Source organism: Vidua macroura, chromosome 1, assembly GCF_024509145.1.
Source record: "Vidua macroura isolate BioBank_ID:100142 chromosome 1, ASM2450914v1, whole genome shotgun sequence".
Classification (NCBI taxonomy): domain Eukaryota; kingdom Metazoa; phylum Chordata; class Aves; order Passeriformes; family Viduidae; genus Vidua; species Vidua macroura.
This window is the reverse complement of record NC_071571.1, coordinates 126092813-126669528: the sequence shown is the minus strand read 5'-3', so window position 1 is coordinate 126669528 and position 576716 is coordinate 126092813.

Below are 576716 nucleotides of genomic sequence, written 5' to 3'. Positions count from 1 at the left end.
TAACAGCAGAAATTTCATTGATTACTGATGATTGCCAAGTGCCTGTCCTGTATTTCTGCCAAGCAGAGAAACATAGAAAAGCATCCACAGTTCTGTTCTGTTATATTAACTCTTAGATAATGGCAGGGGTGTGTGGGGAGCCTCCTTGTCACCCATCTAATGAATGCAGCAAGCATTGGAGGAAGTTAAATACTGTAACTCTTCTTTCTGTTTTACCTAAAATTCACATCTCTTAGCATCTATTGGACTTGCTTCTAATTTTCCAGGTATCTGCTTGTGGTCAGTGCAGCTCTGTAGCTCCACAGTGTGTGCCTACCTGCAGATGAGGACAAAAATCCCAGGGCCTGTGGCAAAGCAACACTAAGAGAAATATTTGAGCATGGCCTATATGTAGAAGATAATAGTTCCAGATTAATTGACTGGAGCTAAACTGGCTAGAACACATACAAGAACAGACATAAGGGAATTATAAAGAATGAAGTTTAACATCAGCTTGAAAAATGTTTAAAACTCTAAGATCAAAGTGGAAGAGACTCGAGAAAAAGCAGTCTGAGTGTGGGATGTCAGTGTGGTTCAGGAAAGGATCAAGATCATGCATGACTAGTTTGTTGAAATCCTTTGAAATTATTGCCACCGCAGTAGACAAGGTGACACAGTAGGAGCTCTCATTCAGGGCTTCTCAGTAAAAGCTCTGCAACCCCTTCAGGGAAGTCTTGCTAAACAAGGTATTTGTTTTAAAATTGAAGACAGAGGAGAAGTTGAACACTAGGAAAAAAAAAAATGCTTGTAGCTATTGTGTTAGTAACTCACTCTATGTTTTGTCCTGAGATTTACCAGACACCTTTTGCTGCAGCAATTAAGCCCATGGTCTGAACTGGCTGCACCCCAAGTGGACGATGAGCTGCCTGGCACCACAGGCTCACTCTTTCTCACTCTTCCTGTTCTTCCCTGTCCTGCTTGTGGTGAAGCAGCAGTGGTAACAGCCCCACTGACTGCCAGACAGGGCAATACACCTGTCACTCAGCCTCAGATAAGTAAAACTTTGGTTATCTAGTCATCTAGGTTGCTTCCATAAGAGCAGCTACTCATTGAGAGAGATCCATCTCATTTGAGACAATGATCAGGGAAATGCCTACACATTTTAAAAAGGTTCTATTCTATAGTTCTTTCCTTTCCAAGACAGTGGCTTGATACAACATTATTTGTGAAAGCATAGGTTTAATAATCTGCTGCCCAATAATGAGAACTATCCTCTTGTACCACGGAGACCAGTCCCTCAAAATTTTATATATTTATTTTAATATATAATAAATCAAGCTTCGCCCTGAAATGTGTCCAAGCTTGTGGCAGTCTGGAGTAAGCAGAAAAACAAACCTAGAAGTGCATGTTAAAATTAAATTAAATGCATTGGTAAAATCTTCTTACCAAAGTATGCATGGATTTGTAGATTATCCTCTTCAATGGGTATGAATCCCATTTTAGATACCTGCATACTTTATACATGAGGACACAGAACTCCACCTCACAGCAAGAGTGCATGTCCTTGCTTATGGAAATTGAGGCATTAGGGGTTATTTTAAGAAATGGAACTCTGAAATTCTGTGCTTCATTGCCAGTATCTTCAAGTAAGCCACTGTCTAAATTTGCATTATATTTGACATAATCGATGGAGTCTCTAGAGAAAATCTTCTGAACAATGGACACACATCTAGTGAGGGTGAAGTGAATGGTTTTCCATACTCTTTGTTGTATTGACCAGATACATTGATTATAAAGGGAGATTAAGCTTTATTCAGGTGTCCAAACATAGGCAGCGCACACATTTAATCTATCCTGAGATGTTCACTTCTCCATAGAGGCGGTAAACACAGTATTTTTGGGACTCACACCCATGCCTATGCTCTTAAAGAGTAACAGTAACAAGTGACAGGAAGCTATTATACTATACCAAATTACAGTAGATGCATACATTTGGGGGTCTTAACTGAACTTTTGACTGACACAGAAAGAAAGGATTTTATCTTACTGGATCCTATGTTACACACTATGGCTAAATCAAATGGATGTGGGGGGAAAGGCTGCATAATCGTGCAATCCATAGAGACATGACATGCCAGCTGAGTTATTTGGGAGGTGAATTTCCGATTGAGTCTGTCCTGCTAAATCTGCATTAGGTCATAATAATATATTCAAAAATATGGAGCCATTTGCTTTCAAAAATTTGGCCGTTATCTTTTAGATGATTTAAGAATTTCTTTATTGTTCAGCTGTTTTTAATTTAACTGTAATTTTAACTTTGAATTTCTGCAATGAAAAGTAAGAAGCAGGTATATAGCATATTAAACAAAGGCTGAAAATGTTTGTACTGCATTTTGAGGGAGAGCTGAAAGGGAGATAACAACTGAATATTCCATCAATATTTGAAAAGCTATTGTGCTGTGCATACAGTTTCCAAGATAGTAACCAGATAAATATGCAAGAAAAGCTGTTTGCACTTGTGATATGAAGCAATGTTACTATAGATCCCAACCTGAGAACATCTGAAGAGCAGCCCCAGGGGAATGCTGCAGGCAGCTAGCTCATGCGAGACTGTCAAAATTCAAGGACTTTCAGGACATTTTCTTAAATGAAAAAGAGACTCAAAATTGCAAATTTACTTCTTTGAAGCACTTCCGTTTCATCTGTGGTGATTACTAGGATGTTTTGCTTTGCCTAAAGATTTCTCTGAACTTAAAATAGCACAGACTAAATTCTTCATCTCCTGTTTAGACTTGAAGTTCTTAGATGTCCTTACAGTAAACAGACAACTATTTTAAGGATATGAAGAAAATAAATCCTTTTTCATATATTAGTTTTAAAGGCTATACTGGTTTAAAATTTAAAATAATTACTACTTTTTCTGGTGGTAACTTGTCTAGAAAGAGTGGAAGAAATTGTTATTGGAATATTTTCCACTATATTTTTGATTCACTGTAAGTAGGTCTTTTAAAACAGCTTAAATTGCTCACTGTGCAACAAGGAAAACAAAATTCATAGCAGAGACAAGTGTGAATCTGGGTCATGTTTGTTCAACTATGCCTCTCATGTCTGAAGTCAAAACCCTATTTCCATACTGAATATAAAGAAGGTAGTTGTTATCTTGAGACTGTTTTTCACTTAGTCTTTAACACAGACTGAATGGCCAGATTAATTCTCACTACTAAAATCCCATCACATGATTTACACTAGCAGGCACTTGCTGCAAAGTTATATCAGAGATCTGGCCAGGATGCAAAGACACAACCCCAAAGATTAAACTACACAGCTCAAGAAATATGGAATCCCTGTTTGCATAGTATTTTGTGTCCTTAGAATAACTTTCTTTTGGATGGGTTGTGTAGAATATCTGGTAAGTCTCTCTACCTCCCTCTGCTTGTTAGAATCTTTTTCCCTCTTGATCTCTCCTAGTCAACTGTCAGAACATGAGCTCTTAGCTGATTCTTTTCCCTTCTCTTACCAGCTAATAGGCATTTTTTTTGACTTACCTCAATAGCAGTCATCTTTACCAAAGAAACAATGGGAAAAGAGTATTTCCTTGTTTCATACAGTTATAAGTTCAGTAGCAGACCGATCAGTGGAAACAAGATAGAGGACCTCATCTCATCTCAGTAAATATTATTTCTTTTGAAAATATTTGTTATATTAGTTCAGGAACTTTTTCTATTTCTTTTGACCATTTTACTTTCTTAAAGATTTCTGATTCTTTTTCGTATATCTTGATTGAACTTTGAATAAGTTTACTAAATTCATTCAAAATGTTCAGAATTCAGGCAGGAAACATCCTGTAATTATGTGGGCAATCTTGTATTAATCCATATTTTACCACTTTTAAGCATATGCACTTACCCAGACATAAAATATTCAATATTCTGATAAGCTGGTACTTGTTGTAAAAAATATAATAAGTTTAACATATTGTCCTAGATTTTAAGAAATGGGCTTTTTGTGTATTCAACTTTGCATATACAAATAATTGAGCTAAATTTCTTCATGCATAATTCATAACAGGTGCAAATACTCTTTGGGTGATTAGATAAGAGCTAATATTTGTGCTCACAATCACTTTAGGTACATGAATTCAGGTCAGTGATTTGTGAGCACAAGATTACTCAAACTGCAAAGGCAGGTAGACAAATGTAAATCAGACCTTGATTTTGCTGACTGTTAGAGGGTAGATTTGTTACTGGAAGGTGCTGGAAACTTGTAAGAAATTTTGAGAATTCATTATTTGTCTTTTAATCATAAGAAGAGCAGAGCGATCAGCACCTTGCAGAACTATAACGTCTCCAAAACACCCTTTATGAGTGAAGAGACTCACTTTCAGGCTGCAATTCAGAAAGTATGTGTTTAATTTAAAGGGCGAGTGAAGTGACAATGGATGTGTTTATGTGCTTTAAATTAACTATATATTTAACTAATCTGGTAAATAATGAAAATTTTTAAGAGGTTTGTAAAGGGGCAACAAGTAATTAATATCAAAAAGGCATAGGACTTTCAAGAGAAGTAAAAGAAATTTACCATCACTTGCTAGAGAGCATTAAAGCTTTGCATGGATGTCTAATTCAAATGTAAAGTGGTATTGGGTAACTGTATTTTAATCCCCCTTTAGCTAGTGAAGAAATGCCATTTTACTTCTGCTTGATGGAAGTCACAGAAGGTTTTAATATGCTTTAATTTTGTTTTATCTTTTCTGAGTAAAAGCAATAGGATATATTTAGGATGACATGCCTATTTGTAAGTAAATGGTAGTTCATTGACTGCAAAATATTTCTTATGAAACCTCTCAGGCTCTGTCTGACAGAAGGCTCAGCTGAACACACCAACCCTATCACAGAGGTGCTGAACTGAGGGCTGAACGTTCTAGGATTTACAGTACAAACTGAAGATCAGCTCCCAATCTCTGCAAAAATGAGAAGTGAGAACCCTGGTTGAAGTCAGCATTTGTCAGAGTTTTATAAACCCTGCTGCAGAGCTCCAACTGGGCTGCACTCCAAGAGTATTTGCTCTTGGACAACCAAAAAAAAAAAAAAAAAAACCAAAAAAAAAACCAAAAAAAAAACAAACAACAACAACAACAACAAAAACCTAAAAAAACATCTCCCTGCAACCTGTTCTTTTCCTCACTATTCTTGCAGAATTATTTTAAAAGACCTTCTAGAGAAGGGCTATTTCCTCAGAAAAGCAAAAGCTGAAGACTGGTAGCAATAAAATAATTTTTGAGTTTGTTCATCTGTTTCTTTTCTGGACTGAGTTCTATATATCTCAGTTATATCTACAACAGCCAATTATATATGCATAAAAATATATAAACTCCATTGTATAGACACATTAGTTGTATCTATATTAGAGGGAAATTAATACAAGGACTGATAACATAGGAGAAATTTTAAGTGTGATCAGCATAACATTAATTTCTATTCACCAACTTGCCACAGAATATGAAAAGAAAATTCCTTAATGAATAATAACCTTTACTATGCACAGTATGCCATAAAACCAAACTGGGATAAAAGATGTGGATCAAGATCTTAATTAAAATTAATTTAAAATATTGTATATTATTATTTTGGAAGGATATTTAATTAGAAGACAGTGGTAATGTCCCTCATAGTAATGCTGTGTTCTCACCCATGAACCCAGTGTTTTCTAGAGAATGTAAATGAATGTTCCACCAAGTGGGAGAGGACTGACATCTGTGCTCTGACCCTACACAGATGTCAGGAACTCAGTGTGCTCCTTTGGACCAGAGCACAGACTTTGCAGAGCTGTAAGACTGTATTCCTTCTTAACAGGAACCTGGTCAGACATGCCCAATGTTAGTATGTGACTGGGCAATATAATTGAGTTTACATTCATGCTACTAGGCTGGATTCTTCATAATTAGTAAGCATATAACAGTTTGTCTGGTGCTGCTAACTTTTTCTTTTTTTTTTCTTTTTTTTTTTTTCTTTTTTTCTTTTTTGTGGCATTATTCTCATGCATATGTCTAAGAAAATAAGGAATCTACTACTGATGCAAATAAAAAAGTAAAATTTATTTTACCAAATTGCACAGAGATCCATCCTGAACTTCAGTGATTATGAAAGAATGTAGAGTCCTCCTGGGAGGCAGAGAAACAAGAAAAGCTCTGAAGCACGTACCATGAGGTTGTACTGACTCCTGCCTCTCCCTGATAAACCTCAGAAAATCTGGGCTTCTGTCCAAAGATGAAGGCACCACAGAACCCCTTTAAAATATATAATAAAAGGAAACTAAACCCTTCATTTTTAATATAGTCCAGCTAGAATGTCTCAGTGTTACAATATTGCGTTCAAAATACTAAACTACATTTTTTCTTAAATGGAGACCTGTGGAGATCCTTGGGTCTAATTAACCTCTTTTCATCTACTTATATATCATGACCAGCTGCAAGAAACCCTTTCGCAATGAAACTGGAGCCATTTTCTTTCTAAAACAGCTATTTGTGAAGCGGCTTTGAATTGTGTCTAAAAACTGTATATTTGAAGATGTTCTGTATTGGGAACACTGATGATTACAGATGAGATATCCTATCTCAAAGAAATAATTGGACTGCTTTACTAAATTTAAATTATGCTTTGCAAACTGCATAAAATAGAAAGAATCAGTGTGATTTTTGTCTAGCTTTATAAGGCAAAGGGTTCCTATGAGTTCTGTATGAGTGGCTTGACTTCATCAAGATGAAGATTAAAATGTAATCTCACCTCACAATATCCTTTTAGGGCATTCTTACACAGCTTGAGTTGAACAAAGCAAATTTTAATTCCTTAATTCAGCTGCTGAGGAGCTCAACACGACAGAGGGAAATTCTCAGCTGATGCATATAGGGAAGACTTGCCACGCACAAGCCACACAAAAATTTAAAGACAGAGGAAGGTCAAAAGAAAGAAAACTGAAGTCAACATTTTGTGGTAATCCTGGTATAGTAAGTATTCACTGCTTTCAAAAATTAATTAGGGAAGTAATGGAACTTTTGGGTTCAATTCCTCTGCAATGCAGTGGAGAGATCATGTACATGAAGGAGGAAAACATCCCTCAAACTACAAAATCATAGAATGTGATTAATGAAATATATGTTGGTTACAAAAATTAATTTGATGGGTCTTAATAATTAAATAGACAATGATGAATCCATGATTACTGCTGAAGTTTTTTTAATGGTCTTTTGTCATTCTGAATTTTATTTTGGTTCATTGTAGTCGTTTAACCTACATATTATTACTACCCCTAGCAGGGAAATGTAACATAGTGATTCATCTATAAAGACTACAGTAAAGCAGGTAAAAAAAACCCCATTCCTAATGGACACTGACACATAATACAAACTACAGAGGAAAAGGTGCTTGATCCTAAGCATCATCATCAAAGAATATACTTTTTATTATATTATAGTATATATTTTAGTATTTATTGTGTGTCTATGCTAATCTTCCTGAAAGAAAACTCAATGAAATGAGTTTTCATTTTCCCTTGAAAATATGTTTTCCCTTCAAAGTTTTACTTCTGTTGTATCTGGACTTTCTAATGACAAAAAATGATTGATTGATTGATTGATTGATTGATGGATTGATTAATTGATAGATACCAAAACATGAATTTCATCTTAGTGTAATTTCTAATATGCCTTAGGTATATCTAGAATTCTTGGTTGTGTGTATAATGGGAACACAGTTCAGAGGAGTTGGAAAGATCATCTTTTAGTCTCTGTTCGAGAATGCTTGAACCACCATATACTTTAAGTTCTCAAACAACTGTGTTTTTTTTGTTGTTTTTTTTTTTTTGCCTTCAGAATGGCAAAAGCTTGGCTTTTGAAGCTGCTGACCTGACACTTTACAAGTATGAGTTCCTCTATTTGCTTTTTTTTTCTGTGAGCTGCCTAAATAATTTGGAACCAGTCACTTCAGGTTTTTATGCCTTGGTCTCCCTACTTTTTTTTTTTAATGGATTTGATATTGACCTATTTTTATATAAAGTCCTATTTCTTTTTGCTGTATTCAGCAATTGAGTTTTCTATTATCACCAAAGCAGTAAGAAAAACTATGGATGAAGTTAGACACCTATTTTTTTCCTTACTTGTGTTGCCTTCTGGTGAATTCAGCGGAAAAGCACCAATTGACAAATAAGTGCAGAACATTTTAGCCAGCATGTGGTGTGTCAGATGCCGAAATGTGATGCTATGTGGCAGTATTTTATCACTAAACAGCATTGTCACACAGCATACACAGTTGCCAGAATTAAAGTGGGCCCAGAGAGCCTAAGCTAACAAGAGCAATACATTTCACTTGATTTTTACAGCTCATCAGAAAGGCAAATAATTTTAATAATGAATATTTCTGTTGTTTCTTTTAGATGAAACATTGCATTTTCATTTGTTCATTCAGCTTTGATTTTATTGAAGACAATGGAAATTTTATCACAACCTTGATGGATTTTTAATTAATCTTAAAATCACTTTCATGTTAGAAATTAAATCTTGTTTCAACAGCTCTTAATTTTATGACTAACTCATGCCTGTAAAAGGAAGCCTGTTAATGCCAATGTTGTTATTCCATGTGTACAATTTCCTGATAACACCATTAAAGTGTCTAAAACAAGTAAAAATTAATACCCACTGTTTTCTGTCAAGGTGAGATATAGAACATCAATAGAACGTCCTTTAGGGTTTAATCACCTTGTCTTGTCATCACTGTCCCTGTCTGCAGCAGTAAGACTTACAACAGTAGAACCTGGTATCACAGCCATGTTATTTATTTTCTGAGTCTCATATAAGTATGTGATCCTTTTGTTTACATAGCTGTTTTCAGAAATAAAGATGTTATTTTATTTGTTCATATGGAGTAGCCTTGGAATTCAATCTGATGACCCTTCACAAAAGCCTGGAGAAGGCTCCTGCCTGCACTCTCCTCTGTAAGGATGTCAGAGCGTCAATTAAAGGTTCAAATTTTTTAAATAGCTGTAAAAGGCTGAATGGAAGTAGACTTTGTACTGGTTTTATGACTAATGTGGGAAACTAGCCAAAGAGAGTTCTGAAAGGTTAGAATGACTTTGATAGTGTTGGTGCTTAATCATTGTACAGAATATTAATGTGACAGATAGGTGCTTTGTAAAGTCCTATTTAAAATGAGGCACTGACTTACCAGAAGGAAAAGATATTTCAGAATCCGAGTCTAAATAATTTCACTGTTTATAATTCCTTGCCATTGGTTTCCAAAGAAAAGTATTTCTTTCCATTGTAATATTTTGCATGCAGTAACTTTATTGCTGTTTTACAGTATATGTTACCAATGTGCATAAGCATTAGACTGTCATTGAACTAATTTTGATTTAATTTGACATGTCAGGAGTCTTGACTCCACATGTGTTGCTCCATAATCATTTAACCAGTGTCAGTAGAATCGAAAAGCCAATTTTATACCTGCACTAAAACCTTGACTATGAAACAACTCAGACACTGACAAAATTATTTCGTTCTGGTTTTAGTGACAAGTTAAAACTGACAAAGAGGAAAGAAAATTAACAAACTTTGAAAGGGAAGCATGTACAGTCTAATGGATTAATCTCTAAATTCACCTGCCATCTTTCTGTTTCTCTAATAATCCTCAAAAAAAGAACTAATGAAGTACAATGAACACGGAAAATTTCTGCAGGTCTCAAGCACAATGGCATATTTAAAAATCTACCACTTTTCCCAATATTAGCTCATTTGAAAGGTATAGTTTCAAATATTTACTTCATGTGATATACAGTGTACAAAGACTCATAGTGGTCACAGGTTTTCCAGAGTTAATTATTTGAAGAATTATGGATCTTATTAAATAAAGTCATGGATCTCTATCACAAGCTATAGGTTTCATTTGCTAATGTGAGAAAAAATAATTTGTTTAGCTATCATTGATGCTGGTTTTAGATTTGGCATAGTGTGGGTGTAAATACAATGACTTTTAATATTAACATTTACATTCTTATCAATAAAATTGTGTGGCTTACCCCCACTTTTTTGGGGCAGTTTCCAGCTCCAGATCAAATTCTTGTCTCAGTAGTCAGAGACTCACATTTCGCTCTAACATGTTTGTCTTGCTTGCTCCTTTAATTTGTAGAAAGTGTTCCATAATCTAGTAAAACACTTGGTTTTGCCTACCTATTCATTTTGGTATTCTGCTCCTCTGTCTTTTATCTCAGTAGTTTACTTTAATCATACTCTAGTAGCTCCTGCTTTAGAGACAATTGCGTTTACTTCAGAATCCTTTACATACAGATTTAGCTTTTTTTTTTTTTCCCTTTAGAAAATGAGCAGTGATTAGCAAAGTGAATTCCAGGGTTCCTCATTTTCTAATTTGCATCTGGAAGGGGAGTGTATCATTCCATCAAAATTCCAGTTCTCTAGACTCAAAAGCAGCATCATGAAGTAGTGCTTGGCTGTACAGTGCTCATGAACTCTATGTTTTTTTCCTGATATTCTCTTAATATTGCTTGTAAAAAATTGTTTAATTACCTTCTGCAAAATATGGCACACTTCTAGATAGACAAACTAATGTAGATTACAGTTGTATGATTGGTTTTTTGAAAAGGTTCAGGAAAAACAACTTCAGGAGCAATTAAGGTGTAACAGTGGATAAACTCTAAAACAGAAAGGGAAACCTAGGGTAAAGTAAGATGCTGTGACTTGTCCAACAATTTTCAACTGTCTGATAGGTGTTGAAGGCTGCCAAAGTTTCACAAAATGAACAGTGCAGATTTGCACATAGCTCAGTCAAATGATAATTTTGCACATAGACATAAGTGTGTTTGTCAGGATGTAACTTTACAGTTACACTTGAATATCACAGCATTACTGTATAGTGACACTTCAGCAAGTTTATTTACTTGCCATCAGTGTATCATATTTTAACTTAATTTTATTGGTATTCCTGAGGTAAGATAACTTGAAATTTTCCCTACTTTTTGGTTGGCTAATTTTCTTTTTAATTTTAAGTAGTTTATTCATTTATTAAAATACCAACCATCATACCATTTTATAATTCTAAAGGCAGTTACTAGCTTGGTTTTGTTTCGTAATCTTTTTTCATTTGCTTTTTTGTTTGTTCATTTCGTTAGTTGGTCTGGTTTGTTTGTTTTGGGTTTTGCTTGACTTTTTTTGGTTGGTTTTGGGGATTGTTTGTTTTTGTTTATTTTAGTTTGGTTTTGTTTATTTTAATCCTTGATTAACCCAAGATTTTTATACCAATTTCATTGTCTGGTAATGGTAACAACTGATAGTTTTTCATGTAGAATGACAGTACTCTGCTTTACAGCAAGCTGCACGTTTTAATTACATATCAGTCTGGCAATGCAAGCCATAAAAACAAAAATAAATCACACAGCGGCTTAGGCAAGACATTGTCATTTTGATAACAAATATACATTTGTTATCATGGTACTGGAAATAAAAAAGGAATAATTACATCAAGAGTAATGAGCAGTCAAGGTTATCTGAGCTTGTTAGTACCCAAGGGATGTGTGGCTGAATCAGAAGGAACAGAAGCACAGTGGGTTCAAAGTTGCTGGTACTCTACATTGAGCATGGTCCTGTGAGAAGGTTTGATGGTATCCCAGACTTGATGTTCCCTTTCTAGGTTCAGGTAGCATATTAGCAATAAGCTTAACACACACGGACAGTTCCAGATTTCTTTCAGAAAGCTGCTCCTGGAGGATAAAAATAAATTGTCTATGAGCTTCACTATTGAAATTCTTTGTCCAGAAAATAAGACTGCTATGTTCTGCTTGGCCTAGAAATTTTAAAACTTTTGCATCTCATCTAGATTCTCCTCCTCAGATTAGGAGCCTTGTCTAAGTTTGAAAGACAGGTGTCTGCTAAGAAAGGCAGGAGCCTCTCTTGAAATGGAAAATGTAAACCCCTGCCCTCTGAATTATTATTATTTTGAAATTAAGAGGCTCTCAGGCAAAGATATGGGAGTAGGAATAACAGTTCTTTTATTAGGAAAAATAAAAATAAAATAAATATGCAGTAATGCAAAACAACACTGATAGAGTCAGAATATGACCTGCCACCCTGTTGGTCAGGGTGTTGGTAGCAGTTTTATTAAATGGTGGCTGCAGTCCTCCTGCAGTGACAGATGTGGTTCTGTTGAAGCAGTGGTCCTTTAGAAAGGCCGTAGTGGGGGTGGTCTTCCAGATGGGCCTGGTCTTCCTCTGGGAATCCAGTGGGAAAAGAAAGCTGCTCCTCTGGGAATCTAGCGGAAAAGGTTTTCTGTGGTGTTCCAAATGCCAGATTATATCCAGCTAGGAATGCTTGGCTCTTCCCCCTGGGTGGAGCATCTCACAATGGGATGATATACTTTTATCAGTCATGCAGTGACACTCAATGGCCCACTAAGAGAAGATATCTCCCAGAAGAAGGATTGGTTGTGGAAGAGATAAAGAAAACTGCCCAATTAACAGAAGATAACTGCCCCGTCTCTAACAGATGGTGATGGAATAAACACCTCCATCCACATCTTGCATTTGCAACCTGACACAATCCTAAAACAGAGGAGTCCAATTTTAGGACTTGTGTAGGAATTTAGGTTGTTTCCAGACATGTTGTAGATGTATTTTACATGATTATTTAGACTTTTTTACCTGCTTTAACAGCAAAAGTGCCTATCTTTCTTCATTTTATGAGGAAAAAAATTTGTTCCTGATAAAAATTTACGCCAAAACCAAGCCTTGCAATATTAAGGAAGGCCTTAACTGTATCTTCTTTGACTCATTGTTCCTAATGTTCTTTTCAGGCATGCAAAGCTTGAATGACTGAACCAGGCAGTTAAGGCTATAAAAATCATGGTTCATTTTATAAGAAAAATAAGTCTCATTTTCTTGTACTTTCTAACATATTACCAATGTCCCTTCTGTCTTTCAATGCCCTTCTCAGATTATAGATACAAATGTTGCATATGTTTTTCAAATTAACTGGATCTCCTTTGGAAAATTGTTGCATTTAATTTTCTATTATATTGTTTATATATATTTTAATGACCATTATGACAAAAGTTATTCCTGCATATCTTATCCAGCATAAGGTGATCTCTACCACCTTATTCTGAAAACTGACCTGAAAGCCAGCTTCATGAGTAAGGCTGTCCAAAATCTGTTATACCCCAGGGAATAGTGTGTCCCCCATAGAAACCCTATTTAATTCCATCTTTTCTTTCAGTTTTCTTATTCAACTGCTCCTTTTTTTTTTTTTTCCCCTGAGTATACCATCATCCCCATTAACTTGATATTGACATCAGGGTCAACTCTTGCCCTGTACTTCTCCTGGGCAATTAGAAAATGGAAAGCAAGTAAGGAGATGAATGATAGACATTGGAGGAAGTTAGACGACCTGTGCTCTACAACCAGGTTTTGTAACTTGGTCACATGACAAATGAAGAAACAGTAAAAAATAACATAAAAAATTAACCCAAATGTAGCAGAAGCTCAGTCCATATAAGCATTACAACAGTTTCCTAGTGAGGATGATTAAGGAAAGGGTTTTGGGACGAATACAGAAGAATCAACATCTTCTGTTGTCTTCTCTCACCTTCCAGGGTCAGAGGTATAACATGCACATGCCAGCAGCCTGTATTCAAGAAAAAAAGAAGTGATTTATTGTTTTCTATTGAAAGGAATCTAAATATTTAATTATTTTCAGGTCTTTGGAAAAGAGAAGACCATTATAACAATGTAATTTGATGTCTTGAATAATATAGATGATAAAATGTCACTAAATTACTCCTATCATGCCTTTTAAAAGTTTTGATCTTGATTTCAACTACAAATCCAATAAATGTTCCATTGATCCTCATGTGTATATATATATATATATATATATATATATGAGTGACTAATTCCTTTTATATTAGAATTGCCCATTTCCATTTTATGTCCTTGTTTAGAAAAATATCACACTAACATGACACCTCATTTTATTCTTTTCTTGTAAAGTCCAGAACTCAATTTTAGTATTCACCACTGACTTTTGACTCACAATTTTTCATCTTCTTTATATTTCTCTCTCCAAACCCACTTTCCAGAGTTTTATTATTTTAAAATCTTTGCTTATCATCTTGTATTTCAGATTCCTTGCCCATCTTCTATCTCCTGATCTTTGCTGCTTATTGGTTTTCCAAGCTTATAAACTTTTCTACCTGGCTTTCTTAGTACAAACACTGTGAACACAGCTAGGTGAGATGGGTTGTTCTTTCAGTTTTTAATGGAACAGTAGCTTGCAGCAGCTATTGAAGGCAAAATTTGTTCAGGTTTGAAATTCTAAACTGAAGAAAGCTCAGAATGTTTGGAAACATACAGGTCAAACTTGTTCATCTTTTTCCTGAGCAAAAAGTGTGACATTTTAAACAGATGGATTTATTTACTGGATCTTACGGTTCTGGAACCTGCAAGGAAGTATTCTTTGAATTAAAGGAAGTACCATTGTTTTGAAATCATCCAGTGAAAATTGTTCCAAAATAATTATATTAAGGAAGTGGGTAGCTTCATGAACAACTGAAGGCACTGGTGAAACACATCTTCTTTTCTTAATAGTAGAGAGGAATTTGGGCATTTCTGTGGAAGTGCACAGACTGAAGTAAATTTCCAGAATCCTTGCAGAATGACACTGGAGTGATCAGAATTGGGGTTTAGTTTTTGTTAATCTTCTGGCTCAGATCCATACCCTCAATGCTACCCTTTTTCAAAAGACAAGACTCTCTTAATAGAGCACTCTGCCTACTTAAAACCTAGGGCAGACTACATCTGTGACTCAGAGGCACAGGAACAGAAAAGATTAATGGCAGGGAGCACTAAGCATCTTTCTTTATAATTTCTTTTTTTCTGCAGCTTCAGTAGAAATCAGTTCATCCTTAAATCTATGTATACCAATAATTTTTTCACTAAACTGATATTTACCTTGGTTGTGAACAGATAATAGAAATAATAAAAAGCTACAGGTGAGTCAGACAGGACAGTGGTATGACATTTTCTCTAAGTTAAAAAAAGTTATCTGCAGCATTGTTGTATTATAAAATAAGGTCATTGTTAAAAAAAACCCCTCCACATAATGTGCGACAATGCATTATTTTTCCCGGCCCCGGGCAGCTCCAGGGTACCCGGTTCGGGTGCTGCTTCTCAGCGAGACCGGTGCTTGTCGCAATTCCCAGGCGCTTCTGCTGCTGTGCCCCGGGGCGGGCTGGCCGCGTTGTGCCGTCGACACGAGGGAGGAATTAAAGAGGCAAAGGAATTGTCTAATTTGACCCCATGGACAGCTGGAAGGCTTGGTGGAGAAGCTGCAAACCGCCCCCAGTTCTGCATGGATGAAAATGGCGACGGGACTGGGGAGGAGAGGGATTTTATAGGGGGCAGGACAAGGAGGGCAGAAGCCCTCCCACCCAATGGGGACAGGCACCGTGGCGATGACATGGACCACGGTGACCAACGGGAACGCGGCAGGGGTGGACATGGGGCTCCGGGGTGAAGGGGGTTGCGGAAACGGGGTGACAGACACAGAAGTCTCTGGAGTGGACAGGGGAGTGGTTACAGGACTGGCAGGGTGGGCTCCAATGGTAAAAGACCCGGAGTGGACCACCGCGGTGGAGCGAACGTGGGGGGTGCACGGGGGTACACAGAACCAGCTAACACGGGTCAGAACCCCTAATCTGAACCCAAACCCAGGATGCAACAGTAATGGAGTTTTATTCTGGAAATAGCTGAGATTTTTGTGAATGAGAAGGTTGGCAGAACAGTATTTCCAGTTCATGAACAGCTCCTATTCAGCCAGCTGCTGGTTGTGGATCTTATTCTGAGCCTGCTCAGCCTCAGCCACTGCTGTGGTTTAACCCCAGCCAGCAGCCAAGCCCCATGAGGCCTCCTGTTCACTTCCCTGCCAGTGGGATCAAGGGGTAAAAGCTAGAAAGGTAAAAGTGAGAAGTGTAAGGGCTGAAAAACTCGTGGGTTGAGATAAAGACAATTTAAGAGGGAAAGCAAAAGCCACACACACAAACAAAGCAAAACAAGGACTTACATACCTATTCATAGGCAGGCAGCAGTTCAGTCATCTCCAGGAGAGCAGAGCTCCATCCACTGTTACTTCAGAAGACAAATTTCATCACTCCCAATATCCTCCTTCCAGCTCCTTTTCCTCACTTATATCCTGAGCATAATGTTGTATGGTCTGGAATAGTCCTTTTGTCATTTTGAGCCATCGATCCTGGTTGTGTCTCCTCCTGACTTCCCAAGCACTCAGTTCCCTCACCAGGATGGCAGTATGAAAAGCAGAAAAGGCCTTGGCTCTCTGTAAGCCCCACTCAGCAACAATAACATCTCTATATTATCAGCCCTGTGTTTGGCACAGATCCAAACCACAGCCCCATACCAGTCACTGTGAAGAAAATTAACTCTACCCCAGATGAACCCAGCACACCTGTCCACAAAAGAAAGAATTTAAATGCTTAGCACAGACCTCTAACTTGAGCAGGTTCCCAAGAATTAGCTATTATGGTGTACAGCTTTTCAGTTTTGAAGTACCTTTGTGAACTTGTGAACTTGTAAATACTTTGCTTACTGTATTTGCCTGTGAAGCTGTGTGAGAGCAGCACCACCAGGAAACAGATTCTGGCTCCAGGTTTGAATTTGACAGATCCCAACAGAAGAACAGCTGGAAAAGTGGATCAATGTATTTACCACTATGAATCACTATACTAAATGAAGACATGACACCTGTAATGAAAATCCAGATAAGCTGAAAAGACAAAGCTGTGCTTGTCAAAAGAAATTCTGACATGACCTAGGTCTCTTAAATCTACCCAGATTTTGGTCAATGCAGCTTCTCTGAAGCTTTCTGGAGATCAAATCTAATTGAACAGTAGAAACACCTGAGCATATGTTTTGGTCACTGTATGTGAAAGCCAATAATAATTTCCACCAGAATGGGAAGGGTGCCTGAACCTGTCTTTTCATTTGGCCTGTTTTCAAAAGGTTAATGTAAGTTTGCATATAAGACTTTCAAGAGTCAGTTTCTTATAAAAGACAGAAAGAAATCTTTTGTAGATAGTTCCAGTTAGTAAATATTGTAATTATGGAGATTCATGGAAAGTTCATTAAGTTTAATTTATTTTCACCACTTGAAAATTTTATTTCTTAATCTGAATTTTAGACATGACTCTGTGTTATTGTAACCTGTGGCCATTACTTTCTATTCTGTCTGACATAAAAAATGAATTAAACTCTTACTATTTGTAATGGGTTTGTTGACTTCAATAGTTTTCATCTTTGACTTTCATCTCTACCCTATCTACTTTTTTAGGATTTTTTTTTTAGGTCCTTGCAGACCATGTTTTCTAAATCTCTGACCATTAACAGCACTATTTCATAAACTCTCCCTAAATGATGAATTTTATTTGGCAGTTTTCCCATTTGAGAAGTATTTTTGCTTTATTAAATTTTATAGGTCTGATTATGACACTTGAGCTGCAGTGCCAGACCATTGTGGTGCTGGATAGATAGATATGATTTTCTACAACTTCTTAGGCACAAGTCACATGGATGATGTTCAGAATATTTTTTTAACATGTTTTTTCTTGAGTGACTTCATTTTTTCTTATCACTGAACCAGTAAATCCCAAGTCGTATTCTCCAACTAATTGCAACCTATGTTGCAATCATCAGTTCTATTTTTCATGTGGGATTATTCTTTTAAATTGCTTTATAATCACATAATGTACCTAAAATAATGTAAAATAGAGGAAATAAATCAGTGATGTTCCTCTTCCATATTTTAGTTTTGGGAATTTTAAATTTAAACATAAGAAGAAAAAGTAAGAAAAGAGAATTTATGTTAATATAGGATCACTTTTATGAAAGAAATTCAGAGAGCTCATGGTATAACACAATTAGATAAGGAAAACTACATTTTATATCAATGCAGTGAAACACTCACAGCCAAAATGAGAGACATGAGATGTCATGTCTGCATACATGTCTGGTCTGACTGCATATCTTATATGCCAACAGCTTCTCCCAGCACAAGCTATGCTCTACAGAGGTCATTGAATGATCTATCTGTGACCAGTATAGCTATGTCAGTGAAAGTCATCAAAATAGTCCTGACATAAGATATTCAGGAATATGCTCTATTTCCAGAGTGGTAACAACTACATGTTGAACTCTCCCCTCCACCAATATACCTTTTTGACTTTTTCCTGCTATAACTGGTCTACACAAAACATCTCTGACAACAGCTGGAATAAGATTTGAGGTTTTAAAGGGTTTATACGGATTTTTCTGGCTTTCTGAGTTGGAGTGAGCTTATTGCATTATGAAGAAACATTAATGCTCTTATTTTTCTTTATCATATGAATGTGAATGAGATAACCTGTGTCTTGTTGATTGAAAATTAAGCACAACTACCATACTCTTAATAAGAAATGTAAAATTAGTTGTTTTATATATCTTATGGGTGGGGATATTAAGGCAAAGAATTTATTACCAGCAATTATATGACTCATTTTCAGTAAACCTTCCAATTTTGTATCTTTTAAAGCTACTGAAATTGACTTTCCAGTATCACTAGCAATTAATGAGATTTTTAACATTTTCAAAGTATATAAGTAACATAATAATTCCATTGATTTAGATGTTTATATCCCTTTATGATTTGAGTATCAGAGTAAAACTTAACAAAAATATTTGTTTAAAGGTTCAGATAGGTACTAAGGGGTATTACAAACAAAATATATTAAGCACTAGGCACCTCCTTAAGCAATTTTGAAAATCCTTCCAGTAGCTGATGAATTTTTAGATGATTAAATAAAATTGTAACTCGGGTTTTGTGAAAGAGTTAGGTTTTAGGGAAAGAGTTATTTTCGGTGTTGTGTGGGACTTTATCATAAATCTTATTATTTTATTAAAAAAATTACATTAGGAATGAGGTTTTCTTTTTATAATCTTACTGTACATTAGCTATGTGTGATGGACAAACGTAGAAAGATAGATATTTATTGATTAAGATTTTCCCATTATTATCAACTAGAAATTATTGATAATGCAACTTCATTAGTTAATTAAATAGTTGACTAAGTCAGTGTGACACATCATATATTTTTATCATTCAAAGTGGCTGGTAGAGACCTGTTGCATCCCGGGTTTGGGTTCAGATTAGGGGTTCTGTTGTGTATTAGTTAGCTGGTTCTGTGTACCCCCTTGCACCTCCCGTGTTTCCCCTCCCTGTGGTGGTCGGCTCCGAGTCTCCTGCCATTGGAGCTAGCCCATGCCAGTCCTGTAACCACTCCCCTGTCCACTCCGGAGAGTTCAGTGTCTGTTTCCCCATTCCCGCAACTCCATTTGCCCCGGAGCCCAGTCCGCCCCGTCGTGTTCCCGTTGGTTGCCGTGGTCCATGGCGCCTGTCCCCATTGGGCGGGAGTGCTTCTGCCCTCCTTGTCCCACCCCCTATAAAATCCCGCTCCTCCCCAGTCCCGTTGCCATTTTCGTCCACGCGGCCGCAGGGGAGCAAGCTGCGGCATCTCCGACGCAGCTCCCCACAGCAAATAAAATCTCCCCAGCCTCTCATGTGGACGGAGTGGACAATTCCTTCCCTCTTTGCCTCGACCCTCGCGTGGGCGACAGAACACAGCAAACCCTGACCAGCGCACCATGGAAGCGGTGCCCTGGAACAAGCGGCAGCAGCCAGTCCTGGAGAGAAGCAGCGCCCTTGCCGGGACCGGGGGGAAAACAGCGGAACGCCACAGAGACCAACCCCTGCTATTTCTAAAAATAAGAAAATGCATTTTACAACAGAATGTGAAAACCATAGGCAAAAGCTGATTTTTGAAATTACAATCTCCTATATAAATGTTTAGGAAGCACTTTATAACGTAAGTGCTTTGTAATTTTTTTCCTTCTTAACTCTGATACTGCTGCTTTTTTTAAAAGTCACATCACTGAGCTGCCCAAGTCTCCTTTGACACACATCTTTTTATGGCTAACTGTTCCAATTGTTTTGTTACCTATTTTAACAATATTGCAAGAAATGTGAGAACTGACAAGTAAGTCACTTTTTTCTAGAACAGAGGTCCTCAAATGTCTAGATAGTGTCTAACAATCACTGTGTCTTTGTCAGTGAACACATAGGAAGGAAATATTTGAGGCAGAGCTTCAGACTGAGTTCATATATTTTCAGAGCAGAAGTCTTTAAAGGATAATGGACAATCTTAATGGGGTTTAGGGCCTCATCATTTTTAACAGTGCTCTGCGGTTTTCCAGACACCTGAATTACATTTTTCATCTGTGATGTACTAAATTCTCATAGTAAGGTAGAAGTTAACATAAGAACTTCAAAAAGACATTTAATTTCACTTTATGTCAAGGTATTTGTGTCCTGAAAGAATCGATTTTTCTTTTCCTTTTCATTTTCAAAATACATTTTACTCTTTCTCAAAAGTATCTGAGATAGACTTTAATGGGTATTACCAGGCTAGTATTGGTAGTAGTTAAAACTTCTACCTGAAAAATGGGTACTTTATACTACTTTAAAAAGCAAGAAATGTCTCTGCCAAAAATAACTGTTATTATTATTACTATTAAAAACAAAACAAAAATCAAGACATATATGAAAAGGCTTAGGGTTTATATTTTTCCTCAGGTTCTATTAATTAATTTAATAATTTTGAATTTTTCCTAGGAATTAGATAGAAAGTAAAGGGAAGTGACATTTTAAGCCATAGTGTCCAATTTATATTTTTACTCAGCAATACTCCTGTTTGCTATAAACACTGAAAATGTCAAATGAGCCCTAGATCCTTTTGATTACCAGGTCATTGCCTACTGTGATGCTGATTTATTACTTTAGAGTGCAACAGAGTTTAGACATTACTTATATGCATAGAAAAAGCCTCCATTTTTTACTAACATACAGGTTGAGGTACAAGAGTGCCCCATCAAACCTTGTGCTGTATTTTCACAAGATGTGAGAGTTTTATAGAAATTAAAAAAAAAAAAAAAAAAAAAAAAAAAAAAAAAAAGAAGAAAGCAAAAGCACAGTTATAGGAAGTTAAGAACTCCAAAGAACATATTTTTGTGATTTTTATTTTGTCCAGTCTGATCTCCATCCTAAGAAATCCCCTAATCCTTTTCATAGCAGTGAAATGCATAAACTATCAAGGGTCCTTCAGAGATATGAACTTATCTGGAAAGGAGAGGGTAGTAGGCAAAGGGGTGGTTCCAATACAGATGAATGATGCTGTATAATGTTCTTTTTATCTTCTGGCATTCTCACATGGGAGAGAGTTTTGATGAAAGCAAGAGCATAATTTATCTGTATTTCCTTTTTTTCTGACAGATTTGAGTATGTAGAATATAGTCATAGAATGATAGACTATCTTGAGTTGGAAGGGACACATAACAAACATCAGGTCCAACTCCTAAAATGTACATTTTGAAATCATTAGATTTACAAATGGGTCAACTTTTTAGTCATGACTAAGGGTTTCCATGTGGTACTAAGATTTACAAGACTATTTGAGGACTAAGGATTTTTATATGCACATGATTTTATAAGTATCTCAATGGAAAGGCCTAATAAAACTCTAGTAGAAAACTGAGTCACTGTCCTACATTTTTAAGATGTATGTAAAACAGCAATCCTCCATTGATCTATTTAGGAAACAAGAAATTATTCATCCTAATAATAAATGGTCCTCAAATCAAAAGTTCTTCAGAGTTTTATTTTTAAAAAGCATATATGTACCTATCTCATCTGCATTATCTTCACCTAACTTTCTTTTTTGCCATATGTCTTTCAGACAGGATACCAGGAAGACTGAGGAGTCTCAAATCTACCTCACACATAAATTATGAAGTACAGAGATTATACTAATGAAGACTTCTAGGGCTCTTTCAGGCTCTTTTCTACAATTGGATGGTCTCCTTTAAGTAAGAGAAATAGAGTTCTGCTAAATCCCTCTGAACATTTGTTTTAGGTATGGGTATTTCATCTTGAAGAAGTGAAAAAAAAAAAATCTATCAACATGGCCCTCTGCAGAAATGCAATGCAAAAGTACAGGTGCTGAATCACATGAGAAGCATCTGCTGGACCAGCTGTTGCCACCATTGCAGTGCAAGCAGGTGCCCAGGAGTATTTTCTCCTGCAGTTTTGTTTGTTCATTTGGGAAGAATGATCGGTGATGGACTGCCAAGCTGAGATGTGATTATTGCATTAAAGAGTGATTTGGTTGACCTCAGGTGTACCATCTTGTTAGTGACTCCCATGACTGGACTGCTGCCAAGACATATTTGCTGGGGAGCGGACAGATTTATTGAGTGTGACAAGAGGGAAAATAATGTCTGTTTGTTATAATGGAGAATCGGTATTATCTGTTAACCAAGATAGTATAGCAGATGTGAGTAAATATTCATGATAGCCAAAACTCAGTAACAATGACTAACCTTTGTGTTAGAATGCTAGCTCACTGAGTGAAAAATGCACCTAAGCTGGACTTTATTTTGACTAAGAAGGATGAAATAAAAAAGAAGCTGATTTCTCTGAACTGTTAGACATCTGCTTGTCTTGAAATGCAGTTACATAGGTGCCTGACTAGCACTTCAGGAAATAAGGCACTTAGCATTTTATTTATATTCCTAGGAAGCTGTGACAGAAGGGCATAACTGAGACGCTTGGGTTACATGAGAATGTCCAAGAGCATCAAGTTCCTCACAGTGGGATTCAGGGAGTTATCACAGCATTAAGTGATTATGCAGGAAATAGGCTACAGACTAATAATCAGCCAGACCTTTTTATAAACTTTTACCAAGAGTTTATCAACTGGTGAGAGAAAGCCTCAGGTGTTGCAATCTTCATATTGCAGTGTATTATCTTTAGGTATTTTCTATTGCTTTGGGAAAGCCAGCTATTCTAGTATATTACAGAATACATACTTCAAAACAGTATCTTTTCATTGTACAATCCAAATGCTGCAAAGAAATTCTAAAGTAGGGTAGGCTTTGTACTCCACATCATTTTGCAGGAGCAGAGTTTCATGTTTAAACACCACTTAAAGATCACCTTTTCTCAGTTTCTACTAAGAAGTCAGGTTTACAGGTGTAATGATGAAACCATCTCCATGGGTTTATGTAAAATTTTGCACAGGCTCTTGCCACTGAGTCCTGTATTATTTAGATTGAATTTTCCATTAGTATCAATATATTCATCAATAGCAGAGGACCATGGCTTATGTTCTTGTAAGTATATTTTGCAAACAGCTAGTGAGGTCATGAAATTAATTTTGCAACTGCTTATTCAAACAACTGATGAGGCCAATAGTTTACCTCTTCTCATTAGTGTTGGATATAAACCTTTGCCCCTAACAGTGAAAGACAAATGTTTAATTTAAGAAGATACCTAGTTCCCTTTATTAATGGATTTCCAGTATGCATTTGTAATGCTCTGTTTAGTGTTATGGGTTTTTTTTGCAGATGCATTCTCTACACTTGGCTGTTAGAAGTTTTAATATCTTTAATAAAATGTTCCATAAACATCATTACTAAAATGGAAGCCTGATAGCAAACTGCTAGGGAACTGTTTGCACTATCAAGGTCACAGTCTAAACAATTTATAACAGCTGTAAATATTTAATATGAGTTGGATACTCAAGGATGTTCATACATTAATTTCAACTTTTTTTTTTTCTGTAGTGCCCAGTGCAATTTATTTCTTAGTGATGATTACATGAAGTCTATTAAGAATACATAGAAAAAAAAAAAATCCCAATCTGCCAGTCTTCAACCTGGAAATTGTAGAATTGTGTGTATTGTGTGCCATGGCATGCAAAAAACATATTGGAACAACATAAGCTTCTTTTTCCCTTGCATGTGCTTTCTTTGACAAATGTCAGGAAGACTCCTAACAAATACTAGGAGATGAAAACTCAGCTTTCTGGAAGGTAGCAGGAGTTTTGTCATTGGCTTCATCAGAGCTAGAAGTTGCCTTGGGGAAGATATGTTTTGAGGTAATTGCCATGTTTCCACATTGTTAACTTTATGCTAATAATATTTAAAGCATAGCTATTCTGTTCAGGTAACAATGGTGAAACTAGATGCTATCCTTGTTTTGTTTTCTATTTCCTCATACTTAATGGTTAAAAGGGTTACATTGATACTGTGATCAAATATCGCTCATGCATACATCATACTTTCATTCATTATATGTAGTCTCCATGGCATGTCTGACCTTCAGCCTAACAAATGATCCTTGATTATTATCTATTCACTGCATATTCAATGCCTATTGAAAGGATTTTTACACTTGTTTATTACCTTTTTACTTGGTTATTTTTAACTGCCAATAATATCCTGCAGTTAAACAATTTATGTCATATAAACCACCTTGCAATGCTTTTCAAATGGATATTGAACTACTATAATGTAGGTTTTTCTGAGCTAGTCTTGAAGATGTGAATTGCTAATCAAACCCAAAACTGTCCTTATTTATGTAGCTATTTCTTTGACCTCAGTGGAAATGATTTTTTTATCCTGTATTAAGTACTATTTCATCTTTCTGTAGGCAGATGTACTGCAAATAAAATGAGGTAATATCAAACTAATTTATTGTGAAGGGCTGGGTGAGTAATTCTTCCATATCCAGTGTCCTTATTGCATTGTTTCAATGGTCAGGAACTAGAATTGGAGTTATGGTGGTAGTGCTGTTTTCATTCATTCTTTCCTTCAGAGAATTCCAAATATATGCCAGCATTTTTTCCTGAGGTATTCTGGATTGTATATATTTTTTATCAAGCACACTGTTCTAATTTCTTTTCTTCTGAATGACACTTAGGCTAATGTTTATTTTAATTTGCTTGAAAAAGCACTAGACACATCCCTGTCTTTTATAATTTTTAAAACAATTTTTCATTTGTTTATCAGGTTTATATTTATTCCAATACTATAATCTGCAAGGAGTGCCCAGTATCTTACTCTCAATGTACTGGACAGGAGAATTCAACATCCAGTTTTAATGGAATAAGCTGTTCAGGGAGGTGGCGGATCATCATTTCCAGAAGTGTTTGAGAGATATCTGGATGTGGCACTTGGGGATATGGTTTAGGGGTGATTATGATGGTTCAAGGTTGTCAGTTGGTACAGGTCATCTTGAAGGTCTCTTCCAACATTGATGATTCTGGAAAGGACCTCTGTAGGTCACCTGCTTCAACCTCTCTGCTCAAGCTTTACCACTTAGAGATATTTTCCCAGGACTGTGTCCAGATGGTTTTTGAATATTTCTAAGAGAGAAAACTTGTTCTGGTGTTTGACCACCCTCATAATGAAAGTGCTTCCCGATGTTCAGAGGGAACCTCCTTGTTTTAGCATGTGTCCATTGCCTCTGGGTCTGTCACGGAGCAGCAGTGAAAAGAGCCTGACTCCATTCTCTTTACATTGTCCTTCAGGTATTTATATATAGGGATGACATCCATCATGCTATTTCACTTCTCCAGCCTGAGCAGTCACAGTTCTCTCACAGCCTTTCTTCACAGTATAGGAGCTCCAGTCCATTCACCATTCTTATGGCCCTTCACTGGACTGTCTCTGCAGGATGATGTCTCTCTTGCAAGAAGGATTCCAGAATGTGACACAATACTCCAGCTGTGACCTCACCAGTTCAGAATAGAGGGGCAGGCTCTCTTGCAGCCCAGGACACCATTTTCTATCTGTAAGAGAACATTGCTGGCTCACGTTGAATTTGGCGTCCTCCAGGACCACCACGTCATATTCTGTCAAGCTTCTTTGCAGCTGAGCTGTTGATTGAAGTTCACAGTGGTTTATCCAAAATTTTAAAAGCCTTTTAAACTATCTTTAAGCTCTAAGGAATAGTTACCAATTCTGATATGCTGTCCTATTTAAAAGAACTAAAAATACTACAGTGGAAGCAAAAATTGTGAAACATAAATTTAATTACAATTAAGAGGAATATTTTATTTTCAAGAACTTCAATGAAGAAACTGTGCCTAATTGAGAAGGTTAATACAGAACTTAAGAATTCCCTTCAAACGGTCATTTCTATCAACTGTAAACATTTACATTAATCTCTGGACTTCCCCCCTTATATTTTACTCTCCAGAACACTGTCATTCAAATGCAAGATCGGCGGATTTAGTCTGTCCCTTATTTCTTCATAAATCCCTCCAGATTTTAGAGAAGGGCCATGCATGCAATATGAAGAAAAGAAAATGAGATAACAATAGCTAGATTTTAGATAGATAAATAAATTTTCCACCTCACAAAAATTCAGGCTGAAGATCAATTTTCTCATTCTTCATTTTTCTCTCTTAAATATTTCTTGCTTGTGAATCTGTGTTGCACTGGAGAACTTTTACAAGTTTTCAGATGTGCTATACAATATGCAGCTGCCTCATCAAAGGCATCTATTACCATTTTAAATGCCTCACTGTAATCAGACCTTTTAGATAGGTCTGGCAGATGAACAGATTTTTCAGTGGTTCTGTACCCTTCTTAAGCGGTGATGTAAAGCAGGTGAGATACCCTTGGACTCCTGGAATTGCTTTAAATGTTTACCTGCATCCCACTCCAAATGCTTTCCAGTTTTTCAGGGAGTGTTTTAGATTGTTCTAATGACAAGACCCCTAACTATTTTTTTCCTTATGTAGTAAATTATAGACAGTATACTAAAAAATAAGTTCTATTTTTACATAAGCACATGTAGTATGACCATGGAGGTTGAAGAATTATAGCTAGATTTTTTATTGCCAATTATTGATCCTGCATGTATAATTTATAATACTGCATCACACAAATTATGAAGAAAATTGATTTATTGTTGGCATGATTGCTCATTATATAGCAGTCTTAATTGGTTTTGTTCTAAATTAAAAATAAAAAAGTGTGTGCATATATGAATACATGTCTTTTTCCTTTTAAAAAACATATTCGTATAAAGGATACAAAAATTTTTGACTTGCAGTAATTATCTAAGCTTTCATATCAACATTTGTTGATAATAAGACTAGTCTGCTGCACAGTGATGTAATGAGACTCAATTAATTCTAATAAAAAGGTCTGATTTGACTAGAAGAAAACTATTAATTCACCTGGATTTCATTTCCAGACAAGACCATCAATTTATAGGAAGGAGTCCAGGCTTTAGTCAAAACTGCTAATCTGGAGCTTGGAAATTTTTTAAATGACAGAACAGCTTTGCAGATGTCTGTGAACTGTTCATCCAAAGTGTTGTGCTGCCATTCAGATAGATCCTGACAGGCTAGAGAAATGGGCAGAGCGTAAAATTCTGAAATTCAACAAATCCAAATTCAGGTCCTGCACCTGTGGAGGAATAACTCCAAACATCAGCACAAGCTGGGACTTGACCTGCTGGGAAGCAGCTCTGAGAGCTCTTTTCTTCACAGGAACATAGTTTTGACAAAAGCACCTAAAGGTGCAGGTGTTTCTCTTCCTCCTCTCCCCTTTTCAGTGAGATTTTATATGGTTTCAGTGGCACTTTATATGGTTCACTTGTGGCAGCTGGGGTTGTAGGGAGCCTGATGTCTCATGCACAAACAAGAACCTGACTTTCCTGTCCTGGCATGAGGGCTTAACTACAACCTGACCTGCCACCTTCCATTTCCTTCTGACAATATTTGAAAGAAAATAAGTTAAATGCCTTCTGTAAGCCCCTATTTGCATGAATCAGATGAGGCTGGAAACATGCACCATTTTGAGATTCTCAAACTGAATGGTCACATTCTTTTCACCAGGGAGACTGAGAGTGAGGGAAGACCCTAACAAAGCTGAAGAACCCTGGTGTTAAGGTGCCACCTCAATTCTGCAGTAGTTGAGCAGAGATTTTTGGAGTCCTTCACTTGGATAGAAAGTCTTAAGTTTTTCTCTGATCCCTGTATAGCTATGTAAGTTGTATTTTGTTACTTCTGTATGTTTGTAAATAGAGTAGGTGGACTGTTGCACTATGGACATACAGGCTCGGTGCTCTATTTTTTGAAAAATTGGTTCATAGGATAAAATTTAGAAGGATATTGACAAATAAATAAGGAAGAAGTAGAAAACTCAAACAAAGGCCTATAACATTTTTTATGTAATGTTTGTTCTCTTTTTTTAAGGCATAAACAAAGAACACAACCATAGCAAAAGTATGTAATATTATGAGATGTCATGATTAAGGGCAATAGAAAAAATTTTTATTTTACCTTATAATTAAAGAATCTCCCCACTGCTGTTACTAATTTTTTATTCTCACATCTAAGTTACAAGGTACAAATGTGTGAATTTATGTTTCTTTTTTTCTGGCAGCAGTTAAAATTGTTTTTAATAAAAAGAAAGCAAAATTCTTTTAAACTGCAGGTGTGATTCATAGTGTTACTGAAAACAATCTCTGAATCTATTATTGTGAGCAATTAGATCAGATTTTATGAAAAAAACCTTCAATCACACTTAACTAAACACTCAAGGGAGCTCAGATATCTTTTATATATCTTTTTAAAGTAAGGTCTAGATTTCAAAGTTGGTCAATAAGTCAGAATTTTTAATTTTTATAAATGTAGCTGTATGCAATTTTTCCAATCTAAATCAACTAATCTGAACAGAAAACATCTAAGAGCATCTTCATTTGCCTTTAATTTAAATAGGAATGGAGCTTTTTGGAAACACTGATCCCAGCTACAGGTACTGAGCACATCACAATCTGACTTTCTGAATATCTTTTAATATCCTCATTTCTTTGGGTTGAATGTTATTAAATGTTCTTTAAGTTGAATGCCATTGAATACATTCTTTGAATGAATTCCCACAGTCATTGTGTGTGAGTCTATCTGATGATTTATCCAGGTTTCTGTGGAGATTTTATACTATTTTTTTAACTCAGTCATGGTTCCTTTGGTTCAGTTGTGTGAAAATAGTGATCAAGACTCTGACATTGGAGGATCCAAAAAAAACCCTGAGAACAAATATGTTTTGGAAACTGCCACTAAATTTCATTGATATTTGATCCATTAATATCTGATGCTTCAAGGAAACATTAACAGCTGGCTTCAATTTCATGCAGTTTCTTCAATTAGTATTTGGTGAAAAATATTAAAAACCCTGAAAATGAGGTATAAGTTAAAAGGTCTTGACAATTTTCTAAATGTTATCAAAAACAAAACAAAACAAAACAAAACAAAACAAAACAAAAAACAACAACAAAAAACCCCTTTGTAGCAATATTAAATTGCTGGTTTTTTTGGTGAATATTTTCCTGAATATTTGAGTAATACTTGCAGAATTTTCAATTGAGTGATAATGAATCAAGTCATCTTAGGCTGTTATTTTGGTACTGTTGGAAGCCAGGAAAGATTTCCCGGCTCTCCTTGAGATTTCTCTCTTTCATTTTTTCAGTTTTTTTACAACCCACTGTTAACAAAGAAACTCACCACATGGAAACCCACATATTTGGCCTGAAAATAAGTTTGTCTTTACTGAAAAAGTAAGCAAGTTATTTGCTTCTGCAGTGTTATGGTTATTAGTACTATTCATTTAGAAGAAACAAGCTTGCTACTGAAAAGCAAGATAATTCTTATGGAAGTTTCTGAGATGATCACAATTGCCAAGCAAAAAACATAATTTTATTTTGCAGATTTATGAGATGCCAGAATGCATAGCTTGAATATTATTGGTAAACACTGGTGTAGAGAAGAAGTAAAAATTCCTTAAAAGAATTCTTTCAAATAGATTCATAGCAGAGCATTTATCTGAGCTTTTTAAGACTAACTAAACCAGACAAAAATCTGCACTGGTAGCATAAAATGTTAGGTGGCTTGACCAGGAATATTTCATTTGGTAAACTCTATTATTTGAGCCTTTCTGTGAGCACACTTTGGCTTTTGAATAGTGCTTTCTTCATTCCATAATAATATTAATTTAGACAATCTATGGTTCATTGCATTCTGTTAAAAGACATAAGAAAAAAAAATCATGACATTACAACAGGTATTACATAATAGTGGATATTTTTGGAAAAAAATAATACTACTTTTTAAAAATAATAGATGACCTCCAGGGAAGCTGTGAGTAGTCAGTATCTATTACGAACATCACAACAGTTATGTCAGTTTTCGTAGTTCCACTGACTGACCAGAGTAAATTATCTTGACCTTCTGTGCAGTTCATCTACCACTCAAAGCTTTTATTTAGTTACAGAAAACGTTGCTGTATCTCATTCTAACAACTAGCATTTCATAAGAATAATATATTAACCTATAAAATGATCAGGAGAGCATGGTCTACTGGGGTTACCATGGTTATATTTTCTTATGTTGAATGGTGCTGTGCTGTAGTCCACTTGACAGCCTAAAGAGGACCAGTGCTCCAACAACCAGTATTTTAGATCTCTGAAGACCTAGCACTGAAAACACTCACTTAAATACCACTGATAAAATGCCTTAATAAATTAACAGTGTAATCTCAAATTATGCTGTAATCTGATGCCTTGGGTTTGGTTTGCTTGGTTTGCTTGGTTTCTTTTGAGTATAAAACACAATAGAGATGCAATTCAAAAGATGAAGAGTATAAATACATCTTTATGGATAGAATCCTTCCACCTTTCAATTTGTATCCAGAAAATCAGTGTGACAAGAAATGCTAAAAAATATTGATATATTTTCTCAACTTCAAAACTGCAGCTAAATATTCCATGTCATTATCTCTGAAGCAGAAAAAGTCCTGGTTTAGACAAAGCAGATTTTCTGATAATATTAACCCAAATGTTACAATATAAGATGAGCTTCTATTGTCACTAAAAAGCTCTGTCACTAAATTTGCAACCTAAAACCTTTAAGTTTTATACTTAGCAGGAAACTGCATGGCCTTCTGAGTAGTCAAAATATAATTTATAACTTATTGTATTTCAGAGGCATTGCTTCCATTTGCCTAGCCACATTCATATTGCACTTTTAATAAAGGCCTGTAGATATTGTAGAGAAGGGCTTTTCAGTCTGCTTAATAAGCTCTTAAACAAATACAGAAAATTTTGGCTTTTTTCAAACCTCTGTATGTTCAGTCTCTGACATGAGGAATACAGGGCATGATGGTGACTAGCAGGTCTCTGTGCACTTTAAGTGTGAGGTACTACAATAGATCACTTCCTTTCAATCATTCTATTTAGCAACTTTTAATTAGATCCTTTGCAGCTACATGTCCTTTGACCTGAGCTAATTGATCAGTCATTGTGGTTTTAATAGATTCCATAGTAATAACACTTGGCACTAATATAACACTTTAGATTTTCAAAGTTAAACATTAAGTAATTAACCCACAGAAAGCCCTCTGGGAGTTAAGAACAGTAAGTAAATATTTTATTCACTTTATAAAAGAGGAATTTCGGAAACATGGAGTGATTTGCCAAGAGTGAGTGAAAAAAGGCTCCTTGAAAACAGAATCCAGGAGAAGGTGATGAAGTGGGCTGAAAGTCAATACTTGCATTTTACTGAAAATTTTGATAATTTTATTTCCAGATTTGAACTAAACCATATGTTTCTTCCTGAAAGTAAAATAAAATACAAAAAAATATACTTATATATAAATATATTAACTTAAAATGTATGTTTTAAAATAAGTTTTAAATTAATTATATGATTTTTTTTTAATTTTTAATTTTTTGAATTTTTTTAATTTAATTGTTTTTTTCTTTTTAACATGTTATAAAGTCAACGCTCTTATAGTTCTATTCTTCATGGCACATCTGTAGCTTTAAAGTAGTTTGTCAAAGTTGCAATAGACAATAGTAAAATAATTACATAACTTTTTGATTTATTAAAAAGTAAGAAAGGAAGATACTGCAGAAGGAAATATTTTGTTTCCATGGGGACACATACTTGCAAATGATTCCAAAAGTTACAGAAAAGCAACTTTTTTTCCCATTTAATTAAAATGTAATTTTAATGGTCAAAATACAAGTCCATAGTATCTTGATGTCAGTCAGAAAAGCGAACACTTAAATTCAGGGACAGTAAGTAATCTGACAAGTAATCTGAAGGTACTGTTTCTCTAAAAACTATTCTTGACAAGTTTTGGGGTTGGGTTTTTTCCTTATGTGGGTTTATTTTCTTTGTTTGGTTTTTTTTTTTTTGGGGGGGGGGTTTGGTTGTTGTTTTTAGGGTTTTTGTTTGTTTGTTTTTACATTTTTGATTAACATATATTTGCTGAGCACAGTTCAGAGCTATAGTCTCCGTTTATTGAAAAGTCATTGCTTAAACCAAGGTTGAATTTTGTTTGTTGGTGCTTATCCTTCATTAGCTTTTCATTTCAACTTCTGTTTCCCATTTGTCCTGGCCCCACTGCAGCTTTTTCTCTCTATATGAATGTCAGTGTTGGAAGTTTTCCAGTTTATAACTGGAGGCTGTAGTGAGAGTTGGATGGTGGAAAAAAAATGTGAGAGCAGGGAAAGAGATAACAGCTGAAATTAAATGCTGACAATATGGACTAAAGAGCCTGTGTGGCTTGTCCTGGGGAGAGCAGTGAGGCTAAAAAAAAAAAAAAAAAAAAAAAAAAAATCAATGTTTATTGCTAATTAGCAATTAAAATCTTACCCTTTTATAGCTTATTAAAACATCATATAGAAATAATGGCTATTGAACTCCCAATGAAAATTGCACAGTACTTACAGCAACAAAGATTTTTGTTAGGAAACAATGAAGTCTATCAATATTCCTTGCTCTGTTCTGGGTTTCCTAATGAAAGCTCTGACCTCTACCTAGGTATGCCACTCCAAAAGTGAACCTAGCAGTGTTGTATTGTGCTTTTATATTTCTGTGACAGTTCTGTAATGTTTTGTCCCTTCAACCCCCATTTTCTCCCAATGGTTATGCACTGAGCTTTCCTGCCTTTCCCTCAATGCCAATCTCCCTGAAAATGCTCAGTCATTCCCCTGTCCCCTCCCTGGCACCCTGTCCATCACTTGGTTCCCCATCCCATTCTCCCAGAATCTTCCACCTTGGGTGTCGAGTGAGTGGACGAGGGCCAGGGGTCCCTCCCTTGAACTTCCCCCTTTGGTTTGTGTGTCTGTCTGTCCTTCCACCTTCCCCTCCCCCAGATCCCCCAGTTGGTGAATGGGCATCCCTGCCCCCTTGTTACCACCCCGGTATTTGAGCTGTTGTGAAAGCCTCGGGGGCACTTTCGGCTGTCGGGACAATGGTATTAGGAGCTCCTCGGAAACTTTTTCCCCCGGCCTTGAGTCGACTCCCTTATTGCCTCCTCGGACGCCGCCTCTCCTCCTAACAAGGCAGACAGCGCAGCGCTCTGTCTTAGCCGCTCCCCGACTCTCCACGAGACACAGGGGAGTGTCCCCCACTGCTGACCGTGCCTCTGCCGGGCAGGCGAAGCCAGGGGGCTTCAGGGTGGGCACGGCGGCATAGCAGCATTTCAGATGACAAAATTGACTTTGAGAAGTGGTACCTGACATCAGTGGAAGAGGCTGGCATCTTGTATTAGTGGTTTTGTAGAATCTGCTCTGACAGAAAAAAACATGGCAAAGAGACCATTTCAGTTGCCTGGGACTGGCAGCGCCTGAGATGGTGGAGATGATGTAGTAAAAGTAGAGGGAATGAGATCCATCAGTTTCAAAATACATGGGAAAAAATTATGATGTGCCATTTTTAGTATTCCTTTACTGTATTCCTGAGGCATTTTAAGGGCTAGAGGGAGTCTTTAAAAAGTTCTGAGCAAAATCAACAAATAAGCTGGTTATGCATATTTCCCACTCCTCTCTCTTTAGGTTTATCCAGTTCAGATTATTTCTTAAACCAATACTCTTCCTATCAAAAATGTTGTATACCCACAGCTGTAAGAGATTTAAAGGAAGAAGAACAATACTATATGAATTATCACCTTCCATTTATGTTGAAGTTTGCTAATGCTTGGGAATGAGCAGGTTTTGAGAAACAAAGCAAGTCAAACTATTTTTTAATTTTTGCTTGGAACAAAAACTAGCAGTTTCCAATACAGGCATGTAAAGAATAAAATTCACAAGCCTAACAAAAAGTCTGTATACAAATTACTTCTTTGGGTGAGTTCTAGTTTCTAACTTTTCTCTTTCAAATATTGTGATTATTTTGCCCATGATTTTGGTGTCTGCAAAATTATTATTTTATTTACATTTTATAAAAATTTCTCCTAAAATCCTTTATTACTGGAAAATAAAAGAGAGATCCCAGCAGAAATCTAATAAGCTTTGTTTCCTTTGCTTATTGTCCAATGTATGATTTCTAAGTACACATCATTTGTTATTATATTTATCTTAGTGTTTGACTCCAGGCATCCTCTAAGTTGAGGAAGAAAAATTTGTTGGCATTGTAGCCTGCAGCTCTGTAAGATGCTGCAAGAAGCATCAAAGACAAATCACCTAGAAGTGCAAGGATCAGTTGATGGGAAAGGAATAGCCTATCTTCCACATTATCACAGAGCCTCTCGTTAGGCATGCTGTGAGAGGGCTGACAGACTGTGATGGATCAGCAGGCTCTGCCACACTGAGCTGCGTGGGAAATCCAGTCAGCGCTGCGTTACTGCTGGCATCCACCAGACAGTGTTCAGGGGGAACAGCACACCACTGAGCACTTCACAGACTGCACCAGCACCTCCCACTCAAATGTGCGTACTGCCATTTTGCCAGAGTTCTCCAGCATTCTGAGTGGAAATGTTTACATGAAGTGACACTGCAGCGATGTGCTCAGGAAGTGAAGCCTTTTAGAATGTAAATCAGCAGTAAAAACAGCTAAGAGGCTCTATAATCAATATTGTAATGTCCATTTCTGAAGCCTTCTGTCATTTTTGCGGGACCCACAGCATAGTACCGCGTGCCCAGGAGGATGTTCTTTAGCCAGATCTGTGCTTGGATATAGTTCATGACATGACATAGAAAAAGTTGTGCTGACATATTTAGCTTGCTGACAAAGTGCCAGAGAAGAAAGAAGAGTGATAGGGGTGGATCAGCTTGTAGCACTTGAAGAAGAATCTCTGCAAAAGGAAGAGGTTAGCAGTGTCCTCCACTTCTGCAAAACTCCTGGGCTGCAAACCGTCTATAATTGTCCATAGCTATTAGATGTGATATAGAATTGCTATTTTTACTACCTACTGCTGCATTTGTGCTTGGGATGTGTGGAAAGAAGAGGGACTTTAGCTCCAGTAGCAGACAGAACTTGCCTTGATAGAGCAAAAGTCACCAGGACAGACACAACCATGTAAAGTTGTCAATGTTAATGTTTCTTTCAGTTATTATTAACACCAGTAGCTTAATCCTAAAGGAACAGAGTACAGTTCTGGCAGTTTAGTTGTCAAGGATAGAAAAACAGTAACTTGATCACAGATAGTAATTTCTTTATAGTAATTTTTTTCTAACAATCCATAAAGAAATGACATGAAAATATCATATTTAAAGCTGAAGTTAGTAAACTAAAATAACAACAATAAATTAGTGGAAGAACTTGCCTAGCAATTAAGTTAATTTTCTGCCATTGAAAAAATATTTTGAAACAGATACAGATGTTATGTACTTTTTAAAGAATTTGTTGGAGTCATACCTTGATTTATATTAGTAATCCAACTAAAAATCTTAAGTATCCAATTTTCCTTAAAAGTATCTAGTTTGAGATAATTTGTAGAATCTGTTGAATTTTCTACTAGTGTGGCCTCTTGTTTATGTATGCAACTATATATTGAGGGAAAAAGAGAGGGAAGAAACATATCTCTTTCCTAAGATAGATGTATGAGAATGTATGAAATACTAAAAGAAAATATCAATATTTCATCACACAAATAAGAATTTTTTCTCAAATATATTAAAGATGCACAATATGAGAAAGTGATAATAATATACACATAAATTCATATATTAAACCAATATACTAATTTTTTTCATAAAGATTGAGTAAATTGTTTTCTATGTAATAAAGAATTTTATTTTCCCCCCAAAGTTATTCACATTCAGGACTACAGGTAAGAAAACATGCATTTGTTTATGATGAGTTGCATTCAAACATATTATCAAAAATAGAAACTTGTATTTGATAATAATTTGTGACTCATACATAAAAATAAATGAAATTTATTAAAATACTCCTGCCCATAATGTGATGAAAATATGCCCGTGTCATTAATTTGGGGACAATGCTGAACATTTCAGAGATTACAGTAAGAATTCAATTTATTTGTGAAACCTCAGATACACTTGGTTTACTATACTAAAAATAAAAACATAATTAGACATTGTTCCAGGAATGGTGTAGAATTTTTTAATTCAAAACTTATTTTGAAAGTTAGACACTGGGTATAATTGCAAAATGGAGAGGGAGAAACCCATTCATTATTGGGTGGAGCAGCATAATTAAAGAAATAGAAAACTACTGGCATATCTCCCAGGAGCTTCATAAAATGCCATTATTCATTCTGAAGATAAATAATTTGTAAATACATAGATCAATTTAAGGTAACTGAATGCTTTGCTTTTTGCTTTATTTTCAACTCTTTCATTAAACCTGAGGATGTGACTGTTGCTGTTGAGGCAGGATGGGAACGAAACAACTCCGGTTCAGAAGGCGAAGAAGAGAATTATTTATTTCAAATACATCACTCTTTTTGTAGAGCACATGGTGAGGACCAATTTCATTGTTCTTAAAGTAAAAACATCTCACACCATTGGTGCACTATGAATAGCACATGGTGGCAGAACATATCTATAAACAATATAAATAGCAAGAGAGATAATAAATTGTTTACATTCCTTTTGGACTCTTTCCCAGGCTTAGCCTGGTTGAAAGTCCTTTTCTCTCTGACTGAACTGAGAATATCCACATGTGACAGCTTGGGATAGACTTTCATGATAGACAGCATAAGTTTACATGGTAAATCAGAGAGTACACAGAAGGGATGACTACATGCAGGTGTATACTATTGTCTAAATCTTTCAAAATAGCAACCCAATCTCATAATTCTGATTTACATATATGTTCTGTTTAACTTCAGAATAAATTATGTGGGATATGCTTATACTTTGCAGCAGATTAACCAGTCGGCTTTTGTGATATCTTTATTTCCATTGCACAGTCCTAAAGAACTACATTTTGCCTTTTTTTTTTTTTTTTTTAATTTAGCACTAGAATCAATACACTTTTCACATTTCCATTCTCATGAAAAATGAAAGAGGTAAAAATGGAAGTAGACTGCAATAGTTTACCTTCTTATTTAATCTCCTTTCATACCATATTCAGACTTCTGCTGGTGAAAAAAAAAACGTGTTTTGAAGGAAGCATTCAGATTCTGATAATTCCCAACATTCACACATACATAATAACACATACATAGATAAACATATGCATATATGAAAATATAGGTATTGTTCCTTTTGCTAAGAGATTTTTAGTGCCATATTTGTTTCAAAATGTGATGCTGGATTTAGTTAGTGTTGAGGAGAGTATTAAGCCGATTCTGAAATTTTTGATAGCCAAGCCAAGAAACTGAGAATTTATAACAGAATAGTGTAATTAATAGAAATCAACTTTATTTTAGGACTATTATTTTCTCAGGCCCTGAGAAAACACTCTAAAAAGTGTCAGGAGATTTACTTTAAAATTTTGCTGTGCCCTTAGATAATTATGTCATAACCTTGATAATGTATTTTGTCATTTTTATATCGTGTAATCTTGCAAAACACTGAAATGCTTTATTAAAAATAAATAACAACATATTATTCTCTCAGTTCATGTCCAACACTATAGGAAAGAGGAGCACAAACACTGGGCAAGAGAAAGATTATTATGAAAAATTACACAATTGATCACCAGGGTTTTGTTGTCCAAGATGGATGATATGCTAAAAGTGAATCAATAGTTTAAATAATAAAAACTAAATTATATATTTAAAAATCTTTGTTTCAATAGTTTTCCATGAGTAATGCAAGTAATCTCTTGCTGAAATATGTATCTCTGTCTTGAATATGGTCCTTTAAATTAACAATATTTCATCTGGTGTTAAAAGGAAAGTGCCAGTTGGACAATCTGTCAGAGACAAAGTAAAGCCCTAGCTCCAAGCTGAAATTAATTGTCCTCTAGTGAGTCTGTATTTTCATGTCTTAGGCAGTTATTTAAAATGTGATTCAAAATACAATTGAAGAGGTTTTCCTTCTGAAAAGCATAGATTTATATTTCTGTATTGGCAAAAAAACCCACAAACAAATGTATCTTGTTCCCAGGGAAAAGCATGCATCAAATTTATTGAGAAAGAATGATCAGAAATTGATAGTCTCCTAATCAACCAAAGGGTTGCAAGCTAAAGCTTTCTTAATATCTGTTTCAATCCAACTCTTTTCTTCCTCAGCCACCTTCTGTTTTGTTCAAGGTTTTATAACAGGATACTCTTGGAAAATTTATTCTAATGATTTTGGCAGAACAAGTGACAGGAGTCTACATAAAAAGATGAATGTCCAGCATCAGGTGCAAAACTGTTATATTGCCTGCACAGTTGCAACTGTCCACCAACAAACAGAGTTAAGTGATTTAGAGAAAGGAGGGATGGTTTTTAATAAAGGAAGCAGTCATCATCCATCATAAAATCTGAAAGCTAGGATGGAATCCAGAACTTTCTGATTAACATTTAGTTAGACATTGGTTTTTTTTATTTCATAAGCATATAGGAGTGACTTTTAAAGGCTGTGGCACACAGCTTGTTTCCCAGAACTAGAAAAGCCTAGAGACTGTAAACAAGCCTCCTCTTCTGTTAAAATAGTCTCCAAGCTCAGAAATGTCCAAAAGAGAATAATTGGTTATGATTGATGTTCTGATTGTCCCCACCTGGCAGTCAAGACTGTGCATCCACTGCTGGAACCAGCAGCCTTTTCTGTAAAGAGTAGAGAGAGGCAAAACCTTAGGCAGTTGTGGGTTAGGGAGAGGGGCAGCCTGCCTGAAAAATATTCTTCTTCCTGTGCCCAGAATATCACTATGCCTCTTTCAATTAATTATGAGAAAGCACAATCACCAGTGTTCCTCTGCCTATCCTGCTGTGTAATCCTGCCATAATCCCACTTTTTACCAGTGCCACATGGGCAATGAAAAACAGCAGCAGACAGCTTTGTTTTGGAAATACTTTCTTCCATTTAACTGCAGCTTATCCTTCTCCTGCATCACTGCCAGGTGAATGTTCCCTGAGATATTGATACATGTCATATTCATATACTTCCTGATACAGTGGTAAATTTTCACTTACACTCTAGTCTTCCTGATTACGCATTTGTATTCTTAGGAAATTTTACCACAGGTAAAATATCTTCTCTCCAACAAACTCATTTTTGTCTGTCTCCCTACTGACCTTTCTTATTGAGGGGCAATGTTGGCTCCCTACTTTTGGCACAGTTTTGAAATAGTAGTAATTCAGGCAGTGGGATAGAACTTTCATATATTCACATATAGATTGAATGTATGAAATATGCAAGTGTGAATGTATAAGTGTTATTGGAATAAATCCATACCTTCCCTGTAATTTTTCTATTGAATCTCCCTGTAATTTTTCTATTAAATCTTTACTTACAACCTATTGCACCAAAAATGCTTATTGAGGTATCAAACAAAACCTGTACTGAAGTTATAAGCAATATCTAGTATGCCTTATTAAGAAGAGGTAATCTTAAGGTCACCAAGGTATCACAAAGGCATTGGCAAAAATTGCAGGAGAGTTCAGTAGTTTTTAGGCTCTCACAAGACTATCGTATTATGTGGTGCTTCTCTCATTTTCATATTGATTAGTCTAGACTTTCCTCTTAGCAAAGGTCTCCAGTTTCTGTTCATGTTAGATTGATGGGTCTAGGAGAACTAGATTCTTCTTCCTCATAAGTAGCTATAAGGATGTACTACTACAGTCCTAGACAATAATCCCACTTCTCTTTTTTCTTGCTTCATTGGTTCTAAGGATTTCAGACATGATTTTTGAGGCTAATAGTTGCTGCCTGTTAGCATGGGAAAACCATTAGATTGTTGTTTTCTTAATTAAACATCTTTTTCCACCTCATAAATATATAAATATATTTAATGTAATATAATATATTAAATATTAAAGGGGCAAACAGTCACTTGTGGGACAGTTGCGCAACTAGAGCACAGAAATGCATGTATAAGTAGAAAAAGAGTGTGTAAAATAACAACAAAAAAATGCAAAACAAGCAGGAAAAGTGCCCAAAGAAACCCAAGTAATCCACAGGACAAGTAAGACATTGTTTTGCAGAAAGAGAACAGAGACTTGTTCTGTTTCTGAACAAGTCTCTGTTCCTGAAACAATATTAATTATGTGAGGAAAAGATGAGATAATTTTCCCTCTGAGAAAGGAGATGAAATAAAAGATGAGAAAGAAAGGGATCAAAAGGATTTTAACTTCCTTCATGAAAGACCTCCCAAACTGAACCACCTTCACCTTGGCTAAGAACATCAAAGACTAAAGGGATCATCATACACGACATCACTCCACAGTGCTCTTATGCATTGCAATATAAACATGCTGCACTCACATGTAATGTAGAATAAGATTGTTAAACAATAATTATGTGACTATTCAGTAACAGTGACTGATAATGAGCAAGAGCTATCCATTCACAAAGCATGCTGTTAGTGAATATATGTCTGGAAAAGTGGCAGAATTTTTTTGAACACTCATCATAGTAGCCGCTAATTTCCTGTGTATTCCTACATATAAACCCTCTTGCAAGTCTTTTAAAACATTTGAGAGCTGTTCACCAGTATTAGACTTTTAAGAGAACTGTTTTATCTTTACTTTTTCCAGAGTTAGATGAGTGTATGGCAACTGACATTTTGACCGACAGAAGGAAATTAATGAGAAGACTTACAGAGCTCAAAGAGTATGAATGATTTTCTGTAGGAAACTAGGACCTAGTGCTAAAATCATATCCCTTGCAAAGCAGCCAGGGTAGGGGACCTAGCACAGCCAAGAGAAAATTCAAATTATACTGTTTTTCACTCTGCTCCTGATTAGCTATGTGGCTTGATTTAATAACTTTACTTTTTGTTAATTGCAAAACAGGCCTATTTCATATGTAAGACACAATTTTACTTAGTCATAAAGAGAGACATTTTTTAGTTAAAAAATAGATTTTGATCTGAGATATGCCTTCAGATCATCAAGTGTAGCAGTTCACTAGTGCCTGTTTCTGCAAGAATTTGCAAATGCTTTACAAGTAGTAATAATGTTGTACCATAATAATTGATTAATCCAAAACCTGAAATACTGTCTTGTAAAATATGGTGTTTGCATAACAATGCATATCTTTTCTGAAGAAAATGAATGGATATTTCCTTATCCATTCCTCAGGAATTGTGAAATCTGGTGGGTTAGCTGGTTGGATCAACATTGTATTGTCAGTCTGCTGAAGTTATGGAGATATTTGCTAATGATTGTGATAAAACCAGTATCTGGTTTTATCAGTTGAGTTAAATAAGATTACTGTCGATGAACACGGTTATAAGATAATAGAATAAAAAAGACTTCCTGCTTATAAAATTCCACCAAATGTGTTCCCTTGCCACCTTTTCTCCCCCCTCTCTTAGAATTCTCCTTTTTTACTGTAAGTCTGTAATACCTATATAGTGCTTGGGAAAGTATTACAGAACTCATTTTGGGACAAAGAAAAAAGCTACATCTTAGATCATTAGATCAGATTCAATTCAGAAATAATGTTTCCCAAGTATCGTTTTAGGCCTCATCTGAGAATACTTTGTCATCACACTTCATAAAACCCAGAAAAAAAAAATCTTACTGAATAAATTTAGTGGTTGAATCAGTAGCTGAAGCTGGAAATCTTATCCTGATGGAAGAGTACAGTATCATACAAGAGACATAAAACTCTTTGTAGCTGTGAAAGAAGAGAAAAACCTGTGCACAGCTCTGTATGTATGTTTGGAAGGCTGAAAAAATTTGAAAATGGAATTTCAAATTATGAGAATTTCCATATAAAATTTTACTTAGGTTTAAACCTCTTTATTTTGTAATTGGTAGATGATCTTTGACCAAGTAAAAAAAATTGGTTTTCATGAAGTTCACTTGCCATATGGTAAACTGACCATTTCCAAACGCTGCTTGAGACCTTGCTATATTGAGATTTTTCTCAAGTCTGGTAATGAACTTATGGAAGAGAACAGCAGGCAGACCACCTGAAGCGGCACTGGTAGTGAGCAAGTTATTTATACTTTTTCCAGTGAAAATTATTTCATTAGCAACTTTTATCAAAAAAAGAGATAGCTATTCTTTTTGAAGGAAATTAAATGTTATGTACATGCTTCTTTTGTACCCAGATGCTTTACATTTATCTAATATTGTAAATTATTGCAACTGATTACACTGAGATTGCTTGCAGTCAGTGTTCTTAATAGGTGTTATGAATTCCATAATATTAACAGCATGGGTAGCAATAGCAGTTCTAATATCCAAGCTTCAGAACACATACAGGTTTACTACATACAAGAAGCAGTAGTAGTATCAAAATTCAGTAGTAGTATCAAAATTCACACATTGTTTGTGTGTCTAATTAGGATGTCAGGATGTTTCTCTCCACTGGCTGTGTAGGTTATATGGTACATGTACTGGTTCATGCAATGCTCTGAATCACTTTTGTCTTGAATTTACTTTATTAATTGTGCACTTCACAAGCCTCCTCACATCACCTCTGTGAAATATAAAAGAACATACTTGTCTCCTTTTTTTTTACATACAGGCAGCTGAAGAACTGATGACTTGACTAGAAATACGTCAAACCAATTTAAAGATTGTAGTGGCTTGAATAGGCTTCCAGTCATCCCAAAGAGTTTAAATATCTGGAATTCTATTTGTTGCCTATATGAGATCTAGAAATCAAAGCCAGATATGTTGAGCCAAGCATCTTCCTGACATGGCAGTTACTAAGTGAAATTTACTAAAACCAATATGAAATTTTACTTGAGTAAAAGTTTTATTTATTTATTTATTTATGCTATAATTGTAGACTGTACTTTCTATATGAAGAATCTGTATTTGTGACAGGGAAAGACTCTTTTAAAAGGCCAATGCTCTATGTACACTTGTTTTTTAAATGATCACACAGTGGAGCAGTGTCCTTTTTATTTTACCTTGTTTAAATGTGCAGATGAAGCCCTATATCTTTGGTACCCAATGAGAAAAGTGAATAGGACAGGCATCTAAGCAATAACACTTCTAAAAGACCCTTACGTGTGAAAATATGATAAGAGCTGAGATTCATTACAAGACTTGCTACTTGTGGCCTGGTTTTGCCACTACATTTAATGATGGGGTGACCTTATCAATTCTAATGACTCTACAGTGACTAAGGACTGTATTTTACCATCATTTAATATAAGCTATTAATAAAGTACATCTTTCATCTGCTTTAAAAGTGGGCCATGAAGCAAAGGTGAATTCCGGGTAATAAACAGAACCAACATATCAGGTATGTATGTGCAATACTTTTCATTTGCATGACTTTGTTGGTTTTTTCCAATGATTTATTCCAGTTAACATTACCTACTCCTGCAATTGCAGAATACTAGTGTTGTAGGTATTAAAGCTAAATGCTTGGCAGTGCTAGACTAATTCAGAATTATCTTAGAGGTTTTTTTCAACCTAAATGACTCTATGATTTTATATAGCCTACCAATAACTGACTTCGTACAAAACCAGATTTTGTTATACCATCGTTCAATGTGAAATAAGGGACATTGACCTATACAGAGGCTTAATTTGTCCTACCTTCTGTTTATGGATAGAGAGGAGACAAAAGTTACCACATAACCTGAGCACACCAGGCTTCCCTAACTGTTCATACTGTTACACTTTTATTTTTTCAATCAGAATGAAAAAGCAATCCAGTTTTCTTACTGGTAAGGGTTTTAAACAAATGTAGGAACAGTCTGTGTTCTGTGCTTTCTCGCATGTTCAGCTAGGTTTAGGTTCAGATGTGACTATCGCATACCTGAATTTAGTTTCAGATGTTCTTATGTGATCCATTTCTTACTACTGAAGAGTACAAAAGTGAGTAGGTCTTAGGTTCTATACTCCACGTTTCATATTTTCTTCTTCATTTTTTTTGTATGTTACTTTAATACTCAGTACATTTATTGGTTTTGAGGTGTATATATATGTATGTCAGATTTATAAAGAAGGGCATGTGAATTTTAACACAGTGGTAGGTATATATACCATTATTTACCTGTGCAAACAATGTGAGCTTGGTGATGATTTCACAGAGCCACAGAACAATCAAGGTTGGAAGAGACCTTCATGATCAACTCGTCCAACTGTCAACCTAGCACCACCATAATCACCATGTCACTTTATCACCTCAACCATATCCCCAGGTGCCAAATACAGATGCCACTCGAACATTTCCATAGACAGATACTCCATCATGTCCCCGGGAAACTTATTCCAATGCTTGATCGCTTTTTCAGTGAAAAAAAAAAATCTAATATCAAATCTGGACATCTTTTTATGCACCTTAGGGTCATTTCCTTTCATCTTTTCACTTGAGACATAGCAGAAGACCCTGATGCCCACCTTACTACAGCCTACTCTCAGGTGGTCGTAGGGAGCAATGAGGTCCCCCCTGAGTCTCCTCTTCTCCAGACTAAACAACCCCAGCTACCTTAGCCACTTCTCATAAAATTTGCTTCAGACACTTCACCAGCTTTGTTGCCCTTCTCTGGACATGCTCCAGCACCTCAATGTCTTTCTTGAAGTGAGGGTCTCAAAACTGAACAGGGAATTTGAGGTATGGCCTCACCAGTGCCAAGTACAGTGGGACAATCAGCTCTCTAGTCCCACTGGTTACATTATTCTTGAAATCAGTAGTGTACTATAGGCTAGAGTTAAGTTATAAAACATACAAAAAATAACAACAACTCAACATTTCTTTTGAAAGGAAAGTCTTCACCTGATTCATGGCTTCCATATGCATTATCCATTACAGACACTGTAAATTCCCTGCATGAGCTTCACTTTCATATGTCTATTAGTTGTCTGTATTACAGTAGTGCTTGTAGGTTCAGATGCAATTGCAAGCCAAATTATTTCAGGAATCAAGTTCCCTGAAGATTATAATCTCCGGTATGAAATGTTTCTGACACACTAATTAATAAAAGGTGCTCAGCCCACCCAGCACTTATTCTGATTCTTGGATAGGTTTCATGCTGAGCTTCATGGTGGGGTGGTTTCACCATGGTCTGCATGGTACACCTGGAAAAGCAGACAGCAGGACAGGAATGTGTGTTACCATGTGTGTGAGTGGGACACCAAGCTACTTGAGAAGGCTTTTCATCTCAGCCTGATAAAGCTAAAGAGGAAAATAACTGTATTAAAAATTATCCAAGGAGTTACAGTGATTTTTGAAACAGAGGAATCAGCAAAACCAATCAAAATACATGGATTTGTAACAGATATGAGAAGACAGGAATGGGAACTGTGACCCTGCCAGATGTGGGCTGCTCCTGGGCTTATCAGCATGGACACATTACAGACATCCCCAGCTGCTGCCACATCTCACCTACACCCACCAGAGGCATACTCCAACACCTCCACCCTGGGGATGTAAGCTCATCTCCTGGGGCTATTACCCATCCCTGGAAGAGCAGCCAGGGCACTCAGGTCTCCTAGAGCAGTGTGTACAAGGAAGGATTCCCACAAGCCCAGAAGAGGCAGGCCTGCAACCCCTGTCATGGACTGTGGTTGTGGAGAAGCATCTGCTTAGGATTAATAATAAAAGGGGGTGTAGCAAACATAGAATACAAGGTTGAAAAGGTGTTACAAGCTGCCCCAGAAGGTGAGGGTAACCTGTTGCTTAGAACTGAAAGACTTTCCAAAATAATGTTAAAATGGTAATATAAAGAGCAGTTCTTTAAGGAAAGCTTTCAGGCGCACAAATAAGCTATGTGCACACTCAGGATTGAATTTCTATAATTTTTATAAAAGATTAATTAATTAGTACATCTAGCAGGTACCTCCAATAGGAGAACAGTTGCCTTGGTAACCCCCCCTTGGGCCTGCCTCTTGCAGACTCTCCAGGGGCTTTTAGCCCTTTATTTTTTAGGTCTCACAAGTGCTGATACAAAACATGGTGTCCTTGTTAGAAACTCTTTTCTTGAAAACAAGACTAAAGAGAATTCCATGAAGGTGGCATAACTGTGTGAGGAAGGTTAATCTAAAGTAATGCAACAATATAAACAATATAAAAGCATAAAAGTAATACTGAAGAAAATGTATGAGGAAAATGAAGGAAAGGGTAAAATTAGAAAGTTGTCACCACCTGCACACCTTGCAATCAACCTTGGTTGTTGCAGTTTCAATGTCTGTTTGTTGAAGTGGTGGCCAACAGGCTGGATCTGTCAGGTAGTGAGAGAAGTCCACAAAAGACCAAGGTTACATGCGTTTTATTAGCTTAGGTTCAGGTGAAACACCTAGGTACCCCTCCTGAGGCAGGGAATTGCACACTGATATAATGCTGATGGATCACTTTGGGAGTCCATGACACCTCACAGTATTCTACATCTGCCTCTCCTGTCAATGTCCTGTTATTTCTCCAGAGGGGAGTTTTCAAAGCTGAGCCATTTGTGTAAGGACTTTGGCATGATAAAAAGCATTATCCTGCCTTGCAGGATCTGTCTCTTATCAGCCTCTTCCCTTATCTTGTACAATAACAACTTGTAGCCTGAGGTGGTGGTCCTCAGCTTGCACTGGTTGGACGTCTTTCCCAGCTACAATGTTCAAGCTATCTGACTGAAGACTACCTTGCATGAATCATATTAGCTGTGGAAATATCCCAGCTGCATTGCAGATATTTCTAGTTGGAGGGACTCTAAATATGTTGCTATTAAAACAAACAAACAAACAAACAAAACCAAAACAAAACAAAAAAACCAAAACAAATGAAATATTTTCAATTTATGATTACTTACATTTATATGGAATATGGCATATAGAGACACAAGTGTGTAGTTATGTATTATTTACCTAAGATGACATTGGTAATTTGATTTGTTTTTCAGACAGAAGAAATATCCCCTACTTAGACTGTATATACCTATTTGTCACATAAGCAGATGCACTTTCTCTCAGTAAGGTTGGTATTTTGAAGATAATTTAAGAATTATTGATGCAAAGTCCAATTCAGACTAACAGACTGTTCCAACATATATGCACTGTGCTAAAGGACTGATTTTATAAATACATGCAATGGGAAATTCAAGGCATATGGCCAAATTCGTGCATCTCATAGTTCAGCCCTTGAAATCTACAGAGGATTCAGCCTAATGAAGACTGGCAGTGTCACATTGTCATGCTGCTCTTCCCCACTCTCTTATCATTGTTGTTTTTAACATTTCTCTGACATACTAACACTTGTTCACTTGCCAGAATGTTCTTTTGAACTTTAAGAGATCTTGAAGCTGACATCCTGAAGAGCTCAGTTTCTCTCTAGCTTTTCATTACTACAGAGGAGCCAATGATGTAATGGAGAGAGGGGCAGAGGAAAAGCTGTCATATTTTCATTCCTCCATTAAAACCACCTTATTTACAATACTCTACTAATGTAATTTAGCTTGGAACATGATCAAAATTAAACTGCATGTTTTGAATTAAAACTTAGGTTTTGGTCATGTTCCAAACAGAACTACACTAACAGGGTGCTGTAATACTGCAGTGAATTTTAAATTATGCACTAGAATATAATGGCCTTTTCCTTTGCTCTGCTCTGAGCTGTGCCCCTCTCCCCCCTAGTATCCTAGATTCTCCCAACCTCAAGGTCACATTCTGAATGAGAATGACATTTCAAAAGAGTTAATTGGTGGTAAAAACATTGTTAGAAAGACTACTGATAAAATAAACTATAAACAATCTCTTTTTGATTGTTTTAAATATTGAATTCTAAAGATGCAATCAAAAATGAGTTGATAAGAAAGTGTTACAACTTCTGATTATGAGAAATTATGGAAATTTACTGATACTTTTTCTCATCACATTGGGCAAAAATAATTTAGAATAATGGTTTTAAATATTCAGCTTTCTGAAGATTAGTGAAATTTATACTTATTCATTGAAAGGATATTCCTGAATATAATTACATTCACATCACCATTAGAAAAGAAACTGATATTTTTTTATCTCACTTTAGTATGAAACAATGCCTGCCTTTTAAAAATTGTTATTACACTGATATACTTAACTTCTGAATTTAACTTTACTTCTGAATTAAATAAAATTGCAAATGGATTTACAGAAAATCTCCAAACTGGTGCCAAGATATGAAAATATTCTAATATGCAGTCACTGGACTAAGGTAAATTTTGTTATAGCATTTAAAAATATTAAATGTTTCATACACAACAAAATCACAAATCTAATGATTAAGTTTTAAAATGTACAGGGTATCATGTCATTTCACTTAGTGATTTATAATATCTAAGTTATAGAAAACAAAACAGAACAAAACTATTCACTAATATTTCCTATTAGTTTTCATTATTATGAAAACTGCATCCTTTTCTATCTTTTCTCCTCCTTTCTCCTCCAGCATCTCATGGTACAAGTTCAAGAAGAATTGATCTGAATGTAAGGCAGTGGAAACGGGCAAGAGATTTGTTATAGCTCACCTATCTTAAAATCCTCCAAAAGCTGACATTTCCTCAATTTCAAGTGGTTTTTAGAGTTGCAAGTTAACTTTATGAATTGCATCGGAAAGCTAGATAAAAAGTGTTAGTGGAAAGTCAGATTTCTTTTGTAGCCATTCAATAGTATTATAATAGTGACAATTTAGGGGTAATTTCTAAAAGTTGTTATGGTCAAAAGCAAATGGCACAGCCGTTGCAGTAAAAAAAATCCAATTATTTGGTTTTGCACATAATCTGAGGCTCCATCTCTTAACTTGATGTAAAATGAAACATATGAGAAATACTTCCAGAGGTTGATGTAAAGAAAAAGAATAACTTAGAAAAAAAACCACAAACCAAAACAATTTAAAAACAAAAGAAGTTAAAATTTAGCTGTGTCTTTCCTCCAACCACTGAAAGTCATTATAAGTAAATAATGTATTAGGGACTGAATTGTCACATGAATTTTTTTTTCACCAGTAAGGACTTGTTTGTTCCAATAAATATGGTATAGAGCATAAAAATAAGAGAGTGACATGAAAAATGTATATTGTAGTCTATTGTTCTAGTACATTTTTAACATGTAGTAGTTGAGTGTTTATTTGCCTTTCATACTTGTTTTGTGGTGAAACCAGAAGCTGTATATACCTCCAGTAAAAAAAAAGCCAGCAAAATAAACCCTAAATTAAAGAGAACAATCCAATCGAAACCAAAACCCCCAAACCAATACATTTTTTACTCTCTCTGCATACGCTGCAGAGAACAGACTGCAATCTGGTCATAAAAGATGCAGCAGAACAGAGTGACTTCAACAGCTAAAAAGAATTGCTTTAAATGAGATGAATTATTTTGATTTTAAGAACTCTGTTGGAAGCTAAAACAATAGACTCAGTGGCTCAGTAGCAAAAATAATTAAAATGAGTGTCATCTACAGAGACTTTTTATTCAGAGATGAAGGTTATTTTCCTCTCTCCCAGTTCAGCTGCACCAGTGGGGTGGAGGAGCTGGCGCTGGTGTCCACGGCAGTTGCCAGGCTGTGCCCACTGCTGTGGATGGTGGGAAACAGCCACTACGAGCTCCAGCAGCTGCTGTGGCAGACCCTGCTGCTCATTACTTGGAAATATTGCAGTGCTACCCAAGTAGATGGGCATTCCTATCCAGAACCAAGGCAAATACTGTGGCCTTAGAAAATCTGTCTTCTAAAATCAGTTGTATTTCCAAGAAGAATTGTATTTTCAAGTCAGATGTCTGTCCCATCTGCACGTAGCTGACTATGTTCAATTAGCAACTTTGAGTTTGGCTGTCTTTATTTTTTAGGTAAGTGGATTCTCTTGATGATTTCCATGTCTGGACTGAAATACATGGGTGGATATATTTTTTTTCACAGTTTGATTTTTTAGAACAAACAAGGTGAGTTATTTCACTGTTGAATTATTGCAATTTTTGCCAGTCTCTCATTATAGACTGAAGTGAATAGTAGTGAATTATTACCAATTTGCCTGGTGTCATGGTTTGATGCTGGCACAATGCCAGCGCCCCCATGAAAATTCACCTCCCCAAATAAATGCTGTGAGATGTGATCAGGAACAGAGCAGAGCAGGCCCAAGCTTAAAAACAAAGGAGAAAGAACTTTATAAGCTACTACTATGATAAAGGACACACACTAAATCCAGAATGAAAACCCTCCAAAACATTCCTCCTCCCCCCACCCAAACTCCAGCAAACCACAGTAAGATACAACTTGGACCCTCAATCAAGTCATCACCCTTCAGATAATCAATACTCAGTCCATCAAGGGAGAAAGGAGTCTCTCTTGCACCATAGACCCCCGAGGAAACACAGTTGCCACCTCCTGTGTTTCATGTCACACATGGCAACTGCCCGGATAAAATCTGCCAGTGTGACACTCTCCTTTCCATGTCACAGTGCTCTCACCACCGTGCATGGACAGACTGCTCATAGGGCTCCTTTAAGGATGCTTTGCCAAGGACCAAAAGAACAGCTGTTCAGCTTCTCATTTTGGGGCCACAGTCCCCCCCCATTTTCTTCGTCCCCTGGGGCCGAGGGTCTCAAGAACAGAGATCATCTTCCTGAAGACATCACCACACCCTCCTCAGCTTTTTTCTGTTCACTCCACTCCTGTGGTAGCAGTCGCTGAAGCAGGTCTCTTGGCTCACCATTGCATCCCCCTAAAAATGCAGTTTCTGTTGCAGGAGAAATTGTTTCAGTCTATGGCTATCAAGAAAAGTCCAGCCACAAGCCACTCCATCATCTCCTCCCACCTAAAAATTTCTTCTTCTAACATCTCAGGTCCCAGAGTGTCTCTCTTCTACTTCAAATCGAGGAGGAGTAATATTTTACAAAGCTTTCATTTCCCAGGAAAGGGTTAAAAGTCTCAGACTCCCCAGACGGCTGAAATCTCTGCCCAGAACTCCAACTCCCACGGCTGGGCACCTTCCCCCCCTTCTCCTTCTCCTCTACCGGCAAATTCCAGGCGCTGTCTGGCTCTCTGTCTCTTTCCCTCTTGGGGAGGGTGGGGAGGGAAAAAGGCATCTCTGCTTCTCTCCATCCTTTCGTCCGCAGGAGCTGGCTCAGTTCCAGTCCTTCAGCCCCTGGCCTACCTCTCCCAGGCCGCATGGCCTCCCCTCCCCACGCAGCCCGTGGCTGGGCAGGGGAGGTCTGCACTGCACTCTCAGAAGACCGGAACCAAAGAGGCAGTTACCCTGGGAGTTCTTGTTTTTAACCCCCTGTGTTCTCAGAGGTGTGTCCATGCCTTCAGTGGTCACTCCAGGTGCCAATATCCAAAGCTGACCACTGATTGGTTTGACCCCAACTTCCTGAGAAAATTCACTTCCGTGTCAAACCATGACACCTGGATATGAGGGAGGTTCCTTTGTTTAAGTAGAAAACAGAAAAAAAAAGGGTAAGAAAGAAAGCATATGTATTTTAACGCCCATGGTTAATCTCAGTTTGAGCTTCACTTTAGCTGTCCAAACATTAGAGTTTATTTCATTTATTTTTTTATATCAAGTTAAAGGAGAGAACCTCTAGGCACTTCCAAAAGATACATACATATATAACATACACACACATACACACACACACACACACACACACACACACACACATATATATATATATATATTTATATATATATACCTGGAATGGAATGATTCATCCTCTGGAATTACCTTTTTTCTCACTTGTCAATAAATAAATAATAAACTACAATATTTTGGACAGCCAGATGGTGAGATAAATTCCATGCTCTGAGTAAGAATATTAGCAGATATGCACTAATATATGAATAGCCACTCTAGTTTTAAATTGTTTTCTGTCAAGACTGCTAGACTGCTTTATATTTCCTTTGTGTTAGCTTAAACAGTTTTTAATAAAATGGGTAAGAAACATAAATAAACTACTACTATTTTTTTTTCTTTTCATAGTAACTGTAGCACCTTCAGTTTTGAATACAGGCTGTCATGCATTATTCCTTCCTAAAATAAATTATTTAACCATCCCTTGATTTTGAAACATGAACATTTGACTCTAGGAGGTGGGATGATAGTAAATATACCATCATTGAAAAGGAAATCAGGGTAAGAAAGAGTTATCAACAAATGTGAATATAGTGACTCCAAACTGTTCACTGCAATAAAGACATCCCTACTTTGTATGATAAACCTTAAGAAGTTGTGTTGTTTATGTAACTGGAAATTCAATGTTCCCTGAATGCAGAAAATATAACTTAGTGACAAGGGATTCCCTTTTGCTAGCATCTCTGAACATTTATTTTAAGTAAATTGGACACCAAAAAAAAGACTATTGTGACCAAAAGCTTGGTTAAAAATTATATAAACAAGCAAATAAAACATAATAATAAATTTAGTACTAAAACTTGTGCTAAACTGGAGAGTATGGAATGACTTTGGCCCTACACCAAATTGTGTGGGCTGACTTAAAGTCCTCCTGTTTAGGTCTGGTTACCTTTTTAGTGAAGTGATTGAATTCAAAACATAGAAATTGCACTGGGGCCTTCTTTGTGACCCCTACATAAAATTTAAGTGGTTTAGATATATTTTCCTCTGCTCAAATGATTTGAAGCAATGTTAACTCCATGTTAAAGTTTTTATAGTGTGAAAACATAGTGCCTGCAGTGTGCGCTGCGGAATGTCAGGAAAACAGATGGAGCATTGGGATGTATAAACTCTTCTGTGAGCTGGAGGGAGGCAAACCTGGCTCAGACTTGTGCTGTTTGCTCTTTGGGATTGATTCATGCTGAAAATCTTCCAAGCAATATTAATTTTTCATCACTGGGTGCAACCTGGAGTGGTCTAAAACAGAGTTAATAATTCTGCAATATGAACACTCAAAAGTGCAAGTTAATAATTGTCTTTTGGTCTTCAACTAAGCACACTTAGTGCAGTTCTCCTAAAAGTTAAAAAAACAAACAACCATCTTCCATTGAAATTTCAGATTTTTTTTTCCATTTAGTGCTTTTTTACTCTAAAATGTCTGCTACACCACAAATACTTCTTGTGACACCACAGTCCAGGAAATGATCGTCAGGCTTCAGCTAGTTCAACTTCTGTTCCTCTAAGGAAAGACAAGGCACAGAGCCATTCATGGCATTTCCATCTTACTCAGTTCTCAGCCTGAATGTCAATTTCAGCAACTAACTCTGAGATTCTTATATCTGGTAGGACCTATATGATGGCACTACAAACCATTTCTCCAGCTTTTTTTACTCCCAAAATTCTATGTGCCAACAGTTGGAAATTGATGTACCTCCAGTCAGAAAACAAAATCTAGTGAAGAATCAGCTACTCCTCCCCAGATGAATGTAGAAGGATTTTCTTCAAAATACAGACACATAAATTGAACCCATACATGTACATGTAGTGTGTTTGGTATTTAATGTCTCATTACAACCACTGTTTAAGCGACTGAATTGACATCCTGGTCAAAAGAGTTAGTTGATTCTAGAGCCTGCTTTGGACCAGCCAGATGAAGCACAATTTGATTGTCTCAATATGTGTGCAATACCAATCAATATCCAGGACATCTTCACGGAGCTGGCAGGTAGGTCACACATCTGTGTGTAAAACCTACACCTCAGACTATAAATGATCCCAGCATGTCTCACACACTATTAGGTGTTTATGTTTAGGTAACAGATTCAAGTCTTATTTCAGATTAAGCTTTAGGTTTTGCTTTCTAACTGAGTTATATCAGCCTCCAACTTCCATCATCTGCAGACTGTAGTTAGGGACAATACCAAGTCTACAAGATACAGTGGGGGTTCAGATGTGTAGCATACAAGGCTGACATGTTACCCAGCCATCAAAATTTAAGGGTCTTAATAAATGACTCAGGGAATATTTGACACTGGGTAATATACTGGCAAGATTGAAGATGCAAATATCTTCTGATAAATTATTTGTTAATCAGAATTAGCAAAAATATTAAATGTAATGCTGCTCTGCCAGACAGATAGGTTAAGACTGCTGGTTAAAACTGCTGACGTATTACCATTCCAAGGCAAAGAGGTTTTTATCTACTCTTGTATTTAATAAGATACAAATGTGCCAGAATTTCCACCAGATGATTAATTTCTGGTAGATTATTCTATGAAAAGTACCTCCATGAAATTTCAAATATTGTATTCAGAAAAATCATCACAAATACTTTAAATTGTTTACTTATCCATTAGGCAACTGGATTTCTCTCTCTTTGATAAAAAGAGAATCAAACACCAATCTGCAATCGCATTTTTGAATACTTCAGATCAGGAAAGAACAGTGGAATGATGATTCTGTACATTATGACTACAGTCAGACTAATATAATCAAAACATACTGCTTCAAAGATCAAAATATTCTTCAGTACAGAAGACAAGCTGAGAACATGTAAGTGGGACATTTGTCAAAGATAAATCATTCTGACTGTCTGTGACAGGGTTTATTTGATACAGATATCAATTATATGAGTTGTATATCACACCCACTAAAACATTAAAATAATATGCAGCTATCAGATTTCATTAACTCCTACAAGATTTTGGATTAGTGTGCAGAGATCAGACTCCCAGCCATATGCTCTGGGCACAAGCTAGAGAACTCGAATGAGCACAGGTTGGCCTTAAATTATTTTTCTGATATTTTATAATTTTGAGGTTTTTAAAAGTAAGTTAGACATCCAAAAATTATAAATCACTAAGAAAGTTTTGGTAATGAAATTAAATGGGAGAAATTATTTTTTTCTCTTTTTATCAAAGATGCTAGTGTTCATGTAGAATCAAGTTTTAGCAACACTTTATATTTCATATTTTTTTCTTTTTAAATCATATTTTCCCTAGAAATAAAAGGGAAATAAGGAGGACCCAGGTAAATACAGGTCTCAGTGCCTGGCAAGATCATGGAGTAGCCCCTCCTGGAAACTGTGCTAAGGCACATGGAAAATAATCAGTTGATTGGTGACATGTCAACATGGCTTCATTTCACCAGGGCAAATAAGGCCTGACAGGTTTGGAGTTACTCCAGTGGTGGACAAGGGAAGGGCAATTAACATAATCTACTTGGACTTGTGCAAAGCATTTGACATTGTCCACATGACACCCTTTTCTGTAACCTGGATGGATGGACCAATTGGTGGATCAAAAATTGGCTGGATGTTTGCACTCAATGGATCGATGGACAAGTGGAGACCAGTGATGAGGTCCTTAGGGGTCAGTTTCAGGACCAGCATTTTTTAACATCTTTGCTGGCAACGTAGACAGTGTCCATGAGTGCACCCTCACCAAGTTTTCCAATGGCACCAAGCTCTGCAGTGCATTGGAGAGAAGGGGTGCCATCCATAGAGAGCTTGACAGGCCTGAGAGCTGGGCATGTGTGAACCTCATACAGTTCAACAAGGCCAACGGCATGGTCCTCTACATGGGCCAGGGCAGTCACAGGGACAAACATCCTCTGGGCAGAGAATGGATCAAGACTAGCCCTGGGGAATAAGACTTCAGGGTATTTGTGAACGAAAACTCAACATGGCTTGGCTATGTGTGCTTGAAACCCAGAAGGCCAATCACATCTTGAGCTGTATCAGAAGCATGGCCAGTGGGTCAAAGGACATGATTCTCTCCATCTTGCTCTTGTGAGACCCCACTTGGAATACTGTGTCCAGCTCTGGGATCCTGTGGTGGGTTGACACTGCCTGAATGCCAGCCACCCACCAGAGCCACTCTATAACTCTGCTTTGCAGCTAGACAGAAGAGAGAAAATATAATGAAAGGTTCACAAGTTGAGATAAGGACAGAGAGATATCATTCACCAAATACCAGTACTGGCAAAACAGACCTGACTCAGGGATCTGAACTGATATTATTGCAAACAAAATCAGAGCAGAATAATGAGAAGTAAACCCAAATTTTAAAAACAATTTTTCCTCCCATATCTCTCTCCTTTCCATCTGTACCTTCTGCTGCCCAGTAGTGCAGGGAAATGGGGAATGTGGGCTATGTTCACTTCATCACATGTTGCTGTCACTGTTCAGGGAGAAGAGTCCTTCGTTCTTCCCCTGCTCCAGTGTGGGGTCTCTCCAATGGAAGAAAATTCACAAACTTCTTCAGCATGAGTCCATCCCATGGGCAACAGTTCTCTACAAATTACTGCAATATGTGTCACTCCTCGACAGGGCACAGTCCTTCAGGCACAGCCTGCTCCAATGTGAGTCCCACCACAAGTTCTACCAGGAAACCTATTCCAACATGGGTCTGCAGGTCCCTGGCAGGAGCCTGCTCCATCATGGGTTTCCCATGGGTTTACAGGGAATTCATGGGGCATTTACCTGGTCCAGTGTGGGTGTCCTCCATGGGCTGGGGGTGGATATCTGCATAGTCATGGTCCTCCATGGGCTACAGGAGCACAGCTGCTTCACCATGATCTGTACCATGGGCTGCAGGGAAATCTCTGCTCTGGCACCTGGAGCACCTCCTCCCCCTCCTGCTCTACTGGCCTTGGTGTTGCAGTTTTTTCTCTTACATATTTTCACTCTGCTCTTCCCTGGACACAATTACATCTGCCCCAAAAGAGTTTTTTTTTTCCTTCTTGAATAAGTTATCACAGGATCACTACTATGATTTCTTGGACATGGGGAAGCTTCTGGCAGCTTCCCACAGAAGCTGTCCCTGTAGCCCACCTGCTGCCAAAACCAGGCTCCTAACACAAGAAAGACCTTTTGGAAAGAGTCCTGAGAGCTGGATCACTTATGAAAACAGGCTGAGAGAATTGGGGCTGTTCCACCTGGAGAAGACAAAGTTTCAAGGAGAACTCTTTTTTGTCCTTCAGTTCCTAAACAGGAATGACAAGGAAGATGGGCACAGACTTTTTACAAGGATGTGCAGTGTCAGTGCAAGGGACACTGGCTTTAAATTGAAAGAGAATAGCTTTAGATTAGATGTTAGGAAGAAATTCTTTACTGTGAGGTTGGTGAGACACTGGAACAGGTTGCTCAGAAGGGCTGGGGACTCCCCATCCCTGAAGGTGTTCAAGGCTAGACTAGATTGGGCTCTGAGTAACTTGTTTTAGTGTAGAGTGTCTCTGCCCATGACAAGGGAGTTGGAACTGGATGATCATGAAGGTCCCTTTCAACCCAAACCATTTTATGATTTTATGATTACTTAAACACACAAATAACTCAGCAATTAGGACACTAGGCAGAAATGTGGCACAAGCCATTTTGTATTCTGCTGTTCAAGCATTCTGAACAAGAAGTATGGGATAATTAGCTTTTGTCAGCCCTGGCTTAATTTATCAAGTTCTGTAAATAATTAAATATTAAGAAAGGAACATAAAGCTTACTGTTGAATTCCCTAAGTTGAATAATTGCATGCATGAAAGGTTAAAGGTTTGGTTTTTTTTTTTGCTTGGAAAGTAGAACAGAGAACTGTGAAAAAACTTGTGATCTACATAAGTGGTGTGGGGAATATATTTTTTTTTTTTTCAAAGTGCAAATTCTTTCATACAAATGATGTTACATCTGAAATTCTGAGGTCAATCAAAAGGGACTTCAGAGCCCTAAGAAAAGTACTAAAAATTTTGGGAGCATAGGTAATTGAAGAGGTTGTCTTCAATCCTCACAGAAATGGGGGAAAGAAGCAGGTGAGACTATTATACCATTATCTGACAACCGGACGGGTGTCTGTGCCAAAACTTTGGATTTCTAAACCACAGAAGAGCCTTCAAACAAACATGTTGGGGCCTGATGGCATCCCTCTGACCTGATGAGGAAAATGAGTCTGTGGGACCTAGGTTGGTTGGAGTGTTGGGCAATGATTAATGGGATAAAATTTAAAAAGTCAAAATGCTGGGTCCTGCACCTGGGACAGAGTAGTGCCCAGCACAAGTATATATTGGGAGGAGAGTGGCTGGAGAGCAGCCCTACAGAAAGGGATATGGGAGTGTAGTCTGAGAGCAGGCAAATCCCATCCTGGCATGCATCAAACTCAGCATCCCCAGCCAGTCAGAAGAGATCATCCTGCTGTATTCAGTGTTGGTACAGCCTCATCTTGAGTGCTCTGGACAGTTTTGGGCCCCACAGCTTCAGAAGGATGTGAGGGTCCTTGAACATGTCCAGAGGAGGTCAGCAAAACAGGTCACAGGGCTGGAAGGAATGTCCTATGAGGAGCAGCTGATGACTGGATTTATCTAGTTATGAGAAAAGAAGGCTGGGGGATGGCCTTATTGCTTCCTGAGGAGGGTATGTGGAGTGAGAAGTGCTGCTATTTTCTCTCTGTTATCCAGAGAAATGTGGAAATGGTTCAAAACTTCACCAGGGGATACTTAATCTGGACATTAGGAAGCAATTTTTAATGAGATTGACTGAGGTGATCAAACACTGGAACAAGCTTCCTAGGGAGGTGAACAATGTCCCAAGACTGTCAGTCTTTAAAAGGCATTTGATAACATGCTTTAACTTTAGTGAACCCTGAATTAGTCAGGCAGTTGAACTAAATCATCATTGTAGATTTCTTCCAAGTGAAATATTCTATTCTATTCTATTCTATTCTATTCTATTCTATTCTATTCATTTCATTTCATTTCATTTCATTTCATTTCATTTCACTTCATTCTATGAAATAATTCAGTAACAGAATTAAAGAAAAATATAACCCATTTGGATACAGTTCTTAATAAAACTGTGAAGCTCTTTGCCAAAAATCTTTTTGAAACCAGCAATATAAATTGATTCAAAGTAGTTTTAAACTTATTCAATTTAGAGGATGTATTGATCACTACAAAGTATGGTTGTCTGACTGCAATTTTCAGGTCACAAAACTTGGCTAGTGAACAGAGGGTATTCCAAGAGAAGTCTTAAACTTTACTTGGCCTTGCTTTTATGCTTGTCAAAAAAAAAAAGGGTACAACATTAGATCATACAAAGAATACTGAGCTAAACAGAGCTTTGGTTTGATTTGTTTTGGAACTTCAAATTCTTTTCACTAAAATATAGGATTTTATGTTCCCAGTCTATTTCTTGAATTTGAGTCCACAATGTAGATTACTGAAGCACTCCTGAAATTATTCATCCTAAGAATGACGGATACGTAAATATGCAGTACACATGGCCTTCATATATGGAACTATACAATATATAGTCCTTTACCTTTTCATCTTCCCTCTCCCAATTGTCCTTACCTTTCCCTTCCTTGGATATCTTTAATATTTGTCAAAGAGGAAACAAGATAGATTATTTCAAGTCTTCTCCTCAGTGTAACACAAGATTTTCTCAAAAGTGCTGCTGCCTAAGTGCTGCAGGAAGACAAGGATTTTAATGAGCCATTAGAACATGCAGGATTAATAAGATATTTATCAAATGTGGATCACCTGCAGACAATGAATAATGTATTGGGAAAGACTGCCAAGAATAATAAAAACTAAATTAACAAAATGGAGATGAAGATTATGGTGAATTATCTTGAAAATTACGAAAGAGTAGAGGTACTTAGTTCCTGGCCATATCTTAAAATAAGGACTTTTTTCCTGGGCAACTTTAACACTGAAGTTAATTTTCTTGGAAAAAAAAATAATAGACAACAATGCCATTACCAGCCCTTGAATCTGATTCCCTAATTTGATTATATCAAAAAAACATATTAACAACTCAGGTGGATTGAATGTCTTTAATGACCCTGATTCTAAAGTTCATTGAGAAATAGGATCTTTCACTGTCATTGGTATTTGTTGTGATACTGGAACATCAGTCAGAACTGGGATGTCTACAAGTAATTGAAAAGAAAATTGCATTTTTAGAAATAATTAACAATTTATGGAACATAACCAGACCCTGAAAGTTATAACTATCATTGTATCAATATTATAGATAATAATAATTATATTGCTTAGTCCTTGATGTGTTGAAAATGGAGAGAAATATGAAGGTCTTAATTTTTCCAGCAAAGGTCAATTATCTTCTAATAAAGCATTCTCTGCTACTGGAAACTTGTAATAGTTGACATCAGTAACATCAGCATGAATTTACACAAGAATCCCAGGGTTCAGCTCCTAGTCAGAGTTCAGTGACTTCTTGAAGTGACTAACACAGACTACGGACATTTCACTTTAGACTTTTACATTTCAAAAAAGACTGCCTTGATTTTTAAAGTGATAGTTTCATTTTTATTATAAAATCATTTTTAAAGACATGAAGAAGTCTTAAAAGTCATGGCAGTTGAAGTGGAAGTAACTTAACCCTCAACAGAAAAATAGGAACTACTTCCCCATCCCTTGCTATCTTTGTTGAATACAAAGTACTGACCTGTATATTAAGTGCTTCTGCACATCATCTGACATAGTTTTGTTGTCACTCAACTTTCCTTATGTCCATGTATTTAAAATTTTACATTATGTAAGGATATACCTATGTGGCACAATACAGAGTGGATAAATAAGCTGTTTCTAAGTCATTCATCTTGTGTACCATAAATTGTCTAAACATATTAGCCTGTGCAACCCATATTTAATATGGGGTTTTGTTGTTTTTTTTTTTTTTTTTCAAAACTTGAGAATAAGTGAATAAATACAGGGGTTTGCTAACTTTTATATTATGTGGTCAATTAGGTTGTAGGAAGTCAATATAATCTATCACATATCAATAATTCAAGTACTACTAAATAAGTGAGACAATTGAATTGAAACAATTGAGGTTTGAATATGTGGCCTAAGAAGCAAAATAGAACTAGATTTCAAAATTTAATATTTTATTTTTGTTGTCCAAAGACTTGGACAAAAATCTGCCTTTTTTTACTAGATTCTAAATGCAGGTGAAAGAGTTAAATTCATATGAAACAGGCAGCCAATGTCTGCAAGATTTGCAAATCTCGCTCTGCATAAACAACAGATTTAGATATGCAAGATCAAATTTCAATAGACCTTGTACTTTGGGGGTGTCACCCATCACAAATCAGTCATGCAAGCTTTTCTGATGACAAAGTATTAAATACTTGGTTTAAAATTCACGTCATTAGATGTATATGCTGCAATCAGACATTTCCTGTTCATGAAAATACATATAATTGAAGAGAGAAAAAATGTATGTCAGCTGCCAGATGTGCTATTTGCTTACACAGTGCATACCATAGACAGGGTGAGAGTTTGTCTTTTTACAAACTCTCATTTTTTAAGAGTTTTGAAAGCAGTTGTCTCCATAATGATCATCATCTCGGAGCTGCAGGAATACACATTTTCTATCCCCTAGTGGCTTAGTTTATTATACTTTAAGTGCTATGCAAAATCATCTTTGCCACTACTTTGCAAGGCAGTTACATAAGAGATTGGCCATGAAGAATTGCAGATGGCACAGTCCCGTCACCAAGGAGAAAGGCACTGCAGAAAAACAGCCACAAGGGAAGGGTAGTGTGTGCAGCAGCACCAGGCATAGAGTATTTGCCTGTGTTGTCAGAAAAAAAGTGAACTCGTTTTACTAGAAAGGGAGATTAGATTGTGAAATATAACTGGGACCTTTTAAAATGAGATCACTCACTATTCTGAAATACAGACTTCATGCCCTCCAGATTTTGTTTTGACAGTGAACATACCTCATAAGCCTTCAGTTTGGGAATCCAGGCTGCTTCATCCTCCTAAATTTCAACCCTTTTCCAAACTTGGTGGTATTTTCACCACATCTGTCTTATCTTCCGAACGCTGTGTTTCTAGTTTTCATATTAATTTTAGGTTAAATTCATCATTTCTTGAAGGTTACAGTTGTCTCTAACTATGTATTTTCTCTTAAACCTTAGGAAAGTCTTTATAGTGAGATAAATGAAGAGATTACCCTCAGTTATTAATTTGCAGCCTAAAAGAAGTTCATATTGGCTTCCACCTCCTTGTGGTGTTTGTTCATTAGGCTGAATGTGAAAACATCACTTTCAGCAGTTAACACAGTCATAGTATTACATTCACCTTCAGTCACACACTGACACCCCCTCCCTACATGGTAGCCCAGAGGCGACATACAAAGCTAAAAAGGAAACACTTCACAATGTTTAGAGACATTTCAACCTCCTCAAAACTCTAAACAATTCGCTTAAAAGGACATTTGAAGTTTGAATAGTCACTTAAATATGCACATCAGTGTCCTGACTAAGCAGAAGCGGAATTAAGTTTTTTTTCATAAAAAAGCAGTGCTCTATTCCATAAATCCAAAGTCTGTGAGAAACATCCAGGCTGATGCAGATCAAATATAACAAAGCAAAATCTCATATTCTAGAAAAAAGAAAATCCCAACCAGATTTGCTTTTCTTGAAAAAAAATCCCTAGAAATGATTTCTCTGTAAAATTATGTGTGCTTCAAAATATTTGCTTAAAAAGGAATAATACATTTATAACATTTATATACAATATCTAAGAACAATCTGAACCAAGTACACTTTCTTCACACAAGAATTTGTTAAAGACATTTAGCCTTAGTGATGGAGAAATAACCTCGTGATGATCTGTGTTAATTTGAGAACATCATCTGAGAGCCATTTGAAAACACTGGAACTGCTAAAGAAATATATTTTTCCACCATTAGCTATCATAATAATAGTTGTTATTAAGACTAAAGTAGGTTGCAGACTTGCAGCTGCCTGGAGGTAAAGCCATTGCCATAAGTGACTAGATTGGTTTACCTGCAGTGCTTACCTGCAATGTTGGACTTCAGTGGTACAGTGAAACAATGCCCTCAATTGCTAAATTAACATGATTTTGTGCACAGTTGATAAATTAGATTTTATAAATTCTTCCATTCTTAATGGAAGAAAAAAATTGAAATTCTACAAACAACGGGTGTGATTTCCAGAGCCTGCCTTTAAGCACAGATCTATGGATTTAAAAGACTGATAAAAATGATGAGTGGGATCAGGACACCTAATGATTTTCTGAGACAGAAGAACAAAAATGTGTTTGACTGCTGTTTTTTCTTTTTCAAAAATAAAAATTCTTTCACCTACTTTTCACAAAATAACACATTGAACCAAGTCAAACTTTTTGGTTTGGAATATATGTGTATATAAACAATGAAGATATGTCTTGGAGAAAATATATAGTGTGGGATCCATTAGAGATCCAGGTAAGGAGAGACTGCTGCAGCTCCATGTTCCCATGTCCAAGCAAGGTGGAAGTGCATGCACGCACTGCACACATACACACAACATATGTACATGTAAGCATGGCTACACAGACCACAAGCAGACAATCAGATCATTCGCACAATCACAGCACCAATGTCCCCATCCTACTGAGAAGGATGGAATCCCTTAGTGAAAATACATATACCTGTGTACAAGGTGGATCAGCAGCTGAACTCAGACACTCAGTCTGTCATGTGGATGTCCCAGACCTGCTGCTGGCACCTCACATGTACAAACACGTGTGCACATGCATACACTGACACAGTTGGTCCAAACCCCCCAGGCCCCATAGTCAATGTCCCTGTACTCTCACCCTTAGCAATATACAGGCACCCTCACACCAGTAAGGACTCACTCATTCCTCTGGTTCCTCAGGCCACTCAACCTACTCATGGGCTACAATTTTGGTCCAAATCTCCAAAATCCCTTCCCTTCCTACCTTTGATTCCTCCCCTAAATGCCTTGTAATAAATCCTGTGTAATCTCAAAATGTTCCTCCCCTGCATCCTATTATGTGTCCCACCCTCAGGCTCCAAATCCTGCTCAGTGTCAAAGGTGACATGAAGACCTGGCCCCAGTGAATCTTAGTGATGGGTTTCCCACCTGGCCACTAGCGCTTGAGAGTCCCCTGGGTCAGCCCTGGGAGGGGCCCAGATAATGTGCTTTCTCCTCCAGAGTCTTAATTTGAATTCTTACCTGCCATTGTGCACTATAAGGGGCCTGGCAGTATCCTAGCACACAATTATTTGGGCTACCCCCAGCCAAACTATCTTTATTTTACTCCAGTCACCCTGCCTCTTTTTTGAGATATAGGACAAATTACTTTCTTTCCTGTCTTTGGGAATTTGAACCTAATTTCTGAATTTTATAAACTTCCCATCCTTTACTACTTCTACTACTGCTACTGCTGCTATTGCTATACTACTACTACTACTACTATTTTTTAAAATTGTTTTGAGTAGAATGCTTGGAGTTTTTTCTCCTCAGATACTTTAGTGCTAACAAATACTGAAGCAGCCATCAGTTGTTTTTATTTATTTCCATTACCTTTTTTGTCCCTTACATTGCTTTTTTATCTCACATATTTTTCTAGCCAAACTAATTTCTTAAATTTAACATGAATTCATAAAGATTTGTGACTGTTCAAAAATTTCCTCTTTCATGAAATCACTTATTCATTGAGAAAATAAAGAAATAAGTACTTCCAAGTTTTATTTAGCAGTGTAAACCTGTCTAGTTGGTTTTTCATTTTTTGCAAACTTACAATTTTTTAAAAAATATTCTGCAATCTAAAGTTCCTTGTATATCTAGTTGGTTTTCACAGGAGTTAGGCTTTTGGGTTTAGTAAAGATAAAATTATTTTTTGTTTGTGAATTGATGTTCTGAGGTGAAAATTTAACTAGCCTATTATAACATAATGCAAGGTCTGTCAGCTCCATTCTTTCTCTTACTAGTTAGGAAAAATGTCCTTTCATGGTACAACTTTTTTTTTTTTTTTTTTTTTTTTTTTGATAACTCTGAAGTGGAAAATTATGCCCACAGTACCTCCCAATCCCAGCAAAACAGTTAATTTTAAGGAGGACTCCATTTATTTTCAGAAATGTTAACATTAATCTAACTTCATCATGACATTTAGTGTACCACTAAGTCATACACATATTTAACATTAGGCATGCTCAAATGGTAAACTGTATAGAAATGAGCATCTGGGACAAAGCCTTAACTTTTTAGTTTTAATTATCTTACACAGACATTGCAGATTTGGGAAGTGGGGTACATAGATTAAGTAGGTGTGACTTAATTAACCTTCCACATGGAATTTATTTTAATGTGAATTATTCTGTTAAAGACATTGCTTGGCAAATTTCTGGAGGAAGACTTTTGCTACCAATAAGGCACCAATGACATGAAAATATTTTTAAATGGAGAAAACACCAGGATATGATTCAATCACATGGCAAATTTTAAAAATTCAAATATTTAAATTTCTTGGTATGCTAGTATAAGGGATTAATGGATGAAAGAATTTACAGCCAGTACTTTAAAACCCAGTCACTCTTCATTAAATATGGTAAGATAAAATGTTCATCTATATTAAATAACATGTGAAAGTATTTCTATATATCTCCTTTTTTCTGGTCTCTCCATGTGCACAGAAACAGATATGACATCATGCATTACATTATAATTGCTTTCAACTGTTACATTCTTGTGGTTACTTATCTTTATTTCAATTTAATGAGTAAGTTTAAAAAAAGTCCAAGACAAAAAAATATTTGATCTTATACTGAAGAAAATTCTTTGTAATATCTCTAAGAAATTTCATAAGAAAAATGAAGGAGGGAGGCATTATAAAGATTACGTTTTGGTTTTATGGCAAGAACATATTTTTCCTGTTAAAGTCTTACAGTAAATTGTAGTTTTCAGAAATATCTGCTCCATGATCTTCCCAGGCACCGAGGTAAGACTGACCAGTCAGCAGTTCCTCAGGTCTTCCTTATTTCCCTTTTAAAAATGTTCTTGTATGCCCCCCTCACTGCCCTAAGGATCTTGAACTCCACCATTTCAAGGTCACTGCAACTAAAGCTGCCTTGAGCTTCACATTCCCACCAGCACCTCCTTGTAGATGAGAACAAGGTCAACACAACAACTCTCCTTAATAGCTCCTCTCTCATTTGGAGAATGAAGTTATCACAATACATTCCAGGAATTCCTGCTGTGTTGTGCCTCCAAGACATGTCAGGGTCTCCCATAAGGACTAGGGCTTGTGGATATGAGGCCACTCCTATCTGTCTTTAGAGGGTCTCATCTGGTTGGGTGGCCTGTAGCAGACCCTCACATAATGTCACCTATCCCTGCTCTTCCATTAAAGACTCATAAGCTTTTGGTTGGCTCTTTACCCATTCCCACTTGATCTTTCATGCACTTCTTATGATAACCTAGAGCTCCTGAGGAATTGCCCTGCAAAAAACAAAGTTGATCACTCAGGATATCAGTGCCCACTTGATAGTTCAAACTGGAGCTAAAGACTATTATTTCAAGTTTATTGTGAAGCTCTGTTTCAAGGGTGGACTGAAAATGTATTCTAAATAATTTTTAATGGTTTAATGTGTTTTTTTCAAATGTAAAAGGAAAATCTTCTTTGAAATCAGAACATTCTTAGCTGAATTCAAGAACAGATAGAATGAAAGATAAAAGTAGAAAATTTTCTGCTATTCATGGTTTTGGATTGCCTTCTGTTTTCATCCATGGGTTTTCACCCAAGTTTATTCCAAGGGAATACTGTGTGCTCTTGGCAGCTGTGGTTATGGAGAAATATGAGGTAGAGTTATTCAAGAGCACAGGGAGTTATGAAAAGCATGACTCATGGGATCTACCAGTGTGAACTGAGTAACGCTTGCAAAATAATTTTCTGGGGTGAATTAGGTGATACAGGATTTTTGGGGGGGGATTGGTTTTGTCTGTTTGTTTGTGTTTTGTTTCTTTATTCTGTCCAATCCCACTCCCTAATTTGCCTTACTCTGTTAAAATAATTGGTTGCAATAGAGAAAAGGAATGGAGTAAAACAGCTTGGATGAGTCCTGCAGTAGGCATACGGTACAATGCACTGTCTGTTGTATTCAATGGAAGAAAAAGACTAACCTTGACATCTCTGCTTAAATGCAAACAAGATCTGCTCTGCATTGCTGTTATTTCACTAGAATATATTTGTCTTTTTTTGGTTTCATAGTTTGGTTATGTTTTTCAATGGTCACATTTTGGTACTTTTTGGCAAATTAAGCAGACCTAAATAAATATAGGGTTGCATGCTTTTTTTGAATTTTAGTTGCATTTCTCTTGTTACAAAGTTATGTATTACCTGGAGAACTCCTTTGTCACCTACTCTTATCTTCAGTCTTTTACACGCAAGCTGACACTTTTTTCATAACACTTTCAGAGCAGGGTTAAGGGATGCCCCTCTTACTCTTATGAATATCCTACTACACTATGGAAAACACACTGTGCTCTCTCCTGCAAGGTTGAATGCTACAGAACAACAGGTTTTGATATTTTTCTATCATTCAGTTCAAATAAATAGTTTTAAGTATGTCAGTAGATGTTTATAGATTAGATGACCCAAAAGGAATTGAATTGATTCAATAGAACTGGTAGCTTAAAAATATATAGAATACATTTCTGCTATAACAAGTTAGTCCAAAATGTTGTGGTGTAGTCAAGGAGTTCTGTGTTTTTAAACTGGCTTGCTCATCCATTCTGACAGTATTAAATGCAAATTCCTGTGATATTATTAAATTAACTTTTATAATCCTACTTATAAAGAGATTTACTGCCAAAAAGAGAGATCAAAAGGTTAATTTATTGGAGGAACTCTCACTAGATATTAGTAAAATTTATAGGTTAGTACAATTCTAGACATTAATCAGATTTCTATATAAAACAACACATTAGAGTATGCCAATCCAACCTCTGCTTTCAAGGAAGACCTTTTGAGGTTGGATTATTATGCTGTAGCAAAAAAATGCCTGGCCAGTCTCAATGGACTCAACACATACTATTGCTTTGAGACTTCTAAGAAATCCCTGACTAATTTTTCTAGGATCTAAACTCCACCCACACCCCCTCACCACCCCCACCCCCACCAGATTGCTTATATAAATGAATTCAAAGAAATTGTAAAAATAAAGAAACCAAAAGTACTCACCAAGATGCTTGGCTTGAATGGTAACCCTACTTTATATAACTTATTTATATGCTTTAGGAATCTAATTCTGATGAAAATTAACAGCCTAAAGCCCCTAAATCTCTTATATACTTTCAAAAATATTGCCTATTACCACTCAGACAGGAATTCTCTAAGATGATCTGTTTGCCTTGGTTACAATTCTCTACATCACAAAGCAATTGTATTCAAGTTGGCTTGCATAGGTAAGGACTGTAATTTAGAATTGCAGGAATAGTGATTGTAACTGATAGATAGATAGATAGATAGATAGATAGATAGATAGATAGATATTGTAACTGACTTCCGGATGTTAATGATATGCAGTCTTCTTTCATGTCAAGACAGAATATAACTTGTCTTAGGAACAAATCTTGACGCTGTGTCCTTAAAGCATTTGATTTTTAAGTGAATAAGTAAGATAAATAGATCTGATACCTGTATTTCTGTAGCTTACTTCTACCAACAGGTCATTCTAGGAATTGCCGTACAGAAAACACTGTTTATGCAATATTGAAATACTCTGTTTATGCAATATTGAAATGGATCTATAACATGGCAATAATAAGTGTATTTTTAATATGAAAAAAAAAAAATCCAGCATTTGTTTCAACTTCTTTAGGACAGGTTTATGTGGGTTGCGTTTTTCTGTATTATGGATCTCTCACATTGTCCAGGACAGAAATCATGGTGATGCAATTATGACTTGCGCAACCAAAATCACTTTTCCCATTAAATGCTGGGCAGCAATGGAAAGACGCAGCAAAAAGGTGAACTCAGCCAAGCAAATGCTTCAGATCACATCAATAATTCAGAAATTTCTGGTATTACATAGGAACATAAATACATGGGGTTTTGAAAATACATAAAAGTAAGGGGGTTTTCCTTATCTGCTGAGTATTTGCAGGATGTGTCATTGTGTTCTCATGCTAGAAAAAACCAAGAACATAAATATCAAAATATTTTACAGTGGACATTTTGAATGCTGTTTGGTTTCACTAATTTTTAAGCATTCTTTAATTGAAGAACTTGGATTCACAACTCTACCCTACCTGCTTCAATTAAATCAGGAACATAAATTCTCAGAACCATCAGTTTGCTCACTTTTCAGCACTTCTTAGAGGTTTCCTATGAAGCTGGGACTTCACTGGGCTTTGCACAGAAATAGTCTGTAATTCCAGACAAGGCAAAAAGACAAGGGCTAAAGGGCAAACAAATAAAAAAAGATAGGTTTTACCCTTTTCATAGAGAAACATCTGAATCTTAACTTATAGTATTTTCAAATGCTTTAAATGACATATTGCCAGAGCATGTATTTACGTGTGTCCATGCAGTTACATCTGGATGGTTCTGTCTTTATTCAGAGCTGTGTCAATGTTGTGGTCATGCCAATGTGTACTGTGTTCCTGCATATGCCCCTTAGCAGAATATTAGCCCCTTAGCTTGGACACTCAGGCATTCTTTAAAGCTGGCTCTGTTTAGTCAACTCAGGTTATGGGGAGAGGAACCTGGGTCGATTTGTACTCATCTCTGTAGACACAGACATCCAGGCTCTGAGGAAATAAAACCTAAAGCCCTATATCATTATGAAATGATAACTTTCTATCTCTGTATATCCATCCATAAGTTCAGAGTAGCTTCTGGTTTAAATAACCTATATTCAGTCAAAAATACTTTAAAAAAGAAATATTCTCATTGAGCTTCTAAGTGTTTCTGACTTCCAAGTATTTTTTTGACTTGATTCTTTTTCTCTGCAAAGCCAGAGTTAAATCAGAGCAAAGCAGACTCACATTTATAGATGAAGCCTCACAGATTTATGATGTGAAATCATTTGAACCCACCCAACAATACAAGCTTTAAAGATGAGGTTTTCATAAATATTGCCAATTTTGACAGGCATACACCAATCTATGTCTAAGTGTGAAAAAAATTGCAAAGACTCCAAAATAATCAGGCAAAGTTAAAAAATTACCACTCTCTGTGCAATGCTAAGTAGTATGAAAATAGGTAAGTTTCTTATAAAAATAAGAAACACAATTTCTGATGAGAGGACTCCTGGGAAGATACCTCCTACATTGCACACACCATCACCTCCTTTTCATCAGTGAGAGATTGCCAGCAAAATATAATCCTGTATTGCAATAATCAGTAGTAAAAATGTGAAAAATGGGAACAGGAAAATAGGTCACCACAAACATAATTTTCTGGTGTTTCTCATGCATGCAAAATTCTGAACATACAAATATATAAACTTATACAAAACCTTTGACAAAATGTTGATTTTAAAAAACAACCAATTCATTATGTTCTGAAAAGGAATTCTGCTTTTTCACTTGCAAAAAACAACATTTATGCAAAAAATATTAAAGTATGTCTCTTTATGCCTATATTTATGAAGGCTCTATTTAGTCATTAGATTATCAATAATATAATGGGAAAGGGTAAGAACTAGATTTTACTTTAAAAAAACACCACAGACCTAAAATAACAAGAAAATAACAAGCTGCAATGAGGGAAACACAGATCATATTTAAAAATTAAAATAAAAACAAAAAAAAAAACACTGGACAGAAAAAGAAACAGGAAGCCCAAACCCTATGGCATTACAGTACTTGTAGAAATACTTTACTATGTTGAAGAATAATCCTCAGTGTAATCAGAGTTGCAATACTTCTAAAAAAAAAAAAAAAAAAAGGGAAAAAAGGAAAGAAAGGGAACTCAAGCAGCAAAATTTTAACCATTCTACGGACAACTTAAATTATGCCACTTCAAAAAACCTGAACCCAATGAACCTCACGACCCCAGGGAAATCTGTAGTTGCTATGGCTCTCTGTACAAGATTCAGCCAGAAGTAAAGAGGAGCATATTTCCCTAACACACCTGTGCAAATAGACATGACTAACCAGGAGCAGGCAAGGGTAGCCAGGACTGCAGTGCCTTTAGATGCATCAAATACATACAAATAACACTCATATAAATGACACGAAGCCCTTAACTTTTTCCAGGCTGGCCCATGCCTGCTTCCACTCATATCCAGGTCCAAGACCAGCCAGCCAGACTACTCCCCAGTTAGACTGAGTTGAGTTTGCTAGCATCTCACACACACACAAAAAAGAGGATGAGCACTCACTCAGATGTCTGTAAGGACAGAAACAGGAATTTACCAAGAAGCAAGGAGAGACCATACCATGATCACAGATAGGACTCACGCAAGTGCAGTTGTTGACATGAGACTGCCTTCTACAATAGCCTCACTCCAGTTTTTTCTGATATTTGATCCTTCTAAACAATCTATAATAAATATAGCAAATTTCCATAATCCCTCCAAGCATTAAATTAAAAGTTTTTACACTCTCAATGATCCACCTCAAATATCTCATAGTAAGTTCTCTCTTTCACATCAAATCCAGGAAACTAATTTCCTTTTTAACCAATTACGAAGTTGTGATTACGAAAGCCCAAAGTCACCAGAGGCCTTGTGCCTTTACCAGCCCATGTAGCAGCTCTAGTTTTCACAGAATCACAGAATAATCTGAGTTGGAAGGGACCCAGAAGAATGACCAAGTCCGACACTTAAATGGATGGCCCACACAAGGATGGAACCTGCGGTGTTGGCAGATTTCATTAACTACTTCCTTCATGAGTTTATATGTGTTTCTTTTTTCTTTGTTTTTCCTGTTCCTTGTCTTGGCCTTTTAACCAAATGTTCTTACAAAACAGATGTCCTACTTTACACCAATCTTTGCAGAATAATGTCTAAAACTCAAGGCTAGCCCTCTCCTTTTCCCTGTCTGTTTCACTTTTTTTTTAATGAGTAGAATAAAGCATTTGGAAGAAATTGAAAAGCAGAAGACAATTGGAGAAGAAGAAATGGATAATCACAGGGTTCTCACCATTTTTTTTGAGCAGAAGACAAGAGGGGAAGGGCATATTCTGCAACACACATCTTGCATATGTCCCTTTGGCATTCATCAAATTTATTTTTAAATGTTCTGAATCTTTCAGGAATAAAGACCACTTAAAAGAGATATATTAGAGAGATCTTAGTTGTCCTCTTCTTTTTAATAATAAACAACAATGCTGAGAATTTGCTGCTTGTTAATAAGAGTATATAAATATTGAATTAAACTGTTTACCTTTTATAAAATTACTGAGGGCTCAAAGTTCACTCCAATGCCACAGAAATTTTAGACTGAAAACCAGAACTGGCTCTATATTATATCAACTGTATTGTTTGTGTCATTCCATCTCATCGTGCATTCATATTTAAAAAAAAAAACAACAAAAAACAACAACAAACTTTAAAATATCAGTACAGGAATTCTTACTAACCTTTTGACAAATGCTATAAATAGTTTTTAAATTTTTGTTTCTTAGTGAACCTATTTTCAACCAAAACCTTTATAGACAAATGGTTTCCTATCCTGAAAATGCACTTATAAACAAACTACCTGGAAAAATTGCTGATATCTGTCTTCTTATTTTTGTAAAATAAGATCAATTATGAGGATATTGAATCTCTTCTACTAATTGCTTAGAGACCTCAGCTTTACATTAAGCATAAACATCTACTAACCAGACTAAGAATGACAAAATTCCAAAGAAAAGGAAAGCTTGTTTGTTGTAGTATGATCCTGTTATGAGTATCTAGGTGTTGCAATGGATTAAATGACTAAGACTGACAATTATAATGTTTTCTTAAGGAACTTGTTTGAAAAACTTAAAATTCAGCAATGACATGCAGAGAAACTTCTATCTCAGGTATATTGACATGAAAAAACTGCTGTTTACACATGATTTTAAGTAGTTTTCTAATGTAGAATGTATAAAAACAACAATAAATATCAAACAGTTCCAAAAAGAATGCAGGGGTTTCTGTCATGTCCAAGTGTTGTCTCAGAAAAAAAAATTTAGTAGGAACAACTTTACAACTACAGTGCAAAATGTTTTCTAGCTTTGAAGTGCATTCACTGTGACTGGTTGGGTCACCAGATTTTTCCATGATTGTTAATTTCTGAAGGTTAGAGTCTTTTTCAGCTTCTTTTCTTGTACAAGTTGAAATATGCTAAGAAAAAAGTGTCGGACTGTCTTCAGTATCTTTCCTGTGGGAATTATTACTTCGCTGTCTGCTGCAGTATTTATTTTAGCAGTGACTGATAGAAACTTCTACATGCTTTGGGTGAGTTAAAATTTGGCCATGTTTACAACCAAGTAGATGGACTCTAGAAAGCAGTGTAATTTTGCAATTTCCATGGCACTTCACCTGCAGACCTGAGGGTCAGCAAAGGTGGCTGCTGCCATTGGGATTTAGCAGATTCATGGCACCTGCTCTTCATCTTTGAATTTCCCAGATCTTGATACCTGAGTTATCCTCCTCACATACATGTGGTTGAAGTGTCTCTGCATTGTGGTTGAAGTGTCTCTGCATCCATGATTTCTTTGATGCATCTTTACAGTAACACTTTTGGGACCTAAATTATATATACAGAAAAACATGGAACCATTTCATATGGACTAATAAAGTTTATATGAGTGATCCTTTTATCAAGATTAAATACCAAGTACATGGTGAGAGCAGTAAAAGAAAGTGTTTATTGCATAGCTTGTATCTGCTTTCTAGATTTTATTTTCCCAAACTATCACTCCATATTTTGTAGTTTTTTGGGGTTTTTTTTCAAGAAGTATCCATGAAACTGGGTCCACAATAGGTACTGAGGACTCTTGATACCCTTACAAGATGAAAAAAATAGTAAAAATAGTAAATTATTTCATTAAGATAAATATGAATAAAAACACCACTTAGAGTTTCATTTAATTGAATGACACATTCCCTACTGCAAGTCCAAATCAAGGTTAATGATTGCAGTTTTTGTAATAAGTATAATTTTTTTTGATAATAAGGTGCATGAAATTATGACAAATGGAAGGAAACAAGCTGTATGGAAATGTGACTGTATGAGATTTCCTTTCTTTCAAATGCATTTTTACAAGTACTGTGGAAACCATTTGAAATGTCTTTTTCATTTTATTAGCACTAATTGTACACTTGCATACTCTAGGTAAGATTTGGAAACTCTGATCTTTTCAGTTCATTCATTTTGATGATCCCTGCACAGAAATCAATGATGACTAAATGCTACATTCAGCTGGGACTGTTCTGATGTATTTTTTAAAGACTTAGGAATACCCAGTTCAGTAAATGGATTTCATCTAGTATAGAACTACAAAAAGACTGCTAAAAAACTAAAACAACTAGAAAAGAATGTTACAAACCATTACTCCTGCAATTTTTTTATTTGAGCTGCGATTATTTAGGTTATGTATCTGTCCAATTGTATGGTTGTCATTCAGTGTTCTGAAATATTAATGTATAATATGTATTCTCAGTGTTACATCAACCTAAGCAATAGATGTTTTTTAAAAATAAAAAATAAAGATTAATGATGGAGTGACTTGATAGATTCTAAGAAATGTTTGATATTAATAATGAAATTACAAATTGTATAAGAAAATATTATATTAATATTCAATTTTTGTGTTATTACACCCAGATCTCTTTAAATATTAAAATTATTCTAGTTAAAAGCAAGAAGCAGAGCTCGCTAGAACATAGTGCTTTGGTTTACTAACAGTTTTCAAGTTCCAGATTTGTTTTATTCTGCATTGGCATGAAAACAAAGCCTTTTAAATGCCGCTTCAAGCTGGAAGTGTGTCAAAATTTTGCTTCATGTTGAAAAGGTCAACCTTTTGATGCAAGCCTTTCTCTCCTGAGTGTTTGTTTGCAATCAAAACATTCACACTGAAAATATTGTAAATGTCTCTGGACTGTTTCTGAAAAGTGTTTTGACTTCAACAAATTATCCTGCTCAAATGTGATTGCTCATAAATAGCCAAAGCAGTGAACCTTGGTGTCCTGGAGATTTGTGGTACCTTGCCTCTAAAATCCCTGTAATGCACCCCACCATACTGCATGGAGCATTCTTACATAGAGACAGAACTGGTAAAGACCAATTTTTTCTCCTGATTGTACCTGTCCAGGTGACTGGCTAACTTTCTGCTACCAGAAGAAATGGATAATCACAGGGTTCTCACAATTTTTATTTCCAAGAACAAGGAACTGAATCTCTCTCTTCAACAAACTTTTAGAGGGTGGAGCAATGGGACAAGAAGGACTTCTCTTTGAGTTTGGCAGGGTGTTCAGTAGTTGGTTAAGACTGCTGAGAACTTACTATGGGTGACTTTTAGATGGCATGATCACACAAAGAGGCAAATTACAAATAAAAGTTGTGAAGAATATTCTTATTTCATCACTACTAAATCCATTACTACATCTTAGCATCATGTACTAAAAAAATAATTTCATTTTTTAAAATTCAATTTCTGCTCAAGTATTATAATAATATTGGAAAATTACTCAAGAAAATAATGACTTCTGGATTTTGCTTGGCAGTAGGCAGGTGTAATAAACATCAATCAGAGTAAAATTTTGAGAATGGTATTTGTATTTCTGTACCACTCAAAGCATTGATAATTCTGTATTTTAAGGACAAGATTTGTCTCCTTGAAGGAAGCAAAGTGCCACAAGCACAGACAGGTTTATATAGACTTATATTGCAGATCTTATGTGACAGAGACTTTTTGATGAGTGGTTGATTGTCTCTCTAAAAACCAGGCATTAGATGGTATCAAAATTACAACTTATTGCCTCTGTCAAATCTATGCCACAGTGTTTGACATATACTGCACATATATATTGCCTGAATTATGTAAAAACACAAAAGTCTTTCTGACTTTTTAAAAAATATAACTGTGGCAAATCAACATTTCTGTAATGCAGTTTTTATTGCTTTACCTAGCCATAAAAGCCACTCTTGATGTAGAAAAATTTCTATCCTCAGCAAAATTACTTTTCTGAACTGGAAAAAAAACCAACCCAAAACAAAAACTCACCCCATCATCAGCAAAAAAAGCCAGAATCATGGTCAGGACAGCCAGTAGGAAAAGTCTTATTCACAAGAAGTACTCAAACAAGCTAAACAGCCCAAAAGAGCACTGTGTTGGATTTTGTGCCACCAGTAAAATGTTTATCAGGCCAGAGCCAGAAGTCTTTCTGTCCAGAACCTGGAAGGAGAGTAAGACACTCTGAGGGGATTTGGAACAGGAAAGTCTTTTTTGTCTTATTTCAAAGAGCAAATAATTGTTTTTCTGAAATAAAATAGCTCTGAAAGAAGATTAAGGGAGTTTTGTGGTGAATGTCTATTTACTACAGAAAACCTAGAATATGAATACACAGTAATGCCCTATAAACCATGCCTTTACCTATTCTGATAGAAGAATCTATTTCCCCATAGCTCTGGACTCACTCATGAAATAATTTCAAAATAGGTTTGTAGAATATAAAGAAACATTTTCACCTAGTTCTATATATATAAACACACACAGTCATATCACTGGTAGTATCTGAAATAGCAACCCATATGCTCTCCAACTAAACACAGACAGCTCTCAGTTGCAGCTCCTAAAACATGGTGATCATATTAAGACTGTCACATCCAGAGCTCTGTGTTTCAGCTATATTTAGCACAACAATATTCCTGCAAGCTTTATATACAGGAAAGATATCTGTTTTTCTTTTGCTTATTTTCAACACTGCATGCAACACAGCAGCAAACTAACACTTCATACAGACATTTTGCTTTATTGAACCAGAGGACGAAACAATCACTTTCAATATAAATGGAGAAGAATTGTGCACAGCTTAGATACAGCCTAGAAACAAGCAAATCACAGACTGCTTCTTCACCTCAGCCTTCCATGTGTTCATTTTCTGCAGATCTGTGAGGCACTGCAAGCTGACAGGTGAAATCATTTGCCTCATAGATCATGAATAGAGCTACAGGAAGATGAATTGCATGCAAAAGAGCAGACAAAAATCAACAATACATGACATACTGAAGCAATGAGAATCCTGCAGTAAATTAGGGAACTCACTAAAAAAAAAATTAAAAATACAGCAGCTGCACTTCAGACTATAACAGAAGGAGATGTGATAAACTAAGCTTAGATGAACATTAAGTACATTGAAGCTGTGATATATGGGCTATAATAGAGGATGACTGCTAATTCCAGAAGGCTAGTAATTCCTGAAGATATTCCTTTGAGAGAATTCTCAGGCTAGCCTGTTGTGCTAACATACTATTTTGTTTGCTGCTGGACATATACTGAGATACTTTTACTAGTGTCCATCTCCTGTACAGTAATGGAAGAGATGGTGGAAATACTGTTTTAATCTGAAACATTAACAGAACACTTAAGATTAAAATCCTAAAACTTAATTCAGCAAAACATCTCCATATTCTGTTTGATCACTTGCACCAGTTCCATAAACTGGTAGGTTTAATTGTAGTTGTACCTCGAGGTTAGATTACTTTAGTTTCTGTCAGAATAAAGCATTCAATTGTTAACTATAGCAAAAATCCAGAAGTGGGACTATCCAGTTTTTGCTGGACTGAGGTGTTAGAGAGAACACTGGAGCCGTATTTAAGAATGGCTAAGGACAGAGAATGGCATTCTTCAGTTCTGTATTCTCTGGGAAAAAATATTGCCATTACTTCTACATGTGCTGCTACTGCAGTGCTGATGGAGTCCATGTTTCACACAGTGACTGTATGTGCATGCATTGTTCATGTTCAACCCATCATCTACATGGAGGCTGGAGCAGTATCACCTGCATGTCAACACTTTTATTGAAAATTTTTATCTGAGAAAACTGAAAGATTAAGTCACTCTGGAAAAAAAACCCAGAGAAGCCAGTATTCTTTTTCTGTATGAATGAAATGTGGCAATGTAAGTTGGTACATTTCTGTTTGGAGCAGGTGGAAGTAGAAGTTCTTTTAAAATCACAATAAATCTTTCCAGACCTTCCTTGCATAAGCAATCAGGCAATCAGCCAAACATAGGCTAGTCACAAATCTGAGTGCTGTGAGCAGAAGCATTGGTCTAAATCCTGAGCACTCTTACATTTATATAATTTTGTGGGAAGGACTAATGCCTCACAAAATGTGCCCTTTCACCAAGCTGGGCATCACTGCAGCTCGGAGAGGACAGTAAGGCATCTCACACTGAGTGGGAGGAGGGCAGCCCTGCAGGGGAGCAAGCACAGGATGGAGAAACTGCCCTGAAGAGGACAGAGGACACAAGGCACCCTGCATCTCCGCAAGGTCAGGCCCCACAATCACGGGGCAGGGGCCAGGCTGGTGGTGCTGCTCTGAAGAGAAGGCTCTGGGGTGCTGAAAAGAAGCAGCAAGGAGCACCCTCAGCCCCTTGAACCCCTTCACAGTTAAAGTTCCTTTCAGGCTGGAGATCCCTGTGCCAGTCAGAGCTGTAGTAGCCCATGTGTACTGCCTACCGCCTACCATCACAGTAATGTCCTGATGTTATCAGGGGGTGGGCAGCATAAGTGTTATGAAAACAAACAAGATTTCACCTAGAGTGAGAGAATCCACTTTCATCTGTCCTTTTGCTAGTACAAAGGGCCTGTAATACCTCAAACACCCTTTCAAACTAAAATTTCAGCCAAAAAAGTCTAGCCACGTTCAAGCAAAAGTAGTATTGGAGGCATACACTGTTCTATGTGAAAGAATAATAAGCTTCTATTATTCTTACATTAACCCAACACAGATATGAAAGAAGAGTGGAAAAGGAGATGCTCAGTTTGACTCCTTCATTAACATCACTTTAACCAAGAGGTTAAGCCTTTGAGTTTGATAGGAGTTGTCTCCTTGTACTGCAACACTTCTACATCTGCTAATCTGGAATGTCTCTGGGAAAGTTAACAGAAATACACCTTTGTAAGAGTCAATCTGTGCCAGGTCTGAACTGAGAGGTCTTTTTCCTTCAAACTCCCATTGCAATTACTTTCAGCGTTAGCATATCTGTTTTAAGTTGTAATAGTGTAAGAAGGTTAGACCCAAATGTTTCAGTAATAAATTTTGCACTAGGAGCTTTAAAGTCTGTTTTTAAATGAAACAAGTTAGGACAAAACCCTTTAATCCTGAAAGTTTAAGGACTGAGATAAAGGGAGCAGAGCACTCCAGGTGCTTTGCCTTGAAAGCAGTACAATACCTTATTCGGTTGGCTAAAGTGGATGGCTGGTGTCATTATTTTCTGCCTAAAAGTCCTCATGAAATCATTAGTCATATAATTATATTTAAATTGGTGAAATACAGTTCTAGAAGTGAAGTAATTCACAGTGGAGAGTCTGAAAAACTTAAAAATAACTCTGTGTTAGGGAAATTTTATGACTGAAATAGATCTGAGTCTGAACAAAAAACTTTAGGATATAAATGTATTGCTTTTCTGCAATTTTATTTATTTGTATGCAATAATAATAATTTTAATCACTCTTATAGTACAATACATGGCATATAGTATAACATATAGTACATGTTTGTATATATTTAAGTACAATACCTACCATACATATGTTGTATATATACATACATGCATTCACTTATTAACATTATGTATACTATGCAAAAAAATAATTATGATTGAATTGCTATGATACAGAAAAAGAACTGTCTTTAGTAACTTTATAAATAAGAAACCTGGTACACATCCATCTCTGTCTTGTCAAAACTTAACTGCACAATTCTAAATCTTTCTTTGGTCCCACAAGGCAGAAATTTTCCCACGGAAAGATTTTTTCCAATGCCCAATGAACATATGGAATAGACAGGATATTGCTGTTTGAAATTATTAAGAAATAGATTTTTGAAGTCTTAAGGTCCTGAACTTCTGTGATCTTGATTTATGTGAGTTAAAAAGAGAAGCCTGTGACTTGAAGGCAGTCTTGGTACTAATCAAGGTGCTCAAATGACAATGGAGAGTCTGCAGAGATGTGGAACTCCATTCCATTCTGCTGCTTTTACCATGTGAAAGTTCCGTTATCTATGATGAATTTTGTTTTATAAACACCTCAAGCCGCATCCACTAATTTTTAATTTTTATTTTTATTTCTTTCTTTATTTTTAATATTCTTATATTCTTTTCTTGCATGATCTTAGTGCTACATCACTATGCATAGCAATAAATAGCATTTATGAGCTGGTGTTTTAACTGTTGTTACTGTAGACCTCTTTCTTGTGAAAATAAAGAGTGACTTGCACAGGTGGCAAACAAGTCTACACTGTTATCACTGATGGAATGACTGCACTGCTACTAGCAGAAAACCATTTTATGCCTATATGCATGTGCACATGTGTACACATATATTTACACAAATACATATATAAATGTAGCGACACTGTTTGGGAATAGAGGGAAATTAATAGATCTCCTATGCTTTCATATTCCACTTTGGTTCTGTACAGTGGAGCCTTGACTATATAGAGGATAATCAACCTCTGTCAGTCTGTCGTTAATCTTTACAAACATTCTACAACTGAGTAATTATCAAGCAATTAAATGCCAACTTCTGCTTTTAAATAACAGTAATAGTGTGACACAAAATTACAAAAATAGGAAATTAGAAGATAAGAATTGTGATAGATCCTTTAGTCACATTGCTATGAAAAACCGACAACCATTTAAATTAAAGAAGTAATGACAACTTTAAAGACATTTTTCTCTAGATTAAATTCTTATTTTTCCTCCATTATTAATAATTAGAGGCTTTTGCTAAGTAAAATATTCTTCCTTTTTAAAGTCAAAAGCACATATCACCAACTCAAAGAAAATTAAAGACTCTTTTTAAATTTTTAACTCATGATGATCTCCCTGCCACAATTCCTGCTCCCTCTTTATTTCAGATGATGCCGTGATCTCAAAATATAGGGGATACTGAATTCCCCTTATAAAGAAGAGTAAGGCTTATAGAGAGATTAAGTCATATGAGGAGTGGTTGAGGAAACTGGGGCTGTTCAGCCTGGAGAAAAGAAGGTTCAGGGGAGACCTTATTGCTCTCTACAGCTACCTGAAAGGAAGTTGTAACAAGGAAAGGTTTGGCTTCTTCTCCCAGGCAGCCAGTGATAAGGACAGGATAAGAGGACAAAGCCTTAAAGTTGCACCAGGGGAGGTTCAGGCAGAATTTCTTCACTGAAATGGTGGTTGGAACAGGCTGCCCAGGGAGGTGGTGGAGTCACCATCATTGGAAGTGTTCAAGAAACAGTAGGACGTGGCAATTTGTGCTGTAGTCTAGTTGGCATGGTGGTGTTCGGTCAAAGGTTGGACTTGATGATGTTGAAGGTCTTTACCAACCTTATGGATTCTGTTTCTAGTTTGTCATGCTTAAGAGATTTTACTCTGCCTATCCATTTCTTTCATGGAAAATAGCAGTTCTAAGATGAGAGAAAGTAGACTGATACACAATGTTATGGTAATTTGTGAAACCTAAATTACCTCAATGAACTTGACATCCAGCATGCAGAAGTCTTTATCCAGTGTGTTGGAATAATTTCTCACTGCACTCTGTGCCTGTCTTTAAAATTATGGCAGGTCTTACTGGAGAGCTAAGAACTTGGGAATTTCTAGTGAATTTGGGGGAGAAGGGTAGTTTTTATATGTCTAAATAACTTTGAAGCATGCTGTCCATTAGCAGTAATAGAAATAGCAGCCATTTACAAGCTCTTTACAGGTATTTCAGTTGTCTTAGAACCTACAACTGGGTATGAGAGCAGTTTCTGCTAGGCATTATGTAAACACTTAAGATATCTTTTCTCAAGATGTTTACTGGACAAATAAATGAGTTATAAAGTAGATGTCAAAGGAAAATGAAAATGAACATTTTCATACAAATGATACATTCTCATACAGGGTTAAAATTTCACTGGTTCAAAAAAGATTTGGAGCCCCCTTCCAAGGTGCTCCTAAGACTCCAAATAAAAAATTGTGTTTTCATTTGGCAGTTATACTTCAAATGTGAGTTGAGCAAACTGAATGAGTCAAATGAACCACAGGGAAAAATTACATAAGAAAGCTTAATGTGCTGTTTAACCTCAAGAATGAAGGAAAAACAAAGTTACATCAGACCTCAAGTACATAGAAGAGTTCACAAAACCAAAGAAGGCAACAATCTGTTTTCCTGTTACTTGAAGACCTTTTCAGTTCTGCAGGTCTGTGATCATTGCAAACATTTTCATGGCAGTCAGATCTTCCCTGTGCCAGCCACACCGAGGGCCAGTCTATCAAATCACACCATCTAGCTTTTAAAAGACTTTGTGGAATGACAGAAAAATTTCTATTCATCCTATACCATTTGAAGAGTTCAGTTGAGATTATTTGGGAATATAGAAGCAGAGGAGACATGTAGTGCCAGTTCAGTGCTTTTCTATCTCAAGCACCACAACATACAATTCCATCTGAAAATCCTCTTCAATCTAAAGAAAAACTTCAGGAAGTTTGTCCTCGTGTTATTGCACTGAAAATTTTATTGATAATGAAATCTGACAGTAAATGTGTAAGATTTGGAAGTGATATTATAACTTTTCTTTAACCTCTGAAATAATTTGTGGCCAGTTTGTACCTGATATTGGCTTTTTTTTGAGATAGCTCTTCAGTCTGTTCCTCCTGCTCTGTGTGAGATGACAGTAACCATATGCATTCTTAGCCTTTTTATATTTCCCGTCTAGACAAGACAATCTCTTTTATTTCCTTTTGTGCCATAAGGTTTCTGTTCCCTCTTTTCGCCTTTGCTCTCCTTCCACATTTGTCCAGGCAGGGCATCATCCTGGAGAAAGCTCAGGTCTGGTTGATTATGAACAGCCCTGTGCAAGACCAAAGGTTGCCAGCGTAGCGGGACTGGTCTCACTACTATTGTCACTGCCTCTAAATTTGTGCTGACAGGTAAGTGAGAAGAAATCTCCCTGGTCATAGCTACAAGGAACTGTAAAGAAACAGGAGATTGTCTTGAGCAGCTAAATGACTTTGTAAAACTCTGAAAAAGGAAATGTCAGAAAGCTGTAGCATCTGTGTGCTGCTGAAAACTCTGCTGGTCATAAGTGTTTGATAATTTCACTGAGTAGCTTGTTTGAACATAATATAAATTAATAAACAGAATTGCATGAAAATCCCAAACAATACTACAATATTAAATGATGCCTTATAAGATAGGTATTTCCTTTATCTGGTTTCCACATAAGAGTCAACATAAACTGATTTTTTTTCTCTCAAAATGAAAACAAATGTTGGACAATAATTTTTTCAGATAATAAATCAAGAATGGGTATTCATTAAGGTATCATAGAAGATACAACAAATTTATAGCATTCTCTGAGGCCTATATCTTTGCAATGAAAGAGGAAAATATAGGAAAATTCTTGCTTCTATGTAACATGATAGGAAAATTAATATACTGTTGAAAGAGATGGTGACAGAAATGGAAGTAAATTTAATTGTACTTTAAAAATTAAAATATAGAAAAAGTTAATACCATGGAAACTACAGAGGTGCTCAAAAATAGAATTTTTAGAAATAGAGTTATCTGTGATTATGATGAGTATTGAGAGAAGCACTTTATGATAATTGGCATTAACACAGGAAAAAAAAATAAAGTAGTTTAGAGTTTTAAATTGAAGTCATTTAAATGAAGACACATCTGCTTGCTATTTTCAAACCTTTCAAAATGTTTTCCCTTTCCACTGGGGAACTGTTTAGAATATTGAAATTGGGTTCCTAGTGAAATAGACTTATTTTAAAATTTAGGTAAATTCATAAATAAAAATAAAAGGACAAGCTTCACAATTAATGTGAGAGTTGGTTTCTATACACTTTTTTAGTGATATGTGTTACATTCATCTGTCTGGTTTTAGTCTCATCTATGCTACTACCTTAGTCAATACCTACTCTGATATGTAAATGTGTTTAAATATACTGAGGAACATTAAGTTTACCCATCTAAACATTTACTTGATTTCTTTATCCATTGTTAGGTATGAAAATTATATCTCAGAAAATCCATGTGAATAAACCCGACTGAAGATGACCTTAAAAAGAAATTTTAGTTCTGATACTGTGGCGGAACAGACTTTTAAATGAGACAATACAGAGACTTCAGCTGGACTGATTTAAATAACTTAGAGCAGAGCTTGGAATACAGTCTCTGTTATCATATCTTTATGACTCATACTTTATAGCACCACTTTATGATCCACACCATTTTCTTCCATTCAAATTAGTAGGTGATCCGGCAGGTGACTTTTCAGTGACCTGGCTTCATTGTGTATTCATTTGAGAGATCTGAGAATACTCAAAGAAGAGAGTAAGGCTACAGATAAAACTGACAACAGAACCTAAAAATCTATCCATTCTCTTCATTACTCATATATAAATTTGCTTCTAAGTGTATGTGAGGTCTAAGATACATATTCAGTACTTCTGTGAATTTATATCCAAAAAAGACACTACAAAGGTAACAGTGCCAAGATTAGAACATGTCTGTACAGCAAATGTAAGAAATATTCCCAGTCAATATATCTCCAATGTCCCTGCTGCACAAAATGCTAGTCCATCTACAGTCAGAGAAATGTGACCCAAAAAAATCCCCCAAAAAATCAAAAAAGTGTGCATTGAAAACAGATCTATCTTTCATTTTAGGCTATAACCATTGAAGAAATATTTAAATAACACTTTAAATTATCTTTAGAGGAAATATATTAATAACTTTTTTATTATATTTAATGATCTACCAGTTATCAATCAATGCAATTTGGAATTTATTTCCATTCAAAACTAGGGCAAAATGGTAAAAGTGCTTTTTTCTTCATAAAAAGATTTAATATTCATACATAAGTCAACACAGGTTTATAGTCTGCCTAGTCAAGGGAACATTTCTTCTTTAATAGACTTAGTTTGTCTTGCATTGTATGTAGAATTCTAGGACCAGGTTATAAATAAAAAGTCAGAGGCATAGCAGAACTCAGTCATGTGAAGAATTTGTTTTCCCTCAAGAGAGCCTTTAAAGTCAGAATTATTTGATTAATTTTCATGTTTTATGAATTATTTAAAATTTAATCATTAAGAACAAAATACGTACCATTTTGAATCCAGATCAGTTTTACAGAGTTAATTAACTGGTCCATCAATGCAGTACCAATCCAAAACTGCAAGAAATAAGGTAACATATGCAATGATTTCTGTGGGTTTTATCAATTTTTCTTTTTCTGCTGGTAGGGTTGCACCATCAAAATAAAAACAAAACTTGCTATATTGCCTTGTTTTGTTTCAGTTACATAAATACCTTTTTGAATTTCATTTTTCAAGTTCTAGAAGACATATATTACCTGAACTGATTCAGAGATACTTTGAAATATTTTTTTGCTTCTAATTTTGCAGCTCTTTTACCGCATTTATTTAATTATATCTCTTTTTGAGAAGAGTTACTTTGGGATTTTTTTTTTTTTTGATAGAGCAAATGTTATTTAGACAGACAATATGGCTGTCTGTGAAAAAGATATACTTAACACCAGCAGCTTTATGAAAAGTATTCTAAGCCTTGATAATAGGCTTAAATATCTTCAAGACAGGGTAGAGATACCTGAGACATTTTGAAGACATAAAGCACTATAAGCAGAGCAATATAAAACTAATTTGCCCTATTCCATGTCAGGTATATTAACTCACAGTGAACTCCATATCTCTGTGCAGAGGGTATTTGCCAGCCCAGGAGCCAGCTGCTTCCTGAGGAAATTGCATTGCTATCTGCAAAGTTCAATCTTTTTTTTTTTTTTTTTAGATTAATTTAAGTATGTACACTTTAATTCAACTATCCATTGTGAAGGTTAAGCTGGATATTAGGAGAGGTTTGACCATCAGAGGAGAATGGTTCTGAAGTGGGCATTCATTAGAAAGGTAAGAAATCTAAATTATTATAAAGTGGAGTTTAATATATTTTGATGTGCCTCTGTGGTATGGCTGCCTAAGACAGAAAAAGATTAAGCTTGATAGCTCAGTGAGTAGCATCTGTATTATGTTCCCAATGATTTATTCAGCCTCACAGGATAGCATAATTTACCAAACCAATGTTCTAGCTACACCTAAATTGTAGCTTCACCATAGCTCCTCTGAGTATCTTGAAAAGCATGTGTATATATATGTGTGTGTGTCTGTGTCTGTGTGTCTGTGTGTCTGTGTGAATGTGTAACAAAACTGCAAAAAATTACATATTTTTCTATATGTACCAAATTCACAAGTCACTTTTAAAGGTAATATTGTTACTAGTTGTCGTGGTTTGACATGGAAGTGAATTTTTTCTAGGAAGTTAGGTTAAACCAATTAGTGGTCAGGTTTAGATATTAGCACTTAGAGTGACTACTGAAAGTATAGACACGCTTTTGAGAACACAGGGAGTTAAAAGCAAGAACTCTCAAGAGAACTCTTTCTTTTAGTTCTGGCCGTTAGAGAGTGCAGACGCTCCCCTGCCCAGCTACGGGCTGGGTGGGGGAGGGGAAGCTACGCGGTCTTGTTTAGGTAGAGCGAGGGGCTGAAGGTCTGGAACCCAGCTAGCTCCTGGATGGAAGGGTGGAGAGGAGCAGAGATGCTGTTGTCCCTTCCTCTTCCCCTCTTTAAGAGGGAAAGAGACAGAGAGCCTGGCGGCTTTTTAAAAGTATTACTCCTCCTTGATTTGTAGTAATTTCCTAATAACATCTCACAACATTTATCTAAAAAAATACATTTTCATAAAAACACTAACATTACACCAATATCCAACCATAACACTAGTTAACTGAGGAAAGTTGTATTTCACACATGCATTTTCAACCATAAGTGTAGTACAATTGTTAGCATCAGTTCCCTTGACCGAGTTAACTGGGTAGACAACAGGGTCTAGCACTGGTGAACAGCACTTTTTACAAGGGCCTGTATTGAAAGGACAAGGGGTAGCAGAAGGCGGATAATTTTACATTAGATATACTGAAAAAGAAATTCTTCACTATGAGGGTGGTGAGGCACTGGAACAGGTGCCCAGAGAAGTTATGGATGACCCATGCCTGGACTTGTTCTACCCCAGGATGTGGCTTTGAGCAACCTGGACTAGTGGAAAGTGTCATGGGGGATGGAAAGGGTTGATCGTTAAGGTCCTTTCTAATGCAAGCCATGCTATGACTTTATGATTTTTGATATCTTCTTTTCATTACTTTGAAGTTCTTCCTTCCCAGTGAATATTTGGAGACAATGGTCTGTGTTGTATTTATTGTACTTGTTTATTAAATGAACTTATCATTAGGGCATGATTTTGATGTACAGCAGTGTATGAATTTGACTTCAAAGTCTCAAGTTTTGACTGTTTGAGCTGTCCTATCTGCTGATACCACAACCTCTTTATAAATGCAGACAAACAGAAATGCTGCTCAATTTCCTCATAGTGGGATCATATCTTTGCTGAAATTCTCAGAAAGATTTTTTTTCAACTGCTTAAGGACAGGTTTGCCAATGGTGTGTTTTTGTTTGTTTTCTGAAATATCCTAACACAAAGGCTGCCTGGAACTAGGAAGTCTATGTTGTAAATGATGTCAAAGTTTTGGAATTCATGTGGTAGATAGGGACAGGCGAACGGAAGATCTCGGGATGTGACGGAAAGCTAGACCCTTCCCCCCTTCTTCCTGCTATAGTTAATCAATTACCCCTAAAGCATGCAGCCCCTCCTAAACTCAGTAGTTTTCCACTCCTTACTAACCCCAACCAGACCCACCATCCCCTTCTGACGTAGTGAAGCCCCCTTGACTATTTAACCCCATGAGATAAGATAATAAATGCCATTTGACCATCCAGCACATTGGTGTCTGTGCATGTCTGTGGCCCGAGTGACCTGGGGGAGGCCGGGTTGCCGTGCTGTGTCTTGAAACCAGGTCGCCCGCCTTCTCATCAGAAGGCGACAATTCATCATTAGTCTTGGAATGTGAGATCTCTCAAAATACCCAGAAGAAACTGCACCCAAAACCTTAGATTGCAGTATTCTCAGATCCACCTGGAATAAATGAGTTTTAAATAACCATCATAACCCTTCTCAAGTCTTACCACCGCCCTGGCTGCAATCAAAGCAGAGACTCAGACATCAATAAACAGCTGAAAACTCTACACCTACCTATACAGAATATGTATCTGTCGGGATCTAATAATAAATTATGCATATCTGTCCCAAACTTTAATCCTACACCAAACAGAACCCCGTCTCTGCAGCCTATCCAGAAACTCCTTAGGCTCTATTTCTTTCTGAATAGCTCTGACTGTGGCTCCCAGAGATTTACAATATGGAGCAGTCAAAACAAGTGTCCACCCATTAATCAAGATATATGGGGGTAAAAATAATAGCCACACTTTTTTTGCTGTTAATAAGCTAATTTTATTTTTATAATTTTAATATTTATATATATATATATTTAGAATATATCAGCATAACAAACAACCCATTTTTAGGCAAGAAATAAATAAGACAGCTTCAAGCAATGTTAGCTGCAAGTCTCTGGAGATGCGGGGGTAAGCATGTTATATATGTGTATTCTCTGCTTTGTAGAACTGTTGTTTAGATCAAGTTTTTTTCCTCTGCTTTTAAATCAGTTTCTGTGACATTCTTTTGTCAGTGATACTTGGCTAGTAAAGATGATGGATGTGGCCATAAACCGTCTAAGCACTTTCACCCACTTGCTGATAGTGTTTGGACAAAGTCACAAGAAACTTGAATTATGCTGAAACAGCGTAATTTGAAAGAAATCCATGGGCCAAAACATGTGATCAGGTATTACAATTGACTTTTTTTGAGTTCTTTTTGGTGTGTATCCACAAAATATTTGAATTCAGCTCAAAAATAATAATAAAATTTTATAATCTGAGAAATAGTTATCAGATTAATGAGAAGCAAGTTTTTTTAAACAATAATGTCAGATTTCTCCTCAAATTGAATAAAACATACAGAAGTTTTTCTACAAAATTTGATGGAAAATCTACTAGTTTTTCTTGCAGATGTGTGTGAATGTACACACATGCATTTTAGATGATAAAAGTTAATCTGATAAACCTGTGACTAACAAAGTGAAATAATTTTGATTTAAAATATCATATTAATCAGCATCTTTATCCTTGTTTTAATTTACCTTACCTTGTTAAAATTCTTCTAACAAGTGACACACAAAACTAATGTTAAACAAACTGAGAAAAAGCAAGACCTCTGATGAAATCTATGCTAGCAAAAAGGATCAGTGTAATAAATTCTTAATATGTGGTAGCACAAGGTCAGTTTGCAGGTACATTGCTTTTTCTGGCTCTTTGTGCTCTGTATAGATTCTTACAGTAATAAAAATTACAAGACAATAATGGGTCATTTCTTATATGTGTGCAATATCAGCTGTGAAAAGAATAGCAAATACCATAGAGAAGCAGAATGAAAATTGTGAGTCAGATGTTTCTTTGAAAGCTGAAAGAAGGACTACATGAGCTGGGACACAAGATTACCATTGCAAATGATACCTATTCAGCAATTGTGTCCTTCATTTCCTCAAGCACTGGAAATGCAAACATGCAGAACACTTGCTTTAGTATCTCCTGGTTTCTTCCATAACTGAGAAAGACACACAGTTTTTTGTTGGTTTGTGTTTTTTTTTTTTTTTTTTTTTTTTTTTTTTTTTTTTTTTTTTTTTTTTTGTCTTTTAAGCCTGTCATAACTCTAAGGGAAAGATGTCCAACCTGCACTGCTCCCATATAATCTGTTGGCTCTAATTCCAGTGCAAAAAAGTGTCAGCTATGTCCAGCAGATGTGTCTCATGGGTGTAAAAAATATCAGCCAAAAAGTACACTGAATAATCAAGAAACAAAGGCGTTGTAATCAGCTATGTTCTGAGATTTGGGCAGAGGAATTTGAAATGGTATTTTCCTTCAATGGTAGAGTCTAATTGGGGTTTCACCTATTCTTTATTATTTGCAGGATGTGTCTGCTTTCTTACACTGTATTGATGAGCTCAAATCACCCCAGTGACTCTTTTTTTGTCCTATATATGTTGAACTTTGTGAAGGGACAGTTCATTTTGATGTTTATGCTGGAAGGAATTATTCATTCAGTCAATGTCTCCTTGAGAATTGAGCTTGGCTGCAAAGATGATTTATGAGAGATGATGAAGATCGGAGCAGGACAGGAATAGAGAGCTGGTTTGGCAACATCAAATTAAAAGATATATTTCCGAATATTATTTACAGTGCCATCCTATGATGTTGCCAAGTAGAGTCTTAAGTGAGGTCCTGAAGCTGCCAGTGTTTCTCTAAGGCAGCAGAGTCCAGACTGTGGAAGTTCTGACAGTAATGAAGAAAACGCTCACTTGTATGTCAGGAAAATGCACTATCGCCTTCCTGTTTTCTCTTTGCAGAGGCAATGAAATGTAGGTCATATTTCTTACCCATTTTAGTATTACCAGCTGATACACGGGCGAGTCTTCTGTGACTGAAAGACCAGGGAAATTCAGACATATGCTTTTGGTAATTCCATTAGTAATGGAAAACTTGTTGTGAGAAGCAGCCTAGCTCATCAGCAAATTTTAAGCACATGTTCCTTCTTACTTTCTTGAGTAAGCTCTTGCTTGAAGGGACAGAGTATTATGCTTAAACCCTGCAGTAATCATCCTAATCTTGGTTAGGATGCCACATGGAGTACAACTAATCTCAAACGTGGCTGATAGGCTGAACCTAATTAGAATTTTGGCAGTAAGGCTCCTCATATTAAGAGTAAGACAGTACTACATGGCAAATTGTTTCTCAGTTAAAATATTTAACAAACTTAATAGCTTTGAGGAGTATTGGTAAGAGTTGTTATTTGACTATAATATTTTTAATCTTTATAGTACTGTTAGAATGTACTATTTCAGAAATTCAATTTTCACAGAGATGAGCTAGAAATTATTTTCTGTGCATTCCCTGATAATAAACTGTATAACTGGTTCAAAATCTCCCAGCAATTATAAAAAAGAATTTGTTTGATTTATGAAGTGTTCTCTCATTTGTAGCTAATCAACCTTGCTAGTTACTTGAAGACCCTTAGGCACAAATTCAGTAAGGAAAGACAATCTTAAACCTAATTATACTGGATTAAAAGTTGAATATGGTTTTCTAATAAGACCACAGTTGTATTACTGTCCTTTCTGCTCAACTTCATTTGGACTCCAATGACACCATTCCAGCAACAGGTCAGTAGGCACCAAACCCCTGGAACTAATGAGATACATCTCCTGGGGAAACTGTCAACAGTTGTGCAAAACTGGCATTTCTTATCACAAGTGCAGATGGGTAGCAATGATTTCAGAGACTTATATTAACAAAAGGAAAGTTCAATCATTGCTTGTATTGTCAGAATAGTTGACAGCTGACAGCTTACTAAACTCCATCCCAGGTGTATTATGGGTTATTATTTAGATGTTATGACATATATTTGTTTAAGAAAATGTTTAAAACAGCAATGGAAATTTTAAGAAGATGCAAAATGAGTAGTAAAGAATTTCTTTTATTCAGAATAACTTCCTTTCTTCTTTGACATCTCTAAGGATTTCCCAGATACTATCCTTTTCTTTTTCCAAGTCCCAGATTACTGATATTTCTGAGAATTTTCTCGACATGCTTCGAGTTCTGCCCAGTACCATATTTCTGAATTAGATTGTAATAAGCATTGACGATATCTTGATGTTATTGTAGTTCCATAGTGACATAAATGCATAAAGGTTTCAAGTCTGAAGAATGATTTTCAGAGTATGAGTCCCAAATTATAAGAGAGCTCCAAATAAAAACATTTACCAAATTTTAATGCAATATATTCAACTGATGTTAATGAGAATATATAACAAAAATACAAATTTACTAAGATATAGCTCACAATAACCTAATTCTTCAGGAAACATCATCTTATGAAAAGAGATATATAACCTGGAAAACGAAGCAGGGAACAAAATTTGAGCACTGAAATATTGATTATTCAGCTATAACAGTAAAGCTAAGGTGGAAATTTCTATCACACAATTTTGTGATATTTCAGCATGTGGTTCTGTGGAGGGATCAAATAGCATTTTTGTTTACAGGCTGGTGACTTGCAATGTGACTCCAATCAAATATATAGAAATTTAGTTGAACTAACAAAAAATTAGAGTCTGAATAATTTCTAGTGTTTTGAAAATATCGCAATTAAAAAATATAACACTATTATTTACACAGAACATCAAAGACATAAAGTTAAAAAGGAGGGATATTCTGGGATAATTTATAGAATTTCCTGTATAGTGGTGTTTCTCATTTTAAAACTCTCATCTTGCATAAAATGGTATTCGAACTGGATTTTTTTTCAGTTTGTTTTTTATAATCTGAATGGGGGGGTTGAAAAAAAATCTCTTCACTTTATTGCTGTATGCCTGAATTTGAAGCACCTGTACATTTGAAATTAAGTCTTTATTTAGAAATATAGGATGAGCAGCATTAAGGATTTGAAAGTTTTTCACTGAGATAGCGGGTAAGAACTGGAACAGGCTTCCCATAGACATCATGGCCTCAATCCTGTCAGTGTCCAAAAAGTGTTTTGACAACAATCTAAGATATATGGCTTAACTTTTAGGTTGCTCTGTATGGAGTCTAAGACAAGGGCTATATGATTTTTATGGGATCCTTCCAGCTCTGGGTTTTGAGAGACTGAAATGTTATGGCTAATGGCTTAAACATTGGTATGAAGGAATTTTTGCCCATTATGGCCAAATTGCACAAAGAAGCTGCGACCACTGAAGCCCACCACTCTGTGAATATGTCTCCTGACTGGAACTTTGGACTGTGAGTTAAGCCACCTAAGAGAACTTTGTGGCTTAACACAACACAATTGTCCAACTATCTCAGGTGTGGGAATTAAACAAGTCTAAGGGAGAAGAATGTCTCTACAAAAAAAAAAAAAGCCAAACCCAGTAGCTATCCTGAAAATTAGCTCTGGCTGTGTTTGGGGTCGGGGAGGCTGTAGCTCACAGGCTCATATGCTGAGAGCAGATTTGCACACTCTTCCCCCCAACCAAGGCAGGAGGAGGAGGAGAGTTTTTGGGTGTGTGGCATCACCTCTGGTCAGAGGGAGGGAACACCCCTCCTCTGTTACACAAACTGGCTCAGTTGTAAACCCCCCCACTCCGGAAAGGCCACATCCATGGGACATTCACAAGAGTGGCAGCTGAGGAGGTGTCATAAATTATCAAAGACACTCCACATGGTGGTGTCTTAGGGGGTTAGGGTTAGGGTTAGGGTTAGGGTTAGGGTTAGGGTATTTCTGAAACCAAAATACAATAGGAATTTGAGAAAGCCAAAAATAATAAATGTCCTTGATTTGCAGTAATGTATATGTATCTGATTCCTTCTGACTTTATGAGTATACTTCTAAATACAGTCAAAATATTTCAGGGGTTTGTTCAGTCTTTCAGTTTTCATGTCCTGATAAACTGACAGATTAAGCCCAGCAAACACAAAATTCCCAAAATATTTTGGTTTTAGTGATGGTCACAAATACAGTCTCAAACTTGCTTGCTTTTTGTCCTTTATTACTTTTGTTTTCATCATCATTGGAATTAGTTGGTTAAAACTGAGTTATTTCAAAGATGTGTAAGATTTCTTTCCAGATCTCAAACTAGTTTTATTGTATGGTTGTGTTTCATTCTTAGTTTGTTAATTCATAGCAACCTTGGAACCCTGGAAATGGAAAGCTGGGTCTCATGAGATTCCTAGCTCCCAGATGCCTGGTTCAGGAGCTAGAGAAGCCTTGGCACTGCAGGCATAAAACGACCCAGTTTGGATTACCTTTGCTCTTCCTTTAGCAATGTTCCTTCAGCAATTTCAATACCAGGAAACTTTTTATCAAATAATAAAAGCTTGTTTAGTTATTTTTATTTTTTTGCAAAGTTTTGAAAATCTCTGCCCATAGAAGAACGTAACATTAATAATTTGCTGCTTAAGCAGTATTTAATTGTTCATCTTTATTAGTAGTATAATTAGTTGCACTAATTAGTTACACTAACACTACTACTAATCATCTCCTAATCAAAGCCTTTCTAAAAACCAGTTGATTCAGTTAGGAAACTACTGTCTAAATAGAAAGAAAAAAATAGAAGGCAGGCAGTGCTTTACTCCCAAATCCTTTTCTCAGACACCTGAAAGACAGCAAGCTTATTTGCTGTACTCTGCTCCTACTAGAAAATTCTGGCAGAATTAGTATTGGGCCTGCATAATATACATTTCACTGGCTTAAACTATTAACTTTTCCCCCCACTCCAGTCACGTATTCTGGAGACTAATACTGCCCTGTCCACTCAAACTTTTTCACCAGGAAACCCAACAATGACATATTTAGTAATTTTATTATTTTGTAAATCCTCTTTATTTCAGTGTTATTTTTAAATTCATAACACACAACAGCTTGTACAGCAATTTTCTAATACCTGTTTGAGTCACACAGTCAAATAGCTTCCATTTTTTTATTATACCAAGTTTCTATGAGCTTCTCCATAATTTGACACATTCAGCTTCATACATGAGATTCAATCTATCCCACAGAATTAGGAAGAAAGAAAAAGCAAAAGTACTTATTTATTTACTGACTTTGAATATATGTGTTTCTTCCCTATGTTTTAGACATTTCACTTGCAACTCGCACTGAGAGTAAACACTGGTCTCCCTTGGCTTTGTCATGCAAAGGGGCAAGCTCCCTATTAGCTTTGTCATGCAGAGAGACCTATTTATCAAATAGCTTAAAACTGCTATATTATTATAGCAATATTGGAATTTATGACCCACATTTAAGAAATCTGATTCGACTGCTTTCAATTACCCAAATATCCATCTCCTCTTTCCATATTCCTTGGCTTAGCAGTAATGCCTACATAGATCATATTTGCTTAAATTTGTTCTAACTACTGCCAAGTTTGTGTGGGTATGACATAACTGTAAACATATTTAAGCATTTTTAGTATGCATAATAATATAGGAGTCCAAGTCAAGAAAATAAAGTATTTCATCATGTATTCATGTTTGCTGTTTGCAACGACCAATATAGACATTCAGTGAAAAAAAAATGACATATTACTAGCAACTAGTTTAAAATTCCCAGAACAGACAACCTTATAATATTATTAAAGCAATATGAAATTGTCTTGTCCTTGGGATTGGGGGTTGATTTTGGTTGGTTGGTTGGTTGGCTTGTTGGGTTTTTAAAAAAAAAAACTTTGACTGGCCTCATTGGACAATGTCTGGTTTATAAAGTAAGTTTCTTCCTTTTGCATATCTTCACAGAGCCAGAAAGAAATCAAACTGTGAGACTTCAGCATTGTGTATCACGACAACTCCTCTAAACCAATTGCTGCAGTTTTGAGATGGGTGAGTTTTCTTTGCCATCTGAATTTTTGTTTGGACTCAAATTGTTGTTCAGGCACATCCATCAAATTATGATTTTGGGGAAAATATGAGGAAAAATAATTATCTTAACTAATCCCAGATGTGATGAAATATTCCAGATTTTAATAGCTTTGAGAATTTAGTCTGAGTCTAGATTTTTGTTAGCTTTTAAAATATCTAGTGGGGTTTTTGAAAAGGAATTAATGTATTTTTCATGCTCAGTTTTAGAGGAACAAATATATTAAAACACGTATAAAGGGACATGGTTTTCTGAAGTTCATCTTGATACAAAAGTAATACTACAAAATTAGATTGCAAGTTCTATTAATCTCATTAGAAAAAGAATTAAGTTGAATGTATAATTAGACATCCTAGAGAGAAACAAGCTGCTTAACACAAGAGATAGTGAGAAGCAAGTCAATTACTATTTTTGTTAGAATATTGCAGAATAGAAAACTAATATAAACAGGAAGATACAGATCATATTGATCACTTAAAACAGTTAATAAAAAGGAAAAATATATTCTTCCTCAAAGTGAGACATTAAGAAAAGATCACAGAGGAATGACTTTTATCTAGGTGGGATTCCTAGAAGAATCAGGAGAACAAAGAAAAAATTGGAGTTGTTCTGAACACCTACCATAAGCTCCCTTTTAAGAGGAAATTATTGGAAATACAATAAAAACATCACCATCTGATATTTTTGTGCCATTGACTTGTCAGATTGACAAGAGCATCTATGTTCAGAAGTCTGAATTTAAAAGAAGGAGTGGCTGACAGTATGAGAGAGCAAGGAAACCATATCCAGGATGGAAAACAGATCTGTAGGACAGTTCAGCTGGAGAACATTTTTCGAGGAGTGGGGCAGAGAAAGGAAAATGGAAGCAGAGAGGGAGAAGGCAAAACAGGGAATCATATGCTATGGAAATACAATATAAACAGGCTTTGAAATCTCCAGAAAATATGAGGATAAAGTTTAATACTGGGAAGGAGTTCTTACCTTGGAAACAGTGCTCTAAAACAAATATTTTCTTCATTAAAGGCTTTATTTTCTTTGATTAAAACATTATTTTATGTATCTTTTTAAAATGAACCTATAGGGAGAGCAAAAAAATTCATTGCAGTTATTATTAACTTTTAGTTGTAATACATTGAAAATACATAATCGATCACATAAAAAATTATTTTTAAAACAAGGTTTTTACTGCCAGTTTTTGCTCCACCTAAAATATGGCAATGCTAGAACAGAAAATTGATATATGGCAGATTGAGGCAATATCCATTCCAAAGAATAAGTCTTGGACCCATGAAATTTTCTTGCACTAATAACTTCTATTTATGTGTAAAGAAGACTTCTAGAAGAGAAATAAAGCTAAGTCATTATAGCATCCTCCCTATTGCGATGTGATCTTGCCCAAACATGTTCATACTGCAAACTAGGCAGAAATTCTTCTAAATACAGAATCATACTGCAGCTCATAGACACCCAAAGAAGATTTCCAATTATTTTTCCTGATCAAATAGAACTTATAAAACACAGAATAAATGTACACAATTTAGGAGATATCAAAATTTGATTGGAAAAACAAGGTGACAGAAGTAGATAAAAACCAGTTTCATTTGATGACTCTTCTCCTTTGCTTGAATTGAAAAAATCTGACATTAAGCTTTAAATATCTGAGTTATATGAAAACTTGTTCTTTAAATTTCCATTAAAATCTGATGAAGCTTTTCATTTTCATAGTTAAAATTATACTATGTGAAAATTTGTTAGTACTATTATGTAGCTCTAGGTGTTTTACTCAACCATGTGTGATCTTCTACTACGCAATTTGTTGAAGAACAGCACAAAATTTTGGCTACCCTTTCTTTTCAAGTGAATAATACAGACTTTGTTAATTCCAAAGGTAATCCATGTGTTTAGCCTTTTTCCAGTCAGTGAAATAGCTGTAAAACAATACTTTCCATGCAAGAGAAACATGTCTGTTAACTGTGGGAATGTTCCTTTAAGGTTGTTAAATATGCAATGCAAAATTGAACACATTCAAAATATTACAAAAAATAAGCAATTTGGAAATACTGTAAAGAAAAAATTTGTATAAGTAAAAACAAAAACTTTTAAGCTTAGCATCAGATATTTAATGAACATTATTGAAAATGTAGTAGAAAATTCAACTCTTTAATAAACATTTATTCATAGAAAAATCTTCCGTAATACAGGAATTAAATGTGCCACTAGCTATGACTATGAAACAATTTTGAACAAAAGCTCTGATTTCCAGCTTCAAATATGGAAACTTGCCTGAAGCAAGATCACTAATATAAATTTACTGCTGTGGAGAACCTGGCTTGTAGTTCTCATTCCAATAACATTTTGTAGAACTGCAGTAAAACTTCAGTAAGACTGTCTCGGGGCTTTTTTTTTTTTTTTTTTTTTTAATAACCTTTTTGGTAGCTACCATCCCCAAAATGTCAAAATATAGCAAAATTTGGAAAAAACCCCACAGCACACTCCACACAAATGGCAAGGTTGCTCTCTGTGGTATTAAAACATCATTCATGATCTCTAGGAAGGATTAAAAATATGCCTTGGTAAATTTGTAGTCTCTATGTCATGTGAATAAGACTGCGGTAAGACTGCTGCAAAAAGCTTAGGCACTATACCTTGTAGAATGTGTACAGTGTAAATTTATAACTGTAGCTCAATTGACCTTCTACCCGATTTGATTTACTACTTCCATTTTTTTTACTGTGCCACTGTTCAACAATTGCTCTGATTAAGGATCTGATGCTGTAGTTTCTAGTGGAGTGTGTTTAAGGGTGAAACATAAATAGGAGTATCAGAATCAGACCTCCAAAGTCCCTCTTTCTCCATCAAAGATGTTCATAATTAAGTTGACATTCTACATATATTACATAGATCCAAAAGAAAGGTTCCTTAAGTTATTTGAAAGTTCAATCATTTGGGACCTTGCTGCAGTAGGTAGCAACCAGAATTTCTTCATGTTCTGAAAAAATCTGCAGAAGGACATGATCTCAGTCCATAAGGGTGTCATGATCAAAAGCTATGCAATGAATCTCAATTTTATATAAATGAGAAATAACCCCCCTTAGCCCCCAAAATGATAAACTGTTGCTTACATAGTTTGAAATCAAGTTTGTTTGGTTTTTATGTCTGCCTTCTACATTGCAGTGATATTTCCAGTTTTATAAACATAAAATAGCAGGGTTTTTTTATTAATAAAACACGTTGCTTTCATATAGGGCTTCTCTATTGTTAGATATCAAATGAAAATTACAACCATGGGAAAACAATATTTAATGACATCTGCAGATTGAACTTTTGGGGTATCCACATCTCATGGCAAGATTGGGATGTAATGTTTCAGATTAATATATGGAGGGAGCCAGGTCAGTCAAATGTCAAGAAATACAAAATCTTACCAGACAGCATTATTCAGAGCTTCTGATAAAAAGTACACAAGAGAATACCTATATTCTGAAAAAGTCCCTATTTCCCCACCCACAACCTTATTTCTGGGTTCTATATGAGGTATAACAGTTAAAGTGCTGAACTGCAGGTTATGAAATGTAATATACTCTAATTTAATAAATGCTTTTTGTCAGAATCCCCCTCAAAACCTGAAGGTAATATTTCACATTCCAGCACCCTGAGGTCTGCTTTATAACCAAATTAAAACAGTAGAGAATTACTCCACACTACCATTTTGGGTCCAGTTTCTCTTGTCATAAATAAACATTTCATTTGGTAATGCAGATGCCTACAAACATTCAGGAAGAAAAAAAATAAAGCAACAACTTTTCCATGGTGCACATTGACTCTTCCCAGCAGAGAATGAAGCCATTCATTGATGTTGCCTAGATGGAGATGTACAGAAGTGTGTAAGCATCTGCATCACCAAATGTCATTAATAAGGTTGGTTCAGTTTGTGAATAATTCTGTATCACTGTATGAAACAAAAACAAAGTGTGGGAGAGGTTTGTTGGACTTTTCTCTTTTAGCTGTAGTTCCACTTTTGTGTTTTTAGTCTGTTTGACCACTTTCTTCTCTTGCTAACCCTCAAGTTTTGTTTAAAACCTTATCAAATATGATGTAATTTATGTAATTTTTATAGAGTTTAATCAGATTATTTCACAAAGCTGAACTTAGGTTTAAGTTACCTAACTAATGGACAATTTGTTCCATGAACAAAAATCACCTGTAATAAGCCCAAGGGCAGAAAATGTAAATCCAGAAAAAAATCTGTCAAGCCCTCAAACCTCACACTTGTTGAGTTAGTGAAAAACCTGGGGTCCATGACTGAAATGGTGGGCTACAATGGAGTAAATATGAATTCAGAGACAAACAGGAAAAATGGAGGCTGTGTTCTATCTGAATCATGCACAGGAGCAGAAATTAAAATCTTCATCTATGCGTGTGTATTTTTCTCTTTGTTGCAAAGACAATTCTTCATCTTGGTGATATGTAGAATAACCAGCTGCAGTATTTAAAGCTATCCTTTATAGCACTGATCAAGTGAGGAAAGGATAAGTTTTAGCATTCTTTTCCAATGCACATTAGGTCAAGTTTTCCCACAGTCACACTCCCATTTTAACACAAATGAGCCAAACTTCTGAATTGCATTACTGCTGGAGTATCCTTGTCTCTTCAATGGGTTTGATGCCCACTGTGCTTAAACAAATGCTTCAATATCCAAGTACAGAGATATGGCTACTACTCTATAATCAGATATGGCTACTGATCCATACTAACCATACTCAGGGTAAAGCTGACATACCATTACCTGAGACAGTTTCAGGATATACACAACTTTAGGATTTTACTATAAATCCTAAGATTATTGGTACTTGCTTTCACTGACAGTGATATGTGAGAAAAAGAAAGATATTTCTGTAAGTCCAGTAAATTCAGCCCATTCTATTGAATCTTCTGTGTTGGCAGTAATGGATTTCTTATTCCCAATTGCTGCTAGATGAGGATGCTTCACAGAAATAATTTCTGACATGATAAATACATGAAACTTATAAAAGGCATTTTTTCTTCTTCACCTTTATCATTCAAAAAAAGTACAGCATTTATTTCTCTTTGTAAATGTCACAGAGAGATTGGTGCTCCATTGGAAACTTCCATGGTGATTTTTCATCTCTTCACAATTGCCTTGAGCTGGCTTATAAACACTGGGAAATGGTAAATATTACCAATCATTTTAAACTGTATCAGCACAAACATAGTGCTAGGAAAATAGATGCATACTATTTCAGTTTCCTACAACAGCAACCTAGGAAAACTTTTACCTATTGCTTCACTTGCCAAAAGATTGGGGAAGACATCATTAAGTGGTAGATTTCAGCTTCTTTAGGTATATAGAAGGTGTCATCAGCTCAGCAATACTTGTGCTGATTCAGCTAAACACACAGAGCTAAAAGCATTAATTTACTTTTAAAAAGTTTGCTTGGAAACAATTCTTTTTTCAGAAATAGGAGCAAGGTCAGCTGAAAAACTGCAAAGAAATTCTATTTTAGAAGAAAATTAATCCATTTCTTGTAAACTGATGTTATTTATGGAGAAAAACTAATAGTGTAATTACAATACTTCTTTCATGCTAAAACTAATTTAGGGTATTCTTTGGTACTAACACCTTTAAGAAGAAAACATTTAACAGTTAACCTTTTTTTTTTTAACTTGGGTCTTTGTTCTAAATCACCTGTCTTAAAAGATTAGACTGAAATACTTCACATTTTCTGCTTATGCTGTATTTTTCCCGCTAAAAATAAAATGAAGGGGAAAGGTGAAGTTTGGAAAAAAAAATTCCAGCACTTTCCAAATGAAGTTTCAGCTACTGAAAAAAAAAAAAAATCACTGTTTGTCAAGCCGATCTTTTCAATCTTTTACCAAGTCAAAGTGCTTCTCTTCTATACTGTGCTTTCTACCAATAGCATTGTTGGAAGTCATTCTTCCTCATTTCACAGAAGTTGTGAGTGGTTTGGAAAACTCTGAACATAGAAAATTCTATATAGGCACCCTTCCACTGCACAGGGCTTCTTTCAGATTCACTGAAATGAAAGATAAGCACAGATGGGGCAGGGAAGAATTCAAGGATAACAACATAAGCATCAATCATGAAGCATTTCTAAAGCATCCTCATATAGTAAATTTGCCTGCCCTGTCCAGTCACATCTATGAAATTCAAAACTGTAGTTGCATAGAGTGATTATTTTTTGAGATTACAGGCATGAATGCCAAATTTTTCAGAAAACACAAAGGGAATCATGTCTGAGACTTTATTTCCCAACTCATTAACTAACAGTGTCAGTAGATGAAGGAAGCTACCTGTGCTTTGTGAACACATTTTATTGCCCTTGCTACTCAAGAACTAAGTGAATATATGCCATAGATTTAAAGATAGGTGATTATTTTTAAGTTATCAACACTTATCATAAAATCATATTCTACTAAAATACTGGGGTGTCTCATCCTTCTGTAAACAAATTGCCAGGTTTGGGGGATTTTAGAGGACACATAAAGTATGCTTTTCTGATCCTCAAGGAACAGAGTTATTTAAAAATAAAAGAACAGGAGTAAAGCATGAAATCTCAGTTTTGCCTGCACACCCTCAAGAACTCACTGCAAACAGAAAATGCTTTACATTTTTCAAGACCTGCAACCATTGCTTGAATCTTACAGTCAAGAGAAAGACAGTGAAAGAAGGTCTAGCATTTTTCATGATCAGTCAAGTCCTTCGTTCTCTGGAAGCTTTCCTTTTTATTAAATGAGTGATGCCTAAAATCAGATATATTAAAATCCTACAATCCAGATATCCATCTGTGCCATCACATATAGAAAGCCATTTGCTAATTTTATATGCAATCTATACCCTAGAAATATAAACAGATATTTGTAAAAGTAGCAACCTTCTAATGTCAGGATACTTTATTTACCAGTAATTTCAGCTTTTTGTTCTAGAGAAAAGTATCAGGTCGCCTTGTTCATTATATTGTTTGCTCTATTCAAAAGGAAAAATTTACTTCCAGAAGATGAAGAGGAAATAGTTAGGAAAGGAACTTGTGGACACGCCATATAGACACACACACACACCATCTGCCATCATTTGAAATGAAACAGTAGGTCTACATGTGGACAAATATTCTTGAGGAGAATTAAGTGTGATTTTCTACAACATCATAAACACTTCTCACTGGGAAGTGGAAAAAAAATAAAGAGAAAAAATGTTATAGGATAGACAAAAATGGGATAAAAATACAAATAAGCAAACAAAAATATTTTAGTAATGTATTCAAAATATTTTGCATACTGGAAACCACAAACAGTCTTCTTTTTCAAATGGAGAAATTAAGTTATTTATCAAAGGCCACATAGTTCGGGGCTGGAGTCATGATAGGAGCTTGAGAGATAATAACCTTTCATTTTCTCTCAAATAAGCAAAACAGCTTTCTTTTGAATAATGTCACAGATTTTCAAGAACATGGTGAATACAGAATATTTTTCATGTTGTATTTTGTCATATATACCACCAAGCTGACCGTCTTAGACATCTATAGTTTGGATTATTTTCCCAAGTGACAGCAGAGGCTAAGACTGCTTCAAACATTCATACAAATTTTCTTTGCTTCAGCAGTTCCTCTGCAAGGAAGTGCTTTCTTTTCTTCAGGGAAAAAAGAAAAAGAAAAAGATATAATGCTTAACATTATTTCAGCAGAGCAAGCATTTAAGCATTTAAAAATGAATAGCAGTGTTTCCTACTAGGCTGCTACTCTTCTGTCCTTAGTAAAAGAAGCTCTGAAAGAGCCAATCTTAACTTCAGGGATATGGGATTAATAAAGTGCCCATGATCAGCAACCCATCTGAAAATTGCAAGATATATGCATTGGTGGATAGTTAGGAAGAAAAATAAAGGAAAAACCTTCTAAATAAAGTTACTTTAAGGAGAATATCCTTTAGTATAGGTATAAATATTTCTCCCAAGAAAAACAAAATATCTATATTTTGGTTTTAAGTCTTTGTTTAAAAATTTATCTGGCTTACAAATGCATACATGGGGTTTGTATCCGTGTGGAAAAAATATTTGCTGATCTGACACAGTTTTTATTTCTTCCTTCAAGATGCTGAGTGAGGTGATACAATGGTCATGTTCTATAGAGAGAAGAATGTTTGGAGTCTACAAAATATGTTTACTCCCCACTCCAATGTCTGTTGAAGCAGAGGGATAATGGATGCCTAACTACTGAGTTTATCTAGTCCAACTCTCTGCATGGCTGCTTCATAGCTGGGTGATCCAGTCCTGCAGTCAACATGGGATACATACATGGATTTTAGCAAACAGATAGGTTTTATAAAACCAAACTTGTCTTTCATTATTATTTAATAGATATTGCTATTGCATTTTAATGGCTGAAAGTCACACATTTCATGTACAACTTTATCTAGACTGGATATTAGTAGTCATTATAAATGATGCAACACCAAATATAAGAACAAAACTTGATAATTCTAAATATCCCAAGTGGTTATAAGTCAAGTTTGTTCTGGTCAACATAGATTTGTTTCTTTATTTGGGCCTTGACACCACAAAACTATATGAACATCTCCAAAATAAATTCTGTGATGTAATCTTACCTTTTGTCATTTTCATGTGAATATTTTGACTTAATTTAGTATATGAAATAGGGAAAAGAAAGGAAGGGTCTGATGAGGTGAAAAACATTTGAAATAAAGCTGTACTTGATCATCAGGGATTCTGAAAAGAAGAATCTTCTGATAAGGGAAGAATTGGTAAGCTACATGGTTGCACTGGCTTATGGAGTATGATGAAGTAAGACCTGAGGAGTATTCTTTCTTATGATATTAAGACTTAAGTAATAGAGATGAGCATTTTTAGACTATCACTTTAAAGGCACTCTTTCAACTGTAACTTTAAAGTGTCTATGATTTTAAGAATAGATAACAACACTTTGTCTTAAGGAGAACAGTCTCAGTGTGAGGTATGAACCATCCACACACTTCATTCAGGAAAAAGATTTACCCTCAGTTCAGGAGGACCAAAATAAGGAGCACTTAAACATACTGGTCATATACAAGTAATAGAATAATTTAACTTAGAAAAAATCTTTAAGATCATGAAATCTAACTGTTGACCCTGTACTGCCAAGTCCATTTTTTGCCTAAGTGCCACATCTTTTCAGTACCTCTGGGAGTGATGACTCCACCACTTCCCAGGGATGCCTGTTCCAATGTTTGGCAACCCTGCCAGCAAAGACATTTTTCCTTATATCTAATGTAAACTTTCTCTGGCACAACTTGAGGCTATTTCCTCTTGTCTTATTGTTACTTGGGAAAAGAGACAAATATCCACCTCACTACAACCTCCACAGGAGTTGTGGGGATGGGTTCTGATAAGATGCACTCTTGAGGGAGCAGTCTGATCTCATTACAAGGCCATATTGATCATCTTTGAAAACTGCTCAGATTAAGGAATTGAAAAGTCATTGCAACTGGAGAAGGTTCATGAGAAATGAAGGAAAATATCACCCCTATCTTGTAGCAGGGCAAGCAGGTAGACACAGGGAACTACACTACTTTTAGCCTCATCTCTATCCCTGGGGATGTAACTAATCCTGGAAAATATTTATAAATATATTCATAGCAAGAAAGTGATTGAGAGTAGTCAGCATTGATTTATGAATGGCAAATCATGCCTGTCTACCCTGACATACTTCTGCAGTGAAATGACAAGGTCAGTGGATGGAAGCCTAAGAGTGCGATCTTTATCTTTTCTTTTGTGAGGCTTTTCACACTGTCTCTGACAATATCTTCATAGAGAAACTGATTTTATATGAACTAGATGAATGGACAGTACGGTGGACTGAAAATTGGCTGAACTGCTGGGCTCAGAGAGTTTTGATCAGTGACACTGAGTCCAGCTGGAGGCCAGTCACTAGTGGTGTACCCAGGGGTCAATACTGAGATCAATGTTAACTTAGCATTTCTTTAATGCCAGAGCACATAAAGGTGGTGGGACAGAGTGTACCCTCAGTGAGTTTGCAGATGACACTAAACTGGCAGGAGCAGCTGATACCCAAGATGACTGTGCTGCCACTTAGACCTCAGCAGGCTGGAGAAATGGGATGACAGGAATCGCATTAAGTTAAACAGAGAGGAATCTCAAGTCCTGCACCTTGACAGGAATAAACCCATGCCCTAGTAAAGGCTGAGTGGTCAATCATCTTTAAATAAGGTTTGTAGAAAAGTACTTGGGGATCTTAGTGGACACAAAATTAAATATTGTTCCCTTTAATTAACAATTAACATTATTACCTTTAATTAACAATTAACAATGTTCCCTTGCAGCAGAGCTAGCCAGTGTCTTCCTCTACTCAGAATCTGTGAAGACACACCTGGACTGCTGGGTCCACTTCTGGGCAGTATAAAAATCATATGGAAAACTTTTTTCCTTTAAAGTGGTGATTTTTTTTTTTTTTAATTGATGTATATGAAAACTTTTTATTTTGTTTTTCAATTATTATAAACAACTTTCTGTATGGATGAAAAGGTTTAGGCAATGAAAACAAAATAAAATAGAGCAAAAAAACTTTTTTCCAAACAGTTCTTTGTAACTTCAGTATTTTCTTCAGATAATTATTACCCTAGAATAATGTAAAAAAAGAGCATATTTTTTCTTCAAATATACTGACTTTACATCAAAAAGTAAATATCTATATAGGTCTTTTTCTTATTCTGCAAATGTTCTACATATTTTTGAACATAAAGAATCTCCTCACAAAGTACATTGTTTAAGCTTTTTGAGAATAAACATCTGTTACTACTGCAACAAACTATCAAAACTACTGGTGAGGCATTTTAAACTCTTTACTAGGCTGTTACTTTAAACTTCACTGTATAGACTAAAGCAAGGATGTTTTTTTCCTTTAAAGTACTCTAATGCCAGTGATACCATTGTATTGTTTCTTTTCCTAGTGAAGAAAACATACATGACAGCAGAAAGTGAGGAAAGAGTCTGGTTCTGTTTTTAATGAGTCTGAATGAAGGGAACTTGGAAAAGACTTTTGTCTTCAACTGTCCTATTCCTCTTCTCTTGCACTTCCTGATGTAACAAACAGCACAATGGTCTCTGCTGGAAGGGTGTAATCAGGAGTCACTTGCCTGTACTCTTTCTGTAAGGACCTAGCAATTTTCTAATAGCGAAACACATACATTATAAACGAATGCAGGGCAAATCCCAAGCCATCTATTTTGTTCACCTCTAAGCCTACACAGGGGAGTGAGGTGAATTTCAGTTAGTTGGCTGCAAACTGCTGCAGCTTTGCCTGTGATCCCTTGCACCTCCTCCAGGGAAAGGGGACCCTGCCATGCTTTGGTGAATGTACAGGGAAGCTGGTGAGTGGGCAGCTTGACAGCACATATTGCCTCTTGCAATATCACATAATACCTCTTGCACATCGAGGAACATATCCAAATATGTCAGGGGCATGTATTTCTGAAAATGTACACCAGTGCTTTGTAGATGACCCTTTATGATCCCCATAGAAAAAGCACTTCGCTACAAATTTTGGGGTTTATCCTTTCAGTTTTTGTCCTAAATAATTAACAGACCCTAAGTTCATGTAAATTGAATTTACATTTCAATGCAACATCAATTTACACCTAATAAAATCTGGTTCCTCAGTTACATCTATAGTTTAAAAACCAGCTAAAATTAGTGACTGCCTAGCTACTGTTGAAAGTAGTAAAAAATTGAGAACATATTAATAAAGACACGAATGAATGATAGTGGAAAGTTGAAACAAAAGTTAAATTGCTTCTGAGATGAAGCTGATAATCTAAAAAGGACAGTCATCTAGGGGCAAGATAGCTACTTACATTCTAAAGACTCCCTGTATCAGCAAGTCTTGAACTGCTGAAATATTATTTGTTAAATCAAAGATGATTGTTAGGTTTAAGTTCATGTTTAGAAGAAGGAAATTTGTGATTGGTTCATTGTAGCTGAAAACAAGAATATATATTTCCAGACACTTTCCATGCTAAAAAAAAAAAACAAAAAAAACAAAAAAAAACCAAAAAAACAAAAACAAAAAAAAAAAAAAAAAACAAAACCAAAAAAAAAAAAAAACCCCAAAAAAAAACAAAAAAAAAAAAAAAAAACAAAAAAACAAAAAAACCAACACACACTTGTTATAGCTGATATCCACTTACTTTCCCACCCTTCTTGTGCATGACACTTATGATACTGGGAAAACAATGCACTTCAGAATAATAGAATAAAACTCTGTTTAATACATATGGGGTCTCCAGATATGAAGGGAAAATGAAAACCTTACAATTGGTAGAATAAGCTTGTTACAGAAATATTCCTTCTCTCAAAGTGGAAAATTGTCCTCACAAACTAAAATTAACACAACATAATTATTAATTTTGCATTCACTTGTTTTTACTTAGAAAAATTATGTCTTCAATATATCAATATGATTTCTTGTGTTCTTTTTTTTTAAAAAAAATCTAATTCATTGATTTCATAAGGTGGTGTTTTTTTCCTGTGTCCCTAATAGCAGCAGTTTAATAATGTTGATAATAGACTTCAACATTTCTGCCTAAATTTTTCAAACTTGTTTACGCGTACTTAACACCCCTCTCAGAACGTCTGTGTTTCTGGTTACTACTAGACATATTTTCAGTTTCAGTTTTGCTACTTTTCCAGAAAACTACCATCTTCATGGGTCTCAGGCACTGCCTATAACCGTAATATCATCAGTCAGATGCCCAAGGAAGAAACTGTTATACGCAGCTAATATTTGTTTTCAGTGAACTCACAAATACCTCTCTGGATCAATCTTCCATTCTGATGGACTAAGCTTTAACAACCCTCTCTGAATCAGATAGAACATACCAATAAAACAGTAAATCAAACGAGAGTGAGAGAGAGAGAGAACTGAAGGAAGGAGGTATTAGTCAGAGGTGTAAACATACATACAAGAAGATCATAGAATCACAGAGTTCCTGAGGTAAGAAGTGACCTTGAAGAGACCATCTAGTTCCAACCTTCCTGCTAGGGATGCTTTCACCAGACCAAAGCTTAAACACTTTCAGGAATGGGGCATCCACAGCTTCTTTGGGCAGCATGTTCCAACGCCTCAGCACCGTCATAGTGAAGAATTTCTTCCTAATATCTAATTTAAACCTAGTCCATTTCACCTTGAAGCCATTGCCCCTTGCCCTGTCACTACATGTGAATAGTCCCTCTCCATCTTTCTTCTTGACTCACTTTAGGTACTGGAACCCTGAAGTCTTCTCTTTAGGCTGAACAATCCCATTTCTCTCTGTCTTTCCTCAAAGAAAAGATGGTCCATCCCTCTAATTAACTTCAAGGCTCTCCTCTGGACTCTCTCCAACAGGCTAATATGCTTCCTTTGCTGGGGAACCCAGAGCTGAATGCAGTGCTCCAGATGGGGTCTCATGAGAGTGGGGTACAGAGACAGACTTGCCTCCCTCAGCGCATCCCAGAACACATATTGTCTATCCCTTTTCCTTGGTTACAAGGAAAAATTCTATTTATTGATATCCTTTTTTCCCTAATCTGCAAACAGCCTGGTGAGCAGCATGAAAAATCTTTGATGGCATGACTGCTAGAGATGCAAGATACAGCAGAGTGTGAAATATATTTAGAGTTCTCTATAGAGGAACAGTTTGTCCACAAGAAGTCAGACTGAGTCCTTTCATTCCCCTTCCATTAGCATTTCCCAGTACAATGTGATTACCTGTCAAAGCTCAGACAGTGAGCATCATACTCAGACAACCAGCTCTGGCTCAGACACCACTCCAGCCAGGCCTCTGACTCATACATTTCCAGCATTGTGCCCTGGCTTTACTCTCTCTCACCATCACTCCATGTCATATATGTAGTTGTCTGGATGTGCAACTGACCAATAATTTCTCTTTGCTTAACATGAGGATATCGTGTAATGGATAAAACCTGACTTGTAAGACTTTATGCTTGGCTCAACTCTTAACCTGGAGTCTAATTTTGCTATATAATTCTCCTGTTCTCTCCATACATGGCCCTTCAGTCATAATACAAATGGATTTTAATGCATTCAGCAATTAGAAGTGGAAAAATGTCGTGCAAAAGAGGCAATGATCTACACAGTTCCCATTGTTAAACATCAGTTTCAACCCAACATTTTCCAGTGTTGCTCCAAATAAGAATTCTTTTAAGGTATTTTCTTTTCATTTTATATTAACAGGTAGAAAAATTATAGTTGAGTCTATAAACATCTTATATTTGCTGACCACTATTGCTCTGTACATACACAGAAAAGGAATAGTCTGGAAAAGGATTAGTGTGCCCGAGCCAGTTCATATTGGAAACCATGAAAACCATACGCATTTTCACATATTTTCCTCTGGAAATCAAATGTTGTAAAAAATCTGTTGCAGGCTTACTCAACAGAAAACTGCAAAATGTCAATGTCTTTCTCTGTTCAATATAAGCAAAACTTTGTGGACATGAATAACCTATGTTTTCACATATTATCATTAGAGAAAAGAACAACACACCATGGCATATGAAAATGGTATAAATTTTCACTTCTTAGAGAGGAGACACTTCCAGCATCAGACTGGAACTTCCTTTGTTTCAAGTGACACTGTCTCTAATTTTCCAGATATGACCCTTAGATAATAGAAAACAATGTAATAAATTTTCCTGTTTTGTTGCAGGTTATAAAATATTTCTGGAAGACTATAAAAGATGTTTCCCTTCTGGCTTTCAGTGTGCAGCAGGGCTGTTCACATAACTGATGCACTGAGATTTAAGAACTGGAAGAAGCCAACACATTCTCAGTAATAATTTAAGGCCATTCAAAGACCAATAACAGGAGGGGAAAAAAAGAACTTTAGTAGAAAATTTGTTAAAATTCATTTGGCCTTTGTGATTTATACTTTGCTTTTTTAAACTGTGATCATACCTAATGTCTGGCCTTTTGAATTCCTTTCAGTAAGTTGTACATTTCTCATAGCTGTTTTTTTGAGTTACTCATTTATTTGAAAGCCTAAATGCTCCACTAGGCTTTTCTACACATTTTACTGGGGGGAAGAAAAACACATTGATCTCTGCTAATCCTGTTTATTTGCAATAGCATAGAGGCTGTCCAGTGTAATTTAAAGTGTTGATCTTGACTTATTTTTTTTTAACTTGCTCTGATGAGAATTGGAGAGTTAATACTAAATGTTATCATCTGTGTGCATAACACCTACTACACAAGGAGATAAATTGAGCATTTATGCATTTTTTGAGCCATTATTACTGAAAGGATTATTGTAAAAATATAAGTCATGAATTTATGAAACATAACAATAGATTTAGTTTGAAAATCAAGTAAACAAATCCCCTGCAGCTTTCTGAAAAATTAGATGACTGGATAAAAAAGTTGTGCTGGTTTGAGTAATACAGGTAATTTATAAACCATGTGGGATGCCATATGAAGATAGCTAAATACATTTAACTCTTTAAATTTGTAGTACATCTTTGCAACTGCTGAGTGATCTGATCTCAGAAAGTCCTGCATGTACGCTCTGCATATCATCACATCCATGAATGTCATTTTCCTAAAATTCTGTATGAAAATGTTCAAATAATGGAACAAGTTGCTCAGAGGGGTTTCACAATCTTCAAATTTCAGATGGAGTTGAGTTAAACTTGAGCAGCCTGATCTGACTTTGGAGAAATAGCTCCTGTCTTTCAGAGGTTCTTGCCAACCAGAACTGTTTTATAGTCAGTAGCAAAATTACTATAGTTTCTGAAAGTGGTTAGCTAGCACAGTTATTGCTAAGAGGAGGAACAGCTGATACAACAAGGAGTTTTTGGAAACTGCTGGATATATTTAGCTGGTATGCAAATCTTTTTCCTCTTAATGTAGTAGGATCACACAACAGAATATTTTTTCCTCACAACACTTCATGTTCAGGTTTTTAATCCCCAGAAGAATTTATCCCGAGAAGTATTATCTTTTGATTTTCTTCTAGGGGTGAAATATCAGTTTCCCTGGCAACTTTTGATTTACTGCAGCTTTTTTTCTGCTTCTCTGTAATTCTGCTACTCTTTTTACATACATATTGTGCTAAACAATAATCAGCTTTTGAATTTATTATTCACCCTCCCTGAAATGCTTCCACTGCCAAGGTTAGATTGTTTAGTGAGTCCTCCATGTTCCTGCTTCTATTTATTTTAATTCATATATAATATGGACATATGGACTCATAGGATTTTTTTTGTTTTGCTTGTTTCCTAAATGTAGAACATTCTTCCACACCTTGTTTAAGGGTTATGTAATGCATGAAATTAAAAAACAAAAACAAAAACAAAAAAAAAACAAACAAACAAACAAAAAAAAACCCCCAAAAAAAAAAAAAAAACACCAAAAAATAAAAACCAAAAAAACCCAACCAAACTGCAACTCAGGAGTAAAGACTAAGGCATAATGAAAAAGAAAAACCACCTGCACCAGAAGATGAGGTATACAGAAGACTTATGAAGACACAAATTGTACCCATTAACTCTCTGGTTTCAGAACATTTAATTTGAGGGAAATTACCTTGTCAAAGTAAATTAATCTAAATAATTTATTTGTAATATCCAAGTTTTTGCCTGCTAATTTTTGCTTCTAGTAGACAAGTAAATTGCAAACCATGTTTCTGCAAGGATCACTTGTCCTCTGCTTTAGTTTAATAACAATTTCTCTATTAGGACAAAAGCTGGTATAGTACCTTCCTCTCGATATGCCATTTGTGTGAGCAATACTTAAAGGCCATGTGCAAGTTTCAGATCAAATTTTTCTTGGAGAAAAATAATATACTGAATAGAGGGAAAAAAAGAAGTTACCAGAATACTCTACAATAATTATTTATATAAAAAGGTTAAAAAATTTCATTCATTCACTTTAACAAAATTAATATTGCCAAGTTTTTGCTTCTAGTCTATAGTGATGCAGAAAACAAAAGCTTGATAAAGAAAAAATCAAAACCTCTACAACTTTTTTCTTCATTTTACTTTTCAAAAAAAAAAAAAAAAGGCAAAACCTTAGAATTTGTTCTTCTACAGATTTAAACTAGAAGAAATATATAGTGAGATACACAAGTTTATTGACCACTACCATGACTTACTGAATTTCCATTGACCGTTTCTAAAAATAATTGGTTAGGTTTTTTTAAAAATAGACCAGAAAATATAGTTCCAAAAGAAGACAGACCAAGAAAATTTTATATTAGATGAAATAATATAGATACTGGCAAACACTGATACAATGTTTGCACACTTTTAATCAAAAATCTCCTCAGTGCCTGGCTTGATTAATCAGAAAGATGAATATAGAATGTGCAACTTCTTTATAATAAATCACTCCTGAGTTTTCATATAACTGTTCAATTCTGACAGGTCTTAACCCTCATGAAGGAGGTGAAGAAGAAGGTAAATAGAAGAAATATATTTTAAAATAATTTTGTATCTCATAAATATTTTTTACTTTTTAAAATTAAACAATTATTTCCAGAACCAATGATGACTTCAAAACACAATTCAATAAACAGTCTTATAGGATGGGGAATTCTTTTGGCACATTTTAATGCAATGATTTAAGACTATAAACATGTTTAAACATCTTTTAACAATGTTTTAAAACTGTGAGCATTCACATAGATGTCTGAAAGGAACACTAGAAATAAAACCTATCCTTAATTTGAATGAGTTGATAATTACAAATTCATTGTTCTCACAGCTCAGAATTTACTGTTATGAAATCTACAAATTTATGTTATTTATTATGCAGATTAATTTTTATAGCCAAGGTTTAAGCCCTACTTGCTTGAGGCAGACTAGGTGAGATTGAATTTGCAGACCCAGTGAATTAGATGAGAATACAACAAATAGAAGAAATATACCAGCTGTGTCAATTTCCCATGTTAGAATAGGGGTTTATGTGCTGTAATCAACCGCTTTAGTGTGTAATTATAAAATATTTTGTTCTTATATTTGAATTTACAGAGCATTCCAGAGTTTCCTGGCAAACAGACATTAAAAGGTTTAAAAACATGCTTTAAGATACGCAGTATACCTTCAGCCTAGTGCGGCCAGGAGTAGAAAACAACTCGTGCAAGAAATGACAGTCAAGAAAATAATGAAAGATACTTCAGTAGGGATTTAGGAGATAAAAAACTCTCTCTCTGTAAGTTAACTTTCTTAGTGTCCAACAGTATTTCTACAGTATTAGTGGTCTATGCTTTCTAGTATGAAACGCAAAATATTTTGCTGGTAACAGTGATAGTTTTTCCCCTTTACTACTTCTGTTTGGCATGGAAAGCAATTCAAAGATGGTCAGCACTGACTTCATTCATACTTGCAGTCCTTAAAGAGATTTTCATTCATCTCAAGCTTCTTTTTCCATCTTCAATGCAGAAAGAAATAGTCTTAATTATGGATCTGGAATTGAGGACCTACATGCTATTTTGCATACAGTAAATGTGATACCTGATTTTCATTCTTTGTGCTCAGGACTCGAGTTGTGCCATATTTATTTTGAACTTCCATTTGTCTGCATTTGGCCTATTCTTAAGGAAAAAACTGTAGGACTTTTAGGTTAACAGAAAAGTTTGCATAGATAAAAACTGAGTTCTTCTACCAGAGAAAAGATTTCAGGCATGTGTCCTCATTAAACTTCTGCAATAAAGCATATTGAAAGTCCAGGTTGTTGAAATCCAAACAGTCACAGGTGTTGAGATGTTGAGCCCTTGCTTGCTTTAGTGACCAAATGAGACAGAAAATGGCTTAACAACCAGTGCAGTAAATTCTTGTGTAAATTTTGCTATTATCTGCTTCAGCTGCCAGATAAAGCACCTTATATGGTCAGAGATATACTCAGACCTAAAAAATAAGACAGAAGACCGAAAGAAGTTACTATTAACTCATTGGAACATTCTATTCACAAAGATTGAATTTAAACTTTTAAGGAAATATGCCACTTTAGGCCTCATCTCTTATAGATGTTTTCAAAAATTATACCCACTTACTTGATTTTGAGGAATGTAATATAATAATTAATTTTGTTACTATACCTTACTAAGTGCTATGTTCATTTAATGAATTATGCAGATGTCTTTTGTGTTATATAAATTGGGTTTTAGAGATTCTCTTGAGGAACTCTAAATAGAGTTTCTCTTGGGGAACATAATTGGGCAAATACAATTTAGCAGCTATTTGTGTTTATTAAGAATAATTAAAAGGGAACAAGTTATCTTAGCAGTCAACTACTCTTCAGCATTTATACTGTAATTCTAATAATTGAGTCTCAAAGCTTATAAACAGAAGAAAAAAGTACATTGAGAATTTTCCAAATTTTTTCTTGCCTAAACTTATACATGTTTTCAGAAGTAAAGATGTGAAAAAATGGTTGCTTTAGCTCTCTATTTCTCTCTCTCTCTGTATATATATGTATGTCTCTATACAGGTATATATATATATACCTGCACATGTATATAAATACATCCAAATATTTAACACTCTGGCTCACAGTAACATAACACCACATTCTATGAAAAAACCAAAAAATTTGGAGATAACATTACTCTGGAAGGATCTGCATTGACAAATTGAAAACAAAACTGTTATATTACATAAGGTTAAAAGATTATATATTTTAATTTTATGGCTAAGACATTTCAGAGAGGATACTCATGAACAAATAAGAAACCCAAGGGCTACCCAACTAGCAAAATAACATTGACTCTACACTCAATGCCTCTTTTATAATAATAACAAAGCAGTATGACTATTAAAAACATTTTAAAACATAATACCACATATAATCCCAATTTATATATTTTCATGTTATAAATACACTTTTTTTACAGAAAAGGATCTTTAAAAAAATGTAAAGGATAATTCTTTTATGCAGTTTTGTAGACTTCACCATGTGATGCCAGTCCAAAAAGGTATTAAAATCCATGTTTCTTTCCAGTTAGACTGAATTAGAAGCCCGTTGAGAAAAAATAGGAAGAAAAAACTTTAAAATCACAAAAAGCTGTACAAAACATTGATTTATTTACCTTTGTAGTAATCCTACTTGTATTAGTATGTAAGTAGTATGTTGTCCAATAAACACTGCAAATTGTTGGTGGATATTTTAGTCACATCTCCTGTTTTTGTTCACAGTTGCAAGATGTGTCAAAGATTTTTACAAAATGAAATATTATGCAAATCTGAAAACATGTAATTTATTAAGAAAGACTTCTGAACTAAGAAAGGATGTTTGTAAAGGTAAATTCACTAGACACTTAGTATTCAAAGCATCTTCTTTTCACATACATGACATTTGTCCTGCACAGATTTGTTTTTGTTTTCACTCCTTTCTGTGTTGCAGAAACACTACATCATCTACCTTGAACTATATGGTTCCTATTATCAGCACCCTCTGGTACTGAAAGCTGTTCTTCCTGAAGCAAAATTAACATTAAATACCATATGAAGTATCAGGAACTAGATGCTGATTGGGAACTACCATAAAAGTAAATTAAGCAGTAAATGCAATACATAGAATTTTCTCAAGCTAGACTGCATTACTGCTTTTGAGACTTTGAGTCCTACAAGTTGTGGCAGAGAACTTTTTAATAGCTAGCTTTCATTAGAACTGTAGGAAGGTGGGGTTTTTGCTTGCCCTTGAAAGTTAAAAAGAAAGGTCAAAGCTATGTGAGGCCTAAGTATTAAATTCTTTCCACTTCGTCTTTGAAATTCTTGGTTACATGGATCACACTACTAAAAATTGTGTTTCAAGTTGTTTGTGTATATTTTTTTACTGCTATAGGTTTCACTGCTCTACGCACAGCTTTAGAGAAGGCACTGAGCCATGGACTGTATGAACACAGGTTATGGTCATCAAACCACTGAAAGCAAGGGGAAAGAAAGATTCCCTTTGATTTCAGTAGAATTCTGGACTCATCAGATTGTACTCTACAGTTGCTCAGGTCACAAAAAAAGTGTTACCAGAATATCAGCCTCAGGATGTTTAGACACTGTTCTCCTTATGACCTTCCGTGAAGCTAAGCCACAAATTAATTTTATTACATCATGTTAACATTCACAGTCTGACTTTCTCTTGTTTTGTGTTTATTTCTATCAGTTACAAATGGAGGGAAAACTCAGAATCAAGGATAGATGCCAAGTGTTAATACTGAACTGCTGTGCCAAATGTGAAACAGATCTTCATCTCATGTATATGCTGTTTCAGCATTGCTCAAGGGTGGTGGTGGTGTTGGGGTTTGTGTTTGCCTAAGTATATATCTGTGTGTTTGTGTGTGTGTTTATAAACAGAGGATCAAAATAGACCTGGGCGAGACAAACATATCCTTGTTAATTTGATTTAATCATGTGGCAGCACATGTATTGACACTTGGGGTATCCAGTAGAAGAGCACTGACAAAATAAATGTCTTCCAACTGAAGACTAACTGCATGGAAACATCTTGAAAGAAAAACCTGAAGTGCTGAGATATTCCAGAAGGTTTTTGAGGCCACCCTGACTTTGAAAACTGTGGCAGCACATTTCTCTCTCTCTCAGGATTTTTCATAGAGGTGCACAGAGAGAAAGAAAGAGAAAACAATTTCTATTTCTGCTCCTTGTTTTTCCCATGTGGAATGTGCTTGGAGAATTGTTTACTTGGGGTGATTGCATGATTGGATTCTGGTGAGGATTGTTTGAGCCTGGTGGCCAATCAGGTCCACCTGTGTCTAGACTCTCCTGAACAGGGTCACAAGTTGTGAGTTAGTTAGATATGGTAGTTAGAAAGTAGGTGTGTAGTTTTAGTATTTTCCTTTATATAGTACATTAATGTATTATAGCATAGTTATAATAAAGAAATCACTCAGCCTTCTGAACTGATGTTGGACATCATCACTTCTTCCAATTGGGTTTGCCTGCATTTTAAAATAGAAAACCACATATATATGTGTGTATTTCTTCTTCCTATAAAGCGCAGAAGTAAAAAGCAGTAGCACTGGCTGATTGACTTCACTGTTTTGGAAGTGCACCTTGGTAAATGTAAGGGTTTAGTGTTATGTGGGAGTACAGTGGGAAGAAAAGGTCTTCTGAGGAGAACATATAAAAACCAGTGAAAAAGCCTGCCTCGGTAGTTTTATGCAATTTCCCAGTCTTAGAAGAAAGTATATGTTTTATTTCACATTTAACTATTTTCCTTTGGGTAAAATACTTAAAACACATAAGCTGATTCCAATAATTTCTCATTCTAATTATCCTGAGAACTTAATATTCTGTTTGACAGAGAAAACTATTTTGCTGTGATAGTTTTGTAAATGATGTTGCAAGGTCACCTTAAAAAAAAAAAACTACAATATTGTTCTTCATTATGATAATGAAATGAAACAAACAGCACTTAGAATAAAAATGCATTAATATTTATTTGCAAAAGCTTCATTTTATTGAGGAGGAAAAATGCTCTACAGAATTTTTTATTCATTGTCATGCAAAAAAGACATCATCAATCAAAACTAAGACAGCATTGCTTCACAATGCTGAAAGGACATGTAGTGTGAAAATCAAGCATTCAAAAGGTATGAAATGTTAAATTTTAACATTTTTATAAATAAATATAATTATTTCATTATTTTGCATTGAATTTCTGATATATTTTGTATATATCAGTATACAAAGTATAAAAAGTATATATACTGTATAAAAAGTATATATACCTTTTTTCACATGATAAAATAAATTTCAACTTTTGATTACTTATAATTAGTAGAGAGCAAAATCCATGTATTGCTAATTTACAAAAGAAGCAAACACTCATAATTATTTTATCCATAGTTACACATTTCACTGGCATTAGTGTGTTTCTTTGCTTTATATTTATTTTTTGTTGTTTAAGCCATCACATAATTTTAGAATTTTAGAATCATGGAGTGGCTTGGGTTGGAAGGGACCTTAAAGATCCTTCAGTTCCATCTCCTCTGCCATGGGCAGGAAGACCTTTCACTAGACCAGGCTGCTCAAAGCCCCATCCAGCCTGGCCTTGAACACTTCCAGGGATGGGTCATCTACAGCTTAACTGGGTAGTCTCTTTCAGTGCTTCGCCATTCACAGTAAAGATTGCCTTCCCAATAATGGACCTAAACCTATGCTCTTTCAGTTTGTAGTCATTCCCCCTTATCTTCTCACTATGTGCTTTGTAAATATTCTCCATCTTTCTTGTAGATTCCCCTTAGGTTATGGATGGCCACAATTAAGCCTTGTCTTTTCCAGGCTGAGCAATCCCAATTGTTTTAGCCTTTCTTCACAGGAGAGGTGCTCCATTCCTCTATTTTAGGATGGCCATATTTCACATAAACATTTAAATGTTTAGGTGAATAGAGGGTGAATGAAGATCTGAGATCAAAATGTCCTATTTTCAGCCACCTTTTGTTACTAGATAAAGCAATCCAGCAGTGATATAACTACACTGAGTAATCTTATTTCATTATGAACTCAGATTGATGCTTCATCCTCTTTGACAAGACATGATGATATTTGAATATAGTTAACGAGTCATAGCTGTCACTGTAGTCAACTGATACATGGAGTATCAGTTTCTGAGGATAACACCTTTGTTTTTCTAAGCTGTATGTCTATGTGCCTGGCCAGATGATTCTTACAAGGCAAATGTGACACAGTATGAATCAAAAAAAAAAAAAAATAGTGCCATATCCTAGCAGTTGTGTAAGTCTTATTAGTGTCTACTGCTCAACTATTTCACATTATCTGGATGCAAGTGCTTCAGGCAGGGCTCACAATCATGACAATGAAATTGTTATCCAGGAACTGTTCAAATAGCTGACTCTTAGGATCAGACTTCACACAGGCCTAAGGACAAGACTATTATTATTCCTCAAGCCCACATATAGCCAATACAAGATGGAAAAGGAACATGTTACTAATGAATTGAGATAGTTTAGTATTATACCCAATCTGCTCATCAGAGCTAGTGAGATGGAAATAAATGCCTTTCTAGATGTAGGAGTCATGGTGTATCACTTCTGAAGGAATAATAAAACAACTAGGAATCAAATATAAGTATTATTGAGCCAATTCTTATTGTTTCACAACTCCAATATGTTACTAATCTTACTGGAATATTTAGAAGCAGATTATTTTGTTTTCAATAATCCAGTAGCTCAAACATCTTGGTAATATGTAGGAATTCTGGTAGGGATGGTATGATTACAGAAAAACAATGGGATTTATCAGTCAGGAATCAAGACTAATATTCTGCTTCATGCTGGGATTTCTTCTCATGATCAGCAATCTGAAAATGCTCTCTACTAGCTATCACTACAAATATTGTTTCTTTCTAATATTTTTTTCTGTCATAAAACTTTCTCTCAGTAATTCAATTCATAGATCTATTCACTAAATGTTTTAGGAACAGCTATTCAAAAGGTGTCAATGTGACATCAAATTCCTGATAATTTCACAACATTATTTGGTTGAAATATTTATTTATATATAGTTAATGCCACTTATATACTGTGATATTAGAAATGTACTCTCACTAGTTTTGTTGTCATCAAAATCAAATTATTTGGAAAACTAACACTAACCAGACAAACTGTACTTCAAAAATAAAAATTGAACAGAGGTTTTCAGAAAGTACTAAAAAAATAAGAAAATACAAAGGAGTCTTGATTAATATCAGCCATTACCTGAGAGTGAAATCAGTTAGTATGCTAGAAAATTAATGTCTTGCTGGTGCAATGCATTAAAAGAAAACAAACCAGGCTTTCTTATTCTACAATTCTAAATGGAATTATCTTCCATTAGCAACAGAAAGTCTCCACCTTGCTCTCCCCCCATGGTGCAAAGTCATTTATGGAACTTTTTGCTTTCTCCTTTCACTTTTTCCTTTTCCTTCCTTGGAAATTCTTTCCAAATAGCTTTAGAAAATGATAGACTTCACTTGCATTCTACAGATGGTACATCTCTAATGTCTACTACTGGGATTAAATTATAGGTCAGAGAGATTAAGTTGTTTGTAAAGGAATAAGTACTAAACATAGAATCAGCCAACTATTCATTTTCTGTCAGGTAATATGTCAATGTATTGGGACTATAATATGTAAATTGTTATGGCCACTAAGCTATCAAGTAATGGTGGAATGTGGTGTCAGAATTGGATTTGCTTATTGCAATATATTTTTGTGTATTGCAAGAAAATCAGACACTGGTGAGTGGTTGTTCTATTCAAGTAACATCTACTTCTTTGTTGAATTAAATGTATTTGAGTAAACAAAAATATCCATAGGGGTAAATAGAATCTTAAAATCTGCTCTTTTTTTTTCTTTATTATGCATTTAAGACTGAGCAATGAGATTTTAATCTTCCTGTTATAAAATTCTTGACCCATATATTTGGCATAGCACAATATTAGCAGCTGAAGCATAAAACTGTTAACTCAAGTCTTCAGTCAAAAAGGTACTTATTTCCCAAATGACAACTGAACTTTAAAAAGCCACATTTTTAGTTCAGAGAGTCTTTTAAAAATGTGAACAAACTTCTGTGATGATTAGTTGACTTTAAACTTCATAAGGCAGAGGAAAGCAAATATACTGCGAGGTAATATTTCTCATCAATAAAGCATCAGTGCCTTGAAAAATTTGTGAGAGGGGAAATAAAATTCACAGTCAAAATATTCCTGATATAATTCAAGGTCATGCCGAAGATTGTCTCTGTCCCATCTTTTTTTTCCAGAGAGTTTAAGGCCTCAGAATATAGTTCAATTCAAAGACGTCATGTCATTACTGATTTCTTTAGTAACAATCACAGAAGATTTTTAAGTTAAAAAAATAAATTTTGCAGAATGAAAATATTTTTTTCATTATTGTGGAAAGATAACTGGGGGTAAAATAAGAGGAAAATGAGAAGTTATACAGAAATTATAGGGTAACATACAGTTGCTACTCCCTGGATAAAATTCTCAATAGCACGCATTAAGGGGGATGGGATGGAATGGAGAATGGAGCAGAGGGGGACCACATAGCCAAGGCTCTGTTAAAACTCTGCAGGGAGGAGAACTTGATGGCACTTTACAGTTGAGAACTGCATAGCACCCATCAACCTTGGGAGATAGGAGAATGTGGCAGCAGCTCTCTGGCCACAGAGAGCAATGCACAACTTCCCCAGAATGATGCCTCAGAAAGGCTGTGAGAAGATCAGAGAAAAGAATGAGAAACTATTCTTATCTTCGCTTGCTGCACCTGTTATTGTGAACATGTGGAATGTGTTATGGAGATTTGTTTACCAAAGGGTGGTTTCTTAATTAGCCAATAGTGATGGTGCTTGGATTGGAGGACCAATTAGGTCCAGGTGTATCGTAACTGTCTATAAAAGCAATGGGTTTCTTAATAATGATATGTATAATAAAGAGATTGATCAGCCTTCTGTGAATCATGGAGTCAATGCTAATTATTACTCGAATGGGGGCCCGTTGCTGTGACAGATGTCTTCCTGTTGAGCCAACAATGTAATAGCATGCTTTCATTCTTTCTAAGTCACCTAAATCATGTACCAAAGAATCTGAGATTCATTCAGAGTATTTCCAGTTGGGCCAAATAGAGGTTGGCTTTAACACTGGCAAGAATGCATAAACGTTTACTGGAAAAGTATGGTTTGTTTGTAAAAGAAATTTATATTTCTCTCATATTTTTCTGTGTTTTTTCTTTCCCTCTCCAGAAATAAAATGCAATACCATTTTTTAAGACATAAAAGCATTCCTGAAACTCAGTTTCAATATGCATTATTCAAAGATGACCTTGATTTGAGCCATAATATATGATGATCATTCTGCTCAACAGTAAGGTTTGAATTAAGCATTGGTCCGTGGAGAAGAATGTGAGTTTCCTAATAAGACTTAAACAGATACAGCCTTTAGACTGCAGATGCATATCCACTGTACAGTTAAGTGCTGCAGAAATAAACACATAGACAGTAATAGGCAGGACTGGAAACAGTGGTCTCTGTTCATAATTTGTTCTCAGGCAACAGAGACAAAACTGATAGTAGAAGTTATTTACTGAATCATTTCAACAAATGGATACAGTAAAGAAAACGTATCTTGAAGGACAAATGTTACCACAAAGAGAAACTCTCACAAAACAAAACCCATTTATCATCAGACATCATTTTCCATTGGAAAATACGAACATACTATCTCAAATAAACAAATACCACATTTTAAATTATGCCTGTTTTATTTCCTAAAGCTTAAGTTACAGTGAACAATCAGACAGGATTTTATAAGTAGTTCCATAATAATTTTAACATTTTAGAACACGAGAGGAATTTAGAAATTAAAAATCAATGAAAGTCATGGTCCTCTCTGTGTTTAATCACCAATATAGCAATCTTATTCAAGCAAGTTTGACCCAGAACAGATACACTCCCAATAAATTTGTAATCTTTTAACTTCCTTTCTCCTAAAGATTCTGTTTTTTAAACACTTTTATCAGAAACATTTTGTTATACCTATACTGAAGACTTTGCATCTATCTATAGTTTTAGTGCATTTACCCCATTTCCATGAAAACTGTTTATTTCATTTTCAGTAATGAACATGTATTTCTTTTCTCCACCTTTTTGTCATTTCTGGGTTAAACACCTTCTTCTGATCTTTCCTCATACACCACATTTTCTAAATGCTGATTGTTCATTTTTTAAATTCTTTTTGACTTTCTTCAGTTATTCCATGCCTTTTTTTTTTTTTTTTTTGAGACAGGATGATAAGAACTGGGCACAAAACTTCAGCTGAAATCTTATTATGAGTACTTCAGATTTCGCATATGCAGCCATTCTGTTCATTCATCCCAGTAAGAATTTTTTTGGGGTTTTTTTCACAGTCCTAGGGTCTAGAGGACAGATGTTACTGATTGGTCACTCAGGATGATTATACCTTCTTGATCTAAAGATTATTTATATCAACTGTGTCACTACTTTAAGAACTCTAAAAATTACTCCTTTTGGCTTTTTGCCTACATATACACAATGATAACATGTGCAATGATTATGGAAGTTGTATCATAAAGACAAAATATTTATGCCACCAAAAATAAAGTAATAGCATTGCCTATCTGGCAGTAAAATATGATAAATGAAATAATATAAATAAAATATGATAATGAAATAATCCATTTCTTTTCAGAAAGAGGAAGGAGAGAATCAGTACTATGGTGAACTGCTGTTGGAATCTACTGGTAACAACACTATGTTAATGAATCAAGATATGTTCTGAAAAGAAGAAAAATGGAAATTAGTTTACAATTTCTTTTTTTATTTAGAAAGAATTACCAATTATTCACTTTAAAATGTATAATATACCGATTTCTAAGATCAGAGATAGCATGTATTTGATTGTAAGCCGTCTATTTGGTTAACAGCAATGAACAGCTAGAGAATTTTCACATGAGAAATCTAGCTGATGCATGGAAAACTAAATCAAAACTACTTAAAATTAGATTAAAAAAAAAAAAGAAAAATAACTAGAAAATGCCCATAAATCTGTTTAAATAAGACCATAAAGACACCTAAATGAGACTCTTCAAATGTTTATTCCTGATTTAAAATTCATAATGATATTATTTCAGAAATTTCAAAACTTGAAGAGTGAGAAAAACTATATGAAAAAGCTCACAGGGCAAACACAGCAACTGTATAATTTGTTTGCACAAGCAAAACATTCTAAATATAGATGAAGTTTTTGTCTTTTTTCTCTTTATATATATTTTTAGACCTGAAGATAAATCCAAAAGAATTAGTATTACTATAGCAACCAAGTTCCATTCCTGCATATGTACTCCACAGAGAATAGTATTTTTTTTTATCCTACTGAGTAAAAATCAACCATATCTAGTCTGGATTTAAGGTGGAATACAGGACATGGGAAATGGACTTTTCTCTAAGAAATGCAGATATTTGAATTAATTAGCAAAATACTCTTTGTAATTGTGAGGCACAAGCAGCCATTTCTAGAGTCTGATTCAGCGTATAAAACAAGTACAAAATGCCCTCAAAAAGGTCAGCTAGGCTGTGGCTATGTTCTAAAAATATTTTTTTTTCTCTGCATTTTCTGTCAAGAGAAGTGATGGTGGCTTGATGTGGAGAGATCTACATTGTCAGCATTTCACCCCAGGTAAAATGGATCCCTCTGAGGGAAAATGAAAAGTGTATTGTAAATAATTAATATAAAATTAGAGGTTGAAATTTGAGGTTGAAACAATAGGACTACATAAGGTAGCATTTTTGCCAGAAAAAGTGTTACATAATTTTTCATTTTTAAATTAATAATGCTTGAAAAAGCTTTTGTAAAAAAAAAAATAATTTCACAAATCTAAAATTATAAGAGCTCCTTTAGTTCTTCCAGCAATGTTATTCAGGACAGCTTCCAATAGATTATCATATGCCTTTTCATTGCTATAATTTTGCAACATTTAAACATAATCTTTACATGATATAAAGTGGTAAAAAAAAAGCAAAACAGATAAAAAATAAAAATCCATGTAGACAAAACATTACCTACACTGTGAAAGAACCAACTTTTCACAAGTGAGGAATGATCCAGAACTGAATGTACCTTTATTTATAAAAATCTCTGCTTAGAAGGAGTTAAATGGAGTCACATTGATCATATTAGAGCACCACTCCCATCAGTAGATTGATCAAAAAATAATGAGATTCTTGACAATGGACTTGATTTGAAGTTCAGAAGCTTAAAAAAATAGTCTTAGCTGTCCACTGGGAAATCTTATGGGAGGTATTGTATCTTACTTTTACTAGAATTTAAAATACTGCACAACAAACTATAAAATTTATAAGACAAATTTCTTCTTTAGGTAATGACATAGTTCTTGTTCTCAATAGAACTAGAATACTTTTTATAATCATATTATCATTCACTGTACAGAAATATGCTTTCTCAGTTCTCAAAATAATATAGGAGATATCATATTACATACTATAATATTACATATTACATACTATATTAAAACCATTAGAAAACTATTTATGGTATAAAAAGACATTTTTTAATATTTTTCGGCTATAAACATCTTCTAAGAGCTATTTAAAATAATACACCATCAATTATAAAAAAGAGAAAAGAATTTTAGAAATCATAAATATGCAGAAATATGTAGAAATACCCAAAAAGACCTCTTAGCTTACCATACAATGTAAATTTTTGAAACATGTACACAGATGTCTGATGATCCATCAGCAGTATGAGGACTCTGATTTATGCAAAGAATTATTCAAAGAATTACTTGAATTACTTTATTTAGAAACTTAATACTCTTATAATTTTCTCATTCTTTAACATTATTTGAAAGCATTTCTTCTTGTGGGAAAGGAGGAGCTCTGATACAGGAAAAACCAGGGGATTTTTTAAAAATTTGATTGATAATTGAAAATAAGCACCAGTTGTGGGAGCAGTGTTTGAGTTTGAACTGTTTTCATAAAAGCAAAAATGGCTGTGATTCATTCATTATCTGATGTTCACTCATCATGTAATGTTGCCCATGTTGTGACATTAATTTCTTCTCATCAGTAAGGAAATAAACAAACAAAATAAATCAAACAAAAAAAAAAGCTGAGAAGTTTCATGATGTCATTGAGCCATATAGAACTGAAATACAAGGACCTTAATTAAAGACAAAAAAATCCTTTGTACGATAAACAAAATGAAAAAAACACACAAATTTCACATATGAAGGCCCTTGGAATGTGGAATGTTTTCCCACTTCATAAAGTTCAAATGGGGGAAAAAAAGCACCAAAATCCCAAAATTTTTAAAAGCAAATTTATCAAATTATTAAAATCTCAACATAGCTATTCTTCTCAAAATACCCTTTTCTCCCTCTCTTCTCCAGAATTATTTTGGGTTTACTTTTATTTTTATTCTTACTTTTTTAATATTATTTAAATCATTACTCACCTTTTTTCTTAAAACTTTAAAAATTATGAAATCCTGAAAAAATCTCTTCACCCTCAGAATGGGTGTAACAGCTGATATCCTGACAGCTTTTTTGGTGACTACACATACTCTGGAATGTTTGGAAGTACATAGATACTCATCAGAAGGTAAATGTATATCTGACACAAAACCATACCAGAAGTTATTTGTCACACTCAGGGTCATAACTAATTCCTTAAAATGCTGCTTTAGAGTGACTTACAGACATCCTTATAATTACACTGTTTTGTAAGATAGAGCAGGATTATTGACTTCCCTAGCAAAGAGTCTGTCTCCTGGTAACATATTAAATAAAACTTTAAAAATATTAGTTATGTAAATAAGACTTTTTATTCATTATGTCTAAGCGATAAAATCATGAACATGAGGAAAAAAAAAAATTTCATAGTACCTCAATCCCTAAAATGAGATTATGTGTACAGGTTCAGACTGAACTGTATATTACAGTAGATTGACTGCATCCTCGTGAAGAGGTTTCACTGAAAAATAAAATGTGATGTAAAACAATTAAGCTTCAGAAGTTTTTTCCAGAAGATAATTCCATTTCACAAAGAATATTTATCATTTTCTGCAGCTAACATTATTATATTACCTGCATTTTTCTTTAAAATATGGGCTATCTGACATACCTTTTAAAATGTGAATGTCTGACCATATGCTAAATGTCAGGGCCTTTGCTATATCCACTGCATCTCAAGGCTATACCTCATGATTTTCCTCTCCCCTCCTTTAAATTTTAATTCATGTTTTAGCTTGTCTTAAGGACAGTGAAGAATAGCTTGCTATGACTTAGGATCACAGCTAAATTTTGTCACCTAATGATCAACCTTTGCTACCTATCTTTCTGATCTCATTCTCTGTCAAATACAAGAAAGCCTTTAAAATTTATCTTTAAATTCTTCTGCTTCTCCTGTGCATCATTTACCTTATATCCTGAAGTTTCCTAGGCTACCTTGAGCAAAAATTTCCATGGTCCTAAAATGAATTTGTTATTATTATTGTAATAAATATACTCAGTTTTGATAAAAAGTCAACTATTATATTTAGAATTTAATAAGAACATATTTATGTGGTAGGTTCATTTGCAAATATCAGAATTTCCATTTGGTGTTTTAAAGGAAGAAGGCTAACAATATACAATAATTAAACTTTCTTTTTACAGATTTATAAGTGTAGGAATGGATAGTAGGTGTAAACCTTTAAGCAGTTAAGCAGCATTTTCTATGAATAAAGATGAAATTAAAGAACAAGAAAATTGTTTGATCCAATTTTATATACCCTATCATTAATCATTGTTAGGAAGAGACTAGTGCTTGTTAAATTAGTCTTATATATTAAGTACAATGCTTTGAAGTACTAAATTAGTCTGTTAGATCTGGAGAAATTAATTCTTCATTGCAATAGATCTACAAAAGCTAGAAGAGTAGCAAATATTTCCATTTTTTTTATAACAGTACTGGTTCTATGCAATACTGAAGATTGTCACAGATGAAAATATTATTATTAGAAGACTTCTACATCTGTATTGACATGGAAATTTTTAAAGCATCTGTATCAGAGAATATCAAACAATTTGGATGCATGTACAAAAAATCTCATTAATTTGAACATAAAAGGAATGACAGCAAGGTAATAGTGTATTATATAAAAACCATGGGCATTTCAAAGCAAGAATGTAAAAGAGTGCATTAAAAAATACAGTATGTGCATATTAAATCTTCTAAAATCTCTTTTATATTCCAGGCAGGAAAAAGATGTAAGAAGGTGTTGAGGCAATACAGGACACAAAATGCATACAATTTGGTTTAATTTCAGCAAGAGGAGGGAAGTGGGGGAGGAGTTTTCATTGTTTAAGATCTACAAGACCTGTTCATGACCATGAATATTAGCAAAAGTCAGGGAGAGTTTGCAGCAATCTCATGCCTCGTTTGCATCCCAAAATTACCGTTTCATGATGCACTCGGTGCTGCACTTTAATGACAGCCTTCCTTCACCAGGACAGATAACAGTGGGAGTATGCAATAAGGGCAGTTGTGTCTGATAGAAATATTCACATATACATTCATTCATTCTCTGGAGGGAGCACATTGCAGTAGATATTTTCAGTGTGTGGCTTCAGGCTCTACTACAAAATAAGAATATAAAAATATTCAATAATTTAATAATGTATAATAATGCAGTGCACAGGCATGCAGAGTGCCTTGGACCCTAGCTTGATTATGTTCTTAAAATTCAAATTCTTGAAATTAATTTGTGCCAGCCTAACTTGCTTACTAGGGAACAATTTGAGTCCATTACTATGTTGACTTCCTGTTACAGAACTATATAATATAAAAAAAGCAAATGAAAGTACTCACCTAAAAAAATTCCTTGTTTTCAAAGATAATGCTATGTTAATGATTTTGTTTATTTTCTTATTTAGGGCAATTTAAATAACAGTTTTGATTAAGTATGCCATCATTTGATATGCAGAAAGGAAATTAAAAGGTTGATAAATAAAAAAGTTCATGTATATTTATAATTTCCATTTTAAAAAGTAATTAAAAACTGAAGACATATGAAGATGTTATGTTCTGAAGATAGATATATCTTCATGTGTGTATCTGTCAAAACTTTTTATAATATTAAGATAGAACTCATCTGATTAAGTACAATAATCATCTCATAATATTAATATCATATATCACTCACAAAATATGTCTTATTTTAGTTTGTGTTATCATGTATTATAGAACTAGTTGTCATTTTATTTTTTTATTAATTTAATCTCTAGCTCTAGAGAATCTCCTTGGCCTTTTAACAACAATCACATATGCTCCTTTGAAAAAATCCACACAGGTCTTCCACCAGAGCAAATTGCTGCAGTTCTGTAATTAAATGGTTATGGTAACAAATGGAGGCAGATGTCATGACTTCATTACCTGAAGTCAATTTTAGTTGCATGTTGTAGAAAAGCATGGAATAGCTGATAATAAATATAGCTCATGCATATCTTTCCATGTGGAAATGAGGGTGTGGATAAATACAAATGCAAGAATATCAAAGCTGTCCTAGTGCTGGAATTGAACTACAACATACTTTTAATTCTGTGAGGTAATTCACTTGGGAATTTGCAAATATTACAGACCCTACAGAAAGGTATCAGTGACAAAACTGATTATACAAAGAGCTTTACATGTGATCCTCCTCCTCCAGGGCTGACCTGCTGGTGTGTTGTACGTGCAAGGTACTGCCACCCAGTATGGACTGGCTGCTGATATTTAGATATAAATATTTATGACCATTTTCTCATCCCCTGTTGTTTTCTCACATTATCTAGGACTTAAGGACATTTTAATAAGTATTTGTTCAAGCAAGCCACAATGGAAACATTTACTGAAGGCACTGCTAAACCCTTTTAGTAGATGGAAATTTCCTATCTATTCCTGCAAAATGCTGCAAAAGTATTCTCTGGTCTCAAGCAGTGGTAGAAATTAAGTAGAGCCTGCAGTCTTTCTTTTCCAACTCTACATGTACCCTTAATATGTGTGGAAAGAACATTACACTGACAACTAAGCTTTAGGGGAAATCAGATATATTGTATTCTACTTCACTGTATCAGCCCTGTAATCTTCAGTTATTTTCCCCTTTTAACATCACACTCTGAAACATAGTTGATTAGATTGTTTGAGAGTAGGGAAACATATGGAAAAAAATGGAATTGTTACTTGCTAAAGAAAATAAAAACCAGTAAATTAGGTCCAGTGTACATGCTGTTAGAGCACTGCTTGAAACGCATTACTTGATTTTTTAAATCAAATGCTTTGTGATTTTAATTATAATATTTATTATGTGAGGGGGTGATTATAGAAAATCTACACTCACATATTGTGTTTTGTTTACTCAATATATATGAAATACACATGTGCATGTATGAAATACACTGAACATGTGGAAAGATAGTGGTTTATTTCCTACCGAAAAAAAAAAAACAACCTAATTTTTTTGCAATTTTCAGTAGGGACTGGCAGCCACCTTCTGTCTTCATAGCATGATATTTTTCTTGATATCTTAATTCACTTAATTTTTTGTCCATAGTAATTGTTCTGCTAAGAGAAGTAAAGCTATAGACATAATTTTATTTTTTGTTAATAATTATCAAGTAATTATACCTAATTAGAAATGTTGTAAGCCATATTCTGATTTTTATTGATCTCCAATTATCATTCAATTGGAAGATATAAGACTCTCTGTTGTTAACTTCTTAAAGACTTGCACCTAACACACCAGCTCAGATTTTTCTACCACTAAATGTCCAGTATTTCAGAATTTAAATTAGTAGAAGAAATATTATCCTGAGGCCATTTGTCTCCTTTAGCTACAAAGGTTCAACTAATGAAATGCCTTATCGCACACATCCAGAAAAAAATAATGAGACAGATGGAGGCATCAATTTCCAGATCATTTCATTTTAAAAAATTAGACTGCATAAAAAGATTTTCCCTAGGACAAATTGTTGAAAGATATATTTTTGATTAGTGAGAAACCAGGTAAAAACTCTCTATGTGTTAGCTGTTAGGTCTATAATTCTTTCAGTACCAATTTTCAGCAGGACAACATGTAAATATCACAGCTCTCAGGTGTTGATCAAATTTTTTTAAAAATCATCAGTCTCAGTAGCTTGAAGCCATCCAGAAAATGATAGTTTTCCTTAACATATGGTTCAGCAGTTTATTTTCAGCAATGTTACCTTTTTCTAAATGAGGTAGCAGAAGATAACTGCAGTATTACCATGAAAATCTACCACTAGTATTGTGAAGAAGTGTTAAAAATCTATTTGCATTATATTAAAGCTCTCTCAAATATCTCTTTTAAGCATCTGACATACTTCTGATAATAAAACTCCTTCCAGACAAGTTACATTGCAATGTAATTCAATATTTCTACTAATTATGATTTTTAGTTGGGTGCAGAGAAAATAATAATTTTAAAAAATTAAGCACAATGAAAATTTTAATTACCCAGGAATTTTGCAATGCAATGTGAAAAACATTACTAGCAAATAGTTTTTCTTTATTCAGTTCCATAGTTTTAGTGCTTCTTTTGGTGATAAAATGACACAAAACTTTGAAAGGTCTCAGCTCTCCCTCACAAAGTGGGATATTGAAATCTCACTACATTTTGTACATGGAAGTGCAGTTCTCAAAATTCCATTGTTTTCTCTTGTGCATGCCAGATGACTTGCCAGGTCCTTTCTATGGTTAAAGCTCTACCTCGGCTTCACCTGACAGCTGACATTGCTTTAGGAGAGGTCAGGAGCACATGAAGGTAGTGATCAGAATGCATCCTGGCAAAAGCCCATTAAAATAAAATGAAAATATTTTTCTTCATTGCTGTCACTGTTTTTGAAAACTAAGAAAAATATAGCTCCTTTCTGTCATATTTTGTTAGAAGTCCCTCATCAGTTTATCTTCAGTGAACAAACATTACAAACTGTAATGAACTATAAACTTCCATATGTAAGTTAAAGGAAGAGACAGGGAGGTATTTTTTGTAGTGTTGTAAGTTAATAGCTTAGTTTAACCAAACAGATCTTCACAGACATACTTTTTGAAGAGCAGGAGAATGTAACGTGTGAATATTGTGTGCTAGGGAAATAAAAGTTTGTCCTTAAAAAGAGAGGGAGAGAACTTGAGCTTACGTGACTAAAGCTAAGTGTATTGTCACACTCCATTGTGAGTGAAATTATACATTTAAAACTTTAAATGAAGTTTTGTGATAAATTCATCTGTGATCTGCAAGGTATATGGTATTTAGCCCCTCAAAATTTGAACAAAACTTGAAATGTTTTATTTTTTTAAGTTAATCAGTATCTTCAACTAGACAGTTATGAGTAAGCAACTGCATTGTGAATGTTGCATGCTTGACTTATCTTATTTTTCAAGGAAAAGGGAGCACAATCCCAAGAAAAATGGGCTGCCTGGACAAGAGCCACCAGGAGTGAAGTCAGCAGAACTGAGCAGAAACTGGAGGAAACGTAATTCCAGCATTGGGAGATTGTGACCACTGACTCATTGACCAGTGAAAGACGTAGCTAGCAAACAGAGTTCTGAGTACTAATTAATGAAACAGTCATGTAAGATGCAATAAATGACTGCTGATATCTTTGTTTGCTAGGATGCATAAATAATGTAATGTTTTGATTATCTGGGGGGCCAGCTTATTGTGCGTTACCACCTTACTCCCTAGTTTGGGCAAACAAATAAAAAGTAGAAATGCCTCACCTCAGTGTGTGAATTGGCTCTTGCCATTGTGTAACAAGACAACATGCAGGACAACACATAAGGAAGCAAATTATGTATGATCCACCAGCACTTTTTAATTTAGTTGTACAATAAACCAACACTCCTTCAGAATAATTAAATAAAGCTGGCCTGCAGAAGCATCCAAATCTGTGATTCCTTTATAGTGATGATAAATGTTAAATAATTATTTATAATGTAAACTATTACATAGTTCTGAGTCTATAAGGACCAAATTAAAATGTAGTTGTTAATCTCTATCTTTCTGCAGTCTATAATGATTTTGAGGAGGTTCTGTGTATAGATGCAGTGTAACTTTCCAAGGCTGATTAAAACTGTTCTTTGTGTAGTGTGGTAGTAAATTTCTTATAGGGTATTATCTTTACTATTGACATTTTTAACCAAGCTCTGTTTGCAGGTTTGAGTGTAGAAGATCAAAGAGGAAGACAAATCATGAAAGCAAGGAAGTCTTTGTGCAAAACAGAGTTGATACCAAATATTTTACCCAGATGAGACTGATTGCATTTGAAAGCAAGAAGCTTTCCAGCCACACATTAGGTTAGATACCATATTTCCTGACTTGAATGTGTTTATGTGAATGTGTTTATGTGTTATTTTGTGGACAGATCATTTGGTGGATGAAGTGAGTACCAGGAGCAAAGTTAAATGTCCTTATGGATGCCAATTCTGGCACACTTGATTATTTCAAAGTATCTTCCATAGACATAAATGAAACAAGGATTTTGTTCAGTAGAATTTCTTTGTTAGCAGGAAAGATGACAGAAACAATGCCCAGGCTAAATAAATATAAATAAATAAATAAAAATTCCTAAGGCTGAAAGCTGAGCTATTCAACATTTTGAAGACAACCAACTTTTTCATATAATTCAGTAAGCTAATATATACAGATAGAAACATATCCAAAATCCTTGGAAATCAATGGATATCTCCACAGAGCTTCAAATGAGCTCTGTCATAGATTTTCATATGTAATTATCTGTGACTTCATCTGATCACATACTACTAATATATAAAAGGAAAAAAGACTATGTAGATTGATTTTTTTCTATGAATTTGTTTAAGAGAAATTGTTGTTCCAAAGTAATCATGCTGTAAAAGAATCACATATAAAGAAGCAACAGCTGTTAAAATGTAACCAAATACAGAGAAAGTTTAGGTCTAACTCAGGTACTGTTATCTAAGTAGTAGGACTGAATAGACACATTAGTACTTATTCATTAACATTAATTTACTTGATGATATCTCTTGCCTTATAAACTTACTGAAATTTTGATCAGTGTATGTCAGTAGTTGCATGTTGTTGCTTTCTTTCTCTGTTCTCAGGAGGTGGCATGAGTCTTACAGATCAGAGAGAGGCAAAGCAGTAAACAAGAACTGCATAGCACTAGTAGCAGCTATAAATATAAACATCTTTATTAGAGTACAAACTAACTGAAACCACGGGGTCAAAGATGTGCTTGCATGGGAATGACAGAACTGCTATTGACACATGGAACTGAGGGAAAAAAAAGCTTTCATAAAAGCTTTCATGCAACATATGCCTCTTTCACAAGATTTTTTTCCTAATAAAGAAAAAAGAGATCCTCAGAATACATTAATTAAAAGCAGCAAATTAGGGTGGATGAATGCAGCAGATGGAATGAGTCTGCCTGTATCAGACCACTTTGCTGAGCAAAGAAAGTCAAATATTTCTTTTATGAGACAGCTCACCTCAAATAATAGAAAGACACCTAAATTTAAGCAGATCTACAAGATGTAGTTGTTTAGGCTCCCTGAGAGCAGTCAATGCACCTCTAGGTCTTAATACAGAGACCTTCAGTGTCCTTTTATGCAAGGGAAGGCTCCACTGATTCTCTAACAGTAGGTAAGTATAACACCAGTGGTTTCATTTGTTTGCATAAACACATAATTCTATTTCAAATGCACTGATTGTCCAGGTCATGCAGACAGAGTTTGCAATATATGACACAAAATCTACAAAAGTCTTTCAAATATGGAAGGCAGCTTAAAAGCTGGATGGAAATTTTGCTGGGACTAGGTGACTTGTATCCATCATTTGGATACTATAGATTTCTTCACTTCAGAGTTCAGTTTCAGCTCCTTGCTCTGTAACATGCCCAGGAAGGTTAAAGTACCAAATGTTAAAAATGCAAGAAGCAGCCAGATTTTGAGAGAAGGTTTTAACTGCAGAGCAGTAGTGCCTTTCCTGGTAACAGGCCATAGGCTGAGTACTGAGTTTTCAAGGCCTGGGATTAACTAGCTTTGTAAGAACTTTTCATTTCCTGCCAGCAGCTTTCTTTTGCTCATTTTATCTGTAAGTTGCTGGAGAGGGAAAACCTCAGTCCATCTCACTTCTACCAGTTTGATGTCAGAAAGTGATGCCCAGAAAATGAAGAGGAATTGCTGGTCAGTAGGAGAAAATCTAAAGAGCAGCCCAAAGGAACTCCAGCCACTCCAGCCAGTAAGTTGGTTTCATGGGAGTACCAACCAAAATGTCTCTGTAATAACATATGTATAATGGGGAATAAGTAAGAGGAGTTGGAGAAGTGCATTTGCAGGCCTATGGTCTTATGGGCTTCACAGGGACATGGTGACTGGTGTGCTGGAATGAAAGGTGTTCCTCCCTGGAAGAATTAAAACTGGGACTGATGAGATGGGCAGTGGGATTGAGTGCACTCTCAGTAAATTTGCCAACAACACCAAGCTGTGTGGTGCAGTTGACACGCTGGAAGGAAAGGATGCCATTCAGAGGGGCCTTGTCAGGCTTGGGAGGTTGGCTGCTGCAACCCCCAGGAGATTCAACAAGGCTGAGTGCAAGGTCCTGCACATGGGTCAGGACAAACTAAAGCACAAATACGGGCTGTGCAGAGAATTGATTGAGAGCAACCTTGAGGAGAAGGGCTCGGGGTCACTTCCCATATCTGTGATTCTGTGATTGTCTAACAGTAAGGCTTGTGTTTAACTGTGAAATAAAGTTTATTTTGTTTTTCTAGTGTTCTGTTTTTGCCTTGCACCAGTATAGCTCAACATGGATATCTGTAATGAGCAGTTTCTCAAGGCAGAAAGACAGATTTATGTCTCTAGTGCAATAATGTAGTGTAAAGCAATACAGTACAACGCAATACCAGGGAAAGAACAAGGGTCTTGTGAAATGATGGCACAGAACACAACAGAGAGCAGTGCATGCATGGGATGATAAGAGGTAGGGCAGAATTTTTACACTAGAGACCCCATGGCAATGCACATCTCACCAATTGTCAATTAAAAGAAATACAAACTAGGATGAAGAAAATTGGTTTTAGGGGTAAGAAGGAGAGCAATGAAGAAGTATAAAACATAAGCAAAAAGCACCATATAACATCAATGTAATATGGAGCTACAGAACAATGAAGAAAGCAGCCTTCTGAAAGTTATATTTTCCCAAAAGAATTCCAGACACTTATAACTTGTTGCAGTACCCAATCACCTTAAACTAAAAATGAGCCTTAAAACCCAACTTAGTCACAAATGACCCACTTGAAAAGGAGTTGTGGAAAAGTGAGACTAAGATCAAGAAAAAAGGTAAAAACCAGGAAGAGTGTGCATTATTATTAATTATTAAAATGTTAATTTTAATTTTATTAGTAGTTTTATGTAGAGGTTTTTTCTACTGAAGTTATTTTGTAATACTTAGATAAAGAAAGATATCTTTTCCTGACTTGAAATGCCAGGATTTCAGTTATATTCACAATAAATTCTTGACTTTATGTAGAAGATACAAAAAACTTTTAGTTTAGCAGACATAGACATGACAAACACTGATAAGAACTTGCCTCCCACATTATTTTGACAGAAGGTAACTGTTCTTCCTATGCTGTTCACATGCAAAACCCAGACAAAGCAATGGCTTAAAGCCACTCAGGGGATTATGTTGTCATATCTATACTGAAAAGGAAAATATATCTCCTTCTTTGAAGTATATATTCTGATTTCACTATAAACAAGACTGAGGTTCTTAAGAATGCCAAAATAACTGCTTTTTGGATCAATCCACTCTTTATGGCAGAAATAGGATCTGAATACCCAAGCAGCTCAACAAACACAATTGCATAGGACACTCATTTTACACTGGTAATAAACAGGACATGTGCTCAGACTGCTTTGTGTTTCTACTGTCTTCTGTGTACACTGAAGCATTTTAGATTTCTGTAATGAGGGTCTTCAATTTATTTATGGGAGTATTTTGTGAAATTATTCCTGAGCATCCTTCTATATCTATACTACATGACTGCCTACGGGGGATAGGATTCAAAGATTGGAGAGGTTTCTTTGAGGCTTGTGTAAGCCATTATGCACTGGCAGAATAAAAACCCATGTTCTCAGTGGTATGGAAACACTATTCCTTAAAAAAAGAATTCTTTCTAAATTTCCATCAGATGTTGTAACCCACATGTCTCTCTGCACACTGCACTACTTGAAGAACTCAAACGTACAAGTGTGTAAGGAAATTTATTTTCATGTTTCGCAAACACTATTCCCTATTCAACCTATACTAAATAGCTCTAGGATTTTCAGCCTTTGGAGAAGTAACCCTCTGAGGCTGACAGTAGTTTTTGTTCTCAAAATCTTATAGTGAGCAAAAGGAAACACACCATATAGATGGAGCTAAAAGTTTCTTACTCCAGTTAGTATCTTAGCAGTAGAATAGTCTAAATTACTCAATTAAGATCTAGATAACTTATTAATAAAATAGTTAAAAATGTTACAAAAAGGCTCCCAAGTTTCTAAGGCTTGGATGTACTGTTAGATCATCCCTATTCCCAGAATCCTATAGCTGGAAGTTTCAGTCTTCAGTTAGCAGAATGGGGGGAAGGGGCCAGTTCCCAGGTTTCATCAGCACACTGAGGCATTCACTGGAAGATAATCATGCTCCAGGTAGGAATTTCTCCTTCCCTGTTCTTGATATCATGTTGGTGGTACTTTTATATGTTCTTCTTCCACAGCCTACATTATTTTCATTGATAAAGTTTGAAAGTTGTGGAGTAGCATTCCTCAGATTCACAGCACCTAAAGGGCATTTTGTTAATGCATTGTGTTTGCGAGGCAGGGCTCAGGTTGTGGGGGAAGGCTACAGGTGTTGCTTCTGTAAAAAGTGTCCAGAAGCTTCCCCTGTGTGCAATAGAGATGATGCCAGCCAGCTCCCGGATGGACCCACCACCGGCCAAGGCTGACCTCTCAGTGACAGTGGTAGCACCTCTGGGATAATATATTTAAGTAGGAGAAAAATTTGCTGCACAAGAGCAACTGCAGGCAGGAGAGAGGATGAAAGTACACAACAGAAAAACTCTGCAGACACCAAGGTCAGTGCACAAAGAGGGGCAGGAGGTGGTCCTGGCACTGGAGCTCCTCTGTGGCCTGTGGAGCAGACCATAGTGAAGGAGCTGTGCCCCTGCAGCCGATAGAGTTCCACAGCGGAGCAGAGCTCTACCCATAGCCCATGGAAAACCAGAGCAGGTAGATGCCCAAAGAAGGCTGTGACCCCATGGGAAAATCATCCTGGAACAGGTTCCTGACAGGAGCTGTGGGTCCATGAAGAAAAGAGCCTAAATTGGATCCAGTCTGCTGACAGAACTTGTGACCCCATAGGGGACCCATGCTGAAAGAGTGCACAAAGAGCTGCAGCCTGTGGAAAGGATTTACACTGGAGAAGTTCATGGAGGACCGTCTCCTGTGGGAGGGATGTTATGCAGGAGCATGGCTAAAGTGAGAGGAGTCCTTCCCCTGAGGAGGAAGGAGCAGTACAGACTATAACCAGCATTCCCTGACCCCCTGCACCACTGGAGGGAAAGAAATTGCCGATGTCTTAAAGCTCAGGAAGAAGTGTGTACAGAGCTAGTCAGTGCTGTTTGCCGTTAACTGATTTCCTTATATCCTAAGAGTAAGACAACAGAGAAATCTAAAGGGACTCATGCTGGTTTTAGAGGCCAATCTTGTGATTAGTCCTGATGCATGCACCGACAAAACTGTAATAAGGGTGATATAACATTTAGTGCTTTTAAATTCATCATTCTTGACAACAGTTACAAGATTGATCATTTCATTCACTTGTTAGCAGAGAATGAAACAGCACCATGATCGCACACAGTGAATCCTCTGCATAAGAGTGATGGGTGTAAATCAGGAGAGGATTTGACCATGGTATGATTGATGTAATGTTTCTAGCCAACTGCTCTTAATCCTTAATGTGTCTAAATGTATTTACATATAAATATGTTTACATCAGCGCAGTGCTAACTGGGGACAAGATATTTGAGTCTTTAACAAGTCATCTCCATCAAGGGGCATTAAGGCAAGCCAGCTTCCATTACCAGCAATTTTTGGACTCATAATTACTTAGTGTGTATTACACATCAGAAGACAAATAGTATCTTTGGGGGTCTATTACAATATTCTCCCAAAGACTAAATGGTTTCTAGTACTGAAATAACACTGCCTTTATTCTGGTGCATGACAAATGAGACAAATCTTGATCAAATATCTGATTAAGAGAAGATAAAATTAGCATTAAAGAAGATAAAATTAACATTAAAGAATGCTACAGCCACAATTAGTATTATAGCAGTAGACTTCTTTTCTTTGTAGCTTCAATGTCCTGCTGACCTTTAATTTAATCAAATTAAATAAAATCTGGATTTTTTTTTTGTCTGTCATTGGGTGTTTTCAGTTACCATAGTCCATAAATAGGACTGTCTAGGTGAAATGGCTACCTTTTCAAACAACAATTAATAACAACAGAGCATCATAACATATTGTTAAAGCTAATTATTTGAGCCAAGTTCCAAAAGGAGAAAGCTAAAAATGTACCTGTACAGTCACTAAGCTAATTTTATAAAAGTGGTATGAATATTTCTACTGGTCTATGTCCACTATATATAGAAAAAACAGAGAGGATGGGGATAAATGAGTCACCAAATTCTAAGTTACTTTATTAAAAGCCATCATCAAGGGACTAATATTTCAAATATAGAACGCAAATGATAGACTTAATATTATTGTGCCTTATATCACCATGTGATCAGGCCACATACTGATAGTATTTCCTGATGTAATTCACTGTAATTTTTTCACTAAACTTGTGGCAACTTCAGACAGCAGTGAGAAGTGAATATACCTATTGTGCTACCTACATTCTGGAAAAGCAGTGTGTCTTACAATGCCACTGTCATTGTTTAATAATTCATTCTCTCCCTATACCTTATCAAACTGGGTAAGATATACTTGGCTGTTAGATTAGACACATGGCCAAGATCTAAAAAACATGACCAGGCTGAAGTAGATACAGTAGATAAATTATCATTAATGTATCACTAGAATTCATCTACAAACTACAAAAAATCATTCATGGTTCATTACAATTCCCACCTGGTGCATGCATCCCTCAGTGGAATCTTGTAGGAGGTTTATGTATATCTCCTTGTATTCAAGATGGCAAAAGTATGGCTGTATTACAGTAGCTTTGGAGAGTCTGGCTTCCTCTGAAACTAGTTTTGATTCCTAAACTTGTCTGTGCCTTAAGTCTGTTTAATTAGGACATAGGAAATCTCAGCGTGGTGCTTCCAAACCATACAAATATTGATATGTATTAACAACTCTGTTGAAACCAAAACAAAATCAAAAACAAAACAAAAAAAACCCAAAACAATACAAAAAAACCCCCAAACAAACAAAAAACTGCAAGTAAACAAACCATTCCCCAAAAAAGAACAAAAGAAACAAAAAAAACCCAAAAAAAACCATTAAAAAACTAACAAAAGAAAGAAACAAACAAAAAAAACTGAATAAAAGAAACACCCCAAAAACCCCAAAAACCAAAACCCTAAAAGTAAAATGATGAAAATCAAAACAAAAATGGAAACCCAAACCAGATAATTTTCACAGCTTTTTCTGCTTTCATGTTATCACATGCTCTCATGAAGTGAAGTTGGGTAAGTCTCAGTCAGCTACTTCGTTCCATTGGTAGCTAATTTGTTAATCCTTGAGTCTGTAATAGAGTATATGTCACACCAGGTGCTGACTTTGTTTTGTTCTATCCCCACTCCATGTGTTCCTCAAGCAGTCCCTACCAAATGTCCATTTTCCTTTGGTGGCATGTGAAAAAATGTTCAGACAAAACAGGAAAGTAAATCTTCTCCATTTCTACAGTCCTGTTGTCTCTCTTTCCTTCCTCTTCTAGGTGATGAAAAGATGGGAAAACACATTTACTAGAAAAGACAGCTGAAATGACCACACCTCCTTCACTTCTCACTGACAGATCCTAGGAGCATCCATGTCCTCAATATGAGAACAGAGAACAGAGAAACCCTTTTATGCTTCCTTCCCTTTTATCCCTTTCTTCATGCAGCTATCATAACCCTAAGGTTGATAAAGGTGTTCTTAATTGTTATGTAAACTTTATCTTTCCTGATTTGATAAAAGGGTCTGAATTCATGTTTGAGTTCCCCAAAACAGTATTTCAAGAGAGATGACTACTCCTTTGACCTTGGCCTGTTTTCAAACAAGTCAAAATTGTCCTTTAGCAGGAATGAACATAGAGATGTAATTTCTCCTGAATGATTTGTGTTCCATAATGACATCCCCAGGTTCCCATGTACGGTTTGATTGCCACTGCTAACCCGCTATGACTTCTAAGAGAGTCCATTTAAACTGAGAGAGGAGAAAGTAGGATGTTGTGCTGAGCGCCCTATGATTTGATGCAAAATTTTATGCCCTAGCTTCAACAAAAGTCTTCAAAAAAAGGGCATCTGTACTCACTGATTTCCAAAGAGATGGCCTTAATTTTGAACACCCAGTGCATCTCTACTCTGGCATCTACAGATTAGACATTATGCTTTTAAATTTACAAGCAAGGAATCTGTTGATGTATCTATGCTCTTAGCTATATTTTGACACTGGCTGTGTTTTCCTTGGTGCCCTAAGCAGTTTCTCTGCTGGCACCAGCACCATCTTAGATGTTGGGAAAGAGCTGTACCTGTGACCCTGGTTACAGTATAGGGCAGGAAGCCAGAGAAGTATATGCAAGACATTGTGGTCTAAAATATGTGAGCTCTATGGATTGGTAAGGCAAGTCAAGACAGTGTCCTTGTTCCAGCAAGGACGGAGTCAAATTTTTCACCGTAGGCCATGAGGAAGTGAAGCCTGGAGAAAAGTGGGTGTGCCTAGGATGTTATTCTATCCCACCTCACATCATCTCTGGGTGTGGGAGGTGCCCCTGGGAAAAGCAGTTCAGGGATGCCCCGGGGGACTACATCTGTTTAAGTCAAAGTGAGAGGGCAAGACATTTTCCCAGAGTTCCCTGCTTCCCCATGCAAAGGAGTTCATGTCTATCATCTGTTGTACTCTCCCCAGTTCTAGAAAGTTCTTTGTTCTCAGCTCCCCCATTGGTTCCCTCGGAAAACCACTCCTTCCCTTCTCCCTCATTGGTCCTGTTCATGTCATCCCATCCCAGCTCCTCCCCTGAACCTTTCCCTCATTGGACAGTTTGTACCCTGACCCCTCCTATCCTTCCTCGGTTATATACCCTGGTCCCTCCCTCCAGCAGTTGCTCTCGGAGCCTTTCCCTTCACATGTGGTTGTCCTCGTGCTCCCGTCCTGCTTCCTTCGTCCTCTGACTTCCCTTCAATAAACCCACGTGGATTTATACAGTTCAAGAGTCCTCTCGTCTTTGGTAGAGCCTTCATTACACTAGCTGGGCAACCTGTTGACTAGCCAGCAGTGGGTCACCCTGCGGGACTCAGTCTGGGGCAGCCCACAGCTGGGGGGATGCAAGTAAGAGACTCTGGGTTCCTGGAGGAAGGTGGACATGGCTTCCTGTCAGGGGAAAGGGTGTTGTGCAAAGGGTCTGCCCACAGCTGTTTTTTATTGTCCAGGGCTTGGTGAACATTTTTGCATGTTCGCCCTCTCTTTGTACACTTTTGTTATTAGTAGTGTTGAGGTTAGTGTTTGTTTTCTTATCTCATTGCTGTGTCCAGTAATTTTTTTTTATCTCCACCCATAATCTCTGCATTTTGCCTTCCACCAGAGGTGGGGGGGTAGGGGAGTGATTAATGGTTTTCAGTTTAGTGGGAGCACTGAAGTGGGAGTGCTGTTCCTAAATCACAGCAGACAATAAATTACTGTTTGAGTTCATTCTGTTTGTAAGAGCTGACCAGAGGAGGAAAATACTCCTTGTCAGTATTGTCTCCATAGCTCTCACCCTTCCTGTAAACTAAAAGTCAGTTTGATTTCTTCAGAATTAAACTAGACTGTGAACATCCATATAAACATTGTGGTTGATAATGCAGGGCAATTGTGAAGCCAGAATATAATTAATTAAGGTAATATTTATGTGTCTCCGGGATTACCAGAGGCAAAAATTTTGGATGAGACTAAGCCAAGATATTTCTAGGCTGTTCTTTCTATTTTTGTGCTTGTAGGTGCTGCATTTCACTTAGTCTTCAGTACTTAAATTTAGTATGGTCCTGAAAGATTTTAGGAACCTTTGAAAAACATATACATATTTAATAAGCAGGAGAGTCCCACACTTAGGAAGTTTTGCTTAAGATCTTCAATAGTGAGGATCTGCTAGACTACAAGAACTGTTATATTTGTAATTCGTACATTATTGTAATGTAGCAAAAACCATGAACTTTAATCTTTCCCAGCATTAAAACACACTAGCAAGGAGCAAAAAACCCAAATGATTTGCCTGGTTTTACAAAAATTGTCAACAGCTATTTTTTGACACTCCTCCTGCCTCTGAATGAAAATCTGTTTAGAAAAAGCAATTTTAAATCCAAATCAGGTTACTTGGTAACATTAAATACAAAAAATGGTTCCTATTGCCTAAATAGCCAGAATTAAATTCATAACCAATGTAGATTTGACCCCAGCTCTAATACCTCTTTCCTAGGCACACTACTTCCTAGAACTATCATCAGTGGCTACCAAGTTTCTTGCAATTAATAAACTGTAGGTTCTAAAAGCTTCTGTACAAATTGATTCTTGTTTTTAATGTCAAGTGAATTTAAGAAAGTATGTGAAAGCTATAATCATCTTCTACTCTGAAAACTCCAAATCTGTGTTTGCTAGTTTGTAAAGCTATCAAGAATCCTGTTTCAGAGAACACATACCATTCTCCTACTTCCTCAGAGCTTCCTTCCCAGTATCACTTATGTTGAAAAGAAGATGGAGCATCCAGTCAAGGTCTGAGCTAGTTATTTTTGACACTGTATGGCAGTTTTATGGAACAACTTCAGGGACATTTCTTTTCAGATTGATGTCAGAAGTAAGTTAACCCAAATATAAACAGGATCAATATAATTTTATAGCATATGAATTACCATACACAGATTTAATATTTATGTTCATTTGAGCAGAAGCAGATTGCAATTTGGATTTATAAAGCATCTTTCATATTGAAGATATCTTAGAGCAATTTACAATCTAAGTTATACTCTAGCAAGGTACTGACTATGCAAGTAAATAAATGTTCAGCAATAGCTCACATATATCTGTAGAGATTCTTATTAAGGAAAAGATGTTGGACCTCCATTCATTTTCAAATATGTCACAATAGAACAACACAAATTATCAATCACTAGAGTTATAAAAAAATGCATTAATTAATTGAGCTGCATGTATATGCCAGATCTTCAACTTCCAGACATTTCACAAACTAAGACCTTACAGAAATACTTGGTTCTGTGAGCAGCCACTGAACTGAAGAGGCTTTACTGTGTTAACACAGTTTTGTACAGATAGTCCTTTAGGGGCTGACCTTTCTCCTAACAGTAATCTTACTTAATTCATGGAATGATCCATATCCTAGCGAGACTTCAGTAAGCTTTGAAAGCTGATCCTTTATTTGGAATTCATACATCATATTTTCTAAGAAACGGCTGCTTCTTAGAAAAAAACTAAATTCTGACAAGTTTTTCACAGCTCTAAAGACTTTTGTTTGTCTCTGCATTGTTTTTTTGGCCGTTATTTGTAAAATAATTTTTATTTCTTGCATGCATTGATATTTTGTCGCTGTTTTCAGACTGCCCATATCTCTTCTGTATTATTTCCCAGGTAACAGTTAATCTTATTGCTAGGCTATGGGCAAGAAATCCTAGTAGAATATTCATAAAAATTCCTGCCGTAAGCCAATATCAACATGATTCTGAGAATGTTTCTGAACTTCAGATATTCAAAATCTGCCTTGAAGACATTTTTCTGTGTCATTTGCAAAGTTTCCAAGTCTTAGTGAATTTGAAAATATGAACCAATAAAATTTGAATATTCCTTGAGAACTCTCTGGTAGTGTCACCTTTTTCCTCATGCTTCAGCAGAAACTACAGCAGTTTTTTCCCATGAGAAAATCCAGGGATGGACTTTGGGGGTGATAAAGAGAAGCTGCGGTCCTGGTCTCTGCTTTCTCCTAATTTTGCTTGTATATCTGAGGAGAGCCCATCTTTTTTGACAAGCCTCTTTTACTATTTATGGGCCAGATTTTGTGTTCATGCGTGTCTTGAAGAATTCAGTCAGTGTTCAACAATGAGCAGAACAAAGCGGCCTTTTCTTTAATTTTGATTTATCTCTATTGCCTTCTGACAAGCTGTTCTTTGGGAATAATCTCTCAGCTGTCCAATGACAGCAGTTCTCACTAGACTTACGTCCGTCCAGGTGTGTCCCTGGTGTTAAACTGGCAATTTTTTCTTTACAGTGAACATTTTCAAGACAGCAACAGCAAGTATACATAGTCTCAGTGCCAGATGGCTTTTGCATACTGCCTAATTTCAATTCCATACAGCTCAAATTGTAATTATACATTTCACATTCATTACTGCTTCCCTCTACATATAATGTATTTAAGTGTATTCTGTGATAGAAGTACATTTATGAGGTATGGTAAACCCTTTCATATAACTGACATCTCCATTTTCTGGTCCAGAAATAATAATATCACCTCCATAAAATATCTTCAGCATTTGCTTAGAAATTTTTCCTAGTCAGATATTTTTGAGATTTGGTGTGCAATTAAGTTTCATATTATTAATGTTATTGTGATGTATTTGACAAAAATTCTCCTAAAAAAAAAAAAAATATCACAAAGACATAACTGGATGACAAAGAATCATTTCCTCAGAAAACTTTTCTTGAAAACTCACTATAGTATGTATGCACTTTAAAAAAACCCCTGTAAATTACTGACTTAGTAACTGAGGTTTACTATTCACAACAAAGAATAATCTCTTTCCAAATAGCATGATATCAGATTGTACTTTCATGCATTTGTTTGAAACATAATTATTTTGGTCACAAAACCCAATAATTTTGGGCATGGACAGATTGGTGACAAAGACAGATTATTGTAAATGAGCATTTATGAGAGTCTCCTTTAGAATGTGTTCAGGATTTGTAGATAAATCACATGTCAGATTATGTCACTTCCTGTATTAAAATTAACTTCTCTGCCAGGACATATTCTGTTGCATATACTAATTTATGACTTTAATTAGGTGTGAAAGAATAATAAATTGAACATATCTCTGTGCCCAATATCTGATAACTATATAGCTTGGACATTAAAGTTTCAACAGAATATATCTCTTCTGTTGATTAGGCAGACCTGGCAAAGGGGTATCAGGGGCGGTAATAACCCTTTTAGCACTATGCACATACTTCTAAGAGATTTCATAGAGACACATGACATTAGTCATACGTTCTATTAGAAGTTAGACAAATGGTATTGACCATAATATCAATGTACTAGCAGTAATGCCGCTGTTATGTTTAGAGATGTTTACAAATAATAATGAAGAGCATAGTATTATTTGGTTTTTTTTTATTGCAATCAAAAATTAAAGAGTACCATCATCAATCCACTGCTCTGGATATCATGTTCATTGAAAATAACTGCAAAGTATACTTCATATCTCTCTCTAAACACATACTTCAGAAAAACAATTAAAATATTATCAGTTCCAATGTGGAGAAAAAGGATTCAAACAAAAGTTTGAAGAGCTCTCACAGAACTCTCTTGGTAGCAGTTCAACAACTGAGAACTCTGCTCACATATGTCAGCTATTTTGGCTATTGTATAACTAGTTCATTCAAGCAGGTTTTAGAATAGTTAAAAATGTCTATATTTAAACAAATAAATTCAAATCCAGTGTTACAAATTAGCAGCCTTTTGAAACATGTTTGTAATTAAATGTTGATGTTTATTTTCAATCAGATTTATACATTTTTGCAACACATACATCTGTATTCTTGCTTTTATACATGTTTATATCTATACAGAGAAGATATTAAATTTCAGGGAAACAAAACTAAAAACAAGATCATCATTTTCAAAATAAGAACTCTGCATCTAAGAGGAAATGGAGATGAAGAATGTTCTGAATTGCCATGGACTGAAATATCGAAATGAAAAGAGCTCAGTATTTCTTGGAAGGGCTGCGTTAAGGAAAAAAAAAATGTTTCTCTCAGTTCCCTAAATAAGGAAAATCGTTAATGACTGCATAATGCATTCAATTTGCCTGAAAAAAAAATCTGACCAGTTTAGTCTTTTGTGACACTGAACAATTGCTATGGAAACTTAGGATTTCTTTTCAGTGTTTTGTAGTATTCACACAAAACCAACATGGTTTCAACAATTAGGAGATTGGAACAAATGTTTTTTTTCTAGTACAAAGACAGGTAATTTAAAGGATAAGTATACCACTATATTAAACAATGATTTTCTGTGGGTCTAAAGAATGTGCAATCTTTACTAGATTTACTCTAGCTGAATGCTAAAGACTATAAGTGCAACTATCACATATATTTCCTTTTTTTTTTCAAAAAAAAAAAAGAGAACTGGGAATGATATAAAAATATTTCAAATGTCTGTTACCTGAAATTTGGTATTCTTTTAAAAATAATATATATTTAATTGGGCCTTGACACTGTGTAAGATCAGTGGTTGTGAAGATGCCCCTGTATTACCAACACTTTTTTTCAGCACAAAATCAAAACACAGACCCATAAGAGCACAAGTATACAATAAATGATTTAGCACTAAGGGTGCTTTTGCAATGCTTGCTGGGCTATTTAATGTTTATTTAATTTACAATATGAAAAGCAAATTGGTAAGAACATTGTAGTCATGTCTTTCTAAGAATACAGTGAAAAAGCCTTAGAGAAGCTGTAATAGGGGTGGAAGTTACACAGGGTCTGGCTGGGACAGAGGTTACTTTCCCACAGTAGCTCTCATAAGTGTTGTGCTTTGTATTGGTAGCTGGAATGGCATTGGTAACACCAACTGTATTTTGGCCACAGCATCAGCACTATCTCCCCAACATTCCCATAACTCCAAAAACCAGCAGTCTGGGAGTGGGCAAAAGGCTGGGAGGGGACAGAGCCAGGACAGCTGACTCAAGAGATATTGCGTAGCATAGAGCGTTGTGCTCAGTGCTAAAGGCTCAAAGAAAAGAGGAGACAGAAGGGGCACTTGTTCTTAAGGCTTTTGTCTTAGTAAGAGATGGCTAAACACACTGGGGCCCTACTTACCAAGAGATTGCTGGACCATGGCTCCTGATGGGAAGTAGAAAACAAATCTTTTTGTTTAATCTCATGTGCTTGCACATTCGGCCTTTTCTTTTTCTATGCTAAACTGCCTTTATCTCCAGCTATTTTCATCTTATTTTCTCCACCTGAGATGGGCATTGAGGGTGAATACCTAGAGCCTAGACATGATGTTGAAGTTATAATATGAACTGCAATGATTTCTGCAATTAATCTTTACAAACTGCAATAATCTTTTATGTTGTTTCATACTTTTAAAAGCTATCAGACAAAGAATGGATGTCACTCAATCCTGCTTCAAAGCAATTGAACATGATTGAAAAAGTCATATATTTTATTTAAGTAGTATTTTGAGATAATACTGCCTTTCTTGGAGATGGTAGAAAAGAAAAATCAAAGAGATTTTTAGTTATAAACTTTGTGCTTTATGATTTGCCCACATAGACTCTTGATACAAAATTCCAAATAATTAAGGCACTGTAAGTCATGTATTTACCATGTATTCTATGTCAAAGCCTATTTGAGTTAATGGTGTGAGGAACTGAGAGTTTCAGAACTTCATTTCCCTTCAAAGTGATATTTTTAATTCTTTTTCTGACTTTTTGTAAAAAAAGTAAAATCTTTTGTAAAAAGATTTGTAAAGTTCTATTAAAGACACTAATTTTAGTGTGCTCTGTAATTGATACATTTTTAAATAATAATTCACATGCATCTTTGGGGGCACATTAAAAATATCTAATTATTTTTCTCTCTGAGAACAAGAGGTTTTTTTGTACTTCAGTATTATATAAACATTATTTTTCTACCCGTGTCATAGATTCTGAGATAATAAGCCAATATTTTAAAAAAATAGGAAAAAATCATCCATTGACAGTTTTAATGTATGTTATAGTCAATGGGAAGATTGTCTTCTGCTTTCAATGTGGTGCACAGTCTTGAGTTTCAAAGGTATTTTCACATTTAGTGAATAAATTTTTAAAGGAAAAAGTTTGCAATTTCAGAGACTTTCAGGTGATTAAGAGTATTGAACTATGTCCTTATTCTGACAATATTTATGGGGAATCATTTCAATTGACCCAAGTTAGGAATCTAAACTTAGGTCTTGTCTGAAACTGACATATGCTATCCTTTTTTTTTTCCTTTGTAAGAGAGTTTTCTGCTGGGTGAATGTCCTTCAGGGTTTAATTTCACTGTGGCATAAGGGAGGAATCCATATCATCAAAAAGAAAAGGACTGTTGACATGTATAAATGGGATGATGGCAATGCTGAATTGAATAGGCATATACTGGCACTGAACAGCACTAACAGAGACCTGATTTCACAGCATATTTTTAAATTTCCAAATTTATTAATTGTTTTGGTTTTTGCCTCTCTGGGCCCTGACTATATATAAAATATGCATGTAAAAGTTATATCAGAAGATAGAGGAGATTGAGATACCAAAGGCAAGTTGGTGAGCTACTTTGAATGATATTGTTTCACTAGAACTAAGACTTGCCATTTTCCCCACTGAGTAAAATAAAGAACAAAGACACAATGCATTTTAAACTTCATATGTAGGAACTAAGATTGAACATTAAGTCAGAGAACACAGTATTTCTGGTAGAAATCGTTTCTCTTAATGGGATGTAATACCTTTTTTGAATATATTTTCCCAAGAAAATAACATTCAAGAAATTCCATCATGAATAAAATATGTTAAAATTCATTCTTATTAGCTGTCAGATTTATTTATCTAAATGAAGTACAGTGGAAGGTGGTTGTCATAGCTACAGCAGAGCTCTGAAATAATTTTGCTTCTTCATAATTGTTGCATATTTGTATATAAACAGCCTAAGAATATCTTACAGTTTTAGTCTGAGACCTTAAAGCAACAAGAAAAACTTTGAATTTGAACCTCCTGATGACAGAAGAGTAGTCTATAAAAGGAAACATGATAAATGAAAACTTTTTACTATTGAAAGTTGTCTACAGCTGTCTGCATGAAACCATTCTTCTCTGCCATATATTGATTAAATACCTTGCAGTGTATTTATTTATGAAATATTTATAATCATATCAGTCTTTGGAAAGTTGAGGTACCTATATATTTTTACCTAGGAAAATCACATAAAATTTTATATTCTCCGAATTTCAGAGGATTAAATGGGTAGAAAGAGCAACAGTTCTTCAAAGCTTATTGTGACATATGGCATCTGACTTTTATCTAGTTAATATCATCATTGTCCATTTGTTTAGCAGAATAGCACTACTAGAAATGGATTTTCAGCTTGTTCAGTTTTAGATTTATTCTTAAAATTGAATGCAGATTTTAAAATAGGTTCATCATGAAAATTACAAAGACAGTATTTAATTTTAATAAATTACTTTATATCATATTTTGCAATATTATTATTCTTGCACACATCAAGTAGCCAAGGAGATTGGTACAGTTATGCTCATTAACAGAATAGTGAACCCACATATATTAGTATTAAGGTCAGTACTCATTTCTGAGGATTAATAGTTAATGACCTAACTTCATAACCTGTCATGGCATTGAATATCAAAATTTAATCTCATCTCCATCCTTGGAGTTCAAGGAGTTCATTGCTCTAGCTACTTACAGTGCCTGCTATAACTTCCCATAGATTCTCTCATTGTGCCACAATCTACCATAAAATTCTCCCACTTCATGATTTTAGTGAATATTTTTCCGAAGTGATGATGTCAGGATTTGGTCCATATTGATCTTTGTAAACTGAAAAATTGCTGGTGATGCACAATCACATTTATATACTGCTATTTCCTTAGCAATCTAGCAAAACTGAAATCTGGCTCTGGCTTTATGCATTTACACAAACACAACCTTAAATGAGACCCTGCTTTCTAGAGTTTAAAATACTAAATTATAATCAATTTGGAAATGGGCAGACTTCCAAAAGTTGTTTGCTGTTGTATAAAACAGAACAAAACCTTTTCTTCTTTGTATTCAGGAAGAGACTTATTTAATACTGATGACAAACTCCTGATTCTTGCTAATTTCTGTCTCACAGAACATCTGAACACTACCAAAAATAACATATGACTTGAAAGGATTTTATGAGCTAATATTGTATAAATTTTGACATGTGCTACATTGAAATACAGGTTTTATTGTAATAAAAAAAATATACATATATACTACTGAGGTATAAAATTTGTATTTAAGGAAATAAGAGTCTTTATTTCATACCTAGTGATTTTGATCTTACTGAAGAAAATTCCCTCATTATTTTATTTGCTCATGGATTTAATTATTCATGTACTCGCAGTGCAGTTTAAACAAATCAAAATGAGATATTTAAACACATCTGTCTCAGATGATAATTTATAGTATTTCAGAATCTGGATGATTTGCTCTTTAATAGATCTTTTCTCTTCATGAATTCTGTATTTACGACACAATTCTGATTTCACAGCACTCAGGAATAATGAGGTTAGTAAGAAATAATTTTTAAAAGTAGATGACTTTTTACATTTTAACAATATTTTTGAGTTAACCTTACTGTTTCATATTGTTAGCAAAGCAACAGCTAAAAATTTTATGTCAAAGGACACAAAACGATGTAAACTCAGAGCTCAGCCAATAGCCCTATGTAGACCCATTTTAGGATACATATCACTTTTGTAACAGAGTTCATTGTTCAGCACATTACAAAACCAAACTTACGACAAATAATGTTTTCCTTCTTATGATGTGAACTTGAATTTATGAATACTGTGTTCTTGTATTCCCAGTCGAGACACCTCTGTGTTATATATTTTCTACTCCCTTTCTAACCTTATTTTGTCATTTTGATTAAGTCCTTTTCTGCCTTGCAGTGCAGCAATGACAGAAGTTTCAGTCAACATTCATTATTTGACTTATTTAGAAAGAGAAGCAAAACAGCTCTCTTCCAAAGTAACGTTTCACCATTTTTACTTGCAATTATTTGTCTTTTGTTCTCTGTGGTCATATTTTCCTCATTCATGGCTGTATCGCTTTTGTGATTAATTATATTTTTCCTTACCTTCAAGGCATTAGATTGCAGATCCATTCTGAATTCTCATTAATAATCTCAAATATATAAACCTTGAACTTTACACTTTTACAATCTACTTCATCCCTATTACTGCAGCTTCCAAGATAGGTTATCTCATCTTCTTATGTATAGATGATTCAAAATTCATGTCATAAATACCCTTCATTGTACTTTCATAGTTAGATCATCACTGACATTTTCAAGATGTTTCCAGAACTGATTCTTTATGACACCACTTTCAAACATCTGCCATGGTTTAACCCCAGCTGTTAGCTAAGTTCCATGCAGCTTCTCACTCCCTTCTCATACCAATGAGTTGGTGAGGAGAATAAAGAAAGCAAAAAAAAAAAAAAAAAAAAAAAAGTACTAGTGGGTTAAGATAAGAGCAGTTTAACAATTGAAACAAAATTAGTAGTAGTAGTAGTAAAAAAAAAAAAAAAATCCTTAAAAAGGTAGGAGGGAAATATATCCCAAGAGAAATAAGTGATGCACATTACAACTGGCTACCTGCTGACTTGTAACCCCACCACTTCCCAGTAACTCCTCCCAGTTTGTATACCAAGGATGACATTCTATGGAATATCCCTATGGCCAGTTCAGCTCAGCTGTCCTGGCCATGCTTGCTCCCATCTTCTTGTGCACCTGCTCACTGGCAAAGCATGAAAACCTGGAAAATCATGGACTTAGGGTAAGCACCACTTAGCGACAGCCAAAACATCCGTGTGTTATCAACTTTATTCTCATACTGAATACAAAACATAGCACTGTCCCAGCTACAGATAAGAAAATAAATTCTGTCAAAATCAGGAGAACATCCAGTCCATGTGTTTTTCTTTCCAAGATGTCCAATAAAGCCCGACCAGTAGGTACTTTAATTATCCTACCGTTCTTGGATTAGGTTACATTTGCAATACATTCACACACATATAGACAAGTCATGGGACCTAATTATTTTATTAATATTCTGATAGCTGCTTTCTGACACACTTAGGGAATAAAAGCAGAAAAAAAGAGTAATGTTCTGGTCTGATATACATGACAGAATATTCTGAATTGGAAGGGACCTACAGGGAACATCCAAGGCCAACTCCTGGCCCTGCACAGGACAGTCCTAAGAATTACACCATGTGTTTGAGAGAGCTGTCCAGCACTTTAATTCTGACAGGCTTGGTGCCATAACTTCTATTCTGGGAAGACAGTTCCAGCACTCTGAAAAAGACTAGGTCACATATCTTTGTGTCTTATATAAAGTCTTAGTATATTTTATTATTATCAGTAGTATGTTTTGCTTGTTGAACATGTCTTTTGCCTAATGACAATGTTTTATTTTTTTACCCTTTGCTGCTATTAAGGTTCAGATTCCATGTGAAATATCATGAGCACATTAATATATTACCATGAATCAGCTAGTCTGTTAAAGCTGGATACCTGCATACAAGGTAACGAGTTTAGTTAAGAAAATGTAGATAAGCAACATCAGTTCTACTTGAATTTTTCATGGTATTAGGGACATTTCATCAGATGCAACTGGCAAATTTCACTGAATTTTTTTGTACCAAGGTTTTCCTCTAGACTGAATTAATTAAGTGTGTAGGAACCATTCCTGAAGTATTTCAGCAGCACTTTCCCATACACCAAAATGTATGAATTCCAAATAATTGGGTTTATGTGACTTCTTGAAGCTTTACACACCCAGATGCAATATTTCTGGTGATGACATGCTAGTACTGTAATGAAACTTTGACCCTTTAGTTCTTTCTGATAGTTTTTCTTTTCAAACCAGCTACTAACAGAAATTCTAGGATTCCTCTCTACCTCATTGCACTGCTTCCTTATAGGCTACTCATCAGGGACCATGTGATGGATTAATTCACACCCTCTTGTGTTTGTGAAAATCTTCTCAAGGCATTCTACTTTTCTAACCAAAAGCATTGCTTTCCATGTTTTACATTGTCTTCTTTCTTCCATAGAAACACTGCTGTAATGATTTCGTGAATTAATCAGGCACCTTAATTTAAGTAATATTTTAGGAAAACTTAAATGTATTGAATAAAAAGAGCAATACAATTCAGAAGTAAATGCATGATTAACACATCGTTTAGTTTCCAAGTTTACCTTTGTAAAGTTGGCACAGATTTGCACCTTCAAAACAGAGAGAACATTTAAATATGAAGCAGTATATTCACAAAATATCATTAAAAATTTTACTACTTGAGCTGCTAAACAATACATCATGGCATTGATAAGAAAAAAAAAAAACAATGTATTCAAGTGTATTTATTTGTGATCTAAGAAGTACATTATTATATATTTATAATAGTGTTGAAGATTCATATTTAATTTCCAAAATTAAAAGAAAAAAAAAAGAAGAAAGAAAAGAAAATCAGATTTCTGTATACTGACTTGAACTGAATATAATTCAAATTTTCTTAAGTGCAAAACAGATGCAGGAAGATCATCTACAATTACTATCATAAAATATATTGAATAAGTATTCAAGAGGGACCATCAAACACAAAATATAGGAGCTGTGTGCTGTAAAAAGTGTCACAGAATAATATTAATCAGGAAATTGACTTAAAAAAAAAAAAAAAACAAAAACAAACCCAAAAACAAATATTTACTTTCCTTTTCTGTACAAAAATATCTATGGTTATACTACAACAGAAGAGTAGTTTGCAAATCTATTCTATCTTAATTTCACTCTTCTCTAAAAAGATTGCCTTTGTTAATGTGGTAATGTGTTATGTTAGTCTCATTGACACCTTAGGCAATATTAGCAGAACCATATTCTTCAGCAAATTAATCCTTTTTTTAATTGACCTCACTATCACAACTTTTTTATTAATACGTAAATTATTATTTCCTATCTGAGTTTCAGATTATTACTTTTGCTTTTATCACGTTTAGTAATTTTAAATAATTCCACCCCATCTTGTTTGTTCCCACCTGTCCAATTTTTATAGGCACTTATGACCTACTAACTAATCCATTCCTCCTCTTCCTCAGTTTTTCTTCCCATCCCTCACTGTTCTCCACCACCTCTCTGCAATTCATACTAATATTTTTGTCATATTAATCTTACTTGCCAGTTGTCAAAAGGAAATACAGAAATTCCATAAAATTCCATTAAAATCCATTAAATTCCATTCCATTCTAAATTATGAATTTCTATTTCTCTGTTAAGAGAAAAAATAGTAATACAAAGTTCTGCATGGAATAATTAGAATTAGAGTAACTACTCAAGTAATTGTTTGGGCAGGGACCACTGTTGTGGGAGTAGTACTGCTTGATTCTGCTTAGAGTAACAGAATATTAAGTCAAAACCTTTTTCCTAACCTGTACTACTGCTACAGCCCTTCCAACTGGAACTATTCTGTTCTATAGCTCCTGCTATGAAAATGCTCATTTCTTCTCTCCCACGCAAATTTCTGTGAGCTAGTTAAGCAAAACAAAACTAGGGGGTTTTATTCTGTTTGGAGATCTCTCTGCTTAAGTGACCTGCAATGTACTTTGAAGCACCAGGTGAAAAAAATTTGATAGGAAGACCTGATTAACAGCTGTCCCCTTTTCCTGTTTATGTAGACACATAATATCCATCCACAAAGACTGGACTTTCTGTTCAAAACCAACTATATTTCACTAGGCAGTTTTTTTAATGCATTGACAGAAATTGTCAGAATTCACAAGCTATACTCAGGTAGATATGCCAAACTATCAATGTTGGGATTTTTTTTTTTTTTTAAATCTGGAAAGGAGTCGCTATATCAAAGTAAAATTTTTTCCATCTCTACTGGTATCACTAAAAATTATGAAAATTCACATTAAAGTACAAAATTTGCAATGATAAATATCAAAAGATTTTACACTTATTGAATGAACACAAACATAACATTCATTGGTTTTGCATGAGTTACTTATGACAGATTATGTTAATTTGATCAATTGTTTATACTGTAATAATTTGTACTTATTATTTTTGATAGTGTATAACCTTTTTGATAATATCACATACTATCTTCATTATTATGAATTATTATTCATAATAATTTTGTGTTTAGTCATTGTTTGTTTTTTTCTCATTTTTCATTACACTATTTTTATTACATGTATAAAATAACCCTCCTTTCTGACTTCTCTCATGTCATGTGTTGTTTAACAAGTTCAAAGTTCAAAAGGTATTTGAAGTTACCTGAAAGAGGTGAACTAATGGACTGCTTACTAAGAAAGAAATTTTTCAAAATATTGATTTTCAGGTCAGTTATACCTGTTAGTATCTCCATCAAAATCCTGGTGTTGCAATACTTTGAGGCATTTTGTGAACAAGAACTAAATCTGTGTCTTCACAGAAGACAAGGCAGCTTCCTGTTGCATCCTGGGTTTGGGTTTAGATTAGGGGTTCTGATCTATGTTAGTTAGCCGAGTGCTGTGTACCCCCATGCACCTCCCTTGTTTCCCCCTCCCCGCAGTGGCTCGCTCCAGGCTGCCTGCTATTGGAGCTTCCCCCCGTCACTCCTGTAACCACTCCCTGTCCCGTCCGGAGCATTCGGTGTCTGTCACCCCGATCCTGCAACCCCATTCGCCCTGGGGCCCCGTGTCCGCCCCCGTCGGGTGCCGTGGTCCACGTCATTGCCACGGCGCCTGCCCCCATTGGGCAGGGGAAGGCGAGGGGGGGCTCCCGCTCCCCTCGCCCCGCCCCTGATAAAACCCCACACCTCCCGGGTCCCGGTTGCCATTTCCCCCACGCGAGTGCTGGAAGCACAGGTCGTGGCCTCTCTGCTGCAGCTCTCCGCCGCCATTAAAACCTTCCCGCTTCCCTCGTGGGTGATTTGGACATTCCTTTGCTCTTTACCAATGTGCCTCATGCGGGCGACAGAACCCGGCAAGCCCCACCCAGCGCACCAAGGAAGCGGCGCCCGGGAGCAAGTAGCAAACCTGAGCTCCGGAGGGAGGCGGTGCCAAAAGGTGCCGGAGCTGCCCGGAGCCAGGAGAAACAACGGAGAGCCGCAGCTTCCTTCATGTTGTGTCTGTACATTAGGAAGAGGGGAGAGAACGGATGAATGGGGGTAGAGAGTGGGCTCAAAGGAGGTCTCTACTCCATCATTAGATGTCTGTTTAGCCATCTAAATTCACTGTGTATACCATGTCTTCTTTTGTGCTTTCAAACAGGTAGGTAGGTATTAGGAACACCTACCTAAATATATAATGCCATTCTCTATTTTCCACTCCAAAATTTCTTAAAACCAATTGATTTTTCTTTCATTTACTTCACTAGATGCTTCACTATAGGTTACATATTTCCAAAACCCATCTAGCTATGATAAACAAGGTATGTGAGATGTAATTAAAAAAGAACTGTGGACACCTACAGCTGTAACAAAATGTATGTGTTGTTCTCTCTTTAATTCTACAATGAGCATTTCGCCACATTAAGCACAGGCTCTACATCTGAACGGCAAAGCCAGGCATTTCACAAGAGGTGCTAGGCATCTCTGAAGTAATCCCTTATCCAGGGAAGAACACTAAAAAAGGGAAAAAATGAGAAAGATTGACCCTAGTAATACTCTGATATCTGTTAAATTCTGAAATTGTAAAAGTATTATAAGAATTTGAAAAGAGATGGATGGTAGCATCCACCATCTAGAGGAGTCACTTTCAGTATGCAATGATATTTTGATAATTTATGATAAAACATACCAATATATAATCTAAGGGAGCTTATTACTTGTGCATTTTGTTCCAGTTTTGGTGCAAGGTTTTTCTATCTGGAATTTTAGAAAACAGCACTGCAATGTCAGAATGCAAATCTCATTCATACAAAGGTTGCAAGATTTCCTCCTGTGAGAAATGTTCTTCCTGATTTTGTGTTAATTACTTGTATGAGAACAAAAGAAACAGATGTTTATTTGTGTTTATACCATGCAATAATAACTCCTTGATTCCAACAGAGACCAATGTCTGATGCAAAAACCATTTTTCCTTTGCTTAGTGAGTAGATCTATGCTGAAAAACTAATACATTAAAAAGCCCAGTATTGAAAGCAAAGAATATGTAATTTGGGGATATTGTAATCTCTAAACATTTTTGCATAGTCTGTCCTAGTACATATGAAATGATGAAATTTTGGAATGCAGAAGTTTTTGTTAAAATATATTCTGTAAAAATATATCTTTCTTGTTCTTTGTCTGTAATTCTTGAAGTAATGAATCACTTTTTGACCTATATGTACAATAACAAAGAAAGTGGTTGGAAAATGAAGGGGTCATGCACTAGTTACAAGGGCTCATAGATTTGAAGGGGGCTGGGGATAGGGTCAGGCTAGACAGAGATAAGGTGTGGGGAGACCTATATAGGGTCCCGCCTATAGGGAGACCTATAACAAAAGAAGGCTTACAGGACTATGGGACATCTCTGCATTCCTACTGGGATATTGATGCAATCAAATATTGCTATGAAGCTGTAAAACAACACAGGCAGTATGGGAAACAAACAGGACATCTGTGTTTGCACAGATGCATCTACAAGAGCAGAGAGAGCTAGAGAACACCACAGCTCTGCCAGTCATGATCACCTTTGAAAGGTTGTTGTAATCAGGAGAGGTGTCTGGGGCTGGCAGAAAGCAAACATCACCCTGGCCTTCAAATATGGCAAGAAGGGGGAACAAGGGAACTACTGGCCTGTCAGCATCACCTCTACCCCTGGAAAGGTGATGGAGCACCTCTTTCTGGAGGTCTTCTCTATCAACATGGATGACAAGAAGGTGATCAGGAGTAGTCAGCATGGATTCACTAAAGATACATTATGCTTGACCAACCTGATTGATTTAATTCTATAATGAAACGATTACCTGGGTGGATAAGGGGAGAGCAGTAGATATTTTTTGCCTCAACTTCAGCAAGGCTTTTGACACTGTCTCTCACAACATCCTTACAGGCAAATTCAGGAGGTATGAACTGGATGAGTGGACAGAGAGGTGGTTTGAGAACTGGCTGAATGGCAGATCGCAGAGGGTTGTAGCACAGGGTTTAGTTGGGGGCCTTCATTAGTGGTGGCCCCCGAGGTTCAATACTAGGCCCCAATATTGTATAATTTATTCACTAGTAAGTTGGATGAAGGGCCAGATGTCTCCTTGGCAAGTTTACTGATGATACAAAACTGGGAGGAGTGGCTGATAGCCTAGAATGCTGTGCCACTGTTCAGAAGGACCTCAAAAGGTTATAGAGATGGACAGAGAGGAATATACTGAAGTTAAACAAAGGCAAATGCAGGATCCTGCACCTGGGGAGGTATAACCTCAGGCACCAGTACAGGCTGGGAGCCAACCTGCTGAAAAGCAGATCATCAAAGAAGTAACTGGGAGTCCTGGTGGACAGCAAACTGTCCATGAGCCATGTGTCCTTGTGGGAAAGAAGGCTAGTGGTGTCCTGGGGAGCATTAGGAAGAACAGATGATTGAGACAGGTGATCCCGTCCCTCTACTCAGCCCTAGCAGTAAGGCCAAATCTGGAGTGCTGTGTGCAGTTCTGGGCCCCCCAGTATAAGAGAGATATGGAGCTCCTGGAGAAGGTCCAGCAGAGGGCTATGAAGATGATGAGGAGATTAGGAGCACCTCACTTATGAGGCAAGGCTGAGAGAGCTGGGCCTGTTGAACCTTAAGAAGAGAAGACTTAGAGGCCATCAATGTCTATCAGTATCTGAAGGGAGGGTTTCCAGAGGTTGGAGCCAGGCTGTTCTCAATGGTGCCAAACAAAAGTATGAGAGTCAATGGGCAGAAACCAATGCACAGGAAGTTGTACCTGAATATGTGGAAGGACTTCTTTACTGTGTGGGTGACCATGTACTGGAACAGGCTGCCCAGAGAGGCTATGGGGTCTACCTCATTGGAGACATTCAAGAACCACCTGGACAAAATTCTGTGCTGTGTGCTCTAAGATGACCCTGCTTAAACAAGTTTAAACAAGATGACCCACCATGGTCCCTTTAAACCTTACCCTTCTGTGTAAAGAAGAGGCTAAACTCCATTCTTGACTGCAAAAATCATGGATTCAAGGATGCAATAAAGATGCTGTATATATATATAAAATAAATTTAAACACTATTTAGTATATCTCTTAAAAATCACTTGTTATATTAGCTTTATGTAAATATTCCTTTATTGTGAATTTTAGTGTTTTCAAATGAATTTACCAAGAAAATTGTCTTCAGATAGAAAAGAGTACTGAAAGGGTTTAGATTAAAATAACTGTGACTAAGCTGTTGCTGGTTTTACTTCACCAGTGTAACTAACATCTTATTTCTATAGCCTTTACAGCATCACTATGTCCTCTGTGTTGTTTTTGCCTAAAGCATATGTTTCCTCCTTATTTGAGCTGACAGCATGATTTTATTTTCTGAATATTCAACACCATTAAAGCTCCATGCATCATTTGTGATGCAAAACGTTAGTCATGTAATTTGTCTTCCACGATCATTATATAACCATATTAAGAATACACCTTTTTTTCTGGTAAATGAATTAGCAAGTGAAATGTGAATCATAAAATATATCATAAGAACCTAATTTTGTTCTTGATTGCCTCTCCTATTTGACAATCTTTTTTAGAAATCTACAGTCTCCAGTTCCCTTCAGTTCTTTTGTCCTTTGCAATGATGACAGTAGTGAGACTCCAAAAGTTGTGTTGAAAGCCTTGGTCATAGCTAAAGCATCCCCATGGTCTCTCTAAAAGCAAAGTGTTATGGTACGGAGATAGCCTTTATGGAAGAGTGAGAATGAGAGGCAAATTCAGGAAGTATGGACTGGATGAGTGTACATTATTGATACAATACATTATTGCAATACAATACATTATTGCATTGTTTCTCTTAACTTGCCAATTTTGCCCTTCCTATGATCTGTGCAAAAGTACAAAGGATGAAGCTGCAGTGGTCAAGCACTACTGGAGTTCACAAACCTGGGGGGTATTGGTCAAGTGAAAAGTAAACTCAGCAACCAGACCTTTCAGAAAGCAAAATTACAGGTCTTCAAGGAGTTAGTCAATAGGACACCCTGGGAAACTGCCTTCAGAAATAAGGGAGAAGAATAGAGCTGACAGATCTTTAAGGATACTTTCCACAGAGTACAAGAGCTCTCAATTCCTAGGAATAAAAAATAAGGAAAGAATAGCAAGAGACCAGCTGAGTGAAAATAAAAGAAAATTAAGGGGAAGAAGATATAAATAAATATATATGAATAAATAGATTATCTGTGTGTAATTCAAAAAATGTACCTTGCACTCAAATTTCAGTGACCAACACATGTCTACAATTTAATTATTTAAATTTATCTCTGAATTTTTTCTGATACACTTTGAAAATCTCTAATCATTAAGGTCATTGTCAATTACCCATATGCTTGGAATTAACCCTTTCATCTGTCAGATGGATATTTAGTTGAGAAAAAATTTGTAGAAAAACACTTTTCCATAAGACATTCTTATAAGATTAGAGAAGTCAAGAAAAATATTTGTCAAGCAATGCTGAGAATCACTAAGGGATGTTGCTTCTAGTAATTTTATATTTATGTCAAAGTCATCATTGAAGCTGAAAACTAAAATTCTCTCTCTAGTAAGCTACTTCAACACAGCTTAATAGAAAAAACTGCAAACAGTCTTTTCTGACAAATTGTTTGTTTGCTAAAAATCAAACCTTTTTTTCTTTTTATTATCTTCAACATCTCCTTTCCTCTATGATCCCTAAAGGCATCTAAACAACAGATGTTATCTAGTAAAAGGCTGTATGCAAACTTTAAGGTCAGAGAAAACATGTCTGTTCTGACCTAGAAGACAAAAATACCCCTAAATATGAAATAGTTCAAAAAACTGCATTCAGAATGAAGTTATTGAGCAAATGCTTTTTAATATATTAAAAAAAAAAAACTCTGTAAAAAATTTTATTTTTTTAGCCCAAAATTTCAATCTCTTTGAGTGTCTTTTCCTCCTGTGCATGTTTTTGTTTCCTTCTTTCCTCCATATAAAACCACAAATAATTAAATAATAAAATCAGTGTATACTTGGGGTTTATTCTGGTTAATAGAACTACATTTAAGACTTTTTCATTTTTTTAAGTTGTATTTATAAACTACTTAAGTTAACAGAAATTAATTACAGAATTGTTTCCAGCTTTTGATGTGAGACAGCAGATTACCAATATTGGTATACCTTAACCATTTAATGAAATAAAGCCTACTTAGAGCTGATTTTCTCTGTTTATTTAATTATTACACTCTTCCTGAACACAATTTACAGCTCTCTAGAATTTTCCAGAAAAAAAATTGAAAATTAATTCTCTAAAATACTCACCTATACTTATTGAAAGCTTGGGAAACTGGTTTTGACAATAGAATAAATATTACTAATAGTATGGCAGTACAAGACTAAGGAAATAAAAGCATATCTAAGACAATTGCCCAGAGAGAATATTTTTATACTGAGAATTCAAGAAGATCCTGCAATAGTAGTACGCAGTAGCTCTTCCTGTCACTCAGCTGGAAAAATTATAGTCCCAGGCAGGCACACATGTCTTTCTGAAGTAAAACTTCTGTGGGGAAATTGCTTCTACTGAATTCCATACTGTAGTTTTGTGCCATACAGTAAACAAAACGACTGTAGAAGTAATATTACCAGAATATTCCAGATTTATACTAGGACAAAATGACTGATAAATTTGGAAATTTTTTATTGGTTTTTATCTTTATATTTCTTTTATGACAAGAAAAAACTTAGATTCTAAAAGCAATTAATAATATCTTCAGACTCTACTTGTCAAAATATATCTTGAAAAGCCTATAGAGGCCAGATACTGAAATCAGTTTTGCTTTGATTCACCTCACCATATGTGCTACTAGTCACTTCTTACTTCTTACAGGCTGGGGTGCTTAGCACTCAGCCTCTGGGCTCAGCATTTTAGAAAACACAGGAATGTTCACATTAAGGTAGGTCCTCATATATGAACATTGCCAAATATTTTTGAAAATGTAGGTGCTCTGCAATCATGTTAATTATTAAGGGAGAATGACTATTTCCACTGGGATGAAAAATGTCTCCTCAAAAAAATTGCATTGTGCCTCAAACTAAAACCATTTGAAATAAACATTTGTAGGTTACATGAGAAAATTAATGAAACCACCATAATGATTATGCAAAATAATCAACTCTGAAACAAGGCAATTTTTCCTGGACCCCTCTGAGTGTACCCTTGGAAGTATACTATCTTAAATCAGTTTCATTTAAATAGAAGTTGTTAGTCTTTTGGGAGGTGCTCAGCACCTTGAAAGATAGGGCTTTTGAAAGAAGTTTTAGACATAAATTATTCTCTTCAGCCTATACTTTCCCAGCCCACACTTCTTTACATCCCATCACTAAGTGACCTGACACGGTAATGACTGCTGAACTGCATAGACACCTGCAATTTTAGAAAGTAATCACAGCAACTGCTTTAGTGACTCCCTACTGCTTTAAACGATTTATGAACAATAGCTGATGATGGCTAAATAATTAGTGGAGCTGAAAAAAAGAAATCTCTGAATAGTTTTCATATTGTTAGGAAAAGAAAAACATCAAAAGATGTAAAGAAGGAAGGAAACTCTTTTTATTCTATTTAAATACCACATTTTCACACTTCTTTGTGAGACACATCAGAAAGACATTGGAAAATCATGTTTTCCTACCTTCTTTCAACAGATAGGCAAGGTTTTTTTCTGCTTCTTCGTCCCCAAGTCAAAATTATATCTATGGCTATCTTGAGGTGCATATTAGTCTGAATTAATTCCTGGTAGTTCTTGATTTTTACTTCATAGTTTTCTGTTAATTCCTTCTCTTGGTGTTTCTTGAGAACACGACTGGTTTTAAAGAGTTTTTGACTGTGAGTATTTATCTTCTGTAAATCATATAAATTACTGTCAGATTAAAAAAATACAGTGTAGACATATATTTTGTAATCCTGTAATTCCAATTTATTTAAACTAAAATAATTTTAAATGATCCATTGAAAGAAACATGAGTGATCTTTTTCCTTTCACACATGGAGTAGCTAAAGAAGACATTTTATTATTTGGACTTCTGTGGTGTGAAAGACACACATGCACAAAAAAAAAAAACCCTAGTAAGAACAACTGATAACATCTCTGTACATACAAGAGACTTGAGCATGGAATACACTTTAAAGAAATTTGAAATTACCCTTATGCCACTGGGCAATATATCGTGATTTTCATTAACACCATGACCACTTCATATAATAAAAGGAAGTATACATTAAAATCACTCCCATTTGAAAGGCTTTTTTTTCTGAAAAAAAAAGTATCACAATATCTATTTTCCTTCCATAAATATAATTTACTTTGTCAGTCTGAGAGACAGAGTATTGGGCTAGATGGCCAGCAGTCTGTCTTAGAAGGACTTTTCTTATGAACTGCAACTGAGATCCATATTCCTCAGCATATTGTCCAAAGGTGTCGTGGCCTAACTCCAGCCAGCAGCCAAGGCCCCACACAGCCTCTTGCTCACACTCCCACCAGCATGATCAGGGGCAGAGTTGGAATGGTAAAGTTAGAAAATTCATGGATTCAGATAAAGACAGTTTAATAGGAAAAGCAAAAGCCATGCACACAAAAAAGAAAGGAGTTAATTCACTGCTTCCCATGGGCAGGCAGCAGTTCAGCCATCTCCAGGAGAGCAGGGCCCCATCCCATGTAGCATTAACTTTGGAAGACAAATGCCATCACTGCTAACATTTCGCCCTTCCTCCTTCTTCCCTCCACTTCATATTAGGAGCATGATGCTACATGGTCTGGAATGTCCCTTTGGTCAGTTTGGGTCACCTGTCCTGGCTGCGTCTCCTCCCAACCTCCCAAGCACCCCCAGTCTCCCCACCAGCACTGCAGTATGAGCAGCAGAAAAGACCCTGGCCCTGTGTCAGCCCTGCTCAGCAATAACAAAAACATCTCTGTATTATCAGCTCTGTGTTCAGCACAAATCCAAACACAGCCCTAGCACCAGCAACTGTGAAGAAAATGAATTCCATCCCAGCCACAACCAGCACAAAACAACATTATGAGGAGTCTTTTCTGGATAAGAGATGGTTCATACTCAGAGAAAAGAAATAACAGTGCTTCAATTAACGCTGTTAGCAAAATATTAGAAAGAAATCAGTACTGGAATTGATAAAAATTGACTATGAAATGTTTTCATGAATCATAAAAGGAACCAGATCACATTCATGAGAATTTGTTAATGCTGGTTCCTCTGATAAAATGTACAAATTGAGATATGTGATATTATAATGAACTGGAAGTGAGAAACATGTAAACATATATTTCTTTTGCAATGATCAAATATATGAAGAATAAAGAGGCTTACGGGGAAGTTATTAATCCATATTTTAAATATAATTAGAATGACTCATTAAGTGTTTTCAAAAAATATGAATGAGAATAAATGGCCTGAAAAATATCTCCATTTAAATTAAGCTCAAAACTTTCCTGAGGCCCTTTTCTTTTAGCAGATTTTCATTGCTCTGTAAAAGACATAATTTCTAGAACAAAAATGAAAGAAAGTTATCTACTGTTCTTCAGTGTCTCCAAGGTTTGCACTTTTTCTCTCACTATAAATATCTTATTCTCTCCTTCCTACGCTTCAATGTTTAATCCTACTTTCAAGTAATAAAAGCTACCATGCTACTTGCTACTATTTCTCTTCTCCAGTTAAGACCCTTTTCTTGCTTCTCTAAGCTTACCTAACTTTGCCCATTACATAAAAAGAAATGGGTGGGATAGCATGAGGATAAGGAGAACAGAAAAGTAATTTCCTAGAATTGTGAGTTTAAAAATTGTGCCATCCTCTACTGCTGAAAATACAGTATGGTTATCTCCCAAATTAAACCCTTAGTAGATTTCCTAGAACGGATTCTGTAAATTTCAAAAGAATTCTTTTCCTTCTAGTAACTTTAATTTTTCAAAGATTGAGAGTTGCACTTCCTTTTCATCTACTTTAGTCATAGCAGCAAAAAATACTTTGTTATACAGAATGCTGTCTGAAAAGGATGGTATCGTTTCAGCATATTCACCAACGAAGTTGTTTTTGGAAATAAACTTTATTCTAGAAATATAACAACACATCCAATATTCCCCACCACCCCTCTTTTTTTTTTTTTTTTTGTTTGTTTTGTTTTTTTGTTTTTTGTTGTTGTTGTTTACACTAGGGACAACTGCCTTTTCTATCTTTTCTTTGACATTTGGAAGTAAGGCTCAAATTTCCCAGAACTCAAACTTCCATGTTTACAGGAGATACCAACTATCCACAATCAAGTTGTCTATCTATTATCTAAATAAACTTTGTTTAAGAGAGGAGCAAATCCATGTTTTCCATCAATGTTGATAACTCCTTCTTCTGGTTATTAATGTCAATGTCCACTCACTACTGAAATACCTATTTGAAGTGTATATTTGCAGTGACATTCTGACCAGAGGCTTACTTATGAAGAAATACATCTAAAATTTGTTTTCATTGAAAATAGGTACAGATACTCACCAAAATATCAAAGTTCAGGAAAAGTTATTTTTAAAGCTAAATTAGCCCAAAAGCCTGTGTTTGTATTCTAAAGCTCTAAAGTCACTAGGGGTACTCTAGAGTGCCTATTCTACTTTGAGAAATAAATTCCATCATTTCCCACCAGATACATAGCAGATGCAGTTCCTATTTATACTTGCTTCTTTTTTACTACATTTGTCATCTGTGGTAGTTAGCCTCAGACACATAATGCTCTCTTCACCTGTGTAAATTCAATGTCAGTTTGAGGTCAAATAGATGCAAACAAGTATGTGTCAGAAGTGTTACTGCACTCTGCATCTATATTGAAAATTTCTCTTGAGTTCTGGGACAGAGCCTGAAAAATCATATTTAAAAGAAGAAAGGTCCAAGCTCAGAAGTTTGTTCATCAATTTAGTTTCAGTTTTCAAGGTAGACAGGATACTATTCCTGAAATACCTGTGAGGAAACTAGGCCCAGATAGCTATTTTAAATTAATATAATTCAGTGATTGCCTCTTCAATAATGTCACTTCAAAATGTCACTTAAGAGTATCTGCCCATTCATGTGAAGTCTGTTTAATGCAGAAAACAAAATTAAAAAGGACTTACATAAATATTTGGAAAATTAGCTTAAAATCAGGCCTTTAGATTTAGATACTTAGCCATGTTGGACAAATTTTAAGAAAAACTGATAATTCCATTTCTCAGGGAAATCAATGTGACTTGCAGATAACCATCTGTCTAAAATACTTTGGCCAATTTTTTACTGTCTTAAGTACTCCACATTTATCAGTTTTGTACTTTCAATTGCTAGTAAAGAGAAGATTTTTAAAAGGCATGACAATTCTCTTTTATGTAGTGTATTTTTTTCCACATTATCTCTTTGCAAAGTAGTACTCCTAAAATTGTTGTTGTTGTTGTCATAATTAGGAGTTTCTTTTGTATTTGTATTTTGCTCTTTTCATTGTCCATGAACATGTATCAAGAGATTAAAAAAAATAAATAAAAAACTATATCATATCTTGTCTCTTCTTATCAAGCAACCATCTTCTTAAGAGCCAGTATTTCATCACAGAAGGCCAGCACTTTATTTGGAAAATACAACCTCCTGCCAACTGCAATTTCATCTGGGAATGAAGTATCTCATTTCCCTTGGCAGACTTCTAAGAAAATATTTCAAAAGAGTGTTTGCTGATCTTGCAGCATAACTACTTTATATTTATAACTCTTAACAGAGTACAAAGTCTTATCTCTCATCAATGATTATTTTATCTATCATGCCTTTATTTGCCCATTTGCTGGGTTTTTTTAAGGTGTCAATTTTTTTCACCCATAAGAAAACAGTCCTGAGATACATTAACTGTTCTAAATGCTATGATCACCCGAAAAATAGATATTTCTGAAAGTCAAGCAGAGGAGTCTCTTTCATTATGAGAAAAATAGTTTGGTTTATTTCTTACTCAAGTTCACTATCTTACAGTGAAAGTGTTCTCTTAGAAACAAAAAACCCTAAGCTAATAGTTTTCCTATGAATGTACAGGCTGAAGTAAGTTAAATTGCTAAGTAAGTAAGCTAAATTGAAGACCTACATTTAATCTTTTTATATGCCAATGTCAAAATTGCCCTTTTATTTTTTGTTTCTTTTGTTTTCTTTTGTTATTTGGTGAAGCCTACTCAATTTTTCTGATCTTTCAATATACGCCATAGAAAGATTCAATAAGATTTCATTCACGTAACAAAAGACTAAAATTAACACTAGCACTATGCACTATATACTCCAGAAAATTTTCAATTGCTTTAGATTTCCATTTTCTGTTGATTAGTGCATGATACTTTAATTATATAATATTCAAGACTTGTTTTTTTAACATTGCTTTAACTCAAGATTAATATTAGATTCTACAGACAAATGAGGAAATGGAGGATTGACTCAAGTTTTACATTTTAAACATTAAAATTGAAATGATCCCTCTGAAGATTCTGATCTTCATCTTCTTGACTATAAGCATCATTATAAGCAGCTGCTAGAAAAATACAAGCTGTTAGGGGTTTTTTGTCTTCACATTTCCTGTAGTCTAAACTTCATACTAAAACTTTTCAGGACAGTTAAAAAATACTTTAAATTAAGTATTTTAAGTAAATTAAAGAACTGGTGCCATTACTTAAGAGCAAACATAAAAAATTCTATAATTACTTCCAAAATAGTTTACATATCTAGGGGTAAGACACATGTACCAATGTATAGATACAATTACCCAAAACCAATTTAATTTAACACACTAGAAATTTTTCAGAATTGTTTTGGCATCTAAGAAAAAAGACTCTGCAGTCAATGAATTAGTAAACAGGCTTCAGAAACCAGGATTGAAAATCTGACTAACTGAAAGGATCAGATACTTTTTCAAAGTTAGTAAGTGTAATATACACAACCCAAAGAATCTGAAGAAATGTATTGTAACTCCTTTTAGATTTCTCAGCAAAAACAGTTCTTGGTCATAAGAAGAGTTTTAGATATATATAGGTGCATCAAAAAAATAAGGAACAGTGCTTCTCACAGTAAAAGTAACATCAAATAGAGACACACAAATTTGTTCCTTCTATAGAGAAAATTAAAATACTACCCCAGTCAGAGATTTCTTTCCTGAATGTAACATCTTACCGGCTCCAAGTTACACATTTTGAGCATATACAGAGAGATCTCAGGCTCAAAAATTTTAACTTAGGCTTATCATTATGTTTATTAATTCAGTGAATTAAATTTGGAAATGTTAAATATAGTATTTGGTAGCCCACTTGCCTAATAGGGAAATTTTGTAATTGCATAACTAACAAAAAAAACTTTGCTTTGGAGGAACATATTTCGCCAGTTCTGTGGCATCTTTAAGAGTTAAATATATTACAGTAAATTAAAGAACCAAGGAACAGAATGTTTTGTGTTTCCATTTCATCAGTGTTTCAGTGAGGCAATGATTCCATAATATAAAATTATATGTTTAGTCCTTCAACTTTAATTTCTATATAAAAATTTCAAATAAGGAAGTTGATAAATTTAGTGAACCACTACCACAGATTCATTACCTTGGCTTAGAAGATTTCCTCTATTAAGAAACAACAGCATAACCAAATTAGGAACTTAACTCTACTGAGATTAAAGATTTGTTAAAATATTGTCTCATGAAGAAACAGATGTTAGCAATTGATAATTGTTAACTGTTAATAACTGATAGCTTTAAGTAATAAAACTTTAGATTACTACTTTTATTCATCAAAAGTAGTATACCAGACCGCGGCGGTTACCTGCTATGACCTCAAGCAGTCGAAAAGCGCCGTCTAGCACTGCCTTTGAGAGGCTGTAGCCGCCACATAAGCGGGCACTCCAGGGTTATGGCGTGTGCCTCCCTGATGGTGCTGAGTGCTGTGGTGTGGGTAACGCAGCTTCGGTAGCTTCACGCTGAGAGGAAGCGAAGGGACGAGAGAAGGACACTTTACTTGCGAGCCTGAGAACTTTTATTCCCCCATGTGTGGTCAGAGCGAATCACCCCCAGCACAATGCAAGGCAAAATGGCCCCAGGACAAAGAACTTGCAACAGATTAAGTAGGGGGTGGGTGGACAGAGGTGGAAACCTGCCACACCATATGGGGACAAACGACAGGGGAGTGACATGGATCACAACAACCTATGGCAACATAACAGAGGTGGGCACAGTGTTCTGGGACAAATAGAAGTGCTAGGGTGGGGTGATTGATGCAAAACTTTCATGAAGAAGCAGGGAATGGTTACAAGACTGACACCCCAACACGGAGTGACAACCCCTGACTGACAGAACCATGTAAGGAGAAAACTGAGAGAAGTGAGAAGATTGACAGATCTGAGTGACAGGAGCTCTCGTTGTAAACAACTAGGAGCAAACCATTGTGAGGGAAACGGTTACAAGGAACAAACCTAACTAACATTAATAAAATCCCTGACTAAACCAACCCAACCTACAACACTAGACTACTGCTGCTGCTGCTGAAAACAAATGGCCTTTTCCTGCCATGCAGTAAAAAGAAATAATGAAAGCAAGAGTAATTTTTTTTAAGTGTTTGCAGGATGCTTGTGTGTATGCCTTATTTTTTTTTTATTATTATTTATTGAATTTTACATATAGTCTTAAGTTAAATAATGTCAGGACAAATTTATATGAATACGTGATCTAGAAAATGCAAGAAATGTAGAGGATCTTACAAACTGGGTGTTATACAAAGGCAAATAACTAAAAGAAGAAGCAGAACATGGGAACAGATGGACAGAAAAAAATTCTGAGGAGGACTTTTGGCTTTCATTTTTTTTAAAAACCAATTTTCCTGAGAGCATCTAATCCACAGGCTGCCAGAAAATGGACTCTTGTGGTTTTAAACCCAGATGAAAACTAACCACAACTCTGCCACTTGCACAGTGTCCTCATCTTCCTCTGCACCATGGTGGAATGGGGAGGGGGATCTAAGTAATACTTTTGTGTTAAGATAACACCAGTTTAATAGTGGAAAGCAAAGCAAAATAACATACAGTAATAATGGTAAATGATAATAAGAATGATCATAAAAAAATTATGCACACTGCAATTGCTCACCACCTCCTGCCCAATGCCAGACGCCCTGTGGATATTCTCAGTTCAGTCAGAGAGAAAAAGAGACATTTCTACCAGGCTGGGTTGGAAAAGAATGTAAATAATTCACTATATCTCTTGTTGTTCACATTGTTTATAGATATGTTCTGCCATCGTGTGTCATTCAGAGTGCACCAATGGTGTTTTTACTTTAAGACCAATGAAATTAGTCTACACGATGTTCTCTATAAATAGAGTGGTGCATTTGAAATAAATCAGTTTTTCTTCTTGCCTTCTAACTGGAGTTCCTCTGTTCCTGTCCTGCCTCAACGGCGACAATGCCCTTTCCCAAACTCAGATCAGCCAACCCTTCAGGTAACTCCCCCCAGTTTAGTGGGCATGATGTTCTGTGATGTAGAATATCCCTTTGGTCAGCTTGGGTCACTTGTTCCACCTGTGCTCCCTCTCAGTTTCTTTTGAATACCTCTTTACTGGCAGAGCATGACACAAGAATAAAAAGCCCTTGACTTGATAAACACAAATTCACAAAAAAACCTTTCACAAACCCTTTAAACCTGACAAACCTTCCCAGAAGTTTATACAATACTTTATAATGTGTCATTAACTAGACAACCATTAATTATACAAAAACCTTGGGCTTGAATCCATATAATTAGCTATGTAATTATTTTAAAGGCTTGGAAACTGAAACTTTTTAGTACAATTGAATATAAGTACTAGCAGTCATAATTACAATACAATTTGTCAAATCTCAAAACAAAGTCGCTCCCCATCTTTCCTGTAGGCCACCTTTAAGTACTGGAAGACCACTATGAGTTCTCCTGGAAGCCTTCTCTTCTCTAAGCTAAACACCCCTAACTGCCCTCAAAGATGAGACGCTCCAGACCCTGATCACCTTCATGGCCTCCTCTGGTCCCACTCAAATCTTCCTTACTCTGGGGGCCCCAGAACTAAAGACAGTACTCAATAGTTCATGGCATGACAATTAGAGACTGTCTTTATCATTCTGGGCACAGATAGTTAGTCACAGTTAGTCACTTGCTGATAAATCTACATTTAAAGCCTTTTAATATATTTCTTTCCAAATTATGTTTTCTCATAATTTAAGCATGGCTTCCCTTTTCTATTTGAAACATTGGATTTAGCCATTTTAGAGCAAGGTTGCATAAGTCTCACTTCTGAGGAAATCCAGGTCATAGTGTTAAATGAATCTGACTTTATTTATCCCTAAAAAGCTCCACAACATCTAATAGTAATTGTATTCTTTTTGTACTCAATGTGTTTTTTGCGGGCAAAGTCTATAACCTGTGTGTAAATCATAGAATTATAGAATATCTTGAGTTGGAAGGGACCCACAAATATAATCAAAGTCAACTCCTGGACCTGTACAGGAGAGCCTCAAGAATCACACTGTGTGCCATGTGTAAGTTCATGAAATGTAGATATGCAGCTGTAAATTTAAAAACTCATATCCATTCAAGTGAAAACCAGGGTATAAAATAAGACAAAACTTACACCTTTATTTTCCTCACATACACAGAGGTCACCTTTTTTTCAGGTTCTTTGTAAATTCTTATACTTGACAGGAAATAAAAAATGAAACTCATGTTTTAGTGTTATTATCAGCTTATATAAATAAGCAATATTATGTAAACTTTAATGGAAAACCTCTGTCACATGCTAGTTGAAGATGTGTTCTGTTTATAGTAATTTCCAGCATTTTTCAGGCTGTCAAAAAGCAGTGGTGATTACAGCCCTGATGTCTTGTCTTCTTGCATCATGTCACTGAACCACAGAAGTGAAAAGCGCATGTTATTCAGCTTGCTCCAGCACTGCTGATTCTCTTTGGCTCCCTGCATCTCACAGTTCAAAAGTCAGGAGAAAACTGCTGCTATGAAGGCTTTACATTTAGAAATAGGAGTCAAAAAATGCCCTCCTCTCTCATCAATCCAGAGCTGATAATAGCAACACTTGCAGCAGGGAATCAGTGTGACCATGGTATTTAAGTGTCAAATTTGCTGAGAATAGGAGCTGATGTAAGAAATTGAATATGAGTTAATATTTTCAAAGGCCTGAACATGAAGCTAAACCCCATCGTCTGCCACACACACACACCTCCCATGCATTTGTGGACAATATTTTTCCTACTGCCGTACTCCATGCATGGGGGGAAATAATGGAAATGGAGAAATGAAGAATTGGGCCCAGAGTGTGAATTTCAGAGAGATATCCAAAACTCTGTTTTCAGTGTTCCAGTTCCTTTGTGTAGAAGAGGGGAGAGACACTTGATGAATTCAGAAAAGGATGAAAAAAATCTATGAATGTGACAGTTTCAGGAAGGACTGAAAATATGCAGTTCCTGCTCCCAGAATTCAGTGGTGTTCCCCTTAGATGTGCAGCCTATTCAAATAATAATAATAATAATAATAATAATAATAAATAAATAAATAAATAAATAAATAAATAAATATATGAACATATGAGCTAAAATCTGTCTGCCTCTTAAGGTCTGACAGTCCAAGTTGATATGTTGCAAAATCACCATGTTGCTTCCTTCTTTTCTATATGCCAGGCTTATTACAATCCCTTACTTTTATGATATTATTCTATCACCCATTTGAGCAGAACAGTGTTGTGTCCCTTCTACTTCATGAGTCTTGCAAGTTAAGAAGGAAACTAACAACAAAAACCATTGACATATAATATTATTACATTGTTTTTCCTTGAAAAGTTTTTTTGTCAGCCACCTTAATTTTATTTAATTGGTCATATATTTTGTATTTCTTAGTGAAACAGAGGCAAGACTACAAGTACAGAGAGAACTTCAAGTTGAAAAGCAGTAGTCAATTTATATTGCTAAGTCATGCATGTGACTGCTAGGCAGTTTTATCAGCTTGAACTTTTTGGACTGAAGCAGTCAAAAACAATGCTGTGAACATCTGCATATGTAGTTGACCAACAGGCAAGGTACAACCACATTGCTGGAGCGTTGAGTTCAACAAATGAATGACTTAAGGTCTTACTTGCTGTAACATCTCATGGTTTCAGGGCAAGTTCATGGAGTAATTTTCTGGCAAGAAAGTTCACACCACTTGTCATTCCTGGGTTTACTGTGCATGCAAGGAAAGCTAACTTCCTGGAGAATTTTGCATACACTGTGCATACAAGTGTCTATCCATGCATTTAGAGAATGATATTATTTTCCTTTTTCACTCTAAATAATGACTGAGAGCAGTGAAATTAGATACAGATTCGGTACCTTGGCCGGCACATAAGGAGAAGTGAGCCTTTGAAATACGTGAAGAACTGCTATTGCATTGCTGATTTTGTGGACTGTAAGGTTAATGAAAGCCAAAATTAGTAACTGTGTAGAAGACAGAAGACATCAAAAGCCTAGAATATATCCCTTACCTCATCTTATTAACATCCCAGCTAAAGGGTAGAGGTACAAAAACGTCTTTCCTGATTGTAACTACTATGGAATGGATGCATAGATTAAATTTTTAAAATCTTGGTTCCATTTTTATTTTGCACTTTCCTTCTTGGGTAGTTTCATCATAAACAACGACAATTTATTTATCAAGACATAATATTCTCTCTGAAAGAGAGAACAAATTTAATATGGTTCTTTTTCTTTTGAGATTTTTTCTCCATCAAATAGGCATACAACTTTTACTTTTATAAAGCATTTGAGTATCCAGGAAATCTGTGCTTGAATTCTATTCAAGGCAAACAACACAGTCTAAGATACTATCAAAGTTAAAAGAAAGGACAAAGAAATATTTCTAACTCAGATAAAGACTATTATAGCTTGAATGACCTTTTAGTGGATTTTCATTTCTTTATTAAGCTTCAAAATATTGTGCTGCATAGTTTGATATCCTGAATTTCCTTTTTAAATTTTTTTTGGAAACCACATCAAAAACATCAAAAGGCATGGCTGTATTCAGAGACTGAGAGTATGGGAAGCACAAAAGCAGATTACCAGAAAAATAGAAAAATAATCACAAGTCCCTATTCTTTATAGACAAAGATTAAGGTTCAGCCAGCCTAATAAGTGTATAAAAAAAGATTTAGAAAACCTAGTAACCTTGTCTGAAAGAAAATAACCTGAATATGTAGCATATTGGGAAAAAATATTCATAAAATCAAATGCTCTGATTATTAAGTCTTTGTTAAATCAGTTGTACTGGCATGTGGTTAATCACAGAATCATAGAAAATGTTAAGTTGGAAGAGACTCATCAGGATCATCAAGTCCAAATCCTAGTCCTGCACAGGGCACCCCAAGGAGGCCATCTTGTGCCTGGGAGCATTATCTAAATGCTCCTTGAATTCACAGAGGCTTGGTGCTCCCCACTTCCCTGGGGAGCCTGTTCCAGTGCTCAGCCACCCTCTGATGTGATAAGATGCAGACTTCCCAGGCAACACTCTCCTATACACAACACTAGTGAAAACCCTTTTCCTGCTATCCAACCTAAACTTCCTCTGACTGATCTTTGTGCTATTTCCTGAAGTCCTGTCACTGGTCACAAGAGTGAAGAGATCAGTACTTATCCCTCTGCTTCCCCTTGTAGTGATGTCTTCTGCTCCTCCGGGCAGAACAGACCAAATAACCTCAGCCACCCCTCATTCAGCTCCCCCTCCAGACACTTCACCATCTTTGTTGCTCTCCTATGGACATTCCCTAATAGTTGAATATTTTTTTATATTGTGGTGCCCAAAAAATGCCCTCCAGACACTTCACCATCTTTGTTGCTCTCCTATGGACATTCCCTAATAGTTGAATATTTTTTTATATTGTGGTGCCCAAAAATGCCCCTAGAACTTGAGGTGAGGCTGTCCCAGTGCAGAGCAGAGGAGGACAGTCCTCTCCCTTGCACGGCTGGTGATACTGTGCTTGATGCACCCCAGGACAGGGCTGGCCCTCTGGCTGCCAGGGCACTGCTGACTCAGATTCAACTTGCCATCAACCATGACCCCCAGATCACCTTCCACTGTGCTGCTCTCCACCCTTTCATTCCCTAGACTATACACACAATCAGGGTTGCCCCATTCCAGGTGCAGAATCTGGTGCTTGTGCATGTTGAACTACATATGATTGCTGATTGCCCCCAAAAGACAAAAAAACCAGTTGGTTATTCTCTCAAAAGACATAGCTTACAGATACTGTTTTTTAATTTTCACCTAGGGAAAGTTATCTGGCCCATGGGGAGGGAAGTTTACACGTTTACTATAATTCCTTCATTTGTAGGAGTATTGTGAAGTAGAACTGCAGACTGGGCATCAGAGTGTATTCACAAGCTGTCATAAATATGACATTTTTTATTGTTATTTTTTTAGGTTTAGGAATACTCTGAGGTAAATTCTTCATTTAATTTTTTCCTTTTTCATTTGGTAAACTTCAACAGTCATGGCAATGAAGAATTTGTCTTCCTCCGGCATGAGCTAATTAATACAAACAGATAGGTCTCTAGCAGGAAACCCTTCTTTCAACGTCTAGTCAGGGTATAGGTATATGTCACCTCTTGTTTCCTCCTCCATGGTTTCTCATAAATGCTTGCCAATACTGCAAGGAATCTGTGGCAGCTTCAGAAATTTCAGTGTAGGGTTTGAGGATTTTTGGTTGATTTAATGGAATACTTAGATTACTGAATTGTATATTAGCCAATAGTCAACAAACATGAAGAGGTGTCATTACTAATGGATACTATTGCCAAGTTTTGCACCCATAATTTGTTCAAAGACTAGGACTAGGAATAAAAGATATTTATAATTGATGGATTTTGAAATGAACTGGAACTGCAGTGTACAAATCTGCTACCTAAATATTCTCTTCAGGCTCAAACTTACCTACAAAGTCTAATGAGTAATAACACTACCCTACAAACTGAATCACCTAGGTACTTCCATTTAGGTTTTGGAAGAACAATGCATGTTTCTTAAAAAGAAGGAGAGGTCTAGATATTTCTAATGTTCCTTACCTGAAGTGTTACAAAGTGTTACCTGAAATGTATTTGTATATTAATGCAAGTCACTAAATTTTGTAATCAACGTCTCTGTTTTTCAAAAAAATATAAAAACCATTATTTTCTGTAGTGGTTTACTTTCTGGATCCCTGTTTTCTTACATTACGAATAATTTATACTTTTCTACATGTAAATAATGTTAAATTCATTAGAAATTATGATGCTACTCTACTGAGCTTTATTTTGGTAAAATTATTTTATAGTGTCATAAAATGCCCTACTTTATACTGTATTTACTCTGTGGGAATGGGGTGAGTAGTTGTATCTACATGCAGTTACAGAACATCAAATCCTCTATTAGACTACACTGAAATACGGACCTCAACAACTTAGGTTGTGAACTGCAGTAGTTTTCAGTTTGCCCCTGCTAAGAGGATATAAATCTCAGGGCAAGCCCAGTGGATTGCCTGAATAGGGCCTCACTTAATCCAGGTGAGTTTATCCCCTTCAACTGGCTGAACTGCAGTGTGGTAAAATCAGCTGTATGAACAGATTTGCAATAAAAGTTTGTGTTCTTCAGGGTGCTCAGTTCCATTATCTAATGTTTTTAAGGTAGTCATTGTCTTTAAATGGTTTCACTAGAGAACTTCAATAAATATATATTTGACTTTGAGCATGTCGGCTTGATTTAGGAACAATAAAATTAATTCATTTTGAGCTGCTGAGGGTAACTCAGTTTTGGAAAGAGAGCATCAATTCTCTGTATTGCTGTCTCTATCAGGATGAACACTTTGGCTACAACATTCCTCAACAATTTAGCTTTTTTTTCAGAGTGAATGTAGTTCTTTGTCCTACATGCATAACTCAACAGACAATACAGACAATAGTCTGTGCTTTTCCGACCCATGGTACGTGTTGCCATTAAATTATAACATCATGGGGCAATTAAAGAGAATACATTTTATTTGCTTTAATCTGTTGTCCAATGTTTCAGTTCTTTAATTGAAACTGCAAACAGTGTGTGAAAGAATAGACTAGGAATGCAGAGAATGCAAAAGGAATAAATACACTTAAACTTTCTGAACACTTCAGCAACTCGAACTTGTCACATTGTTAAATTGCATTATAATGATTAATATAAAAACCCCCTAGTCTAAGATGTGTAAGAATAATGACCTCTGTGACCCTAGAATAGGCATTTGTTGTTTGTGCTTGGGTTTTTAGCATTGTTTTAAATATAATGTTAATGATCTAATCAATAATGCCAGAGAGAATTCTCACCATATGAACAGCAGAGAAAACATGAAGAAAAGCTGTTACATAATTTAGGCTATTGGGAAGTGTTTTATTCCTCTTTAAAAGGTTTCCAGGTATATTGGTTTATCAGAGATTTCTCGTCTGAATCCCTGTGGCTCTTTGTTCTTTTTGTATCCAGACTACATCTCAGCTTGCCTAAATCCCCATAATTTGTTGGTCTTAAAATGGGGATTTTATGTAGGCTACACGACTATACCTTATATAGAAATACAATAATTTATTGCAATCTAACCAAAATAGTCTAATCAAATAATTCTTTTCAGAGCAGATTTAATTACTAGAGAAAAAGAATGAAATAATGCTACTAAATAGTATTATTTCATTCATTTAATTTTATTGAAATGGTATCACCATGATGATATCACCAAATTATATCAGATGATATCATCATTAAGCTATTCTACATGCATTCTATGCCTTTCCATGGTTCCACTGAGTGCCAGGATTGATGGCTGCCCACTGGGGGAAGGTTGTATTGAGTCATCATCATCCTAAGTACTTTAAAGAAGGTTAATGGGTGTTGATGACAAAGATTTCTTCCTCTTCACTTTGGGATATAATTAAAAGCATTTTCCTACATTTTCTGCAATGTCCTACACCCTTAGCTCTATAATTCATTGCTCTATAATTCCATGCTCCAAATCCAAATTTGGTATATATAATATTCAAGATACAATAACAACCTGTTCTTTGTTATTCCTTAAAATATTGTCATGCAAGATTGCAGTAATTGCACCTGGCTCTCAGCGGCCACGGGATGGAGGTTGGCCAGCTCGCTGTCCCACTTGTGGCCGCAGGAGACGCGCATGGCCGCCCCCGAGTCTCTGCCGAGACTGTCGCGGGTGGCGGTGATTGCTGCAGCGTGGGCAGCACAGCAGAGGCACAAGGCATGAGGAAACCGAGGCAGAGGAATAAGGGAAGGACACTTGTCTGAGTGTCCAAACATTTAATGTCGAAGTCGGGGCAGACCAAGTGAACCGAATATGAACCTGAAGGGGCTGCTTTTATAGGGATGCGGGGGGGAGCACGGGGAGGACACAACCTTTGACCAACCACAACCAGGAGGGCATTAGGGGAGGGGTGCAGGGTAAGGGCTCCCCAGTAGAAGCCAACATGGGGAGGAAGCAAACCTTACAATCCAATTCTGCTTCGAGGAAGGAATGAAAGACAGGGAACACTCCAGAACCAAAGGAGTGTGCTCTCTTTGACAGACAGGGGTGAGACAAGGGAACAAGGGAGGTATACAGGTGGATTGACATGTGGATTGACATACATTTTGGTGGGGAAAACTGTGGAAACAACTCAGGACTGACCCATTAGGGAAGCCAAATGGGGTAGAAAGACTGAACCATTACAAACTTATAACAAGGAATATAAAAACCTACTACAGAAGAACCAACTGTAAAATAACAGACTACCACAAGTAATGGTATCTTTGATAGTGCTTATATAAAGATTTTTCAAAGCAGTCTAGCAAGGACTTCAGGACTTCAGCATAAGCAGATGGGATAGTTGGGTTTTAATACATGTAATGGAACAATTACACAGCTTACAGAAGCTCAGCTCTGGCATATTGTTTGCAGCCTCGGACAGAAACCATTGGTGGGAGTGTGTGTGTCACAAGATTTATCTGGGGATTAGGAGTTCTATTAGAAAAGACTTCAAATGCTGAATATGCTCTCATTTCTTCTTTTCAAGGATGAAAAAGGACTGGATTACAGTGTATAAATGTTTAAAAGGGTCACACATGAGGACCCTGAGAAAAACCTATTTTGATTCCTGGGGATTATTAAAGCAAGAAGTCACTGCTCTGAAACTAGCAAACAATCCTTCAGAATCAGTATCGTATTTGATATGTATGTGAATAGAAAAAAAAAAAAATAGAGTGAGCTTCCAGTAAATCTACAGTTGTTGATTACAATTATGGTATTGACTTTGTAAGGAATTGTAAAAATTTTAACTGATGTTTTAAAATTTATTGCTAACTGATGAACACTGGAGTAAAACCAAGTGAAGAGATTATGTTGCTCGTATTTTTCCTTAGTGCTCTGAACATCTTGCATCTGCCCTTGAAACTTTAATAGCTGACAAAATCCTGAATAAGACTGATTATGGCCTAGCAGGGTAGCAGACACAAGTACTACTTTGAGATATCTAAAGTGATGAAAGAAACTCTTCTTCACAGTAGCGACAAGAATCTGCACCTCATTGCAAGATCAAAGAATGTGCCTAGATACATTTATGATCATATGTTGTTGACCTTGAAACAGCTTTTTTTTTCACTACTAGAATTAAGAATGTCTGTCTCTTTCGCTTCTATTTATTCAATAACAAAGTTGCACAGTCTGATTATATTTGTGCAAATTAAAAAAAATATAAAAAATGTTGAGATAATAGTGACTTTTTTTCTCTCTGGAAAATTTGTCCAGATGCTTGAGAAAATTCAATATTTGTTCAGAATTTGTTGTAATACTTGTTTAGATTTTTCTGGGCTTGGTGTCTGGGCTACAGAGAGAGGACAGAGCTTAGAACAGTGTGGGCATGGCCAGGTTGCCATTCTATACCACTGACTTCATCACTGGGGGCCATGGTTTCAGGGGAAAGAAAAGGGTGTGTACACACTGGAAGTGCAACAGTTTGTTCTCTCTCCCCTTTTGGGCAGTTATCAGCTGTGGTAGTGCTGCAGACTCTCGGGATCAATGCTGCCAACTCTGTCCCTCTGCCACTGTCACTCGTCCCTTCCTGCTCCTCTGAGACATGGCTCTGAAAGTGGCAAGCAGAGATGAGACACATATCCTTCTCTTTTGTATACTTTTGTTATTAATATTGCTGCTATTACTGTGTGGTTTTATTCCACTGCTGTTGGCTTTCGGTGAATTGTTATCTCAGCCTGTAGTCTCTGCCTTATTGGTGGAGCTGAGCAACGGATGAGAGGCAGCAGACAGAAACTTATGCATAGGAAGTTCTACCTGAATATGAAAAATAACTTTACTGTGCAGGTGACTGAGCTCTTGAACTGGTTTCCCAGAGAGGTTATGTCGTCATCTTTTTCAGAGATATTTAAAAAATATCTGGACAAAAGGTGAGTAACATGCTTCCGGGACCCTGCTTGAGCAGGGAGGCTGGATTGGATGACCTCCAGCGATTCCTTCCAACCTTACAGATTCTGTGATTCTTGTGAAAGTATCCTCACCAGGTTTGCTGACAACACCAAAGTCGCTACCTGGTGATGAGAACATGTCAGAAAGGGAGAGCCATCTTAAAGAGAGATGTGGATAGACTGGAAGAGTGGGCAGCCAATATGGATTAGGATCTGTGCGGTTGGGGAGCAGCTGTGAAAAAGTGACCTGTGAGCCCTGGTAGACAGCAACAAGCTGAACATAATTCAGCAGTGCAGCACTGCAGACACAAAGGCAAATTGGATCTTGGCTTGCATTCACAGGGGCTTTACTAGCAGAGAGAGGGACATGAATGCCCCACTCTACCCAGAACTGCTCAGGCAGCACTTGGAGTCCTGTGTCCAGTTTTGGTCTCCACAATTCAAAAAATGCAGCATCTTCCTTTCATGTTCTAAATGTTCCTTACAATTACAAAAATTGTTTTCAGAAGGACCATGATATTCACATTAGAATGGAGGATCTGCTGTCGCTGATGGACAATAAGACACCAAGTTCAGCTGGTAAAATAACCCTTTCAAATCCTTGTAGTTCACAAGAATAATGTACAGTTCTTTTTGGCCATAGTAAAATTGAAGCTGCACTGTGTGTTTATGATAGGATATTTTTGATCACAATTTTTTGCCAGGAATAAGAAAACTTTCCATCATACCACATAATAATTATCCTCATACAAGGGAAAGAAATATATATGCTTACTCTTCATACAGCTAGAAAAAAGCAGTAAATAATTACTTTTTTGTAAATATTGTTGAGATAAACTCAGCTTCAGTTTTTAAAAACCAAAATGTTCAGATAACAAAGAATATTCAAAACTATAAATATAAAGGAAATATTTTAGACTAAGTATATATAATATTTACTATATAACATCTTAAATTTATGTTACCTCTGCAAAATCATATTAACTTATCCAACACATTGTCTTTACATATATATGTATGTAAATATGGAAAAACTTTTTATTGTACAGCAATATATTAATATAATTTCAATGAAACTTTCATACAAAGTTATCTTTTGTTTTCAATTTTCCAATGAAAAATCCATTATTCAACTTGTAGCTCTTCTACAAGATAGGAAATCAACAGGTAACCAAAGAATGTTTGTTGATTTTAAGCTTGCATTTTTTTTTTTTGCTTAGACCTCTTAAATGTTTGATAAGAGAAATATTAAATATTCCTTTTTTGTGATTAGCTGTGGCAGAGTTCTATCCTTTTCAGCCAAACAATATTTCAGTTCCATTAAGGGACTTAATCCATTCCAATTCTGGAAGGGATTATTTTTCAACTCTCCTTTTGGTTTTGCCAGTAACACTTTTTTTAATGAAAAACTAAAAATTGGAAATTATAACCTAGCATTTTTTTTCTTAGCTGTTTGTTGTTTTCTATATAAAGTTTTAATTTATCCTGATAATTTTCACTTGAGAGGAAAAAACACAGATCTGCCTGAGGTTTGTCTTCTGCCCACCTCACATTGCTGAATCCTTATGATTACCAGTAAAAGAGTCAGTATAACATTGCCTCATGGTGTTCAGCTCTAGTAGATATTAAAGCATTAAGAATTCTTTTATGACCTCCTTAAAACCAGTGTTTGCTCTTTATTAGATAGATTAAGGCCTCCCAGAGCTATTCCTTTTTCTGACTTCTGCTGACCAATATTGAGATTTTACATTTTCAATCTTTCACAAAGGAGGCCACAGCAATCTACCCAGCTGTTGGTCAGGAACTTCTTCCAAGAGCTTTAAAGAGGATCAGGCAAGGCAAGGAATAGTTACAGGTGAGATGTTTATATCATTATAATAGATATATGTATATGTATGTGAATGAGTGCACAGACATACATTCACATTTATATGCATACATATGTATGTGTGTACATATGTATACATACACAGATTATTTTTAAGAATGATTCTATTTGACCTAAAAGATCAGACTTGTGCAAGATGATTTCTTGCACTGAAAATAATTTTGGAAGTAATCAGTTTTTAAAAAGTTCATGACACTTCCAAATCACTTCATTAACAGTTGTAATGTATTGTCTCAATCTGCAGGTGTACAGAAATAGGATAAATGCAGATTTCCTAAAGAGCAACAGGAATCCTATTCATTAATTTATTGTGTGAAATCTTTGTTTAGAATCTCAGATACTCTGAGTGGTGGTAGGGTACTTACAGTGGAAACATTTCAGGGAGGCAGAAGGATCATCTTTCATTGCCATGATTTTACAGATTTCATTTTCATTCCCATTCTCACCTTCTGAGACTGAAAGTGAACTTAAATAGCCTAGTTAGTATAAAGCGATTTTGTTTGAATTTTTTTTCCAGACAGAAAAACAAAACTAATGTTTCCACACTTTCATTTTTTTTTTGCTTTAATTAAAATACAACTTTGTAGACTGTACCCTCTTAAAGTTTCTTTCTAGGAAAATAATTCCTTTCTAGTCTCAAACTGCAGCAGCTGCAGAGCTTCATGTTTTTCCTCGCAAATAACTTAGTTTTTCTATTCTGTATGTTACCTCAAAACTATTCCAGATTTCTATCAAAAATAATCTTTTTATATGCAGACAAAGGAGACTATCAATAAAGTTGGAGTACTTTTCCTGTCTTGAAATGATTTCATTTACTGTCTGTATGGCACAACTCCAGGAAAAGTCATGAACTATCTTCCTTTTCTGCTGAATTGAGAAAGTCTCAGTGTTGCAATATTTGCCTGTTCCATTTCCAATGTACTGACAGTTCAGAGGTGTTCATTGTGGAAGCTCCACTGCTCTTGGTACTAAGGCTCTACATTCAACAAACTAAAAACATTCTTATTTAATCTCAGTAAGGTCTTCCTTGTCAAAATCTTAAATTTATTATACATAATTAATTTTAGAAATTATTTAGTGCACAATCTTTGGGAGCATGCAAATATTATTTTTCGATATGATTTTTAAATTAAATTAAAAATGTATTTTGTAACCACACATAACAAAGCTCTCACTGGCATTCAGAAAAATCAATAAAGTAAATATTGTGACAATGTAGATGCATGTAACATATAAAGGTTTAATTAGCTTTAAAATTTAATTATTAAGCCTTTAATTCATCAGTCGGTATGCTGTGGAAATATATTTTATATTTTCAGGAAATACAGAGGATAAACAATTCCCTATGAGTCAAATCCTGCAATTCAGTTCCATAGAAGACAACCAAAGAAAACAGGAAAATAGCAAATAGGTAGTTCCATGATGTCACAGGGTCACATTTGATGTATGAGTTACTACAGTGGGATAATTTATGTTTTCAAACCCAGAATTTAAGAGCTAACTTCTCTATAGAAATATTCACAAAATGAACAAGAATTCAACCTTTGATGAAATCCCAAATTTCTATGACAACCAAGGGATCTTTGGCAAGAGAGGTCTCATAGTTTGTTCCTGACGTGGGAACACAAGTAGCAAAGTATGATAATGTGACATCATCATTTGGAATCTTCCAGTCTTGCATGGCTTCCAACCAAAAGGAAGAAAGCACAGTTGCTTAGTGGACTGCCTGTTTCAGTTTCATGTTGCTGTTTTTTAAAAAGAAAGCTTTTGTGCTGAAATTTAAAAATTATTAATCTTCTTAAAGGTTCTATTTAATCCTGGATTCTTGAAATTTAGAGCCATATTGCATAATTGTTCTGAAGAATCAATATAATGAAAAATTCCATAAAATTTTGCTAAAGCACTTGTACTTGCCTATCTTTCTCTAATAAGAGGGTTTTTGTGATTGAAAAATGGCAAGATTTTCACTATTTTATATTCTAGAATGTTTGTTATCAACTTCTGCATAGTACCCTGAACTCATTTTAGACTTAGTCTTTGCCATCCATTTTAATTTACAGAATATGAAAACCTGCTGCATTCCTTCAATTTCTTCTTACTAGATTTTGAAATTGTATGGGTGATACCTGAAGTCCTCCAATGTTACACTTCATTTGCAATGTGTGAAACTGATTATACTGTTGTCTTGTCTACCTGAACTCCTTTTCATGTTTGCAGTCTTCATTTACCACGTGTTCAAAGTTCTAGATCATCAGAACATTCAACAAGTTGTAAACTACCGAGACATTTATATATAACTAGAGGGTTTAAGCAGTGATTTTCTATCATGTGTTTGGTATATCCTTTCCATCTATGTACCACTCCCTGATCTGATGGAAGGATGTGAGCAGTTCAGCTTCCCATTGATATCAAGAACATCTTTATAGTATATTTTTCAAAATAGTGTTAAGGTATTCATCCTCTGTTTACCATAACTGCCAATTTCTGTCTTGTACTCCTTAGTGTATAAAATAAAAGAGGATGATTTGTGGGCAAAATTCTGAATGTGCTTCCACTTCTTTAAAGCCTGTGTGATTCTACTGAAGTAAATGTACAGGTTTGAGTTTCAGTTTAGAGTTATTGAGCACAAAAACTGGAAGGAGAACAGAATCTGTATTGTGAAGATGTCCACAACTTCCTCTGTAAAGACTCACTCTTTATAAAAATTTTTATCCCAAATAGTTTCACCATGAAGTTAAGAAGTCTTTTTGAGTTGCACAAGGATCATATTAAGAGCTGAAAATTAAAGCAGTCACTTCAATGCACATAATTTTGACAACAAAAATATGATGTGGATTAACTCACTTTTTGAAAACATAGAGAAAAAAAATTCATACAGAACAGGAGACGAGTTGAACCTGTTATTACCTTCTCACATTGGTGAATGTGATTAAATCATTGCTGTCATAGAAATGTAATAAACCCTGAGAAGCTGGTTCAGCCATACCTAAATCTCTCTTGAGCTTGATGTAGCCCTCTCTCCCTCTGTTTTGATCTGATTTCTAATTTCTTGTTATTTGCAACACATTTAATGACTGGGTTACATATTCCAGTATATTTTGCAGAAATAGACCCTCCTGTTTGAAGGGTCTTTGGATATTCCATAGAAGATAACATATTGCAAAAATCATCACACCATGGCTGTACCAGAACTGGCTTTCTGTTGTTGTCTGCTGTGCATGTTTCCAGTCATACAAATGCAGGGCTTTTTTTAGACCAGCAAAGCACACTTCTAAATGCATGCCTTATGTTATCATAAGCAGACCAATCAAAGGCAGCTATGGCTACTAAATTAAAGCTAAGCAGTAAGTAGGAAGTCAATAATAAATCAATATTTTGCTGAATTGTTGTTTTTCAAAACAAGTATTTGCAGCTCTGAAACTTGCAAAGATGAGTCACTGAGGTGAGGTTCCCAGTAAAAAAAAAAAAAAAATCAGGGCATTTTTCTTTTGAGAAGAAGAGTGCAAAATGCATTAATGTGACTTAAAGAGGGGTCGGAGAAAAAATGTAGAAGTCAGCAATAAAGTACTTATCTTTTCTCAGATTTTCTAGGAAAGTGGAAAAAGACCTTTGTTTAATGACACAAAGGATATTGTTCTCACCCTATCACAATTTTTTAAATAGAAGAACTTCACAGAAAGTAAAACACTCTGTTTTGCATATCAGGATTCAACTCCAATTTTCCCTCAAAAGCTAATTTTGAAATTAGAGACTATGCAACCATTTTATTACTGCTTCACTAGTGTATTAATAAATACTTAGAAAGCAAGTTACCTCAGCCTGTAGTATAACAAAATACATGTTGATGTATTAAACACTTAATAATTCTAATAATAATGCAAAATTGCACACAAACTTTAGTTTGACTGTGTTTGGAACATCAGGAATATCCCAGTCCAGTAGAATAATATAAAATGAACAAAGAAGATGGTTCTAGCACCAGCTTCCTGACTTTTGACTTCATTGAACCTCATTTTCAACCTTTACAGTTTGCTGTAGTAACACGTAGCAACCAGCTACAGCTTGATTCCATCAATGCTAGATGTCACATTTGCAATAATGGTACTCCAGGTGAAGTCCTGATCTCTATTTCAAGCAAAATAGGTTCTGTTAAATAGCAATACTTATAGTACCATGAGATACTCTTGATTTTTTTCATTTGCAGGTCAATTCCAACTCTAGTAGCACAAGCTGTTTTCTGCATAAGTGTATTCTTGTGTTGGCTTGAATGCAGTTGTTTGTGGTTTTGTTTGCTTTGTTCTGTTTGTGCTGGTTCTATAATCATTTTGCACCACTGCAAAGACTCGAGCACAGGCCCAAAGAGGCTTGTTGTTACTACTCTTTTCATACTTTTAGAGAAATCTAATGTTTGCTGTGCTTTATTGAAGTTTTATATTATTCTGAGCTCTATTGTTTGTTCATAAAACACCTTTATTTAAGAGCATTCTGCTTTACAAACGTTGTAGTTCTTATATAGCCAAATGGTTGTCGAAGATGGGCTCTTTGGAGCTGGTGGAAAGACTCCAATGCCATATAAAGGAAAGGGCATTACATCTGGGAGCCGTTGTGCCTTTTCTATAGTGGTGAAGGACTAAATAGTCCAGCAGTAAGGGAAGCCTATGTCTGGTTGTGTCACCAGATGACACAAGGAAAAACGACGCACCACAGCTTTGGTCACGATGAAGAGACTAATTTATTTTCTCTGACTCCAATCTTTTATAGTTCTCAAAAGGTGCCAGTGGATTGGAGGGTTAACGTGCCACCTCTCCAACGACACTGGACAAACTACCTGTACATCAAATTTCTCTGCCTCTATGAAAGAATGCAAAACAATAGGTTGTTTACAGAAAGTTGTGTGGGAAAATTCTCTACAAGAATGTAAACTCAGAAGGCTTTAGAAAACTCTTGAAAATCAGGGTGACACTGGTTGAAAAGACAAGCAACTAAATTGAGCTCTGCTGCTGTTCCCTAAAGAGCATCCTGCCCTCATCTGATCTTGAAACACCGCTGTCAGTGGTGAGATGCCTTTGCACAGGAAACATGTGGTTTCAAAGCCGGGAATGAAAGTTATATTTAGGAAATATTTGCTTTAGAGAGATCAGACTTCAAGTTGTACCTTCTACTCCAAATGACTTAGTTCTGAAATAACTCATTTTCTTTATAGTTTCCAGTACTTTCTCTCATTGTCTTTCATCTAGACATTTCATACTCCCAGAGCCCTCATTGAGACACAAATGTTTATTTCCTGTAGTACCGCTGCTGCCAGCATGAGGAAAAGCAGTTGTGTGGATAATAAGGATCTATCTTTAGGAAGAAAAAATATTTATTTCTCAAATAAATCTTTGATTTGTAGCTTTAGTTATTCAAACTGCTCCTTTTGTGGATTTGCTGATGTGTGGTGACAATTCTTACTGTTAAGTGTAGCAAAGCAAATATATCTGGCCTCCAGGGAGCACCAGGGAGCTCATTTTTATTGACTAGAGTAACTAGATGGGTAGTATTATTTTTTGGCTGTACCTACTAAATGGATATACTAGATACCAATTCATTCTCACTTTCTTGGACTGTCCCTGCATGCTAAGAGGTCTGAATCATATATATTTTAGAGATTCCATAGTAGCATTTTGAAAATGAGCATTCCATTTCTCTCTGTAAGAACATTATATTTAAAATTCTCTATTTGTAAGTGTATTTTCAATATCCTTAAATGAATTGCATACATACATAAAACACACAACCTTTAAATCAGGTTTGTGTCAGAGTAACTATGGAATAGTGTGCACCTCTGTAATATTTATTATATACAGTTATTTATAGACATGCTTCTCTGACATTGCCAAGAATTTATGCTTTTACCCATTACTTCAGTGAAAAAAAGGGAGAATAGAGAAGGTAATCCATTTTCAGAAGAGAATACAACATACTGAGATTTTTTTGGGTTTTCCACTAAGAATCTGATAACAACAACTTTCATTAATATAAAAAAATATTTAAAATAAAAGTATTGATTATGTACAGAGGTGTGGAGTTTTTTGGTAAATCTGTAAATGTGAATACCATATATGCTTGGTTTTAATTTGTGGTGAATTAGTATTTTTTTCTTAGTAACAGATTTCCTTTTTTATCTTTGCACCAGGACAGTATTTCGTGCTTCAAAGCCTGAAGAGAATAACAGCTGACTTTCTTTTCCTGTAGTAAAAATAACATAACAGTTTCTTTGGAAAAAAAGTGATTTTATGCTATCTTCAGTTTTAACAATGACTTCCCAGGGAAAATAAAGGGAAGGAAGTTAAGTTATAAACCGTAAGATTATGGCACCCTGAGCCTGGTAAAGGTGAGATACAGACAAATATTAAACAGAGAGCAAATAAAAGAGAGCAATTTTATTGTTTAGTACAAGTCACAATACTTAAATGAGCTATTCATAACCTATTGCTCTTTGAAAGATAAGAATGAATAAGTCATTACTTTGATCCCAGCTCTTCCATGGGAGATGTTCTAAGTTTGTTTGGGTTGATTTTCTCAAAATAAAAATTGTTCATTGTTTGAGTGGGTACTATTATTATTATTATTATTATTATTATTATATCTGAAAAGTCCAAAAATTGAACAGAATTTTAGACTTTTGGAGTTACATGTTAGCTATGCAGCAATGTCTGTAGACTATATGGAAAGGAGGATTTTTTTTTAAATGCTTGTTTTTCCAACAAATGGTTCTCTTTGGCACAACTTGCCAATTTAATTTTTTTTCAAGTATGTTTTATTACATATTTTAAGTTGATTACATTGATAACAGTATTTTTTTATAAACTATAAACTCAATATAAAATGTGAAAAATCAGAAAATGTTCCTGAATAGAAAGCAGTGCACTTTGTTATGAACAGATTTAAATGTACATAAATGCCATTTTTTTGTTAATATGGTTTCATTGACTGATTGATACTGGAAATAAATGTGATATTTTCAGTGTTACATTTGAGTGCTCTAATCTCCACTAAATCATTTTCCCCAGGTGTCACCTCCAAGACAATGATTAATGACATACTAATAAAGTTCACTTTGGCGGTCTAAAACTAAAATGTCATTTCTATTGGGCATGAATAATTTTCAGCTAAAAAGAGCCTTGAATCAGAGCCATGATGTTCTTTGTTCAAAAACTTTATTTTAAAAATATTTTAATACAGATGAAAGTGGGGGAAAAAAGTGGATGCACGTTATCTAAATGATGAAGTGATGTTTTTGTTGGCTGATTCTTTTAGTCTTGGCACTGTGCTGTTTGAAATAAATGAAGCATTATCCATCACTAGGTATAATCAGGTTTAAAAATCACTCTACAGTGACATTAACCAATCGCAAATGAGAACTCTAATCCCTGTCCTCATACTAATACATATATTCTTGTCTAGATGGTGTGTCTTACATAAAAATGGAAACCAGACCTCAAACTAATATTACTCCTTAGCTGTTAAGCATTAACAGCTGCTCAGAATGAATGGCAATCTATAGCCCAAAGAACATAAAATATTAGAGACAAGCAAAGATGTCAGGAGGACACACTGAGAAGTTTAGAGAAGAAATGCAGTGGAGAGTTCTAAAACTAATATTGGTATTGTTTTGTATATTGCAACTGAAATGACTTTTAGAAAGGATTTAACAGTGAAAGTGTTCCCTAACAAATAGATATTGTGTGTTTAATTTCAAAAAGGAAAAAAAAAGTGGAAAAAGGAAAGGAGGGCTACCCATAGTGAGATAATGCAAAAAAAGGAAGACAAAAGGAAATTAGAGGAAAAAATAAGTTGCAGGATTAAAGATCTGTACAGACTTAGGGGAAGTGAGGGTCTTGAATAAATTTAGGGAAGGTTTGTTTTGATCAGCTCTATAAGCACTGCAAACATTAAGAGAATGTAAAATTTTTAAAACCACCTATATATAACAAAGCAAAATCACACTGATTTTCATTTGAATTCAAGTTTTTAACTTTGGTATTTGCAAACTGTGGTATATATCATATCAGTGAATCTACATCAGGGTACTATTAAAAAGTATTTATTGGCCATGATGGCACAAAGGCAGAACACATTCTTCAAACAATGATGTCATTTTGTTCTCAGCCTTTATATTGTTACTTCTACATTTTTCTATTACTGAACTTTCTGGATTTTGTAATTTCTTTCCTTAATTTACATTTTCATGGGCTTAGTGAATTTTCACATAATCAAAGAGTAGTTGATGTTGGAAGGGGACTCTGGAGATCATCTGGTCAAACCTTTCTGTTCAGTCAGGGCCACCTTGAGGCAGTTATCAAGGACCACATCCAAATGGCTTTTTGACTATCTTCAAGGATAGAGATTTCACAGCTTTCCTGGGCAACCCTTTGCCAGTGTTCAACCAATCTCACAGGGAATCTCTCAAGGTTCAGTATGTGACCATTGCCGCTTTTCCTGTGGCTGGGAACCACTGAAAAGGGCCTGATTCTACCCACTATGCCCCTTTGCTCCAAGTATTTGTAAGATACCTCCTGAGACTTTACATCTCTGGGCTGAATAGTCCCAGCTCTCTCAGACTTCCTCACTGGAGAGATGCTTTAGTCATTTCATGATCCTGATGGCCCTTTGCTGGACTGTCTCTGGTATGTCCCTGTCTCTCTTGTAGTGAGGATCCCAAACTGGACCCAGCACTCCAGGTGTGGTTTCACCAGTGCTGAAGAGAGGGGCAGGATCATCTCCTTCAGCCTGCTGGCACTTCTTTGTCTAACATGGCTTTAGACATGACCTGCCTTCTTTGCCACAAGGACTCATTGCTGGGTCATGTTAAACTGGGTGTCCCCCAGGAGTCCCAGGTCCTTTTCTGAAAAACTTATTTCCAGACATGAACTGGTACCTGGGGCTCTTCCTCTCCAGGTCAATGATTTTGCAGTTCTTTTTTTTTCTTCCTGAGCATGATATCACATATGTCAGATAGTAGGGCATGGTGCTAATAACACCAAGCTTGTGGGTTTGATCCTCGTACAGGCCATTCACTTTCAATTCAGACTTGGTGATCCTTATGTATTTTTTCCAACTCAGAAAATTCTGTGATTCTCTGGTTCTTTTGGTCAGTCAGCTGTTCAGTAAGTGTCAGCTGTTTGTGTCACCTCCCAGTGTCTGGCCTACCTGCCAGGAAGAAAAAAAGTGAAGTGAGGAAAAGGTTACAAAAAAAAAAAAAAAAGAAAAAAAAAGGAAAATAGAATACTTTTATGATGTCCAAGCGCTGCTCAGCAGCAGCTGAAAGACTGGTGTTTTTCAATCCTGTTTTAGTCACAAATAATGGATTTGATGTTGACAGTTTTTTCACACTTAGATTTCCAGTTGTAGGCACTATAAAGCTGAGAAGATCAAAAAAAGTAAGGTGTAGTAAAAAACCTTTCCTGTTTAAGTGCATGCTCTAGGGACCGAGATGAACTCCTTAACCTAACAGGAGAATTAGGGAAAGAAAAAAATGTATGTAATCAGCCTTGCATACTCTGAAGTTGGAAAACAGAACAAGGTTTCTAGCTAAATGAAAGCTGGTAAATTCCCAGAACAACCTTATGAAGGGATGACTGAGAAAAATCACAACTAGTTCTAAAATGGGGTTGATCCATTTTTAAAATGGTTTCTATTTTTGATTTCTTCTCTATCATTCTGATTTTCTGTTACAGTAGAGAACTAAGAGTTCATGATCCAGTGTTCCTTCCCAGGACCCAGTAACACAAACCTCTGAAGATAAGGGTTATGTCTCCCAGATTATTTTTTTTCTCATCCTCCTTTGAGAGCTCTATTTCCACACACTTAGAATCAGGTCATAAGACTTCTTCACGATATTTTATTGTACAATGCTGAATACTTAAAGAAGATTACTCCATGGACTACTCACAGTAGTGATAATAAGTATACAAGTAGGTCACGTCGGATCAAGACTCAAATGTTGACAGCCATAAGAGAATGATTTTTAAATGCAAAACATGTTCAAGAAAGTTATAAAGTGAAGAAGAGGGTCAAATCATCATCTAAATAATTCATAACTGTCTGATTCTATTAAAGCAGACTGGTTTTGAAGATGAGTACATGAGAAAATCTATGTTTTCAAGCACTAAAAATATTTATATAAAAATTACAGAATCTCTGTAAAACAACTGTTTTCACAACAATGTTTCCAGTATACATCAGTATACTAGTTTTCAAATTACTTCAAGTGACCTGATGGGCTTTGGCCAGAAGAGCATTCCATTTCCCAAGACTGTAATAAACTTTATTCCACTCCTTATTTTCAAATTATCTTCTATTATATTATTGTAATTGTAAGAAGTGGTAAATTCACCCCAATTGGAATACTGCTCCTACCCAGTTGCTTGCTGACTTTCCCCACCACCTTGTCATTATTTGACATAAACAGAAATGTCATTTAAAGACAGATGTATTGCATACCACTTTTTACTTGTCTTTTTAATTTTCACTTTTTTTTTATGTTACATGCATATACCAAACCTCAAGATCTTGTCAAAGCAAGGATTGCTGTCTGTGTCTAATATAAAGTGCTTGAGATTCCCATTTATAACCACTATATGTAAAATGTAACCTATTACCAGCCATTAGAAGGGAAGTTATGAACCAGCCTTGTAACTCAAGACCATTTGGAATTAAAATAACACCCACTGTGTCAACTTTTCTCTATGACATCTTATATTCTTGCAACTACTTTTTTAGCACAATATGTAAGCATGATACTTCATAAGCAAATGAAATAACAAAAGAGTAAATATTTGCCAAAAATATTACATGTAGCTTTAGTCCTTAACTGAAATTCTGAGAAAAGCTAGGACAATCTACAAGATAATCTACCTTCCCAATTTTTAAAAAATGCACTTTGAAATAACAACACCAGTAATTTAAAAAAAGATATTTGTGTACTAAAATAGTAAATAAATAAAAGAGTGAAACAAAGTCTTCTATACTGCAGTCAAATAAAGACAAAAGATAACCTACACTGTTTTATTGTGAAGCTATGAAAATGTAATTTTCCAATGGATTTTTTTCCCTTCATCTTTCTTTTAGAGAGGGATTCTATGTATTTTTTGCAATTGTTTCTCATTTAATTAAAGCTTTATAGAAAGAAAAAAAAGTCTTGAGAGACATTTTCACACTAATCGCTAAAAATTTAATTTTGGTTTTGAAAAGTATTGATCAGGACAGAGAAATAAGAATTGTGTTAAGAAAGAAATTAGGCATCATAAAGAAATTCTAAAAACAATCCAGGATTTATGTTGTTGAAATAGCATAGGTATTCACTGAATTAATAAAATTTAATTGAAAGCACATAACTCTGGTTCAATATAACATGCATCATTTTTGGTGGCATAAGCAGAACAGTTTCTCCCTAACACTTAGACACATGGATTCAGAATTGAAGCTTGTGGCTTATAAGTGCAAGAATGAGGCCTGTGAATAAAATGCCCTGAGTTCTACAAACAAAACTGTGGAGTGGTTATGCAGTATATGTTTGTAATGTTGAGTGTTTTCCCAGAAATTAATCTATACAACAGCTTCTGTAAAACCTACATGCTCTTCTTGAATTCATAGACCTATTGGAGTCTATTGAAGTCAGCTCTGGAGATCATTTAATTTATGCTCTTGCTCAAAGACATGTAAGGTTTGAGCATGTTGTCCAGGACATTTGCAGTCAGTTTCTGTATATCTCTATGGATGGGAATTCCTACAACCAAGGACACCTCCTCGGGTCTCTGACTCTATGCATAACCACTCTTTTGTGGAAAACGCATCTCCTTCAGTCTCATGGAAATTTTCTGTTTGAAGCTTGTAATCACCTCTTCACCCTGCACCTCTGAGAATGGTCCATTCCTGCAACCAAAAAACAGGGAGTTGAAGACAGCGATTATATTCTCCTATAACCAGGTCTCTAACCTCCACTACTCAGTGGTCTCCAGGCCAGCCTGGTCCTTTGCCTATCGAGGAGCTCATAACTGCACACAGTACTTCAGCCTCAGCATCATGAGAGTGAAAGAGAGGGGAATAATCACTTTCCCAGGCCTGTGGGCTGTCTTCTTGTTAAGGCCACCCAGGATGTTCTTACTAACAGAATTCTTTGGAAATGTTTTAAAAATATTTTACCCCATGGATACCATAGGGATTGGGACCCTTTGGATTGCTGAGCCTATGGGTATGTTTGATTTTCTAAAATGATGTAGCTCTAATTATTTAATATATATTAAAAAAAATTAAACCTACATAAGAGAATATAGTAAAACTTGCAGGAAACATTCATAATCAAGCCAACTGGATACAATTACTATTTAACTGTGTGTTAACAATGCTTTCAAAAATCAAAATTTTAAATTAAGTCAAAGCCCATATTTTAAAAAGAGAAGGAAACAAGAAGTAACTTTAGCTTAGTAAAATGAGAAATATGTAAAATCTAACCAATATGGAAGACTACTAAACTGTTTTGTTTCATGATAGCTGCAGACATTTATCATTGTGAAAATCTATCTGATAGGAAACTCGAATTGTTCTGGGATAGGTTTAGATTTATTTTTCCCTGTACTTGTCTGACATATTCCAAGTGCAGAAGATTTTACAACAGTGAGAAGAGCTTTTTTTTTGAAAAAAATTCTCTGTCGTGCTTGGTGAAATCAGAATGTTGAACTAGACCTCTTTTACACATTATTAATTGCATCAAGATTCCACCTTATTACTGGAGATGATAAATTAGTTCCATAAAGTTTGCCATTTTTCACCAGTTTATTTTCAAATTTACAATTTATGGCCAATTTTGTAACACTGCTATCATTGATTCATTGAAGTGCTGAAAATTGTGTTTAATTGCTCTCAGAATTTTGACAAGGTAATGGCAATGAAATAAGTCTGGACAGGTGTCTGTAATGAATGACTTTTCAGTGATCATGAACCATCTGCTGTTTTGGTTTAGATTTATCCTCCCTTTTTTTAGCTTACTGATCATAGGTAGTAGTGGCAGTTACCTTAAAATATATGGTAAACCTGACAGGAACAATTTTTCAGCTACTAATCCTATTTTAATTTCTGTGCTTAATCATTTATACCTACCTCTCAATTTTTTTCTCTCAAAGCCTGGTTTTAAGGTACTAATTTCTTCAGTATCCACTATTTCAGATTATAGAAATTCCATTTTGCAACTATTCTTATAATGGACCAAGCAATTGATATATTCTCTGCTAAAATAATCTCACCCGATAAAGAAAAATGCAAGGTTTAGATTCTGCTGTATCTATTTTTCCTTTTATTTGGAATTGTCACTTTTAGGTATGGGATTGAGTTCCCATTTTTGAGCAGGATGTATAAACACAATAAAAGACAAACTGCAATATAGATGAATAAGTAACAGATATAGACCACTGCATATCTCTAGATACTGCACTCCATAGATGGAAAAAAGGGGCAGAAAAGTAGAATCAGATCCATATTTTGTAATTTTACATAAAACTTCCTATATATAAAATAAAGGTAGTATAAAATAACAGTAAAAGAAAATAAAAACAATATAACATATAAAAGGTAATATAAAATAAATTTCGTACAAAATAGAGATAGTTTTTATACCTAATACATTTCTTCTTGATTATTGAAAATCACTTGATTATTGAAAATTACAGTGTCACTTAGAAACTTATTTTACCTTTTCACAGAGGTGTATACATTTTTGATTCTTTAATTGTAATGTTTCATTAATTGATTAATAAAAAAAGTTATGAACACTTACTGTCAGAAGTTGTGTATTTGCCCCTTATTCTACATGAAATTCCATTCATCTTCAAGGCTGATGCCATTCTTGCTCCATGACCTTGGAGAGTTTACCAGTTTCTTAAGGAACAAAGCACATGAATCAAGCAGTGTTGATCTGCTGAAACTTAGCAGAAAACAAGTTGGCATGGCTAAACTAAACTGAACACTCAACTACCATATTTATGAGCCTGTGGGTTTCATTCTTGACTTAAAAATAGGAAAGAAAGACATTAGAAAAATATATACACTACATGCATTACTATTCACAGAGCAGAGGACATTGGGAGTAAATAATCTAATCGTAAAAGACTACCAAAACTTGACAAAAAACAAGTCTGAAAATTCAATCTAATTTTGTGTCAGTTTTTAAGCAAGAAGAATAATCCTTATAAGAATCACAATCAGTTCAAGAGGCATTTCCACTCCCTGTCTCTTTTTTAAACCCGACAGGATTCCTAAAAATCTGACATAATATTGAAATCAAACTTTAATTATATTTCAGTCTCTATCATTAAGTATTCTCTGAAAATCAATACCTTTTCAAAGATGTCTGCTTTTTTGTTACACACACACACTCAGTCTTACATTTTTTCTAGTAAACAGCCATTTTTCTATACAAAATGTATTCTAGTGCATGAACAGAGAGCAGAGGATCCAGTACTATTTTGAGAAATAACAAAATTGCAAGCATATATTGGATTTTTTGCAAAAAAAAAAAAAAAAACAACAAAAAAACCCGAACATATGTAGAATTATTTTCAGGTTCCTTTGTTTTCTTAATGCTTATATATATGAACTGAAATAATCAAGAGGACAAAATAAAATTCTGAAGAAATGTTATGGGGAAAAGCCGTATGAAATACATAAGTACATATTTTTGTATATTTCTATATTTTTGTGAGCTGTGATAATAAAATAAGTTATTTGATAAGAAAGGTCTTTTATTCAGGAACTCAAAATTGTAAATTAAAAAACAAGATAACAATGCAGATCTATTTTTTCAATTCTAAGTATATTTTTGTATGTTTTAAAACACTTGGACTATTAAAAGCTTAACTGCCTATTTAATTTGTGTGTCACTTTCAGCTTGAAGAAAACCAGTGTACAGAGTACAGTGTATCAGTGTCTAACCAGAAGATTTTATAAGATGACCTCTTAAGAATACATTTTGCTTTCAAACATTGTTGGCTGCATTCTGTTCTGACTTAATCTACGTAGAGTCAGCAGTCAACATTTTAATCAGCTCCAAATGGTCCTTCCTGAAAATCATATGTGCTTTTAAAATATATAAACTGGGTACTCAAGGAGAAGAGTACTAAGTCCCAGTGATCAACACAGCAAACCACCTGTTGCAAACTATCAGCAGTAAAGGAAGTCAAGTGGCCATAACTGCTAAAACTGCATCAGCCACTATACTGGCAAAAAAGAAGGCTTTTAATCAATTATTTGAAAAAGTCTTGAAAAAATATGCATTAAATAAATCCTGTGAGTAGTTATATACACAGTTATATATAACTGTAATAACTTTTTAATGTACTCTCTTCTTGTCAATAACATTGATACCATGACTAACTATTTCACATTACTTTTTCTAAATTAATTTATCCATAGCAATGCTTACAAGACCATTAAAGCAACCTTTTTGCTTCTGGGTTTGTACATAACTTCAAATCAACACAAGCACTTCAGAATTTGTAATTTCTGAAAACATATGGAAATTATATATTTGTAGTTTGAGTATATGATTGCAAATAGGGACCATATGTTAGTTTGTTACAGATTTACATTTTCCCTTCAACACTGCTAAACATTAAAGAAATGTATTTATTGCTCCATATTTCAAAATCATAAAAATAAAAACATGTAGTGCTTTTCTTCTCATTAACATTTTGAAAAAAAAAAACATTGCAAAAATATGATCCGAATTATGTTCATCAATCACAGAATGGCTGAGTTGGAAGGAATCTTAAGTATTACCCAGGTCCAACCTATGACATGGGCAGGACAATTTTCACTAGACCCAGTTGTTCAAAGCTCCATCCAACCTAATCTCAAACATGGGATGGGGCATCCAGAATTTCTCTCAGCAGTGTGTTCCAAGTGCCTCACCAATTCTACAGCGAAGATTTTCTTCCTAATATTTAATCTCAGCATACTCTCACTCCAAAGTCATTCTCCCCCTTGTCCTGTCACTACATACAAGTGAAAATTCCCTCTCCATTTTTCTTGTAGGCTCCCTGGGATGGGAAGGCTGCATTTATGTCACCCTGAAGCCTTCTCTTCTCCAGTACCAGTTTGAGGAACTGAGCAGTCCGCCACAGTACTGCACTAAAATGTAAAGATTACCAGGATTTGCAAAGGCATTTGGCTGTTTGGAGTTTTTTACCTTGCAACTGTTGTTGTAATATGCTATATTTAGCAAAACATCTCTATCTACTCTATACTGTCAAGAAAACAGAAAAGAAAACTAAGACAAGACAGAGTCTTGTGGGTTGTAGCTCTGAGAGCCATGAGCTCTTACAGTCATAACAAACCTGGTCCTGAAGGACTAGAACTTCAAAATTTACTTCAAAAATAACTTTTATACCTGAAATGATGTTTATATGGCAGGTTGGGTTATTTGTACTACATAGTTTTACTTGATACTGAGCAAAAAAATCCCTACAGTATTCTCCCTCATTTCTGAGCAACTGACTTTGTTTTGCATTTGTGTTATTTATACCATTATCCTTCACCTTATATGCTTCATTCATTTTGACAACTTCACAGTCCCTCCTTCCACAGTTACTTAAAGTAGCTTCATGGCCCAGGGTTGCAGACTGTCTGAGCTCTCTGCCCTTGCAGCATGACTAGAGAAAGCAGGAAAATCTCTACTGAACATTGATGAGAAATCTCACTTGCTGTTTAACAGTGTTTCATGTATTCACCAAAACCCTGTCTAATTTTAATAAGCTTTTGTATGCCTGAAAGGCTGTTTTTTTTGCCCACCCACTCCATCTAGTAAGAGACAGTTCTATAACCATTATATGTATAATTATGGAAATCTGATTCTAAGGAAGTTTTAACACCTACATATACAAGAATGAAAATTCTGCACCTTCCCCACACTTACGTAATCTGCCTTCGTAGGCAACCACAGTAATGGAAATGATAGTTAAATCACAATTCAGGGTCTGAATGTTGTGCTTGAAGGGAACCAGAGTCACTTTATAATAAGTGCTTTTTTTGATCTTTATAAGGGTTATTTTTAATTTTTTTTTCAAAGATTTAAAATAATTAATTTAAAATTTTCTATTAGGAGGAGGATTAAGATGCTTTGAACCTGTCTACTTACTCCATGCACAGTGAATTTGTCAGGATGTAAGAAAGAGGCAAAACATAAGAACAATGCACATCGAAACCAAGATTTGATTTCATTTGAAAACCTTTCTCTAACAGGTGACAACCTTTATCCTCAGATGAACATGGTTCTTGTGTGAAATGTGAAAAGACAAATACAGCCATGGCTAAAAGAAGGTTAAATCCCATTTATATGATAAAACATGATCTCTAGAATGCTACAACATGTTAGGTATCTTCAGGTACACTTAAAATGAAAGTGGTTTGAAAAGAGTAAAATTCCAGCAAGATATTACAGTTTTCCCAGAAATCATCAAAAAGTCATTTACTTCATTTCAGACTTACTCTTGTCATGTTTTTCTCAGCAACAAACTGATTAAAAATCATTCAAAATCTAAAGTGAGATTCAAAATCCAAAGTCTGTCTGTCTTTCATCAACTTTCAACTTCATTGAAAATACATAAATACAACATACTACTAATGCTCAGTAAGATGAATAATACAAATGGTATTTTCTAGTCTTTATTTTGAATACTCTGAGATTTTATGAATATAACTTACATCATCAATTTAAGGTGTAATTTTAAATATTTAATATTTGCTAAGCCACATTTTAAAGGATATCAGAGCATTTACATCTTTGTCCTAGATACCTCAGTTACATGCCTCAGCTGAAGTGGGATAAATGAGGTCTAGGATACAGACAAAAGGTATAAACAACATATAAACTGTTATATAAATTTTTCAAGTGAGAAGCTTCTGAGCTGGAACGCTACAATATATTACACAATATTGCTGGCTTTTGTTTAAAAAATTGAATGTTCAAGAGGTTGTCTCTAACTACTTTGTTGGTTATGATTTGAAACACAATTTATCTGCACTTACAGTCAAGAGCATTTGACCAGGATGTTTCTTATCTCTCTCTGTCACTTTCTCATGGAATTTTACTGGGGTACATATACCCCATATAATTAATGAATTATGCATATAGTAATTAGCCTTTAGTACTGTAGGCAAAAGAGATGTCCTAGACGTATTTATTTATATATATGTTAGGGTATTTTATTATATTTTTGTGCATATATGTATACATAAACAATAATTCTAGAAAAAAAAGTTGATATTTCATAGACGTTAATAAAAATATTTTCCTCTAACCAGGCAAACTTTTAATAGCTGAAATGCAAATTTCCATATTTTGCTGTTCATTTCGTTAGCATTACAAAAAATCTGTCACAATTGAAATACAATTAGAAGAAAGGAATTTTTTTGCTATTTCACAGTGTTATTAATTTTATTACTATCATCTCCAGGGTTTGCTCAAGTCTTATTCTACTCTGCGGGCACCTTTAAACTGATTTCTTTGTGAATTAGATCAGACCTTTAATCTCTGAATGATTAGTACTGTACTATAGTTAGATAATAGTTTTCCTTTTAAGCATCTTTTACATAATAAATGAGACAAGTTTAATCAAAGATATGTCTTTTGGCAGCTTATACAGCAGTTGCTATCAGTTTTATCTCTAACATGAGCCTGAAATCTATGCCTTAAAATTAGCTAAAAACTTGGAAAAATGGGAGATCAATAAAGGAAATAAAAAGAAATTGGATATACCCTTGGGTCATAAATAACAGAAAAACGCTTTTACAATGATATCTGAGTCTTTAATATATTAGTTTTTGTTCTCCTGTTACTTAAAGGAGGGGAGAACTGAATATATCTGCTGATCTTTAATGCTACCTGCTCTTAGCAGAGTAAAATCCTGCTGTGCAGAAAGACTGTGGTCTAAATTTACTTGAACAAGCAGAGTGCCCAGTGCCTTTTGGGGTTCCAGAATGTAAATAGTCCAGGCTCTGGCTCCTCCTGCAAAATCATGCATATCTCTTGGAGACTTGGGCTGTATCTATTCCTCTATCAGCTCAGGAACTCTAAAACAGCTCACATAGCACTCCCCACCTGTGCTCAGGTAAGGGAATTGCTCCCTGTGAATCATATTTCTGTCTTCATTTTCAGAGAAAGAAATAATTGGTTATTGAAGCACTATAGACATTTATAATTCAAATCAGTGGTACAAACAGGTAGAAGCATTTTTAGTGCATTTAACACATTTGGGTAATTCTATAAAGACAGCAGATTCATTGCAGTAAATTACTCCCATTGGGCCTCAGATATTTCCCTTGGCTTAGGTGAGCCAAACCCTGTTTTGAAATATTATGTTGTGGAACTCATGCATGCCTCAACTAGCCTAAACCAGCAGGATTTTTTCAGTATAACCAGCACTTTCAATTTAATTTCAAACAGAAAAATCCAAATGGAATCTTCTGTGAATTTAGACAACATCCTGGTGAAGTAAAACAAAAGAATCTGCCCAAATTATTTCTATGAAAAAGCTCATTTAAAAACATATTTTTTAGAAAAGTACAAAGATTTGGGAATTAATATTTGTGTTTCTTCCAAGGAAGTTAAAGAATCATATTTTTAGATATCCCACTTATAGTAGAAGCTATTAAACATATGTACCCACTGAATAAAAAAACAAATTAGACATTTTTTTTCTTTCAGAGACCAGATCTGTAGCAGATAGTTCATGACAGAAAGAGAAAATGAGAATTGAAAATCACTGAATTTACTGGAAGGTTAATAAATCACAATTAGAGGCTGACTGATTGATGCTTTAATACTTTTTGCATCAAAGAATATTTTTGGAACATATTTGAATTAATCATCATGATGAGCTATTGTGATATGTCGGACAGAACAGTTTTAACGAGAAATGAGTCATATAAAGAGGAGCACAGTTAGAAAGAGAGATGTCATCTGTATTTCTATGTGGCCAGACAGAGTACTGCAGAGGCCTATAGAAAGGGGCAAAGAATACACAGAGGAATAAATCACTAAACATTCAAATACAAATATTAATACATGCTATTTAAAACTGACAACCTCTGGAAAAGTTTACAAAAAACACACTTTAAAGAGTATGGTAAACCTTTTTCAGCAGTTTTGCACTACTCAGTTTACTTTCTGTTCCTTTTTGAGAGGTTGACAATCTAGTTCAGCTTTTTTTTCTTCACTTTTAGACAACATCCTGGTGAAGAGGATCTTCAGATTCTTCAGATTCTTCAGATTCTTCAGATCCTGTAGCCACACCTTTCAAAGCCTTCTAAAAGACATGGTCTAATTTAATGTGTTTTTTTTTTTCCCAGACACCTTCTTTTTTGCCCTTAAGGATAAAAAAAAAAATCGTAAAAGAACCTCCTTTAATCAATTTAAGAACTATCTCAAGAGAGGCTGTTTCCCTAAATATACTGGCAGTCATCTCCACAGAACTACCTAGTAAGCAATCCTTTGTTTATTAGAAAAATGAAAATCTCCTCTGTGATGAATGCTTAACATTACCCAGTAAGGAGTATATCTTCCATTCTTATTCAACGCTTTGACTACAATAGATTTTACATTTAAAATGCCGTACAAATGTCTAAACACCTAATTTTCTGCTGTAGATAAGTAATTCTTGACTAAGATTCTTGACTAAGTACAGCAGCAATCCATTGCTTTGCAGTAGAAGCTTTGAAGATTTTTCGTCAAGATTTTTTAAGTGGAACAGTACTACAATGATTTCAGAATGGATCCTAAACATTTGTGTGTATTTTGGTAAATATTCCATCATTGTCATTATCCTTTTAATAAAGAAGGTGTTCTCAGGTTTGAAAAAAAAAAAAAAAAATTCTCAAGAGACAAAGCACTAAATGTTTTGCTCATACATTAAAGGAAGAAAGTTGCACTAGACTTTATTCTTCCATGCAAAATATTTTGAGTTCAAAATTCCACTCTATGAGTTGCACTTAGTATGTAAACTTTCCTAATAGTGAATTAATTTTTTAAATTGTTTTTCTCTTTGCTTTATGTTTGTGTTGGATTTTTTCCAAATGACATTAGAATTAATGAGTAGGGTTGAAGTGTATGAATAGAATTTTTATTGTGCAAAATCACTACATTGTGTATACTTCTAATTTTCATATTATGGAAAAAAGATACTTTACACAACAAAGGAGAGGTGCTCAGCATACATATTTTTTAAACTTCTACACTATTCTTTAGTAGACTGAAATATTACATATCACTTAGCCATGTATGAAACAGGGCTACATGGTGCACAAACCAAACTAAATGTAAAAGCAATTGCTTGGCTTGACTTAAACAATCACAGATACAATAATTTCTAATTCTTTCATTTTAGAGTCTCTGGTAAGGGAGTCTGTGGAAAAGGCAGTAACTGTTCTGATAGGCAGCTGGCTGAACATGAGGCATCAGCATGCTCTGACAGCAGTAGAGACCAACAATATCCTGGGGTTTAAGAACACAGCTGGGTGAAGGGACTGTCTCATTTACTCTGCACTCATTAGGGGCTTATCTAAAATACTGCATCTAGTTTTGGACCCTCAATACAGAAAAGGTATTGAGAAACTGGACTGAGTTCAGCAGAGGATTCCCAGGATGCTGTATTGCACTAGTACTTGATAAAACAAATACCCCAAAATACACAAAATTACACAAAAATATCATTAAAATGTAGACAATTTTGCTTTGTGTTTTTTGTATAATTTCTGTACCTTTAAATTTCCAGTGAGATGTTGAAACCTCTGTAGAATTGAAAGTGCATAGCAAGGCATTTGAATGGTATGTTAATCTGCTGACCCTTAAGTTTATTTGGCATAATACGTAAATCACTCTCTCTAATCAAAAGTACTTCCTTGCTGAGCAACCTTTTTGGTGAATTTCAGTTCCCCACTGAAAATCCTTTCTAATAAGAAGGGATTATTAAATTTTGATTAGCATCACATTATACTCATTTTATCCACCAGCTGACATTTCTCCTAATTGAGGATAAATGCACTAGTCTGATACCTCCCCAAAACACAGAACATATTGAAAGTCTCAGCACAAGCTGAAAACTTAATTAATATTCATTGTACTTCCTGGAAGCTACTGCTTGCCTAAACCAGAGTGTTGCAGATAAAGCTGAAAATGCAGTCTCCACAATATCACTATTTGGCACATTTTGTTTGAATTATTAAATAGAAGTGATACTTCTAAAGTTATTAGCAAAGTGTTAATGTAATGACTTTGGTCATTACAGACCTTTGTGTGATAAACTATGCTTCTGTGCAGTTATTAAAGAACACCATGCTAATGCTGATTTCCAAGTCAGGAAAATTTCACACACACTTGACAAATGGGAACAGAAAAAGAATAAATGGGAAAAAAATTGGTCCTCTTTTCTGATAGTAGTATATAGGATTGGTAAAAACATGGACATATTTCTTTCTTTCTTTGATTGCTTTCATCAAACCTGAGCAGAAATCTGAATTATTTGAAAGGACAGATACTACTGGTTTTATTGTGAAGCCACTTCCTGCAATGCTTCATTGTCATACTCTAAAATGGCTTTATTTTGATGTGAAATATTGTTATACCAAAATGTTTAAGTTACCTAAAATGCAGTCTTTCTTTAAAATCTTGTATACCTCACAGTTTAAAAATCAGCAGTTTAGCTATTTCTCAGCTTAGATATGGAATCCAGAAAATGCAGCTTTTAGATAATGACTCAAAAATGAAGCTGAAAAGAAAGTTTTTTTTTCCAAGGATAAACAAATGGATAATCTCTAATATTCTTTTTTCTGTTATGAATAGGGTAGATCACATCAAATGCACAACACTAACACTCTCATCTAACTGCAACAGTCTTAAAGATAATATTGATTTAGATAAAGGAGAAAGAGGTTGAAAAAAATCTATGCCAAATTAAATATCAGTTTATTATGTCACTTATTACGAATATAATTATATTAGTGGATTTATTTGACCAGCTAATCTCTGGAATATGCAATTCTTAAGTAATCATTTTTTGTTTGCAATAATAATTGAATTAGAATAGAGTACAATTGAAATATAATTAGCAATTCAAATCAGATTCAAATTTGTGAATAGTACACTGAATTTCAATTGTAGCTAATTCACAGGCATGGTAGGATTTTTAAGGGTTTGGAATTTTATAACATTTTCCTTTTCATATTCTGACATATCTAGCCTCACAATATTTTATATTAACAAGTTTCACACCAATCAAAATATGATATAAAATGAGTTAGAATATTTTTTCCATTTTCTCTTCTGATTTTACAATTATAGTATAAAATGATTGGCATAAAATTAATTAAAATAGTTACAATTCATTTTCAAATCATAATAATCCATTTTAATCAGCCTGGTTTATTGTAAATCCTTCATTGCATTTTGTGGTATAAATGTCAACATAAAAGTTCATCTTGTTCCACAAACTCAGAAATCCAGTTACATGGTGACCATGACTTTCGGTTCATTAAGAGCATTTTCACTTTTTTTATACTTTGTGACCTTTTACTTCAGAGTTATCCTCTGAGAATTTTGCTAAGCATGTCTTGATTGAGAAAACAGAAGGAAAACAGAAAGTATATTCAAAAGAATAATAACTTAATGCACCAAAGACCTTATTCTCTTTGGACTGTGGCTGAAAGAGTTTATTGATCCTCTCTGTGACACCAGTTTTCTTTTAGCAAACATTTAAGAGGAAGATGTCTTTTGTCACTGAAAAAAATACATACTTATATTGCTACTATTGGCATTGTAACTCAGTGAAAAGCTCTACTTCTTAAATTGCAAGAATATAGGTTGTTCTGCAATTATGGGAAATGCTCAGAACCTGTCAGGACCTGTCCTATCACATTTCTTGTAGAGAAATAAGCTAAAATTGTAATATTGTTAACATTTCCTATTATTCTTGATTTAGAACCAGAGATTTGTTGCAACATGAGCAGAATGGAACAAACTCCAGTAGCCAAATTTCCTGATTTAACTACTCCTTTTTTTGTTGAAAGTGGGCAGAACTGGTACACACACCTAAAAAGGTTGTCACACATGGCCAAGTTGTATATTGTTCAGGTAGGTGCATATTGAAACAAGCATATGGAAGAACAATAGTTTTATAAAAACACCCTGTATTTATTTGATTCAGATGGATCTACATACTGTTCCTGTAGCATATAAAACTGTAGCATCTGGCCTTTTGCTGTCCTTCTTTGAAGTATTATTCAGCTATAATTGTGAATCATCAAATTTATAACAATGTAGATGTGACCTGCCTTTCTGGACATAAGCAATTGCAAAGTGAACAAAATCAGTAATGGACAAACACAGTAATGCTTTCAGAAGAACTTAAACCTCTTCTTTTCCTCATATTGATATTAGTTTGGAAAGATAAAACAAAAAGAAAAAAAGTGAACTTACTTTCTCCCTCAGCATTTCAGAAAAATAACTGGTGAAGTTACAAATCATTGTATCCCTGCAAAATATGTTATTTTTTATAATTAAAAGACGAAAGCAGGAATTTTGTTACAGTTTTAACATCTGTTCTGTAGCTTTGTCCTCTCTAAAGAGGCTTACACAAGCTGCTTCCACTTTTGCCTAAATAAAAATCATTAAGGACTCCATCAACAAAGTAATTGTTTCTGTTGACTAAAGAAGGGCACACTAATATAGCCTCAAACTCATTTACACTCGTGAATAGCAATAGTTTGATTTTGATCTGCAGTATTCAGCAACACTTTCACTAAATATCACAGCTTATCTAATTTGAAAAATAATGATTTTGAGTTTCAGTATCAGAACACACCAGAAAAATACATTTTCTAGTATCTACAGTTGTGATAATCTTGGTTGTAATACTACAGTAACATAAAATGGAATTATTCCTGCTATTGATGATTATAGATTATTCCTATTAGAAGGGATGCCAGATGTCAAGGTTGTTTTCAAGAATAATATAGAATAAAGAATTAAATTATTGAATATTCATTGAATACAATGAAAAAACACAGAGAAAAATGTACATTTTTTCTGAAATTGTCTTGAAAGTTTTGAGAAGAAACTAAAAATCATAAAATATTCCCCTTGTAAAACAAACAGAAGCACACAATAAAGTTCATATTTCAAATATGATGACAATTCAATTTATAGTACATTTAGGGAGACAGTGAAATTTCATCAAAAGTCCAATCTTCACCCAGACCAAAATAAATTTACAAAGGCATTTAAGTTTGCTCTGTTTTAGCAGTGGTTAATTTCAATTTGCACTCTGTTTGCAGGTTTGAATGTAGAATTGTATTCCAGACAGTTGAATTGCAGTTGCATTCATAGAGCAGAGCCTCTTCATGCAAAACTCACAGCAGGAACATGCTAATTCTTCCTTTCAGAAAATTTAACATTCTCCAGAGGTTAGGTATACAAAATACCAGAAATCCTTTTCTCAATGTCAGCAATAATTTTTTTCTCCCTTAAACTCCAAGTGGCTTGCTTATTTAAAAATATGTGGGAAGGAGAACAGCAAGTGTTGATAATAATAGTAATATAATTTCATTTTAGTTATGAGACTTTATCCTAAAATGAAAGCAATAACTTCTGGTATTGCCTGTTGGGATATGTAACTGTAAACATGTTTTGTTTATTTGGCAATAGACAGGTGAGGAGAATCTCAGCCCTACAAGGCTCTTACTACCTGTCCTGGTTTCAGCAAGGAAATACTTAATTTTCTTCTTAGTAGATAAGTAATTTTTGGATTCAGAGTGAGAACAAAATAGATAACACATTGATGTTTTTGTTGTTGCTAACTAGTGTTTACCTTAATTCAAGGACTTTTTACTTTCCCATGAACTGCTAGTGAGGAACTGCAGAAAAAGCTGGGAGCATGGGGTCATGGCCAGGACAGGTGACCCAAACTGGCCAAAGGGATGTGTATTCCATGACACAGAACATCATATCCAGTATATAGACTGGTGGCGTTACCCAGCAGGGCACGGAACATTGCTTAGGGTCAGACAGGGTATTGGTCAGCAGGTGGTGATCACTTATATCGTGCATCATTTGTTTTCCTTGGGTTCTGTCACACTCTCTCCCTTCCTTTATAATCATCATCAGCATCATCATCAGTGTTATCATCATTATTTGTTTCAATTATTAAGTTATTCTAATGTCAACCCACAAGATTTACCTTTTCTTTTGGATTCTTGTCCCCATGGGGGATGAGAGGGGAGGGAGTGAGCGAGGAGTTGCATAGTCATCAGTGGAGTCTGTTTTGCTCATGCAGGTACTTAGAAAGCTATTTCCCTTCTTAATTAGCCCATGAGGCTTTTAATCTTGTCTCCAAAGAAGAGGTGAAAAGGAAGGATCAAGTTGAATGTAGTTTAATAAATTTGGGAAAGTGGAGTGGAAATGGAAGAGTAGAAGGGTTGGTACAATTTCAACAAGCTGCGGTCAGTACGCTTGTCTCACAACAGCTGTGGCCACATCAAGATTGTTCCGCCTTCTTGTTAAACTTCTCTAGTTCTTGCTATGTAACCTTACTATGTGCTCTCTATATTTCATCAAGAAGTCAAAGTAATGCTTTTAAAAAAAGGTTGATTTTGGTGTCCCCATCTCTACAAATATCTGGAGCTACCAGCTATATTAATATAGCAGTGTGATTGGGCTTTTTACACTTAAGAAACTCAAAATTGTATGGACAGCTGCCAGAAGTTAAAGCAATCAAACAAATAAAAAAACACTTATAGCTTAAAAAAATCCACAATTTTTTATTTCAACAGCAAAACATCCAAATGAAAGAAAAAACAAGCAAACAAACCCAACATTGTAGAAATTTAAAACTCATTTGAAATTATATAACTTCGTCTCAAAAACCATCACCATGGGGATCCTCTTATAAAGCTACCAAGGTGTGTTTTATACAGCTTCTGGTAAATAATAGTACACCAAATTATTATCCTTTTCCAAATAATTATTGAAGAGTAAGGTCTTTGACATAGATATTAAAACTTCTGGAATGAGTAAAAGTCAAACTAGAAGTTCTTTATTAAATCAATGTTAACAGTGGTCATACCACATATGAGGTAATCTAACTTACTACATAGATGCTCCAGCAGCTCTTTGGAGCTGCTCCTATGAGCATCCCTGACTCTCACTGCATGCAGCAGAGCACACCTCACCTTGCATCTCTTTGAGATGTTCTTACACTGCTCCTCTTGGCAGTGGAGTTTGGCCTCATCTGGCTGGACCATGCTTGCATTAGCACAGGTTCCTTGCTGCTATGCAATGCTTTTACTTGTTGACACTATTCTGATTTTTAACCATCATATAATAGGTGTTTAATCATTTGTCTACACTATCACTGAAATTCAAATAGGCAAAATCTAGCAGTATAACAGCTCTTACATTTTCAAAGATATTTAAACATAAAGGAGTAGTGAGTAGCAAGATGGAGGACAGGGTCTCCTTGGTGCAGCACAGCATAAGACAATGCTGTATAATTATTAATACTATCTTATGTACTTTTCATATTCCTTCTTTAATGGAAAATATCATTAAATGCAAAACATCTTTTAACAAAAAAAAAAAAAAAAAAAAAAAAAAAAAAAAAAACAAAAGACAGACATATATTTCCTTTAAAAAGACAACAAAGAGATGTTTTCAAACTGAACCTTAAAGATTTTTTAAATGGTAACATTTGGCTGTTAAATGTTATGTAGCACAAATGGCTCCCTCTTTGCTTTTTGTCTATCACCTTTTGTGCTACAAAATATTTATAGAGAAAATTTTCCCTTTTTTCTTATTTTGCTCTCTAAAACATCATTTGCATGTTATTTCAAATAACTCATTTTAGTCATTTTGTCAGTTTTGTAACTGCTTCTGTCCATTTTATAATTTCACGCATGACATTTTCCATTACCTTTAAGTAGCCAGTGGCAGTTATTTAGAGTTTTTTCCTTCAAAATATTTCCATGGAGACTAGAATTAAATAGTCATTAACATAGGAGAGTTCTCTTGTAAAATAGTTCTTGCAAGGCACTGGAGTTGCATAGTATCATAGAAATATTTTAGTGGGAAAAGACCTTTAAGATCATCCAGTCCATGTAGGAATTTAGAATCTCTGTGTGTGTGTGTGTTTGTTTGCACACATCTGTGTGTGGGTGATGAGTCATGATGGTGATGCCCTTAAAAAAAATCAAGTTTGGTATTTAGATAATGACTAGAACAATAGACAGACTGACATAGATGTTACAGTCCTTCAAAAGATTAAAGTGCCAATACACTCAAGAAATTTGTGATTTGCAATAGCAAATAAACCTCTCTTCAGTTTTTCCATAGCATTAATCTACAACAGCCCTGAAGAACAAACAATGATCATAGGTGCTTGTGTGAAAAGAGACAAGAATTAAATTTCAAATGTACTGTGGAACAAAATCCATGTAGTGAAGCAGCAAATAATACTGGGAAAAAGAAACCACAGTATTTCTGAATATGGAAATAATTTGAAACTTAAATGCAATTTAAAAAATAAAGACAAATATTTGTCTTTTTAACTACAGGAAACATGAAATTAAATATTTTGTTTCTTTCAGGGGGATAAGACAAAAACAACTGCCAGCTGTCTTTTGTGAAGAGGGAAGAATTGGTAAGTTTTCAAGCTGAAAAAAATTGTGAAACCTGTTCTTATCATTAGGATGTATTGTGAGATTCTAGAATATTAACTCCCCAAAAATGCTTACTAATTCCTTAGGAAAAAAGACTGTAATAATACAGCAAACCATCCATTACAATTGGTACCACTGATATTCTCAAAAGAAAAGTAACCAAGACTAATCCCAAAATTAAGGCAGCTGAATATATTTAACTACACTAATCCTGCCTGTAAGGTACATCTCATAGTCATTCAGGCTTGATAGCATCTGACATCACCATGCTCTACAATAAAAAAGGCACCTAGAAATTTCATCTGAAGAACAATCATATTTGTTAAAAATATCTGATGGATTGAAAGCTGTAAAAATCACACATTCAGCTGACACCATAATATTATGTGCTCTATAAACTGGTATTTTTGTGTTTTTCAGATGTTCAAATAAAGTTCTAAACAAATCTCAGTTTAGACTGGATGAAAAAAGTTTTCCCTGGTTCTGCTGAAATACAGAAAACAGTCTTGAGAATACACACCAGTAAAACTATCTTAAAGTCAAGGTGCTTTTAATTTATTTTTATTCATATCATAATTTTACATACTTAAATGGAGGTAGGCAAACACACTTCAATATAAATGACCTGTTTAGTCTTTTGGTAGCTTATTTAGGCTCCCTACATAAAAGTCTCAGTTTCTTATATTAAATTTTCAGTATGTTGGAAAGGAAACTCTACAGCTGTGAAGCCATAAATTCACATTACAGAATAAAATATTGAAAGATCATAAAAAATCAAACAGTAAAACAGTAGGATTATCTGAAGGCTTTCACATACAACTTTTTTTAAAGCCAAAAGTAGATCTCCCTCAACTGTCCTTTTTCACAGAAACATTTCACCACAAGTATGCATTTAACTCAAAGCAAAAAAATTTTACTTGAGGAACAAGAGATGCAAACCAGAATAAAGGCCAATTCAACTTTGTTCTGAGACCATCAGAGTTGCCTCACTGTCTTGTGAGAAACATAGTTTGAATTCCTCATGCTGTATTCTTCTGCTTATGGTAAGACTGTGCTCTTGTATCTGATATCAGATGTGAGATCAGTCAGGCTTGTGTGTTCAAAGAATGTTTTCTAAATTTACCATCTGTTAAAAATCACAGAACTGTCAAATCATACAATCATTTGGGTTAGAAAAGACCTCTAAGACCATCGAGCCCAACATTGCCAAATTGAACACTAAACCACATCCCTGAGCAGCACATCTACATTCTGCCAGTAACACCAGTTTTGGAACCAGCTATTGATTAGCTGCCTCCTTCTGTTTTTTCCCTCATCATTCTCTGTAAGTGGAAGGACACTACTTGTGCTCCCAATCCTTAACCTATTGTCCCAAGCCCCTGAATTCACTCACACTTGTCCTCTGACTTCTTGTTACTACTTCATTGCTGACCACCTGAAAATCAATATAATGCAGGATAATCTGGGGGCTGTACTAAGGTTGGAATTTTTATCTTCCCATGTTTAACCCAGGCCCCAGGGAGACCTCAAACTGCCCTACAGAGTGGGTCCAGTATTGCATATTGGATCTTTTGTTCCCTTCAGAAGGACATCTCACATAATTTTTTCTTGATGGAAGCAGTTTGATTCAGTTTGACTTAACCTCAGGATACCCCCAACACAGATGAACCTCTTTATTGTGCTGCAGTTCTACTTTCAGAGTCTCATATCTGTTCTGCATGGGGACCTGGGAAGCTGGGGCAGTCACAGAGAAGATGTGGCTCTGTGTTGGTCAAAGATACAATAAAATTCCACAGTACATTTTTTAATGGTCCAAGAATCCAAATAATATCAAAATTTTAACACTGAAAAAATGTCATGTTTAAATGAGAAAAGTTTTATGGTGCTCCAAAAAGGTTACACATATATCTAACTTATATAACACTCACCAATTTAACAAATCACTCATAGTAATAAAGTTAAATACTACAAATTTGCAACATGAGATACCCTATTTCAATAAGCTAGGAAGACCTTGTGCATTTCAAACACAACGGTCTCTAATTAAAAGTCAAAAATTAAATCCCACAAAGCATTTGCCAACGTTTTGTAACCAGGCTTTTGTACTCAGGTTACAAAAGAAAGTATTCTTTTTTTTCCCCTAGAAAATATGAGACTCCCTCAAGTCTTTAAATTTAAAAACAACATTATTTAAAGATACAATCCAAATGTTTTCATATTCTCAAGGAGAAGTATCTCTGCCTATAATATGAAAAGAAAATTAATGTTATTCTTTTCACAGGTCAAAAATCTCTTTTCTTTGCACAGCAATCTTACCTCCAACTGCAACAAATCAGGTACTTTGATTTCAGAGAATATTATTCCTCCTCCTTGGCTGATATATTGGTAGTGCTTTTACTTAGAACTCAACTACATATTTCTGGTTTTGAAAAATACAAAACAAGTTTTCTGTTTATGTATTTAAATTACAAATAGATGAAGATGACACAAATATAAAGATGAAGCTTGATATATAGATCATACTACAAAATAGGCCATTGTATTGGTTATTGCTATCTGTCACAATATAGGAAGAGAGTTCTGTCCTTTTTTAATGTAATGTCCTGTCTATAGTATTACCAATTTCTTTTACAGAAGACATTAAAATTTGATGTTATTTTTAGTTTTCAATCCTGTTTCTATGGAAACTATTATAGCTGCAGTTTGTTAAAACATTTGACAAATGTAACTCTATTGGTTATTATAGTCAGATACATGTGCGAATATAAAGGAAATAAAATGAAAACTCAATTCCATATCTAGTTATTCAAAAGTCCTGATGGGATAAAGCAGTGAGCTTTTATTCAAACTAAAATTCAGTAAATATTGCAAAGGTAAGAAGAGTTTTCAAATTGTTATCATCTGCCATCACATGTTATCTAAAAGAAAAATTAAAGAACCTTGGTCAATAAAAGAGCACTGTTTTACTCAGGAATCTGTATTATTAAATAGAATTTTAAGAATGAGATATAGAACATAAATGTTAGTAAACTGAAGTGAAACTATATTATTTAAATGGAAGATTGCAGTAGCATATTTACTGAGCACCTCAATTTCATTTGAAGATTCCATTCACCATGCATAATCTGACATTTCTTCTTCCAAAGCATTTATTTAAACTCATTATATCACTCTAGGATCATATAATTTGGAAGGACAGGAATTTTCAAAGGTGTTTCACAAAAAGAAGTGTACATTCTAACATATGTAATTATATCAGCAGGTTATATCTTCATCTTTACTGCAGGCAGATTGAAGCTGCAAGTTTCAAACTAATGCTTACATTCTTATTTGATTAGTTGGGTTCAGGATTTTTTTTTTTAATTTTAAATATTTTAGCTTTATTATTATATTAAAGGTTCAGAGTCTTTTCTTAATTTTCTTTATCTATAATTTGTCAATATATTTAGTAAATGGTCAATACAATAAAAATCTAGCTTTTCCAGATAATCATGGTTTCAGGAACTTTCAAATGGTTTAGAGAATATGGTCACATTTATGTCTTCCATAAACAGGAAAAAAAGTTGTTATAAATTGTAAATAATAGAATTTATTTTATAATAAATTTTAAATATCATAAAGCATACACTATTCAATGTGCAGAAACACACCTGAACTCTTTTTTCCGATGACAAATGAAAGACGTGATCTCAGAGAAACCTCAGAGTAATTTATGTGATGTTGATGATACAGTTTGCCATATATATATATATCAGGGTTTGTTTGCTGAGAATATCTGTAGAATCAGTTGGGTTACACTCTTATTTATTTCTCTACAAATATACAGGTCCAAACAAATTCTGATTCTTTAGTGGAATATCAGTTACATAAAAATTCATATATATTAAAAAGAAAACAAAAAATCTACAACATATTAAATCATTGAGATTAAAAATAGACTGCAAGCAATAAACTCAAGCAGTAGAGTTTTGAATATTGATTCCAAAATTTAAAATCAAGAATAATGTAAGTAGAAGATTTGTCCTCTATCAAATACTAACCCCTAGCTGATTAATCAAAAAGCATATCTGTAGAAATAAACAAACAAAAATTAAGACATTAAATCAAGTCAAATGTCTACTGTAAAGCAATGACCTTTTTTCCAGGAATTGTGCAGAGGATTTAGTCATATGACCCTTTTCTTGAAAGTAACCACTAGATTATCACTCAGCAGTGCACAGCATGTTTCTCAGTCTCCTTTACACTATTCTCATTTTTATTCATACAATTTCCCCTTCTGCTAAGTGGTAAGAAGTGAGACTTTTTGCTCAGTTAAACTTGGAGTCCATCTTGAAGACTACTGTATTCTTTCCCATTTTACTATTTAAAAATTTCTCATTAAAAAAAAAAATCATGGAAAAATAGCATTTACCTCTGAGACACTAGTTTTCTAGGATTTCTTTAACAGCATGTTGTTAGTGAAATAAGCCTGCTCAGAATTTGAGTTTGAATATCAAATATCATTAATATTTTCAGATAACTGAGATATTAGGTGACCTTACACCCTGTTTAATTCCCATGTTGATCCAAGATGCACTACTGTCTTAAAAATGTAATTACAAATTATTCATCTTTGAGACCTTTTGCTAAAATCAAGAACAGAGAATATTTTTTGTACATTAGTCCATAAACACTTAGTACTAAGTGTTAAATCTGGTGGAGTTCATCAATTGCCATCCATAGGAAAGCATTCATTTTAAAGAACATGGTTTGGTGTTCTCTTCCAGGAAGTTCAAGTCTGTAACTGTCAGGAGACAGACTATTTTGGTATTTAAAGACCAGGATCAGTGATAAAGTTTCTGAATGTTAACCCCTTGCTCCAAAAGCTACTCCCACTATGGCAGGAGTGGAAAGTTATTGAGCTTGTTCTGATGTTGATCATGAATATGATACCTTGTGCATTACAGTTTATTGATGTTTATAAGAAAAAAGAAATACACATATGATAAATTCCAGTGATCATGATGTAAAAGGCAAATTAAAATATTTTCATTTAATAAAAAGGATTATTCTTCTCTCTTGAACAGTAGCAGTTAAAAATGGATATACACAATTAGGATGAAGATATTCAAATTAGGTAAAGAAATATTTTAAAAGTATACTATCAGAAATGATGAAAAAGCAAGAAATAGCAACTGTAACTGCAAGAAATAACAATGAACACTTTAAAATAATGAGTATTGTTAATTAATGCTGAATGACAATCCTCTAGAAATACTCATTCACAATAATGGTAAATGAGTTCATCATTGCTTTTATGAAACCAACATTAAGTCAGTGAATTGGGAGTAAAAGCAATTATGTGCACTATGATATTTCTATTCCTCATTTTGTTTCTATTTTGTCTTCCCACAAGTTCAGTCCTCCAAACAAATTCATGATTAAATGAGTCCATGAGTACACATTATTCTCATGCATAATTCCATGGAGTGAAATTTATGGAAATTCAGGAAGATTGTATTAGTGATGAACCATTTGCAAATCAATTCTGCGGTCACATCCTTTATCTTCTCTATATTTGTAGTTTCTGCTAAGACATCTAAACTAGGAATTATCTCCCTTCCTTCCAGATAGAAATGGCACATGACTAATTTGTGGTAAACCGGGATTAAAACAGGTAGACTAAATCAGACTAAGAAACAAGTCTGCCAGAAAAGGTGTGGGGGTATCATTGTTCTTCCCTGGTAATTGTGTAGGTTATTTTCTGTTTTCCTTCCATTTTAAATACTTGAAGATGCAAAAATGTACATCCTAACAAAAATATCTGATTCTTAGGGCCCAGAGACATAGAAATATGTTGTTGTAGGAAGGGGGAAAAAAAAATCATTGAGAAATGCTTCAATGAAAATAATGAACCTCTGAAGAAGAGGTATGGAGATGCCTGGCACTCACTCAGCAGTTCCATCACTCGCTCAGCAGGACAGGGGGAAAGAAAATAAGATAAAAAAGAGCTCATAGGTCAAGTTATAGGCAGTTCAATGAGAAAAGCAAAGATCACATGCACTAAAAGAGAAAAGCAAACGAAGTTTTATTCTCTACTTCCCATCATTCGGCCACTGCCTGGGAAGTAGGGCCTCAGCACACTTAACAGTTGCTCTAGAAGACAAATACCTTAATGATGGATGCCCCCCTCTCTCTCTTTTCTCTCAGCTTTTATTGTTATTATTATTATTATTATTATTATTATTATTATTAATATTATTATTATCATCATCATCATCATCATCATCATGCCATATGATATGCAATATCACTTTGGCCTGTCCTGGCTGTGTCCCCTCCCAACCTTCTGCCCACTCCCAGCTTGGGGAGAGGACTGTGATTCTGTGGGAGCAGTGCTCAGCAGTAGTCAAAACATCTGTGGGTTTTCAACACCTTTCTGCTACAGATACAGGGCACAGCACTATGATGGCTGCTATGGGGAAAGTTAACTCACCCCATTTAGAAAGAATACACAGTCCAAGAGAGAATTTTACTTTTTCCCCATTATTTCAATATAGAATATATTATAGTACTTAAATAGACTGAAGGGTTCACTGTCCACATGCAGTGGGATAAAGGTTTTTCTGCCAGCGTAGTGCAATGACCTTGTGGCTAGCCACACATACAGCCACTGGTGTCTCATTTCATTTCAGATCAGGAAGGGTGTGGGATGTAACCCTAAATCAAGCCAGGAACTCATAAATCAATTCCATTTGTTCATTAAATGTATGGCACATAATTCCATTCCTTTGTATTCACAAAATGCTGCATGGAATGCATATGTTTAACTACAAAACAAGAAGTACTCTAAGTACCAAACTGAGAAGCTGTGACTTCTTACAGATCTGCATGCTAAATACTGAATATCTGAGGAGAAATAAAGAATATGCAGGAAGGTAGCAATAATAATGAATTTCTCCCATTTCCTTCAAACTAGTATGTTCTGATATTACAGGTAATAGTGTCATTAGAGTTGTTACAATCTAATTGCCTATGTTCATCAGACTTTTACATAAATAAATTCATTTAAAGGAAGGGGAAAGATGTTTAGTCAAATAGTAAGCTCAGAAGGTATTTACGGGAATGACCACTCAAAATGTTATCAATAAACTAGGATTAATATTCACAACTCCTCTTCCACACTCTTATTTAAGGATGTAATTAAAATATAGATGATTATTAAAAAAACATCCAGGAACAGAAGGGTAGAATATACTGACATAGTATAACTTCTTTTTTTTCACTGAGACTTACCTTCCAGTAGAACTTGTCTTCCTACAATCATAAATATAAAATGTTGGCAGCTTTCAAGGTTACTTTTCGTCTTGAGCCTCCCAAGTAAATGGCAGGAGCTTGCAAGCTTTTTCAAGAAAGTTTTAGAAGGTCCACATTGTTTGAATCTCTGGCAAATGGCTTGACACATTTCAGTATTTTTATCTTGTGTTTGTTTTCAAATATCCAAATTTAATTAAAAGCTAAAATGCTAGGATAATTAAATTTAAGTTTGCTATAATTTCACAGAAGCACAAAATATGCTGAGTTGGAAGGGACCCACAAAGACCATAAAGTTCAACTCTTGGCCCTGCACAGAACACCCCAAGAATCACATAATGGACCTGAGATTATAGTCCAAACAATTCTGCCTTGCTTGTTTGACTTCTGACATTTAGGAATTCCCTGCTCCTGTATTCTTAGGATGTCATATTTAAAGTGACCGCCACTCATGGACCCCAGCACCTGTAAAAACATTTTCCCAGGGGATTTTATTCACTAATTCCCTGAGCAGCTTGAATCAGGTCTCCTCACGTTCAGAGTTGAGGTTTTGCTGGCACTTTTACCCTTGTAAACAGGGATTTTAAATTCGATTGCTTCGTGGTTGCTGTGGCCAAGACAGCCACCAATTTCCACTGGGCTTGAAAAGGAATAGTTTAAGGAGGAAATAATTCTGAGTTAGCTCCCTTAGGACCTGTTGTATAAAGCTGTCATCAAGGTTTTTTAGGAACCTTCTGGTACCAGCTGTGTGATGTTCCCAGTTAAGTTCTGGCAAATTCAAGTCCCCCGTCATAAAGGACAAGGGCAGTTGACTTGGAAGTCAACTGAATATTTCATCAGTGTCATCTAGGAGGCTAGAAGATCTTCTAGTACAATCCCACAATGACATCCACATTATTTATTTGTTCCTTGATCCCCACCCAGAGGCACTCAACTATGCCACTGTCTACTGTGAGATCCATACATTCTAATTCTTCTATAACATGCAATGCCAACTGCCCTCTTCTGCCCAGCATATCCCTCCTGAAGAGCCTGTAGCCACTCAACAGGGCACTCCAGCCACGGGAATCATCCCACTCAGGCCAAAGATGTCAAATATTTAGGACTGAGCCAAAACTTCGACCTCGGTGTGTTTGTTCCACATGCTGAATGCATTAGTGTAGAAACATTTTAGATTTGGTACATTGTAGCCAATACCTCCTGAAGCAGATTGTTGAGGGACCCCATTAGTGCCTCTTGTCTCAAGTTTTGGCACACCATCTCATTGCTCATCACAGGTAAGCCTGGTTTTGTTCCTTACCCCCTTCCAAACTAATTTAAATCTTTGTGTATTAGCCCCACTAACTCCTGTGCTAGAACTCTTTTCCCCCTCTGAGATAGCTGCATCTCGTTAGGTGTCAGTAGACCGGGTGTTGAGTAGATCATCCCATGATTAAAAACCCCCCAGTTTTTCCAATTACACCAACCTTGGAGACACACATTGACCTGATGTATTTTCCTAGTCCTATCAATATTATTCCTTGCTACCATAAGGATCAAGGAAATCACTGCCTATGCTCCTGATTCTTCTACCAGTCATCCCAGGGCCCTGAAATCTCTCTTGAATGCCCTTGGATTTCTCTTTTATCAGAGAGCACAAGCTCTGCATAAAGCTAGTATTTGCTTGGTGAAAAACAACAATATAATAAATTTTACCTTCTAGTTGTTTCACCTTCCTTGCATTAATATAGAATCCTTTCCCTGTTAGTCAGAGTCTCATTCCAGCCATCTGAACACATCTGCCATCCCTTGCTCTGTGTCTATGTGATTCTGGATATGTGACACAGGATCTGTGAGAGATCTCTGTCACTACAGACCTACTTGTTCAGTGCAAGTAACCTCAGATGGCGTAACCTCAGATGGCACCTGATGCCTGTGCTTAGTCGAAGTATATATATATATACCTTTGCTGTCAAATCAGCTGATGTCCAAAAGAATGGGCCTTAATAAAAGTTACTACAATTGAGGGTTGAGGGGAAATTAACATTTTACCTCAGTTGAAGACAACCTGAGATTTGAGGTTTTGCTACATGCAATCATATTATTCATTCTACTGGGCATACACTACAGCCTAATGCAAATAAGAGTGCTAAAATAAAAATCACTTCCTCAGAAATTGCATAAACTCTGTGTTGTTATGTAAGGAAAACTTCCAAAAATGAAAAAAAGAGTTTGCATAAAGTGTATTTACCTCATATCCTGAAGTCCCTATCATAAAAGATGTGGACTATATAACTTCAATTTGACTGTAGTTAGAAGTCGCCTTGCTTAATTTTTACCATGCTTAATGATCATCACAGTAATTTCTATTTTATTGCCATACTGATGATATTACTATTCTAGGATATACAGAATACTGTCCCTCAAAGCTTGTTCTGTACAAGCAATTGCTTATTTTAGTATATGATTGAAACCCTAGGGGAAAAAAGCTCTTATCTAATATATTGTTTAATATTTTATTGATTAAAAATAAAAATGGATTTAATGAAAACAATATCTTATGTATCATATCTTCTATAATACTTGGGAAATTTAGTTGCACATTCCTGACTTCCCTTTTAAGACTTCATTGCCTATTTCTCTCTGGTATTCTCTTTGTAATAATCAGTCTACCACTGAAATTCCAATCAGTGTTGCAATTTAAAAGCCAGGTTCACATTAACATCATTCCAGGCCATCTGTTCTGGTTGAAATAAATTGAAGATATGATTCTAAATGCAAACCAATTTTAACATAATACTTTATTTAAGAGTTAAAAGCAGAAAATCCATATTTCCACACAAATCATCCCTAAGGAGATAATAGTAATGCTTCAATTTAAATGACAGTTTAATCTTGCTATATTATGCTATATTTTCCATCCTTCCAAAAGTTAAAAAGGAACATGCATCCTGCCTATTATTATGAGCACATTCATTTTTAGTCTTTCTTTCTGAACAAAAATTTAAATAAAACCCTGAAATTTGTTTTAAAAACTGGGGACATTTTTCAAAGACTGACTGCTTATTGAAAAGAAAAAACACACCACTAGGAAATGAAAAGAAAAAAATACATGTTTCCCCCACTTTAACTCTTAGGAAGAAATGTTTATCAGGTGGCTTTTAGGGCTTTTAATTGTGCACACAGGTTGGCTTATAAAGAAGCAGTAAATAGCATATAACGGTTGTTCAAGTATTGAACCATTGATGGCCTGAAAAGCCATCTTACTTTTGAGGTTTCATTCCATTTGTCAAGTAATTTATTTAATTGTAAACTATTTTCCATTCACAAAGCCAAAATATCTGTATCACAAGTTTTGAGAAATTATTAAAATCCCTTCTTTATGTTATTAAGAAATAAATTCTCTCTTGTCCTATATTCTGGCATTTTTGATCAATTTAAGAAAGAGTAGGCCAAGTATTATGTATTCTTCTATACAGAAAATAACATTAAATGCCCTATAAAACAGTTTTGTCAGTGACCAATCTGTTTACATTTCAGGCTGGTAAATTTAATTCAGGTATTTCCACGGTCCATGATTATTATTTAGAATAAGAAAGAATAAAGTCATTTCTCAAATGATACTTGATACAACTGTACCCTGAATTAGGCAGAACAGATGATGTATCTCAAACAACATTGGATATCAAGTGCAAACAAGTGAGTGAAGTTCCTCCTCAGTGGTGAGCTCTAAATTCTACTGACTATGGAATAAATCAATCCAAAGTATGTCACAGTATCAGCTTCTGTAATGGACTGTACAATCACACTCATTTTAATTGTTTTGTCCACAATGGAATGTCATGTTATTTTCCTCATACTAGAAATTTGAGACCTCTCAATTAGGAAAACATTTTCTTCCATTTCTCTGTTTATATAAAACCCTACCAAACAAATTGAATGTTCCTTCTTTTTTCTTTACCAAATCATAATAAAAAGAGAACATTTTAGGCTCTTATGAAACCCATATTTTTGCTATTATGTCGGTAAAAAATACCACGTACCTCAAATTCCAGCACAAATATAAGCTGATTCCTACTTAATTTTTCTTTTTCTAGATCACAATGAGAAATTTATTATAAATTTGTAAAATTAAATAAATTTTTTAAAATAATTTACATTCTGTCCTCAATAAAAGAATCAGCTAAAATGGATGTCTTTTATTTTCTCAGAGTCAATTTATAGTCAACCAAAAGGGCAATTTTAATTCATCCTCAGAGTGAATCTTCCTATCTTATTTTTGCCAGTTACATCAGTAAAAAGAATAAAAATAAAATTAAATCTTTTTTTTTTTTGTTTGTAGTTTCTTTTTGTAGCTTTTTAAAGTGGCAGACAACTTCAATTACTTCTACACAGTTATAAAACTCACTCAACTTCTGAAGTGTTTCAAATTCTTTTCTCCATACATGAAAGGAAAGGGAAAAAGACAACAGAAACTTGCAATTTATATTCAAATGTCATTTTTAAATATAAGCTGATTAAGGTGTTCTGAAAATATTCTATCTTGATATCTAATTGGTGATCACTCTGCATGTCACTTGTGAGACTGTATTTGATCCTGATCATCATCCAAGACAGAAAATTAAGGGAAAATTAGAACAAAAGGAAGAGGAGCACCAGGAGGTAACCAAGGGGATAGCTCTTTTAGAATGCAGTGGTAACCTTCAGTGGCTTGCATTCCTGGTAGTTTTTTGTACCTTTGAACATTTTCTCTATAAGACTCAAGGGCAGAAATTTGTGTAAGTTATAGGAGGCAATGTAAGCACATTTATTTCTGACACAGAAAACTGCTGTTGTAGGCTGTAGAAGAAGCATTGCTCGTGTTTTTTGAACAGATTAAGCACAGCACTGGAAAATGTACTCTTTGAAACAATCCTGTAATGGCAGGAAGATTATAATTATGTAGTATGTGTGCCTACAGCTTGTGGAGAGAACATTCTTCATTTTCCAAATGACTAAGCTCACAGAGTACTGCTCTTCTTACTCATGTTGAGTCAGTTTTAATTACTAAGCATTGGCTTGATGTCAGCTGCTCCTGGGACACCAAAACAGTAAAAATTCAATCTCTTGACCAAAAGGCCAAGAACCTTCCTTGAATCCTCGCATATGTTCTGAAGTTCTCCCATGCATCAAATGTCCACAGAGAATAGTTCATTCAGTACCACAGGCCAATGAGATTAAGCCCCTGCTGACTCAGTGTAAAGACTGGAAAATTCCATTACATCTTATTTTTCTCCTGAAGCTTTGAAAAAAGTAGGGAGGATTTTTTCCTGATTTATGTTAGATTTGGCAAGCAAAGACCATGATTTTATCTTTGTGGTTCTTAAGTGCTTAAGAGTGCATGTTATACAACCAGTGTGAATTTACAAAGTGTTAAAAAAGTCATTCAATAGTCCATTTTATAACCAACCCCCTCCTTTCCATCACTGAAAATGTCCTTTTCTAGGGTTTGACTTTTAACTCAAATGTGAGATGGGGTGTTCTTTCCAGTTAATCTTTTCAAATGGCACAGGTCCTAATCCTTGCTTCAAAGGTATTGGTTCTTAGCACAAGTGCTTTCTGAAACACTGAAGTATGGAATCTTCTTTTATTTTACACTACCTGACCCTGTGCTGCAGTTTATGGTTCAATTCAAGTTCCTTGGAAAGTGTTTTTTTCTTTCTTATTTGGTTGGTTTGGCTTCTGTTTGTTTAGAGTATTTGTCTATTTTGTTTTGGTTTTTTTTCTTCTTGTGGTCAAGCCAGACAAAACAAAGATATTGCAGCAGAATTAAGTTTCAGAGGAATCTCTAGCTCTCCAAAAAGAACTGAAGACCATTCTTTTTTTTCACAACTACATAAATGGCCAGCAAAGGAATTTTTTTTACTCCAGTGTTCCTTTTAACCTCTGACAGCCTACTCAAATATTACATCATGTATTAGCAAAGAAATCTGGGATAACTATAAAATACTTACCAGGTGTTTGTAGTACGATTCCACTTTCCATTAAAAATACTCAAGTAAATTAATTTTTATATGTTGGAATACACTGAGGAAGGTTTTCAATATGTTACTTGTCTGTCTTTGCAAGATAACCACAAATCCATGAATACTCTCATCAGTTTATTTAGATTATGTAGAGTCCTGGTGGGAAGCAAAAGAAAAGCAGGGATGGATGTATAAGAAATTTTTCACCAGTATCCAGTACCCTTTTCCAGTATCTTTTCTTCATTTATCTGGTCCAATCACAATAGCATTTTCGGTAACAATTACTTTGAGTTGGGCAATGGTAATAAAGGACTATAAACCAGTGTGTTTGTGAGGGAAAAGGGATGTCCTATCGTATTTAATTAATGAAGAAATGACAATTCTATTAGCTTTTTCCCTTTGCTTGATGAAGATACCATAGCAGACATCTTGATGTTTATTAGACCTCTTTTTCATGTGTCACTGGACCATATATTCTTCTCCAGGACATAAGTGAGAATATATCTCTACACATTTTCAAACTGAAGGTTTACTGTGCTCTTGTCAATTAAGAGAATTTGTTTCTATTCCATTCCAACCCTTGAACATTCTATGATTCTGTGAAAAACCGAAACCAACTACATAATTATAACTTCAGTCTATTAAACCAAAATAGAATCTTCTCAGTGCCAATAGGTTCACTGAAATTATATGTCTTGAATATTTAAAATTTTGACTGGAAGAGAAATACCTCTGCTGTAATAACATCTCAAAATATCAGAATCTCATTGCATCAATATAAATGTGACCACCAGGCCAAGGGAAGTGAGCGTGAAAACAAATTTCCCCTAGGAGAAAAATGAGCACAAAGTGAATCCATTTTTGTACAGAAACTGGAAATATTAGAGGGAGAAGAAAAAAAGTCCATATATTTTAGTAGCATGAAAGATGAAGTGGTTATTGCATTGGGAAAATGACCTAAATGACCTTCACTTGTTTAAATTAAAACAATGAAAAGCCCCTGTTATTCCATGTAGCTTAAAACTTTGGAATTAGTTCACAAATCTTCAGCATTCAAGTCTAAGTAGTTGAAATTTAGAACAGAAATTATCAACGTCTGTTTCTAAAGTACTTGCAATTTAAAATTACCACCTGATTTGCAGATTTTGGCTTTCTTCCAAGCAATTGCCTTTGACTTAGCTTTTCTCTCCAAAGGTAAACAGTGCGTGTAATTTTACAGATATATACATATTTGCTGAATAGGAAGTGGATATTCAGGAGTTCTGTATTCAGTCACCTAAGACAGATGCTGGTACCACAGTCCTGTCATTTAGTTAAGTCTTTCCCTGTCCGCTTACCAGGTTTGCGTGGAGCAAAGCAGAACCCTGCATCTGGTTTGTCTTCAGTGGTGTGTGTACTTTCCTGTGTTCCATTAGTGGGAAGGAGCAAGATGCTAGGGAGAGTCAGAGTCCTACTATGGCTGTGGAAAGACAAGAACCTGGTGGGCTGATCAGCTATGTTTCCAAATGTTGCACACATTGCTAGACATCGTGATGACTGATGCAATTAATATAACTGCACCACTTTGTTTTCTTTCAAGAATTAGTGTTATTTACTATAACATGATAATTAATATATGTTTCATTATTAGCTACAAATATTGCATTTGCTTGATCAACCATCATGCTTGTATCATGATCTATGTCATGATATGTGTCTGTGTACAACCTCTGCAGTCAGAGAGCTCTCAATTTTGAAATTATTTTTAAACTTGGATTAAAAAACCCTTCACTTATTTTAAGATAGGCATATAATAAAAATCAAGTGGCAAATGAGAATGTGACTTTTGCTCTACAAAGTGACAGTGCAGAACAAATTTTAAATTGCTCAGCAAGAAATTTTTCCTCAGATACTGAGCATTTGTAGAGTTATGTCCCAGTTTTTAAACTACTGAGTTCCTTGAAATCTAGTTTAGCTTTTTGCTCTCAACATTAGTAAAATAAATACTATGTGTATTTCAAATATATATGTGCATCTGTTCTCATTGATAGCAGTACTCTGGATAAATAGAATAAAACAAAACACTGTGTCTTTTAGGAAGGATCTCACTTTTGTACTGCACAGCTGAAGTAGGTATCTGAAATCTTTCAGTGTCCAGAAAACAATTTCTTATGTAAGTTCTGGGCATGAGATGGCCCACTATGATTTCACTGATTAGTATCAGAACAAATAGAAAGATAACAGCAAGCTTGCTTCAATTTAGCTCACATTTTGTGGTGTAGAAATTAGTTTGGAGGCAAATAACTAAATTGCAGGACACTATTGCCATTTTTCAAAGTCATTTTGTTGCCAGGATGTGTTTAAACTTAAAAAATTAAAAAATTAAGTTGGCCAGCTGCAATATGCAACACTTAGATGTTAGATGCTGTTCCACACTCTGTAATCCAAGTCTTCTGTTATTAGAGCATATTCTAAAGAACTAGCTTTGACATTAGCAAGATAAAATCCTGCTTTAGGATCTTCTAAAGTTTAGCAAATGAATACTAAAAAAAAAAGTAGCTAGCACCACTTTTTGTAATAGTTTATTTTATCATTTTGGAATTTAATTTTATATTTAATTCACTATCATCACGAAAGCTTTTAATATTTATTATGATACATTGCTGGATAGACAAAGTCAACAAAGAACCAACCCTGTTTCCCTTAGGCACAATATTGATGTCTACAGGTCATATATTATAGAGGTATTATAAAGTTCTCTAATAAATTCTAATAGCAGTGGTCAATGAACAGAAATATAAAAAAAAGAAAGAAAACTACAACAAAAAACTAAACATAAGTTATCAAAAATTATAATTGCAAGACTTATATTCATAGAGGACTAGAAAAATAAAATATGAGTCAAATCTGAAAAAATATGAAGAATAGGGCCACTGCTATCAGTTAATGAGGAGGCCCCACTCGCCATACAGCATCCTGGACACCTGCTGTGTGTTACTAATTTCATTGTAACGCTGAATTTTTGGTCTGACTCTATAAAGCAGGCCTCACATTCTCATAACAAAAAAAAAAAAAAAAAAAAAAAAAAAAAAAAGAAAGCAGAACTATGTCTTGCTATATTTAACTTAGGTATATTTTAAAGAAATATCTTAAATATACACTTGTACATTTTATTTTCTGAGAGAGGGAGAAAAATTTTCATCCAGAAATGTGTGATCTTATGAACTTGGCATCTTGATGAACTTAAGGTATTTAGAGATAAGGCTGTATAAATTGAATAACAGTTCATCCATAATTTATGTAAAAAAATAAGAAAAACTTGTAAAGTGAGCAGTGCAGCATTTATGTTAATTTACAGCTCACAGCAAAGTTTCACATCTAAGATGTAAGCAAGTAATAAGATAAGGAATATGGAAATTCAAGAGATTCTTAGCACAACCAGCATGCCCAATGCCCCAGAAATATTGGCTTGTTGTTTCCAGTTAATAAGATACACAGGAACCTTCCCCTGTTAGGGCAGATAAAGTGCAATGACAGATATTATCGATTTGCGCTTCCATGCTCTAGCACTCCCTGCTTGGTAGGCAGCTGGGTGATCTGCTGCAACTGTGCACTTCATGGGTTTCACCTTTCTCCTGCTCAGGGTAAAAGACAGAGTTAGAATGTCACATTTTCTCAGTTAATCTTCACCATATGCCCTGTTCTGCTTCTGCTATTAGAAGTTTCATTAACTTTTTCAAGTAAGCTACATAAACAGTCAAAGGCAGGAGCTGAATTGGAAATAAAGAGAGAGTTAGTTCTTAGTTCAGCTTTTAATTAAAACGGGGGAGGGGGCAGCAGAGACGCGGCTCAGGGAGGTTTTAGTTCAATTCCAAAGAGTTCCATAGAGAATGCAGAAGCTGAAGCAATTTCAAGGGAGCCAAAACATTATTTACCAGGAAGGCAGTGGAGTCAGCACAGACAGAAACAGTTTCCAAATGTGACCAGTGAGTCAATTTAGATGCTAAACAATTGTGCCTTGCTGCAGAAAGAGTTTCCAATTCCAAATGTGATCAGTGAGACAACTTAGATCTTTAACAGTCGTCTCTCTCTGCTTAGATAATAAATCTGTGCTTCTACAAATCTTAGAGCAACAGAAATTGTGGAAACATCAGCCTCTAAATCTAGTGATATTAATTTTATTGGGAAATACAACAAAGACTGAGGGTTTCCAAACCTTTAATTCTTTTTCCAAGCTTCCTTTTCTAACAGCTATCACTTGTAGAAAGAAAATTATATTAAAACATTTAAATAATGTTTTATTAGGAAGTTAAAGATACCACAACAGGAAAACTGGTTAAAAAGAACAATAAAAGATGGATAATCCAGACATAAAAAAACCTAAAGGTTTGAAAATAAATCTGTAGCCTGACCGTAGACTAAATGCTAACAGAGGTCCTTTTCTTATCTTCACATTCTACGTCCATTCAAATTTACCATGTGAAGTACAGTTCCTTCCCCAACACCTTACTTTGCCCAGTGTGCAGCACCAGTTTCTGTCTTTCAAAGTCTGAACTCTATGATCTCAGAGGTCTTTTCCAACTTACTGATTCTATGATATCTTGAGGGATGGGAAGAGGACTCTATCACAGATTATCTCTCACTAAAAAAGGTTCAGGTTTCTCTCAGAAAAATCTCACTCTGGATTTGTGCTACGTTAACTACAAATTTCTCTCTAAATTCAATTTAAGAACAGTCTTCCACTGTAAAGAAATGCATTTCATCTTCATGAGTTCTCTTCCTTCACCTCTGAAGAGCCTGAGGACTGGCACACACTGTCAGGGCAAACCAGTCATTAGCTGCCTTTCTCTGTCTCCTGCTACTTAAATAACCAACTTGGGAACAAGTAAAATAAATTTTTCTACAATGTGCCAGAACAATATAAGATTTGCACCCAGCTCAAAACAATTCATTTTACTGAGAAAAATCTCACCACATTACTTTAATGTGAGAAAACACAGACACATACAGTACAAGTTAAAAAACAAGAAATTGAGTTACAGACATCACTTCTTTGAATTGTGTGCTTGCAAAATTGCAGACTTAACTTTTTCCTTACCTGTGAAAAAATCAGTTATTTTTCCCAACACTTCAGTTAGTGCTATGTAAACTGTAAAAAGTTCAATACAATGCATACTGGAGGGCTATGTATTCCGGGGGCGGGGGGGTGGGTTTCGTTTGGGTTTGTTTATTTGTTCATTTTACTTGCAGCACATTTCTGAAACCAGAACCCAGCCAACACATGATTTTTCTGGAAATTGCATGAGAGTAATATGTTGATTAAGAAAACAGTTTTATTGAGTAGGAATCAGATATAGAATATCAGATATTTAAAAGGGGTCCTCTTCTTCCTCTTCTATTTGTCTGTATATATAATATGACAGCCAGCTCACTAAAATATTGGAAACAAATATATTTGTACTCTACTGCAGTACCTGAAAAAAGTGGCACCTTTAGGAATCATGATAATATGTACTGTGATATGCAGAAATCTAATTTAGTGGATCCGATACAGTGCCTGTAAAAATCCAGTTCCAATACACTGAAGAGTTTTAATCAGGGAATTAGAGAAATTCAACACCCTATTAAAATTCCTATTCATTTATTTGTACATACATGAGGAGTACACACTGAAAGAATGGGTTTGTAGTGGGGTCTTTTCCCCATCTATTTCCAGATTACTGCAGGAATTCTTAATTTCTAGACAATTACTTTTTTAGAAAAAACTATTTTAATCTTTTTCAGAATCATTTCCTATGCAGAACTCTCCTGAACCAATGAAACCTAGATAAAGCCTGAGGTTATTTTAATAAAACTCAAAATTTTAGTCACATGAACAATATATAGAAAAGTTCTACATATTTATGCCTTGCTGAGAGACTATGGTATTTGCAATAATATTCAAATATAACCAGTTCTGAGACTGAGCTAAGAAAGGTTATCAAAGGCATTACAGAGGCAGAGTTTGCAAAGATGTATTAAGGCTATCAGTAATAAAATATAAATAAATTAAGAAAATTTATGATTATGGATGACATTTTTTCCTTTCTGCATAGCTGATCTCTCACAAAAAGAAATTTCAAACTGTTTCAGGAATATAATTCCAAGAGTAAAGCACATTTCTACCAGTAAAGAGCTAAAACTTTTTTTTTTAAGTACTAATAGGTTTTTTTCTGGAACTCAAACTAACTTGAATTTAATTACCTAAAAAACCACATACCCAAGTGCTCATTTGGTCCAGTAGTTCATTGAAGTTTACGTCTACATATTCAGTAATTTCTTTTCAAACAAATTTTATAAATATGATTTTCAGTAGTCAGAAAAAATAGAGAAAAGTATTTTATTGAAGTCAATATAAATATTCCATTGAGTGATGACATTTTTCTGTAGGTATTTCACTTATTTTGTTGCCTTCTTTTACACTGTCTGTAATGTAATCTTGTGATTATTACTTCATCACAAAAATAGTCCCTGAAGCCAAGTGTGAAAAAAGCAATTGTATAACTTTTCTTTTTTCTTTTTTTTTTAATTAAAATTAGTAAATCTGGAAGCATAGCACACCATGAAAGAGAAATAAATTCTTGCCAGTATACTCAGTCCTTTTATAGTTAACTGAAACATAAAAGGTATTTTTTAAGGAAAAGAGAGACCATTTTTCTTTTCCTTCTATGAATGCCTAAGATAAGGATTTATTCCTATGTATTTTAAAGGATCCCTCATAAATGCAATATCTGAGTTACAGTTTTAGTGGAGTCCCTGTTCCTGGAATGATCTAACAAAAGAAAAAAAAAAAAGGAGGACACAGGACTGCAAGCAAAGATGAGGCTTACTTTTGCCTTTTCACCCATGACTACATTTCAACTTTGCTGCTGAGCAACAAGAACAGAATATCGTTTACCTGTCTCTTGCTGATCTCTGTTTTCATGTTGATCCCTTTTAGTAGTTCAGAGAAGCTGATTGCACAGAGAAGATCTAATGCAGGTCCCTCTCTTTTTATTCCCTTTTTGACCCTCTCCCCCCAGATTATGACAAAACACAGCCAGCCTCAGGTGTGATTCATGTGACAGCCATGGGGGACCATCTGCAGGGTTGTTGTCTGCAAAGGGTGCTGAGGGATGAGATAGTCAATCACCTCTGGAAGGCCTCTAATAAAGGAGATGAGGAAGTCTCTTTTCTGGAGGAGATTGTTACGCACAAACATTTTTGGCTTTTTTGGGAAAAAAACATGCCTCTGAAGGAACTTGGTCCTATGCTTTGTTTAAAATTTTTGCTCTTAACTGTAATTAGAGTCATTTCTTTATATATTTTCTGCTTACTTCTGACTTGAAAAGCTTTGTGATACCAGACACTGAGAACCATGTCTGTGGACTGAAGAAATAGTTATATTTTTATAGCTGAATATTATCTTTACCTAGTGTTAGGTCTTCATTTCTCAGTTGTAGCAAAGCAAACTTTTCCTTTCCATGTATTGGAAGATGAGTGTTAGCAGGCAGATTTTGTCCTACACACCAGACAAGGATACTGAGATTATTGACTTTCCTAACAAATTCAGCTGTGGATAAGTTTTACTGTTAATACTGCAAAATCTGTTTACACTTAATATTAAAATAATGCATGCTGACTTGAAAACAGTTTGGCTGACAAATTACTTTCTCCAGCTGAAGCAATAGCAGTTCTTTTTTCTTAGGTAAATGAAAAGTTGTACGGACTTGCTCCAGTTATGCTGCTTCCTTATTTCCATCTCAGTGGGATCCCTCATATTTGTCTCTAAGTTTGTCCCAGTGGTTGATTTGTTCATCAGCATTTTGTGGGACTATATACCCAACAGTTATGACATATACACATATATATCACTCAATTATTTAGAGCAGCAGTCTCCAAAAGGACATGTGTGATGGAGGTGTACAAGACAATCTAGTAGACCATGAGAAGAGAATATTAAAACGTCAGTAGTAAATGCCTCTAATTTATTAATAAATATATAAACATATATATAAAAATATATAGATATAGATACGTGAATAATTGGGGTGGTCAGAAAATTTTTACTAATGGAATGTGTGAATGAAAAATCTCGGAGACCACTGACTTATAGAATCAGAAATATTAGCAATGGTGCTTAGAAGTCAGGAGAGTTTCACTCAAAAAATAGACCAATCTGTGGATGTAGGAGCACATGATGCTGCATTTTTCATGTCAAATAATTGTTAGTGTACTATGCAGACATCAAGATTACACAGTCTGCTCTTTCTTTTCATATATTTTTATGCAAATATTTTTAAAGCAAAATAAGCAAATTTTCATAATTAGAGTGAAACCATTGAAAGAACATTTTACAAAATGTAGTAATGTAACTTGTCTCTTAAACAAGTTAGTATTTTTGATATAATTACATGTAATTGACTAGTTTTCAAAAGAGACGTTTTCATGAAAGACACCTTATGCAAAGAATATAATAAAAGTATAGCAATAATAACAATTTGCTTTACATGCTAAAATATGTATTTTATTGGTAGTTTAATGCAGATGGCTTGGCATATATTTACACTACATTGTCTTATTATGTTGACATATGGTGAGTAAATTCTAATTGGTCTATGTCCAAGGACACCCACAGCTGTTGGAAAGATCATCAGCTCTGAGAAAAATGCACAAAAATTTAGATATGACTAAAATAAATGTCAAAGTAGATTTTAAAACTGAATAAAGGTAATTTTTTTTTCCCACAGTTCTATCTAAATTTCTGAGTCATACTCTGAAGAGTCTTCACCTTTTTGGGAAGAAAAAGAGAGACTTGTTAAACTGCAACATGAATGTCTTATAGTTCTAAGGAATAAGAATTGCATAGAAGCCTTCTTGAGCAAAGTTAAAAATCTGTTGTTCTTCCATGAAAACTGAATAGTACTGTTGTATATTTGCTTTTTATTTTTTTTTTAAATAGCTTTTTCAGTACCTTTAGATTTTGAGAGTTTTAATAAGACAGCCATAAATCCACATAGCTCACGTGAGCTTTGAATAATACAGAATAGCTGCTGTTCAATGTCTTCATGGTTAGTTGAGGCAGTGTGAGAAACTTAAAATCGATAATTTGAAGCCTTGAATTTTTATCTTGCACAATGAATCTAGTAAAAAAAAAACAAAAATAAGATACAGTATACTGTAATTGTTAATGAAAAAGTAATGTCATTGTCATTTCTTTGATTTCATAACATCAGGGTAGTTGTTCAGAGAAGAGATGGAGTGATTCAGAGTACAATGATATTGTATTTCTCAGTCAAGTGAATAAAAGGATTTTATAGACAGTGGGTTCTCACATAATATTTCACAGAGATTTTTGTGGTAGATCTTGGTTTGGTTTTTTATTCAATCGTTCTGCTGAAACAAGAGGGCTCTGAAGATCACCTGTTTCCAAGTAGAGTGAAAGTAGGTTTGCAGTAAAGCTGAATTCTTTGTATCTTTCTATTTCATGTCTTTAACAGGTGATAAACACAGTAAAAAATAATAATAATTGTGCTTATTCTGTGGTTACCATACACTCCTGAGATGGGAATCTTCCTATGGATCTCTACAATTAACATAAAACCACTATAATTTTTTTTTTCATTTCATTCCTTTTAACTTTTTTTTTCAGTAATAATTTCATTTATATAGTACACATTGAATTTAGGTTCTTTGTCACAATGACTAATACCGGTAAGAAGAAATAATATTTTTTGGTCCAAACTTTTACCTAACAATTTTCTAATGTATTTTAATTAAAAGTAAAATGGTCATCTTCTAAATATTCCTTCAATGTTTTGAAATCTGCAAAAGCTTTTGAGTATGCATGGAACTTTAATCTCCTCAAAAGATATAGTGATACTTTCCAAATTATTGTAGAGGTGGGAATCCATAATTAAATCTCTTGGTTTGACTACTTTGACAGGCAACTATGTATATTGGGAAAGGGAGCAAAATACTTAAATTCCTATCATTTTGTTGATCAGCACATCTTTCATTTGATCAGCATATGAGATACACATTAGTGAAATATGTGCATTTATAACCACAATTTAAAATAACACAGAAAAAAAAAAAAAGTTGATATGAGAGTGACAGTGACATTACCACTACTTTTATATATAGACTCGGTGATGCAGTGAATTGCGTTTTTTATGCCTCCTTGTCCTGGTGTGCACTCCCTTATACTCCAGTAAGATTGATGGGAAGACAATGTCAGTATTACAGATTTATCCTTATGATGAAGTAAAATATTGAAGAATTTGGAAACCTTATTTCTGCTTCTCTGGAGCTAGACCTCTAGAACATAGAGATTTTAAACTCAAATTCAAGAACTGTGATTTTAGGGCTGGAAATGCTGGGAGATTAAGCAATCCACCCCAGTCTTTACTTACTTAGAAAGTGTTCATTTGGGATTTCAACTTGAAGATATTAAATGCAGCTGTGATTCAGTTAGACAGATATTCACCAAGAGCTGAATGCAATGCTTAGTAAATACTATAATTGCTTCTTCCCCAGTGAATTCAAAGAGCTTTGCATCAGTCTCTTAGCCATAGCAAAGGCTTCATTTCCCATGTGTCCTCTGACAAATTCTCTGTCTTCATTTAAAGCCAGGGCAGAGCTGTGTCTTTGTTCTCCTGGTGTTCTCATGTTTGTCTGTTCAATTCCTCCTGCTTCTAAGGACAAAACAACTGTTTACCATAACTCCACCTGATGCTGAGTTGTGCCAAAAGCAATTTGAAGAGAATCTTGAGGTGAATGTGGATGTTTCCTTGGATTTTTATCCACTTTCCTGTATTAATCTTCCTCTCCTGGAACATGTGGATTTTATAATACATGAAAATTTACAGAGAGTTGCCCAGACTAGCTGAATGTAAATCTAGAAAAATATTTTTAATTAAGTTTCTCTATCTCTACAGTTCTCCAGAACTACAATAAATGGATCATTCTTATCAAATTCAAATAAGAATTGTATTGCTTTTTTAATTTACTATGTTACAGAAATGATACATGAGCATGAGAAAACACAAAATTTATACTGCTATTATTCTTTTAAGAGTTTGCCCTATGAAATATTAGGTCATTATCTCAAAAAAAAAAAAAAAAAAAGGAAAAAAACCCCACCAGAATTCAAAACATTTTTAAAAAACCTTTTTACAGAAAAGTATGTCTCATAAGACTAATAGTTTCCTCAGATATGCTTATGAAGCTTACTTAAATTATAATAGAAATTTGAGGCATTGGAGGAATAATAAATATGCTCCCTGAGAGGACAGCAGTAGTTTCAAACTAAAACATCAGGAAAAAAATAATTTCTAGTCTTAACAGGTTTGAGGAACCAATACACAAAAAGTATCCCTGAATAGTGTGTAAAGAATATCAATATTATCTCAAAATATGGAAAATAAGTTTTCTTTTAAGATAAGTAAATCCCTTCAAATACTTCTGGGAATCTCTCTCCTTAACCTGAAAGAAGATATGTTCTTTTATTGATATATTGATATTCATTTGAGGAATTTGGTCTTCCCCTGACTCATGTAGGAAGAGGGAAGAGATATATTTAAGGAACTTGATTTACAAAGACTTGAGCCAAATATTTGAAATTTATAATTTAAAGGAACTGAATAATTGTCCTACTGGAGTTTCTTTGGTTCCACGTTCTCTTTTGTTCAAGAACGAGCACTTTGATGCTAAGTAAAGGTGTTAATGAGAAGATGGTACAGAGATGTGCAGTCATGCAGTCACTACTAACGTCTGTCTGGCATTCTTACACTCTCACTGCTGCAAAATAACCATATGGAAAAGTAATGTGCTAATTTCCTAAAGTAATTAGGAAAAATTATCCCACAGTCCATATAATTCCATTACATACCTATTCATCAGAAATACATAGACAAGACTTTGAAATTACTCTGCAGCTTTGTTACTATGTAAAAATTTCCTCCATTGTTATAAAATGGTTCCTAGAGGCTTTTCCAAAAGCTCAAATTTGTGAAATTTTAAAATTTTAAAATCAAGCTTTACTTAAGAAGAAAGAAGGTTTTAATTCCTATCAGCTCCCATTCTGAAAAATATTTCATGTTTAAATCATATTCTGAAGAAAATGTCTTGTGATTTCCATAGTCTAAGTATTAATTTTATAATTTACACAGAAAGAAATATATTATAAAAAATGTACAATTATTAATAATGATTTCTTCCTAAGGGTGCTAAATTATAGATTTTTAGCATGTTGCAGTTTTTCTGTTTTTATGACAAGGCAAAAATTTGGAAAAGAATAATTTGATGAAATCTATATTTTAATAACTGTTTTCAAAATAACAGCTCCTTTTATTGACATATGCCTCTATTTAAATTTATTCAACAAACTGTGCTGAAAATAGAACTTTCCTATTACTATTTCACTGCTGCCCGTATGGGTACGAGATTAATTCATCAGAGAAGAAAAGCCTGGTTTACAGAAAATAAGCCATTGTGCTAAATTGAGTGAATCATTAGTAGTGGTGAACCCTGAGGAGATTTAAAGCTGGATCGAGATTGACTAATGAGAAAATGAAAGGAATATGGCTCCAATCCTGACTAATTAATCAGTGAAAGCCACATGCCAGCGTTTCGAACAACAGGGTAAGACTACCCCATGTTCAAAATCATGCTTTTTAATAATTACTTTTTTTTGTCTGGCATTTTATTTAGATACTCATGTATTGGCAAGTCATTCAAACCATTGTCTACATTATGGTGGGATATTGTCCTGTGTAAAACACCGTGCATTTAGAAATTTAGATGTGTTTCTGTGTTGTATCAAAATTTCAAGATTGCAATATGTTGCTGTAGATAATTTTGCACTTCAGATTTCAAACTCTAACACTGTTACTTGGCACTTTTTACTTTTAACACATAATCAACTTCTGATTTATGTGGTTTCTGGTAGTAATCTAGCACCTTTGTGGCTATTTACTTTTTTCTTGGACACCTTCTGTAAGCGAAGTGCACATGAACTGGTTTTTACATTAAATTAATACTCAATATGATGCATCCAAATTGTATTATATTTATGAAAAAGGTAATGTACAGTTAGCCTGCACCTTCATGGAGAGGCTACAGTGTGCAGGAAACATGAGATTTTCTGAATATACACAGATCACATACCACCCTTTGTGGTATTGAATGCAATTTAATGCAATTTAAAGCATTGTTCAGACCATAAGTTAACAATCTAAAGGTGACAAAATCAGAATGATGTGTGTTGTGTCCAATGAGTAGCCACACATACGTTCCTTCGGAATCCAGTCCCATCCATGTTTTGACCCTACTTGCCATATATTCAGGACAGGTTTATGACTTCAGCAGGTGAGATTTCCACTTTTCATATGGTATTTGTTATAAAGTTTCAAAATAATTGTCAAAACAACCTGACAGGATCAGAGTAGTTAAAGAACCCACTTTATTTTCATTCATTAGAAGAATTCTTGACATCAGGCACATGCTCTGCAGACATTTCTTCCGAGTGCATGGCTACTAACTAGCAGGGACAAGCACAGAGTCACATCAACGCAGATGAAGAGTAAAGCAAGCAATCGAGGTAGAATGGATAGAAAGAACTTTTCACCATTTTATTCACTTAACACTAGGGGCAACATTCACCCTGATTCAGGAAATTCAGATTCAAGTTTTATACAGTACAGGTTCACACACATTGAAGCTAGACTGTGTGCAAGCTCTGGTTTACCAAACAATATCTCAAAGTGTCAGCTGAAAGATAGGTATGTTCACATAGATAACAACAAACCATGGATTCAGAAACTCATTTTTTGTTGTCCCTGTGGACTAGGAATGATGCTGCCTATTCTTTGTGAACATCTCTTGAGTAGTTATACTTCTAAAAAACAGATCATCAAAGAAAGCACTGCTGCTGCTGTAATAATATTAACTACATGTGCAGAATACTTATGCAGGAAGCAGCATAAATTTGCTGTAGTGTTATCATCTCAATAGAGGTGTTTTCTTATTATAATATAGTTTCATAGCAGTAATGAGGTTTGTAGTCATTTTGCTCACAGAAGTCACTAATACAATAGTTAAGAGAGAGTTGACTACTTCCCATGTAATTATTTCTGGATAAGAATTTTTCAATGTATTTATGATTCATTTCCTATTACCTTACTGTCTTACATGATTCACAGCATAGTTATTATTTATTCAGTCTCATCTGAAATGAAATTATTATCAAATAAATGCAAAACAAGTAGAAAAATACATTTCTGGAAAGCTATATAGGCTATCAAAGCAAGTATTCTTAATTATTTCAAAACTAAATTTTAGATCTAGTCAAACATCCAAATTGTTTACAATTTCCTTATCACTAAAGAAAGATTTGAAATGTTAGTATTGCCTTAAAACTTGTGCTGGAAGTATTCTTTTTTGTTTTTATATTTTTTTCTTTTTTGGTTCAATATAGGTTTTATTCTGAGCAATATCATGAATGTAATAGATGCCTCACACAGCACATGCACAGTTATCTTAATGTCAGCTCTGTGGACACTGGAAATAAGTGTTATTTAATTGATGGAATGCATCTAGCTGGATTGAGGAGCATTTCAGGGAAGTACCATTACCCTTGCACCCTAGAAAAAGATAATTTGCAACAAGCTCAAATGCTTTGTAGTGGGCAGCTGAAGGACACCCACATGCCACGTATTTGCAACAGTCATAGACATCCTGGCTATGAAAAGCAACGAGCACATTAGCAATGTCCGCAGGACAGTCTGCTATTACATTTCAAATCTGTCTCTATCACAGAAAGTTTTTCCACTGGTTTAACATTTTTCTCCCTCACCAGTTTTCTAAAAGCTAATGTGAGAGACAAGTACAGGAAAAAGTTCTAGGAAATTCTGTATCTTGTCATGGACAAGCTAATCCCATACTGTAATAAGAAAGTGCAATGCCTACATGTCAGTCTAAGTTTTTTCTCCTCTATCAAACAAAACTGCATTCTTGGTTCCTTGGGGAGTTTTTCTCTTTGCTGTTATGCTTCCAGATCAACACATCATTGTAGGTCAGGTTTTCTGTCAGCTAGAAACACAATACAGAGACGCCCTGAGGACCTGCTCTCTTATGCAATGGACTTAAATGATCCAATGTCTTTGCAATAACCATGGTGTAAGTGTCCTGGTTTTTCTGCCAAGAGAGTATCCTAAGGGTAAATTTAAAACTAAAACTTCATGCTTGCTTGCAGCAAAGGTACTGAAAGTACCTTTAAAAAGAAATGCAGAGAGTGTTAGTATGCATTTCTGATCAAGGTTAGAGGTATTTTTGTAAGATTATTTAGTGTTTTCTTTTTATTGGTATATGCAATATTATAAAAGAGAATTTCTTTTCAGAATATTCATGTTTTGATATACATATAGACACAGAGACAATTATATATTAGTAATAGAATTTATAGTCAAGCTGTTGTGTCAGGAAATGAGTATGATTATCAAAAAATTGAGGCTGAAGCCAAAGCAGTTGCATCCATAGAGGCAAAGTGTATTAACCAAGATGCAGTGACTATTTACTTTCCTTAAACCAAAATGTTTTCTTACCTGAATACTGTAACTGTGGACTGCATAAAACCATTTTGTAACACTGTAGCACTGATAATAATCATAACCAGCAAAAACACAGCTTGTTTGTAACAGAGTGAAGCCGAAACACACAAATAATATGTAACTAGGGGAAAAAGCATGTGGAATTTTTTGGGACACCTGTACAAGTGGGCTAAAGGGAAATGTGAAAACAGTAAAATCAGGATAAAACCCAAAAATTTTGGAGGGACAGAGAGAGTTTATTTCAGGGCCCCATTTACTTGTCTTGTCTTTTATAATGAAAATATATATTTATTCTGGATATTTTGTAAAAAATTTATAAGGATAACCCTCCAGAGTGAGCAAGAAGAATGACTGGCAAAACCAAAACAAGTATTCTCTCCAAAACAGGATGAACTATGTTGGGAGCAAATGTGAGCACCATTTTTCAAGCAATCTAGAAAATATCCAGCTCTCCATGGGGAAGAGCTCTCAGGCTTCATAATTCTGATCTCAGATTGCAAAGATCAAACACTGTCAGCATCAGTCACAGGGTATCACTCAATGTGGTATTGCACACCCATAGCTACGCTAGAGTGCTAAGGATTAATTGTTTGAGTATTTAGTGATAATAGCCGGTAATGAGTAAGTCAATACACAACATTGGCAATTTATATTTGTAATGATTTATTGTCAATCAACAAAGTGGTTCTTGAAGCTTGAAAATGACCCAATTTAACAGTCCTTTACACTCTCCCATGATATCTAGTTCCCTAATTGATATTGATATATATATATATACACCAAATATTTAGATATTTTTTCCCAGTTGAATATGATTGATCATAAAAATAAAAGCCTTCCATTACTCAGAGATTATAGATAAAGGGGAAAAAGGAGACACATCATTTTACTCCATAGATATTAAGAAAGGTTTGTAAATGCTAACAAGTCACACAGTAGATTCCATTTAAGATATATAGAGATTAGTAAAGGGGGACAGTGAAGGTCAGGGAATGTGTCTGTTCCATTCCCATGTTCAAATTAGATATTTATTAAAAAAACTAAATCGCTAATAATATGATGGAAGTTTCACAGCTAGGTCTGTGTGGCCACCAACATGATAAAAACCAACCTCTAGGTTAGTTAAACTTATTGCTGCTAGGAAAGGAACATGTCAAAACCAGGACTGTGATATACAGGTAGACTACTGAACCTAAAGACAGCCTAGTTTAGATTTCTTCTAAACACTCAGGAGTAACTCGATGAGAATGCAGATTCTGAAGGAGGGCTGGCTGATGACTGGCCACATCCACTGAAAATGGCTAACCATCAGAAATGGAAGGAAGGAGAGTAACAGGCTGAAAATAACAGATTTCAGAAAAGGTAGACTTAAAGGGCATAGAAAAGGGTTAGATGAGTCTTGTGGGAAAGATTAGGAAGCAATGACAGAGGAGAGAAAAACATCTAATAAATTATAACTGTCTTCACAATTTTTCTGATCAGCAGAATAGCAAGCTACTAAAACTGTTTCCAGAAAGATGAAAGTTTGTAATACATATTCACTTTTATCTTTAGTAAAAAAGTAAACTTCTCTAACTTCATTCGTAATAGAAAAATTGATAAGATTACCTACTGCACTAAAAAGAAGACCTTTTAAAGCAGCAAGAAAACTTAGGTATTTACTGAATAATCCAGGGTTGGTGAAACTCATCTTTGTGTGCCTGTTATACTCAATGAAATAAAATCAGCAACATTAACAATTTTTTTATGAAAAGCCACAGAGGCAGGTGACAGGGCAAGGATCTGTTTTGAAAAACCAAGACTTTAGATGCCAGATAATTTTAGAACTTCAATTAACTTTTATTTCTCCTGTGCTATAAGAACAATTAACCCAAATAGCTGTAAAGACATAGCAGAAAACAAGTGACATTTGTCGCATAAAATAAATTGCTATTTAAGAAGAAGTGCAAACACCAACATGTAAGGCAAGAATACTTAGGTTTATGAATATGGTTTAAGAGAACAGAGGTAAGCAGTATTTTCACAGAAAACGTTCAATGATTATCTAACATGACTTTTGCAGAGGAAAATTAGTGATTTTTAAATAGCAGGATATTTTTAAGACACTCTGCTCTTATGTAGGCAAATACTCATTTGCAGGTTTGTGTTCAGTTTGAGGCTCTGACCTTCAGTGAGGTTTAGATGAAACAATTAAAATGTCTACAGCTCTGGCAATGTCACTGATGAGTGGATAAAAGAACAGAAGTTATTCAGAGGTGAGAAGGATGAGAATTTTATAGTAGTCTTCAAAGAGATAAAAAACATGCTGCAAAAGTAAATGAAATGAGAAAACATCCTATTTTTTGTCCATAGTGCAAAAATAATGAGTGTGAATTTTGGAAAGCGAGATTAAGAGCACATATAAAGTACCATGATCCTCTGCGGGGATATGAGGTTGGACTATATGACCTTGGAAGGTCCATCCAACTTTATTTCTCTTACTTTTCATTAAAAAAAAAGGCCAAAATGTTCACGACATTACCTAAAGTAGGGAAATCACTGGAATTGAAATTTAAGTGCTTAGGATATGGGTGAATATCTACAAAGAAATATTAACTGTGAATTGAGAAAATATAGAGTGCTCAGGACAGTAATGCAAATATGTTTGCATATGCTTGTGTGTTTCTATAAAATTAGTTCTGTACATGTCTCTAAGATGTGAACTTTAAGGTGTTAACCACTTGAAGCTGTGTATCAGAAACTGGTGGCAGATGATTTATTCATATCTAGGAAAAATGTCACAAATCTGATCAGCAGCCCAGATTTTCAAAGCAAACTGCCAAAGATGAAAAGATACACCATTGTAAGCCTTGCATGTATATGCTTAAAAATTCAGAGACACAAACTAGTTCACTGTCAAGATATTAATGCATGTTGACAAGAATGAGTTGCAGATGGGTCTCAAACTGAAATGCAAGCAATATTGCAGGTCAGAATAGAAGTCAAAAATACCTTTTCCTTGTAAACTCATCCTTCAAATAATTATTTATCATTTTTCCTCTTTGAATAGTTTCTTGGGGAAAAAAATGGATTTACACCCATAAAATAGATTGTTATGGTATTAGATCTGAATTCTTTTTTTTTTTCTATTTTTAAGTAACAGAAGTATTTTATGTTCTTTATGAATTGTTTGAAAAAATGATTGAACCTGAGGAAAATACCAAACCCAGAGCTAGAAGTAGATGGAAGATGCTACATCCCGTTCTTTACTGTACAAATTCCTGGGACAGTCTCACTGTTCCTGAAAGAAATACATGTGAACTGATGAGAGACATCAAACACACAAGATTACCAAAACTAAATTTTATTGCTTTCTTAGAATTATGCTCATTGTTAATTTATTTATGACATGAACACTCTCCATCTTTCTCTAGAAATCATACTTGGCATCATAATGACAATTTCAGATATATTTTCAAACTGAAGTGAAATAGGGCAACTGGTCTGTTACATGAAAATAGCCTTCAAAATTTGAGGAGACTGTATATGCATATAAAAGAAAATCAATTACTTTTTGCTACACTATCTATGATCAGCTGGTTGACATGTCCTGCAATAAATGTGCTCCTTCGAATTTGTGATCCAAACTAATAGGCTCCATTTATGTAAAAAAATTTCTGGAATAAATATTTTAAATTCTATGTTATCAGACATTTATGTGCCCTTTTTTTCCACTTAGCATGGGCTGCAAATACAAAGGTAAGCATGTGAGTTTAAAGCATTTAAATACACTAGAAAAGCAAGGGAAAAAAAAAAAAAAAAAAAAAAGAATCCAAAACTGAGTCTAGAAAGACTGTTTAAAGAATTGTTTAAATAAAGGCCATTGCCAAAATACCTTTGCAAATTGATTAATGACTCCTAACAGAAAGATTAGGAAAAAAATTAAAAATATAAGACTGCATTCAGATGTAATCACATCAAAATATTAGGGCAGAATAGTCAATAATAGAAGTCCAAGGTTAGTAAACTCTCCTGATGTAGAGCGGTTCCTGACCTTCTAACTAGATTCAAGCAGTAATGCTCAAGGATTAAGAATATATCACCTCACACAAGTATTCAGTTTAAAATTGAAAGAACCCATAAACTCCAAACAAAAGATCCAGTCACCCATGCCTTTACAAATGCATTACAGGAGAGAAAAAAATTTCTTTCTATTTTTTGATAAAAAATGTTTAAAATAGATGTGATCTAATGAAAATGATCCAATGTATTATATAACCCATGTAAAGGATTTTCAAGTTGAATATAGACGAGAAAACCATGAAGGATGAAATTTAAACCAAAAATCTCTGGGTTTGGATTTTTTTTCATCATTTTAGTCAAATCAATAAAACCTAGTCCTCTTCAATGGTAAAACTGAAGAAAACTTAATTGTAAAGGAAAACTTGTGAAAATAATTTTAATCTGATTATATACAAGAGGCTAATTGCCATGTGAAATATATTTACCACAATATGGGTGCTTACCCATTCAAGTAAAAAAATGAGCATAGACATACCAGAAAAGTACTTTAAAAATCCATATTTTTATGTGTTCTTTTCCTTAATTGAAATATGTGGTGAGCTTGATTGAGGTCAGTGATTATATTTTTGAAACTTTGTAATTAACTTGCACTTTCTAGATATTTTGCAAATAAATAAAATACAATAAGTCTGTTAAAAAAAATCCTGAAAAGGACAGGAAAGAATAAAGAACAATTATTAGAGACTGAATAGTCTCTAATAATAATGTAATAATGTAATTACGCATATAGAATTATGCATAATTACAAAGTTCATTATCATGTCATTCATTGTCAGTCTCAAGACATGGCTAAGGATAGGAGAAGCACCCTATCTCCTCCAACTCTGTGCCACATTTGGTGTTGCAATTTTCAACTATCCCTTGTGAATTGCTATGTGTTTCTATACTCGTAGAAATCATGACTTTTTTTATTCCAGAACTTCTTTATCAGTTAATTCTGAGGGAGAAACATCTCTGCTGTGTATTTTTCCTTCACTGGGACCTGAATTTGCAGTAAGAATGTTTTAAAATAAGCTACTCACAGGTTCTCTGGTATGTATTACCTGTTGCACATTGGTGGAACCAGAGAGGTTTAAAATACAATTTAGCTGTTATATATGTGCTATTTTCTGTGCTCTTGGAAATAGTTATATAACTTGTAAAGAGTATCCCCCTGATTTGTTTTTCATTTCTTTATGTACATAATAATGTTACAAAAGAGAAAAAAACAGGAAAAAATTGCTAAGACATGAAACTGAAATAAGAGAAAAATCATCTCTGAAATTATGTTTAACTCATTTAGGACTATGTGCTATATTATCAATAATCACAGTTTTTATTGCATGTATTTAGAGACCTCAGATGTTTTAGGCCCCACTGATGAATATTGTACAAACACATTTTGAAATCTTGAAAGGTTACTGATAAGATATAATAGACAGATAAGACATGGGCATAAAATGTAGAAAATTAGAGGAACAAAAGGAATAGTGTCAAATCAATTTTCAGTAATTTCATGTTTTTACAATGGATTTTATGTTCTCCTATTATGATTTCCCTTTGGATTTCTCCTCTGAAGACTTTCTGTTACAGTAATTTTATCAACTATCTTACAGCTATGTACAGAATATCAGTATTTTATGCGAGATAAACACAGTGTCATAATAAATGATACTATGAAGGGTTGTCTGGCTCTAAGTAAGATAGCACAAACTCAGCCTTCTTCCCTGTGAGGATTCTCCCAGATAAAAAGTTTAGGGTTCATTCCCCAGAATAAGAAATACTCTGCTGGATGACAACAGTGGTCATAGTATTAGTTGTACCTCAGTATCATTTATAACCAATTTTGTTTCCTATACCTCCTTTTGTTTAAAAGTGTCAACCCAGAAACTGACTGTCCTGAACAGGAAAAATGGTCAATGCCCTTATTTTTATCCTATAAAGGTCTTTGAAACTTCTGGAGGGTAACTCTTAAGAAAAACAAAGACAAACCTCATTATTTCTCCAGGAAGGAGCATCATAGAGACTTTTCAAATCTGTGTTGTTATAGTGCTCATTATTTGAATTGGCATCAAGAACTAGAAAGCTGAAAGTGATACTCACAATTTTTTATTTCTTTTGGAAAAAACTTTTTGCACAATGTCAGCTGCCAGCACTAGAAACTCCCCCTCCCAGCCCACTTTCCATTTTTTAGCTCTGTCAAGAGGCACTTGCCTTTTTAAAATAACACAATGTAGAAGATCATTATGAAATGAAGCATTCAAGTTTTGATGATCTGTTTCCTCTTAATTGACAACTGTGGAAAGATGTAGTAGTGCAGCTGTCATACTCCTACTTGGCAGTTACCTTCCAGAAAAAGAATAATTCCATGATTTCCTCCATGCTAACTAAGTACTTTTCAGGGGACACAAATGGGGAAAAGAATGCAGTCATAGCTTCTTTCAATTTTATGTAAATAACTTTTGATCAGGGAAAACAAAATAGATGAAAAATTATTCATGAAGTTGAATTTCAATGGATGTTTCTTCGATACTGCAGATGGAGCAGTTCTGCTGGAAAGTTCTATTTCTTATTATGAGCAGCAAGAAGTAATTGATTATTATTTTAATTAAATAATGTCAATCCATGTATTAGAAAAATTAAAAGCTGAATGATTCCTGAAAACTATAGGAGACTCATGTTTGTGTGCACCAGCATAGTTTAATGGGTATATATAACTTTCCTGCATTTAATTCTAATTAAAAGAAGTAACACCCACATCCTTACTTTACAAATCAAATAGCAAATTATGATTCTGTTGCTGTTTAGTGAAGATAACTGAAAAGCAAATGCAGCTTTTGATCGACGATGGGATCCGAAGGAACTAGTCAGAGGAGAATTTATCAGGGAGTGTTTGAATGAAGGTTCATATTTTGAGTTCGTGGAAGAATGTAAGGGGCTTCCCAAATGTAAAAGCATCCAGCTCACATCACCTGTCATGCCTTTTTTGCCCTCTCAGGCTTTGTGATGTTTTTTTTTTTTTTTTTTTTGTATTTATGTTATTTCTAAAAAGACTTGCTTTAAAAGCAATTTTTCCCAGATGTGAACTAAGTACAGAGAGGTTCAATTATGACTGTGGAAATCAGTAGGAAATCTGACTAAAAGGAATTTCACTTATTCTACACCCTACTAATTTCATTGAACAGTCAAGTTTAAAGACCACAGAAGACATGTCTATGAAACCATAAACTTCAGTTACTGATTATTTAAGGAGATATAGGAAAAAAAGAGAAAAATTCACCACAATTCTTAAGAAAATCAAAGCAGAAAAACATCACAGGTATGAACATGAGTAAAGACTGCTAAATGGAAGAAAGATTAAAGCAAAACTGAAAACATGTCTCTAAGGGGAATAGGATGTCTTTATGAAGGATTTCTGCATAAACAACAGAAAATATAGTAACTACACACGTCTTCTGACAGAAATATATCTACATTTGTTCTACTATTACTATCTGAATCTATTAGATATATTACTGGAAATCTTATCATGGAATAAAGAATGTGAAGTCCTAAACACTTATTCTAGCCCATGGAGCTAGATTAAAAAATAAGCCCTGGGTGATATGCAAAAGTCTCAAAATAATAGGAGAGTTAAATTTCCTAATGCCATTATGCTATAAAATGGGTGAGAAAAAATATCAGCCAGGGTGAAAAATAGTACAGAATCATCTTCATTCAATAAAAGGTGTCTCTGCTTGGAAACAAGGATAATGCTAGGTGGGGAAGACTCATGGATAGGAAATTCTTATCTTCCCTTTTGGAGGAAGACTGTACATTACATATCATGTACATCTGTAAAAAGAAATTTAAACAAAGGCAATGCAGTGCACCAAATTTCATTTTCAGTTAAATAAGTTACATAAACAATGCAGTAATGTTAATATAAACTAGGAAAATTCTATTTGATTTTTATAGATATGTAATGGCCATGATTTTTCACGTTTTCATGAGCTGCACAATTCTAAGCACCACTATCAGTTCAGAAGGTATTCAGATAAAATTTAGGCTATCAGCTCCCACTTGCATCTTCTCAGTCTTTGAGACACATTCAACCATATTTAACTAATGGTTTAATGGTTAAGTGCTTACATGTTAGCAGAAGGTTAGCAGATATTGAAAGTGAGTAAGGTGAGTTGATTGAGAAAAAGAATGTATATTAATTGTATGTGTATTAATGTATGTAAAAGAATGTACATTAATTAATTAATGTAATTAATTAATAATAAAGTCTGAATGAGCTGACCAGCCAGTGAGGGCCCAAATAGCAAGTGCTCTCGACTACTTCATGAGACCATCAAAGAGGACTTAAAATGCTGGAGTTATTTTGGTGGGAAATTACAAGAGTAGACATGAACTCAAAGGTAAACTGAATTAAATAATTTCCACAGGTTACCAAACAATGCACTCTTCTAGGAAAGAACAAAACCTGATCCCTAAGAACAAATTGCTTTTGTACCTCTGAATTTACACTTCCTGAAAGTAGGGTAGGGGATCTAGACCTTCCCGTCCATATGGAGACATTACAGTTCCTAATGTCTGCAGGTAGAGAGAGGAGGAGCCCAGAGTTGCCTGTGCTGTGTTCTAGAGTATTTGTTATGTGTTGTCTCTTCCCTTTTCCATAGGTTGTAGATTCAGCCATCATGTGAGTCAGACAACTGTGAGAATTTTCCATCTCTTTTGCATGGCAAAAAAATGTGGAAATGCCAAAAAAGAATGGGGAAAGTACCACAGCTACTAATCAAAGCAGCTTTCTGAATATACACTATTGTTCCCTTAATTTAGACTTGACTTGGAGACCATTGAAAACAGGTGGGAAAGCTTCTTTGAACTTTACTATAGTTTGGAGAAGCCCAGTAACTTCTTCATACTTGATAATATATCTCTGGTTCTTAGATCATTGCAGACGAACATCTTCCCTTTCCCCTCATAAAACTATGTATGACCATGGAAAATTGTACTACCTGTCAGTGTAATTTTCATCTCAGAGTATTCTAGTAATTTCCTACAGTTAGAATAAGTGGCTATGATTTGATAAAAGCCTATATTTATAAATTGAGAGTCTATGTGCTTAGTATAAACTGTATATGAATATGTTCTTTCATGAATTGTTGTACCTTAAGAGATTCACCTATGAAGCAGGGGTTAAAGGGAAGAAATCAAATTCCACTACTGAATTATTATAGATTTATCTCTTATTTATGTTCATTCTGGAACCACCATCTTAAATCCTATAACAAATGGACCTTAATTCATGTCTACCTATGTTATTCTCCCAGTATGCTAGAAGTACATTTGGTAATGCTGTCTTTTAGAGAAGAACCTTTTTCATGTTCATCTCACAAAAAAAAAGGAAGCACATTTTTAATTGAGGTTTTTTTGGGGGCGGAGGAGGGGTTCTTTTGTTCTACAGATTTTTTTCTGAAAGACTTTAATGCATTGTGCCAAATCTTTGTAGAACAGTGCAATAAAAATGCTAAAGCGACTGTACTCTTAAATAGTAACTAGAGTGAATCATTCTCAGTATGGATAACCAGACCTATACATTTGCATACTCAAATTCATCCACAGCAGCACAGGTGACCCTATTTCTGAGATTTTTTTCTGCTTAATAGCTTCTGCCAGTAATTCCTTCTGGGAGCTGATACCATATGGCTTAGGCACTCTGTGTTTCAACACTTACTGGACAAATTTTAAAAAAACCCCTCCTAGGTACAAACTGATTTGAGGAAACTACAGGAAAATGAAACCTGAATGTGAGCATTATAATGTAAATTTTAAATTAATGGAGAGGCTAAAACCCAATTGTCATACAGAAAATAACTGCATTTTTGATTGTTTTTCAGGAAAAAAAGAAAAGAAAAACAAAATCACAATAAACTAACCAACCAACCAACAAAAAAAAAAAAAAAAAAAACCAAAACAAAACCACACAACCACACAAACAAAGAACAAATCTCACATAGAAAAACTCAAAAAAACCTCCTCTAACTTTTAATAAAGAAAAAGCAAAGGAAAAAATACTTTTGTAATAAAAGAGTATCAGTAAAAAAATAGGGAGAATCTCTTCTTATGACTGTGAAGGATGTAAATATTTTAATTTCCAGATGTAATTGTCTCTCCTGCTTCTCTCTCCTCTGGAAATTTTTGCTTAACATGAAAGCCATCTTGGAAACATTTTAATTGAAACATGACCATTTGTTCATTTAAAGGAAATATAACTTCTGACAGAAAAAGAGTTTCTGTGAATGAAGAGGAATGCAAATATACTGCTCCAACCAAACAGCACTTGCTACATGTTCTCTGCCAGAATGTTAATATCCTATTGCAGTGCATGTTTTATGACCTTTTATGCATGTCTTAAGTATGCTACTCTTTGTAAAAGTAATCTGTTTCTATAATAACAAAATTGCAGACTGATAAAACTTATTCATAAGGAAATAACTACAAATCTGGTTTTACTTGTTAAGAGTTTCAAATGTACTTGTATCTATAGACAAATTCTCCTGAAAATAATTTATGTTTAATATTAATGCTGACATGAGCTCATTTGCATTACAGGAAAGAAGTTTTGAAGAATCTAGAGAATGTCTGCCATTTCTTCTTTACATGTCTTTCTGATTAGACTTAATTTCTACAAGGTTTTTTTCTTGTTAATAGAAATAACCAGAAAAGAATTAAATGGGATCTACTGCTGTGTATTCTATGTGTATAGTAATGTTTTTTCTAATATAAATATTTATAGCATTTCACTGGATACTCCAACCACACACTGTCAAAGCAACTTAAATGTTTTAAAACTTCCAATGTAGAGCATCTACAGTTAGGAAATTTGGCAGTTAGATTTGCCTGGGCAGCCTATATTTAACTCTACTTCTTTGTCTACAAGGAAAATTGGAATGGTGCTCAATCAGCAGTGTACATGCTCATATGTTGAGCAAAGTGAGGAAGCTGAAACCAAATGGTTGTCAAGGAAGTGAACATCATGTGTTTTATACTGATATTAAGCCAAAAAAATTAAGAAAAGAAATGGAGCAAATTTACTTCTATTGTTAAAATGTTGTCCAAGAACCATAGTCACACAAATTCTAACAGCCATTATCTAAGCAAAGAAACAACACAATCATTACCTAAGCAAGTACTTCAGCACATCTCCAATTTTGGGTCATGATAATATACTTTGTATGTCATTAAAGTAGAAAATTAGATGATCTCTGTGTACTCTAACAGTCAAGTCACAATTTTACTTAAATTTTCCCATTTGAAATAGATACCTGTTATCTCCTTCCTGTCATTTCCCTCTGCTCTTCCTTTCTTCCTTGCCCACTACAAAAAAGAGTGAGTTGTGCAGAATGAAGACCAGTCTTGTGATTTGACTGCAATGTTATATGTCTTCAAATGAACAAAAGAAGATAAATTGCTCAACAGTATGCTATAATATCACTTTCTCATTAATATTACAACAGAACCTTGCCTTTTTTCTTCTTGCTGTGAGAAACATAATAGCTATGCTGTCAATTCCAAATGGAATTTAAGCATGTAAGAACAGATCAGAAGACCATTGGCTGTGTCTTATTTTAAATAGCATTGTAAATAAAAAGTTTTGTGCAGGAGGATGTAGTGTTAATGCCCACTTGCCAATATAAAAAACTTTTTTATTGTTCATCTATAACGTCTCTTTCACCTTTGCCACATATTTGTTCTAAGGCTGAAATGACAGTTGAGAGAGGTTCTTATTTACAGCAGTGTTAAAAATCTTTATTTACATTGCAATTAAACATATTTGCATTTTTGGCAAAGCCTGTAATTAAAAGTGGATATCTTTGTAAGTTTTATTTTTATAGTTTTCAGAAGTTTATCCCAGAGGTAGTGTCATAACACTGGCTGCAGACTGTCAAGAGCAATATTGTTCACTGAAGTCAATAATATATTACAAATTCAAGATAAATTTTAATGTTAGGGATCTTATTAAATCTAGTATTTAAGATAACAAGTGCAATTCACCTTTTAAAACTTTTGAATTGAAAGGCAAAGAAAAATGAAAATGAGTATATTTCAAAGAATATGAAAGAGAATGCACACAGAACTTGATCCTACTTTCATTACCTATGAGGATCAGAAACAGTATAGCTAAAATCAATTGAATTATATGAGATTTTCCAATCACTGAATATCAGATATTTTAACTTGATTCTGTTTAAACATGGAGCTCAAAGGATTTGATCAGACATACATGTTCAATTATGTATCAATGAAATATTCCTAGTTTCCTACAGTAATAATGTTCTTCAGGGACTAATTGAATTTAAAAATGTTTATACACTTTAAAAAAAAACTGTCTAGAAATGGATGCAGAAAAAAATTAGAGATATGAGAAAATTTCTAATCTGGAGTTCAAAGCATCATAATAATTTACAAAAATAGTTATCAACTTTCATGAAAAGGAAAAAATGTTTTCATTTATGCTCAGAAAATAGTAATAGCACAGTTATGACTGAAGCTGGAGCCTAATTAGCCAAAAGACAAAAAGACACTTGCTTCAGAAAAACAAAAAGCAAAATCAATTCCAGAGCCAATCGACCAAAGAAAACCAGACAAACAAAAACCACTCTAAAATACTTTAATATTAAAATGTCATGTAATATTTAAGGCTTTTTTGGGAGGGGGGCCAAGTTTTTGGGGTATTTTTTATAAAAGCCAACAGTGGTGTTGATTGTTTTCTGGAGATGGCAGTGGTGGTGGTATTTATCTTCAAAAGATACGTGGCTTTTTAGATCTAATGTAATTCTGAGAAGTGTTAATGTTAGAGATTTTTGTTTTGCCCTTGCAATATGAAAATGATCAAATATTCAATTTAATATAAGTCTATAACATAAATAAGATCTACCTAACTGTATTTTTGTTAGTTTTTCTTTCCTCTTCCCTCACTGTTTTCATCTATGCTAGAATCTGGGACTGCAAAACACACAAGCAGATATGAAGAGAGCAAGTGGAGGGCAATTAGCAAACTATCTCTTTCTGCATGCTCTAAGGAAACCCTCCTTAAGTATTTTTCTTTTTTTAATAATTCTGTGTGGAAGAGAAGACTGAAAGAAGGTGATTAGGTTATCCTTCATTTAGGTCTGGACACAGAGACAAGATTAAGAAATAAGTAAATCAGACATACACAGAGGAAAAACAGAATTCAAGTGGTCATTCACTGAAACAAAAGAAAAGCAGATAAAATCACAAATTTATCTAAAATCCACAAGTTCTTCAAGAGTCCATGAAAATGATGAAGACCTATAGTCCAAGACTTGTATTATCATGAAATTTTACAAAATACTTACACAAAGTTTATGGAGATTATTGTAAATTGGGCAAAAGTAGAGGACAGCAGACTAGTTAAACGGGATTACACATATGTTGTTCTCCTGCTCTTTCATCCTCTTCCCTCTGTGGAACCAGGATTAAAAAAGAAAGATTTCTTAGGAAAACATGAACTTTATTTTGCTACAGTGCAAACCAACCATATCCAAGATATATTTATAAAACTCACATCTTAATGGAGTAAGAGTTAATGAATTCTCAACATTTTAGAAGATTTCTGTACAATGCCTATTACAAAAAAATATAAATGAGAATGTATGAAATTGCAATTTAATGTGACAAATAAAACAAAAATAGTTCAAGAACTTACCAAGGTGACAGCATGCCAGAACCTTTTTTCTGCTAATAGAGAATCTATTTTATGTAACTCCGTGAAGAATTTGCATGAGCTATTCACTGCTGGGGTTTTTGTAATACATAATGAGTTTTGTTTTGCTGACTCTGTTGACTGTTCCCAAAGCATAATTAGAGATTTACTTCTGCTGACTTAGTAGAAGAAAGTAGTATCTGGAATCATTTAGCTGTAAAGAAAAGGTCTAATCAGTAGTCATGTCAATAGTCATGTTTTGTGGCCACCAGCCACAAAACAAATGAAGTTTATGGTTAGTAAGTGCTGGAGGTTTACCAGTGTCATCTCTGTACTAACGTATGATGAACTTGCCAAATCAAAGCTGCATCAAAGAGCTACCATGGGAAATCTTAGACCTTTTGCACTCCCCTTCATCCTACCAAGAAGTCCTTGGTGAAATGAGTATGAATGTTCAATAACCACTGACTTATCTGTGTGAATCTGAGGAATTCCAAAGTAAAGGTCTATTAGCAGAAGTAAATTACAGATATGGGATGCAATTGCCTTTTGAAACTGTGGTAGTCAGTAAAATCTCAATATACAAAACTTCAAAAGGGTAAATGTAGGTGTAAGGACTCATTGAAATAAAGCAAAAGTACTACTGTACAGACTGAGTACATGAAATGCTGTTCTTATAGAATCAATCTTTTAATTTGTAACAAGTTGAGCAGATGAAGTTCCTCATTTCCTTAAATGTGGTGAATATTAAATCCTCCTAAACAAGCAGTCTCCCATAATGAAAAGATTCCATTTCAGTAGATCCCATGAAGTATGAACCACAGAGAGCTGTCATCCAAATTCTCCTATGCCTACATGTATTTTTAATTCTAAGTTCATATTGAAAAGAAAACCTCCGAACTATCTAGATCTTAGACAAGCATATACTCAAAGGGCATTTTCAAGGGCAGAGTACTGTTGAAGATTGTTTCTTCCCTGAGATTATTCATTCAAGTACACACTGGACAGTGTTAGTCACTGAATTGTACCAGAAACCTGGTTCCTGTTCACTGCTGAAAATACAGTATTGATTTTGCCATTTCCAAAATGAGGGTGTGCTTTTTTGGAGGGTTTGGGTTGAGGAAGGGGGCAGGACAGGCAGAGGTGGAAAAGCAATACCCAGACAGAGAGATGGATTGAGCAACCGGAGTCTGCCTTCATTCCCAGCCTGGTGGTATCAGCAGCTGCCCATTGCATCCTAATATCCATTGCATCCTAATATGCCTTCTGACATAATGGCACCAAGGTTTGAGCATGAGTCTAAGAGCAGCAAAGAAGACAAATTGAATAAATAATCTGCAACTATATACTTTTTTTTTTCATTTAAATGATACTTTAAGACTCGAAAATGACAAAACCTGTAATTAAATCCAATCATAGTGTTGTTTAAAGTACTGTAAAGCTTTATTTTCTGTTAAATTTCTGTTTATGGGGGAACACATGTATGGTTAAGGGAAAGTACTCACATTCATTTTGCATAACCAAGAGGCCTAGGGCTAAGGAACTTCAAGTTTTTTTGCTCCAAAACATAGATTTTTTTTTCAAAGCTTCACTCAGTAGGCTGTGAGGAGTAAATCCTAATAGTACATATATACTTAAATTAGACAGTATGGAGTATTTAATAACTGTCACATCTTTAGAAAATCTTCTCTTGATGAAGACCTAACTGTCTGAAAGGAAAGTCTTCTAGGTTCTTTACACATCTCTGCTGGATGTACTTAGGACTATTGTTTGCCATGATGGCACAGCTGAGGATTTTATCAAATTTATTTCATCTTTTTAGCTGAAGTTAAACAAATAGACTTGAACCAGGCATAAGAACCTATTGGTTAAAAAGCTCCTTTTTCTCTCATGCCATGTGCTTGTCTGCCTGCTCACTGAGAAGACAAACAGCCATCATCTTAGCTGAGCTGCAGCCCAGCACAGCTCTGGTGCTGCTGCCACCTCTGCTGTGGAGACATTACCAGGCCAGATTTACAGGTAGTGGGTAAAGGAGAGGAAATGAGAATATTTTGGAAATGAGAAAGACTGATTTTGTTATGGGAAATTCTTTACTATAAATCTGTCTTCTCCTATGGCATGAAGAATTAAGGTTAATCTCTGAGAAGAATTAAGGTTCATCTCTGTTCTCACTTGTCCTGCAGACCTACCACAGCCATGTTACTCAAAGCAAGAAAGTATTAGTGTGATTTGAGGGAAAGCACTGCTCCTGTTAAAAAACCCAAACATTGGCCTGTAGGAATGTGTACAGTTACTACACACCAGGCAAGTCTTTCTATACAGGAGTCAGAGGAGTCACCTTTCCGAGGTCCTCTCTCCACACAACCAGAGAGATGCTGAAAGTGGAAGCCTACCACACTACAGTCTCTCATGGTTGATTTCAAGCAGAAGGCTGAAGTGTGAGAGGTTGAATTTCTGGATTCAGTTGCCAGACATAGCCAGCTTTCTTTCTAACCTTTTAAGACAATTCTCTGAGCTGTTGTCAGGGTGTGTATTACTGAGATTAGACTGGCAACACTGACCAAATTGTTACATGTTCATTTGTTTTGTTAGTTGTGTTATCACTGGTACAAATAATGAGTGAATCTGCTTATGTGCAAAATGCATGACAAGACACAACACTGTCAATGTATATTTTTTTCAATTTTTATTTTCCTAAAATGATAGATTTTTATAAATAAATGACTGTGATGACTCAGTGAACTTCAAATTTTACACAGAAGTCTTCAGTAAGTACAACTCAAGAATTTGCTGATAGACAAAGCTTTCAAGAATCTGAATCCTAGTTACTTGAGAGCTACCAATATTCTCAATTCCAACAGTAAGACATAACCATGAAGCTGAAGTCTTAGACTGGCGTGCAGGAGACTGACATTCTCTAAACCAAATGAGTGCAATTCATTTATGCCACAAGAAAGGACAGTCACAGATCATTCTTCATTTCATTTCTAGTCCCTATTACTTTGAAAGCATGGGTTAAAAAAAAAAAGACATAAATTGTCCTCTAAATTGCAAAAAAATTCGCCTTAGCAAAGTGTCAAGTATTGTATTCATGTAGATATGTAGGAAAATATGCCTGCTTATTTCACAGAATTTAAAATGCCATAAAAATAAAGAAAGTTGAAATGAATTTCATGGACTGTTTCAATGTCAAACACTTCTTATTCTTTCCTTACAATGATATTCTATTTATAATGAAAATAACATATTCAATGCTACCCAATTATTGCAGCAGTTTCAAGATGACAGAATTCAGGTATTCCAAAAATTTAGAGTATTTAGATAAGAAAATTTATATTCTTTCTGGCTGGCATTTAGGAAACCTCATGTCGTTATTGAGTAAATCTAAAGTGTTTTTCTAATAGTGCTTAGTCTAACAGCCTTTTCTGACATTTACAAGTACTGGAATTTGGAAGAGTTGTCTGTGTTCTTAATATGCAAAGTGTAAATTATTGTAGATTGTTCCTTGTTACCATTCTATGTCATTTTTTTTTTCATTTTCCTCTTTCCTTTTTATTTTAAAAGTCTCTTAGGAGAAAGAAACTGAGGAAAATGCTAAGAGATGGTGAAAACTTGCACACAGGAGCTGTAGCTAACTTGCTTTACCATTTTGAGCCTTCAGATATGTATGGGGAGGTTCTTCTGGATACTTAGATATGTTGTGATCCACCTGCCTTTAGAGTCAAGGAGTATACTTAATAAAAATCTGTCAGAGATGGTATGGTTACACTAGATCTTGATCAAAGTAGATGTGCAGATCTCTGGAAATCCCTGCTTTTCAGTGAAATCTGTCTCTTGAAGAACTTAGTCAAAACTGTCATGTAGGATTGACTGGACCAAACTGACTGAATTTCGTTCTTGTACACACAAGCTTCATTTTTTTCCAGCTATTTAATTTCCTATTTCAGTTAAGCAACACCAGCCTGCAGACATGAATGATAAAGAAGCATCCATATGAATCAACAGCAATTCAGAAATTCTAGGCTTAACAAGCTCTAGCTAATCAGTATACAGGTCCTTCACAAGAAATAATGAATAAAGACCATTGAGAATAGACTTCTGTAACGTCCCATCATTAGCCAGATGATTTCACTCAGGGAAAATATTCTGCTTCAGGCAATGACTCTGTACAGAGGTGTAGGACGAAGTCAGCACTTGTCTGTTGTGGAACAGGAGAAAACAGAGAAGCAGGATTTTAGCTACAGGTTACAGATCTTGAATGTTTGCTGTAGCTTCTGACTGGGATCTCCTTGGATTGAGCAAGGTAAGGTCCTTCAGGTTGGTAATAAATTTACACAAGCCTTTTTCCAGACTACCATAATGGAGCGCACACCTTATCATATTTATCAGTGCAGTGACATGATTGGAAAAGTGTGCAATGCAGGGAAATATTAGTGACCTGGGCAATAATTCACAACATGCTAAGCCAGCAATTTACATGTTCTAAGTGTGAGCAAGACCTGTTATTCACCTGTCTCACTCATGGTAAAAAACTAAGCTGGCCCTGGAAGAAACAGGAGTCTCTACTGTGCCCTGGAAATCAGTACTGCTAGACCTAAAAGAGTTTCTCTTGTTTTAGTCTTGACTGGTGTTCTCACGAACACCTCCAAAAAAAACTACCTTCTGCAATACTTGTACCTTTGACTGAGATCTGGAGAAGTAGAAAGGTCCTTCAAGTATTTATGGTACTCAACTAGATATTTATGTCATTAGTATCCTCTTATTACGTGTGATGAATCATTCATCTTGATATTTGTTGACAGTTAACTTTGAATTTTACATTTGTGAAAAATTGTGTAATCATTTGTTTGTATAGTTTCTTTAGAGTAATCCCATCCTACAGGTGTTGGAAAATGCATGTGTCTCTTATTTCTTTTCTCAATGGGTGGGAGCAGAACACAACAAAAAAACTCAATTACTAAGGATAGCTCTGTAAATTTGAGAAAGCTGGAAGTACATATTTATTTATATAAAAATCAACTAAAAAGATTGATTGACTGAAAAATAATTCTGTAATAAACTTCTATGAAAATAGGATAGGTTGAAATAGGGGCTAATTTTCAGAACCACACTTATTAGCAAAAGAATCTAATTAAGGTCTCCTAATCTTGGCTAGGAGATACAACACTAAACACTAAAAATAAACATTTAATTTGGTGGTAAGGAAAACCTAATTTAGTATACTAGTTATTGTTAACATGCAATAAATTGTCTTCTGTGACAATCTCAGCATGTGAACATCAGAGAGTACTACACATCAGTTTTCAATGTAGGTTGCTGTGTCTTAGTTGTGTAAAATCATTTGTTTGCTGTATGCAGCAACGATAAAATACAAAACTTCAATTTTCTCCCTGCATTTGTCCATAGCTTGTTTCCAACTGCTAATTATTTTTTTCTATCTCTCTCTTTAAATTTTTTTATCACTGTTTTTTTTTCATATTTTTATATATATGGTCTTTATTCCCTTATTCCATTCTGCCATATTTTACCTCTGATAATTTGAAATCTTTTTATGCATAGCTTCATTTTCTTCTTTTTTTCTCTTTGTTACATGTTTTCCTCATTTTATAGGTTATAGATACATTTCTCATTCCTAGTCATCTACATTTTTTCCATATATATGGATTTAAATTGCTTTAACTCAAACTTTCCTCTTCAGTCATCATTTCCTCCTACTTCGCCATCCCAGCATATCTTTCTTCTGCTTTCTCTAGCAAAATTATTTGAAGTAAATGCGTTAAAGGACTCATTATTGTAGAGTCTTTCAATTCGTTCATCTGAAAGTTGCCTCAACTAAGCTTCAACTAATAGATTTTCAAGTGTTTTGTTCAGCCTGACACAGAATTTCCCAAGAGGCTGAATCTCTTTCATTTCCTTTGGGACAATGATCCACAGCATGATAAATGTTCATTATTTTCATGGTCATCATTAATTTCCTTCAATCTTTTGGTGATGCCTCACTGCAATAAAGTAAAACCTTTACAGAATTTTTTTGAGACTTTTCTCTTCATAGGCTGACTTTGCTCATACTTTCTCTTTCATTTAGTGTGCCTTGTAGGAAAAAATTGATGTCCAAGCTCTTAGGAAGTTCAAATAAAGATAGATCTGACCATGCATAATAAATGTCCTTGAACTTGGCAATTTCTTCAAAGGGTAAAGCAGCACAGTCAGAGTTATGCTTTTCACTGTGTCTTTCTTTCAAACCCTGGCTTCATTTCAGTGTCCCAGCCTCACAAGACCTATACATAGGTGCACTGATTTGCCTTGTAATTCTTCTACTTTGGCACTTCCTCATCACAAAATCTAAAATCTTGACACTCTCAGTTCCTGCACCATTCAAAAACTTTCCATGGATTGAGTAAGTAAGATTCCATGCACCAGGAGAGAAAGTAGTTTCTTAATAGGCTTAAAATTGATGCAATGCAAACAACAGAGATAACTCAGTGACAGCCATCTACAATGTGCAGTACTAGACCTCTACTTTAACTGCTGGAGAAACAGACAGCAGTCAAGTGTAAAAGTGTGGCTGTTCATGAAAATGGGGTCTCTACTTTGTATGAAGGGCAGCAAATCACACACTGCAAGGAAAATGAATTTTCTGCAGCCATGTGTCAAAACTTCCAATAGCTTAATCGCTGAGCCAGAAATATTCAAAAGAGGGGTGGACGATGAAGGAAATTAACAGCTTGTCCTATCTTACATGTTCCTATTTACGGAGACTTCCATATTGTAATTCACACAAGAGTGGGACACAGACAATGCTCAGGAGTCTCTCACGGCCAAGTTTCTATAAATTACAGTCATTTTGAGTAACAGCAAGAACACTGTGACAAAGTATTTTGAAAATAATGGGAGTAGAGATGTGCAGGAACCCCAGCAAATTACTTTTATATTGCATCTCCTTTGCAAATTAGGATGACTTAAAAATTACTCCATTAAAAATAAAATTTAAATTAAAAATACTGCAGTGATTAAATGAACTCCAAAATGAATACATTGTTTTTAAAGAAAGGCTGCTTATTATCTTTTCTGTCCTCTCCTACTGAGATATTCACCTAAGTGACTTCGGATGACTCAGGAGTATATTATTAAGCTTCAAAACAAAAACTTTTGCTCTTTTCTAATAGACATGTAATCTACCTGTCATATACATTCATCTTTTTTTATAAACTGCATATGGAGCAGAGCAGTCTAATCAGATGTAACACTTGGCCTTCTTCATACAGAGATAGAAATTAAATTTTAAAACTACACTTTTCTCACTGTATTAAAAACATGTCTTCCTTCTTTGATCTCACAGGTCCATTTTCATATTTTCTAATTGCTGACTATTGTTATGGCAAGCAGAAATCCACATAACACTGTTGATCCAATTTACTCCATAGAGGTAAAGTGAGATATCTTGAATTTTTTCAAGTCCACATTCTTAATTTCACTTTAACCACAAGTATAGCTTTCAGGTATTAGCACTCATTTACATGATTTCTTGGATTTGTTTGGGTTCACCACACAATAGAATTACAGCTCTCACAAAATTCTTCAAGCCATTTTATCAGCTTTCAGAATATCAGAATATCAGGCCAGGCTGATACAAGAAGAGTTCCTGCAGATAATTCAGTGAGCCAAGAGCTATCCAGCAATTCTGATTTTCTAGGTGTTCAGACATTTGATAATGAACAATTTATAATAATCCAAAGTGAAAAAAGGACTATAACTATTGTAAGTGACAAAATATATAATTATTCTCATATTCTCCAATCAGACAGATTGTTTTTGTAATTGAATCAGGATTGGGAGTATCATGAGAAGGAGAGGAAAAGTGGAGTAAGTATTCTCCTTAAGCTACAGTCCTGTATGTGTGTGACTGGACCAATTTTTTTTCATTTTTCTTATTTTACTGTAAGTTTATAAGAAAGAAATATTATTCTTATAACAATCTAGTCCTAAGCACAAGGCATTTGCCTTCTGTCACTGATCAGGAATGGTCTGAAGGATACAAAAATGTTTTCATGGCAGTTCTGCTTTCATTGGTATGGGTTGTAGGTACAAGCCATAGGCTTTAGAAATGGGATTGTATTAATAACTCTGTATAGCATCCAACAGCAGAGGACAAACCTACCCTGACATTAGTTTGGACTAATTCAAATAGATTTTAATTTATTAATCATCATGTGATGCAGTTTTCCATCACAATCTTTTTCCTTCTAGTTCTATTTCCAGGATCCCTTCCTTCATATTGATTTCTGAATTTCAAAGCAATGAAAAAATTATTATTCAAGGGAAGTTCTACACAGATGGTCAACTACATATTTTTTAGACATTGGTCTTTCTTTATGATCTTTTGAACTTTTTGTAAGTGGAAGAAATAGTATTTATCTGAGCTATGATATACTTCCTAATATTTATTAAATATCTTTCTCTCATAAACCTGCTTATTCTTTATTCTCCATTCCATTACAAATGCTCTATACCTCCCACATTAAATTGCCTCTGATAATAGTTTATTTTTTAATTTCTTTACACCCATCTTGACATTTGTTCAACCCACTTAAACTTATTATTTGATGGCACATGTTTTTCTAACTATACATTAACTGGAAGGTTTTAATTTCTTTTCTGGCATGAGAATAAATAATTTATTTTAACTCATTAACTAGTATCTGAATTCTTTACTAATTTAGTCTGTTTAAACAGTGTGTAGGGGGAACTAAATAAAGGCAGAAGGTTTGGGATGAAATCAGATATGATAAATGAAGGAAGGGAATGTACAATATTGCACTTTGTGCAAATCAGATCAAAGTCAAATATTATTTATTGTCTAATTTCCCCTTGTACACTTTGTGCCAGGAAGGAACAGTTTGCTGTGTCAACAAATCTACAGACTAATTTATTCCTGAAAGTAGATGTGACCTGGTTTATTTCAAGGTAGTTTAACTGTTCTCCTTTGCCTAATGATAACTAATCTCTAGAGGCTCAGCTTCAGCCAATTAGTCTCAGCCTAATCAATCCCCCCCCCAACCCCCAGCTTTCCTATTGTATTTTCATTTTTTACTTAAGAAAAGCATATGGGAAAGGATTTTCACTGAAGAATTTTTTATATGGACAGAATTACCATGCACACTCCTCTCTACAAGTGTTAATTATGACATAAGACGTTTTCTTTCAACATCATATTTTGGACTAAAAAGGATGAAGAACCCCTTGAGTATTTTGTGTATATATATCAAAATATATAAATATATTTGAATGAGGCAGCTTTCACAACTTGCATGAAATCACCATGCAGTGAAACCACCACCATGCATGCTTCTCAGGTTTATTTAAAATTTTCACAAACTGACGTTCTGTGGGCAAATGGCTTTATTTTATGAACGAGCAACTACTGTCATTTCCAACAATAAGCATAAGTTCACAGTTCACACTCAGAGTGTTTTTCTGAAACAGTTACAATCCATTTCTTATCTTTGGCTATTGATTATTGATACAATTATGAAGCTTTAAAGTCACAAAAAAAATCAGTGTTGAGCAAAGAAAAATTTAAGTTCTCAATTTTAAGAATTTGTATTAATTTTATCACCATAGAAAAATACAGAGATGATACATCACCTTGATAGATAGATATATTGCAGGGACAGTTATGCATAAAATCTTCCTCAGTCTGTAAAGCATTTAGATCTGTAGGAGGTTTCTATCTGCACTATGAAGTCTGCCACATGCCACACAGCTCACAAAATGTGTCAGAGTGTAGGCTGGTTGTGGAAAAGATGTGTTACAATACCTTCTATGCTCTAGTTTCAAATAGCATTATCCTGGACTCATTAGTCCAGGAAGCTGTGAAACACTGCTTACTGTGTAATTTAAAATCAACACTTTTAACATTTCTTTGATGTGTTAACATCACGAGGACACACACATGCAAGCAAACTGTGAGTCAAAGAATGCCACCTATATAGTGCTAAGATATTTTCCTAAATAATAAATCTTTGTTAGTTTCTTTTCCAAAGGAAATTTTAATAGTAGGACATGAAAAGCAGACATTTTCTAGAACTATTACAATATTTTCACCAACATACAGGATAACCAAGACTTCAGTTTTTTCTGTCTCTGTAGTAACAACTTAAACTTTATGGCCAGAAATGTGAAATCACTGCTTTATGCCAACCAAAAAGCACAAGTTCAAAGAGCTTTCCCATATCCTAAATTTCACTGATTTTCTGAAAGCTCCTAAAGTTGATGTACTTTGGATGCTGGTTGAAGAGTTTACTGTGAGACATAAGTGCATGCAACGCTCCTTCCTACGACCCTTCAAAATTCTTTGCAGCTCTCACAGGTTTCTAGATTGATTCTTTGGCTCCAGTGTATCATGAATGACAGCACTCTTCTCTGTTGCTTGAGTACACACATGAAAAAAAATTCAGCACAATAGTCTTTTCTTTAAAGCATACTGTTCCCACACTTTCACTGGCCATAGGTGAGAGGTCACACACCAGGCATAGAGCCATATTTCTCTCTTCAGGTAATTATTTTTTGAACACTCAAGTCAAGTTCACAGGTCGCATCTATGGAAGTCTGTCTGCATGACGCAGGAGATCTGAGACACTTTACTCTCTGCAGAATGTATCTATGACAGGTAGAGATTGAGACAAGCTAAAGAAGTATTTTTTAGTTTACTTAAATAGTACTGAAAGGTTGTTTTAAAAATAATCCATCTGGACAAGTGTATGAACACTTCTTGCAGAGAAAAAAAAAAAAAAATGACATGTTTGGGAATAACAGACTGGCCATTTAGCACGTGCCAAAGCAAATTAGAATAAGAACCAAAATAAATAAAGTCTAAAAGACAGAAAACTAAACCAACCGAAGAAACCCTGAAACAATGTTTTGGCCTTGGTCACTGTTGGAAAAAAACCCAACAAATATTGAAAAACAATTAACCATGCCCTTCATGCCTGAGGCATGTTATTCACTCAAAGGAACCCAAGGAAGACAATACTGCTGCACAGATCAGACAGAAGAGGAGTATAATAAAACAATAGAAAACAAAAGTTATCCAAGAAAACAACAAACTTTTACAGGTAATAGAGAGTTGTACTGGTGACAGTACCATCAACCACTGTGGAAGAAGCACTGTTATTTTCCAGGTAAAATTACACAATTTCTTATTAGTTATTTTACACCAATGCCTGAAAAAACATAAAAGTAAAAGAGAATTATGAAAATCTGTTCTAAAATATTGACTTTTGATCCTGAGAACTGCATTGAGTCAACTTAATCAGGTAAAAAATTAACAAGGGAAATGTTAAATAGTGAAAAACATAGAAATTATTAAAAGAGAGAAAAGAATAGAATAGAATAGAACAGAATAGAATAATTCTGTAGAGTGTTGGTCTCTCTGTACCAGCAGAAGATGAACCTAGATGTGAAATCTCTATATATCAGCAGAGAGGGGCCATTTAAATGGAAGCAATAACTAGGACATTGGTTTAATTTCATGGAAGCTGCTAATTTCTAAAAAGTAAAATAGTTTCTTGTCAACATCTGCATTTTCTTGAAGTTTCCTAGAGAGGTGAAGAGCAGACTCATTTTAATATGCAGCAGCAACTCATTTTAATATGGACACCAAGCTGACAACTGCGCCTTGTATATCTGAACAAAAGGAGAGGAAAGGTCGTATGTTAAGAACAAACTAAATCTTACTTAAAAAGCAATAAACTGGCAACCCATTAGATACTAAGGATAAATTTATGAGGTCAAATATAAGGACCATTTATTAAAAAGCCCCCACAATTATATAACCTTGCCAGAGTCCACTTTAATACCAAAAGGTATTAAATCAGCTAAAAATGAAATGTTGGTCGTTCAGGCTTTGTTTCTCTAATATATTTAGCATAAAACAATTCTATCTACAGCACAGGTACATAGAAAACTTGAAAGAAAGAGAGCTGCCAATTCTCCTTTTAAAAGTATGTCTAAATTCTGTTCATTTTAATCGTTAAACAAAAGTAACCATTTTCCTATTTATGATTGATCTGAACCTCAAAAAATATGTTCTGTGAAGAAATATAGCACATGATAATTAAGGCAGATCAGCAACCATTTGAAGACTGTAAAGTCATAATAAAGGAAATGTGAAAATAGTGGGGGATGTGATTAAATTTAGTAGGTAACTGCCTCTTAAAAAACATGTATTTCACTTCATGTCTAGCACAATTATTATCATTTGTCAACAGAAGTAGCATGTTTTGCTCATTCAAGATTTCATTATGCCAGTAGTATATCAGGAAACTCAAACTGGTATCTCTACCTATAACTTTTTGAATGGTGCTCTGTGGGAACCAGAATACAAGAAATATTTCTCTGTCTGCTCTGAAGGGTCGTGACCCCCAGAGAAGCACTAACTTTGACCCTCACCCATAGAGAAAGCTTCCAAGACTCCAAGATAGGCTAAAGTCTACAAGAGTGTAAAATAAATAATAGAGAATAGTGTAGTTTATCACAGGATGAAAGATGTAAGTTTTGAAGTTTTTTAGTATAGAAGCAAAATAGAAGACATCAAGTGTTGTCCCAGGCTTCTTCTTCTTCTTCATCTACTCCATTTTCTACAGTGTTAGTAACACAAGGTGATTGGTCAAAGAAAACCACACCTTTAAGTTACATAGACAAACAAGAGATGAGTTATGAGTTATTAGTAGATAAGTAGAAATAAAGTGCATTTTGAAAGTTAATTAGATGAAACAACTTTAAAAGACCTTGAAACTGTACATCTAGTAACCATTTTGTGGTACTTTTCCTGCAGGCAAAGTCTAGTGTAAACAGCGTACTGAAGTTTTGGTAACAATATAACAACAAACTAAACAATATAACAAACAATAAACAACAAGCTAAAAACCAAAAAAGCCCAGTGCATCTCTCTTTCCTAGCACAAAACTACTACAAAAAATTTTCTCCCATCAAAAGAGCCCCCAGTGAAGCCCAACAAAAGGAGCAAACCCTCATAGTGCCCTAATATTTAGTAACTTCTAACACAGATATAATTTATTTCTTATATGGAGGTTAAATACTTCTACATTGTTTTTTTCATAAGCCTCTGAGTGACAGGTTATGTCTTAGCAGGCAGTGTTCATGGGGACCAAAGATGACAGCCCTCTACTTTCAGCTTGTAAGTGCTGAGCTGAAGGAATGACACACCCTGGCAAAGAGAGGAAGACACCAAGTCATGCTGGCTGGTGTCTGGATGTGGAGGGGCAATGCTCTACACTACAGTCCATTTACTATGGCAGACTCCTGAAACTGTGATTTCATTGCACAGCTACTGAGATTTTTAAAAGGATCAATAAGTATAAACTAAACTAGAAGAAAAAAAAAAAAAAAAAAAAAAAAAAAGGAAGACAGGTCAGGGACATTTTTCTTAGTGTCAGTTGTTCCCAGAGGCTACATTTTTCAGAAAGAATATGGTGAGTTATCTCCAGGGTTGACAAGGCCAGATAACATTTCAGTTATTAGCAGTGAGAGGATTAATGGACATCCACCAAAAATATAATGTTCAATACATGGGTTATCCAGGGATGAGGATGAATGAATTTGGAAGGAAATTGTTAAGGTATCTGAAAAGTTAATTTGAAATGGGAGGAGGAACCAGGCACTAGATCTTATCTGAAGGCTTATTTGAAGCAAGAGTCCAAAGCATTTGTCAGTTCTACAGATGCTCTAATGTGTGATGAATCAGAGTAGAAAATGGACAGAGATCAAGGAATACCCCAAAGCTGAGAAATTAGTTTAATTATGCTGTTTGGATTAACAAGAGTGAATCCACCTTCCTTTGACTTTTATTGCTTCCCTAAAAATGGCAGGGAGTTGGGTATGAGTAAAAGAAATATGGATAGGATATAAGGGAGAAAGGACAGCTGATGATATAACTTTAGTATGTGAAAACAATTAAGGAATCTATCTTGATATGCACTGTACAATTTATTGCAAGAGTTCCCACAAGATCTAAGCTTATAAATTCATGCCCTAATTAAGCCACAGCCATTTTTTCTTGTCTTTCATCCTAGACACAGAGAGAAATCTCTTGTGGATGATAAGAAACATGATATTTGCATCTAATAGTTTGTAGAACCTTGTCCTTCTGATGCTATGTTTTGTTCAGTTTGTCGAAATGTTCATTTATGGACATTCTTTCCTCATAATCAACTCTGTATTATCATTAAATTCATCTGGTGACAGGGATGCAGCAATTTTGCCAGAAATAAGTTGTAGCTTTTCAATCCTACCTCTTTTCCACTTTTTCTTTTTTTTTTTTTTTTTCTTTTAAATTTTCTTCTCTGAGTCAGGTTGTCCCCTAAATTCTTTAGAATCACCTTAACACCTTCAATCTATGGTTTCTTTTGTTGATTCTCATCCCCTCTTTCTTAGTCACCCTGAATGCATTTCTAAAATTATAATACTGTATAACTTATTTGTTTGCTTACCTCCAAAATGCATTTCTATATTCTTTCTTTCCGCTGTGTAGCCGTCTGAAGATTTTTTGTCATGTTTTAAATTTTCTCTAGTCAATGTCCTTTCTTAGTAACTGAGCTCAAATACAGATTTTGCCCTGTAATTAGTACTTAACAAAATGTAAAAAAAAATGTAATTTCCATGACTATAAAATAAAATACAAAAAAACTCTCAAAAATACTTTTACTGATGCATTCAATGTTATTTCTAAACTATGTATAGAGATACAAATATAGCTCATCACAATGTTGCCTTTGCTTATTCATTTTTCTCATATTATTTCCCCAAATCATTTGAATCAATTCTGATGCCATCAAGGCATTCTCCTTTCTCTGACTGTTCCTAATTCCTTCTGCTATTTGGATTTGTCACCTCCCATAAGTACATTCCACTTTTATTTCCCCTTAACTGACAGAATGATGACTTTCAGTGTGAACTGCTTACTTAATTTACCCAGTGAGGAAATAGTATAGAGTCATCATAAATCCTTAGGGTTCAGCCTGTTTCTGAGAATTGTGGGATCTGTGTTCATATTGTTATCAAGTAATTCTAGGCCAGACTGTTACCTGTATTACAGAAGCATCTGGAAGATCCAACTCAGACTTTGTATGATAAAGGCAAGTCAGGAAATGGCTGTCTACATGGCATAAAGCAATATTTTTAAATCATTATAGACATCACAGGTAGGATTTTTGTGACCAGCACAGTAAATACTAAATGGAACTGGAAGCTCAGGTTGTGAGATGTTAGTTTTCAAGGATGAATTTATTTCAACACAGATAGACGTACACTGAACACCATAAAATTCAAAAAGAAGTACCAGAAGGGCAGGAAAAATATAGTTCAAACTAGCATAGCTGACAGCAAAACAGAGGGCCCTCAAGTGGGAAGCTGAATAGGAAAGGGATCTCCAAATCATAAACACATTGCAAACATGAAGTACTTTTAATGAAAAAAAAAACCATTCTGTCTACCTTCTCTTATTATTTTGATATTCAGAATAACAGTTTTACATTTGATATCTGCAGGACAGAAATTGACATTTGTAGTTTAGTGTAGTAGGATCTTAATCCAGAAATCACAGTGAATATGCAGAGGCTGGTCAAAGAATTCAATATTCAGTGTGGATGCGGGCATCTACATGGCTCTACAATTCTTTCCTTTCACTGACTTACCTTATTTTAACATGGAATAATTCCACTGAAGGATAGAAATACTGATCTCTGCAATACTAAAAAAACAGAATATTAATATTCAAAACTGTGAGTAAAAAAGAAAAAAAAATCCCACAACCTATTTTTCATAACTTGTGCCAAACTCAATTCAGAAAGGAAGAAAAATTAAAATAGCATAGAGACAATCCATCTGTATTCTGAAAATGTTTTTACTTTGGCAGCCAAGAATATTTTCAGTTAGATGGTTCAGAAAGCTTTGAATTTTTTGTTGTTGTTGTGTTTTATATTTTTAATAACAGATTAAATAGTGCCTTTTAAAAATCAAGCTGTGGTGGGATGCTGTGAACCAAAACTTCATTCACAGGCACAAAGCTGCACTTCCAGTCTGATTTATGTTGGTCGATAGAAAATAACTACCTCATGTCTGCTTTTATTGGAAGCACTTGATATACTTGATGAATTTTACTAAAGCTTAAATTCCAGCTTTGGACAATGGGACATTGTTCCTGTTCTGTTACTAGCAGGGTACTAGTAATATATTACAACAGAATAACACCCCTCCAGTGTCCATTCACCTGAATCATTTCGGTTCTCATCCATTATGTACCTGGAGAAATGAAACAAGCGTCTTTTTCTTGGCACAGTCTGTAAATTATGAAACATTGTATAGCCAGGCAGTGTGAATGATTAACTGAGATCAAGAGATATTTCACAAAAATGGCTCATTCTTCTCAATCAGAACCACAAGCAAGTATACCAGATCAGAAAATGATTTCATATGTAAGTGTTCTCATTCTGATCCCTAGTAAGAGCTATTGTCATATCTTGTGTAATAACTTGCTATTGAAAGATCACAAAAGTAAAACTATTTAAGGATATAGAAGACACCTTCTTTATACAGAATCATGTTCTTTTTTATTAGCATATATATATTGTGAATGAAACTCTATAATAAGCTTTCATAATGAATGTATAACATTTTGTCAGTTTGAATTTTGTGGCAAATTTAAATTGTATCTCTTTGAAAGTTTAAATATATTGCTTGGCTATTGCTCTTGCTAATAATTAGCTTAATCAAATTTATTCTTTACTCTAAATTGTGAGGTATAGGTCAAAAATTATTTAACAGTTTAACTTGTTTCCACTTTGCCTTTCAACCTTTGCAAGCCTAAATAAAGTATATTCTTCAAACAAGTTCCTCCCCTATATTTAATGTAAGGTGTAATCTATTTAAGAATGTGTCACTTCTTGCATACTACAGAGTATTTAACTTTAAATTATTGTTCACTATTCTCTGATCCATATTTGTTATGGATTTTGGACTGAAATTATTGATTATCTATATTAGGTTTATAGCAATTTCTCCTTAAAAATTTTTGTTGGGTTTTTTCCTTTTTAATCTGGTCCGCTATTTCTTGTGCAAATGTTAGCTTCATCTTGTAAATATTTACAATAGATCTGAGTTTTACTAACATGGACTGTGGCACTGAACTCACTTTTGTAAATTTTCCAGAATTTAAGACTTCACAAAATAAGCTTTCAGGAGCTGTAATGATCATTGCATGACATGGGTGTGTGCAGCCCTTTACACATAGATGTCATGACCCCTGATTAAATTCTGTTATCTCACTGGACAACAAATCATTTTTTAAAAAGTTTCTCACCCAGAATTCAGTGTTTACAGCACCACATAATCTATCCTTTATTGTTAAGGTCTCCTAATAGTTCTGGAAAATATGTAATTTATGCAAATCCATGCATGAAGATTTTCTTATCAATGTACTTCTGTTTTCCTTTTAAGCTGAGTTGCATTTCATCATTTCTCAGAAAACCTCTCAGAGAGTAATGTCTTAACCAATATAAACTTTCCAGTCTGAGTAACAGAAGTGTCCTCAGAGTTTGGTTTAATGCTGTAAAAAAAATCTATGAGTAAAACATTTTGGAATGCTCACCTTTGTCTTTGCTAGCAAAACAATGCCTTTTTTTTATTTTTAAATTTAGTCTTTAAAAAGCTCTACAAACTTTCAAAGATTTCTGTAAAGTTGTAGCAATTATCTTTCAACGAGGCCCAATGGTGAATTAGAAATATATTTTGTCCCATCATTTGCATTAATTTGATATAATCCCTGACTGTCTTGCCTGGTCACAGCTTTTAATGCCCAAAGTAAAGAAAACAATGATAGTTAACAGTAGAAATTCACATACATTATTAAACAATAGTCAGCAGTTAATTCTCATCAGCCTTTGAAAGACAGGAGGTGAAGGGCAAGATACAGGAAAAAAAGTTGCAAAAAAAGACTTCAAGATGCATGAATAGCAGATTAAATTAGAGCAAATCATATAAATTGAGTAACAGATCAGACAAGGCCATAAGGATGTTGTGTATGATCTCCCTTGAGCAACAAAAATGAGTGGCACATTAATGGCTCATCATGCTTTATTATATTTACACGTTTTAGATTGTTTCCCTATTTGAAGTCACCACTCCTAAGATGATATTTTAAAGAAAACCTTTTTACTAATTAGTATCCCATTCATAATACAATGATTATGTCTTGTCAAACATGTCCATATACCTAACTGTATATGAGACAGTTGGCTGACACAGATGTTCTTAGCATGTTTTTACTTGTCCTGTTCCCATATTATTTGCAAGTTATTTCCAAATGTATATAGAATTATCTATTCATAGATATACATATACATCTGTACATATCAGTGTGTTGTTTAAAAGTAGGTCGGGTTCTTATTGTTAAAAAAAAAAAAAAGAAAACTAAGAACAAAAACCCCAAAACAAACCAGAAAGCTCACACAACCTGGAGGGAAAATCAAATCAAATAAGATAAAATACTGTCTTTTACTTTGTTATTAAGAATGACCTTATAAATAAGATTTTTCTCTGAGGAAAATTATTAGTTTGAGAATTCTGAAACTCAGGACTATCTATCATGGGAAACTGCCTTTCTATAGCATTTTTGTTTAAAATAACTTAGACATTTATTACACACTAGCTCTGCTCAGAAAAAAAAATGGCTTTATGGCCCATAGATATTTAATAGCTCAGCTACAACTGATCTGTCTGATGGATAGGGCTTTTAACTACACTGTGATTTTTTGGAAGACCATAAGTGGAAGGAAACTAATTGAATTGGCTTTTGAATTGGCTGGGGGGCTGCCATTGTTTGACAGACAATGAAAACAATTTAAATCACCTTTAACAAGAGAATTCCTTTGACTCTGGGAGTATCACTATGAATTCACATACTATTCCCTGGGGTGCCAGTGGAAACCACACTTTTAATTGCCAGTGTTGCACATGTATAATCATATTGTCAGCAGGGTGTGTAGCAACTGCACAGGGTCTGCACAGTACTGTAGAGGAAAGCTGTTAAATTGGGAATGTCTTTGCCCCAGACTAGAACAAATAACTAGACTCTGGAAAATTTAAAAATTATTCACCATTCATCTTAACTAAAACCAAATATTTTCAGGTGTGTTGCATAGAATTTGGTGCTCAGGAGGGCAATGAGCTCTTTAAAATCTTGCTGTATTAAAGTCATGAATTTCTTGCCTGAAGAATATGATCTCTTTGGAGAATTTCCTATTCTTCATGTTCAATAAAAATAAATCTTAATCAAAAGCCCAGTTTGAAACAATTAATTTCACTTCCAAGTTTGGTGGGAGACTGTGCAAGTTGCTATGGTTTCCATCTTTCTTTCTGGGGTTTTATGATAATCTCATCATCCTGTCTGAATCTCTGTTATTTTCTAAGGAAATGTAACTAATCTATTTCTTTGTTTCTTGGCTAAGTTTCATCTGCTGCCCTTTTCTCCTAACTTTATGTTTGCTTTTAAAAATCTAATGTTAATATTATTTTCTGTAAATGAAAGTAAGCAACTGGTTTTTGGGTTTGGTCTGCCTTTGGGTTGTTTTGGAGTTTTTCTTTGGTAAAACAACAAAAAATCCCTAAAAACCTAAAAAAAAAAAAAAAAAAAAAAAAAAAACAATCCCCAAAAAACCCAAACAAAAAAAAACCCTTCAAAACAACCAAAATTTTATTTTCATTATTTATTCTATGTTGATTAGCAATATTATTATATCATATACCTAATATAATCAATAAATATATCAAATATCAATATCAAATCAGAAAAACTATTTTAATGTAATTTAATTTTATTTTTTATTTTCCTTTTCCAGTCAACTGATAGTGTACTTTTATATCTCTGTTCATGTTTCTATTGGGGGGTTCCTGCATTTCATGTTGTACTGAAAATTTTTTATATTGTGGGGTTCTCAAAAGCACTGCAGAATAGGAGGAAAGCGTAAGTGATGATCAACAACAGTGAAGAGTTACTGAGTATAAGAACTTCCTTTTTTTATTTCTGTATTTCCTTTTTTATCTATGCCAGGAAAAGCAGCAGTTACAGATGTGGTTTGCAGAAAATGTTATTCTCATGTTATGATCAGATTTCTGGAAGTTCCCTCTAATCATTATGTAATTACTTAACATAAATACTGGTATTTTACTTTTTCCTTTGTTTTTCAGAACTTCCAGGATACTTTTTCATAAGTCACTGCACTGAACTCCAAAACCTACACACAGGGTAGGGATATACAACACACAGGGTTGTATATCATGGCTGCCCGTGGAGAAAATAAAAATGTTTAGCTTTTCACTTCATTCGGGTATCTGACTGAAAGGTGATCAGTCTGCAGTTTCCTAAGTATTATGGATGTTTTTCATTTAAACAAGAAACATCCAGTTTTCCTGTTCTGTATTGTGCAAATCATGAGAATACATTCACCACATGCTGCACAATTGCAGGAAAGGAAGTGTATAGACTAAGGCCAGAAGTTCAGATGCTGCTGTCTACAAAAATCAATTCTGGAAACAGTTACTTAAAGCTATACCTGATTTTATGATCTGCAGGATTAGTTTTGTGCACTTTCTGCTAGTTCCCCTCAGTCTGATCTGGATCTGACAGGATTACATGTGGTAGACATTGTTCTATTTATTAGTATTTTGACTGCAGAAGTAATAACAAATTATGCTACCAGGAATTAAATTAACAGACATTTATCTATTCCAGAAGACTTGAATGAGAGGCATAAATCTTTTACAAGAAAAATGTGAGTATTTTGAAAATTTTATCATAGTATATGACATAACAGTATGCTATTCTTATTGACAAGTTCATTGAGAAATTATATTTTAACTTTACTTGCAGAATAAAAGATTTGTCAGTACCAACTTAAAGCCACTGGTGTAGGCTAAGTGTTTGTAGATTAGATCACCAAAAATCAGGTTGAAACTTTGCAACATCTGTTCTTGTTAATCCAGTGGGAATTACCACCAGAATATTACCTGACCCATCATCAAATTAGTGGTGTAAAAACTGAGAATTTAATGGACTTATCAAATGACTGGAGAGAACTTCATAAGGATAAGTGTGAGAAAAATCTCTCTGGCAACTGCAGCAGACTCAACTCTAGTCAAATGATGAATGCTGTTCATGATATGCAGAATGGGAAAGAAAATCATGAACAATGTGATTCTCAGACAGGAATGCCTAAGTGGAAAATGCTCAAGGACACTTTTAGCCATATTGAAATTTGACAAGGAAAATAGTATTTTGCCATTATTAGTAAACACCCACAGAGATTTTGTTGATACTATAAAGTCTCAGGATTTGACTATACCTATATTGATTGATCTGATTTTAGTTGTAAGAGCAACTGTCTAATATTATTGCCTAGATTTGTTTTTACTTTAGTTTAACTTAATGTGGCTTTGTGCCAGAACACCTACTATCAATTAATAGCCAGTATTAAGAAGTAGTTATTCCGCTTAGAGTAATTCATGATCATAGAAAGAAATCTTAATTTAGAAGACAACAGACAAGCAGAAAAGACAGATCACTCTAGTCACTTCAGGAGAGGATCTTTATGAATGAGGTTCAACTAGTTTTAAGAATATGAAAAATAACAGTAAAACAGATATAATCTGGAATTTAGAGGCAGTCAGAGCATCATGTAGAGCAATTTTTATTGCTATATATAATAACAAGGTACCTGTAATAATTAGATCCTTAGAATTGTAAGTGTTGATATTACTATATCCTGACGTATAATAACTGTGTAATGTATTTTGTTGGGACTGTTGGAACATTAATAACTCTAGCAGCAGTCTATTTTCCTTAATTATATATATTCTCTTTTTGTCCTTCTAAACATTTTTATTGTAATAAAAATGATTGACCAGTACAAATCTAATGAAACTGTTTTTTACTGGAAAAGTATTTTCCCATTGCTTCTTTTTCCTTTCAGAAAATAAAGGGTACATACAAATACTATTTAGAATTCCCCATGTATCTAATCTTTCAGAATTGGATGAACATTTTTTTTTTAGATAAAAACCTGTCACCTAGATGCTATTCATGGTCCATGACAATTCTAACAAGAATTACTAATATCAGTCATAAAATTTCTATATACCTATTGTAAGAAAACCTGAGTTTTGAGGAGTCGGTGCCTGCTTCCTATACTACATAGTCAGCAAAGTTTATCAGCAGCAAATTTCAGTGAATATGTCTGATTCTAGTCTAAAGATATTTCTCTGAATGTCTGTCCTTTTAGTGCTGTATGTATTACCATGCTCCAAGTTAAAACAGTAGTCACAGAGACCAACAAGGGAAAAAAGTCAAGATAATTTCTTTTAGTGCATAGTGACCTGAAAAAAAAAAAATCTCACATATAATTCAGAATATAATCCACACAATCTAAAGATTGCCTAGGCCAGAAGCAAGACAAAATATGGTTGTGTTGATGCCATTAATGTATGACGATTTCAATTACTGCAGGCTCTTTGCTGCTCCTGTGCCACATGTGTTGGTGACTGATCCCTTCCTTTTCCAATCACAGCTTGAGTTTTGAATAAATACATCACAACACATCATCAAGAGTAGAGCTGTAAAGAAATATCACACTTACTGCTGTTTTGCTTTTTCAAAGCATAAGATGTCTGATAGTCCTATTTGTGGCCACTACAGCTAAAGAATGTGACAGTAAATTGTTGGCCTAAAGGGAAATAAACAAACAGGTCAGGGTGGTTTACAAGTTTTTCTCATCTAGTCAAGAAGGTATTGACCCCCTGTCTAACTGTGGGTAATTGGTAACAGTGAGACTCTTTCAATACAGAAAAAAAATAGACTGAAACAAAATAAATATGGAAGAACAGTCCCTGCTAAGGTGTGCTAGAATTACTCTGAGCTGGCGTTACAGTCCAATGTAAAGGTCAGACCTATAGTATAAAATTAAAAAGCAGAGAGGGCAGTTCTACCCTCCAAATATCTTTATGTGAAGACAAATGATAACTAATTAATAGCCAGCTCTGATAAAAGCGTCACAAAAAGGTTAAGTACCAGCTTATTTGTAGTATTATGACCCTGCTGTGTTTTCATAGATTGTCTCCATGGAACTAAAAGCATGATAATGTGTTACACATTGTCTTTCTATGCTCACCTCCAGGTAATTTAAGTCATTTCAGAGTCATATTGCCAGTCATGCCTACCATAATGCACTGTATTGTACCAAAAAGTTCTTCATATTCCTGTGTTAATTTGCTATTTGTTATATTTCTTGCCAAATATATACAGAGATAGCAGAATATTCTGTTAATATTTTTGTTTTTCCAATTAATCCAGTATACAACATACATTAATTCTGGTATATCCACTTTCCCGCTTTACAACAGCTACAGACATTTCACTTGTTGAAGAAGTAATGCATCCTACATATTCAAAGATTTTCTGGAATTATGTTTCTAGGAATTTGTTTAACAGCCAAATTTACTTTTCCAAATATTTATGGTTTAGTTTTTATTAGGATGCATTTTAAGAAAAAAAATCACTTCCATTGTAATGAGAACTTCAGGCACTCTACAAAACTCCAAAGTCTGTTCAAAGGTCAGACACTGTTCCTTTTATGTCATAAATGCAAGTGCATATTTACTATGCACAAAGGACAGTTAAGGAATTTTTAGACAGGCTTTAAAAAGTAAACTTGGCCTTGGGAAGGTGAGGCAAAGAGTGAGGGAATTACAATACCTGTAAGAAAAGTTTTTTTTCCTTTAATAGTTGTTCCAATGTTGAAAAAGCAATAACTTCAAAGGTTTTGATCTCAGAGGAACACTTGAATGAATGATGATTTTCGATATAAAGTGGAAAATATTGATGTATAGAAAAACGGATGTATATTTTAGAAAGGGTTTTAAAGTGCCCTACTTTTTTTTTTTTTTTTTTTTAATTCAATCAGCTTCTGTAATCTTTTAAAAAAATTTGCTGTACTTTCAAAAATTACTGAGGAGTCTTCCTGTCTTTTATTTCTGTAGGTCATTCTGTAATATATTCAGCCACCCTTGGGAAGTATCTTTTTGGATATTCTAGAAAAGGCTTGACTCTCAAAAACTTTTAAAAACCCTTGGTTAAGGAGAGCAGCTTAACACAGAAGCAAGTAAAGGTGCTTGTTACTTATGCAGACCTGAAGATGTTTCTCCAGGACTAATATAGCTCATGTGAATTTAAGGTAGCTGAGCAAAATTAAAGCCATAATAGCAAGACATATGCATTTCTCATGAGAAGACAATGAAGGGAACTCCACCAAATTACTGGAACTTCATTCACTAAGTGAGTTTCCCCCTCTTATTTTATGGAGACATTGTCTTGGTCCAGCATACAGAACCGCATGCTTGTCATTATATCCTCTTCTTTTTGGACAGATATTAAAATTTGTATGTGGTATATTGTTATTTCCTACCTTGGTTACTATTAAACTCACCTTTCCCTGTCTGTTTTATGTTGACATTCTCAATTGTGAAAATCATAGAGATAAAATTTCAGCCAGTTTGTTAGAGTACTTTTTCCACATTTTATCTCGTATAGTTTTTCCAAAAAACTTGATTTGGATTTGTGCCTTTCTTCTATGTCCCTATACAGACACAACGAGGAAAGAATTTTTTAATATTTTAATAAAATATTGATTTTTGAGATACATTATTCCAGTGCGAGAAAGGGAGATTTTTCAAAAATATTCATGCTCCATGACAAAATATCAAAGTTGATTAGCTAAAAATAGCCTAAAACTCATTTTCCAAATTATAACTCCAGGGATGAATCTGAAAGATTTGCATTTCCCACATGCCTGATTCCTCAGTTACTGGTTGATCTTGGAATTACCACTGTTTACTTCCTTCTTCACCTTTAGAAAAAAACAAATCTTCTCTAAATACAGGAGGTTGTGTCAGCAAATTCTCTTTTAAAGCCAAATTCAAAATCAGGTGAGTTACTAGGAAGAATCCAAGTGATTTTAATAGGATATGGCTTAGGTTCCTAGCACATAAGATAGTTTACTGGTATATACTTTCCAACTGGCATAACTGTAATCCTTTCTGAGAATTCTGCATACTCCAGTAATGTCTGAAATTATTATTAATAACAATGCAAGAATAGGCAGGATAGGCAAAAGAGATTTAAGGATTAAAACTAGGTGTAAAACAAGTAAAAAAGCTAGTGAAATATTTATGAGATGCTAAATAGCAAAAAGAATCCACTGATGTTATAGATTTTGTTGAAATGCAATTAAAATTTTTAAAAGAAAACAATATAAAAGAAATCTGGTTGCTTTCCAGTGGACTTGTCTTGAGTTCCATGCTGAGGTCTGAATGGTTTTGACCTATTAAATTGTTATAAACTTGGTTTCAAGAAACTTACATTCAAGGTATTTTTATATTTGAAAGAAGATTACTCCAACTTGGGAAAGATGCCTAGAGCTAAGCATATGTAAGAAACCATGGCAGATCTCAAACTTTGCAAGGCTAAACAAAATATGCAATCTGAACTATGGCTTAAAGTAACCTTTTCCCAAAATAAATTAAATATGTAGCATGTGTACTACTCATTCTAAAGGAGCCAAACACAGGGCTTTTCTCCTTTGTGTACATATTGCCTCCAAGGTTATTCTGGTTCTTGAGTTAGTTCTTCTGGCTGTCCAGTTTAAATGTTGAAAGATGAACATAGGTTGCTGACTCTCAGAAGGACGTTGAAGAATTCCCTGCATAATATGCAAAATTCCCTTTTCAACAAGAAAAATAATTTCAACACATTCAAGTAGTAAATACAACTTCTGAGATAGAAACTGGGGCTTAAGTAACCACAATGACATTAGTAATATACTACAGGATATCGTAAATACTTCTGCTCAGATTACAGATTTTTTTTTCTCTAGTAGACTTTCTTGCCATGTAAAAAGAATATATAGTAAGTACAATTCAAACATAATCACGAAAATAATTTATGGAGTTCCTTACTCCTAACAGAGATTACACTAAGGGTGTTAGTGAAAATACTAAATTATAATTACAAGATTGAGGCAATTGACTCCTCCTCTCTTATGTCTCTAAGGGACACCAATATAAATTTGAAATAGAAAAAGAAATCTGGTATTTTTTTAAATTTTCTTTTCTTTCACCCTTGTTAAAAAATTAATAAAAATGGTTCAAATACCCGAAACCTCCTCGATGAAAAAAACCAAAACCCTAAGCTCAGAACTGAAAAATCTTTGTGTTTAAATACACAGCATACTCTTCTAGAGTGAAAGGTTTTTTAATTTAGTTGTCCTGCTTCTAAGCATTCCTTAAAATGAATGGACAGAGGATTAGTTCAATTTATTTTCTTTTGGAGAACTACCATAACCATAACAAATACAGAGTAACACACCATGGCTTGACATTAAACTTTTTTTAAAATGTGGGAATATTTCCTCTTTGAAAAAAAAAATATTGTGACTCATAAATATAGGTGGTAGACATAAGAACCTAAACAGATTTTGTGACTAAAAAATACTGCAACAGGAAGAAGGTATCAGTTGTTGAAGTAAGAAAGTATATAGAGAGAAAAACTTATGGAAGTGGGGAAAAAGTAAGTTAATGAGGAAATTGCAATCAGTCTTCTCGTCATCAACCAGAAATAATTATCACAGCATGCTACCATTCAGCTGTTGATTAAAGGTATTTGCTTAATATATTTGAAATAATTATGCTCGTTCATAAGGCCCTGTCAGCACTTCTTTTAGAAATTATGCCCCTCTGGGTTTTGTACCTTTAAAATTTGTTCAGAGATGCATACAAAATTTCATCAGTTTGAGTTATAGCACTTTTAGTCAGATCTGATCAAAATCATGTATGTATGTACTTTGGTATGCTTAAAAACCCAAAGCTCTACTCTTGCATCCTTTACACATTCTTAGTCCCCAGTGAAGCAAAAAAGAAATTACAGAAGCAAAAGAGAATGCAAGAATGCTCAGAAAAGACGCCTGGGATTTATTTATGTACAGTATATAAAATATCTAAGGCCCTCTGCATGCAATTACCATTTATGAATTAATGATCATGAATTAATTTTCTCTTGTGCTTGAAGACGTTAATTTTTGATTTATAAAATCTAAATGGCAGTATTGGCACTAACTTTTTGCATAGAAATATGATTAACTTCTTTAGGCTAAGTTACATTCTTCATGAGGAGACTTAAAATTAGCTAGGACTTACTTTAATTCCCAGTGCTGGCATTTGTTAATATTCCATTTCATGCTGCAAAGACTGTTAAAATCTTCCTAGATTGTTTTTAGAAGAGCTAGACAATTTTTTATTTATTTTGTGGTTGTACCAATGACTTGATGAACACATAACTCACTCAACCAAAAAACTGGTTTGTACCTGCAGTTGGACAAATTTATATGAATATTTGTTGGAATTTAAAAACACTAAGCATAAGTAGAGTAAGATTTTCATTGAGTTACTAAAATATTGGAAAGAAGGTTAAGGTCGTCTCAGTGCCTTCTGTCCACTGTAGAAATCCCAGCTCCTTCAGCCACTCCTCATAGGACTTATTCCCTAGACCCTTCACCAGCTCTATTGCCCTTCTCTGGACATGCTCCAGCACCCCCGTGTCATTCCTGACTTGAGGGGCCTAAAATCAGACAGAACTTGAGGTGTGGCCTCACCAGAGCCCAGTACAGATGGACAATTCCTGCCCTGGTCCTGCTGGCCACACTCTTCTTTATATAAACCAGGATGCCACTGGGCTTCTTGGCCACATGGGCACAGTGATGGCTTATGTTCTCTAGTCCAGTCTAGGTCAACTGTTTTTCTCCTAAGCTCAATTTTTAATGTAAATTTTTAGATGCTTAAGACATTTTGCTTTATAAACATACCTAACCCCCACCTCAAGACTAAGCAGGAAGATATTGGATATTCAGTATCTGAGCATATTTCATTACCTATTCTTCCACGCATCCTCTAGAACTTAGTTATGTCTGGCCAGAACTGTTTTCACCATGATTCCTACATTTAAGTCTTTATGATGTGTTGTGGAGAAGAGTGTTATCTTTTCATTTTCTCGGCATAGAGATGATGACTGGGAAGGATTTTGAAGGGTGCCTGAAAAGGATTTTTTCCCTTTAGAACTATTATATCTCTCCACTGAAAACTCATACAATTTAAAATTCCTGTGTCTCACTTATCTCTAGGGTAATTTCACTGAACTAACTGATCCTGCAGTGACAACTAACTGATTACATATTTTTTGCCTTGTGAGTTCAATGTTTAAAAAGTCAAAATTATTAAAATGGCCTGAAACTGAACAAGTTTTTTCCTGATGGTAAATCTATGGTATCTATCTATCATTTACATAGTATTGTACTCTGTACAATATATTCCTAAATATATTGTATTTAAGTATAGTCAGCCAGTCACTAAGAAGATATAATAATTGAAAATGGGTTTAAGTCATCTCAAGTAAAAAAATTCTGACCTGCTATGAAAAATGTAATAACACTGTTAAAAGTAAATGTGATGTAAAAGCAAAAGAGCTGCAAACCAATGAATATGAAGTTACAAGAAAATAGGATTTTTTTTTAATACCATAATTTTAGCATAGAATATTTTTCAGAATAGAAAAATAGAAAAATATGTCCAATTACCTGCTCTGTTCCTCTCTCTTGCCCTGTGTTTCTGTATGTTTGTGCAGACACAGCAGAGGCAGAAGAGTATAATAAAATGAAAATGTAGTTTATACAAAAAGTTAATTACATGAGTTAATGATTTAAAATTAGGGATGCAAACATGCCTGTTTACCACAAAATGTGTCTAATAGCCTTTACCCTTCCCAGCTACTGGAATTACAATTATTGTCTAGAATGTGACAAAAAACATTGTAATATGTAAGGAAAGTATTTAGAAAACATGTAAGGAATGTATTTAGAATCACTGTTGCATGCCGGGTTAGTTCAGTTAGAGGTTTTAATAACTGTTAGTTAGTCGGTTCTATGTACCCCCATTTCCCCCCACGATGGTTCGCTCCGAGTCACTTACCATTGGAGCTTTCCCGTGTCAGTCTTGTAGTCACCCCTGTGCATTCCTGAAAGTTCTGTGACAGTCACCCCATCCTTGTATTCCTATTTGTCCCGGAACCCTGTACACACCCCTGCTATGTTCCTGTGGGCTGCCGTGGTCCATGTCACTCCCCTGTTGCCTGTCCCCATTGGGCGAGGGGGGCTTCCGCCCCTATCTGCCCACCCCCTATTTAACCCGACGCTCCCTTTGTCCCGGCGCCATCTTGACCACGCACGTGCTAGGAGACGGCCGCCCCAGCCATCGCGGCAGCCACACAGGAATAAACATTCTCCAGCCATGCAGGACAAGGTGTGCCTCCCTCATCCCTTTGTCTCCTCTCAGCGCTCGGCTGCAAAACCGGCAAACCCACGCGGAGGCTCAGCCTTAAAGCTCCGTACATGCGGCAGCCCCGGTCTCACCAAAGGGCAGTGCTAGCCGGGATTCTGAGCCACCCGAGACCGGGGAGAAAAACTGAAGCCGCAAATCACCATCAGAACATTAATTTTTCACTGTTATTTGCTGGGTTTTTGTTGTAAATGGAAAAAGACTATCAAAGTTTTTGTTTACATCATGTTCATTTTTAACACTTTACTAACATTAGTTATATAATCAACATTACATTTTATTTTCATGACTAATCCAAGAGCAATATAGAAGTTTCTTTTTATGAATCCTGTTCCTATAAGTTGTTTAAAATCCACATTTCAAAACTTCAAAGCAAAATAGTCTTGCTGTACCTCTCAATATTTATTTTTTACTAGAATCCCACAGGTTTCAAAGGTCTATACAGACAACTTCCCAGCTACAGATGTGATCATCCTGAAGTAGCCAGAATAAATTTGGCTTTATTTTCTGATCCTTTAGTCCATCCTCATTTTGATACAAATTAAATTACAAGGGATGCTACTGAAATAGCCTTGAGAAATTTCACTGCTTTTGCTTTCCTTTAATATACTTAAGTGGCCATCTTACAAATATTCATAACTGGAATAACTCAGGATACTCATTTTAGCATACGTTTAGAGACCTGCATGTAAATTTAAAAGAAATGAAAGCTGAAACAGTTCTAAGTCAAGAGAATCTTCTTTGCTGTTGCAGTGATGATTATATTGTTACTCTAAAATGTTTTAGAATCTTCCTCTGGCCCTATCTAAATGATCCCTTCCTCCAAAGCCAAAGTAAAGGAAAATGCTGACTGCATGATTAGCTCAGTTAGTCAGAGCATGGTTTAAATAATGCCAAAGTCCCAGGTTCAATCCCTGTATGGGCCATTCACTTAAGAGTTGGATTCCATGATCCTTCTGGGTCCCTCTTACTCAGACTACTCAGTGATTGTTATTGTCTGTTGTGCTTTGTACATCCTTATCTGCAGCATTTCGTATCCATGTAACAAACCTACTGCTAGTCACAAAACTATCTGCTGCCAGAGAGTACTTATGCAGCCTTTGAAGGGTCTCTTATGGTTAAAATTTTAATTATCTTCTTTAAATGGGAGTAAATTCCTGACATTGGTGATGCTCTGAGGATATACTATATGGTTTACTCATGATCTTATGCAAAAATTCTCACTCTTACTCACTCCTGAAACTTTTTTCCCATATTTGGCTGCCTGTGTTTATTTCTAGCTGGCTATAACTAATTTCCATAAGAAATGTGCTTCTTTGGGTCATTGATGAATTCTTGTTGAGTGTATCTAGGTAGCCTATATTATGTTACTGATAAAGATCTTGTATTTATTTTCAAGAATCTGCAAGATTTTGGTCTTTCTTAATGTAAATTACTTCAATTTCACTGTTTATTAAACTATGAGGCTACTTACAAGACAATATGATGATAAATCCATTGATCTTCATTCTTTTATTCAAGTAGTATCATAGGTATTTCTCAGTTATCTTGCTAAATTGTAATTATTCATGTATTTTTCAACCTAGAATATAATGAGGAATTTCGATTAATTTGGGTCTTGTCCATATATATATATATATGACTATATATGTATGTCATATATATATATGGACTTGCAAAATTAGATTAATTAAAAGTGAAACAAGAACAAAAAAATATACAGTAAGGTTTGCACTCTGGGTCATCTTTACAACATCATAACTTAGTCAAGTTATCACATTTGCTAGGAATTCAGCCTGAGTTTCTCAACTAAAAAAGCACATATTTGATTTCTGTCAAACAATTCATGTTTGAATGAGAAGTAGATTACAGTGCTAGGCAATCATCAGTAAAAAATTTCCATTCCTATTTACATTAAAATGTCAACTCCCAGCTTCACAAGGTCCATGAGAGAAGAGTTTTGTTAAAGACAGACTTGTCACTTTTCTGATACTACTGCATCATAAGTGCCAGTTTAAACACATGTTCTGTAGACCCAATCTTCAGGTAAAAAGAGCTGCCATAGTGTAAGTGATTATTTGTCATTGTTTTATTGCTGATATTTTATGTCACTGTCTCAGCTGTTTCATACTTTAAACTGACAGTGGATATTTTACCTGAAATTAAGGTAGGAAATGGAGAATGAGCTGACTTGGTAGACATGTACAGCACAAGCTGAAGTCTGGTTTTCCTTTCAGCATGTTCAAAATTCCAGAAATGTTGAATTAAAAAATACCTGCATGTCTTAACTTTTTTTGATCATCCATGTTACCAGAAACAGAGTAGAAGTCCAAGGAGCTTTAAATGTATATAATCAATGATGTGTTGTTTCAGCTTTATTCTCTTTTTCCAAAAGAAAAACAACATTTCAGCCACAGGTGTACGTAGGGGAGTCTGTCACGAAACTAAAATCTTTATATCTTTAAATAAGTGTAGGCACTTAGGTTTCCATCAATAAACACAGACCATGGAGCATGTTATTGAATGTGTTCAGACTGTCCTGCTGCAAAGGACATCTTCTCTTGTAACCTCCTCACACCTATTTCTAGCTATCCCTCTGAAGTTTGCTGTGTGATCTGGGCTGCTATGCATACAAAAATTTTGCATTTATATATTTATAAATTCACTTGCATTTACTTTGTCAGACATGTTCTCTCTTTAATATGCAAGCAGTTCTGAGAAGAAGCTAGGATGAAGACTCCTTCTCCAGGAGAGCTGGGAAATAATCCCTTTTTCAGCTCATACCCTCTGATAGTCAGGAATGCAAGCACTCAGTTTCACAGTGAGAAAGTTTAAAGTTCAGTCTCCATCTCACTGTAAAGGGAACATTTCTCAGAAAGACTGTCAGAAGTCTTGCATCCTTCATCTATTTAAAAAATTTTGGTTATGATTTTATTCAAAAAGAAAGATGGATAGCAGCATCACAACCTACTGACAGAAGTGCCTATCTCGTCTGACCTGCCATATCCAAAGAGGTGATTTAGAAGTATCTGAGTTCCATCCATAGCAGAGAAGCAGTTTGTCACGGGTACTATTTACCAATTATTTGATTTTCGCTATCAATTTTTTGGGAAGTGTAGAGGTATAAGATGAAAGGTTTATACCACAGATAGAGAAACTATTCACAACTTATTCTGATACGAAATAGGACTCATACTTGTTACTTCTTTGGACATGATTAATAATTAATTATAATTTTGTGGTATTGTTATTAATGTGGAAACTACCAAACTTAAAGAAGCACTCGCATACAAGTGAGTTCTTGAGTTACTTTTGTTCCTTAATATTTTTCTAGTAAACAATCACAGCTCTGCAAAACTTACTAGTGGAATACTGATATTTTATAGTGCATAGAATGGTACATTTTTTGTAGTTTCCATAACAACCAGAATATAAGTTAATCTTAAATAATTTGCATTTGCAGTCTACATTGTGGATGTCTAATTTTACATGAAAGAATAGATACAAGAAAAGCACATTCATATTTTATTATTTTTCCCATTAAATTAACTGCATAGTCATAAAAAGGTGTTATTTCCGATAAATGGCAGATGTGAGAAATATATATCTGTTTACTTAAGCAAGCATCAAAGTTTCTTTCAGGAAATTTAAGCATCTAAAAATCTGCCATCAGGTACTCTCAGACTGCCACCATGTTGTCAGAGCAGAGAAAAATTGACACAAAAAGTTTTAAGTTGCAACTTTGGTTTAATCTAGTGCTTTGGAATTTATATTGTATAAATCATTGTATAAGTCATTTTGCTTCTGTATATTTTTGAACAACTCTTTTTGAAAAACTGTCTCATTGTATCGGAACACTTCTTATGGTTCTCTTTTAAGAAAAGGGTTCTGTCTCAACTTCAGGTGAAATCAATTATCTGCAGTGATCTATTCACTACCTGGACATCTTTTAGTGAAGTATCTCAGTTTTTCTACTGCTGAAATAAATACTGTTTCTAGTTTTGGTTTGGGTTTTTTCTATCAATTGCAGTATCTCTTAAATGTGTGTCTATTTTTTTAATGCCCTATATTCTTCTTATTTCATTATTTTCTTACAATTGCATTGGTCTTTATTAATGCCTTTCATGGTCTGAATGGAAGACAAGTCTTGCAGCACTCGCGTTGTTTCTCCCGGTCCCGGGCAGCTCCGGAGTGCCTGGCTTGGGCACTGCTTCTCAGCAGGACCAGTGCTTGCTGCGATTCCCGGGCGCTTCTGCTGCCGCACACCAGGGCGGGCTGGCCGCGTTCTGTCATCGGCGTAAGGGATGAGACAAAGAGGCAAAAGAATTGTCCACTTCATCCGTGTGGACGGCTGGAAAGCTTTAATGGCTGCGGGGAGCTGCGGTGGAGAAGCTGCGACCTGCTTCCAACGCTGTGTGGATGAAAATGGCCCTGAACAAAGGAAGGCATAGGGTGCTTTAGGGGGTGGGACGAGGGAGGTGGAAGCCCCCCTCACCCAATGGGGACAGGCTACGGGGGAGTGACATGGATCGGAGTAATTAACCAACAGGGACGCGACAGGGGCGGACCAGGCTTTGGGGTGAATGGGGTTGCGGGAGTGGGGTGACAGACACAGAACTCTCTGCAGTGGACAGGGGAGTGGTTACAGGACTGGCATGGTGAGCTCCAATGGTAAGTAACCTGGAGCAGACTACTGGGGGGGCGGGGGGGGGGGGAACCCGGGGGGTGCACGGGGGTACACAGCACCGGCTAACTAACATATATCAGAACTCCTAATCTGAACCAGGATGCAGCAAAGTCTCTCCGTCTAGGCTATGCTCAAATTTTCTTCAAAAAACAAATTAACATGAGGAAATGTTTTGCAAGGTGCTTTTATCATGATTATGATTACAAAGATACTTGTTCTACCTTCAGTCTTACACCTCTGCTCACACTGCTTTTAGTGAACTTTCATCAATAGGATACCATGAGATCAGTTGGGGAGATATTGTTAACTGGACACTAGTACAATTTGACATTTACTATCCAGGTTATAACAGGTACATGACATTACTGAAGACTTTTATAACTGTCAAAATTGTCACTCCACATTTTTAGCCCGATTTAAACTAAGAACGTACAGCTGTGCATAGTTGTTACTATGCTCAAGCTGATAAAGTTTAAATTCTTACTCAGTACCTGGGGTTTTTTACATATGTGGAAATAGCAGAAATATGTTAGGGCTGTTCCATACAAGTAGCAAATGTGTCTAAAATTCTTTGTTGTGAGGGTGGCAAGGCACTGGAACAGGTTGCCCAGAGAAGTTGTGGATGCCCCATCCCTGGAAATGCTGAAAACCAGGTTGAATGGGGTTCGGAGCCACATGGTCTAGTGGAAGGTGTCTGTGCCCATGGCAAGGGGTTTTGGAACTAAATGATCTTTAAAGGTTTGTTCCAAAATAAAACCAATTTTGTGATTCTGTGATTGCATGAAATGCCTGTTCCTGCCTTGATTTTCACCTTATTGGAATGTTATGTTTGTTTTCAGTTTAAGAAACAAAGCTGTCTTTGTCTGTAAAGATATATATTTGTGTCAAGAATGAGCAGTATTCCTGTAACAAGCATTTTTTTTTTCATGACAATAACATCAGTAATCAACCTGAAAGAAGAAAAATAATCTTTTGGCTATAGGGTGGGAAACATTGAGCGCTTGCTGACTCTGATATCAATCACATCTAAACCGTGATTATTTAATGTATCAAATGAAGCTAATCTCAAAACAGTCATTTAGACTTGTTCAACTCATGGCAGTGAGTGAAATAATGGAATTCTGGAATAGACCATTAAAGTGAATGAAGACCAAAACACTACAAGAGCACATGAGATGTATGTCAGGATGTATATGATTTTCTTTCCAGTTTTAACTATAACAAGCAATTCAAATTTAGAGGCATGTGAAAGGCAAGAAACTTTGACTGTGGTCTGTAGACCAATGTAGACCTGGCTAATATGGATGTTGCCTACTCAAAAGACGTCTTAGAGAAATCTATTTTCTAAAGGGAGAAGTTGTATAATTGTCTTGGGAAGTTTATGAGGATTCATTCTACGTCAGTGTGTCTGCTTTTCATACTGCAAAAGAATGAAGGATAGATCACCACCACCTGAACTCATATTTCTGACTTACATGAGAAAAGGCTAGTGTGTTTGGATATCCATCAAAATTTTACTTTTTATTATTTTCCATATGCATTAAACCTCTACTTATCTAAGCAGGGAAAATTTTAAAAATATTTAGAATTACAATATTTTTATGTTTACCTTTGGGGTTTTTTAATTCTCATGTCCTACAGATGTAATATAATAAGGACATAAAATAGCATGAATATGTTTGGCAGATAATAAGGAAGAAGAAATAACTGATTCTGAATATCTGAATTTCTAAAAGCTGTTCATTAATGCCTGTCTCACACCTAGATCTCAGCTATGGCTCCTATATCACAGGTACAGGGGAATGAACATGCAAACTATAAAATCTAAGTGTTTGAGAGTTTTCAGATTAACAAAGCACAGTGTGTACGGCTCCTTCTGATGTTTAATTGTTGTGTTTTTTTTTTTTTCCTATAATAAGTCTTTGTAAAGCATACAAAGACTCCAGATGAGATGAGACTAAATTCAAATTCTACCCTCTTATCTACCTTATTTTATTAACTCAAATCTGATTGATATACATAGAAGCAGCATTTGTGCATGTGTGTAAATATCTGTGTAAATTCAAAAGAACAAGCATAATTTTCATATGACAGATTTCACTGTATACTCCCAGCAACATCTTTCAATGAACTTTGCTGAAGTTAAAGGAACTTTGACATCTACAGTAATTACAGCTAATAGGAAAACAATAGAGAGGTTCATTGACTCACATCTTAGAGAGGCACAGTCTCAGTGCAAATGCTGCTGCACAGTATTTCTAGGGGAATGCTTTTAGAAGTGCTTTCAGTAGAACTTAATATTCAGTCTGAACTGTCATATTCACTAAGCTGCAGAAAGTTTGACCTTTAATCAAGAAGAAGGAGCATCACAAAACATCACTTTATTGTGCAGATAATGTACAATTCATAGTACTGCATATTACAGTTTCAATTCTTTGATTACAAAGCTTGTTTTTCACTCAGCTGCCTCCTTTTGTAGTACTTTCTATTTTGAGATACTAATATACAACTATTATATTTACAAAAGAAAATAAAGTACAGTTAAGAAAAATGTGAAATTAAAGGAACATTTAAAATACGTCTGTATGGAGAGGAATTTTCCAAGTATTCATTTTTACCCTCTTTCCAGAGTACTTACAGATAACTTTTTTAGATAGATCATCCAATCTGATGGGTTTAATAATCTCTTAATTTTTGGTAAAGATATCTGCCAGTCTCTGTCCTCTTTTTATGTTCATTTTTGGCTATAATTCATGGATCTCAGCACTCAGGAATCTTCTATTCCATTTATAAAAGTGTTCTTTTTTAGTTATGACATGTATCTTTATTTCTACATAACATTAGAAAAACCCAGAAGACAAGTAGGGCAAGGGATAGTTTGCTAAGAGGGTCTGAAGTTAAAATTTGGGTTTTTTTCTAAATTTTATTCACCATTTGTTTTCTGTGACTGACCTTAGGGTAGTTTTGATTACGTGTTTTCAGAGTCACTGATGGCTACTTGAATGCATGCCTGGCACAGTAACAGACAAAAATGCTGTGTTGATAAATGAGGGATATTATTTTAATTAGCGGTATGTAATTGTTTTTTCTACTTTAATTTATAGTAGGATTAGGTGTACATTTTTTTCAATTTTTGGGGGCAGGGGGGCAGAAAGAGACAGGTTTTACTTTCTTTATGAATTTGAGAAGTCACATGCATTGATAAATTTAATTGACTTTTACAGATATGCCTTTGTGTCTGTATATGGCCTAAGCCACACTATTGGTCAAAACCTAATTTTTGTTTTCAACTGCTTTCTTGTAGCTAACAAGCCAACATAATTAAGCCTTCTGTGAAAAATTTATTCTTTTCAGACATACCAAGGACACAAGCAAACAGCAGCACAGCTTTCAGTCATGTAAAGTTCTGCCTCTTTGGTGCTCCTCTCAGAGCGGAACTGGTTCCACTGCACCCATTAGGGGAATCCAAGATTTTCTGCATATGTCAAGTAGCTTGTGCTCAATTCAATATTTAAAATATGTGATTTTATAAGCAAAATATGTTATTGAAATTATTCTAGTGTTATTTTCTTTTCTATGGAGTTTATTGTATTATGTGTAAAGATTACATGATGCTGTCTGGGCCCTGATCTTTCTGCTGGGGTGCTGCAGGAGGGGCTACAGCGAGGAGAGCAGTGAGTTAGGAGCTGCCAGGGGAGTGCAGGGCTGGAAGGACACCATTCCACTATGTTAAACAAGAAAAGCAGAGCAGGAGCAATGAGGGTAATGTTGGTCAGGGTCAGCTGCAGACCAGGAATAGCCAGGTGGGTCCACAGAATTGAATCATGCCCAATTTCAAGTCAGAATCTCAGCCCACAATGAAACTTTAGGATTAGTCAGATAAGACACTTCATAATAGTATTCAAGTTCCAGTCCTTCATTTTGATAATTTCCTGGAATTTGCCACCCAAGCCTGTTTCTGCCTTACAGAATTTTTATTTCAGAAAATACTTCATGATGTGTTTTTGTTCTTTATTTAGTGCTACTGTTCCAAGGAATCAACATCCAAAAAAGCAATAAGGTTCAGACTCGAAGAAGAAAGAAGTTAGGTTTTCCTCCTTACAAATGTGGTCTCACACCAGGTGACAATCATACTTAGCTGTCAGAAGTTCTCTCCATCTGTCTTCTGCCTAATGAATATTTAATCACCTTTCTGTGAACCACTGAATCTTTAATTTAATTTTAGTATACACATTTCACCCGTGACTGCTGAAAGTTTAACATAAGAACAGTCCTCCTAACAGGAACTCCAGCTCATGAATACTACTTTCTGTCTCTTGTGTCCTCAAGGTGAGTGTTTTCACCTCAAGGCAACCCAAGATAGGAACATTTTGGGGGCTGCTGGATGGTACAAGTTTGAATTTTTTCAGGAAGTCAAAAGAATTAAAACCATATAAATCAATTCCTGAGTGTTCTAGCCTAGGCTATTCCACAAAATGGAGTTGCTATTGCCACATCTGGAGATGTTTTAAAAGACTATTCTGTCCACAACTGAACTTTGGGAAAAGCCTAATTCTGCCCTGTACTCTGAATGTTTTCAGACTGTCTTTGAACCAGAGATCCAGAGGGATTTTTGGTAGACATAAACCAAGTCTTTGTTATTAGATGTACAACAAATGCATTACTTCATGATACAGTGCATCTCAGAGAAGCATAAAGCAGAGTAAAGGATTTTTAGGGACACGGAAATAGCACAACCCAAGGGCACAAATATCTGAAGGGACAGTTTGTCTCTTTACATCTTTGATTATTCTCTCAGGCTTGCTGATGATTTGTGTGTCTGCTACTTTTCCCTGCCATAACACTCAAGAAAAGTAAGGATATCACATATAATAACCATGGTCTAGTCTATGTATTATCTCCTAAACATTTAATAATAGATAATATTCAATCCAACGTGGTGCCCGTGACACGGAGGAAGAGCTACTGTATTTGGTTTTCATGGGCAAGAAAGAAGATTTAAACAGCTCGATACAATCTTGTTCTGAATGTAGTAAGTCCTCAGATATGATCTACATTTTCTTCAAAAGCAGTATATTTTCTTCAAAAGTATTTTCAACTGCTGCACCATATCCAGTAGTGTTGCATCCCGGGTTAGGGTTCAGATTAGAGGTTCTGTTATGTGTTAGTTAGCTGGTGCTGTGTACCCCCGTGCACCCCCCATGTTCCCCCCACCCTGCGGTGGTCCACTCTGGGTTACTTACCATTGGAGCTCACCATGCCAATCCTGTAACCGTCCCCCTGTCCACTCCAGAGAGTTCGGTGTCTGTCACCCCATTCCTGCAACCCCATTCGCCCCAGAGCCTGGTCCACCCCTATCGTGTTCCCATTGGTTACCCCGATCCACGTCACACCCCCGTAGCCTGCCCCCATTGGGTGAGGGGGGCTTCCGCCTCCCTCATCCTGCCCCCTATAAAGCCTCATGCCTTCCTTTGTTCGTGGCCATTTTCATGCACACAGCGTTGGGAGCAGGTCACGGCTTCTCCACTGCAGCTCCCCACGGCCATTAAAGCTCTGCAGCCGACCACGTGGACAGAGTGGACAATTCTTTCACCTCTTTGTCTCGCCCCTCACGCCTATGGCAGAACGTGGCTAGCCCGCTCCAGTGCGCAGAAAGCAGAAGTGCCCGGGAATCGTGGCAGCCCCGCTCCTGACGAGAAGCAGTGCCTGAGCTGGGCTCTCCAGAGCTGGGCGGAACTGGGAAAAACAATGCAATGCCTCACAGTAGATTTATGCTGAAGATTTTTCTTGAAGGGGATAAGGATTTGATTAGCTGGATTTGACCAACCTGTGGGTTGGTCTTTGGGCAACATTACAAAGAAACAATAATTTTTTCCCATTCAGGCCACTTAATATTTCTTCCAGTTCACCTCCTTCTTTTGAATGGTATTATCAGGTGGGAATTCAGAACACAGCTCTCTTACCATCCATATCAGCCCTTAGGACGATGATGAATCACTACTTCCACCACCTTTATCAGTTTTGCCCCTGAAGGAAACAACATTGTTTCTGATTTTGGATTGGTTATCTTGGTTTGAAAATATTTCTCATTGAAAATATGTTCATTAAATTAAGCTGCATTTCAATTCAACACAGCAAAATTTTTCCAGAGTCCTTATTCTAGTTTTAAAAGCAACAAAATACATATACAAAATACATATAGAAACCTGGTGTTATTTGTTTCCTGTTATATTTTAGTATATTAATTTCTTCTGCTCTTTTTCCACTTCGACTATTACAACAATTTATGATCTCATTTCAGTTTTATGTCTTTCATCTGCCCTTAAAGAAAGTTTTTCAATTCAATACTTTCAGTTATTGATATATTCATTCTCCTTCCCTGTAATACTTTATTTTGAAAAGACAATGTACTGCTATTTTCCCCTTAATATTTAGTAAAAAATAAACCTGTGATATAAACAAAACCATTATATATGTATAGGTAACCTTAGGTTATTGAAACTTATGTGTATTGGATTTTTAGGAATACTTATATTTCTAAATGCTGGAAAAGATCTCGTGTTCTTTTTGTTACTAATGAAATGTTCATTTTTATTAACTTGTACTTAATCTTTTGTTCAATAACAGACATTGAAAGTGTTGAACATAAAATTTAGACTTTATTTTGCAAATCCAGATATAAATAAATAGTCTGGATTTTTATCTACATGATGTAGGAATTCATCTTGTTTTAATATTCTGTATTTTCTTCGATACTCTAAAAAATCTGAAAGACATAGGCGCGGCTTTGCATTGTTTTTCCTGGTCCCGGTCAGCTCCGGAGAGCTCAGCTCGGGCGCTGCTTCTCGGCGGGACTGGGGCTTGCCACAATTCCCAGGCGCTTCTGCCTTCCATGCACCAAGGCGGGCTGGCCGCATTCTGCTATCGGCGCAAGGGGCGAGGCAAAGAGGGAAGGAATTGTCCACTCCGTCCATGCAGTCTGCTGGAAAGCATTCATTGCCGCAGGGAGCTGCGGTGGAGAATCTGCAGCTCACTCCCCGCACCACGTGGACAGAAAATGGCCCTGAACAAAGGAAGGCATAGGGTGTTATAGGGGGCAGGCCGAGGGAGGTGAAAGCCCCCCTCACCCAATGGGGCAGGCTACGGGGGAGTGACGTGGATCGGGGTAACCAACGGGGACGCGACAGGGGCGGACCGGGCTCTGGGGCGAATGGGGTTGCGGGAGCGGGGTGACAGACACTGAACTCTCCAGAGTGGACGAGGGGTGGTTACAGGACTGGCATGGTGAGCTCCAATGGTAAGTAACCTGGAGTGAACCACGGCAGGGAGGGGAAACACGGGGGGTGCACAGGGGTACACAGAACTGGCTAGCTAACATATAACAGAACCCCTAATCTGAACCCAAACCCGGGATGCAACACATAGGTGTAATTGATTTGTTGTAAAACATAAAACATATGTGAGGAATGTTTAAAGACAATGTAAGCATGAAGAAAACCTATATATTGTACCACAGCAACTACTTGAAGTGGATTGGGCAGAAATATTCCCTTCTGTTGTTAAAAGATGTAGGGATACAGTTTGAATTTTTACAAAAATTGGTTTGTATATCAGTTAGGATACTGAAGTGATGAAAGCTAGCAAAGAAGTGACTTTGATACTCCTTCTCAAATTAGAAACACTTGAAAGATTATGAAGATGGTGATGATGATGATGATCATTATTATCGCTATCATCATTATCATTACAATTATCATAATCATAATTTACTAATGATTTGTAGTACATGTTTAATCTGTAACATTTTTATTTAAATATGATAAAAAGTGTGTCTGGAAAGTATAAATAAGGAAATATTCTAAATACAGATGCAGAACTAAGTGATCAATTTGAAAAAATTAATAAAAAATTGAGAATACTCTGGATGTACATATGAAAGTCTGTTCTTTAGGAGTATATTAAGACTGTAAGTCAAACACTCAAAAGTTAAGAAATGTCAAATCTGCATTTATGCATGTTGCATACAGACTACAATCAAGTTATCTCATATTCCTTTTAACTAAAAGATATTGAAACCACTTGGTCACAGAATATTCATCATGCATCCCCATTCTTTAAGGATTTTCAGAACTCCTTTCTTTGCCCCCAGTGTTACTGCAATTTCTTTCTCAAATTTAATGGAAAAAAAATTTTAATATTATGCATATAGTTCTCTTTGTATTTAAGAATATCTTGTTTAAATGGTCCTTTTAACCTTATGCTTAAACTGCAGTTTAGACTAGTGATGCCTAGAGATGCTAGCCGGAACAGAGGCTGGACAGAGTTAAAGGAATAAAGTCGGTATTTATTAAAAGGCCTTCAAAGGATACACCTTGGGCAGTACAAGAGCCCAGCTGTGGTTCCACCTAAGATGGACGTCCAAGTCTTGAGTTTTCACACTTTTATAAGTTTTCATCCATTTATATGTTGGGATTAATTGCCCAATTACAGCTTCAGGTTATGAAGTCCTATCCTCCCAGTTTGCTCTCCTCAATTCACTGTTGTTTATACTCTTTCTGCCTGAAGCTGCAATGGTGTCCTTGGTTCTCAGATAGGAAAAGGATTGTTTCGTCTAACTAAACTGTGAAGAGAACTTGCTAATACTTTATATGAAGTTCAGAGTTACATACTAATGAAGTAAAGAATCTGAAAAATATGAAAGCTAAGACTTAAGGCATAACTAGAATATCACAAATTAGACCTGCTGCCAAAAAAGTTCTCAGATATGCTAGCACAAATGTTTGTGCAGCTGTGTTATGATTTTTTTTTAGCAAAACGATTGTAGTAAAATCAAATCAGTTATTCTAGAGTCCACAATTCACATAAAGGTTATTTTCCCCAGAAAATATACTGTACAGTTCTGCAGATCCTTGCTTAGGAAGAAGGGTGGAGATAGTGATAGAAGGGAGGGCTGAAACATTTCCTTGAAAACAGCATCAGCTTGTGTTGACTTAAGATGATTTTAGTTTTCAAAATGTCTGAATCAATATACTAGCTGGACTTTGAGAGAAGGTGTAGATCCTCCATTTCTTCCTGAGTTCTTCTGCTTGGTTGATCATCTGGTGGGCTTTTCAGGTCACTAAATCAGAAGAATATTCTAAGGGAGGCAGATTGCTTTTGTGCTGCCTCAGTGTATGACCTTGATGAGCAGACAGACACAATCCAGGCAGAGCAAAGGAAGAGGCAGGGATGCGCAAATGGGAGCAGGGGCCCCTGACACCTCTTCTAGTAGCCTGGGCATTTGTGTAAGTGCAGCCTTTGCAGGAAAACTTACCCTTGCTGCCATGCTGCCACACTAGCAGATGTAACTATTCTTCATAACCCAGCCCTTAGAGGGTTTTTCAAAGTCATGATTTCTCAAACCAAAACATGCTTATCCCAGAAGATGTCATAACCCTTCTTATGGGTCAGCAATGCACTGAAGTGGGAACAGAGGACTCTGGAATGCAAAAAATATATTTGTATGGACATTACTTTGTTTAAGTCAACAAAGACATTCTTCATGTAAGGAAAAGAAAAATGTATTATTTTCCCACTTTCAGATAACTGGCAGTGTCAGTGGGACCTGTCATCTCAGTGATTTACTTCCTAATATAATGAATAATGGTTTTATGGCACTATTAGCTGCCTGAGAAAAATTACCAATAATATAGACACAAGAATTGATCCCTGAGTAAGAGTTCTGGAAATATAAGTGAGCATTTCCCATCCAAAAGGAAGGTTGGAAAACACGTACTGAACAATTTCCAACAGAGGAGTCTTCCGGGAGAATCTGTAAAACTAAGTGATTTCCCCATAAAAACACCCATTTTAAAATGTGTCTGCTTAAATCTTACTGGTGTTTCATCTCCCTGGTCCTACGTACAGGTTTTCAGCTCAGAAGTAAACAGGCTAGCAAACCATTCTAAATATGTGTAATTGATGGCTTTTATATTAAGAAGACGTGTTGTTTTGAGTGTCATACTTTATCATAAAGCATTTCAAATACTGAAATCCACCATGACAGTTTATTTTACCTTCTAAGCCTCAATTTTGAGATTTTCCAGTTGGTTAATTAATATGTGCTATGTCTGTTTAAATCAAAACAGAAAACTACAATAATAATCAGAGCAACTGTATTTTTCTTTTTAGGAAAATACTTACAGATACCAATGTATTGTTTTCTTATACAACACTTGTTTTGATTTGTGGTCTTTTGTTTTTGTTTTTTTTTTTTCATGACACACAGTTTTGAAATAATACTCTTCTTGACAAAAAAAGAATATTGCTGTTGGACAGATCTTTCTACAATATTGTTCTCAATCTTGACAGGTGTTATCAAGATTAAAGAACATGTATTTCTTACTCAAATGTACAGAAACTTCACTGCGGAAAATACTTGCACATGAGTGGAGAATATGAGGTCTATATGTATTTTCTCTGTAACACAGTCTACCTGCTGGTGTCATGTTAATATGATACAAATAGTATTTATTAGACCTTAATCAAGGGAAACACCATCTGTCTTGTTAGATACAGCTTTCTGTGAAAGGATATGCAATCAATAATTTGTGGAGATTTTATTTGTCATGGATTATGTAAATAAGGAACACTGTGTTTCCTTCTTAATTTTACAATGAGAACAAAGCACTCAAATTATTGAAAAAATACATTTATGCTTTTGAATATACTACTTCAGCAATTTCTAGGGAGTAAAAGTGTGAATAAATACAATAATTTAAGTTCAAGGTGTTTACTGATGGCATAATAACACTGACACTGAATGAATTTTGTAGGACAGACAAAGGAAATAAATTGCTGAAAAAGCAATTAGAAATGTGATATAGTGTTTAGAATAAGAATGAAAAAAATCATTGTGATGGTGAATATAGTGATTCTGTTTGTGACACCTTTAAAATGGATTATAGCATACTTGCAATTATGCAATATTTATGAGATTAATTTACTTTCCTAAGTCCCAGTGCCTTTGACTTGACATGCAACAAACTACATCCCATCCATGCACAGCTGATGTCGGGCTTCATTGCACAGTAGGCATGTGTCTCTAATACACATTTCATTGATCTGATACTGAAAGAGAATTAGTCAATTTAAAGACACATTGTCAACCTGTCACTTTTCAATTTAAATCTTCCCTTATTGGCACAAATATCAATTCAGTATACGATTTAACTTAAAAAGCATTGCATTTCTTTAGTCATGAGCTTTCATTTTTCCTGCTTCACTTTCACTAGAACTGACATGTATAATTTTTCTGCAGAAGAAATGAAATCATGTATTGTATTTGGTATTGATCTACTATCAGTACAGGCAAGAAGATTGCAAAAATTGTTTCCATTAAAATTCTGCTTCTGTTTCAAAAGCTCTACAAGTTTTAGACTCCTCGATTTATAAATCTGAAAATTGTGCATGTGTATGCATGTTTCAGCTGGGAAAATACATAAGGAAGGGGAAAAATAGTACTTCTGAGCAAATAGCAGCTCTCGGAGATGTAGAAGTAGCTGTTGTTTTCATTAATAAATAATTTTTTATGGAACGTACCAAAATAAAGACCATCACAATGGTTTAACTAGGGAAAAAACAAAGCAGCAGACTGAAGGAAATGTGTTTCAACAATTAGTAGACTGTTCTGTTATTCAGAATTTTCTGGGGAAAATTGTTTTCCTCAAAAGTAGATTTTTTGGTGATTTTTTTTTTTCATTTTCTTCAAGTTTTCATCAGGCTCTTCCTTCTGGTACATAATTGACCAGTAGTAATAGGTATAGAAGTTCCTACTGCACAAGAGGCTTGTCCTGGAATTTGCTTTTATCATTCCAGTGTAAAATTAAATAATGTCAAAATCTTAGAAATTGCTATAGAGTCATACCGGTAGAGTTTTAATTTTTAAAAATTACTCCTAGATATTTCTAAATAATAGATTTCACTATAAAATTCATCACAGGAGGGATATTATATATGTGCTATTCAGAGTAGTTACAGGAGGGAAGTTAGACTCCATCCATAGTCCTCTTGACTACCTTTCCACTTTAAAATGAGAAAAGACTTGGGCCAGAGGGCTTCAGAAGTAATTCCAGGGCACAGTGATGACAGTGGACTGAAGTGAGCAAACTCAGTTTATACTGAAAGATGACCTGTGCCTATAGATAAAATCACACTGTGAACTAGGAATGATTTTATCACAGTTTCTGATTATATTTAAGACTCTTTAAGGAGAGAAATCAGATTGAGCTTTACTAATATGAATGAGAAATGTCTTGGTCCAAGCACCTCAAATACTCACAATTTAAATGGGCTTACAGAAATCAAGATAGTATAGATTGATTTTTTTTCCAATTATTTGAATTGTGAAAGCAATTATTTGCAGTAGGTTTGGAATGGAATAAAAATTTACCAGGATTTTGGGAACTATTAATCTGAAGTAATAAAAGGCAAAGTAGTTTTAGTGCATAACAGAAAAAAAAATTATTCCAATTTTTAATTTTTTTATCTGGTCAGTTAGACAAATCTTCCACTCTGGAACCTTGAAGGAAGATAAATTGCAATAATGATAATAAATTATGAAAAATTATTTTGACTGTCTGTAGTTCCAACCAGCCTTGGGCAAGACACTTAGTCTTTCATAATTTGCAAATGCAGACCTGTGAGGCAAACAAGTAGTGTCACACACAGCTAATGTTTCTTAAGCTGTGTGCAAGGTGATGTTACATGCAATGAATATAGTTCTTTTCAGTACATACTTAAAAATAGAACTACATGTTCTTATCTCCCATTGTTTTAATATTTAATGAAAAAGAGTAATAATAACATAGTGAAATATATAAAGGTATACAATATGTAATGTGTCTTCCAGTCCTTGCACTGAAAAAAAATCCTACTGAAAGAGCTTGTTGGTGATGACAGCTTGTTGTATGACAAGAAATTTATAATGACCTTAAAATATGCACTTTTAGCCCAGAAAACCAAACCATCTTGGGCTTCATTAAAAGCAGCATGTCCAGCAGGTTGAGGGAGGTGACTCCCTCTATTTTGCTCTTATGTGACCCCCCTTAAATACTTTATCTAGCCCTGGGAGCCCCAGCATAAGAAGGTCATGGATCTGTTGGAACTAAACCAGAGAAAAGCCACAAAAATGGTCATGGGGCTGGACAACATCACCTCTGAAGACAGGCTGAGACAGTTGGGGTTGTTCAGCCTGGAGAAAGGAAAGCTCTAGGGTGACATCATAGCATCTCTCCAGGACCTAAAGCAGTTTTTTTACAAGTACATGCAAGGGGGAATGGTTTTAAACTGAGAGGGTCAATTTAGATATTATGAAGAAATTCTTTAGTGTGAGAGTGGTGAGAGAGTGGAACAAATTGCCCAGAGAGGCTGTGGATGCCCCATCCCTGGAAGTGTCCAGGAAGAAGTCCAGGTTGGACAATGGACAGCCTAGTCTAGTGGAAAGTGTCCCTGTAATGGGAGGGTGATTTGAGCTAGGTTATTTTTAAGGTCCCTTTCAACCCAAACCTTTCTATGCTTCTATGAAAAATGACAAATATATCTATCTAGCCAATGGTTCAAATTCTAAGAGATAATCTTGGAACCTTAATGATAGGGACGGGCTTTTTGCTTGATCGCACTGGCAGGTTAAATAGCCTCCTTTGGGCTCAGAGAGTTTGAGGTTGCTGAATACTCCTCCAGTTACTTATAACTGAACATTTGATGCTATAAATGGGAGGCTTTTTTCTTGGATTGTAAGAGGATTTATAGCAAGGTAACAAATTACTGTGTTTGACATTTAGAAATATATATTGAATAATCAGTGGCTGGAAGTAGGATTATACAGAAGATGGCTAATATGTTCTAACTGTAGTATAATATCCAACACACAATAAAAAGGCCCTTTCCCCTGCTGACATTTTTTCTGCTATCTGGTAGAAAGCAGAGCAGTGTGGCAATATCTAGCTCTCCCTTCTGACCTTACTTTGCACTTAAGAGCCATTCAACTAGGATCATAGTGATAGCATAGGTACAGAAGAGGAAAATGGGGAAAAATCATAAAGCAAAGTAGCAAATGTCAGATTGACAAGACTTTTATGTATCACAAAGCCCACAGAGGGAAAATGTCTTGTCTTACTAAATCTGTCTCTTTCACTACAACATATATCTTTAAAGAGCATTGACTGCACTCTGCTACTGCACTCTGGACTAGTGAAGGAACTCAACTGTAACTGCACCATGTAACTGAAATTGCTCATTGCAAATGAAAATGACTTTTGGTCAGAAAGAGTGATAGGTGTGCAATCAAACAATCTAATAAAATCTATTCCTTTCTTTCACCAGCCAAGGTTTTCTGGGAAGTACCTTAATAGAAAGCAAGCACAGTCCTGACTCATTTTCAACAGAAAAAAAAAATTATATTTTGCTATTCACTATGTAAAACATACCCTATCAGAAAAAAAAAAAAAAAGATTAAAAAATAAATTGAAATTTTAAAAAATTATTTGAGTTTCATAAACACAATCCAACAGAAAGAAGTTTAGTTGAAGTAGCAGTATAGTACACTATTCCATGCACTGCACTTTGACTCTGGTAGAAAGCAGAGCAGTGTGGCAATGTCTAGCTCTCCCTTCTGACCTTACTTTGCACTTAAGAGCCATTCAACTAGGATGATAATGATAGCATACGTATAGAAGAGGAAAATAAGGAAAAATCATAAAGCAAAGTAGCAAATGTATAGCACCAACTTAATTTCAGATTTTCAAAATTCACAGCTACAAAAGTAACCAAGAATGATATTAAATGACATCAGATAGATGAGGTTTTATTTGAAAACAACCTACACATTTATCTAAAGTATAGCCATATGTTCAGGGAAATATCTTTCTACATTGCTTCATCACTAATATTCTTGATCTGATTATCTTCCAAATGTGAGCGTGAGATATATGAATAAGTTAAACGATTCTGGGCCAAGTACTGAACCTTGGGGGACCTCCAGCTAGACCCTGTGCTACTGATTACAACCGTCTGTGACCAGTCATTCAGCCATTTCTCAATGCACCTCCCTGACCTCTCATTCAGTCCACATGTCCTAAGTTTGCCTGTGAGGATGCTGTGAGAGACCATGTCAGAAGTCTTGCTGAAGTGAAGGTAGACAATATCCACTGATTCTCACTTCCTGGCAGTTGTTTTGTTGTAGAAAACAATCAAGATGGTCTAGCACAATTTGCCTTTAGTGAATCCACGATGACTACACCTGATCACCTTCTTGTCATGCATGTGGAGAGACACAGCATCCAGAATGAGGTGCTCCATATTCTTTTCAGTGATTGAGGTGAGTCTGACTGTCCTGTAGTTCCCTGGGTCTTCCTTCATTCACTTTTTGAAGACTGGGGAGACATTTGCTTTCTTCGAGATCTCAGGTGTCTCTCCTTTTGAAAGATGATTGTAAGTGGCCTGGCTGTGATGCCTGCCAGCTATCTCAGCACTCATGGATGCATCCCATCAGGGTCCATGAATTTGTAGATGCCAAGTTTACCTATGTGCTCTCTAAGCCAATCCTCTCTGACCAAGAGGAAGTTTTCTTCTAATGCTCCTTTGCCCTAATCTCTTGGGAGATTCCTGAGGAACCGGTCTTGCCAGTAAAGGCCAATGCAAAGAAGGCATTTGGGAACTCTGCCTTCTCTGCATTTTCTGTTACCGGGGTTCCCCCTCCAGTTAGTAACAGGCCCACATTACTGTTTGTTTTTTATTTGCATTTCAAAAGCTTCATTTTTTTTCTTTTTACAGCTCTCACTCCTGACTATTTACTGTCAGAAGTGGACAACTCAGGCAATACCTACTTCTACTAGCAGGAAAATGCTGTCTTTCAAACTTACATTGCTCTTATGACTGTGTCCAGGAACACTTAAAAAGTCACGGGCAAGGGTATGAGCAAAAACTAGATTTAATAGTAAGCAAGAGCACGACAAAATTCATTGGAAAGATTCACTTTACTGCTTACAGGGCAGTTAAGGCACACCAAGCAAAACCAAGCAACCAAAAAAACAAACAAAATCTAAGGAATCAAAAGAATGATGAAGTGATAACTATCTAGGGTAGGGTGGGGGTGAGGGTGGGAGTGGGGGTGTGTGTGTGTTTAGATGCGTGTGACAAGACAGTGAGGGCAAGGATAAAATGGAACATGGCCTAAAAGCTTAACAGCACTTAAAACAAACAGTACTTTAACCTAATTTATACACTAAACCTAATAATTTAACACAAGGACAACACTTCACTTATACCTAACTTTAATTTATAATATAACTTTAACAATTTAACAGAGGAATAAAACTTAGAAGCATTTAAGCTAACTTATAGCTTTGAAGTTATACTTAGCAACTTAGCAAAAGAGCACTTAGCAGCATTTAAGTAAGGTTAAGTTCTAAGTCACAAGTTTACTTAAAGGACTAACTCACTTCAATATCCAAGATACTGAAACATCTAAGAAAGCAGCATTTCTCCCAGATTTGCTACAGCATATGCACACATGCATGCACACAGATATAAAGAGTCAGTACAAACAAGGTACCTGGGAAAAATTCCCCTCAGAGGTCAGTGAAATACTTGGGATGCTTTTCCATCTCCTGACAGGCAAAGGGTTGAGCCTCAAGGAGTGAGGGTATCAGCCCAGGATTCATCATTGCTCAGCAATTCTCCAGGTATAGCAAACGTGAGTTTACAAGCTCAGAGAGGCATCCCCCTCAGAGCGAGGTTGCTGGTTGCAGCCCATTGCAGTCCAGGAGAGCTCAAAGGGTCTCATTTTGGACCACTATTTATAGGGTCACAAGAGAGTGGGCTTTAGTCATAGCAATGTTTCATCCTGGCAACAGTTTGGGTCGGCATTTTCTTTGAAAGTGTGAGAACAGGAATCTCATGCAATTCAGGCAAGAACATTTTTTTTCCAAGGCTCTTCATGAGGAAAATAGGAGTTCCTTAGCAGTCTCTGGGAGCAGACAGCATTTCTTATAAGCTCAGGAAGAGCTAAGCCCAGGTGCTGTTTTCAATGCTGAGGCCTAATCAGCATTTCTCAGATCACACTGGGGCCTGGGAAAGGAGGTGAGGGGGACAAAATGCACCACCACAGATGTTCAGTTACTACCTGTCAATACCAGAAAATTTCCTCTAGCTACAAACCCCTCTTCTGAAGAAGCAAAAAGAAAGCAACCTGCTATGTGATCCAATTTTCCAGAAAGTTATTGTATGTCTTTTACTGCTAGTGGTTTCAGTAAAAAAATTAAATAACTCAGGGAGCATTTTGAAAATTGTTGTAGTCAAGTACAGCTATTACATCACATAGCCTTTACAGTTGTTGGAAGAATTGTAGGGTTTGTGGGGATTTTTGAGAGGGAAGGTGATTCTTGGAAACTTTAGTTTAGGTGCTCTGAGGAACACCTCTCTTTTCCCCTCTATTTACCACAGAAGAGCCTAAAGGCATTAGCATTTATAGTTCGAAAGTGCTTCACAAAAAGTCTATCACTTCATATTGCTAATCAACTCTGACACTAATTTTTCCCATGTTTATTTATTTTGTTTTATGCAAATGGAAAAACCCCCAGCTATAAGCACGTCTTTCAATTAAGAAGGCTCTCAAACACCTGCATCTCTTCACTAGAACGTAAAAAGAAAAACAGGAATGTAGGTTACAGCTGAGTTTTTTACTGAACTGCATCCTGTTTGAAATGCAATATGTAAAAATATATCTTGGTATATTCTCATTGTATGTACTGTCAAAAGAGCTGTAAACTAGACTAGATATAAGGGAAGAAATACAGTATTTGAGATATAAAATGAAGCTTGTATATAAACTTGATTTAAAAGTGATGTGGCCTAAGCTATAAAAAATTTTGAATGCACTTCTGAATTTTCATATCTTCTTTCCTAATCAAACCCAAGTAGCTCAGGCTCAGGGTTCAGGTTTAGAGAAAAATCCACTTTCACCCCTCCAGCTCCACAGACTCACACACATCCCACCCCAGATTTTTATATTTAGCGACAGTTTCCCTAAACTTTAGAATCCCTCCTGAGTTCAGAAACAAAATGAAATGGATTTGTGTCTTCAGTTCTGAGATGCTCAAGAGAGGAAATGGCCAGTCTAGAAAATAAAGGGACAAATTCACATGAATGTTAATGACTCCACTGACTTCCATGAATTCAAACTTATGGCAGACGTGTATTTGGTCCAAAAGTCTTAATAGAAATAGTAAAATATATTATATACAAAAATAAAAGTATAAAGCTTAATTTCCAGATGTTACTATTCAGTTTTAATGATGGAGAGGAGTTTATAACTCTTTTATTGTGTGGCACATTTAACAGGTACTTTGTAGCTGTGTTTCATTATAAAACCTTCATGGTCTTCTATTGTTTCCTTTTAAGTGTATGGAGATGGATCACCAGACATCTTGTATTTGCTATTTATTTTACTTCAATCATTGTACCAGGAGCTACTGTTGTCCCTCCACAGCCATTCCTTCATGTTTTGCTCTGCAATTATCACTGTTTTCATTTCATACCTCACCTTCTGGCTAGTAGATGCAGTCTAAAAATATTGATTGCTACAGCAAAGAACTATTTTCATGTTACAGAGGCAAATCTTTGTTTAAGGTGGTGTGGGTCTTCCAGACTTTGTCATCACCCTGAAAACACAGTGTAAATATAATTGCTCTGCCTGAGTGTACACAAGCACTCTTGCTGGGCACTTTCCCTCAAAGGCTTTCTGCACACAACCAACTTACCAGGCAGCAGGTGAATGTGGACATCTCTGAGATGTTAGAGCCACTGGGGACAACAAAATAGTATAGTCCCAAATTATTCCAGATACCTGCAAATTTTTCTATCCATGACAAATTTGTGCCTGCCTTTTGCCTTAGGAACAACTGTGTTATAATGAATATTGCATTAAAAAAAAGTTCACTAAATAGTTGGTGGTAAATAGAGACACATTAAAAAACAAATAAAGTTGATTATTAATATAATTTTTAAATTCTATGTTATCAGCAATTAGTAATACGTACTTGTGAGTTTATTAGTAATAAAGTTTATTTTTAGTGGCTATTTGCACTCTCAGTTTATATTCATATATTTGTCAATATCTTCTATCAAAACCAGACCATATTTTCTCTCCTTGCAATTTTGACACAGCAGTACTCAATAGAAACAAAATGTCATTTAAATAATCTGTGAATGATAAAGATTTTAGTTTTCAAATGTCTAGAAGTTCTAATATAAACTCCTAGGTTCTTTTTCCTACTATTTTTTTTCAAAATTTTATGCATATTTTTTGTAAGATTGATGCAATTCCATTAGGTGCTCAATTCCATAAGGTGACCTAAGGAGCTGTTTGCTCACTTGATGTATATCTTGATCAGTTAAACTCTGGATAGTCTGTTTAGTCTACTGCTCTTGAAACAGAGAGCTTGTTAACTACTCCATTCTCAAATAGTTTTCACCTTCATTTTCTGCAAAAATTTCTTTTGCCACCATAAAAACACTGTTCTTTCTATTCTATTATTTCTTATCCATTCTTACTATTACTAAATCTTAAATTTTAATTATCTTAATGAGCTACTTTCGGTATTAAAAATTTGCAAGCAGAGACCTTATTTATTACCAATCAATTAGAAAAAAAAGTCATCATGAGTACATAATATATTTTACGTAGAATTCTCCATCCATTTCAATTTCCCAATCATTTCATTTTCAAGAGAAAAATCTCAGTCTCAAGGTAAAGCAGCTCCTTGCAAACCCATATATAGAGCAATATCCTATTTATTATAAGTGGATATTTTAACCACACAAAAAAAATTGCTTATGGTGACATTTCTTTGATTTTTGATCATTTTTTATACTGCAAGCTTTTAGGGTTTTTTTAAAATTTTTTTTCCAGAGTTGGAAATTGAATTAGAATAATTTCAAATTAAGAGATAAAGCTCTGCTATGATGAAATTATTGTGGAAACTACACTTAATATAAAAGAGACAATGACTGTTCTGCATCTGACGGTCCATATAATGTAGCCCAGACACTCAAAAATAAAGTTGAATTTTGAAGAAATTCACACATATTGAACTATACAAATACGTAGTTATGCATCAAACAGTTTGAGTGAAGATCTGAAAAATGTACCAAAGATAATGCTATTATCCCAATTAAGACATTTCTGCATTTACAGGTCCACATTAGAAAATAAGTATTTTGAATTGCACATTTAATTTGCCTTGGCTGCATTTATTGCATTTTATAATTGCGTTCAAGTTCATATTTGCATATTCCTACATCCATTACCTTATCTTAAAAAATCTGATTTTTTTTTCAGATTTGCTTTAGCTTCCCTGTAGTTTCAATAATAGATAGAGGAAAATGACAAAGTTCATATTGCTTAAATTACTGCATGCATTTATGTATGTACCTAATATGCTTAGCTTTATTTAAAAAGTGACTTAAAGAATATCATAGTTTGGTTTTCTATTATAATTATTAAACAACAAACCATCTTTTACCCCTCAAATAATAAGTACCTTTAATGATGTTTACTTAGCTCATATAATTAGTTTCCTTTCATTCTGAAGAAGGCTAGGGAATTTTTAATCTTAATGTTATTAGGATAATGTTTCTTCTGAAATTTATTACCATGAGAACATTTTCAAACAGGGAAAATATTGCTAAATTCCAGAAAATCTTTTCCAGAAATTGACTGGGTCAGAATCACAGAATGGATAAGGTTGAAGGGGACCACAGTGGGTCATCTGATCCAACCTCGCTGCTGAAGTAGGGTCATCCCAGAGCACATGGCACAGGATGGTGTCCAGACAGCTCTTGAATATCACCAGTGAGAGAGACTCCACAATCTCTCTGGGTAATCTGTTCCTGTGTGTGGTCACTGCACAGCAAAGTTGTTCTTTCTCATGTTCAGGTGCAACTTCCTGTGCCTCTGTTTCTGCCCATTATCTCTTGTCTATTGCTCGGCACCACTGAGAAGAGCCTGGCTCCATCCTCCTGACAGCCTCCCTTCAAGTACTGATAGGCATTAATGAGTTTATCTCTCAGTCTCCTCTTGAGACTGAAGAGTCCCAACTCACTCAGCCTTTCCTCACTGGAGAGATGCTCCAGTCCCCTCATCATGCTCAAAGTTCTCTGCTAGACCTGCTCAAGGAACCCCATGTCTCTCTTTTATTGAGGAGCCCAGAACTGGACACAGCACTCCTGACGTGGCCTCATATCACGGCCTGGGGTCCCAGGGGTCTGTCCGGGCAGCCGCTGCCATAGGTGTCCCGGATAGCTCTGTGCTAATTCGGCGCAGCCTGTCTGGGTCCCTCAGGCTAGCTCCCAGCCGCAGGCAACTTAGCGAGCCACTCTGGAGTGATTTCGCTCTGTGCTTACGAGTGCTTCAGCAGACGCAGGGATACAGAGAGGAGAAGTCTGTATTCTGCTGAATTCCGCAGTGGTGTATTTTATTGGCATCTCCTGTGAAGGTTTCCAGTGACAGCTCTTCTGCCGAACCGGGCAGAGATGGGGTTTATGTAGGGTATCAGGGTGTTGTAAATTTTCCAATGGCAAGGGTTGAGGAGAATATGACGTATAGCCTTACAGAGAGATAACAAGGGTCTGAGGGTGAAAGAGGAGCTACTTTGGTCCAGTCATTGTGACTTTGCATTTCTTATCTTAGGCGAGTGAACACCAGGGAGGCCTTGCAGGGCCTCTGCCTGCTACAGCCTCACTAGGGCTGAGCAGAGGGGCAACATCACCTCCCTCAATCTCCTGACAATGTTCACCACTGGCAAAACATAAAGCATAGAAAACTCCAGCAGATATTGCTCCATTCTGACACAGGTCTCTGCAGAGCTAGCTTTTATCATAAACTAATGATCATATGTATTTTTAGGTTGTTAGTAAATTAATTCATTAGAATTAGTAATTAATAAGTTTAAAAGACTGTTTGGACATGGAGTAAAGGATAGAGACTTCCTAGAGGAGTGTGGTTGATGTTCTAATTCCAACAGATGCAAGATACTGCCTGGTGGAAGGGCAGCAGAGAAAAATCATGCAGTGTATACTTCACATCAGAAATACTTCACATTTGGAAAAGCTCATGCAATGAACTATGTGCTGTCCATCACCATTGAAGAATAGCATGTTTGTCTAACCTTTAGCATGCTGAATTGGACCAACAAACTGTTTATACCACTACACTGTTTATAACACTACACTGTTTATACCACTATGCACTGAACAGAACCAGGATATTGACTCAATTCCTCACCTGCCTCTGTCCTACTGTGTAACTGCTGCCATGTTTTATTCCATGTCTTTTTGACAAAAAATAGTCTTGAGACAATGCCCATGCACTAGATGAGAGTATTAGGGTCCTTGAATCATTTGTATTGCACAAAATGAACGAAAGTTCATCACCTTTGCTACCTTCATCCTAAAAATCCTAGAATAAAAACATCACAGAGAAAATGAAAATTATGAACTACAGTTCCAGGAATATCATATGCAGCCTAGAAGGGCAAATGCAGTGCAGTCTGGACATAGCCTGTCTCTTGGTCCCAGACACATTGATTATTCCTCTTTTATTTAAAAAGGTATAAAGTAGCATGGATAATTAGTTACCCAAAGCGCAATCTCACTGTCTAGCAGTTCTATTTGCCAGTAATTAATGTCTTTGAATTAGGAAGAATTTCTTCATAGGAAGATGATTACACATTGGAATGGGCTGTCTAGGGAGGTGGGGGAGTCACTGTCCCTGAAGGAAAGACTGGACATGGCACTGGGCACCATAAATCTGTTTGACAAGGTGGTGTTTGGTCATAGGTTGGATTCAATGATCTCAGAGGTATTTTCCATCCTAATTGAATCTGCGATTCTGTAATGATTTAGCAAAGATGCCTTCATACAAACTATACATTGTGAGAAGTTATTTCCCAAATCTTCAAAGTTCTCTTATTCTCCAAATAAGGAAAATCTAATTTCCCTTTCTGGAGAGGAAAGGAAATGTGTTGTGTATGTAGATATGCATGGATTAATGTGGTGATTTATGAAGTGGCCAAAAGAACAGTTAATCCCTGTCTACACTGACTAGGGGTATTGCTAACACAGATTCATTCTCCCATCTCCTATCTTTCTAGCAGTTTTCTCTTTCACTATAGTCTCAGTGAAGCAATATCACTTGACAGTATTTTTTAATGATTAATTTTTATGCCATGCAAGGCAAAGGACCTAGCAAAAAACTTCCCTTTGAAAGACATTAGAAGGGGACACATCAAGGAACAGAACCATCATTTTCTAGTGAAAAGAGGTCAAGACAAATCAGTTTCGCTGTTGCTTTGGTTTAGTTTTCTTCACACCTATTATATAGGCTGAGTCTGTTATTCTAGGAGTCACTGAAAAACACAATGAATTGATGTTCTGACTGCTGCCCTTTATTCCCTCAGGTGCTACTGCTCTGACAGATCATTTTACTGTTGCAGTTGGAATATATATATATATATATAAAGATTTAACAGAATGAAAATAGGTCCCTGTTATTAAGAGGATATTTCAAATGTTCCCTTTTTTAAATTTCAAATATTTCATATTAAACCCTATTGAAGAGACAAGTGAGAGTTCCATTAACCAACAGAGAGTATATGAAATACACTAGTCCAGAGTTCTAAAATAGTGAATTTAGCCTGGGGTTAACCAAAGAGACAATGTTTAGCTGCTCATTCCAGTTGCTTTTTGAGATTATGTATTGGATTAGCCCCTCAAAATGTATTCTTTTAAAGGATTAAAGAGAGGAAAAGCCTATCTATTCAATTCAGCGAATAAGAAGTCAGTTCTAAATGATATTATCTCTGCTGCAGAAACATGTTTTATTGTAAGAGCTTTAGCAGCACAATGAGACAAATTTGGAAGATATTTATAAGCAGCAGAACTACCCAGGAAGACCAACAAAGACATAAAGAATACATAATATTGGCTATGGCTTAATTTAGATCCTTTCTGAGGAGAGCATCTGCAATGGACCAAGCAATCGTTTTTCTTCCATGGATACTGCAACCATATTTTTATTTTCTGCACTGTGTTGAACACCTATAAGTTAAAAATCATGAAAGTTGTCAACCTAACAAATTTCAAACATGACTGCAGAATCTATCTTAAACTTGGTCTTTCTGTAGGTGCATCATAGGTAGAGTACAAATACAGACTAGTACAGGGAGATATTTTAGATATTGGCAAGGATGTCTAGTCAAGGGTGTCTGAACATTGTTCACTAATTTCTTCTTTCACTGATAATTTTAAAATACATAAAACTTAAAGAGCAAAGAATAAAATAGGAACTGTTATAAATCTATACCACAGATTACGGTATATTAACCATGGTATATTATATAAAATGGTTTGGGTTGGTAGGGTCTTTATAGATCATTGAGTTCTAACTCTGCTGCCGTGGGCAGGGACACCTTCCACCTAGGGCTCAAAGCCCTATTCAATCCGGCCTTGAAACTTTCAAGGATGGGGCATCCACAGGTTCTCTAAGCAACCTGTTCCAGTGCCTCAGTACCCTCAATATATATTAGATATTAGGAAAAAAGATTTTTTTCCTAATAGCTAATATAAACTTATTCTCTTTCAGTTTAAATCCATTCCCCCTTCGTCTACCTGAACTTCTAAGAAATCCCTCTCTGTGGGTTCTCTGCTTTTTTCTACCTGTGTTGGGGTCAGGATTGAAGAAACTTGAGATGATAGTTCGTGTTCAGACTCAGGTGTTTATTATTTCTTATCAGTGTTACAGCCTCACGACCTGAGTTCTGTAGTCTTCCATTAGCAAGGCACAAAATGGCTATCTCTTATTACAAGGTCTTTTAAAGCTAAACTATCCAATTAAGAAATGACACCTAGATTATTTTCCCTTTTAATCCAATAACTGATCCCTCGAAGCCCACAATGCAGATTTTCTATCCAATTACAAAATACCACCCAAACCTATGAAGAAGAAGGAAAAAGAAGGTGAAGAAGAAAGAAGGTAAAGAAAAAGAACAACCTGTCTCCACCCTAAAACCTCCATCTTGCTTCATATTTCTTTCTATATTCTAAAACCCCAAACTGTAAAATTTCCACCCTGTGATATTATACACTTCTAACCAACTACACTCCTGTTATAACAGTGCTATTAATCAATTTTGGAAGCCTTCTCCAAAGCCTCAGGTCAAATGCAGTGTTCTCTTGCAAGTCTGTGCCTTTCAGCACAAAAAGTTTAAAATTCTCAGCATCCAGGTTTCCAACACCTCTCCAGCTTTATTTTAGGCCCCCTTTAGGTATTGGAAGGCTGCTATAAGTTCAAGCCTCTCAACGTCCATTTGGATGGCGTCCCTCCCATCTGGTGGGGAACTGCTGACTGCACTGCACAGTTTGATGTCATCGGAAAAATTGCTGAGGGCGCACTCAGTCCCACTGCCTGCATCACCAATAAAGAGGTTAAACAGTGTTGGTACCAATACCAACTCCTAAGGAGCACCACTTATCTGCAAGTATCTGTATCAATACATAGGGGTAGGTGTCCCTGCATGTGTGTGGTCCCAGGAAACTAATATAGAGTGTTTTGGGGAAGAATGAGATTAGAAATATATTGGGGCATAGAAAACTTCAAGCAGTAAAATAACAAGTACACTGATCATGTTTTGCTAGCACCAGATATAAATAAAAAAGACAGTAAAATAAACCAAAATATACAACCTGGTACGCTAAAACCTAACAGAGATTTTTTTGTCACCTCTTTCATACAGCTAGCCTCTCTGAAAAACTTTTTTGATTCAGTGCTTTTCCCCTGATTTGTGGAAAGCACCATTTCCCAGGAAGCATGTAAAAAATATATTTCTTTAAAAGTCAATTTTTCATATATGGTTGAAACATTTGAAGAGACTATTTTTATTCTCTTTTTAAAGTGATATTTTTAAAAATAATTATACTGACTTAATCATATTCCTAAAACTCAATTTTATAAATGAAGTTTATATTATTACATCTTTTGATCCAATCAGCTAAGTCATTATAGCAAGTTTTTTTTCACATTTTCACACTTTAAAATGAAAAATCCTAGTTTTCCCTTTCAATGCTTTCCCTTTCAATCCCTTTCCCTATGTTTAAATGAACCTCAGCCAAGGCTGAACAAATTGGTGTCCAGTCTCTACATATTTTCTTAACTTCTTCTCTTCTAAAAAATTTGGGCAAAAACAAAGATATAAATTTCCCATTGTTTAAAAATGGTCCTGTGGGTGACAGTTAGCAAGCAGGGTAAGTTAGTACCACCTGAATTTTCTGTCAGGAGGGACTGTTGTTTTCTTCCAGCATCAGAGGAAGTCTGATGCTCATCAGTGTTCTCCTGTGTGTACACAGCAGGTGTAGCACATTTTGCACTCACTGTGCTCACTCCCACACTGATGAAAAGAGATGTTGATGACATACCGATCCCTAGGAAACAACACAGCAAGGAGTCAATTGGGGGATGGATAAACAATAAACTCAGAATACCTGCAGTAATTCTGTTGTCCTATCAAAGTAGATTTTATAGATGCAGTAACTTGTTCCCTGTCCTTTAAGGTAATTTCTGTATTTCTTCAAAGAAAACTGTTTTAACTTGTATGAGTTCAGCATGTTATGCTACACATGACTGTTCCAGGATCTGAGATCTTCCACAAGGGCACATCAGTACTCCAAAGTTCTTACTTCTTTGTCCTTCTTCCTGAAAATACGTGTTTTCTACACAGTAGCTAAAGAAAATTTTGCATCCATTTCTTGCATTGTGCTCTCTGTAGGATTTAGGCTGTTTAAGGGGCATATACAATAGGCTCCTTTACATTAAGATACTTGCAGGAATTTTCTTATTCCCCTAGAAAATACAACCAGCTTGTATTTACACAAGATAATCACCAGGCTTCTTCCTCCTCTGTGTGATGGCAGAGTAGGAAAAGAGAAGGCCAATGTCAGGAGTGGAATATGGAAATCCATGCATACGTCATCAAATTTTTTTCAGTCCTCTTATCCAGGAGAAAAGTGAAAAAGAATATGAAAAAATATCAAAAAATGTTTCAGATCTTTAGGGTTAGAGATCTTTTTCAGGGAGCAGATCATTCCAGGCTTACTCACATTGATGGTTCTTGTACTTCTCTTAGAAGCATCTTATCTTGGTTGAAACTTGGACATAAAATTAGGGTTTAATTAGGAATAGCAGTCATAATATTCCCACTCCTAATATTAATTCATCATTTAGAGAAAGACATCTACAACATGAAAAAGGAAAGTTCCATATAGTTCCAAGGGGTTTAGTTAGGACTGGTAAGAATATTCTACAATTTATTCCACAATTTTCTTAACTTAGAATCCCATTATTATTCAGAGAAGGATTTTAAAATACATAACATATAGAGCCAAGTCATTCTAAACTTCCTCTTGTGACTGGTTGTGATGGAGGTGAATAAGAGCTATACTGCATAAACTTTCTTAATTGCCTCAGGATCCTTCGAAATAGAGTTACAAAATTGGCATTATCTCCCTAACTACCCATTACCTGAACACAATTGCTTTGGAAGAGATTGCAGTGCTGCTGGCTAGGAGGTTTGCTACATATGCTTACAGGATAAGCAAGCAAGAAATTAACTTTCTCAGAACTGTCCACCAGACTCCAAATACCTGTTATTGATGGGTGACAAGGAATAAACCCAGACTGCTTTCCAGCATGCAGATCCAAGATGAATAATAATGTCCATGTGGAAAGCAGTTGTGAGTAGCAAAGCAGAGGGTGAGCTGAGAAAGACAGCTTCTGAATTGAGTCCAGCAGACACTAAAACAGACATCAGAGTTCCTCTTTCCCTTCATTACCTTTTATTTTATAATAAAGCAGATGAAGAGAGTGTTACATGTTTAATTATAGTTAATACATTGTGTTTCGTACCTTATTGTTCTGCTTATAAGGGAGTTAGGTTTTCATGAAGCTATTTTGGCATTTTTATTCTTTCATACATTCCTTCTTATTCATCTTAGACTAAGCCCTGACTTACACTTTTAAGGATCATTACAAATGAACTCTGCGTGTTTTGGATATATGCCAAACAGCAGCTTTCTTATCCATTTAAAAATGAAAAAAAAAAAAAAAAAAGAAAAGTGATCACCCTTAATGTGCCTTCAGCTTTAATTAGACCTTTCTTTTTCAGAAGATGATGTCTATGTTTAGAGTGGCTTGCTGGCTCAGTTTCCTCACTTATTACTAGTGGGCTTTTTTCAAACCATAACTCCACATTAGCAACATGATGCAAATGAAGATAATGATAATCTTAAAATTAACATTTATATTTAGAAAATTGAGAAAAATTAGATGCAAAATTAGAAAGTGGAGCTAACAGATATGAACACATTACCAAAAAGAAATCTATAGTAAATTTAAAAACAAGAAAAACCTTGCTTTAAATATGACAGGACAAAGATTTAGGTAACCAGAGTCACTTCTCAGACACTAATGTTCCATCCTTCTGGGAGCTTTGTAGCTAATTCCTTCTAGGTATATATAGTAGGCTAGTAATTCAGTTGGTTATTCAGCAATGCTACTACCAGACTGAAAGAAGAAAGCTAAATAGTTGCATGCTGATAGAAAAAGATTTGATCCCACTATCTTTTATTACTTTCCCATTTGTGTTAGAAATTGTTTCCAATAGAAATTGTTATTTTATTTATCCAGCCAGCTGCTGATTTCCTGACCACTGCTTTATAAATTGCAGCCTAAAGCAGAGACCCACAGGCAGCCCTGAACAGAGACATTTTCTTCATTTCCAAGAGAAACCCCATGTGTTTTTTGTCCTCCAAAATAATCTGAACTCTGTGTGTGTGTTGTAAAAGAGAACTGAAGGGCAGCTCACTCTTACGGGATGAAAACATGTAATGAAATGCTGTGGGCATTTCTTCAAAACCAAATGTAGAGAGAAATTGTCTGCCAACAATCAACAGACTTTGCCTAGCAAAAGCAATCTCTTAAACATTTTCATTGTTTCTATCAGAGGCATCAGTGATGGCTTATAAATTAGTGTACCTATGTAAATATTTGGAATTCTTTATAATAATAGTGATAATGCTTTTGTATAAAATGCCAAATTTGTCTAGGTGCCAAAAATGTTCAGGCAGACCACTACAGTGTGAACCAAAATGTGCTTGATTTGTTTTCCCACTAATGTATATAGTTTTTAATGTATAACGTTTTAATGTGACTTGTAAAGAAAAATCAATGTATATATTCCTTATTGCTGTTTAAGAAATGGGAGAGTTGTCACAGAAGCTTATTTCAAGGACTATGAAAGTCTTTGCTGATTACAAAAAATCCCATGCTTTAAAAGTCAGTAAGTGTAGAGATAAAATGAGAATTCCTGAAGTTTAGTTGAGTTAGATTAGCAGCAGACATTTAGAAACATCATTGGAGATTTTTCAGTTAGTGGTATATAAAAACAGAGTAAAGAAGAAAGAAACCAGTTGGTTTGAGGAAAGAATAAGATTAAGGGTGATCTTAACACTGGCCTTTAATTAGGCAAGTTGTTTCTTTCAGACTTACACACTGTGACACAAAAACAAGCATATATAATTGGGAAAAGCTTCAACTGAGGGGAAAAACATGACCCTCTGAGGACTGAGGAGACTGAACAGAACACTATCTATCTATCTAGAATTCTAGGATTCTATATTCCTGTTAGACTTCTTTTAAAAAAAGCAATTTTGAAACGGTGGATCCTTTAATGAGTATTTTCAATAATTCTTTCTGGAGAAGAAGGGCGCAATCAGACTGAAATACAGCAAAGTAATGTATACATAGAAGAATGGGATGGCATATTAATAATTCCTGCGTATCACTAAGGAGGGAATATCTGTAACTGTCCTAAAAGAAAAATGGCATATAATAGTATATCATATCACATAATAAATAATACAATATAATTAATATAGTAGCAGTTTAGCAAATATTGAAACTAACCTAATAGATTTTTTTTTCAATGACAGTTTTATAAACAGAGGAAATTCACAAATTTCATCTCTTTGAACTTAAGTTAAGCATTTAATATACCAGTGAAGGAGATGCATCTATTAAGCTGGGGAAGACAGAGTTACGTAAAGCTACAAGGCGATATGAAGGGGATTTTGGCAATGGAGAACTTTAAAAATTGAATCATTAGCAGGGAATAATGCTATTTGAATAACTAAAGACTAGGTTTGGGATCAGTATCTTAAGTCAAAATTTTGATCAGCTTCTTTATCCAATATATTAGGAATATATTCATGAATGTCACTAGCATGAAGGAAAGAGCTCTGAATACTACAAAGTAGAAGAATGATATTTAGAATTGAACTTGGGTCAATAGAAGTGGTATGAAATTCAGTTTTACAAAGTGCAAGTACATATTTTGGGACATCAAACCCCAAATATTTTTTACAAACTGTGCCTCTTTGGAATGGAGAGTCACCTTGCTGGGCAACAGTTGACTGTGAGTGACAATATGTTTTATAACTCTAAAAAAGGCAAGCAATGTACCAAAAGAAGTTTTTCATGCAGAGACAGAAAAGTATGAGTACCACTGTACTTGAATGACATTAGCTCTGATTTGAAACTGACTGTTTAATATCAGTTGCATATGTTTAAGTAAGATTAAAATAAAGCTGAAGAGATACAAAGAGAAACACTTAAGAAACCAGGGGGTATGGAAATGTTTTTAAGATTAACTTAATAGATTTATATATGGTACGTCTTGTAGCTGGAAACAGACCTTGAGGATGCCTGGGGTCCTTAATCTCTCAAAACCAACTTGATGAAACATTTCAGTGATGACAAGTTGAAGAGCTGAAAAAATCTAGAAAACAAATTTGCTGGCATCTCTTTCTAGTAAAAATTTGAACAGTTATAGAGCTGAAAGTATATTTTGTCTTGAAAAATATACTTTCAAGATAGGACTCATCTGAAATATGTAAAATTTGATAATAACTTAATGAAAATCTTGGCTTTATGCTTAACTGTGAATATATCTTTCAGAATCATAGAATCAATTAGGTCAAAAAGACCTCTGAGATCATGAAGTCCAACCTTTGACCAAACACCACCACGTCAATTAGATCATGGCATTAAGTGTTACATCCAGTCTTTCCTTAAACACCTTCAGGGATGGTGATTCCACCACCTCCCTGGGAAGCCCATTCCAATAACTAATCACTCCTTTTGTGAAGAAATTCTTCCTAATGTCCAACCTGAACTTCCCCTGGTGCAGCTTAAGACTGTCCTCTCATGCTATTGCTAGTAGCCCAGGAGGAGAGGTCAACACCCACCAGGCTACAGCCTCCTTTCAGGTAGCTACAGGGAGCAGTAAGGTCATCCGTGAGCCTCCTCTTCTCCAACTTAAACAACCCCAGCCCCTTCAGCTGTTTCTCACAGGATTTGTGCTCCAGATCCTTCATCAGCTCCATTTCCCTTCTCTGGACAGACTCCAGCACCTCAATGTCCTTCCTGAATTGAAGGTCCCAGAACTGGACACAGGACTCAAAGTATGGGCTCACCAATGCCAAGTACAGAGGATAAAATCACTTCCCTAGTTCTGTTGGCTACACTATTTCTGATATAGAAATAATTTTTTTATATATCTATCTATATCTCTGATACATTAACTTATGAACAGAGTTGTCTTGGATGTACACTAATTATTATTATTATTCCTAAAAATACTTAATGAATTAACACACATCTGAAGAGCCTAAAAGTACACCAAGAGTGCACCAAGAGTCCTCAAGAACAAATAACAGGCAAAAATTTAGCTAATTATCAATTCCCCTGTACAAAATACACTTGTGCAATGTGATGTGCCAATAGTAGATTAATTTCATATACCAGTTTTAAGGTTTTCTGTCGTGGATGAAATAAAGGAAAAAAAAAAAAAAGAAATCCCATGAATTAAATGAGAACCCTAAATAGGAATCATAACCTGCACACAGACACTAAGTTTGAGACTCAGCTAAATATATCTTTTCCTTCCTGAGGCTGCTACAGAATGCCTTGTTCAGTAACTCAGGACATAATACAACACAGGACACGAAAAAAAACCATTCATACATACTTTTCCTCAGCTCTCTGCTGTCTACTGATGTAAATGTCAAGTTGAAGTTTCTCCACTGAAAGAGTTTTAAAATAATTTTATTATGCTACTGGCTGGTTATCCCAGTGTGAGATAAATGTTTTTTTTACTCAACTAGATAAATATGATCATTGTAAATAGTTACATACACAGACTACAACCAGTGTAATCATAGAATGGTTTGAACTGGAAGGGACCTTAAAGATCATCCAGTTCCAATCCCTCTGGCATGGGCAGGGACACCTTTCACTACACCAGGTTGGCCATCCAACCTTGCCTTGCTTCAGGGATAGGACAACCACAACTTCTCTGGGCAACCTGTTGCAGTCCCTCACCACCCTCACAATAAAGAATTTTTTTCCTAATATCTAATCTAACCCTATCTTCTTTCTGTTTAAACCCATTCCCACATGTCCTGTCACTACCTGCTCTTGTGAAAAATCCTTCTTCGCCTTTCTTGTAGGCACCCTTCAGCTATTGGAAGGCTGCAGTAAGGTCACCCTGCAGCCTTCTCTTTTCCAGGTTGAACAAACCTTTCTCTTAACCTTTCCTCACAGAATAGGTCCTCCATCCATTTAATTATCTTGTTGGCCTGTCTCTGGACTCATTCCAACAGGTCAATGTCCATCCTGTGCTGGGGAGCCCAGAGCTGGTTTCACTGCTACAGGTGGTGTCTCACCAGAATGGAGACAGAACAGCCTCTTCTATAGTGGGCTGGGGGCCTTTTTGTGTGATATGTATCTAAAAAAAAAAAAAAAAAAAAAAAAAAAAAAAAAAAAAAATAGGCATAATGAGGCTGTTCAAGCAAGGCACAGATGTAGGGACTATTGCTCCCAGTGGCAGCAGCTGCTGCCTCTGGCACTCTCATTCCCCTGTAATCAGAAACACTTGTAAATTTGACTCTCCGGGGTTTTTGCCATGATGCTTTTCCACTTCTCATTCTATCTGCTCCCTTTTCCTCCCATTCCTCATTGGGAATAGCCTAGATCAAGTCTTTATTCTTCAGAAAGCAAAATTCAACCATTCTTGTCATAAAATAATACAATCATAGAACGATTTGTGTTATAATATAAAAGATTGCCTAGTTCTAATCCCATACTCACCATAAGTAATATCTTTCTAATATCTAATCTAAAGCTAAGGGGCTCTTTCAGTTTAAAGCCCCTTGTCCAACTATTACAAGTACTTGTAAATAGTCTTTCTCCAAGTCTCTTGTAAACTTCTTTAGGTGTCAGAGGGTGCCATAAGATTTCACAGGAGCCTGCTTTCATCCAGACTGAACAATCTCTACTGTTTCCACAGTAAGATGCTCCAGTCCTCTGATCATTGTGGCCTTCCTATGGACTTGTTCCAATGTGTGCATGTTTTTCCTGTGTTGGGGGCTGCAGAGCTGGATACAGCACTCCAGGTGAGGTCTCAGGAGGGCAGAGTAGAGGGAAAGAATCCATTCCATTCACTACCCAGCCTGTATTTGTGTTTGGGGTTCTTGTGACCCAGGTGCAGAATTTGCACTTGGCCTTGTTGAACTTCATGAAGTTTCCATGGGCTCGCCCTTCCAGTCTGCCTGGATGGCATCTCTTCCCTCCAGTGTGTCATCTGCACCACACAGCTTGGTGTTCTCAGCAGACTTGCTGAGGACGAGCTCAATCCACCATCCACACTGCTGACAAAGATGTTAAATAACACCACTGACCCTGAAAAATGTCTCCACTCAGACACTGAGCTGTTGACTGCAGCCATACAGTTAATTCCTTATCCATCCATCAAATCCATATCTCTCCATTTTAAAGACAAGAATGCCACACAGGACAGTGTCAAATGCTTTGCACAAATCCAGGAAGATGACATCCATACCCACAAATGCTGAAACCCCATCATAGAAGGACACCATATTTATCAGACATATTCTATTGCTAGGTTATAGAGATAAGCAAGCAAAATACAGGAATAATTTAATCCCAGAGAAATGTTTGTGGTGTTGAAATGCAGTTAAAGTAGTTTTGAAACCCAGCTTCTGTAATATAACCCTGACAAAGAACAAGTCAAGCCTTAGTTCTTGACTACCTTTTCAATGCATTTATATCACGCGTGGGTTTGCACTTTACGATCGATCTACATAAGATTAATCAATCTTATCTTTTTATAGATGTTCTGTTTATTTCTAAGTGTTTATAGTAGGGAAAATATTGGCTGATTTCTGATGTAAAACAGTTTTTCAGCATTAAACTCATCTCACATGCAGATATATCACTTTTTGTTATAAAATGTATTGGTATATGGAGTTAACACAAAAAAGCAATTTTGTGGACTATCTGTGTATTTATCTGCATATTTCAAGTGGGGTTTTCAAATTACATTTTTAAATAAGTATCAAATAAACACATAAGAACATAATTAGCATATGGGTTATGACACACTTTGTCTGAACAGCCAACACTCTGTCTGTACAACCAAAAAGCATTTCAGCTTCAGAAGGAGGAATGAGTTCCTTTTAAAAAGCAACACTTAAAGAATGGTGAGCTTCACTATAACAAGAATTTTGTGCAGAGAAAAAAAAAAAAGAGTCAGTACCACTGTAGTTTATTTCAGTTATTTTCAGTTATTTTCAGTTATTTTCAGTACTGTACTGTTTATTCTAGGTCTCTGTCTTTTCACATTTTGCCCATACCACGATTGAACTATATTAGAATATGAACAAGGACTTTTTCAGATACATATTCAGAATTCATATTATAGCTACTGGGATTTCATTATACAAGCAGGAGAAATGATAACTAAATTAATATAAAGATCTCTTCAGTATCAGTGCTATATTATTCTGTGCTATTATTTCTTCCTTTTTGCTGCTTATCTGGAATATTTGCATCACAATTGTTGAAAGTGTCTTTGGCTGTGCAACTCTCAACTGTGAGCTGAGTTGTATCAATGGCAAACCTCTCAGGCTGAAAGTACTTTTTATATTCATATTAATGGCTCTGCAATGTGCTGTGATCAAGCAAGGAAAAAACGATAGGTATGGAAATACTGTCTATTGTTGTCCCTTCCTTTCCATTTGGAGATGTCTAAAAGTCTGTATTCCAAAATACCAGCTGAAACAAGAGAGTCAGTAGACTGAATACTGACTTCTCTGGGTACTGTGAACATGTGTGGGAGAAGAGGTGTATAATAAAACCTTTTCCTAGTAGCAAATTATTGAAATGCCACATTTAACAGGCAAGACAAACCTATTGCTGCATATAATAAAGCTCCATCTGCCAACACTGAAAGCATTTGTTATCTGTACCTTTCCCTTGCACAAGTGTTTCCCAGCAGCTTTGATAACATTTTTAATATTCTGTCCTTTCTACATTTTTCATAAGCAGTATTAATAGCTGTATTTTTAACAAGGAAAACATGAGGTTCACTGCCATTTTGCGTAAACTTAGTAAGCATATTTATATATATCTGTCTTGGAAAATCAGCATGTCACACAGCATTTACAGAGGAGGCATACATGCTAGCACCTATTCTGTCCCACTTATAGATGGGGGGCTTTCACATAAAATATCTGTCATTTTTCTTTGCAAGCATGCAAACTGCAGTATAATTTATAGAAGTTCAAATAGTCAGGATGGACACTATCTTTACACAACTACATATGCATGAATGCTGAAATCAGCACAAATCCATTTTACTGCCTTACTAATTACTGCTCAGTAATCTCTCAATGTGACATCCCTTTCATGGCTTGTACTATATTCTGCTATGGGGACTAGAACAAAAATATTTGTCCCAGAAAATGCTGCCCTACCTTCACATGGCCCCCTTCTCTAATCACAACTTGTTTTTTTTTCATGGAATATTAATACCAAAACTCCTTGGTTATTACCAACAACACTTGTCTGTGATTACCAATAGTCCTTGGTTGGCTCCACAACCATCCAGCTGATGTGTTAGACACATTCACATTAGGTGCTTATCTTCTGGGGTTCCACACTCAGGTTCCATCAAGTCTCAAGCACCTCCAAGGATGGAGATTCCATACCATCCTTGGGCAACCTGTTCTGGTGTTTAACCACTCTCATTTTCTGGGCCCAGGTTCTCTGTATCCTCTGATCAGATACATCAGCTCTCCAAGCCTCTCCTCACATGTTCTATCCAGACCCCTAATGATTTTGGCAGGTCTCCTCTGGACTCCCTCTTTCTTGTGCTGGAGTTGTCCAGTCTTGATGCAACTCTCCAGATGAGGTCTTAGAGGTGCCAAACTGAAGTGAAAGATCACTCTTCTAGACCTGCTGGCTCTATCTTTAATTATCACAGCCCAGATGCAAGGCTTGAAAGCTATTCCATTTGTTTTCATTCAAGTCCAGTCTATTTCTTCCATCTGTCCTTGTCCCTCTAAGTAGCAGCTCTGTCCTCCAGCATGCTGACTGCCCTCCTCTCCCCAGTTTGGTGTCCTTTGCAAACTTCCTGAGAATGCTCACTGTCCAATCACTTACGTCTTTAATGAAAACTTAAACAGTATTGGTCTCAGTACTGATTTCTGACTGAGGGTTGCTTCTATTTTCTGGATGTTGGCTAAACTTTGTACCAGTGATAATAACAGTGACCAAAGCCAGCTGTCAAGTCAAATGGTTTTCCAAACCACTTTTAACTTCCACTTATCCAACCATTGTCTCACTAATTTGGTGACAAGGAGACTGAAGCCAGCTGCTGAAGCCAAGGCATGCAACATCCACTGCTCTTCCTTTGCCCACAGAGCCAGACACACCATTAGGTGAGTCAGACTTGATTTGTCCTCAGTAAACACATTGGCTGATCCATTTCACCTTCTTGTCCCTGAGGTATGTAGAGCAAGCTCTTGTAAGAGATTTTGCTCCACAATCTTCCTGGAGATTGAATTTAGGCTGACTGAGGTTGTCTAGATTCCCCTTTATTTAATATATTTAATAAAGTCAATAGCCATAATATTTTGATATGGTTATCTTTCACCTTTGAGCAGTATTAAAATTAATGTGTTCTCATCTACAAATTTTGTGATAAAGATATGTTTTGTAGAAGAGAGAAATTAGTCATAATGAAAAACTTAATCCTATCTCTCAGATACTTTCCTTCAGACTGTCTATATCCATTATAGTCTTGCTCATCTTCAGGAAAGTCCTTTAGGAGGTTGAATTGTAACCTAACCTCTAAATTCAGCTAATAAACACCTGTATCACAATAGCAGTGAACAGTTACACTTCAGATATAGAATCACAGAATCATAGAACATTAAGGGTTAGAAGATGATGATGTAGTCATCATTTTAAAGATGATGTAGTCTCAACTCCCTGTCATGGGCATGGACACTTCCACTTGACCACGTTGCTCAAGGCCTTATCCAACCTGGCCTTGAACACTACCGGGGTTGGGGCATCCTGGGGAAGATGTTCTGGTATATCACCACTCTCACAGTAAAGAATTTCTTCCTAATATCCAACATAAATTTCCTTTCTTTCAGTGTGTACCCATTACTCCTTGTCCTATCACTACAGTTCCTGACTAAGAATCCCTTTCCAGCTTCCCCGTGGGCTCCCTTCAGGTACTGGAATGTTGCTATTAGCTCTCCATGCAATATTCTCATCTCCAGGCTATCATAATTTAATCAACAGTATAAGATGAAAGGAGAAGCACAAAAATTAAATACTGCCACCTTTTTTTTATTTCCTCCATCTGAGGCAGCTGATTTCTCTCTCGAGAAAAGGGAAGATGGGAAAGAAATCTCTGTTAACATTTCCCCTGCCTCTGCCTCAGGAAAATTTTCTAAGATGGCGCTGGCTACTCATGCTGCATTTTTCCTGATCTTCTTTCTTGGTTATAAATTAATGTCAGAACATTACATATTTTAATGATATATAAAAATAACTCAGGAGTATCTAACTATCTAAGATTAAAAGAAATGGCTATGCAGTAGCTAAAAAGTAGTGTATGGTTCATAACCTCAAAAACTAAGAGGAAAAGAAAACATCTTTTTTAAAAAATTTTATTCTGAATTTAAAAAAATCCAACTACCATGCTTTAAGGGAACTAGATGACCTTTAAGGTCCTTTCCAAAGTAAAACATTCTGTGATTATATAGAATGCCTTTCCAACATAAGATGGTTTCTTCCTGCTCTCTCACTCCTCCACTGCTATGCTTTTAACATCCCATATTCAAAATCACTATAAATGAGTAGTTGCTCAGAGAGGATGACAGTCCAGGCAGGATTCTGGGAAGTCTGTGATAATGGCGTGTTTGCCCAGTTCCTGTGATCACCCTCCACATACACTTTTTACTATAGTAATTCAAAAGAAAAGCACTGAAGATCATCACAGGAAAATCCTGAAGATGCAGAAAACATGTTGAATATTTTGCTTTTATACTTAATCCCGAGTAAAATTATAAAATTGTTATAGTTAGATGTCAAACCAGATACATAACCCCAAAAAGCATCAGCAGAGCTTAGAAAAGTAAAGCTGTGGGTTTGAATCACTGAAGAATGGAGAGGTAGAAGACTAGACTTATACTTCACTCTCAGTAACCTTGAAATTAAGATTTTTCAGCTTCTTTACTTTTGGATTTTTTTTTTTTCTGGGGCCCAAATGAATCTCTGTCCTGGCCTGGCACCTTCACTGTCAATCTATAACTCTCTGAAATGTAGTTCTTCTTCAGGTATGCTAAATTGTATAGCAACTCCAGATTACAGAATTCTTGTTTAGAACTCTAGTTATGATCTTCAATTAGGTGGTACTATCAGAAGAGAAAGAAAATATGAAAGTGTTCAAATGACTGGGTTCTTGCCAGTGATTAGACCATTTGGTGTACTTCCTAATTGCTATATACAGGAGATGAAAAAAATTTAGCTACACATTTTCCTTTGTTAATGTTCATTTTCCCACCTGTATTATTTGGGGGTTAAAGTTGATAGGCATTTCCTGTCATCTTTCCATCACTGTGGCTTTTCTTTTTCTAAAATGGGTGATAATAGGGCATTTACAAGAAAAACAGCTATAATTAAAAGCAAAATATTATGTCAAGAATATTTTGTAACACAGTGAAATATTTAAAATCTGGTTCAATAACTTGAGTAATGTTATACATGAATATTCCAGGTACAAATTTTCAACATTTTAATGAGAAATAATTTATGTAAGGAATTAGGAAGAAATGTAGTAAAGGCATTTAATTATTTCTCAACTTCTCAGTAAGTAGTAGGGAGCTTTAATTTTAATTAAGTGCATGATTTTTTTTAGAAACATTTTATGAAGAAAAAATTATGCAAATAAAACTTTAAAACATACCCAGAATCTTTCAAACGTGAGCATGTTAGAACTAATACCTTTGTTATTATATTCAGAGTGTAAATAAACAATTGATTTATGTTTTTATACCACTTGATTTAACAGTATGAAAGTGGTATGTAAGATTTTACTGAAATTTTTTAACTAGGAATATTATTATACTCTCAGAAAGGAAAAAGTATTCATCAAATTCATTGACCAACTTACTGTTTGCATAGGGAGCTAATTGATTCTTAAATGTACATCCTCTCCTGAGAACATCTGCAAACCCACTGCCCAAGTGAAAATATCAAAAGAGAGAGAGTGAGCTTGCATAGAGCTGTAGTCATCGAGTGACTGTGAGCAGATCTAAACTGATATTGCTAAAATTAATTACCAAGGCCTAGCTGCACATCATCTTCAACAGAAACATTGTAATCTCTCGAAATTACTTTATGTGTTGTTCCTGAGCATTAACACGTTGAAGTTCTGCTTAGCTGCATATGAGTATTTTCACCTGCCATAATCCTCTTCTAATGCCAGTGGAAAAGGTTCAATGATATCACTGCACTATATTTGGGGTCAAAAGCCTAAATCAGAGGCTGCTCTTGCCTGTGTTCTGGAAGATGGATATCTGTGCTCACAAGTTTATTCCATTCAGTTGGAAGCCCTACCTTTTGACTGCGACCAATGCTTGGATAGAAAAAGTCACAGTAATTCACTGTGGTTAATTCTTTATGGTAAATAAAAGGTAGGTTCACTCTTATCAGAGCAGATCTCCAGCACATTTGCTGAACATCCAGCTTGAACTGTTGGTCTTGCTTTAATTTTTAAAAGCAGGAAAATGTTTTCATTTTACACGAAAAGAACTTTTAGCAAAGAGTATTATTTTATTCTGTATATTCTTCAGTGTACTGGTACAGTATTTAATTGACTAGTTGGTAAGCAGTTTAAACTCTAGAAATAGGTTAGTAACATTTATTCAGTTATTTTATTCTATTATATAATTACAGAATGTATTGGCATGTTCTGCATGATTTGTTGAACTAATTACATTTCCTTTTGCCCTCATAAAAGAGTATGATTAAAAAACAATAAGATCTGAGTGATATTCTGCACTAATAATAGGAATGAGTGATATTGCCCCTGCAGGGGTCTGAGATAGGCTAATGTGAAGGTTCAATAGAGACAAGCCTCCCTAAAAATAAGTTATATAATTCTAGGAATAATTCCCAAAATTTTATGTGGTTATGTGGTTGAATTATGCAATGTAGTATTACATTATTCATATTCTGTACAATGCAAAAAGTATCTATTACAGTATTCTTCCTTTCTGGTTATCAGATTAGCTAACCCCAACTTTGGTTTGATGAAAGGGAGATTTTCAGAGAAGAGAGGCAATAATTTAATGAATGTTCTTTAGCAGGCCTTGGTGATTTTTATGATGCCTCCTTCCATTATTATTCATTAATCAGTCAGACATAAATTCTGATTTCCACGTGCATTTTTCATTTATTGTTTCTGCTCCCTAATATGAAGACTGAAAAATTTAATAAGATAATAATGAATAGTAGATGGGAAACATTGAATAATACATTAGTGGTTAAAAAGCAAAATCTCATAAAAATGCATAATAAAACATAAAATTTGGGAAATCACAACATTTTTTCCTGATATAGTAGCTGTGTGAACATTCACTATTGCTTATTTCAGAGAATTCACCCTGATAAGAGTTCAAAAAGAGGGAAGGATATTGCCAGCTAGGTAAAAGAGGATAAGTTTTCTTTTAAAAAGCAAATTAAAACATTTAAAATCACTTCAAGTGGATTTCAACACTTTTGTATGGGAGTTCACTTCATATATAATAAATTTTCTTCCCTCAGTGCTCCTACAAGGTATCTTAATGCAGGTGGTATGAACATAAAACATTTCTTTGTTTTTGTGGAAAACAGTTTCAAGCACACACTTAGAACTACAGATGAGTTATTTCTATATCAGTCCTTAGTTCTGTACTTCTCCAGTATAGTATACCCTTTAGAAAATTGCTTTTGTCTGTAAGAGCAAGGGAAGTAATGAAGTTTAATCAGTGAAACTCAAACTTGTCCTTCCTTTTTACAAAATTCTGCAGTGATGAACCATTGACACACAAGAAAAAAGAAAAAAAAAAGAAAATATCTTTGCATTACACATGAAATTTATGGAAATTTAATTGCATAATAAAACCTATCTTCAAAGAGAATTCAACTTTTAAGAAGACTTTAATCTTCTAAGAAAATATGGAAAATATCTCAAACATAATATGACATAGTGAAAGTCAGAAGGAGAGAATTTTTTAATTCCAAGGCTTCCCATGAAAAATATACTGTCATGTGTCTAAAGTCTTCAGGGCAGCTACATCTCCCAATTATTCTAAAGCAAGTGGTAGGTGCGAGAGGCACTGGAGAAGTTCAGTGAGACCCTCACTCTGTTTGCATATTTCTTGTGATTAATAAAGAATATTCTCACAATTAATAAAGAACATTGGAGAATGAAACCCCTTTCATATCTACAACAAATTATGTGTTTAGAAAGTTTCTCCATTTGGGAGACTGCGTCTAGCATTCTTTCTCATGCAAACAATTTAGTAACTTACCTCATAACTTACATATTTCTTCTCTATGGGTCTTCAGATATTATTGACACTTGTTCCACAAGGGTATCTCAGATATTTTAGTGTATCCTATAAACAATCCTGAGCTCAAAACAAAGTAGAATAACATTGGATTAAATGCAATTAAATATGATTATAAATAAACAGAGGCTGTACTTTAATAAAGGTGATAGAGTCACATTTTCACAGTTTCAAGTCTCTTACTTGAATTTCTTTTTAAAATTAAAACAACATACCTTATACCCAGTGAAAGACAACATTGTCACTCATCTTCATTCTGTTTCATATGTTAAAGATGTAGTGTATTTTTTCCAATATCTAGCATTTTAAGCAACACTAAAATTAGATTCATTCTGAAAAAAAAGTCATATGCCTTGGAAAATTTTTATGATAAATTTAGCTATGGAGTAAGGGAAAAAACAACCAAACAAGCAAAAACCTCACAGAAGTCAGAAATATTGATCAAATCTGTAGGATGTGGATAAAATTAAAAACAAAGACAAATTTTCAACATGATATAGCTCCACCAAAAATTCTGCAATTTGGGAAAATGCATTCAGAATCAGAATGATTACAACAAATCTCATTCCCTTCTCTCCAAAGAGAACTTTTCTAGCCACAGAATTTAGTGCAACATGTTCATTACTGTTAAAACATAACATTTACGTTAGTTTATATATTAAAAATCAGTTCCTGTGATAATATATGTAATATTAGACTACTGTTTCCTAGTAACATTTCAGATTATTTGTGTTAACTTCAGGAATGTCTGAAATGCATTGCATTGATAGAACAAAAAATGTTCAGAAGAAAAACTTAAATACCAGCCCTGTTTATTCTATTTTTACAGAAAATGTTTATTTTATTTTAATGTTTTATTTGCTTTATTTTAATGTTTATGGTATTTTATTTTATGCTTTCCTCTTCCAGCATCTGTAGCCCTCATCTTTGGTATGCACCATACATTGTGGCACGAGCTGTACAAATTTGTAGCAAATATAGAACCTACTGTTTGATTAAAATGCAAAAAGGATTAGTGATATTTGTACAAAATAAGTAATCCAGTCAGGATTATTACATTTTATTTGATTTCAGCCACATACTTTTCTGAGAAAAGTTTTTATCCACAGCTGCCCCAAGCCACTTCCCTGTTATCATATAGTTTCAGAGAGACTTTCGAATCCTCAGACACCAGCACCGTGCACTGTGATTCATCTGCCTTCTCTTTTCCATAACCCTCTCACAGCCAAACAGCTGTTTCACAGGCAGGGAATATTAATGGCAGTATTTTTTCATTTGGTAGATGAGCAAGCACTAGGAAATGCAGGACAATCAAATCAATTTAGTACCCTCAAATTTAGAAATAATGCAGTTTTATCACTCAGACCACAGAAGTACAGACGTAATTTGAGCTGACAAAAACTTTGAGGCCTCTCTTAGGCATTTACAAGTCTGCTAGGACTTGCTAACTTGCTACATCTGCAAGAATGTGTTAGTTCCCCAAAATCAAAATTCTGCTCTATGTTTGCATGTAGAAGGGGAGGTAATGGCTTACTGCATGTTCTCTAAGATAAAATCTATTATTTATAAGCAGAGGATCACAAATTTTGATATATAATTTCTGCTTCTTTGTAGTGATTTACACAGAAACATAAATCCAACTCCAGATGAGTATACACAAGTAGCTCAGCAAAAGACGAGGATGTATTTTTTCATAACAGAACTGGGAAAGCTGAGAAAAGTGTTATACAAAATTCTGGCCTGGACATTGCCTAAGATAGGTCATGAATGTTTGGATAGAGCTTTAGATTCATGGGGACTTTGCCAGCACTTGCAGCAGAAATTTTTGCTCATCACCCCACCTGCTGCATGACTTGCATTTTTATCTGCTGTGGCCTGTGTCTCCCTCCTGCTTTCTGATTGCCCTGACTGCTCTCCCCTTAAACTGGTTTTGTTTAGAAGGTGCTGGAAAAGGGAGTGAACTTTAGAAGGAAGGAGTGTACCTTGGGAAAGCTTGAACAACTGTCTACTTATATTGAGCAATCTAATAAGTCAAAAAATTTAAGGTACATACATCTATCCATATATGTATGTATATATCTTAAATTTTTGAGGTTATATATGTTTCTAAAAACATGTATAAACTATTCTGCAGTAAGTAAATAAGTCTAAGGCAACAGGAAAGGACTGCCACAGAATGTAAAGAAGGTGGTAATATCCTGCTATCTTGAATAAAACCCAAGTTGTTTATTAAATAGAATGAAGGAATGAATCTATGAAGGAAACAAAAAGTGATAAAAAATGCTCTGGAAGCAGTGATTTAATGTTTCGGAATAGCATTTTGGGTTTTATGAGTACATGAGTAAGGGAAAATGACAATTCTCTTTTCCAACATCTATTTTCTGGTGGATTGGTTTGGGGTTTTTTTTGCACTTCAGGTAGATTTCAAAAGCTCAGAAATTTTCCTTTTTTCTTTTAAAAAAAAAAAGAACATTAGCTTATTCTTGCCATTATTTCATGGAAATAGAATTTAATCACTTCAGTGTTTTGCAAGATCACATTAAAGTTATTTTGGAGGTCCCAGGTTGAGGTAATTTGCAGATCCAAATAGTTCAGGGATGTTCAGGCAATGAAACTTCCTATTGCAGAAGCAGGCAGTGGGGCTTGTTAATTACTGCCTAGGCTCAGAAGTTCTCTGTTATTGCCCATGGAGAATATTGCTCTCAAAGAGCTTCCTTTTATGTTTTCCAGCTCAGAAAGATAGTTTGCCCTTTACCTGGGAAAAAAAATATGACACCCAGAGCATGAAGACCTCATTGTCTATTTTAAGGGTTTAGCAAAACCACCTGCACAGTACCTGATACTGTCATTCAGTTTCTAAACTGAAAAGCTATTCCTGATCTCTCCTGTGGGGAACAATTTCTCCACAGTCAAAACCTGTATTTTGTCAGTATTACCCAGACAGGCAATTTTCATATTATTTCCATATCTATTTTATGCAGTGGTTCATGTATTACCACTCTGCTCGGAATATGTAGACCTGTTTTGTGTGATCACCAAATATATTTATTATCGTTGTTTTCAGAAATGTCATAGCAATTTTATTTTGAAATATAGAAACAGTATTGAAATTAGAAGTCTAAGAAGGAATTACATAATTAAAATGTCAACAATGATGTATCTTTTAGAAAAATAACATAAATCTTGTTTTTAAAACATATCATTACATTTCAGTGGTAGCTAGTTTTCCCACGAGTAGCTGCATAATTAGAAAAATTTGCTGCACACATATAATAATAACTTTTGTAGGTAAATTCCCCCAACAGAATTTATTTTAAGAAAAGAATCAAACTAAAAATAAACACTTTCATTTTATGGCACAATTACTACCAGTGACATATTACTGCAGTGAACTCTCTGATTTCCTTTTAGTCTAGCATCATATTTCTCTGCCTGCCCCTCTGTTGAGTACATACAGTAAAAGAAAACATTCTCATTGTTGGTTACTACTCATTAATTTTGAGTTTTTAATTACATTTAGATGGTCTTTAATCATGAAAATTAGTAAAGTGAAGATCAGGGAGGGATGGTTTCTACCAAGGGAATAGCAGGGTTTTTTTTCTATGTTCAAGCACCTGCAGACATACTCATGTTCTGCCTATTTTCCAGTAAGACCTTCCTTGTGGTCACATCAGCAAATCAACAGCCAGATTAGGACAATGTTGTGCTCAAATCAATGCACCTTGAGAAGAGGTACCAGCATGAGCTTCTCTGTAATCAATAGGATGGCATTGCATATAGCAATAGCATTACATTGGTTCTAGGGTTTCATCAAATTTCTTTCAGCTGACAGAGGAGCTACTATGTCTTTGTGTTCATAGGGCACCGCTATTATCTTTGGTTCTAGCAGTATAACCTTTTCCAACAGTGTGCCTTTTGTGTTCTCTTATTCCAATATATCTCTTGTATCCCTGAGAGTGTGTCTGTGTTTGTTTGGGGCTTTTTCTTCCAATAGTTACCTGCTAAACAATTCTTATAAGTTTTACTTCATATGCAGTTGTCAGAGACTGTCACTAAAGCACCCTACAGAAGAAAACATGCTGGGGCTATACTGGAAATTTCAAATATATTCAACTCTTCTACAGATCTGCCTGATAGGGCAACCTGAATATCATTAGTGCCAAATGTTGTCCTCTGTCCCTTCTCTCTTATTCTGAGACATCCTCTTCCTTTAAAGCTTGCAAAAGTTTATCTCTGGAGGATGGGTGATCCAGGGCTTGTCTTCAGATGAAGCCAACACATGAATGGTGAGGTGAGCCCATCATTCCCCTTGACTGCAGCCCCTCCTGGGCCAAGCAATGGGATTACCCTATTATACAGGTATGTTAACCAGATAGACTTGGCTCCCTTAAAATATTGAAACTTCTCTCTGAATTTGAAGCATTAGCATAACTGCTAAATACCAATTTTAGTGTTGCCTAATATAGTAATCTGTGCTAATTTTAGGGGTTAGCACCAATAAGGGATCATGCTGTTCTCTTACTAAATGTTATAAAATGCAAAGCTTCCTTTGATAAGTGCCTGAACTGCCTGCTTTATCACTTCCAGATCTTCAAAAGGAATGAAGCATGAAAGATTCCCAACCATAGGAGGGCATTTCTTCTCAAACCTTTACAAGAGCAAAGACTTCAGGTAAAACTGGGGCCTCTTCACTTTGCATTGTCAACTTCTAATAACTATTATAGGATTATATTATAAATTACAGATGTTTTTATGGCATTTTAAAGACTATTCTGTCAGAATCAGCTTAATAGAGTTGTATGGTACAGTATGGTGTAAACACTTGAGATTTATTAGCAATTAGCATATGAATTTATTTTTCTTCCAAAAGTATTCACTAATAAAATTGAACACTGGAGGTTAAAAAACTTTGTGATTATTTCCATTGATTAATAGATTCTGAAACTAATGTAGTATCTGATAGCATTAAAATATAAAACTGCTTCGAGTTTGTGAAAAGTAACTGTGAGAACTACTTTTCTTCTGTTGCATTACAGAAATGTATTTTCATGACATATAGAAAATGAGGACTCACTTGTTATACTCTCTGTGTAGCAATTCCAAAACATTATAACTTTGCCCTCTCTCCTAAATCCAATCTGACTGCTTGCTTTTTGTGCTATGGAGATTCATGAGGAACTGGAGTCTGGATGGCAGTTTTGTCTATTACATAGCATGGGACATTTAGAGGTGTGAGCACCTAAGGATGAAGGTAAACACTGATTTTTTTTAATATCTCACTATACACTAACAATAGGAAATATTCCTCTGTGCCCCGGAAATTTACAGCCATCTGTAAACACCTAAATATCTCCTGTTAGTGGCTTTTTCTCATTCAGTTGTGGAGATTGGATTTCTTAGGTTACCCATGACCACGAATGAGATCTAGATTGCCAAAACAGTCCATGAAGCAACAGCAACAGCAATGAATCCTATTTCACTCACAAACAGGAAAGGAGAACAGCTTGGGGAAGAGTGGGGGAGGGAGGGCTGTATATCATATGCAAAATACAGTAATGGATGGGGCAGAAGTACCCTGAGAAAATGACAAGGGACAGAAGATATCTGTGGGTGCAGGCAGGAGTGGCACAATTATGTATTATAGGCTTATTATATAGTTGTCCTTCTTTAAGGTCCGAGTGCCTGAGAACACTGAAGAAATAAAACAATTTAAGAGGTGATGATCCTGTATTTACAGTACCGGTAACAGGTGTGAAGAGGACAGAGCAGGAAGGGCACCTCCCCTTCATTCCTAATCCCCAGTGCATTACTGGAACAAAAGTAATGCAGACACACTCTTGACTACTGCACACAGCTCTGCAGATCCACCCTGGCTGACATAATCTATTTTCAATAAACTCCAGTTCGTTGCTACATGACAGAGAATGAAAGAACACTACTGAAGGATAATTAAATGGAGCATGAGCCCATTATTTATGAGATGCCTAAACAGGGCTTCTTTACTTATGGCACATCAGTGAACTCTTTTTTTTTTTTTTTCCCTTATATTTTAAGAAATAACTAAACTTGAATTTGATACAGAAATGCATTCTTTTATATGATTAATACATTTGTGCTTAATGTGTTAATTTATGGTGTTGTTTTAGCCACTGGGTATATTCTAATAGCATGAACAGAGTTTGGAGACCTTAGCACTAAAGGAAAAATAATTTACAAGGGGGGATGGCTTGTAGCAGGTACATCTAGCTTTGTACTTTAGAGCAGGGCCCTGATTCTGAAAGTATTTACTGGGAAAGAATGAAATTATTCTTGTAAGCAAATTAAGTAGTGCAGTGTAGAGAGAAAAAGTCTGTAGAAGAGTCATATTAGTTTTGAAATTAAGAACTAGAATTGCAGTAGAATTAGATGTCAATGTACAGACAAATTGTGTGGGATAAAAAAGTCTTTACAGTGGCCTCTGTGAATTGAGGACTGACCCCAGCATTCAAAGCAAGGACAGCTTTATTTTTTCTGATTTTTGGTTTTTCACTTGAGAAAAGCCCGAGTTTTGACTTAAAAGATAGACGCCAAGGCAATATGTGTAATTTTTACCAAATAAATTGGAAGAATAATGAAAAGTAAAGAAACAGATCCTAGGAAGAAAAATAAATTAACTGTAAGGAGGAAACTTTCAGAAATTCTCTGATCCTGGGAGAAGAATCAGGAATTTTCTGCAGAAACATTCACACTGGAAAATCTTCACCAAAAAGGTTGCATGATGACCCTACTGTCTGTGATGAGCTACAGAATTCAGAAACCCTGGCAAAAGGAATATCCTTCAGGCTTTTACCTAAAGTTCTACTGCTGTTTAATGAAAATAAAAAATACAGGTGTCAGAGGAACCCAGTACAGGCTTAAAGGAGTCTCTGAAACATAGCTGAAAAATAAGCACAGCACCTACTAAAACTTGTAGTCCATATAATATGTGTCAAGTTGTACTTTTGAGCTAGAAAAGTAGCACGGCTTACCCTGGCTGCTTCAAGCAGTACTGGAGATGCTCAGTTGTAATTAGCTAGGGCTGGGATATTCTGTCTGCCTAGATTTGTACTGTAATACTTTCTCCCAGTTTCAGGTGCTCTTGGTTATATAACTGCCATGGAAATTATGATTTCAGGGGTTGGTTGTACACCTTGACTGTACATGGATGTCTAAGTTTTGACATACCATATGTTATTGCTCATATTTCTAAAGGTAAAATTGAGACCAGGTAAGTGAAATAAAAAGGGAGTGCAACAGAGATTTTTTTTTCTTCCCTTTGCTCCCAGGCTCTCCTTACTTTATGAAGTTAAAATTCTGCATCTGGTTAAGTATATTTTTATTTGCTTTTTGGTTTTTAACAATTACTTAATATTAATACTGGCAAGAAATTAATTTATGAGAGCACCTGCAAAAAACCTTCCTAGTTTTTCCTCATGTGACTACACTCCTGGTCATTTTGCTATGATATCTTCAAAAAAATAAACTAAATACAATAAAAACCAGCTTTCACTAACTAATTCAGTTTGGGTTTATCTTAAAAACACCACACAGAACAATTTGCATATGAATCATCACTACAGTAACAGAATGAATGAACATCACTTAATTCATTACCTCATTCAATCAAAGCTTCCCCAAAAGTTCCCCATGAAATTCAGTTCATTGTTTGGCCAAAATCCTCAGACTGTAGGAATTGTCTTTACCTTATTAATTAAGACCTATGTATTAAAGTTGGGTTCTCAAAAGTGCTCAGTGATGGCTTGGCTCTTCAACTGAAATTATCTGTGAATTTTACTCTGATATGAATAAAATGGGAGTTCAGTCACTGCTAAAGAGCTGTTTGCCAATTCTATCAATGTGTCACTGTAAATTGGTCTCATTCTCTTGCCTTGAATTTTCTGTAGCAGAGTACGCACAAAGGGTGCAAACAGCCAAACAGCAGGGCCAGCTTCAGGCAGTCATCTGTTCCTCAGCACAGCAGCTTGCCAAGGGTGGGTGCCAAAAGGGCAACAGCTTTTCCCACTTGCCTCATCTATGCCAGAGCCTGGGAGAGGCAGCTGACTCTTCTGTCAGCTATGGGCAGACTTCACTTCATCCCAGAGCTTCATTTCCCCTTCCTCCCCCTTTTTGTCTTCCTGTGGCAAAATGTGCTGGTCACAGGCCCAGAACTTTGCCTTCAGGACATGAAGAGTTCAGCTGCTGGTGGCTGCAACAAATGCATGTCAGGTACCAAAAGAACCCTCTTCTAAATGCTTTTTTGTTGTTTACAGTGCAGTTCTTTTGTGTTTCTATTACTCCAAGCAATTTTTTCTTTCCTTAATTGCTTGTGATTTTGGCAGTGTCTTTCAAAAATAATTTTTGAATATTCATTTATTTTTTATCATAGTATACATTTAAACTCAGGCCAGTTTCAGGCAGCTGCAGCTTGGAATTACCCAGGGCTATATGTTAACCCCTCAAAGCAGGCAGTCTACCTTAAAGGTGCAGTGACATGCTCAGAAATTAGTATATATAGTTAGAAGCTGCAAAAACAATTCTCTTAGGCATTTTTTAGGCAAAATAATTCTCTCTTAGCATGGAAGAATGCTGTCAACCCTACTTGTCAGCAGATAGTTATTAAAAAAAATATTTTTGTTGTTGAGCTTATAGTAATTCAGGGAAAAGATTCTACTGGAAGAGAAGGGACTCAAGTAATTTTAGCTGAGAAGATTTCACAGTTAACTTTCAATAAAAGAAATAGTGTTGAATTTGTCCAAAGAGCATTGCGAAATTTGCTCTATTCTGAATGATCAAGTGACTTCAAATTCAAATCCAACAATGGGACAAATCTCAATTAGTAAATCTGAAAATCTATTCTAGATCTGTAACCTGCAGTATTTCTCAATGAAACACATATTCTGAAAGAGTATTTACAGACTATATCTAAAAGAAGTATCGATGTGTGTGTATTGCTATTTTCATTAGTAAGTTTTGTCACAACAGTCTTGAATATTATAATGCCTGATATCAGTACTTTTCTATATTATCCTTTTATTCCCCTTCCAAGGGAAGTAATTTTGCAGATTTTTTTCCCAATTGATCTTTGGCGATTAAAAATGTAGAAGTGAGAAGAAAATAGATACTAAGGAAAAAAAAGTCAAATATTTGACTACCATTTGTAAAAATAGATTATTGTTTTCCCCCTCTTCTTTTAGGCTTCCTAAGATTAACAAAATGTCAATACATTGGTAGAAATTATGCATTGCAATCTCTGATAATGCTGAGACTGTTTTCAACAAGCTTCCATCACAGGAAAAAATATTTTGCTTAAAATAAATTTCAGTTCTATAGCAGAGGTTAGTCCTGAACCAAGTATTTCCATGTCTTAAAATGAATCTTTAATTCATGTCCTTTTAATAAATTATGTAGCTCAATTATATTTTGTTAATTTTGTTTCTTCTTTAATACTTTGATCCTGATTGAGAAATCCTCACAAGATGGCAAAATTTGTTTCTATTTCATAGAGCTGCCTGACTGTGAAGCCTGCATATCCATTTAAACAGAAACTGCTGGGTCAGAGTCAGAAGTGGCTGCAAGGCTACAATATCTAACTTGTATCAAGCAATCTAAACTTGTGTGAAGCATCTGCACTCCTTCTTCTGGAATCACAGGTAGTGAGGCATGCATCTAAAGAAATTACATTCTAAGTCACAAGCGCCAAACACTGAGATATGCTGTAATCTTTCTCAAAAACTGGGGAACAAAACAAAAAGCTAGAATGGTACCACTGAGATCTGTAGCTCTGGATCCATCCACACCTCTAAAGACGCAAAGTATGGCTCCATCTTTTTCCATCTTTCAATGTTCAGAATGGAGCACAAACATAAAAGTGATTGTCCTTTAAAAGGGCTGATGTGCTTTGGGATGTGGGTTGACCCTGAACATCACCCACATAGCTGCTCCCTGCCTCCAGTGCCCACCTCAACTAGCAGAGAGAATGTGAAGAAGTAAAAGTGAGAAAACTTGTAAAAAAGCACTTTAATAGGTGACAAGGACAGTTTAAAAGGAGGAAAAGGAGAAGGAAAAAAAAAAAAAGTGATGGAAAAGCAATAACTCAGCAACTTCCACAGATAGACCAATGCCCATCCAGTCTACAAGCAATGAGCCCTTTGAAGCCAGAAAAATCCACCTCCTCGTTCTTCCTCCACAGACTGACTGAATTTGTATTTTCCTTCAGGAGATACCGTGATTGCTTATGTTTAACTCCACACAGCAGCTTCACTCTTCTTATGGGTTTGCAGAAAACAACAGGGTGCATCAGTAAGCAGAACACATTGCTTTTAATTTTCTGGTAATTCCTCAAATGGCAGGGCCTCTAGGGCATGATTCACCTCCTCAGGTGATGCTTCAAAACAGCTGCCTTCTGGCCAGTCCAAGATCTCTTCCACAATTCCTGGAGAGTTGTAGTTCGCCATTTAAGCCTGCAGTGTGATCAATGCTACCTGCTCTGTCTGTAGTTTTGGATTCATATGTAGAAAGGACCCTTCCATGGCAACTGCTCCTGAAAGAACTTCACTATCCTACATGTTGCAGGTATCTCCTCTGCATTCAGGAAGAAGTTGGATACATTCAGGACTTAGATACTTAATATTTCCAGCTGCAAACTCCTAGAGGTCTACCTTGAGTCTCTGAGTGTTTCCTGCCACATGCTCTATATGGACTTGCCACAGGACTACGGCACAATCTCTACTATTTGGCCCATTCAAAGCCTAGGATCTCACTTAAATTAGTTCTTATTTTGGGTCACTAGGCAGAGAGGTCTCACAAGCTGACTGTAATGTGGAATATGAGTTCTCCAGAAACCCATAAAGCTTAGGATGCCATTTGGATTGGAATATAGTTGTTCTCTCATTGATCCCATCCAGTGGCATGTAATTACACCTCTACTGTCATTTCATACCCAAAATCTGGATCTTCTATGCAGGTCCTTTCACTCCATTGGGGGTTTTTAATGACTAAATCAGCTTTAAAAAGAATTTGGGTTGTTATTTGGCTTTTCTCAACTATTTCCTTTACTGCTTTGCCCACAGTATGACATCAATGGCAGGTGATAAGGGCCTTTATGTTGTTCCAGTGTAATCAGGATAAGCCTATGACAAATGCTAAAGCTGCTCTAGAAATTGGGCAGCTAGTTCCAGGTGTATTGAACATCTGTGCATATGACAGCAAACTGAATTGAAAAAAAATTGAAAAAATGCACAAGGAATATCAGTTGGGGCATATCACTTACAGTCTCAGACTCAGTTTCACATTGGAGTTCTAGCATGTTCAATATGACAGCACTCAGTGGTTTCATTCACACCATGAGAGCCACTGTTAGCTTTCATCAGATTTTATACTCATCAGATGGGACTACCACAGAGTGCTCGAGTCTACATGTTCACTCCTTGGCTCTCCAACTGATAATTCAGGTCATGGGAACCAGGGAGCCTTGGCAGGGGCAATATTGCCTCTAGGACTCTGTCACAGTAACAACTGGGATCTGCTGTTCCTCAACAAGCATGACACCCATATCCTTTTGGATCCTTGGAGTACCCTATTCTGAGCTAGTCATTGCAGAGGATACAGCAGCCTTCAGGCCAGCCACAAGAGGATGCTTCTGCCACAATTTCCTTGTTAAGCTCATCTCAGCCTCCAACACACTGAACGGTTAGGATCCTACTCTCATTTCAGAAATTAAGAGAGTATGATGATAAATTGCTCAGTTGTGGCTAACTGAAAATGTTGCAGAATCAGAACTCACAAAGCAGACTGGAAGTTTCAAATTTAAATGAGGCTTCAAGTGGGGTTCAGGCAACACTACCAGCAACCATTTGTCAGTTCCATCCAAGTCCTACTCTGGACATCATCTTTTAATATTTCTTGTCTGATATTGGGGGTCTTTTCTTCTGGAGCAAGGAAAGCTAGCACTAGGGCAATCCTACAGCTGCTTTAAATTCTATTCATATTTTAGTGAAAAAAATTTCAACATATTTTAGGTTCTCTCTTTGAAACCTTCACAATCCTATACATGTTGAACATGTCTCTATTCTCTTCAAAGGCATTTAAACTTTTCAGAAGAAGGCTACTGTTTTTTTAATAATAATTAATAAAATATGTCTTCTTTTCATTCTTTCAACTCCACTAATTTTGCTGTGTGTTCTAATCCAGACTGCTTTTCAGCAAAAGTAATAAATGGATTACACGACAAGAAGATTATTTAAAAGGTCAAGACACTGTTCATGTTCAGAGAAAATATTTTATTAGTGGCAGTGAGGAAGCTGTGAGAGGCAATCTTCATCTTCCTTCAGCATTACCTATAAAAGCAAGAAAATCAAAGAGGAAAAAGTGGTACAGATATAGTTTCTTGAAGTATGTGTAATTTCAGCTCTGCAAAACAAAAGCTGTGCTATTTCTCTCCCTCCTTCTTCCTCTGCCACCTTCCCTCTGTCCCCTCAGCCATGCTTTCCTCCTTCCCTTCCTCCTTCCTTCTTTCTCTCATCTTTTCCTCTCTCCCATTATGTTCCTTTAGTTTATGGAGTTTACAACTTCTTACAGCTTCTTAAGTGTTGAATCTCCTGAAATGTAAATTCCTTATGCTATTTATAAAATTTACAGGCTCTTCAATCTTAAAGCTAAAGAAGCAGAACTTGTAAATTTGTATAAACTAGTAAGTATATATTTCCCTATCCATATTCAGATATGCATTTTTGCAGTTTAGACATTTTCTGCAGTTGCAGAAGGGAGAAGTACAGAAATCTTTCTTAAGTCTGCCATGTTTTGATTAGTTCATCACTTTAAATAAGGTCAGGTTGCAGATCAGATCCAATATAGCCCCCAGTCTTAAAATTTTTATACTTTGTAACTTTATTACAGTAATATTACCTCTGAGATGAAGGAATTAATTCTTTATGGGAAAATTATGTCATATAGACACCTGTGAGAGACTTATACAGAGGAAAAAGATACATTGCCTTAAGTTTTGTATTCCATAGCTGACTAGTTGTCCCAAATTTGTTGAGACACAGAAGGTTTGCTACCACTAATATTTCCTAGGTTGATAAATGCTTCTGTTTTCCTGCCTAATTGATTTTTTTCTTACTTTAATATAAATTCTTTACTTCTTCTTACTGAGAGCTTTTTTTTTTTTTTTTTGGTTGTTTGTGTTTTGGGTTTTTTTTGTTTGTTTGTTTGCTTGGTTTGGTTTGGTTTGGTTTGGTTTGGTTTGGTTTTTTCCCTCAGCATTACTTCGTATCTGAAAGTAACTGGTAAGGAGGGGGTGCCAAGTACCTTCTTTCTGAGATTATTAAACAAAGCCATCAACTCTTCCAGTGGCAGTTTGGTTTGATCATTGAAAACAACTGCTCCAAAGAAAGAGAGAAAATATGTCAGCTTTGGTTTCCCTCTCATCAGTTTGAAAGTATGATTATAGTAGAAAAATAAGGGAAATGCACTAATAATGGCTAATGGCATATTTTCTTTTGCTGATGATGTTCAGTCCACAATGTGTCTGTTACACAAAATTCTACTTTGTGTCTCTAGAATCAGACACAGAAAATTATGGATAAGCAAAAAGAGATCAATCTGTGTTCCAGGCAGGGAAAGATGAATCAAAAAAGCACTTTTATTAGTAAAAGATCTAATGCCTGATAGTCAAAATCTAGCAACTATTTTAAGTATAGATCTCCATGCATTTGTTGATTTCAGTGTGCGTCTACAGGGACTTATGGCTTTAGCCACACTAATCAAATCTGGACTTCAGCAGCTGAACAAAATGAGGCTGACTCAGTTAATTTCCAAGTGTGGAAGTCCACCAGGGGAGAAAGATGGAGTTAAGCTTAATTGTTACCTATTAACCTTGACTACTACTTTACAGTAAAATCACAAATATACATTATAGTAGCTTTTCTTCTCCCTGTCCTTGCAGTCTGAAATATAGATGCAGTCTAAACCCCATTGACTTTCAGTACAATGTATTCTCCTGAGTTCATTAGGTTTTGCTGACCTGAGCTAGGCACTTCTATAGGAAAACTTTTTTTTTTTTTTTTTTTTTTAAGAACAACTTTGAAAACCACTGGGGAAGTAAGGATAAAACTTCATGTACTAAAAGTATAGAATCTATTTCACAGGAGACAAACTAGATGGAGTATCGACATATGGTGAAAGAGTTCAGAATAGTTTAAAATTTCCTTTTTTTTAGACAAATACCTTATATTCCAGATCAAACTGTGCTATTAAGCAAAGCTATCAGATACTTCTGGCCTCTGCCTCTTGGGAAAAGAAAGTGCAATGCATTCAACATTTAAAAAAATCTTACAAGGAATAATGGGGAAATAATTACAGTCAATGCTATTTTCACAAAATTAGAAAGCTTTGAGTCCATGTGAAGACAAAAGAAAAGATTGACTGCAACCCGTATTAGGGATGGAAAACAAGATAACCAGCTGGCAGCCAGAAAGGATAAAGATCACCTCTCTGATACCACACTATTTTTAGAGCAATTATGTTGAACTGCTTATAAATACTTCCAGAGAAATCATACAGGGGCTAACTGTATAATAAGCAAACTTTTCCCCAGTTAGACACGTTGTTAAAAAAAAAATTGTTATTTTAGTAATCTATTTAATTCTGTCTTAGTTTTCTATTTCATATATATATGACACTTCCCAATATTTCTGTGAGTACCTATAGAGATCTTCAAAGCAAGCATTCAACAAAATCAGGATGTACAGACTTGAGATGCCTTCACCTATTCTAGTGAATGTTTTGTAATTTCTAAATGTTGTGTAATTGTCTATGTGTTCCACCTACATTTCTCTACTTCATACATCCTTGGTGTTTTGCAAGAATTTCAGTTTCTTGCAAAAATATGATACACATTAGACATATAATTTTAATTTTTCCTCATAATTCCATTCACTGTTATGAATACATTCTTATTCTTAAGTAACCAATCATAAGTTCTTAAAATGCAGCAGTTATAATAGATTCTGCTATGTTTTAACCCAAGCCACTCTATGATTCTGTGTTGAAAATGTAGACAATTTAATGTTTACTTTTTTATTAAAAAACCTAGTGGTTTAGAGAATTATTAAGAGCATCAAAAATCTGGGGACAGGCAAGGTGCTAATCTTCCACAGATAATTTCTATCAATGAGTAGAGTCCATATTATTTTAATTCACTACCATTAATATTGTTTTAAAGCTAGGACCTATTATTTCTGTAACTCTAAAGCTACCTACACAGTACTAGTACATTTTAAAGAAACTATTTTTCCTTTATGTAAATATTAAAGAGGAAATAAAAACATGTAACATTAGCCTCCCATACTATAATAATATGCTGGTGTTCAAGTCCAAGAAGACATGCTAAATTTTAACCATGAGTTTTAATTGCATATTGAAATTATTTGCCCTGACAGAAAATCTATAATCAGAGTGGACACTTCCTCAGTGGAATTTTCGTTCCTTTTCTTCCCCAAGAAATAAATTCACTAAAATATCTGTAGTGGGATCTTTGAGTAGATGGTTTAATAGGGTTTGACAGCAATTCAATAGCTATATCTGGAAGGCCTGTTGTTCGAAATTATTTCTTGGTGTGTGACAAGAGATTAATTTAAAATTCATTTGAGAGGACAAAACTCAGTCCCGCCTCAAGAGCTGAATTACTTTTCTTACTGTATTTCCTCCATAATTACAGGTGGTCCATCAACATCTAAATCAATGTCAAAAGCAAGGTCAGAATAGTCACTGAAGTATTTCAGGTGGTTCCCAATTGAAAATACTGTAGAAAAAATAAAATAAATATACAAAAATAGAAGTAGATAATGTGAAAATTTCCACATTCTCCAATGTATTTTCTTAATATGGATATCCTGAAATGTTACTACGGTAACAATGAATGATGAATAGTGTAGATTAGGGCATATGACAAATACATTTCTAAGATCTTTTTGCTTCACTTACAGATGCCTGTTGGCTTCCAATTAACATGACTTAGAGATATGACAACCATGCCCAAGTTATTTTTCACTGGAGTATGTTGACTTGGTCATTGGGACAACACTGTCCCATTTTTATTTACGGTTAGAAAGATTTCTGCCCCATGATGTTGGCAAGAGTGCTGTCTTGAGAGCTACTCTGTTCCACTGTTTCTTTTGTTCTAGTCTCCTCTTCTTCCATTCCCATGTCTCTCTGCAGAGTGCAATCTCAAACACCATGTTTATATATACCCATGTTATGGATAAATTGCCATGTGACAGACCAACTGTGGCACATCATACTCAGTTAACCCAGCATACACGGAAGGTGACGTGCTACCAAGCTGAAAGTGTTGGCCTTCACAACTACATACATATTTATGTAAGTACAAATACGTCAAAGAGAACATAAAATCATAGAGAAAAATATTTTGATTATTCAATCACAATTACATTGTTGTTAGTGTTGTGCACCTCTTTACAGTTGGTGGGAGACCCTGCCCTGCAAGAGCTTCTGAAACACAAAGAGAGAATGAATGACTTTGTTTTGTGATAGGTATTGGTGTTCCATTTAAGGATATTCATTCAAGTCAAGAATCTGATTTTCACAACAATTCTATGCACCTGCTTTGCTTGTCAGGAACACAGATCAAAACACTGTCTAGGTTAGGAGACTATGCAGTGTCTGCATCAGGGATCCAAATTCTATGGTGTTTTGCTGAGCTGTGACAAGTGAACTTGGAAATTGGATGTAAAAGATCACTATAAAAATAGGTAAAGTGGCAATTTTTTTCAGACTGTAACTTACAAAAATTGTTTTTTTCCCCAAAGATGTCTTGAAAGGTTAGTCTATTTTGTAAGCTCTGATTTTTAATTTTTAATTTTTTTTAAACAAGAAGGGACAGATATACTTCAACATTAGGAAGAAAAAGTTCCAAAAAACCTGAGCTTCTGCAAACTGTCTCTCAGGCTTATATTCAATTTGAAAAAAACAAAATTTAAAAAAAAAAAAGGAAATTAAATAGGTTTCTCCATTTAAAGTTCTCAAAATAAAGCTGTACATTTTGGTACACTATACTCTTCATATCTCTCTTAAGTTCTAAAGCCAACCAGTCAGCCTTTTCTCTGAAACCTTTGTTTGCTTCACTTGGTGGAAACATCAAAGGATAGGAACCCCTTTAAAAATGTCCATAGGCACCTCTGACAATTGATAAAAATGTACTCAACTTCAGGAAAAACAGTGGCAGAAATGTAGTTCTGAATGGATAGTGGTGAAGAAGAAGCAATATTTCTTTGCCCTCTTTCCTACTGATGATTTGAATGTGCAGCACATTCTAATACTTGAGTTGTAAAAATTCAGAATGCAATACAATGCCAAAAGAATTTTTCACATATAAATGTAGATAAATTTTATAATTTTTGAATATTTTTTGCATTTAATCTTTTTTTCTAACTCATTTTTTTCATCAGTAGGCAAGAGACAGTGTTATCCCACAGACAGAACAAAATTGTAATTACAAAATGCTAGTAACTCCATCTGCCATTGAATATAGATAAATGACTTTGAGTAAATACTTTTTGTCTAGTTCACTGCCCACCTGAGTTTCTGGAGGAAAGAACCACTGGCTGGGACAGGCATTGGATCAGGCAATTACTTTTTTATGCTTTGCATTTCCTGCATCTGATGGAGATGTATATTCAGTATTATAAAAAGTTTCAAAATCTATAGATGATAGCACAACAAAGGTGGAATATTACTAAGCAACCTATGTGACTTAGTAGGTTACTAAGAGATAAAATGTCTATTTTCTGACACAAATTAATACTATCACTATCAGAAATTGCTTGTGTGCCCCCGAATTACATACAAAACTGTATTCTATTTGCATATTTCTTTAGTTGTGATAGGTTTCAAAAGTCATGGGTAAGAGAATTCTAAAGCATTTGAGCAATCAAAAGCTTATCTTCATTTGTGCTTGGCCTGAAGCAACATGAGTTAACTCAATTCTTCTTATATAATTGATTTCCAGTGCTGCCTTGAAATGTTCCCTGGGATGCATATATAGACCATAAAACTTTTTTCTTATTGCTGGAATGCAGACGCTTCTCTTTTGGAAGGTGTAACAGCCTGAGAGTAACAAATGGACCTACAGGGTCTTTTAGTAGTTATACTCCTTGAATCTACAGTACAAAAATCTACAGGATGAGAAAGTAGAATCAGGATTTTTGTTAATGAGCATTTGGTGTTTAGCTATAGGTGCATAGAAAACCTGAAGCCAAGTTCAGCTTTTTTGTCTTAGACATCAACCAAAAGCTACATCATCCACAGTAAATTACTTGTTTGTGAAAGGTCAAGTAGGAAATTTGGGCTCCAATGTCCAAGATTTATGGACATTGTTTCTTAACTCTTAGCTTTTTCTCTGTTCCAACTAATTATAGCTTAGTCTTGACTTCTTCCCTACTCTTAGGAGTGATTTATTTCTGTTAAAAGTTGATGTAGTAAATTAAGGGAGCACTTTCTATTATTTTTCCCATTAAGAAATTATTCATTCACTATGTGTCCTGATTTAGGGCGAATTTTGGGAGGAAACTTCTGAAGTGGTCTTTCCTAGAAAGCAAATGCGAGTGGCCCCTCCCCCAAATGCTTCAGGAAGTGAAACCTCCTTTGAGAAAAGTGGAAAAATCTTGTTTATTTAACAAGTAAAAAAATGAACAAATGAAAAAAAAAATGAATAATATTTAACAATGGAACCTCTCATTGTTTTGAAGAGATGGCAAATTCAGAGAGGGTCCTTTTTGTGGGGTGTAGCTTGGCTCACTCAGTCTCTTATCAGTCCCTCCTGTGCTGGAAAATGCCATGTCCTGGACCCTGGTGGGCCACAGGCATGAGCTCCCGGTGATTTTCTGGGTTTTTGGTCCAAAGCAGGGCTGAACAGTTCCAAGGAAAGGAAAAGCCACAGTCCGGGGAACTTCTCTGCCTCAGCTAGCTAAAAAAAACCAACTAAAAAGCAAAGGAGAGCTCTGTCCTGCCGTCTGTCCATGCTGCAGACAACACAATCTGTGAGAGAGAATTGCGAGGAGCAAATGCAGTTTCTGACAACAAACAGCGAGCTTCTTTTCCCCCTTTGCTCTCAGAACCAGTCCTAAAGGTGCAGAATTTAGTATCCAGCATAAACAGAACAGACAGCTGAGGATACAAGTGTCATAAAATCACCCTAAGACACTATGCATGTCTACAAAGTTTGTGCAGTCTCTTTTGACTGTTTTTGGTTCTGACTTTTCAATCATAAGAAGAGAGCAAAAGAACAGAATTGAAGAACTGAAGAACAGAAGTTGAGGGGACTGTAGTTCCCTGAACTCATTGTTGAGTAGGCTGTCTCGTAGGGGTGCTTTAAGAGATTAAAAAGGTGCAGTTGAACTTGTTTCTGAGGAAAAGTATGATTGTCCTGTAAAGCTGCTAATTGTAGTATTGTCCAAAATAAACAACAAAAATAAAATGCTGGAAATAAACACATCTGTTTGAGATTAGTTACTTTTGTGCATTTATTTGTTCCTCACACAACATACAGCTACAGAAAAGTATGTGTCTTCTCAATATAAAAGAGATTACTGTGATTTAGGATGGTGAGCTTCCAATTTGCTGTGACTGCAGTATGATACAAATGACTTGATTTTCAGGGCTTTGTATTTGCAAAATAAGTAGTATTCCATATTTTAAAGAAACGGAAATGAGTAGCATTGATCTCTGCATAAGTAAAGGAGGTCCTGCCAGGATTAATTCATTCTAGCTCTCCTTCCATGGAGAAGTGGAATAGAAAAGAAAATGGGAGTATGGTAAAGATAGAAAATTACTTTTACTTTACATTAATTACATGATGTTTTAGTTATATTTTGTGTGGGGGCCTGCTGAAATATGGACACCTGTGATATACAGCTGTTTGGAAGACTGACTAATACTGGTCACGATAGGCATCAGTTTAGCAACAAGAAGAGTATCTTGCATTTGCCCTTGACTGATTGACAATTAAAGCAATATATTTTCTTTTACTTCTAAGACAAAATGTGTAACAAAGATTTTGTTTTGTAACTTTTTTTTTGGCAGTTAAAGAAGAATGCTTTTCTACCTAAGAAGAGTTGCATCAGCTGCACACCTTCAGAGAGAAAAAGTACTCTATCCCTATTCCATTTATTTTTGCCACTGTATATTCAAAGAGGACAGAAGATGTTGTGTCACTTGAGACAATACAGTCCACTTGTGGGCAGTATTTAAAAATATACAAGGACTTAGAGATACTTTAACCCCACAGCAGGACTTTATGCATAAGTGGTTATATCTGCATCCCCAGTCCTAAGACTTCTGACAGCCTCATCTCCTCCAATAGAATGGTTTCTCCAGCTCAGATGTTGCAGAAACAGATGAAAGGCTATTTCTGAGGATGTCTTTACAAGTCCCATTTTATTTCCATGTAAATTGCAGAATTGAAGGAAAGAGTGTGGCAAAATAGCAGCATCTTCTTCAGCAATACTACAGTCGTGGTGGATTATACAGGACCTCATGTATAGACTGAGAAAATTTGTGAGTTACTTGTGGTAACTCCCAGACCTCTATAAGTTGTGACAGTTGTTGGTCATCTGCTGCCTCATCTGTTCTAATAGTGGATTCACCACAGTAACTTCTGAAAAAATCAGGCGAAATATGATGGAAATGCATAGATATACTTGACGCTGAGAAACTGGTCAACATTAGAAAATTTTCATGAGATTAGCTGAAAGACATACTGTTTGTCATGAGTATGTTCAGATATAGGCAAAATTATTAAGGTTAAGGTTTTAAATATACAAAATGCATTTAAAAACTGCTGGATATTCTGATTTTTACACTTTATTTAGTGTAAAATCTATATTTACCCATCAAAAATTATGTCTTCTAAAAGCATGAACACATGCACAGCCTTTTTAAATTCATATTAAATGACATGTCCACTACTGTGATCTACATTTCCTTAAATTCTTTGATGATTTATTCACTGGCTATGAATTCACTAATAAATCCAACCATTACAATAACAGGACGTCTAATGCCTTCTTGAGCAGACAGAATTATTTTGAATGAATTTAGAAGCTTGAGTTAAGATATTTATTTTAAACCTCTTTGATGGGAAAATGTAGAAAAGTAATCAGCAAGTTTAAATGAGCTTTATTGACCATTAGAAAGCTTTTCTGCTACTTGATGTCATCTGTAAATATGGAAGGAAGCATAGGATATAGATTTCCCTGCTCACATAATTGAATCAGTTAAGATTATTTTTATCAATCAACACTAACTACTCTCTGTGAATAATGAGGAGTCTGAGCTGATGTTAGAATTTGTACTTATCTCTGGACCTATTTTCAACTCCTGAATTTGGCCAAGACAAAGCAAAGTCAAGAGTTACCAGAAAATAATCTGAGCCACTAGCTTTCAAGACCAAATGACTTTTTTTTTTTAATATATATAGAAGCATTTGAATAAAACCTAGAAAACAACATGCATCTTCCCCTGAAGCTATGCAGGGACTCTATGAAAACTGAATAACCAGATTCAGCATACTTCTTGAAGGAATAAATAATTATTTACCATTAGAAGACAAAAATAAACGGGAAATACACAGGGTAAGTATTTTGTCTTGTTTAAAGAGTAATTCTTAGGTAAAGTTCTGTGATCTAACTTCTCTCCTAACTCTGCAACTTATATATATATGAACTATTGCAATTAGTCCAGGTTTTCCTTTTCTGTGAAAAAGTATTAATGCTGTGATCTGCCACTGAGTTTTAGATGTGTTTCCAACACATGCTGTATTTTAAGGCACAAACCATTCATACATATTTGGAAACAGCATCAAGCTAGGAATTAAAAGAATATTCCAGATTCTGCCCATTCAGTTTCCTCTCTCTTCTTGGGCAATCAAATGAGTTTGATTTTTTCTTGATATGTTTCGGTAAAGTATGGGGATAATAATAACTTAGTAGTTTTACTTGACTGATTCCAGATAGATCTGTATATCTGTTTAATCACATAGTTCTTTAAGTTTAATCACATAGTTCTGAAAGAGTTATTAAAATAAGGATAGCTTTCTATGAAAATTAATTGCTTTTAAGTAGGAAAAAAAATTGAATCTGAATGTGGAAAAGCTTGTTAAGTAAAGAGGAGCTTCAGAGAGAGTACTGATCCCTAGACCACATAATGCAGTTAAAATCATCAAGACTTCTAGTGGTTCTGGTATTGCACAGAAACACATGGTATTTCTGCAAAAAACCAACTACAGCTAAGAACCAGCTACTTAACCTTTCCATACATGGCCCACAAATGTTGTGTGATGACAGGAAACTCTCTGAGGCAGCAGAAGACCTTTTTCAGGTTGTCCTTAGGTTGGCAGTGCCTGAATCAAAGGATAAGTCCCTACACTTGGACTGTTCCTTATTATGTACTTTACATTATTCAATTATTCGAATGAAAATTGTATTCCAAGAAGACCTGAGTGCAAAGTGGATCAATGCACTCTCAGATGGGCATTTTATTTACTAGCTGGTTTTCCCTTCATTTCCATTCTGGGCCCATAAATATTGCATCATCTGCTACATACAGAGCACTTCAGCAAGATAACCTTGATGTGTGGTGAGTAGGACCACTAAAATCTGTGTTTAATTTCCCCCAGGCTGCAACAGTCTGGAATCCAGATTATCTCCTCCTGTACTGTGAACATGATCAATGAAGCTATTCTGAAAAAAAAAAAAAAAAAAAATGGGCAATATCATCTGGCTAATTTAAATAAGCCCTGTTAAGGTCTCTCTTCAGGACTCCAACCTCTGAGTCCTGAGGATGAAAGTATCTAATGTATACCCTTGAGTAAGATGCCAAAACTTCAGAAAAGTACTCTGAACATCTGCCATGGGTAGGATTTTTTCTGCTCCTTTAGCCCTTTCCTGCCATTGGTACTTTCTACTCAAAATTTTTGTATTCTTTATGTAAATGTTAGAGTAGTACATGGCTATCTGTTTCAGCTAACTGTACAAGAAAACAGCTTAAATCCCCTATTTGACTTGGCAAATTCTCTTTAGATCTAGTAAACTCAAATTTGCAAATTTAAAAGAGGAAATTGAAACTAATAAGCAGCTGTGTAGGGTTTAATTGGTTTTAGCCTTAATGATTTAATAGTTAGGAAGCAGTCTTAATGTTCCTATCTACTACCTCCTCCTTGGTTTCTGATGTTTATCAAGTACTCTTAAGCAATAGTCCTCAAGATTTTTATGGTTTGTCTGCTGTCAGTTTTTATGCTGTTAAAGAACTGGCCCTCTAAATACTGAGCTACAAGGATTCTAATTTCTTTACTGACCAAACATTGATCTTTTAGATCCATGAACACATTAGCTCCATGGACACAGAGTACATGGGCCAGAGACTGCAAAAAAGCACCATTCTTAAAGCTCTGTTCCTTTCTTGTAGACATGACGTAATGAAACATAAAGGCTATAATAGGTTTATTAAATTCATACAGAAATGGCTCAGATGTACCTTATTAAGTCTCCTGGTAGTGCTGTGTACTTAAATTATTAAGATTTTATTTTTAAGATTTTAATATTATAGCTGAAACTTTAAAAGAAAATTTGGTTAACATTGTCACCATGGACCCAGCCTGGATGGGATGCTCACAAAATTATTTCTCCCATTAAAAGAAATTACTCCTACAGGTAGGAATAAACTGAGGAAGGCTAAACTATATCTGTAACACACAACATTTATAAATTGACTTTATTTTATATCAAATCTGTATGGAAAATCCTATTACAGCTGCATGAGCTACTGATAATTCACCATTTATTTCCCAGATGTTTGGATCAATGCTTCATTCTGAAACTTTTTAATATACTGGTGTTAAAACTCCTTTTAAATTACTGAGATTTCCAGGCTTCAGAGATATACAAATTTCACAGTTAATTTAATTTTCTTTTTTTTTGGTTGGGTGTTTTCGTTCTGTTTGGTTTTAGTTTTTTGTTTTTTCTTTCCAAGAAAATGGTTTTTATCTGTATTGGTATTCATAATCTTTTCCAAACATTGTGAAAACTAGTGGTTCTTTGGGTAAAGAATTAAAATAAATTTACTGTATTCTCTGTCTGTAGTGCTATACTAGAAAATTTCTCCTTTTCACTATTTTTTTTCCTGACAGGTTCAAGCACTGAAACAGTGTATAGGAAGTAATGGGGCATAGCTCAAATCTGGGATGAAAAGTAACAAATCAGAAGTGAATATTGCTTGAAGTCAGTTCCTGTTGCTCTCATTTTTCCTGGATGTCTAAGGAAAGCTGACAGGCAGAATTGCATGCCTCACAGGTCACTGGGTGAACCTTGATCAGATGGACATGTGATTGGCTCACCACATTTTATTTGCCCTAACATGGAAAGTACGCAGTAGCTGTAGGGTCCCAGGTAAATGGCATTTCATCTAGCATTCTTCATTTAAGCAGATTCCTGGGGACAGATGAGTGATTTGGAAAAGCAGCATCAAACAATGATATTTTATGCCAGGTTACAGGTCCACAGCAACCATTCACTGATACATATTAGTGTAACACTGTACTACATAATTTATCGTCTCCCCTTCATTTTTAGTCTCCCCCTTCATTTTTAGTAAAGAAATATCAACAGTCCCTCTATTTCATGCAGTCTCAGTATCATTAGCAATAATTGGATGAAGCTGGAAAGCAAATAATTTTCTTTCCTTTTTTGGTGATCCCTTGAGAACAGAACAAAGCATGACACCCTGTACACCACCTGCTTCATGTTTCACAAAAATCAGGAAGGCTGTCAAATAGCTCCCTCCCTTTGAAGTAGATGCATGTAAGAATACTATGTTTGTATGTCAAAAAAAAAAAAAAAATCAGATAATAGATTTCAGAGGCTAATTATTAACTTTTTTTTAAATGTATTATTAGATATTTGGATAGAAGAAATAATAGACATATGATTACTAAGAAAAATTCAGCATTCAAAGAGTAACTTATTTTCTTTCTATTCAAGTTAGTTATGCATTTTGCATGTGTAAGCATTTTAATTTCAGAATTACTGAGAAGTCAAACACCCCATGAAGCAGGTATTAAGAGCTATGTGAAGCACTGAAACATCTGTGTGCTGATTTTGGTAGTATAAATCAAGCGCTAGCCTTTGGAATGCTAATTTATTAATGGAAAATAGAAACCAAGAGAGTTAAAACTGTTTAAAGTAATTATGAATTGTAATCTCACAGTAAAAGCTTGAGTCATGTAGATCTGTTGCACTCGCTTAGCTTTAATCCCCCTGGTGTCAATGCGACTATTCAAATGATTAACATGAAGCATGAACAGGGCAATAAGTCAATTTGTTTATATTAACATATGAAAAACCCAAGGTATTTCACCAAATTCATACAAATAGAAGGCAAGTCTAAGATTGCCAATACTGTAGTTTACATGTCTTATACAAAAGTATTATTTTCCATATTTAGGAGTGAGAGGCACAGACTATTTCTCGAAAATCACAAAATGCAGTAATTTCTATTGAGTTCAAATAGCTTCTTTAGTAAACTTTGTCTTTATCATACCTACATAACACTTAGGCAACTTTAAATTCCAAATATGTCACAGACATGGTCCAGAACTAAGAAAATAAAGGAATTTGTTCTGTGGTGTCACATTAAATTGCAACATCAGGTTTAAAGTCTTGGTTTGCTGCATGGCTGTTCTTGTTACAATCAAATGAAGCATTTTAGAACCAGCATTTATTTAAAAGTTATTCCTTACTAAAGAAAAAAAGAATTATTTTAATTGATACTCTTTCATTTAGTTACTTCCTGCCTTTTGTGCCATCACTAATAACCATTGTATCCTTGCTTGATTTGCATTAGACAGGTCTTTTGGAATGTTTCTTTCAAACATCAAGTGTGATGAGCTGCCATGAAGGATTTATGCATTATGTAGGAAAAATGCAATGCCAAGATTATATGTTGGGGGGGAGGGGGGAAGAGAAACAGAAATAACCAAGGTTAATTTTTTGGAAGAGAAGAGTTTCTATAGTAAAACAGAAATATTTTAGCAGAGCAAAACTTAGAAAAATATGATTGAAAGTAAGAATAGCTTTAGGGCATATGTATGTTATCAGTAATTTATAATAAATCATTTATATGGTGGTGAGATAATTTTATACCACATTTGAGTCTGGATATCAAATTTACATACGCTCTTTAATATGTTCTGTAGCTTAGAATAAAACTTTGCTCTTTTGACTGGCTTGAAATTCCATTGTGACAGATCAAAATCACCACAAAATGTTTGTGGTGGTTTCTACTGGCCTTAAAGATGTAAGTAATCTACAAAGTCCTCTTTTAAAATTTTGACAGACAGGGTCTTTTTATTTTTTTTTATCTCTTTCATTGACAGGTATATAAGAGCTTTCAATCTATGAAGCACAAAGTGACTACCTTGGAGAATATAAAATATAATAATTTATTGCAAAAAGCAAAGGTAAAAGTTAAGATTACATTTATATCTAAATACAAATTTTCTTATTGCTATCCATTCTAATTGTTTATCTGTTATCCATTCTAACTGCTGATCTAATTGCAATGCTGTTACAACATCATTGATATGCTTCTGGTTTTCTTTAAAATATCATTCAAATGAAATAAAAACAGGCAGCCCTTTCATGTATTCTTCTGTCCATTAATTTTAGGCACCTAAAAATGATCCCAAATATTGTTGCCAAATGATTCCTTATTAGGTCTAAAAGCACAAAGCTTTTTTTTCTTTTTTTGCTTGTGTGCAACCTCATTTAAACTACAGGTTCCTTTCACTTCTATTAGTACAAAAGAAAGTCACATTACATTCTCTTGCATGGACTTCCACTGAGAATCCAGAAGCATGGGAATAAAGATTCATGTAGTTTCACTCCTATGTTATCAGCATGCAGTTATCAGTATGCAGTTAAATAAAAGGAAATGTAAAAAAAAATTGTAGTGACTGCATAGACCTTTGGGATAGACTTGTTCTAGATACACCTGGAAACCCATTTGATATTTCAGATGGGTACCTGTCTCACCTTTCACCTGGAAGATTGAATATAAAATACAAGAGAAGATATAGTTTGAATTACTTCTCTATACCATCTATTTTAGAAATACAAGACAAGAAGTAGCAACTATTAATAGTACAAGAGGCTTTGGAAGTGACACACATGCACAAAGAATAATAAAATCACTAGCACTCCTTTGTATCAATATCAGAATCACATCTTTGAAAATTGAAAAAAAAATTAGAAATGAGGCAAAGCAGGGCTTCTCAGGTTGCGAGTTTCATTATTTTGTTTTCATGGCATTTATGTAAAATGATGACTGTGTGATGTAGATCATACCATGGTTCATTATGAATTCAAATGTGAGGATTTTTTTACAATTCATGTACCTTCTAGCTCTGCACAAAACTTATTCCACCCTGATGAGAATTATTTATATTATCTGACTTTCATATGTACAGTCAGTTCACACATATTTAACAGCTAAAAAAAAAAGCTAACATCTCCCTTATTCTTTCAAACTTGCAAGGAAAAATGTTCAGGATACATTTGTTAGAAGTTCTTTATCTCAGATGTACCTACAAGGCTACTTTTCATATCAGCTACAGCAGTTACTTTTTATATCCAGGACATTAAGTTTTCTAAATTGATCATGAGTACTGAATATACTTAAATCAAGTAATTTTAAAATGTGCTCTTACTATGCACTTTATTCTTGAAAGCATATTCTAAACAAACTCATAAACTGCAGAGAGTAAACCTTTCAAAACTGCACAGCTCTCAGCTCTTCCATTAGTGCTACTGTCAAATATATAAAATGAAAACCACAGAAATCCTTTCTGTTGCTATATCAGGTGTCAGATATTGTCCTGCTAGTTAATCTCTCAAAGTAAGAGGGAAGCTTAATAAAACTATAGCTAAAATCCTTTGACATGAATCCTGCTCTTACCTGTGGATTATAATGTAATTCCATTATGACCTTTCTATATCCTTTATCTATCATGAAAAGCGATGTCTTAAAAGCTTCTTATTTTTGAACTGTAGCATACATGGGTTTGTTCTATTGTTAAAGAATGCAATTTACCTCTAAATGTGTTGAAATAGAGCAGTTTCTGAGTCTAGGTCTTTTATTCAAACTATTTACAGTCTTCAGTTAGGAAAACATTTAGATTGTAATTTTAAAATAAGTATAGCCACATCTGCTTGAAGGATCTCTTCAGTTTTGACAGGGTATCACTCATCGCTTGGTGATCTTGGCTGAGTAAAAGGTTAGTCAATGGCCTGAGTGGCTCAGGGTGCAGAGACATCTCCTCTTGAGTACTGCTCACATAGCTCCATCATCCCTTTCCCTATTTCTGTCAGGATGCTCCTCCCACTTTCTCTTGAGAGCCCTTTCCTCTGTCTTTTTGCACAAGTAAAGACACTGTGATATTCTGCTACATTTTTCCATGGAAAGAACCTTTGCAAATCCTTGGGAGTATATACAGGCATAATAAATAAAAATAAGGCATTGCTTTTATTTAGTTCCAGTACCTTTCTGAACTAAACTTCTTTTGTGCTAGTCGCAAGCAGGGAAATGCAGGCAACAGCTCTGTAATCCATACTGGTCTTTACAATTTGTCTTGAGTGACATCAAGTAGGGGTAAATGATTATACGAAAGAATGATGCAAGAAAAGCATGAAAGTTACTGTTTTCCTACAAAATTGACATCTTAGTTTTTGGCCTTTATTTCATTCTGCCATATTCTTGGTTATGCTATAGAGAACTCAATGATTATATTAACCAAACAATACAAGTTCCAATTCACTCTTACCTTTACTAATTTTTTATATTACTCAACTCTTTCAATATTGTACTCCACAACGTGAAAAAAAAATTATATTTTCAAATGAAAAGTTCTTAGAATAGGGAAAGAGAATAAGAAAATTATCTCTACAACAGAAAATCAACTTCTGATAATTGTGATGACTGTTATCTGCCACTGCCTCAACTAAGAATCAAGTATCAATTATCTAATATTACCCAACCCAAATAAGATTTTAAGATACTGTCAACTCCTTCAAGGTTTTTCAATCCCTACTGTTTTCCAAATGGAATGAAATCATAATTCTTTTCCTTTTAACTTAGAAACAGATTACTTTCTAAAAAAATAAGAGGTTTCTATGATGAGATTTCTGTAACCGACAGAATGATCAAGGAAAACTGAGAAGACACAATGTGATTCATATTTTCTTTCACAACACAGCTTAAGTGCTTCAAACGATAATGGAGGCAGCGTCAAAATTTCCATCAAGATTTTAGAAGATTTACAAAAAAGATTGCCGTATCTAGCCCCTAACAAAAATATTTAAATATTTAAAAATATTAAAAATATTAAAAAAACTAAAACATCAAAAAGCACATGACTTTTCCTGATAAAACCTTCTCTGCAAGGCCATTGTGCCAAATATATTGCGGTACATTCTTTTTATTTTCTTTGTATAATATATTTATGATATTTGAATACACCAAAAATAAAATTAAGGAAGATGGAATGTATGGTAAGAGCAAGATGAAACATATCTTATGCTCGAAGGCCAAAGGCTATATATGAAATGTGGCATTATGAAAGGCAGTTTAGTCTCAAGCAGTCTGAGAGAAATCCTAACTCTTTTCAAGTAATGCAGTACAACTATACCTCTACCCTGAAATATATAATTCCTCAAGGATAGCTGGTATTTGCTAAAAAGCTTCTGAGTTTCTGAACATAGAGATTATTTTCTAAGTTATTTCCTCTTAACTTTGACCCCCAGCTTGGTTCCAGACACCCAATTACACTTGTAAAATATTCTGTCCAGATTTGAACAAATGCTAGAAAATTACCTAGCATTTTTTAAATTATAGGACATGAAATGTAATAAGTGTGAAAATAAGACATACTTCATATGTAACAATTTCAATGATGATTCATTTTCTATACAACCTTCATTTGTTTTATGCTGCCTGTCAGCCTGCAGCAAGATCACGACAGTCAGTGTAAAAATACCGACGTTTAGTCAAGCAAAACAATTATCCTTTGCTTTTTCAAACGGGTGAAGTTACAATAATAAGCTTGGGGGAAATTGATAATGAGATTTGTAAAGGATTTAGTTTTGTTGTTCTTTACAGGGTTTTCTTATTGTGTTCTTTAGAAAGGGCTTTGTGTCTTTTCTGCTATTGCCTGGACACTCAAATATAAATATACACTCTCCCTCTGCCCAGAGAGAGAAGTCAAGGAAAAAGGAGACAAAAGGAAGAGAGTTACAGAGTCTTTACTATTCCCTGTCCTTCACATCAGGAAGAAAGGAAAGAAAATAAATAAGAAAATTTGATTATAAGAAAAATTTTTATACTCCTGCCACATGGATCTGCACAGCTCCAATTGTTGACCCTTACAGGAGCTGGAACTGTACCCCTCTAGCTACTACTCTTCTGCCTTTCCATCGTAAGAGTGAAATGATCTCAACTAGACTTTGAGGAAACTCTTCACACATGTTCTTCTCCCTGAGATGAAAGAGAGAAAAAAAATCACCACACTGGAAATACTCCAGGTTCATACATGACCTTGGGAAGTGGAACTAGTAGGACACTCAGTGCAGATCCTTTTACTGACTGTCTTTTGGTTGGCAGAGATGTAAAACTGGAGAAAGCACTGACTTTGTTTCTGTTGTCACCTATCAGGGAGTAATTTGGTCAGCAGTTGTAGTTATGGGTTCAACTCCTGAGCAAGTCTGAGAGCACTTCCAAGCATAATGACAGCTCCATCAGCTGCTGCCCTGCTTCCTGGAAGAGTGTGAAACTGTTCCAAGGCTCCACCTTCTGCCAGTCCTCAAAATATACAAAGTTCACATGTGGTTTCCTTCAGCTTGAGAAGGGCTCCCATATGTCAGAATAAATATTGGTTTTATCAGCCAGCAAAATTCAAGTTGCATGGTTCAGTGCACGAGCTGGGTTAAAACAGTAATATTTGCAGGTATGTATTGAAAAGAAGTCATTATCAAATCCCCTTCCCATTAAAAAAAATCAAAATAAAACAATAAGACAAACCAAAAAAAAAAAAAACCAGAGAAAATTATGATTTATTTAAAGAATTATAGTCTTACAATTTGCAAATATAAGAATGACATCTTTGACTTGTCATTACTTCCAGTGCTAAGACATATGTGTCAAATGCTAATGAGGTGAAATAAACTTTCTTGTATTAAGTGTTGCCCTTTTTCTTGTGGTGTTTAGTAGTATAGCTTCTCCTGATAACTGTTACCTTCCACTCAATTTTCTAGTCTTACAACAAGAACAGAATAAAATATGTGCCAGATGAGAATATGTTATGGAATCATTATCACTGTGGTGTAACAAGTTACTTCATGTGAAAAGGAGAAAATATCTTACATGAAGTCTGTTGGGGATTACTCCTGCTTATATCTGCAAAACAGTAGAAAATGTACATCTAATATCAGGTAATTACCTTTGAGTGGATGACTGAACTAATCCCACTGTCTTCTGAATTTCCAATTAAAAAAATAGGCTTACCATGTCCTCCAGATATTATTTCAGAAAATACGGCTCATTGGAGGGTCTATAAAATATGACCTATTAAAGATACTGAAACAGTAGGGTTCCTATACTCCAGAGAAGCCTGAAAAGACATTTATTAACAACCTTCAAATATGTAAAAAGTTTCTGCAAAGAGGAAAGTAGTAAACTGCTTCCCTATGTTTTTTTTGGGATAGTGCAAAGACAAATTAGATAAATTGAAGCAGGGGAGATTTAGCTTTTGATATTGGAAACAACAGTTTAATGATCTTCAAAAACTGAATATATGACATAAGAAAACAGCAGAATTTTAATCATTGGATGTTTTTAAGTACAGGTCTTTCATAAATCAGGAAACGTTTGATTATATTTGACAGTCGATTAGCAATAAACTGTGAGATTGACAATCTTTAGAGACAGAGATCAAGTAAGTGGTTTTCAGAAACATCTTCCAGCCCTACCTTCTATTAACCAAGATTAATTATAAATCTAAAGCTATATGTTGTGCTAGATACATAATATAGAAGTCTGTAGATTGCTTAAATTTCTGCATTTTTCTCTTGTAATTTCCTTAAAAACTATCCTATATTATGCTAATCTATCAACAAACTACAGTTTGGACCAACAGCAAAAACTACACTGGGACCCAAAATCCTTAATCTGAGGAAATCTAAGTACTTAGTGATTCTCCTACTTCTGTCCATTGTGAGATCCAGGGGATCTTTGGAGAGTGAATTTAGAGCTATATTGGGATGTCTTGATGCAACAATGACTATGTCATTGACAGTGTCAGTAGTCAGTGACTGGATGATTGTCTAGAGATTTCTGTCCCCCACACAGAATTTAGGATTAGAGATTAGATTTGATCACCTTTTCTTTCAAAATTCTTAGGGATTTAAGCAGAGGCTGTATTTGAACCTGACAAAGCTCAAATTATTGTAGTTCTAATCTGTCATACAAAACAGAGCTAAATAAATGCATTAAAAATATTCCAAAAACCTTTTAAAAGTGGGGTCCGGATTTTGTCTTTAAAATGGGGAGGTAATTTTATGTACAGATAAGTAACAAATTAACATAGTACACTGAAAAAAAAAAAAAAAACAAACAAAAAAAAAAGAAAAAACAACTGAATTCAGTAAGAATTCCAAAGAATTTTACTTCTTTACTGTACTCTCTACCCTGTTTTATCCTATTCACTCTCTGTTTAGACATTTTTAATGTATGTATAAGTACAAGTAATAACAGTTTAAATTTTGGATGGAGATGATATAATTCTGAATATTCTGAGGAAACTGGATCAAATCTTTTTTTTGATCTTATGATGCTCACTGAGTATATAATTTTAATGGTTTGCCCATTTGACATCAAGCTGCTTCTGCAGCAAGGCCCTGACTTTTAGTGTACATCAATACTCTCAGTAACCCAGTTTTCTTTATTTTGCACATAATATATGGTTTGTTTGTTAATATTTTTAAAGTACAAACTGATCAGATAGTGATAAATTCTGAAAGAGAGCCTCATATACGTATCTGTTAGATTCCAGTATCTGGGATAGACAAATATTTCCTTTCTCAAGATATACTACATTTTGGTGACCTTAGAAGATTTTGTGATTTGCAGCAGAAACAGGAGTTAGGTATTTTCTTTGTTCAGGGTACTTCTTTACAGAGCTTGTCCTTACAAAGCAAAAGATATAATTCCAGTGCAGTCTTTACACTGGTAATTCTTTTTCAAAGAGTAGGCAAGGAAAACAGTTATCCAGCTATTAGATTTTTTTGCCTCTCCTGGTTCTTTTAGAAATCTTAATTGCTCAAAGAACAAGAGTTGAATATTCTGCCTCAGTCCTTGAAAAAATGTTTTCTTTTTTCCCTCATCTTTTGCACTTGACCCTTAAGGTATTTCTGTATTTCAAAACTCCCAGTCAGAGTCCTCAAAAATTAACTGGAATTACTACTCTGTTTTGAGCAGCAGTTGCACATTTCCCATTTCAGGGTAGTCATATATGCATTTATGTGATTGGAATATGGAGGACTAAGCATCTTTAAACATAATTTTTATTTTTAGTATAGGAATTTACAAAAAAAAAAAATTAGGAATGCAAAAAAGTAATATAATTGAAGAGTGGCAGAGCAAGAGAAAGAAGAAATTATTTATATCGAGTCTAAATTCTCTGTTTAATATGTCCTCCATTAAACATCTTAACACTTGATTGCACCTAAAAATTTCATTCTCTCCAATAAAAGAGATGCACTTTCACAGTAAATTTAAAATAAAGTTACCCAAACCCATTGTCTGGCAAAGGCATACCCTGTCTTTATTCTCAAAATGCTAACACAGAAATTGGTGAACTCAGGACAATCAAAAGCACCTGAGAAAGAGCAATCATTCTTTTGTTCCTGACACAGTATAGAGTAGCAGGAATGTTACAATACATTTTGGATTCATCCTTCATCTCTGGCTTTCACAATGCAAAGTAACTCATCTTCAGGAGAACCAGGAGATTGAGATAGCTTTGTAGTTTCTGTGCCAGCTAAAAGTTTACACAGAATACCTCAATCTGCCTGCTTTATTTTGCATTGTCAAAGGCTTTTATGTTGAATTTTGCTGCCTGACTCTGAAATAGCCACACAACAGCAACTGTCTCTACACAGAAGATGAACTAACTAGTCGCTAAGCAGACAGATATTTGCTATTCATGTTTCTCTGTCACATGCATCCACACACCTATTTACCTAATATTTCTTCTTTTATTTCCTATCATTTTAGATATATTTCATCTCCTATGACTTCTTGAACGATTTTATCATAGTAGGTGATCTGTTTTGATTAATATGTATGACTGGTTTAGTACAATCCTATATTATGTTAATCTATCAGCAAACTCTTGTCAGACTAATGATGTTATAACTCAGTGTTACAACAGCTGCTGACAACAGTGGTTTTGCCTGACTTGGTCTTTCTTGATATAATAATGTTAATTGATTGTGGATTGTAACTACAGGATCTAACTTTATGGACAAGGATGTAAAAGAAACATTGTGCAAAACTAAGTGTCTTCTGGCATATTTAGCTGAATATCTATTTCTCTATGGTTCTATACAGTAATTATTGCAAAAGAACAGGTTTCATTTTTTTCAAACACAAATTATTTTTATTGACAAAATATGCTTCAAGGCCAAAAAAGAAAAAACTGAGGAGATACTCAGTAGAGAAAGCACATTTGTAATTACTTATTTTATAGTTACCTCAAAAAGAAGTAATTTCCCATATGTAATTTTCAATCAGAGATGTTTCACAAATAAAAGATGTTTCCTTTTTTTCCCACTTTGTGCTTCAAGAAAAAAAAACAAAACAAAAATTATCTTATCATACTTCTTTCTTGTATGCTATTATAGACACCATTGAAAACAAACTGTAATGGTCTGTATTTATGGTTTTGTTTCTTCCCTTCCCTTCTTCACAAATTTTTTCCAAATATGAAATAAAAATGAAAATCCATCTGACTTGCACACAAACCTTCTAAAACCTATTTCCCAAAGACTGCCGCACATCAAACTCCTATGTAAATTGCTGTTTCTTACAAGGCTGGATAAGGCAATCTTCAGACTGCAATATCCTTACTGAAAGCATAAATGCAAGAATAGTGCAGGAAAAGTTTGAATTGTGGGTTTTCCTATTTCAGCTGGAATTCAGAAGTAATAGAAACTTCAATATTCCTATTATCTATGACCTCAAGCTATTTCTGACCAAAGAGAATTAGATGAGTTTGAGCAATGTCCTCATGTGAGCACATGATTAAATTTATCTTGCTTTTCTCTCTTGAGATTCAAACATCAATACTTCAATATCACAGGTTCCAGACTGATCCAGCCTTATACAACAGGTTAAGATAAATACTGATAATATACAGGACTTATCTTTTAGATAAAAGTTGGCATTGAAAATATGAAGATACGTCTGTATTAACAAGTTCTGTGGTGTGATAGAAACAGGCCACTAAAGCAGAAGACTCATTGCTCAGGGCCTGAAATCCACACTGCACATGTTTCATTACCTCTTGTGCACAGCAGTTATTCTGGAGTAATTCTGGACCATTCTCAAAAACAGACTTCCAATAACAGCTAGACTCCACCTTGATGCAGCTCCTTTGGTGAAGTTTCCTCCAAAAGGAATCCATACCTCAAGAGAACTCTATGATTAAAATGAAATGGCAAAGTAGAAAGAATTGAGAATTTAATTTCCAAACTCTTTGCTGACCCAAATTAAATTGCTAATGCAAATGCAGTCTCCACACAACTGGCATTTTTTCTGTTTTCCTACCTTTGCCTTCCTCATTTGAAATTCTAGCAGGATAAAAGGACACTGCAAACACTTTCTTTTTAGTGGCTCTAGGTTTCAATGTTTATTTAATTTATTTTTCTATTAAGAATTTGAGTGCTTCGGCCCTGAATGAATAGATTAAAGAATATAAATGCAAACAGATCACTTTGAAAAGATTACCAGGTTTATAGAGTAGGTTGCAGTCATATTTTCACAGGGTTACTTAGAAGGTGATTTCCCTGCAAATGTCATGCACTGAAATATTCTTTTAAGAGAAACAACAACAGAAATATCCAAGCTAAAAGAGCTTATCATATCAGTGATCAGTGACCTACAAAAGTTAAAAATATACTGTAACTGTCTATATCATCTAAAACCTGCATACTAAAGGATATGCCAGATCCTTAAACTGCAGTAAAGAAGTCCATAAATACGAGTTTCCATGATGGATTGTGACTACTTGGAATCCTTTGTTAGGACAGCAATCAGCATTTTTAATATCCACAGCCTTTGCTCAGCTAAGTTTTCCTGAAAACTAGGATGTAAATGTATTTCAACATCTTGGGACTTGTCCTTTTTTATTTTATTTCCTATGTTTTCATGAACTATTACTAATTCTATTCCTTTGAAATTTCACATTGATTTTTATAAAAATATTCTGTAGAACATTTGTATTTAATTGCAAAATCATAACTTTGGAGTCATGATTACATCTGTTTGGTCACATTTCAAAGACAAAGAAATATCTAGGATAACTCTAGAATTGCTGTATTAGTGTATTAGTGTGTGGAAATTGTGGAACTCCCAAGGTATGCTAAGAGATTCAAGTTTCAGTTGAAAAAGTACTGCTGATTGGCAGAGGAAATCACTGTCAGGAACTGCTATTAAGATCCTTATACATGTTAGGGGAGTGGAGTCAAGTGAATAAAATTTCTAGAGAAAAGCTGGAAAAGCATGAATGAAACTATGAGTTTCTTCTTTTTTTAGTATTCTTTCTTTATCTTGTCAGAATGAGAACGGGAAATATTATTCAAAGAAATCATACTTCCTCTCAGCCATTCTCCCTTCAGCCTTAATTATTTACATAGAATAATGCCGGCAAATAATTTCTGCGTTGAACTCCACTGGCACAAAAGGGAGACCAAGACAAAATAAAGGAGTGTAGAAAACTGGTGTATAGACTTAGATTTACGTAGACTACTTTCCACATATTCTAAACTGCATATAATTCTTACTTATTTTTTTTTATACAGGTAGGTTTCTTTATATAACAGTAGGTTAGGTTGTTAACATATCAGCAAGAGTTATAACCTTTAGCAGCACTAGCACTTTATTGATGAAATGAAACCTCCTTCCAGACGTATAATAAATGTCGTTTTAACTAATCCTCTGCTGTTATTTATGCTGCTTACACAACTACTTATTCTTTGGACCACAATCAGATGGCAAAAGACATGGACTACTCAAGGTCAGTACTTGGTTTCTATTTTCACTGAAAGATGGTAAGAGCTACTGCATGTCCACTCACAGTAGCCAGGACTCACACAGGCCAAGTGGGACTCTGGCAAGTCAGGAAAACTTCATATAGTGGATCTTTACAGGGGTGTAACTGTGATTTCCTCTCCGATTTCCTCTGTGATTTCAGTCGTAGACACGACTTTTTCTTTATAGTAAGTCTTACAGGCAAACAATAGTGATCCTGAAAATTTCCAAGGGGCTTGTCTGATCATTCTTAAATCTCTAGTGAACCATTCTCTGCAGCTCAGGCAAATGAACAATTTAGAATTTTCAAGAGTGAGAGTGAAAGGTTATGCCAAAGGAAAGTAATTCCAGAAGAATAACTATGACACACTGAGCAAAAACAGGAACAGTAAGTATGGATCCTTTCTCCCCCCAGGTAGCATTATATTCTTATTATTAGCATTTCATATTCTGTTGCATTGAACCAAAGGGGTTTCAGCTCTTTTAGGACAGGAACAGAATTTGATGCAGCAATGATTTTTCATTAAATTGAACTTAGAGTAGCTTATGGTGACTACCAACAAGGCATAGAGGGAGAATTAACTGAGGCCTTACTATCATTGCATTGTTTGAGCCAAGCATTCACTGGAGCTCACTCAGGAGAAAACAAATAATATATTAGAATGATTTCATCCTAATCTGTCAAGCAGAAATAAATGCAGACATTGAATCTCAGGAAACCTTTGATAAAATATAGAGAGAAGTAAGCTTCAAACAGCATAACTTTCAGAAAAAAAGATATTGCCAGAGAACTAGTATATTTTAGAAAGCCAGGCCTGTTATTATTGCTCTGTTAGTTAGTGAAAGATAAATATTTGTATCCACAACCGTTTAGGAGAGTCATAAAAGACCTAAATGCTGGTAACTGCTTCTTATCCAACTGTTAGGGTTGATGAAAGTTATGCCACTTTGAAAGACCTAGACAAATCAGATTTTCTCATTTCATTTTATGACTCTTGGGCTATCCTCCTTCTTTAATGAGCTTCTCTGTTTCTCATTTCATTACTCCTAAGAGGTTGTCAGTGTGGACAGAACAACCTATAATGGGAACCTGAGTGAGCTATCAGCTAAAAATGTAAACCAGGAAGTGTAAGCAGGCATCAGAATTTAGTATAACAGAAATATACATACTGAATAAAAACCTTTTACTAATTTTCTGGTAACAGAAAGAGAGACAAGAGTCAAATGGACTCATTGTATGATGCACAATCATCAGGCAGTAGAGCCACTACAGAGGAAAACAGAAAAGACAAAAGCATTATACTCATAAACAACAGGAGAATTAAGTGTATTCATTCAATATGTTTTCAAATCACTTCTGTTGTGGTTTTTGGACTGGTAGAGTTTATTTAGCCAGGAGTAAACAGCATAAGAGACGATACTCAAGGAAAAGTCACAATGCTTAGAGCAGAGGATGAAAAGTGGTACTGAACCTAAAATCTCACTTAAATAACTTGAAGAAGAGGGTACAGTTAAGCAATCTCAACAGAGAAGGTTTAGTACAAATTTATATAATGTAAAGTAATGCTTTGTTGAGATAGCCAGACTCTGACAAAGCATGAACAGAAATATCAAGCTAAGAACCTGTGGAGCACTTCACATCTGAACTCCCCCAGGATTCTGATAGCATTTGGAGAGAAATCTCAACCAATAGAAAGCAATACTAAAGTGAATACTCTTGCAGGGTTAACACAAAACTACTGAGCTCGCACAGGGAGCATCATATGTTGTGTACCTTAAAAATATGCAGAAAGCTTAACCTATTTTTTTCAGTTAGAGAGTTATCCAAGGAATTATAGACTAGGGGTTGTCTTTAGTACGAAATTTAAGTTTATGCTGTGGGAAGGAGATTGACATCATATTCTTCTGTAAAATGGCATAGCCATAAGCTATGGAGCTGCAGGAATGGAAATACTGTCCAGTAAGCTAATTTGTACTAGAAGTTAAGTAAGAAAGAGAGTTCTTAGTTCTGTAGACTATTTTAGGGATATTAAGAAAAAAATCTTCTCCAATGAATTATTGGGCAGTGAAATAGACTGCCCAGGGAAGTGGTTGAGTCACCATTACTGGAGGTATTTGTGTAGATGTGGCAGCTGGGGACATGGTTTAGTGCTGGACCTGACAGTGTTAGGTTCATGGTTGAATTTGATGATTTTAGAGATCTTTTCCAACCTAAATGATTTTATGATTCAATTTACCTGAATCAGTAGAAAGAACACTTCTTCAGAAGTACCTCCAAAACCAGATTATAATATAACGTCAGAAAATATATCTGCCTTTGCCACAGCATTGTGTTAATTAATCCTTTTATTCTAACCAACCTGAAAAAAGAATAGTAAAGAAATTTCATGCTGCAGACAACTTGTTTATACCTGTTCTTCTCTGATAAGGGTTCACTCAGCAAGCTCCAAGTTTAGGACTACAAAGTAGCAGTAAAAAAACAAACCTAAATCAAAACTAAACACACAACAACAACAACCACAAAATCTACAAAACCATTGCCCTGCCTAATTTTGCATGACAGTTGTAATTAAGAGTTAGTTAACCTGGACTGCAAATTAATTTGGTATCAGTTTATATGTATACTTCTCTTGCTGTGTTGCTGAATGGGGCTCTGACATAGTTTGACGGTGGCGCAATGCCAGTGTCCCCATGAAAATACACCCTCCCCAAATGACTGCTGTGAGATGCGATCAAGAACAGAGCAGAGCAGGCTCAAGCTTAGGAAACAAAGGAAAGAACTTTTTTAAGCTACTACTATGATAAAAGACACACACTGAATACAGGATGAAAACCTTCCAAAACATTCCTCCTCCCCCACCCAATTTCCAACAAAGCACATAGAGACAAAACTTCGACCCTCAATCCAGTTACCACCCTTCAGATAATCAATACTCAGTCCATCCAGGGAGAGAGGAGTCTCTTTTGCACCATAGACCCCCCAGGAAACACAGTTGTGACCTCCTGCATTTCCATGTCACACATGGCACCGTCCGGAGAAAATCTGCCAGTCTGACACTCTCCTTCCATGTCACAGTGCTCTCACCACCATGCATGGACAGACTGCCCATAGGACTCCTTTAAGGATGCTCTGCCATGGACCAAAGAACAACAGTTTCTCATTTTTGGGACAACAGTCCCCCCCATTTCCCCCCCTGGGGCCGAGGGTCTCAAGAACAGAGATCTTCTTCCTGAAGACAGAGGACACCACCACACCCTCCTCGTCTCTGCAGCAGGTCACTCTCTTGGCTCCAACCATTGCATCCCCCTAAAAATGCAGTCTCTGTTGCAGGAGAAATTGGTTCAGTCTATGGCTATACAAGAAAAGTCCAGCCAAAAGCCGCCCCATCATCTCCTCCCACCTAGGAATATTTCTCCATCGTCTTCTGACATCTCGGGCCCCAGGCCATCTCTCTTCTCTTTTAGATCAAGGAGGATTAATGTTTCACAAAGCTTTCATCATCCAAGAAGGGGTTAAAAGTTTCAGACTCCCAGGACAGCTGAAATCTCAGCTGCCCAGAACTCCAACTCCCACAGCTGGGCACCTTCCCCCCCACTTCTCTTTCTCCTCTGCTGGTGTACTGCTGGCACAGTCTCTGTCTCTTTCACTCTCTCTCCCTCTTGTGGGGGGAACAAAGACATCTCAATTTCTCTCTACCCTTCTGTCTGCAGGAGCTGGCTCAGTTCCAGTCCTTCAGCCCCTGGCCTACCTCTCCCAGGCCGCATGGCTTCCCCTCCCCCACGCAGCCCGTGGCTGGGCAGGGGAGGTCTGCACTGCACTCTGACTGGAACCAAAGAGACAGTTCCCTTGGGAGTTCTCTGCTTTTAACCCCCTGTGTTCTCAGAGGTGTGTCCATGCCTTCAGTGGTCACTCCAAGTGCCAATATCCAAACCTGACCACTGATTGGTTTGACCCCAACTTCCTGAGAAAATTCACTTCCGTGTCAAGCCACAACAGGCTCCTAGGCAGTATTGTACAGAATCATAAACCATCTTTCTGAAAGAGCTGAAAGAAGAGGAAGAAAGTCATGAAGAAATAAAAAACCAGAGAAAATATAGGCTCTGCTCATGGTACCTGACTGCAGCTTCCTTAAATCTAACTCACAAATCAAATTTGTGATTTGAAGAAAATGCAAAAGGGGAAAAAATAACGTCTCGGCTAGTCTGGCAATAACATTGCAAGGAACTGGAAAATACTTAGCAGTTTGAAATATATTTAATATAATTTGGTGCAGAAAAGTGAAAGGGAAGTCATCAATCTTCCCACATGTTACAGGAAAAGCAACATTTAACATTTACAATCACTACGGTTTTCAGGAGAAAATATAAGCTGCAATATAGTACTAAATATCTTGTACTTCAAAACAAACTAACTTTGAATAGATCTGTTTTTCTGTCTGCACAGACTGGGCAAACCACAGATCAGATCTGAAATGCAGGCTTAGTCAAAAGTACACAGAGCCGCAAGAAAACTACAGAGTGATCTCTGCATCTACAGAGATGCTCAAGAAAAAGGAAGATAAATTGACCAATTGTTCTTAAGCTTATTGTTTTAATTTCCTGTATTTTTATTTATATCATATATTCAAATATTTTGTTTTCTATCACAGCAAAAAAGTAATTATGTATTAAGACATATTTGGTGAAATTACTTGAACTGAATTGTTATAACATTAAAAGCTGAGAATTTTAAATGCAAATGAAAACATTAATACACTCTATTTGAATAACATAGTTTTAAGACAATATCTGATTCTACTGAAAATTTGGAGCAACATAATAAATGTCCTCAACTTCAAATTTCAAGGCATAGATGACAAATCTGTTGGTTTGAATTTTGCTCGGTTTGGGGGTTTTGTTGTTTTAAATAATTTCCATCTGGTTAGAAATTCGCATCTAGCTATTTCAGTGAAAATGTTTAAAACATCTCTTATACGCTGAATAGATCAGTAATATGAGGCTTTGTTTTGAAAGTTCTAATAGTCAATAATAGAAATAAACAGACAAGTCCTGGGGACATGCACATGGGTAATATTCAGATAAGATTCAATATATGCTTTAAATGCTAAGTAGAAGGCAAAATGGCACATTTTATTAATGTTTCTACAAATTTTATAACATATCTTCAGTTGTCTTTCCTTTATTCTTTCATTGAACACCCAAATGTTAGCAAAATGTGCATATAAACTATGAAATCTGAATATTCCATAGTGAATTTCAAAAAGCAGTATCATTATATATTATGTATTAATACTTCCTTTTGAAATAATTATGTTTAAAATTATATATGTATATTTATAAATGAACAATTACACATTGTTATATATCGTATTTCCTTTCTATTCATTGTTAATTATAATTATATATTTTTATAAAAAATAAAATATTATTATTCCATTGACAATAATATCAGGGGGTTCTTTCACACAAAACTTTAAAATGGAAAACCTTTACAACAGTTGAGTTGTCCCTCTGAAAAAAAAAAGAAAAACATCATGTAACTTCCTAATTGAGAGTCTTCCGTGGTAAGATGTTGTGAGCTAATTATTCTTAAAGCAAAGCACACACCAGGCAGTTTGATAGAGCAAGTACTTTGTGTCCCCTACAAAGCTAATTGTTTGCCACTGCTACATCTCTCCTTAGAGGTACATCCCCACAGGGTAGCTCCAAATCTGGCTGTTTCTCCTCCTCCTGCTGCCTCCTCCTTCGGTCCAGGCTCAACCAGAACTCCTTTATTTTCCCATCCTGGGGGAAGGGAGTGGTGGAAATCCTCACTCCCGGACCAAAGCTTAGATCCCACCACCACATACTTTGGTCTTACCCCCAGCAATGGATGCAGCTTATCTGTGAGTCTACGCTGCCCAAATAATCAGTATACTAAACATTTTTCACTGCAGACATTGTCCATAGCTGGAAAGGGGGAAATAAAAGAGATCAGGAATATTTTGATTTTGTTAATGACTTTGTTCTTTATCAGTTATTCTCTGATGGCTAGTTATCATACAAGCCTTATCCATTTTGTCAATTATGTGTAATCTTTCTGTATATAAGATAAATTTATCAATATCAAGTATGATGAATGTTGATGATACCAACCTTTTGGTATAGAGAATTAGATATCTACCATGAAAGGAATAGGAATTCATTATTTCAACTCTTTTTTTTTTCCAACAACCTAATTTGAAGTGTTGTTTTCATTTCCCTGAACTGTTGCTACCATTTAATATGGAACAAATATGGAATTTTAAATGGGGGCTTTTTTGAGTTAAAAGATATTTTTTTAAATCAAGCTGGGTGACTTCTTTGATTCACATCTGAAACACTCTAATATACACAGATGTAATGTAAAGATTAGGTAGAGATATTGATATTCCAGAGATCTTTCTGTAAAGAATAATATAAACTAAAATAAATGTGCATTCATAACATTTTAATAAAACTTGGCATTATTCTATGCCAAGTATAAATATCTAGCATGATATTAATGCTTTGGCGTAATGGCTATAATATCTTTTACATAATATGATCAAATTATATTAACATGAAATAGATAAGCAAATGTATTCCACAAAAGGGCCCAGATATATTAAATCATGTCATCATTAAAATAGTAATAAAGGAACTCATACATTAAATTGTGTAAAATAAAAAAAATTTATGCTTTTATTGGCTAAATATGTTTGCCATGAATTTTAACAATATTATGATGGCTGCAAAAAATATGAACTATTTGCATAGCCTAGCCTTGTTTTTGCAATTCATAGTTTCTAATGAAAAATAAATTGTTCTTTCTGACATATTTCTGAATCACATTATTAATATCAGTATTTCCTACTCTGTTTTTTGACCATATGACTTTTAATAGGTGGGTTCTGAGAATAGGTAACAAAGACAATGAAATATCACTGTATTTTCCAGATGCTTTGTAAGAAAACACAAGACAAGACCTTTCAGAATAAAAACTGATTTGTTCATTAATTATTCAGGAAAAAGATTATCACACCAACATTGATTAACTTAGGCCTATTGTGTGTTGGTCATCGGAGCATCTTTGTAAACTGTGGCATATTGATCTTGCTAAGCCTTTTCTGTTGCTGTGTCATCTCTATAAATATCTACAATCTTTCTATTCTATTACAGTTGCACAGGTATAGCCTTCATTTTAAAGATCTTCTGAGTTTCTCTTTACTATCTTTCCTTATGTTTTAATATCAAACACTATTTGTATAGTTTTTAGTGTGCCACAAGCCTCCAAAAATAGTGTTTTTTCATATCAAAAGACTATCTGCTGAAGGATTCATCCTAAAAAGAAAACTGAATAAGAGAAGTCACAAGATATGTTTCCTTGAGAATCCCTGCCAGAAACCTATCAAAATGGAATGAAGATAAAGGAAAATTACTGAGATAATTAGCCATATCCCTGATAACATTTCTCTTTGTATGTAGCATTAGCTATTCCCACACAATGATTCACTCAGTACTTCACAAATAGTTGATTGTTTGGATTTCTTTATTCCAGAGCAATGAAGGAGTACATTGATTGAGCTGGTTCATGTAATTGCTTTGTAGTTATCAGAGCAATGAAAACATCTACCTGCTTTTGGTCTTTGCTTTTGTAAGAAATCATATCCCAGCATGTATGAGTCATGGTTTTATTGGCCTTGTTTGGTGAAAATCTCTCTGATTCTTCCTTGTATGTGCTCCTGTTCAGTCCTTCCAGAAAATAAACCTCCTTGTTGGTTCCAAAGTCTCAGCATAGCAACTTTATGAACTTCAGAATTAAAAAAAGTTCAAATTTATTTCTCCTCAACATTAAAAATCCAATAAATATTTTTTGTTTAAATAAAACTATTGATTGTTATGCAAAATTTATCTTTGACAATTTTAAAGCATTTAAGGAGAGCCTAGATTTTTTTTTAAATTGTAATTAAGTAAAATAATTACAAAATTTTAAAAAAAACTATTAAAAAGCCATCCTTCTTTTAGTGGGGATTTTTAGGGGGCAAGTTGTCAAACCCAGCAGTTTCAGATGCTTTTATCAGTCTGTTTTCTGAGGAAAAAAACAAGCCATAAACAATAGGTTTTCTGAGGGAGGTAAAACATAAAGTTGTAGAAAAACAAGCCAAAGAGAACAAGCACATTTGGATGTGATCATGAAGTAATTTACTAGGATTTCAAAGTGCTTCACCTAGTGGTTGCAAACTCTTTGTCACCTCAAGGCCAGACGAGACCTCACTGTAACATTTTAACTTTAATATTGATAGCATCACTATAGGTTTTACTGATTGCCCACTTGATGTTACAATCACCTCGTTTCCTTTAGAGTTTCTTTAGAGAGGATAGTGACCTACTGCCATTCTACTGTACTGCGTACAATTTATGTGACACCAAAATGCCTCCAGGTTCAATGTGCACTATTGAGAGTAAAATAAATTATTCCCCTACGTTTTCTTTTGACTGTTTAATAGCACAAGATACATTCAAAAGGAGAAAAAAATGCCCAGAACACAAAAGTGGAATCAATTATATCATATTTCATTTGGAGTTCAGTTTGAAGAATATGTATTTGGATGGGAACATCCATTCTTTGACTAGTGAAAAACTGATTTATCAAGACAAATACAGACAATAAAACTAAACACAAGTTAAAAAAGTATTAAATGAAATATCAGGGTATATTTACCTTAATGTTTTTAGATTTTTTTTCCCATATCAAATGATTTCAAACACCATCAATTAAATGTAATTTTTATGTAAATTAAAAAAAAAAAAAACATTTCTGCAGAGAAATGCTTTTATATTTTCTGTTAATAATTACATGATGAAAATAGTTTCACGGAAATACCGGGGCTGGAATAGACCTCTGGAGATATCTAGTCAACTTCCAAATTTGATTTTCAATAAATTTGGAACAGAAGTTCTAAAAAGCTTTTACCAATATCAGTATCAGAAGTATCAGTATCAGAAGTATCAGTATCAGAAGTAAATGAAGGCAAAATCGTACATTATGGCAATGCTCAAAGCTTAAAGAATGTCAAAAACTTTAAAAATTTGACAAAATTGTCCTTGAGAGTGAACTGGTAGTAGGCATTTCATTGGGATTGTAATGGAAAAGACACACCATTATCAAACTGTAGGTTTTTAGCTGGGGGAAGGGGGTTGTTTCTGGGGTTTTGTGGTTTGTTGTTTGTTTTTTATTTTAATTTTCACTTGGTTTGGGTTTTTGTTGTTGTTGTGTTTTGTTGGTTTGAGGGCCTTTTTGTTTTAATTTACTATAGTAAGATATACCATTAAACTCCTGAAATATTTGATTTGTTGGGGATTAATTAGATGTGCATGTGGTAAGTCGGCAAAAAGGACAAAAGGGATTAAAAAGAATGGGTGTGGGATTGGATAGGGACACAAAAGGCCAAGACAGTCTGCATCAATCCTGTGTAACCACAGAGCAAACATTCATTTGATTTTTAGCCAATGCAGTTTTTACATCATCCCTCAAATCACAGAAGCAGGTGAGCATATGTTTGCATTTCAGCTATAGTGACTGGAGTAGGGAGTTAAATTCACTCCTATTTCATTTGTTTTTAACAGTCAAAACATACTGCTTGAGCAAGTAATTTTTTGTTTGCCTATTTTGTTTCACAACTGTCTGCATCAGTTTTGTGTGAGTCATTCCTGTGGGTACAACAAGAGAGAATAGCAAGCAATCAACCAAGTAACTTTTAAGTTAATTGCATTTAAGAAAAAAACCTACATGTGTGCTTGCTATTTTTTCTTCTAAGATTGACTTACAAAGCTAAAATAATATTCTAGTTGAGAAAAATAAATAAAAAACCCTCAGTGCTTTTCCTGTATCTTATTGAAAACACAGTCTTCTTGTGAAGTTGAAGCATCATGTTCTCAGGTTTCAGATTATTCTTTTCCCTAGGTATTCTTAATGAATTTAAACCAGACATTGACATGCCAGAATATTTAAAAACCCACCCTTTCTTTTGGCTTGCTCTTAATGATGTGTTTGATGGATCAGATTTTCTTTCAGGGCACATGGAATTTGTTGGTTTTGTTATATACTAAGCTTAAAACACTTTTTTGGTTTTTTTGCTAAGTAATTGCAATTTACTTCTTTTTTTTTGTTTGTTTGTTTTTCCCCAAAATATGACATAGGGCCAGATTTATGAAATTATACCCAAATTACCTGTGTCTGAGCTAACTTTCACTCTGAGGTGTCATAGTTTAATTAAAATCTGCCTTAAGGATTTAAATTGATGCAGAAAAAAACTTTAACTTTCTTTATGATTAAAGTATATTTTTAAGACTTTTTAAATTTTATAAACATTGTGTCCTTCTAAGTTTCTGACTTAGTGTGTAGGCCTTATTCTCTGGCTATAATTATTCTGTGAACCCAAGACTATCAAAATATTTATTCGCTGCCCTCTTGGTTTCATGAAAAATCTAATATAGTTTTAAGATGAAGTGCATTCAGAATTTAACATTTTTGTGTAAATTGTCATCAAAAAAAGGCATCTGGTAGCAATGCTTGGACTTAATGATCAGTGTAGCCTCCAGACTGTGATTCCAATCATTTCCACAAGTTGTTATGGTCAAATTTGGAAATTGCTCAGTAATCTTCTGTGCAAATTGAATCATAGAATTGCAGAATTGTTCAGATTGGAAAAGACCTTTAAGATCACTGAGTCCAAACATTAACCTACCACTGTCACATCTACCACTAAACCATGTCCCTAGTTTCCTGAAATGCCTAGGCTTATAAAGTTCACACCAGGACATGACCTTAGGAGAATGCAAATTTCCAGTTGCTGATTTGGAGAAACATTGTTTCTTTTAATGATTTGGGGAGAAGTTGACGTCTGAAAATAGCTCTTAGTAAACATTGCTGTTATTTGCTGCAGCCAATTTCATTGTGACTGTACTGGGCATTTAACTGCTGAGTTTATTATAAAATTTCAGAAAGGATCTGCTAAAATCCAAAAACTTACAAATTATCAGGCTTTTTTTTTTTTTCATGAGCTTTAGACTTATGGATATTTAAACCTTACACATATTACTTGGTAAGACACACGAGTTTGTTTTCAGCCTGAAGGCACTTGACTCATGATTGCAGTCCTTCCCAGTCCTTTCCTGTTGTTTGCACTAGGAAGTTAAGTTTTGGACGTACACTAAAATGCACAGTATCACACTGGGGCAAATTAAGTATGATCCCCCATATTTTTCAGCTAATTATTAACAAAACATTCCATATTTAAAAATATAAAAGCACTCGGTTTTCTTATTTTTTACAAATATTGACATTATTTGCCATTAACCTTGAGGAAATTCTAAGCCCATATTTTGAAATGTATTCTTCTGAATTCTTATTTATAAAATCAAGATCAACAGCTATTCTGGCAAAATTTGTTGTTGTTGTTGTTGTTTTCTTGGCAAAAGAAAAGGGAAACAGCACACAGGTATAAGGATTAGTAGATTAATGTATTTTAATGACTGTGTACTCAGATGGAAAATGTTCTTTTTGGAACTAACTCATTCCTGGTGGATCACTCAAAGTTCATGCAGCAATTAACATTAATTATTTCAAACATATGCTGAAAACTTTTTAACAGCAAAGTTAATTATTGACTACAAAAGCAATACACTGATGTAATAAATACAAGAAAACTCAAATCTAAGGGGAATGGTGCTAGCAACTAGAAGAAGGAACTATTCCTATAATAAGTGCTAATGCAACATCACTTTCAGACATCTTTGCCCAACTCTAGCATCTCACAAAATTAATTTGGGATACTATGTCTGTGGAGAAAATACCTAACTTGCTATGCATGTCCCATTCTTCTCTGACTCCTGAGACTAATATCTGACACAAAAGACATCAGAAAGCTTTTCACAGATTCATCCTTGGTATTCATATTAAGTTAGAAGAAACAGATTTCAAGTAATAGGCTGTTCTCCAAAATGAAGATTAAGTTATTCATAATAATTGTTTTTCTAAAATTTCTGCGGCATCTTTTGAAGTACTATATTGCTGAGAAAATGTTTGGTTCTTTACTTCATAACAGAAGATCCAAACTAAAATTTTTGATTATAAATAAGTTATAGGTAACCTTTCAATATCTGCTGTTAAAATTATTATATTTCAGTGATGCCACCTTTTTTTTTTCTCTACTTTAATTTTTTTAAAATTATAAAACAAAAATAAATAATTCTAAAAACAGAGAAGAAAATATTAAGCAGAAATATACATAAGAGCCTCTAACCTTCATAACTGTATTTTCCTTATATTGTAAAGTTTAACCATATAGGAATAATTTGTTCTGACTGAAATCCTCAGTTCTTTGTAATTGTTTCAGCTGTTTTCCAATAGTCATAATGATTTTGAAATTTGCCAATATTTTGGAGTTTGTTGTCACGCAAACAATTTATTGTTAATCTTTAAAATAGTTGATTAATTTCCAAGAAGGCTCAGAAAAGTTTTTCATTTTGGTTTTAATATGTTATAATGAATTTATGACTTTCAAAGAAGAGATGCAATTAATTTTGTAGCAGTATTTTATTTTTAGCAAATGAGTGCAATATAGACACTTTATTTTGCTCATGTTTTCAGTTCATTCTTACAAAAGAATTAACTAGTAGAACACTGATTTTCAAAGAAATTCTACATGCTCAGAAACTTTTTTGGCCTATGCTCTTTCTTCATGCAAAATATTAGTACCAGAAAACTGAGAAAAACCTCACAAAATTCAGTTCTTTGGTGGATTCAAAGATATTAAACTGTGAAATTACTAATACAAAGATTTAGTAATAGTGTGGATTTCATTATTTTTAGCTGTAGCTTTTTACGTGTAGCAGAGTTTTCTCCTATTCCTTTAATACTTATAAAGATTAATGAAGATAATAATTGGCTTGAATTGGCTTGAAAATGGAGACAATAATTGTATATTTATCCAGATATTGAGTGGAGCAAGATTAAAGTGGAAGTTGCAGCATCACATTCCAAGACAATCTGATTAAAAGGGTCCTGTAAAAAGGCACAGAAAAGAAAGGAAAAAGGGGGAAGAGGAAGCAGAAACAATAAGCAATGAAGAAGAAATAAATTCTCCTGTCTGTGTCCAAGCAAGCAAATTGGCAAGGTCTGTCAGAAGGACTGTTGAGAGCAGTGCAGCAGAAACCATGTCATAGCACATGTTGTTCGACAGCAAAAGTAAACAGAGTTGGTGCTGACTTCAGGAGAGCTCGTAGAGCAGGAGCCTCCCTGAAGAGCATGGAGAGGAGGTAGGCTTTCCCAAAAGATAAAAAAAGTTTGATATTTGCTATTTTTCTACTTCTAGAAAGCTGATATAGAATTTTAGGTGTGATTAGGAGGAAACAGGTCAGAAGCAGCCCAGACTGACATATGGGGCTAGTTTTGATATTTTCATAATAATTTCCTTCTGGGTTGGATTTCACAGAACAGGCTTTTTTCCATATTCCGTTTAGGAAATGCAAGTATCTTGTCAGGACAGCTCCTGAGAGATATTACTACAAAAACTGGGTTTGGCTAGCTTAGCTCTCAGCAGGTTCCAAATATTTTGCTTAGTATACACCCAATAAAATAATAGTCCTTAACTGTCTACTTAGTTCATAGACAGCAGGTTGTTTAAGGGATGATGAATACAGCTTTAATTTTATTGCTTTTGCATGATATTTTTTAATATAATGTTGATTTAGTTTTCTGCTTTTAAATAGAAGTGTAATTTGCATTGATACCATTCTATTATCTTGGCAAAGTAACATAATCTCCAAATCCCTACATCAGAAACCTTTAGATTGGCATCTTATTGGATTTCCATATTGTTGGGTTTTTTACTGACATCCATTTAACATTGTCTTGACACAGTAATATCTCATAGCATGTTTCATTGAAATAATTTTCCATCAGTTTGACATGACTGTCTCCCTGGACCTGTACTGACACTTCAAACAAACGGAGAATACTGTTGCTATTTTGCAGAGAAAAAAAAAATGCTGCACTCAGAAAACAATTTTGTTTTCACAATACAATGATCCACTTAAATAATTGCTTTCAATTTAAGATGTCTTTCTTTTTTCTCTTTTTTTCCCTTTTTCCCTTGCTACAATAAAACTAAAAAAACAAAACCCATAAAACAAAAGTAGAATTTCATCTCTGCTTATCTGAAAAGGCTTCATATATTGAAATGTATTTAATTTTAAAGAAAATAAATATACATTAAAAATGCAGTTAGTTACAACTGCGATATAAAACTACTAGGAAAGACTATATGAAGAACTATATCAAAACTTCACTGTTCCATTTTCATGTTCATGATGACCACATTTCTTTTACTTTCATAATCCACACTAAAACCAAGATCATGAAACATGGATTAAGGGAAGATAATTGGAGTAATAAGATTATTGGAGTAGTAAGATTATTTTCATATCTTGATGTTTGTTGTTAAGATTCTTTTCATTAGTAATTCTGAGATAAAAATCGGCAACTAACAAAATGTGTCAATGGCTCTGAGTTTGAAAGTACTGTCTAAACATAAGGCTCAGACTATCAGCAAGAACTCAGCGATATTAAAAAATGGGAATAATATGACATTTAATAGTGCAAAATAAAAACTATATCTCTGTAAAGGTCAACAAGGATGTGTTATAAACCTTAAGCTCATCATTGAATATAAAATCTGCCTATGTGATGTGATCATGAAAAAACACCCCAGGGCTGTATCAGGGCATCTATTTCAAATACAAAAAAATATGAATACCATTATACAGGATACAGGAATACAGGATTATATTTTTGTTGCTAATATTCAGAGAGACTAATTCTAACTGGAAGACTATCAGGAAAGCATTACCAGGAATATTTCCAGGAGGGAGATGAAGTGTCTGTCATAAAACGAGAGCAAAACAATGGGACCCTTCTAAGTTCTAGCAGAGAATATGGTTTTCTCATCAAGATTCAAAAAGAATGAAATTATCTCTTTTCAGGGAGAAGAAACATTTCAGTTAGAGGACAATGATAACACAAGAACAAAGATGTGTTTGCTGGTTATAAACATGGTTAGGCTGCTCCAAGAAACTGTCTACCTAACTAAACTTCTGATCTTACAAACAAAAAGAGAGAGCTTTCTTTCTGTGAAGAAGTTTTAAGACCAGATGCTAATGTGGATAAATGGGTTTATATACCAAAACACATCACAGATGTGTGGTTTTACTGTGTGACTTTTCCAGCCTTTGAGACAACACAGCCAGGAGGAAGGTCATGTGGGTCATGGTGTCAGTGCTGCAGTGTATGATCCACAGCTGTGGGGACCTGTGTTTCCTGGAGGTTAGAGACACAATCCTGGGTCCTGAGGAGTGTCACTGGGTTCCTCAACAATGTCTTGGTTTTGTAAACTACTGTTCTTAAGTGGTTTTAGGTATACGTTTGAGTATAGAATATCTTGCCAAGGATTCTTGCCTTCCCAAATTGCACTGGTTTATTATGATTTGTTGCAGCTATTGCCAGTGCTCCCAGTTTCCCTGTTCACGTAACTTCTGGACATGTTGATGTCCAGCAGACTGTGTTCTTTGTCTATATATTTCCTTAAGCACACCAAAACTACTCTATTCTTTGCAGCAGGTTTGTACCATATTTCATCTACTTCTGTTACAGCAAAAAGTCAAGGTTCATCAGATCATGCCAAAAGCTATCCTAACTTCAAGTAACTCATGCTAACTGCTACAGCAACGGGGCCAGGAAACACAGCTGGGATTAGCCTTGAGACTAAAATTATTATTACATGATTTCTCTCAGAAATCCTCTGCTCACCGGAAGAGTGACTGGGCAAAGGTCTCTTAACAGTACTAAGAACCTCTTCTCCCAAGTCCTTAATGTGGGCCTGCTTTTCACAGATCTTTACCAGGTTTACTGTGAGTCCCCATGGACTGTCACATAAGCCAGAATCAATCTCTGTGTTTTCTAGTGTTGGTCAGGTGCCATCAAAAGAGAATAAAAATGGGAAATTATGAAAAAGCAATTGAAAACTGTGAAGAGTATTTAATGGATAATGGATGATAGCAGTTGCTCTCTTTGTTTATGAGCACTGCCATTTGGTTGAGGTCAATGCTTGTGTGATTTCCTGTTGCTTATGCATTTATAAGTGAAAAATTCAGAAGAATCTCCCTTTGACAGCAGCTGACGTATGTGCTTTAATGCAAACCGAAGTGAAGTGCCTCAACAATACCAGGTGACTGAGTCATGATCCACATTTTATGCCTGTCTGCTTCTATTCATCAGAAACACGAGGCTGTATTTTAAGGGATAGTCCAGGAGCACTTTTTCAATAATATAAGTTTAAACTTAAATAGGCAGGTTAAGGGGAGGTTAAGGTTAGCTGATGAAACATAGACATGTCTTTTTCACAATATAGACATTGGAATGCATCTACAACTTACAAAGACTATTTTAAGCAGTCAAGCCAAGAAGGGGAAAGGGGCATATTTAAATGCAAACCTGAACAATTCAGAGCTTTAAAACATTAGTTAAGTCTCCTTAAACCATGCTGCTGTAACTGGTTGAAGTAGCCTCAGAACTTTAGAATTAAGTGAGCTGACACTTCAGGATAACATTGATTTAACACATATTGGGCCAGGTGAACTAATATTGAACATAAGAGGATGACAGCATATATTATATATAACTGACAGAAAGTTGTCAGAAAGTAGCATTTACAAAAAGTAAGTCTAAGTCATTTCTCTAATTTTGGCGTGCATTACAATCACTCTTCTGCAAAGTTTTAGTTACAGTATCTGCAACTTATCATTCCAAGGACCATGTCATTACAAAATAGATGGTTCATAGAACATGAACGGAAAATATGCTGGTTAGCTCTGGATATTATTTTGTAGCTTAAGAAGATCAATACATTTGTGAAAATTTTTGACAGATGAAGGTGTCATTATTATAAAAGTATAATCAATATAATTAAATTATTTATAGTCTATATAATTATAATCTCCCTATTTATGCTTCCCAACAAAAATGATAGTAGAAGCTCCAAGCAGGAAGGCTTTTCAGAATTATTGACTTTGTCTATCCTTGAGATCAGAGGAGTTTGGAAAAGGGAGTGCCTGGCAATGGCAAAAAATGTTATAAGAAGATGGAGTAAATTGTCAAAAGGAAAAGAAGCATATTAAATTTTCAGTCTTGAACTAAGCACATTTTCTTTTTTGTGAAAAATAACCATTGACATGGAGAAACATGCTGAATGCCATGCTAAAAGATATATTGAGACCAAGGTAAAGAACTTTTTGTCAAAATACGTCTCAATTTTTTTGACATGGGGTTATATTTTCAACAGTTTTGCCAATTATTAGATAGAGTATTAAAGCACAAAAATTCCAGAGCAACCAAAAACAAAAAGCAAGTTTGACTTCCCTGACTACATGCTCTGGTCGGCCTTTACATCTTGGTGTTCCAGTTTACCCACTTTCAATAAAAATCTACATCAAAATTAAACCTCACTCTTCTTGTTCCTATTTATCTTTCTGCTTTGTTCTTCGAATGAGGAGTTGGGTGGTCATAATTCTCCCTTTGACCTTTACATCTCTGAATAGAATAGTTCAACTTCAGCTGGACCACAAAGAAATTCTTTTTGATGGAGGATGAAAAGACTTACAAGTTTGACAACAAGCATAGCCCAAAGCAATGTATTTTTGGTACTTCAGTATAAGTACATATACTTTTAGATTCTCCTCTAATTCTATGGAAGAATGCTTTTAAAATAATTTTACAGAGATGAAGAGCAGGTCTGAAATAGGAAATCATATTTTATAAAGCCCTGTCATGCACAGGGGGGTGTTCGGATCCCCCTGATTCATATTACTGTAAGAATGTGTCAGCTTGTTGTCACTGTAGTTTCAAGTCAAACCTTTAGAGTTCAGGGAGGGTCTACAAACCCAATACCTTTTAAATATGGCTCTATGTGCATATCTATACAAGTACACCAAGGACTGAACACAGTACAGAACTGTGAAAAATGTTGGTTCCTCTTCTCTGATCAAATATTTATGAAAGGGATGCTATGAAACTATTTATTGTCTGGCACACTGTTTGCATATACCTTAATACTCTGTAGGTCTTCTGCTAGAGGAAGCAGCATATCTACATATTCAAATATTTGTTCTTAATAAATCTATTATGTATGGAGAGTGGTGTTTTATAGGGGGGGCTTATTTTTTTATAAATTATCTAAAGTAGAGAATGGATTCTGAATGAGCTTGCAATTAATGCTTACAAATCAACCAACAAGAAGGTGAGCAGGTAGGCTAAGGGCATTAATTGGTTACAGTGTCACAGTGAGCAGGTTAGCTCACACTGAAGTGGGTTTAGTATGTTGTTTTAAATGGGAAAAGAGATAGAAACAAACAAGTAAAGATCAAAGCAAACCTCCTGTAAGATGTTCTCTTGATACTAACTTTTTTAAAATGGGATGGCCTTAAGCAAAATTTTAATTTTTTTACCCACATCTAGTTTTCCTGCTGAGAACAAAATTCTTCTCTTTGTGGTTCAAGATGAGGTTATTCTTTTGGTCTTTTGCACAGCAAAGATCAGATGATCTCACAAGTAATAAAGTAGTAACAAAAATACCCAGACACATCATCTTCCAGCTAATCATTACCATCTACTGAAATAAGATTATGTATAAATAAAACATCTTTATTTTATAAAGGTTTTTTATTAGGGTTTATTTATTAACTTTTCCATATTGTAACAGCATTATCAACACACTAGTTAATAACACATTTTGAAGTAAAAGGGGGGGAAAAAACCTACCAAATTTTAATTATTTTTTTTTCTTTTCATGTTTTAGTGACCACAGAGTTTAAAAGATGGAGACAGAGTAAAAGGGAAGCAACAAACTGCTGAAGTCAACAGAGAGACACACATCACATGAAGTTCCAACTCTAGTTCACACCATTCTGTCAGGAAGTGTCATTTGTTGCAGGTGTAGCATGCAGAAGATGAGGTACAAAAACCACCACAGAAAATAAGGTGATTAGCCAGTTATCCAGAGACTAGATTCTTCTTCTACATTCTCTTTGTAAACATGATGTTGACCTCAGTTGTCCTAAATTAATGGAAAAAGCCTAGTGTCAGAGAGCTGGCCAAGCTCATTCTTTATTATCATTCTTAGCATACATCCATGCTATAATTCGATTAGGCAAATGGATAATTATGCACTAATATTATACATGTGTTATAATGGCATTAGAATTGTATGATTAATAATTAAGAGATTGCTATATATTTAATAAAGGTTACATTTTCAATTATTAATTAAATATGAAATGTTGATTTGCAGATTAAAGGGTGTAGAATCCCTTCTCAAAGCCCAGTAGCTGTCACATACTCTAATTCCCATTCCTTTCAAACATCAAATCCTCTTATGTGTCCTTTTATCTAATGGCCAGAAATACATCCTGTCTACATTGGTTATTCTTACTACCATTATTTTTTTCTGAATTTAGTAGTTGAAATTAGAAGCACATTTCTTTGACAGTTTTTTAGGAGTTTTCTAGCTAATTGAGTTACAGTGTTGAACTTTCTTCATAGGCACATAAAGACAACCTCCTATAAATTAGGGTCTTGGTAATAGCAATGGGTACCATGCTATAAGATAATGAACCTGCTAATACATAGCTTTCCAAAATACATAACAACTTTTACATCATGCAGTTTCTGCTAAAGCATTTCTTACATTGGTTTTTTCTACAAAGCACAAAGGTTTTTTTAAACAAATAAACAAAGTGGATTTAACTGAACTGTTTTGCTGACTGCTTTTAGCATGTCCCCTTCTACCCACATGAAGTCACAAATGAAATTAGTTTAAGTAAAACTCATGTAAACCAAGAGAATATATCATCTTCACTATATAATTTATGCAAGAATTAACAACTTTTCACATCGGCTGTGATCCTCAGTGTGATTTCTATAATACAGACTTGCTTCAGTTGCCAAAGCACCAGCACTTGCTGCTACTTGAAACACAAGTTGTACCAGAGACTCTGCACAGGATCAGCAAACACAATCTACAATCTACAAATTACCTTTGCCTACTTAGTACAGCACAGCAGCTAGAGGCCAGGCATGATGCTCTGGAGCATAACAAATGGTATTAGGTGCCTTTATTTAGGCAAATTAATTGACACTTCTCTTCTATCACTGCACAGACCAAACTTCTGAAACCAAGATGCACTATTTAAACTTCAAAGCTTCCATATAAGAATGAATAGTACACTAGAATTTTTGTTCTAAGCAACACTGTTGATTTTATTATCAATAATAAAATGTTAAATGCTGTGTCCCCATGAAAACACAGCATTTGACTATGACTCTTCATTCTAACTTTAATAAGTAATTCAGTTGTATTTTTTAAACATGCTGTGTCATCACAGGCCCCCAGATGGTAATAATTAGCATTGACTCCATGATTCACAGAAGGCTGATCAATCACTTTATTATGCTAATTAAGAAACCCATCACCCTTACAGACAGTCACAACACAGGTGGACCCAATTGGTCCTTCAATCCAAAAGGACCATCAGCATTGGCCAATCAAGAAACCACCCTTTGGTAAACAAATCTCCATAACACAACAACAGGTGCAGCAAGTGAAGATAAAAATTGTTTCTCATTCTTTTCTCTGGTCTTCTCACAGCCTTTCTCAGGATGATGCTTGGGAAAGTTGTGTGTTGCTCTCTGTGGCCAGAGAGCTGCTGCCACAATGCTGGATATTGAGTGTATTATTCACATAATGAATTCCATGTCTTTCCATGCTGTTGTATCCTATTTTCCTTTTATTATGAAGTTCAGAAATCAAATCATTCTGCAGCATCTGAATAGATGGAATAAAACTTCACTAGCAACGTTAAACATTCTGGAAATGTATGGAGGAATTACCATTGTGTCAGAAAAACAACCCAAATTTATTTTAGTCATAGGTTTTAAGATGAACTCCTTTTGTCATAAAAGAAAGCCAACATGGATATGTATCTACAATCATTATTGAATTGAAATAGCTCAGTTGTGAAAATGTCTGCTGATACAAGCTGAAGCTATTGAAAAGACAGGAAAATGTAATGTGTTTACAGCTTACACTACACTCTCTAAACTTTGGTAAGCAATCAAAATAAAGCAGACAGCCGTTATCTAGGTAGCACCAACTTATCCATTAGGAAAATGGATAAATATTTTGCCACCTTTAAGACTAGTAAGAAAATTTATGGTAAGTCATCAGCCTGACATATGATAACTGACATATGGTAAACTGCTCAATAATCAAAATTCAGCAAGTAGCCAAAATTTTAACACAACAGGATTTTATGGACATTAAGAAAGCAGATATAAACATATACAATTTTGATCATCTTATTAAGAGTGAAAGCCAGAAAAATCTAATTGAGAATATGTTCTACATACAAGATCAAGACACTTAGATAAAAGACAAAGCATAAAATAATGTTGCTCAATGCCCATCAAAGCACCAAGGCACCAAAAGCACTTTAAACAATATTAGGATCAGTGTAAGCAGAGTAATATTTTCACTGCAATTTCTTTGTGGAATATTTATGGCATGATGAGCCTGCACAAAATAAAAAATGCAAGTGATAAGGAAAAGTCTTTTCTTGCATTTAAAATATGCTAAGAAAACAATTACTGACTGTTTTTGTTAAACAAGGGCATTTTATCCAGATTTATACTTCTGTTGGCAGTATGAAAATACACTAAATCATGTTTCTATATATAGGGCATGAGTAGATTTCATTAAAATTTTGAGTATTTCTTTTTCGAAGTAAATAAAATATGACAAAGCATGAAAAGAAAGTAAAAAGGTGAGGACAGGAAAAAATACTTGATCTTGTTTAATCTAATAATGCAGCATAAATTCAGCCCTCCTGCAAATATTCAAATTATTTTATAAAATATTAATAAGAATCATTGGAGAAGATTTGTAGGTATGGGGACAAAAATTTTCTATGAACTTTCAGCAGAATAAAAGTGCTGCTTGAAAATATGAACAGACCAAAAGAATAAGGGGAAAAAAAAATATTCCTCTAAATATGAATGTTCTCTGATTCCTTGTGTCTTTGCAGAAAGCATTTAAAAATAAGTAGGTGGCTGGCCTGCAGCACAATCTGTAGGACAGCTTACTGTGATCCAAAGCAGAAAGTTACTTTTCAAAATAGAACACTAATGCACTACATTTTTCAAAGAAATTCCAGGAATTTGCAAGAGTTGTAGTTTATCATTGGAACAGCAAATGCTTCCCAGATAAAATGTTTCAGTACAAAACAGAACTTGCTTAAGAAGGGGAAAGTTAGGAAGACAAGAGTGCTGTAGAATTTTGGACTTCATCTCATATCTCACAGAAAATCTTTAACTTTTGTATTTATGTGAGTGGGTCAAATATTCTTCTAGGAAAGAATTTTTTCTGCCATTTAGTAGGCCAGGGTCCTGTGAGATTCATGTGCTTGCTCTGTTTATATTAGTGTAGCATCCCATGAACTTTCTCCCCTCAGCCAATTCCCAAGGGCATTGCCTTGGAAAGACTTACTGTAGAAAAAAGAAAAGACAAGACTCCCCCATGGACCTCTGTCTCACTGATCCCTATATTTCACAACTTCTCCTGGTTTCTCATTTCCCTGTTTTCTCATAGTTGGGTACTCCTGGTGGCTGCCCCCTCTCCCCTGGATGCCAATCCCCTTTGCCCTGCCCGTAGCTCCACCCCCCATCCATTCCCTTTCTTAAACTGTCTGCAATGCCTGGTTGCTCACTTTTGCCTGGGTTTCCTTCAGCCACCACATGTAATAAACCTCACTGGAATAAAATCCTACAAAGGGCCTTCTCACGCTGGCCAGCTGTGGGGAGTGTTGTGTGTGGATTTGACTGCGTTGCCTGAATGTTAACCCAGCCTGGTTTTCTACAGGAGAGGTTTGTTGGGAACAGATAATAGGCAGCAGCACCCACCATCCAACTCCCCCATTTTTAATTGGTGCCCAATGTGAGTGCCCTTAAAAATATCCAATATTTATATATCTAAACAGAATTTCTAGTGTACGCATTTATGTCTGATCCTTTTCATACTATGGCGGTGCACCTCCTGAGTTTATTGTATCATTTAAAAGCCTCCACAGGAAAAAAAAAAATTATATTGCAACATATCCAACTAAATTAATGTCTTGTAATCAGACACAATTTCCACTGAGATATACTGCATCAATTCCTGCTCTTGTTCAACTACACATAATTAGTGATCAGAAAAAAATATTCATCATTTTGATTGCAAGAATTTACTCTTTTTCTCTTTCTTTTTCTAATTACGTGACTGCAAAATGATGGATAAAGTGATCTATTTCAGAGGTTGTGAAAATTTTCTTATTGCATCCTTTTCTGTGATCATTTATTGATATGCCTCTCACAAATTTAGTCAAACAAAGTTAGCTACATGTCAATTTTTGAATTCCTATTTTCATTAATTCTGGTTTTCAGTGTAAAAGTGTATTAAAAGGAAGCAATTTTTAAAAAAATCTCCGTTACAGATGATAGCACATAATCTTAAAATTAAATTGCAAGTTCAGGTGAAATGCAAGGAAAACCTAAGTAGATAATAAAAAATCCTCTTGCTGAAAACACAGTTATGTTCCAAGGTGGTCCTATTGGTCAGTGGTAGACATAGTCAGATGTTCAGAAGAATGCATTTCAAGAAACAGATTCCCTCTTTTCCAGTTGAGTAAATAGAATCTTCTTATTCTAGTGATGTGAGATGCTGGATTTTTAAAAATACTTTTGCTTATTAGTTTTTTTTTTTTTCTTATAAGAACCTATAACTCCTCTATACTTTGAATCATGGGTTAAATTATTTCTGTATTCATCAACTCAAGCAAATCTGACCAAGTCATGAGCCTTTAAAGTTTCTGTGTTATGCACCTTCCATTCAAATTTTTAACAGTGAGATATGGTTACCATGTTCATCTTAACTCATAATTATCATATAAAAATTGCATAAAAGATAGTTTTGTAATAAATCATAAATTGCTTCATAAAGTACACATTTTATGAATCATACTGTCATGTTTTAATCACAATGATGTTTCCATTGATTACACTGTCTAAACTATGCAAGGTTCAGGACTTTTTTCTATAAAAATTCAGGTTTATTAGTATTTACAGCTTTTGGTTTGCATTTTTAACAATATATTAAGCATACAGTACACATAGCAGCTGCCAATCCCATCAATTGATATGTCCTATTGTGTTTTTCTCCTATTTTGTGAACTTTGCAAAAGCATCTTGAAAGTCACTAGCAATTTTTAAAACTTTATTTTACAGGAATGCAGCATATTTTACAGCAATTGTTTTTTAATCAAAAGAAAAATATTACACACTTTGTAGTGTTGTCAAACTGTTTAAATCTTTATATCAAAGTTACAAAAATCAGTTAACTTCTACTTTGTAATCCCTAATAAAATAACTGGTAACAATGCTAAAATTCCTATTGCCTCCAGAATGATTCTCAGATGCTTACTTTATGAGCATTTATATATTTCAAAATAGGTATTAATAATTTTAAAATCAATAGACTGTTTCAAAATTTTACACTGCCCTTAGATTATTGTTTTTTTTTTTTCACTGAATTGGAAGTTAAAGCCAAAGCTGCTTAACTATTTTAAAAATAACTGCATATTAATAATCGTAATATCACTATGCAGATAAAACTGTCTTTAAGATCAGCCTCATGTCTGTTCATGAAAGGTTTACCAGGTTCTAACCTTGAATAGACAAAAGAAAATCTAGTTCAAACCAATAACTCACTGGGGTTTTGTGAGCTGTAGTGAAAGTGTTTTGAAAATGCTAAAAAATACCCCTCTAGCATGAAGAATAAAATGTTGTACAAAATTAAGGGGTTCATATAGTGACACAGTCCATCCTACTTTGAAGGATTCTTCTTTTGGGTGTTCATAGGTATCTTTAATAAAGAGCTTGTGTTACATTCATATTAATATATATGACATCTTTTTCATCTTGCAGAATAAAAATTTCCTTTCCATTCCTGCCGACCCATTTGAGTACTGCTTTCTCCATAACAACCTTATGAACCATCTTTCTCAGGTCTCCTATTTGATCTTGTAGCTTGAGTTCATGATTTGAAAAATATCACGTTCAATATAACCTGCATAGGCACATTCTTATCCATATTTCTGGTCTTCGGAAAGGAGTTTTTCAAGTTGACATTTTGTATATATCTTAGCAAAATTCTGTCAATTTTCTGAAAGACATGGAGACAACTTCTCAGTGACAGGTCTGATAAAAACATCTTACCCAACAAGACTGCTCTTGAGTCATTCTTTGGTTATTGGTACTATTAGTTTACAACCATAAAAATTATTTTATTTCAGAAAATATTTACATCTTGAAGTATGCATTCTTAAGTCTTTTCCAAAATATTTGTAGCAGCAAGGAACTTGATTGTAGAACCAATTAGTGTATATCTTGTCGTTCTCTTCAATGTGCTTCAATCACAGTTTCAGAACTGCTTGAATTTCTAGAAGTAATGAATATAAGTATTTCTCTTCTACAAAGATAATTTCATAAGCAGAATATTCTTGTTTCTCTGACAAGTTTTATCGATTTCCATAGTTTCTAGGTTTTTTTTCTTTATATGTGTTAAGGTTTTTGTCTTATTTTTAGGCAGAATGCAGCTATTTTGCTCTATTTTCCTGTCCACCTTCTGAGACCAAATCCCAGGCATTCATAGAATATAGATTTTCATAAATTCAACTATTAACTGAACAGATTTGTTTACAGGAATGAGAAAACAACCTGTTTGTTTTAGCTTCTCTTGTGAACTGAGACATGGCATATTTTAGCCCATTTGTCTGTTTTTGTAGAGAAGTACAACTGACATATTTCAGCTTAAAGGTCAGCTTGCTCTACTGGCAGCCTTTATGTTTTGTATGTATTCAGTCTTACAAAAATCTGCCCAATAAATCATATTCTTACAACAGAAGAAAATAGAAATACTTCTCCATTCTTTATTCTATTCTTCTATCTGTAACATACTCATTGTGGAAGCTGGAAGGGATGAAAGAGAAGGAACCATAAAGAGTTTCCCCTAAATGTGTTCCCCTAAATCATATCTCTTATATATACTCTCTGAGACAGAATTTAAACAGACTTAGTGTTTTTATTTCTTGTTCTAATGAACAGTAAGAAAGGATCTAAGCAAACATCGCCTTTTGTACTTGGAGAAAATGTGGGGAAAAAATTTCCTCTGGCAAATCTTGTGGGAGTATTTATTTATGAAAATGAACCAGAATTAGAACAGTACTGCTCAAAAGAAATACAATATCATCAAACTGGCTACTTGAGTTATTTTTTTTCCAAAGAAGCAAGAATATGTAATACAGAGACAGTTTAAATCACCTCAAGAATTTACTTTTCCTATCCTTAATGCTAGTTTGAGTAGTAGATAAATATTAAGTTTTTAGTATAAGAGAAAACAATCTGTGCAGAAAGTATGTGATACAGTAAGTTTTTTATGTATCAAGTCAAAAACCCTTATCTCTCCCTTTGACTAATTGTTTTTTCTGAACAAACTCTGTGATGCTCCAGTATATACTCTGTGATGATCTAGTATCTGTGATGCTCTGTTCTTTCCAGTAACATTTGAAAGGTTGTTTTAATTTCCTCAAAGGTAACTCTTGTTGAAAATTTTCTTTTTATTTAATGACTTTTTCTGCTTTTATAAGTTCAGAATATGACTGCATGGTGTATCATAATCATTGTCAACAAATGCCAACAGCAGAAACTGCATCACTTAATACATGCTTTAGTAGGCACTAAAGCACTGCGAGTTAAGATAATATGGTAAATCAACATCAGTGTGTGACAATTTGCACTATTTAAAAATTTTATACTGTGTCTAAAACATATTTCTATTTTCTGTTCAATTTTCTCCAGTTAACTCCCTCTTCAGCTAGCCATGTTTATCATTCCCTCCCTATATTTCTAATTTCAGAACTCACTCTAGTCTTCTCTCTGTTGTAATTGGTACTCACTACTTTCTTGTTTCATCATCTCCCAAAAGAGCTATTAAAAACCTTGTTCTTTCATCTTCTGGGTTATTAATGGTGATGTCCATCCATTCATGATTTGCAGATTTTTCATACAATGACTACTCATAAATGCTGATACAACTCTACAAACTTTGCTAGGAATTTTAATCTCATTGGTTTGCACAGACTTCAGGATATTTTTCTGCACTGGTAAAACTCAGAGAAAAGTAAAAAAAAACCTCAGTGAAATGTATTATCACTTTTGAGAGACTGTATTTAACTACTTGTCTGAAGTTTAAGGCATAATTATGGCAACTACATATACAAAAAGCCTGCAGTTCTCTTAAAACTGTAGGCTTTTTTCAATAATGAAAATGTAAAAAGACTCTCTTTTTTCTGGTTTCCTTTTTTTTTTTTTTTTTTTTGAACTCTAATTAACTTGTGGTATTGTTCAAGGGTTTTACCACTCACTTCCTTGGGCTTTTGCCCCCAAAAATTTCTAAGTATCTCTCTTAATAACACAAAAAATTATGTGGACTGAGTCAGTCATACTACAAAAATAAAATCTTGGGACAGTGTTCATATACATTTTTTCTATCCAAGATCCCCTTTCTTCTGGATCCTTATTAAGTCACCTAGCCTACTACCAAAGAAAGAGAAAATATTTTTTTTTTAATTATTACATTATTATAAATGAAAAGACCTTTCTCATGTAAATTCAGTTTACTCATAGTGGAACATAGTAAAATGGTTTGCAGCTACTGTAAATAGTATAAAAGGATGGCACATAAAGCTGGCATATATAAAAAGAAAAAAGTTATTAAAGATCTAATGGTAATATTTCCAATCTTACATATCACAGCTTGTTCTTAAGAGTAGGTACTGTAATGAGACTATCAGCTGTTTCAGAACTTTGGCCTTTAAAGAGATAAGATACATACATTTCCTAAGGAAAATTCTATAAGTGAGTAGCGCACAAATTCTTTTCCTAGCTGACAGTAAAAGTCACCACTAACACTGCAAAATGGAGAAATAAGAATAACATATACAGAAGAGCATGATAATAAATATGAGTTTTGGGGATTTTGGTGGGTTTTTTCTTCCCTAATGAATGGCAACAGCCTTAATTGCATAAGCATATGACTTTCAGAAAAATCTTGAAAGACTTTTTCAAGCAGAAGAGAAAAATAATGGATTCTAGGTAAACCAGCAAAGTTGTAGTGAACTCTTGAGTGTCCCAACAGCCAGCCAGCCAGCAAGGTGTTCAGGTAGTACATCTTATCTGAGATGTAATCAGGAGTCTGCTTCTAAAGAGACTTTCTTGGATGATTTGAGCAATGCATTATGTATGACCACTACTGTTGTTGTTATATCTACTATCCAAGTTATTGAGAAGCCTAATCTTACCTAGAGACCTTGAGATAAAAAAAGACACACAAGAAATGTCAGCAAAAAGAGCTTCACTTCCTAAGAATATGCAAATTATATCACTCATATAAAATTTAGTTTAATTGTAGAACACAGCAGTTATGAACAGAAGGCAAAATATCTGATGAAATTGAAAAGCTGGCAGCTCAAAGTCCCAGTCTGAGAAGAGCTTAGAGGGTGTCTTCCAACTTCCCAGAGAAGTTTTCTGACATGCTGCTGATGAGAAAGAGAGAGACACATCCCAAGTGCAGCTCTGAATTTCCTTGGACCATTCAAACACATCCTTCTCTCTGATATTTCCAACTACCTGTCATAGGTATTTGAAACCTTACCTTGATATTGTCACTACAGCACCAGAAACCTTCTATTTTTCACTTAGTTCAAAAGGAACAGGGCATCTGAGGTCTGGCTTATGAGTTGATCTCCTAATCTTATGAATCATTCTCTAACTTCCCTCACAGAGGTGCCAGAACCATGCCATTAGGTGCCAGAACCATGACATTTAAAAGCTTTTGCTTAATGTCCTGTTTACTAACATTTTCTAACTTTAGGGTTTTAATATATTCAGAACCCCACAAACAGACTTCTTCAATATTGGTTCCACCCTTCCCAGGTTGCAAATGTGATTTCTAACCTCTATTATCACAGAGTTAGTTCAGAAGTTCACTTAGTGCATCCTGACCTCTGGATTTCTTGTCTTGGTACCTCTACTGGAGCAGTATTTGGAGACTGATCTAGAATCTACCAATTTAAAATCTTTTGGTTTCCACCTACATATGCTCCTTCATATTAAAATCTATGCCAAAAACTAGGTAACATGTCTTTTCTGTTTATATCCATGATGTGTTTAAAACTGCAACTGTAGTCAGTTTTTTGAAAGACAAAGCCAATTAAGCTACTTGAGATCCATACTCAAGGTCTGCCTTGAAAATACTCTAATAATGACCACCAGACAATGATTTTCAGTTTATCAAAGCCTGCCAAATCTGATTCCATCTGCCTGGCCTCTGCGGGGCTCCAACATGCTGCCCACAGCCAAGGAACCCATTTCAGGTTGTTCAGAGAGAGCCCTACTGCTCCTGGCCCCTATGTCCAGGAAGCCACCAGCCCCCACAACACCTCGACACCACTGCAGCACTATTCATTCTAGTTTTATCCTTTTTTTCACTTCCACATAATTTTATACAGCTTTTACTAGCTTCCTTTCTTTGACAATGTAGGTAAAAATTTCATCAGTGGTAACGTATCGAATCTTTTAAGAGAGGAATTAAAGCTACTCTGGTTGTTTTGCAGGAAAAAAAAAAGTTATGTTATTAAGGAGATCACGCTTTTATTATTTATTTTTGTTTCTGCTCACATATCTTCTTCCTTTCTTTTCCTTCTACTTAAGGCAGGACTAATAGGTAAGTAGGAAAAACTATCACTCTTATTTTGCTAAGTTTAAGAATTCTTTTTTCCTATTCTTACTATGTATTACCCTAGATTTCATTTTCAAAAATATGGCTACTGGAAATGCAATTTCTATAACCACTTCTTTCCAAAGATTAAGATAGGAATTCCCTGGTGCTTCCAAGTCTTACTTTTGCTGGTTCAGCCTCAAATATAAGTATTGTGTGTCATATGTTCAATATTTTGGGGGGATATATAACAGGAGTTTATTTTCAGTCACTGAATGTCATAACACTGTATTCAAGCACACATCCCAGATGTAGGGCCAGAAAAAGTTTCATCTCATTGTAGCTTACTTATATCATTATAGCTTACTCACCTCATTCAGTTGTCAATGAATAGAGAGGGGGATCTTCAAATGGACAGTTGCGCTTTTATAAGTATATTTTCCCCTGAAATTGTTGAGATGTAGCTTCAGCATTCAGTCACACTGTCTGGCTCTTAGAATAGAGATTTTTTTAAAACTTATTAATAAAAAATAGCTACATATTTAATTTATGGACCTGTTTGATTTGAGTGAGAGGCACTACCTGTGTATTTCAATTTAGTTTTTCCATAATCACACAAACCTTAGCATTTAAGACTCAAAGGGAACACTACCATTTAATGAAGAAACATAAAAATTGCTTTAATTTTTTGAAGAGCATTTCTCTTCATAATTCCTTAATTGAACTTGAGTTTAGGCAAAATGCATTTTTATTCAAACATTAACTGCTATACAAACCTGAAAAGATAATTTTGTAATCCTTTTATCAATTTAAAACAAAGGCTGCAGTGGTTGAGTTTAATTAAGGAAAAGTAAATTGCTTTCTGTTAGCCAAATTAATATGTATCTATGAACCATGACCCTTTTCTTTCATTTACACTGGAAAATTACTTAAAATGATAGTCCTTTTCAAACTATTTGTATAAAAAAGGAAAATAAATATCATAAGATTAATCCAAGCTGAGATTGCACGTTTTTCCTATTATTTTCTATAAATAATTATCCGAGGAAGGGTGAAAATTAATTGAATAATTATCTTCACTTTTATTCCTTCCATTTATAAATTGAGTATTTTTAGTTAGTCAAGATCTGATTCTTATCTGTAGTAAACTACTGTATCAAGATTTATTTTATCAAATTCCACTCTGACACAGCATTATCAATCATAAAGTCATTACCTTGTCCTTATAAATGGGGTAATTGAGGAACTGTGGCTTTTCCTCTACCATTCTGTGAACAGTATTCAGTAATTGATGTAAGAATATAATCCAGAATACCAAAAATATGATTAGATGTGTATGCCTTGAAACTCCTTAGTAGAAGTGATACTACAGGTATCAGGTAAAAGATACAGAATCAGGTAAAATCAATTTTAGCTTTGATCCAGTCAAATAAATTTTAAATCAAAGCTTGTAAACATCATTGTATAAAATATGAACTTCACAAAATACAATCCAGTCTGTATTACCCTCAACTGAAATATGCTGTCCTCAACATCACTGTTAGAATAAAGATCTTATAACAAGAAAATTAAATTTGTATCCTGATATTCAGAATATAATTGTAGCACTGGAATTGAAGCTGTAATTACAAGTCTGACTGGTTGGATCTACCTGCAGGTAGTGTACAGTCTTGAGGCAGGACTTGAAATTGGATTTGCCATGGATCTAGATAATTTATGAGCTTTAGTGCCTGCATGGTGAGATCTGTAGCAACGCCCTCAGCATTATGGAAGAGTAACCCTTCAAGGGATACTCCAGAAGACTGTCCACATGCTATTCAGAGGATTGCACCATTCTGCAGCAGACTTGGTTTTCTATTTGGCACTAGTCCATCTAAAATATGGCATTTCAACCTTGCTGCAGCATATCATCAAAATCAGGCAGTCAAACCATATTCCAGAGAAACATTCAGCACTTTACAAATAGTATTCTTAAGTATGATAATGTGATTCTAGGAGCAAAATCCATAAGTTTCATGAGCTTTAGAAATGCACATCAGGTAAGAATATGTGTAGCTTTCATGCCATACTGAGAAGCAGACTCTGTGCAGAAGGACAGTAAGAGTATTCTTGTTATTCAGAAGAGAAGGAGCAGACTTAAAGAAGGTACAGCTGATTCTGCCAAAATCATCATATGCCTAGGAATTGCTCATGCTTGAGGGTGTTCCAGGACAGGAGGTCAACAATGAAACTATAATATTCTGCTTTTGTACCATAGATTTACATTTAAAAGTTATATAACCCACAGAATGCTGCACTTAACTCTTTCACTGATTTTTCATAGACTCATTACACTATTTTACAGTTTGAAAACAGTTAAAACTGATTTATTCTTATTTTCAAGGCATCCTGGACATGTTTTTTAGTTTAATTTACTCTTTCCACTCCTTTTTTTAAGAGAAGTTCCTTTCCATCTATTTTTTATACTTAGCATCAACTGTCATACTGAAGAACCTAAAACTGCCACTTCAGGCAACCCAGAAGTTGGTAGTTCATATCCCACTTACAACTTAGCAGGACTTGCAAATTTGGTATGTCTGTGCTCATGGTTAAGTCTGTGGGAAGGTGACAAATACTGCAGACCTTTCTCTCCTCTCTACCCTTAGCATTCTCCAGCGCATTCCATGTTTTGTGTCACAGGAGAGGGGAGCTGTTTCAAATCATGTCTAGACACATCCTTGTTTCACTTAACACATATCTAATCACAATAATATCTAATTATCCTTAGTGTCATACAAAATGCAGTTTCAAGAAAAATTTCCCCTGTTCTTCAGCCCTGTAGAAGTATAAGTTAAAATGCCATTTCCCATATTTTGTGAGAAGACTGAACCCCTACATGACAGTCTAGCTGTAGAAGCATTGTCAAATTTTCACTTTGTACTTCCCATACTTTCTACCAATAGATCGTCCTGTGCTATTGAACAAAATGCACTGTGTTCCTCTACATTATACTTCATTCTTTTGTTTGAAAAGATCCTCCATGCTCCATTTGTTAGAAGGAGCAGAATTTGCAAGATTCTGTAAGAATCAAAACTAGAAACAATTACTGAACAATTACCAAAACTAATTTTGAAACACTTTTGAAAGTGCCCAATTCTGGATGCCAGTGTTCAAGGAAGACAAGGAGAAGGTCCAGTGGAAGTCCAGTGGAGGTCTACAAAAATGATTAGGAGTCTGATCTCTCTTATGAGGAGAGACTACAGGAGGTGGGCCTATTCAGTCTGAAGAAAAGACTGAGGGGGGATCTCATCAATACATATAAATACCTGTAAGGCAGGTGCCAACAGGATGGTGCCAGAGCAACAGGATAGGGAGCAGTGGCCATAAACCAAATCAAAAGTTTCATCTCAACATGAGTGTCATGGTTTGACACTGGCGCAATGCCAGCGCCCCCATGAAAATGCATCTTCCCCAAATAAATGCTGTGAGATGTTATCAGGAACAGAGCAGAGCAGGCCCAAGCTTAATAACAAAGGGAAAAAAAAACTTTATTAAACTACTACTACTACAGAAAACACATAAACTAAATCCAGGATGAAGACCTTTTAAAACACCCCTCCTCCTCCCAATTCCTAAAACACCCACCATGAAACATCACCCAGGATTCCTGATCAAATTACCACCCTTCAGATAATCAATACTCAAGCTATCAAGGGAGAGAGAAGTCTCTCTTGCACCACAGACCCCCCAGGAAACACAGTTGCCACCTCCTGTGTTTCCCTGTCACACATGGCAACCGCCCGGAGAAAATCTGCCAGTGTGACACTCTCCTTTCCATGTCACAGTGCTCTCACCACCGTGCATGGACAGACTGCTCATAGGGCTCCTTTAAGGATGCTTTGCCACGGACCCAAAGATACAACAGTTCAGCTTCTCATCCTGGGACTACAGTCCCCCCCATTTTCCCCTGGGGCCGAGGGTCCAAGAACAGAAATCATCTTCTTTCCTGAAGACAGAGGGCATCACCATTCCCTCCTCAGCTTTTTTCTGTTCTTGCCATTCCTGTGCTGTTAGAAGCTGAAGCAGGTCTCCTTGGGTCACCACTGCATCCCCCTAAAATGCAGTCTCTGTTGCAGGAGATTTTGGTTCAGTCCATGGCTAACAAGAAAAGTCCAGCCAAAGCTACTTCATCATCTCCTCCCACCTAAATATTTCTTCTTCTAACATCTCAGGTCCCAGACTGTCTCTCTTCCACTACAAATCAAGGAGGAGTAATATTTTACAAAGCCCTCATTTCCTGGAAAGGGTTAAAAGTTCAGACTCCCTGGACGGCTGATATCTCGGTCCAGCATCCCGTCTCCCACGCTGGGCATCATCCCCCCCCTTCTCCTTCTCCTCTGCCGGCAAATTTCCAGGTGCCGCCAGGCTCTCTGTCACTTTCCCTCTGAAAGGGGGGTGGGGGGGGAACAAAGGCATCTCCGCTTCTCTCCACCCTTCGGTCCGCAGGAGCTGGCTGGGTTCCAGACCTTCAGCCCCTCGGCCTACCTGGACAAGGCCGCGTGGCTTCCCCTCCCCCACCCAGCCCATGGCTGGGCAGGGGAGGTCTGCACTCTCTGACGACCGGAACCAAAGAGACAGTTCCCCTGGGAGTTCTTGCTTTTAACCGCCTGTGTTCTCAGAGGCGTGCCCATACTTTCAGTGGTCACTCCAGGTGCCAATATCTAAACCTGACCACTGATTGGTTTGACCCAACTTCCTGAAGAAAAAAATTCACTTCCATGTCAAACCACGACAATGAGGAAGAATTTTGTTACATTGTGGATGGCAGAACACTGGAACAGGCTGCCCAGGAAGGTCGTGGAATCTCCCTCTCCAGAGGCATTCAAAACCTACCTGGATACATTTCTGTGTCACCTGCTCCAGGTGACCCTGCCTTGGCAGAGGGTTGGACTAAATGATCTCCAGAGGTCCCATCCAACCCTAAAAATTCAGTGATTCTGTGCATCTGTGATCTGACCACAGTTAAACCCATTATTCTAGAATACCTCTTCCTCTTCTTCTCAGTGTCTTAATTTATTGCTAACAGCAATAATATCAATAGAATTTACAAAAAAATAAGAAAGAAATAACAGAATAAAGGTTAATTTCCACTCGTAGTAGAAAGAACAGACTGTTCTACACTGAAATACTGATATACTCATCTGTGTTTCCTCATTGTTTAACAAGCTCATTCTGTTACAGCTTTTCTTCTTTCCAGTTCTGTTGACTTTAATTATTTTCCTTCCTGATGTAATTATGGTGAAGAGATTTGGCGTTACTTTCTTCATGGTTTTGCTTTGGGGTTTTTGGGGGGAAGTTTTGATTTTGTTATTTTTTTATCTCTACTAGTAATGCACTCCCAATCCTATTCCTCCTCTAGCAGTTTCTATCAAGAGAGACGGATTCCTTCCTCTGTCCCTTCAAACATGCAGCCAAAGAACGTCTCAGAATGTTTCTTAGGTGACATCATTTAGCTTTACAGTTATTTTCTGAAAACTTGGACAGGTAGGGAATGTTTTTCAGCTAACACAGAGCAGAGTTTGCCTGGCTGAAAATGCATTACTTTTTCTCAAGGCATCTCTGTAATTACAGTTATTGAAGATACACCTGTTTAGAATTTCATAATTAGTTTATCATTCAACAGATTAAAAACAATTTGACTTTTTTCTACATAACAGGTGCACCTGGACACTAGCAATTTCAGGAGTCTTAACACAAAGAGAATAATAGATATAGAGCCATGTAAAAATGAATATAATTCTGTGAAGAGGTCCTTGAAGTATCATAAATTATGCCCATAGTAGTTAAGCATTTTGTCTCAAATGCATAATTTCCTTCTTTTTGACAGTCTTACAAACTTGTATTTGTTTATAGACCAGACTGAATAAAGTAATTTTTCTCATGACCTTAGTTTGATTTCATGTCATCTTGTGATTTCTCACACTGCTTGAATGAACTACAGTCTGTGACATGATATGTAATTGCATGTCAAATTTAAATTTTCTCTCTTGCAGCTTTTTAGCATACTAAGATCCACCCTTCCTTGGAATCTAATCCCCCATTCTCACTCCTGTATGAGATCATTATGATTCATGCAGCTATATTTTTAGACAAGCAGTCTGCTCCAGCACCTTTATTTTGTGTCTTTTTTTGCCCTTTCCTTTCTTCTACCCCCTTTCTACCATCAGCTAAAACAAACCACCCTTTTCCTTCTCCTGATCATCACATTTTTTCCAGGGTATCCAATGTCTACTAGTAAGGATCATGCATTTGAAGGCAAAGTTATGGTCCCTCCCAAAATCTTGTTCACCCTCAGCCTACTGGTGATGGGGAAAATGTTGGGCAGACAGCACTGAAGCTGTGCAGAGCTGCTCAGCAGTTGCCAAAACACTGGTGAGTCATCAACACCTTTCCAGCTACCAATCTACAGCACTATGAGAGCTGCTACAGGGGAAATTCACTCTATCTCCAACAGACCCTAAATATGCAGAAATACTCAGGATGTTTGCTGACAACTCTAACAGGATGAAGAAGGGAAGAATGCTATTAAACAAAGTTGTTACAGCTAAGGAAGGCTGAGACCAAACTGGTAAATTATTCACAAAATGTCTGACAGTAAAATGAAGGTTGTTTCATTCCAGATTATATCATAGTGCACTTCACTGCATGCAGCATTCATCTAAGAGACTATGTCCTTATGACTTCGCCTATTTTTAAATCCCAGATAAAATTATGCATCCTAAATCTATAGTTTGATCACGTTTCAGGCTCAAGACATGAATAAACATTCAATATATCAACTGATATCACTTGTTTAATTGCCCTTTTAGTTAATATTTAACATGGTGGTATGTCAAAATAAATTATTTTATCAGCAGAAAAAAGCCATTGCTCTCTTACCAGAAAGTAAGTTATTTTCTACACTAACTCCAAAGAGTGCACACTGTTAAAGTTAAATATTTACAAACAAATACCGAAAATCTAGAGGTTCCTTGCATCCCATAGGTACTGTGTTAATTAATAAACTTTGTATTAAATTAAAGGCACTTTGGGATCAACCAGAATTGATATAGGAAAAAAAATATTAAGAAAATTTGAAAACAAATACTAAAGATATTGCCAGATATTGATTTTGAAATGAGGAAGTGCTAAAGTCAGCCTGGCAAGCACAGAAAGATGATGAAGAATGTATTTATTTCTAAAAAGCAGAATGACTAAGTTTTATAGCTGCAACAAAGTATTTTTTGCATTTTTTTCTTTTTCCTTTGTAGAAAAAACATAATTGTGAATTAATAAAATATCTAATGCTTCAGAAGAGAAATCTTGGAGTGAGACTTCAGGTGAAGGAGTTGTTTATTTGATTACTTCCCCCATAATACAAAGCACAGTTTTCCATTAATACTTGCTGATGAAAATAAAGGGACTACTGATTTGGGGGATTTTTTAAAAAGAAACAATAACGTTTATTCTTGTGTCTATGAACTGAATTCAAAAGACTTACTTCATAACAGAACATTTCAGATGAGTTCTTGCAGTACACTTCATTTCCCTAGACACCTAGGGGAAAAAAACAAAGTAATCATCTCCCTTTTTGCTATTGGTGAAAAAGAGAAGTTTCCAAAGGACAACTCATACTTCCTATTTATAAAATTATTTTTTTGTAGGTGAGCCTCTCTTTCTTTTATAGGTTTATTGGGGTTTTTTTACTATAATGGATCTTGCATGATTAAATTAGATGGGTAATTTCTGGTTATCTTAGGATGCAGTTCTTCTGTCCATGCAGACAACATACAGCTGTATAAGTACCCTAGGATGTTCAATCACTTACCTGGGGCTGGCAGATGAGGTGCAGAAGATCTATGCTTTATGGAGCAATATAAACTTTAGGGCACCTCCAAAAGGGCTAAGACATCTCTGTCTTGACATCAGGATAATTCCTGCGATGTCCTAGTTATATAAATGCTGCACAGTGTTCACTAATTGTACACTATCTGCACAGTGACCTACTCAGTGAGACATATTTTTACACCAGTCTTATGTGAGTGATTTAGGGAAAAAATTAACCTTTAGGTTTCATAATATTTAATTAATCTAGAAGTCCCAGAAAAAGTGTTTGTTGTCCTAGAACTGATTGAAACATGATGCTGTTTGCTGTTTCTTGTGCTTTATTTGCATGTTCACAATTTATGTACACAATAAATGAAGTCAAAACACCATCCTCTGTTCTCCTCAAAATCTTTTAAAAAAAGAATGGGGAGGGGACATGGATATGTGACTTTCATAAAATACTTCTTGGATACGTGACTTTCATAAAATTCTTCTCTTTTTTTTTTTCTTCAGATTAACATGCTTCAGCAACTTATTGCATGAAATATTGATGAGATCCCTGGTGAAGTTGTGACTGCCACCAAGTAACCATGAGAGTTCTTGGCTTCTGCTGAACAGGATGCAAAGGCAAACTTTTAAAATGAAACCTGAGACTTTGAGAAATGAAATTTCCAATGAAAAAGATTCTCTTTTGCAGTAAAGCCTGTTCTATTTCATGTACATTGCTGTGTTGTTCTTCCAAGTCAGCAGAGGGAATTTCACCAGTCTTATGGAAATCCATTCTTTCTCCATTTACCATTATATATGCTTCTGGCACAGTAGGATTCACATAGATTTGTAAGCTAAAGAACGTGTCCTGGTCCATTTATAAACAGGATTTTTTTTATACATTAGAAAGGGTATAAATTGTGTTTACAATACATTTCATTGCATTTCTGAGTTATGCTTCTATCTTAAGCAAAGTAAAATCTGTTCCTTTTGAAAAGTCAAAATTCACTTTATTTTGAACAAATAGTTTTTTAAATAAAGAAAAGAGAGAGCTATGTATATTCTGAAATGAGCATGTTATGAAACCCTCTGTCTAGTGTTAGTAATTTTATTTACATTGGTTTAGGGAATAAATATTTAATTTTGAGTTGAAGAAAATTGCATTATTCTTAAGATGGTTTGTAAGAGCTCTTTCCTCTGTTTAATATAGTTTTACTCCTCACCAAAACAGCCATTGATTTAGTGTTTGATAAAAACAAAGAGGGACTTATTAAGCCTAGGTGTACAGATATATCCTGACAAGTATTGACTACTTCACAAAGCAAACAACAGAAGTTTTCAAATGTTTTTTCACTTTTGGCTTCACTTTTAAAAATAATTCTAATAGAATATTACAGATATATATTTAGGCTATAAAAGTGGAATATTAAATAGTATAAAATTTCAGTACATACCTTAGAACAGGGCTTATTAACCAAGGTACAACTGGAAAATTTAAAATCTGAATTAAATGTTTAATTAATTGCTTTTGATTATCTCCATTTGAGGACCATGCATTCAGATGCAGTGGCCATCCTACTCTGATTCATTTGTGTTTGCAAGAAGCTCCATGTTGCATCCCGGGTTTGGGTTCAGATTAGGGGTTCTGATCTATGTTAGCTAGCCGAGTGCTGTGTACCCCCATGCACCCCCCATGTTTCTCCCCCCACAGTGGTCGGCTCCGAATCTCTTACCATTGGAGCTCACTCTGCCACTCCTGTAACCATTCCCCTATCCACTCCTGAGAATTCTGTGTCGGTCACCCCGTTCCCGTGACCCCATTCGCCCCGGAGCCCCATGTCCGCCCCTGCCGCATTCTCATTGGTCGCCGTGGTCCACATCACCGCCACGGCGCCTGTCCCCATTGGGTGGGAGGGCTCCTGCCCTCCCTGTCCCGCCCCCTATATTATCCTGCGCCTCCTCGGTCCCGTTGCCATTTTCCCCCACGCGGGCGCTGGAAGCGGTTCACAGCTTCTCCACCGTGGCTCCCCGTGGCCATTAAAGCCTTTCAGCCTCCCTCGTGGGCGAATTGGACAATTCCTTCCCTCTTTGCCTTTGTCCCTCACACACAGCAGTAGAAACTGCAGCCAGCCCCGCCCGGAGCGCGGAACGGAGCCGTGCCCAGGAACAATTGGCGAACCAGGTCTCCAGAGAGAAGTCGTGCCTCTCCAGGTACCGGAGCTGCCCGGGGCCGGGAGAAAACAGCAGAACGCCACAGCTTCAGATTAAGTTTCAATTTAAAGTTTTCTTTGTTGATCTAAAGATTCTTCTATGAAAAAACTGCAAAGTGATTTTTCCAGAGTAATTTAGTTCCAGCTGCTACCAGAGGATTTGATATTCCACAGGATTTCTCAATCACATCTTTATTTCCTTTAAATGTTGAAAAAGGCCCTAGTACTGATGGATTTTTACAGAGCTCCACATTTGCACAGAAGTAATTTTTCCTGGGCTGTGGACAATTATTTAAAAAAAACAAGTTCAGCAGCAGTGTAACATTAAAGAATTTACACAGTAGAAAAAATCCAGTTTGTTGCTGTCATTTTAGTAAATCAGTAAAATAATATTATTATATTTCTTATCTCATTGCAAATTTATCGTAACACTATTTGACATTTATCCAGGTTATTTACAAATTACTTACATTCCAAATCACTTTACAAAGTTTAAATAACTAATGTCACTTGCAGAAGTTAAAAAAGCTTGGGTTTTTGTTTTCTTTTTTTTTTTTTTATTTCATGACATTTACAAATTAAGAGAATAAATATAGCATAAAGAGGCTTTTTGCCTTAAAAAAAAAATCTTCTTTTGGTGCATTTATGTAGATGTTTTGCAGACATAGAATATTCTATATAGTTTCTCTTAATTATACCCTCATTTTAAAACAACTTTTAAATTCTACATGTGTATAAGGGATATATATCTCCACACAGCTAATTCAGCCTTTTGGTTTATGGATAGACTACTGAATAAAAGGGTCTTCTTTATTATTTTTTATCATGTTTGTATGTTTTCCTGGGTAGTATATTCTGGTACTAATAAATAACTGATTAAACTGTCATATAGCCAGTGCTGCTGTTTGAAAAACAATCCCAAAATACTATTAAGTGCATCTCTCCAGACACAAGTAATAAATTTTTTAAAGTCTGAAAATGCTTTATAAATGAGGTGATCTCAGAAGAGTTTTGTAGACATGTGTTTTCTTCTAATGCATCATGTTAGTACTTAGATACCCTTGTAATCTTTTTCTTCTGGAAGTACAAAGCTATTCGAATATAATTGTGATGATGTGGACTTTGAGCCAGTTGAAAACATCTGAGGATTTCCAGTAAACCACGTATTACAGCCCAGAATGGAGAGTTTTTCCTGGTTGGGATTATTTAGTTATTGTCATATATCTAGAAGTGGATACAAAACCTATCACACTTAATAAATCATTGCATTTCCAACACCAAACAGTTTGAGCAATCTTTTTCAAATAATACCTTAAAGATTATTAAAAACACTAAATTGTGATGGGAAAAAAACTCCTGTCAAGCTTTTGACTATTTCTCATTGCATGCCCCATTGTTCATCAATAACTTAAGCCAATATCCAGTACTGTGACTGAGGTACCATCAGAGACATCACAGGAGCCTTGTACTGGTGACAAAATCATCATTGCCAGTACAGCTGTCACACAGATCAAAGTCCAAAGGCTTTGAAACTACAGATGAGAACACTTCTGATGTAATATGACTTTTAGACAAAACTTGATCCATCACTCTGCTCATTAGATGAATAGTTTACTCAGGCACAGGGACTAACATTAAATATTCTGTATCTACCCAAACATTTTACCATTTTTCAAGATGGAATTTAAATCAGTTTAGTTATTAATGTTAATTTGTTTTCCCACATGCTTGCAGGTTTTTTTTTTTTTCATGACACTATATCAGAAAAGATTTTTTGCATCTGGTTATTCAATTTCATTTATAATTAATGAAGCTTAAATATACACAGTCTTGTCCATTGAACTGTCAGTGTTTTTTACTGCTTAATCAGAGCTAGCATGTTCATTTTGGCATGAAAAAGCATCTAAACATGAGCAGCAAGATAGCCTTCATCTGGGACAGAAAACTTTCTGGTGTTAGAGCACATGCTGCTGTCATTAGGTGGCTTTGACACTAAATCTCATTTCAGCCCCTATCTCCAGGATGGGCGATTGTTCATATAAATCCTCATAAAATGAGGATCACTGTGGATCAATCAATATGATATTCAGACTAGAAAAGAGTCTTCTGAAATATGTATATGGGCAAGATGTCTGGAATTTTACCATAGTAAATAGAAATTTATTGGATTATTTTGCTCTATAAAATTTGAATCTGTATGATTTTTTTTTCACCCTTTTTCCCCATACACTTTTTGGTTTATTTCCAGCTTTTGTCATTATAGAAAGCATTATAATTCCTATGTAAATTCAAGGATATATTTCTAATATATATAGAATTACTTTCATATTGTGTACTTCTAGATCACTGTTCTTTAGCATAATATATTTTGGTAACTTTGACAATAATGAAACACAATGTTAAATAACATTAGTAAAATTCCTAGAAAAATTAGTACAGTTTAAGACATCCAATAAGGCACCAGTTTAGAAAAACATCTACCAAAGATCAATTCCCTGAGAAACAAAACAATGCAAAAAAATCTGTCTTCCTGTTAATAAGACTACCATGTGAGTGGAGTAAAATAACTTACCAGTTTTGGATTGGTTTTCAGCCTGAGGACAGTGTTCTGCTGGCTTGAAGGTTTGAATCTAGCCACATTTTTCATTTTTTAACAATCAGTCAAGGCTGAATGCAAAGACTCAGGAGATGCCTCGAGGTCTTAACCCACCTAATCATTATACCCATAAACTTGCCAAGGTAGAAACCCTTATTTACTCAAACAAAATTAATTGCTGAAAAGTTATTTGTTGATTTTGCATTTTGCCTAGCGATAAAGAAGATGCCTTTCCTATGCAAGCGTGAGAAAATACCCTGGCATGTTCTTTGATATTTGATATTTGCTGGAAATAAAAAGTTAGATATACCAGCAACAAGAAAACATGTCTCCAGATGTACAGGCTCCGATGTGTGACTCCCACGGGAATCCCGATTTCTCAGCTAAGGGAGCTGGCCGCTGCGCTAAGAGATCGGTGCTGTCCGTGGTCCTGAAAACCCGCTCGGGACGCTCCTGGCTGGGACAGAGGGAAGTATTGAGAGGGGAATTGAGAGTCTGCCCCCGTGTCTGAAACAGCACCGAGGGTGTGGTCCACGGGGACTTCTGTGAGACAGGCGTCAGTAATACACGGAACTGCTGCTGCATTTTTAAAAATATGTTTGTCTTTGCCAAGGCTGAAATAAAGACTCGCTGTCAGCCATTTGCTTCCTTTTACTCTTAGATGAAATTTTTATTTATATATATACCTAAACACACACACACACATATATAAATACATACCTATATACACACATACATATATATGTAAATACATACATATATGTACACACATATATATATACATACATTTACACAACTAAATTTTAATATATTAAAATGTCTTTCTTTATACAATGCTTCAGCATATTTTGCATAGGATTATTTCCTTATTTTTATTATTATATTAAATAGAAGATAAAATTACTGAATTCTGTAGATAGTTCAGAGCTCCAGCTTTCATTGAAATCTCTATTTTAAGAAGTTATGGATCACACACTGCAGTCAATTAATCTTCCTACCATCTTCGATGCCAAAACAGTACAGCATAACATTTGACTTTTAATACCGACTATACACAAAAAATATTTTTTAAAATTTCCATCTCCATGCTGGAAAACACATAAACACTTTGATTCAGAGATAATGATATCCAAATGGTAGCTGAATGGACAGATGCTGAAGTTACTGCTTCAATTTAGCATCAAATTTTATAGGCATGAACATATAACTAGGCTACTATCATACCAAGAAAAACTTCTAATATGGTTCCCTCTTCATTTTGTACAGTTATGTTCTGTTGCTTCATGCTCTTTAAGTTCTCTGTGAATTTTGAAAAAATAGAGTTGCATTAGCATTTTCTCTTTAATTTCAAAAAGCTGCTCCTTGTTTCCATAAATATATCAAAAAAACATTTCTAAGAAAAATCCCCGAAAATAGATATTGATTATTCTTAAGCTTATTATTAGAAATGACAGAACCTATTTAACTTAAATTTCTATAAATGCACAGTAGTATTAATAAAAACAAAACCAAAACCACTTTGTAGAATGTTATCTGTGAAAATAGAAAATTACAAACAAATTAACATCAGACCTGAAACTGAGCCTTAGATTAATCGCTGATAAACCTATGCACTTGCTTTGTTAAAATTTGTGCTAGGACTTGCGCATATTAAGACAAATATATTAAGTACTATCAATGTAATTTAATACACTTCCCATAGGTCTGATACTGACTTTATAGCATTTAAATGGAGTCCACTTCATCCCATTAGTTGGCTTATATTCTCCATAGATCTTTCTAACAATATCAGATGCTTGCATAAGAAAATGCAAATCTTTATTTATTCATTTATTTGTTTGTTTTATACCTATCAATAAATAAATCATTGTGACTAAGCTTCTATGCGTATTTCAAGATTTCTAAAATTTCAATCACGTATATGTGTATTTATATTACATATAAATGTAGGTGATTAATCACATAGGCTTATTCCATGTACTTAAAATATCACACAACATTGCCTTATATGGTCATGCATTTCTTTGAATCACTAACTCACGTTAACTTTGTTTCCCTTTTGAATATGCTAAATTTCAAGAACTAAACTCAGTCTGACCAAAAATTTGCAAATTTCCCATAAGAGTCTAAACTCCAACAGCAAAACAGAAGCAATACAGTGTGTTCCCACAATGCTGTCAAAATGAACGACAGGCATACTGCTGGGTTTTTTTTATTATTTCCTGGACCTATTTTATGTGGCTTCAATTCTGACTTTAATGTTAACCAGTAATAAAGTGAATTCATTTTGACAACTCCTTAAAATTCTCAGGAATGTTTCTGCAAAATGAAACCATATTGCTCTCATAAAGTGTACTCTGTCTGACAAAGTGCTGACTTTCTGTCAAGGAACGTACACTCACTTCTGGGAAGCTGAAGTTCAAAAAAAAAGCAAAAAACGCACAGGATTAAATCTTGCAAAATGCACACACTACCCTCAGTTTGCCCAAGAACAAGGTGCTGTATTATACATGTACATACATGGAATCTGGGTAAAATTTTGTATGAATTTTCTAACATTGGAATGTTCAAAGACTTTGTATAAGACATTAGAAAGTTTTCAGAGCCCATTCTAATAAATTTCATCCACCCTGATTCACAAAATATTTTAAATTAAATGGGTTGATCTGGGTGCACAACACTCATATTGCGGACATGTTATTTTGCAGAGGGAATATGAGCTGTTCAGACAGCTAATATACCTTTTGAGAAAGACATAAGAGCCATAGCACCTTAATGGGTTTCCTTCCAGTCTATTTACCCATAAATCTGGATTGAACCTAACAATAAAGTCAACCCAAGTGCCTGCACTCCTGTTTTCATTTCACCTACAATAAATACAGTTTAGGTGAAGCTTTTTAACACTCATACAAAACCAATTATAGCAGAGAAGCTATTCAATATTCAACACTCCCAAAGAAGGCACAAATATGAAATTATGCAGTGACTTCATGACTCCATTCAGAAAGGAACAAAGCAGTTGTGTCTGGTAACTTTTACTGAGGAATGTGACAGCTCGTTACATCTCTTTCCCTTCCTGTAATAAAAAGGTGGATTGTTCTGCATGAGGAACATGACTGTCCTTTCAGTCGTCTGTGGCACAATGACCTAAACTGACACCTTCCATGTCAATCATAAATATATTTTCACCTGCACTCTATTTCAGTGCTGCAAGCCTAAGGCTTACTATGAAAAAATATGGAGAGCATTACTGCCCCAATAGCATGTTTGAACATTCAGTAGTCTCTCAGCTCATAGTGTTCAAAACTTATTAATACCTCCACTTAATTGAAGCAGTAGCAACTGCTATATTTTAATAAGCAGAGTATTTTCAAGCTCTCTAAATACTAATGATGACACTAGCAAGCAATCCATTTACCTTTGAAGGTTACTCTCATAGAAAACAGATAGTCAACAATATCCAGCACCATGACGTACTTGAACAGAAAGAGAGATCAACATTTCAGGCAAATGTTAAGAATCACAGTTTGGAGTAAAACTGATCATAAAGCAATGAGGCAGCTGATAGTGAAAAAGTGAAACAGAAGAATTCATTGCATTTTAAAACAGTAGAATACTGTTAATTTTTTTTTTTTTTTTTTTTTTTTTTTTTTTTTTTTTTACTTAAAGCTTGTTCTGTTTTCCTTTTCCTTAGTGCTATGGCTATTGAGGCCAGATGCATTTGTTCAAATGAAGCAAGGCAAAGTGGAAAATATCTGTAGCTATTACTCTCTAAGGATCCTTTTGAATACCACCCCTACACCACAAAAAAAAAAAAGCCTTTTTGCAATTCTAACTGTAAATAGTACTCACAGATTTACATTCCATTGGTAGCGAAGACACCAAAGGAAGGTAAAACATTAAACGCTGTATGTTATTCCAAAATACAAGTACATATTCTTTAAAAAAAAGTAGAATATAAGGTCTGCTGCAACAATTAGGTCTTCACAAAGAGAAACACAGTATTTTTTTTCCTGTTCTTATTCAATTCACAATGCTATCCTAGCCAGGCAGGGAAATGACTAAGAAAAAATGTCAGAAATTATGTTATGCTAATGCCCAGTGGGATTCTATAAAACAAATCCAAAACCACATGTGTTTTGAAAAGAATCACTGATTCTTAACTGTCATATTCCCTGCCTATAAATCTTCAGTCAGTGTAGAGGTTGTTAAGCAAGTCAGAAGAATCTTACATAGCTATTTCTGGACAAAATTATTTAATCTTGAATTGATATGTCAGTTCCCTTCAGAGAAATATCTAGATGAGTAATTTTTAACTGTAGTTTGCATTTTATCTTCTCATAAATACTTTCTTTGAACTGAAATGAATTTTAATATTTAATATTTTAATATTAAAAAAAATATTGCAAGAGATGTTCTAATTTTGTCTTGCTTGAGTGAAATAAACATTGTTTTGTGTTTTGTGTTCATGTGATATTTTAAAATTCTCTGTGTTTTATTTTATTGCAGAATGGGAAAAGAATTTTCTCAGTGGAAATTCCCAGCAGAAGGAAAAAAAAAAACCTATTTTATAATCAGCCTAACTAAGCAATTTCTATGTCTCATTGATCAGTCTTTTCTGAAGGTGGGAGGACAGGGAAGGGGAGAATAGGAGATTTCTGAAGTGCAGTTTGGTATAAAGCACCTCAGTCAAACCCTTAAGTCATTAGATAAAATTCAGGGTTTTCTGATTTTAAAAGGGGAAAGGATCTATTAAAATTATTCTGCTTTCCTCCCAGGTCTAGTTTTTCTGCATGTTAAGAAGATTACTAAAGTCTTTCTGTACATATTAAGATATTTTTTCTTCATACCAGCCTGAAGTTTGCTCTGTTATAGGATGTAAGTCAAGGAAATATTTTAAGCTGCAGTTTTTCACCTTGGCTTTAAATATCATACAAAAGGCATTTTATCTTGTCTTTTTGTAGACAAGATAGATTGCCTTTAGAAAAATATTCAGTGCTTTGTGCCCTCAATGCACAGTGGTTCATCTAGGTATTTGTTCTTATTATAGTTGAATATGTAACTATTTTTTTATAAATCAAATAGCTGACTGTTCTTAATTGTTAACATTTTTCCCAGAGCATTCTACAGACCATTCCAGTAACTCTTCTCTGAACAATTTCCAATCTTTCCCTTCTTAAAATAGACTGCAAAAGTTGTCAAAGCAGTCTGACTGCAATTTCAAATGCAGTAAACAGAAAAAAAAAAAAAAATTCCTGCATGTCAGGAAAATGGCTATATATCAGCAATGGTATTGCTGTGGTATGGCAGTTCTTCTGCAAGTGTGGAGATTAACAAGTCTCAAAATGTCATTCTTTCCTAGGTCCACCTTGTGCCTGGTACTTCTACCAAGTTCAGCACACAACTAGAAGAAAAGAATACTTGAAGTAGAAAGTATCATTCCATTTTGCAAATATGGCAGCATCAGGGGAATTTCTCAAGTATTTCAAATTTTCCATAAAGATAACATCTTCTGGTGAGGTTTTGTTGGTTTTCATTCTCTGAAAGGAGCTTGTAAATTTCCCTAATGCATTCTGCACTTCTGTTAACAATGCAGTGCTTTGGTAGGCATTGCTGTAAGATTTGAATGTGAAACATATTCCTGTAATAAACCTAAATAGGCTAGGATGGAAACCAGTTACTTCTGAAAGCCAGAAGAGTCTTACTTTTTATAGCATTACAGTGGCAGTAGTTACAGGCAGTCTCAGTGGTCTCCTTCTCTGTTTAAACACCAAAAATTTAGGAAACCCTTGAGTCTGGGATTATTTTCTCATAGGATCAGTTATAAAATAAAGATCTAGACCTGTAATAAGATTTTAAATATCCCTAAAAAAATTTATTTCTGGAGGTATGTAATTTACTTTAATTAGCTGGAAACAATGGCAAGTGTTTTGCTAAAATTTCTTTGCATTCCTGAAAAAAACATATCTGGTGCTCTTTTATTTTTTTCACATTTTTGCCTATTTGATTGCTTTAATTTATAATAATTTATTTATTCCACTTTCTTTAGAATGATATCACCTGCAGAGACAGCCCTACTTTTATATTTATCCAACTTTTATATTTTTTTCTGTTTGTTTAAATTCAAGAGAATTTATAAATAAGCCCGGACCAAAAATAACAACATTTTGAGTGATTCTCTCATGGTACAGCTAACTGCTCCTTAATGTCACTTCTGAAATAGAAATTCTAAAAAAACTAAATCAGTTTACATAAAAAATTTCAAGTCATCAGATCTGTAGGAAATATAGCAAATTCTCAAGACTGGAACACTTTATTTTTTGAAGCAATTCTCTAAACCTCTATAAAGTATTTGATCAGGTAAGACATTTATTTATGTTCAAATTGGCAAATGCAATCACCCAGATAATTAAGTGCCTGAAAAATATTGATCTGCTAGGCATAATGTGGTCAATGTCAGAAATGTTTACCAGAGTAACGTTAGCAGTAATACATTCCATTCCCTTGTAAAATTATTGGGTTAGGTTTTAAGACCACATCTCTTTCCAATAGTCTTCAAGGATTCAATAGAATCTTAGCTCCTACTATTTGTGAGGAGTGAAGCAATATAAAAATGCTTAATATAAATTTTAAACCTTTCAAAACATCCCTTGAGGTATGCTCAGCATGATACTGTAATATCTGTCACGATCACTCTAATCAAGAGTTTCAAAGGAGTTCATGAAAAGTAGAGTAACACAAAAAAGGTCTGTGGCCTCAATGAACATATAGAGCCATTTAAAAAAGACAAATCAAAATATTGGTATGTTTTTTTTTTTCTGCACAATGTTCCAGAAAAGATACTTGCAGTGCTAGTTTGGCAAGTCACCATAGCAGTAGCACACTTCTATCATTACAAATAAATTTAAAAATTCACAATAAAAAAAGACTGAAAGCAATAGCAGACATTCTTTGCTTTTAGCAATGAATGACTTGTGCTGTGTCATTGTAAAAATCAGATTACTAGTTATTTATAAAAGTATTATTTAAGACTGCTAATTTATTTAGACCAGATAGAACAACCAGTTTTTCCAGTAGATTTATTTCTGCTGCACATAATTTCTTTCTACATTTCTGCATTATCATGAAGTGATGACATCAAGACCCATCTACAGGTGGGAACCCAAATGGTTCTATTCATGTGAAGTATTATATTTACACTTGTTGGACTTTATATATTAAATCCCAAGTGATATGACAAAGGCAAATAGTTGATTAAATACAAGAAGTAAGGTGTGTTAAAAGCTGCTTAAGGTGCTGGTTCAAAAGAAAGAGAAGAAAGCTGTTTTTCATGTAATTAATCTGTGGAGTTCCTTGCCCAAGAGTGCACGTTAAAAATCCAGAGAGATAAAAGTAGTGCCTAGCTTCAATCATGGGAAAAGATCTGTAGTGGGCTATTAAGCATGAAAAGATCTCCATTGAGTTAGAAAGTCCCAGAACTGCAATTTTTTTGAGATTAGACAGACAGTCTGGGGAGCTATTATTGCATACTTGTGCTTGTATTTTTTCCTAGACCTCCAGTGTGGACTATCATCAGAGAGTCATGATACTGAGCTAAATAAAGTTTTAGTGTGAACAAGAGCCCATTTTGGGGTTTAAACGTATTAACAATATCACTGATAGTTCTAGTTTTACTTCTCTATACTTGAGTTCTACTTTTACTTCTATATACATGAATGTCCTTAAAATACACTGACATTAAGTTTTCATTTGCATATATGTAGCTTTTTTCTTTTAAAGTGATTATTATAATTTTTGCCAATTTCTTTTGATGCACAGAAAATCTCTTTGCAATTTTTTCACAACAGTGGAGCTGTAGGTTTACTATCTTGTTACTGCATCATTCCAAAGAAGGTTCATGCCCACGTAAAAGACGTTACTACATTTAACAAGTGGCAATAAAGTCTACAACAAAGTTACCAGAACAAAAGTGTTATTGGAGCTTTGTTCTGCAATGTTTCTATGGCTGAAATGTCTGTCTTCTCTGTAAATGATTATTAAGACTCAGGATTTTTTCCTAGGACTTTTTTTTTTTTTTTTTAAGTTAAGAGTTAATATAAATTCTAGTGAAATTCCTGGGCTGCACCAAGGAAGTATGACCAGCAGTTTGAGGGAGGTGATTCTTCCCTCTACTGCACTCTCATAACACCCCACCTTGGGTACTGTGTCCAGCCCTCAGCACACGAAGGGCATTTTGGAGTGGGTCCAGAGGAGAGCCAAGAAGATGATCAGAGGGCTGGAGCATCTCTCTTGTGAGGAAAGATGGGGAAAGTTGGGATTGCTCAGCTTGGAAAAGAGAAGGCTCCGGGGAGAACTAAGTGTACCCTTTTGGTACCTAAAGAGGTTTATAAGAAAGACAGGGACAAACATTTTAGCAGGGTATGTTGAGATAAGACAAAGGTTAGTGGTTTTAAACTGAAGGAGGGTCATTTCAGATTAAATTTAGGGAAGAAGTTTTTTTTAAGAGTGGTAAAACAACAGCTTTTTGACCAGAGAGGTAATGGATGCTCCATCCCTGAACACACTCAAGGTCAGGTTGGATGGAGCTCTGGGGCAACCTGATCTAATTGAGGATGTCCCTGCGCATTGCAGTGGGGTTGGACTAGATGACTTTTGGTGGTCCCTTCCAACCCAATCCAGATCTCTCGTCTCAATTATGTGATGCCTCTTGGAAAGTCTGACAAACTCAGCACCCAACACAATCATCCTGTCAAACTCACTTTTAATATCTAAACTAACAAGTACACTGAGCGTACCTGCTTCCATACAGAGATAGACAAGAAGAAAAGTCTGTGAGAGTGGCTGCTTTGTATATCCTACTACAGCTTGGGATATAGAAGACTTCAGTTTAGATTTCTATTTTGAAATGGACTACTAAGAGTAGAGATTCCCAGACTGTTGTTCTCCATCCCCTTACTCAAGGTGAAGAGATAAGTGTCAACATCACACAAAAATGTAAGATCACCACAACCACTTCTTCCTCCTTCAGACTTCTTTGGTTAGGCACCAAACATCCCTTAAGCGAAGGGTCTCCTCACTTCAGTATTTCCCAGTGGTTATCAGACACTCATTGACAAGGATCAGGTCAGCACTTACTTGAACTCTGTTCTTTGACTTGTCTCTACTCAAGGACTGGAGTTTATATTCCACTTTCTGAAACAGCATCCCTAAGTTAGGTATCATGATGTTTAACTCCTCTTCAGAGATCCACTCCTTACTGTCAAATACTATTTTCAGTCATGTCAAGATAATGAACTTTATTCCCTGTTAAAAATTACAACCCATGTCACAAAATTCACATTGATTTTCACTCCTGAGTGATTTTATTAGTTTTCTTGGGAGTAATTCCATTTTTACCACATAAAATGGAGAAAATGCAAAAATGGAGCTTGAGGGAAGCAACACCTGTGTATCACAGAAGAGTATCAAGGAGGAATAGACATGCAGTCATTTGCAATAATCTTTTTACATTTATTCATCTTAAATTAGGATGCCCGGAGTGCTTTACATCTGAGATGAGTCATATCCAAATCTCAGGTCTCTCACTTCATTAATAAAGGCAACCTATGGCATGAAATGTAACCAGGGCTATAAAATGAGAAGCATTAAAAACTGGACTATCTAAAATAAAGTAAAAGATCATAGGAAGATTTATCTCCTAAGACAGCACACAGCCTGCCTTTCTGGAAGGTTTCACACTGAGTAGCCCAGCTGAACAAGGTGTTATGCAGAAACTTTGATTACCATCAGTCCAGAGAAGATGCAGAAAGAGCCACATCCCTGGTGAAATTTGTGGATTACCTTTGCCATTTCAGTGGTGCTCTAAATGCAGTCACATGGACCCCAGCACAGGTACTATCAGCTAAATGGGGCCTGTGCAGTCAGTTTAAACCAGGAGTGCCACTTCTGAAGGCAAGTGTGTAACACTGTGGCCTTGAAGTTCAGCATATCAGAGTAACACTCATTTTTATTTTGTTCCTCTCTGCTGGGGTTTCTTTTGGGTTTGGTTGTGAGGGGTTTTTTTTCTGGAGAAAGTTATTACAGTGACCAGACCTGTTGCATCCTGGGTTTGGGATCAGATTAGGGGTTCTGATCTTTGTTAGTTTGCCGGTTCTGTGTACCCTTGTGCATCCCCCGTGTCTTCCACCCCCCCAGTGGTTGTTAGCTCGAGGCTGCCTGCCATTGGAGTTTCCCCCTGCCAGCTCTTGAGAATTCCATGCTCGTCACCCCATTCCCACGATCCCACTGGCCTCGAAGCCCCTTGTCTGCCCCCGCCGTGTTCCTGTTGGTCGCTGTGGCACACGTCACTGCCACGGCGTCTGTGTTCATTGGGCGGAGGGCTCCCGTCCTCCCCTATCCCTCCCCCTATATCCTTCTGCAGCTCCCCAGTCTCACTGCCAGATTCGTCCAAGCGAGGTTGGGAGCAGGCTGCGGCTTCTCCATCGTGGTTCTCACGGCCAATAAAGCATCCAGCCGCCACATGGATGGATTTGGACAAATTCCTGCCTCTTCGTTTCTTCCCTCACGCCGACAGCAACGTGTGGCCAGCCCACCCCGGAGCGCAGATGCAGAAGCACCTGGAAGTAGCGGCCAGCACCGACCCTGACGAGAAACCGAGGCACCCAAGCTGGGCGCTCGGGAGCCGACCAGGGCCAGGAAAAGTAATGCACAGCAGCTCAGACCCAGTCTGAGATCTGGTACTAAGGTTAATTGTGACTGATAAAAGAATGCCACAGAATATTACAACTTATACTGAAAAGGAAAAAGCATCAAAGTTGAAAATCTATCATCTAGACATAGCCTGATTTATCAATTAAACTTAGTTACTAGACTTCACTTGATTTTTATCTGCTTGGTATCTGCATTATTTTTCAAATATCATAAAAAATCTAAAAAATCAACCAACTCAAACTCTTATACTCTTTTTATGCTCACTGTCCAGTCTTTGTGTCTGCATCAAATTCTCCCACAGAGTTAATACAGAAATTTAGTGTTATTCCCTCAGATGCTTGCTCTTTTGTAGTCCCAGATGTGAGAAGGTGCATAGACAGGTTTTCTCAATCACTCTGTTTTATCTTTACTATGCTATTGTGAAGAAGAAATACATTGTTTTTTTAAGCTGGCACTCGTAACATAATGTTGCAGTGTGTTCAGCTTCCTTCCTGTCTTCTTCCTCAGTCAATAGCCTTCTGATCAATACCCAGTCTTAAAAGAGACATCTAATTCAGGGAACTTTCCAAGAACAGATTTGATCAATTCTCAGTGATCTGAGAATTTTTCACTGACTTTTCAAGAGGGACTGGTTTCCATAATATTGACCACAATTAATACACTATTCTCACTCAGTGAGCACATTCACAGCTCTTAATCTTCCCAAGTAAGTATAGCTGGCCAGTAAAAGAGAATGTCTTGTGGTATTTGCAGCATTTTGCAAAAAAAGTTTAGAATCATTTAAGATAATTCTAGGAATAGAATAATGAAAAATTATTTGTGCCTGGGCAATTTATAGTTCAGGTTGTTCAAGACAATGGAATATTAAATTCATGTTTATACAGATATGACCAAATTACAACATATTTTTTTTTTTTTTCTGGTGGGCTGCAAAAGAGAAAATGTATTTTCCCCCAGTGTTTCTAATGCCTGGTTTTTTTATTTCAATCAATAGAAAACTCCCCAAAAATCATATTTTTTTCTGTGAAAATGATATTATTGATAAAGCCAAACCAAGACTAAAATGTTTAGAGTCTTAGATGATACTGAACTTTCAATTTTTCATCAAGACAACTTTTTTTTTTTTATTATTTTTTTTGTCAGTATTTCCAGACTAATAACTGCAACTGGCTGACCTGTTAAACTGAGCATTGCTAGCAATACCTACTACGATTTCACTGCCAAGGACTATAACTGTAAATATTTACAACAGTTTCCTCTCATGCTGCCAGATGACTGCTAGGAAACATGCTGGGTTCATTTTTTGCTTTTGCTATTTATTTGCTGTGTAAATAATGATTCATATCATGCCAGCCTGCATCCATATTCCCCTTGGTGATAAGTTCTTCTGTACCAAGCAGCATCACTCTGCTTCCTGTCAGCTCTCTAACTGGTCTGAGCTAGCACACCTAGAGACAACTTATTCAGCCAGTCAAATACATAGCACCTCATGAAGGATGGAGGTAGTAGCAATGACTCTGCATCCTCAGCATTTTCCGTGATACATTCCTAGTTCAGAGCACAAAAGACCATGGTACCACATGTCTCTCCTCATTCTCACTTCTCTTTCTGCAAGCATGACAGTTGTAGGGGACTGTTATATATCCAACAGATAATTGGTACAGTGTTGTAAGTCGCCTTGATCTTGCACAGACTTGGAGATTGTCAGCACACTGTCACTGCATTCCAGCAGATCCCTTATTAGTTAACTGTACTTGACAGCACCTCAAAAACTGTGTATTTTAAGTTAAGCAGCCTGACATGATAAAGGATATCACTTTCTTTCTCTAAATAATTACTGGCAGCATTGATAAACATGCATTCCTTCTCCATTTCATCAGAAGACTGATGGGAATATGTCTCTTTATAGTCTAAATTTTAAAGTTCCTGATGCTTTGTGGAATCATTTATTGCTGAAGTCCTTGGTTGTTAATATAGTTATAGGCCTATATATACACATATGTATATATTTATATGCATCCTTGCCCATTTGGCTATTATCTCTCATCTTTCAGAATATTAATGAAGATACATTTGAGGAGGAGAAGGATTTCCAAGTACCTAGACTGGAATATTTTTTAACTTCCTGCTCTTTTATTTATTTCTTTTTCTGTCTATCTATCTATCTATCTATCTATCTATCTATCTATCTATCTATCTATCTATCTATCTCTTTGAACTTCAAATAGTACAGCTCTTTCTCATAAGAAACAGTTGCACCATTGCAGGAATTTGTTCTTTTAATGACTCTGAATCAGGAGACTAGAGACAGGCTTATCAAAGTCATCAACAATGTTATTTTGTAAGTTTCCCTGCTGTTTTATGTTCTCCACTATATAAGTACTGGTACCTGAAAATGGTCATAGTTAGTGCAATTAAACTCAGTAAAAAACTCTTGAAGTATTATTACAATTTTTGGGGGATTTGGCTATGGCTGTTCAGCAACTGCAAGTAAAGTAGAACTCCTCAAAGTGTCAGGAAAAGCACAAGAATTAAACTAGTATAAAATCTTGATAGAGAATACCTAGCAGTGTGTGGCTGTCACAGCAGAAATTCCAACTTTGTGTGCTCATTATCACAGAGCTGTAGAGAACATTTTTGTTGCAGTAGACTCTTTCTAGGGAGGTAATAATTAGGTATCTTCACACTCTCTGATGTGATTTTCTAGGTATTTCCATCTACAATATTCAAAAGTAGATGGTGATTTGAGGTATTTGAAGTGAAACAGTTTAGAGTGAAACACGGAGTGTCTGCTCTCTGAAAACTTGACATTTAGAGCTTCCTTATGCTCTTGCATTTCAAAAATGGAGGAAAACACTACTCCAAGGTTACTTGTGAAGAAGAAGCAATGTGAATGCAACAGAAGCATCTCTTCCTGATATTGAAGATATTTTACTCTCATGAGAGGAACCGATGACCTTGATAGAAGTTGTCAGTATTGGACTACCATAGGATTGGTCATGTTACTTGAGGAGAAGAGAATCCATCATTCTGTTCCAAAAAGAGCATTCTGCTGTCACAGAGTTTCAAAGAACAAAATCTATTCACATGATATTTGGGCAGGAGCATCCTTCTTGAGAAAGTTGAAGATGAGGAAAATAGTCATGTTTAAGAATCAAACTTCCAGAGAAGAGATGAAATGGAGATTGATGGAGGATATTTTACTTTCGTCTTTGTACTCTGTAGTCAGTTCCTGTGACTTTTAGTCATATATCCTAGTATGTGCATTGCATAGGCCCAAGTTATGCTGTGAAAAATCAAATTTATACCATGGCATCATGACCAGCCACAAATCCACTTAGAAAGATTTAGGTGAAAGATGTTATATCTGCAGAACCAGTAAGAAAGGTTTTAATAGCTCAGTAACTCAAAACAAACAGGGTCCTTTAGGATAAATAGACTTTAAAGATACCATAACAGAATCACTGGAACCCATAGAATAATAGACAAAATAGGGATAAAGGGAAAATCTCTCCTTGAACTTATTTTATTGAGGGAAAAATGAGACAGATACACAGGTCAGGGAGAAAGAAGGTGGCATACATATTATGATGGTGATGGTTTTAGAAAGGATGGGATCTGATAAGAAGGAATTCCGGTAGACTTAAATTTCAGTATTTTAGTAATATGTAGGAAATTTCAAAACCTTGACGTATCTTTAATAGTATTTTGAGGAGGGGATTAACATTATTGCACACACAGTTTCTTTTGTATAGAATAATTTATTACAAGAAATAAAGGCCAGACTGTGAAACTTCTAAGAAAATACTTTAATATTTATATATTATGCAATCTGTTCATTTTATCTGCTGGGCTTACATAGTAAGCACTAAGTAGTAATGTAAGAACTACTGTCATTGCTCAGAAATTCTCTCTACAATTACAGAGGAATTAAAAATTAAGAAAGAACACTGAGAGTAGAATTTACCTCTTAGAGATAACAAAATTCATGGTCTTGTGCACATATCAAATGTTTTACAGCATATTAAGTATTTCTCATCTTCCACTATGAAGAAGCTTGTTCATAGAATATTTGGCATTGAAGAAGGAAAAATCAAGGGCCATCAGGGGCTTCCCACGGGGATTCTTCCATAAAATTGGCTACATTCATAAAAAGTCTAAAATCCAGAGACCTAATGCAAATCATCAAGAAAAATGATTTAACCAAATCTTTGTTCTGTGATCATTTACCGAGGACTATGAAGTTTTCTTAGTAAAATAATTAAAATATCTCTGAAAGTAGCTGGCTACACATTTCCATTATTTCAATGCACAGTTCTCTGGCAATTTATATAAGACAGTATTGAAAAGGAAACTGAAATTTCTCCTTCTACTTATTTTGGAGGCCTCACTTTGTAAATTTGTGCAATAGGGGTTCAGCTGAGATAGTTGGCCATTTTGAGAGAGATTTTCCTGTTATTTTTATGCTATCAGAATAGCTTTGCATATGCAATGTAATTTAAGAAATTTAATAGAATTTTCCTGGTGGACTTTCAATTGCTATCCACCCTGTGGATAACAAGTACCAAGGGGGAAAAGAGAATAATAAAAAAATGGGAAGTACATATGAATCTCTGGAAATTACCTAGTCACTCACATGTCTTTACAGTTGATCATATCATTGGTAAACTTTAATTTTTTTTCTCAGTTCAGCTACCACAATGTATCTTTATGTAAACATGAAGACTACTCCAAAATTTGCTGCTGGGTATAATGCAAACTCTCTTTACTAATAATGTCTTATTCTGCTCTGGCAAAGGTCTGACATTTGCAACTTTATATCCCTCTCATGAACAGCTTGCTATAAGTGATTAAGTCAATTACATTATCTAAACAGACACTGGGGAGATTTGTGTCAGGTTTATGAAGTATAACAGACTATGTCATATGTGACAATGCATACCAGGAGAAGATTTTCAGTCGTGGTGAAGGCACTCCACTCATATTTCAATAAAAAGAAAAAAAATTACAAAGGAGTTAAAATAGCATGAAAGAAATTACCTACCTATTAAAATGGAAAGAGAAAAGAAAGAGATCTGGCCACAGACAGCTGACCTGCACTGTTATGTTTCCTGATATATTCAGAAAACTTTACAGTTAAAATATCCAAAATAAATGTAGTTGCTGTATGGGGTTAGAACTAGATGATCTTCAAGGTCCTTTCAAACAAAATCATCCTATGATTCTATATGCTCCTTTTAGACTGCTAAATGCAGTCCCACTTAATAAAACCTAAGTATTCCCTACTTAATACATCATTATCTTTAACACTTTCATCTTTTTTTTTAATCCAGATCTCTTTATGCTTAAATCCATTTTTTCCTACTCTTTAAAGCATTTCTGTGACATTATACAGTTTCCTGTTTCTGGTTCTTTTAATCAAAGTAAGACGGCTAATGTCTGATAGGACAAGTCCAAATCATCTACGTATTAGTCTGAAAAATGCACAGTGGCATCAGATGTATAATTTCAATGTCTGCAGGGTCTCTCTCAGGGCAGTAGACCAGGTGGGAAATGCATTAGGGAGTTGGGTGAATACTAGGACAGCAAAGTTAGAAGGCTAGAATAAACTGGGGCTGTGAGAAAATTGCCTAAGTAGTAGGAGAAACAAAGGAATTCCTGGTGAAATTTATTTGTTAGTTGTTCTGGTAAAACTGGTCTAGAGAGGATGGTAAATGGTTGGCCAAGGGAAAGGTGGAAGGTCTACTGAAAGGTTTCCTTGAGAGATACTGGTATCATTACCAGACATTTGTATGGAAGGCCTTCAAAGAAGGAACAAAAATTGAAATCCAACCATATTTCTAAGGAAGTTTAATTTTGAACTCTAATTATCTGCTAAAATGCCTTGCTACAATCATGTCTACATCATCTTGCTCTTTTCATCTGAAGAAAGTGTTGCATAAAGGTTATGAGCAATGGTTAGTAAAAAAACTAAACTGAGGATTTCAAAACCTTCCTTTAAAGCTAATTTGAATGCATGTCCAGAGACATGCTGAAACTAGTGACAGTTTAAACAGTTTAAGGAAGTTGCTTTGAAAGAGAAGATATTTCACTCTTTTAGTCTAAAACATCTGACTGTCCTGGTTTCAGATGGGACAGAGTTCATTTTCTTCTTAGTTGCTGGTACAGTGCTGTGTTTTGGATTTAGTATGAGAATAATGCTGATGTTCACTGATGTTCTGTTCGTTGCTAAGCAGTGCTCACTATAAGTCAAGGACTTTCCAGTGTCTCCTGGTCTGCCAGCGAGGAGCTCCACAAAAAGCTGGAAGGGAGCACAGCCAGAACAGCTGATCCAAACTAGTCAGTTCCAATTCTCCTCCCCATGCCACCAGGGAAGAATGGCAGTAGTTAGTGAGCAGCTATGTAGTACTTAGGCTGGGGTTAAACCACAACACTAATTTAAAGTTTATTTCTGTGTTTCATATTACTAATAAAGGCTCTCAGAAACTTTCAAATAAAAAAAAAAAAAAAAAAAAAAAAAAAAAAAAAGGTTGGTCTCAGTGGAATAAACTATCTAGAACAAGCTCCCAGGTATGTTTTATTGTTTTTCCAAGCAGAGAAAAATTTTTGGCATGAAACTTCAACAGTGCCTTGTTGGTTTGGTTTTTTTGGTTTTTTTTTTTCTTATTTAGTAAGAAAACAAGGAATAAATTATTAATTCTGTTGTATAAGAAATTCTTATTCAAGCTACCTAGCTACTTCATTTGGCCTGCAAGAAGCAAATAGAGATTTAGGTCTTCTTAACTCTGTTAAGAACATGTAGAAGTAATGAACCTTTAATTCTTTAATATCCACTAACTGATGCAGGATTTGGGGTTTTACAAGGCATTGTAAAATTACTGTCCTAACAGAGGCCACTGTCCTAACAGAGGCAACAGGTGCTGTTGAAGGGGCTAGAAATTCCTTAGGTGCCATTTTCCAATTGCAATATTTACATTTATGGTTTATACACTTTATGCTTTGCTCAAAGGTTAAATTTATAATCATTCATGTTGTTGGGCCCTGTAGTAGAGCAAGGTTAGACAGCCTAGTGGCTTGATCAAAATTATATCTGGAAGAAGAGGAAAATATTTCAGCACAGCATCATATTTAGCCTGGTACACTATTGTTTCCTAAGCAGAATAGCTAGAATTTGCTTATAGGGACTATATAGTCAGCACTCAACAAAAGGGAAAGTGATTTTTGTAGTGAAATAAATTAAACAAGGAGACAAGCTTTCTTTCTCAGGTTCTCACTCTGACCAAAAGACAAAAATCTGAGGATTGACACATAAGTATAGCTTCTATTGTTATGTCTCCCTAGGCTGTTGGGAGAAATTCAAGCCTGTAATGTAATGTAATTTTTTATCTTTATATTTGATCACAACACAGCATAATAATAATATGTTACGATAAGCTCCGAAAGTCATCTAGTTATTGTTCTCTTCAGGATGAGAATATATATAAACTTGCTGTTAGTGGCCTGTAGCAGGAAAGTAGATGCTGAAATACTGCTAAGTTGAGAGAAATGTACTACCACACTAAGTGACATTAAAAAAAGACTTTATTAATATCTTTCTCATTTTCTCAGTGCACACATAAATGATATATAAATGGTAGAATGGAAAAAGAAGATACATGTTTTGTGCACATTTATCCTTGGGTTCAGTGTAATTTTGCTGTGCATTGACACATCACAGCTTTGTTTAATAATCTCTTTCATCATAAAGTAGTGGATATTGAATAAACAAAGACAGAGCGATCAAACCTCCTCCACTTGTAGTCTGAAAATATCCGAATTTCTGAGAAGCAGTGAAAGAAAGCCCAAAAAGATTCAGAAATGCTCAGTCTCATTGACACTCTTTTTCTGTCTCTGATGTAGGTAGGAGTTTAAATTTGGGTTGTGGGAATTGCTTTGAAGTTCTCTGTTCTTTATTCTTCTGTGTCAGCATTCACAAGGACAGAAAATTGGAGAGGCAAAATATAAAGCCCTTAATCACCTTGATCAAGATAATCAAATGACAAAGACATGAAGAATGGGCTGTAGGCTGAACCAAGACACAACAAATTCCAATAACACTCTTCCTCATTTCAGAAATATTCATGTGCCACCAAGAAAGGAAAAGAATTTATTCCCTGTTATAAAAACACTAATTTTCTAAATGGAGGACAAGGACCTGATTCAAGCTTGTGATTCCTATCTGACTTGAAAAATAAACTCTGAATTCTACTTGGTCTTGTGTTAAAAACAGGGCAAATGTAAGGGCATATGTAAGCAGAAAGAATAGCCTTTATTAAAATGAAGTGAAATATGCTACATTTGCCCATAAACCTTGCCCAGTTAATTCCATTAATAGTGTCTTCATTCTTTGGAATGTAAATGGTGTCTTCCTGGTGAAACCTTAGCTCATGCTAATTAATTAGTGCTGTAGATGGTCAGACTCTTGAACTGCAGAATTATGCAAATGCCAATGGATACTACAATAGAGTGTTACATCAAGTTCAAGAAATATAATGCCTGGGGGATTGCACTGGCTTTGGGCAAGTGGAGAGATTGTGTCCAGTTGTGAGTCCTTCTTATCTTCTGTGACCTGTAGCAAAGACAGGGAAAGAAAGTGACATCAACTTAAACAGTCATGCCTGATCCAAGTTGATAGCTGTTCTTGCAGTCCAGGGAGAATAGCTGCACACATCTGGCAAGTAGGAGGCATTAACAAGAGTTAGAAATGCCTGAGGGAAAGAGGAGGGTTAAAAATTCCACAGAGAACTAAAAATGTCTCCCTGCCATCCTGGTGACATTATCTACCATATAACAAATACCCATATGTGCAGGCCTTCTGTATCATTCACAGAACACTCAGCAATGCTGTGCTGCAAACTCTACTTTCACATTTCCTCACCTTTCCTCCCTTTGTGCTCTGCAGCCTTGCCATTGCACTAATGTAGGCGTGGGTTGGACTGGGCATTTGGCTGCGTGCAGAAAGGAAGTCCTTTGAAATGTTTTAAATTGTCATATATGCAGCACTGAAGTGTCCTGTCAGTCCTCTTTTCCATGGTTGTACAAATATTTTGATGTTTGCTTGTAAGGAGATTGATTTCCCATTAGGGAGGAGATATTATAGAATCTTTACTAAGTCCTGTTTTCTACTTGTCATTCAACACTAAAGGACTTTTTGTCTTGGTGTTTGTTGTTTATGGCATATCCTTGTGACAATTAGGTCCATGTTGTTAAATGAAATTAGGAAACTGTTATCCACGCTAACAGCTGATAACTTTGAAATTTAGCATTTCCTGAAAATACTAATTTATCTAGACTCCTTTTAAAATCAAACATGAGAGGGATAAGAACCAACATGCCATAAGAGGTTAATTAATACATCACAGAAAGAATTTATATGTCTGACCTATATGCTAATCTTCTAAAGACTGCAATGATTTTTGCAAATTTTTTCAAATTTAGGAAGTAGGTAGAGATTGCATCTTTCTTAAACTGATGGATAAGTTTCAGAGATGTAAGATATTGAGAAGACATTTTAGTTACTCTCCTCAAGGCCTTGTTCTGATCTTGTCTTCTGGTTGTTTAGGCATTGTTGCCAAATCTATACTGCCAAAGATCATGCCCAAGGACAACAAACTATGACAATTTTTTTTCTTAACTTTATTGTTCCCGAGCCAAACAATAAATATTGCGAGCTTTTAATTTCTTTCTGATCTTTGATATTTTTGCTATGTCTTTCTCTAGAATATCTTGCAAAGAAATTTCTACTTTAGATCTTTTATTACTTACAAAATCATGTAATGAGGAAAAATATATGGCATAGGCAATAGATTATTATATTTTAGTAAAAGAAATTCATACTAAAATTAGAATTATGAAAACAACAGTTCTTCAAATTAATCCTCATTCCCATGTTCAAGACACCAGGTTTCCAACTGTGTCATTGCAAAGGAAGCAGTGTGTGATTTGTTCTGGAAAGATGTGCTTGATGTATTTATAAATGGAACCTTGTAGTGCAGATAAGGCATTTCCATTGATTGTCCAAGGAATCCTTCCAATTCTGGTGGAAGAAATTCTGGTACTTCAGTATGATAATACAATGTATGATTGTGACAGAATTTGACATGATAGGATGCTACCATTTCATATGTACTAATAAAAAAAATAGAGTAAAAATAGAATATACCACAAAAAGGGAAGAATTTAAAAATTTGTATTTCTTTAAATACTGCATGCCATTCCTTCAGTATAGCATGTTTTCATTTTTTAAAATGATAAGGGTTTTTAATCGAGTTTTAAGTTAAGACAACAAATATCAAAGCCCATTTTCAGTAACATTCAAAAACTCCAACATACTATCAGTGTTAAAAGTGTGCTTTGTTCTTTCTAGAGCAGTTTATAGAGCACACTTATATTTTTAAGGAAATAATTTAAGACAAGGATTTGGCCAGAAAATTAATTGATTTAATAATTACTTTTAGCTGCAGGTAAAAAGGAAGATGTAACAGAAAACCTTCTAAACAAGTTCATCAGCATATTCCTGAGAAATATTGACATACCTGAGATAAATTTTTCAGAAGTGAAGGATCAGAAATGGTTGACATCTAGCCAAAGGAGTGGAAACTGGTGAGTCCAGGCAGCTGGGACTTTAACCTACAGAAGAAAGATGATCAGAGAAAAGGACAAGCTTTCAACAAAGGTTATCACAAAAATGTAAGGATTATTTTTCAAACTTCAACAGAACAGCAATGAAGGAAGAAAGAATGACCATCAGTCTTGGCTCCAGTCCTGACCCAGCTGATGTGGTGTCCAGGGTCCTGGGGGTGCACCACATGGGCTCTGTGAGAGTACTTTTTTATAGCTAAGTTTTCCCACCCTGGGGCTGTGTTTTTCACTTTCTATGCTAATTAGATTTCATGTGCAGTTCACTCTATGAGACCATTCTGTAAGTGGGCTGAAGGGCTTTGGTGGTTTTGGTGGTCGTGGTCTTGGTCGCTCCCTACTGGACTGACCTTTGGCCATCAGTCCATGCCAGCTAGACCTCATTCCAGCAATTGCACTGCAGTGTGTTGTGCTTATCTCCAAAGACTGAATTTGTTGCCCAGGAAAGTGCTGCCTTACCTCCATATAGCCCCCATCTCCAGTTATATCCTGTTCTTTCTTGCCTGTTTGCACAACATGTTCTTACCAACAGTCCTGGGTTGGTTCCGTGGCTACCTGGTTATAGCTGCTGTGTGACATGTACATGTTAGCCCCTCATCTGGGCTTCCACAGCACTTACTTGTTTAAATAGTTTCTTCTACTTGTCTAAAACTATTTCAGCGTATTAAAGACAGAAAATACTTGACAAATTGTAAAGACAATCTGATACAACTGTAACTCCATCAAGATTTATGATTTTGTTTATTAAGGATGTGAGGACAAGAGTTTGGAGGGAACCAAGTTCCATCATAACCGTATTCAACTTATTAGTAGAGCTCCTACACCCTGTTGACTTGCTTTTATTATTTTAAAAATGAAATAAAGGTAGAAGCTTTTTGGCCTTTTAATTCAAATGTGAAACATTCTTATATCAAGCGAGTTATTGCAAAAGAGAAATACAATGCCTTTGGCTTTTTATTTTGCTTCTCAGTCCTCCACAGGGGCTTTAACTGCTGCTAAGTGATCTTGTGCTTCAGTGGGTAGTGGGCATATGTTTCCTACAGGATTTTTTTTGAAAGCTCAGGCTACTACAACTCTTAACCCATATGACCCTGAGTTTTAGGAACAGAAAAAACAGCTGCTACAACTGAATTGTCCGACTTCTCATGTTCTTTCACATACAAAATTAGTACAACTACTCATAATATTTTTTCCATATTTTTGATCATAGTGCAAAAAAACCTAGCTATATCACACTTAGATTTCCACAGCAGCGTTAGAAACTTTTAAAAATTCCACAGACTTTACCAATATACAGAGGACTGGCTGCATCCTCCAAGATCTCCCCATAGTTAACTTACATTACCCAAAGTTTATCAAATGAAAAAGGACCAAGGCATAATTACTGACATTTACTGACATTCTATATTAAATACAGAAACAATTTGCTTCTAGTTATTTTAGAAACATTAAAATCCTCTTAGATAAATACCATCACACCAAAGGTACAATCATTGTGGTTGTGGCTCTAGTGGCATCTATTTTGAATGTGTTCAGAATGAGATCCTTTGGGCGAAAAACATACTTCACAAAAGGAGTAAAAAAATAGTTGTGGGATACAGTAAAAGATGAAAAAAGCTGCCGCCTTCTGTTCCCTGTGACTTCTTTTGTAAAAAGGACTCTCTTTCATCTTGCCAGAGAAATAACATCTGAAATCTTCAGGTTCTGCTTAACCTAATCTTAATCTTATTAGAATTTCTTTAATAACAGAAAGGAAATTGAATTTGTGCCGAAGAAGGAAACATCCTTATGAAAACCTCTAGGCACCCTGAAAATCATTTAAACAAATTATGTAATTAAATGTACAAAATACATTTTCAACGTCAGATTGCTAAAACAGGTTTAAAAACTCAGCTCTGAAAAATAACCATACAATTTTTATATTCTCATTAAGCTCCATCACTACTTTAATTATCAATAAAATTTTAAAATGCATCTTGTCCTAGAGCATCAGATCCTTCATTTCTTCTTACCTGTCAGCCTCCTAATGCAGAGTAACCCAGATATTGCAGTGAGAAGTGTCTTCCTTGTGTAACTTTACATTCAGTACTACGTAATCATGGAATTATGCCAGCAAAAAAAGAATGCCACAGATTGTGACAAACCTGAAGGGATGCTCTGCATGCTTTGATTATAAATATCCTTGGGTTTGTTGTTTTTTTTTTTTTAAACTTCATCAAATTACAAAGCAAAGCATCATAACTTATATCACAGATTGAACAACTCTGCTTGTGTCAGGAACCAAAGCCACCGAAGTCTCAAAGTCACTAAAGAAGTTAAAGTCATGGTGATGAGACAACTAGGTAATGTTGCAACACACAATGAACACAACTGTTTGTCACAGGTTGCTACAAAAGCTTTATTTACAGTGGCTAGTTCAGAAAGACCAGGAAAAGGGAAAAAAAAACCAAAACCCAACCACAATACAAAGATTGCATTGCTTTGAATATTCCCCCAAGATTTAACTGAAGAGATTCTGAAGGGGAAGTTTTCCATTTTCTGTTTTTGATAATTCTTGTTACTGTTGTTCTGTTTTGATTTTAACCAACAGATGCAGGATCTGCAATGTCTGTGCATCTGCAGATGCAAATTTTGTGCCTCATGCATATTTCATAAACAACCAGCACTGAAATGAAGAAAAACTGTTTATACATAATCTCTTGGGCCATATATTTGTTTAATTTTAGTACACTTCTCCCATACAGGAAGGAAAGGATGCTCAAGGTGAGCAAACAAGGATTTAAGAATATAAGTAAGGTGTAAGAATATAAACAATAAATTGAACAGCCAGCAGTGATTTGAACATACAAAATTGTTGTGCCAGCTTATACTGTCTCCCCTTTTAAATACAGCATTTGATCATAGATCTAGTTTCCAGTATTCTCATTCCTATGGCTACATTTCAACTGAGTCCTTATGTTGTCATCTGGAGGTTAATAAAGCAATGAAGCAACATGTCTGGATGCTGCTTGAACATGATGTCAACTAGTCAGGATATTTTTAAAATATCTGAGTCACCACACCTGGAAATATTTAAAAGACATTTAGATGTGTCACTTACAGACACAGTTTAGAGGTGGGCTTGGCAGTGTTGGTTTAACACTTGGATTCAATGATCTTAAATGTCTTTTCAAACCTAAATGCTTCTGTATTTCTATGATAAAAAAAGTTCTTGAGAAAAACTGTCACAGCTGTGAGGATCTTTGCATGATCACATGTTCATGCACTGGCAGCCCCAGTGTTTTTTCTTATGTAAGTTTTCTCTTATGAGTCTTCAAAGCAAATATATATGTAAGTACCCCACTGTTTAACAAAGAATGTTCATAGATAACTGGGTTATTATATAAAATCTATGTAAAAATACAAGAAATGTATTAGAAACTATATTTAGAGCCATTCAAAACCTGAAAATTTGACTCTTTAATTTTTCTACTGTACAGCACTTTGAATATCATGTTAGGTAAATAGATTGCCATTGACATAGATGTGCTATGAGAATTAAAAAGTGAAACATAGGAGAAAAAAATACTCACTTGAAATTATAAAAGTAGAGGAAATCATAACATTAGTTTTTTAAAATAAACTATAGATGGTTAAGCGTTGTTCAGTATGGTTTACATATTCAGGAACTTTTCTCTGGCAGACTACTGAAATATCTCCTATCTGAATTCTCCTCTTTATTATACCTGTTCAAATGGTAAACTCTAAATCTGATGTCAAATTACTGTCCTGGATCTAACTAGAGAACTGTACGAGGTTCTGTACCTCTACCTTGTATTCAAGGAATACAAATTCTGGAAAAAGATATTGTCTCTAATTAGTAAAAACTGTCTGCAAAATCTTTCTCTTTGGGATGTACTGAATCCCTTGCTCTTCTACAGCTATGGAAAAGGAGCACTTCTTGCCATTTTTGTGTGCAATTCCCACTCTCAGCCCAGTCCCAACATCATGCCTAGTTTCATCTTGTTTTGCTGCTCTGCCTGTTCCAGAGAGACCCCATAGCTCCTGCTGCCCATGTCCACACTCTTGCTGCCTACTGTGAAGTCTCAGGCATTGACTGCGGTCAGTGAACTCCAGATAACCCCATGAGGTTGAACTACAAAGTAGGCAACATGGAAAGTCAGGAAGTCTGAGCTTAAATGCCAAGTCTGAGCTTTGAGATGACTTGACAGCACAGATAATACCCATAATGTTTATGCACACTAAACTAATCAGAGAAAATGAAGATAAGGCATGCTAATATGAGCAGGAGAGAAGATAATTTCACTCACCCCCTGAGGACTCAAATCCAGAAAGGATAGGACAGTTGGTACATTTCCAGATGCAATGAGGGCCACACAAGACAATACAAGAAAGCGTTTTGTCAGGGATGAGTTTTATAGTATTTGACTTTTCTGCTTCACTTCTCAGCCCAGGAAATGTAAAGCTAGACAAAACCAAGAACAATACATTTTCATCAACTTGATGTTTATCTGTACAAAATCTTGTATGCTATCTTAAACAATATAGAATACTTTGACAAATATACAACTAAACCTACAGTAAGCTTTCGAAATGTCTGAGAATTTTTCCTTACAATAACTGAAAGGTTCTCATATGCTTAGGAATACTGTTTGCTTCTTCATTGGTTAACAATACTTTGATGTCATATTTTTAACAGGCCTTTTTTTCAGTTCTAGCTCAGCAATCAAAGTTCCTGGTAACTTGCATGTTTAAATGTTATCTTTTTCTTGCTTCAGATGGCAGTAGTTTTTATTTGCTTTTTTTTGTTGTTGTTTTCTCTAAACAAAATCCCATTGAAAAAATATTAAGGAAAACTCACTGTCTGGAACTATGTTTAGAACAATTCTATTGAAATACAAACTGAACACAAGAGAGCAGTACCTACGTTATATGCTCAAGATATGAAAATTCTCATGACATACTTCACAAATGTTAGGAGTGTATAGAATAATACTTCAAGGGGAAAAAAAAAAGTAAAAATCTTTTTTTAGGATTTTTTTAAGTTTTAGTTAAACAGTAAAGTATTGGTAAAACAGAAAAATATCAGTAGCTTGTGTATCCATCAGGATAATTGAACCAAATTATGGACCTATTTGGTATGATACCACATACACTTTTCCAACCACTACGACTGCTAATGAACTTAGAAAATATTGAAATTCCAAGAAAGCTATCTTTTTTGGTTTTTTACTTTTGCTTAATAGATAAATAATATGAGTTTAAGGCTGAAATTGACATTTTACTCACTGTTTCTCAACTGGGGAGGTGAAATGAAGAGACTGACCTACAGAAGAGGAAAAGCATGAACTTTATCACACGGTTAGCCTAGTATGGAGAGTGTGGCTCTAAACTGACTCCTGGCTTCAGGATTCCCTAATTGTTGCTGTCCCAGAGAAGCATAGGTCCTGTAATTGGCTTTATGCCCTAGCCACACACATATGGGCATGTTGTAACAGCACAAAGATTAATGGCTGTAAGTTGAAAGGGAGTAGGTTTATGTTAGTTATTAGGAAGAAATTCTTTACTGTGAACATGGTGAGGCACTGGAACAGGCTATCCAGAGAAGTTGTGGATGTCCCACACCTGGAAGTTCAACACCAGACTGGGTGGGGGGTTTCACAGCCTGGTCTCCTGGAAGGTGTCCATGTGCATGGCAGGGGCTTGGAACTAGATGATCTTTAAGATCCCGTCCAACCCAAACCATTCTAGGATTCTGTGATTCTGTGCTATGGCACAGATATGACACACCTTTACTGGAGAAAACTATAGAGCTGCTTGGCAGACTCAGCATAACACTTGGAAAATAAATGAGATCAGTCACCAAAATCAGATTTTTATGGAAACTGTTAATCAGCAGCAGCATCAGTAATGCCTGGCTACCTCAATTGGATAAAGCCTGAAAGGTCTCTCAAATGACACACTGAAATGCAGAAGAACCCATGACATTTTCCTTCAAAAAACTGAGATCTTCAAGTAGTTTAAGACACTGAACTCTAGGTTCTGACAAATGGTTCTTTTATTACCCACAGCTCTTTCTAATAAAGCTAAAAATTGAGATTTTTTTATTTAGACGTATGCACAGAATGTATAACATGTGACGAGGCAGGTGAAAAAGTTAATTGTATTTTAGTAAATATAGGAAATCCTGTGAATTGCCTTAGAGGATATCCCTATTTCAATGTTATTTATTGTTAACAAAGCGCTTATAACTACATCCTGACATGAATAAGGACCGTTATTTATGTGATTTCACTTTCCATTGTTAGGGGTTTAATAATTTAAAATAAATCATTGAAGGGTACATTTTCCTGTATTTTTTTATTGTCACTATCTTGAAAAAAATGGTTTTAGTCAAAGATGAGTCTCATATTTACAAAAAATAAGATTTGACAATACCTGCTAATCTCATCCACATGTCATATAGTCTCTCAAATATACCTTCTTCAGTAAATATTCCTACAACTTCAGGCTTCCAATATTGAAATATTACAATTTCTGGAGTTTCCAATCAGTTTGGTGTTACTAATTTTTTGTTGTGAAAGTTTCTCCATTTTGTGAAAACACGTTCTATGTCCTTCAAGTGGAAGAAAGCACTATTTATACTTTTCCATTTTATAGTATTATGTAGTATTTTATCATGCAGGGGAGACAAAAACACTAAAAGTCTGTTTAATATTTATTGTAATATTTTTAAATGCTAACAAAGTGCTACTGGGTCTCCCATATTTCCATTTTTTTACAATGAAATCATTATGGTCTTGCCATATTGCCTCAGCAAATTTTTACACATAAAAAGAATACTTTTCCCAAAATTTCCCTTGAAACAAAATTGAAATAAGAAAACAATTACAAATGCCAAGTCTCCACTTCCCTGAACAACACTTTCAAGTACTGAAAGGAATTCCATAGATAATGCTTTCTTCTATTCCCTTTTTTAATCTCTTTTTTTAACATCAAATGTATTCATTTAGTCATTAAAGACACCATGGATAGGATTCAATTCACCTGACTTTAGACATCTGTATTGAAGGTCTCCATGTGAAGTACTTATTTCAATTACAGTAAGCAAATAGAAAGCAGCATATTTAAAGTCATAGAATTGTTTGGATTGGAAATTACCTTTAAAGATCATGTAGTTCAGACCTCATTGTAATGCACAGAAATATCTCTCAATAGATCTAGATGAGATTGCTCAAATTCCCATCCAAATGGCCTTGAACACTTCAAAAGACGGGGAAGTTTCTATTGCCCAACCTCTCTGGGCAACCTGTCCCATTATCTCATCCCCTTCACCATTAAAATATTGCTTCCATATATCAATCTAAACCTACCCTCTTTCAGTTTAAAATCATTGCTCCTTGTTCTGTCGCTACAGGTCCTGGCAAAAAGGCTCTCTTCTTCATTCTTACAAGCCAACTTAAAGAACTAAAAGACCACAATAAGGTCTTCCTGGAGCCTTCTCTTCTCCAGGCTGAACAACTCTCAGCCTTTCCACACAGAAGTGGTATTCCAGATCTCTGACCATTTTCATGGCCCTCCCATGGACTCACTCTGATGGTTTCATGTGTTTCTTGTACTACGGGACCAAGGGCTGAATGCAGACTTCCAGGTGGAGTCTCACAGGAGTGCAGTAGAAGTGAAGAATCACCTCCTTTTACGAGCTGGCCATGCTGCTTTGCATGAAACCCAGGGTGTGGTTGCCCTTCTGGGTTGCAAGCGCACATTGCTGGCTCAAGTCCACGTTTTCACTCACCTGTATCCCCAAGCCCTTCTCTTCAGGACTACTCTCTATCCATTTATCCCACAGTCTATACTGGTATCAGGGATTGTCTGAAGTCAAGTGCAGGACTTATCTTGTTGAACTTCAAAAAGTTATTCCACTGAAACCTGTGCAGGCCCTCTGGATGGTGTCTCTTCTCTCAAGTGCATCAGCTAGCACCACTTAGTTTGGTGTCACCCACACACTTGCTGCGGGTGTACTCAGTACCTCCATCTGTGCCATTAACAAAGATATTGCCTTGCTCTCAGTATGGACCTCTGAGGAATACCCCTTATTGCTGGTTGCCACTGGGACATTGAGTTATTGACCATAATTCCTTGGATGTGGTCATCCAGTCAATTTCTTATCCATCAACCTGTCTATCCATCAACCCCATATCCATCAACTGAAATTTACAAGTAATAATGTTGTATGGGACCACATCAAAGGCCTTAGAGAAATCAAAGTAGATGACATCATTTGCTCTGCCCTTATCCACCAACACAGTCACTCCATTGCTAGGATTAGTCAGGCATGACCTGCCCTTGGACAAGACATGATCGCTGTCTAATCAACTTTGTCTTCCATGTACTTTGAAAGAGCGGAGTAGTATGTCCATGATCATATGAAGCATAGAGGTGGGATTGATTATTTGGTAGTTTTCAGGGCTCTCATTTTCACCCTTTTTTAAATGGGTGTGGTGTTTCCATTTTTCCAGTCACTGGGGACTTCACCTGAATAATCCATTTGATGATTAGATCATTAGATCACTGCTGCAGGAGAGAAATAATCTCTCCTATATGAAACAATTTCTCACACAGAATATATAGGGACTATAGGGCAATAGTTCAGCTATAAATATTATAACATAAATACCTAGGTTACCTGTACTTTATTTTCCTTTATCCTCACTGCTATATTTTATGATCAAAAAGTATTATTTTTTCATTATTCCTTCCCTCTTCTTGGCATCCACATATTGAGAATTGGTCAAACCATCTAGTGACCACTCCACAGAAGAAAAAAGAACATCTTGACTTCTGTTGACTCCAGTGGAGAGAACTGATTATGCTAAAAAATTTGTAATGCTTTTGAAGACAGAGTCATTCAATGGGTAAACACAGAAGAAAAATGCTATAAGAGTAGATGCTGACATTTTCATTTTGACATCTATCATTTCTATGCCCTGCATGAATAAAAACAAGCCACACAAAGAAACACAACAACTTTTATCAAATTTGTATTCATCCATCTATGATTTAGATTACACTTTTGACAAAATAGTGTTGTAGATGTTTTTCTGGAATTTTGCCAGGCTGATTGTGAGACTAAGGGGTTAGGGATCAGAAAGCTGAAAAGCACTGAGATAATTTCAGGAATTTATATGTATCCTCAACCCAGATAACTGGAGCTTTGTACACGACCTTGATCAAGTTACCAGATAGGGAAGTACAAATATATAAGACCCTGTAACCCATGGCCAAAGGGTTTATCGCTCTGTGATCAAACCCCCAATTTTGTATAGCACAGCAGGTTGGCTTTCTGTCAGAGAAAATTGCTGCTGGTGTGTGAAAAAGTACACAGACTGAAGCCAAGCAAGATAAGAAAAACAAAAACATACACAGAAGTAAAACTGTTGAGATAATAATAGTTACCAATTCAAAATTAAAGGAAGAAAAAAAAACAAAATCAACCCAAAAAATCCCTACAAAACCAGAAAAACAACTGACAAGTTTTCTTAAACAATAAAATCCTAAGAAAAAAAACACAGAATATCAGTAGATGGGCATTCAGCAAGACTGAGGATCAGCCCTCTGTAAGGAGTGGAGGCAGCACTTTTACAGCTGACTAACAATTGCCTGGCCAGCAAAGACTCATCTGAGCCAGTGAGCAAATCAATGCTAAGTGTAGTAGCATTAATTTCTATCAGCTGTGAATATGAGGCAATAAATAATTGCTTTGAACATTTAAGCTGTATATCCTGCTTGCAGGATCTCTGTGAATAGCAAAAGATGCCTGAACATAAGTGACCCAATTAAGGAGGTTGCAGTTCCTCATTTTACACTGGGGAACAGCTTCTGCATGTGAAATATACCTCTCCCACTGAGGTTTTCATATACTTGCATGCTTTGATACAGTCTCTGAATGAACTCAGTGTACGGCAGTTATTGCTCTGAACAAGAACACATTGAGTCTATTTGCTCCAGGAAGAAATAGAACAGACAATTTTGCAACTCCAGAAACCAAATAAAAACAAAGCCTAGGAAATTCACAACACATTTCTATGCTTGTGCCAGCGCTATTTTTTCTTCCTGGTAGATTCTACAAAGTTGCCATTCATTTCTGAGGTAATTGCTGTACTTTCTGGAAGTTCAATTATGTCTTACAATCCCAATGACAATTTGCCAAAGTAACCAATGCTACTATAATTAGTTCTTTACATGATGATGAAGATGTTTATTTTTTTATGTCTTCTTCCTATTTCATTCATTTTCTCCTAAATCTTTTCAATGTTTCAGCAATTTCTACTGTGTCACTAATGAGTTCAGATCTATATTTTTCCCCACAGGAAGATTCTAAGTGTGAAACAGATTTTTCAGGTAACAAACATTTCAATATCCTTTCTTTTGATGAGTCTCTATACAGTAAGAGCTAAAATGTTTGGTTTTCCATGTATATAATATTTTGCTAATTTTATTCACTGTATAATCTACTAGTTACATGACAGCTTGCTGATATAGTGGTAAAGGACACGTATTAAGCCTAAATAGCTTTGTATTACTAAACAAATGCCTTTGCCAGTAGCTCTTAAACATTTTGTTATATAGACATAACAATTTATTCATTTCTATGTATGTGTTTATGCATATATTCCCTCATATACATGTAATTAAAAGCTTTATGTTGAGCTTTAAGAAAAGTGACATCGCAAACCTTTTTCCAGTAGCCCTAATCAATGTTGTGCTACTAAACAGCCACAGGCATTAATCAATACAGTAGCAGAACCACTTGTCATTAATCTCAATCTGTTCTACGTCAGCACCCTTTTACTTTCAACTGAGAATTTTTAATATGTATTTAAGGTATCCTTTTCTTATTCTTTAGCATTGTACTTTTCCCACTTATCCCCTGACACAGGAGCACTTGAATAAAATTCAAGATTGTCAAGGTTTTGGTTTCTTTCTTTCAGCAAATCTGTTTTCAGTGCTGCAGTACTACATTCTTGAAACAATAACAGTAAAATGCAAAGGGTCTGGCATCCATTTGAATTAGCTTTTTTAATATTTATTTTCATTGCATGTATTAGAGAGCTGTGAGGATTTTTAACATTAAAATCTGTAAAATCATAAAATGAAATCATAAACTTTAAAATCATGTTTTGAAAAATACAGGTTCAGACATTTATTCTAGCTTTTTAAATGTTTTCTAGTAATAAGTAATTGCCCTGAACCCAAAACCACAATAATATCTAAATAGCCATCTGACTTTCTAGACTTTGTGAATGGCATTCATTTAACATTTTCTATTTTAAAACAAGACATCAAAACTAGAGAGGTCCTTGGGCTGTTTAGAGTCAGCAGGGAGAGATCTACCTACAGAGGACAGGGCATACCTTACTAAGTTGAAAAGATAGGATAAACTACCATATAATATCAGTGAGACAGAATATCAGACTTCTTATCCAACCTTACAAGATCTGCTCAGCAGACACTGGTCTTTCTGTTTTGCAGTCTTTGGTACTAGCAACAAGTGTTTGAATTCATCTCACGGAACTTTTACCATTAAGAAAAATTAATCAATGTGATCACAGTATGGTTTTCTAGTGGAATCTATCATCCTTTGACAATGCCTCTCTCATTTCCTTTCCAGTGATTACAAAATGAGATAACCAGAATAACTCAATAGCTTAACATTTGGATGGCTAAACTTAAGGTGACTTCAAACCTTGATGAACTGTAAATGCTCTTCGCAGAGAAAAATTTTGCATGGCTTAAAGCAAATAAGTAACTGCTCTTTCACATGTTAGTAATACACAGAAGCTACTTTCTTGACTGTCCAATTATTTAATGTGAAGTCTCATCACCAGAGATGATAAAAAGCCAAACTTTTTTGAAACAGAATCACAGAATTGAAGAATCATAAACATGTTTGTGTGGGAGGAGACCTATAAAGGTAATTTAGTCCAAACTCCCCGACAATGAGCAGAAGCATTTTTAACTAACTTAAATTATTAAATTAGTAACAACCAGATCTCGAGTGTTTCCAGAGGTGGGGTATCCACCATTTCTCTAGGAAAGCTGTTGCAGTTTTTCACCACCTTCTATGTAAAACAATTTCTTCTTTCTATCATAAAATATCATAATGTATTTAAACTCCTGAAATGCCTCTACAAATTGAGACCTATCCTCTGTCATAAAGTGCATACAATTTTAATGTCAGACTGTTTTTCCCAGAGTGTCATTACATACCCCAAATTTTCAGAAAGAAGCTAAGTGGCATCAAAATAATCACAGAATTATAGAATGGTTTGGGTTAGAAGGGACCTTAGAGATCCTGGGCAGGGACACCTCTCACTAGACCAGGGAGCTCAAACACCCATCCAACCTGGCCTTGAACACTTCCAATATTTAAAAATTTGCTTGGGATAAGTGTAGCCAAATATCATCCATTCAAAATATAATAAAAGCCACTTTTTTATAGGTTAATTAGAAGAATAATTGATTATAATCAACAAATATTTACAATTTTCTTGTAAAAAGAGCAATGATTTACCAGAACAGGAGAGCTACTTGGGTATTTCTGCTGATAAAACAAATCCTAATGTAGGAATAGATACAAGCAATTAATCTGTCATGATTTAACTAGCTTGAAAGTGATTAATTTTGAGTAATTGCGCTCATCTAGTAGGCTTTTACTTAATTATCCTAGGAAGCAAAACAAAGAACAGTTTACACAGATGTGTGTATCTGTATTGGGCTCCACTTGAATTGACTGTGACAGAAAGCTGAAGTATCAACATTTCCCATTCAGGGCTGAGAGAAATGTCTCTTTCTGCCAGATCAGCATCAGAGAGAATAATCCTGTGGGACAAGGACTCTCATTTCCCAATAAATTTGAGCAATGCCTACTGCATTGATGCCCCACATTTCTTTTGTTGTTTTGTTTTCAATCACACTGTAATTTAAAACAAGTCTTCAATGCATTTCTGAGGCTTAAAATGTTTCTAGAAACAAAGAGCCCATGAAGCTGATGGTATTTCTTCAATTTATCTCGAGTAAATGGGTAAAAGATGTTTCTGTATGTACAGAAACCATCTCTGAGAATTGTTCACAATAATATGTACAAGCATTCTCTTAATATCTTATGTGTAATATAGGACTTGTGTGCAACACCAGCAAACAGACATCACTGGTTGTAAGAACAGGCCCAGAGGAAAGAAAGCAAAGACATCCTAGAGATGTTACAGAGCACATAACAGCAGAACCTGTCTAGTGGCCCAAAACAACCTGTACAGAATAAGCACTTGTCATCATCCTCACCTCAGGTCCAATTCTAGCATTCTTCCACACCAGGCACAGCACCTAAGCCTATTCTGCAAGTGCAAGTTGGGGTTTTTAAGGGAGTGCTGAATATTTATATAGAGAATATATGTATATAGATTATGTCTATATCATTCACAGATTCCTTAGCTAGCTCCAGAACTAGAATTATTGGAGTCTCCTAAGCACAATGCTCTGTCAAAGCTAATTAACTGCTACTGAAAAGAGGAGGCAATTAGCTTGGGAGCAACTTTCACTGACACGGCCTTATCTTTTCAGATACTGAAACTTCCTAACCTTGTTATTATTATCATTATAATAGCACCACATACACAAGCTAAGGTGTCTTTTATGGGATGGCATTGACTAAAACACACAGGGACTGCTCAGCTGCTCTTCTGGGTCTTCAGGGCTGACATTCATTGAACAAATGTAGGGTGCAGAAAGATGAGAGCAATGCTTAGTGGTGTGGTACTAAGAAGCTGAACAAAGGAGAGTCAGGGTCACTCCAGCTCTTGTACTATTTTCTGAAACAAGCAGTGCCACATGCCTGTGTAGGTACAGGAAAGGTATGAGTGCCCATGATGGTGAAGTCAGTGATAGAGGTAGAAGGTAAATGAGAGAGGACATTGTGGAAAAGACAGAGTCACAAGGTACACCTCTACAACTCTGGGAATCTCCGTTTTAAACCAGAAATATCCTCTGCTTTGGCTATCAGAACTTCCAAGGTGTTTTTTGTGTAAGTCAATGTGCATTGTATGCAAGATACTTGTAAATTTAATATCGTATTTGCAGTATGGAACACTATTTCTCTTGTGCCTCTGTCCATCTGATAACATACGTTGTAGGTTGGTTTTATTTAGTCAGAGGTTTTATTAATGTTAGTTAGGTTTGTTCCTTCTACTTCCCTATTTTTCCCCTCACAGTGGTTTGTTCCAAGTTGTTTACCCCGAGAGTTCCTGCCATTCGGATCCACAGCTACCTGTCAACCTTCTCACCTCTCCCTGTTTTCTCCTTATTTAGTCCCATCAGTCAAAGTTTGTCACTCCCTGTTGGGTGTCAATCCTGTAACCACCCCCAGCTTCTTCAAGAAAGTTCTGTATCAATCACCCCACCTTAGCCTTTCTATTTGTCCCAGGACGCTGTACCCACCTCTGTTATGTTACCATTGGTTGTTATAACCTATGTAATTTCTCTCTCATTTGTCCCCATTGGGCGAGCCAGGTTTCCACCCGTCTGCCCACCCCCTATTTAACCTGTTGCCATTCTTTGTTTCCTTGGCATTTTGTCACTGCATTCGCTCCGAGAGCACTTTGTTCCTACCACACCTGGGGGAATAAAGGCTCTTTGGGCTCGCAAACAAGTGTCCTTCTCTTGTCCCTTCGTCTCCTCTCAGGGTGTGAAGCCACCAAAGCTGCGTGACCCACGCCGCAGCGCTCAGCATTGCCAGGCTGGCAGACACCATTCCCCTGGAGTGCCCACTCTCACGTGGCGGCCACCTGGCCTCACACAGGCAGTGCTAGCTGGCGCTTCTCGACTGCTTGAGGTCGTGGCAGGTAGCCACCTCCAACATACCCCCTCAATTTTCACAGTATACAAAAATATAGAAGACACAGGGGAGATATCATTAATATCTATTAAAAAAACTCTAGATGCCAAGAAGTCAAGAAGACAGAGAGAGCCTCTTCTCAGCAATACCCAGTAACAGGGCAAGTGGCAACAGACACAAACAGAATTATGGGAAATTCCACTTAAAAATAAGGGGGCTTTCACTGTGATGGTGGTCAAACACTGCAAAAAGCTTCTCAGTTCAATAGTAGACTATCCATCCTTGGAAATACTCAAACCCTAGCTGGCCAACCTGCACTAGCTGACCCTGCTCTGAACAGAGAGAGGTTGGACAAGATGATCCCCAGAGGTGCCATTCTGCCTTGGTTGCTCTGTGACTTCACAGTGTGTCAAACATTTACACCCTGCACTGAGAACAACAGGTACTACTGATTTTCATTCCTAGACAAGACATGCCTTACCTAATTAAGCACATAACTGAATTATCAATCAGAGGATTCCTGAATAGTTTATCACTCTTCATCTTACATTAAATTTGCTGCAATTTTTTTTCATGTTTTGAATTAGGCTGTAGGGTTAAGTAAAAAAAAAAAAAAAAAAGATTGCAGGAAATACTTCCTGATAAAAAGACTTTTTGACTATTTGACTGCAATAATTTAAGGCTAATGCAGAGAAATGTAATAATTAAGTAACAGAGCTGATTTGGGATCCTAGGAATAGAACATCAACAGGGAATACCAGAAATTCATCTATATGCTTGATTTTGAGTTCCAACTGAAATACAAAATGTGAGAAAATAGAAGAACATAATATAGGATAAAACAACATATGTAATTACATCCTGAGCTCCACTGATCAGCATATGCTGTTGTACTAAAGTGCATAGTTGGCATTCCCTCCTACCTTGTTTTAAAGAGAACAATCTGGCCTTAGAGAAAACACCAGGAGAACTGGTTTCTTACCACATGCCTGAGGAAACATGATCAAATAAGGAACAGATATGATTTTACATGATAAATATAGATTTTATAAAAATACTAAAGGTTAAAAGAGTAGCATGTTTGGGATAGCATGTAAGGATTTCTAGATAAGATCTTCTACTGATTACAGTAGCACCTTTCTAGAAATTGGATCCATTAAAGTATTGCTGCCATAAATTCTTCATTTTACTTTACTTGCTGCACTTACACCTATCCTACATCCAAGGCATAAATTTACTTCTTTTACAGATATTTCTTCTCTTTGATAGATTCATTAAGCTAATACAGCAAAAGGTCTGGTCTTCATGTAGAGTGTCTTCCTAATTTTGTAAATCGACAGCAGGAGCCTGCAGCAATGGCCTGTTTTCTTGTCTCATAGCCCAAAAAGCCAACTGCATCCTGGGATGCAGCAAAGGAAATGTGTCCAGCAGGTCAAGGGACCTGCATTCTGATACAGCAAAATCTCCAGCATGATTGGCTCCCTCAGAAATTTATATTCTTGAACCCAGAAACCCTCAGAAAAAAACAATGCTAAAGTGTGTTGCCATTGCCACAATCCATAACTCCAGCTCTATTAAATTGCAGAGTTCAGGATTATGAATAGCTCCACTCCTCTGGCATACAGCTTGTCTGAGCTATAAAATACTGTTGTACCTATTCATTATGTCTCTCACTCAGATTTTTCATCTGTGCTGATGAAATTCCATGGAACGATTAACTCTACTCCCCTGAAATGACTGCAAAAAAGATATCAAAGTTAGGATCATTTCAGAAATAAATTTTGTAGTTAAAATGAAGGAGGGTGGTTTTTCTAAAAATATTTTTCAGTTAGAAAATAGTGACTTGTCAGAACTAAAATTGTTGGCAAAAACAAATTGGTTTGAAGAATTTTTTATGTACAATAATATCTCTTAGGTTTGCAGTAGAACATTTCAAAGCAAAAAATGAAGAGTCATCCTAGTGTAGTCCAAAAGCTGAGACTTCAAACTGAACCTATGATCATATCTTGCATCTCTTAACTATCTCAGCCAGTACACTATGAGATCAGAGTGCTTCTCTCTCTCCTCTGGCTAAAATAAAATTTTAATTATTTGTGCAAAATTTAGGTAGGTCCCACATTAGAAAAAGAGAAACCAGTCCATGTCAAACCTACTGACTAGTACCTTGTGAACCCTTTTCTCAAACAAGCAACAGAGATATTTACCTTTTCTTACTTAACCTTCCCTTACCTATATCACAGAAGAGTATTTTAATCCCTATTTTTTCTACTTCTTTTTTTCTTTTATCTAGTGGCATTCTCATCCCCTCTTTTCCATAAATGGTCAGAAGTTGTGTGTTTCTCTGAAGTTAGCAGGGAGAGGAGGAAATGTGCTGGTTTTGCATCATGGAAGTGATCTCAAATTGGTGAACCAAAACCACCAGATGAAATATGTCTGATTTCTTCATTGTTTGCATTATTTCTTTTTTGTCTTCAGCTGATCATTGGTAGATTCACAGTTCATTGTTTCTAGAATGTGCATAGCAACTGGGCATAACTCAGTTTCTTCAAGGTAGCAAATATCTGCTTTCACATAAACTCTGTGTCCTAAAGATCCTATTAGACTGAAATGAAGTTTCTTCAAAAATATAGTGACCACTTAGATTGATTAAGTTCCTTCTCAGATGGAATGTGACTGGAAAATTCTGAATTTTGATTCCAGCAACCTAAAGTTCTCATCATCTCTCACAGAACATCTGGAATCTAAATATATCCCTTTTACAGAAGCAAAGAAAATAGAGAGTTTGAGAACTATTTCTAAACTTTGCAAAATTAATTCCATTGTAGTAACTGAGTGACCCATTCTCTAATATACAGTTGGTATCTAGGAGTGTACAGATGTACTTACAATAAAAAAATTAGACAGCACTCTCACCAGGACTAATTTTAGTTTGGAAATAAAGTTAGAAGCTGAATTCTTTTGGATAGCGTCATAATTTAATCCCACCTGGCAGCTAAGCACCACCCAGCATCTCACTCACTCCCATCACAGTGGAATGGGGGAGCGAAGAAGAGAAAAAAATGAGAAAACTCATGGGTTGAGGTAAGGACAATTTAATAAGTAAAGTGTAGGCTGTGCATGCAAGTCCAGCAAAAAGAGGAATTTGTTCACTGCCTCCCATGGACAAGCAGGTGTTCAGCCATCCCTAGGAAAGCAGGGCTCCATCACACATCGCTGTGACTAGGGAAGACATATTCCATCACTCCAAACATCTCCCCTTTCTTCTTCTACTAGCTTTATATGCCAAACATGACACCACATGATGTGGGATATGCCTTTGAAATTTGGGGTCAACTGTCAGCCTCACTGAAGATGGCTGGGTATGCACAAGGAGTTGGGAGGAGACTTGGCCAGGACACCTGACCCCAAGTTTCCAAAGGGATATCCTCACACTGGTGGGGTGGTGTGAGGAGCAGAAAGGGCTCTGTCTCTAAGTGCTGCTCAGCAGTAACTAAAATGTCTCAGTGTTATCAACAGTTTCCAGCACAAATACAAAACATAACCCAAGTATGCTGGAGCACAGGATGTAAGAGAAGACACTAAGGTAGGTGTGTTTGTTTAGTTGTAAGAAAAGGTTAAAAAAAATACTGATGTCTTCAACTACATACTGGATACTTATGGAGAACTCAAACTCCATTTGGAGAAGTATCAAACAATAAATTCCTACTAAGTATTAAGAAATAAAAGTCACCATGAGGGCACCAAATACTATAGCATATTACCCAAAGAGATGTCAAAACCTAATTGATGGAGATGCTGGAAAGGCAGCAAGCTGAGCAACCTGAAAAACACTGAAGTTTGAGTCAAGGGTTGGACCTGCTTTGAGTCAAGGGTTGGACCAGCTGATATAAGGAGTCTCTTTCAACCAAATGATTCTTTGGTTCTGTCACTCATCCTTTTACTGAGGAATGTGTCCTCTTGATATGTCTCAGTATTTTGGGGTCTACAACTCGACTCCTGCCCTTGAGTCTTTATTTGTCTACCCAGGAAGACCTGCATTTATATGTTTTTCTATCAGCATTCACAAACATTTGGCTCAGCTAATAAAAAGCAATATTTGCTGTCTTTGAGAAATGTATCCCTTATTTCAGTGTGACCCAGTGTAATGACTGCACAGGAAACAATAATCCACAAATAATTACATTGATCATTTATCTCTTTCTAATATATGTTGTTAATCAATAAAAATTACCAACTATGCCATTACTTCTAATAACAATGTGCCCACTTTAATTACAAAAAAACAGATAGTGAACAGGATTCGTTTAAGGCTGACAAATTAGGATAGGCATTCACTGTATATGTTTATTCTCATACATTTTATCTCAATGAAGAGTTGCCAAAGGAGATAAGTAGACACTGTGTAGCTGAAAATATTGAATGATTCAGCAACCCTTGACCATGAAATCTTTTTACAGACTATAACATATTTTATAAAATCTGCAGAGACATAATATTTGAAAATTGAAACAGACAAAGATCCCTGAAATTGAAATCATTACTTACATGTTGTAGTTTCCCAAAGTAGGACAGTATTAAGTATTTTTTTTTAAATACTCTGCAAAATCTATTTGTAAGACAGCAATTTTCAAGATCACTAACTGTCATTGTTGAACCACAAGAGATTTCATGTGTGGTCACCAAATAAAAATTAATTGCTATTACTCACTTTTTCTGAAATACACTGGTATTACTCTGTCCAACATGAATGTTCTGCTATGACACCTTAAAAAAGCCCCAAACAAATAACCTTGTCCCGGAAACCATACATTTCCATACTTCAGTGTACATTCCATACCTAAAGACATTCCAGATAATATCTTTAACCATTTGAATTAAATGGAATAAGAATTATCTTGCTTCTTTAAAACATTCCATTTAAAAGAATATGTTTTGAATATGGCTGTGAATAATCTCCCATGCCATGAATTAGGGAAGAATAAATAAAACAAAATCAAATTTCTAGGAAATAAGTAACATTTGTGGGAAAGTGCAAAAACCATATGAAAATTCTGCATATGCACCTTATTTTGGTGGGCATGTATGGAGAGTGCTTCTCTTAAGATGGATCTCCCGTAGAGACTGGTGAGAAACAAGATGTTTACGGCACAGATTGAGACTCAATAATAGAAAAAATTTAATGCTTTAAAAAATTTTACCCATTCTGCAGTCTTTATATGGCCAACTAACAAAGAGATTGACCTTATAAAATATGCTTTTGAGTATCCAGAACAATGATTTACTTACAAGTAGTTTTTAGTCAATTAATGTTTAATAGGAAAGTCAGCTAGGAATAGTGCATTTAATTTTAGCTCAAAATAGTTGGTTTTTTTCTGAAACAAACTCCTTACCGTGCTTTGTTTCCCGATTTCCTCTTTACAAACAAAATAATGATGTGATTGCAGACTCAGCATGGCACCTGATATATTGGAGGTTAAAAGAATGAGTCATGAAAGCAAAGACTTTGTATGACTGATGTCGATGATTACTCTTGCCAGACTAATTGGCCAGACTTGTAAATTTCTCAGATTCCTCAGCTCAGATCCAGGACTGACTTCTGCAATGCAGGAGCCTTGACCCTGGGAAGCATTCTGTTTGTATTTGAAATGGAGCTGAAGGAAGACTTCATTACACATTCTAATTATAAATGGCTACAAAAGGCCTTTTCTTTGGTCTAACCAAATACTGCGGTGATCAGCATGCCATCTTTTGATACAGAAAGGAAGGTATCTTTGTGCAGAAGGTCAATTGGAATTGAATACTTATACATTATTCCAAGCAAGCTCAGCTAAGAAAGTTACCAGTCAGGAAAGTTCATAATTTTGGAAAACAGCTAACAGCAACTGTGGTTCTAATTTATTTTAGAAACAGAAACACGGAAACAATATATAATATATTGATCAAACAATCAAAAAAAAGTAATTAATGGGCAGAAAAATTTGACATAGGTCACTGCTTTTTGTCTATGGATGTGATTGACTTTCACTTACAAAAGTCTTTACAAAAGTCAGGTATGGATAACAGGTTTGACTTTTATGTAGAAAGGTTCCAAATAAGAAATGTTTTGCTCACAGAAATAATACTGGTTTACCAGAGTTAGGTAAGGAAGTCGTTTTGCAGGGGTTAAAATAAGGCTGAAAAAAATATAGGAAAATTACTAGAAACAAGTATTCAGCTGTCTAAAGTATTTATAATGGCACTAATGGTAAATAAAGTACATTTGCTTGTTCCCCCTGCCCCAAACCATCCATTAGTGTGGACTTGAGTGAACTACCCCATAAAATCCTTAGCATACCAAATAATCCATATGAATATACAGGACTGACAGGTAAATAAACATAATTCAACCTTAAATGTATTTCTTTTTCTACTTGCTACAGGTTCATGACATTTGTATTGATTTCTTTTTCCAAAGTAATAACCACAGCATAATATCACTCTCCAGTTTACTACCTTTTTTCATTTACAAGTCTGAAATATTTTCCCTAGTGATTTAAATATTTAGACAAACAAAATTAGTTCATTTTGACAGATGCTTAGCAACACATAATTTTGGATGCACAGGGGTGGCAATAAGGGATTTTTTGTCCATAAAAATCCTCAACCTAGTTAAGTCAGTGGAATTTAAACTTATGCTTTAATATTGAGTAAAACAGAAGTGGTTTTGAATGTCTGAGAATGATAAACTTGTTAAAAATTGCAGAACTGAGTAGCCCATTCTGTATCTACTTTCTATCTTCTAAACCTAGCCAACATGTCCTCCTGAATGATCACAATTGATATGATTGGAAAAGCATCTCAACCTATGACAACAACTTTTTTTAAATCTTTAAAATAAGTGGGTTTTTAAAAAGTTTGGAAAAAGTTTAAAAAAATATAATATTTAAAATTAATTTTTAAATGGACAGAAATGGCCTATTTAACTTAATTGCCCATTAAAATAGTTTAAATGTTTATGTCCCTATAGGGGCCAAAATAGTTTTACATAATATCCAGCATTAATATACTTCTGGTCATGGGTCTGCATACAACCATTCCTACTGCAACAAACTCAGTTTGTTAGTTACATAAGTATCTTTTCCTGCATATTCCTCTTTTTCAACGAACATGCAATTTTATATGTAATGCAGATATATAGAGAATCTGAAGTTTCTTCCTCTATTAAATCCTCTAAAGCAACTGAGCTGTAGCAAAAGAGGTATAAACAAATCTTCTGTGACCTCCAGCAGTCAGATGCTGCATATAAATATGTCTCAAAGTCCAGAAATCATAGAAAAAGGATATTGATTTCATGCTGTCTTTGAAGGCATACCCTTACAGCAGACAGGCAAAGATGAGATAGCAGGTCTGAATTCCCCACTCTTTCAGGGGTTTAGACTTTCATAGCAAATAGAACTGTTAATCACATACAACTTCAACCACTTAATGGCAGAGACTCCTAAAAAAATTTACATCTTTAATTCCTAATCTTGTCAGATTCTCCAATTATTTCAGTTTATAGAATTTGTCTTGTTTGCATAAAGCAAGGCACAAAAGAAAACTATATGCTACTATTGAATTAAAAAATACATTGACACCATGACATATGAATTTGTCTTGCTTGGCAGGCATCACCTCAAATATATTTATTTGTCCTTCCCTTTAACCACTTTACAGTTAAATTAAGTAACAGAGACTTAACTTCAGGATCTTGGTTTGTTTTTTTGGGTTTTTTTAAAAGAACATCTGATTCAACATTATCTCGTTAATATGGAAAATGCCCTGAAGAGGTCAAATCCCAGTAGAAGCGCTCTGGAAGTAGACCCACCCATGTGTCTGCATTGCTACTGCTAAGCAACAAGAACAAAAAACACAACACAAGTTAATTCTCATTTAAAGAACCGATGCTAATTTCATTCTTGCTTCGGAAAGAGAAAGGAAATTAATACAAAGTGAACAAAAAACCCACAGGACATTTTTCATACTACCTTTCTGATAAGAAAGTAGGGTTTTTTATTAACAACTTTCCTGAGCAAAAGGGAATAAAGATTTGCTGCTATAATTAGCCACATGGATCATCAGTTCACATGATGATTAATACAATCAAGTCCAAATCAGTGATCAGACTGAAATATTGCTCTGTCTGTTCTCTGCAGAAAAAGAAGTGTGAATTTCTGCCAAGAGTTTACTCACTCTTTCAAGAAAATCAAAGCTGATGTAGAAGTTTAAATGTAAAGAAAAAGAAAAATAATTTCCCAATATAAAATGTAAGAAGACTGTAAATACCACATTGCTCTTAGGCTGTTTTCTCCCATACCCCATTTATAATATAACACAATACTTTTTGTTTTCTGAGACTGAGTCACAAACTGTGTAAATGTCCCTGCTCTAGAATAATGCTTGCTTTGCCTTATGCCCTTTTTGTCCTGTGAATTTTTGAAAGCAATTGTCACCAATTCAGTATTTGGAGTTCTATTATCTGTGTGAGTCATAAAACATAACTTGTAAAACAAATGCGTACACTATCCTATAGCACTGGCTAGGCACACAAAGGCTGTGACAGCTGTTTTGAAGTTAGGCTGCAGAAAAAGATATGTAACAAAATTCTACCTTCCTTGAAGATAAATGCCTGTTTCACCTCATGGTAAGTACCCCTGCAGAGCAGACAGCAAAATAACAAAGACCTGTCAATTCTTTGGGTATCAAAACTCATGGATACCCTGTGGTTTCTGATAAACTCAGATGGATTGAACTCAGTCTGGCAGCTTCTACATGAATGGTGTGAAACAAACTCTTGTGACATAGATTATTCTAAAATATTTTGGTATGGAATTGATTTCAGACAAGGTAATCCTGGTAAAACTAACAAACTGAGTGTGGTCAGTGGGCTCACACAACAACTTGCATTTCAGGTCTCTTTCTGGAGAAGAATTTGTGAACCATTGTATTAAAGTGATCTGATCTTTGACAAGAAAAGGCCTAAAGAAATTTACTTCCAAAACTGGAGGCAAAAACAGTCGTATGCTACACCAGGCCCCTTTGCAATTGATGGAACTAGGTCAGATTTGTTCCTTGCCTTGATTTCATTGTCAGAAGGACCTAAGAGAGATGTTTAGCCATCATATTCCCTTTGGCATTAGAGGAAATATCCTCAAAGCAACTTGTAAGCAGCACTTAATGAAGAGACTCATCTGGACTGTATCTTACTGGACAACTGATCTTTATATCCTACTTGGGGGATATAAAGACCTGAAGTAGGAAAAAAGCCTAAACAGCACTGAAAAGTGTTGGGGGTGGGGAGGAGGAAGTCACTGTTTTATATGCTAAGATGAAAAAAAAAAAAAATCAAGAAAAGGAAAACACCAAGTAAAAATGTACCTAGCACCTTATTAGGTTAGTCTGAGTTGTTGTCAGACATGGAGGAAGAAAAGATGGTCCTCACAATTTGGACAAAAGAGGAAGAGGCAAAAGTTAAGCCCAAATTCCATTTACTAATCTCTCAATTACAGTTCTTTTTTGTGTAATTAATTAGAATGGCTCATATATCTTAAAAATGGATTGTTATTTAGTGAAACTAGTGATGGATAGGTGTGTTCTTGGAAACTGAAGATGTGTTTTACTTCTGTGGTGCCCTAAAGGCACAGTCTCACATGTATGATTCAGTAAGACTTCTAAATGACATTGTCAATGTACACTTGATTTTCTATAACATGATACATCTACTTTTTCCTAGTGTAAGATAGCACTAAGTCAATTTGAAGCACATGCTATAATGCATGCAAGCTCCAAAACAAGCACTTTATTGATTTTTAAAAGTCTATTGTGGTTTTCCTGCTAGGAGATGTTTGGGTTTTTTCACTATAGCTGATTCATTATCTTATTTACATGTATAGCTCTCATTACCACAATAATCTGAAAACATCCTAAAATTAGTGTCACTGACTTTATAAATTCCTCTGTGTGAGAAAGCAATGTCTTCACAACATTTCACGGATGGAAGACTGAGATTCAAATCAGTGGCGATAAAGGAAGTTGAACTCCTGCTAAAACTAGAGAAATATTGCCTTGATAGTTTGAAAATCTTCACCAGAAGTCAAGACCTGGGGACAAGAGGACAATCTGTGACAAGATTCACAAAGGATTATATACATGGTGATATTCAACATCCACAGTGAGTGTTAATTACCTGACTAAAGATGCACCTGGATAAATAAAGTTTCCAATAGCATTTTCTCCCAGGGTTTGTTGTTTGTTATTTGTGGTGTTCAGGCCAAAAAAAAAAAAAAAAAAAGAACCTACCTGGCAAGATTTTTGTTTTTCTCCAAAGAAGTAGATTTCTGAAAATCACTTGAGTATCATTGTGGTCCTTTTGTCAAGCCACAAAGTGGGTGCTGTACAGGCAGCACATGCAGTTATCAAGGTAACTGGTCTGACAAATTCAAATTAATAAAAGACAGAATGTCATGACATCTGAGGTGATTTGAGAGGCTCTAAAATTTTCTTCTTCTAAAATGATCTTTTCAATGAGTTGTGATAGCAAAAGAAAAGATGTGATTATCAAAGTATTTTTTTCAAACCTCAGTGGAGAAAAATCTACCTTTATAGACTTATTTGCAATTACTCCATCAGTTCTTTTCAAAAAATTTGTTTTATATCCATGAGCTAAACAAATCCAACGAAAATGTAAGACTCCTTTTTTTTTTCTTATTATCAATACTGAGAAAGAAACATAAGGTAATGTGCTCTAGGGATTTTTCCTACCTGATTTCATTGAGAACCTAAAGTACAGGTGACCTTTCAATGTTCTGAAAGGAAACAAGTATGAGTAATACAAGGAGATGTCTCAACCCTACCTCAGGCCACAGTTTAAAAGAGCCTAATGGTCTAAGCCATGTAGACTTCCTCCTGAGGTACCTGCCAAATACACCAAGTGTAGATGAAGTAATTAGGAAAGGAACAGAAGATGAATGAACTAAAGAAGGCTAGTGCTGATTCAAGGTAAGACTGCTATGCCTAGGAGAAATGTCTTTTAGTACTTTGAGAAATACTGGGCTTCTGAAAGAGAGGGAAGGTTCATCAAAAATCCTCATCAGGGTGGAAATCTCAGTCACAAGTTCACCTCCTCATACGTTCCATTCCAACTCTTTGTCAAAGAGACTGCTCAGAAGTCACATTAAAGGACCCAAAAATCACCTGGCGATGAATTCATTCTCCCCTTGGATGTTCAACCTTTCTAGTGATAAAGAATTAGGGAATGGTTTGCCAGGTTCTTTGAAGAATAAGAAAGATGCTGAAGGGAATTAGATATATATCTCTTTGTTCCTTTTTATCAGTTTCATTTCAGATCATAAGTTCTGTAAGTGAATTGCCTCACCAGGGTTGCTGACCAGGGGTGGACAAAGACAAACACAACACTTCAAGCAGTAAAAGCCAAATTTTAATGTTCGTAGCCCATATTTATATGGTTATCAGAAGGCACGATGTTTCATTCCAATTGGTCAGTAACCTTTCTCCACTCAGTTAACGGGTTAGTAGCTGTTCGTGCATGTACCCGCTAACAGCTTTCCTCTTTACAGATGTTTACACTTTTATCCCCTGGGAAGAAGATGCTTCACATGGGCAGAATATTTTCTCCTCACAGGTGCAAACTGTTTTCCACCAAGAATAGATTGATATGCAAGCTGATTCTCACTGTTACCATTCCTTTTTCATGGGAACTTAGCTGAAGTAACAGGCTTGAACTATGATTTTACAAGGTCTTTCTTTTGTAAGGCTTTACCTATATGTGACAATAGCTGATTACCAAAAAAATCCTTTCATATTACTGTTGTGTAGACAAATAAATCTTCATCACCAGATGTCTACTTTGTTTCCTGCTTCTACTAGTTTTTCCTCTGTGGCCACAACTCCCACAGTGGCATACACTGAAAAATACTTTTCTAATATCTACAAACAGTCCTACACCATTAATATTAACTCTTATGGACAGACTCTGTCATGAAAAAATGAATGGGGACAGTAAACACTATAGAATTGTCCACCAACTGTCAGTTTCATTAAGAGCTGCAATATCAACAGAAGTGCATAATCTAAATGCATAATCAATGTATCAACTATGTGCATAATTATTTTATATTCCTATGAAACTGAGACTCGGAAATATATTCCTCTCTTTATTTTCAAACTGTGGTGATAATACGGATGTAAAGCAAACAAATAAACATCAGTCATTGTATGTGATGTACAAAGCTTTCTTTCAGCTCCATACTTCAAGTAGCAACACATGTAGAAGAATAGGACAATCTTGTCTAATCCCCCAGAACTGCTTAGTTAGAGTAATGGGAAGTATACAGTGCTTTGATAATACCTTTTACGTAAGAAAGAGAAGGAAATACCTGTGCCCTTTCCTTATATGAGTTTTTGGCTCAGTATGTATGTAAATAATAGTGGTGTGGCTTGTATGTGTAGTTGTATACTTGTTAAAACTATTCGTCTGCTGCATGTTGTGTTTATACACTCCTGTTTCCTGTACAATGCAGCCTCAGTAGCTGATTTAATGAAATATGCTTCACATCATTCTGAGTGATTAGAAGGGTTGATTGAGCTAACAGAAATGCAATAGTATCAAAAAATATTTCTATTAATGTGTCATGGCACAATATACATATTTCTGTTGTATAAAAATCCTTTTACTTATTTACTTATCTTTATATCAGAGAATCACAGAATCACAAGGTTGGAAGAGACCTTCAAGATCAAGTCCAACCTGTTCCCTGACACCTCAACTAAACCATGGCACCAAGTGCGACATCCAATCCTTTTATAAACACATCCAGGGATGGTGACTCCACCACCTCCCTGGGCAGACCATTCCAGTACTTTATCACTCTTTCCATGAAAAACTTTTTCCTAATATCCAACCTATATTTCCCGTGATGCAGGTTGAGACTGTGACCTCTCATTCTGTCAGTTGCTGTATGGAGAAAGAGATCACTCACTCACTCCCACCAACTTCAGGAAGTTGCAGAGAGTGATAAGGTCACCTCTGAGTCTCCTTTTCTCCAGGCTAAACAACCCCAGCTCCCTCAGTCATTCCTCACAAGACTTGTGTTCCAAGCCCCTCTCCAGCCTCACTGCCCTCCTCTGGACACACTCAAGCATCTCAATGTCCTTCCTAAACTGACTGGTCCAGAACTGGACACAGAACTCAATTACTCTACAAGTAGAAGCTCTGGAAAGATATAACTTTGTTTAGAAAATATTATATCTCTTTTAAAAAATTGGTTAATAAGAGACATACATACAGGAACAGGAAAACTTAAACATGTCTCTGCAGTTATATCTATCTGCTCTATTTTCCTATTTACAGTACTTTCACAAACTGGAAACTTTGAAAATTTGATTTAATTAATTTTTAGGGAAATCCCATTTTCATTCCCAAGCAATTTCAGAAAACATTCATTATTCTTTCTTTCTGAAGCAGAAATAAAAACTCACCTGAAAATTCGTGGAAATATCTTGAATGTCTGCCTGGAATTATTGAGAGAGCTCAATTTGGATGCATAGGCTCAATTCATATTTTCAACATAAGTCAGCAATATGTTCCTTCAGCAAAGAATCCTAACTGTGGTCGGGCAACACTGTAAACATCAGGACAAGGAAATTGTTATTCCTCTCTACTTATCTCTCACGAAACCCTATCAAGCATTGTGCCCATTCTTTGGCTCCACAGTACAAGGGAGGACAGATTGGAGAAAGTCTAGAAGAGGGGCATTAAGATGGTTAGAGGGCTGGAACTCGTGGCATACAACTTAAAGGACCACAACATCTGTTCAGTCCAGTCTTAAGAGATTCAGGGAATATATTAATGCTTTTAAATTATGCAAGACATAGGTCTGAAACAAAAACCATATGTCAGAAATGTACTGTAGAAGTATGTGAGACAATGGGCACAGCTTGGAATATGGGAAACTGACTTGATAAGGAAACAAAGCATTCATTATGAGCATAATAAGACACTGGACTAGTTGCTCAGAAAGCTGTGTAATATCCATCCTTGGAGACACAATATATTTCACTGTACAGGGCCCTGAGTGATTTGCCCTACCTAGAATTTTTCTGATCAGGAGGTTGAAGTAGATGACTTCTGGAAGTCCCTTCCAAAATACTTGATTCAGTTGTCCTAGGATCATATGGAATACACTATAGGAATTATTGTAATAGACTATTGTTAACAAAGCTGGTGGTTAAACAAGTAACTTCTACCTGTAAAATAAAGCCTTCTAATATTATCATTCAGGTTTCTCACCTTGTTCAGCAGTATTTTGGATACCAAAATTCCTCCTCAAAACAACACAGTAGGATAGATACTTTTGATTCATCAACTCTGTGTTGTTTTAAAGGACACTTTTTCAATATGCACTGGGAATGAGCTTCTGTCACATGTCTATAACACTGGAGGATTGTTTCAGCTTCCTGGACATGACCTTGAACCCGGGCAGTGCAGAATCTCTCTGTTCCTGGAGGAATGCCAGCTCAACCAGGCAGATCTGCTGGCCAGCATATGGGCAAGGTCAAAGCACTGTCTCCTTTGAAACCTCCTGGGTGCAGAAGCAGAGACAGAGAAGGTCCTCTGTATTCTCATAGTGCAGCCAGGGACTTGCCACAGGCTTAAGCACAGCTGACCACACCATCCTTTTTGAAGAGTGAATTGCTGTTGAGGAAGGTGAATCCTCTGGCTCATCAAGGGAGGTATGGAAAAGAGAGAGGAACTACCATAGCATTAGAAAAGTGTTGTTTGGTTTCTGTTTAAAAGCACAGCTTTAAAGAAAAGTTCTTCTAAATCATACACTTGGATTTATATTGTAGAAATATGGGTTATATAATTTAGGCAAATTTGCTGCACATTTTGTAAAATTCTCTCCTATTAAAGATATCCAAGACAGCTCTAAATTATTTTTTCCCCAAATCTAACAGTTGGTAGTTTTCCCTTCCCAAATTATATTTCAGTAAAGAAATATATTTCTTTAGCAATGTATTTCCTGCTGCATAAAGAAAGACACAGACTGTGATGGAGCAAAGGAAAGTCCATTAATTTACCACAGAAGGGTATAATCCTGTGATGGGACTGGTGGCAGAGAGTTCAGATCTGCCTTAATTTTATATTTATTCCTGAAAAAATGTTCAAACCTGCCAGCATGCCTACCCTGAAGCTCCCTGGCTTCGCCTGCCCAGCTGAGGCACGGTCAGCAGCGGCGGACACTTCCCTGTTTCTTGAGGAGATTCGGGGAGCAGCTAAGACAAAGTGCTTCGCTGTTTGCCTTGTTAGGAGGCGAGGCGGCGTCCGAGGAGGTAATGAGGGAATTGACTCAAGGCCGGGGGAAAAAGTCTCAGGTTTAATGCAAACTCCAGGGAGCTCTGAATGCCATTGTCCTGGCAGCCAAAACTGGCCTCGAGGCTCTCACAATTATCTTAAGTACCAGGGCGGTGACAAGGGGGAAGGAACGCCCACCACCCAATGGGGGAATTTGGGGGAGTGGAAGACAAAAGGACAGACAGACACACAAACCAATGGGGAAAGTTCAAGGGAGGGACCCCTGGCCCTCATTCACTCACTCACTCGATGCCCAAGGTGGAAGATTTTGGGAGAGAGGGATTAGAAGCTGAGTGATGGACAAGGTACCAGGGAGGGGACAGGGGAGTGACTGAGCATTTTCAGGGAGATTGGCACTGGGGGAAGGGCGGGAAAGCTCAGGGTGTAACCATTAGGAGACAATGAGGGGTGAAGGGGCAAAACATTACAGGACTGTTACAAAGAGATAAAAACACATTACAACACAAACCTACCTGAATAAAGTTTATACAGCAGAAAATTTTAGACGTCCAGGATGAGGAGTAACATTCTGTTGAGGCACATACAATAAATTTTCAGAGCAGCAGCTCTTCCACATGTGACAGCTTAGCTTTGTATACCCTGTAATTTTGAAGAAATTTCAAAACAAAAGTTGCACAGGCATCCAAAACCAGGCTGGAACTGGGAACTAATCCATGTTGTATGACAGCATGCCAGCATTTCCAGTCAGCCTGATGTTGGTTGGATTGGTTGTAGTGAGGTAGCCAAGAGTGTAAATATGATCCTAGCTTTTTCCATTGTGTGAACTCACTAGGGAAGATTTTTCAGGATGTTTTAGGGGGGGAAAAAAATTAAATATTTAATTGTCTTTGACATTTTCACACATCTGCATGCCTAAACTTGCCTTCTTACATTAGGGTATGATAATTCTTTCCTATTGGTGACAAAATCTCTCTCAAGCAAGGTGCCTTTAAGACTACATACATTGTTTTGCTTGCATTCAGTTTTTCTAAGAAATTCTCTAAATTTCTACCCTTGACAGAAACTCAACAATGCTATTTTGTTGTTGTTGTTTGTTGTTTAGTCATAACACATTTGATGCTTTCAGAAGTATTTTAAAACTGGTTTGGTACCCAAGCTGCCGTGCAGATAAATCAGTAGTTGCAGTGCATGGGTCATAGCACATTTCTTGAACCGTAAAAATGGGATTTTAACTAAGAGTGCTAAACATCACAACCCATTTATTCTGTGTTCACAGCACAGTTGAAAGGAACGTGACTATGTTACCTAATAGCTAAATTCCAATGCTCAAGATTTATTCTAGAATGTTGACAATAGAGTCATGGCTTGATTATGCTGGTTTTAAAGGCCATTAAAGGACTTTTGAGGGAGCAAAAGGAAAAGGGTAATATCATAATATGTCTTGAATTTCAACATGCTAAGACAATGTCAGATGATGAAAAATAATTGCTAGATCCAGGTTTTTAAAGAGTATTTTCATTTAAAGGTATTGCAAACTTAATTTGGCTTTGTCCTGTTTAAATAATGATCTGTACTCAGAATTTTGACTACCCTGGGCAGACAGATGTTACATGTTCATTTTGTTACTGAAGGGATGTTGCAATGATGTCTAAATTAAATGCTCACCTCTAGAGGACTTAGTAGTTTAAGGACTGTGATTACTTGCCTCTGACTGTCCAGGACACCAAGATCTTCCTTGCTTATACTGTAGGCTGCTGATCGTGAATAGCTGGATGCCTAAATATCCTATATAGTCTCATAGTGCTGTCCCAAGACCAAAATCAGGTGGTACAGATCATCTGCTTTCCAGAGTGGTCCAACCTTCCCATGTTATAGTTTTGGAAACAGCCTGGTGACTGGTCTCTGCACTGGGCAATGCAAGAAAGATGGATAGGATCAAGCTGACTCTTCCCTCTGGCTTGACCTTACAGACAGCAGGACAGATGTTGTCCATGTAGTGTGGTGGTGAGAGTGGGGAAGGGGAAGGGGAAGGGGAGGGGGAGGGAAAGGAAAGGAAAGGAAAGGAAAGGAAAGGAAAGGAAAGGAAAGGAAAGGAAAGGAAAGGAAAGGAAAGGAAAGGAAAGGAAAGGAAAGGAAAGGAAAGGAAAGGAAAGGAAAGGAAAGGAAAGGAAAGGAAAGGAAAGGAAAGGAAAGGAAAGGAAAGGAAAGGAAAGGAAAGGAAAGGAAAGGAAAGGAAAGGAAAAGGGTTGGTGGGCAGCTGAATCACTGCACTTGTCACACTGAACTTCAGTACTGAAAGTTTTTCTACTTCAGTATGAAAAAAAAAAAAAAGAAGCCACAGATTCTAGTTATTAATATAAAAGGATTTAATAGGAGAAATTCAGCACTTTTCATCCTTCATTGAAAAATTTCACCCAGTTTGTGTGCCTAAAGTAGCTGTGTTCACACACATGATTACATAGTAGACCTGTGCTGAAGTTAGAGAAGAGACATGAAATGAACACACTGTGGATGCACATCATCTGCGTAAGAGGGGCTCAGGTGTGGGGTTACAGAAATGAGGGGATGTGAGACACAGAAAGAATAGGGATCAGCTAAGGAGGAAGGACAATTTTCATTTCTTGGGGATGAAGATCAGTGTCAAGCCAATCTACAACAGCTATCTTTGTACTCCATATGACCCTGCTTCACCCTCTTCGGTTCTCTGGCTTACGGCCACTTTTTCAATTCCTTTTTAAGAATTCTTTTTCACATCCTTCATTAACCTGTAATTCTATAAAACTTAAGTTTTTCTATACAGGATTTTAAATGTTATGCTATACTTGGAAATTTTATAGGAGGCTGGGAGTGTCAGAAAAAAAATCAAAAATTCTTCTCAAAATAAGTATATGTGTCTGTGTAAATACACCTGTGTAAATGATAGGCAGAGAGATGAATTCTGCGTTATGGCATCAGATAAGGAAAAGATTTCACTTCAGAAGAATAACTCTCCTTTAGAGATCAGCCTGAGAAAATTCAGTTTTCTAAGCACCCCATGAATCTACCTGCTCTGTTAAACAGCAGAATGGGAGGTATCTTTACAGATCCAAACGACTAACTGAACTATGCAAAAAATAAAATACTGAGAAAAAGAGCTATGGCTGTTGGTATACAACTGCCCTCCCCACACACAGCAGTGATGGCAGATTAATTATAAAGGAAAGTTGCAACAATGGTCTTGATTGAGAAAAACATTGTTAGGCCAGATCACCCAGTTCACCAAAACCTTATTCTTATCCTAAGTCTTCATTTCAGTATATTTTAGGCAATTATGAATTACAGAAGAGATTCAACATATTTCAATCTTTTTTTGTCTCTCCGATCTGTGTCAGTAAAGAACTTAAGTTTTCTTTAATCTGCTCCTTCATCCGCTATATCCTCAAGTTAGGACAGGAGAAAATGGCCCCAAGCTGGGTGAGAGGAGGTTTAGACTGGTTATGAGGAAATAATTCTTCACCAAAAGGGTTATCAAACCTTGGAACAGGCTAGCCAGAGAAGTGGTTGAGTCACCAGCCATGGAGGAATTTAGAAGACACATATATGTGATGCTTAGGGAAATGGTTTAGTGGTGGACTTGGCACTACCAGGTTAATGCTTGGAGTCTTATAAGTCTTTTCTAACCTAAATGTTTCAGTGATTATAAGTTCTTCTCTGTGCCACAAAGTCTTTATCTGGATGTGTATCAGTGCAACTTCATTGCGAAAGCCTGGACCTCTCCATCTTTTAAAAAGAAGTGGAATAAGGTCCAGAATGTGGTTACATGCACATGTGCAGACTCATATTCATATACCTACATACACAATGCCTACATACACAAAACTTGAAGCAGCAGCTCACAGTTGACGAACATTAAGCTAAATTGACTGGCTGATTAACCAATTTTTTTCTCCGTGACACCTGGAAAATAATTAGTCACCTGTGGTACCACAAAAGAAGCATAAACACCACATGTTTATACCATTGAATACCTTAGTATTGTTATGTTGTGTTTAATAAAATAAGTAAGAGTGCAATTTGCCTTAAAATGTTCAGTTAATTGCATTTTCCATTGTTTTAGAAAAGCAGGTTTTTGTTTTCATAACTGTAGGATTGTTTGGAATTAATATGCACAGATGCACTGGCTGATTTGCATCATTAAGTCTTGAAAAGACTATTAAAATTTTATATCTTCCTATCTATTCTTATTATCTTTCTCAATAAAAAAAAATTAATGGATGAATTATTTCAGCAAGATTATGGAAGGAACTTTGAAACAGTGGAATAAAATTAAAATATATAAATTATAATAGTTAACAAACTATCAGAAAATAATTCCAGAGAGGCTGCCATATAACATATGTAAACAAATTTTACAAGTACAGTTAAATATGTGGGAATTTCTTGAATTCCTTGCAATGTGTCAGTGACCAGAATCACATTCACCATTCTGTGAGGATAGTCTCTCCACATCCTCAGTTACTTCATGAGGCAGGAGGAAGAAAAAAGCATCATATTCCAAGGACAGTACTAAAATTAGTGTATTCTGCTGGAAATGTTTAAAAATGAGAATCATGTTTTCTCAATAATAGAATTAAGAAAATAGAGTTTTAAAAGAAACTGTATTTTGTGAACACCTTCAAATTGTTTAGGAGATCCTCATGTTTTTAAAATGCTTTAGCATATTAATATTTTTCCTGGAATTTATGGGTATATGGCTCTGTAGCTTTTCTACTATGATTGCACCCCTCCAGGAAAATTCACATGTTAAAAACAGATCCTAAAAAATGCTATGGCATCTTAAGCCACAGACAAGTACTGAAGATGCAGTAAATGTGCTTCTACAGGGTTTTTATTTAAAGATTAACTCCTACCACTTTAATATTTTGGAAGACTGTGGCTTTACTTTACATTTTCTACTGCACTGGTGGACAAGTATACTCTGGGAGTAAATTTTTGATCACATTGCTGAATAATTTCATTTTGTAAAGACTGCATTTCCCTGTTTCACAGAAAATGCTGGTTTAGAACAATATAACTGTAAATGATTCCCAAAATGCAGCATCTCAGTGTTAAGATACTGGTTTTCATTACTGCTGCAATAACATAGAAATAACTATATTATAGAAATAACTACATTATAGAAATGACTATATTATAGAAATGGAATAACAGTCTATTGCTTGCTTTTGCTTTATGGACAGCAATTCAGTCACTGCATAGGTTCATTTTGTGACTGTTCAGCACAGTAGGTTAGATGAGGTATTAGCAGTTTAAAATAGACAAGTACACTTTCCATTTCAGTGCAGCCCAAAGACTTTTCCTGTCTTGCTGGTTGGCATCATTATGCAATCAAAACACTCTCAACATTAACCTCCTTCTAAGTTTTGTTTTGGCTCAAGGACATGTTGAGTGGCCAAACCTCGATCCTGTCCCCAATAAAATCAAAGTTTCCTTTGCTTTCAATGGCACAGGCAGAGATCTTAATGAAACAGGAGGATCTGCCAGGTAAATTACAACAATAACAAGTAGGGACACATACAAATGTCTGCTGAGCTGTACTCTGAATGTTTTGAAGGTATGCTGCTCACAAAATATTATCACCTTACACAGATAAATTGACCCACTGTTTTGTTTGAACAGTAGAAAAATTCTTTTTGATTAGCTCTAAATATATTAATCAGTCATTCAGTAGTTTGTTTTCACTGCTTGTCTGTATTAAATCTACAAACAGAAGCAGTCATTTCACCTTTCATAAACATTGCCTTCCTACTGCAAATAAGAACATAATAATTAATACTAATTATATTTTATTCTGAATGTCTTAGGGAATAAGGACTTAGAAATTTTCACAGCTGTTTTGAAGAACTAAAAACCTAAAGATCTTGTTTTGTCTATTGTGAATATTCACAATTTGCACAGTCATAGTTAGATTGCATTAGTTTTTTTCTCTCCACTGATTGAAGAAACTAACACAGCATGAGCTCTACATTGTGCCAAGACCCCATTAAAAAAAAAAAATCTAAAATCTTATAATTATTCAGGCTTTTAAGTTTTAGATCTCTTTTCCAGGGAGTATTCAGGCAAGCAAAGCATGATTGTGCTAATGGTTAAAGACAAAATATAAAGAACATGAATACAGACAAGTCAGGACAGAGGAAGGAAGAAACATCACTTGCATCACAAAAATTTTTAAAAAGGTGATCATTTTAGAAATTGTTCTGTTTAGTCAGAATAGCACTCATTGTTCACTTCAGGGTACCCCTTCTCCTTTGTCTCGAACTTTCAGCTCAACTGGTGCCCTGTTCTTGCTGTGCTGCTTTCGCTCCCTGCAAGAATAAAACCAGCTGGAGTTCCCTTTCTCTTCACCAGACATCAGTTACTGTTTGTCACTGCCTAAAAAAGAGATGAGAAGTGGAAATGTGGTCTTTTCACTACACTAACAGCCCAAAATTCGGGAATCAACCAAAGAGAATGTTCACTTCACTTTTTGGAAAGCACCTGTAAATCTGTGCCTGCAAACAGGGCCCTAGAGAATGGTTCTAACTGCTGGCGGTATCATTCCAATTCTCTGCAAACTGAACTTCACCTTCAGCTTGGTACACAGGCTCCCTTAGGTTTCAAAAAATCATGATTCATTTCCTCAGGCGGCTTGGTTTTCTGAAGACTGGGCCCTCAGTAAATGTAAGGTAATTGTAATTATAATAAAATGAATGCAATAAATGTTGCTATAATACAGTGTTAAATGACAGATAATTGCCGAGTGCCATAGATACACTTTTGCCTTTAATTAGAGAGAAGCAACCATCTCATTTATTCTAGTTAAATTGGAGATGTAATCTTTGAAGTTAGCATCAAAGACCTCGTCATTTAACCTTACCAAGTACACTACTAATAATAATTTTAAGTGTACTTACATAAAGCAATAATAGTGGCTTTTCATTTTATTACAGAGTAATAATTTGGTCTTAGGGTAGATAAACTAGTGGAAGGAAGGCCAAAGTAGTGAACTGCAGAGTAACACAATATTATTATTAACCCTCTGCTACAGCAACCATCATGGAAACTGATGCAATTGAGCAAAAAAAAAAAAAAAAAAGCTGTGCCTGAAGAGTTTTAAAACAATTATTTTTGAGGCTTAAGAGACTGGATGTTGAGGTCTTAGGGAAGATTTCAATAAGCAGTACTAAATCATCCTGATCTGTTAAAACAAGGCACTGCTACTGCAATTAGTAGGTACTAAAATGAATGGAATAATTTCCTGAAGTCAGAGCAAGTTTCTAAGCAAATAAACTAAGCACTGCTTACTTCAGTTTTTCTGGGGTACAAAAAGGAGAATGCACACTTTCCCCATTTTTTAAAAGGTATTTTGAAAATAATGGCATTGTTTCTTTCCTTACTCATTAGAAAAGGCAATGGAGATATAATACCTTTGTAATATTAACTGGCATTTGCTAACATTTTGTGTAACTTTGCTTCTGATAAATCTGATTTGAAACCACTGAAGCAATGGAAGTTCCATTAGGTAAAACATGTCACAATGTCTTAGACCTCACTCCTCTCCATTAGTAATGATGAGCATCCATTTGTTTCATATAGTATTCCTCTTTTTGGAAATACACTTATTAGCATTCTGTTATCACACTGAAAATATTTATTCTAATTGTATCATTTATGTTCTTGCACCTATCTTTTAATTAAAAGTAAAACTGAAGTAAAATTTACAATTAATTGTGATTATTGCCAAGGTCACTGCAGATGGTTACGAACTTCAAATATTTAACAATTTTCTTCTTGAAGAGTTTCATAGCACAGTACTCGAATATATGTTCCTTTGGGGTATTCTGATCACAAACTTAAATAGGTATCTATACCTTACTTTTTCAGAAAGTCAAAAACTTTTCCAGAAGACAGCAGTCACTTGAAAAGGATCACCACTACCAACATCCATTATCATTTAGTGAATCAGATGACAAAGGTCCAAATGGCTGAAATAATGAGATCCAGCACTGCCACCAAATTTCTGGAAAATAATAGAAAAACTTATCATGTAATGCTTTTATTTTGATTGCTTTTCCTTCAAAGTAAATGTTTCAATCTGGTAAAAATCCTTCATTCCATCTCGAAGACAGAACATTATGTTAGGAAGTTCCATTTTTTTTCTATGAACTAAAGGTGCAGGAGGAAAAAGAACTTCCCAGTATTAGAACCCTTGGAAATAATGAAGCAGTCTTGGAAAGACAGAAAGATTTCTATAGAAAATTCTATAGATTTCTTTAGATTTCTATAGAAACTTCTTTAGATTTCTCAGATTGCAACCTTATCTCAGCACATCTAGTTTCTAGAATCACAGAACCAAAAAAAAAATATTGCAAGGCAGAGGTCAACCAAGCCTGACTCTTTTCTCCCCTGAGACAGAATGGAGATGGCACACACGTCTGTTATTACAGAATCATAAAACCATTTAGGTTGGGAAAGAGCTTTAAGATCACTGAGTCTGGCCAAAAAAACCCAAAAAAAACCCCCAAACCTGCACAAAGATACAGCCAGCTCAGCTGAGCTAGCCACACAATTATGCAGAGCCTCAAAGACTGTTGCAAGGTGCTTCTCTGTAGTTGTTTATCAATAGGCTCTGCCTATCAATATTCCTTCATACTCTCTGTAAAAACCACTTCACCTAGTTTTAAATGCAGAGGGAGTCTTCCCACACTTTATATTTCTTCTGAAACAGTACATAAGGAACTACATTACTTGTGTGGACTGATGCCATCTATCCTAGTGTGTAGGATTTTGAAATTCAAGCATCAGAAACCAGCAAAATACAGTTTTCATGATATTAATATTCCTTTTAAAAGATACAATATATATTGAATTCCACTCCGCTACTTTGAAGGCAGTGAGTCTATGAAATCTGCACTGGTGAACTGGTAAATTAGAAAATCAGAACACAACTCTTTTTTCTCATACTCTTACTGCATTAAATGCATATGAGGATTGAAAAGCAAAAATAGCAAGAATGGCTGAAATAATGAGATCCAGCACTGTCCTACAAAGTCTCAGGTGTTGAAGGATTTATTTTTTTTTATTTTAAACTATAAGCCTCATTAATTTTCTGTTTCCTTTTGTAATAAAATATAACTCGCAAATACATGGAGGAAAAAGGTTGCTTTTTTGTCAAAATCACAAGTGATTTAGGAGTTGAAATTGCATTTAAAACCAGTAACACTGCAACTTAAATCTTTGCATAACTCAGACAACTTTGAAAGTGTATGTAAAATTCCTATTTGGAATGAGACAAGAGGATGAATTGCTAAGACATAAAAGTAATGTGAAGTTTAAAGGTAATCTCTGCTATGTATGTTTACATATATTTCAAATGTTATATTTCGTTATTTCCAGTCCAATATAGGGATTTATATGTTGTCCTGTCTCTTTGGACTTACTTTACAAATACAGTGGAAAATTGAATAATAGAATATTATATTATGAATAAAATAAAATAATATCCTCATAGTTTAATAAGCAAAATAGTGAATAAAATAGACTATGATGCTCTTTCTTTGGGCAGTGTGAGAGAGATAAACTGTTGCTACTGTGCCTCTCATGTGTTGCTGAGGAAGAATTCAGACATAATCTTCCAGGAACACATTGAAGTAAAAATTTCTTCTGGCAGAAATAAATTAACCATCTCTTGTTTAGCTAAGATTAACAGAGCATATCTATCTAAGAGTGTGAGTTGACAATAATTGTTTTCTGTTCAAATGCATACCTAATCAGGTAAAATTCATAAGTGCCATATAGTATAGCTATAGGTGTATTATGAAGGGTTATTCTAAATTTGGTCTCCCTCATGTTCTCTGTACCTCATACATTTTTTGTCTTGCCTCATAACAACATACTTATTTCTTTTTTCTGAACACCTCTTACCAATACATCTGAGATTTCACTTTTATTCATTTTTTTTCTGAACACTAAGACTGGCTTGTCACTGCAGGACCCCAGCTGGGTAATAATTAACATTGACTCCATGCTTCTCAGAAGGCTGATCAATTACTTTATTATACTATACTTATTAAGAAACCCATCTACCTTACCAACAGCCATGCTACAGGTGGACCCAATTGGTCCTTGAATCTAAACACCATCACCCTTGGCCAATTAATTTGTTTACCCTTTGGTAAACAAATCTCCATAACACATTCCACATGTTCACAACAACAGGTGCAGCAAGTGAAGATAAGAATTGTTTGTCATTATTTCTCTGATCTTCTCACAGCCTTCCCCAGGATAATGCCTGGGAAAGTTGCGCATTGCTCTCTGTGTCCAGAAAGCTGCTGCCACACTGGCTCAAAACTACTTTTCTGTATCAGAAAACTATTTTTTTTTCCAATTCAGGTGTAATTTGTACAATAAATAATTTTATCAAGGGAAATATTTTGAAAAATACATTTAAAGAAGAAACAAAGAAGTGGTGGCAACTGCTTGTATTCAGTGCTTTAGCAATGGGCTGTTTACTTGGACTTGTACAAAATTCCAGCCTCACTATAAGCATATACATATGCATTCAACTTTCTAGAAACTGGAAGGGTGCCAATGGAAAAAAATAGCAAGCATTCCAGTTCTAGAAATGGGATAGTTTGTTGAATAGAAATTCACATGGAAAAAAAGTTCAAAGCCTCCATTTGTTATAGGACGAAAATTTAAACTGATACCCTTTACTTTTTGCATGAATGTCTTAGTCTCTAGCTATTTATATATTCTGATGCAAATCTTTCACAGTCTTTGCTTGTATGTCTCCTCTCTGTATAAAAATACTTAAATAGTCATTACCCTAGACTGCAAAAATTATTCTAGCCTGGCAGTTATGCCATTTGCCTTGTTGATGGATTCTAGCTAATGCACTAGTAAATATCTAACAATTTATCTGAAGTGTGGCAGACGCTGTAGGAGGGACTGAAAGCACTTTCCCAGGATGTCCCCACAGCTTAGAAAACTGGTGTTTTATTTTGTGTCAGATGAAACATTTCAGAATCAAGCAAAACATTTTGATTTCATTTTGCAGTGCAGAAAATAAAAATGCATCTTAAATACTTGGATATATACTTGCAGCTACTTTCTGCATGCCGTTCAGAGAGAGGAAGAAGGAAATTGCATAGCCATGCCCAGCACCCTGGAATTATAGTGCAAATAAAAATAAGTGGGGAAAGGGCAGAGAGACACACTTGCTAGATAAGATGTCTGCACAGCAGAGAGTTGATTTCACACAGAAAATTTGGAAAGTCTATACTCGTGTTGTGAAAGAGAAAAAAACAAAAGACTAATTAAGTGCCTCGGTTGAAGTAAGATTTTAGAAACACATAACATTTTCCTGAATTAATAAATGATTTAAGAGTTTGAAAAGCCTAAATTTATTAATGTTTTGCGCATTATCCGCAGCAACAGCAACTTTATGCATGCATGAACTTAATGAACCGACCCACAAAAACAAAGAAGATTATTAATAAGACATTTGTTCAAGGCAGGATAAAGGAGTTGCTTCTGAGAACATCAGAGAGAGGTCTCTAATGATAGGCAGAGAGGCACAGCTGCTGTTTTGTTTTTGTACAAAGATAGTGGTCAGTGAATTTATTGCTGGGTGACAAAAGAAAGAGATTTTGTAGGACTTTGGGTATAAATATTAAAATACAGTCTTTATCTCCTTTTACTTCTTTTTATGCCCTTCCCCCTCCTCTTTCCTTTCATTGTTCTTCTGCTTTTTCTAGGGTTTGGTTGCCTAAAATTAATTTTATTCACTCTTTCTGAAATGTTTGAACTTTTTCCGTATGGTCCAGTGTAATCAGAAATGAGCTTGATATCCTTCTGAAACTTAGTTATCATTTTGAGTCACATCTTTCTATTGTGCTTTCTTTTTAATGTGCTTATGGGGCCATTAGTCCTCTAGGCGAAGGGAAGTTACTTTCCTCAGAGATAAGCAGGAAAAGACCAGAATTTAACCTTTGGGTCAAGGTATTTCACAACCATTTTTATCTTCTAAGAGCCACCATTTCTTTACAAGGGCTGGTGGGTTAGTGAGCTTCTTGCTTTTGAAGCCTACCACCAGTCTTTCACAACCCATCTCCACAAGTCTTGTGTCACTAATTAGATGTAAATAAATCATTTGTCCTCTCCCTCTCCAAAGCTTAATCATACAAAGCAGTAATCTTTCAGTTCTGTACAACCAATCTTATCGTGCAGCCTAAATAGATTAAAAATGACATATCCCTCACACCAAGATTTTGGAACAGAAATATTCTTCATTACAGGTCAAAATTACTCATGTAAAGTGTAAAATTTTACACTTAGACTTATACTTAATTAAAGTGTAAATTTTTTACACTTTAACCTCCTTACTAGGTTATGCCAACCTGAAATCAGAAATACTGAAGCTTACATTTTCACTAATCAAACCTATTGAAAAAACTCCCAAGGGAAGGTTTTCTTTATTTTTCTAGCTCAGTGGTGAATTATAAAGGTCACGTGACCGTAAAACAAAAAATAAGCCCAAACCACCCTGACCACCACCTCACCTGCCGCAAAAAAAAATATCAAATCCCAATACAATCTTTGCCTGAAGTGGATATTTAGAATATGCTATTTGCAAAGGCTCTTTATATGGTGCTTGTTGTAGTGATATTTACTTTATTTTCAGCATCTAAAAAGATATATGTGTCGACGGTAGACTCTTCCAAAGCTACATACTTTCTAGAAGACAAATCTAAAATGAAAACTATATAAACCCAAACCAAGATATTAAGATGGATACTTTATGCACACACATATAGAAAAGATTATGTTAAGAAGAAAAGTCATAATGTAATTCACACAAATTATATCCACAGACTCAGTAGCTGATTGGAAACACCAAATTTGCTATGGAATGTGCATTCAGGTTCTTGTGTCAAGATAAGCAAACAGGAGACTCATCATAAGAGTTTAGTTTCATAAAGTGAAACTATTTTTCTTCATAATAAGACTATTTTTCTTCATAATAAGTCTGATCTTTTGATCATGAGTAAAACACAGAACAAATATTGCCATGAAATCAAAACCCATTACTGTTTTAAGACCAGAGAATCTGGTCTTAAATGACTTTGGTTTTCAGCTGACAGAACTAGTTGAGCTTGAAAGAAACCATAATAGCTCTGTTTGTGGACTGTTGCTGTAGAAATTTCCTCAAAGCATTTTTGGTCTCTAAATGGAACTCACTGAGGAAGCTCTGCAGTCTCTCTCCAGTTAGGTTAAACAGGTGATTTCATGGCTGCTATTTATGCAAGTTTCTTTAAGGTTTAAGTTATGGCTTTTCTTTTTTCCACAATTCTTTATGTCTCTATTGTGTTTTTCACTATACTGATCCTGTCTAGTCAAAACAAGGTCTGGTTCTCTGCTTTACTGCTTCCTCAACCCAACAGCAGTCTCTCTGTGATACAATCCCACCTGTGATTTACATCACCAGAGCCAAAACTTAACAGTCCATGAAATTTATTGCATATTGTTTGATTCATTTGTGTTGAGCCATACAGAACACAAGCTAAATTGTAAATTTATCTCATATTGTTTTCAGACTGAACGATTGGTCATAGTTCACATGCAAATCAGGAGCTGCAGTGAGAATTTTAACTGCTTCATAAAAGTTAATGTCAGAGGTTTTCTGATGACTGCACCCATCTTCTTTAATGGCCTTATTTATTTATTTTTCTACAACGATCTTGATGCAAGCCATTCTTTCTTACGTATTTTCTACATCAATTTATTTTTAGAGTCCTTTCTCGTCTGCTAAGTAGCATGAGGAACTGACAATAAAACCAAAATATTTCCTTCCACTCAATAACATCAAATTTCATGCTTCATTTTTTGGTCCATTTTCCCATCTGTTGAAAACCTTATGTGATCAGGAGTGTGTTTCTTGATGCATACTTTCCTCTCCATTTTTCTTATTTGAAATTGCTGTCAAGTCCAGATAAATTTAAAACTGCTTCAGTCAAAATGCTGGGATGTTGTTAGGAATGAGCACATATACATTAGGGAAGGGAGAAGAAATGCATGAGTAAGAACGAAGAGAGTTAAAGTGTTGGAAAAAAAGGGCATTTAGGGTTTGCTCATTGAAACCTACCAAGATCAAGTGTACTTCTTGCTGAAGCCATACATGTTTGATACTGAAGTATTAGAGGATGGAGTTCTTGCTAAAAGCATGCATTCAGTAGTCAGCAAGTATTAGTCTTTCCATCCCAACATAGTTGAGCTGAATTGGTTCAGTCATTCTCAGTCTTTTGGATTGATATAAAGAACAGAGGGGAAAAGAGCCTTAAAGATATTTGCATCAATGCAAACATCATCTCTCAGGTAATTACTGCTGTATTAACCCTGGAAATATAAAGAAAGGATCCGGCCTGAGGAGAAGGAAATAGCTGAGATGCATTGAGCTTTTCCTCACCTCACATTCTTCATAATTGGAAATGTCACTTAGGTCAAGATGGTTGGCCTTATGCTACTCAGTCACCCACTGCCTTTCTTCCCTGACTTCTGCTACTGAATAGTAGAGGCTCCAAATCTCAGTAGATCTGAAAGAGTAGTGATATTCATTGAGTGATTTATAAATAATCCCTGAACAAAAAACTGTAGCGATTCATATGCAGAAAGGAGAGAAGTCTCAACCCTGCTCAAAGGCCAAGTGCTATCTGTTGATTGTGCTCTCAGCATGCTGTAGGCTCCTTTACAGCACAAAAAGATGGCACTGATATTTTCATTTCAAAATCAAAGGATTACTATAATCCATCTTCTGCACAATTGATTTTGTTAAACATTCTATAAATAAGACAAAGAACCCCAAGGCTATAGAGCAGCCTGAACAGGAATTGTAACTCCATATTGTCCAGTTTACAAAAACTGACCAAGAATCATGAACCTGGAAGAAAATCAAACAGACTAACTTTATAACCAGTTGTAAGGATGTAGTTCTGATATTTCAGAACACAATGATCACAAAAAGTAATTTTTCTACTGTGCTAAGTCCAAACTGGCAAGACTGCCAACTTTAAGGTTTGTCAGAATGGTTCAAGAGGTGAGCTTGAAGGTGGGCAGAGCAGATTACTGCAAATTATTGCATATTTATAATGTTTTCAGACAGGTAACATCTGATTTGTTACTGAAAAGAATATCATATCTTCTTAAGAATGTGTTCAAAATATACGGCTCTCCATTTTAACTTATCTGCACAAGGATAGCTCTTTGGCATGAGTTGAAACATTTTTCCAAATTAAGCAGTGGATATTACTGAATTACCTACTAGCTTCCTTTTATTATGGATACGAAATCAGGATAAACAAGAGATTGCAGTGTTTTATTTTGAAATTTGTTTTTCTGATATTAATAATGTACTTTAGCAATAACAAGTGACAGTATGACTAATTTACAGCTTCTCAATGCTTTTAATCCATTTATTGCAAGAGGTGGGAGTACTTTGAGGATCCTCAAAGCTATTTCTTTTCTGTGAGGTGTAGTAGAATTTTAACTAGCCTCACTACTTCTCAGCACAATCACTAAAATAAATGTGTGATATATAATCACATTTTTTAATTAATTCAGCACTTGAAATAGCACATCAGATCTCAGGAGAACAATTCACCAACCATGATAAATATGCAGAATCTTTCTAATCTTAGCCTTCTGAACACAAGTTTTTGAACTTTTAATTCTTTAAATTTCACATATACTTTCTGTGAAGGATGGGAGAGTGTTGCATCTTAAAGGTTTCATCCAGACTTGAAATGCATATAAACCTATTTATAGCTTGATTTGCTGCAGGTAGAGGCTTTGAAAAATCATTAGACTCAGTAGATATGATTTTCCTAAAGGCAAAAACTAGGTAAAATAATAATTATTATTTTAAAAATAACAAAAAATAATAATGTAACAGGTGAATTATTTCCCTACCAAGGGCTTCAAAAATTTAAGCAAGAATCCCACTAATGTTGGGGCAAGCCAAAGTATGTCTGGCACTCAGGCTCACGTCTGGCCTTGTTTTCCAGCATAGATATAGCTTTGTCCTTCATTCCCAATGTTATGGCAGATCTGTAGTGAGTCATTGTCATTTTACTCAAGTGCTTGATGCCATACTTTTCTAGACTGGTGATGCCGGTTTGAGTTTTGCCTTTTTTTCTTTTATATGTTTTCTATAGTCTTCACACATATATTTGTAATTCTGTCACATCTTGTATTAGTGACTCATTTTCCCAGTACTTTTCCATGGTCTTTCGCTAGGCAGAGAGCCAAAACAAATTTCAGTGCTCCAAGCCCCACGGGGTACAAGGCCCCAGTTCTGTCTTGGTTCTTGCTGGGAACCAAGGCCAAGAACAATTCTTTGAGATACATTTGCATGGGCAAAGTACAGCCAGTGCCAAGGGGGAGACTCCAGAGAAGGGGCTTGACCTGGGGGGGGGGGGGGGGGGGGAAGGAATTGCATCACCACTTGTCCTCCTAACTGGTGCTTTTAATCAGTTATGCTAATTTACTAAAACCTATAAATATGTACTCACCCTGTAGTGGGGTGAGCTTTTGTGGACATCTTTCCATAACTGTTCCTGAAGGCCTTCAAATAAAGATCCCCTTTTATATTACCTCCTTACTAAAATTATCTTGAGTTTCATTTCCAGGTTGGGGAAAAAGGCAACATTAGAGTGTCTTAGCCATGACTACCTAGTGAGTCTGTGATACCTCACAGCTGCAGAAAGTGGTTTCAGCAAATGTAAGTGCTTTTGGGTCATTATTTAAATATTATTATATATGGAGTTTTAGTGCAAACTTGGTTTATATTTTAATGATTATGTGGAAAAATATTTTAAATAATACTCATTAGAATAACTTTCATATTAAAATTAACAATCAAAAGTTTTGGAAAGGAAATAAAAATTTTGGATTGAGATTGTTTTCTACCACTCAAAACCACAGTGGGTAGGAGGAGTACTTTACAGGATATTTCTAAGTATTTTTGTTTTGTTCCATGCATTTTTTTTTTCATTCCTCATTCTAAGTGGGAAACAAATAGTCAGCAACTATCACAAAAGAAGTTCCTTATGTATAAAGTTTCAAGGTGTTGAAGAAAATCATATTCACAAAAGTACTGAGAAAGGAAACACCCTTTTTGAGGAAAAGAGAAAAGACCAAGGCCCTGTGGAAGCCTTTGACCAATGCCCTCAATGTCATCCTGCTCAAAAGTTCAGCGTATCCTATATCTCATATATGCATATCCTATATGCCTCAGGTTAGCTGTGCCATTTCCAGGTTCTCTCTATGCCATAGGACTAACACATTCTCAACAGTGAAACATCTGGAATTCATGGACATTTCTACAGCTGCTCCAGTCACTCCATGAGAGATTCAGAAATCACTGGCAAGAGATTCCAGGGCTTTCTACTCCTTTTTTATCCCCTTATGGAAAGGATTTCCCAATAGCAAATGTGTAGACATTTTCCTCAAGGCGGGAAGTGTGGAGAAACCTGAGCAGCCTGGTGAAAGTCTGGTCCCTGAGTAACCTGAGAACCTCCCTTACAAGGAGTGTTCTCTCAAAATTCAAGGGGAGATTTGCTATTCCATACTTTGATATTAAATAATGCATATCAAAGACAGAACTTCTTCCTTAGCTTTTTCAACAGTTTAAAATTATGTACAACTTATCTCCCAATTATTTCTTGCCTGTTATTATTTAAAAAAGCACTTTATTTGAAATTTTTCTAGAACCATAAAATGAGCTTATCTCTTCCAATCCTTTTCATTTATCATAGACTAGAAAAACTTCACTAGGTTTACTTAGGGCTTTGATTGCAATTTGCTCATAAGTAAGATTTTTTTAGCATTTAACAAGGGTGAATTGTATGGGAAAAATAATGCAACTGCCCAATATGCTCTTAACTTCCTTTATAAAATCAGTCATCTTCTTCAATATACCATTTCAGTCAATTCTTCATAGTATGTTATTTATAACTCCAAGGAAAAAAATATTAGACACATCATTCCAGATGAACTACATTATTTTAATTTTCAAATAAAAATCTTTCTAAATTACAAAAAATGGTCATCTACTGACATTCTATACAGAAACCCTAGATAATCTCACTATCTGTGGCAGCATGTGAAGGCCTTTTCAGTACTTTGTGAAATGTCTTTGAGTATTAAGATTTAAACAAAATCACATTTTATAATATAATCTTTGATTATTTGACATTAGATAGAACTACAGAGATTTAGCTATATTTTGACATTTCATTTGGTGTTAACAGAAACTAAAAGTCAGTAGGATATCAATAAGGAAAACATTTAATTTAAATGTATTGATGTCTAATGAGATTGTGTGTGTGTGTGTGTGTTCATGAAACAAGTGGATTGAAAAAAAAAATTCTCAAATATAATTTCTCCCACAGTTCATTCACAAAATTAATTTCTTAAACAAAATTAAATTGGCAACTAGTGCCTGCAGTATTATTTTGTGCAAAACACTAGTATTTTATTTCAAGTAATTAAAGCAGATAAATATATTCAAATAAACTCATTTACTTTTGTTATCATGGAAGAAAGGTTTAAGACAAAGAAGCTAATAAATCAAATAATTGCAATCGTGTACTATGTCTCATATGAAAACTGTTTTTTTATCTCTAACAGAAGGCAGAGTTGTTACAAATGCCTCCTTTCACAATTTCACTGTTGTGTTGTTTAAGCATATAAAAAGGGATGAATGCCTATGTATAATAAGATGATTATAAATCCCTGTTTTCAAATGCATACACTGCAAAATAACTTTGCTTTTCAGAAAATTAGAAATGCTGAGAAAATTCATGTACACAAGCACTCAGTTCAGGGATATGAAACATTCTACTGAGATAAAAAAAAAAAGTACTGGGAAAGCAGTACACCTGGAATGCAAGGCAGTTCAAGGAAGAAATATTTGAGTAAAACTAGTAATTTAGTTTAAGAATACCTACACACCTACCATTTTGCAGAGTAATGGAACCCGATGAACAAGAAGCATATTAGGACACTAAATAAGTTCAAAAGACACTTAGTGACTCCAGCTGAGGTGGAAGAAAGAATACTCTGTCTAGTAGACAGAGTGGAGGAGTCAGCTCAAACCATTTTAGAGGAGAAAAGATTTCATTTTAACTGAAGAGTTATACAAGCCAAATACAAGGAGGTAACTTCAACCTTGGACTGCTGTTGACACAGTTTGCAGAAACGAATCTTTTCCTGGTACTGAAAACTACACAAGGTAACATAAAAAGCCAATCTTCTGCTTTGTTTTGGACAAGGAAATAGTTAGGCAAACTCTTCCTGAAGTACCTGTAATGAAACAATAAATAGATAGATAGATAGATAGATAGATAGATAGATAGATAGATAGATAGATAGATACAGACAGACAGACAGACAGACAGACAGACAGGCAATGTGTGCATTCATCCAAATATATAGACAGAGAGACACCAAAATTACCTGGTTTTAAACAATATATTTGTACCACTTATCTCTGTATCTATCAGGGAGGCTTCATTTAGGTCTTTTAGTACCTGAAGGGAGCTTATGAAAAGCAGGGAGAGGGACTTTTTATATGGTCAGATAGTGACAGGACAAGGAGCAATGGTTAGCATATTCTGGGATTTTGAATAGATTAGATAACCTGTGAGGGAGAGGGAGAAATTCTTTATTCAGAGGATGGTGAGGCAATGGAATATATTGTCCCAAGACGCAATGGACACCCCATCCCTGGAAATGTTCAGGTTGGATGGGGCCCTGAACAACCTGATCATGGCCTCCTTGCCCATGGCAGGGGAATTGGAACTAAGTGATGTTAAAGGTCCCTTCCAAGGCCAAGCCATTCTATGATTCTGTGAAATTAAAAAAACCTACTATTTCTTTAGGGCAACATTCATTAATCCCAAACAATGCAGTGGTAATTTCTCTGTTTCCACAGAATCCCCAGCATTTACAACCAGTAAGGTATCATTTTTTTCAAACAGGTGGAATATAAAATTACATTCAAGTCCATCAAAGACATAAGTTTTATTTTTCTTTTTTGTAGACATCTGTGCAGTATACATTTAACCACTAGCCATTTTAGCCATTTTTACAGAACAGATTGATATTTTTGGCCAGAAGACTTCATGTTTTGACCTCCTCCAGACCTGAATCTGCCCAAGATATGCTTGAAGCAGTGTTGTGAGCCCATGCATTTTTTAAATCATTACATACACACACACAGAGATATATACATACATATGTAATGGAGCTCTGCCACTGTTGTGTGCCTGCTTCTTAAAAACTATTTGGAAAATGTTTATTCATTAAAAAAAATGTTATCTCCAGAAAATATTTCAAATTGGCTGCAGCTTGTGTTTTACACTAAGATCTATGGAACTTGTGGTTTTGTTTATTTAGAACAGTTGTCTTAATTTGTAACATTAGCTTCCAAAAATACTTTACTATTCATTTAAATTCTTATTCATTTTAAATACCCTTCAAGCAGCCATGACTTAATATGGCCCTAATGAATACTTGTATTTGCCAGACTGAATGTCCATTCTGCTTCATGATGTAGTTTTGCATTTTATCCCCTTTGTTATTCAAATAAAGTTCTGATAAGTGATGAATATGAGCTACTATTTAGTTTTAATTAATTGCATAGGGTAATCAGATATGGTGAAATGACTGTGTGGTGTCTACAAAGCTTATATATAGTCTCTTTTCTGTATTTTTCAGACTTAAATATGCATAAAATACACAGAAAATAACTCCATTCAAATATACAGCATAGTTAATAAAGATCTCAGTAATGACCTGGTACAGAAAATGAGTCATTTTTTATTCTACAGACATTCACAGCTGTTGAATTTTTTTACTTTTGAATGCATCATTCGGAAGCCAGCTTAAAAGTTAATATAGCAAATTGACATAGATCTACTCTCATTTATTACATTTCTGTAAGTGAGAGCAGATCTATAGGAATTCTTCACACAGCTAATTAGATTTGCCTTTGGCAATGTCTGTGGTGTGTATCTAGAACATTAAATGAAGTGTTGCCATCAAACTTCGTTAACAGGACAGCAGTGCTTTATCTGATGCATTTTCATGTTCACATTTCAACTTCAGATTAGATTGAGTTCCTAAATAAACAAGTTCAGCTCAATTTAGCTCAGCAGAATTGTACCCAAAATAAAATCAGCTTTGAATGTGGCCTGTTGTGCCATTTGAGGTTACATACTATCTTAAAGTCTGAGTACAACTTTCACAGAATGACCTTTGTAATGAATGCTTTGAGATTTTAATTCTTGTTTATAACAAATCCTCAATATTTGATCTAAATATAAAGAGACAGGATTGTTGATGGACTGTTTGAAGTTTCATGAGAGAAAAAATTAGACTCAAGGAACAGTATGAAATAGTAATAAAAAGATCTCTCAGTACCATTGGACTATGTGCTAATGGAAGTGCAAAGATCTGGAGAAAAGTGCCTTTATAATTCTGAACTATATGTGGAAATACAAAGATGAATGAACACTGATGAATGAAGGGATAATAGGAAAAGAAAATGAGGAAGCTTTAAAAGAACTGAAAAATACATAGATATGAAATACGGCAAAATCAATTAGAAAAATGTAACCCAAGAAACAATAAGCTTTTCAGTGATAACATTTAAAGTTTAGCTGAGATGGAAATGTCCTGAGCTGGATAGTGATAGCCTTAGATATTTCTTTTATCTTAGCTGGCTCAAAAAAATGTGTGGAATGTTTCATTTGGCTTCAAAGTGATAAAATGTCTCAGTAGAACGGCTTATAAAAGCAGCCTTGTAATTAATGTGAGCTGATACCAAGCTACAGGATTATAGATTTACCTATTCCTGACCTCCTCCATTCCCTCCTCTATAACACAGAAAGACATAAATGGCTCTTCACAAATAGTACCTAAAGATGCCTTCCAGAATGGCAATGCCCATTTAAAAGATTAGAAAATTCTTCTTTGGGTATCTGATTCTAGTTGAACTTGTATTATCATAGAATCATAGAATGGCTTGAATTGGAAGGGACCTTAAAGATCATCTAATTCCAAACCCACTGCCGTGGCCACAGGCACTTTCCACTGCACCATCCAACTTGGCCTTGAACAATTCCAGAGATGGGACATCTACAGTTGCCTGGCACCCTCTTCCAAAGCCTCACCACTCTCACAGTAAAGACTTTCTCCCTCACATCTAATCAAAACCTACCCTCTTTCAGTTTAGATCTAATTCTAAGACAGTTTCGTTTTCAGAGACGTGTGTCCAATACAATGAGGTAGGCGGGCAGGAGAGAGGGTCTTTGCCCCATTGCTACAGCTAGCTGCTCTGTTTATACAAGAAGCAGGTGAAAACCTCTCCTGATTGTGATAAAAGCTAACTACAGCTGGTGGTCACTTTGGAGATAAATGATATCTCCTCAATGTGGCACTTTAACAATCCTGTTGCAACTAACATTCATCATACATTTTTTCCAGAATTAGGTGGGATGGAGATTTTACAATTGAGAATTTATATCATGGAGATCTCCTCAAAGTGATTTCTCAACTGGTTTACATATTCAAATAGTACATCTCATGATATGCTATTTGGAGTCCCATAATTGAGCTGGTTACCTCAATTTCATCTTTAATGAACAAATGTGCAAATATAGCCTGGACTGCAAATATATCCTCCAGAGTTTATAACACCGTCCTTCTCATCAGCACTCTAACCACAGCTTTAAAAGCTGCAAGCTACAAAGAAGAAATATTTTTCTCTTTTTTCTTCCCTTTTTCCCTTCCCTTTTTTTCCCTCTTTCTTTTCTCTTTCTCTTTTTCTTCTCTTTTTAACAGTGTATCTTCTGAAGTCCACTGTTGAAAAAATGATAAAGTTTGACTGAAGCTTACCTTTGATTACAGCAAAGAGAATATTTTCATTTCCTAAAACTAGATACCAGCATTCTAAATAAACTGAAATAAAAAGAAAATATTTGAAATTGCTAATAAATTAAATGGTTTAAATGTTTTTCATGGGGAAAAAGCATATCCTTCTCTCGGGCAAGCAAGAATAAGGAATCACTTGAAATTAAATACTTCTGTAGAATTCCTAGGAAAACCACATTTTAAAAGCATTGGTGCATATCCTGAGAAATACATCTTCAAGGGTAAATCATTGTAGATATTTATTTTATGTCCAGAGACTATGTTGCTTCATAACAGATTGGAATGGAGGAGGGTAGTTTGGGGTCTTTTTTATATAGAGTGGTCACAATGTTTTTCTCAAGTGTATTAAGCAAACAATGGAATTCTGTTTAACTGAAAGCAAGTGAAAAACCACAATTATACCTAGACTGAATTCCACTGTAGGATCTTAAATGATTGATGTTGAGTAATTTAGCTACAGAACAACAAGATGTGTTGTTGGGGTTAGCTGTAGCATCTTTTTTCATTCCCTTGTAAGGCAAACCTGTTATTTAAGGAAATAAATGGACAAAGGAAGAGTGAGGTTATACACCTCAATTAATAGTACCTTGCAGGTCCCTTGACTCTTTGTGTTGCATGCTTTAAGCTTGCAGAACTTTGCACTTTGTAAGAAAGAGAAAAACCATTTATAATTGCAAGGCGTGCTAGAGGAAAAGACAATTTTTTTGTGATTATTGAATGTGGTTCTCTCTTGCTATGAATAGTCTCCTGAGACATAGCTAAAACTCCTTGTTAGCTAAAAATACTAAAAACCCCTAAAAACTACAAAAAATATATATTAAATTCTGCAGGCTATCACAATATCAATAACAATTTTCAGAGAATTTGGTGTTGGAACTTGATCCTGGCTTGATCAGTACTTTGACTGTCAGAACTTATCTTGACTCCATAGTTCTGATATTTGATTATCATCCAGATTTTTGTGCTTGAGAAGCAGCCTGGAATTCCAGTATGTTTTCTCATATTCCTTTTAGAAACTGAGAACACTGGTAATGAAGGCTGATTCAACATACCAAGATCACAGAGGAAAGCAGAATTAGACCTTAGGTGTCTGCTTGTCCAGCAAATGCCCAGTCCTTAAATTCATTTTGCTTTCTGTTAGGGTCAGAATGTCTTCCACAGTCTTCATATAACAATACAGCAGAGAATATTCAAGTGTCTACTTTTATGAGCCATTAGCCATTTACTCCATTTTATAAGAAACACCAGTCACACCTTTTTTCTTCAGTAATTCCAACACAACCCCCTGTGGTAAGTGCATTCTTGCACATGTAAGTCAGATGAGAATTATGGAATTATGTAAATCAAATCTCTGCTGAGATCACCACACTGAGATCATCTGAGTTGTACTGGAGAGCAGCATTAGCTAAGATTTTCAATTCCAAATTTTCAAATGCCCTAATAGATTCAAATAACTAATATTTTGATCAATAACACTCTGTATTGGTCGTTTTCATATCAATAAGGAAATAATCTATGGCCAAATGCTACAGTCTGAAGCATATGTTCATATTGCAATAAATTATCCAGACCACAATACAACTGTCACAAGCTTATTAGAAAAGGAATCTACAAATTGTTTGCTCTTAAAAAATATTGGATTAGCTGGCTAGTCCAGGCAATTACATTTAAACTGGACAAGAACATTAAACTTCAGTACTCATGCAGACAAACCTTGGGAAAATTCTTAAAGTAACCCCAAGACCAGATCCTACAGGACTTAAGCCAAGTTTAACAAAAGTAACTAAATATATATACAAAAATTCCAGGATTCATTTTGAGTTCATATTAATTAACCATTTCACACACACTGAAGACAGAAAAGTAAAATGCTTGTTATCTATTACAATGAGCAGCCTTGAATTACAAGCACTACTTCATAGGTTTGCAGAGACACTGTAGTAAATCAAAACAGCTTGATATAAAAACTGAGGTATATTTACATTCTCGCTCAAAGCTTTTCTTTTTACAAGGTAAGTTTCATGAATCCTGTCAGGTAGTTCTTTATTATCTAAAATAATAGATATTTGAGATGGGGCAGGGGGAAATTTAAATCACATGAAACCTACATTAAATCACACAGTCAATGCCAATGTCAGCATAAGATTGCTTTTAATAGACCCTTCAGTTCTGGGATTTATATTCTTTCCCTGTAAAGGTTATTGCTCAGCCTAATAGATCTTATCTTTAGAAAATATTATTTTATGGAATTCTTCTGACTACTTTCTTTCCATTGCTTCAGGCCTGATTCAAAAAAAATTTAAAAAATGAAAAAAACTCTGCAATCATCTGTAACTGTTTAAGCTCTATAAAGATATTTGTGTACAAAATGCTCTAAAGGCAGTCCTATACCTTACTGTCTGGTGATTTTGATATCTTTTTCGTCAGCCTTAATAATTCCCAGCATATTTTCATGGTTATACTGTTCAAATGCTTGAAAACTGTTACCTTATCCTGCAAAGTTGTTAGGCCAAGATATCAGCATTCAGCTCCTTGAATAAATCCTTAGAAGTCAGTCACTCTACCCCTCTGTGATTCTTTCCAGCTCCTCACCTTTATTAGGAATCTGAGAGCACAGAGTAGGGACTCGGAGGTTTGCCTTCATAAATGGTTGAAAACATGTTCCAGTTTTATGTTAAATCTTTATTCAACCATGAATTTCAGACTTTACACTAAACCTGTCTTTAACTGTCAGATCACATTATAATTCAGATGGGAAGGAAGAGTCACAGTAACTCTGTGGTAATCAATGATTTCATGTTTTAATTGCTGTTGACCAAACTATGCAAGTGATGCTTAACAATCTGCTCTTTCCTTTAAGGTGAGCTGCTAAGGAAAACACAGAATTCCAGGAAGCACAAAATCTGAGGTTTATATTTTCTTTCCAAGGCTGTTTCAGCTACTCACTAAAAGCAAAGATTCTTTCTTTTTCTGTTTCTTCCAGTTCAAGGGTAAAAGTGATGAGCTAATGTACTAGGTGATTTCATTGGGCATATGTCAAGTTACACCAGCAAAGGATGTGTCCTTATTGCTACTGACAGACATCAAAGAAAGAGCCCCCACTATTGCCAAAATGCTTTCATAAGTGAGTGACCAGTATGTGGGCCCTGCAAGAGAAAGGAAAGGTAATTTGGGTTAGAGAATAAATGTCAAGAGAGCAAGTGTCTCCATCTCCCTTCTGGTTTTGCACCATAAAGTGGTTCAAATGCATTGTAATTTAACACTGGAAGAGACAGACCCATGGACCTTAGAATCTTTTCACTTTGGAAGAGCTAATAATGGTGATAAAAGGAGATGGATCCATCACCACCAAGTGCTTAGAGACTTGCTCTGCCTTGCACGTTTCCTTGTGAATAAAATTAACTCCTCTGATTTGTTAATTTGTCTAACTTATTTGTCTAACTGATACAGCAAGCAGCCTTAGCAGGGGAAGACTGGAAGTCTATGGCCAGAAAATCTGAGGTGAAATATTTGCCTTAATTTAGTTATCCAGTGTCATTTGAGCTGCCCTAGGGCAAACAACCTGGCCAGCTGTTGCCAATACAGGAGGCACTGCTCCAATTAAGTCCTGTGACATATAAACAAGCTTTGTTTGGTTGCCTCAGATACCATAAAGAACTTTAAATGTCATTGGATAACAAGGTGGAGGTAATTGAATCATCAGATGGATAGAAAGCAGAGCTGCAAATGGGCTTGAAGCATGTCAATATTCCTGCTATATAGAGGAATAGACATTGCATTCTTTTAGGTAAACCATGCCATACGCACTCCTGTTGGAGACAATGGCAATGTTCCTATTGATTAAATCAGAGGAAAATCTTGCCCTCAGCTATTCTATGCATATTTAGTCAAACAAATTGGACCACAGTGAACACCTATGTGCCCTGTGATCCACTCAAGAAAGATCTTTAGCTAAAAGTAACTTTCATTTTTTGTCAGCTAGCAAAAGAAGGCTGACTTCTTACCAAATCTATTTATCTTTATTGTCTTTTTTTTTTTCTTTGGCTCATGCCATTTCCTGCTCCTACCTTTTATCAGTTTAGCTGGCCCTTAAGCTAAAAGCACATATTGTAGATATTCAGTCGCATTTTTCTAAGTTGTCTGCCAGAAAAAAATGGAAAAAACTTTATAAACCTCTAAATTTTAGCATTTTCTAATGGTTTTAGTTAAGAAAAAACTAATATTTAGGAGCAGTGACCTTGCAGATTCCCTGTTGTTTTCCACACCTCTGTTGTGGTGTATCTAAGAGTAACTTAAAAATTCAGAAATAGTGGTAATAATAATAATAATTAGTCATAGTAGTAGTAGTAGTAATGTTAATGAAGTTCTCTCTGCTTCTGGAAAGTTGAAAAGCAAATATGGAGACTATTTGGAGGAAATAAAAATTGTGAACAAAGAAGCAGAAATTATTGTCTTCCTTTCTAAGGACTGCAGTGAAACAAATTAGAAACAATTTGGAAATACAGAGATCGTTTCAGTGTTTTACACTGATAAATGAGACTCAGAGTCAAACTCAAACAAAGATGACTAGCAATGCTCAAATTGGGGTTGCTCTGACCTTTGTTTTGATGTGTTATGCTCTGCTGACTTTGTGGAGGAAGGGCCTTTCAGACAGAATTTTTAGCTGGTTCACTGATTCATATTTGTTTGCTGGGCTGATATATTACTGGCTATATAAATTATTTAGTGCCACAAGTATGATTATCTGCAGCAGGAACAAGAGGGTGACCATGCATGGATTTCCTAATCATTATTTATCCTGTGGCTTAGAAAAATTAAATGTTAGACGATTTATTTCAGCTTTCACTTAGACCATCCTTATTCTGACCTGTGTCTGCTGTTGTTCTGAAGACATGAAGCAGAGGGGATATTTGTTTTTCACAGAACAAAGGCACTGTTTGTGCTTCAGACCAAAATGACAGCATATAGTATTATGAGCAATGACATTATGGAGACAGCCTGATGGAACTGGGAGTACTCACTGTGTACTGAACATGCATCAGCTGTCAGTGCCTGACAGGGGACATTCAGTGAGTTACTTTGTTATCAATACTCAAAATTGCCTCAGTCAGTTTCCAATGTCTTGTCATTGGAATCTCATTCTGTAAATTTTTCTTAACCTTGCAAGCCTTTAAAACACAGCAGAGAAACCTGCAGAATTGTAAGGTTTTTCTTGGATTAGTTTTCTCAGAATTTCCTACAACAAATGCAGAATGAGTCTCTATATTTTAATTTGAGCTGTGTGAATTGCATGTGCTCAGAGTATAAAAACTGTTAGAGATACTTAAAACTCTGGAAGTAAATCAAACCAAAATCTTTTTGGGTTGCAGTTTTGTTAATGGTATCACAGAGAACAAAATTAAGGGGGATCAGAACAGGAAAAGGGATGTAGACTTTGCAGAAATCTTTAATCCTTTTTGTGCAGTACCATTCCTAAACAGATTTAACCCAGAGAATTTGAATCCTTGTGGCTTGCAGCCTTTTTTTCTTTTCGAGTTAAACTTTGTCAAGATATTCAATAGCTGCGATGTGAAACAAACATTAAAGATCCTGTTTCAAAGCTAGGAGACGCATATACCTGCAGCAGGATTATTTGTGAACAGCTTATAAAAGAGCTATCCTCAAATGCAGTAACTCTAACCAAAGTATTTGTACTCTGATCATGTATATCACCTCAATGGAAAACTTATGTTCAAAGAGTAAATTACACTGTGTAAATTGCTTATCCACTCTCACTCTGTAACCAGTGTCACATGGATTTTTAAAGAGCTGGTTCAACTGTCTTAATTCTTCTACTAGCTGACAACATTTTTGTGATAAGAAAATTCCTTTCACAAGAGTGCCTTCACCTTTCTGTCTTTCCTCTCTTTTTCCTGTTTTTTTTTTTCTTTTAGCACAAGGATGTTTTTTAAATAAATGAGGAGACAAAGCTATTTTCTTTGTTTCCTTATTGTCCAAGAAGGCATCTTAATTTGATCAACTGTTTACATCAGCAGACTAGTTTCAGATCTGAAAGCTTATATAATCAAATCAAATGAGGGCATCTATCTCAACAGCCTGAGCTGCAAGCAGAATTCCATCCCAACCAATTCTCATCCTACATCACAAATGGAGCAATACAACAGCATCAAGAAGTTCTCTAAAATGGAAAAAGCTACCTGTAAAAATATTCTATTAATATTGAATGCTTATATTTTCATATTTTCATATTGTCTGCATTATCTTATCATATATAAATTTACTTCCCTCTTTCTCTTGCAGAAGATGCATGAAATGAAAGGTTGCACTTAAAAAATAGAAAATGCTTTGTCTCTCTATCTAGAAAGAAATATTAAATCTTCCTTACAAGTAAAATTTTGGTTGAAGAAGGTAGATAGAAAAAAAAATTAAAAGTTCGTCATGCATCATTGACATTTTGCATATTATCTTTATCTGCTACTTAGAACACTGCAGATAAGGGACAATTGTCCTTAAAGCAAAAACTGTAGAGGTCATCAGTTCTGACTTCCATTTTTCTTTATTTTTTCCCAAAAATCTATTTACTTTTGGAATTAGCATTAGAAAATTAAACCCAGAGTATTTTCTCCTATTCCTCACTATCTTAGTCCCCAACACAGGACATTCCTTTCATGCACAATATTAAGATGGCCCTACTTAATCTGTAGGTCAGGTCTTTAATCAGGTTTTAAAAGGCTCTTTGCTGAATTTGCATAATGCACATTGCTAAGCCATAGCTAATGTGGTAGGCTGAACTAGACCCCAGGGTTTTTTTGGATGCCAAACTTTTCCCATTTTTGCTGTATCTACAATTTTAAAAATATACTCATTTACAACTGCTTTTTAAAAGAAAAATGAAACTTGCAAACCTGACAAAATAATGACATTCTGCTGCTTTTGCTTTTAAAGGAGGATATTTTTTTCTGTATTCCTAAGGCAATTTTGTAGATTTGGGTGTTGAAGGAATCAATTTTCTACAGAGATGGCAATACCTTTCAGTAAGCAATGAAACCTCTACATTTTTCTGCTCAGCAGTTGCTTCATAATACTTCATTTTGCACAGTTTATTGTGACAGCCACTGTGGGCATCACTGTCACAAGTGGGTACAATTCATAATACAATCAAGATTACCCTTAGAGCAATATCATCATGTGGAAAACAAAGCAAACCAAAAACTTTCCTACTAATTTTCCATGAAAATTCCTGTCTCGTTGTCTGCCCCAGCAGAGCTGGAATGCATGAGACTTTCCTTTTCTCATGAAACTTTCTCTGTAGAGGACAAGGCAGATTGGTTTATGGTCTGGTGCTGGACAGATGGAAGGAGGCCACCACAAGCAAGAATGTTGCACTCCCTAATTTAAGTCCAGCTCCTAATTTTAGAGATGAAGCGCTGGGGGGATTGAGAGGGAGTGATATCCTCTCCTCCCCTCTCCCTATTTCTATTATGCAAAAGCCAAGGAGTGGCATCACCATCTGATACTGGTTGCTCTTAAGCAGGTGCTCAGCATTGAGCAGGTCTTCCTCCCTGTGCTTGACAGCAACTTGCCTTGATGCTCAGAGTTTGAGGTTCATCCCCCAGGAGAAGAATTTCCTCTAAGTAATTGCTGTAATTCTGTCACCATTTGGAGGAGCTGAGACCATGCCATGACGAGCACAGGGTACATAGGCTCCTCTCTGAGAATTCTGGATTGTAGTGTAACAGCCATGTAAACCAGGGATCAGTTCTGCAGCCCTGAAATTATCTTCTGAGCTATATTCCACGTCCCCATTTCCTCACTGCGAAATTGAAGGCACAATTTCCAGTATATTTGGATTATTTCCAACAGCACTTAGGAAAAGAAAGGCATGGGTCTTTTAGGTGAGCTGCTGTAATAGCTTTTATAAGGAAACAGTTAATTTGTTTTTGGAGGGTCTAGCTGTATTATATGGTAAAATTCTATAAAACACTTTCACTAGTACTGCCCATTGAATTAAATGTTTATGATGTGACCTGGGAAAATATGAAAAACGGACAATAATATTTCCAAAAAACAGTGATTACATTATGTCCTGCATTTCAGTGGCTCGTTTTGAACATGCAGAGAGTGGTTGCAAGGATGGCTCAGGGGAACTTTGTCTGTCTGCTTTTTAAGTGATGTAATAGTTCTCTTTAACACAGACAATAAGAATTTAGGTCACCCTTTTGGCCTTGAAGCAGTTAATGTAGAGTCTGACTCACAGTCATACCAAGCAAGGAGCTATAAGAATTTGCTGCCTCCATTTGACCACTGATTCTTTTGTCAGATATCACAGCTCCCATTGCAGAGCTGGCTGAATCACTGCCTTGCCTTAACTTGCTATATTTATACAGACCATCAATGTGTTCAGTATAATTGCAAGCATCTCTAAGATTAGCACAAGGAGGGAAGGACCTTCATTCTACAGACCACAGCTCCAATGTGGAGTTAGCTGAGGTGGTTGAAGAGATTACTTCCCCCCAGGATGGGGACAGGAAAAACTAAATTCCATTGCAAGTAAACTCAGTAGAGACTATGAATCCAACCTACTTCTTCATACCAGGCAGTATTTAGCCTGAAATATTTTAGAGCAGTATGTCCAAAAGGATTAAATATTTCACTGAAGTCTGGCCCCTGGAATACCAGCAATTGTTCCATCTGAAAGATTACATATTTAATTCAATTTGGCACTGATTTACCCCAAAACTATGAGTTAGATTAGGACCGTAACAATGGTCCAAGTGCACTATGAGACCTCTACGTTTTGTTGCTTGAACGTTCACAGAAAGCTAATCACAGAATCACAGAATCACAGAATCACAGAATCACAGAGCTGGTTAGGTTGGAAAAGACCCCTAAGATCATCAAATCCAACAGTTAACCTGACACTGCCAAGTTCAGAACTAAATTATGCCACTGAGCATCAAATTTACATACATTTAAAATGCCTCTAGGGATGGTGACTCAGCCACTTCCTGGGCAGCCTGTTCCAATACTTGATATTCAAGTTATTTCAAAATTCCGAAGTGCAGAGGTGTTTGTGACTGAGCTCATCTGGTATTGAAGCAAACACATGATAACTGTGGTGCTTAGAAAAGATACTTAAAGCAGCATGCACAAATTGGGCTGCCTATGGAGCACATTCCTGTGGAACTTTAGGTGCAAGAGGCCTGTGAACTTTGCTGTGACTGTGTTCTCTGTGTTTGTAGCTATGCTCCATTAGCTGTGATAATTGCCTCTGATTAATCAAAGCTAACACACCGAGGTGCTTTATAGAAAAACAATTTCTATCAATTTGGTACCACTGCAAATTGCCCTCCAGGGTCCACATTCAGCTGAAGTGGTTTGAAAATAGTCTAATTCAAAAGCTTCTGTTGAACCTCAGTGTACTTCACTAGATTGATCTTTCAGAGTTTCTCATCACCTTGGTTCTTACTACTTATCCTATTCAATCTGTCCTTTTTCAACTTTTTATTAAATTCTTTTCAAACCATCACCAGATTCCATGGAAGATTTTGAGTGAAGCCAGCCAGAAAATCATTTATTTTAGTGCCCTCCTTTCCTCATTTCTAGGACTAGGAAGGAAAAAATATCTCCCTCTGGTTATCGTGCAGTACAAGAAGGTCATATTGCAATATGTACACTGCCTTCAAGAATGTGAAGGTTAGTTGCTTGCTGGATTATGCACAGATCATAAGTCATTTAATTTGAATAGTTATGATCACAGAGGAGAGATAATTATTGATATTTTCTGCTATTCTAACTAAGGGAAATCTATCTGAAAAGCAATAGGTATATTCCAAAAATCGTTCCTTCTCTGGCTACGACTGTAAACATAATTCATGTCATATTTTTAGTTAGTGGCCTTTACACCATCTGCAGTATTTTCAGCTTTGAGGCAAAATTAATGTATGGAAGTTAAAACACAGGAGGCAGTTCCTCAGTGCCTCTCATGATGGAATTGCCTTCACTTGGGAGAGCACCTGAGCACAGACCAAAAGATTACCTTCATATAGCATCAAAGCTGATTCTTATTCTGTCAGTTCATATTCTTGCCCTTAATATGGACTTTAAATAACATGATATATCACTGCCCCATTATGAGAAAATGCATCATAATAAAAGAAAACCCATGAGTCCTTCTAGTGTTAACCATGAGCAGCTGATACTTTTTATAATATAATGTCTTTATATCATATATAAAGGAGATTCCTGCTATGTAGAGCTACCCCAGAAAAACTCAGATCAAGTTTATAGTTTAGATCACAGAAAATTTGAAGTCAAATCAATTTACTCTGCCAAAATAATTTTTTACCATGCATCATCACCCACCATGTTAGGAAAGATGTGGTCCACATATATTTTTAATACCAATTTAGTGTGAAAACTGTAGTTTCTTTCCAGCTGCATTTCTCTTCTAGCCATATCTTGTGCAATGCTACTGTGCCACATTCTACTTCCCTGCAGAATTAGAATCAGAATCTGCAGAAGTAGAATCAGAATCACAAATAGTTGTGTGGTCTCATGTGAGTGAATGAGGGATCTACCTTTCTGTTAGTTGAATAAGGTACTTAAATACATGATGCCAAAGGAGTTGGTGTCTCATCCATGTCTTGACTGGAAGAAGTGAATGAGCTGTGGCATCCCCTCTGACAGGATATTGCAGGATCATGAGATGTTCTTTGTTACCTTTCCTTTTTAATGTAGTTGAAAGAAGAGGAAGCTAGCTATGTGGAAAGGAATGGATATCTGGGTATATATGAGGGGAATACCTGAAACTCAACTTTAGTTTCATTGGAACTACACAGAAGCAATTATAGTCCCTGGACTGAAATGTGGAGTTCATGTCCTGACTTCCTGTTCCTCCTTTGGGTGATGCACAAACCAAGTCAACAGATCAGGCAGATTTATGAAGAAAATATATTCAATAAGCATTTCTGTAGGCTTAAAGCTTATACTGGGAAAACCGGATCTAAGATTTTGATAATGTCATATAAACCGTATAAACAAATGGTATCACAAAATTTTAATTGCATTTTGCAGCTCTCCAAAAGATCTTAAAACCCATGGAGGGATTCATTTTGGTAATCTGTCAAGCCTTCCAGCAAAACTTTTCATTTCTTTTGCCAAAGTAAGCAATAACACATTTCAAATATGAAGATCCACATACACAGTTTTTGGGTTTTTTTTATTTGTTTTTTTAAAGGAAAACAAATTAAGTGCATTAAAGATTTTAAATGAGATAACAATGTTAAATTCTTGCAGATCTACATACAATTATCCTGCTGCAGTGAGATAACCAAAATTTAATCATGTGGAAAGAGTTGAGGAACTGTAGGAACTGTTTTATGAAGCATTAATTCCTAGGAAGTTTGGGAACAGAAAAGCAGAAGCAATATCTCTAATCTGCATTCTGTTGGTTTTCTGAGGGGTGTGTATGTTTTACAGTTGCTTTAGTTTTGTGTCAGTAACCTGTCCTTGTAGAGTCCATTTTGTTGATTATTATTCAGGGCTTGCAAAAGGATGTGCTTTCTTGTTTTTATATTTTTTGTGTATATTCTTGTACTGCATACCCTCTACACTGTCATTGATGCTGAGCTGATTTACCTGCTCAGGTTAAATTTGCGCATAATGTTTGAGATGCCAAATATTTAATTACATCCCCTCTCAGATGCTTCTTGTTATGAGGCAGCAGAATCTATAAAACACTTATTTTTTCAGTGTAGTTCTGACAGCAAAAAAGCCTTGCTAATGATATGCTGTGATAGTTATTTCACAGTATCAGAAACCATTCCAGAGCTGGGCTGACACTTTTTAGTCAAGCCCACTGTGGGTTCTGTTCCAGGAAACAGGCATAATCCAAACCCCATCCCAATATGCAGGTCTGAGACAGTGACTCTTATGCTCAGTTCAAGATTTATTTTGCTTTTCTTACATTTGTTGAGAGCAGGTAGTATTTGTTTTCATCAGGTAGATTTTTTTGTTCAATTGGTTTTTGTTTAAGTAGTGGGGTTAAGCATTTTTATTATGTAATAAATAAATGAAGTAATTTTTATGTAATCCAAGTAGTTTATGTAGTGGAATGAAGGAGGGAAGAGATTTTTCTCACTCTCACATTCCTTTGCTTATAGGTTATGAGGCATTCAGCTTCTGAGTCACTGTGAAATCCAAAAGGCCCTTACGAAGATATGTTGTCTTTTGGTTTCCTAGATCATTTGGTTCTTGCCCATCTCTCAATCTCACTTTTTTGTTTGTTTGTTTTTGTGATTAAAGAGCACTTCTCATCTTCATTCACCTTCCATATAAATTTTCTTCATGGTAGGTACTACCCTCCTTCTCTGGGGTTTATTTCAGAAACATTGGCCAAGCCACTAAGAAAGTATCTAAGCAGCATATAAACTTTTTTTTTTATATATTGTGAAACAACTCAATATTTTTACTGATAATATTTTTAAAGTTAGAATTATTGAGAATTTATTTAATTAATTTACCCATGTCTATAATTTTGAATACCACAAAATAAGAGAATATTCTGAGTTGGAAGGGACCCACTAAGATCACCAAAGTCCAAATACTGGTCCTGCATCGGACGCTTCAAGAGTCACACCATGTGCCTGAGAGCATTGTCCAAACACTTTTTGCACTCTGTCAGCCTTGGTGCTGTGACCACTTCCCTGGGGAGCCTGTTCCAGTGTCCAACAACCCTCTGGGAGAAGAACCTTTTTCTACTATCCAGCCTAAACCTCTCCTGGCATAACTTCAGGCCATTCCCTCAGGGAATGAGGGCCTAACAATGAAAACCATTAAAAAAAAAAACAAAAACAAAACCAACCAACCAACATAATTTTAATATTAAAAAAAAAAAAAAAAAAAAAAAAAAAAAAAAAAGAAAGAAAAAAAAATAAGCTGAGCTTTCATCTGTTTCATAAAGAATTTAGATTTCTCTTCTGATTGATAAAGAACACACACAATGTCAGAAATATTGTGGGGGAAATTAAATACCTTTCATAGGTATATACCATTCATTTTTGACAATATATTTTCTGATGCTGACAAAAGCCAGCAAGAATTAATAAGAATGAGGTGCCCATCTGTAAAGGTTTTGTCAGGAACTAAACATATGTAATGCTTCCTGACTAAATGAGAAATTCGATTTTCTGATTAGACAGATACCTGGAAGGTATAGTAATGAATTTGCTTCCCAAAGTCCAAAAGGGGTGCAAGAATGTCTTTATTTTTTTAAGTTCAGCTTAGCAACCCTTCCTCCTCAACTCCACATATTACTTCTAAGCATTCACAGAATCAATTTTTGTTCCCATATTGTAAAATCCACATTGTCTAGCACATGGCTTTCCTCCTATAGCCTCTGTGGATTGCTAGCAGTATATCTGTATCATATTTCTCCAAACAGACTTAATATGTCTGAAAGTCTGCATACTAATATGCCCTTTACTGCCCCTCTAAATGCCTGCATCTTAGAAATAAGCAGTCTCCGAACAGACTATGACCTGCCTCTCTGTATTTTGTGATATGCAGCACCCAACAAAGGACTGTGGTGTGCATTGCTAATAAATTCAGTGACAAACTCTAAATTTTGTACAGTATCATCAGCTACAAAATCATTCTGAAGCATATCACTTTAATGGAAAATGTATAATTCAACCAGCACACACGTGTAGGAGCTAACCTGTGCAGCATCATTTTTACAAAGTTTTTACATCCTTCTCATTGCAAAAGGCTTTCACCTGCTTCATGTGGCGTACAAAAGGATTAGTTTTTCTTTAGCTTACAGGCAGAGCAGTAGGATATGCAGAAAGTCTTCTTTGTCAACTCACTCCTGCCATCTGAAATGAAAATTATAGGTTTTTTTGCAACCCATTTACCAAAGAAGGAGTAAAACCAAAAAAAAAAAAAAAAAAAAAAAAAAAAAAAAAAAAAAAAATTGATGCCTACCTCACATCAGGAAAAAATATGTTATTGCCAGAGCAGAAACATAGAAAATAAAGAAAAACCAGATTTATAAGATCATAGCAAAGCAGTAAAAATTGGGCAATGCTTCTGGGGGAAATTATAATCCAGGGAGGAAGGAAAAATATACAAAAGGAGACAAACTGAAAAGCTAATGGTTGCAAGAAAAGCTTTTTACAGGTCTAAACATATAAAAGAATTTATATTCTCCAATTTTCCTTAAATGTGTCTGCAGTGATAAACTCAGAAGTGACAGCAAGGGAAAACATTAAAAATGTCCTAGATACATGGGGAGATATACCAGTGAGAGATTTGCAGTTTAATCAGATTTTGGTAGCCTGGGACACTCAGATCACAAATTATTTGAAAAACTTTCTCATGAATCCTCCCTTAATTGCTTCCCCTTTAAGGGCTGTTCCTAATCTTCTGCCCTTTTGCCATGGTTTTGCTGCAATGTCATTTTCCCACCACCTGTAGAACCTAAGGATGTCTAGTTATTACTTCACAGCACTAGATTTAAGATTCCAAATCTCATTACCAACTTGCTCAGGAACTCCCTCTCTCTTCCTGTTTCCAGAAATGAGACCTGCATTTCTATGAGAGCATTTCTATGAAACAGCTGGCATTGGAAAATGAGTGCTGTCTTCCACCATCACTAATGTCCCCATCCCCAAGTCTTCAATCTTTTCTAACTCCACTGAAATTTATATCCAAATTCCAACCCCCTAATATTTTCAACTTGGTTCTTCTTTATTTGTTTCTTTATGAACCACGCCACTCTGCCTTCCAATATGATATGCAAACTGCAAAATAAAACCTAAGTGAAGTCATCTCTGCTTCAGGTGAGGCCAGGTAAGACTGTGCATCTCATCAGCTGCAATGTGTGTGCTGCTCTGCCAGAGCTGCAGCTGGGCAAAGCTCAAATTGTCAGATGTCACCCACCTTTACTCTCTGACACTTGACAAACTGGCAGTGTTTAGCAAGGACACCGTGCAGGTAGGTAATAACACTGGAATGGGAAGAAGTTCTTTAGGATGTGCCTACATGCACTTAGGGGGACTGCACTTTGTAAAGCTGGATTGCTGCATTCCCTGATACATATCAACGTGCTTGCAGTTTCAGTCAAGTCTCAGTTCCAGCTCTGACATAAGCTACTATGAAACAGACTACGTTTTTTCAGGAGTTTTGCATGTTTTAATTGTATCTCATCTGGAGGACAACTCCCTGACTTCAGGAATTTCAAATGAAGAAATTAGTGAACTATCATCCATTCCTTTTCTTGTTGAATATTTGTCTTCCTTTTAAGGTGTGACCTCAATTCCAGTGTAATACTTAGAAACTGTTAGATATGCTTTCATATATTTCCATTCCTGTTGAAAGTATCTGCTTTAGGTAGGAAACATGTAATCATTGCTTAGGCTTATTATGCAGCAACCAAAGCTTCTACCATATACAGATAGCTTTTCACTAATATTGCTATCAAACTCAGGTTTGGTCCCATATTTCTAGTTTTTTATCTCTCTCCCTTAATCCAGGGACAATGATTCATTTTGCTGAATTTTGAATTAGTCAAGGTTGTAGCATTTAACTTTTGTCCATCCATGTCACAATTTTTAGCCAAGCATTCCAAAAAGGAGACTTGTGGGGAAACTTCAGAGCCTTGTATAGAACTATTAGAAATTTCCCATGGCATTTCTAAACAGCATGACCCAATAACCATCGTTCAAATAATAATGGAAAATTGGAGTCAGATTTCTGCTTGTACTTACTGTCTAAGGAAGAATTAATGGAACAACATACAGAAGAGTCAAGCAGTAGAATATGCGAGGCATTTGCTATCTCTCAGCATAAATTCAAAGAATCCCTGCGATGAGGCAGAACTTGCATTCATTCAGTCTCAAATCTCAGACACCTTTGCCAGGAGATGTGTGTGTGTGTGTCAGCAAGGTCTTTCACCACAGAGGAATACTTTGCCTACAGCAAATGTAATTAGCTGAAATAGTTGTTAAGTGTAAGTACAGTCTATGGCTAATGTACCTTAGAAGATGATATGCAGTTGTCATAACCAGCCTATCTGCTATCCTTTCAAGTTCAAGGAGTCTTCTCAGAATAATGATTTCCAGCAATATAGACACACTCAACAATTGGAAAGGAAACTTGAATTACTTTTGCACTTACTGTTTCATGTTAACAATAGCAGTTTAGGAAATGATGGACTCAGTTTCTAGCCCACTAGAGATTTCCATTTAATACAAAATCATATTTCAAAAAGATGAGTTCTTGGGCAAATGGAGTAGAACAAAAACATTGCAAGCAAAGTCACAGTACCAGTAGGTGTTGTAACCAGAGTTGCAGTATCTGAAATACCTTGCTCTTATACTGTCCAAATAGATGGAAGAATGTGAAATAAGACTGGACTTAGACAGGAATGATAATAATTAGCACAAAAACATACAAACAACTTCTTTGAAGAAGGATTGAAAAGACTGAGACTTCTTTTTCTCTGCTAGTAAAAGAAATAATGAATAAAAATATCTAAAATAGAAAAAAACATGCTGCAAGATAGCTCTTTTTTTTTTAATTCTTTTCCCCATCACTAAAATAGAGTAAATATTCTCTAAACTATTTATCTGGAGTTTCAGAACAAGAAATAGAGCATGACTAAAACTTGGAAGTCTTCACATATATGCCTTCTAAAAGAGATTATGGGTTCAGCAGAAAACATTCATGATGAAGTTTTGATAACCTTTAAAATAGCCCATTGATACTGAAAGTATATATCTGAGTGACATAATAATCAGGACCAGGGATGATACATTCATTTCTATCCACAGCATCTACTTGCATTGCTGTTAATGCAGCCAGATGCCCCAATCACCTTGTTGCAGATTATCCTCAGCCAGTGAAGTGATTGTCCTTCAGAATTACACTCATATGCCACATTAGTTCCAAAGGATTTCACGATTATTGATGTTGTTATCATGGGAATCAGGAAAAAGCTGCTGTCTGTGGAGTCTGGCACACATACAGAGGTTAAACCAGCATTATTTCTGTCAGAAATGTATTTTTCTACTGAAATATTTATGCTACTGACTTTCTCAGTGTAAGCACAACTCTAATATATCTGTGAATGTGCATGTACTGGAGAACAGCACAGTTTCTTTCCCTGTGGGAAATTAGATGCACTAAGATAAGACCTTTATCCTTTTGTATCTACATCCTCACAAGAATGTGATTAAGCAATGCAAACTTTTTGCAATGAATTGTACATCAATAGCTGAACTTGTTAACTACTGCAGAACTGGAAAATTGTCGCTATTATCTAAAACATGCTCATAGATGCAAATATATTCAACTAGAAAATGATTCAATAGTATGTCACTCTGATGTATAAGAGCTTAGTTTCAGAACTAGTGAGAATTTGTTACCTAGTGGCATTGATTATATCATTTAGAAAGAGCTCTGAGGATCTAAATAAATAGGATTTGCATATAACATTCACTTTCAATGTCCAACACAGAGAAAAAAGTACATATTAATCTTTGAAGTAATTTGTTTATATACTAACATGTATATAAAGGTTTTCCTTTGCTGCTGTCAACAATAGGCAAATATATTGCTCTTAATTTGCACCATTTATTTTGTTCATTGTGCGCTGGCACTGCTGCCCCACATCTCATTTTAATACGTGCACTTATTTTGTAAAGAGTATCTACATCAAGTGCAGATGCCCTTAGCTAATAATTAGCAGTGCAATTTGATAAAGACATGGAAGAAAAAAAATAACAAGTAGCTATGAAATTTTCAATTCATAAGATTGAGAAAATGGTCTTGTCCAGCCACACTGACATTCAAGACATTGGAGATCTGTTTTCAAGTTTGTTTCATTTGTTTTGCATGACCTTCAGAAACCATCAGTTTTGTGAGTTAGTGGTGAACTTTAGTACTATTTCCCTATTAGTTACATGGTTCAGTCATCTACCACACTCATAGATTTAAAATAACTTGAGCTGGAAGAGACCGACAAGGAGCATCACACCAAATCCCTTGACACCTGGGATTAATCACAGGTGAGGCTGGTCACAGGAAGAAACTCAAACACTTTTTACCTATTCTGTCTGGAGGATATGATGGTCACTGTCTATTGTTTTAATCTCTCTCCTACAAGACAAAAATACTTTTTTCTCATAATATATGCTTGCCTTCATTAGGCCCTGTTTAGAGGTTCAGAGGTTAATGTGCTGGTATTAGAGTCAATCTAAGATAAAAAAATGTAGTTAAAAATGTCTGAAGGTTTTGTCTATATATCACATTGCTTAAAATTTTTATTTTCACATAGTTTTCTGTGTAAGGTAATCATTAAATGGTTGTATGAGTTAATATATTTGGGAAAATGCACGGTGCCCACCTGTGAAGGGATTTCAAGCTCTGGATTCTCTGTACAAATACAAGAGAGTTATTCAGCTCAGCTCTGTTCCAGAATCCATTTGTCTTTTTGCTGCTTTCAGAAATTAAGCAAAAAATCACAAAGAAAATGTTTGAAGCATTCTAAATTAGAGAAACAAGTTGACTCTGCTCAGCTCTGACTATTCAGCTTTCATCCTCCAGTCCATTACACTCCATTGCTGTCAGGACTTTGCTGTTTTCTTACAGAAATAAGTACTATATCTAGTCTTACTCTTTCATCTGATTGTGCAGGATTGTCCACTCACTTGTCCTCAATCTTCTTAAGTTTACAGGTGGAAGTATAGACTTTGACATGTGAGGCTTTCCAAAGAAAGTAACAACACAATAGCCATATTACAGCCCAGTTCCCTCGAATACTTGGTTTTAAAATAACTGAGAACAAGTGACATCTTGGTAGAATCTGAACTATTTAAAGCAGAATGATGGGAAAAGAAATTTCCATTTTTTCAATCAACTTTCATTTTCCAGACAACTTTCACTTCTCAGACTACACACACACACACACACACGCAAAATCAACCTCTATAAATTCTGCAGTCTTTCATTAAAAAAAAAAAAAAAAAAAAAGGCTTCCTGGAAAGCTTCCTGGGACCCAGAGCTGCTGGCTGCTATTAGCATGAGAGTATTATATTTAGCACCACTGATCTGTAGCGATGTATTGCTCAGTGCAGGAGTGCTATCCCCCACATCATCCCAAAATCTGCAGACTCCAGCACTGTGGGACAGACCTGCAGGCTGCCTGGCCCAAGATAGATCTGCCCCTCACTGGATCTGAAGCTCCCTGGGTTATGAATAGGGGGGTTCATCCTGTAACAGTGAAGAGTATTTCATTGTGTACCTTTATGTTTCTTTGATGCTACTTTTTGTACTTAAGGACAGTCAGGAAGTCTTTAAATAAATAATTATAAATAAAATAAATAAATGAAAAAACAGTTATCAGAACATTACCTTAAAAACACATATTAATCTAATAGAAATATAATTGTGTGGGGAAAAAATATTAATTAATTGATTGCTATAGTAAAATGATTACCATAATGATAAGGATCAAGGTCTAAGATAGCAATTAGAAGTCTGGCTACATTCACTAAATTTTCCAGCTGGTCATAATATCATAAATCCAAAGTTATGATTGCTGCTTCACCACAGGAAATGTCTTTGGCTTATATATTTTCAATATAGAGAGTAAAACAAAAAATTGTCTGAAGATTTTGTCCCTCACATTGCTTTGTGACTCCAGCTTCTCATGGCTTATAGCATAAGGTAAACATTAAACAGCCTCTCTTTGTATATGAATCTGAGATTACTCTGTAGCTAAGGATGGAAATCTGTTTGGCATATTTGTCAAGGAATTATACAATTTCATATAGTCTCCAATAAATATTTCCTACATTTTAAGGGCTATTTGAAATCCTCAAAAAATCAGGCATTTTATTGGTTGTGCTGCAAATGAGCACCTAAGTCCTGAAATCTTGCACATCTGACTATACAAACTGATAAGGAATGTGGAAGTTCTCATCCTATAGTTACTAGTAGTTATATATGTACAGTCCAGTTCTTCTGTACAGAATTTTGTGTGCAAGAACTAAAAATATATTCTCTTGTTGTCTGGCAGAGACTTTGCTGTCATTGCTGTGTAGTTAGTAAAGCCATTGATGATTTGCAAGAGTAGCAAAACACTAAAAATTCCCTGAGTTACAGAAGTGGGAGAAATGAAAAACACAACAGACAGAAAAATTAAGTAAAATAAAAATCTGGCTTGCATCTCATTTAGAGTATGATTTCTGAAATTTTATTTGTAATTTAAAAATAAACAAACAAAACACTAGAAAGTCTGTCCAGAAGAGTGAATTTAATAATAGTTAGGAGCATTTTAAATCAGTAGGATATTCTCATAGCAAAATTATAATAAATTAAGAGGTTGTTCTTTATAAACTAAAAGACCAGTCAGTCAAAAGAAAAGTGGGAATTAGTCAATAGTACTAGACAGAAAATATTAGACACTTGTTTAAAAAAATATTGAGAAACCAGTTCAACCATCTGTAATAGAAGAATGAAAAATATGGATGTCTGAAAAAAGGTCCTGACCCTGCAAACAGTTACACGCAACCCAGGTTCAACAATCAGTTGGCTGAAATGTCAATAAGTGCCTAAGTATTGGCCAAATTTGGAGCAAAATGGCAAAAAAAATTAATGAGGGCTTGCCTACACTTCTAAAAGCTATTCAAAGAACTAATAAAAGGGATGGAAGAAATCATCTTTAAAAAAAGGTAAGTATTTCATGCATCAGGATTTAACTATCAAAAAAGTCTCATTTTTTCTACACCGTACCCTTATTTTCTTTCCTGGTGTATGCTGGATTCAGGCTGCAGCAGGTGACCTGCCTTTTCCCTTACAAGACAGCAAATGTAATTTAGGCTGCTATGTAAATAACAACAGCTGAAGGATTACCCAGCAGAAAAAAAGATAAATAATTTGATGGTAGCTGCCTCAGATTCACAGGCAAATGAAGCTATTTCAAACAACAACAGCTTCAGTACTGAATTGCTTATGGAAGACTGCTATTATTATTAAAATTAGTAAACAGTTCTCCTTCACTTTTTTGTTGTTTTTGTTCCACCATATTTACATAATAATTTTTGTTCTTTTTAAAATAAAAAGCAAAAAACTCTAGTCTGTTACTTGGATAGCACATACACCTCAATCACTCAGAGAAGGCACACACACAGCTTTAGGAGAGTGCCTGATAACCCATTTACAGAAAGTACCACAGTCACTTAAATGCCATTTCAAGGAGGGACAAAGTTCACATCACAGTTACAGTGTCTCTTTTTCCTTGCCTTCCTTTCAAGCCTCTGACTTAGCTTCTCACGTGTCTCTTGGTCTTTATATCACTCCTTCTGCTATCACAGGCAATTCTGAATAGATGAGATTGAACTATTTTTAGATAGTAAGCAAATCTGTGCAAGGACTCAGTTATTTCATGTTTCAGAGATTCATGCAGACTTTTGGTTTTTCATTTATTTGATCTCACACACTCTGAGTTTTGCTTTGAAATTCAAGTTCAGACAAATTCAAAAATTCAAAGCAAAATTCATCTGAAAGTGTCAACACCCTCTTTACCATTGCAGGCAGTCTGTATGAAAGAGGTAAGTGTAACCAATTTCAGTATTTGAACAGAAAACCATAGTCCAGAGCTAGTTCACTATAAAATTTCACCAAGCTTTACCTTAATCTAAACCAAATTTTGAGGGTTTGGCTCCAGGACATATTGACCATTGGAGTCCAATCACAATGTGTAATATTTGTTGCTTACTTCAAAACCTACTGAATTTTGTAATGAAGATCCTACAACTTTTAAATTTTCAAATTAAGTGAAACAAAGCGAGGTTTGCATGTTTGAAAGATAAGCAGGTACTAAACAGCACACTGGGTCTTGAACCACAACCTGTCCTTGAATGTAGGAATATAAACAGAAAGTGCAAAAAAAAGCCCCAGAAAGTAGACATAAAGCTAAGAAAGGCTGGGAAATTTCAAAACCTTATCATGGGAAGCTAGGAAGTTAAGAACCAAGTGAATACATTTATATTTATCATAATCAATCACAAGAATTTATTGATAGTTCAAGATGTGAAAAGTCCTAGATATATGCTTTGCAAAGATAGAAAAAGTTTCAATCTTAAATAATGAATTATTGTGTATCGTTTGAGGTTCATAGAAGTCCTTTTGTTAATGTTAAACCCACGTGGGTCCTTTTCTTATTGTTTAGAGTATAATGACTTTACACCTTTCCTTTTATGCTATTGGTTCAAAGAATTTGTAGAAAAAGGCTTTGCATAAGCTGCCACCTTGTCTCTGATCTGGATTTGCATGGATGTTGTTATTTCCCTGTGTCTCTTACTTTTTGCTTGTATGATACAGACAGATAATAAATTCTAAGTCTGCAACCACTCAGGGTCCCATCCATTTGTGAGACACGGACCGATCCAACAGACTTGAACACTTCCTGGGATGGGACATCCACAATTTTTTTAGGCAACTTGTTCCAGTGTCTCCCCACCATGACAATAACAAATTCCTTCCTAACATCTAACTTATGTCTCTCCTCTTTCATTTTATAGCCATTATTCCATGAATGATGAAAATGTCAACCTTGTGGAACCCTGCATATTTCCCTTGTGATCTATTTGAAAACCTTCCCTTTCCTCTTGTTGTTCTCTCCTTATTTTTTGAGATCTATTGTTATATCTCATGTCTGTAAGCTCTTGAAGAAGGCATCAGCTTTTTGATAGTTTATCTGCTCAGCATAAAGGAATTGATGTGAAAGCAGCCTTTAGCTTTGGTACCAAAGCACAAATAACACAAATACATGGTGGAACTGGATCTGCTGGATATGCCACATTTTAAAGGAATGTATTCATACCTGAAAAGAATCCTGCATTTCCCTGTGGGGTTTTGCACTTGACTAAGATGTAGGAGAACCTGTCTCTCTGTCTTCTCTAGCTGACATTTCCAGCTGTTGTTCCTGGTGCTTCATTACATTCAAACTCTGTTCCTCACTACTCAGCCCTAAGAAAAATCCTGAAGCAGTAAAATTACTCCCCATGGTTTCTTTAATCCGGACTTTTTTAATTTAGTGCCACGTTTCCCTTCCAGACACCACAACCACTCTTCGTCTGTGGCCTCATGTCAAGTGCTTGTGGATTTTTCCATGCATGACTGCAAGTGGGTCAGCTCCATCTACTCCACCGCCTTTCCATGTCTGTTCCAGCACTGCAGAACCTGCTTGGCTCTTCCCAAGCTGCATGCTCCCTCCTCAGACCTGCAGAGATTCAATGCAGGCTACGTTGCCAGCTGCTTTGAATGCTGACAAGTACACATGCTCACCATCCTTCTCCACAAAAATCAGTGGCAGACTGATGCTGAGGGTCTCAAATGCTTCTGGAATTGACTCTTGACTCTGGTGATATTTCCAACATGTCTCACTCATTCAGTGTTGAGTATGGTGAATAACAGTAGCAGTTATTAAGTACAGTTTTCAGTGTAACCTCCATTTACCAGGTCAGGGCTACAGCAAATGAATAAAAATAACAGATATGGAGTAAATGGTTTTGTTTGAAAGGTTGAGCTAATGCTCACACCATGTTTTTTCTTTATAGTAGATATTGTCATTTAAGAGCATAATCCAATTTTACTTTGGAAGGATGTTATGTCTTCTTTCTGTTCCTGACAAGAAATGTTCTTAAGATGCTACATGGAAAACATATAATGTTTATATTATATGTATAACATATAATGCTGGTTTCTGGTGACTCCTAATAAAAATATCCAGCCCACTCAATCCTGTACAAATTTTCTGGAAATTAGAAAGAAAATTCTTTGAGGATAAGGATTGATATTATTACACTTTTTCACAGAGCACATTAGGTTTACAGAAAATTCTTTGCATTTAGGAAGTTAAAGCTGTAAGACAATGCATATAAGCATTCAATCTTCAGAAAGTAAAAACAATCACACACATTCCTCAGAAATTGAGTAATTTATTTCAACCTATAAAGATGCACTGGTCATCTGCTTAATTTATTCTGCTGTAAATTCTTTCTGCTCAACAAACACTGCCATATGGAGCCCCATAAAAATGTAGAAAATTCTAGGCTAATATCAGTGCTGTGAACTTCCAGTATTTTCTAAAATTTTTGAAATAACATGCTAGTTTCTCTGAAAGTAAAACATAAAAAAGGTAACCAAGCCTTTGAAAATATACATGCTTACAGATAACATGTCACTTTAACCTCACATTTAGAGAAATTAGTGTAAACCTTTTAGCTTCTACTTCTTGCATAGGGAAAACTCTCACAGAAAAAGAAGTCCATTTCTCTTACAAAGACCTAACAGTCATCTTGGCTTGTAAAGAAGTTGAGGGAAAACTCCAACAAAGTCTAAATCTCATGTATCTGGTAGTAAATAATACTAATATGTCTACCATATGCTATGGTTTTATATTCTGGAGATTTTCTGGTGTTTGATTGCCAGGGGTCCAAGTAAAAAACCCATCTGCTGAAGCCTCTGTGTTCTGCATCTAACTGGAAATAACCATGGTTACAATGCCAAGTGCTAAGCATGAAATTGCAGGCTTTAGATGCAGCAAAAATGATATATTGGTGCTCTGGCATACACAGACACATCTGCATCAGATTCCATATTTGTGTACTGAGAACAGACTGTTTACAAGATAAGGTGACTGACATTCTTAATTACAGATGCATACCTCTAGATAAAAGAAGATTATTATTTGCATAACCTGACTGCTTACTCGACTATTACACAGTGCTAGAGATAATAAAAAGGCTTTAATAACTTTGAGACCAAGTGATAATTTTTTTGTTGTTTATATATATAATTTTTAATTTTTTTTTTTTGTCAAAGGCACAGGGCATATTTTCTTGAAAATAAAGAGATCTCTCCCAGCTTTCCCATACATATATAATTTTAAATTAAGTGGGTATACATATTCTTACATACCTACAATCTGCAAAAGAAGACTGTGCAAGACATATTGGGGTACAGGATTTGAAGCAGAAAGGATTCTCTTAATTTTTCTCATCACTTGACAGAAATTTTCATGCCATAATTTAACACAAACTTGTTATCCTATCACTTATAAATTAATTCTTTAGATATATGACAGTTCTAGAAGAAAAAAAAAAAGGACTAGGATTGCTTTAGGTTCTTTTCCCTAATTCTTTCCTGCAGTGTTTTGCTAATGAGATACACAGTAAAATTACATCACTAATGAATTATTTAACAATATGCCCCCTGGAATTTCTACAGCTTGAGTTTAGATGACTCATGAGCTTGGAATCAGGGCAGCTCTAGGCATTTTAGATTTCAGAACATACAGAAACCATGTACATGTTTTTCTACATCCATTATCTTTCAATAACTAGATTAATATTTTAACTTCAGCTAGCTAGGGAAATTAACATGTCTTTGGAATGACAGCTGCAGAAAATTGATCTGAACACGATGGCTAACCTTCCACTAAGATGTGGTGTCAGATTTCTGAAAGTGAGGTGCAAAAATCCTCACACTGAGAAAATATCACTCTGGTATAATGAAAAAGAAAGTGTGGCAATTTATGACAAGATTTGCCAACCAGACTAGAAACTAACAGTGCTGATTATGCATGTAGTTGTGGTTTTAGAGTCAGAAGTTCACTAACTAACTCCCATCCTCCCAAATTATTGACATGTATCAATATTAAGTTACTAGCAGATAAGCATTCAAGAAGTAGTGAGTTTGCTTTCAGCAGCGACCTCTAGGATGTGTTAGGTGTGTTCTCCATGGCAAGCTTGGATGCTTTAGCAGCTAAACAAACTACTAATGATACACTGAAAGTAAATGGCAAATTGAGATTCCCCAGCTGGCAGTCTTTAACTTTGGAATCTAACAAAACTGATGGAAAAATGCAGCATAAAGTTCAGAGAGGGCTCTACCTCATAACTACATCTTAAATGATTCACCTGAGGCAGGACACAGCTTCGCCTGCCTGTCTGCTGAGTGTGCAGAGGGCATAACCAGGGCAGTGATTGTCCCCCCTTGTGAAGCCACAGCTCAAATCCTGCATTCAGTCTTAGGCCCCTCACTGCAAGAAGGATGTTGAGGTGCTGGAGTGAGTCCAAAGAAGGGCAATGGAGCTGGGGAAGGGTCTGGAGTGCAAGTTTTATGAGGAGTGGCTGAGGGAGCTGGAGTTGTTTAGCCTGGAGTAAAGGAGGCTCAGGGGAGACCTTACTGCTCTCTACAATTGCCTGATGGGGGTGTAAAAAAGTGGGTGTCAGTTTCTTTTTGCAAGTAGCAAGTGATAATCAAAAGGAAATAGCCTCTAGTCTTGACAGGGGTGGTTTAGATTGAATATTAGGAAAAGAATTTTGCTGCAAGAGCAAAGAATTGGAATAAGCTGCCCAGGGTTGAGTAAATATCCCTGAAGGTATTTAAAAGATGTGCAGATATGGTACTTAGGGACATGGTTTAATGTTGGGCTTGACAGTGCTGGGGTAATAGTTGGACTCAATGATCTTAAAAGTCTTTTCCAGTCTAAATTATTTTATGATTCAATTACATCTATAGCCTGATTGCCTGCATTAGCTGCTATTCATGTTCACTGGGAGTTCCAGAGGGCAACAACAAAAATTGTCGTCAACCAGCTCGACAGTTTGTTCATCCTTCTGCTCAGATGAGGCTGCATCCTTTGGCTGTGCCCTGAAATGAGGCAGCATAATTCATATACACTCCCTTTTCTCTATTGGTGAGCACATGCACAGTCATATCCACACAGCAACACTATTGGTGCCATCAGAATCTGAGTACAGTCCTTAGCTCTCAGGCACACTGATGTGATGTGGAATACACCTAATCAACAGAGGAAACCACTTGCATAGGTGAACACCAAATGCATGATCTGCTGGTTTCAAGATGGTTCAAGCCAGAGATTGCTCCCTTTGCAGGCTACCTCAACAGCTGCAGATTGCACAAGGGAGAAAAGGTGTCTTCTCACATAACTAGGATCTAAACCAGAAAGACATCTCCTCCTTTCTGACAAACCTGAAGTGAAAAGGAAAGCAGAAAAGCCACAGAGCAGCTGATATGTTTCTTATGCCCTAAATGCCAGCTGTCAGAGGCAGCTGTGAGGTGCACATTCGATTTTGGAGTCATCTTCAAAGTCATGGAACAATGATACAACTTAGAAGGCACCAAAATACATATGCAGGACTTCCATGGAGATATTTTCATTCCTGAAGAGAAAAAAAAAATTAGTCCTCTCCCATGACTTCATGTTTACTTACTAAAAGAAAGGCACCTCACATAATCAAAGGGGTTAAAATGCCAAGGTTGGCTTGACTGGGGCAGCCAGAAGACTCTGACAAGGACAAGACACTGTGACAAAGCCAATCACTTGTAGTTCTGTGTTCCTTTAATGAAATAAAGTTAAAATCTAGTTTATTTTCTCTCCTAAAATTCATTAAAATCCTTATCTTCTGAACCACTTCACTATGTCAGCACTGATTTATTCTTTATTATAACAAAACCAATAGGATTTTATCCTGCAATTTGTGTAGGAAAGTTTGTCCTATTTACCTGTTTTGACTGTTGTTTTTCTGGCAGACTGTTCTTTCAGGGTTTATCCATCCAGCTGGACATTTGTACAGGGTCCAGCTCTCTGACTGAATTGCCATTGCCACAAGGCATTACTGCAGTGTAAACAATACACAATCATTCATCCTCCTCAAGGCCAACAGGTGACTGAAAATACAAAATCAATATGACAAACAAAGAGTGAGCAGTGAAGAGTAAAGCTGCAAAGATCTACGTAAATGATTGCCAGGCTCTCATCTCAATTATATGCTTTTTTATGAGGCATTGAAGTTGTGTGTATATAGGATGACAGAAGGCTATAGACTCCAGAGTAAGAGAACCCCCAGAGTATGGCAGATCAACAAGAAATAATTTGAGAGAAATATGCAAGTTAAATGAAAAAAATTTTAATATTACTCCAAGCTGTGCTTATGGAGAGAAATACATATGCTTTCTGAATTTTAAATAGACACATGAAGAGATGAGTTTTCCTATAGTAAATTGAAAAACATTGAAGCAGTTTCTTTCTCATGCTTCTGGACTCTTTGACAGTCAGTGACAGACTAGTGACACAAGTGAAAGGATTCTAGGCTAACCTCTACACTAAGTATTGGCCAGGATTCATGCTGTAGCCTTTCCCAAAGGCTACAGCAGCACAGCGAGATCAGAGAGCAGAATAGATGAGCTTTTCATGTAATTGTCACTAAGGAAAGCAAATTTCTGACAGAAGCAGAAGCATCACAGCCAGTTCTGCAGTCACTCTCAGGGAGCACTGCCTTAGGCATGTCAGATGCAAGCTGCAGGCAGGACCACATTCAAAAATTGACATTCTTCCATTTCTCTTCTTTCAGTCCTTTTCCTGCAGCCACAGTTTCTGTTCTGGTGACTCACTGATGTTTTTCTCAACTTCTGAAGCCATTTTACAATGACATAATAGTTAGTCAGACTCTTACTAACAGAACAGAAAGTATTTTTCCTAAGGATGTTCATAGATTTTTCCATTAGAACCAAATGAAGCACTTTTATTATTCAGCATTATGCATATACATACAAGTAGAAGTTTACTTCAAATTTTTCATTTGCTGAATACCTCATTATTTGAGCTCCATCACTGCCTTCTCTCATCTTCCCATGATCTCCACATCACTGACAAAGGCCCAGGAACAGAAGCAGAGGAATTTGCATATTCTGGGCCACTTTGTAAGGAAAGCCACTAGGATTATCTGTGGATTGCTTCTTAGATGTGGTATTTTAAAGGGGCTTATGTAATACAAGGGTCACAGGGGTAACTTGGTACCTATCAACTCTGTGGTAATAAAATAGATTTTCTTCAGTGCAATTTAACTGAGTTAAACATAGAGGCCTTTGGATCACAACATTGTCATCCCTTTTGCTCTTACAATGAAGAAGGGAAGGGAAGGGAAGGGAAGGGAAGGGAAGGGAAGGGAAGGGAAGGGAAGGGAAGGGAAGGGAAGGGAAGGGAAGGGAAGGGAAGGGAAGGGAAGGGAAGGGAAGGGAAGGGAAGGGAAGGGAAGGGAAGGGAAGGGAAGGGAAGGGAAGGGAAGGGAAGGGAAGGGAAGGGAAGGGAAGGGAAGGGAAGGGAAGGGAAGGGAAGGGAAGGGAAGGGAAGGGAAGGGAAGGGAAGGGAAGGGAAGGGAAGGGAAGGGAAGGGAAGGGAAGGGAAGGGAAGGGAAGGGAAGGGAAGGGAAGGGAAGGGAAGGGAAGGGAAGAAAAGAAAAGAAAAGAAAAGAAAAGAAAAGAAAAGAAAAGAAAAGAAAAGAAAAGAAAAGAAAAGAAAAGAAAAGAAAAGAAAAGAAAAGAAAAGAAAAGGGAAGAAAAGAAAAGGGAAGAAAAGAAAAGAAAAGAAAGGGGAAGAAAAGAAAAGAAAAGGGAAGAAAAGAAAAGAAAAGAAAAGAAAAGAAAAGAAAAGAAAAGAAAAGAAAAGAAAAGAAAAGAAAAGAAAAGAAAAGAAAAGAAAAGAAAAGAAAAGAAAAGAAAAGAAAAGGGAAGAAAAGAAAAGAAAAGGGAAGAAAAGAAAAGAAAAGGGAAGAAAGAAAAGAAAAGAAAAGAAAAGAAAAGAAAAGAAAAGAAAAGAAAAGAAAAGAAAAGAAAAGAAAAGAAAAGAAAAGAAAAGAAAAGAAAAGAAAAGAAAAGAAAAGAAAAGAAAAGAAAAGAAAAGAAAAGAAAAGAAAAGAAAAGAAAAGAAAAGAAAAGAAAAGAAAAGAAAAGAAAAGAGAAAAGAAAAAAAGGTTTGGTCTAAGAGTTTGTTTCCCATCCCAAGTAACTGCTTGTTCATCATAAAATATTGTTCTGAATTCAACTACAGAGTTGAGAGACTTCTTTACCCTAAAATAGTGGAGTGAGCTTTTTTTCCTCTCTTTTCTTTTCTCAGTGTGCCCTCTTGGGCCCTATAGCTAAATTATACCAACATGGAATATAAACAACTGAAAAGACTTGCAGTTTTTATGGGAAAATATTTACTAACTAATCAATACAGGCTTGCCGATTTATGAGTCTGTTTTACACAGTAATAGAATCTTTATGTTTGTGTTAGCTAGTTTCTTCTGCTGGTCCCCCATATTGTACACGAAAGTCGACTAAGAGGACAGATTTTTTAAAAAATACATAGATAAAAAGGCTCATGATTTTGTTTTCTTTCATTTTCTCTGATTTGAAGACTTATGTAAATAGCCTTCGATCAAGAGACCAAGTAAAACATGTTAGCATTATTCAAGAAGCATATGTTATTCAAGTTGGTATGTAGCTAAACACAAATTAGCGAAACACAAATAGTTACAACAAAAAAAAAATCATAGAATTTCAGTAATTAATTTCAAAGCAACTCTATCTACTGGGAAAGTTTTTTAAATTTCTTTCATCAATAACCTAAGATTATTACAAACATATGACCTGGAGAATTCTATGCAGCATGCCTAAATACTTTGAACAGTAACATGAATGCACTTCAATACTCAGTAACTTGCTCTGTAATTTTCATCTCACAATTAGTAAATCAATAGAAAATCAAGTATTAAGTGTAGTCAAAACAAAATTGTATGCAAATGGTACATTTTGTGTCATTTCCATGACTGCTAGAAGAAGAAACCTTAGAGTTATTGTCCAAAATTCTCTGAGTGAAAATTTAATAGAAATACTTCAAAGATATGTATTCCTTTGAATTTTCACAATCCCCTCTAAACCTATCTTATTTAGACAAAAATGAGAGTGTTGTCTCTGTTCTTGTTCAGGTCACTCAGACCAAAGCAGACTCTCAGGCAGTCTAGGTTGTCTCAGCTGAACCATGCAAACATGAAACACTGCAGACAAACCAGTCCATGCATAGGGTTTTTTTTTTTCTTTTTTTTTTTTTTAAGGTACAAATATATGGCTTTCTGATGAGCATCCCACAGTACTCTGTCACAATGGGGCAGCAGTGTATTATGGGATGTTCTGTTAGCACACTGCTGGCATTCACACAGGACTACCCTTCTTAAAACCAGTAGAAGGAAGTTACTGATTTCCAAGATCCATTTCTTTCTCAGCATGCAGACAAGACTGATACATCTTGTAATACTGGTGGACATTGACCTATGCCAGTTTCTACACTGCCCACTCTCTTTTTGGTGGCACCTTTTACCAGGTAGGAAGGAACCCCAAAATGAAGACCCCAATGCAATGAAGTTTTTTGTGGGGCTAAAGGAAAGAATGGTGTGAACCAGGAGGGGTCACAGAGGACAGGTTAGCAATTGCCTTTATACCTCTGCAGGAAAATAATTTCTTAAGCTGGAAAACATCAGGATGAAATAGGACTCCAGGAAGCAAGAGAAAGAGCTATTCAGAGAGGCTAAAGACAGATCAGAAATTATCTGAAGGTGAGTACTGCAGTACGTTGAAAGAACAGATAAACTCTAAAGCCTGTATATTTATCATTCGGTTTTGGGAAATCAGGTCCTACCAAGCACTCCGAGTATGACTTTTATTTATGCCTCCCTGTTATAAATATACCTGCCCAGAACTACAGCTGACATAAATCAGCTTGATTTCAACGGCACAATACCAAATTACAGCAAGTGAGGATCTGGCCCCATAGAAATATTGTATGCCCCTTCTGTGGCATTCTGCTGGTTCTGAAATCAATACTTCATTTATCTTCTGTCCCTTATACAATACCTCTGCTGCCCTTATTGTGTTGCTTTGAGCCTGCTGGACGTAGCAGCATTATGCAACTGAGGTATACTTTCATTTGCCAGAAAGCACTCCTTTTTCAAAGCAGTTCTCCAAAAGCTTTTATTTGTTCTATGAGCCACTTAATATTCATCAACTTTCTTCCCAGAAGCAAGTTGGTCCCATTAAAGGTAGCAGAGGTCTGAGACCTGACCAGGCTCTATTCCCTGGCAGACACATCTCCATTTCCACACACACAGTGTCTAATTTCAAACAGCTGTTCATCCATTCCTGTGTTCTACCCTGTGTCACTGTTTCAACAGGCAAAGTCAAATGCTGTCACTTATCTTTTCCATTTATTCTGTACTAATCAGAAGGGGGATAAACACAGGATTCAGACTTCCATTAAATAAAATGCAAAGAGAATCACATACAAAAATAATGAATAACATTTGAAGTCAGAAGTGCATTTACTCTTTGAGCTACCCTGGTATCACTGATGATGATACTGAGCACATCCAGTGCTCAGAATCCAGTGAAGAGAATTGGGAAGATAAAAGACCTGAGTAAATATCAGTACAGTTAGAAGTGTAGGAACAAATTAATTCCGATGAAGGAAGTAACAGTGCATATCAATGAACAAACTGATAATGTATCATTCATTTCAGGAAAAGTGTCCCCACAACCCACTTATGTAGACTTTCTAACACTGAGTAAAGAATAACAGCTAATACCTCACTTACAAGCTCTGACTCACCTTCCACAACATCTACCTCCACCAATCATTTTTAAGGGATTTTGGGATTCTACCTATTTTCTCATAGCTGCACATAAGCTTAGGTGCTATGTGAATATCTCATTGTAATGCTGGACTTTTGGCCATTGAGAGCTTTGTATATTCTTGATCCTCATTCATTTTTTTAAAAATTATTCTTCTTACTATGAGTGTGAAGCTAGGGGGTTGGTATAAAGTACAAAGTAAAGCCAAAAAGGACAATTAATTAGGCAAATGAGGAAAGAATAAGAGCTCTAGTCCATCTGTATACCTGGCATTATAATAAGTCTTGTATAAATATATGAAATAAAATATAACCACTAAATACAGACTTTCTAAATACTGGTTATACAAAAACTCATAAGATACAATTAAATCAGCCTGAAAGGTATCTCAATTAGCAGCTACAACTACGGTGATGACCTGTTTTGTGCAAATGTCTGTAGCTGTGGAGACACAGAGTTACAGGCTAATAAATTCAAAGCATTTGATGCACTTTTCATGAGCTACAATAACAAAAGGTTGGGGAAGTGTCTCCTGTTCCATGAAACAGCTACAGGGAGTTCCTCTTAGTGCTTTGTGTTATCAAGCAGGCAATGTTATCAAGCCTAATATACTCCAGTGCTCAGAAGCATCCCCAATGGGAAATGATTGCTTACATGCCATCCCAGAATATTCATTGATGTACCCTGCCTTTCAAAAAAAATCCAAATCACTTCAGCTGAGCCATGCTCAGAATAAGAAGGGAATTTCATTATTCTATTTTGTTTAATTTCATACTGAATAACTTTCTTTTCACATTCTTAGGAGATTCATGTCCAGTCTGGGACAAGATGACACAACCTGGTGTGCTCTATCCAAGATTTAGCTGGAGCTCTGAGCAATGTCATCCCCCACTGAAATTTGCCTTGTTTTGAGACGGTGCACAGTAGAGGACATCTGTGCACCAAAGATCCCTTCCAAACTTAATTTGTTTGGACCTGTTTATTTTTCATATCAATGAAAAATAAATATATACCAGTATACCAGTTTGTGAGTCACCAGTGGTAATGAACATACTCTGTACAAAATAGCTTTTCGGAGGAATTTGTTCACTTTATGCAAGCATGTTCTTTCTCTCCATACCTCATAGAATCATTAAAGTTGGAGAATCAACAATTAATTCAAGGCTGAATTTTAGAGTTAATTATCTTAGCATCCAATACCTTATATTTTTGCCATAATGGCTTTCATAGTTTTTTATTTTTTTAATAATTTCAAATATGTACTTGTTGCAGACAACATGCTCTGTATACTCTACTACATGAGTGGCTGTACTGATGCCTGGAGAGGCTACCTAGAACAGAGTCTGAACAGAGTTAGAGAATAAAGTGGATATTTAATAAAGGCCTTTGACAGATACACCTTGGGCAGTTGGAAAGCCTGGCAGAGGCTACTCCCAAGACGGATGACAGTCACAAGTTTTCTCAGACTGATATAATTTTGGTCTATTTGTATATCACAGGTTAATTGTCCAATTATAGCTTCAGGTAATAAAGTCATATTATCCTGGTTTGCTGCTCTGCCCAATTCATATTTTGTTTATACTTTCTGGGGCCTGACCTTGGCTCCCAGGCCCAGAAGGATTGTTTAGTCTGACCAAAATGTGATGAGAGCTTACTAAACCTCTATATGAAGTTCAGAGTTATATACTCATCCAGTACAGGATGTGAAAAATATAAAAGCTAAAACTTAAGGCATCAATACTAGCCTGATTTTTCTATTGCACAGTATTTCTGTTAGATCAAGCCTCTGTTTAACAATAGATATGGCAGGCAGTATTGACCTTTTTTTTTTAAGTAAGACAGACAAATGTTATGATTCTGCACATGCTAGAAATTTACACATTTTTACTAGCCAATATAAACATCCTTTATTGTTACTAAATAGCTTGGGTATTTAATCCTAAAAAAAAAAAATAATTTGCAGAGATCACTTACAAAATCTACTTTTTCCTATTTGATCTGTATTCCTACAGTCCCTACAACAACAAGTATTGTGAAATATTTTACTTCTCTGTGATTCCTGGTTAGTCTATGCCTACATCTTTCCAAAACCAAGCACTATTAATTCATTGGAAAGTTGTTGATTCTGTCCTAGCTTATGAACTTTGACACATGCTAGAGTACACTCAAACTGAAACATGCCTTAGCATGTGTATGGATTGAATATACATTTTTTACCTTTTCAGGACCTGTAGGTTTTACTGGTTATTTTTTAAATTTTCCTGATGAAAGCAGGGTTTCAAATATTCACTCTTCGCCCATGCACAAAACATTCATAAGCAGAGGTATTTAAAGTGTACTCCGAAGAAATAGAATGCTGAAGAAATAATTTTGGAGCAATAAAATTGTTGTTGGTTTTATTTGATTAATAGTCTCAGGCAGAAAATAGAGGGATTAGAAGTTGAAAAAACAAAATATCTCATTTTAGTTTTGTCAAACAGAAATATGTAAGTGCATTGTAAAAAGAAAACAGGGATTGAATATGTTCAGTAGACCTCAAGAAATTTTATTTATATACATTTCTGAAAGGCCACTGAACCAAAATATCTATTATTTGCACAAGTCTACTCATGAATACTAAGTACTAAACCTTCCTATTTTTTTACTCCTTTTTCCTTCAAATGCTTAAAATAAGATATCTCCTTGAGTATGTCTGTCGGTCTTTCTATATCAGAATATTTCTTTCTGATACATTCAAGTACCTAGTGTTTTTCTGGTTACACTAAGGATTTCATAAACAGGACTTTCATCAGGCACTGCTGCTCTATACAAAGAGATGTCATGGACATCACATATCTTCATCTCTATTGTGCAGCTAAGCGATCTTTGGAGATTTTCAGCATCCCATAGTCTTTCTGAAACTCAGAACAAATACATTTTGAAACCAGATTTGATAGACTTTGTTGTCCATGTGAGCTGTAAGTCAAACCTGGGGGTATTCAAAAAGGCTACATAAACACTGATTATACTGAAATACCTAAAGGCAAATGCTTAAGGCTCACTAGGTGGTAGAATGTTGCTCTCACTTTGTATTCACCAGTTTTGTAGCTTCGTCATCTCAGTTATGTTCAGTAATTTAGAAAGAGGTAGCCAGACACTACTTTAGATTCCATGGAATTGTACACATGTTTGAGGACAAATCCAGGCAATCCCTTGAGGCGCTCCATTGCCCAGAAAAAGTGCAAAATTCAGCTATGCATCACTGATGATTGATTCTGTTCAATACAGAAATAAATTGTCAAAAATCCCAAAATTCTCTTAACATCTCCTTAAAGTACTCATTTGTTAGAAGCTAACTTCTATAAAGCATCATACAGAAACAAAGCCTTATTTTACTTTTTGACATTTGAAAGTCCTTTGAGAGAGTCTGCTGAGCATAATATCATATTTGATATATACATACGGCTTTTTGGTGTGGTTAAAACAAAGATATTTGAAGTAATGTCCAATATTAAGATGTTACCTGCAATTATCCAAGCACCTTCAAATACTCTAGATTGCTAGTATTCTCCTGGTTTGGAAAAAAAATACCAAAAGTGACCTTTTTGTGTGCTCTACTACAGTGAAAAGTTTTATTTCTTCAAATTTTACTTATCAGATACTCTTTAAATTTTTGCCTTTATGTACCTGACAATGCCAAACTTGAAGGTGCTGTTGACCCTCTTGAGGGACTGGAGACAATAGAGAGGGGTCTAGATAAGTTGGAGCTGGGTAATGAACAATGGGATGAAATTAAACAAGGCAAAATGCTGGATCCTGCGCCTAGGACAGAGTAATGCCAGGCACAGATATAAATTGGTAGAGGAGGGGCTGGAGGGATCTGGGGGTGCTGGCTGTCAGCAGCCACAGTAAGAGTCAGCAGTGTGAGTCCAGGCAGCCTAGAGGGCAAATGCCATCCTGGATTGCATCAAACTCAGCATCCCCAGCCAGTCAGAAGAGATCATCCTGCTGTATTCAGTGTTGGTACAGCCTCACCTTGAGTGCTCTGTGCACTTCGGGGCCCCACAGTTTCAGAAGGATGTGAGGGACCTTGAACATGTCCAGAAGAGGTCAACAAAACTGCTGTCAGGGCTGGAAGGAATGTCTTATAAGGAGTAGCTAAGAATTTGGGATTTGTCTAGTTTGGAGAAAGGGAGGCTGTGGGTCCCTTCCAACAGAAATAGTCCATTCTATTTTACTAAGTGAAAATCTACCAATTCATAAAATATTATATTAGAAGCCATTTCTTCAGTTTACATTTTTTTCTTGCTTGTATACTGAGTGGAAACAACACTCTTAGTATTCACAGTAAATCCATCGCAGTCAAGCAAAAAGCATGGAGTTCAAACATCAAGTATCAAGTGCTTCAAGTGTTCCATTCCATGCACAGAACAACACGTATACAGCAAATATCTGTTTGGAGGAAATCCAAACAACTTATGGTTAGCTCCCTGACAGCTGGCAGGGAGGCAAGTTCCCTCATATTTACCAAGTTTGTCTGTTCGTTTCAGTCCAATGAGTCAGAGGGAAATCTGAGACCTATTACCTTAGAATAAAAATAAAAAGATTTCTGGGCTGCCTAATGAAGGTTGCCTGCACTTTGAGTGATTTCCAACTCCCCAGTGAATATGAATTTTCTCAGCTCTCCTTCAGGACAGGACTTACTATTCAGAGGAGCTTTGCTGTGCATTATAGAAATCTTCACAATTCTGTGTCAGAACTTCAGGGTAAAATTTGTTAAAGGATGTTGGGCTAAGCAGATCCTTCAAATTACTTGATCATAAAGAAAATCTCAAGTGAAGCAAAGGTTCAATCAGAAATGCATATGAGCACAGTGAAATGGAAATGGAAACCAGAACAATTTTAAACTGCCAGTTAATTAGTCAAGTCAAAAGAATTATCCTAATATTCTTTAAAGAACATCTGTTGTCCCTGGTTAGTTTAGGTATGCCAGAATAACAAGGTGTTTTCACTGCACTCAATCACATGCCAGGTGGCATTTGTGGACTGTTTACAACAGAAAAAAAAGTAACTGCCTTGCAAGGGTTGGACATCTGGATGTTTGGAGACTTAAAGAACAGGAATGGAGTGGTCTTTTGATTTGGAGGTACCAAATGCAAAGCAGGGAAGATAAAGAAAATATTACAAGACACTTCCATTAATTTTTATTTATACTAGCTGAGGTATTCAGGGATTCTATTTTGCTGAAAGAGGCTGAAAATGGGAGTCCCATTCTTTATGGTTAATCCTAGTTCTGGACATCTCATTCTTTATGGCTACTTCTAGTTCTGAGCAATCTCAAGTGTTGCTTGTGCAGTCTGGTTTAGGACTGAGGCAAAATTGCACTGTGTACAGCAGAGAAACCAGCATGCACAGGGCATATATGAACCTGTCCATTCTTCACAACATTAGGAAAGAGAACTAAGCAGAGTGAGCAATTTTATCATCTGCATCCTCTTCAGACACCTGGGGATTATTGTAAGAGTATATGTGGAATTGTGATTGGATGCAGGTAAGAAATTTTGGTGAAGAATTCCAGCTGAGGTACAGGAGACTGTCCCTTCCATTTCTACAGTCTGACACCTGTACTTTGTGGGACTTGGGAACAGGTTAGCAGAACACCAAGGAGACTGTCATGCTTTAGTGTAAGTCCTGTGCCTTACCCCAGAGCATAATAAAGAGTCTGAAACTGATTTTTTTAAGGTTGCAATGGACAGTGTGATGTGTGAGATGACTGACAAAAGTAAAGTGTGGGGATTAACAGGCCACTAAACTTGCTTGCAGCTGCAGTGAACCTATACCAGTGGGTGTGGACAGGGACGGAGCTGAAGATAACCCCCTCTGAAAAGGTCATAAAAAGTGAAAGTGGCATGATAACCTATACTGCACAAATTACTGCCAGATAACTCCCAGATGAATGAAGTTAATAAAGTTTTGGGCTAATTAAACCATATCCCATGTGCTTTGTCATTCTTTCTGCAGGTCAAGTGCAATGAATAATTTAAAATGAGACTGCAAAATACAGCTATTTAACTAGCCTTTTGATTCCTTTCTCAAACTAGTAGCACCCATAGCTTTTCTGTTTCTCTTTATTTCCCTTCTAGCATTATTTAAAGCACATTTGTATTTTTCTAGGTAGGTTGCAATTGATGGCCAAATGGGACTCCCATTTCAGCTAATACAGTGTTAGGATCTCTTCCTCATAGGCCATTCTTCGATATGTGTAGGTAGCAGGACAGTCAGTGGAAACCATATTTGAATGAATGCTGTTCCACTATATATATATACAAACATATCAAGCTATATTTGTCATGTTGATCCTTTATACTGTGTAGAATTCCCAACATTCATTTTGCATGCTTCTATTTCTAATGGGAAAACTAAATGAACATAAAATGCATTAAATGAACAAGAAAGCAGTCCAAATGTGGTTTGAAAATAAAGATATTAAAGCAGGTTAAATGTCCAGGAGAAAGAGCTCTCTATAAAAATCTCCTTTTATCTCCAGAACTTGTGCAATGCAGATATCTGCAGTGAAAACCTCATGTCTGCAGAGAGCTAAGTCAGAAAGTTCAGTTGCTTTTAACCAGCAGCCCAGAGATCTCTGCAAGACCGTCAACAAATTTTAATGCATCGATGAAGGGTAAGCAGAGGCAAGAAAATTTTTCTTTTCAAGAGGCTTTGGTTCAGTCCACATACCTGTACGCTTGCTGGAAAATTTTTGGCTATCTGCAAATCCACAAAATAAAATATCTGCTGTAGACCAATTTAATGTGTTACTTGTCTGCCCAGGTTTATCAAGGAAGGTGATGCTGGTGAACACTGTTATTGAAATAAGGACATACCCTCTGAGAAAAAGACAAGGCCCACTGATCCATCTCACCTGCTGCAGAAAATTACAATTGGCTCTGAATAATCATTGCCTTCGTTACCGGCCATTACCAGGATGAATGAATCTGAGCTAGAGGAAATAATATTAGCTTCATTCCTACAAATGAGAAAATGTAGAACAGAGGAACAGAATGCAAATTGTAAAAGAGGTCATGATTTTTCAAAGCAATTTAATATTATATAGGACGTTTAAATGTTCAAACTGCATTTTACATCACTTTCAATGGCACTGGAGACACTCAGCCCTTGTGCAGATCATATCTTGGGATACAGAGTCAAACATTCAGCGACCAAAGACTATGTAGTAAATGAAAAGGAGGGGTTTTTTGTCCCTTGATTAATTGAAAAGGTCAGTTGACAAAGCTAGGAACAAAACCATTCAATTGATTTAACTTACTGCTATTCCTTCTGTGTTTCTTTGAAGGACTAAATGGGCCTAAATGGTTAAAGGTGTCAAATGACCATATGATAGGACAACATTAGATTTGTTGAATAAAGTAATGAATATAGAGGCTTTAGAGTACTTGCTTACTGAAGGTCTTCTTTTCAATAGTATTTCTTATTCCTTTTTTGTAATTGTACAGAGTATTTAAAAAGAAAATTTCCTGCTTGATCAATTTACAGAAACACTATTCTTTATTATTCTTTTCTATTCTTTCACACAGCCTTATTAGTCCCTTCAAGCCCTGGCAGATGCCAGAGGCAGGTTCTTTAAGTCAGTGCTGTTAGCTGCCCCTCTGGTCACGGGTCACAGTATTGTTACAAAAGATGAAATCTCAGCTAGTTAAACCAGCCTCTGTATTTAAATAAGAGGCAAAAGAATAAAACAGGAAAAAGGAAAACATCCCTAAGAAGGCAAAGGAAGCAAAAGAGAATTGTGAAGAGAAAAAAATCCTCTTGTTTATTCTTGTTTATAATATATTTTAATTATAATCTTACAATTGCTTTAGTTGATTTCTAGCACCCCCTTCATTTTGAACACCAGTTCCAAAGCCACCTCAGGCTCTGGATGACATTAAAAGGCAGAGTTTGTTTTCACTGTTTGTTTCATTAACTTGTTTTTACTGCAGAAAATTTGGATTGCAAGATTCTGCACAATTTGTGTGGCATTTGTGACTATTTCCAGCTTATGAAATTACGTACACAAATAATGAGATTAACATCCTGCAAACAAGACTCTCCTTTACTTAACAGAATATAGAATTAGCATGGAGAGATGCCTCCTGCACAATGAATGACACTGGGGTGCCGTGGGAAAGTACTCAGCGATCATGCAGTGAAACCCCACAAGAAAATATTTTTGTTAAATCCCAGCTGCCATGTTCCCAGCACCAGGCTGAGTATCCCAGGATTCCAGAGGCTGTTTCTATCTCAGTATCCTTGCCTAAACATCCTGTTTCCCCCGGATGCCTGGTTCCAAATGCTAGCTTGGACAGCAGCTCTATTTGTTCTAGGTCCCTCCCAGATCTGTCACATTATGCCCTGACTGATTCCTGGGTCCAACTTCACATACATATTCCTTTGGACATTTTCCTGATTGCCCAATATACCTTCCAGGATTCCATCTTCCAAAATTTGGGTCTCTGTGCTTAACTTTTGGTCCAGCAGCTTTTTTGGAAAGAAAAAGACACATTTCTCATATTTTGCAGTCTTTCTCCTTCTTCCTCATCTCTTCCCTTTCCTACAAACAAAAGATATTTTAGTATTTCAAAGCAAAGCTTCTGGATCATATGAAAAAAACAACCTATTTTCCCCTAGCATCATTCTCAGAAAAGCTTGAAACATTTTGATGCAAAGATTCAGCTGGAGGCAGAAATTGGCATGGAAAAATTCATCACAAACAGCTAGAATCTGGCTGAGTTATAAGTAACTGAAAAAAGGTATGTATCAAGGAAATTGCTTGGCAACCTCAGGAACAGGCAATGCTACTTAGTTTTGCCTGAAATATGAATGCTTCTGACAAAAAAAAAAAAAAAAAAGGAAAAATATATGTAAAAGATAAATAAGAAATTCTGGAGATGTCATACAAATACAGAGAGGAAGCTGCTGTACATTTATATACAAATACCACTTTTACAGTATTAGATGTACAAAAGACAGCAACCCACGTGCAGTGGCTGCAGTAAATGTGTTTCTAATGCAGAGGGACAGGGGTTGGCAGACCATGGGTGCCAAGTGTGACACCCAGAATCCATCCCTAGCTAATGCCCCCTAAACTGTCCCCAGTTTCAATAATAGGCTCTATCACAAGGAAATTCCAAGGGCAGGTGGCAGGAAGGAAGATGAGAGCTGTCACCCGGAGGTTTGTGTGTTAATCTTCCCTTTTCCTGGGTGCTCATTTCTCTGTCATCCAACACCTGTTTTGGTGTGGCCCTGCTGTGCAGCCTTGGCTCTGACCTCTGAGGAGACTGCTAAGTTGTGAGGAAGAGCTGTGGAGCTGCCCTCCTCTTCACTGGGGTGGTGAAAACCACTGGCCCTCACAGCCCCATGATAAGCCAAAGGGATCAAGTGGTAAAAAAGAGATGTGAATATGCAAAAAACTCTAAAGCAACAATCAGGGAATTATAGATGACAACTCAACACTGATATTTCAGGGAGCATTAGGCATGGACCCCTCTGCACCTGGCTGATGACCAGCAAAATCTCATCATGCCTTTTGCAGGTGATGATCATCAGCCTAACTCACTAACTTCAGTTCTTCCTTATGTGTTTTAGCTGCAGTATCTGCTCTGGTCTTAAAAAATGCACAGAATTTCTCTGTACGTGACAAAAAGTTCCTAGATAAAACAAGCCAAGGAGGAAAGGTGATAGCACAGATATGAAAGCAGTCATATTAACATAAAATGTTTTGATTGTGGTGGGAAAACTTACTCATGTAAACAATGGTTAAACAACCAGAATTACTGTTCTTTTCCCCTCTTTTGCTAGCATGACTTAATAACTTAGTCCTCGAGAAAAGTCATCCCAAAGAAACCTCGACAAAACTGTATTGTAGTATTCAAGCTGAAAGAAACAGAAAGAAGACAGTACAGTGTATAAGTCCAGAAAATTGCAGAGCTAATCAATTCAGTCACATAATTTTTCCAGGCTAAATAAAATCAACAGTCAATTCACAGCACAAAAAACAGTAGCAAGATCCACTGCTGTATAATGATTCCAGGTCTGCTTGTGCATTCTCCGCACACTCACTTGTTCAGAAGTCATTAGACATTTCGGTGCATAAAGAAATTGGGATTAGGTCTTCTACAAACTCCATAGGAGCAAGAGTAATTAAAATGTATGACTTTACAGTCTGGCCATCCAGCCAGCTGATCCAAAGATTTGTATTTCAAGCAGAAACCTTTTGTTCAATCTCTGAACCAATTAACCTTGCCAATTCCTCTGTATTTCTGCAACAGCAATGGTATATTTAGGGAATCAAAACTGTAATTGGATCCTCTGCATGTATTCAATTCCCTATTCAATTTATGTTCCCTTCACATATCCTCCAAAACTCCTCATCTGCCTATTAGAACTTGTCTATAAGCACTAAAGGTACACAATGTATCACTCAAAGGCACGAAAACACCTTCTACAGAAGTCTCTTTCCCTGAGAAAAAAAACCCTAACCTCTTTCTGACCCTCTCTTCATCTTGATCTGCACTAATCTCTATATAAATTATTTCTATCACCTTATCTAAGCCAGACTAATTGTAAGATTATCAAGAATATGTTTTTCATTGGCAGACCAATTGTGACACCTTCTAATCTAACTTGTGGCAAAACATTGCGGAGCTATATTCAAACATCAGCTGAGACAAGAAGCCCCTGAATGCCTCACTTGCTCCCTTACTAAACATGTCAGTATGTCTGAATAAACCTCCACACTTCATCCAAAACTGACCAGGACTGTTATGAAGTTTAAAGCATTCTCATGGAGACTGACCTCATTGCATGAGGTGCAGCACTTCTTATGTTAAATGCTTTTAGATAATACAATTTTTGTTTATTCAATATTCAAAAGCTTAAATTTCCAGTATTGGTCCAGAAGCACATACACAACAGCAACATGAAGCCTAAGAATTAAACTAAAACTTCTCTGAATTATAACTTCACATTCTACAAAGGAAACCCTTTCAAATGACATTGTAAAGAAAAGTCATTTCACAGCAGTTGAAGGTTCAATTATTTTCATTTTTCTTTTTATTTTTTAATGGATAAATGTATCTTTTATCATTTAAATAATTAGTGATCCTTTTGTTTTATTTATGCACTATTCACACAAAAATTTGTCTGCATTGGTAGCATGTCCAAATTACCTACAGTTTCTCCATATATCTTACCACAAAACTGGCCTTCAGAATTCCCTGCCTTTGTGAATTAACAGTAAGTCTCTGATTCAGGGATACTGCTCTCTGAATGGCAAACTTGCCTTTTACTTCTTTTATTGACACCCTGCACTCTGACAAGTGCTATATAGCAGACATCTTCATTCACAACAGAATATCAATGACAGATCACAGTACAAATAGAAGAGAGCAAAGGAAATCTAAGATTCTGCCTCATATAAGGCAAAACATAAAAATAAAGCAGCATCTTAGAGATAATACCATAAAAATGTTTATGGGGTATTTATTGCTTTTGAAATCAGACTCTTTATAATAAAGAAATATTTCATGTGCAGTGTATTTGTCAGCACATGACAATGCAGGTGTATATCCATGTATCACAGAGATTACAAGATACATCACTACACACATGTAAATGAGACACAAGATAAAGTTTTCCAAATGCAAATATTGTCAACAACTACAATAAAAACAGTGACTTTACTTTAGAAAAATTCCTTTGCTTTCACTTCTAAAAACTGCAGAGGACTAAAAAAAAAAAAAATAAAACCAAAGAACCAGCTCAAGTAACATAAAATAAGAAAGTATTATACGTATTATCAAAATTCTGACAGAATTGCAATGTAATATATACGTGTTTTCACCAAATCTCCAATGAATTTTCCATGGTAGGTTAAAAAGAGTCTATTCCAGTTTCCACTGGAACAACATTAATTTCAGTACTAGCTGACTTGGTTCCAAGTAGAATTTGTGATCAATACCATTATCACTCAGTCATATTTTTAGGGTTTTTTTTCAAATTTTTTTCACCAGTTCATTGTATTTCCAGTATCCTGCTACTAAGGTCCTTTCAATCCATCAGATTTGTCTTCATCACTTCTGTTTTCTCCCTGCTTTTTTAAGAACAGATGCAGTTTGAAGATCCTTAGTGTCCCAGACTTGCTGGGAAACTCATATTAACAGGATGCAATGAAAGGAAATCAGATGCCAAAAAAAGACAGCTCCAATAAAGAAAGACAGAATCAGAAAACACAGGGAGAAAAAAAAAAGTAGAGAGCAGAAGAAATCTGTAAAGATGAAGATGATGGTTGGCAGACAAAATTTGGAACCTGAATTTGTCAAGTATTAAACTTAATTCTCTGGGATTCTTAATTAATTAAGATTAAATCCCTGGAATTATCTTAATTCTCTCTTAATTGCAGGAGTGAAACCTGACAGGATTTTCAGCATTGCCAAAAGAGTAGCACCTAGTTCTGGAAATAGGGAAGGACAATGGGGGAGATGCTATGAGGCCAACAAGGGCTGGAGTCTTCAGTTTGGGAAGTATGGAGTCCAGAGCCAAATCTAAGCAAATATGGAAGGGAGGAAGAGTTATGCCCAAGGACATTCCTGGGAGTAACTCATAAAGTGAGCAAACTCATCATTCCCCAAAGATGTCCACATTACAGGGAATAATACTTTCTAGTGAAAGCTTTTAATGGTCAAAAATATGGCTGCAAAGAAAATAATAAATTTGATCAAATGGCTTCACCTAGGAATGATGGAGAACAGACCAGAAACAGAAGAAAAAGAAATATCTGGTATCCTTGAGAAAAGAAATAGCAAGAAATTCGAAGTGATTTAAAATGTGAGGGAAAAAAAATCAATTTGGCGGAGATTATCTGATATCACAATATTTTTGTATAACACCTTATTGAAGAAATATGTCTGTTACTTATTCCTTGACACTGACCAATGCTATTTATTGAAAATGTTAACTGAATATTAATTTGATTATTGCTGAAAGGGTGAATATACATTTTCCTCCATATGTCTTAATTATAGCTATATTAGAAGGCTGCTGTAGGCATTCTGCCTATTTAAGTAGTCACCGTTTACAGATGAACTTTCCAATTTACTGTGGGACCTTTATATCCCACTTAAGACTGAGGTCTGAAATGCTGCCATTAGTTTTACCATTTAATCTATCTGATAAATTTCCACTTGGCTTTGGGCCAGACTACAGCAAAACTGCTTTGGGAAACGACTCCAACAACATACTTAATGTGTCTTGTCCTTGCTTAGTAATTGTGGACATATCTAGAGGTATAACCAGCTTAGATTTAAAAATGAAACAAAGCCATTTTTTTTGCCAAAAGTCCTTATTTATGCAATCCTGTTTCCTGGTAGAATTTATTTTCAAATAATATAGAATGAAAAGGCACCTTACAAAACTTAAGACATTAAATATGTAATTTTTGCAGGCTTAACAACCTGCAAAAACCAGTACTTTACTTTTAAAATATTTACTTAAAAGAAAAATGTAATAAATAGCAGTGTTCTATAAAATTGTATTTCTTGACAATTGCAAATGAAAATAAGTACAATATTAGTGTTTTATTTGCACAGTTCCAAAGTTTTTTTCTTTTTTTAATGGAAAATGTTCAGGCATCATACAATTAGATGTGACCATGGGATGAAACCTAGTCCAATAGCCCCTCATTTTTTGTAGCCAAAAACTCACTGCTGCTGTTTTCTTTCCTCACCTTAACCTTGTCTCCACTGTTGAACCGCATTGCCAGTCCCTACCTGTCCCTTAGGGCCACCATGGTCTCTGTGCTCCCTCTCTCTCCCCAAACATTACAGCAGGATAACTTAACTTAAAACTTAAGCTTTTAAGGATCATTTAAAAGTCCAACCAGACAAAGCTGTATCTGCTGAAATTCAGCCCCCACATAACCACCAGTGGGACATTTATCCAGCTTGTCTTTTGAAACCTTAAATGGCAGAAGATTCCACAACCTTCCTAGTCAATTTATTTCAGTATTTAGTTGTCATTATAATTTTTTAGTTTATAACCTATATTTTGTTTTCTTCAAATGTACTAATATATGTCCAACATCCTGTATAAGAAAAGTACTATTTTTCACTTTCATGTATTCTGTGACAACATTTGGAAATTGGTTACTCTGCCTTCCTGTTTTCTGAAATGAACAATATCATTTCTTCTAATATTTCTTTACACACAATTTTTAGACCTCTGATCATTATTTTGTGACTTGCCTAAATGGCCCATGCCTTGTGGAAAAATATGCTAAAACTGCATGTAGCTATACTTTTACTAGGGCTGCCAAAAGGGGAAGAATTGCTGTTTGAGCTTTACATACACATGCCTACTCCTGTGCCCCCACACGAAGCAGATGATTGATGTCTTGCACTTGCCAACAACACCAGGATGGTTTTTCATGTGAACTGCAGGAGCAATGCAAACTTAACCTTAAACCCACACACTTATGCCTTGAAGCTCTGGAGCCTTGACACACATAAATTTTTACCAAATCAAGGCACGGCTGCATGGTTTCAGAGGAGTTTTGAATAAATATGTACTGAGGCTTTGATTCTGTACAATAGAGGTGGAAATTTTGAGAGGTAAACGTGTAGTTACATGCATTGCTAGACAAGGTATGTTGTATTTAACATAACAATGACTGTAGCAGGGCTCCCCTGTGTTTATAAGGAAAAATGTCTTGACAGACACTGATGCTGCTAGTGATCAGCTGCTGAATGTTTGTAAAGAGGGATTTTTCATTTAATCTCAGCAATATTTGGTGCCACATGGAAAAAAAAACACTTACAAAACCTTGTTACTGTGATTCAACAGATGCTACAGATCTTAACTACCATGAAAAATCCTAATTTTGAATGTCGCTCTCATGTGCATCATTAGTATAGCTGCAGTCCCAATGTTACTCAAAACTGTTACAGTCAGAGCCACCTAATTCTGGACAATCTCTGTCACTGGTGAGTGTAATTTAGTAGTCTCAGTAAAAAATCCTGAGGTACTGGTTTCATTTGTGTTTAGTTCAAATCCTCAGAATTACTACGATAACAGTTTCCCATCTCCTCCATTTAAAACTGGGATATCATGCTTATCTTTGAGCTCTAATTTAAAGCAAATTTTGTTCCATCTATAGTGTAATTTTCTTGTATTAAGGTCCCAGGCAAGCTACCTATAAATAATGTTCTGGTCTGTGATTACCTTTCTGGATAACTTTAATCTCCATGGGGTTATAATGTATATCTCATTTTCTGAATTTCTGCCTACACTGTAGATTTTCATCATGCTGAGAAATGGATGTGAGAAACAAGATAACTTTGTGCGAGTCTGAATACTGTGGCCAGCACAAACTATTTGCATCATCATGACAGATAATTGTAATAACATTTTCTGTGGTTTACACAGATTATCATTTTCTCTTTGTTGGTCACAGGGAAAACCATTCCAGAATTCCATTTCTATTTCTGTTTTACTTTATTCACAATATTTATTATTCTTTGCTTTAAACACTGGCACAGGTCTCACACGATCTCATGAAAATATCAGCTTTTGCTTAAAAATATTATCCATATTATCTTAAGCCAGCTGACCTCTGTCAGTTACATCAGCTTAGGGCTGGCTGTTGTTGGACATTGAGTCCAGCCTCAGATGTCTGTTGTTCAGGAAGTGCTTTCCTCAGATATCCAAGGCAGCGGTTCCAAAAGGCCCTAAACAAAATGGGTAAAACTAAGCAAATACTAATTCTAGACACTGAGAAATATCTATATGAAATGCTGGCTTTCAGCCTTAAATTCACAGTTTCTTTTAATATACATTTTCCCCCTGAAAACTGCAAAGTACATGAGGAGGATGATGAGGACAGGGTACAGGCCTGTCCTGTCTGGAGGGATGTTAGCTGGCCTCTTTTTTCAAAGATTCCTTGAGGCTTCAGAAACCAAAGGGTTTGCATCTAGTCAGTGACCTACTATTCATTAAGAATGTGGAAGTACAGTTTGTCCAAAAAATGGAAATTTAAAAAAAAAAAAAATTGTAAGCACAATATTCAATAGATGCTTTCACTTTTAAGACTGAAGTTCAAAAAGTTCTCTTGGTGTGTATCTTGTTCTTCAGCAGCTCTGAAAAAAAGCTGTGGTCACCACCTTTTTCCTCTGAGTACTGAATTATGTATGTCTCTGTAGGACCAGAAATTGTATTACAAAAAATTACTTTTCTCCAATACTTCTGAAAAAGATCAGAGTGATCTGGTGAGTTCTGTATGTCTCCAGAGGGTAAGGATGAAAACCTCTCAATCATAGCCTCAATCCATTCACCATTCTTTAAAAGGTAACCTCAGGCTGGACATAATTTTGGAAAAAAAAGTGAAATATTAGATCTGTTGCTTTTATTTAAAAATTCTTTGATATCCCATGAAATGTGAAGAAAAATCTTTAAATCTTTAAATATTTAAAAATCTTTTAAATATTTTAAAAATATTTTTAAAAATAGACAAGGATTTCTTATGTAGCATCAAAACAAATACAGTAAGGTATAAGAAGCCAAATAAAAGCTGTTGTATATCACAAAGTAAATGTAGTATGCATTTTAAAATTTATGTAATGAACAGTACCAGAGGAACAAAAAGGATGAAACAAAATAAAAAAATAAAGAACATAAAGTTAAAAAAAAAACCAGAAACACTACAGCTAATTAGTCTACCAAAAAAGCTCTAGATACTTGAGAAAAAAATGTTATGCTTTAATAAATATGATACATATATATAATACAGATAATATTATATAAGGCTTTGAACAATGTCTGATAAAGTTTTCAGTATCTTTGATGTAAATATAAAAGAAAGAGTAAAGACTAAGATGGAATATTATCTGTGACCTCCTATAAGCTAAATAGCAGGGAACTAGATCTCTACTAAAAGTAGAAGAAAATGCAAAATCCAGTCTAGTTGTGCTTAATGTCTTTAATTATCTGGAGTACATACTACTATCTGCCTCATCATTAAAGCTGACTCCCTGGTGCAGTTATGTATCTTCAACATGTATTTGTCAATAGGGTGATAGGTTCTCACTTTCCACATCAACATAAAGGATTTATCTCTCAATTCAATCATAAAAATTGATATGGGAAATCTTTTTGATGAGGGAAATCTTATTCTATACCTAAAGGTGGAAATTCGCAGTCAAGAGCCACCAAACTGGTATGCAATAACTACTCAGGAAAGGGTTCACTACAAGATAATGAAGAAGAATTAATACACAGCCATGATGAGACACATTTAAATTTAATAAAATCATTCTATGCAACTTTTAAATTACTAAATAAAAAAGATTAAAGGCACTGATCCTGAGGGCATTCTAGTTTTCCTTTCAACATGTGTGCTGCCACATTCCCAGGATTTATACTTTTCTCTTAGCTTAGCAATCTTTATATATAACTGAGCTGCAGAGTTCTCAAAGTGATACATACCAAAGAAAACATGTCAGCAGGAGAATCAGAATGTAAGATAAGACTGCTCAAGAGCTAATATATAGCTATGGATTCTGTCACATTGCAATGCATTAGTAACATTATGTTTCCCAATATGATAAACTAATAATTGAGAAAAAAATAACAGAAAAATAATCAACATAGCCTTTGTATAAAAAGAAAATACAAAAATAAAGAGCCTTTTGAAACAAAAATTGAATGGTAAACCAAAATCTTTGGATTTAGATGTTTTTGTGAGCAGCAGCTGAAGCCTTGACCTGCTGTTTCATTTTGAACACAATTAATGCAACTTCATCTGCTGATGATTATTGCATCAGAACTTCTTGTATACCAGCACAAAATAGTGTCCTTATAGAAAATTATTGACCAAAATCCCATGAATTTCTCTGGTACTGAGACTGTCAGCGTTCTTTGTGTCTATTAAATTCACTTTGAAAAACTCTTGGTTTGGCATTTCTTTTGAGAGGTACATTCAATACTACAAAGCTCTTTGAAAAGGCAGAGCAGATCTAGTAAATTCATCATCAGAAAAATAGTTTGATTTCTTTTTTTCTTGGAAGACCTGCAAAGGAAATTGAGAAAGAGTGGAAAGTGCAACATCAAAGAAAAATATCTTGATACTCACTTTAGAAAGGAGCAGAATGAAAAGAGGATCAGAAAGTAAAACAGTGAATTGACTGATTTTAAAAATCAATCAAAATACAAGAAGGTGAAAAACCAATTAGAAATATATATATAAGAATTCTGTATGCTATATCTAATACCAAAAAGCCAGATAAAAATCTTGTATTACAGGATATAAGTAACATGGTATGTGAAGTAATCTCAGAGTAATTCTTCAACAATTTAAAAGACACTTGGTGGTAGCAACGCCATCTGTCTCTCTGGCAAGAATGTTTCTAGGAATCTGATCTTGAGAACTTACATAGATCAAAACATTCTCTTGCTCTATTTCCCAGTCCTTCTTTGGTGTTATAGCTGAAATAAACCACCACTCTATCAAGTGGCAAAGTGGGGCACTAGGAAAGGGTGAGGGAAGTGGGATGAGGGGAGAGGCAGAAAAATTCCTGGGGAACAAGATGGGGAGATGTGATGGTTTAGGAATTGTATTCTCCAATATAGTACTCCCACTAAAACCATGCACCACTTCCTCTTCTCCCTCCAATTGGAGGCACCAAAGACCATGAGTTGAGATAGGAACAATTTATGGAAATAGCAATTAGATAAGAAAACAGAGAGCAACAGCTTCAATATTAATAACAAAAGGTATAAGAAAATAAATTATTCACACAGAAAAACTCCCTGATAACAGAAAATACTGGACAGCTCCCTCCATCATGTTTTCTTGACCAGCAAGAACCCCTTCTCCCCAGAAAAGAGTCCCTTTTCCCTGCCCCCAGCAATGAATGACATGAGGTGGTATAGAATAACCTCCTTGTCCTAGCTATGCACCTTCTGGGCTACTGCAAAAAATTAACCCTGTTTTGTCTGGAACCAGGACATAACAGTAGCATTATTAGCTGACACAAAGCAGAATCTGATTATCCATTATAAATTATGAGGTCCTTAGAAATCCTTGAGATTTGGCATATTGGTCAGGAACGGAGAGCTTTGCCTCTGCCCAAGAGCTGGGGGAAACTAATAAATAGTTCTTAAAATGTAAAAAAGTATTTTAACCATTTGATTCCAGCTCATCTTATCCCAGTCTTACAAGGCACAAATGTGCTGCTGTAGCTGAGGTGTTTCAGCCTTGGCAGCACAGCATCCACAGCCATCTGCAAAGCTAACAAGATTTATGGTAAATCCTTTGCAAGCCAGTCATCTTTTCTGCTATCAGAATTGAAGACTGAAGTCAGAGGGTGTCAGGAAGAGGGAGTGAAATCCAAGAGTACATCACCAAGGTATTATGTCACATATGTGTAAACTCTGTTTATGGAAATAATAAAGCTATCATATTTTTCAAACTTAGTCTCACATAAAATGTTTCTGTGTTCCCAGATACCTAAAATATATAAATATTTAAAAATCATTTAAAATTAATACATTTGGTTGCATGAGTCCACTAGGAAAATGTTAGAGTATCTCTAGATCTTTGACTACTCTGAAGTTATCAAAAAGGCTGATCAATTCTACCTTATGTTCATGGGTTCATGTTCATGTTCATTCTGCTCATGGTGTATTGCTACAGCACTAACCAAAGCAGAGCACTTTTTCACATAGCCAGAACTTCTGTACAGTTTATTTGAAACTTTTGAAAATAATAAGGATTGAAACTCAAAGAATGCTTATTGAATTATAATTTATGAGCAGCACATTACCCAGGTGTTTTGGACAAGATAGTGAAAGGGTAAATCAGGAAATATGACACACTGCTTTCCATTAACCCCCTGGCACTTGCAATTTGAAGCTCCCCTTACTAAAGGCTAATCCATTTTGCTGTAGTGCTTAGCATTTTAAAATCTCTGCTCCTCGTGTCAAAATATTCATACACATTTAGATATTAGAAAGGCAGGTAGCAATTCTGATCCCTTACTGTTTTGCACATTGTCACACCCAATCAAAACAAGCAGCAGTGCAAAGCATACCTACAGAAAATACAGCTCCATAGTATATAAGAACGAGCTATTTCAACCCCTATTTTCAGACAAATGCGTTTGTCCAATCTCCAAAATTCTGTAACAGATCTTAGATACTCACAGCAAAGCTGAAGTTGCAATATATCAAGGTTCTAGCAAATACTAACAGTGATGTTACTTGTGAAAATGGCTTGTCATTGTTGGTTAGAAACTACATTTGCTTATAGCAGAAGCACCTATTGCTTGGTGCTGAAACTGGGATAGGAAACATTTTGCCTGTGTCATCTTGCAATATTTGCAAAGAATGGCATTTTTTTCCTGGATTAAACCTAAGTGCTTCAAGAAATTAATTATTCTGTTAGGAAAATTTCTATTAACTCAATCAGACCAATAGGTCTTATGTTTCACATCCATAACAGATTATTATGTGAGGAATGAAGAAATATAAGAGTTTGAGTATCATTTGGATTGTTTTCATTTACTCCCCAATGAGCAGAATAAGGGAACCCTACTGTCATTATGATTAGGAAAATAAAGACTATAAAAAATATCCTCCATAATTTAGATAAAATTGCCCATGCTTCCAAAATATCATCATTTTTTCTCATACAAGCAAGAAGCATATAAATATCTGGAGTTGATGTAAGTTTTCTCTAGAGTGATTAGTCCAGCAGTCTATACCATGAATTTATGCATTTGTTTCCCCTGATTTGAAAGACTTCACATCTCTCATTTAAATTTTAGAAAATCTCATATCACTGAAAATTCTCCAATTAATTTGGATGACTATCACCTGCTTAAGATGGAGCTGCTCTTATGATGAATTTTTATTGGATCCTATGGAAACAACATGAATTATTAGAAAATGAAGTGTCTTTTTAGTCACTGATATGGAGACCAGATTCTGCCTCCAAGTGACTATGCTTGTGCATGGAGCTGAAACAGAACTTACTGCTGTTTGTCTCTTTCCTCTTGAAGGAGCCTTTCATGCTGCAGAATTCCTTACTATCAATTAACAGCTGTATGTCTTCCAGGTAGAGCAGAGGGAAACGGGAGCTTGTGTGATTATATCTATGTAAAGTATACAACTTCCAAGCTCACTTTTGCCAGGAGGAGTGCTATATTGGTATCAACACCAAGTAAACTGCACATGGAACATGTCTACATGCCTGTTAATTTTATAGTGCTGTCAGTACTCCTGTGTCTAATTAACACAGTCATTGTCCTATGAAATGTAATCAATCCTTTCTGAGAAGCATTAAGAAGTGTGCATGTTTAATGTATGTCCGCTTTCCTAAACTCTAAACAATTCTAACATTGTATAAGTATATACTAGACACCACTACTCACTTGTAATTTTAATTGGTTTTCACATCATGTTCTCAGAGACCACTGGCACTACTGGAAAGCAGCAGAAACACTGGAAAGCAACTGACATCTTCAAGGTGCATTCAAAGGATCTCACTTTAACCTGGTCTTTGTCAACAAATTTACACAACTACCTACAGTGAATGAAAAACAAAATATAGCCAAGTGTCAGACTTTATGAAACCTCTCTGCTAAAAGAATGTGGTGAGAACAGTTGATGTTTATATCTTCAGTTTTCTTTTTGAGAAGACTTTTAAGAAAATCTTGAAGTTGGGAGATCAAAAATAAGGGGCAAAACTATTGTCTGAGAAAATAGCTGGGAGTCTGCACATCAGGAGTTCCATAACAAGATTTGCAACACCTTCTCTGTGACACAAACTGCAGGTCTAATTCTCTTTAACATCTTGTGAACATAGCAAGATATGAAGTTTTCACAGAGTACTCTCTATTGAATTTCCAAAAAAAAGCAGATTCAGTGAGGAATGAGGGGACAACTGGAAGCATATCAAAGAACCCAACCATGAGAGCATGTGATAAAAGAGGTCTCTCATAACTATATGACAGATCAGAATAAAACCAGAAATGTATGTACTGATAGGCTATACATTGATTATTACACCTAAAGATGCAAGATAATCAGATCATGGCTGAAACAATTGTTGCATGGTTGCAAATAAAAGCCAAAAGTAAAAATCAATATATAGTGTATGGCTGTGTTAAAGAATATGCTACTTTGGTGGATGTATGTTTGGCTCCTTTTTACATTGTGTGACTTCATACATTACAGTAAGGCAGTTGGGAGAGAATAATACACTTACTAAACTCCAAGGGAATTAAATATAGGCAAAAAGGAAGGAAGGAAGGAAGGAAGGAAGGAAGGAAGGAAGGAAGGAAGGAAGGAAGGAAGGAAGGAAGGAAGGAAGGAAGGAAGGAAGGAAGGAAGGAAGGAAGGAAGGAAGGAAGGAAGGAAGGAAGGAAGGAAGGAAGGAAGGAAGGAAGGAAGGAAGGAAGGAAGGAAGGAAGGAAGGAAGGAAGGAAGGAAGGAAGGAAGGAAGGAAGGAAGGAAGGAAGGAAGGAAGGAAGGAAGGAAGGAAGGAAGGAAGGAAGGAAGGAAGGAAGGAAGGAAGGAAGGAAGGAAGGAAGGAAGGAAGGAAGGAAGGAAGGAAGGAAGGAAGGAAGGAAGGAAGGAAGGAAGGAAGGAAGGAAGGAAGGAAGGAAGGAAGGAAGGAAGGAAGGAAGGAAGGAAGGAAGGAAGGAAGGAAGGAAGGAAGGAAGGAAGGAAGGAAGGAAGGAAGGAAGGAAGGAAGGAAGGAAGGAAGGAAGGAAGGAAGGAAGGAAGGAAGGAAGGAAGGAAGGAAGGAAGGAAGGAAGGAAGGAAGGAAGGAAGGAAGGAAGGAAGGAAGGAAGGAAGGAAGGAAGGAAGGAAGGAAGGAAGGAAGGAAGGAAGGAAGGAAGGAAGGAAGGAAGGAAGGAAGGAAGGAAGGAAGGAAGGAAGGAAGGAAGGAAGGAAGGAAGGAAGGAAGGAAGGAAGGAAGGAAGGAAGGAAGGAAGGAAGGAAGGAAGGAAGGAAGGAAGGAAGGAAGGAAGGAAGGAAGGAAGGAAGGAAGGAAGGAAGGAAGGAAGGAAGGAAGGAAGGAAGGAAGGAAGGAAGGAAGGAAGGAAGGAAGGAAGGAAGGAAGGAAGGAAGGAAGGAAGGAAGGAAGGAAGGAAGGAAGGAAGGAAGGAAGGCTTCCATTGAATATAAGGTAATTATTACACAACTAATGTAATATGTTCCATCCTGTGAGTCAAATATTTTTAAAAAATTTAATTAATTTTTTGTATGCAGGTTTGGGCTTTTAAAATATTTTCAAAGTCTATATGTTTTTAGGCCTTTTATTTTCCACTCTTCCCTTAATATTTCAATATGAATGTAAAGGTAAACAGTAAGTGTAACAAGAGATCACCTGAGGTAGAAAGGGAGAAAGATTTGTGGATGTCAATGCAACAGCAAAATTTTCAGAAGGACCCTTTAGTTTGTGGAATATTTTCCAAGAGAAACAGTTTACATTCTATCAGTGGGAACCGTCAAAATTACATTTGGAAAAACTCTTGTAACTGCCAGCTTAAAAATATAATCTTGCTTTCACAAAGAGATAGAATAGATGACTCAAAGGCATTTTTGTTCTTTGATGTCTATATTTTATAATTATGCAGAGACTGAATATTTTGCTCCATGTTCAAAATGTTAATCAGAAACTCAGTCAGGGATTCTGGTCCTTAATCAGCTTCTGAACCTTAGTTTTAAAATCACATCTAGAATTCAAGAGCTCTCTGCAGTGAGCAACATTATTAGCTAAAGATTTTTCTGCCTCTCAGCTTCACTGAGAAATACTTAGCTACATTTTCCCAGGGAAAATAAACCCACTTACATTATCTTAGAAGATGTTTTTTAAAAGTGCTTTACAAATCAGATTTTTCATATTTTTTTCGAAGGAATTTAGTTTATATCATTTAAGTAAAGTGGCCTATCATTTTCTCTTGGCTGTATTTTCAGTTTTTAATCATTCATGTATCTATGAATTTATGCATAGGTATATATATGTTAATTAAATATAAATCAATCCTTTAAAAGTTACAGAAACTAAGAAGTTTCATTTGCAATCATTTAACTGTAGATGGCTTAAATCCTTATGATCCAATTCTGTTTTCCCCAAGTACTTTGCAATATTAGCTATTGTCAGACAAAAGCAATTGCAAGCCTGATCTAATCCTCTCTCCATTTTATTTCAGTGCTTTCACCCACATTAAGTATGTTTTATTCCTTGCTGCATATGACATCCCATTTATATAAATCCCTTAGAATAAGTTGTCTCATACCAGCACTTATAAGGACGTCTCCTGTAAATAATGTCCCTATCTCTTCTCTGACTCTTACCATTAATCTACCATTAATTCCTGCAGAAAACTACCTCTTTTTCACAAAAAAAAAAAAAAAAAAGAAAAAAAAAACAAACAAAAACAAAAACAAACAAAACAAACAAACAAACAAAACCCCCTAGTTTATATTCTATTTAAGTAGAATGTTGGGGAAAATATAGGATATGGTAAAGAAATTATAGGCTTCATTTTAAAAAGTTATTCAATTCCAGATTTCTTTTGAAAAAACTTATTTTTTCAAAGGCAGAACTAATATCTGTTGTGGGTTTTTAATAATATTTTTAACATTAATTCAAAAACAGAATTAGGCAGTAAAATCCTTGAAGATAAGTTTATAGATTGATTTTTTTCAATTAGAAAATCAAGTATTTTATATAAATCATGTTTTTTTCAGATGGTGTTTAGTAAGAAAGGGAAATTTACTCTTCTCTTCAAGTAAAAATCATACAGAATTTGTTACAAATCCTTAGCCTCTCTGTAACTTTGTGATGCAATAGAAATGTTAGAGTCTGACAATTTAAAAATATTTGAATGCCTCACACTTAATTAAACATTATTTAATTACAAAGTTCCTTAGAAAAGGGTTGTCCTGCTCCAGAGCTGTCATAAATCAGTGCAGCTTTACAATTTAGGCATAAAATATTCACTTTGCAAAAACTAGAAGCAAACTGGCCAGATCTGAGTGGGTTTTTTTTACAGATTTTCCTTTCAATGATCTTTTGTTTATGTATGTGACTGAGAAAAGATCTGCCTTATTCAGGTCTGGAAATAAATACGTATTGACGAGAGTCATCAAAATATGTGCTTGAAACAGCAAAGTACTTTGCCAATGGCACAAGCCAGAGTAGTGCAGAATGACAGCTTTCCCCAAGATCAGAAACATGGTCCTCTAATATCCCTGCAGCTCTTGAAGCAGAAGAGAGCAGATGGGAGGAACAGGCAGGATCACAAAGAGCTGGGAAAGCATAAATAGGTTTGCAGAGAGGCAAGTCAGGCTAGGATGTTGAAATTTGAGTTGACAGAGACAGGAAACAAACCATGTGCATTGCTTAGCTTTCCAGAAAAGAAGAGATAGGCACTGTTCCCATGAGTTTACTACCTCTGTAACTAAGACATAAAAACAAGTAGGAAGAGCAGCAGAGGAATAACATGCTCAAGATCACAAAGACAAAAAGTAGCAGGATTCATCACAGACCTGGGTTTTGCAAGAACTTATTCAATGCCCAGCTTACCAAACAGACCATCCCTCCAATGAGAAAGTGAGCAAGAATCACCACTTGCAGCACTGTTGTCTTGCAGTAAGCTTGTTATTTTTTTTAACATAATGACAAGTAATACTTTTACCAGGTTGATCATAGAATTCAAAACAGATTCTCCTTTTCCTAAGAAAAGTAATACCCAGTTTTGGCAGCATTCCATTTAGCTCAAGCTTGTTATGTAATATATCAAATCTGTTTAATTACAGTTTAATTTTAGACTTTGCTGCACTTTTTTTTTTTTTTTCTTTGAGGATATCAGTTTTTCTCTCTTCCATTCCATTAATTTTTAGTTACTCCATCTTTTGGAAACACTGGAAAAGAGATTATTCCTCCAATGATGCCTGATTTAGAAGCTTCAAAGACAAGCCAAGGAAAAATCAGAAGAAGACTTCTAAGTAGTATAAAACATAGTAGGACAAGTTAGTACAGACCCAAGACATCCCGTGGCTTCTTTAAAATGGAAGGAGAGGGATCTTTGTACCTAATTGCCATTGGATTCCACCTGGTTACAGCTTCAAATATTGGAGTTATTCAACACAATAGTGATATGAAGCAGTTTGAAGGATCTCCATTCTGCTGCAAATACAACATGGATTTTCCCCCATTAATATTTTCCTAAGTTCTTTACTAAATACAGCAGCAGCATACATTAAGTCTGCAGTGTAGCTCCATGTGGACTTGTCTAGGCTGACTCTGAAAGCTTTACTCCAGCACAGCTAATCCACCTGGCTATAGTGTAAAGCTGATGTGACTGGACCATCCCTAGAACCAAGCAACGTTGTTCAAGGAGAGGTAACAGCACATTAAACTCTCAGATCCCTTTGCGTGTCTTAAATATACAAATTCTATGAGACCCCCAGCTCAGGTAACAGAACCTTAAAATATACCTTTGCTCTTGCTATCATACCATGTTCTGAAGGTGTGTGTGTGTACATAAGGAAGGTTATTTTTTCCTCTCTTCACAATTTGATACCACTTATGGGCATACATAGGCTGTCTGAATAATCACTCCCTTTAGCATGTATCTGATGTTTAGTACCTCACTTTTTTCATGCATTCTCCATGGGCTGGAAACAAGTAATCCAAGTCCTTGAATCTACTACCATATATGCCTCAGTTCTGATTGGCAGTTTAGGTATCCTCACTGTTAAAAAAAAAAAAGTTACCAATAAAAACACACTGCACAACTTTACAGTTGCATTGAGTGTAATGTCATATTTTCTTTGAAAAAAGAAAATACAATGTGACTTTCTGAAGAGAAAATTTGGAAGTGAATTTACATTCTTCCTGTCAAACAATTAGCATAAGTTTTTATGTTTACTGTTTATTCAGAAATTCAAAGCACAGTTATTTAAGACAAAGAGAAGTCAGATTTCTACCAGCAAAAATCAAAGATTAACACAAAAGCAAAGTGTGGCAGCAGACAGAGTAATTCAAATGGAACACAAATTCAAAAATTTTAATTCAAAGCACATTAAGAATAGAGGGAAGACATAAAATTCAAAATGTGATCTCGATTTTACCTGTCAGGGTCCTTTAATCTAGAAAAATCACACAGTATTTTAAACAGTAATGTAAATTCCAAAGCATGCAATCCCCACGACAGCTTCTCTAAGAAATAACCAGCTGACAACCCAGACTAACAACTTCTCCCATGCTTAAACACTGAATAAGGATATATGCCTGTGCTGTACACTGTCATGCAGCGTGTACATCCTCAGGCCAGCCATAAATACAGGAGCAGAAGTGCCAAAAGCTGCCAAGCAGCCTGAAAGCAGGATGAATTATTTCACATAGGGTGCAATTCTACTGCAGATAGCCTCCTAGGAGAGTGCAAACAAATTCACTTACAGTTAGCCTCATCTGCCTCATCATGGGCAGAATATGTACATATTATTGTCACATATGTCACATATATGTCACATATATATGTATGCATTTTTAATACATACTTGCATAAGCTAAAGGTTGCTCATTTTATCTGTTTGTGGATGATAAGCATGTATCATTTTTTCCAAAACAATCAAGGGAGACATTGGGAATTTTAGTGCTTGAAGTTAAACAGAAGATGGGCATGAGAAGTCCATCATTGTCATTTCATATCAACATTTTGACATAAATATTGGTTTTTGTTTGCTTTATTTTTAGATAAAATTAAGCAAAGCTCCATGCAAGACTAAATGAAGACTGCCATTCAATTTCCAAGTGCCAGTTCAAAACCCATATATTTTTTACATTTCTTAAATTTTCACTGTATTTGTCATATCCTTGCAAGGCTTTTAGTTTCAGCAAAATATTACTATTCAGCAGAAAAATCTTCAGCACACAAAGCCAACCAAACAGTTTTGTAAACACCAATGAGGCCACTTATAGTCTGAGGAATCATTAATGTGATACATTACTAAATGGAACCAGAGCTTAATTAGGCCACATCAATAGTTAAGGTCATTATAAACCCTTTATAATTCCATTAATTAGTCAGCCAAAATTATATACAGAAAAATATATAAAACACATTCTGTTCATAACTTGGTCTGATGGTTTCTTTCCTTCATGGTTTTGTGCCACATTGATTCTACTTCAAGTAATACAAAGGGTTAACATTTAACATGACTGTTGAGAACTACAGTCTAAATGTGTTTGCAAATATCACTACATTGAAATAACATTTTACTAGAGAAAGTAATGATGACTAATAAGAATGAAAGAGAAATCTTGCTGCTTCATTTTCTAACTACAAAATATGTAGGAAAATGAGGAATGTAGCCCATATATTAACATTCAGAAAACCATTTAGGGATATAATTGGTACTTACTAAAGCAATTAGTATAAAGTAATCAAGTGTCAGTGAACATCGATGATTCTATGAATCTATGATATATAATTTACTATTGCTACTTAAAATGGCCACATTTTTTGTTATTTTCAGTAAATGAGTACAAACAATTGAAAGCAAACATTAATATTTAGGACAGAGTTTTCTTGGACGGGTTTATTATTTGATGAAGAACTGTCTGTAAAAAGTCTGTCAGATGTACACAAGCAAATGCCCATATTGAGTCTCAGACTAGCTTGGCTTTTAACCTACATTTTTCCTTCCTTTTTTTTGTTAGCAGTCACATATACACTCTTCAAGCAGATGCTTATTTTTGGTTTGAACATGGGCTTTCTAGCACAGCCAGCTGTGAAGTTTAAAGGAGAAGCTGCTCCCCTCAGGTTTGAAATTGCCCTCTTTCCAAGGAGCACATTGAGATCTATTAATGCAGAACACCACAGGAGGCTTGGGTACCTGTACATAAGAGAGCATGAGAAAACCTTTTGCTGATCTCCTGAAAAAAAGTGGATTTTACTTGACACGATACAAACTTCTCTGGAGTTCCAGACCTTCAAACAAGTGGCCATGAGATATTTTTCTCACAGAAATGCTGTGCGTGTCATATTGGTTCAATTTCAGGACTCTTTCAATTAAGCAAAGGAGGGATAAATGCTTCAAAAATCATTCAGATGGAAAATACCAATCTCTTATCTGCTTATTACAGCAAAAAATTGTTTGTGTGTTTAGTGATCTGAAAGGAAGCAAAACTATTATTATTGTTAATAATTTTTGAAGCCTTTCATATTTTTGCATAGCAGTCACGTGATTAAAGATGTCTTAGATGAATGGAGACACAGATTTTGTTCCTTCCTCAGCCACACAAATTTCAAAGCCTGTAATTAAGGATATTTTGCTATACAACAAGCTGGGTAACCCACCATGTAGGGGTAGCAAGCAATTGATCCCTCCTGCTCAGAAAGTACAGATACCTGCTGCTTCTGTAGAAGGTTTTCTAGTGTGCTAGAAGAATGTAAAACACAGACATGATTCTGAAAATAGACCAAAATTCAGAATTCGCTTTTTCTACAAGGCAGCACAACAGCACACCAATCTCCATGACTCACTGATGTTTTCCTCCTTGTGCTCATTCTTTGGAGTCTCATTTGACTTGTTAAAACTCCCATAGCCCAATGTTATGGCTACAGAGCATCAGGGAAGGGCCACAGCCCCACACAGACAGTGATTAATGATCTCATGAAGTCTGAAGGAGACTCCAGAATCCATTCCAGGTATATGAGGTGTACAGATTTGAGGTGTTGGTGTTTTATTAATTTCTTCAGGGTTAAAGAAATAAACAACTCAGAAAGCATAGATTTAACCTATGCATTCACTTCTCTCTTGAAAGACTCTTAGCCACAAATATTTCATTCCCTCCCTTTTACTGAACTCTGGGCATCCGTGAAGTGTGGGAACCATTCTAATTCATCATGATGCTAAGCTTCACAAGATCCAGTGGTTTGAGGTAATTCCAGACTGTGGAGAGCTACAAATATTGACATCTTTGATTAAGTCTTTTGAGACATTTCTATTCAAGCAGGACTTAGAGTAGAAGAGGCGGGCTTGTTACTTTAACTAAGCACGGAAATCTTCCCTGCCAAAGTGGCACATCTTTCCTTATATGCCATCTTAGTTTTCACACCCTCTCTCTCAGGCAACCCTAGAGAACTCCAAAGGTTGGACAAAAGCAATAGAATCAGTGCTTTCAAATTGTTCCTGCCTTTTAAAAAAGTAAGGATAATCCACATTTAAGGAAAACACAGACTCCATTAGAAGTATATTATATTTAGTCTGAAATTGTCTACCACAGGCATTCTAGGCAATTGAATGTCTGCCTTTTGGGATCACTGCCAAAAGAAGAGATTCAATTAAATTAATTGCAATGACTCCTAACAATAGTTAACTGGCCCACCTAATCCATTTAAATAGTGCATCTGGTCTTGCCTGCTCACCTATTCATGGTTCACTACTACAGCATTTGCTAACACAAACAGTTTGTAGTTCATTCTTTTTTTTAGGTTTATTGTTGAATTCTAGCCACTGAATTACGAGATCTGACTTGGACTGGGGCCTCTATCTTTATCATTTACTGTTAAGCTGTTTGGGGGAAAAACATGGATGAACCAAAAAAATGCTACCTGTAAAAAATTAATCCAATAATTTCTAGAAATATAAGCAATGTCAGAACTGAATGAATAGTCTCTAAGGGGAAGGAGAATCTTTCATCACATTACCTGAATTAAGTGGCAACAACCAACTAAGAAAATGTGCTGAGTGTAGCATGTTTATTCAATTTCCCCCATCTGAAATTAAGACATGTAAGAAAAACATCAAAAATCAAATGTAAAAATATTGTAGTAAAAAAAAATTCAATTTGAGAATTCCCTACCACCAGCCTTGAATGATGAAACAGAAAAGACAGCCTGTAGCAGCTCAGAGTAAACAAGCTAAATATATATGGAGGGAGGGGAGGGAGAGGGATAAAGTAAAGTATAATCTAAGAGCATTAAACTACTTTTGGACTGTTGATTTAAGAGCTTTTCAAAATCTACTTCTTTTTCTAGTTGAACCAGCCATGAAAAGAGAAATCACAGAAAAACAGTTCCTAAATAAGCAAACAGAAAAATCTATTTCTAAAACTACTGCTACTGACAATAAACTAGCTTTTGTCTTCCATTTGTGAGTGCTTGGGTGAAAGTATATTTCATACATTAGAATTTATGGAATGTGCCTATAATTTGTCCTTATTTGCAGCCAGACCATGCTTATATATGGTCTTGAAAACACCTCATGGCTCTAGGGCTGTACTGAGAGCCTTGAGATGTTTTGGCAACACAAATCATTCAGAATATTCACTACCAAAATTACTTGAATGGAACAGGCTTATAGCAAGGCTCTCCTGGGACCAGTTAACAAGAGCAGAAGGGTGCCTGGTGTCCACTCACACCAAAGGCCCTGCCACTGGATGATACCCAGGTAAATGCCTGCCTGCTCACTGGGCTGGCTCTGGCTCTGCTCTTATGCAGTGTTTTTGAATTAAAAAAATTACAATGGCCCCTGAGTATCTTGTAAAAGTTGATATAATTAGCTAGAGTGCATATGGGAATTCACACAGAGGAACAAGCAAAAAGATTGTGAAAACTCAAAACTCAAAGCTTCTGAGTCATACAATAGTTACCAGCGTCTCTCAATCACTTCTTCTTTGTCAGAATAAATTGAAGTGCAAAGTTATAAATTACTAAAATACTTACCTTTATAATTCACAGTATGTTGTCTTTGTGGAAATGCCCTCCCATTTTATTTATATAATTTTCATTCTAGTATATATTGGTTTATATATTGGTGAACTGCTTGTTAGTAATTACATTCTGGGTAAAAGTAACATAAAAATTTTCATCAAAGGTACAATCAGACAATTGCTATTCAAATTTACTGCATAAAAATCTCATAGATACAATCACAAACAATTAACATACAATTACAACATGAAAACCTACCGAGTGCAGATACAATCACAAAGACAAGTACAGCTGATGGCAAATCTAGAAGCAATTACACAAAGCCTTTGAAGAATTGCACACATTTATCTAAACTTGATAAATGTATATGTCTTAGCAGTAACATAATTGAGTAGTATTAACATAGCCAGTGACATGGGGCAATTTCATTTGCATAAGTAGTTTTGCAAATTTCTAATATTTAAAATTTGATTTTAAAATGGAGTTGCAGTTATTAGTATTCAAACTATTTACTTTTCTATCTTACAGTCATTAATTATTTTAGAGTCAACAGAAACATGAAAAATATTTCACATACATGAGAAACTATAATCCACAAAAGCTCTTGATATGTAATCTTGGCCACAAATTGCAAGCAAGATGCAAAAAGGCAGGCAGTAAAAAGACACAAAGTTGTTGTTACTGTTGGGTCCTTGAATCTGCACACTCACATCGTGATCCAAAATCTGCAAGTCAAAAGACACATTGCAGTAACTTGCAGGGATGTTGGATCAAGTCTTTTCGTAAGGAATGGGTATTTTATTTTGCTGGTCATAGTCACCATTCAAAAAATGAGTGCTATTTTGTCTCACAGTGCTTGGCATGGAAATAAATCTGAGATTTATTTGAATGACAAGAGGATAATCATGATGTTTATTCCTCAGTGAGCTAATAAAATAAATAAATCAAAGTTTGCTGAAAGTGATACTCAGAAATTTCATCGGAATAGCTGGCAGCTTATCTTGAAATATAATTATCAATAAGGCATCTTTGAAATCATAATAATAAACATTTTAATTTGCCAGAAACATAACCAAATACACAGAAGAAAGGTAAACCAAGATAATGATATGCCAGTATTGGCAAATGGGCTCACTGAAACACATGATTTTACTTTTACTTGACAAGGACTTGATAGTCTTTGTGATAAATATCAGAACAAAGTTTGTCTTTGCATCAAAATTAAATCAAAGACTCATGGATAATTTTAGCCTGCTGACTCCAAACTATACTTGACATACTCTCTCATGGATCCTGCTCCTGTATCAAGGACATTGGTCTCTACAATCCCTGCAACATTTTTCAAAACAAAAGACTCAGCCTCCTAAGTTGTTAAGTGGCTAAATATTAGATTGCTTAAAATAAAAACCAAGCATGACAAACTATCCCTTAACCATGTGTACTGCACAGCAGCAGCTCTGCTGACGCTTCTTGCTTTTGATGAAATCAACAACAGTAGCATTTTGCTACTCTATAGAAAAAAGTATTAAAAGACATTTAACAATGTTACTGGTGAACTACAAATATGAGGTCACACACTTTCATGTCTTCACTGCAATTCATGCTCTAAGAATCCTTTTTTCACACCAGGTTCTATATCTAAAAGATGTGTGCAGCTTTTTTTTTTTTTTTTATTCGATACATCAAAAGATTTTTATTCTATTCTAAATATCTACCTTAAACATTTCTTTTCTGTGCACTGCTTTGTACATTCAGTTTTTAAATAAAAGTCTGAAGGGTGACATTCCTTTACACTCAACCAAAGCTAAGTTTCTAAGACGGTCCTGTTTGGTCTGATTCTTATCTAGTATTTGTAAAACTTTGCATATCACATAATGCTCATTGATGGAATCAAGTTTTAAACATGCTTCATCCCTGTTTCTGCTCAGAAATAAAACAAGAGGTGTGGAAAATTGTTCAGTTGGAAAGTGAAGGAGGAATATTTGCCTTTTGGGGATTGTCTTTGACAACTTGCCTCTAAGAATAAAATTTTGAGCCAAATTCTGATTGACAAATGCAAATATTTCCTGGGAAACACATTTTTCAACCACAGAGATATATTGCTACTCATACTGTAAGATATTAGTAGTTTAATCATGTAACTAAGAACCTTGTTGAGTCATTTGTTCTCATCTCTGTCTTTTCATTGTGGATTACCTGCATCTGCAAGATTGAATTCTGATAATTTGTTCTCTAATTGCTGCAGAAGATGACCTTAACTTTATGGAATTAGTAAATATCAGGATTCCTTGGTGTGTAATTGTAGCTCTTTCACTCTCAGTACAGATTGCAAAATAAACAACATAATGAAACAAAGCAGAGAACTCAACAGTTGGTAAATCTACATAATGCATTCTACTTGGTATGCACACTACAGCAGGAGCATGAACAGGAAAGGAATTGAAACCAAATTGCTTGACCTATTTTAATATTTGATGAAGAAATTTTAAGCCTAGAAATATCATGTCTTCAGGGACCTTGTAGTTGATATTATTAAAAAACATTTTAAAAAGAGGCTGCTATAGTCTATCTTAATAAGCTTTGTGTAATACTTTAAGAGTCCATTAACTTATGCTCAACTAATCTTGAATGACAATGGAAATCCTTTGAAAACTTGTATGATAGTTGCACAAATGCCACATAAATGCCTTCCCTTCCTTTTGTGTTTTCCTCTAGATACACTACAGTTTTTAACCCCTTTGTGTAATCGTCCAGAATTTGATATTTTAACATTAATGGAGGGAAGTCAGATCAGTTCTAACCTTAAAAGAAATCAGTCTACGTATTTTGAGGAACCCAAATCAAAACTCTTTTTGAAGCAAATCTAAGGAATTTTTTAAAGTTATTTATCTGTTACTTTGAAACTACAGTAGAGTAAAAAACAAGGGGGTTTGGAATTAGTACTATAATATTAATATTTATTTTCCCAACTAATATTATTTTTGTGATTTAAAATTAACTGAGTTATCAATGCAAGTCAATTTTTTTTCTAGAGAATCTAAATATAATTTTCCTCAGAATAACATCTTTTGTTAAAGTCTAGATATTAGTAGCAGCGTCTTGGTATTGACAATGTCCAGTCATCTCAAATGAAAGACAAACTTGAGATGCTGGATGATCTGAAGATTACAAAATTAATACTTCAAAATAATTCCCCCAGTAAATGTCCTCAAATATATTGGAATGCAAACTAATGCTGAAGTCATGGTCATTACAAAACAGAACTTGTTCTTCATGGCTGCACTCTAACCCCTCTCTTTTTGTTACTGCTGAGATTTTAAGTTTTTTGAAATAAGAAATTCCTACTACGGGTTAGTCCCCTACCAAGAGCTCAGCTTAACCTGTATCCTGCAGAGGTCTCATATACCTCAAGTAATATAAATATTTGTGCCTTGTTCCTTTGCACAGGGAGCGTTCAGTGTTTTGCCCAGTCACTTGACACAGATACTGGATTTGGAGTAAATCCAAAATCAAAAATGGAGATCCACATCAGCCTGGTGCTGTGACATCCCAAAACACACCCTGCACAGGATCTTGGACAGAGCAACTGGATGTGTTGGAGATGTCCTGGGGTGTCCAGGACCCAGGTCCAGACATAGGCATCATCACGGACTGGCCCAGGCACACCAACACTTTCCTCAGTAAGCACATTCATTAATACTCCTACTGCCATAATTACTTTAAAATTTTACTGTTTCATCCTACATTTCAGTGTTCAGGAATTCCATCATCGCTTATGTTTGGGAGAATAAACTGCTGTATTCACATCAAGGAACACATCACACTCACTCATCAACATGTAATTTACAGCCAGCACTGAACAGTCTGAGCTACCTGGCAGGCCAGAACCTTGATTTAGCTGCGTGGTAAAAGGTCATGATGACACTGCTAATTTGAAAATAAATAGCTTCCTGTAATGTTATAGAATTGCTGTAGTAATCAGTCACATAGAGATAAAAGCTCATATAGATAAAAGCATATTAATTAGCTCATAAAGCCTTATTAACAAGCCTTGTAATAGTAGCAGTTTAAAACCATAAAAGAAATGTGTAAGATATTTGTCTGCAAGCTTAAAAAAAGATAAAAGAATGAAAACCCACCCTCACAGCATGATATGACATTAGCACCCTGCTACTGGGAAAAGGAATTTCCAGTCTAAAAATAGCATCTTCTTTACAGTATGTGAGTGATTTAATACATTTGCTCTAGTTCAGCTGAGGTATGAGAGCAAAAAGTACTTTGGATATACTTTAATTCATTGCTGTCCTGTTTTTTGGCTGGGATAGAGTTAATTTTCTCCCTAGGATCTGGTACAGTGCTGTCTTCTGGATTTAGGATGAGAAGAGTGTTGATAACACACTGATGTTTCAGGTGTTACTGAGCAGAGCTTTCTCTAAGTCAAGGATTTTTCAGTTTCCCATGCTCTGCCAGTGAGTAGGGGCACAGGAAGCTGGGAGGGAGCACAGCCAGGACAGCTGAGCTGGACTGGCCAAAGGGGTATTCCACACAAGAGAATATCACATTCAGTATATAAACTGTGGGGAGTTGGCTGGGAGGCACCAATCGCTGTTTGAGGATGGGTTGGACATCAGTCTGTGGGTGGTGGGAAACTGTGATGTGCATGACTCATGTTTCTTAGGGTTTAGTCTTCTGTATCTCTTCATTAGTATTATTATTTCCATTATTAATAATAATATCAGTAATAAATTTCATTTGTTTAAGTTATTAATCTGTTCATACTTCAACCCATGCCTTTCTTCCATATTTCCTCCCCACCGGGAGGGCCAAGGCAGAGGGAAGTGAGCAAGCAGCTGCTTTGTGCTTCATTGCCAGATAGGGTTAAACCACAACAGCTCATGGAAATAAGCGTGACGCTGACTGTGTGGGATCCTATGGGATCCCTTTGTAAAGAAGAAATTCTCTCCAAACTGAAGTCAGTGGCTACTGATTTTAAAGCAGAGAATGCCAGTGCATTTCCTGATCACCACATCCTAGACCTCCTTGAGGCAAAATTTCCTATTCAGATTTAGTTCAAATGAAATTCAAGGATTCTAAAAAAATGAAATATGTACTTTTTTTTTTTCAAGAAAATACTCTATATTTATTTAATGTTTGATACTTCCCAGCAGAAAGAAGCCACTCTTATTCATTAAATTGACAACAAAAAACTAAAGATCAGAGACATTTTAAAAATTGCACACTCCTTTATTTCCCTGTCACACCCCAGTTGCCCTACAAACTTCTGATGAATCTGCCTTGTTCCAAGGAAGATTTTTGCACATAGTACATCCTATTTGTATTGTAAATGCAGGTGAACCCAGAGATGTCTGACTCTAGTTCAGAAGGTTGAATGATTTCTTTATTATAACTATGCTATAATACATTAATATACTATTTAAAGGAGATACTAAAACTACATACTTACTTTTTAACAACTATATCTAACTCTCTCACAATTCGTGACCTTTTCTTGAAAGGCCAGACATAGGTGGATTTGATTGGCCATCAGGCTCAAACAATTCTTACTAGACTCTAATCAAGCAATCACTCCAGGTAAACAATTCTCCAAACACATTCTACATGGGAAAAACAAGGAGCAGAAATAGTAATTGTTTTCTCTTACTTTCCTTTGTGTTCCTCTATGAAAAAATCCTGAGAGAGCAGAATGTGCCTGCCACATATTTTAATGTAAATAACTGAGGCAATTGTAGCCATTAATGAATCTGAAAAATACCCTTCCTAATCACTAAATCTCCATTAATTTTATATATAATTTCATACAGCAGAACAGTTTGTTCTGCAAGAGTCTGTAAAAGAATAAAGGTATGATTTTTCCCTCCCTTCTTTTTGCTCCCAATTTTGTAACAAATGCATAACAACTTTATTTGGGAAAAATAAGTTCCACTCCTCTCAAGCAGCCATGAGCAGCAGCAGTGCATGGTCCTTGACACTTATTCACCTCTTCCTCACACAGATCACTATTTGTTCTGACTTGCTAAGCCAGTATTTGTCTTGGACACATCCTGATAGGACCCCATCAGGGCAATGAAGGCTCACGTGCCATTTTAAGTGCTTCCAAAGAAATGCATTTTGGGACATCAGAGAAGTTGAGAGGGTTTTTTTGTTTCCTTTTCACCAAATATTAAACTGAAGAAAGCACTATTTTACATATTCAGTTGTTCATACCTTATGCTGAATTAATGGTTGATCTCAAATTGCCTTGTACTTTCTAAAAAACATAAGATGGTGATGGTTATACCATTTTCATGTGTTGCTTTGTCAAATAACATTGTTTATATTATTGCAAAACAACAGTGACATCCAGAGGCACAAAAGCCTAATCAGAAGTGTTCATTATCCATGATGAAGTGTTCAAAGTGAGTTACTTAGGATTTCAGTAATTTCAATTCTTTGAAACTCTAGGAATTTTAGAAGCAGCATGTGTAAACTTTTTTTTTTTTTAAATCTTTCCCAACACAGCCTTACACTTCACTGGAATATGGTTGACTGAGACAATATTAGGATACTGACACAGAGAACCATTATGTCTTGTCATTGATAGTTGTCATTGATAAGGCTCTGTGTGAAACCTCTTGGCCCCAGATAATTTTCTGCACTCTTTTTCTTGAAAAGAGGCAAGATCAAAAGAAAATCAAGTACTTCCAACTGAGATACAGGAATACTTTAAAATTGCATACAGTTAGACACCTTCCTGGAGCACCAAAGCTGCTAATGTACACAGGTTGCTAAAAGCACACCTACCAGGTCTGTGAGCTATAGGGTATTAGGCAAACTGCAGTGCACTTCTGAGTCATGAGAGTGAAATTGTGAAGAGTACAGCCCACTAGCAGCAGAGACCAGATTCAGCATTCATTTACATGCACAGTAAATGGCTCCTTTCAACACAGAGTGTGTGTTTGTAATGAGGCTGAAAGCTCACCCAGGTCTGAGTGCTGAGAGTTTTGCCTTAAGAAGGGACTGACAGATTAGAAGCTTTAAGATTTTTTTCTATTTTTTTTTTTTTACTGGATGCCAAGTGGGTTGCAGAAGAAATAAATATATCTGTAGCCCTGAAGAAAAAATGAAGTATCCACAGCACTTACAATTACCATAATCTTAGAAAAGTTCAAGTCTCAAAGCAATGCACTTATTGACCAGCTCCTCTGCTGGCCTGAATCATAACAGCTCCACTTATTTCAGTGGAGGTCTCTCAGGTTACATCAGCAGAAGACTGGCTCCTATCTGTCTCCTTCTCAACATTCCTGTCATTTCCAAATGGATGTAAGTGCTGTATCATTTTTGAGCTTTTTAGCTCCTCACACATGCTGAACCTATGCTTGCAATGTGAAGATAATTTCATATATTCACCATTTCTGTCTAAAACATTGGAGGAAAATACAAGTCTATTTAACTCTACACACTCATTTCTTTACCAAGGAAGAGTATTTTACAAGATGTCTTTTAAACAAACCTTTTCTACACTGAATGAAATGCCCATTGTAATAACCACAATATCATTTGGGCTTTCAATAGAAATTTTCTCCTAGAGTAGCTTCTGGTTGTAAATAATGCCTGTGAGTAGTTTATTATACAGGGTTATCTTTCTTCCCTACTCATACAGATCTCACACAACATTTTTTTCCCAGAATTTCATTCAAGAGAATAAAGTTTTTGAGGAAAATGCTTTTCATTTCCCTCAATGTTAAACTGGCAATTGGCATACAGGTGAATTGTTCACGAAAATGCAATACTGCTTCCTGCATCCATCTGAGAGATTCCGGTAGTTGGTAATTAATTGGTTATTCTTGCTATGAAAAAATATGTACATAATCCCTTCATTGCATTTGTTTTTGAATAATTACAATTCTCTTATTTGTGATCACACAGCTGCCAGTTCTAGTCATATATTCTAAAAACAATTCACTGATAAGCATGTGTGAAATGTTACTGTATAAATAACACTCTTTTCTTTTGGCCACTAAATGGTGATCAGTTGCCCTAAATTAATCTTCTTTTTAATTATTTATGACAATATGAGGCTTTTTTCTGAATGCTGAAATTTTGTATTTCTGGAACAAGCAGAAAATAAGTTATAAAATTTTTTTTAATTAACTTACATGGTTTAAAAGGAAGAAAAAACTAGAGCAGAAAAATCCTTGAATATATTTAGCAGTCATGAAGTATTTTTATGGATAAATATTTTCTACCTCAGGAAAAAATGTTCAATTAGCACAAATCACCAATGGCACATCCCTTATTAACCTGAGCTAAGAATCTAACCCATATGTTCTATTATGATATAAAAGTCTTTTTCATCCTCATACAAGAAAGAAATGATATCTGAATTCATTTTACAACTGAAATCATGGTGGGGCATGGTGGAGAGAGTGTTGAATAATTCGGCCAAGGTTCCACAACAAGTATGTATCCAGGCCAAGGCTGTCTACTGATGTTTGTCTCTATAACATTATAGCCCTTGCCAAAGTCATTGTACTCAAAATTTCAAAATTTCAAATTAGGATGACTTTGAGCTAGGCACCAAGGATTGGAGTCTTAGTACAACTAGTAAGTACATATGTCCCACTAATTATTTTCCATGCACAGAAAGAGAAAATGAAAGAAATCTGTCTCACTATACATGAATCAGAGAATCATAAAATGTTTTGTGTTGGAAGGAACCTTAAAGATCATCTAGTTCCAATCCCTCTGCCATGAGCAAGGACACCTTCAACCAGAGCAGGTTTCTCAAATCCCCATTCAAGTTGGTCTGGAACACTTCCATGAATGGGATATCCACAACTTCTCTGGGCAACATGTTTCAGTGCCTCAACACCCTCACATTAAAGAATTTCTTCCTAATATTTCACCAAAACCTACCCTTTTTCAGTTGGAATCCACTCTCCTTGTCCTATCACTACATGCCCTTGGAAAAAGACTTCTTGTTGGCCCCCCTTTGGTACTAGAAGGCTGGTATAAGGTCACCCTGAACCCTTCTCTTCTCCAGGCTGAACAATCTCATGGCTCATAGCCTTTCCTCAAAGGAGAGGTGCTTAAGCCCTCTGATCATCTTTGAGGCCTTCTCTGGACTACCTTCAGCAGTTTCCTTGAAAAATATTAAGTTGAACTTAGCCTCTGATTACCATGATGTCACAGATGAGCAGAGAGGGCACAAAGAAATGAAGCTTTTTTTTTTTTTTCAAAATTATACAACAGATCATTTAGCATCATGATCCTTTCTGGTCACAGTATCCCTGTGAATCCATGACAGAGATAATATTTTAAAGGACAATTCACACGCACACCTGCAGTCTATTCTTGTTCTAGTAATCATCAGCAGTCTTCTGCGTCTGTTAACCATAAAATAAAGGAAATTGATTCCCTGCAAAGGCACATGTTTTTCTGTCCCTAAACAGATTTCTGAATAGATATCAGGAAGGCACAGGTCATCACTAAAAATTGTGTGTTCTTAGCAAGGGCATGATCATCCAGTCCCAGACAAAGCAAGAGCATCAGAGTTTCAGGCCATCACGGCCTAGGCAGCCAGATGCATGGTACATCCCACTTCAGACACGGCTCCCAAAATCCTGCAAGCCTACTTGCACCCTACTGTGCAAGTCACCTTTGGAAATACATTCTAAACTCCTCCAGCATGCACAGATGTTCATGCAAAAATGGTTCATTGTAAATGGTTCTGTCGATCTCAGCAGCAGAGAAGGCAAGGCTTCTTTGGTTTATCTCCCCAATTCTGAATGATTCACACTAAGATTAATATGGAATTAAAATTGAAGATACATGAAGGCGTTACACCATATTCCTCATGTGCACTGAAGTCAGTTGTAATCTCTTAATCTCCAATTTGCATATGATTAAGCTTCAGGAGTATGCCCTGTCTGCCTATGGTGTATCTCCTGCTTCAGTGCCTATTGCCAGGCATTTTTCAGAACTGATAGTGGCTTATCACTATCAAAAAGCAGCTCAAAGTCCTTAGGAAAATCTTCAGCTTAGCAACCATCCTTTTAAAATTGTAAATGGCACCTGTTTTCCTTCATCTTTATAGCTATTAATAGGCATACTTTTCATGACAACAAGATTGTTTGTGGGGTTGTGAGATACCATCTGCTCCTTCTCTTTCATCCTCTCTCAAGCTATAATTCTCTGTCATATCATAATGAGTTGGCCTGGAAATAGTTTGTCACAAAAATGAATGATTTGTTGCTACTGAAAGAGCAGAAATAGCTGTAAAACTACAAAAGTTAGATTTCAGCCAAATGCTCTTTAAACAAATGAAGAGGGAAAAAAGGAAACCCCGAACAGTGCTTACTTAAGATGTTTTTTTTTTCTCCAGTCAGCCTTTGCAAAGTCTGGGAGGATAATTAGAGTCCTACAGGTGGTTGTACCTTCAAATAGATTGTGTGGGTGAATAAACATAGGGGAGCACAGTAAGTGATGGAAATAGGATTGGCTTGGGTCCATATTTAGAAAGAAAACAAATTTATTTTCTAGCAGAAAGCAATAAATAAATAGGATGGCTCATCAATTCCTGCTTGAAGCTTTATTAGGCTAAATATACTTCCAGTGATCAAAAAGAAAAAAAAAAAAATCTAAGTTAATTTTTTCTTTTCTCTGAGAAGGTTCTCCTGCCTTCAGTTGGTGTCAGGCATGAGGATGGGAGGGGCCAGGGGCCAGCTACCACTCTGACATTGTCTGTCTTTGGTCTTGTCTTGGAGAGAGAAATGTGATAGCTATTTCCATGAGTGCCCTAATCCCAAGGGTTATTCTGATACCAGATCCTGCCTTTTTTTTGGGTCCGTGTAGGAGGAGCAGGCAGAGCTCTGAGTTTGTATCGCTCCCCTGTGACAGGGAGATCCCCAAAACAGTAGTGACAGACATACCCTCCTTCTGTAGGGAGCAGAGCACTGGGCTAAAACTACAGCTTGCCATATACAGCACACAGATACCAAGTCTGTTCCGATTGTTGCAACTGAGCAGCCCTGGGAACAAACCAACCCATTTCTCTCAGTTACCCAAAACCTGCATAATTATAGCCAGTTAATAGCTATAGTCATGGCCAATTAAGCATGGCCAAATTCTTCTAGAAGGACATCTGAATGCCACAAATACTCCCAGGAAGGTGCCCTTTTAATCAATATACTGGGTCAGGCAGTATGTGGTTTGCCAATAGTATTTACTTAACTTTACATAGGAAAGTAAACCAAATAAACATTAAAAAAAAAAAATTAAAAAAAATTTGATTGCAACTGCAACCTTCAAGGCCAGGCTGGATGGAGCTCTGAGCAACCTGGCCTAGAGAAAGGTTCCCTGCCCAAAGAAGGGGGGTTGGAACTGCATGATCTTTAAAGTCCTTTCCAGCACAAAACATTCTATTATTCTATGATATTTCAGCTATAGTTAGTGTGCACAAACAGAAGTAAGCTTCTTCTACTGCCTCTAGACTTAAACCATGGTCTTATTCATTATCTTCAGTAAGAGATTATATTTTGAAGTCCTCTGAATAATTATCATAATTGTGGCTATGCTGATAATTTCTGGTAGTCCCACGCATGAAAGCCATTGTTATGTGCTGCATATATATGCTAAAATATTCTACCAGATGATGAGAAGAAAATTATTATAATTTTGAATTACTTGTTCAAAAGTAAACATCTGTAAACTAATGACAAGATACACCTATTTTACAGATTCTGTGAATGAAAAAGACTCACTGATTGCCAGTTTTGTCTCCAGTTCTATTTGATGAATCACATTTAATTACAACATAATTAGGTAGCACCTCTGGAAAAATATGCCATGTGATGGTTATAAAGAATGAAAAGAAACTATCATACTGTAATTTTGAAATACATGATAGCAATTCTTTTCATTAAATTTCAGTGCAAAGGATGTCTCTTATCTTAATTGTCAGTGTCAATACCGTAGTTCTAGTATTATAGTTTCCAAAAAACTAATTTGAATCCCAAGGTAAAGTCTGTGTTTACTTAAGAAATTGTCCCAGACCAATTTGACTTCAAACACTCAAGGAATCCCATTAGACTACTAAATATAAGAAAATACAAAACTCTGTGCTCTCTAGAAGCCTTAGACAAAATTTGAGTCCTCTAGCATAATTCTGATTTAAAACAATACATTATGTCATTTTAAAGATATCTTTTAGTCTCTAGTGAATAGAGATACTGCTAAAAACATCTGCATTTATATTATTGCAGCTTTCAGTGACTTGAGGCAAAATTAGGGCCCCATGTGATTGAAAAGTATCAGCATTTAAAGAAAAGTAAAACAAAACAAAAAAAAAGAGTCCTTGCTGGATTTATGTAGAAAGGAAATAAACAAGCAAAGAGGCTTTATGAAGCAGAAATCTCTACACAGTTTTTCTTCTTGGCCTGATGACTACATAGTGAAAATAGTGACAATACTTGTGGATAGTTCAGTAAAACCCCATCTCCAGAGGACCAACCTTCTCTGGAACAGCTAGGCCCACCCCTGGCTATAAGGTATCTTTCCTTTTGGCAGTGCATGTGTTACTCCGACAAGTGAGCTACCTTTCCATTTGGGATGCATTTGGCAGTCCAGCCACCCTCTGCCTGGTGCTAACATGCTGAAATCTGCTGTAGGACCTACACATCCACAGGTTTTCTGGGGTGCTGCAATCAGTCCTGAGAGTCTAGAAAGGGTCCTGACTCATTGCTTTGCTACTCAGACTTTACCTAGATTTATTTGACAAAAATTTATTAGGAACTAAGGCTCTCTCTAGGCTCTTTGTGTCCTGCTGTAGCTTTCAGCAACATCCAGGATGCCAGTTTACCCTGAGGAAGTCATTGAGAAAACATTCTCTGTGAGCACAACAGACTTTGCTGTTGTAGTAGTCCTGTTATTTGAATACCTTTCAACAGTGATCTTTCACAGAGAAATAGTGAAGTCTAAAAAATTCATTGATCGGCTTAATAACCTCTGGGTCTTAAGCTTACATATTGAGCCTCAGTTAATTTGTGCACTGGATTATTAACCTGTGGAACTGCTATCTTTGCATATTTAGCTACCTCAAAAGGCTAAACAGGCTAAACATATGCAAAGTTTTGTTGTCCTTCTCTTTTTTTTTTTTTTTTCCCAATTTCAAGGTTCTTTAGTATAAATTTGATTTCTTCTATAGGTATTATTCTACAGAATACATTCTACAGAATACCTACCATGAGGTACATTTCCAGGTAAAAATGGCAGACATTTTAAAGTGTAGTAGAAGTCATGAAGGTTACCAGTGTTATACAGTAAACAGCAAGCAAGAAAAGCAAGATGGCTAAACCCTACCTAGCATGAAATATTTCAACAGGGAGGAGCTGGAGCACTAGAGGCTGTGCCATGTTGTTGCCAGTGCAGCTATGGGACAGACAAGACCCTCCCAGACAGTTCCTGTGAAAAATTCCTCTGCAGAAACCTGCTGTCTTCTCTACCCATTTACATCTCTAGAGAAAAAATACTCAGAAGCAAAGATTTTTCAACTAAGGTGTGCTTTCAGTTTTCTGGGATACTTTGGTTTCCTGCAGTGAAGGCATTTTTTAAGCCCAAAAAGGTTTTAGAGGAGCAGGCAACTGTGCACCTGCACCAAGCCTGCAGCATAATTACTCAAGGAAATAAACCCAAGGCCAGATATATACGAAGCTTCTCTTCACACTGTAACCTAAAGAAAAATTAACTTAAGAAACCAAGGATTTTCTTTTCTTTTCTTTTCTTTTCTTTTCTTTTCTTTTCTTTTCCTTTCCTTTCTTTTCTTTTCTTTTCTTTTCTTTTCTTTTCTTTTCTTTTCTTTTCTTTTCTTTTCTTTTCTTTTCTTTTCTTTTCTTTTCTTTTCTTTTCTTTTCTCACCACGTAACTCACAGTACAATCCAGTGCCAGGAGGTTGCTCAGTGCTAAGGAGCACAACCAGCTCTCTGCAAACCCATCTATGCATCTCTCACAAGGGCTGGTGTACAGCACTATTTTCCATAAACTCCCAAGTGCTGAAAAAGGGCCTAGATATTGCCTACATGTCACAAGGAGCATAAAGTAAATAAATATTTTTATAGACTCTTGTATAATTTTAAACAGATTAAAATTGCAAAAGTTCTTAGACATAAAAACAGTAAGAAGAAAATCAGGCATGTAATGCTAAATTTTTTATTGCATTACAAGAGACTCAGTAGTAGGTTTACTTTAAGTATCTTGGGCTCAAGTGAACATAAATGTGTGGTTTATCTTTTGCAATTGCCTGGTTTTACTACTGTTTTGTTTAAAACATCTTATTGTTATACTCCTGACTGAGAAATGCTATTAAAAATGTTAAAGCTAGGTATAATAGTAAACTGAGACCATAACAGAGTCAGCTATCAATGCAAAATTGTATTTTTCAATTTTTTCACATAGATAAATAATGTCAACAGGGAATAAAAAACATAGAATTGTTTAAAAAATAATTAAAACTATTTTTTCTTTCTTTCTCATGTTTGAAATGAATGGAAATTTTCTCATGTGATTACAGGAATACTGCTGGAAAGAAATTACTGAGAATTTTATTGTGAAGGATAACTCCAAGATAAAATGCTGAGATCTATATAGCATGGAATATAATTATGGTAGAGGAAGGAAATTATCACAGCCATGAAAAAGAAATATAAGCTGCTTTGGAGAATTAAGTAACTTCATCTCCAGTAAGCTCAGTACATTTCTCATCAGCATTAACAGGAGTTATGTTCATAATACAAGTAAATTTAAACAAGTTAATTTTATACCTCTCAATCCAGGAAGATGATTTTAGGATGAAAGATGAAGACTGCCAAAATCTCTCTCTTAGGATGAAGATAGCTACCTTGTCCTTGTGCAAAGAAAAGCAGTGCCAGTGTTTTATCTTTGTGGCTGTGTTCTTCAAAAGCCTTCTTTTCTGAAATGGTAGCTCTTTGTAAGTCATATTATGCCCTGCTGCAACTTCTGGTAAGACACAAAGCAAAGTCTTCCTTACATCAAGCAAAAATCATACTCAATCAGACAAACATTCTGCAGATGTAAAATTTACAATATGACACATATCACTGGCAATACATGTAGAACAGTATGAATTCCAAAAGTAAGAATTTAAAATAAAGATGCCCTGGTTTAAGTTCTGATAAGTAACAACTGTACCAGGAAATAAAATTACCATATAGTGCTTAACAGCATGTACTCTCAAGAGCTGTTTAAAACATAGAATGAAATTTTGATGAGGTAAAGCTTAATTGGGAAAGATACCTTTTCTTTCTAATCTTCCAAGTTTAATTAAATATCACACAACCAGAAAAGACTTGGTATGCTTTGCTGAAGCAACACTAGTCTGATTAAAATTAATCATTCTTGAGCTCAATTCTGTTTTCACTTTCCTGAAGTAACTCTTCTGTATCCTGTTGTCTCTCACTACCAATAAAATCTATTTCTTTTCCTGAAAGCTCCCAGATATATCACCCAACCAGTTTTTCCATGAAAGGAGCTGAGCCTGCTCCAAGCTGGGAGTTCAAACCTGTCTATTTGCATCTGGATTTCAAATGGAGCAGGGATAGTCTTTGCAGTGTTCCTTAGGTCCTGAGACAGAAGAAATAACAACAGTATTTTTCACGAGCAAAGTTTCACTGTTCCTAATCCCTATAAAATGAGTGAAATGAAAGAACTAGGAGACAAATCTTTCTTTCAGTCTTTCTTTGGAGTTTGATAATGCCATACTGAAGACAATTTGGGGGATTTAAAGATTTCAATCTGCTGTTTAAATTACCACATTTAACTGCATAATAACAAAATATCCAAAGAAGTTGCAATAAAAGTCACATCAGTTTTTTAAAAAGTAAATCAAAACATTAATTCCATAAAGAGTGAAGAGATAACATTACAACACTGCATGTATATTTGTCTTTTAGAATCTTCCCAAGCCAAGGATCTGGTGTTCTAGTGTCTTCCACAGAGCTTTTTAACTTGCCAGATGTTTTTTATTCAACAAATAAGTTTCCATCAAGGAATTTACCACCCATCTTTAGTATCACTTTGGAGAGAAATTATATTTTTTCTATTACTGGATAAAACGTGTCAGAATTTGGACTTGTGTAGCATTAAGCTTGAAAATATCCCTGTATATATTTTACAGCCACACTCCCATTTCTATCTCTCTTTTTTAAAGCCCTGGAGAAGAAGTAACTTACAGTAACCATTTACACAAGGACAGAGTGATGTCCCTATTGCTGTCATCACTGTGAAGTTAGAGGAAGGACTAAGCCAAAGGTCCACTCCAATCCTGAGTACATTTTAAGTGCTTCTTATCTTCCAGATTGTGAGAGAAACAGTGCAGCAGAAACTACCAACACTTGCACTGTAGATAACTATCACATGTGGCCTATATCTTGTATTTCTCTTCTCTGTTCCTCTGAATGTGAGTCACAAGAGTCACACTGATCTCCAAAGATGAGGAGAAGAAATTGAAGGAGCAGCAACTTAGCAGTAGGTATAGAAAAACTTGATATCTACAGAAAAGTAAATTTAATATGGCAGCACCACTCTATGACACTGCAACTGAATGCCGTGGACCATTCCATGCCCATACAACTAAATTCCTCTTGCCTCCCAAAGAGGATAGCTATATCAAGATTGCTTGTTAGAACTTGTCCCTCCTTTTTGCTCAAACCTGAACAAGGCCCTAGTATGGGCTGAGACATGGCTGACAAGGGAAAAACCACCCCATGGACCACTGTGACATGTCACCAGTGTAGTTGGTCAGCTTCCAGGCCCCAGGAACATTCCCTGGCACCACTTGATTTACTCATAGGTATACAGTGATGGTAGCATCCAAAAAGGCAGGGAGAATTTCAAACAGGCAAGAAGGCAGACAGGCACATGTTTTGATAAAATGTGTTGCATGCCGGGTTGGTCCAGTTAGGAATTTTAATAAATGTTAGTCAATTGGTTCTCTGTACCCCCATTTTCCCCTCACAATGGTCTGCTCCAAGTTGTCTGCCACAGGAGCTTTTACATGTCAGTCTTGTAGCCACTCCCAAATTCTTCCAGAAAGTTCTGTTTCAATCACCTCACCTTTGCAATTCTGTTTGTCCCAGAACACTGTACCCACCTCTGTTACGTTCCCATAGATTGTTGTGATCCATGTCACTCCCCTGTTGTCTGTCCCCATTGGGCAAGGGGGATTTCCTCCCCTGTCTGCCTGTTGCATCCCGGGTTTGGGTTCAGATCAGGGGTTCTGATCTCTGTTAGTTAGCCAAGTCCTGTGTACCCCCATGCACCCCCTGTGTTTCTCCCCCCGCGGTGGTTCGCTCCAGGCTGCCTGCCATTGGAGCTCCCCCCGCCACTCCTGTAACCACTCCCCCATCCAGTGCTGAGAATTTTGTGTCGATCACCCTGTTCCCGCAACCCCATTCACCCCAGAGCCCTGTGTCCACCCCTGCCGTGTTCCCGTTGGTCGTCGTGGTCCACGTCATTGGCACGGTGCCTGTCCCCATTGGGCGGGAGGGCCCTTGACCTCGCTGTCCCACCCCCTATATCATCCCTCTCCCCCCCAGTCCCATCACCATTTTCATCCACGTGGAGTAGGGAGTAGTCTGCGTCTTCTCCATCGTGGCTCCCGCGGCCATTAAAGCCTCCAGCTGCCACACGGACAGATTTGGACAATTTCCTTGCCTCTTTATTTCCTCTCTCACACTGACGGCAAAGCGTGGCCAGCCCGCCCTGGTGCGCAGCAACTGAAGCGCCCGGGAATCGCGACAAGCGCCGGCCCCGACAAGAAGCTGAGGCACCCGAGCCAGGCACTCGGGAGCTGACCGGGGCTGAGAAAAATAACGCATTGTCGCAAGTGGCATCCAACGTAGGGGCCACGGCCAGCGCAGAGCCGCAGCGCAGGCAGAGAATCACCATGAAGCACTGGGAGCCGCACGGAGCGCTGCCACCACCGCCGTGAAGCCGCGCCGCCAACCAGCGAGCGCCGCGGCCAAGACAAGCGAACGCGGTCCACGCAGTGAGCCGCCGCGGCAGAGTTGTTGTCCGCGCTGGAACAGTGCTTTGTGCCAGACTGAAAACAGGACTGCAAACTCCCCAAAGTCAGTGAACTCTCCGCCACCCCCAGGAAAGCACTGCGTGCTTTCCCCGCTTGGGATTGGAAGCGCAACTTTTCACGGCCACAGAAAGCCGAAGAACAGACGCTTCCCGGAAGCGAAAACCTTGGTAGCAGTTTTTATTTGCGAAGATTCTGGTTTGGTGAGTATTTAGCGTCGGGGGGGTACCCGGCTAATACTCCCCTTCACGTGGGTGGTCTTTGCCGTGTTTCCGAGGGTACGGAACGCACAGCGCATGGTGTGAGCAGTGGCTGCCAGGGTCTCTCACGTTTATTGGGGTTTTTTTCCACTTTTTCTGCACCAGGGGTGAGGTGGTGTGGGTAGAAGCCGAGGCGCCCGAGCCGGGCACTCGGGAGCTGAGCGGGGCCAAGAAAAATAACACATTGTCGCATCTGCCCGCCCCCTATTTAACCCAGTGCTTTCATTGTCCATTTGCCATTTTGCCCTCGCGCCCTCTGGGAGCAGCCGCTCCAATCACCGCAGCGGCCACGTGGGAAATAAAAGCTCTCAGGCTCGCAGGCAAGGTGTGCTTCTCTCGTCCCTTTGCTTCCTCTCAGCGTAAGGCTACGAAAGCTGTACACCCACGCCGGAGCGCTTAGCCCTAGAGCGCCCGGGCACACGGCAGCTGCGGTCTCACAAAGGGCAGCGCCTAGCCAGGCTTCCCAGCTGCCTGAGACCGGAGCGAGAGAACAAAACCCGCAAAAATGTTCAGCAAAATGCAATACCAAGCAAACCCTGGAAGTATTAGGCTGTTGCAGATACACAGCCTAGTCATGGCACAAGACAAATTTGTCACAAATTGTCCACAAAAGGAATTTTAGCTAAATTCATCCTGTTTTGGTTTTCCCCATGTTCAGTATATATTACAAAGTTATAAATGCATCCTTTAAATTATTCAGGAGCTACTTTTTTATTTTAGAAAGATATTGTTGTGCTTAGCTGCTGTCTCATTTCAGTAAGCTTCTCGCTAGTAAAAAAACTGTAGAGAATTTTTTAAAAATAAAACATTTCCAGTGCAAAGAATTTTGTAGTACATCAGAGCCTTTTTCTCTGCCATGCCATCACTATTCACGTTTAACCATACATCTAATGAGACTGAGATTCACCTCAAAAATTCTCCTCACAGCTGGCAAGCATTCTTTTCTCCTTTTCCTTACGCTCATCTGAATTCTCCAAGCGGCCCCATTCCTGCAGTGCAGCTCCCTCCTGACATGCTGACTCTCTGACTGACAGGCAGCATACACATGCCAAGCAGAATGTCAAAGAACACGACACGATAAAACCAAACACAGCTCAATACAGTTATGATAATGCCAAACTACTTAAAATTCTCTGTACTTTTGACAGACCAGCCGTGTACTATATGCCTTTCAAAGCTGTGCATCTGACTAGAAAAAGGTAGTTTCTCTGGCACTTGAAGGAGATAAACACCATTTGCATTTTAGACCAGGTTAAAACCAAAGCTAAATAGACTGATTTTTGTTGATGAGAGTAAGATGTTTATTGTGAACGTTCAGACTTACAGGCTTGTATCAATGTATTGTTTGTATTTATGTTGTGGAAGCTACCCGACTTAAATAGCGGGTTTTTTAGAGCTTGTTAAATGGTAAAGACCTGACATAGATATTCACATTTGAAATCTGAAAGATAAGGTTATCTGTGGTCATATTTGAGGACAATAACTGGAGGGGGAAATCATTACTTTCTAGAAGATCATTCTTCAAAACTTGATTGTACAAGTATTTATTCCAGATTTTCTTCTCTTTCAAGCAAAGAGAATGTAAGTAAAGGATTACTTCGGCAGGAAACACAAAACACTGAAAAAGAATAGTTAACCCAACACTGATGTTGGGCATGCTGTCTTCTATCTTCTGAGACATACCCAAAAACCATCTCAGAAAGGGCCAGCCATCACAGAACAAACTTCTGGCAGTGCATGCATAGGGCATAACCAGTCTGCATGGTAAGCAGACCATTGCTTGAAGTAATATCCCATTTCTCTTATTTAGCAACACAGAAAGAGGCTGAGAATTCAAAAATCCACTGGTCTTTGCAGAAAAAAATGAGGACAAAAGCCACTTTCTGTTACCCAGGTATAATAGCAGCAGGAGCAACCTATGACCTACACTTCGAAATTTAACTGCTTTTGCCTTTTAAAATAGTCCATCATAAACTTCATTGTTGTATACATCTGCTTTTATGCCAAAATTCCAGTTACTCTTGCATCCTCTCTCTGCTTCCCTTTGAAGACCTGAGAAAGCATTGGTGTGCCCAAAGCTTTTTAAATTTTACTGGCTACATGAGCTAGAAAGAAACTAAATTATCTCTATTTACATTCTGGTTCTGGCTTTTGTCCATAGACTGTCACAGCGAGAGGAAATTATCAAGTCCAGCTAAGATTATGCCTTTGCTTATGAACTCTCCTGAATTTTTAGTAAGTGCTGCATTTCAAGCTATTGACAGTAGAAAAACAGCACCTCTGAAAGAAATTTAAAAAAAGAAAAAAAAAGCCAGAAACCTCATAGCCTACTACTTGAGGATTAATTTTTTGCCCAAAATCAGATTTTTTCCCTTGGCAAGCTGAATACAATAGTTTTCAATCAAGCCAAACTGAACTTCTTTATATCATTTAGCTACATATACACCTTCAGTTAAGAGAGTTCATAGTTCCACTACTTTTTCTATGATGTCTCAAAAAATCTCCAAAATTCCCTGTCACCCATGCTGCCTGGCAGGACAGCCTTGTCTATGTGGGAGCACAGCCCTCATCTTCACTGTCTTCTTACAACATCTTATCCAATGTGAAATCTGACATAGTCTCGCCCCAAAAAGCAACTGAAAGAGATTCTGCAAGTTTCAGTAAACCATTAGAGGACTGTTTGAATATTGAGGTTAACCAAAGGAGATTGTCTACTTGGGAATTTAAAAATACAATTTTCTTGTAAAATCAGAAAACATTTGTTATTCTAGATGTTTCTAGATTAAATACATCTGCTAAAAGTAATCACATGCATTTTATAACTTGATGGGATTTCTAAGCTTGTTTTACTAAATACGACATTACAAAGTATGACTTTTACCCTGAAAAAATCGACTGAATGAAAAAAGAACAAGTGTTTGTTGCTAATATTAGATGAAAAATTGGTCACCCCAATACACAGAGCTCTGCAGTTATGTTTAGATATGATCCATCTCCCTATCCCTGAGTCTATGGTAGTTTTTTCTTTCCTCCCTTCACACTTGCTGATTACTGCTGCTTTTACCTTAGAAACATTTAGGATTCATCTTTACTCTTTACCATGCTGAGACAGTTACTCAGAACTCAGCAGTTTCCAGAGCTATTCCTTAATTACGCTCATTGCTGAAATAATGGCTTGATTTGATAAATACCTTTAATTTGAAACTTTAATATCTGCACCACAAGTAAAATGCTGAAATCCCACTGACAACCATGAAAGGAATACATCTAACAATATGCCTCTGCAATGAGGAGATTTTTTTCCCTTGTTCATTACTGTGCCTTAATTTCTCCTTTGGGTTTTGTTAATTCTCGAATGAAAGAAAAGCAAAATAATGCAGAAAGGTGCAAAACACAGGCATGGTATGAAGTCACAAACTGTGGTTGGTATATAATAACTGGAAATTTTCAAGATGAAGTGAAATTATGGGGACAATGGGAGCACTCCTTGCAGATTCATTGTAGAAATTGCAACCAGCATCCAACTGAAGACCAAATTCAGCATGAGGGAACTGCTGCCTAAGACACCTAGCAAATATTAAAGCTGACCAGCTATGACTAGCTGGAACAGGAGCATTTTGACTTCAGCTGGGTTATTCTTGACTTGTGTCTTTAATGGGTAATGTTCATATTTGTTCTTTCTTGCAATCTGAGTTACAAGAATTGCTATGCAAGCACAAGATAATGTTTTCAAATAGGCTCATTGGCACATTAATCTATACCATTATAATCAGCCTGAAGATCAGATTTTTACTTTTTTCATTAAACAGTGAATGTCAGCTGCTTTGGGCACACAAGGTGTCATCAAATTTATGCCAGCTTTGCTGACTCATATAAATATCTACACTTGTAAGCATTCGTTTTCTTAGAGCTGTAGCACATTATGTACTAAAGGAGATCAGAAGTAAGCAAAATCATCTGGAAAATATAGTCTAAATTTATATGGCTCCTGCTGAGAGGATTAATTTAACTGTCTGGAGATAGAATATATATTAAGCCATTAATGTTTATAACTCTAGAGACACAAAATAACTCATTTTACACCACCTATCATTACCACACTTGTTTTGTTTGTATGTTCTCAAAATGTTCTTTTACCTGAGTGCTGAGAGTACCCTGAAATTATTAGGTACCTTTATGTTCAAGGGCAAAAGCATTTTGTGGTTTGAACTTTTTGAACCTTTGAGAAAATTGGATGCTTTGTTTTTAGTTGAACAGCGCACACTTACTGAAAACAAACAGCAGCTTCCTTTTCTAAGGATGTGTGCTCTTACCTGCTTTGATGGCAAGGCATATAGAGAGTATTATCTGAACTTAAGCTACCTTTTCTAGGTCTCAGCTGCTGAGGCATTATTTCATAAAATCTGAGTGACTCCCTCATTTACTGAACAATGCCCAAGGGCATCACAGGAGGACAATGCCCCTTTTTCTGCAGTGTAACTCTGGGGCAGAGAGTGTGGGTCATTTTGGCATTCCCTCTCTTCTTCCCAAGTCATGTGGGAAGCAAAGAAACATGGAAAGAGACAGAAAAACTGCACCATAGTGGAAGGATCGGGGAAAAATGGATTCTTGTGGAGAGCTTTAAAATATTGACATAGAATATTTATTTATAAAGAGAGTTATCCCTTGAAAGATAATTATTCTATTTCTTTGTCTTTGGAAATGGACATAGACAAAATCTACCTCTCTGTGGGAGAGAGGATAGACTGAATTCCACGTAAATTGGCAGATGGCTGGGTTCAGCATGAATGTGTAGATTTATTGATGTGGTTTTATGATGTTTTCACTGCTTCTGAAGTCAATTTTCACTGTCTTGAAAGTAAAGCTTTTGAATTACATACTGTCTCCTTCTGCACAAAAGCTGAACAATGGTTCGAGCTAGTTAACTACTGAAGACAAAGAACTATTCAGCTCATCCTATCAGACACAGAATAAGTCCTGATATTATTTACCATTTTTATTGTACTGTCTTCATTCTTATTTATCATTTTAAAAGATGTTAGAAAACCTTAAAACTTTTATATTTAGGTGTTTCAGGGAATTAAATAGTAGTGGAATACTGAAGCATGTATTTTTAAGGTCATTAGAACAAAATTAGTAATGGGTGAGCCTTTATTCCTCACAGCTACACAAATTAAGCTGACATCCTCCATCTTTAAAAAATGGACTCCATTCTGTGAGCATCAGTAGTGAATAGAAACATCTGGTAACTATGAACACTGTTTCACCTGAATTCCAGCTTTTATGGTGTTATTTCAATAGTTCTTGATTTGATAGTTCACTGTATTTTTTATATTTTCACAGCTTTATCATCATAATAGAATAAAAAAATCTAGATGCTTACTGCCAAGAACAATTAAACTGACATTAATGCTTATTCTTTGCAATCATAAACTGACTGGGAGAGCAAACTAGCACATGCTTGATTTATATAAAACAACTCTTTTAGCAGAAAACAAATATCTATTAAACTGGTTAAATTCAATTTTAAATACTTTCTGAAGAAGCATTCTTAATACACAAGTTCAGTAAACTGTCATAAAGTGTGAAAAGAACATTTTAAATTTTAAGCAATAAATTCAGTGCATCTGTACACCTGGCAAATAAAAATGAAATTATAAACACTGCAGAAATAACTTTGCGGTTTTCTCATTTGAACTGCAGTTTTAATAATTTTTTCTTGTATCAATCTATTCTAGTGTTTGTAAAACTATGCAGTGAGGAAGATATTAGAACATCAGAATCCCAGTGTTTGCTCCAAAAAAAAATCAACCCAGCCTTGGAAACTTTCCATCAGGAATTTGACAAAACACTATGCTGAATTCAGTGAATAACAGAAGCTACTCATCTCGAAACTGAGATGTTTATGACCATGCTGTTACCAATCCCGTATTTGCTGGCCTAAATGAAGTGAGGTCTTTTTTGCTGGTCCTAAAATTACCAGCCAGACACAGTTAGGGTGATAAAAAGGGGTTACCTTTATAAGGATGCTTAGGTACACAATTCACCAGGTGGAAAATGCTGAAGATGCACGTGCAGCATAACGTGTATACAATTTTTATAGGTTTTGCAAATTTCCATATTTGACAAGAATCACCAATTAGAATAATAATTGGTGAGGTAATTCCCCCCTGGATCAAGCTCCTTCTAAATCTTCCCACCTTAGATGAGAACTAACCTTTGTTTATAGGAAAATGTCTCAAAGAGCTGGTCTCAACCTTGGTTGCCAGGAAAAACCAAGAAAGGGTAGAAGCCTTGGACCCCCAGCTTGGAACGTTTTGGAATGTGTTATGTCTTTCTGCCTACTGGGCAGGGCAAGGAGAAGTACTGAAGCTAGCTAGAATACAATAATAAGAGCTACAAATATATGTGTAAAGAATACAGAGGCTACATAAAAGAAAAAAAAAGGCAAAAAATCAATCTGGCATCATAAGCAGGGACCAAAGGGAAATCCGAGTCACACAGAAAACAGAACTTAAACTGTCTTGTCTTCCAGTCTCAGATGCACAAGTAAGCAAGGGTGAATGATGTCTTGAGGCCCAATACTACCCTACTGCTGTCTTATGACCTAAGTAAATCTTTTAAGTCAGATGAGGTACACTCAGGATAAATTTTTGTGACCACATTAGAAGTTTCCTGCTTAAGACAAGACACATATAGGAACCTGAGTGCCACAAACTCAGCTTTGTAATATTCTCAGCTGAGTTGCTTTGACAGGTTACAGACCCATGTAGGGCACCTGAGCAGTCTGTTCAACACAGAAGCCTACAACATGAGGAGAAAAAGGCTGATGTCCACAATTTATGAATATTTTAATCCAGGGATGTGACAGAGGACAATGTCAGGCACAAGTGTTAGGCACAATGTTATAATGAGTGTTATGCAGTGACTCACCAAGGCTAGCTGTGAGACTACAATTACCATTGTAGCACTCAAATGTTAAACCTCTGTTTATCCCTCATTAGATCTGTCACTGGTGGTGGGCCAAGTAGGAAGTTTATGGACGGCAAATCCTAAAAATCTCTAATGTTGACTACCTGGATGAACAAGTTTGAAAATAATCTTCCACAGTCACAAGATAATGCAGCATAGATGTGCCTATTTTTACTTCATGCACTAATTTCATTGAGGAATATTATCCAGTTTACAACAAAGTCTGCAAGTCAGAGACCGTATCAGAGTAGAAAGGACTAAATCAATCTGAGCCAACCTTCAGAATACAATGAGCTCTCTCTCGTTTACAACAGTACCCTCAAAGGATGGCTAGATTTCCACAATATCTATGTTAACCTCAAATACACATTGTCTATAGGAAGTAGAACACTGTATATAAGTAATTTTGAAGGAAAAGAGATTTCTCTAGGCAGTTCTCTGACGGTCAGTGAATTTTTTTCTGCAAGGATTAAACTGTCTCGCATTGGACTTTGAAAGGAAGGGATCATTTTAAGGATTTTTTTTTTTTTTTTCTGATGGGACAAATGCGTATAACGAGCAGGAGCTGATGACATAGGATTAAAACTAGAATTTTCCCCTTATTGAAACCCTCATTGGGTTGGCAAGATATGTTATGTCTGTTCTCTCCCTTCTGCCGAAGCATTAGACAAAGCGACTGCTAGCAGTAGAATAAGAGAC